This window comes from Hippoglossus stenolepis, chromosome 12 (genome assembly GCF_022539355.2).
Source record: "Hippoglossus stenolepis isolate QCI-W04-F060 chromosome 12, HSTE1.2, whole genome shotgun sequence".
NCBI classification, from domain to species: domain Eukaryota; kingdom Metazoa; phylum Chordata; class Actinopteri; order Pleuronectiformes; family Pleuronectidae; genus Hippoglossus; species Hippoglossus stenolepis.
The window spans coordinates 13590859-14039531 of NC_061494.1; the positions used below are offsets into that span (position 1 = coordinate 13590859).

A 448673-nucleotide genomic window follows, 5' to 3' on the forward strand; every position below is an offset into this window, starting at 1 on the left:
GAGCCTGTCGCCCACTTTGGCCTCGGTAACACTGCATTTAAAGTCTTAAAAACACATGACTGTTGCAGGAATTGTGGAGGTCTCTGTTAACAACACATGCTCTCTGCTCTGCCTCAAACCACTGATTATTACCTCCACCAAGGACAGTATGTTTCATCCCTGTCCATTGGTTTGTACTCAAGATTACTCAAATGTACTGGATGGATTCCATGAAACCTGGTGGAAGGATGTGATATGGATCAGGGAAGAACCTATTCAATTTTGTGCAGGTCCAGATCAGGGGACCAGAACAATTTTTGAACTCTCTTAAAATAATGAGGCCCTTTTCAACATTATTTTAAACCAATTTCTAAGGGATTCATGGATCCTGATGAGAACAATCTGACATTTTGTAATGAATAGGTTACTTTTTTTGTCTGTAAATACAAAACTTTAAGGAAATTGAATTTACTATATTTCCGCAATAATCTCCACTGAAGGACAGACAGAGAGATACATGGACAGAACGAGGATCACAGAGTAGCAGTAAGAAAGAAAATGAAAGCTCTGTTTGGGAAGCGTTGTTTCAATAACTCCTGTCTGATTAGGCACCCAGGGGGGAGTCAGTTATCTTTGTGAGGGAGCAGGGTGGACAAAGAGGGACGAGCTGGGGGACAGGTGCTGCAGCTGGAAGCCGGCCTGGTTACCCCCCCCTGGGAGAGTTTGCTGGTGGCCATCCAGGGCTGCTGGCCCACCCACCACTGCTCGCTGGCACCGCTCACTGAGCCTGTTCTGTATTAGGACTGTGCAAGCACAGCTCAGCTCCAAGAGGCCCTCAGTCACTTTTAATGCCTGATTACTCATAACACACTTAAAGAACAAACTTTCCACACCATCAGTGGCGTCAGGACAGACCTCCACACTTGAACTGCGTCACTACTGAATAACACTCTCCACAGCTAAATGAGAGCGTGTCTGTGGGAAGAGAACAGGTGAAATGTTCTTTGGCTCTCAGGCAGCACACCTGGTTACTGGATCACTGTGTGGCAAAGTAAGCCGAGATCTGTTTACACTGAAAAATGCCACTTTAATTAAGGGCTGCAGAGGCCCTGTGGAGAAGGACCTTCTCTGTGCCTGATTAAAATAGTTAAATGAGAGAGAAACCACTGTCTCTTACTCTGTGTGTGTCAGTGAAGAGGAGGATATATTAATCTACAGTAAGTAGACTCCTGTATGAGCCTCTATAAAGGTCATGTGAATATTGAACTGGGTGTCGTCTGTGCTGTTTGTCTGACCAGGTAAGGATGTGGCCACCAACGTCGAGGTGTACTGGCCAGATGGTCGTTCAGTGGCCCGACCCCTGGAACCCTCAGAGATGAACTCTGTGCTGGAAATCCACTATCCAAGAGACGAGGAGGAAATCACTCCAACTGTAGAAATAGAGGTACAGCGGAGTTTCACAATGCTCAGAGAATCTGGTTACCTGCAGGATTATATCACCTCAGTGGTTATTATCAAACTAAAGGGGCAGGAGCAGCACTGAGGTAAATCAACTGACATGATAAGAAATGAATAGCTAACACCTAGAGAGCTTGTGTTATGGGGGCACGGCTTTGACGAGAGGGCCGGTGGGAGGGTGGGACTTACCGGTTGTATATATAAGTGTAGCTTGCTCTTGCTAGCTTTCCCAGGATTACCAACCCTAGCTTTAACATGTATATAATCATCTGCATTTGTTAGTTGTTTTTCCACTTGTTTACTCTCTTGGCACTTGTTTACTTTGCTTTAACTTGTCACCTCTATGTACAGTATCATGACGATTGTAATGTTTGGTTTTAAAAAAAACGATTAAACTGGTTGTGCCTTGCAGTGTGGTCATGGGTTTGCTCTGAACGAGAATGGCCGCTGCACTGGTAAGTTGAAAAGACTCATCGCCCTGTTGACCACCTTGTGTTTCGTGTCCTAAATTTAAAGCAAGAAGTGTCTTTCCTTCCCTCCTCCTCCTCCTCCCCCTGCCTCCCTCAGATAAAGATGAGTGTACCCAATTCCCCTCTGTCTGCCCCCCTGACCGCCCCGTCTGCACCAACACCTATGGCAGCTATAAGTGCCGTGCCAAGAGGAGATGCAACCAGGGCTTTGAGCCCAACGATGATGGGTCAGCCTGTGTGGGTAAGTGGTCCTGGCAGAGTCGGGGTATAGACTTAGTTGGATTACCAGGATCTGGAGAACAAAGGAAGCACTGCCGGAGAACCAGATGCCTTAAGCTGCCATTAATTACTCTGGTTTTGAGTAAAAAGCTTAGAGGTGCTAACATTCCTCTGACCATGTCCCCCCTCTGCACCCCGCTGTCCTGCATGACTAACCCCCCCAGCAGAATGGGCTCTCTTTTTTTCAGCCATAAAGACGCAGATGTTGGCTAACTTTCCCCTGCCCTCTGTTTCGCCTCTGTCTCTGCAGCCCAGGTGGCGTACTTTGGGGGGACGCAGTCTTCCGGGCAACGCAAGTGGTCGGGCCTTTCCTTCTGGTTACTCTCCATCTCTGTGCTGCCACTCCTCTCTACTCATCTTCAGACTGGACTACTGTAGCCATCACTGTCCTTTCCCCACCCTAACTCTCTCCACTGCTTAACGGGGACGTACAGAAACTCTCAGAGAAAACTCTTCGCTGAAACATCTTCTCCTCTATGAACCCCCCACACACACACACACACCTCCTCATCACTGGTATGTGTCACCTCTTGGCTCCCAGCCCCCTCTGGACTATAAAGACACACACAGGGAGCATGCTCGCTGGGAGCTACGGGGTTCAGAACTAACTGTGTCACACCCGCGGAGTCCTCACGTCATCACCTGGCACTTATCTTAGTGGGACCTGAACCGGGGCCAAGTCAATAAGTGGAGCCGCGGCGTATAAACCTCTGCACGTACGGAACTGGCTCCGCACACCACATTCATTAGAGGCACGCCGAGGCCCCATCTGTATCTCCACAAGGCCGCGATGTTAATCCTAACAATGTCACTCTCATTCTGATTATGGGCTCACTGGGATGCTGAGAAACACCAGGTATACACACTTTAGGTTGTGTGTGTTTGTGTGTATGTGTGTGTGTGCACTACGTCCAAAGAGGCGGTCAGCTAGGGGAACATATGCCAGACCATCTGTCTCCGATGGTAGGTTAAGTTTGGTTACCTATAAATAATAGAACGGCACAGTGAAGAAGATTAACACACGTGTAAGAGTTCTAAATACAGTAACTGGAAGGTGTACTTGAACCCATCATCATTTATTTATCATTTTTTAAATCATTCTCCGCAAACAGTTGTAAATTTCGAAGTTGACATTAAGTTGTTTATGTCTAGTGATTTTTCTTCCTCGATGAATCTAATAAACATCAGGGAACAATTGAGGATGTGAAGATGAGGTCATGTGGATGTTTCTTGCTCATGAAGAAGGAAGCTTCAATATCATTCAATAAAATCTACCGAAATTATATTAAAATTTAAAATATACAGATTTAAAGTTTATGTTATAATTATTTCAGGCATTGTAGCTGCAAAATGTACTTTACTCTATTGTAGTATATTAATCAATTTCTAACAATTTCTACAAATGATAAGGCTGGTGATGTGCTTTATTTTGGTTGATGTGAACACTAGTATGAAATTACAAAAATCAATAATGTGTTAGTTTAATATTTTGAATTAATTTCCGAATTAATTAAATGTAATTGCATCTAGTTTTCTGAAATAGCTTATCACTACAGGGTCCAGCAAAGAGGCCTCAAAAGTGTATTTGTTGGGGACTATTTTTCGTTGTTGATCAGGATTTTTAAGGGATTTGTTGACATGGAAAAAATGTAATATGATCAGACCGATCATTTAAGTTGTGTATATCGGCTGCTGTGATTTTCTGGAATAATCTATAACAAACCACATCCGCCTATTTGCTGCAATGTAATTTGGTTTCACATAGACTGTGGTACAGTGCAGTAAAATAAAAGCACACGAAACCCTTAATTTTGATTTAATACTACAGATGTAATTTTTTAGCGGCTGCCACATCTTTTTCCAAAACTTGTTTTAGGAATTTAATAAATGTTTTTGGCAGGAGAAATTACCCAAAAGTGAAAACATTGTCTTACACAAGATGTTGACAGCTGCTTTCAAATCATTGCGCAGAACAACCTCAGTTCTCATCCCTGCAGTCCCACCGCAGAAGCTACGCAACTCCCATCTATTCCAGTGTTACACCACAGTCACTGTTGTGGCAGGGGATCCATTTATCATCAGGTGTTGACCAGTGCAGTCCTCCAGAGAAAGGCCTTTGTTTGTCTGTGTGTGTGTGTGTGAGATTCCCTGATTTCTCCCTCTTCACTCTCTGAGGCAAGTGTTACATATTTTGGACATTTGTTTCGCCAAAAACCTCACATTCCATTGTTGAAACGGCTCCAGACGCAGCCCCTCGACATCAGCCAGCTAATGAGCTGGACCCGACACCACAGATGCCACCTGTAAATAGCAAACATTTCAGCTGAGACTGGACTTATTTCTCTCCGAGACCATTTTAATGAAATCTGAGAAGCATCGGAGCATGACAAACGACTAAACAAATGATGATGGATGTGTTAGAGCTACTCAGCGCGGGTCTCTGTTGGATCCACGTTCACAATGTGGTCACTCTCCCTGTGTGAGCCAAAGACTCTGAGGAGAGTGAGAGGTCCAGAGGGTTCGGCAGGATCCAATCAAGTCCAGTGCTTTTATATATGTTCATAGAAATGTTCGGTTATGTCAAAGAGGCTCAGCTGAGGTTGTTTTGTAGTTTTAATCTCGGGGTCAGGACTTGAACTGTGTCACCAAGCTCTGACATGTCAGCTGACAGTTTGCATGAACAATAACCTCCACATGTGTTTATCAGAATTGCACGCTTTAAACGGGGTCACACAGGTGTTTTTAACCCCATCGCTCACATTCTCCTACTTAAACGTCACAATCCTTATGGAGGTGTAGTCATTTGTTGTCAAAAACATGGTTGTGTGAATCCAGTTTGTATCTTTTTCCTATAAATGTGTTGAAGTGGTATTTCAGCTGATTCTAATATACCGCGGAATATTGTGGGCTGTTTGACAACTTCCATGTACATGCAACTGAACACACTGTGTGCAGTATTTACTGTGTCTACTCTGCCCAGTCACACATGCAGGGGGGTGTCGCAAATCGCAGGTTTCACATGTGAATCCTTTCTGTGAAAATAAATGAAAACATAATATTCACAGTGATGGATTACTGAAAGTAGTGTTATATATTTACTGTATTAGAGCGTGGAAGCCAGTAAGTACAATTTACAATATATGATACATGTATAAGGATGGATGACATGACTGATCTCCAAAAGTGAAGCCAGAGTGTCTCGATCGCCCCCTGGGGGTTGGCTGCAGTCTAGGTCATAAACCCTGCCTCCTCAGGTGGCTGGGATATGGACCAAACTAAAAAGTCAAAGTACAAGTTGGTTTCTGTCATTTCAGGTGGTTCTAATCCCAATGAGGTTTTTCAATTTTTCCATGATTTGCTAAATTTGGTTTGAATGAGGTATTTAATGCTATAAAAACAAGGTGAAATGTTATGATTGACACGTGAGACTGACTCACGATTGGTTGAGTGCATGCATCCGCAGGACCTTGATACTGTGGCTTCATCCCTCAATCGCTACTGTGCAGGCCCTGGCTCCAAATGACGTGATCGGCGCAGGATGGCAGCATTTGTGTCTGGAATATTTTGGCTTTTTGGACACTGGGAGGAAGTGGAGACGCGTCGTCCATCTTTATGTACAGTTTAACTACAAAGACAGAAGAACAAGCAAAGCTTAAGAAGAAATTCTAACTATTTAATGTAGTCGAACAGATGCACCGACAGATATTCAAAAACCTGCAGGAAGGATACTCTCTTTGTGTGTGTGTGTGTGTGTGTGTGTGTGTGTGTGTGTGTGTGTGTGTGTGTGTGTGTGTGTGTGTGTGTGTGTGTGTGTGTGTGTGTTGCAGGATCACAGCATTATTTGTGCCCTGGAGGCTCCAGCTGTGTTTCTTTCTGCTGAAATGAACAGCGAGTGGCGATGCCCTTGTGCAACATAAAACCTGGAACACACGATGCTCAACGTGTGCGTTTCAGGGAAGTTCGGACCTGTGCATGTGTCTATGTGGCCACGTGCAGCCTGTTTGTGTGTGGGCTAGTGCTCCATGTGGAAAAATAATCTCATTTATTTTTTTGTGCTTCAGACGACCGATCACAAAATGTCCCGCAAACAGCGGTTGCATAATGTACACACACCCCGAAGTGTTCACAGAACAGGACAGAAGATCAGACATGAAAGGATATTTGTACTGTACGGAAAATGGCCAGAACAAAAAACAGAGGGCAAGGAGACGAGAAGAAAAAGCTGGATAAATGTGGCTGTATACACAGCAGTGGTCATTTCTTTTAAACTTCATCCAGTGAGCGTGCACGTTTATTTTCTCTAGTCCGTGATAAAAACAACCCAGTGGGCTTTGGGTCAACGCCGGCCTAAATCCAATAAAGATGCACTGGGGTTTGTTGAAGCCTGAGATAAAAAAGAATGCTTCATCATCACTGTTCTAATTGCCTAAGCACATCTTTAGTCATTTGATTTTCAATTAGTTTGACTCATTTCACCGTGCCTGAGCACTAAAACAACTCAGTGACGTTAGAGATTAAGCTACTTCAGCAGCCGTTTGAGCATGAATGGCATCGCACACAGCAGCAGGCTGTTAAATAGGTTATAGATTATTGTAATTGCTGCTGTTTCCCAGGCATATTTCCAACACATCAAGGTAATTAAATAAGAGATATAACGTTATCAAACCTAATGTGATCTATTCATTTTCTTTACCTAAAGTGGCCACAAGAGGCTGCAGCGATTCTCAGTCTGCAATAGGCAGAAGGAAAAAGGTTTTCATTTTCTTATTTTTTAAGCTTTTATTTCTTGTGTTTCTATAACTTTTTCTCAAAGATGCTTTCAGACATTTTAGGTTGATGTCACACTGATGTATATTTGCAAATATAACGTAATTCAATTTTTTATTTGATGCAGACTCTGGCTTCAAATTCCGTGCAGGACTGCATTTGTAAATACTGGGAGAAAGTAAAGACTCATCACCCACCTGTCATACAGTCATACAGTCTAAGTTACAAACCAAAGTAATTCATAAGTCTGACAGGATGAGAAACACTGGTTCATAAGCCATCAGTTCGGCAAAATTATCAAAATTAGCCAAAGATGTTTATAAGACTGCCTCATTGAGCAGAAATTAAGGATAAAAGCCACAATAATGCAAAACAAATGAGTCTCCAAATCCATGATGCTGGAAGCACATGATTCGATGTCGGTGTGAGACATTGTCAAAGAAGAGCTTCGACAATGTGTCTAAGCTCTTCCTCTGTGAGATTGTATCCCTGTTTCACCCTGTGCTCTGCAGGATCTCAGTCCCGCTTCATTAAAACAGCCGTTAGGCAGGGCAGTGACAGACAGAGCGCAGTGTATTTGCCAACAGATCGAAAGCAGAGTGAAACACAATACCCTGTTTCACAATTAACCAAGGTGATCAAAAGTGACGTTTTAACTGGAACCACACGTTCCCAGCCTCCAACATTGTGTTTTTGTGCAGCATTCTGGTGCTGCGCTTGGTGGATGTCCAGCGGCAAACACAACACAAGGACTGTCAATCACGATGAGGTTAAACAAACTGAGCGGATACTCCTGCCAAAGCCAACAGGCAGGGTAGAGGTATATTGGGTGGGGGAAAAAATCGATTTTAAGGACGGCCTCCAAAACCAGGGTAAGCAGAATAAAAAGAAGTGTGGCCAAAACGCAGTTAGAGACAAATCCTGCCGTTTCCGCCGTGTTCTACCTCCTGAGTATCTCAGTACTGCGGTTTTCAATACAGAGCAAACAAATATGTAAAATCAGATACAACGTCCGTGCACATGTTCAACTAATAAGCCAGAGAGAGTCCGTGTGTGGGAAGAGTTTGTGTACAGAACGTCAGCAGAGGCACTGGATCTCTGTTTGCTGCATCACGCAGGAAAACGGTTTATTGCACAATCATAACTCACCGTGATCTTAAATTTGGGCAGATGTAGATAAATGGTTTTTGAGGTGCCTGAGTGAGCACAGCCAGAGTTTTGCTGCCTCAGGAGACTCTGTGTTGGACTATCAGAGCCACCGCGCTATTGTGTTTGGCTGAATTCCTGTTGTTTTGTTAGTTTATGTCGAAGGGAGCTGAAACGTGTATGATCCCGGTTGCAGAATGCAGCAGTGAAACTTCAGCACAGGTCTGACTCTGATGCCTGGAGCTCCTCCTGAAGGAGCTCTTCATTTGATGCATTACATACAAGCACAGCATTGTAAACTTCACCGTAACGACTGCACTGCGTTTGCCAGGCACCACTGCCAGTGAAAACATTGTCGGAACACAGAGGCCGCAGCAGGATACTGACTTTCTGTCAGTTTTCGGAATAAACATTTTAAGCAATCAATACCAGAAAGTGACCCCCTCCCCCCCTTCTGCACGTCTGTGACTCAGACAGAAAGGAAATAGTGGAAAAGGTTAAGCAGGCCAGTTTTTTTTTTTTCTTATTCGAGAACAAGGAATGAAAGATCAGGAAGGGAGCGGAGAAAGTAGAAAAGAAAGTGTCGTGCAGCCAGAGAAACGTGGGCAACGCTTAAAGCAACAACCTGTAGCAGCGGGTGAGGAAAAAGACTGAGTAAGAAAGGAGGCCTGTGAGGGAGAGAGTGTCTCGCGTGCGAGTGACCTTTGCCGACAGGTGTTGAGACGTTTCTTCACTCCATCGACGTCTTTAAGAAAATATCAGTTCAGTCTCACCGCTCCTCCTGCCTCCTGTCATCTTAACTAAGCCTCCGTATCTGCCAGAATATCATCACTCATTATTGGCCTTATGAGCAGGCTATGATGGATCTACTGTACACCTCTCATGCACACGCACACGCACACGCACACACACACACACCCTAGAGCTGTCATTGATGCAAAAAAATTTCAATTAAAAAAGCAGAACTCAAAAGTGTACTCCCATTATACTTAGCTTCAATGTGTGATTGGCCACTAGGGGGCAGTGCAACAACCTGACATAGAATCACCCTAAGGAACAACGGAACATTTTCATTCATTTGGATTCATGGTTTTTTCCCCACTTAATGACATTGATGATAATATGTCTTTAAGCTCTGTATTGGTCTCCACCAACTCATGAGGGGAATATCTAGAAATAATGAGAAATAATGTGCAGTACATGTATAATACAGTTGTGCTGTTTGTAGTTTAAATGGCTGGTTTGTTTGGGAAAAGAATGTAGTAAATATTGTGCCTCGAAAATGTTAATCGCAATAGAATAATTTTGTTCGTCCATTTATTACCCAACTCTTTAGGTGACTAGTGTATAACTATGATTTTGGCCTTTAGTTTCCCAAAATCAAATTAAAACCATCAGACACAAGATAAAAAGAGTCAGTATGCACATTTTATCCTTTCCTTTAGCTTCATTAAAACTTCTGCAGACGTCCAATGTCCCCGAACTAACAAAACAATTGTTATGGTGGAGGGAAGTTGATTATTAATGGGCATTTACATTAGTCACACACCCCTGCAACATTCTTTGGTTGGTGGAAGTTAAACTGTTTAGAGAAATGGATCCATTAGTAGGGTCTGGTTCCGGTTTTGGTTGTGCCCGACAGGCAAATGAAAACAAGTTACTTATCTCAAACTTTGGTGATGCTGCAGGCAAATGTGTGGAGCATCTAATCTGCAACATGTGCACCAAGTTACCAGCTGGAAAGAAAAGTTACCTGTCAGCTGAACACAGAGTCCTAACCTTTCAAATTCCAGTTCTGAACTTTATACCCCTCCTTTAGGGCACTTGGCACAATACTGGAGCTACTGTGCACACACACCACACAACACTCAGTTACTCATTTTCTTCTTTTGTGGCAAGAAAGTATCAGAGTAAGTGAATAACAACGGGAAAAAGTGCTCAAAACTACAACCTGGTGAAATTGAAGTTGCTATAATCAACATATTTGCGTTTCTGTGAGGCGAGCAGAAGCAGACTTCTTCATTTTTAAACTCAAGGTTTTAGGACTGAACAAATAGATGATTTTACATCAAAACTAAAATTGCACTCCGTAGAGTTCATACCTCGGCCAAGGCCCAACTGTCCCTTTATGAAACCACACATTTAAATTCACTAGACCGGGATCTCAGCAGATATTGAGTTTCTTAATAGCAGCATGAACTGAACCTTGTTCGATACCAACAGAACAGCAGCCTGCAGTCGCAATGATCATCATATTCTTTATTCTCCCCTTTGAAACTCTTCTTTCAATACTTTACTATTAATAATAATCAGCTTTGAGATAATAAAAAAAAGAAGACATGAATCCATGTTAATTAATATGTAAATAACCTGATGTAAACATATAAATAGCATCAAGATGTAATAGTCCTCTCTCGCAGCAGAGATCCCTGACGACTGAGGGACGTCAGGGATTTGACTTTTTATCTTCTGTTAGTCACGTAGTTTACTCACACATCATGCAGCATTAAACATCAATGCAGTACACCCCCCCAAGGGAAAAGAGTTCAGAACTCAAATGGTACGAAGACTCTACGCACCATCTTTTTTACTTTTAGGAAGACATCTTATATTTTACCACCACTTGTAACAGCATAACATACAAACAGTGTGCGGCACACTGGTGACTCCACAGACCTGCTGCACTCTAAAATACAGTACAGGATAAATATATGGCATGTGAGGATTTATATACTGAAATGGACTGCAGCTTTTATTGCTCCTATCCTGACAGTCAGTATGATGGAGGATCAAGGACCCAAAGTTTAATCTGCGCAGTAATAATGTACCTTTATAAAAAAAAAAAATACAAATCTTTTTTCGAGAATACATTTGCTACCATCTCATAATCTTGACTCCCATCGATTGTCTTCATTAATCAAAGAAGTAATTCCTGAAAGAACAAGCTATATAACGCCTCGTAATATGGTACATAGTGCTTCTTTTTCAGCTCAGTCTTTAAGGATAGGTTCAGATATGTTTTTAATCTGTTCATTAAAAGGGTCACTGAAAGAGTTATTGGTTCTTACGGACATTTATCCTGTAGTTTTTCCTATTCTTTCAGGGTACATAGGCAAAATATCACATGGGGGTGTGTCAATACATAGTAAACTAAATGGTAATGTTTACATGTTAACGTCTTCACATTGTCAATGATATCTTAGCAAGTGAAAGTCATTAGTTCTGGGCACCAAGCATCAAATTCAGTTTCCATTTATCCAATAGTTGTTGACACATTTCAGTCTGGAGAGGAGCGGACCAACTGCTGGACCAATATTGGGAACCTATCCTTTGAGAGCTTCAACCTTTGAATATGACACGTTATATACACAGGCCTTCACCTGAGCATCAGTATCATCATCATCATCATCATCATCAGTATCATCATCATCATCATCATCACATCATGATAAGAGATTTCAGTATTATTACTAACAATATCATGAGCTACATTAGCAACACTTTAAACAAAATAAAACATCACCTTCATGTGCAGAAGACACTGCGCAGCAGCTCATGGCTGAACAGATGATCTGCTTTCATAGCTGCTCTGTGATTTAATGCCCAAACAAAAACAGAAACTCACACTGGCCAACGATAACGTTTTTGAATTAAACAGCCTAATGGCATTTCCATCCACTTCTTTACACTGGATACATATTGACAAGCTTGTAGGGTACAGCTCCTCTACTGTACAGTTCATATACACTCTTTGTTTCTTGTTTTTCTTTGTACAATGTCCAATGAGCTCCTCTATTGGCTTATTGGCAGTGTGGAGTCCATATTAAATGAATCAGTCCATCAGCCCCAGGTTGGGTATCCGTTCCACTGGGATGAAACATGAAGGCATCGTGAAGCACAGGAGGCTGAACACAGGCACAACTAGAACTCAGCTGCTGTGGGAAAATGTCTGTGTCAGTTCATCTCATTCAAGCAAGTGGCAAGATAGGTTGAAATTAAACTATCACACTGGATTGAAGTAAAAAACATCCAGTTCCTCAATGACCTCCCAGTGAATAGTTTAACTTCAACGTGTCACTTCTCTGGTGAAAGTAGGGGTCGGTTGTAAAGCTGAGGCTCTGCTGAGGGTTTTGCTGGTCTTTATATATGTGGCTAAAGAAAGCGTCACACTACCAGAGTTTATTAAGATGCATGATATGACGTGAGGTGAGAGAAAACTGAAAGAGGTCCACGAAAGATGAAGAAAGAAACTATGGCAACGTAAATAAAAATGTGCAGACAACGGGGTTACAGGGAAACAGTGAAAGTTCTTTTCATTAGACACTGTGTGGGTGTGCTGTCGTCTGGCTTCGGCATATTTTCCTCCATTATGATAATCTTTTGTCTCATCAGCCTCCGCACACAGACTCAGCCGGACAGGATGCACCAGTTCCTACCAGGAGAGTCTCTGCTCCTCAGGCTGCAGCACCTTGTGTGTGTGTGGTCTGAGGATAATGTTTTAGAAAAGCACAGAGCAGTGCAGCAGAGGGAAAAAGTAGTTTTGGATGAATATTAGTTGCATTAAGGAGTAAGAAATACAGCCTCAATCCAGATTTTTCTGTCAGAGGTTCTGAACTTCCTCATTTAGACCCTAGAGGGAGCTCCAACTGTGTTTCACCGACAAAATGACACATAAGCTGATCCCTGTATTTCTGATAATAAAGAAGTGTTAAATGACAGGTAGCACTAATAAACAGGCACACTTTAAATGTGAAAATGTAATCACTCATTAATCCTCAAGTTGGTGTGCGCATAATCATTGTTTTCATTTTGCACAGTTGAAAAAAATGTACTTGCATGAGAGCCGTACAGCATAATAATCGTTAAGGTACCAAACTGTGAGTGGGCGGATTTTCCTACACAACCCTATAAATGAACACCTGTCATTAACCATAGAGCTGCAGAGATAACAACCCACACAGTCTCAGTGTTCTCAGAACGTGGGTTTGTCATTTACTGCACTGATCCTTGCTCTCCGATTCCCCTGGCTCCTTAATTATCAGCGCGAGGTAAAGCTGTGACTCGTGACACAGACACATGCACATCAGATACATGCACATTACATGCGCACTACCAGGGAAACTAGTACACACTCAACAGGGTCTAGATCTGCTCGTGTTTTTAATGAGCTTGGACCATATAGAGCACTGTCTGTGTAGGTTGACTCTATCTCTGCCAGAATCTGTGTGTGTGTGTGTGTGGTAATGCATGGCCACTTGCCACTGGAGTGCATATGTGCGTGCATGTTCCCTCCCTAGCATGTGTCTGTATGAGCACTGGAGTTCATATGTGCATTTGTATGCACGTGTGCGTGCGAGTGAGTCTGTGACCTGCAGCTGTGATGTGGATCACCCGTATCCACTGCTGTGGATGAGGAGGATAAATAATCCAAGGTGCTCTCTGTTAGCTGTTTGATACTGAAGCCAAAAGCATGTGAACGGAGCATCGACCCGCTTCGTCCCACAGAAGGCCCAATTTGCCAGCATTCAAAGCAGCTTGACCCAAACCACCTTACATGAATGCAATCATTCAGTGAGAGGAGAGAACATTGGTCCTCCCCGGGGGCCGGTAGTTTCCCTCCTTCCAGAGTTCAGAGCTGCTGCACAGACCTGAACCTACACAACCAATGCGTCAGCAGATATGTCGCAGTGACAGTGACCCCCCGGAAACCAATCAAGCATTGACGTCCAGTCTAATCAAGCTTAAGCCTAGTGAATCAGCTTCACCACAGAGATGGTGTGACTCATGGAAACAGACGTGAAGGAATGAGAGAAAAGGTGAATGGAAAAATGTGAAAAAATAAAAAAATAGATTATTTTGGGTTGGATAGCAGTCGGAAAGTGAAATCTATTCCCTCGCAGACACTCCGGATGTTGGCTTGTACATGTGTCTGCTGCCTATGTGTGGGCTCTGTTGTACTTGTGTTGATTCTGTTGCATATCCAGTGTGTTTGTGTAAGCCAGCTCCTGATCTCGTGGTGGTACGTCGTGCAGACTCCAGCAGGGAGAGTGTGAATGCTGTGGATCACCTCCTTGCCTTTGTTCTCTCCACTTGTCTTAGAACCTGGTGCTCTCATGTTTCAGCATGCGGATGTTGGTGAGTGTCCCGCTGCCCCTGTGGTGGTACCCGTAAGCCTGGCGCTGCCCCTCCAGTCACCGGGCGCTGCTGGCGGCTGACGTCATGCTGCTGCTGGGACTGGAGCTGCCCGAGCCCCGGTCTTCAAAGAGGCTGATCTCCAGCTGAGGACACAGTGACTGTCAAGGTTCATCATGGCACAGAGAGCATTTGAATATGGGATTGTGTAAGTGCTGGAGGATCCTAATTGGACAGTATAATCCTGTCGCTTCCATTCTCAGCTCTAATGTGTGAAGCTTGTGGAAAATACAGGAATTGCACAATCGACATGTTTCTGCTGGAGACACTACGAGAAGGATGCAGTGTGTGTCTGTTTGTTTGTCTCTCATCTCATCTCCAGTTGCATCTGGTTTAAGACTTCGTTAACATCAAACATGCTGGAAAAGCGAATGACAAGTTCAATATTTGTCTCAATGCTGCTCAGACTGAACGTGCTGTCTCGAAGACAAAAGTCATTTTGTCTGCAGAAGGCTTTAACTGCACCCAGGATGAACCATGAGCCCATGACAACAACAAGACCAGTTTAAAAAAAAGACTTCATCTTCTAAAATTGGTTCTTTGTAATAAAAATATTACAAAGTTGAATGTTTCGCTGCCCTTTGGGAAACACACTACTCTTGAGTAACCTTCACAAACAGAGACCTTACTGTATAGGAGTATATTGACTAATAAGTGTTGGTAACATGTTTGGCCCTGTGACTTGGAGCCTGTTTTTTTTACTCAGTCTGGGCCAGCCCTGTGTGATGGTCCAATGGTCTCTCTCTCTCTCTCTCTCTCTCTCTCTCTCTCTCTAAATGAAGAACTGTGCCGAGTAAGGGGGGGATATCCCCTGCTCTTCACCTAACGTCCTTATTAAACGAACGCATTAACAAAATGCTACTAAATTCAGCATCTAAGGAAATTCAAACATGAAGCGAACATCCCAAACAAAAATCAGCAGACATTTCATGTCGTTTCATGACGTACCAGCTCAGGTAGTGATGGTAGTTACCTCACCCCCGTCAGACAGGATGCTGATGTTGAAAGAGTTTCTACCTCTTGTATAACAATTTAAAAAGAAGAATTCACCCATGGTGAGCAACTTTTAATGGCAGAACCTTGTAAATTATGATAATAACATGCAGTGAAGTTATTGATATAGTAATATTTGCAATCTGTAATATTTATACAGTAAAGCAAAGTAAAGGTTTTATAATAGTGGCACACTCTGGACTACACTGAACGACTCAGCCCGTTTCCGTATCTAGTGCTGATTCACCACTTCATCCTGTCTCTTTCACCTTTTCTTATCAGGACATTTAATGGAGCATGCACACTTCTTCCAGAATGGCCCTGCTCCACATTGTGTCCTGGGAAGGACACTTGGCCACCGAGCAGCTCCTCTGCAGCAGCTGGACTTTAAGTGCCTTGTTCAAGGGCACCTTGATGGTAATATATGAGGAGCAGTGGGTATTTTCTTATTCATTTATCCGATCCAGATGTTTCTGGCGGTTCCAGTCGTTCTAACTGGTGACTTCCACTCCTAAAGTCAAATTTCTCCGACCACTAAACCACTGCCACCTCCTATCAGTCGTATTTATGTCTGGGCCTTTATCCTCCAAATCTTAGAGCGAGCGAGCAGCAGCAGTTAAGTGAAGGATACAACCCTCATTCCTCTCTCTATGGGGTCGGTGAGCAGCAGACCTCGAGGAGCGTAGATCTTCTCATTCTGCTCCTGGATGTAGCCTGATATCTTCTTCAGCACCTGGAATAAAACAGGAAAAACAGAGAGGGGTCACAGAGGCATATTTAGACATAATCCAGATTTGATTAGTACCATAGGAGGGACGAGGAAAATCTAAAACGCGAGCAGAAAATAATCCGAACAGACGTTCCAACTGAGAATCCATTACGTGCATATTATTACTATAACGTGCACTCAGTGGTACATGTAATAACCATGTATGTAAACATGGACAGAGGCTGCAGCAGTGTCAGCCTCCTCCTGTGGTGTCTTGGGTGGAAAAAATGAAAGATGGAAGAAATGAGTTTGCAGCCCGTCTGAGCACAGTTAGCATACGGCATATGATACTAACTCTCTCAAGTCATTGCCCGTCTTTATTTTTCCTGAACATTATAATCTAAACTCTAAGTAATTCCATTATGCTCTCAGTACGGCAGTTATTTTTATGCATAGTTCCAAGCCACTCATGTCAAGCAAGGCTGTATGAATTGAATTAGTAAAATTGACGAGCACGAGATTTTCCTCTTTTTGAAGTTTTTTCCATTTGGAAGCTTCAGTTCCTAATTCCAGAGATGGCTCTCTGAGGCTAAATGTCATGCCTTGGTTAACTGTCGGGGCAATTTGGAAACGCTCGAAAACGTGAGGTGGACAGTTTATTTAGATTGCACTGGCATCGGACCCATTTCTCGGCTTTGCAGTATTGCATCAACAATGCAAAGATCACATAGCTGCAGTGGAGTGAAGCTGATCACCAAGTTCAGACCGGCCGGGCCGTGGCACACACATTCGAAGAAGCGTGCCTGTATACATTCTACTATGTATAACAGCTACACACAGAGTTTACCTTGGAGACTAGAGGAGTTTAAGAAAACCTAAGCACCGTGAGTCCCAGGCTGCAGCTGATAGCAACCAAATGACTGCTGACTGATGGAGAGTCATGCTCAATGGGCAGCTATTAGCAAAAGTGGCATCATTAGAGCAGCTTATTCAGCCTGAGCTACGCCTCTGTGGGCACCAACAATGCTGATGTGCCATGCCTCCCCTAAACTCTGCCTAACCATGTCAGTCAGCTCCACCATGGCTCACTGGGCCTCATGTACACTGGGAAAGCTGTCATCACTCATAGCAAGAGTCAGCAGGAGATGACATATCCCACGGCACAGAGCAGATCATTTAGTGCTGCCGCAGTCATCTGAGGTCATTCTATTTTCCTCTGTGATAAAGAGCAGCCCACACAAAACATACACATCAAATGCATGTAAGAATATTTAATTTAATTTCTGATGAGAATAATCATGTAGATACAGTAATTCACATGCTTCAAATAAGCCTGACAGCTGCCCGTAGGATTTCCTGTTTGCCTTTACATGTGTTAATTTAGTGTGCAGGTGAAAAATCCTGTAATTCAGTGATAACAAATGAATCCCTTCATATCTATATACTGTAAACAAAATGCTGTGAGGAGGAGGTTTGAGCCTACTCTCAATTTGACCAAGTCAATCACAGGAAAAACACGCAAAAACTACTGGATGTGGAATGGGTCAGGGAAGAAACCCATTAAATTCTGGTGCAGATACAGATCAGGGGGCTGATGTTGTTTTTTTCTTATTGTTGAACATTGTGAGATAAGGAGTTTTTTCCCAGTTTCACTGATTTCAAAAGGAATAATTCATGGATCTTGATGAAAACAAATCTGCCATATTTAGGAGTGACATTCTACAGAGTGACATTCTAGTTTCCTGAAAAAAATTGTACATAATGACTGTATATTGTACTGTATATTAAACTCTGATTTTTTTTTTTTCTATCTTAAACAAGTGTTTCTGTTCCCCAAGTTCATTGCTGAGATATTAATTGAGTCGTACGTAGTTGTAGGAGAAATACTGCACATGAAAAGTTAACCTTGGGACTGACAGACCTTGTTTTTCGTTCTAAGTCAGACTTTGTGTTGCCGTTTTATTAATAAACCTGTTTCAGTAAATTCAGAGTTAAAACTGTAAAAATAGGATCAGAGTAGTAAGGAGCTACAGTCATCCTCCGTGCTGTATTGAGCTGTAACTCTTTTTATGAGTATTCTGCTGATTTATTGAACATGACATATTCACATCCGCTTTGTAAGTTAACTTAAGGTCACAGCAGCACTCTCAGCCTTGAGAGATTAGAACAATGGAGACTGGGCAACGCACTGAGCACAGCTCCTCTGGGATGTCAAAGGCCTGTTACAGCTGCAGGCACAGCTGCTAATATAAGTGAGCGTTAGTGCCAGTGGAGAGTAAAACACAGAAGAACATTTCATTCTACATCTCCCGATGGAAGAAGTAGACGAAGAAGAGAATTGGGGAGAAAACAAGACTTAAATTCTTCGGTGTGAGAACGTGGAAGTCGCCATGAGAAGGCAGCGGTTTGCTCCACTGCGCTGCTTTCAGTCACCTTCAATCAGTCAGATCTACGGCTCCATCCAGACCTGGCATTAACAAGCGTCTGAGCTCAGTACAGACGTGAACAAGACACATTGAGGACACATTTGAGATCTGATCACTCACACCCCATTTGAAGGAGTGAACACAAAAGGCATCCAGGGCCACATTAAAGGACCGGCCTACTCAACTGACGACCTCTGACCCGTTACAATTTCATATAACGTTTTTACTCTTTCTCAGTTTATTGTTTTGACAGCTACTCAGGTTCATTCGAGACTCTAAATTGACCATAGGTGTAAATGTGAGTGCGATGGATGGAGTGTTTCTCATACATTGATTTATTTTCTGCAGTCTGCCACAATATCAACAATGACTGCTCCACATTGATTTCCTTTGTTTTTTCCTTACTATTCTAAACTTGTAAAATCATATTTCATCGTAGCTCAACATCTCTTGTCTTTCTCCCACACACAAAAAAGCGTTGACAAAAATAAATTTGGTATTTGCAAACAGAAATACTGTATTGTGAATTTGTATATAAAGCAGAGGATCAGGGGGGGAAAGGATCCCTGGAGATGCAGAGAGCCGGTTCAGGTGTGAACTGACCTACTTAGAGCTGTCCACTTGGTGATGGGATCAGAATCCGAATCGGGTTTTATTGCCAAGCAGGTTTACACATACAAATTTGCTGTGGTGTGTTTGTGCAATCATGGAGCCTATATCGAGACCACCTAAGCAGAAAAGCAATCAATATTTGGCTCGGAACAATCACAGTGTATCCAGAGATTGTTAACACAATATAAACTGTGTATTTTGCTGAAGACTCACATCACAGAGCAGCAGCAGAGACACATAAAGCGGAGCCCTGACTAATAGGTTTACTGTGGTGCAGGGAAGGGGGACAATCTTTTCACTGCTGGCGACCTCTCAGGGCGACTCAATCCTCTCCAGCGGAACAATATGACAGTCAAGTATCCCAGCTGTGCCTCTGTTGTACCCACATGTTTGTGTGAGTGCCCCTCTGGGAGAAGCTTTGTGAGCGTGCCCATGTATCGCCTGAGAAGCGAAGTCGTCACAGTCTATTACACATGTATGACATGAGCGTTTACACCTCTGCGAGAATGAAAGTTGCCCATGTGACCTGCTACAACAAAAAGGTACATGTGTGTGTGTCCAAAGTAGCCACATTCTTGTGAATAATAGGGGCAGAGAAAAAGGCGATGGAGGATACAAACTGTGAGCGAGGGAAGCTTTAACGAACGCTTGTGCGCACGTGTATCTGTTCTGACATGCTGGGAGCAATCAGTGTCCTTTGATAGGGTGAGATGTGAGCATCAAGGGCTCGTGGTGCTCGAATGAATCTGCACAATGTTCCACACTCACTGGTGTGTGGCCGCTTTATCAGCACACACACACACACACTGTATAGGAGCATGCACCCACACAGCATCAACCTGGGTGGGTATATTTGATCATCGTCAGTCATAACGTCCTTCAGCCAAGATTATAAAGTTGAACAAGTAAATAAACAAATCTCCCGTAAGAGCTGATAGCATCTGGGCGTGTCAATGGAGCGGCACACAGCTGACAGCGAGATGAAAGCCGCCTCGGACCAGGTCATTTCTGCATGGCTTCAGCACAGCAATAAGTCCTTTTGTACTTCTCGGTCAAGCTCCCAGTGCCTCTGTGCAGCTTTGATACGAAGAAATGTTTACAAAATGCAACAAGACCAGGGAGATGAATGTTGTGGGTGAGAAAGATCAGAGTAGAGAGGCATGCTGGGACTTCACGCCACTCTAGTTTCCTCTAAAACACGGACAGGTACACACAGAATCACAAGAGGATTAATCAAACTCACTGTGTGTGTGTGTGTGTGTGTGTGTGTGAGACTGGGTTATGTATGCCAGCATTTTTGCTCCAGCCAGTGACAAGCAGCAACACGGCCGCATAGAGGTTTCCTCAAGACGGACGTTGTGGTTGTGCCGAAGGTAGATGTCCTGTTACAGTTGGCGTGCCATGCGAACCCACAGGCACACAGGTGTGGGCTTCAGAGCGAGTTCTAAGACGTAGTGGACGGACAGCTGAGGGGAACGTTGTGCAGGAGAGAATCAGATCATATCTCCGGTGTTTTTCGCTCCGCTGCCCCGTGTGAGCGGGTGTGTATAATATGTTCTGACCCTAAAGAGACCCAGAGTGCATTAGAACACACAATTAAATACTTTTGTTTGCGTGTGAGAGGAAGCTTTCATACAAATGGACAAATATGGCAGTAAATAAGTCTTTCAGATGGGCACTGGAGTTTATAATAACCAGCTGTTCCTGAATAATGTCTGAGTGAGACAATTATTCCAGCAGAAAGAATTCTACTGCACACGGAGGCTCCAGGTCTGGGTTCAGACCACAGACTGTAAATAAAGATGGACGACATGAGAGCGCCCCAAACGTGGGTCTGGTGGCTGGCTGCAGTAGGGGTCATAAATCCTGCCTCCTCCATGTTAGTGGATTGGACATGGATCAAAAAGTCAAAGTACACGTCAAACACTGCGCAGTCTCTGGCTCTATATGCACAAGTTGGCCGCCTGTGTATCCAGGATAATCTAGCTTGATTTCTGGATAGGGGCAGGAAGTGGAGTCACCTGTGTTTCTTTTTTCACACAGGATATTTTAATAAGGGAGGTAGTGAATATGTCTGTGAATGGTTGTTTCTCTCTGTTAGCTGTGTGACGGACTGGTGATGTGGTGATAGTAGCATTCACAACATTAGTTCATCTTTGACACCAACTGAATATTTGTACCAAATTTGAAGAATTTCCCCTCAGAGCATTCTTACAGTCATGATCTCAAGAATGGGACGGACGGAGGGACATCGGCTCCGGTCACATGTCGCCGGTGCAGAGGTTTAAAATGGATGACTGGATATCTATTATTTCTTGTATTTACAGCACAACTCCACAGGGACTATAGACATTATTAGGTTTGCTCTGGTTTGATCCATAATAGGCCAAACTGCCGCTGGGAAACTGAGACTGTGGCTTCTGGAATAAGGATCTAATTTTCTATAAAAATGTTTTTTTTCAGCTGCAGAAAGAACACAGATTAAAGGAATAATTCAGTATCTTTAAAATGCATCTATTGGCTTCCTCTGAGACGCACACTAAATATGGAGCTAGAGCCAGAAGGCAGATCTTTTTAAGAGGAAAATCACAGGTGTTCATCATTACATTTCTCAACGTGCAGCCACCGTTGCACAGATCTTGTTCCACATAAAAGCTGTCTGACCATTTCGGGTACCAGCATTTCGGCGTCTGCAGGATTATTACCTTCTCGTAGCGTGTCTCCATGCAGAGGAAGACGATGTACGCTGTAGCGCAGGCCAGACATCCTTCCAGGTACGACTGACCTCCAATTTTCTCGGCCTCGACATAATAAGAGTTCAGGGTCTTCACCGTCTCCTCCAGCAAGGTACGCTCAATCTACTTACAAACACAAATAGACATCCAAGTGGAGATATGAAGGCGTGCTCACACCATAAGGACTGCGAAAGTGAAATGTGTCGGAGCAAGCTGTTCAGCTATAAAACGGCCTGCCAAACAAAGCAGCTGCATTCTGCTCAAAATAAATGGCCTGACGTTGTCTAAAACAACTTCGAAACACACCTCGCTTCCAGAACGTGGAGACGCTCGAGGCTGAGGTGACACATTAGCCCGACTTGTGACAGCAGACATGTGGCTCGAGCGTCTGACAGAGAACATTTAAAGTGAAGTGACAGATGAAGTTTTCTAATGATTCCTATACACTGACTCCCGCTGTGTCTGCTTCAGAGACTAACTGCTAAATATTCACAATATGCCAATACAGACATGTAAGAAGAGCCAATCAACAGCTCCCAGTAATTAAAAGTGTTGAGAGTGAAAATAAAAGCATTATGGCTTCTTTTTCTTTCCCTTTCTTAGAAGCACACGCAACACAGGGGAGTTGTAATATAGTTGTGTCACTTTTATTCTGCTCTTGTCTGCTCCAGGACTTTAGGGACCATGCTACAAAATCTGGATCCAACCGTGGACAGGATGTAAAGGCAATATCATCATACTTTTGCATGATGCATAATGTTTGGCTTTAAGATATCCATCTAAAAGAATGTAAAATTTAGGTTTGCAGAATTAGCTGCTACATTTGGTCCATAAAGTAGTTTTACAAGGTATATGAATATTATAAAGGTTTCACTTATACCCTGCCGTTAGAAACAACATGATACTATGATTTATTACTATCTGTGCTTTAAGAATAACCGTGTATTAATAAGGAATAAGGCTGAGCAGAAAAACAATGTCTATATTATCACAATATCATATTCAGCAATAGTAATATAACGAAGGTTCGATTTATATCCATCATTCACCAAAGTTTTCCAGGATGCACTATAGTGCTTATCTGATTATGCTTTATTGAGCTGCTGTTTCAGGTGAGTTGGAATATTACACTTATCTCAGTGTGTGTGTGTGTGTGTGTGTGTTTGTATTCGTGCTCACCCTGTTGTCGAGCTCTGAGGGGAACTTGGTCTGGAAGCGACAGACGGTTCCTTGGCTGTAATCTCTCTGTACAAACACCTTTGTTACCAGTGATGCACTGTGCCTCAGCTCCTGCAGGTTATGGAACTGAAACCAGGAAAAAAACACATGTTAAATTTGTGTATTAAAAATACCTTTATATTAATGTAGGAACAAGAGCATTGTCATACAATATATTTTATAACCAGTTCAACAAGTGAATCAGACTAACCAGCATTACCTAGAGTGTTTCTGTTTTCACTGGTTAAAGATGGAGGTGATTTACTGTGCAAGACTGGTTAGATGCAAAAATATGTGTGTGTGTGTGTGTGTGTGTGTGTGTGTGTGTGTGTGTGTGTGTGTGTGTGTAAAAGAGCTTCAAGTGTACAATCAAACTTAGGTTTAGGCTTACTCATGATCAAAATATGGTAGCTCATAATCATAGAGTGTATATGAAGATGGACGACGGCTTCCTAGAAGTGAAGGTGGCTGGCTGCAGTACAGGTCATAAACCCTGTTTTTGATGATATAAAGACATTAATACTAAGGCTCCATCCCCCGATCGCTACTCTGACTTTAAATGACTGATTCAAATCAAACTCTCAATCACATCAACAAAGTCTGCACAACAGTTTTATAAAATTAGTTTTGAGTGAGAAAACGGTACCGTGTCACTAAATCAACATTATTAGTTGGCACTCTCATGCCCTCCTCTTGTATCAGTCGGCCCAATTGGCTGTAATAATGAGCAGTGAGAGACTCCACTTTACAGGGCGTTGGTGCTGAGTGGTGTGTTTTACACCCAAACAGACATTTCCCCTGAAAAGCAAACAACAGCGAGCAAGTGGGCCACTGTAAACCTGTCCCCTGCTGATCTAAATGACTGCCCTCAAGTGGCTGGTAATTAGAGATACAGTAGGAGATACACGGAGGGAGGGAGGGATGAACAAAAAGGGGGGTGAGAAAATAAAAGGAGAAACAGATATCGGGGGAAGGTTTTTTACTTAATTATTAGAGCCCAGTCTCTACAACCCAGTGGGGGGTGCCGATGCAAATACAGATACTGGGGAGTAAAATATTTCCCATAGCAATATATCTGCCGGTAAATATATATTATTATTGAAAGTAATTGACAATTATTTATTCAACTTTATGAAAGACATGTTATCAAGGCCTGATACTTTAGAGTTTAATCATACACGTTATTATGAAAAACTATACATAAAAATAAAAGACAAACATAAGAAATGTATAAAACTTAAATACTGATACAATATGTCTGTGAAATGCTCTTATTGACCAATCAAGAAATCGTTCAAATGCAATATCTTCTACATTTTATTCTGTGGATTTCACAGCCACATTTCTTCTGGCTTCAGTGTTTTCAAAGCAACTCATGTCTATGTTTTTACCTGCATGTATGAGCCCAGTTCCTTCCCACACAGACGCAGCACAGTGCCAGCCTTTCATGTCTATATAGGGTATATCACTCACAACTAAGAATAGCATCCAAGCTGCTATTTTCATCCGCTAACAGCCACAATCATCTCCGATCCACTAGATCTTTCTGTCTGCCGGGGCTTTTAATAACCTGCTTTTTTTTAACCTCCTCTGTCTCTGCCACCATCCCCCCTCCCTGTGATACCTCCAGGCCATCACGACCAAACAAGTTACTCAATTAAAATAAGTGATTATCTGCACACGATCGTGCATCATGTATTCAAGATAGAATCAGGAGGGTTCATTAAGATTAAACTTGTCCTTTGTTTGTGAGAATGTGTGTGTGTCGGTACAAAGCACAGAATTTATACTGATGTTACCAGTAAAAGGTGTGTAGATGTATCCTAAGTAAGACTTTAGTTCTGCTGCTGAATGAAAAAGAAGGAAAGAAGAAAGGTAGGATGACAGATTAAAAGCTTTAGGGGAAAAAAAGTTTATGGAAAAAAGAGGATAATAATACAAGGGAATAAATAGATAGATGTAAAGGAAAGGAAAAGGAAAAGTACGATGGAAATTGGGATGGAAAAAACAATCATGAAGAAAGATTAGAAATTTGAAGAAAATTGAGAAAGACAGACAAAATGAAAGACAAATGAAACTGACAGAAATTAGAAAATTGCAAAGGAGAGATGGTAAAAATAAGTAACCAACAAAAGGAAGGAGAAAGAACTAGAAACGATGGAAGGACAAAATCCACTTGTACAGACTGAAACATTAGTAACAGAATGTGGTTAAGATTAAGTAAAGATTGTGGTGTGTTCAATATACAAATAGATCATATACATTTAACCAAAATTCATGATTCATCAAGTGCTTTTGCTGCTGAAACCAAACCACAGACAGAATCATGGATGTGAACTGCGGCATCAGGTGTGATAGTTTGATAGCTTTGCACGTACGGCAACATACCAGCCACCTGCTGGTGAGTCTGCTGCTAAATGCAGAACTACATAAAAAACACAAACATTATCCGACACGACATAATCCCACATTGCCAGTGTAGTGAATGAATTTCGAGGAGGCGGGTTGATTCAGGGCTGTGGGACGTCATGGTGGGTTTCAGCCTCTTGTTGACCCTCTCGTCTCTGCCTTATATGTCTGTGCTACATGTAGCTCACAGCTGAGCAAAGCAGGCGGGAGTCATGTCTCTGCGAGGTCACCCATGAATCACAGAGTCCATTTATTTAATATCTCTTCCACCACTCCCCTGATTTTAATCAACGTAGAGACTTTAAAAGCATTTGGTCTATTGGGGATGTCATGGTTAAAGGGTCAAACCTTTTATATCTGTCTCTAAGGTGACGTACTGTGACACTGTGTTCTAGTATTTCAAAAATGTAACTGATTGGCCAAACGAGAGGCCACACATTTTTACTCCGTTTGATAAGGAGCCTTAAAACCTTGCGGCAAAGACTGTAAGTCTGCATGCTCCGATCTGTGAGTTAGTTCAATTGGAATCTTGGTTGCAATCTGTTTGAGACTGTACAACATCATTTTGAGGAGTGTCAGATTACAAGATAAACTGAAAAATATGAGAGGAACTTTTGCAGCCCCACTTGGTTTGCTTCTTTACCCAAGTCCTACAAACCGATTTTTTTCATTTAGCCTCCATTGTTTTGGTTTGTGTGCATGTATGAGCTATTTTACAGATAGCAAACTGTAGACGTGGGTCATAGTAGCAGTTACATCACAGTGCAATCCGATACTGATGTAATTACAAGTACAAACTAGTGCAGGTACATTTCATTCACACATTGAGCAGGGCTAGTTTAAAGCTAAAGCGTAATTTGTCCCTTGCTAATGAACTGCTAGAGGGAGAAGAGAATTGCCTTGTGGTACTTTTCACAATCAATTGATTACAACTGTGCAGTTGTAATCACAGTGCAGTGCCTGTTCTAAACCTGCCTGTTTGGAATGGGCTCTCTGCTTGGACTGTATAGATGCTGCTGGATGCAGCTTTTCTTTCTGAAACTGTAAATGTGACCTGCATTAATTTAGCCGTGGGAAGTAAAGACCAGCAGCTTCACAAAGAGCTGTTCACCTGGTTATTCAAAGATCTGTAGAGTACGTAGAACCTTGAACCTTTTGTTCTGATCGACTACGTCACACATGTTGAGTCCCAGCCGCCACTGCTACTGAGCGCTGGTTGCCTGATTATTTAAAGTTTATTCATATTGGAGGTATCATGTGTCCAAATCGCACCAAATCTGACAATGCACTTCTTTTGGCCCTAACGATACACGTGCCAAGTGTGAAGCCGATTAGACGGTTCTCAAGTTCTCAAGAGCCACATACAGATACCCGTAATATCTTGACAGATGATGACAGCAACCTCCCTCTCCCAACCTCATCCTGACTGACCAGGAATCCTGTAACTTACAACTGCCCAAGTCCTGCTTTGATAGTAGAGGGCTTCACGAGACATTTCTTTGGTCACGTGGTGTTGGCGTTACCGGCAGAGTAAAGCTCTTGCCTGTCTCCATTTAAGACTGGAAGATACATGTTTGCTGTTGGCAGAGTACTGCTGTTTATTTTCCTGCGTGGGAGATCAGGGTTCAAATGCAGTCTATTCCCGAGTCTAAATATAGCACACGAGCAGACAGCAATATCAAAGTGTCACACTGATCAGTCAGGACTCGATTAAGAGTCTCTGCATCGTGTCTGAATCCTCCCTCCACCCACACATCTATTACTTTTAGTCAAGACAGAAAGATATTTTATTGATCCCGAGGCAAATTTAGACAAAAAAAAAAAGTTTGAGTTTGCACTCTAACTAAATGAAGTTAAATAGGTGACATGAGAAAGACATATTACAAGTTAAGAGCCTCATAAAAATACTTAAAATAAAATATCAGTCATGACATTAAACACATAAACCTAATTTTAACTGTTATGATGCTCAATTGAATTTGGTTACCACTTAGCCTGGCATAATATAATCTACACACTTCGTTATAATGTTTTATCATGATTAAGTTTTCCAGGGAAATTTCTCTGGTGCAGAAATATAGCCTCTTGAAATCCTCTGCACAGAATAACCAAATAGCCACGGGCTGGGCAGATAAAAGAACCAAACTCCTCTATGACAATTCAAACTAAAAGTAAAAGACTACACTTAATGCATCAATGACCTCTCATGGAGGATGTTCTGGGGGCGAGCCGTCTTCTGAGGTGATTACTGCAGCTTCGATTCCTCAGCAGACTCGAGCGAGGACTGAGGAGGAGGATCTGCCAGACATGGACTTAATGGATCCAGAGAGCGTCCATGCAGCACAAAGAGTCTGCACCATGAGCTGATTGTTACTCAGTCACTTAACGCGGTGCATTTGCTGACTTGGCACACGATAAATGTCAGAGAATGAGTTCTAATATAAATGAGTGAGGGAGGGAGACACTCATTGAGGGAGAGGGAGGCGATGGGGAGGAAATAAAGTATGCTTCTCATCTCAGCAGCCTGTTCACATTAAATATGCCATGGATAAAGGATGGGCGCTGGACATTCACTCTTTCTTGGCTGCACATATATGTATTTGTATGTGCATGTGCATGCTATGTTTGTGCGCATGCGTGTGTATGTGACTGCGCGGAACTAATATGGCTTGGACACGGCTGCTGGCAGACCACCAGAGGAGATCACGACCACTCTGCCAATGTATTACCGGCTCAGGAAAAAAAAGATGATGAATCCTGCTCAGCAATGTCCACTGAAGCTTTACCTGCAGCAGCATTATGAATTACCTTCATCCACTCATAAAATTAATGCTACCAGGTGCAATTTGCATATGAACACACACACACATACTGTATAAACTTAGGCACATGCAAGCTGCTTCAAAGTTGCACCAAACTAACAGCAGTCTCCTCTACTGAGATCATTATTATGATAACTAAAGCAGCTATGTCTTCAGCGTGATGGTGACCAAGGACACAAAGTGGGGAGAGGAAGATGAAATCCTGAGATCGTCCAGATATTCTCCGCAGGCGCTGTATGTGAGAGTGAGAGCCTCCAGAGGAGCCGATGTAAGAAAACAGCAGGACATCCTCGGCAGGATTCACTGTGAGCAAGTTTGGCTGTTGATGACACGTAGAAGACACCGACGAAGACACAGGAGAATTTTTGGTGATAAGACCCGAGGTCGGGGTGATCTACGCAGCAGAATTAATACGTAACATCCTGCCTCTGCCTGCTGCACCACCTCTCACCTAACAAGCTTACATCTTCTGCTAAGGTTGCCAACCATCAGTTGGCTATGGCTCAGGAGGTAGAGCTGGTCTTCCACTGGCCAGAATGTTGGTGGCTCCTCTCCCCTCCTGTGTGCCGATGTGTCCTTGGGCAAGACGCTGAACCCCCTGAATCGCCCCTGATGGCTGTGCCAGAAGTGTGATAGGGAAAGTACATAAATGCACTGTATGAATGTGGAGCAGCGTGAGCGCGAGGAGAAGAGCTGAAGCTGGAGCGCAGAGAATCTGAGCACAAGCAGGGTATATTTGAGTGTGAGAGCATGAAATGAATTAGACTGAAAGACCACACTCTTGAATAAAGAGAGGACAAACTGTACTGCAAAGTGCTTTGAGTGGTCATCAAGATGAGGAAAGCTCTATATAAATACAGAGCATTTGAAAGGAATGAAAGAAGTACAACTCCAGAGAGATGAGTTTGCAAAAGCAGCTTCAGTATCATCATTTATTTAAAACCTCGGAAGACACATTGAGTCGGAACCCTCATTTTCAATGGTGCCGAGGTACAGCAATACAAAAATACAATTTAAATTCAAACAGCAACTAAATAAATACATGGTTACACCAATCGAAATAAGGTAAACATAAATTTAAACTACAATGTTAAAAGGTTAAGGGTATGAATGATAAAAATACAATAATAATAAATACAAATAAAACCAGTAGTTAAAGAAAATGATGTATGTGGCTAATTAAAGATGCAAAGGCTTGTGAAGCTGATTTGAAAGTATGGAGGGAGGAGGGGAGACAGTGTCCCTGTCCATGGTGCTGACTGCTCCACCATCATCAGTCTCCTCAGCTCAACTGGATTTACTCCACCTTAACAGTTAATACATGAGAAACTACAGTGTACATGTAGTTATGGTAACACCGCTGTTATAAGCTATGATTCCAGAAATAAATTAAGCGACCACTTCAGATTTGTCTTAAATCTGCATCTCTACGTGTGTGGCAGCCATTTCATTCCAGTGTCTGTTGAATTTAGCATTTGGGAGAAATGTCTTTTGGTAACTAATGGAATTTACATGTTCATTTTATTCTTACAGATACCAGTACACAGTAAAACCAGAGAAACTACTCTAGGACTCTAGTAATGATACTGCAGTGTTTGTTTCCAGAGCTGGACATCTAGAATCACAGTGAGGAAACCAAGTGAAATTGAGGCTCATTAATAAAAATAAAAAAAGAATGCACGACTCTTTTTCATTTATAACAAGTGCAGCCGCCTGATGTGGCTCCACATTCACCCACAGAACCTGAGGCACAGCGAGCAAGACGTTCACTGCACATGACTGCATCTCCCGTCCTGCACTTCTCCTCAGAGACCTCGGGTCGTTCTTCTCGTTAAAATGAAGGAAGCAGCATCTCTTACCTCTGTCGCCATGTTGCGGTGCAAGAAGCTGCAGAGAAGGATCCGTCCCGAGACCGACAGCCGTGTGCTCGTGCCGTGCGGGACAAGGCGACTACACACGCGCAGGAGAGGAGGACCGGACACGTCGAGCGCGCGCGTGTGTGTGCGCGCACGAGAGTGGCGTGCAGAGCGCGGGTGCGGATGGAGATGGGGGTGGAGATAGGGGTGAGGATGGGAAGTGGGGGTGCTAAGTGCACGTGCATTAGTGCTTAGTGACGACTTCAAGGTCAGACTTTCTAATGAGAGACCCCCCCATCACTTTTTATTGAAAATTCTGAATACAACAAATATTAAAAATATATAAAAAATTTCAATGTAACAACAGGAAGAGGAGGACACCAAAGACAGGTCTAATACTACACACAGACAAGCACACAACATAGAACTGAGAGTAAAAATTACACAATTAAACAAATATAATAAAAATGGAATTCAGGGCATTGATACTTGCTGCTGTCTGTCAACCATTATTTCGATTGGTGCTGATGTTCTAACTGAAACAGCTGAAAGATCGAATCATTCACTTCAAATGGGAGATTTTTACTGCTAAAGTCTGCAGCTTTTAAAAGTTTCATTGACCATCAATAATTCACACAAAGTGCCTCGTTTCCGTTTCCACTTGCATCCACTCCGGCCCAGACAAGCAACGACCATTATTTCTTCACTCGCAAGGAGGACGTGCACGTGAACCGCTGCACAAGGCAACATGTTGGCGTGCACATTTTCTATGCATATATATATTAAAATAGCACATTTCAGAGCTTACTGTGTACACAACATGTAGTGTATAGCTATAGTCATGCAAAGCTGACAAAGCTTCAAGTGGCAGATAATTATTTAGATTGTATTTTTATACTGATAAGGACCTATGAGTGTGAAATAAAGCTCAACTAACTACCAAAAGGCAGAAGATGAAGACAAAGATTTAACCAGGCAATGACATCAGTCAATCAATCAAATTTCATTTATATAGACCATATTCACAAATCACAATTTGCCTCACAGGGCAACAAGGTGAGACATCCTCCACCCGTAACCCTCAACTAGTGAGTGAGGAAAGAAAAACCTTTTAGCAGAAACCAAAGGGAGAGAAATGAGTAAAGGATCCTTCTCCCAGGACGGACAGAGGTCGGTGAAATAATCAAATCAATAATAAGAAATAATCAAATCAATGATAAGAAATAAGAAATCCTGCATAATAAATCTACACTGTATAAGCTCCCTTTGGTAAAAGCGCTTTATTAATGCCACAATAACAGTTCTTCAGAATACAGAGGAGCTGCACTGATATCCAGGAGATAAAATATATTAGAACATTATTAAGTCGACAGACAAAGTGAGTCCTCAGGGAAATATTATATTGAATTTATTGTTAAGCATGAATCACTTGTCACAGCCAGCATGCAGAGAGGCTGTAGGGTATTCAAATGTAAGCCTGTTTTCATATTAAGTGAAAGCTGAAGAGTCATACTGTGTGTTTACTGTAGCCAACACTGTTCTGTAAAAGCAGATGGGCTCTACAAGCAAGTGGCCACACTGTGGTGACTCATACTGTAGTACATATGTTTAATGCACCATATTAAATATTCATTAGATGCCACTTGGAGATGCTATATTGCCCCTTCTTTCTCTCCAGAATAGCAAATTCTTCCGAAACATGAGAAGAACAAGGTTTTACTGAGAAGGCTGACTTAGAATTCAAAAGTATGGCTAAAAATGTGGCAGATAAAAGCTTCCTGTGCTCCTTAGGACAGGAAAATGTCCTGGATTCGATGAAACAGACTTGGATGAAAGATAGTTTCTGGAAAGAAAACGCACAATTTTCCAGTAAATCCCGTATTTCCTATTTTTTAACACAATGACTCATGACGTGCTGAAATTAGTCACTTTCTCTGTCACTACAATACACATTCCCTGAGGTATGCTTGGATTCTGGCAGAGACACTCAGATTCACACACAGGCATGCAAATACACACAAATGTATTCACAAAGACACAGCGGCAGCCAGCTCTCGTGAATGGAAACGGAATCCAGAAATAAGATGGAAGAGCTGTAACAAAATGAGAATTATGCAGAACTAATATTATTTGCCAGGATCCCGCTGCTTGCTCCAGATTGTTTCAAAAGATGCATATCTAATCACACACTGGCACAGATTCCTTTGGGGTGTAAGCAGTTGTATTCACATTCACGTGTTTTTGTGTGCACGTGAATCAGTGTGTGTTTGTGCATGTGAGTGTGAGTATTCCTCAGTGTATTTTCTCCTCAAGGCTTTCAGCCACACTTACACAGACATGTAGTAGAAAAACCTGAGCCTCTATGGGAACTATTCAGTGGATGGGCTATAACTCATTATCAGTGTCTCTTATATGTTCACTATGTGTTGGACGTGGAACTGAAGACAATGAGACTGAATGTTCGAGCTGGAATGTGAGTCTGTGACACACAACAGGAAACACATGGCAGATAATTCACAAATCTACGAGATCGCTGTCATGTAAACATGTGTCATACTGTAAATCATACATGATACCGAGACTGTTGTTTTTCTTCCATTTAGGATCTTTACATACAGTAAATACAGTAAAGATGTGTATGTAGATGTGTATACACGCACACAAACACATACATCATACATCCATATTTGAGTGCTAATACACACATATACATATAAATATATCTAAAAATGTATGTGTATTTGTGTGTGCGTGCATGTGCATATCAACATATATACACACACATATATATGTATATACAAACACACATACACACATGCGTATGTGTGTGTCTGTGTATATATAGTATACACATATATATATACTGTATATACATGTATATATCAAAATGTTGCCATGCTTGTTGAGCTGGGTGTTAATGTGTGAGCAGTTTGTTTGCCTGGCACGGTAGCGCGCTAACATTCAGTACGTTATCATGGTTACGTTAGCATGTTTGCTTTTCTGGCAGTAATCTCTATGTGGCTGAAGGTAAAATGAACGTAATCCTTCATTTTCAAGATATCCTGTCATCAGCTGATGAAAACTGATATTTCACAGTGAAGTGTTGAACCAATAGACCGAGTCTTTTATACGCAGGTCAGTGGTGTGAGCAGCTGGGGTCTGTGGTAAAGTTCTAGCACATGTTTCAGTGTCAGCCAGTAAGTGTATGAAGGTTTGTCCCACATGTTTTTATTTGGTTTCAAGATGGACACAGAAATGTTTCTCTGGTTGTGTGTTGACTGAGAGAGGAAAGATGTTGGGGCCTGGTTTTTATGACTGATCTTCGGGGGCTGTCAGCAGATATAAAGCTGCTGAATAAAATGACTGGTTTGTTAAATTCTAACTTCCTTCATGGCCGAACACATGCATTCCTATTCATATTGAGGATATAATGAAAGAAGATGCCTTCAAATTACATCTCATCCTGGTCTGCAAGTGAGTGTGAATCTGCACTTCAGCAGAAAATAATAACTTTTAAAAAGCCTTAAATTATCATAATGACCCCCACACACACACACCCGCACACACACACACATTGCCTTTTTCACATCTCTGTCTCCATGAAATATTTATTCCAGCAAAATATTCTTGGTTTCCGCTTCTCTCCAAAACTGCCAGTTTCTATTTGGAGCCTGTGCTGTGAAATGCTGAAGATGGTGATACTGACCCTGCAATGAAAAGAGAAAAAAATGAACTAAAGAAAACACCAAAATATTCCTGCGGTTTCTTTTGCTCTCATGTCCTCAGACTGGAGTGTTGAGGTAGCGTTATGAAGCACTCTGCCGGGGGTTTCTTGGTTAATGTGGTTTCAACTTGTGAGGTTAATAAAATCATCACTTGGGCCGTGGAACAGGGTTCATCTGACCAGCTCTAGCACTTCATTAAACTTTGTGTTTGACTATATTCAGTGTCAGTTTTGATCTTATATAGGCCATTTATCATGACTGGAGGGAATACATTGGGACAGTTGGTCGTCCACAGTTCAAATAAACCTGCACCTATGGTAAGTGATACCTGTGTGAATGTGTCTGTGTCCCTAAACGTCTACGTGTGTGTCTGTGTGTGTGTGTGTGTGTGTGTGTGTGTGTGTGTGTGTGTGTGTGTGTAAGTTTTGCAATAGATATTGGGAAGTGACTGCACTGGTGGGTTCACTGACATTTCCCACAATTGCGCAAATCTGTTTGTTTTTGCATTTGGTTGTTGTCATGAAAAGTCTTGTCCTCGTTTGTGGCTTTGTGTGTCTCTGCTTGTGTGTGTGTGTGTTGTGTGGTCTCTGCTTGTGTGTGTGTGTGTGTGTGTGTGTGTGTGTGTTTGACTGGGCCGTCCTGGAATGCTGACCTGCCCCCTCCTCTTGGCAGTAAAATCAGAGCTGAACACTGTTCGAGCAGATAGTGTTTCCTGGGAGGTTTGGATGTGAGAGCAGACAGTCTATATTATCCACTGCTGCTGAGATCTGAGCTCCGGAGCAGATTTATTTACGTAGTGCAGCTTGCATGTGTCTCCCAGTGACATCAGCGTCTACTTTTTGCATGCACATGCTACCTGTACAAGGGGGTGATGCACAAGATTCACACCAAGATTCATGCACGCCAGCGTTTGCGATCCCCGGCTCGTCTGGGCATTGTGCCACAGCAAACACCCCTTCTCCTATTGACTTAACCACAAGTTGGGAATCTCACACATAAATACACAAATACTGTCAGAGGAGCATATTGAAAGAGATCTTGTTCTCTTCCAACATGACAGGAAATGAGAACTCTCAAACCAAAAATACGTTAAATTGGAATAACTCAAAGCAAATAAACATCTCCTCAAATACCATCCAACGTTGTGGAAACCAAAAGGCAAACTGAAAAAAGAAGTAACTCCATGAGTCATCTGTTTCAGTGAATCTGCGTTTGGAACCGTCGGCCACACATCCTCCATGTTTCAGAAGTAGCCCTACAGGCTGGATTATTTAGTGTCTGTGAGGCCCGATGCTGCAAGAATGTTTGTCTGTGTCTCTCACTGGTTCTCAACTCAAAGACTTTTCATTCCAGAGCCAGCTGATCTGATATCAACGCTGGCTACTTAAACACCAGATGAGTTATCAGTCCATTTTGCACAAGACGAAGCATCGTCTAGATTGACAATCATTAACAAACTCTAGGGATAAATGAAAAAGGACGTTTGATAGAGAGTAATCTGCTCGTACTGATTGAGGAGCCACATCCACCTCTCTGAGTTTTTCTCCACTCACCCCAACCGGTCGAGGCAGACGGCTGCTCACATCGAGTCTGAGTTTTGTTTCTCTCCAGAGTCGCCCTTGCCTGCACATTGTGGGTACTGCGGTGTTTCTCTATAACTTTGTTCTAAAAAAATTAAATTGAATGAATTAATATGAATTTTACAGTGTACAGCAAACTGACAGAGTCTCGGCCCAGATGTCCTGTCAGCAGAAACCCCAAACTATTGGTCGTTGCCCCCAGAGGCAAATTCTCCTCAGACGATAGCCGATGAGCTCCGAGGTTGATTTTTTTCTCATCTTTAATAAAGAAGTTGCTAAAAAAAGAATGAATTCATAACAGGAAATAAAGAGTCTATTTATAGGAAATGTAAATGAGAGAGGGATGTCGGACACCTGCGGAAAGGAAGACCTGTGAGTAATAGCAGGAGTTTGCTGGAGCTGGCACGGACGGATGAACTGAAGAGACTGATGTCTCTGTGTGTTCTCCATTAAACGCTGCAGGAGCCAAAACACAATCAGAAATGATGAAAAACTTCCTCTTTGTAGTAATCCTCATGTGATGTCAGGGCTGTTTTCCAATAACAGCTTGACAGACATTACTAACTGATCTTAATATTAACACAGCTGCAAGTAAATATGTTTTCATTCCAGGATAGGATAAAAATATTACAATGCGATTGAGTCTGACGGCTGGAATGGAGTGACGCTCCAGAGCCAAAACAAATCTTCTTCTCATAAATTTCAGATCAGCGGAGAAGCATCGGCGGGCTGTAGCTCCTCTGAGCGTTCAGAGGCAGGGGAAGGAAATGGGGGGAGGGGGGTGGGAGGGGAGAGATAAAAAGGGAAACATAGAAAGACAGAGGGGGTGATTTGTATCAACATAATCCCTGGTGAGCGACAATATTGTTAATTTAGCGGCGAGGAAGGAACAACAACAAGGAGGGAAATTCCCCTGCCCCTCCAGGAGGGACTCACATTATGCAAATGATGAAGGGATACATGAAGTGGTTTAGAGGTAGAAATGACTTCTTCTTGTATCATGAGTTGACCTCAGTGATAAACAGAAAGACGACCGTGCTGCTTGTTGCTCACTGCACCATGACGGCTTGATTTAGAAGACATTTGTCCTTTGACAAATGAAAAGCGCAATGTGACTTTGATAGAAACTGACACAAACACTTCATCTTGTTACTGCTCGAAAACGCCATCCATTGTTTTTCCTGCGATCCCATTAAAGCCATGTTTAGCAGGCTTCTCACTGTCGTGCCGAATAATAATAATCTCGCTGTGCGCTGCGGTGACAACTGTGGTCCTTCAGTGTGTCCGCTGCCAGAGGGAAGGAGATGAGACAAACGAGATGAGCCAACAGATTCTTGCCTCGGCCGCTCATGTGCGCACTGCTGCACTGCCATATAAAGACATATTCAGCTTTGTTTAAAGAGGCACACACAGGCATAGAATGGCTGTCCCTTCCCCGCGGGAAACCCACAGTCAGAGTTAACACGCAGGTGATTTGGTGTCTACACGTTGAATCTAGAGCTTTGTAAAATCACGAGTCTAGATTTATAAACACAAACAGAAAAAGCACAAAATCCACAGGCTGCAGAGAACAGTTTTATTTTCTCCTGTGACTCTGCAGCTCTTTAAAATGCTTGACGGCTCATGTCAGCTCCTGCAGGTTTGCGATGGGCCCATGTGGAAAGGCTTCATAGTAGAGAAAACATCCAGGTCTGCTGCTTCACTGACACACACACACACACACACATATATATATATATATATCTCTTCCCACTGAGCTAGTGGAACTCACATTGCCCCTTACATACATATATGTCTGGTCTGTTGCCATGGTTTCGCTCACCTTAGCGGCTGCTACTGTGTCGTGTAAAAACAAAAAGGTCCCAAAAATAAAACTAATTAGTGAGGCATAGGGGATTTTTCTTTTTTCAAAATAGCTCCTAATGCAGTGGAATATATATTTATGAATAATGAGTTATGCTTTCAAGAAAAAGAATAATCATGTGTTTCTCTGTGACTCAGAAACATTCTCTGTCACGATGTCACACTCTTTTCAGCACCATTTTATTTTGAGCCATAAAAACCAAAATAAATTCCTGGTGTCGGTGCCGTCTCCAAATGCTATAACAATGTCCCAATGTATCAGAACTACAGTACGTGTAAACAGCAGCTTCATTTCTGTTTTCTTCTTCTTTCTGATTCTTTCTTTTTCAGAATCCTTGACCCCTGACCTTGCTCTGCCTGAGATCAGAGAGTCAAATGTTGTTAAAAGTCCCTTGATCCAGGCTTAAAAAGAAGGAATCATGCTTTTATGGCTTCAGCTTGTTTTAGAAAACATCACATTAGCAAAATCAGTGCCTCAGTTTAAGAAGTGGTTAAAAACTCATCTGGAATTTTTATAGTCTGTATTTATTATAGATTTGATATTTTATTGTTTCAATGTTGTTGAACATTTTGTTAAATTGTATTGCGGGAGTACGAACTGGCTTTTCTATGATTTTCTATCTTTGCACTCCACATTTTAATGTGGGAAGCACCTTGTAACTTTGGTTTTGAGGCCTATTGAAATACAGTTTAGATTTGTTATTATTATTATAACATCAATGTAATGTAATGTACTGATGTGATTTTATGCTTCTTGAGCTTGTAAGATCTAATTGAAGCTTCTAATAAACTCACTTTTTACTTTCTACTAAAGCATCAACTAAATCTGCTTCTTATTAACGAGGTTGTGCAATCTGAAGAAGCTGTTGTGTTCGGATTGTTTTGAAAGTCTGAGCTTGTTTCTTCTGGATCAGAACTCTGAGATTAACAAAAGTTTATTTCACGAAACAAAACAAATAAAACTGAATATGTGGGGAACGATTTGTGAAACAAAACCCAACAAAACACAGCTTGTTGTGGTGGATCAATATTAATTATTTTCTTTTTATTATAACAAAGACTAAACAGAGTCAAACCAGACAGAAATAATTTCCATGGTACTAAAACCGAAGTTTCCATGAAGGCCTACTGGTATTAAACGAGATTATAGTCAGCAGTATTGATCATCACGACAGGAAGTGAGTAAATTATGCACCAGCGCGCACACACACACACACGCAGATATGAAAACATGACAGTACAAATGGCCTTGTTCCAATAATGTAAAGAGAGAGAGGGTCCTCTTCAGTGCCAGGATGGAGAGATCAGGGAGAGAGGGAGAAAAGGAATGACCACTCTGTTCTTACAAAACTAATGGTTTTAAGAGCACTGAGACCCGCATGTCCACCCCCTCTTGAATGAACACTGGGGTGAACAGAGGATACCAAGCCTGAAATAAAAGACTTCTCCCTCAGTGGATGACGGTTTTAGGTTTTCAGCTCCTGTCCCGGTACCGGGGAAATATTGGCAGCACACATGGCACACAGCGAGACACCAGACACAAAAGGTCGACTTGTTGAACGTACAGAATTTATGCGCAGAGTGAGTCCCCGTCAGTGATACTGACAGCAACAAGCATGAAAGCGGTTGGATTGAGCCCCATGATAGAGTGCTCTGTAATATGGTGGGGTGTAATGATACCACCACCAGCAGCCGCTCAACGGAGAGAAGAAAAATGAGCCTGTCAGGGGAAAGAAAAGGAAAAAGACAGAAGAAAAGAGAAGAAATCCCCCCTCGGAGTTCTGATGTGCCGTTTGGCCGTGGATCGAGTTTTCGCAGCCAAGTTTCTGCGCAGATTAAAATGCACTTATTCCATCAAACAACCAGGGAAGCCGCCTGCCAGTTATCTGGCAACTATTTGTTTACAGGGCAGAGGGATCCAGCTCATTTCCGGTGAGGACTGAGAGGAGGTCCGTGCCGATGTGCTGGTGAGGGGCTGCGGCACGCATGCATGAAGAACCACCAGGTGTGGAGCAGAAGACATTTTTTATTACTGTCACAAGATGAGCCTCATGATTGCAAGTAATCCGTTTCCAGAGAAATAGACTAATGCACGTCTCCTACATTAAATCAGACAGTAACACAGCTCTCATTCTTACCGTATGAAAATGACTGTAATCATAAATGAAAGTGAGGGTTGAGGCTGTGAGCCAAGCGTGCCTGGTTGTAGCCCGCAGTGAGAGCAGAGTTTCAGGCTGTTGGGAGGCTTTATTCTCGCCAGGGCTGAAGTAGAGAGCGGCCCGGTGGAGTTTATAGTAGAAAGAAAGGTGAAGCCAGCCAGTTTCCTGGATTCAGATGGCAGAGCAGATGGCAGAGCCCCAAGGGGCCGATGCGTCAGCGTGTCATCCAACTCTCCATCAGCAGCGCTCACTTCCTCCAGACATTTAGTTGCAGCAGGTACGACCGAGCGCTGCTTACATACGGTGTTTTCTGATTAAAAATACACACAAACCCGACTTACAAAGACTTGCAATCAAATAAAGTGCCGGCCAAGGTCTGTTTGAATCATAAAGCGTCAGGCATCACAGTGAAATTCTGGTAGGCTTAGTTAAATCCCTTCCACTATTGCAGAGGAATCAAGGTACTTTGGCATCGTAAGAAAGAGCAGCTCTTTAAATCCAGAGACAACCGAGCAGGACGGTTCAGCCAGAGGCCAAAGATCAACTGTGCCCACTGCCCCCTCTAGTGGACCACAGAGAAAAAGTTAAGTATTTAAATTGTTAGAAAAAGCTGGAAAAAGAAAGACATGAGGACACAATAAAAAGTGTATCCCTTTTCCAAAGAGCAACACTAATATTTACAGCCGCAATTCGGCTGTTTGTTAGAAAAACTGTTCAGATAAAGAGAAGCTTAATCGTTGATTGATTATCTGATACACAATATCTGTCGTTCTTTTTCCATGAATCAGCGTTTGGGAAAAGAACACGAACAAAAAAAGAGCAGAGCTCCAGACCAACAACGGAAGAACAGAAGGGCTTGTGTTATTCAATCGTCTGAAGAAAAAAATGCAGAAGAAACTTAATATAACCAACGGGATTGTTTGATCTGTTTTTAATAAAATGGCATTTTGAGCTGCAGTGCCACAACAAGTTATTTAATGATTTAATCAAAATGAACAATCAGAGGGAAAATAGTGCCTCAGTTGTGAGGGGAAAAGCCAAAGAATGTGAGCCGAGGATACTAAATAATTACAATAATCAGTATATTTGTGCAATCAAACTTATTCTCAAAGGACGTTAAGTTCTCCATTTTTTCCCTTTAACAAAAAAAATAATATTCCAGGGACCACTTCATGTCCCTTAATTGTCATAACCTTTTTTTTTACACTCATAATTAATTATGTGGAAGGACAACATAAGAGAAATGTTTTAGAACGATATTAATATTTAATATCCTAATATTTCCCAAATTACATGATGATTATTTAATGGATGAATCTGGAAACTTTTCACAGACCCATGAGATTATACCACAGACCCCAACTTTTTAACCACACATATAGTTAGATATTAAAAGTGAGACAAACTGCTTTGCAATCACAGCGAAGGAAAACACGACAAGTATTGATAAAAAAAAGAATAAGATGTGAAAGGGTAGAATTCAAATCTGCGCAAGAGAAAAACACAGTAGTCCAAGTATTGTGACTTTTTATCCGTTGCACCTGCATAAGAAAAGATGAAAAACTCAAGTATGAAGCAACGATAACAAGCTCAGTAACAGTGACTCTTGACAACTTCCAGGCTTTGAAAAATAAAAAAAAGCCAAGCTCAACTCTCTGTGGAGGGTGAACATCAGGCCTCATTATAAACACACACACACACACACACAAGCTTGCGAGCACACACAAATGAATGAACGACACAATGATGTGGACGTGAGCACCCACAGGGACTCACACAGGCTTTGTATTATCACAGATACTTGGAAGCAGCCGCACGGAGCTGGACCCTGCCCACTTCTTCCCAGAACTGCTGGCCGCTTCATTCAAACTCAATCAGAGGAGCTGAACTGTGTGGACGTGTGAGACAGAAGCAAAGACATGTACGTTAACATTTTTACGGTAAATTCTTTTTTCTTAAAATCATAAAAAATATCCACCGACACAAAGAACGCAGAAGCAGAAAGCTTCCCCCCAATCACACCAACTTCAATTCTCACAGCTCAAACGTAAACACACGTGACGTTTGAATGTGGAGGGGAAAAATTGGAAGAGAGGAAGATGATAATAACTTCAGCATGCAGTGCATTCACTGTTCTCCTCTTTCTCTCTCTGGAGTGTAATTCACAGAGATATTCTTCCTCCTCCGGTTCCCTTCATGTGCTGATCCCTCTCTATCTCCCCAGTCATCTCGCCGTCTTTGCCAGTCTGCTGCTGCTGCTTTGAAGTGCTTTGTGCTCCGACACACTCAGAGACGAGGCCCGCCGCTGAGCTCGGCCAGAGCCAGACGCAGAAACGCTGGTTAATTACGGCGCAGAGCGTGGCTGCACACGGTGTATGATCACCGACTCCCCAGACTCCCTACATCTAACTGCACGGATAAGTACACAGGTCACTTTTAGCTCCGCCGAGGAGGAGATGTTTTCACCCTTCTCTTTTTGATTGTTTGTTTGTGAGCAAGATTCAAACAACAGCAGGATTGATGACCCTGAAACTTGGTGAAAAGATGTGGTATTTGTTACGGAAGAAGCCGTTCAATTTTTGTTTTTGTTTTTTTCACTTTCTTTAATATTGTGAGACATTATTCAACATTGTAGTAGATTTCACAGAGAACAATTCATGGTTCTTGATGAGAACAGTCAGGCATGTTTAGGTCTCTGATTTCTATGAGTGTTTGAAATTTTGCTGCAGCTTGATTGTATTTAAGGGGATAGTTCACAGAAAAATTAAAGGTTTAATGGTTGAGGCTTAAAACCCGGTGTTAATGATGCGGTTTCAAGTCCAATATGAATGTCGGGGCTTGCAGACACTTGGATGACACCACACGAGCAGTTTGGAGGCATGTTGTGTTTTTTCAGTTGGTTTACTACGTCTGAAGTCTAGGTCGCCATTGACTTCTGTATTAAAAGTAAAATTGTATTGGATTCTGCTGCAACAAAGTTTACCCCTTAAACTCCAGAAGTGTTTTGTGGACTCCAACACTTCACCCACCCCTCCATTGGCATAGTGGCAAGTAGATGAGTGCATTTTCATTTTTCGGTGAACTATCCCTTTAAGGGGACTGTGGTATGCCCTCCGCCAAGTGCCATTTTAGTTTGTTGGTTGGATTGTAGGAAAGATTTAGCAAAAACGACTAGATGGATTACCATAGAACCTGAAAGAAGGATGTGGTAGCGGTCAGGGAAGAAGCCAATACACTTTGGTGAGGATCTGGTTCAGGGTGTGGATCCTGGAATATTTTTTTTTTTACTTTCGGTAATATTTTTCAACATTTTCAAATATTTCTCAGGATAATTTATGGATCTTAATGGAAAAAATCCGGCATGTTTACAGGACTGATCCTGCTTGATTGAACTCTCTTATGTGGATCCATTAATCCGGCTGTTTTAGTAGCATGGTCTACAGATTGAGCCACACAGGGTGGCCTCAGACCAGATCAGAGAATTTCTTGGCTCGGCCACCTTTAATCAACCAGCCATTTTCCAAACTGTGAGGGCCCAGATTATTTTTAGAGACCACCTGGGCCTTAGACTCAGGAAATTACACCTTCTCCTGTTCTCTGGCTCAAAGGAACATGAGCTTTAACCGTCCTCCAAATGTCCCACCATCTCCCAACAGTGACGGAGACAAACTAGCACACTTGTCAGCCATCAGCCGAAATCGATTTACATTCTCGGCGTCTAAAGGAAGGGAAAGAGAGGTGAGGCCGTGGCGGGAAGGAGAGGGTGAGAGAAGAGAGGAAAAGGGGGGAGAGATTTGTGCTACAATGTTTTGGCAGCGCTGCGTCAGGGTCCACATGCTCAAAAAGCTGGTTTGCATTTTGAGGAGAGGAGTAGCAGGATAATGCATTGAAGCTGCAGGGATGGTTTCACTGCTGGAGCCAACAATGAGACCATTTCATATGGAAGCAGGAAAAAAAAGACCTTAATAAATTTGTCTGGGATCTCGCAGAATATGAAAAAGGGGTTATTGGATGTGGTCGTGTAGCTGCGCAGGGGTTCACACTCTGCCAAGATTCCACTTTAAAGGGCTGCAGTGAAAGAATGACTTTTTATAGAGGTGAGTGCTCGTTCTCCAGCTGTGATGATCAATGTAGTCGATGGAGTTTTCCAGACAGTCGTCGGAATCAAACAGTCTTTTTGAGTTTGTCCAAACAGGCCAGAATAATAAACCAAACTTAGATTTGAATGTGTTCTTTTATGTCTAGAAGAGGGATTTTAGCCTCAATTTATTATGATCGTATTAAATTTGGTAAAGACTAGACAAAGTGGTTACTGTATGACTGTAGAGCTACAGCACCATGGCTAATGTATAATGTACCGTATCCAATGGAAACAATTAGTGCTATAAAAAAGCCATACATCCAGGATGACAGCAGTCAGCATACAGCAAGGGGAGAAGGCTTTTGGGGGGGGAAATTATACCTGTCAAGTGGCACAAAGTGTAACCAGACTGCAACAATAATCGGGGCAGGGACCTGAGCAATGAATGTGGAGACAGAGACGATCGCAGGAGGGTGTGTGTGGGGGCGGTCAGGGATGAAGGTGAAGAGAGGGATCAGGAGACGTCTTCATCACCTGCCAGAAGAAGAGGAGGCACAGAGACAGAAAGAGTATCTGTCAGTGCCAGGAAAGGAGCTGAGTCTATGGAGGGAGGAGGAGAACAGCAGTCCTGTGACTCAGAGCCTTACTTGTACTGTCACTAAAAGGAAAGAGAGAACGAGAGGAAAGTCCCCGAAGGAAACAGAGTCTTATGGCTCTTCCTTTTTAGTAGATGAAGCTGAAAGCGTTCCCCATCTGGATGGATTTAGATTAATTACAGTAAGTACCGAGTTTAGCCTACTAATCTAGAATGACACAGCACAGAAACCCACACACAGAAATCCTCCAACCTTTGTCTTGGAAATGGCAGCAGTGCCTCAATAGAAGCTACAGTGTAATTCAGTCCAAAACCAGCTCATATAGTGTGATCTTTGGCGCCTCTAGAGTTTGATTCTAGCAGAGAGGCAACCGCAGCTGCTCGTATTTTTTTCTCACCTCACTCATACAGGTCTGTGACAACCAGGACATCAGAGCCTACAGCTCTTTCTAGTAAAGAAAACCATAAAGGGTCTTTAAATGGGGTCATGTGAAATCACTACTTTAAATCACACTGTAAAGTTTTCATTATTTCTAGGGGGGTTTATCTTCATCTTCGAGATTTATGAAATTGTTGTGGATTGAGGGAAGCAAACTGTAAATGTGTCTTCCTGTAAGAGCGATTGCAACCTGACTGAGGGCACAGGACACAGTAGGATAGAAAATCATTGGAAAAAATAGACCTGAGCCAGACAGATCACTAATTCAGACACGTGTTTGGCTTTGTAAAATCAAAAAGATCTGTGAGAGCGAAACAGAGCAGTAAAGTTGAAGGTTGAACAATGAGCTGAGACTCAAATAAATTCTCTAAAGCTGACAGAAGCTGCAGATTCAGCAGATATTTCACTCCAGGTTCATAACTCTGAGTGATTCCTTTCATTATTTTCACATTGTGATCTGATACATGGTTTATTTTTATAATTTGATCATAAAATAAGTAAAATCAAGGGAACAAATTAAACTTAATTCTTATTTGCATCAGTCATATGCAGGACAAAAAGCGTCCATAAAGATGATCTTGATACACTTGTTTGACCTCTGATTAAAAAACACTCTGCATCTAGACTTACTAAGCTGAACCCCAACACTATTACTTCCTGGGGTATTGTATTTGAAGAGCTGTCCTAAAGTTATGGACGTCTGTATTTTATGCTTTCATGTTTGCTTTGAATTGACTTCAGCTTAAATTCCCTGTTGTAAAATGTTTTACTGTGTTAACTTTTGTAATTTCTTATCGAGCATCACAAATTGTGAAAAAGTTTGCTTAATCTTATACTTTTCCTTGCTCCATGTGCAGTAATAAAACTCTAGGGGACCATAGTGACAAAAATATGTTCAATTTTGAATCACCAATAGTGTAATAAGAAGTTACTTGCATGGAAATATTACAAATACCGGTTATTTTGTGTTTCTATTTCGTCTCTCTTTTTAAGGACCTGTTTGTGTAAGAGGTCCGTTGCCAGGTCATCAAGTGGAAAACTCTAAGAAGCCCTGCTGTACCTTAGTGCTTCTTCCATCTGACACAGCAGCACTTGAGCTTGCAGAACAGACCTTTCCACACCACTGAATCCACCCAAGGATCATCTGAACACTGCGAGTTCTCCCCGTTACACATTTTTGCACTTGTGAAATTGGCGGGGTCGGTGTGGATTACTTTGAATGGGACTTCAGTGAGCCGAGCGGCAGGCACTGCCCTGGAGCCTGCCCAACACATGCCTGTCTAATGGTTGTGATATGTGAGTGGGACAGAGCACGCTCCGCACACTGCGCCTCATTGATGAAGACAGGAAGATTTTCCTCTGACCAGGCATGGAATAGCCAGGTGGTCTGCCCTTGACATTTTTCATCTGTGCAAATTGGTATGTGTGGGGTAATGTGCATGCGAGAGAGAGAGACACAGCGACACAGTGAGCGAGCAGGAGAGAGAGAGAGCGGAGAGAATTATGCTTTTCTTATTCCAAAGTTTGTGTTGTCCAAAACCAGCAGAGGTGTATGGTAACCAGACTGGAGGAGGACAGATGAAGTGGTTTTGGAACAGCTGCCTCGCTGCCAATGTGAGACTGCTGTTCTTCCACTAACACAGTGCAGTAGCATGTCTGCCCACTGGATTAGTGAAAAGCACCATTGTGCTTAACAATTAACTAGTTTGTTCTTACCTTCATTTATTTGGGCAGGGTTCGTGCAGGACACATGGTCTTATGTAATATGTCACATTCCTTCAGTCATGCACATTTCACTTGTACTTCTCAGGCGTCTGCTGCTGCTGCTACAAGCCACTAACAGCTCCAATCATGTATTTTGCTCAAGGACATTATAAGTACAGTACAGTTCCTGTGGAAGAACATTTAGTAATGAAACTCTATCCAGCTTGTCCACTATGTGTGAATAACGTGCACATTTTCTTTAATTCACACATTCATTTTTTGTAAAATTAAAAAATTGGAACCACAATTCTATTATTTACACATGTGCATACAAGGCACGGTGGTGAGCGCTGTCCCCTAACAGGAGGGGTTGTAATTCACAACTACATAGCAATACAAATATATATTGTGTAGTGATTTGTCGTGTTTCCCCAACAAATGCAATGCAGCAGTTATAGTTACATCAACCAGTTGTCATCCTCTCCTCTTTTCCAGAGGAGTAGAAGCAAATATTGCTTGTTCTTGTACCACAAGTAAAACACAAGTGACTCATTCAACACACAAATTTGCTTTGTGTTCAGTGTGAATGCAGCAATAGAAATGCGTCACAGATAAGTTATGATTGTTTAAAAAGACAAAAACCTTTCCCACCAATTTTCCATTACATCTAGCTATTGCCCTGGCTTTTGACTCTGAGCACAATTATTACTGTGAGTCACTCTGGACAAAAATACCTCCCAAGTTAATGTAAAGTAATGGAGTTTATTATAACTACGAATTAAGAGGGGGTTAGAATTATCGAATTGTTCATTGGTCAGTTTTATATTTCATGAACTTGAACTGCCTCAGATAAACCTGTGTGGCTGAAATGAGCTGGAGTTTTCATATTTTCCACCTAACAGAGCTTTATTTCATTTGAATCTTGTACTTAAATATCCCAGAGTGCTGTCACTGTGTCCATAAAGTTGATTACTGGAGTACATCCACAATTTTTATAGCGGTGGCACCATAAAAAAAGCCCTGACTCTCTTGATTTTAACTTTGTGTCAGAATTGCTCATGTTGATAAATGTGAAAGGTTGTGAAAATAACCTTGTGGGCCCACTCATAAAACAGTGTGAAAAAGGGGTACGTAGAAATATGCATACCAAGTCACTGGCGTGGATAATGTATGGGACAATTCCCAAGATGATCCATTACAATAAGTGCTCGGCTATCAGCCTTGTTAGATCAGATGCATTTAGATGATGTCGTTCAAGTGTTCCAGCTCATTTAAGAGAGAGACGCTTATGAAGTAGGTGCTCAGAAGAGACTATAAATCTCCCGATAATCAGCAGATCTATCTCACAGGCCTGATCCAGTGTTTGGCTTTTCAGTGGCCCAGTGAGTGAGAGACCTTTCACAAGGACTCAGAGTAATGACTGTTGAACGTAACATAAATGCCGAGCCCTTTTCTTCCATCAGCCCAAAAATGTTATCACACGATCTTTCACTGAGATACGGGAAAATCCTTCGCTGTTTGTTGAAACGTCTATCTCTCTATTTCTCAACAGAGGTGAGGTCTGATCCTTAACTGATGACCCTGGTCATTACAGAGATGAGAGGGGAGGGCATGTGGAAACACACACACACACACACACACACACACACACACACACACACACACACACACACACACACACACACACACACACACACACACACACACACACACACACACACACACACACACACACACACACACACACACACACACAAAAAGATGGAGAGATAGTGTGAAGAGGAAGAGTGGGTTCTCACTGTCCTCGCTGACATATTTGGGATTATATGTTGAAAGACAAGCAGATGGATTGATAACACACACACAAACATACACACACACTGACACACACACAAACAGATCAAGTGACAGGAAAGTGTTTAACAATGAAGTCTACAGCTCATAAATCACAGCAGATCTCGCAGTAACAGCCTGAAAACACAACTCTTTCACCCCTGGCTTCACAATACCAACAGCAACACTTACCCTAAAAACTGAGAGCTGTGCTAAACTGCTCAGCTGTACAGTGGACACTCACATACAGGTTGTGAACCACAAAGAATAAATAATCTGGTGAGCTTCAAAACAACTGACGTTCTTCTTTAAATGCATCAGTGTTTCAAAGAGCCCCACGTTCATGTATTCTACCTGTGCATTTATGTGAACGTGGCCGGCATCGCCTTGGCTCGGCCTGACCTGCAGTTGCTTGGAGCATTTGACTCAAGGTTTCCTGCGCCGCCACAAAAGAAAGTTCATTACACTTGAGTGAGGTTTCACTGCAGCATCTGTGGGCGTCTGTCGAATCCTCAAAACAGTTCAAATCTTTTACTTTGAAGTGATCTCGTCACACATCTTAAAATAACAAGATAAAATGATAAACAAAAATATCAGAGGCGGGGCGATTGTTGTAAACTTTGTCCAGCTTGTAATGAAGTTTTTGAAATCAGCCATTAAGAGTTCCCATATTTTAACGTGCAAAGTCGACTAAATGCTGCAGCTGTGCTTTGTCAAGACAACGTGTTTATAAAGTCTCATAATCCGCGAGCGCAAAACCTCATGAGTGAGCATTTGTCCACTAGCGCACAGAACAGTATCCACAAGCGTAAAGACAACCTCCACACAAGAGGCCAATGCTACATGTTGTTAATGCACCATTTACTTGAGCTAGGGGTAATATAGAGATGACTCTAACTCCTTCATTCCCATATTTTTGATGATTACAAAGTCGTTGGACCGCTGTGCAGTTCACACCACACGAATTTTGTGATCCCTTCAGTCGTTGTGAGTTCATACAACAGCACTGACTGGGTCACACACTACACGATCATTCACCAGGAGAAACCCCCCCCCCCGTCTGGTCCCCAAACTAAATAACATGTAACATCGGCTTTTTGTGTCGACAGCTGTATATATGATCCACGAAGTTTACAACTGAGAACAGAGAAATGAAAGGGGCGGGGGTTAAGATCAGAGATAGGCTGGGCATTGGAGTGTTCAAGAGACCAATCGAAGGAGGGGAGCACGAGCCAATGTCTCCGCCTCCAAAGTCTAAAAAATTCAACTTGATGAGCAAGCGAGCTACTGTTTGCGCTCGTCTCAGCCCCATTCTCGAGGAACCGCTGTTGTGCACATGGAGACGAAATGCTCGCTCACCAGGTTTGGTTTTTAGATACATTATTTTAGGACAAAATAAACGCCATACACGAATTCTGTGAAAATTGTTTTTTTTCACATTTTTATCCTTCTCTCCTATTCCTCACTCACATGTAATTTATTCCCATAATAGCTGACTAGGTAGTTAAACTGGGATCAAACATTCAACGTTAGCTACTTTAAACGTGTCTGAAGTTCAAACTCACATACCCCAGCTGGAGCTAACACACTTTTTGTCTATGTAGAGATATTGAACTGGATATACAAGCATGCTCATGCTTACGAATTAACCAATTGTGTGAATTCTGGCACAATGGTAGCAGGTTTTACCCAAAATACTGACGACAGCCATCATCTCTGGGCCCGTTACAATAACAGACAGTTAGAGGTATGCTGCTGCTTGTGTTTGTCAGCACATGTATGTGTGTGTGCATGTCACAAGGTTCAGAGGAAGTCTCCCATCACTCACAGGTTTTTACTGGAAGCTGACAAGATGTTGGACACACACACACACACTCACACACACACACACACACACACACACACACGCACACACAGACACGCACACACACACACACTAAATAATAGCCCTCCGCCCCAGTTTGGGGATCTCTTTCTCCTCTCTGTCTCTTTACATTGGGGTTCCATGACGGTGATCTGGTCAAAGCATCTTTACAAAGACTGATTAAGGGAAACTGAAGCCAGTTGTAAGGGTTTAAGTTGACAGCGGAGGGAGGTGTATGTGTGTGTGTGTGTGTGTGTGTGTGTGTGTGTGTGTGTGTGTGTGTGTGTGTGTGTGTGTGTGTGTGTGTGTGTGTGTGGGCAAGCAGAAGGAGGGAGGTGAAACTGTCTGAGTGTGTGTACCTTCTGACCCTTCTGTGTCAGCCATGACGTCTAATGGAGAAGCCTCCGAAGCTGGAACAGGAACAACAGAGACAGGCCGGAGTCCACATGGAAACAGACGGACAAAAAGAGCAAACATGAAGCGTAAAAAAAAAAAGCCAAACACTCGGGGCGATAGTGACTTTGTGCGCAACAGGGCCAAAGAGGGCAGAGAGCAAACACTTGTCAGCATATCTCTTCACCGCTGCCCATGTGCTACAGGCATCTACGGGTTTAGCACTATGTGACTGTGTGGTGCTAAAGTCTTCTAACATAATTTCATCGCATTTCAGCAACTACGTGCAACAGCCCCCTCTGACGAAGTCGTTCCTGGCCTCAGGCTCTGTGAACAAGCTGAACTCAGGCAGAAATCGGTCAAACCATACGAGCCTGATATTTCCTGGTGGCTCTCAAGCTGCCAGTTCTGATTTATCTCTTTTTGTTTGTGTGTCTGCGTGCACAGGATTATGGATCTTTAGCCATTGTGCTCTGTGGACTGACTGACCCTGCTGGTAATGTTTGCAAACAGGCAGGATAAGGGGCTAGATTACCCAATGAGCTTTAATTACTGATGGATTCCATGCTAAATTTCAGATCATAGGTTTTACAGATTATACGGCTCATTTTGAAATGTAGAACTTTGTGTAAAGGGTTTTGACTATAAGTGGGCCAAAGACTAAGGGAAGAAACAAACAGTAGACGCTACTTCAGGTGTTTCTCACTTTGAACTGATGATCCTCCAATCAAGAACCATGACGAGTTAAATCTCCACGGTGACTGAGATGGCAGATAAAAACACAGTTTGCAGTTACAGTCTGTGTGCGTTAGTATGTGTGTGTGAGTGAGAGAGAGAATGATGGACAAAAAGAAGACTAAGAAAAAACAATTTGTGGGAGACACTGCTCTGTGTGTTTCACACATGTTTGACAGTAATGCAAGCTAATCCCTATTGTTGTATTGTTGGAGAGAGAGAGAGAGAGAGAGAGAGAGAGAGAGAGAGAATGTGTGTGTGTTTGTTTGTGTGTGTGGTCCAGGTATTACTGACGTTGTGGGGACCTACATCTGTTACATTATGGGGACCTGTCCTCCTCAGGTCCCCATAATGTGACCATAAATCTCAGATTTTTAAGGTGAAGACCTGTTTTAAGGTTAAGATTTAGGTTAAGGTTAGGGTTAGGCAAGTAGCTACTATGGTTAAGGTTAGGGATTAGGTTTTGGTTAGGCTGTTTAAATGGAGGTTAATGCAAATGTATATATATATATATATATATATATATATATATATATATATATATATATATATATATATATATATATATATATATTATATATATATATATATATACTAACACAATGAGGTTACATCAAATGCATTTTTCCGTAGGTCAGGTTGTGTGTGAGTTCAGCAGAGAAGTACATGTAGTGTGCTGATATGTCTGTTGTCTTTCACATGACCCCCACCCCTAACCCCCATCTTCTTGTGTGGTTGGAATTCAAACTCTGCTTGGAGGACATATCTGGGCGGCTGGCCACCACCTCGCCCACACCCTCCAGCCTTTCCTCTTTGAATCTCCTGACACACACACACACACACACACACACACACACACACACACACACACACACACACACACACACACACACACACACACACACACACACACACACACGACCAATACCCACCACCATCTCCAAACACTCACTCATACAATTGCTGAGACTCTCTTTTCAACTGTGCTAAACCTTTAGGCCCAACAATACAGGCAGGACCTAATCTTATGGCCCCCGTCCAATCAGAGGGCTGGAAACTAAAGAGTGGAATTGATTGGCTGGTGGCCACAGGGGCCAGTTAGAGAAAAGAGAACAAGAGGAGACAACCATTGTGGATTGATTACCATGAAAGACACTTTTGTGACCGGCGGTACACTGTGCCTGTATCAAGAGGAAACGCTATAGCGATCTTAAAATAGGTCAGCGCTGCACTGCAGAGATAGCGAGGCATGCACAAGACAATCTCACCACCCCTTCATGAGAGAGTAAGGTCCAGAGATTATTAGCTGTGAGTAATATTGATTAGCTGCAGTGCAAAGGTTAGCAGAGCAGTTTCTATCTGTAAATACCACAACACTTTGGAAAATGAAAACACGAGGAGTGATGGAGGAGAAGAGGTGAGGAAATATGCTCAATTAGCCTTGGCTATAAACTTATCAAAACCCAAACAGCACTTTGCATGCACTCAGCTGTGCTTTTTTCTTAATCGTGACGACATGGTTGGGGTGAATTCGACTCGACGCCATCTCATCTTTCCATGTTTCAGGTTATGAAAACTGCTCCAAGAGAAGATTGAGCGTGTTTGCTCTGCTGGCAGCATTTTTAGTTCCCATAAAATTCACTCCACGGTATCTGCACACACCAATAAGTCAACAGGGATTTCAACTGTAGCTCGGGAAGATAAGGTTGCATCATGTTCAACTCCATTCCCAAATAAAAAAAAATGATTGGATGGTACAGTAATCTTATTCACAATCCCTTGGCTTTGGAAATAAGTTTAATTGAGGCCAAGACACTATAAAAATATATGGGAGCTTGGATGATGTTGACTTCAGGGTTTTATGCCCGGTCACCTGATATTAAACCATGTTTTTATCTGTTTGATTTCATCTGATTAAATTAGATTTCATGGACTGCCTGCTGTTTCTGGAATTTTATCTTCTGTCCTACAGGCAAAGAACAACACTGTCCCTGATTCTCATCCAAGTGCATCTCCAACTGTCTGCAAAACACTCATACACAGACACTGTCCTACTCTCCGTTTCTACTGCCACATAATATTAACAACAACAATGAAAATAATAATAATAATAATAATAATAGATACTCCGGTCTATTTCAGGGTATCTACAGCTATAAAAAGAAAAAAAAATGCCTCGATCTCAATTCTCCCAAGAGTGAAAGGCTTTTGACACACAGCACAATTGCTTTATAAGGACTTCCATGTGCTGGCTTTAACCACCACGTGAACTCGTCACTCTTAAGGCGACTTTATATCGTTGGTTACATCTGCGTAATGTTCAAAGGGGTTTCATAGTCTCCCAAAGAGATTGATTCAAGATTTTGGATCCAGAAGTAGTGAGGGTGGGTTCTTTTTTTTATTGTCACACAATCACGACTTTAGCCTTGTAATATTACAACTTTATTCCCATAAAATGATTAGGTTATTGTCTTTACAACATTCCTCATTGCTATAGTAAGTATCTTCTCAAGGACAACTCTATTCTTGGAGTACTACAACTTTATTCTCAAACTTCTTTCTGGTCCTAATATTCATACTCAAGACACTAATCGTTAAACTTTTCCCCATCCCCCCATGTTTATAACTAGCTAGCAGGCTAGTTCACTGGTTAGAGTTAAGCAGAAATGGACTAACAACGCAGTGTTTGTCAGAACTAATATTACATCTGACAGAGCAATTTTCATGGTAAGTTTTTATGGTGACACATTCAATGTGAATTTAGGAAAGTTTAGGACATTTTAAGGACCTGCAGCCACTTTAGCTCCATATCAGTTGTAGCCTTATCCAGCTGCAGTAAGATCCAAACTGCGTGATAAAAACGGCAGCTCGCACCGGCAAACAAACTTTACAGTGGTTTGTATGAACCTGCATTCTCAGCCCATTCACATGAGGGAAAGCATTAATGCGTGACGCAGATCAAATGCGAGATGCAAGAACACCCTCTGTGTGAGCCACCAATCCCACATCCTGCTCACAATGCTACAGCCCTCTGAATGTGAATGTGAGCCAGTCCAGTGAATTGGCTGCCGAGGCGAGGGGCTCTCACTGTGTCAGCTGCCCTGACAGAAAGAGACGGAGGGGCAGCGCGCCTCTATTCACAGCCAACACACGCAACTCGCACAGCGCGGGTAAACTACCTGTAGCTGCACAATCGGTAACCTCGGCTCTCCCGCGCTGCAGCTCGTTCCCACCGACTTCATTCACTTTTTTGTCTCTGGATTCCTGAACTTAGATCGGTGCTTGTGCAGAGGTGTGTGAGTAACTTTTCTCAGAGTTGCTGCCAGCATAAGCCTGTGTTGTTCCAGACTGTTTTGAGCTAATGCAATAAGCAGGCTTAAAGAGCAAGCAGACATCATTTGTTCTCTGTGGAGCAGCGTACGGGGAGCTGGTTGATTAATGAGAGGAATTAAAAGTTTACCAGAGTATAAAAACAGTGTAACTTAGGAGGAGGATGATGTACGTTCATTGTCTTTCTTCCCAAAGAGTCTTGCACATGTTACATGGACATACAGCTGGAGAAACTTGCCAATGTTTGTTCTCTCTTTCTGTTTCTCATGTTAACTTGCACTAGAGGAGGGGTTTGTCGAGGATAAGCGACAGGAGGAGTGTCCTGCACGCCACTGGGATCCACCCCGGGGCTGTGATTGGCCGAGGCCGTTGTGAGGGAGTCCAGGGGAGGCCAGTAGGAAGGTGAGTGGTCTGGGAGTCTGCTAGGGGGGCAGGCAGCAGCCGAAAGCAGCCGCTACTGCCTCTTAAAGCCTAGGTGCTCCTCATTACAGCTACAGACTGATAGACACAGAGCAGGGGAGGGCTGGAGACAGAGAGAGGGACGAGGAAGGAGAGAGAGAAATTGTGCACAGGGACAGTTAGGAAATAAGCAGTCCTACTCGTGTGCTCACCCTTCCTTGGCTGCAGCCTCCCCACTGCACTACCTGAGGCACACATACTGACACACACATACACACACTCACACCCGGGAGGTGTTTCAGGGAGGTTAACAGGGCTAACAATCCAGGGAAAGAGGGAATTAAACAGTTTTTGTTTTCAATCCGCCGCGTCCATACTCAGGAGAGAAAAAGGGATTACAGCTTGTACTCCTGCCCCACTTATTCCTGTCTTCTGCATTTTATTGTTACTGAGTTACTTTGGAGATTTTTCGGATACAACCTTCTTGAATTGTTGGTCCGAGCAAAGAGAGGCATGGCACACGGACAAAAGAGCCACAGGTGGGCATTAACCCAGGGCTCCTTCAGCTTGGCACTGGGCCTGTCGCTCCTCTCCCTCCTGCTCCTCACCGTCTCGGCCGCAGATGAGTACGACTACTACAGTTGGCAGTCGGACAACTTCCACAATGGCCGCTTCTACACCAAGCAGCCCCAGTGTGTGGACATACCAGCTGACCTGCGCCTGTGCCACAACGTGGGCTACAAGAAGATGCGGCTGCCCAACCTCCTGGACCACGAGACCATGCCAGAAGTCAAGCAGCAGGCGGGCAGCTGGGTGCCCCTCCTGGCCAAGCGGTGCCACGCTGACACCCAGGTCTTCCTGTGCTCGCTGTTTGCGCCAGTGTGCCTGGACCGACCCATCTACCCCTGCCGCTCGCTGTGTGAAGCCGTGAGGGACAGTTGTGCTCCGGTGATGGAGACCTATGGCTTCCCCTGGCCGGAGATGCTGACCTGTGACAAGTTCCCCATTGATAACGACCTCTGCATCCCCATGCAGTTCACTGGGAATCACGTGACGCAGCCACCAGGTAGGGAAACTGACAAACACACACACACCTTCATTCAAACATACTGCTCCACAATAGTGTAAACACCTGAAAAAGTTAGTACAGCTTAAAAGAGTCACTTGTCAAACTTATGGTAGAATGTGTTTTTGGCAAAACGTTAACTTGACATTTTGCACAAGCTCTAATTTGAATATCAAAATACAAAATGTCACGTGAGAAGCTAATTAACTACAACACAATCAGTTTCAGTTGAATAAGTACATAAATAATATTTGAATAAAACTTTGAAAAAGCATGCTGTATTAATGTGTTAATTATATGTTCAGGTCAGGGTTTAAATCGAGCAAATCACAAAGATATTTTTTGATTAATGAAATGGTAAACAATACATGTATCCGCATGTATCTTAGATAACACATCAGATGCAAAGCTGAAATGGTTTTCCGATGACTTGTGTTGAGTGCAGACACACATGTAGAAATAAAATACTATCAACACATGTTAAACAAATGTGGAACAAGTGAGTTTGTGCCTGCATTGCACATTTCAGGAATTTGATTCACGTCACCAACAAAACTAATAAGACAGATGAGTGTTCAGAGTCAGCAACAGTGGGAGCCTGAAAATGGCTGGGAGGCTCACATGGTTTTCCCAGCACTGCGATGAGGCCAGATAAAAGTTTTAAGTGAGAGACGATCCGGAGGAGGTCAGTGAGGGAGACGGGGGCAAGAGGAGGTTACAGGGGAAAGTTCTCGGGTAACTGGACAGTTTAGGATGGCTCCCTGCCATTTACATATACGCCTCAGGGTGAGACAGACGGAGAGAGACGCACACAGGAGACGCAGAGACTACAGCAACCGGACCCCTCACTCAGTTAAGATAAATGCACCAAGATGTTAACAAATCTTGACTGAAAAGGTGATGTGCATTGCAAACACACACACACACACACACACACAAACACACACGCACACACAGCTTTATCTGCAGTCGTCCATCAACAGCTAATCAATCAATCTAACAACTGAGCGAATGGAGAATGTCCCATTTGAAGTCATGCATGCAACTCACAAGCTGGTCTGCAAAGTGTCAGTACACAAACAAATAAACCCGAGAAGGATAAAATTTGAGGAAAAGTGACTACACTGCTGTTTCTAAGAGAGAAAATGTTGTACAATTTTATACAGAAAAGTCAACGGGCCAGATGGGCCAATCATGAGCTGTGAGTGGGAACTAAATTGAGAAATAGGTGTGTGAGTGCATGTGTGTGTGCTTGTGTGTGCTTGTGTGCACCGCGACTACTTAAGCAGCCTCTTCACAAAAGCGGAGAGGGGGAGAGAGGGAGTTGATGAGGGACTTGAGGCAGTGGAGGGGGACAGTCCCCACTGTGTCCCTGCCTGCTCAGCTTTTGTTGGGTCTGGCAGCCGGCAGGCCAATTAGCTAGAAGGCCAATTACTGAGCTCCCGCTAATTAGTCGACATGACAGGACAAGAGAGGCAGGCAGAGAATGGGAATAGCTAAAAGTCTGTTTGTCCCCCGAGAGAGCCGAGTGGAAAGGAGAGAAAAGGAGAGGGGAGCCGGAAAGTAAAGAGACGCAGACGAGGAGAAAAGCTGCTTCCTGCAGCATAAAGTGTCTGCCTCTCTGCTTTCAAGCAGGACTCAAAGAAAACAGTTTCTTATGCCACTTCTTACCTTTAACCATTTATTGTCATTTTTCATCTACTTTGATTGAAATGTTCCTGTTAAGATAGGATCCGATTTATAGAGTAAATGCATTTCCTTAACTTAAACTATTCTTTGATATTCTAAAAGTTCACAGCAACTATCCCTGATCAAAAAAGTGTGAAAATATTATTGTAAGATATTTCGAGTAGATTCTAGAAGTAAAGAGCCGACTTACTGAATTAGGAAAAAATGGCTGCAATGTTTTTCTAGGACAGGCATCAAAAATGTGACATTTTGGCTTTGCAGAGCCACAACTCCTTCTTTTACATGCTCGTCGAGAAGGAGGCGGCTCAAACTGTCGCACCGGGTTTGTTGATCCTATCTTATCAAATAATGAGCAGAGGCAGAGAGATTAGAAAGTGCTGCGAGATCAATTAAACTATATAAAGTGATCTTTGTTATTCAGCAGTTTTAAGAACACAGACAAACGTGTTGAATTAAAAGGAACAAATTAAAATGGAGTATTGGTTAAGTTTAAAAGGTTAATTTGTGTGCATGTGTTTGTCTGTGTATGTGCATGCATGTGTGTGCACGTGCATGTGTCTATTTGAAACTGAGAGTTAACCCATATCCTTTCTCGCCCAGAGGCTCGGTCTTTGACATATTGTTAAGAGGCAGAGATTCTCAGATGTGCCGATGAGGCCATCCTGAGGACAAGCTTTTGGCTCTAAAACACAGACACACACAGAAACAGGTGTACATGCACACACACAAACATGGCCAGTAATAACAAAAAGGAATTTTCGTAGAAGTGAGTTTCCCAGGAAGCCTCAGTGTCAAAAGAACACAGATGATTCTCTTTGCACAGGTTCATATACAAAGGGACTGCTGTGGAGATCTAGGTGGATGCTGGGGAGTTGATCGATCACATGAATTAAGTGCTGTTGTACCTGCTGCTCCTCTTGTCCCGGTGATATCTGAGCTATTCTGCAATTACATGATACGGCACGGTTCGAGGGCTCCTGTGGAAACTGTGGACCACCACCAGCATCTGAGCTCAGGTTGTGTGAGTGTGTGTCTGTGTGTGTGTCTGTGTGTGTGTGTGTAGGTGCTCGGGTGTGAGTAACTGGGGCCCACGGGGTGTGAATGTGTGAAACACAAGTCTGTAGATATTATACCAGGGAAGACAAGCTGCTTGCTGACAAAAGAAGCACCAAGGTATCCAGGGAGAATAAAAGGCCAGCTGAGCTCAGTGTGTGAGGCTGAGCAGCCGTCAGCTCCACCGTATGGATTTAATGATGCTGCCTTTATCAACTGTCAGCATCACAAAATAATAAGGTTTGATAACTGAAAGAAGGATTCTGCTTTAGTGCAACTGCACAACTCAAATTGTGTGTTTCCACAGAAAAATGCTCCTCGAGACAATATGCACGTTGTCCCGTGAAAGTGGTTGAAATTGCATGGTGTGAAAGATATTGTCTGTCCTCGCTGTCCTCATTGATGTGGCTAGTGTAAGTTACAGCCGCGCTAAAGGAGACGGGCAGCGCTGTCAGGTCCCCAGCAGCACAATGGACACTACTCATGTGGCCCTGGCTGCTATATGAAAGGGAAAATGTGATCCAATGGTCTGTGCACGGAAGACTGCCTGGGCCTTTTTTTTGATAACGTGTTTTCTCTTCTGTGTAGGGCTCCTACAGATGCGAGGAGCGGGCCGTGCTTTAGGGGCCCCGGGGGCAGCCTGCGGGCCGTGTGTAGCTCCTCCTCTGACGGTCTGCATGCCGCATTTAAACAGATGTTAAGCCGTCTGACATAAATCACACGCCACATTTCATCCCCGGCACAGTACCGTTTTATGTCATAAGTGTTGCTGCTCATAACTTTAAGGGCCCAAATGAGGCATGAGATAGTGACTCGCGCATACTTTACATGGAAAAAAGGATTTAATGCTTAGGCTGCAGGGGACATGCTAGCGGATCACATGACGATACTGTTACATCTTTTGTGTAAAGGTGTGTGTGTGTGTGTGTAACTTTGCTCATACTATAACCAAGATTTACCCCAACTGTAAAATTGATTATAAGGTTTTGTCTACACTTCCCATCCCTCTACGTCCAGAGGACTTTCATTTTACAAAATATCTCTATCCAGACGAGGAAACAACTACAAACGCTCAAACAAGTATGAAGGGCCAGTAGGTGGCGATAAAGTCTACGTCTATGATCCGTCAAATACCAGAGAAGAATGCTGTGGTTGAAGTACTGTTGAATGAGGCAGAAGCCTTTAAATGAAGACAATGCTAAATTTTGCAGAAAATTTTTTAATTAAACCTAGCAGTGCCACACATATAGAAACTGGTATATAGCTACCATTGCTGCAACAGTGGGCGTGTCCAAAGTAGGCTGTGATGTCATTGAGTTTTTGAAAATCTGCACTTTGGAAGGTATTTGTAAAAATTTGGCCAAAATGCAGAGGAAAAGGTTAATCTTGCAAAATATCCACATTAGTGTTGACAGGGCGTAAAAAGTGTGTGTTTCCAACAAACGTTTTAAGGAGAATGTAATGACAAATTGACTTTGGCTTTGTCACTTAATGATGACCAGAATTTGAGCTGTAGCAATTTGCTCCTGCAACAAGTAATTACATCAAAAATGATGATTACATCCCAGTGGGACCTTCTATTCTTCCTAGTTCTCTTAAGCAACATTTATCAGTGTTTTTCTAATATTGAGGGTGCTGGTTGTATTTCCCTGTTTTCATTAAGGATCTCTACATAAACCAGGTTACTTTAAAGAGAAGACAAAAAGACAAGAGAAACTTGAAATGGAGAAAGTGACATGAACCTCAGTGCGGTGACTTTCTGTGTTGGGAAATTGCTGGAATCTTGTCATATGTCATTTCCACTCTGGCTCGGAGTTTGAGGATTAACAGCAGGACTTTCCAACAGACCACCTCCCTACCCACCCTGCTCCCATCATTCTTCTCCTCTTATCCTTAATCATTGACTCCCAGCCTCAGAAAATATTAGAACATTCTTCCCTGTGATTGGGAACATTAATGTTTCTGCAGTTAAGTCTATAATCCGGAGTGCAAGTGACGAAACGTCCAAAGTCGACCCTTATTTCCAAAATTTTAATCACATGGCACGGTAAAAAAAAACGACCTCAGATGATGGCAAAAATACATTAATGAGCTAATGTCCAAATATTTGCAGAGTGGAAACGTGTCCAGGAAAAAAACACCACACCAAAGCCATGAAGCAGTGATTTCCATCAGAACATGACGGCTCTTCCCCCGACAGAGACCCGACCACGAGGAGGGCAGTTGTTGCTTAATTGATTTCTCAGCGGCGTCCAAACGGTGGTTTTCGGTCCAAGCTCAGCTAAGTTTTCATGGAGGGGGCTGCGCTCTCCTGACACATGCTCTGGCATCAGCGCAACTGGGCCTCCTGCCAACGTACCACCCCTGTGAAACCAGAATGAATTCCTGTGGAGTCTGAATAAGATGCAACAGCTCCGAGGCAATCATTCAAAACAAGACAAATCCAGAGGAGTTCTGGCATCTCTTCATCTGTGTGTGTGCATGTGTGAGTGTGAGTGTGAGAGTGTGTGAGTGTGTGTGTGTGTGTGTTTCCATGCTCTTGTCCCAGTCTTCACGTCAGCACCAGACAATTAGAGGCCTGACCCTGTATAGGTCCCGCAGGTCTCCCGCCAGTGAAAGCATGGGAACCCTCGGAGGAGAAAATTGGCAGTAACTCCACACGAACATGGTTCAACTCCCACCGATGCACATACAAGAGACATACACTCAGCTGTGGTTAGGGGGTTCAACCTCCCCATGACCCGAGCAGCGGAGCATGCTGAACTTTGACCCCTCTTATTATCTGCCCAGACGCTGCGGTTAAGGCTGGGGCGATAACCTCTGAACCCTGACTCCTAACCCAGGGGCTACTATAGTCCTGTGAATGAGTGTGTGTGAGTAAGTGTGAGACATGGAGAAAAAGAAAGAATCATAATCATATTTCTCTTATCCTATAGGTTTGAGAAGATTTCTATACTTCATCCCTCTCTCCCTGACCTTGTCAAATATTATACCTAATTCTCTCGATAGGCCCAAGGCTCTGTTTGGTGGATGAGTGGACTGATATTAGATGTGTACAACCAGTCTCCCTGGGATTACATGGAGTTTAACTAGTAATTGTCATAATAAAGTTTTATATTGAAGAGTCTTTGGAGAAAATTGCAATTTAGCATGAAGCATGTCTGTGTGTCTAAGAAGGACGAGATTGAGCTCTCTGAAAGATGTTTTGGAAGCAGCATGAGTGAGAGAGGTGAGAAAGGTCAGATTAATCATATTTCCAAGAATATTTGGAAAGTTTTACACTGTATACAGTAATATTTTTACAATTTTTTTCTTCTCTCTCGTGTTGAGGCTGAACATGTGAGATCACACGTGCTTTTGAGCAGCGCGAGCATGCCCATACATTTTGAGTTAAAAATAAATTGAACTTGTTGCTTTGGTTTTGCCTCGCTGTTTCACAATGTGTGGTTGCCGTGTGGCCTAAATGGCGGCTGTGTCTGTTTACTGAATCACTTTTCACCATGTTCGGCCGCCGCTGCTCCAGCGTTTACCTTTCTGCGCGGCCAAGACCACGCCCGCACCGCCAAAATATACAACGGCCAGAATAAAAAAACACTTTCTCCAGTGTAATTGCAGGGCAAACATCAGTCGGCCGGCTGGACTATATATTCGCTCCACAGCAAATACACTCTGACAAGTTGAGGGGGGCTGCGAGTAAGTGCCTCAAAAGTGGCCAGGGCTTAACGATTTCATACCAACACAGCTTTGGTTTTGCTGACTGCACTTGACTAACAATGACCTCAACTCAGCGGCGGGATATTCGCTAATCTGGCACCATAATAGCACCAAATGAAATGTGATTCGGTGTAGTAATTATTTTTCTCTGCCCTCAGTGTCGAAGGCGTGCCCTCCGTGTGACAATGAGATGAAAGCCGACAACATCATGGAGCATTACTGCGCTAGTGACTTCGGTAAGTACCAGCTATTAAAAAAGAGTGGAACGCGAGTGTAAACACAGGACAACCAATTTTCAACGATGCTGTCCGGCAACTAGCGCTTATCAAGTTTCGAAGTGTGTGTTTAAGTATACTTTTTGGAAGATTAGTATAAACACAGTGTAATTCAAAGCAAGGCACATCCGATTTTGTGAATTAAGGTACAACTCATTGCCTGCAGGGGGCAGAAGACTTACAAATGCAGCAGCTACTGCCATCTTTGTCTGTAGGTGGCGCCACTGACTGCTAAACTGCTGCTGCAAATTTCCTCTCTTATAACTGGCTGGTTAGCGCATTTAAAGTTGGTCTCAAAATAACTTTCCAGCACAATTTGTAGCCTGAAGAACGTGAATAAGTTCGTGAGCCAGTAAAAAGTCAAATCACATTCTGCACAACATTCATAGGTTAATATTTATTAAATCACAACAGAAAGTTAGGGAATGAAAAAGTCACCACAGGGTTCATTGATAGTTACAAGGCTGTTTCATGTGTTATTTGAGGAGAGGTATTTAAAAGGCCTCAGCGTGTGCCATCATTAACATATCAGAGAATTTGTTTTGGCTTAAAATGTTCAGAAATATGCACTTAAAGCAGTAGATTGAGTTACAAGTATGAAGACAGAATACTAGAAGCATTTCATTGTGTTGGACAGTAAAAAGAAACAGCAGGAATGCAACTGTAAAAACATCCATCCACATTTAAATATCAAGCACGGTCCTTTGTCAGTGAAACAACTGATGCGTTTAGCATCATACATTTATCATACAGTACCAACGTCAGTGTTTAGGTTCAATAAAAGGCACTTTGGGCTTTTCATTCTTTTTTTTTTCACAATGTAAATTCATTGTTTTGGTTTTGGTCAGTCACTATTAAACTCACAACAAGGAGAGAAAAGTATTCCCTCTTTTAGCTAAATCCCTCTTCTTATAATTCAATAATTTAACAGCTTCCAGTCCCCAATGTCCATTCAACAATATTTTCCAGACTTTCCACTTTCACCGCAGTAATGAAATGTACACACAGTCAGAATATAATTATTTCATTATTAAATTTGCTCGTGGAGCCTTTTGGCCCGTCGTACTCGGCAGCTGATGGAATTCTGCTTGCACACACTATTGCCCCCGTCTGCAGAGTAACCTGCAATATAAAAGTCACCAAGTTTCGTAATCTTCTGGGAATTACCCACATCTCCAGATGATGAGCCATTATAAATCATAACTTAATAAACACAACACATCCAACAACAAAGTACGTCTTTGTGCACAATGCTCACACTCTGGGCTGCAGCCAGAACACATGTTCATCCCCTACAATCACTCATGACTCGACCAAATCACCGATATTTACTTGCGTGATTAATTGCAGCATTGCACATCTCAATCTTTTAAAATGAGAGCAACACACGGTTTCTTTCTTTTCATAAGAATGAAACATGATCACACGTGAAGGCAGATAGCCAGACAGTTTATTGGCTATATGACTGGATGAGACATGGGGATGAGTAGAGCCGTCAAGATAACCATGACGTATGGATTTGGAGATCAAGGCCCGGTGTTATTCTATAGGGCGATAGCTGATTACAGCTTGATCTAACGTCTCGTGAATGCTGTAACCTATTCATGCGGTTCACCCTGAGAGCGTTTTGAACATTGTGTTTTGTTACACTTTACTTTTGATGTCTGATCTCTCCACATTCCTGGTTGTACCATCCAGTAAGCATGGTAAAAAAAATAACAAGAGTTGAGAAAAGAAAAGCAGCTGGGATGAGAGTCTGGCAGGAACGTGCCGCCTACACCTGGTCCGTACGGAAGGGGGAGGCCCCTCGATGTAGCTCAAAGAAAATCTGTGTTGCCTCAAAATGACAGCGCACCTCTCTCTGCGTTTCCTCTCATCAACTTCTACCTCTACTCTTCCTCTGCAGACTGTAAAAGGAAAAGTGAGTTTGTATAATGATGTGTCCACAGCTTGTCACAAGAAAACTGGCCAGGCTTCAAAGTGGGTGTCTGAATATAGCTGAACGAGTGGTGGGATGCTACAAAGTACATTTACTTCATTACTGTAACTAAGCACATTTTCATGTATCTGTACTTTTTACTTTTATTCTCCTACATATATAAGCAAATATCTTTACTTTCTACTCATCTGCATTTTTATAACAAATTGCTGTACATGCTCACATTATTATTATTATTATCATTAACAGTAATTAGACCACTGATCCAATAAGAGCAGGTCACATTAGACTCCGCCTCCTGCAGCTGCAGCAACACTGGTAAAGAAACAACTAAAACAGATTAAGAAGAGGCCATCGCCAAAACTCAGCCATGGAAAGGAATAGGATTCAGTTACTTTTACTTTTAATACTTGAAAAATATTTAAAAGCAAGTACTTACTTTTATTCAAGCAGAAAAGTTCACGCTGTACTTTACTTGAGTACATTTCTGTGTATAATTTTAACTTTGACTTTGGTAAAACGTTCGAGTGCTACCTCCTCTACTGACCAGACCATTTAAATTGAATCATGGTGGGAAATTATTTTATCCTTGCTATCTTTTTGCTGAATGTATACATGAATGCATTCATTCACACACGCTCGCCTGTGCCGGCACGCAAACGCAGCACATAAACACACGTCCTCAGTTGAAGGAGCTGGATGTGAATCAGGACGTGGATGAAAGGAAACTCAGCGCACACATACCTTCTTGAACATGCTATCACTTCACATGTACTGAATTTCGTATCAGAGTGTACCCTGGGCTGTTTATGCAACTGCAGACGAGCAGGCGAGAAGTGAAATGGCAGTCTTCCAGCGGGGCTTGGGTACATAGCGATGCTTCATGCCGACCCCGCGCCTTTGCCCGGGCCTGTGATTGATTTCACCTGTCAGAAAGTTCACCCAGAGAATTCCACTCTCAAATGCTTGGCAGTTCAATTTTAATCTCTCCTATAACTTATTAACACGACGCTCCTCCGCTTTTTCATTAGGCGGATAAACCCGATTTTTTTGCTGTAGCCAAACTCCACAAATGCAGGAAACATAAACAGCACAGAGGTTATCTGTTCTGCACAAAAAGCAAAGAGAGGAACAAAAACAAGCACGAAAAAACCTGACCTGAAGTTGAGTGCTGCAAGATTGGACCTGAGACTAGATATAACTTTATTTGACACTTGAAAACACATACAATCAAGTTGAGTTTTGACCCAGAAAAAGACCTGAAACTATTTCATTTGAGGGTCAGCACTGAGTAAAGCTGCTTTCAGACCTGCTCCGCACTTTCTCCAGATCTTTCCCTGCCAGGCCCCTAGTAAAGACTCTGGATAATGTCCGAATGAGTCCACGTGGACATTGGTGACAATTCTGTGTCGCAAAACTGAAGAAAAATCCGCAAATGACTACAAATATTTCAGGATGAAAAAGAGGAGCCATACATGTAGAAGACCCTGATGAGGATGTCAGTTTGGAAAGAAGAGATTCAAGAGCTTTTGGTGATTTGGGCCAACCCCAGTGTTGATGGGCTGTAAACTCCTCAGCAGGATTTATACATTACGTCCTGCCTCCTCCTTCATATTGTGAATATGTCTGACTGGAGAATCTCCTGCTGCAATGTTCATATGTGAAAGTAAAAATCTGGAGAAAGTCCGGATCATGTTCTGCTGACATTCTGCAGAAGACTTGAACTTGTGCCAAACGACCTAAAACTTGCCTCTGTTGTTGTTCCATAAATATGTCCTTCTCACCGTTTATGGTTTTCCCCTAAGTCAGACACACAAACACACACACAGGATGTAGTTGTTGTATTTGTATGCTGTGGGAGATGTTAAACGCTGATACCTGGGAGAGGTGTAAAATAGCTACTTCTCTGGCACAGCCGGACGAAAATGTCCCAGCTGCTCAGAGTCGAGGGGAAACAGGGGAATCAGGATGACACGTTAACAGCTTCTGGGAAGAAATATCTGTGATTTATATTAAGTTTAAAAGTTAACACGTCTCCCTGTCTTCTTTCTCAGCCCTCAAGATGAAAATTAAGGAGGTGAAGAAGGAGAAGGGCGACAAGAAGCTGATTGCGGCGCAGAAGAAAAAGCGGGTGTTGAAGCAGGGCGTGCTGAGGAAGAAGGACCTGAAGAAACTGACCCTGTACATCAAGAACGGCGCCAACTGCCCGTGCTCGCAGCTGGACAGCCTGGGCTCCAACTTCCTCATCATGGGCCGTAAGGTGGACCAGCAGCTGCTGCTCATGTCCATCCACAAGTGGGACAAGAAGAGCAAGGAGCTCAAGTTCGCCATCAAGTACATGAAGTCCCATCAGTGTCCCACCTACCACACCGTCTTCCAGTGACACGCCTGTGTACTCGCAGTACAGCCCGCGATCGCTCCTCACACTCCACCCTGTTAAATCCTAATTCTCGTTCCACTAGTGCATCCCTGAACCCCACATCCCCCTGCACGGCCTTTTACCAGCCCGTGACACCGTCCGGCGGGGAGTTGCAGGGTGGCCGCGCTTTTATTTTCTCAGCTTTATCGTGAGTCAGGTCGTCGAAGGGGGGTCGTTCTGATCCGCTGAGATGAATCAGGCATACTAATGTCGGAGAGGCTAAAAGCAGCACGCTCTGCAGCTCCATCCCAGACCCAGAATAAACACAGATTTATGACAATTATGAATAAAAACCGACATTTACACATCTACCCCCTGCTATTTAATAAACCGTCTTCTATTTAATAAACCTCCTTAACAATTCTCCTTTCCTTTTCTGATGTAGTAGAACCAATCACTTGTATATCTTACAGCAAAGTTATTGATAAGACCGCAGCATTAAGAAACGGGAGCCTAAAGATTTGATTGATTATAGACAGACAGGAGGAGGAAAGGCAGAGTTTGTTTCTGTGTAAAAAGAAAAGCTGAAAGGAATGACACGCTGGTGACGCTACAGTTAATGTGGGCTGTGCAATGGGCCAGAGCGCACACTGGCAACAGCAAAGCAGAGAAATGTAGATGACCCACTAAACTGTATGTTTTAATAATGATGTAAAAAGTAGGTAATTCAGATGAATACTAGATCATTAGACACAGGGCTTTTTTTTATTTTCTCCCTGCTGGGAAAGAAGACGGATGGAACGAGACAGACTGACGGACAGGTTGATGCTTTCACTGACTTTGTACAGAACCGTTTTTTTTTTGCGGCCTGAAAGAGGGAAACTTGAATCATTTTTTTGCGTTTTGAATCGGGAGAGAGAGACGGAGGTTGAGGCAGAGAAAACATCTTCCTGAAAACAAAGTGGAGAATAAAGGAGAAAGAACGAGAGAGAAAGAGACTCTGGACAGAACCAACAATGTTGGGTTGATAAGTCTCTGGTACTCGCTATTTTTCACTATCACTCTTCAAATGTTCCTTTTTTTTGTACTTACATTTTTAAAAACTTTGCTTCAGTTAAACTTCTATGGTATGAAAGCAGAAATCCTACATACAGACATAACGCCTGAATTCACTGTTGCCGTAGAAATGAGAGATGAAATTTTTGTATTTTCTAATCAGTTAACCTGTAAGTAGTTCTGTTACTGAAATACATCTTTGTTTTACAAAAAAAGTAAATGAATAAAATATATTTGAAATTTTTATAAACAATTCCTCTGTGAAATGTGCCGTTTCTTCTATCTTCTTTCATTATGATTAAATGACACAGTGCACTTATTCATAAAATAAAATCATTTACTGACCTAACTATCTGGATTAAATCTTACATAATTTCATACCTTGGCAGGTTCTTGGAATTTTATGAATCTTGGGGTGGAGCCAATCCCAGCTAATATTGGCCAATAGGGGAGGATGCAATCTGGACAGGTCGTCGGCCTGTCACATGCACGCAAAGACAAACAATCATTCACACTTATTCCTAATTCATGCTACACATTTATAGCCTGATTTTCCACTCACTGACAAAAACCCATGTTTGGTAAAAAAATCGGTGTTGTGTGAACTCTTTAAAGACGTAATTCGAGAAGCTTTCCAACACATCGCCTCCTCCTAGATCTGCGACAACTACAGCCAATCAGAGCAGAACAGACAGATGGGAAAGATTGTGTCGTGCTTCATTAGTCAGTCAACTGCAAGACTCTCGATCACAAGACAGCAAGTTGTGTAGTGTGAACTGCACAATGATCTTTCGACTTTGTAAGTTGAGTAGTAACTTGATAATACAGGCGATTTAGAGTGTGGGGGTGTATACCTGGAGAAAACCTATGCAGAGAAGATGTACACTCAGCACAGAAAGGATCCAGCCGGCTGTGAGTTTCAAAGCAAGCACATTCTTGCTGTGAGGCCACACTGCTAACCAATGCACCACAGACAAAAATACAAAATCTTAACTATACATTAATCAGTTATACATTGATCAGATTCAGACTATTTAATTCACTTTGAACCTTTGAACATGTATCATATTGAGACACATTTGGGCGTCAGTGATGTTTCCTGGAGTCGACAGGTGGACAGACACAAGCCAGCGGAACCAGAGTTGATAATCCCAAGCTTGTGTCCAGAACTATGCTGCCATGTTAGCACTGTAAAGGGTATATAAGGATCGTGAGAGCGCATGTGGCCTGCCCTGCACCTTCACTGCTCCCTCCAAAGGGAATTAAGACGTGAAACCTCAACTGCACTCTGTGCGATGCCAAAATCTGCCATATCCACACTGGGGCCCTCGATCTTACACAAAGCCTGGGCTACAAAACCACAAGTATTTAATGTTAAAGAGTAAAGGGGTGATGCGGACAGACAGGAGGCTGCAATGTAACCGACCAGCATCACCAAAACCACCCAGAGCTAAATCCAGACACACAGAGCGTATTCACTGAAATGAAAAGATTTGGCATCTCAAACGAAGTGAGATGGATAATTTGTGACACGGTACAATGTATATTGTCTTCCGCCCACATTTCCCGGAATGTGGAGACTTTTGGAAACTGCTCCAGGAATAAACGCCAGGAGAGTGATGACCGATTTCCAACTGATTGTGGAGATAGTGCACGCTCTGTCTCCAGGCTGTGAAATGGCTGAAACAGGAGGGGACAGGGCAGAAACATGTTGGACGGACTGAGCTTTTATTGGAGACTTCATAACCTTCGCTGTGAGTGAACAAAAAAAACAAACAGCAGCACCAGCTCTTGTGTGGTGGAGCAAAAAGCTTTAAGTGAGATGATGAGCAGATTTCATAAAGCTAGACGAGGTACATCAGCAAAAGGTGAAAAAGGAGCCAGGGAGAAACTTGGCTCCGTCCTACAGACACCCATCAACACCTCTTCAGAGGTCACTTCATGTAGTTAATAAGGGCCTGATGAGGGACTAGCGACACACACACTCACACACACGCACACAAACACACACACCATGTCGGGAAATTAATGACCACAAGCTGCTGTTGTCTCACTTTCCTGCAATGAGACCAAATTCAAACAAGTATCAGTTCCATCAAACATGCGTACACCATAAAGGCTAATTTGTGCTCAACGTTACATTCGAATACGGAAACGGACAGAGTTCCATTTCATTTTGTCAGTTTTTGATAAAGTCTTCTGAAAGCTGAAGGACGAAATAGAGCAGTACCATCAAACATCGTAGGGGGGATGTAGCTTAACCCTAACAGCTGCTTTTCCCTCTTTCTTAAGAGGAAAAATCACAACCTCCTCCATGTCCACATGTTTGCTGTCAGAAGTTGTCAATGCTCTCTAGTGGTTGAATTGCTTGTCAACTACGTCCAGGTAAAGGATGAATGGAAGTATGTGGGTAGTGGCGGTTACATTGTTTGAAACAGACGCATCTCTTTTCGTATATATAAAAGCAGCATAAATGAGTCTTAACACACACTGGTTACAGAAAGGTCCTGCAGACTCACACAAGCTGTAAAAGAATGGCCACAGTGTCTGTTTTGGCGTTGCACACGTCTCAGTGGTTACTCAAACATCAAGAAAATACTTCTCAATTTACCGTAAATTCTTGGCTGTAATGTAATTTGTCATTTATCATATTTTCCATAACCCACCCATTTGTTGTTCCTCTGTATTTTCTACATTTTCCATTTGTTCCTTTAACAAAACCCAGAGATATGTGATCAAATTACAACCTCTGTTTTCCATATTGGAGATGATGCGTGTGGAAGTTCATTTGGGAAATGAGCTAATGAAGCCTGAATGTGTGAACTGCAAATCAGATTTACACATACCAACGCTGAAACCAGTGGCTGTGAACTGCTGATCTCCTCCATTAATCCCAAATCAATCTAATCAGTGTGGTTTTATTTGATTTCTTACAAAGTAATGGCCAATGAAAGAACACATATACACAGATCCACTGCTCAGTATCAGATGTTGTAATTTAACTCCAGTTTTCAGGATGGATGGAGAGAACATTTCAGGAAAAAATGCAAGTCTGGAAGGAAGCACACTTCTGGGCTGCTGGCAAGAAAAAAGCTTGACATTTACTGCTGATGTTTAAAACTTCACCGTGTTCAGACAAAGTGTTGAACAAATTTACAAAACAAGTTTACTTGTCTTAAAAAGGCAGATTCAAAAGACCATTTCATTCTTTGTTAATTTATCAGTACAAATTGGAACCGTCTCTTCATGAGACTTCAGACGTCTCTCGCTGCAGACATGAACACCACCAGTGGGCACATGAAAACACGCACATGCTCAGACGCACGTTAATCAGATTTGACTAGTCTCGAGAAAGAGAAAGAGACCATTATATAACATCCTGGAGAGTCCGAAGAATTTCTATTAGTTGCAGCGGGCCTCTCTCGACCCACCACACAAGGTACCATTAAAGCAGCATTAGAGAGTAAGCCAACATCCTTCTGGTCTGAACCTTTAGACCACCTGTCTGCAGGAAGAGAGGAGGGAGGACAGCGGGATTCTTTAAACACTCATTTAAAAGGTGAAAGAGAGAGAGAGAGAGAGAGAGAAGGTGGAAACAGCAGCACATGAGAACGAGTGTACTGGCTCCGAGCCCTGGCCTGCGTCGCTCAGTAAAATGCATTAAAGATGTTGCGCTTTAGTGCGTGTACGTGTTCGTGTGTGTGTGTGTGTAGTCTAAGAATCCTCCATGTTGTGGGGACCTATTCTGTTTACACGCTACATTACAGGGACTTCTTTCTTACGGGGACAAAAAGCATGAACTGAAACATTCATGCTATGCAGTTAGGGTAAGGTTGGGTTTAGGTTCGGCCTTTTTAAGTCATGTACTTGTCCTTCTATCTTTGTGAGGACCATTTGGCTATTAGACAATACAGAGTGAGGACATTATGACAATTCATGTGGATTATTAAAAATCCATCACTGCAGAGTAATTTGTTGCTCTCTGTGACATACTCAGGTCGTTCTATTTTGTTGAATGATAGGATCATATACATCATATTTGCTCTTTTCCATTCAGTGCCAGTGAAGCACACATGATCGACAAATTCAAGCAGGGCTTCCTTGAAGGCTGCACCATTAATCATATTCAAATTGTGACCTTGATTCGCACCTATTTACAATATGTAATTGATAATGATTCTGCCACTGTTTTTAATCGGAGACATGAGTTGCATCAAAACAAGCGCTCCCTCTAAAGCAGAACCTAAAGCACCCCATAATGCTACATTATTTTTGTCCGTCAACCAATGACAACGCAGCGTTTATGTGACAAATAAATATAAAATATACCAATAAAAGAGAAAACCCTGCTCTAAACAAGAAAATCATGATTCTCATTTTTTCAGAATCGAGCAGCCCAACACTACACAGAACAGTAACATGTCGCTAATACTGCACATGCTGTTGGAGCCGCTGTGTTCGTGTCACTTTAATCTGACAGGGAACATGGCTTATATCTGTGTAGCTTTCTCTGCAGATATCACAGGAAAAAAACCTGAGTTTACTTGAAAGACACGTGAAATCGGATACATTTACACCTTCTCAGCATCTGAAATCACCTGCAGAGATGGATATGCATTTCAGTGTCACTGCTCCAAGCAACTTTCAGCAACTGAATTGCGGCCCCTCTCTCAAACCTCTCCGTTGCATTTACACTTTTTCGTGAAATTAGATCCCTCTCCCATCCCCCAGAGAAACGTAGTGTGGCTCCGTGTGAAAGAGTAATAGATGACAGTCAGACTGTAGCCTTTCTTCTGCTTGTTACTGCTCTGTCACACACTGACTCAGCGACACAATGACCCTGTGACAATGACATTCAAAGCCTGTCAGCCGGCCTGTTGCACCAGGGTGATGAGATTAGATCCACACAACACACAGACACACACACACACACAACAACACTGACCTGGCAAAAAGAGGGCAGGGGGAGAGAAGAGGCTCGGAGAAAGAGAGAGAGGGTGGGGGCGGGGAGACTGGTTAAGAAAACACCCACGCTGCTCTCAGGGGACTTTGGCTCTCGGAAACAATCACATTGGCCTCAGTGTCTCCTCGGCAGTGGAAAATGAATAAATTAACAGGTGGAGTAGAAGGCCTCCCATGGGCAGGGTCCTGAAGCCATCTGTGAAGGCCATCAGCGTGTCCCAAACCTGCCGTTTCCCCACTGAAGCAACATGTCAGAGTGGAGATTTACAGCCGCACAGAAAGCACACACAACCACACACAAACATCAAAGTGGACAAACTCGTAAGTGCAGCCAAACACCCATCCTCTTGTATTTATACCGAAGAGCGCCCGGGGTGCGGAGGCACAGACAAACCAGACACTGTCACAAACACACAAAGCGAAAACAATAAAAAGCTCGTACTTTTCACACACCCACGTGCAAACACAAACACTTGGCTGGCGTGCAGATTTACACCCGTTTTGGAAAGACAAGCATCAGCCAATAAATAAATCCGTTTCCTCGGAGACCTGTTGACCTCGCCCTCCCTCTTTTTGTTACGCACACAACGGCAGAGGTCAAGGTCAGGCAGGGATGAGCGAAAGGTCAGAGGGAGGTGAAAGTGTGTTGATGTGAATGTTTTGTGTGTGTGGTCGCGCTGGTTGATAAAACTATGCACCGAGTCAAAGCCCTCCTCTGTGGATGGGAGTTAGCAGCCTCCGTGTTTTGGCGGCCAGGTCGTGACCTCTGAACCCCCCCCAATCGGACCCTGAGAGACGAGGCGGTCTGGTCAGGTGGGACCGCGGCCACTAATTGACATAATCTCCCATCTTCTACTTGTCAGTCTCTTTTCAAACAGGATAATCAGTGTGGTTCAGGGAGAGTGTGTTTGGGTGGCATTCTGCTATTGTCAGGTGGGGATTGCCCCTGTGCCCTTACTGGTTCTCCCATCAAGGGTCCTTCTTGTCCTGTGTCTGCCTTAGAGAAGTGGATACAATGGCTGATTAAAAGACACACAGACACGCTATTTAGACCCTTAAGAGACATTTACTGTGATTTTAAATCACATCCAATGGTGTATGCAGACAATCCTGTAGTGAGAAATGGGTGAAAGCAAAAGACTTTGGACACGTCAACGACTCTGGATCTGGATCTGGATCTGTGTTTGAATGTAGCCAGGCCAACTTCGGGGAGGCTTATGTTGTATGTTATGTAGTGATTAAGTCTCCAAGACTCACTGAAATGTGTGCTGGCGAAAACTTTTTGAGGGTTTGGTTAAAGGAGGAAGGAACATGAAGAACTGGGAGAAGAAGTGACTCAGTAAAGTAGAAATAAACGAAAAAGGAAAATAATTAGTTTGCATGTTTTTTTTTTGTAAGAAAATGCACAGTCAACTGGAAAATGACTACAGAAAAACAGGAAGTTGCAGAGTTAGAGAATGAGGTATAGTCACATTAATGCAAAGTCAGCTGTTTGCTTTACAGACTTTTACTGCACATTTCTCTGGGTTTCATCCAGTAAAGGTTAAAATAATAAAGATGCAGTTTGATGAGTTGTGTGCTCATAAAATAATCCAAACACTTCCACTCTTAACTCTGCCTTTTGTAAGCATTTGTATGGTCTAAACCACAATATAAATAAAGGGTGGGAAAAAAAGGAAAGATCTCACTTTAGGGTTTAATTGCTCGCTGAGTAGTCGTTTGTGTGTGCGTTGCGAACTGCGTTGCATTTGGACAGTTGCATACTTCCAGCTGTGTTGTGAATGCACCATCTAACATGATCTAACTGTAACTAATGAGACTTTCCATTATCACATTATCGTCCTTTATTAAACTCTTCCTGTAAACATTTGAGAAAAATGCTCATCCCGATTCCCCGCAGGCTGAGGTGACGTCTCCTGTTGCGTGTTTGTCCGACTAACTTTCCAAAACTCAAAGATGTTCCGTTTACAATTATATAAGACGGAGTAAATTCGCAAATGCTCACGTTTGAGGGGCTGGAACCAGCAAATGTTTGGCAATCGCAATTTATAACAACTTATCCCTGCGATTGATCCACTAATCGTTTCAGCTCTTTACAACAGCAACAACAAAAGCTGGATTTACTTGCACAAACGTTTTCAACCTAATCTGCCCTGTTGGGCATTATCTAACCCCGGGGTGGGGGGGCGGCTTTTTTCCTATCAAGGGCCATTTCAACAATAACATCCGACTGACCTCCCCATCTTTTCCCTCACTTACCCTGATGTTGTAGTTCATGTTTTACTTCCCCTCACACGATGACTTCTCTCATTGTTTCCTAATCAATGATCCCATCTGCCCCTCACAACATCTCCTCTGCCAGGATCTGCTTAAGGCAAATCTCAGGGTATCATCAAACTCAAATGACAAAACACTTCACAGCATCCTCCTCACAGTGGGAAACAGCGTTCAATTAGTAACCTTATAATAACATATGAAAATGAATATGTTAGTTTGCCTCTGAAGCTGAGATAATGTGATTACTTTCAGGCCTACAAAACAGGGGAAATTTGATTTTAATGATTTGGCAGAAGCACCGCTCCATATCTCTAGTGATACGCAGGGTGATCCCAAAATGTGTTTCTCAAATGACGCACTGAATTTCACAATATATCAGAAAGGTCTGAACATTTTTATTGAGCTTTTCTACAATAAACCCAATCTCAATAAATATTAACACAAATCTGCTTTAACCAAAGTCCTTAAATGTTCCCCGCTGGTATTTGTCCTTGGTGTGAATACAGATGGCAAATCATCTGATTTCTTTCCACCAGCAGATCGCTCGCCCAAAACCGGTCTGTGCTTTCCCCCCTCTGCCTAAAACAATAACCCCAGCGAACGCAGCGCCAGCAGGCCAGCCTCGGAGCTATCGCTCCTCAGCGTTTGAAGTGTTTATGGACATTAATGATCCAACATTTCAAAAGAGCAGCACATGTTTGGCATAGCAGAGCACTTGGGCGAGCAGGGGAAAGCACGTCTCAATGGAAAATGTCTCATCAGAAGAGGTGTGTTGTTTTACACTGTGTGATGTGGAGGTTTGCTTGGTCTGGGTCAGGTGAGGAGGCCCATGGGATATCAAAACATCAACTTTACAATCACAGGAAAATGAATGCAATATAAAAACTTTCTCACACTTCACTATACACCAACTGTAGCTTCATTATTGATGAAACTGACAATTATTTTGCCATTAATCAAATTTGATTGGTCTATGAAATGAATGAACAAGCAGATAGAAATTTCCCAGAATCCAAATTCATATTTTATCCTGTTTCATTAGGCTCTGGGAAATTGTGCCATCTCTTTTATCATTATTTTCTGTCAATTTAATTATCAAATTATTAAAAACATAACCAATGATTTAATCGATTATAAAAGACAACTATCTTTGGCAGATATTAAATAACAGGTAAACAAACGGCAGAGGTCACAGGGAAAAGACAGCTCCCACGGGGGCTCTGTAGCACAAATGAGCCACATGTAAATGATCAACACAGCTTTTTTGTTTGTCGCTCCCCTCACATGATTTTGGAAACTTGTAGTGAAAGAAGAGACTGAAACATACACACTATCTTGACATAGATGGAGTGTTTCTCACATGCTGTGCACACTGATCTCTGGCCAAGACAAGCATGAGGTCAGTCAGTTCAGCAGAAACATTCTCTGTCCATCAAACCTCATTTTCCTCTCTGTCCAGATTTGTATGAATGTTTCTTTCAGTGCCGCGCTCTTCCTGTCTCATCTGAACTTTTAACTGTAATCTGTTTATCTCTGCATCTCTGTTACAGAGATCAGAGTCTCGGGGATGAAAGACGCGGAGCAGAGCTTAAAGACAGAGAGGAAACAGGAAAACGTTTTCACCACACGCCAGTCAGCGTCCATGAGTCCACACTGAAACTATGTGAGAGCTGGAGCTTGTGTTTCTGACTGAGAGAAGTCACTCAACTCTGTCTGTGAAGGATGCAGCCCCACTGCTGGAGTGCAAGGCCCCTGCATGTCGAGGCTTAAGTCCTCCTGCACCGGCCGTGGGTTTGTTTCTGACCCAGCCCTTTGTCTTTCCTGTTCTCTCTCCTTATCTGACGCCCGCTGTTGTATCAGTTATGGTGAAATGCCAAAAAACATTTCGTATTTTTGGACAATAAATCACCAAAAAGGGACATAAAAGAATAAAGGACTGCTGAGATACACCCTGACCTCTAGGTATGTGAATCTGTTGAGTATGTTGAACTAATGACACACAAGCAGGCAATATAATGCATCAGAGTGTTGCTTACTATTTATTTATATGTATTTCATTGACACACCAGATTAAACTAATACAGTGGACCTTCAGTGTGTTTGCACATTTCATTATCAATACAGTCGGGCTGCAATTCACTGCTGTCTGGTACCTTTTTGTACACAGAGATGCTTTTCTGTTGATGCACTGGATTGTTATGTGCAGGATTCAAACCAGTACTACTGGTACCAAACAAATTCACAAGTCCCCTTTACACTGGAGACTTCTCTCTGAGCACTTTCTATTCTTCACTTCAGGTGTTAGATTTCAAGAATTACTGAGCCCCGTGATGATCAGACTCACATCTTCAAACCTTCCAAGTACAACGAAAACACCACAAGCTTTTTGGTTGGACAACCGACCCTTATATCCTAGAGCCTTTGGATGTTTATTTTGGTGCTGGACTTGAATACTGCAAAAAAAGCAAATCCAGACATTAAAACCCAAGGTTCTGGGGAACAGAACATTTCTCTGAAGTTTTAAGGTTGTAGGTTTGATCCTCTGCGAGATTTGAAGTCCAGTACCCGGATGAAAGATTCTAGGACTCTAAGAAATATAGCCCAAGTGTCTGTCATCAAATAATTCCTGGCGTCAGAGGATGGTGAGAAGACTTTCAGGTTGTACATTTGATTCTTATGAGGCTCACTGAATTTTAAAGTCGAAAACTCAAAGTGAAGACCCGAAAGAAGCTCGAAGTGTGGATCGTCACTGTATCTCCAATGCTGTCAAAGAGATACTCCACACTTACATGTGCTTTTTGAGCTGTAAACTAAATTATATGACTGTTCTTTGATGGAACACAATAAAGCTAGTTTTAATAACACATTTATAACCAAATTTACAAAAACAAATTTATGTAGCGCTTTAACCCGTCTTGTTCAATGCTGTTAGTCAACCTCTCTATGACATTTATATATATTTGATAAAGTAAACGCCCTCTAATCAAAGGTGGGCGCTCGCTGCCCTCATTTTCAAATCTATGCTGAAACTAAACCTCTACACCACCACATCATTTACCATTCAGAGACGTCCCCCATACTCCCCAGCCCCTCCATGTCCTCAGACATGGCTGCTTCAGCCCCGGCTGTCATACACACACCATTTGAACCACAGGCTGAGTGGCACAGGTTCGAGTGGCTCAGGACAACCGTTGTCTGGACCATCAGGAAACTCCAGACAACCTAGACAACTTAGCTTTAGTAAGCTTATTGGTCAATTGTGTGTGGGTGCTTGGAAGGTTAATCAGATTTTCCAGATGATTTGGTAATTTACAGTGATATTTGGCTCACTCACCCATTTTGGCTAAGGCATGGCCCACAGGCTGTGACCGGTGGCTGTGTCTGCTCATCAGAATTAATTAAAGCTTCTTAAATCATCAGAGGGACCTAAACATGTAGCAAGTCATGGGACACGTGAATCCCCATCAGGATCTTAACTAACACCATCTTCCTTGCTTTTCTGGTATCGTATAATGTTTTAATGTCTTCAAGTGGATTGGGATGAAGCAAAATCAAAATAACAACTTTATTTAATGTATATCATGTGTTTTTCATAAATGCACAGAAAGGATTTTGTGGCTTCTATGCATTAAAGGGTGAAGCCCAAGACACGCGTACGGATGTATTTTATCTCAATGACCGTGAAACACATCTTTCATTATGCTGCATAGTAGAGATCTCTCTCCGTCTCACACACAGTGGACCCCTCCTCCTCCTCAGAGGGATGAAGTATTTGTTTGGGCAGACTCAGTGAGATCACAGTTACCAAGAGGGAGCGGCTGCAGCTATCCAGACCATGCAGTGAGACATTACTCTTGTTTTTTACACACACACTGCACCACACAACGGACATCACACGGTATCCAAACATGCCCCATTATCTGCATTACATGTGCTCTGACAGCGGGGTTTTGCAGAAGAGTAGGTTTATTCATCATGTGGAGAGACAGTAAATATCACAGAGAGCTAAAACAGTCCCAGAGGGCAGTAAACGACTTCCTACACCAAGGATGGGAAACTTTCCAGTAAGTGCAAATCAAGTGGTGTGTCAGCGAGCGCGCCAGAAGGTGCGCATGTGTTAATGTGTGGCACAGATTGAACACATCAACTCCCGTGTCATATGTTATCGCTCTAACGTTTGTACCTGTTGATCTTTCACTAAGTGAGAGAAACCGATTTTTTCAGATGGACCACCAAGCATCCCTGGTTTTCTAAAGAGCTTAAGTCCACGGGACAAACACGATCTTGGAGTCTTTCTTTAAAGCCAAACAACAGACTATATAATCCTTCCACTTGCATAATGTAAGTAGCTTCTGCTCCCTCTTTACAATGCTTTGTTACAAAAACAGACCTCCTGTGCAGTGTTTCAAACTGATCCTTTGACCAAAAACAAATCATGTAAATTGCACAAATCCTGATTAACTACAATTAGTTTGCATTCCAATGTGCAGCAGCTACAGCACTTTCTTGTACATCGCCGTCATGCTTGCAGTTGCCTCACAGTAAAGGTCTTGCAGCCAGGGGAAATGCGAAGCAAATATTGCAGGTCAAAGTTCACCAGAGTTGAACTCCACACGGAGCCACGCTGTGAGTTTCCTCTCCACGGGAAGCAAATGTTTAATCGCCTCCTGGCTCTTACAGATAGGAAGTGAACAGAAGGAGAAGGTTTGTCTCTGGAATATTTTTGCATTTTTGACCGGACCCTAAAGCAGCAAAAGCACGGAGAGAAGATTTTGTTTGCTTTATTTAATTTTTTTCCATGCACACAGAAGTGCCTAGCAGTCATGGCTCAATAAGACACCAAGAGTAAAGATACAGAGGTCCATTGATATTTCAATAAAAAAAATCTGCCTTCATTCCCTCACCTCACAAATAGAATCTGCTATAACAAAACTTCCCGAGGAACAATTGAATCTTTCGTTATCGGAAAAGAACATCTCTTATGTCCTCGTCAACAGGACAGTAAAACAAAAACTCATTCTGAATTTTGCAGAGCATTAGGACCGGGTGCAACTTTTGCATGCTTCTGATGTCATCACAATCAAGACACATTTACCAATGAAATACATCATGAATCGCTAAAATACTCGCAGGAAAGGAGAAATGCATTATGGGAAATGTAATTTGTTTGATAGCACTCTTAGCCTGCAAAAAACACTTTTCTCTATAGAAACATGTTGCTCCTTCATATCACAAAGTAATCTGTTCTTTAAAATGAAGGATTTCAGCTCAATAGTCCAGGGAGGACAACATGAAAAACCCCAATTAAATGTGTTTTTTTGTGAGTCTCTGGTCAGACGTCTTCACGAGTCTATTCAACAGTCGACATATTCACATATATTTCTGATGTGTCAAAGTTCCCGTCCCGTATTTTCCGCTAATGGCCAAAGCTGAAGTAAATGAATGAACTCCCAAAGGACTGAATGGTTCTATGATGTGTAGTGTTAAAACTTGTGTGTCCATAGAAACCACAAACACCAGAGACACAGTCAGACACAAAACACGCACACACACACATGGAATAAAGAGTTGTGTATTAATCTCGAATGTTTACCACATTGTTTTACTTTGTGTTTGCTGCTGCTTCTGTAACTGATCACACGGCTCCACTGTCACGAAGAGCACAGTCATCTTCCTGCCAGTGTAGGTCGATGTGAGTGAGTGATGATGAAACCCTTTGGCGGCCGTGACCTTCATCTATCTGAAGGAGCTCCCCTGGCTCCTTCATCACACTCTGCACAACCTCTGTCTCTGCCTGTCAACACCAGCTTATAAAGGGGTCGTCAGCGGCCGACAGCGCACACACAAACCTACGCTCACTCGCAGCAACACCATACAGTGCGAGACGACGGCAGTTAGCTCAGCACTTACAGAGCGGGTAGCTGTAGGTGCAGCTGAATGGTGCACTTGTTTTGAGACACAATGGAGGGCAGCAACAAAAGGGAGATTCCTAGACTATGAGTGTGCGCTGCGAGTGAAAGTGGGCCGTGCTATTCTCAGTGTAAAACTCCCACAACCCCCCCACATCACTTCTTTTCCTTTAGAGCCTCTTCCTGGAAGCTCACCCACCCTCCTAATGTATGATTATCAACTTTAGCTCTGTCCACCCTTGTTTTATTCATCACTGACCAGTAAGTCTCTGTTTACTCACCACCTCAAGCCTTAGATGAGCTGTCCTGGCTGGGTGTTTGAGTGCACTTTCCCCAGGGGATCAACTCTCTGCCTGGAAGGCACGGCATCAGACTCTGATCCACGGGTACACTCATCGCCAAAATATTCAGAGACGGCGACCTGATTTTTCTCTGCCAATTTCATTGTCATGAGAGCCGCTTTCATGTGTTTTTGTCCTCTGCTTGTGCCAAGTGTCTTTAGAAAAAAAAATTTACTGTTTAAAAGAGATGAAGCTCAATACCAGTAAATATTTCTGTGTAAAATATTATATCTGAATGCAATATACTTGATGATGTGTTGTTTTAGAATCATCTTTCACCAATGGACTAATTTGGAATATGTTAGGATATAATGCTCCGATTAGGAAATGTTGAAAAGAAAGAGAAGCTCTAGCACTTGTTAAAAAGAGCAGTGCAGTAAAACAGTGAAGAATTAGAGTATAACAGTTATATTGAGCTCTTAAATTCTACTGTTTTACTTCTACTGTCTTAGAAATCCATACATAATTAAAATCCACTCCATGCACCTTACAGAGCTGAAACAGTTGTTTAATTGACAGAAAATCAATCAATGAGAGTTTGATTAATTATAAATTGACATATGCCCAAAATTCACTGGTTATAGGTTATTCTAAAAGAAAGCTACTTATCGCTGTTTATACTATATTTTCCTCTCTTTCTGCTCAAACTCTTCCTCTCTCCTAACCTTCTCTTTGCACTCTTCTTTTCTCTGCTCTTCTCTTCTTCACCTTCACTGCCAGCTATGTTGATGTAGAGGGACAAGTCAACAAATCAGCAGCTTCCGATGCCAAACTCATCACACAACGCTCAAGCTGTTCTGCGCTCGCTCATCCACATGTTTACAGATATAGACAGGGGCTTGCACATGTACGTGGACATACCTGCAGCACAGACACATACATGTGCTGGCCCACGCCTATAATAACTCATGGTTACAACTGAAACACACTAATGTGTGTTTATCTGCAGAGCGATAACATGACACAGTCACTCAGTTCACAGTCAGCAGCTCGGCGGCTGCCTGATTTAATTTTTCAAAGGCTAAGAATAGACTTTTACAGGTTTCCCCCACGCCAAAGCAAACAGCAACACATTTTCACAACAACTGGGGCTCAGAGAGTCAGTGAGAGCAGCCAAACACAGGGCCCCAAAAGAGGCCGAGTTAACTGAATCAGTTTCTAGCAGCAGGCAGCGGGATTCTTATGTATATCAAACATAAACATATTTCTCTTTTTATCTGTCTCTGCTGCCTGAAATGTAAAATGCAGCCTGCTCCCACAAAAGCAACCCCTCCATAATGTGGCATGTAAATGTTTAATGTATTTAATCTGCGGGCAGCACATGTAACCGCTCATGTTTTATCACCCAAGCCAAATGTTTAGAAAGCGCTCCCGAGTCAAATTTTTCCAAGGATTAAAAAAAAGAAAATACTTACATTAGAGTATTTGAAAAAAAAGGAGCAGTACGCTTGCAGTGTCTGCTAATAGGGATATGCATGTGCTGCAAAAAAAACTAAAAAAAGCTGGTAATGATAAAGGCCTGTTGCGGGACGTCAGGGTAAAAAAGTGGGTCACGTCTTTGTCAAAGTAACTACAGGGTAGATGGATGTGTGTGTTCAGTGAGAAAGAGACAGACTGGTGGCAATAATTCACCCTGTCCCGGCAGAAAATGATGGTTTTATTGGCTGCCTGTCAACTTCAAATGCCTTTGGAGAAGATACCGTATCAGAAGTTTGTGTATGTATGTATGTACGTGTTCGTGTGTTTCAACTGGTCATGGTCAAGGACAATCAATTAGGGCGTGTGCTGGGGTTTCTTGGTAAAGGTTCCTTCTCTTAGACAAGGTCATAAACATTAGACAAATATAAAGTTTTCAGCTTATACTGAACTTTCCAGAATATAAAAGAGACGGGAAGAAATAAGGCAACTTTTCTGAGATCTCATGGCTGAAATATTATTTTTAAAAGTGTCCTGTGGTGAAGCATTAGGGCCTAACCTTGAAGAGTAGCCTGTGCTGTGTCACCTGTGTGTATGTGTATGTGAGTAAGAGCAGGGGCCTCTGAGAGCACTAATGACAGCTGATGATAGGCTGAGAAGAACAGCTCCGTGACTGATGAAAGCTGCTGCAACGCTGAGGTGGAGAGAGGGGTCAGACTGTGGTGGGGCGGGCCGCAGTGCATAAAAGATAACGCTCATGAAACGGCTATTTCACCCTTTAACACTTGCCTGGCCATTAAAGGGAGACTGCTAAAACAAGGTGCACTTGACAGAATTTGATTAATTTAAAGGCTCTATTTTGGGGATCCTACCTAATTGGAACGCTGAAACATGAATGTTAATGTTATCAATAATTATAAACGTTTTTGAGGACTTTAAAGTCTGTTTCGGAGGCTTTCTTCTAGGTGGAACTCTGACATGTTTCATGGGACACATCAGTTTGTCCCAGGAGTCGACGGAAGTTCTATTCGGATCTGCCCCATTAGAAGATTTGTTCAGGTGTTTGGGGACACTGTCTGTTTAATTAAACCACAGTTTTTGGTTGGACAGTTTCTGATACTTCCTGTTTTACTTTGAAGTTTCGTACCTTGTGTGTTCTTTGCTTGTTTTGCCTCCTGTCTTTGTCTGGTTTAGGGTTAACCACCGTTGTGTATTTAGTCTCTGTGCTCTCCGGTCTTCTTTGTCAGTTTGTTTTCGGCTCTGACGAAGGTATACGCTTTACAGAGTGCCATTCTAGTTCTGGCTGTAATTCCATAATTCTGAGTTTTGCCAATGTTTTTTTTCTTGCTGGATTTTCATGTTCTTTTGATTTCCTCGATGTCTTTGTGCCTGCTACCCTGACAACAGAGACTGTGGATTTGCCGTTATTAACTATTCTTCTGTAGCGACCTGCTATGTAATGTGTCTGCAGGGTGACATTGGCCATATCCATCAGGCCCCGTTGGGTCACTAAAAATTCCTAGAAATGATGTGAACCATATGCCACAGCCGTGTCTGTCACAACTTAACACTTATTAAATCTGGCATTTTGGGTTAGGGCCTGAGGCGGTGCTTTCTAGCGACTACTGACAGAAATTAAAAAGAAAAAAAAACAATAATGAAATTTGTCACAGAAGAGCGTTTTCATATTGCTCCAGCAAAGTTGCAGACACTTACAGGATAAGATGCCAGAGTTGTTCTGATGGCTCAGGAGAGATCTAACAGCTTTACGTTGTATTTTGGCGACCTGTATGGCGCTCGGTTTTGTTGTTTATAAAAAAAATACTTATTCAAGCCCTCAAATTAGTTGGATCTACAAGCAAAAGCCAGAAAACACTTAAACTCTTGAAACATGATGTAGGAAAGCTGAAACAAGGTTGTGACCAAAGACGGCTGACATCATCGACACAGAACTTCAAAGACGAGCTGCGTCTCTACTGTATAGCCTCAGGCAGGCTACTCATCAATCTGGTGACAGCGCTGAGGTGGTGCTATACATCCCCAAGATAGCATCACACATCAAACAAACTCTGGAAACACTAGCCTGCTCTTTGGCTGCAGAGGATCCGATTTTAGCCCACACATGGCCTCACATGAAAAACGCACTGTACATGTGGAATGCTTAAACACACTACCGCTCTCCTGTTTGTTTTTTAGCTGCAGACTTTCGCTATCAAAGATCAGTGTCACGATCTCACCTCCCAATCAAAACACCGAACCTGTGTATGGTGTTAACCTCATGTTACACGGGTACAGTGTAAAATCAGATTTGACATTCGATGCTTTTCTTTACATTCAGGGGTCAAACGTGCACCTGGTGCTGTCGGATTGTTATAACATATGAGACCTTAAATATTCCTCTATCTTGAGTTTAATTTGTAAACTCCTTTCAAATGCCGAATAGCTGGAGAGTGTGTCAGGAGGGAGTCGGTGCTCCACCCAAAAAGTGTTTGGTGGTCATCCTCAACTACACCTGATAAGAGCTGTTCTTATCAGATGTTATTAAGAAACCTGAACATCTGCAATGTGTGCGTGTGTCTCATTTCTTTTTCCTCTTTAGAACATTTTCCAGTATAAACACTGACCTTGTCAGGGCCAGTAGACCTCATAGGGACCAGAGCCGGCTCCTAATGAGGCATAACGTCCTTTCTGAGGTCCTGGTTTAGGTTAGAGGGATAAAATGTGTTTTTAATGTGTTCCTGTGTTCGTGTGTGTGTGTGTGTCATTCAGGTTGTGGGGACCTAAATCTGTTCACACAGTCCCCCTTTCAGTCCCCATAAGGAAGACATGTCTCCCTAATGTAAATCATTACATTCTAAGGTGAATTTATGTTTTCATTTTAGGTTAGGGTTAGGGTTAGGCAAGTAGTAACTATGGTTACGGTTGGAGAAAGTCTCCATGCAGGAAATTAATGTAAATCAATGTAATGACCTTTGAAGTCATGGAGACACGACTGTGTGTGCATGTGTAAGTGTGGGTATGTGTGTGTGTGTGATCACTTATAGATAGAAGTGTGTGGCTGATTGCAGACACAGAGCCGGACACTGTCCCCGCACTAATTTCTCTTCAAACACATTGCTAAGTGAAATACAGCCCAGCTATTACCGTCCATACAGAGAGCGCTGTGTGTACAAAGGGTGACAGCGTATAGATGCTCTGTTGATACAGTATATACAGACAGCAGACACATTCTGTATGCATTATAGAGGACATGGCACCACGGGAGCCCACACACACCACACACAGAGTGTTCAGCCTGCAGGCTCCGAGCAAAAGCAGCCTTTGCGGTGAAGTGCTGTAATTGCAGCTTATCTGTCCGGCACAAACAATTTGGTCATATCCTGCACAGATGCAAACAAACAAAGGAAGGGGAAGAGAAACACGAGAGCATCATTAAATATCCGATGCTGTCATTACAACTCTGGATCTACTGGTATTACAAAAGTCCACAAGTACAGAGATTACAGGAGAATGCAAAATATGAGAGGAAACAGGTCTTAGATATTTGACTGCTGACAACTTCATTCGCAGAATTGCAGAAGGAGAAGCAGACTGAAGTAACAAGCAAAGGAATGAAAGTGGGCAAAAAGGGAAGGGAAGTGAGGAAGGAAGAGAGAGGGGGGTAAGAGACCGAACGGAGGAGAAACGGGAGGGAGAAGGGTAACATCTGAGTGTAGGAGAACCAGGAATGTTAATCCTCTTTGTATGTCTCCCAGCAATGATTAAACTTTTCTAATATCAGGCATGACGAGAAAAAACAGGTCATAAACGGGTCAGCTGAGGGAGAAGAGGAAAAAACACCAGCAAAGCCGGTGGCTACGCTCAAAGCAGCACAGCTTTAAAAATCACACAATGAAAAGCAACAAACAATCCGGGGTCCGCGCCAGCAGCAAGAACCAAAGGTCTGTCGTAAGTTAGCATGTGCGTGTGAATGTACATCAGCGGGACAAGTGTACGTGCATATTCCAAACCCTACAAAGTGCAACACGCCGGCCTGGTTATTCATTCACCACAATAGCCGGAGACACGTGACATCATGCCCGCTGCTACTGTGTGAAAATGGCCCGAGAAGCTGGCAGGCCGAGCGGAGGAGTCACAGAGAACCACTTAGCGGCTGCGCTACGGTAATCAGAGGTGAGAGGTCAGCGGCAAACTATGTGTGCATAACCCCTGCACTTCCTGGAAACTCCAGCTCTCTGGAGGAGGATGAAGAGACGACCAGCGCACATTTTCCACAGCACGGGAACGGCCGAGGCACCGGGGGGACTGGACGTATCCTTCTTCTTCTCTTCGTTTTGTTTCCCTCGAGTCTGTCCCCCAGCCCCCAGCCCCCAGCTCTCACCACTTTCAATGAGCTGCGTCATTAGCGGCGAGATTTAAAGATGGGTCAGACGGAGCACGACGAGGGGAAAGTGAGGAGGGGGGGAGAGGGTGGGCATGCATGTGTCTGTTACGCACTGGTGTCAGCAGGAAGACACATTGGAGTGAAGTATTTCCTTGCCTGTCAGAGGAAAAGCCCTCTCACAGGAGGGCTCAGACATCATAAATCCTGTGATTCTTTCCATGCCCTTCTCTCCCTCTCTTCATCTCTCTCCCTCCCTCTCTCTTTCCGAGCCCAAATTCTACAAGTCGTGTCGCAAACAATCTGATTCATAATTTCCCCTGAGTGGCTCTGTGAATTAGACCCTTGCAGAGCTTAGCAGGCCTCACTATTCATCAGCGTCCATGGTCACACAACTGTATACCTGCAGTACCCTCCGAGCTTGTCGTTCACACACTGGCACAGCAGCTACACTGCACCGTCCACTGGTTTACTTCATTAAGCTCAAACAGCGACATTTAACTCTGCGATTGCCATGTTGAAGTCGTGTTTTACGGGGCCTTTATTATGAAACACCACAGACGCCCATGCACCAGGTTGGGCTCGTTCACACGCTCTCGCTCTCTATATATATTCTCCCATCAAAAGCAGCGCAGCCCCGATCATTAACATTCTTACATTGAAGGGCAGTTTTATCACTCCAAGCACACGAAGCAGACGCTCCCTTTGAAGCCGAGTTACAGTCGGCATCAGCACGTCATCATGCAGGATGTCTGCTCTTAATCTAACGAGGACGCCGTCGCTGCGTGAAGTAGCCGCTGTCACAAGCACCGCAGGACGAGCAGAAAGAGTCGAATCTGGTTGTTCGACAGCGAGAAAGCCACTGTACGTTTGTTAAGTGTCTGATAGACGGATCTACACCCTCGCTCCTGGAGCTGTTCACTCACTGCACACGTTCCTCAGATTCCTTGATGAAAGGGGGGAGAGCCCAAAGCATGACGCTGCGCAAACACACACACATTGTGCTGCTCACACATAAGATCATATATGACACTATGCTTTATATGAAGCGATACCACAGGTGCCAGATAGTGTTTATTTATACTGCACATGACTGCCCTCTTCTGGGGGACTCTAAAGTGTTTGGTTCAATTTTCAAGCATTCTTAAATCCAGATCACTAATTTTCGCAGGTTAGAGGCAGGTTAGAGAATAGAGATCCATTGGTATTTTCTGATCTTACCTATGCAATCAATATCTAGTCCTATCTAGGCTTGGTGTGATGATGTGCCAAAAAGATTTTAGATTCATGAGGTAGAACAGAGTTCAACAAGCAGTCCAGTGGCTCCAAAAGGCCCTCAGGTCTTTGAGCTCCGACTTTTCACTGTTGCATGAATCGTCAGTGCACTCCGTTCTCTGCAGATCTGTGCACGTGCTCCACTCCCAACAGGAAATGTTTTGAATGTTAAAATGTTGGGTCTCCTCTCTGCCTAAAGGGGCTCAGAGCTGATTTGATGATTATCCATAAAAAACAACAGATTTTTATTACAATAACACGACACGGCTGTCGGCTAAAGCGCTTTGGAGTTTTACGTTTTACACGGACCACAGATCCATTAAATGATGATGTAGGATTAGCAGCCTGGTAACAAGTTCATGTCATATACATCACACACATTTCAGGCGCTATGATATAGAGCTGGTCTTCTGCTTGTGAACCTAATACCCTTTGGTTCTTCCTCACCCCTCCTCATTTGACTTCCTCCCCTCTTAGGTGCTTGCATCCTCAGAGAGGGTCCCATGTGTTCGCTCATCTGTCCCTCGACACACATTCCCTAAACAAGCACTCTCCAAAACACTGCTGGTTGCCATGGCAGTGCTACTGGCCTGGGTAAATAGGAGAGAGGGAATAATGTCCTTAGAGGAAGGGAGTGTTGAATGTAGTTTGGGCAGTAGTGTGTGTGTGTGTGTGTGTGTGTGTGTGTGTCTTTGCCACTGCACTGCCCCCATGGGAGAGCTGCCTGGCAGAATCATTACGGTCTGTGCAAACACACACTGACATCTCAACTCCAGTCAGCCCTGCCACACACGAACAGGCACCCACACAATCTGCTGATGTACATAAACACACGCAAGTGACACGCACATTTTAAGTTGTGTCCACCACCGAATGTTCCGTCCGGCTGTGTCAGTGCTCTGCAGATGCTCACTACCGGCCGCTGTGTAGCTGAGCCACATGTGCTCGCTGCTCTAATTGCATGTTTCCTCGTGTTTGCTTACAGAATGACTACTTGTACTGTAGATCTGAAGTAAACCACATGTACTGTCTCGGACTCCTAATCTTGTTTAGTCTGTCACGCATGCAAACACACAGGTAGAACATGTTTAGTCTGCGTGGTTTAAATGCTGCATCACTTAGAATAAAAAGGAGCTTGAAGCGTACAGTTGCCCCAAAACAGGTTATGAGTAACAGTATCAGTAATGACCAATTACAGCTAACCCATGACACACATTAAGGCACGCATACCCATGAAATTAACAGAGTGCGTGTCTGGGGCATGTACACAAGCACATATATTGATACAAGGATGTTCAACCCGACATGTTTAACTCAACAGGCCAGGCAGTATGTTGGTTTTACATATGTAGTGATAAACAGTTCCATGCTAAAACTTTTTATGTAATTGCCAACACAATGCAAAAATGGAGGAAAGGAAAGAACTTTCAGGGTTTTCCTGAAGGACAAGAATTTGGTTTAAGCAGGTAGATTTCAAATGAACCATCTAAAAATGCAATAGATAGATTTTCAAAGAATCTGTCCTGATGGAGCCTGCAGTAAAGGCCCCTTTGGGGAATTACTGTATGTTCAAGATCCTGTGTAAGTTTTCTAAAGCAGCCAATTGAACTGCACCTTCAGAGAACCTATAGACAAACCTTAGCTGAAACTAAAAGGGTTGTTCTTTGCCGAACCGAAATAAGGTTTTTGAAAGAATGAGTTGCTTCTTGCTGAACCTCTATGTTCCTCTATGGTACATAGGTTCCTCTATGAACTCACAGCGAAGAAATGCTTCTGGTTCTAACTCAAACCTTTATTTTTAATGGTCTACTTGTGGGGTCTCTCGTTAAATATAAAAATAAATATTCACACTTTCCAAAACTGTCTCGGCTCTCAAGATCTAAAAGAAAAACTGGTCTTCACAAAGTCAGACATTAAATATCACACACACACACAAACGCACACACAAAGAGCACCACTGAAGCAGCTAAATTTCAATTAGACACTGATGAGAGACATGAATAGAGGAATGTAAGACTAAGCGAAAGTTTAGTCCACTGTGATTTCCATCTCTCAGTCTCAGACTAGGAGAACATACAGGGCCCAGCAGACTGAGGTTTCTCGACGTAAGTGTGTGCATATGTGAGTACAGAGTGTGTTTGTGTGGCGCACACATCACGAGAACATGCTACACATGCACTCACTGGCTTTGTTATTGCATATATATAAACCAGTGATTAATGGAACTCTGGACTGCAGATGAAAATAAAAATGTCTCCAGTATTTTAGGGATTTAGATCATTGGTGATGCTGCAGCATAAAAGCAATCTGCCAAATGCTAAGGTTTCAGCCCAAACAATCTTTGATTCAATTAAGACTGCTTTTCAATTTAAGTCTCTTAATCCCTGTTCTCCTGCCAGCCATCTCTGAACTTCCATAGATATCATATGATGTAAAAACGTCAGCTTCATCAAAGTACAGGAATGATGATAAAGAGCACATTAAAGAGATTTACCACTTTTTGGGAGCAGCCTGTGGTTTTCTTTCCATGTAGGTCACACAACAGAAATGAAGTTAACTAGTTCCCTGGTTACCACTAAGTAGCTTAAAAACAATCCATAAAACACACCTCAGTGCACTTCACAGACACATGACGCTCGGTTGGAGAGTGCACAACGGACCAATTCACATGCATGGCAGAACAACCCATTGCATCATCAAACAGCAATGACTGTGTAAATCATAGATATATTTATGACTGATATATGACCCTGTCCGGCCCTCACTGCTGGCCCGGTGGGTGCCCCTGGGCAGCCGAGTCTAGCTGGCCCTCCATTATGTACCTAATCATCCGGGGTTTTAAGACCACATCTGGAGCTAACCAAGACCTCCAGGCCTGAGGCGAGCCGGAGCGCAGCGCATCATGGTCAACACGTGCTGCGGCAGAGCAGCTGAAGCACCTGGGCTCCTGATACCGGAGCCTGAAGTCTGCAGGCACGGTACAGACTGATGTCTTCTTCTAACTGTTCTGGTCGGACTGCATTGTCCATCTGTAGCTAATAAATCAAACTAATATCAAACTAATCAAATATAAATATATTTCAACCCTTCCTGACTAGGAAAACATTTCGGAAAAAGTGTGTATGTGGTAAGTTCGTGCATTACAGCAATGCATTGTGTTGCAAGGTTCTTCGTGCGGGAAGTGTTTTTTATGATTATTCTGTATTACAAACCCTCAATGAACAACAGGAGCAAAGCTTTGTTAGTTTCAGCACCTCATAAAACTCCTCCACACCCAGTCCCTGCTGACCACATCTCTGTCTTGCAAAACATTTTGTTCCAAATACTTTTTTATTTCAAAATACCAAGTCATAAAGAATCACATTTTATTTAGAGGACAAGAAAAAAAACATAGCACTTAACTTATCAGTAAACCCCACAGGTAGTCACACACAGCACAATGTTTCTTGATTCAAATCCCTTCTTTATGTAATCACCTTTTACTGAGGGTGCTGCACAGTAGTGACACAGCGAGAGGGAACCTCAGGGCGGACAGACGGAGAAATGAGGCTTTCTGTGACGTTACATAAAACACTGAGAACAGCCTCATAGGTGCAGATGTGAAACAACAGGACACGTAGCAGCAGCCACAGAGCGCTCATGCGATGGCGTGGTCAGCAGTCTGCGGCGTGATTAATCTCCAGGTACGATTAAGCAAACAGCTCATTATCTGCTGCTCTGATGGACGCACAGCACAGTAGCTAGAAGGGGGGGATTTTCCTCGGGACACCTTAAATCCACACACACCTGAGAGACATAATTTAAGCAAAACACTCTGGATCATCTGACATTTTTCCCAGGATGCCCAGCAGCGTGTCCTCCCGAGGGACATTAATCACCGACAGCAGGCTCATTGAGCGACGGCCAAACACTGGAACACGGATCAGGCAGAACTAGCTTGGCACAACTGTCAATCACGTCTTGGCAACACAGCAGAACTGGAGGAGAAAACTGGAGGAAACGGTGGATATTGAATTAGCAGAATAACAGGCTTCACGCTCACACACAAATGGACACATAAACACACATCACGCAAAGTACACAAATAGTGAGGTTAGCGCAGCCCTCACAGGTAATTCTGTTTGATGGCTTTAACAAGCCACCGCTTCCATTTCTCCGAGACTGTTTAAACACTCACAGTGTAATATTAAATTTTCTGTCTGGTCAGGCCAAGTTAGCCATTTGGCCAACTTATAGGAACAAGGTAAGAAGTATGCAGCGCGGCTCCCAATGTGCACAGCAGGGTGGAAGCAGCTAGAAGTGATACTGTCACGTTTAGGAATTTTATGAGGAGTGATGGAAAAAGAAGTATTGCGTGTTTATAATTAAAATAAATTCTACAATTTCCAGCATGGACCACGTTTGGATTTTAACGCAGCAGCTCTTTTAGCGCCTGCAATCCATTTGGTTTGCAGGTGCTTGTGTGTCTAACACATTTCTACGGATCCAGTTTCCTCCTTCTCCCTGAGCTCCGGAGGTCAGGGCAAGTTCAAATGTCATCCGACCGACTGTTATCAGCTTCTGCTTCTCGGCCTAAAGATATGACCCGGCCATCAACACAAGGGGAAAGAAACATATCAAATTATGTTACTTATGGCATAAGAGCAAGATTTTTAACTTTAAAACTGTAAAACAAAATAATTTGAGTGTGTCGTGGAAAGCAATCAGCAGTGAAGTTGCAAAACCAGAAAAGAAGAAATATTTGTGTTGCTTTGCTTTGTTAATGGTCAATATTGACTGACCACGATTGTATTTTAATCAGTGAAAAAGACAAAAGGAAAGTAAATAAATTAAAAGTGAAATAAATTTCCTTAAGTTTGTTATATCTGATCTGAAAAAGCACCTGTAAGAAGCACAGAGATTCACTTCATTCAAAATCAATGTTTCCTATCCAACCAACACAAACTGGGTGCACATTGAACTCCTGTAATGTCATTTAAAAGTTCAACTCACGGTTTTGACTTCTCAGAAAAGAGCACATATTTCCCTTTCGTTCCTTTCGTCTAAACGTGTCCAACTTATTTTTGCTTTTTTTCCTAAACAATTAATTCAATCTACTGCAGATGTGAACGGAAACATCCCGGTGATGTAGCTGTGATGCACTTTTGATACTTTGAGAAGTCTGGCTGTGATGCTCAGTCGAATTTGGCAACAAAGAGAGAAAAAGAAAATGAACCATTACTCTGCAGAGGTGGAGGGAAAATCATTTATGAACATGCATTGTTTTCACTCTATTAAACACTGCAGCTGTATTCGTCAGTTTGCTATTATTACTGTATAAGTACAGTGAATGGGTGAGTGTTTCCTTCCACTGTAATGTTTTGATTTAAATTATTTACCCATTTACACACACACACACACACACACACACACACACACACACACACACACACACACACACACACACACACACACACACACACACACACACACACACACACACACACACACACACACACACACACACAGCTCCTGGGAGCCCTGCTGTTGGCCCCAGGTAGACCCTTGACCACTACTGTAATCTCATCATCTCCTGGATGCCAGAGAGGAAATTTTTAGTTCAGGGCTAAAAACACACACACTCACACAAATATGCACACACAGACACACACACTTCAACTGCACAGAGACCCTTTAGCACACAGCCCCTGTAAATGTTTTTTGTTCGATTCCAACCACAAGACCCTGAGTTGAGTCCCGTTAGCTGGAAAGCCGAGTGCCTTTTGTTTAGAAGAAAGAGAATAATAGCTCGTTGGAAAGGGTTACCCTGCTTTACTTTCATGCCGGTGGTTGTTACGGATTTCTGCGGATTTAGAATAAAGCCATTTGAGGATCATGTCATTGTTCAGAGCGGCATGGATACACGGGGAATGGAAATTCACAGAGCTTAGGTGGAGCTTGCAGTTCAACTTGTTTGGAAATGATGACGGAGAGATTAACGTGTAAAGTCAAAGTCAACCGTAGGTATGCCAGTGTACATATTGCACCATGTACATACTGTACAGTATAAATATGTGTTCACATGCATGCACGTGCATCCCTATAATCTGATTCCTGTGGGAAAGGGGGAAATGCATGGCCTCGGCACGGTGTCCATGCTTGAATGTACCAAAAGACATCTCGATTGGATGCACTGGGGAAAAGGAAGAATTTGGGAGTGATTCGTCGAGTGGAAGTCTGGGATAGGATGAGACAGAAACTGGGATTTAAGGGACTAGGAGAACTCCACATCCCAGTCGGAGCTAGAGCGGCTCAAACATGAGTCACACAGACTGTTGGCCAGGCAGTAAAGCACAAGGCTGAGAACATTAGTGACCCACTGCCAAAGCATGCTCATCATCCACCATGGAGAAAAACACACGGCGCTTTGCAGACAGAATGTAAATGCATGTATGTAGTGTAGTGTGTGTGTGTGTGTGTGTGTGTGTGCGCGCCAAGCACGCACACGGCAGATGAATAGCAAGTCAACACAAGTATTTAATTCCAGGGAGACATCTGTAATGAGGACTGAGTCATTTGGATCTAATTATGGGCAACCAAGTGGAAGAGATGGAGTAAATCAACTCAAAGTGATTTCAGTAAAGAAAACGCCATCCAGTGTGCAGACTCAATTTGCCATAAATTTAATTAATGTAGGTTTAAATGGAAGCACTCAGCTAATTGTCTGTCATAAAACATTGCCGAGGTTTCGACTTCACTCTTGCTCCGTCTCTTTCTTGTGCTCGCTCGCTTCACTCTCCTGTTATCTCAGGCCACGTGTATGTAGTGTAACAACAGGGCTCTGGCGCCATCATGTGTTTCATCAGGCATACTGCATAGAGAAGAGAGAGTCTAAAAATGTAGGATGCTGTGGAAAAGCTTAAAAGCATGTTAATTACTACTGAGTGTATTTTGATATTCCATGTATTGCTACACTGAAACATTCTAAATAACAAGTGTCGATCCACTGTGACGACGCCCATTGGTTTGTGAACTGATGTCTAGAAGCCTTGAGTTGGTTTCGTCCTGCGCCATCTTGGTTTTCTGAAATCAGAAGTAACCATCTTTGGAGGAGGAGCCAGACTGACAGCTTGAGGACACTTCACGCCCACCTACACCTGCGGCTAGCACCCATTGGACTGTAGTAGCTGTCAATCACATGGTATCCATGCCCCAGTGCAAACTATGATTCATTGTCTGTTTTACTCTGCATCATTTACAAAATGAACATTATGCTGTAGATCAAGAAGACTTGAAACTATACAGATTGAGCTCATACAGATTTGAATGGAAACTGACTTCTTTTTGCAGCCAGTGGAGTCACCCTCTGCTGGTAATTTGTGAGACTACAGGTTTCAGGCAATTCTGCATTGGCTTCACTTTCTGGACCCGGAGTCAACGTCCATTTTTATATACATTCTTAGGCAGGATGTTGGGATTATCCTGATGATAATTAGGTTAATCAAAGAGCATTAGTATGTGCAAGACTTCTTCTATGCGACATATGAACATGTGTTTCTGTGCCACTCAAAGCTAAAGCTGTTTGCAACCTGGGGCAGTCTGTTGCTGTAGTAACCAACATTAAACTCATTCACAATCATGAACAAATCAGTCTTTTTTTAAAGTCTTTTGTTCCATAATTTCACCTGAATGAAGGAAGAGTCACATGTACCACATGCTATAGAAATGTATAACCTGAAACAAGGGGTTGCAAGTACTGTGAGGGAAGCACAACCTAATGAAGTCTGGCAGACTGATTGAAACTGCACTGTGTTCTTTTGTCCTCTAGAGGGCCACAGCTACAAACTGAAGAGCAGAGGGTTAAAAACCCAGGACAGTGTCTGCAGCACAGCAGGAGAAATCAAAAATGCTTTGAGGTCAACAGAAAGCATCAAATTGGTTTTACACTAAAGACAAAGGTAAATCATTTCAGTGGATGACTTATGCATTCTATTTTCTCAATTAACAGAAAATTATTCAGAAAAAACTATACATGTTATACTAACTGTTACTGTGACATTGTCAATGTTGCCATGGAATTTGCAGTTTGAATGCTAATGAAGTTTTGGTGTTAAATTAAATAAGCACAGCTCTCGGAATAATTAGTTTCCCACCCTGCAACCACATTACAGAATCTCATGCATATTCCAGGCCTGCAGGTGTTGTTTGTGTAAAAATACAGCTCCAGACATCTGATGACAAGTATCATATTTGTACAGTGGGGATGACACAGATCTGTCTGCCACCTCGCTGTAAATCACTTTCACAGCCCCCCCCCCCAGATTGAGGGCACGTAAAGTCACCGTCGTCACTGGCTTCTTGGTTTGAGAAAATGGAAAACTAATGATTTGAGAGTTTAATAAATGTAATATTGGCAGGTTTTGCTTAAATGAATCGACAAGGCTTTTGTAATTAAATGAAGCTTAGGGAGAGCTGCTCATGTATAAACATGGTTCATAGTTTCTGCTTATGTAAGGCATGAGGCACGTTTATTTCTATGGTTGCAAGAAAAATAAGAGGTTTGAGTTGCTCTAAAAAAAATGTGGAGGATAAGAGGAGACGTTAATCACTGTTGTGACGTGTAGATATCAGCTTCGCTTCTGTCCTCGCTCTCTCTTCGTCGTCTGGTGTTCAGGGTGGTGGCAAGATCACATTAATTTTGATTTACCTCGTTCTGTACGCTGGCAGTGTCAGCTGTCCTCTATATATGGCTGTTTGTAAGTGAGCTGAGCTCTACGCGGAAGAGTTGCTGATGCTCCTGAAATCAAATCTCTGTCAGGATTACCCCTCACCTGTTACCAGTCAACACTTTATTGGCCAGAACACAGACCTGTATTTGTCTACATCCTTGCGGTGCGAAAACACCAGCACACCTCACACTCAGGGACATACCTCTGCGTGTCCGAGGAGTCGTCGTCGTCAGGCTATTTCTGCATCTCTGACCTGTGCAGGAGAAACAAAAGACAGTGTTGTAAATACTTTGGAGACCACAAATCTTGAAGCTGGCATCGTTTCTTTCTTCTTTTCTTTTTTCCCCCCCCCAACCATAATGGACACCTCACACTGGCCCTGCTCAGGCTCTCCACCAACAGGCAGCGCCAGCAGGCTGCCCCGTGGACCGTGGAGCAGCTTTAAGCAGACGACGGCCAGTGTCCCGTCAGCCAAAACCCAACAGATGCACCGCACTGAAGCCGACATCACTAAAAAAAAAAATTCAGGGGACGGACATTTGAAATGTTCTGCTTCGCACATAAACACGTACACATTCAGATCTAAATATAAACACGCCTTCAGCTCGGGAGTTTTATTTGCCATATGCTTGTATTTTACGCTGTGAATTAGAAATATTACAATATTCTTTGTGTTTTTTCAATAATTCAGTGGGTCCTTGAGATTTCTTTCTCATCAGCATGTCAGAGTCTGAAACATGTACATGACTTTGAAACAGTGAAACTATTAATTGAGACCAGAAATTTGTTTAAATCCAGATCCACATCACAGCATAGAACAAATTAATTTATAAAAATCTTGAACTGATTCACATCCGATTGAATGAAATGTCATTGCTGTGCCGTACACGATTCACAATTTAATGTTTCAATATCAGTTAATGCAGTAAATATGTCACTATCAAAGCTCCAAATCAAATTTATACATTTCCTCTTTGAATCTCTACCTGAGACAAGCAGACTCAAGACTATATAACATCAATGTCATGCAGTGAAGGTGTTTTTACACAACAGTTTGCTGTGTAAAACCTTAAAAAAGTATAAACAGATGTTTATTTTGGTGCAGTTCTGTTCCCAGTTGAGCCTCTCTGTGCACTGCTCCCTGCTCGGTGTCTTTTCTGCAGCCCCGTCATGCAGCCCTCTAATAGTGGATTAGTCTGGGCTTGTAAATGTTGTAAAGCTCTGAGAATGAACATCGATCTCTCAGTTTAATGAAAAATAACCTGCGACAGACCCCAGCGCCATCTCTCCCTCCGCCTCTATCAAACGAAGTAACACACGCACTTTCCTTTGTTTATACCAAAGCACCTGACAGCCACAAGAACTAAAAATGACCCTGTCGTGTAGCCGCGTCAGCCGACATCAACATTAAAGATGATGTATTTTACTTGGGAAATTAGCCAGAGGCAAAAGTGTACGCTGTGTTCGGAGGGGCGACTTCACTCTCTGGGCAAAGGGAAAGAGAAAAGTCACACACACACACACACACACACACACACACACACACACACACACACACACACACACACACACACACACACACACACACACACACACACACACACACACACACACACACACACACACACACACACACACACACACACCTCTTTCTCCAGACCAGTGCTGGCACTATACATCCTCAGGCCTGCCTTGGCTGGTGGTTTGATAAATTGGCCCTTTCATCTCGTCGATGTGCATTGTGTCAGTCGGTTCGTGTGTATTTGGATCTGCGAGTGCGTGCGTGCTTGTGCTTGTTTGTGTTTGTGTGTGCGTGTGCGTGCGTGAGTGCGTGTGTGCGTCTGCCTGGGTACATTGTCTGAGCTGTGAAGTGTTTGGCTTCCTCAATGAGGGCTGCTGTCACAGCCTCTGAAAGCATGTAATAGGCGCCCATTCTCCGGGAATGAATACACATCCATACACTAGCGAGAAAATGTGGCATTTCAAAAAGACTTGGGATAATCAAACAGAAAAATTATGAAAAGGGGCATAGCAATGTCATTCCTTTCAGCTAAGCTCTAAATTTGGTGCATATGATTGCTTTGGGGAGTGTTTGCAGTACACAGTGAATTAATGCCATTTCTGATAGATCAAGGGTGGTCATTGTTGGCTGTGCAAAGCATTCTGGCGCCGCGTGTGGGGTTTGTGCGAGTTGGACCGGGATTCACGGCTGTGTAATGTTGTCTTGGTTTGATTGGGATTCAAAAGCAACTGTTTGTTTTACTCAAGCTCCTTAGAAACACTCTTCCTGAAATGTGGGTTCATTTGCAGCGATTTGGCTTCGCTGAGATAATGATTTGCAGAACCTGACAGTTTTAACACGAGTGTGTCCTGCAGGTCTGTGCTGAGACGCAGACCTACAGTGATTTACTGCAATCACCATCATACTGTAGCTTGACTGACAACCAGACTGGATCTGGCTTTCAGGTCCTCAGTGTAACATCAGTATGCATGACATCAAAGTAAGCCACAGGAAACATGAACCACTGTGGAGATATTTACTCCGGTTGGGTACGATAGTGGATATTTTGATCATATTGTTGGGTCTATAAAGAGCTGGACAACAGTGAAAAATATTCCCTGAGCGCAGTGTGACGTCTGCTAGTTGCTGCTTTTCCCGAACTGACAGTCGAAAGCTCAAGGGCATTCATTCAGCACACAGTACTGAAAAAACAAACTACTTCTTATATTTGACAATATGGAACCAGCAAATGCATCACATTTTTGCTTGATATAAAAAACAAATCAAGTGTTAAATTATTAAAATAAATAATAAAGCTCCAGTCAGTCGACCAGTTGTTTCAGCACTTTAAAAAAGCCATAGAGCTTAGCTGTGCTGTTCCTGACAGAAATGTTAGAGGGAAACAGCACAGGAGAATTAACACATCTAAATCTCTGTGGTAAATCCCTGGCAAGCTCTTCAGGAAACGTCCCTGTCCCCAGTCAAATGCATGCTGGGAAAATTTGCAATACCTTCACGACACCATTCATAAGAATCAGGGCTGAGAGGCTGATGATCCTAACTAACTAAATCTTACAACCCTTAAACCGTAGAATAAAACTCACCCCGTTTTCACAAGTTGCATTAGATCCGGGTTGGAAGCAATGTCACCAAAGAATAGTTTTCTCTTCCTGGTCAGTTTCATTAGCAGGATTACGCAAGAACTACTCAACAAATTTTGAAACTTTGAGGATGGGTGACCGGATGACCCAAAGAAGAAGTCATTCAATTTAGGTGCAAATCCGAATCAATTCTTTTTCCATTTCTTCAAGGTTGTGAGATCAAGATCTTAATTGATTTCTCAGAGAATAACTGGTGATTGGTCCGCTTGGTAGCGTCGCATTTCCGTCAGACTGGCCGCCATTTTTTGCATTGATTTGAAGGAACGAACAAGGACAACGTCTTTCTTTTCTTCATTGCAGTTCTTTAAGAAAAAGTAATTGCTCTTCAGCTTAAAGTGTAAAACTATTCAACTTAACCTGTTTAAAAAAGACTGGAGCAGAGAATGTCTAAAACAAGTTAAATCCTGTGTGCAATCTCAACAGGACTTGGTCCTTATTGAGCATCACAGACATGTAGGTCCCCACTTTACCAACATACAGCTATCATGACAAACCCCTGTCAAGGAGATTGGGCACAAACACTCAGTCCAGCTTCTACTGCCTAGTGGGGACACTGCCATTAATATCACAGGGATGACTCGAGAGCGAAATTGGGCGCGTGTCTCTGTTCATTTTTTATGTAAGCTGATCTTCGTGTGGGAGCTGTGTGTGTGTCTGTGTGTGTGTGTGTGTGTGTGTGTGTGTGTGTGTGTGTGTGTGTGTGTGTGTGTGTGTGTGTGTGTGTGTGTGTGTGTGTGTGTGTGTGTGTGTGTGTGTGTAAACCTACTCACTCCACCAGTGCTCCCACTCACTGCAAAGCGAGCAGTCAGTGCGCCGCCTGAGCGCAGAGAGTCAGTCCTTCATTCATCCATCCATCCCGCTGAAGGCTGCTGCTCATCACTCTCCTTCTCCCCTCCTCCCTCCGCACCTTCCCTGGGATCGCTTACTTTTTTCTTCACCCTGTGTTTCGGAGTGTGTGCGTGCGTGCGTGCGTGCTGCCGGTGGATGATATCAACAGAGCTCCGCTTCGCCTTCACCTCCGCGGCGCTCCGGAGCGCAGAGGACGCGCATCACGACGGAGAGCTTTTCTGGTTTTTAAGGGGGTTATATGAAGGGAAATATAAAACAAATCAAACAAGACACAAAGAGAATATCTGCACCGGATTGGCGACGTGAACACGGGACGAGATCCACGCGCAAGTTTTGACGGATTTGAACGGCTCAGGTGCGCTGGAGGATCAGAGACAGCCAGTTGGCGGATGATTGTCGGTTTCGTGGAGAGGTGTCACTGCCTCTGCGCAAGGTGAGTGATGGATTCAGTGACGAGCGAGCTGAACACTGACAGGACGCTTTGTTCAACAGATGAAGAAATGCCCGGTTTGACGTCTCCTGCTTTTAAAGCGCAGCGCTGAAAGTTTTTGCATCTTAAATCTCCCATTATTCCCGTGGAGTTCGCAGCAGCAGCCTCTGCAAACTTTGAGGATTTTAAATGAAAATCTGTAGATAACTGAGGAAAGGAGTTCATCTGTTTTTTCTAATGCACATCATCTACTGCTGTTATGGCGGAAATAACCTATCCACCTTCAAGGTCTTAAGATTGGTGTTGCATGTATGTGGCGAGCATGAGGTGGTGGATGATTCAGAGTTTAGTTCGGCACTGCACAGGTTTCAAGTTCAAAATAGAAGCAGTTTTTTTTTTTTTACTACAAAATGTCTGGGAATAGTCCAGAGTCTAAGCTGAGAAGTCTCCAAAAAAACAGATGTATTCAGTTTACAGCAAGAAAAGCAGCTTTCTGGAAAAGTGACACAGCAGAGTTGTCAAAGTTTCAGATTTAATCGTCCATTCATTCCTTTTCTGGTGATCAACTATTCAGACAATTTACTAATTATTCAAAATGTAGAAAAAGAAGCAATTAGATGCAGGCACTTTGCTCTCAATTTTCTGTCCAAACTTTTCCATTTTTGCTAATCCACCTTCAATAATGGATTTCTGTGAAATAGGAAAACGATACACGCATCAAATATACTATGGATTACCTCTGTTATTCTACATCACGTTTCACTGCCTCCCATCCATCTCAGTCAGATCCCTCTCGTTCCAAGTATTACTTATTCTCCAAAGTGTGTGAGAATACTGAGCATGTCCAGTTTACAGAGACAAAAGCAGCTTGTATTATAATGGGGAAGGTGACACCAGAAGGTTGTCCTGCTCGATCCCTTGCTCGTCATCAATTACTCAGATCATTTATCGGTCATTCCGGAACTTGTGTGCTTCGGGGATTTAGAAAAAGACGGATTCAGATGCAGGGTCTTTCCTTTACAATCCCAAACTTTTCAGTCTTGCAAATCCAAGCTCTGCCCCACCTTCAATAATGGCTTTCTGTCAAATAGGAAAACGATACGCACGTCAGATATACTATGGATTAGCTCTGATACTTGCTGCATTGCGTTTCACTGGCTCACATCCATCTCATGCAGAGCCCTTTCATTGCAAGTATTTGTCACTTTGGGAAGAATGTCCAGTCAGTGTCGTACTGGGCGCCTGTGGCAGGATGATACCAGCTTATGGCCTTTTCACAGCCCTTGCCTGTGTCTCTCTCTCTCTCTCTCTCTCACTCACTCACTCACACACTCACACACACACAGGTTAGTGCAGCAACCCTCATTAGGTCCATTTATTGACGACAGCCTAAATTAACCTCACTCCTATCCAGAACCTCAGAAAGGTTGTTTTGCCTCATTAGGATCATGCTTTGGTCCCCAGGACAACTACTGGTGTTTATAGGAAAAGCACACACAGTACATGCTATCCCCAAATATCCCTCAATCACACACACTGTAATGAAGTGCCATGAAGGAATTATTCATGTCGTCACATGTCTCCATCATTTCAATCCTCAGAAAAGGACATTTTTATTAACTTCAGCCTTTAGTCAATACTCTGCCTTTTTATTCCCACTGAGCACCACTGGGTCTATTTTTCCACCCGCAGCCCGAACCATGTACGGTGAGCCGAGGCTTCATGCTCTGTGTACATCTATTGATCAGAAGTTAGAGCGAGAGATCTTCAGTCCTGGGCTCTGATCGATTCTGACTCCTACTGTACTTCAGGTCACTGCAGCAGACAGAGCGGCAGGGTGTCTCAGAGCGAGGCAGAGAAAAGAAATGCACCTTATCCAGCCTGTTTCAGCGGCATCTAGCAATGACATGATCATGAAATGCTGCAAAACTAAATAAGCTTTAAATAAAACCTACATGTGTTCCATACTGACCAATGCCCCATTCAACAGATCGCTCTGCGTCCATGGCAGTTATCTTGGTTGTTAATGAGAATGCTTCAGCAGCGCTCCTCCTGTCAGACTTCATATCAAACCCGCCCCTCTTTAGAGAAGAGATTGTGATTGGCCCGACCTTTTTCAAGACGGATATTAATCAGTCTGAATGGGAGGGGGGCCAGACCCATCTGTCACAGCGAATAAATAAAGATTTGCCGATTGGTCTGAGTCCGAGGCTATAGTTCTAAACCAGCGCCTGAACAATGTGTTGACTATCCCACAGACAACAGCAACTAATTTCATAACTGATTAATCATAATTAATCAAGATTCAGTGTCAAACACATCATGTTTCCAGCTTTTAAATTGTGGGGATCTTTGTCCCATGTCATCGTGCACTGGATATCTGGGGTTTTTAGTTTGCAGTCATACACAGCGAGATATCTGAAGATAGAGCTATTTTTCCCAATTTTCTGTCATTATGTAGACAAAGCAACCAGCAGATGGATCGATAATGAAAATAATTGACTTCAGGCCTTTTTTAAACACAAAACTGACAATAAAAGTAGGGAAATCACTTTTGGGAGGCCGAAACCAACAAACTTGTTCTTTGAAAAAGGACTTTAACAAGTAATCAATTGTCGGCGAATACAATTCAATACAATACAAAACTAGTTATTATTGAACACAACATTTTTTTGTCTGTCTTTCATTATTATGTTGCCCTTTAATATCACTTCGGTAGAATATAGAAAAATATTACAGAAGAATAGTAGAACAACTCAAAAGTGTTACACGTATACATGTTAAATTAATCAGCTTGTTTTTATTCTAATTGCCATGTGCTTCACTACATGTAACTTCAGAGTGAATACAATGAGGGAAGCTTAAAAAAAAAACACAGTGAGTCAATTAGCATGTTCATAATGTGGAACACATGCAGTGTAGCTCTCGCCAGCTTTAAAGCATCTAGAGGATGAGTAGCTTATTTAATTCATTCTGTCTCTCATGAGGGGCTGAACTGCTTCTGAGGGAGAATCTGATTAACCGACTGGCATAATTTACACTGTCCCGTGGGAATATGCAGAGAAGCAATATTGTTCTTGAAAAGTACTTGCTCCCCTTCAATGCATATGCACAGAGCACGAGAGCAATTATTGTGGCAGCGATGCTTTTAAAAGTGGCTGCTGCTCCCTCGCTTTCTTTAATGCAACAGGGATTGATTGAGTAAGTGCGTTTTCGTCAAGTGTGCGTCTTTGTGTTCACAGATGTGCGATCGCTCTGGTTTCTTTAGGATTGACAGAGCATCATGTGTAGGTGTGTGTGCACGTGTATTTTTTTCTTTCTCTGGGAGTGCTCCATAGCAACAGGCAGCATATCTTCTTCAAATATCTTTTTCTCACACGCTGTACGCTGTGACCTTTCTGCTGACTGCGTGCATGAGTCTTCATCAGCATCAGCAAAAGTGTGTGTGTGTGTGTGTTTGTGTTTGTGTGTGTGTGTGTGTCCACGTGTGGGCCATTTGACCTTTCTTCGTGTACATTCATTAATAGCTGCATAATAACTAATAGCCGCCCGCTGTGCCTGTCTACTCGATCAAGATATTGACTGTGTCTCATCGCAGCATCAGCACAGTGCCAACCCTTCCACCAAAGAGCTCTGTGCACTTCCTCCTCTCCCGAACAAGGCAGATATGACAATTGTGCGCCGCTAATAACGATTCGGCACGCTGCGAACAAGTGGCAGTTTAGCTTCTTTCAGCCCATTTCATGTATCTCTCAAAGGGAACAAGAGAGACATCTTTAATATATATCTTGACACGGTTGTCGTGTTATGTTAATATCAGTGTTAGCCTAATAACTGGTTGCATATTTCATATCCGGGCACAGCAGACAGAGCTCTTTAGAAATCAATTTCCTTTTGCTCCATCACCGCGTTCGGTAACGGGCGTGCTGCCAGCTGGGGAGGGAGCGAGGGAAGGAGAGCGGGAGTATACGGGTGGGTGCTGTGGGTGCATTAGTGAATGAGGGAGGAAAAATATGCTTATCAGATGTAGAATTCATTGTTATCAGAGGGAGAATTCGGGTCACTGGCTTCTCTGTATGTTTCTCTGTTTGGACAGAGAGAGAGAATTTGTGTAAACAAGTTATTTGCTTCCAGAAAACTTCATAAACACGTTTAGAAATACACAGAGGAACAGATGCAAGATGAAGAAGCACACGCACTTGAGCATATATACAGTAGCTTGCTGATTTCAAAGGCTATAGGTGCTGCAAGGTCGTGCCCTATTTAGTCCATCGCTCTCTCTCTCTCTCTCTGTGTGTGTATGCATGCGAGTGTCTGTGTGATGCACTATCACAGCATGCAGTCTCAGCTCATTCATATCAATAGCATTTTCCTTTGTGTGCATGCGTTTGGTCATAATTTACACTGCACAGTAGGGTGTTTATATGCTTGCATGCCATATTTATAGAAGGGGTAGTGTGTGTGTGTGTGTGTGTGTGTGTGTGTGTGTGTGTGTGTGTGTGTGTGTGTGTGTGTGTGTCGACTATATCACTCATTAAAAATAACGCCGTCATAACGCTGTGCTGTACATGTAGAGGCCGTTGCCCTCTCTTGCATTTTTGGAGATATTTCACGGGGAGAAGATAAACAAATGCTGCCTCCTGAGGTTCAATTCCCACGTTAAACTCCCACTCATATTTATAAAGCCCGGTATATTCTGTGGATCAAACGGAAAAGGAGAAGGAGAGTTCATGTGACTGAAACAGGCAGTCATTTGCTGGGTGAATACTATAATTTGCAACTTTAGTCAAATGCTTTTTATTCTCGAATCATTTTTAAGAGGATTGACTTTAAGCCTAATCTAGAATAGCTCTAAGTTTTACTTGCTTTCCAATTGCATTATTGTAAATATTGAATTTATTTCCTTTGCTCGATCATTTGACTGTTAATTGCTGCGATCAGGGTAATTGATTTTTAGTGCTGTTCTTGTAGTTGCAGTTTCCGGTGTTCTCCAACACACACTCAAGGGTCAAGCAAGCTCTATAACAGTTGAACCCAAAAGCCAAAATCAATCCTTTCAATGTAATAAAGCTCATGCTGTCTCAAGAGACCTGAGCTCCCACTAAACTGAATAACCAAGTAAGAGTACAATCAATCATTATAATGGCAAATCCCATGGAAATAAAAGCCGGCCCAGCCCGAAAATAAGTCATGTTTAATGCAATGCAGTGTTTCCCCTAGGACTTTTTTTTAGCAGCGGGTGCAGTCCAGCCAATGAATCCGGATTGTTCTGGTCACTTTAACCCTGATGTCCTGGCTGTGGGCATCACGTCTCGTCTCCTGTTGTGTGTGGCAGGTGGACTGCGTGCAAAATGTTGGACTTTTTTTCAATATGTTTAAATAAGTGTCTCATAAACTCTCGAGCGAATCAAACAAGTAAACTTCAAGTGCTGTACGTGTCCTTATAACTTCTGATTAGTGTTGGTGTTTATTGCTAACCTGTAAAGTGAGCGCAGGTCAGCGGGAGAGTGAGGAGGGAGGACACACAGCAGGGTAACACAGCACGGTACAAGGTTACCGGGTCTATAATGTGTTTCTTCCGTGACCCCGAAGCAGTGGCGGCAATAATTTTTGCAGCAGCAGGTTGTGAAACACTGCTGTGATTGACAGTTAATCCCACAAGGCGTTCAGGTGAATACCAACACCTGATGTTTGTATCGGTTGTGTCTTTTGTGAAAGGAACATATTTTCCAAATTAGCACAAGGAAATTACTGATTACTCCAATTAGATTAATGACGGAGACAAAGAGAAAGCGTTTCAGACGATTGAGAGATAGGGCGAGTGAAGACTGATTACAAATCATTTGGATTTATTCACTTCACTTGTTCCAGTCCTTGCAAATTTCACGCCTGATTATGTTTCCACTTCTTATTCTTGTTTCCAATATCTTTTGAATTTATTATTTCTTTGTCTCGTCCCAGCTCCGTCTCTTAGGTAGCTCATGTCTTGTGAGTGAAAGTGAATGCTACCTCATGGGAAATCTGTTTGCTCCACTTGGTGTTGCCCTAATCTGCCCACTAGTGTAATACACATTGTACTTGATATGTACAATAGTAGTACTTATGTGTGAAGTTTTGTTTGGATTTAAGCAAATACATTGGTGGAACTATTGAATTATTATATTATTCCGAGGTACTCTAAACCCAGTTCAATTCACAGCCTCACAAGAGTGTCTATGTGTGTATACCAGAGTGTGAGCGGTGTGTGTGTGTGTGTGTGTGTGTGTGTGTGTGTGTGTGTGTGTGTGTGTGTGTGTGTGTGTATGATGCTGAAACAACCACGTGCTACCAGCAGCCAAGATCCTTGAAGTGAGTGCTTTTGTGCTTTTGCACAATCCCATGTATAAAGTCTCACTTATTATTGATCACACCACTTTCTTGCTTTTATTGGATTCTCTGAATGCATTTGACATCCGTGCAGTCTCAGGTCAGGTACACTTGGTACTGAATGTAGGTGTTGAATGCAAAAACCAAGACAGCGTTGAGTCAATAATTGGCCTGAAGCTTTCAAAGTGGAAAATATGAAGCTGAAAACAACCAGAAAAGTTGCACTAAACACGATAAGAGGAGAAGTTGTTCCAGATGCTAAAAACTGTGCGATTAGCTGCTAATGGAACCGACAGACCCCCAGCAGTGTTGTTGCCATCCAGCAAAGCCTCACCCATATGTTACAGTAACATAACAACCCCCATTCAAACTTCAGGCCACCCTTTGTCTCCCCCATTAACTCAGTTTGCCTCAGAGTGTGTTACGGAACATACGCATATAGACAGGCCCGGCAAGGCGGAGGAGATATGCTCGGTTAAACTGGGAAGCCTAACTTTGCCTGGGATAATGGTCTTCATTCACCCTCTAATGATTCCATAATGTGGCCTAAAGCAACAGTCCTGTTATTAATACCATTAAAAACTAATGGCCCAGAGAGAGTTTTTTAGAGGTACCACACTGGCCTCATGAATTTAAAGGTCTTATAAAGGCAGAGAGGTTATAAAATCTAAATATGTGAGATGATTAGAGGTGACTAATAGATCCTTGACCCCCCCATCCAATATGATTTATTCCCTGATGGACACTTAACAGTGCTCTATGTACAATCAGCATTAATAGCTGCTGATTTAAATCTGTGGAGAAAACATCGAGTTATGAGCAGACAGCAATGTTACCTCGCACTACTAGTACAGCTAAAAGGGCTACGAGTCCTCTCACACATTCTATCCCAATATTTGATTATTCTGTAATTTTCCTGAGGTTCACAGCCCTTGTGGTAGTAGGATAAAATAGTTTTTATGTTGTTACATCTCATTTATTCAGAAAATGACTTTATACACCAGCTCAAATATAAACAATATCAGCAAGTATCCCTCAGAGGAATGGTTGTTTCAAACTTCAAGCTCCTCTGCAATTTATTCCAGCAGAAAGGTGCATAATGCAGGAGCTTATCTGCGCTTCTCTTCCACAAGTAGATAAGTCTAGCCTACAATATTCCTTATGAATAATCGCTGCCCTCAAGGCCATATTTCCACCAGTGGAAGAGAAAGGGGGAAGATAAAATGCTGAGGGGGTGAGCGAGAGAGAGACGGGAAGCAAATTGAGACTGTGTCTTACTGTCAATATCAAGATGCTCCACACTTAGGTCGAAGAGGAGAATTTTATCCAAAATAGAAATTGGAGCACAATAAGGCAAAAGGAAAGAGCGAATCACACAAAGACACACACACATACTGTACAGAGAGAGACTGAGGAAGGTGTGGGTGACCTGACCTTGATCCATATTTTATTGTTCCTTGAATCCCCAGGAAGAGACAACTTGTCAAACCTTCAATGTGGAACAGACACGAAGGCGGCTTTAACCTTTCTTGGTCTAGACCTTCAGACTTGTTTTGTCCAAACCAAAATAACAATTGAAAAAGGTGCCTTCCACTAAGGTCTGAACCAACAGACAAACATTTGTTAAAAACCAAAAGAGGTGGTGGAAGCCTTGCTTGTGGCCTTCGCCTCTGACGATAAAATGTTTGAACAACGAGGACGCTCATTTGGCCCAATTGAGTTAGTGCCAAGTACTGCGTCTGAAGTTGCTGATGCTAATACCATAATGATATTACAGTGGAGATCACATGAACAAAATGTATTAAATCTCTCCATTCAAACAAAAGGATTATACCCACTGAATAGTTGTCAAGTATAGGTAGACAGCCTACGTAGGTGATGAGGACAGTACATACGTATCTCAGACCAAATTGTTTAGTGTGAAACTAAAACTAACCAGATCAAAGGAAAACATGTGACTAAGACATGCCAGGTGTGAAAACGCCATTTTTTACATATTTTGTGTCACACTTGTTTTGCACCTCCATATTCTAACTCTGGGCTTAATGTTTCATAGTGAGAGTATGAGTGACTGTTTGTTGCCTTGGTGTATTTGACTTTGGGTATGTTTGCAGTATTTAGCAGGAGCAGTACAAAGTCAGCTCCTGCAGTGCAAACAGAGTGGAGGTGGACTTGGTTTCAAACTGTGGCTCCGGCTTCTTTGAAGACTTTATTCCCTCAGTCTAGTACCTTTGATTACTGTACAGAGGGGAGGGCTGTGTGTGAGGGGAAGACAGTGTTCAGAAAGATTACATTACCAAGAGTGAAACAGGATAGAAATTGTAATGTGGAACATCAAAGTTGCGCAGCAGAGGGACTTTGCGGTATGAGGTTACATATCTTTAACTCTTTCCCTTGTTATCCCCACTGGGGACTCATTAGACAGGTCACTGGCTGACAAGCTAATGTCACTATTTCATCACCTTTATGCATAATGTGACAGTTAAATCAGAGCAGCAACCCATTTCAAATGAGATGGGACCTGTGAAAATCTGATGCAGAAAGGAGAATAGGGAAACAGATCATAGACTGCAAGAAAAGATGGTTGACGTGATAGCTCCTCAAAAGTAAAGCCACAAACTGGAACTCCCTCTGGTGGATGCGTCCAACTTTATATACACTCTATGTTACAGATAGTTACAGCTCCCAACACCAACACTTCCTGATGGAGCAGTAGTAAGACTGAGGAGGGAGGAAGGGAATTCAAAAGAAGCCTTGCTGCCTCAACCACCTACTGCTCCCTCTCTCTTTGTACTTCGGTCTCCGTGTCTCTCACTCTCTCTGCGCATATATGTCTAGTTCGTCTTCAGTAAACATTTCACCAATAAAGGTGTCGTTTCAGGCCAGGAGAGAACTGAATATATTTACAGCAGCAGTCGTCTGGAGCTCCCCGTTGGGATAAAGCATTACACTATATCTCTGAAAGCACAATAGGACTCTCATTGACTACAGTGCAATCTAGTTGCATGCAATATTACAGACTAATACATATTCTAATTTCAGCCGACAGGGAATTTGTCTACAGGGTTACATTTATTATAAAAGAACAAAAAGGAATGTCCAATTCAATGGCAGCTTTTTAATGAATGGTGGGCTGGAGGCTGAGATTTCTTGGAGGGCTCAGAGTTCAAACCCTATGTTAAATACTTGATGTGGTCTTAAAAGAGAATCCCCTCAAGGTCTCGCTGTCCTCAGATGCCTCAGGCTTTCATGCTCTCGCTAAGACTTGTCGAGTTTTTGCAAACCTCTGTCTAATTAAGATTTGAGAAACCGTTTGTATAAAATACTCATCTCTGGCCTCACTGTTGCAATTGGACATTTGCTGACTTTTGTACAGTATGTAGATTTTTGCTGATATTCACAATCAAATTAAAAGTTAATTATAATTCATTAAGTATTTAACAAAAGAGTTTTAAATTATACCCTTTCAGGACTGTGTGGGTACAGTTTACATTTAATTTAACAGCTTGGGAACATAAGCAGACAACCCAACAACTGGCATCACATTGAAAATCTTTGTCTAATCTTGATTAGTGCACTGAGGCATGTAAAATTTGCTTTTTCCATATGTCTGTCCACATCAGACTTGTGAGGAATTATATATCATTAGGTTATATATTATATACAACATATCATCTGATCAGCATCAGCTGTTTCATACATACACAGCTGTATGACTTGTAAGGGAACAACACAGTGATTGTAACATGACACACCAACACCACTTGCTGCCGCACCTTCACCTTCCAAACCCCCTCCTCACCTGCAACACTGTTGGAACATATTCATACAAGTATATTTGCACCCCTGCTACCCCCATAAATTGTATTCTGTGGTAAATGCTGCAGAGAAAGTGAAACTAAATTCCTTGATCTGCCCATTTATATGGATCTGCACTAAAATTGACTGGGTAATTTGTTCCCGCATTTTGTACCAAGTACTGTGCCAATCCGTCCAGTAGTTTTTGCATAATCCTGCTAACAACCTCCTTGGCGGAGGAAATGATACATTTTTGAGGGAATGGTCAATTTGAGAACATTAAACGAATGCAATGTAACATTATAAATCAGCATTGACATCACAAACGATTGTTGAACTTTGTTTAGCAAAGTGATAAAAAAAAAGATATGATTGTTTTTCAGATGCACTTCTTTTCCATTGTGCATCTATGAGTTGGACTTAATGGTTACAGTCTGTCACAGCTAACTTCCACTCTCTGTTTATCGACACAGTTGTGCACACAGTGTCACAGCTCCAAAAAAGAGCAGAGCCTTTCCCACCAAATCTCCTATGTTCACATCAATGGTCTGTTCCTTGACGTTAAGTACATTTGACGGAACTGCTCCAAATATGAGAGTAAAATTTGTGCTGACGTAGAACCCATCACTCACAGTGCGAATCCAATTGAGAAAATAGGTTTTAGAGCCTTTATGTTTCTGTCTGCTGCTTTGACATCAGCCTCCGCTTGCACATAATCTGTCGCAATATATATATACAAACTCAATTTACCTGTTAAACACTTCATCACAGACTACACAGTTATCTGTGACCTCTGTGTGCATCCGAGTGAAAAATGAGATGCAAATTATAGCATAACTCAAAAAGGCTGACCTATAAAGAAGAAATCCAAAGATGAACTGAAGTTGAACCGTTCACTGATACTAAATAAAACACATGCCTATTTGTGGTGCTTGCTGGGTTTGAAATTGATGCTGAAGCTGCAATAAACTAGATTCTCGTAAAAAAATAACATAGCAGTAAACATATAGAGTAACAGTACAGTGAAGAACTGCTCTGGTCTGATACCACATTTCCATTAAGATCTCCAAACCCATGTAACATGAAGATATCCCGCTCAGTGCATCAATTATAAACCTCCCCCCTCCACCCTACCCTCTCCTTCCTTTCTCTTTTTTTTGTCATTATCTGCCTCTCCATCTTCTCGCTTCTTTGGAGCTGCCACTCCATTAATCTCACCAACAGCCTGCCTCTATTAATTAGTCTACATCTCCCATCTTGCATGTAATTATCAGAGGTAATGGAGATATTAGGAAGATATGGATATTCCTGCAGTCACACAATCACTTTTAATTAGCTGGAAGATTAAAGATAGACTCACCGCTGCCGAGCTCCCGTCCAGACAGACAGCGCAGGGTCTTTTTATTGTGTCACTTTGCCAAATATATCCATTCCATCATGTCTCAGGTAATAATGCGTCCGTGCCTCTAGACAAAACAAGTTTCAAGCTTGTCACCGGTGACATTTCATAGTAAAAATTGTACCTCGCAGACACGTAACTTCCTGACTGTGCGTAAAGGGGATAATAAAACCTGGTGCTCTAAATCAGATGCAACTGCATTGCCATTTCATTTTAATGTATCGGGGTCGTTACTGTGGGTTCAATTAGATAATGGAGTAAGTGTCTGTACAGCATGTCTGTAGTTAATTGGAAGGTCCCGGGTGCACTAAACAGACAAGATGAACAGACAGGGGTAATTACCAGTGTTGTGTTATTGTGTGTGTGTGTGCAAGGGTTGAGCAAGTGTAGTGGCTAAAGATAATTATACACTAGACCAGAGATAAAGAATACCTATTCCTGTCACAGCTTCTCCCTGCTGACACACGGAGTGGATTTTGTCAGATCTCATGACTAACATTGATTCCTCGGGATGCCGTGCCACAAAGAAAGCCCCATTCTTTCAAAAGTCACTGGAGCTGAACCGTGCTGTATCCAAGTATCTTGGGCCATGAAATACTTTGCCTATGCAAGTACCCTGTCCTGTAGCTTCCTTGGGGCAACAAGCTCATCCAGTTTAATGGTTGATGTTCCTGGACCTCTCCCTGTAGAGCCGTTACTCACCCTAACCCTGTCAGATCACTGCCTACAGGGCTCACATAATGAAGAGAATATAAAATTGAACACAAGACCCCAGAGCCCATCATTAAACCATTTTCTATTATGTTACTCAGTATAAAAGCCAAAGAAAACACTGCTGCCAGGTTGTTAAAAACCCAGAGCCACCGCTTCTAGTGGGATGCTCAGGTCTCTGTGGTTTAACTGGTTGGGCATCCCAGCACTCTTCACACCACGTTTCTCACAAGGGAATCTCAACGGAGACGTTTTAGCTGTTTACTTCAAAGACTGCAATCCTCAACAAATTCCCTCCTGGCTTTACTGTTCATTTTACAGCATTATTATTTCCTACCAGAGTTTAAATATTCTTGGAAGTTTTGGGCTCAAATGATTGGTCTTAGGTAAAGTATTTATTAGCCTGTAAAGTTTAACGTTGAAAAATAAATCTTTAAATTTAGGATGGAAGTATATATGCCGTGTGGTTGATTCTCACTCAAGCCCAGTGCACAAAACTTTTGAAAAAGTTACTAGTGGAGCCCGAGAGAGGTTCAACTGAAGCAGAAACTGGGAGTTGAGTTAGGATCCTCTTTGTTGTTCTTTTTGTGCCAAAACCATGATTTCAGGACCATGTACCTTCTGAGAGAAAACACAACTCATCCTAAAACTCAAACTTTAACTCTGTAACTCAGAGTTTTCAGCTTCCAGGGCAAAGCAGCAACTGATATTTCTCGAAGAGGATGACCATAAAGCTAAAAGCCAAGTTTCATGAACTTTCTTAAACTCTTATTGAGGTGGAAAATTTATAACATTCCACTGCACTTTTCGTAGGGTGTTTATGTACTTTTTACGTACTAGTTATATTGCAGTACCAGACTTTGCAGACCTGCACTTATACATTTATATAAATTAAACTCTTCATGACTACAAGTGTCAATAATGGAACCCTCAAATGGACCATTCTCTTTAATTTGTACATATACCTATAAACATGATAAATACACTAAATGCATTTGGGTTTAATATCAAAAGGTAAATATGAGGCAAGGGCTCATAATTCCCCCCCTGTATTTAAATCTGAATGTGTTTAACAACTTGGGACCTTTTTATGGACCACCCCATTTTAGGTTAGTAAATGTAACGTTTGACATTTGGTTACATGTTAATTTCTCGCAATAACTGGATCAAGCCTGAAACCCACTGGCATCACTAAACTGTTGTTTTCTTCATTTGTGATGCTATTCCAGGCTATTCCAGTTGTTTTTAGGGGCTTTCTCATTTCAGTCTCTTCTTCAGGAGGTAAAACACTGCTCCATTGGTTAAGGTCCAGTAATTACCTTGGTCAGTCTGAAATCGTTTCCCCTCTATTGAACTCCTTTGTTGTGTTTGTTGTGTGTTTTGGTTCATTGTCCTGCTCCATGATGAAGTTTCTCCTGATTCCTATGGATGCATCTCTCTGTGAATTGTCAGACAGTGTTTCTCTGGACTTGTGGATTGATTCTGCTGCTCCCGTCATGAGCAACTAAATCAATTAAGATTAGCGAGTTTGTTCCAGAAGCAGCCATGCACACCAAAGCCCAAGCAACACCTCCACCGGGCTTCACAGATAAGCTTGTATATGTTTTGGATCATGAGCGGATCACTTCTCCTTTCCATCACCGTGGTAGAGGACAATCCTGATGTCACCAGCTCATAAAGCTTCTGTAACTCAACTCTGTAATTTCCAACTGGCCTTCAGATTCTTACTTCTAATAAGGGGGTTTGCATCTTCCTCAAACAGTGGATTGTGTTACCTTCACTCAATGGTAATGCCACTGGCTCTTGTTTTGGGGTTTTTCTTCTCAGCTCTCTGTGATGTTTCTGTCATCAGCTGCTGTTGTCCTCGGTCGACCTGTTTGATGTCTGTTGCTAAGTACAGAAAATTGGCTCTCATCAGGACATTTAGAATTGGTGTGTTGGCTATGCCCAATGTTTGTGCAATGTCTGATCGATTTCCCCTCTTTTCTATAAAATGGCTTGTTCTTCATCAATAGACAGCTCTCTTCTTGTTTTCACATTGTCCTCTTTTTTTAAACAACAAATGCAGTCTTCTCGGGCGAAAGCTGAGCTGGAGTCGACTTTCAGAGCTGTTTAATGTTTTTAGGCAATCAATCTAAAAGGCAATATCTGGGCAACAAAAAACACCCGTCAGTCACAAGTTGGGTGGGTTCAAACAGAAGATGCTATGTCGGGTTGTTAATGCCTGGAACTAAAAACAGATATTTTTATCTTTAACCCAGCTGTGCAGCGAAAACTAAGGAATTACCATTTCAATACTTTGAGATGACTGTATTTAAAAGGTTTATGGCTAAGAAACTCAAGCGAGAGCCTTAGGCGATTGTTTCCAAGACAGCAGCCAAAATGATCAATGAGAGGATGTGCTGACGAAGGTTCAACGTATTCTGAGCTGAACTATCACGATGACTCGGTCATTCGGAAAGAAAATTATTTCTAAATTGAAATGAGACACATGCACACTCATGCACCTCCAGCTCACGATGAAAGGTTCTCTGAAATGTTTTGCTGTTCTGAATTTTAATCATATTCATGTTTGTGTATTTGTGCGTGTCTGGGCGTGCGTGTGTGTGTCTGTTTGTGTAGTCACAGATGAAGATGAAGTCTGCGGCCGTCGTGGATGGAGGCTTGTTCACAGAGAGCTATTGTAACATCTGCAATGCCCAGCTCATCTCCGAGTCCCAGCGCACCGCTCACTATGAGGTGAGTCTGTCTTTGCTCAGGTTTGGAGGATTTTTCTCAGCTTCCTCTTTTTAGCATCACTACACACACACACAAGTCGGATAGAGGAACACATACAGGAACGATCACGCAAAACAAAACAAAAAGAAATGCTGCTTTGAATACTGCATTGACAGTCAGATCTCTGCACTGTTCACCTTGCATCAGCCTCATTTGTACCAATTTATGCTTGTGCTCATGCATTACACATTGACTAAATGCAGCATGCTATTGTCAGTCACTTGCACACCAACAAACACACACACATGTGCACTTTGCTTTAATGTAGTCTACTTCTCAGCAGGCTCCCAGAGAGTATTTTAATGAGCATCCACTAAATAGTCAGCGCACTTGCATTATTTACCTGGCTGTGTGTGTTGTGTTTGTGCGTGTAAATTTGCATGTGCACTTGTGCACGTTCTGCATTGAGGTCGTCCTCGATTACAAGACACAATTGGGATTAACGAGCAGACTAATGAGGACAAGGGCCTCATCCAGAGAGAATTAAGCAAGGACAACGGCAGCATGTGTGTCCGCACGACTGTGTACCAACCACAGTTAGTAAACGGTTAACCAGTTGTGTCTCTGAACCTACGACAGCAATACACAGCCTTGAGTTGTGCAGACAAATGGACACGCTGAGTCACTGCATGTCCTCAATGTCAAACCCTGACAAAGGATCTCTGCAGAGGACAGCAGATAAAAGACACGGCAAGTAAGACGGATTGAATAATGCTAAAGGCCAAGGAAGGTCACTTTTTACTTTCATCACGTCATACTCAGTGTAATTAAAAGACAAAGAGACAATAGCGACAAGTTTTCAGAAAGAAGAAGAATTATGGGAGATGAATTACTAAGGAGTTCAGGGTTAAAAAACAGGGACCTTATTTCCCATCTTTATTCAAGAGCATGGTCTTTCAGTATGAGGGCAACATTTCTTCATTTCACATTCACATTTTTTAAGCTCTCCTTCAAAACCCTGCCCTCGCTCTCAGATAGCCCGCGCTCATGTGCATAATAGCTCTGTTCCTGTGTTCGCTTGTGTGCTCTAGTGAAATTTCTGCTCTTAGATTTCTGCTCCCGCTTTTGGATTTTTGTGAAATATCAAAATATCTAGTAGAATTCCCAGACTAATAGAATGCATGGTATGACATTCATGTTATTCTACTTTTCCTTCTCCTTATTCAACTTCTGATCCTCCTTTTTCTCCTTCTTCACCTCCTTGTCTTCCTCCTCCATTTTCTTCTCATCCTCCTCCAACCTTTCCTACTCACTCTTTTCCTCCTTCATCTTATTGTCTTTCTTCTTCTTCATCTCGATATTCTCTTTCTTCTCCTTCTCCCCCTCTTTCTTTTTCTTCTTTTCATCAGAAGTGATGTGTTTACAGCGAGGACATGAGATCCAATCAAAAGCTGTCACTCAAGTCGCATGTGTAGAAACATTTTAATGTCAGGTGTGAACTGAGGCACTTGGACCTGTCCACTTCTGATCAGATCACCTGAGACGCAGTTAAATGCCAGGCATGATCAAGACTGCTGATATACTGTAGAGGCAAATTAGTCCAGTTTACCTCAGGCTTTTTGTTAACAGCCCAAAAAAAATGAATAATTTGTGCAGTTGTTTAGTTTAGCTCCTAGAAATGAGGCAAAAGTTTTAGCGTCTTAACTCGTAGCGGCTCTCACTCGTGCTGTTCCCTCACCCGTACAACTCAATGCTCTCTCACCCTCATAGGCTGTCACACTGTTCAGGGATCAGATTACAAAACTTTTCTTTTGGACTCAGAGACAGAACACCACTGATATTGTGACAAAGTAGTGAGGCTGCTTAGTGCGTGCATTTGATCTTTCTACATGTGTACACAATCACAGGAGAATTATGTGGCTTATATTTTAAAATAGTTGTTCCCTTCCCCGTCCGTCTCCTCCAATTTGATCTGACACAGAGACAGAGGGGACAGAGAGACATGCACAGTCCATTAGGAAAGGGTGAGGACTGAGGGTCAGTGTGGGGTAACCATGGTGACACGCCAAGTCCTGCTTTTAGCCCACATCCCAGAGCCATCAAGTACATGACCATTTACACACCTATAAACACAAGCATGCTTTCAGACACACACACACACACACACACACACACACACACACACACACACACACACACACACACACACACACACACACACACACACACACACACACACACACACACACACACAAAATGCATTAAAGTAGTCTGACAATTGAGGAGCTCTCTTGTCTTGGGGGCAGAGGATTCAATCTAAGCACTGGAGCAGCAAGTACAGTGTTTTGCCACAGCCTCCTCCGCTTTCTTTGTGTGCAGCTCAACCATGATACACACTCATTTTCATATAAATAATGTAATTACACTTACATTATGAATTCTGGCTCTGGACTAGAAGCTGATTTATTAATTTTTTTCGGGTATCCTGGGGGTCAAGGGATTCTATATTACTATTCATAATTTGGAGGACTAGGACAGGTCAGGGGGAAAAAATCAACGGGGGCAGGCAGGATCTGAGTCATACTTACAATAGTTCCGTTTTAGTAGATACTAGTGCAGTGCCTACTCTAAACTGGCCAGGTGGGAATGGGAGGTTTGCTTGGCCTGTGTTAATGCTGGTTGCAGCTTTCTTTCTGAAGCTTTAAAAGTGACCGGCAGTAATTGAGCCTCGACGAATAAAGACCGGCTGCAGGACTCAGAACCCTGAAGCTGCACCACCTCTGCTGCACAAAGAGCTGGTCACCTGTTTATTCAAAGTTCAGTGAGGCTCGAGTCAGTACGCAGAACCCAGCACTGGAGACTCAGTGGTCACGAACATGCATCACTTTTGTTGATGATTCCCAGCCGCCGCTGTCACAAAGCGCTTTTCGTCTGTTTATTCAAAGTGTATTAATATTGAACGTATCCTTTGTCTAAATCGCATAAAATTCAACATTACACTTCCTTGAGCCCTTAACAGTACATATGCCAAGTGTGAAGAAAATGAGATGAATGGTCCTCAACATATGTGAGCCACAGAATTGAAATTAGGAGATCGCTGCAGCTCTAATAAGAGAAAATACTATTTTCCTTCCTTAATACGTTTTCATTCTGATCTTTATCCTCTTCTATATCTGAGGGCTGGTTGCAGGCCACCACCTGACCAGTGTATAACAGGTGTGGAATTGATGACTTAAAGATAAGGATCCAATACACACCAGAATACCCCCATAAGGCTCTACCGGAATGCTCCGGCACTTAATGCTCTTCATAATCTTGACTTGCATCGATGCACTCTGTCGTACGCGGCAATAAAGATGCTATTTCTATGCATGTCAACACTTGCTTCTGTAAAACACCACCAGCAGTGGAATTTATAGATAATAATAGATGTTACTTTGCAGGAAGGAGTGAAGGTCAGAGCATGCCGATAAAATGATAAGTATGGAGCAGAATAGCTTTGTCAACCTCGTGCACAAACACAAAGAGCTGTCGAAACACATACACATGATCCGGTTTTCACCCTGCAGTATGTCCACTGATTTTTATCCTTGTGCATTAAGGTGACAGTTAGCAGCTTCAAGGACGGCTCACTGTCCTTTCATATAAACACTAGTGAGTATTTCTGCTTGTTGTAGCTTGTAGGCGTTATAGTATAAAGGCCGGTGACAGGAGCAGACATAAACACACAGGCCTGGAAACAGGATCTGGGATTAGTGAGGTAACTCCAGGCGATATAACGATGGTTCACTTCATACCCTGATAGCATCGCCATGGTAACTCGTGCTTAACACCTAACCTGCTTCGGAGCAGGTTATGTGTTAATACCCCGGCCTACTGACCAATCAGCTCCCTAGGGAAAACGTATGAATCCAGAGGAAGTGCAGTTGATAGTGAGAGGGTCACGAGCGTTCAGAGACTGACGGATCCCTTTGGCGTTTCCTGATGACTTTTTATACGAACGACCCTCATTACCGCAGAGGGCCAGTTCCTCAGCAGGAGGTTACCCCTGTGTAGGAGGGCCCCCTGCCATCTTCTTCATTTCATTTCATTTTTTCTTTTGGCTGCAGGCGGTGTCATTGTGCTTTCATATAGTTACCGATATCAACCAACAACAGTGACTCATTTAAATTGCCAAAGCCATGTACAGGTTGTAAGTAAAAGATATGACGGTCCAGCTTCTTGCAGCTTTGAATTGGGTTTATTAGTTGTTGTTTTTTTGTCTGACACCGACGTGCTTGCTGCCAAGAGAATATGTATATAAAACTTCCATACAAACCCATAAGTATACATCTAAACTACACATTCATTAGATATAATAAGCACATTTTACATAGATCTTTTGATGCCCTAATGAAGGGGTAGTGAAGCCTGTTAACTTAAGTGTTCACATTGTTTATTTTGCCGGCAGTCCTTCCCACGGAAACCGTTGTTTGTAGCCTGGACTGTGTGTGTACTTTACCTAATTATATAATTAGACAAATATAATTTATATGATTATAGTTTGCACTTTGTTGTAAGACACCCACGGCTCGACAGTGTGAGTGTTTCACTGGCATTTGTGACTAAAAATACATGTGTGCAATCTGTGAAAATTATTCAGGAGTATGTGCGTGAAATCCATGTGTTACAAATTTATTTTTACCTAAACGTTGGGTAAATATTGTACCAATATTTTTCCATTGAGAAAGTAACCACTTGATTTCAAGAGGACCTCTGAGCTCACACGACCTGCTTATACCTCTTTTACATCTAAATTAGTGGGTACATGCAGGTATTTCCAACCAGCTAAAAGACAGCAATTGATTTGTTCTCTATTGCCAATAGGAGAGTTTGTTTCCATCAATGCCATTTGGAACCAGAGCTGATTAAAACCCTTGTTTATTGCAGAGTCCTTTGAGGAAACACCAAATAAATGATAGCTAGTGATAGTGGGAAATGGGCTATATAAACGCTGTAAGACCAGTGATGTTCTGTGTCTAATCAGACTGAGTAACTGACTTTTTTAGCATTCGGAACTAAAAATAACTCATTTATTATCGAGGTGTTTACATTATTTATACTGCCAATTCTCAACAGTGCAGCATATGCAAGTGAAAATTTGCATTTGTGAAAGTGAATTATTATTTGGCACCGGGGTTTGGAAAGATGCACATGTTCCCTGAGCTCCGACAAAAAATACTCATTAGCAAATCAGTGAAGAAAACACTGAGCTGCAGCTTCTCATTTTAAGCCAGCTCCGAGCGTCACTGTCGTTTGGAACGAACGTCATATCGGCCGTCACTGATTAAACGGAGCTGTCGTCGGTTTGTGTGCTCTCAGCGCGCTGTTGTCAGTACTTGTCAAAGATAAGAGTCAAACCACCCCTCTGTAGCAACACTGTACAACCAAGAGTGAACCTTTCGTCAGTTACAACAGCTAAATCGACTCCCTCACTCCCTTTAGCAGTTTACTTTGCCAGTGTCAGCCCCCCCCACCACCCCCCACCACTTCTCTATCCAACGTTGTACTCAGGGCTTCCAGAGAGCTCAGACTGGCCCGCGTCAATAGTCACTGAGCAAAATGTCTCCTAGCATCATGAGCTGAAACAGATATGAATTCTTGGAGCGAGGTGTCAAGGTGGAATGAAAGTCACAGATAGATATTTTTTCCAACTCTGCTTATTTAATTAAATATAATTCAGTTCACTGACTGTTTCTTTCTTTCTCTCTCTCCCTCTCTTTCAGAGTAAGAAACACGCCAACAAGGTGCGTCTCTTCTACATGCTTCACCCTGAAGACGGAGGACCGCCGTCCAAGAGGCTGAGGCCAGATAACCCAGTATGCATCTCACTGAGTGTGTGCCTCTGTGTTTGTGTTGCATAACATACAAAGTTGATTCCCCTTTCTCACCTCATATTAACATATTTAACTTGATTGCAGTTTTGTAAGATTCATTCATTCAGAAATCTCCGTCTGTTTTTCTGTTTCTGTCTTTTGATTTAACAAACGCTCACCCGATCGACTCCAGACTTGTCAGGTGCATTTCACTGCAGTGTTTTATTAGACGAGCGGTTCTCTGGGTCCAAACCTAAACCCCATTTATTTTAAACTGCTACTTGTTTTCATGGATGCAGATCATAAAAGCTGACTTGACTCAGTCTAATCTTCTAATCGGCCTGCTCGTTCTTAAGCTTGCCCATAGCAGTCAAATGCTCATGGGAATATTTCTTTGATCCATTGTGTGCAATAATTCTCCCAAGAGACATTGTGCCTTGGCTGTGGTGTTTCTGGTGAAGGGGAGGCAGATGCCCCAGGACTGCTTTATATCTGACTGCGAGGGAGGTCAGTGCTGTGCTTGTGTTTGTGTGTCTGTCTGCATAGATGTGTGTCTGTCTGCGGGTGTGTGTGTATGTGTGGTGTAGACAGGCCTTTGTGTCTGTGTATTTCTAGGTTTCCAGGATCCTGTTTCGCAAATGGAGCAAATGCTGAGGATGCAACTGCAGACAAAATTTTGACTTGCGTTTGTGGGTCTTTGAGTGTGTGTGTGTGTGTGCGTTTTACGATTGTACACAGCATGCCCTATTCATCTGGCTTGGCTAAATCCCACTACACACAGACACACAGAGAATACATACATTACACAAGCTGAGGACACAGCTGGTGTAAGAATAGTTTATCAAACCAACTGACAAACCAAGCTGTGCCAGAAAGAGAGAGGGAACGAGAGAGAGAGAGAGGAGGAGGGGGGGCTTCTCCTAAAACAGGGCCACAGCCAAGACCTCGGGCCCTGGTGCAATTACCTGAGAGCAGCACTGACTCTCTGTCCCCCACTGACAGCAGCTTCATAATCAAAACTAAGGCAATAAAACGTTTGCCGCCATCCTCGTTCTGAGCAAAGTTAAGGATTTATTTTGTTTCCGTCAATTAAATCCAGCAAAGCTAAAGCATAAAGACAGATCTGGATTAACAGACCTATAACAAGCATGAAGCTGTACTGGGTTACTGCTTTAGACCGGACATGTTGAGAGATTGATATGGTTTGTTTTTTGTGATAACTTGACTTGGTCGTTTTTATGTTTTACTGAACATCCCAGTGTCTGTGGATGTTTTAATGTTAGCCTCGATTTTAACGATTCAAGTGGTGGTGTCATCACCCACAGAAAAGATTAGATCAGTCCTAAATCGTCGGACATTAGGATCTGGGTTAGAACATGTTCCGTGTTGTTTGACCAGGTCGGAAGTGTTTACAGCTGCTCCTGAAGGCCACAGATGTGTCAGAGAGGGCAGAGATACATGTGGAATCGGGTACATTTTTAGACACTGGCTCCTGGAAGACAATTTTTTGGTGCATAAAACTTGTACACAACAAAAGTTACAGAAATAGAAGTTGAAATTCTATGAGCGGCCTCACCTCTGCAGACGCAGACGCTGGCTGCTGGAGATGGGTGGGGATGTCAGACTGTTGGTTTCAGAGAGCTGCAGAAATACTGGTTTTAGTTGTGTGGGTTTCCCAAGCTGCTCGATCACCCAATTAACAGTTGTGATGAAGCAGCTTGAGCTAATTTTAAATTAATATTAAAAATTAAGCAATAAACATTTGTAAATCATCACACTGAGCCACAGAAACTGCAGCTGCCACATGAAAACTGGACCAACCGTAAATCTAATACATAACTGAATGATTTCTTACCGTCAGACTCTTAATAATAAGAATAAGAAATAATCACATGCTGACTGTTGAACCTTGATTCAAGTTGTACAAAAATAAATGGAAAAAAGGTAAAGCGTGCACACACTTGTGAAACAGGCATGTCAAAGGCACGTGGGTTTACCAACACACTCACACGCTGTAGAAATACACACACCTGCGTCTCCATCTGTCTCCCTAAGTGAATAAGACATGACTCAGCCCTCCTGGCTTTCACCTCATATGGGACACTGAACACACACACACACACACACACACACACACACACACACACACACACACACACACACACACACACACACACACACACACACACACACACACACACACACACACACACACACACACACACACACACACACACACACACACACACCCCTCATCTGCCACACTGTGACGCACCTTGAGCGCCACAGCTAGCACTTTGCTCATAACCTTTCACACCGAGATGTGACATTGATTATCTGACAGTGCTGGAAAACCAATATAAGAAGCCACAGTTCTTAAGAGACAACAATTTCACCGTTCAATTTGCGGTAAACTCTTCTACTTTATTTTTTTTTCACCCAGGGGAGGTTTTGTACATCTTTTCCCTGAACTACATCTCAACGTTTTGCCCTTAGGTTCTCATAGTGATTGACATGGTGCCGTCCAGTGGGAACAGCAGAGAGAGGTTGTTTTTTTTTGCCCAGTGAATGAAATGCCAGCGTCTACGCAGAGTAAAATGCCATGCCTTGAGGTTTGTGTGTTTGTGTGTGAAAGTAGGTCATAAAGGTGCTCCCAGATGAAAGGGGAGGGGGCCTGATCCATTTTTCTTCCGCTATTCTCCGCCCTGCTCTCTCTCTCTCTCTCCATCTCTCAATGTCTGCATTTTTCTATCTTCTCGAAAAGGGCAAGAGATAACAAGATGCAATTTTTCCAAGACCTCTAAAGCATTATTTGCACTGTCGCTCCTTTCAATTTACAATTTACTTTGAGCGCTCCTTCAAACTAAAAAAAAATGAGAGTGTCTGTTTCCCCCTGTGCTGCTCCGTGTGTATATTTAGCAATGTTTCCCACAGCGTCTCGACACCGAGCGGAGGGAGAAGTGAGGAGGAGCGGAGAGAAAGCGAAACAGAAGGAGAGGAAGATAAACAGCTAATTAGGAGGCTATTGTTAGGCGCATGAGCGGGATGAAGCCACCCAAACAAAAAAAATATCCTGCGATACAGACATCACTGTCAGGTGGCGGATAAACAGGTATACGTGCAGCATGTGCGCGCGCAAACGGAAACACACAACAATTAGGTCACATGCAAATCAAGTCTCAACAGATGTGTGAGGTGCGACAGGTAGAGGTGGCGGTGAGGAAGACCGAGGTAGGAATCAGCGGCGTCAGGATAGTGAGTCAGAGACGCCCTTCGTTGTTAAAAGTGGTTCAGTGGAGTGGCATCTGTAATGAGCTGACAATTATTCACACGTCAGTCACGCACAAGACTGTTTAAAAACTTTCCACGCACAGTCACTGAAATCCCTCGTGTACCATCTGTCACCGAGCGGAAGGATCTGCGTTGTCGTCCCCCTTCAAGTACGTCTCTGTGTTTCAGACTCCGCCTCGTATACTGCTCAGCGGGTTCTGACAGGTGAGATCACTGCGGGCTGCCACAGAGCATCATCTCAGCCTCTTTGTCCTCATTACAATAAAACAACAGTGGAGTCGTGGGACAATATTTCCCTGTTCTTGATTTTCCACATCCTTGTACAACAAGATTTTGGGTAGGACGAGATCTCAAGAGCGTTGCAGAGGGAAGAGGAGAAGCAGAAAAAAGGAGGCGAAGGGCAAAGTGGAGGGAAAGAACAATATGGGATGAGTAGTGAAGGAGAAAAGAGGAGGAGCAGGAAGTTCACTTTAGAGAGGAGGTGGAACAGAATGAGGAGAGATGGAAATGAGGGGCAAACATGGGCGAGAGAGGGATGGAGTGAAGGAGTGTATAAAGCTTTTTATCTGAGGAGAGGAGAGGAGGCATTTTGTATTTTGATCATGAATAGGGTTGGGTATCGTTTGGTGTTTTTCCAATACCAGTGGTAAATTAATACTTATAAACAGTTCCGGTGCCTTAACGGTGTCAGAACTGTTACATTTTTCTCACAAAAAGCAAAAGGTGAAGCGATGGTCGACAAAAGTTTTTTAGATTACAAATTGGAAATGAAACTTCAAACGAAAAGGTTATTCAAATATACAAATATAAATAAGGGCAAGGGATTTTGTTATTGACATAACAAAATCACACAACAAATAAACCACAATATTATATGACTACAAAAATATAATACTAAATCGTTGCCGGCCAAGAAGGATTTCCTTAACCAACCCTATTGATGAATAAAGACTGAATAGAGATAATTCGTTTTTTGGCTTTACATTCAAACACACTTACATATTAAAACAAATATATCCACACACTTTCTTTCTCATCTTTCTTTGGCTTCATTCTTCATGCGCTAATAGAGCACAATGAAAACTGGATTTGGGAGTGAGGGAGTCTGGGAGAGTTCAGAGCGAACCTTAACCATGACAGCAGGGACAGACACGGGGGAGGAGAGGAGGCGAGGCGGGAGAGGGGGGAGGAGGACAGGGGGTGGCGAGGGCCTGCCAATACAGATAAATATTTCATCCCACAACACACAGAGTCACTGAGACTGGTGCCCAGAGGGTGAGGGAGGACGCAGGAGGGGGCAGAGAGAGGAAAAAGGCTGAGAGAGAGGGGAGGGCGAAAAAAAGCGAAGAGAAGGAGTGAGTGAGAAAAAGAGAGATAAGAGAGAGAGAGAGAGAGAGAGAGAGAGAGAGAGAGAGAGAGAGAGGGGACAGCTGAGAGACAAAGCTAAGCCTGGAAGGTAAAGGTGTCCTTAACTCTCACATCCACTGTCCATGATGCTAACCAGGGCTGACATAAGACACACACACACACACACACACACACACACACACACACATTTATAGATACACACAGCACACACCCACTCAGATATGGTGTCGCAGACACTTTTCTATTATTGTCCTCTCTCTCTCTCTACCGAACACTGGGGTTGCTCTCCAACTCGATTTGACACCTGGACTAGGGAGAGCGCTGGTGTGAATAGATATAAAAAAGAAAAACAGCGAGAGATAACGGAGGTGGAAAGAGAGAATTAAAGGCTGGGTGAGCAGACAGTGAAAAGGTGGAGGCTCGGTGTGAGCAGCGAGAAGAAGAAAAGAAAGAAGCTGTGAAATAATTTAAGGTTTCACAGACAAAAACAAATAAGACGCAGTTATATATCTGATCCATTCTTTTGTTTTTTTCTGTTGTCCTTATTTCTATATATTAAAGTATAAGACCGGCCTTATATATGTATAATATTTCATTTCAAAGCCATAGAAATAAATATGGTAAATGGACATTATTCATATATAGCTTTTCCAGTCTTATCGACCACTTGATTCACTTGCAGCACAAGTCACATTCACCCATTCACACACACTCGGCACAGCTGCCAGGGGCTGTTTGGGCTCAGTATCTTCACATTGACACTTCGGAATGCAGACTGGAGGAGCCAGGGATCGAACCACCGCTCTTCGGGGTTAAAAGGTCTCCTGAGCCACAGCTGCCCGCAACAACCTCCACTTCTTTAACAAGGCTGCCCACAAAAATGTGGAACCAGGCAGCAGAGGCATAAACACAAAGCTGATAGTTTGGCCTGAATTCGAGACGTTTAGGTGAACGTCTATTGGTCTTTAGTTTAAGAGGGATTTATAAGACTTGTTGGAAAGCTCATATTAAGTGGTCAACCTGTCTTTCATCTTCTGCGCTGTGTTTATGGGAAAACACTGGTGTCCCTGTAGCTTTATGCAGATCTCTCTTCTTTGATATTACAGACCAAAAACTGTCATTTGTCTGCATGTGTGCACGTTACTCCAGCTTTTTGTGCCAAGCTTTACAGGGATGTGCCACAGTTCCATCAATCATTACTGGTATTTTAATTTTCTAAAAATGACTGGATCAGAGTAATTTTCCTGACACACAGCAAGTGTATTTCAATATATTGATGGGTAGAACCAAACAGAAGCAGCTAGAGAGATAGAGGAATATTGTTGAGTGTGTCCTCTTGTCTATTTGCATGTGCGAGCGTGTGTGTTTGTGCATTTGTGTCAATCCGGCAGTTGTTCTTATTGTTTGCGTTCCCCTCTTCTGTGGGGAGCGACTCCTCCTCATTAGTAATGAACCAGCAGCAGAGAAAGGGCAAAGGCCAGGTCTGAGCCCAGAGAGGGAAGATGAATATTTGATCTGCCCTCTCTTTGCTTTTGTGTGTTTGTGTGCATTAGAAAGACACAAAGCCCAGCAGGGTCAGCGCAAAGAGGACATCTTTCCATTTCTTGTCTCCGCACTTTCCTCTTCTCACCTTCGCCTCGCCACGCGTCTCTTTTCACATCATTCCCCTTCTTCGCTACAACTCTCTTTCCTTTTCACCTCCCTTACCCTCTCCTCCCCCGTGGTCTATTTTTCTCTCATGACACCTCTCCCCCCTCCGCTGCTCTGTTTTACCATGTCTCCCCTCTTCCCTGCTTCTAGGACTGTGCGGAAACAGAGGTGGACAGGAACAAGTGCTGTACCTTGTGTAACATGTTCTTCACCTCCGCCATCGTGGCCCAGTCACACTACCAGGGTAAAACCCATGCCAAGAGAGTGCGCCTGGTGCTGGGGGAGCCGCCCACCCTACCCACAGGCATGACCAGCCCTACAAACACAGGTATCTCCCACATTCTGCCCCTCTTGCTTTCTGGGTTTGGTTTTAGCAACAAGGTTAAACTCACAATTAAACAAGCATTTTTTGCTGTGCCCAGGCTCCAGCTCTCTCGCCTGAATGTTCCGGACATTTTCCTGTTGTTGTTGCGTTCTCGATATATGAAAGGCAAACTTCGAAAAATGTCTAAACACAATTTTGTTAACATTTTCCAAAGTTTATGTCTGTAATGAATTCCTCTCACAGCAGCTACAGAAGTCAAGGGTGTGAGATGGTGCCTGTTGAGTTTTGGGAACCAAAGAGAAGAACTATAAATCAGACTTGACAAGCTTAACATTGACTATCCTACAATCAGCCCTATTGATAATCCATACGTCTATGGGATTCCAATCTTGATGTTGCTCACAGAGCTTGTTCTCACTAAAGACCAGGGTGATCAACACCCACCTTTGCCTGCACACGCCGGTGTAATCCATGCATTAATTTTTAACGACAAGTATCTCTGCACTGGGAACTATTCTTAGTTCAAAGCATATATTTTTTTATCTGTAGTGGGTTTGGAAAGCTTTAGTCATGCTTCAGTCAAAATGTCTAGCCCGGGTGTCAGAGGAATAGTCTGTGTGGAAATGCTAACATGCCCGAGGCGCAAGAAGTAACTTTGAAGGTGAAGCGCACAGACAGCCTTTCATTTACAAAGGTCTAGTGATTAAAAAAAGAAATATCCTGAACAAATCAAGACAACCCCAGACTGAATTTTGTCCATGCTCATGATTGTTTAAGTTTAGCGTTTCTTAAGTGTCTGCTGGTGAGTCGTCTCCAGGGGAGCTTTACATAATGTGATTCAAATTGGATTCAAAGTGAAAATTCACAGAGCTACAAACGCACAATCGCTCCAAAATGGAGTGTTATAAACGAGCCCCTGAGTGACTTTTCCTAAACTTTGGCCTACTTTGGAAAAAGTGTCACTTCTGCGCAGCCGTTGCCGTGGAGTTTAATGCGGTTTTGTGACAGTGGGACCTGGAGGAAAAGAAACAAGAGAGCGAGAACAAGGAGAGAGAAAAGAGTGACCTGGGAGAGAAGAGAAGGAGATTTCAGGAGCGATTAAAGTCAAAAGTAGCCTTCATGATCACTCCGAGATGAGCGCACCGCAGAAGATGCACAGTCGAGCTGACAGGCCTGCGCGCGCACAGGCACAGAAACATGCACACACAATCATCGGGAATATACATAAGCAGGATGACTGATGCACGCATATTCACATGGACACTGGAGAAACACATTTGCACACCACACTGTGAGGAGGCAGAAAGCAAGGGCCATGTGTGGTGGAGAAGCCCTCCAGAGGTGGAGAGCTGAGACTCAACCTTTGTTCCCTCCCCTTTCGCACATCACACACAGACGCACAACACCACCTCCTTGTACGGCTCACACACACACACAGCCTGTGCCCCACTCCGTAAAAAACACTTACTTCTGCTCCAATGTGCAGAGATCACAGTCATGAGGACAAAAAAGGGTGGGAGAGGAGAAAATACAGCAGAGTATCAGTCACTGCACGTGTCGTCCCACAGAGCTGTCAGAGCTCAGGAACACACACACACACACACACACACACACACACACACACACACACACACACACACACACACACACACACACACACACACACACACACACACACACACACACACACACACACACACACACACACACACACACACCAGAGATTTTAGGACGGCGTCGTCTTTGAAATTAACAGCGGCAAAATGAAATGACAGCGAAAGAGTCACGGGTGTTGGAGTTTTGCAAGTGAGATGATGGAGAGGCAAACACAAGCAGCGGGGAAAGTGAGTGGGTGTGGTTGGTGAGATGAGCCCAGACACAGCCATAGATACAGTAACTATGTGAACCGAGCCGTCAAGGTATGAGCAACCAATCAGCTCACAGGGCTTAGGTCAATTCAACACACATACACACACTCAAAAAAAAAAACACACCTCGCACTCCGGGTCACTGGTCAACAATCCACATGCAGGCTCGTCAGTTGTAACCAGAGAGCTGATGTTTGTTGTGAAAGAACAGATATGACTCATTTCAACTTAAAAGCTTGTGTGAGTGGGCTTTTGTTCGTGGTATGAAATAACTAAAGGTGGGATATTGTGACTGTGTATAGTCGGTATAACTCTAAAGTCATTCACACGTTGTAGATGAAAATCGGCATTTGGGCTTGCCATCTGGCATTAGAAGGTTTCGCACACAGTCTGGCTGTGGACCAAACCCCCCCCCCGTGTTCAAACAAACAGTTTGAGCTGAGATGATTTCTTCGGTACGCGTACTGTACCTTAAACACACACACACGCACACACGCACACGCACACACGCGCAAGCAGCCTATTCTGGAGCTTCATTCATCAGCACGCAAGCCTTCACACATTTCTCTGGGGTGGATTATACATTCAATCTGCCACCCAAACACCCACACGCATACACAAACAGACGTACCACACGCACGCCATCGTGCCGGCATGAGCCACAAACCGTGTCCTGTGGACATGTCAGTGGCTCTTGGCTATTAATGGGCAATCACCATGGTAACCGGCGTCATGTCACAAGTAGCAGGTCACCTGGAGAGGAGAGGAGGAACAACAAAATAGGGAAGGAGATGAGAGGTGGAGCAGAAAGTCGGCGGTGGAATAGAACGAGGAGAGATGGGAATGAGGGGCAAAAATAGGTTCTTACCTGAGGAGAGGAAGAGGAAAGGAGAGGATCTATGTTCCACAGATGTGACCTGCAAAAATCAGTTGTTCTTTGTTCTTAGTCTAGATTAGTACGACCTAAAGCTGTCAAATGTGTGAAATCACGTATTGGAAATTGTTAATGTAACTTTGTTTATTTTTAAAAAACATTTTATGTCATTAAACCTGATTTACATTGTTAATACACTGCCTCTATCTCTTGTATCCTCTCTTTCTCCTTCCACAATCCCTCACCCCTTCTCTTCTTACTTCCCTCCAGATTCCTCCCCTTCCACACCGCTGCCCCCAGACCCCGCCGCGTGTCCGCCTCCTTCCCCAGCCCTGCCCTGGCCCGCGGCGGTGGTCGGCGGAAACGGCGGGAGAGAGGCCGGGAAGTACTGCTGCCTGTGCGGAGCCTGGTTCAACAACCCGCTGATGGCCCAGCAGCACTACGAGGGCAAGAAGCACCGCAGGAACGCAGCCAGGGCACGTCTCCTGGAGCAGCTAGCGGGCAGCCTGGATGCCACGGAGAGCACAGGTCAGCCTCTTGGCCCCCGAGCCCGACACAAGTGCCAAGTGAAGGGCAGCAGGGGTGTTACGACTTTATACGAGGAAAGACGATAAGGGGGGATCACACAAGATCTGAGGCACTGAGGGTGGACTGAAGTGTTCATATGCCTTTCAATGTGGTGTACTTTTCACAGGTTTATACTGAGGTAAGCCACCACACTTATTTACAGATACAATTAGAACCATCAGATTAGCCTTGAATATCTAGTGTAAGTAGTGTCCTACATCTGTCGGTGAAATAAGCCTTTGAGTTAAACTGTATAATATCAGTTGTGGCTCTGAAGTAGCTCTGCCAAGTTGGAGAAAACTACTCAAGTGTCATCACCCAGATATCTTGTGTTGGGCTTGGAAGCCATTATTAGAAAGCCTACATTAGAAACTTGATGTGTAGCTTGAAAGACGAGGGCAACGCTCCAGCTAATGTGGGGCCAAAATAAAGACTATCAAGTTGCGTTTTTTGTAATTGGAGGAGCTAGGGCCTTTGGAGCTTGACCCACACTTGAGACAGCAGAGACTAAGTCAGGCTCTCTGCTGAATCCACTGTGAAGACATTTTTTACCATCCTCACACATTACACCTGAACACCATTAGGAGACTAGAGCCTGTCTCCTTCCACACATACTCACTTCTCTCCAAGCAAAACCCAAGGTCAGGCTATAGATAAAGGGCCAACTAGCAGTACATTGTAGCGTCTACACTCGTGAACTTTCATACTTAATTCAGATTGCATATTTAGACTTAACTATCCAATAGGATGCGAACACCTACATGTAACATAGACAGTGACAGCAATTCTAGCCTTTCGAGGATGTGCTGTTGGAATGGGTGACGCAGGGTGAAGGAGATATATTGGGATGCTGTGGGAGACATCGTCAGACATTGGGGGGGACAATTGCTCATGTTACTCTGTTGGCGTTGGTATATTGTTCCACCTTCCGTCTCTCCCTAATTAAAAAGGTGTGTCTCAGTCCAAGTTAAATTTGGGAAATTTGCCACAGTCCAACCTTTCCTTGTGAGTCATTTGGGGTCACGCTGAGGACTGTGACCCCGCAGACATCTAAGATCTCAGCAGTCTCCTCATATTACAGTATAGGGCTCACACTTGTTAGTGAGAACATTACTATGTGTAAAAGTGTCAAAGTTACACGACCTCTCCTGGCATGCAACCATAATTAAGAGCAAGTACACCCCTAATTGGCATCACATTGCACACTGATAATTCTGGTGAGGGATGAAAGACGAGTCCCACACAGAATGATCAGGAACTGAAATGACTGAACTTCTACACCCAGCTGTTGTGGCTCAGGAGGTAGAGTGGGTTACCCACTAACCAGGTCGGTAGTTTGATCCCTGGTGCCTCCAGATGCATTCCAAACTCTCAAGATAAGACACTGAACCCCCAAATTTCCCCTGATGAAACGAATCGGTGAATGCAACTTCTATTGTAAAGCAGACTGGAAAAAAAATCTAAATGAATACAGTGAAATAACTAAGAATAAGAAGACACTGTTAACGAGTTAATTTCTGGCAGTAGGATATTCTAATGAAACTATTAATAGTATTTGGTACAGAAAGTCTGTTTCCCCTTCCTGTTCCTACAAGAAATTTCGTCCAATATCATCCAATAGTGCTGCCACACTCAGCCCGACATGTGCACAAGTGCCACACAGCACCTCGACTGCACACATGCGCACGTTTTTGACATACTTCCACGGCGCAGCACACACATGCAAAACCTCGGTGAGCCGAAGCCGTGCCGTTCTCTGTGTGCTCAAGGTGCCATGACACAAACCATTATCTCAAGAAGCCAATCATATTAAAAGCATGAGTCACGTTGCCGCCTCCACTGGCTCAGAGGCTTAAAGTGGTGTCATGTTGAATATCGTCCTCCATCCAAACACTGTGACCCAGATCCCACAACCTCCGAATTTGACTCCAAATCTCAGCAGCTCTTCAGAACGCACTGAGAATTGTGACTGTATGGTAGTAATATACAGTATATTTACAATTTGGATTGTTCTTGTGGTTTAATACAGGATCTTTGTACTCAGCGACGAGTGATGATGCTCTACAGCAAAAACTCTCTCCCGTCTTCTTTCGAGGGCGACCAACTGGTCTACGATTCCTAAGTGAGCTCGCTGCTGACACGCTCCATCATATGTGCCATCAATCAAGTGTTCGTTCCAGCGCCTTCGGTTGGAAACACTTTGTTCATCCCAGTACAGCTCCATTGTCTGTACTCGTTTGTTGTACGGCTAGAGACGGTTCCATAGGTGCAAGATTCACGCATCTGATTGGCTTTTATCGCCCCCTCAGGTGTGAAGTCACAGGTGATTTAGGTGTACGGGGGGGGGTCGAAGGCGAGGTGGCAGCTGAGAAAAGAGAGAGGGAAGGAGGAGAGATGAGGAATTCAGCCTCAGTCATGTGCAGATTCATCTCCGTCCTTTTGTCCACCTTTTTCTTATTGGGTTTTCTCTCAGCATTCAGTTTCCAATTTCCACCACACCTTTCTCCCTGCTACTCTGTCTTCTGTGAGTCTGTGTGTGTGTGTGTGTGTGTGTGTGTGTGTGTGTGTGTGTGTGTGTGTGTGTGTGTGTGTGTGTGTGTGTGTGTGTGTGTGTGTGTGTGTGCGTGCGCGCCGCGCACCATAAGGGGCTCCGATCTCTCGTCATGTCTCATCTGTCATCCTCATTAGCTCCCCATGAGACACAGGTGAATTATTTACACACCAATATTCCCCCTCTCTCCAAACCAGGGCTACACAGTCTGCTTTGCTGTGTTGTCCGGTTGTGTCTGGTTCTATTGATGACGCTGACCTTTACCTGTGCTTTATTTGTCTTTGTCTTTCTATCCTCTGCCCCTCCCTTTAACACTCTCACCAAAATGTATCACGAATTCCCCCTGACAATTTTATTGTCAACGTTTCTTACTCTTGGATTGTTCTGGTGTAATTACGCAGACAGGGCACAGGGGAGAATGTCGTTATTTTTCCGTGGCTAGGAGCCAGACAAAACCCTTGGAGATGGATTACAGACAAGGGCGAGGTAGTTGGAGTGGGGGGTAGCTACTGACGCGGGATGGAGCCCGGCTGACTCGGCTGTGTCTTTACATAAATCACTACAGGGGTAGAAACCCCTCAAGACAGAGCCGGTGCATTGTCTCTTCTCTCTGGAGACTCAGCAGAGACTCTGAGGCAGTGAGATAAGTGTCTAGGATCGTAGTGTGTGTGTGGGGTTGTATGTGTGGATGTGTGTGTGTGTGTGTGTGTGTGTGTGTGTGTGTGTGTGTGTGTGTGTGTGTGTGTGTGTGTGTGTGTGTGTGTGTGTGTGTGTGTGTGTGTGTGTGTGTGTGAGGACCCAAGAGAGGGTGAAGTACCAAAGCAGAGAAAATTGTGTGTAATTGATTGCGGTGCCTGAGTTGGGAGACAGAGCTGACCTCCTCTCCCATGAGACAGCAACCACTGTGGCACAGTTGCACACGCAAGCCCCCACACACACAGACATAATGTAGGCAGTGCAGATCCATGAACGTAGTAGCCACATATGAACTAGGTCTGGTTTTGAGACTCAACACGTTTTGACTGCCAACTGAAATGTGTCTATAACATCAGTATTAACAGTTATTTTTAATTAGACATTCTTTGATTTAAGTCAGTTCCTCTCATGGAGCATTTTAGTATCTTTTGGTTTGTTTCACGACTGACCGATATCCTCCCTGGGGAGTTGGTGGAGACCAAACACAGAGCTGAAATACAGTGACTGTTAAACTTGCATTCATCAAATTTACGAGAAACATAACATAAATAGCATTGTGTTCCCCAAATCCACTTAATAAAGTTAAGCGGTAAAAAAGGTTTTATTGTTTCAATGTTGATGGAATAAGAATTATACCATATTTAGTTCAATAAAAATGGTTAAAGCATGTTTATATTTCTCAAACTAAGGTATATTATTAGTCCCAGAACTCATATTGGCACTGCTGGTATTGAGCATGTTCAACTACCGTCAAGAATTATTCATTATTTGAGGATAAACAGCATAGAAGAAACTGTTGCCCTGAAAATATGGTAATTTGAAGTAGCTCAGAGATATTTTGTTTCCTGTGGACGATTTTTTTTTTTGCCTAAAACAGATGGTCTTTCCAATTACTGTCAGATTCGTTACAAAACTAATTAGTCCCTCTAAGTTTGTTGGTTGGTAAAACTCCACCTGGACTGACTCTCACCCGACGCTCAGCCCCTCTCTTCAATGCTATTTGTGATATATTCCTGCGAGACGTAGAGTCGAGCTTTTGCTGCAGACTGTTGGTTTTGATTGCATCTCGATGGGCTTCTGTTTGGATCCCGTTCCTTTTGAATCTTGCAAGGCGCAGGATAAACTAATGGTGCACCGCGGCACAAAGACTCTGTGGGAAGTGTGAATAAAATTACAAATGAAAACCTTACACTGACGTTCTCGGTTACAGTCAGCCCCATAGGAAGGAGGCGGAAAATAAAGAGGAAACAACCTTGAAATTACCCATTTGTAAGTTGATGTTCATCTGCGGTTCTAACAATGTGCTTAAGCCTCATTTCCTCCCTCGGCGATCATGACGCATCCCCAGTATTTAAACAACAATGTTACCGCAATGCTACATTTCACAACCGTGAGGGCTGACCTCTACCTGACAAACCCCGATAAAAGACAGGGCAGTTAGAGCTCGGCAGAGGAGAGAACGGAAGGAGCCGTGAACGTCACAATATAAATGGATCATTAATGTTGCTTGAAATATACAAGACTCTGAAACCACAGGAAGATCTAAAAATGTATTTTTCGTAATAGACTATAATTTTGTAGCCCATTACTTTATTTGGACAAGTGAGGCGTCTTCATACCAGGGGTGCTACCAATTGCCAGGAGTCACTATATAACAGCCACGACCAGCTCCACACCCACTACCTTAGCTCATCCCTTCTTTTCTCACCCCATCGTTTGTGTCTCGCTGGCATCTATTTGTGTAATTAACAAGGCTTAGAACTCCCTCACAAATACTGCTCGTGCTCACCAAATAAAAACCCACAATCACAACTGTGCCCTGCGTGCTGTCGCTCGCCTTGCACACACACTTTTCCCGCATGCAATTAACACATGCAGGAAAAGTGCCCACACAGTTTCTGCGCTGAGCCCATACAGGGCACCGAGTGGTCTGATGCCAGAGCTGTTTTATTAACAAAACACAAGTGTATGTGCATGTGGCCGTGTTTGTGTATTGTGTGTTCAAAGGGTTGGCACACACTCCCACAATCTGGCACGGACACAAGCTGCAGCATATTGTACATCAGCGTTACTCGGCCAGGCAGCGGGGAGGTGACATCAATCAGGCTAAAAGCAGGGAAGCTGCCTTTGTGTGCGCACACATACGCACATGGCACATAAAACACAATCGCATACACAAGAATAGACTTCTTTGTTTAATCCTCGCGGCAGTATAGAATTACCGGAAGAGAGAAAAGGAAAGAAAATGAGAAAGAGACTTATCGCTCCTTTCTTTTCCGAATCACCTCTTCTTCAATTAATAGCCTTTTCATTATGAGAGAACAGATGTAATGACATTTTGGTTCAAGAGGACGTACTTTTCTCTCCCTTTCACACACACACAGACTCGCTTCCTCTCTATCTCGTAATAGATGCAAAATACCAACATTTAAGTGAAAGCGGTGCTTACTGCATGCGACCGGTTCCGTCATGGCTTTCTTGTAAATGACTACTAGTCCTTAATCACCCCTGAAACAGACAGAGCAGCTCTGTCTGACAACAGGGAGTAGATAAGCCACATTATGCAGCTCCGGCCCCAGTGTAAATGACCTCCCACCACTCCTAACAATATTACAACTTCATCTCCCAACATACTTCACCAATTACTGCCGCGGAAGGTCAAAAGGTGATGGAACACGCAGACGACTCATAGATCTCAAAGACGGTAATGGCTGCAGAGGAAAGGGCACCCGCACACAAGAGAGCACACCTGATTTCAGACACAGCGCACGCCGACAATTACACGTTCACAACTTTCTAATAAAAGAAGAGGAAATCCGACGAGCTGTTAACTAGTTAACTTAGGTGCGGGGAAAGGGCACCGCCAGCACCACACCTCTAATCGCCTGTTAAACCGACATGTACCCGGTCGACCAATCACGCTCCGGTGAGCCACCCTTTCCCTTCCCTTGAGAAAGAGAAAAGATGACAAGAAAAAGAAGAAGAGAAGAAGAAAATAAGGAAACAAAAGGACCTACACACATCTGTTCATCTTCCTGCCCTTATCCCTACCCTCATCCCTTCATCATCCATACCCCTCCTCCATTCATCCTCCTTCCGTCATCCCTTCCCCCCTCCATTCATCCTCCTTCGATCAACCCTCTATTTCCCTTCCCTATTCCTACCTTCATCCTCCTTTCCTCATCTCAACCCTCCTCCATTCATCCTCCTTCCCCCTACCTCCATCCTCCTTCACTCAACCCTTCATTCTACTCCCCTATTCCTACCTTCATTCATTCATCCTCCTACCCTCATCCCTTCATCCTCCTTCCCCCATCCATTCATCTTCCTTCCCCAACCACATCCCTTCATCCTCTTTGCCTCATACCTACCCTCATTCCTTTATTCTCCTTCCCTCATCACTACCCTTATCTCTCCATCCTCCTTCCCTCATCACTACCCTTATCTCTCCATCCTCCTTCCCTCAACAGCATCCATTTATCTGACTTCCCTCAAACCTACCCACACCCCTTCTTCCTGCATCCCTTCATATTCAGTTTGGCGGATACCCCTTGCATGTTTTGTTATAGGTACTGTCCCCAGTGTGCCCTCCCAGACCAGCATTTTCCATTCACTATATCAGGTTCCCTTTAAACCTTTAAACCCCATATTGTTGGGGTGTGGTCCCTGCAGGTGGAATAACCCTTAACAGTCAAGTTTGTTCGTCACTGATCTGAGTAAAACTCTGCAGTGACACTTCAACACGGAGCAAAATGTGACAAAAATAGCACTTTATTTAATCTGTGACAGAATCCAGAGCCAACGTGTCTTGTTGCCGCCTGCCTTACCCTCATTGACACAGAGCATTTCCTCTGCCCTTGGAAGAGAAAGACTTTTAAATTCAGGGCTGTAGTCGTCACAAGTGAAAGCGGGTGTTTTTCTAGGGGGTGGACACACTTCATGTTTTCTATGGTCATTAAACCCCGGCATGCATTAGGATCACTCCTACAGAGTGACAACTCATTATCCCCAACATACATCTGTCTCCTCTCCATCTTTTTTTATTCACGTCTTACTTTTCTCCAGAAATTTCCTTTCACTCATTCCGTCTACCGACCCCCACCCCATCCCCCACCCCGCCCCTCGGTCGCACTTCACCCCTTAGTATCTCCGTCCTCATCCATCTATTTTTGGGTGTTCATCTCGACCACCTGCAAACCCTCCAATTAGTTCACATCTGTGTCTGAGCTGCACCATTTCAAGCAGCGCACATTCACCAATACAATACGAATGTGCGTGCATGCACAGCCCTATACAGTGCTGCAGTGTTCTTTTCTTACCCCCCCCGCGTCCTAATTCTTCTCGCCCTCTTGAAATCTAGCTTTTCAATAAGGCACCAAGGCACCTACACACACACACACACACACACACACACACACACACAGGCAGTGATCTAAGGATCTAAAAATGTAACTGGCTTTCTGCTAATGATTCGTCTAATCAAATGCACTCTAATTAGGAAAATTACTCTGCACTGTGCCGTGTAAAAATAAGACTGTTATTTAGTGTCAGTTCAGTTTCTTATTGTTCCTCACGTTGGCCTCAGTGCTACAGCTGCTGCTGCTACAGCTGCTGCTGCTGATGATCCAGATGATGATGATGACAGCTTTTAAGAGTTTTTTTATGAACCATGCTATTATGAGAGTGCCCTCACGGTCTCTACTGTACCTGTGTGTCTGTCTCTCTCCAGGGCTGCGCAGTAGTTACTCCTGCAGCGTCTGCAGTGTCGTCCTCAACTCCATCGAACAGTACCACGCACACCTCCAGGGCTCCAAGCACCAGAACAAGTGAGTAGGACAATGATGGATGAACGGATGATCAATCAAACCCTAGGAAAGAGAGACAGCTTGTTACTTTCCGAAACAGACAATCTAACAAACAAGCCCCGCTCACAGGCCAGGTATTCAGGGGGTGTGACAGAAGGTGGACTCTGAGTGCAGCATGATGATACCTCTGAGGAAAGTGTGCAATCTTATCAACATTTTTATCTCCCTTCAGCTAAAGTATATTTGCAGCTTGAATAATTCTAAGCAGCCTTAACAACTGTATGTTAGAAGGAAGCCATTGCGAGTGCTTTCATTTGTATTTGACAAACAATCCAGTAAGGGTGTTGTATAAGCATAGCGACACAACTTGAAGTAGATACTGTTCGTAATAAAATTTGAAATTCAGTAGGTTCATAATGCACATATGCATTAAGCCATGTAAAGAGATGTGGAGCAGCCTGGGGCAGCATTAAGGAAACAGGGTTATTTATTATAGAGCACAATGAGGTTTGGACATTTTCACCACAGAGTTTAGAGAATGTAATCACAGCCAATGTTTCCACCAGCAGGAAGAAAGTGTGTGATGGACCCATTACATTTCATGCATTTACAATGGGATGGCTGTGAGCGTGGTTACAGGCAGTGTAGTCATGTGTGTCTGTGTGTGCGTCTATACTGTGCATGTATAAGTCTCTTTCTATTTAAAGTGACATAAGGGGAATTAAGTGTGCTATGGAGTGTTTGTCTGATAAAAGGCTGCTTGAGGATGTAATTTGGTTGCCGAGGCAGTTTCTTGTTCCCTTTTTGTCTTTTTTTAAAAGAGTTGTGTCTCCTCAGCTGAAACAGTCGTATTTATCCACCCTGGAGCAAAACTTGTCAGGGCTGCACACACACACACCAAACTTCTGCAAACAAGTTAACTCTGAGACAGAGAGTGGTGGGTGTATTGTGAAAAACACTAGGGCAACAACAAGGATGAGAAATGCAGAGAGGGGAGGAGGAGGGGACGAAAACAGAAAGTAAATGAAAAGCATCCGAATGGTGATGCAGACTGCGCTTGTGCTCCATACCCCAAGCAATACTAATAGAAATGGTAATGTCATTGTGATGTCATTTATAATAATGTTATGTGATGTTGCAAAAGCTCCCATTTTGTAACCAATAACAAAGATGCCATTGTCATTCCTACCGTATGATCACAAATTATTTTTTTTAAGCTTTAGGGCGTGTTTTTAGTTCCAGAGGTGCAGAGATACCTCATAAAATCAATATTTGAACTGTGCATGACGTCATTTTGTGACATCTTCATGATCTCACTTATCATATGATGATATATGATCAATATAAGCTTTAGATTGTCTCTGCAGATTTATTATTTGTACAGACATCTTGGGAAAAGTATAATCTGGAGATAACTTCCCAAGAAATAATCCCACCAAATTCTGCGAAAGATTTTGTACGCGCGTGTGTGCGCGTGCGTGTGTGTGTGTGTGTGTCAATAATGACGAGAAAATCTATCATTTCAAGTATCAAGACTCATTATTTCCAGAAGAAGAGATTTGTTGATCTTTCCAAACTTTTAGAAATCAAGGTCTGTATCTTAAAACAAGTCAGATCACTGCACTAAACTCACTGGACGACAAGCACACTGAACAAAGGTAATTAGGGTGATTTGTATTTTTAATCTAGTTTTTAATTACAGAAATGCACGGCTCTATTTAAAATGGTCTTTTATGGTTCACATCAAAGAACTGACAAATAAAATGTATGTACATGACTGGCACTAAAGCTGCAGATGAGGCACAGAGGTGAGTGTGGTTGGGGCGCACTGTAATTCACCAAAGGGAACATTTAGTGAGTGAGAGTGGTATCATTCTATTCAGAGAGCTTCTGTAGAGGTGCGGAGGTAACAGCTTAAGTCAGTACAAGAGAAACGGAAGGTGGCTTGATGATAAAAGGTCCTTGATGCTGATGATTTCTTTCCACAGAATCTGGCAGGTGTACAGGTTCCATATGTAACTCCATCATTATGTCTCATTCTATTTCTAGGTGAAACTTAAGGTCACAGAATTGATGTTTGCAATGTCCAAGGCAGTTTTCATTGACACTGAGCAAGAAACTGAACACCTAATAAAACTTTCTCTTATTCAAAGTCAGCTTGGGTCAGTGCATCAGCGTAATTTTAGAACATATCTGCACACAAGCTGTAAATCAAGGGGAAACAGGAGGCTCACAAATCTCCCCTTCTGTTAGTTTTACTGGCACATTGTGGAAAAGAGGGCAGACACACTGAGCAAGTGATGTTTAGGAGAGAGTAAGCAAGACTAATAGACACAAGAGACATTGCTGTATACACCGCAGACACAGAGAGACAGATGGGAAGAGAGATGCAGAGAGACAGGAAGACATAGAGAGATTGAGAAAGAGGCACAAATGGCCAGAGATAGACTGGGATCCAATCGATAAGGACGTATTGGAGACAGAAATGTGCAACAAGCAGGAGGAAGCAAAAACAAAACAGCACAAGAGAGAAACCCTCCTCACATTGTCCTGAGGAAGAACCAGAGAGATGACGAGCAGATGTGTGGAGGCCGCTGAGGTGAGGCCAGTGTTGCTGACAGCTACAGGGCTGTAGTGCTCAGGATGAAGAGGACGGATGGATGGATGGATGGATGGATGGATGGATGGATGGATGGATGGAGGAGGGTGAGGGACAGGGTGGTGTTACAGAGAGGTCTGTGAAGAGAAAAGGAGGAAGTTCATTGAGTGTAGCTACAATAACAACAAAGTTCTCACACACACACAAACAGATTTTAAGTCTTCATAAGATTGTTGCGTTTCCAGTGCAATAGTTTACAAAAACAACTTTTGCTTAAATGCATAATGCAAATGTTATTTAAATTTCTTGTTTTTATTCTGACGTTGACTTTTTCTCCGATGTTAGTACGGTTTCGGAAACGTTACTTTTAATTAACACACACTTTTATGAAAAATAAAATAGCTGCACTTTCATACAGTTTACTGGGAATAAGTGATGAAGCATTTTTGTGACTAATGATGTAAGACTCATGTTTCAAATCTAGTTATATACACATTTATTTATATGTATATGTATACTAGCAGAATAGTAATTTTATCATTTGCTTGACAAAACATGGAACTTCCTATTCTTTATTTCAGTACTGCAGTATGAAGGATTGAGGTTATTTCCCTGAAGCAGCGTCTGCACGATTGCATACATACAGACTTTGTGCATTAGGTGTGAAAAGGTCCACGAGAGAGCCCTCAAAGCACGAGCGGATGTGAAGTGTGTGAGTGAACACTGGTTCTGGAAGTAGAGCTTTGCCAGCTCAGTTGCGCTGTGGTATCGATCCTCTGGGAAACAGAACAAGAACAAAGGTTCCATCTCATCGACCTCATTTCCTCTGCCTTCACCCAGTCACTCAGGTGAAACATAATACAGGTACATGAGTGTTTGTCAGAGACTATCGCTCCCTCTCACATTCACGTACTCCATCTATTCGTACTTCAAAGTGCATTATATTTCCTCCTTTGGCACATTGTAGTGGTATGAGCACATCATAAGCACATGTCAATATTCTGCTGACATGCAAGTAAAATCATAAAACACACAAAGTAACACTGCATCACAAATATGAGACAAGAAAACATCTAAGGCCAGTTTAAAAGTAAGAGCATGTATTTACTCATGTATAGTTGTTTGTATGTTAATGTGCATTAAAGTAGAAATGTGTGCGAGTACTTATGGAAGAAGAGGCTATGAAAATTATTTATGCCTCTGGGTTGTTTACAGGTCGGATGCTGCTTAGCAAAAGTGACGTAGCATCTTCCACCCTAACTCAGTGTGTGTGTGTGTGTGTGTGTTCATATCTTTTGTGTGTTGCATGAGTATACTTTCACACTCGGGATGAGCTTTGGCCCGGTAAGGAGCTTTCTGGAGGAGACTGAGGCACGGCTGCCAGCGGCTGGGGATTAGCTCTCACCGAAGAAACGTCCATGAAAAGAGTGTGCGCGTGTGTGTTGCGTGGCATTAGGAATGTGTCAACATAAAACAACAACAGATTTCTCTGTTCTTTAAACAGCTGGATGCATCTGGCGGCCAGCGTCCCTTATCTATACCGTGCATCTGCTTCATACACAGTCAGCTGCAGGTCATTTGAAACGGTGCAGACTTCACACAGTCGACTAGCTGCTGTAATTGGAGCTGTACAGGATGATAACAGCACAGATATAACTAGATAAACTTGGCAGAAGACTTTTACAGTTTACTGTATGTTGCAATTAAGCCAGTGCACTTAGTTGGCCGGCAGACAGGAGCAGGGGGGGGGGCAGCAGACTGAGCTAACAACACAGACGAACATTAAATTCCCATGTTGGTTCTTGGCTCGAGCGCTCTCGAATACTAGTTATTTGTTTTACACGGTAAATATGTAGATGGAAAGTTTGCAGGAAGGCAACACAAACAAAGATGAAGGGGAATGAACGTGGGACAGAAAGGAGCTGACTCTTCTGTCACGTCGACATGGGGGTTTTAGTATGAAAAGCCTGATACCAGAAAACCGTACTTAACTAATTGAGTCACAGACTGGTCCCTACAACCTTACATATACATATAGAAGGTATATAAGTCAAAATGTAATAAGACATTGGCTTCCATGTTGTTTTTTGCATAAACTATTCATGCATTGAATTTAAACAGACATGATATTTGGTTACATCACATAGTTCCATTGTTGCACTTACAGTAAACCCTATTGTGTTAGGGTAGGCTCGTAGACTGTATATAAAGATGGATGACGCGTCTCCACCTCCTCCCACTATCCAGAATTAAAGCCAAATTATCTTACACATTTGGAGCCAGGGTCTGCTCAGTAGTGATCGGGGGATGGAGCCGCAGTAGCAAAGTCTTGCATATAAACGTGCTTGAAATATCATGAGTCAGTCTCAAAACCATAACACTTTAACTTACTGGATAAAAAAACACTTGGAAAAACATCCGTGTGATAAGAACTAAAGTGACAGAAACCATCTTTGAAAATGTTTATTTGTAACGTCACTTATTATTTTAGTCCACGTCCTATCCATTAACACGGAGAAGGTGGGGATTTTTAAGCGAAACTGCAGCCAGCCACCAGGTGACAATTGAGATGTTTTTGCCTCGGGGAGCAGTCATGTTGTCAATCTTTATATACAATCTAGAGATGAACAGGAAAGAAGAGAGAAACCAAAGAAACCAACATATTTGTGAAAACTTCTGTGTTGGGTTGAACTTTCAGAACGATATATCATTTCCATTAAAGAAAGTAAACATTAAATAAAAAAATGTATAATAACATTTCATGAATCCTTATAATGAAAATCTTGAATAATAAATGTTGTTCTGAAACATTTGCCTGGAGGTATATGTAAATAATATATTGTTTTTCTTGAATGCAATCCCTCAAATCTATTTAATGAAGAAATTTCACAAGGATATGTAAATGTTTTAACAAAGTCTTAATCAAAACTGACTGTAACAGCAATTATAGAGCTACTGTGCAGTACATTTTTAAAAAATTGACCTCACCGCGTCAATAACATTTATGTAATGCAATCGCTCTGCGTGAATCTGCCACTGGTGCCAATAATATCTGCTTATTGGCATGTTGATTCATCAGTCAGGCTTCATCATATAGATCCTGCACTACCTGCTTCAACCCTGTTCTTATTATTATTATTAATATCCAGTGGTCTGAACCCGAAAAAGTGCTGTTAAGGAGCCCGCACAGCCACAGCGTAGAATAACCTCAAGGCTATGATGGCTTTTATGCAACAATTACCAGCAAATTTATTCTGCCTGAAAGGTTTTTGTCCAAGTATACTTGCATTAAAATAAAGAGCCTAATTAGCTCCTTGGAGTCCAAAAGAGAAAACAAAGCAAACTGTAAAGTGCGTGATACTTGATGGGAAGTGTCAGCATGGTTGTATCTCTGACCGATGACGCTGTGTGGCCTTAACTAGCCGTATAATATTATTCATGTTCCCATCGCTCACAAGGATCGTGTGGTCCTTTTTTTTTTTTTTCGTTGTTGAAGTCCGACCTCGGGCCTGCCTTTGTTTGCGCCTGTGTATGACTGTGTGATGTTGACGCTGATGCTAGTGCAGGGCCCAAGGGTATAATGGCGAGGTTGGGGACAATCCATTTAGCCTACTCACCCTGGTAATTATTCAGCATCGGTATCACGGAGGACACATACAAAACAAACTAATGCACATTTAGGAGGGGAGGGCGCACGGAGCAAGAGGGAGGGTGGCAACGAGTGTAAGAGATTACAGTGCTTCAGTGTAAAGTAACTGAATGCAAATGGTTGAGCCATCGACCTGCTGATGGAGCAACATGTACGTGTGTGTGTGTGTGTGTGACGGTCTAAATATGTGTGTGTGTGTGTGCATCCTCTCCCTGCTGTAGGCAAGTTGAAAGGTTATTTCAGGACTGTCCCTGGTTAACTTTCCTCACACAGGGCTTCTCTGTCACACTTGAACACACACACACACGCACATGCACATGCACATGCTGTAGGCTGCCCTCTTTTACCCCATAGGCACTTGTCCTTGTCTTCCCTCACACCTTCTGCCCAAAAAACCCAAACAAAAATCACACAAACACGTTTTGTGTCTCTTTCCACACACACACACACACACACACACACACTCATGCTCACACAGCACACAGCCCGAGCGTCACTGCCTCTGATGTTAATAAGGTAAGGGGTTGGGTGGGGGACTCATAGCTTGGCTCCCTTAGCAACTGCTACTGCCAGACTACGTTTACCTTGCGCGCACACACAGCATTCCAAGGTGACCTTCACATCCCCGCCAACACTTCTCTCTCGGACACACAGATCCGTGCTCTCTCTCTCTCTCTCTGCCCTCACACACATTCTCTTCCTCGAACATCTTGCGTCCCACATATGAGGCGCTGGGACAGATTATTGGATTAGTGTATTAACAACCCCCTTCACTCAGAGACAATGACCTTTTTTTCACCGCTACTTCTGTCTCACCTTCTATTTCCCTGCTTTCCACTTTCCTTGGCTCTTTCACCTTTCCTGCCCTCATTCTACTATTCATCATCTTTTACCTCCTACATCAAGGACCGGCTGCAATTGTTAACTGAACAATGCATGTACTAATAATAGCAATATGTGTGACTGTGTGCAGTGTTAATATACCAGTTTAGTGTGAGAAAAAGAACTAGGCTTCAACATGCATGTAAAACAGAAGAAGATATTAGGCAGCTCATGCTCACTACACTCACAACTGTCCCATAATTCTTTGTACTGTGTTGTTCCCATAGAAACAGCCCAATCAGGGAACAGTTCAGACGGATAGTCGTTTGACTGTTTCTGCAACATTTACTCAATTTATTAATTAGTCAATAGACAGACAATTGCTCAGCAACAACTTTGATCTAATAATCTCTTGATCTACCAAGTCAGTGTCGATCCAAAGCTTCTCAAACGTGATGATTTGTTGCTTTTCTCTATTTTAATGCTTGTTTGGTTCAGTGTGAACCAATGACTGTCAATAAACATGGATAATGCAACATCTCCACATCCAGCAATTCTGAAATAAATAGAGCCAAACTTTTGTGGATAATGAACTGGTGATGTAATTTGCAGCCAGAGTCTGCACAGTTTCAGTCGTGGAGGAGCCACAGGTCTAAAGTCAGCCGATGTACCCACCCAACCAATCGCAAGTCAAGCTGCTTATCATGGTGTCTCACCCTGTTTAGACATCAGCGTAATAAGAGCTACCGAAAATCACAGACACAATCTTTAGGGAAAATGTACTTTATGTATACTTAGACTTTTTTAGTTTGGTTCATGTCCCATCTGCTAACATGGAGGAAGCGAGGTTCATGGTCTATGCGGCAGCTTGCCACCAGGGGGCAATTGAGATGTTTTGGTCTATCTTTATATGAAAATAACAAACTTTATCTAAACAGCACTTTTCAAAGGACTTTACATGGTTGAAACAGGAACAAAATATTTCAGGACTAAAGCTAATAAGAACAGGGAATAGATAAAAAAAAGTAGACCAACAATAATGTAAAAAAACAGACATGGCCTGATGTAGGTCATAAAATGTCCTGGGATTAACAAAAGGGTTTTTTAAAGGTATGTTTTAAAAAGTGATGTGAAAGGTGTCACTGATTCAGTCACTGGTGTAAACAAGCAAAAGTAACATAGCGAGGAGTCTACCCGACAGCAACACAGTGGGATGTCTGTATAAAAGGGATTTCTATCTTTGACGCCTCTATCCACACCACAGTTTTCTCTCTGTCCCTCTCCTCTTGCTGCTCTTCCCTCCATCTTCAGTGCTACCTGTCCACTCCCAGAGCACCACACTCACTACCTCACCGCTCCAAGTGCCAGATCCGTCCTGACAGAGCAGACAGGGTGTAGAGGCCATTGTTTTAACAGCCATTACTGCGATAGGTGCTGACAGCTATAGTGCCCGTGTATTCCCCCTCCTTCCTCTGACTGTGTCTCAGTGTGTGTCTCAGTGTGTGTGTGTGTGTGTGTGTGTGTGTGTGTGTGTGTGTGTGTGTGTGTGTGGCAACCCTCCAATTAGGACACGGTGGAGAAGTGACATTTAAACAAGGAGAGAGATGAACACGGTGGAATTTGTTGTGATGTTTTAAAAATGCAATTTATTTCAGAATCAGACCGATGGCCAGTATGAAGACAGACGTGTTCTCCCTTTATGTTTGCCTGGTATTCATTTGGTCCCTAACTAAAGTAACAGCAGACAGAAAACATTTCAAAATTACATTATAAAACAACACCTTAATCTGACAAGAGGAGCAATTATGCAAAAAGCTGCAAAGATGTAAGTTACACAAAGATCAGCTGCAAGATTACTCAAGAGTTTTGCCCTTTTACCTTAATGTTATCATAAATTCATAAAAAAATTTCATAAAAAAGAGGCAAATTCCTCTACTGGCAAAGGGAAAGGAGTCAACCTTTTTAGCAGGTTTTTCCACTTAAAAAAATTAAATTGCCCAAACTCTCACCAAGACCCATGAATTATTCCCCATAGGAAATTGGGAAAAAAATCTCCCAGACTGACTGAATTCATGCCAACATTTAACAGGTTCTTTCTTGACCCATGTCCCATCCCTCTACCTAATTTAGAAGAAATCTGTTTGGTAGTTTTCGAGTAATCCTGCTGACAAACATGACAAACAAACAGGGGCACACACACAACCTCCTTGACGCATGTAATGTGGTGGCTGTAGCTTAGCATGAGCTTGAATCCATCTTATCTCTTTGTTTTAATTAAATATGGTGCGTTTGCGTCTGTAGTTGCTTTGTTTCGCGGTTATAAAGCGACAGAATGCAGCCGCAGCAACTGGCGTCATGATAAAAAAAAGCAACATAGCTCAAGATAAAGGCCGGATCCACAGTAATTATTGCACCTTAAACATGGGGGTTTACGCGTCAATCTTTCTGGCTCGTTTAAATTTGGGCAGCAGCCAGATGGAAGACATAATAGACGGCTGCAATTATGAGAAGATTGTGAAATGGGATTATTGGATAATGCTTCTCATACAGTAGAGCTGTCGTTCCCAGTAAGATGGAGTTGTTTTCATTGCAGCAGAGGGATAAAAGCAATGGGGGATTACAGTGCTGCATATCTGCACATTTGTTTTGTTCCATTACCATGAAGACTTTGTTTATTTTTGCTCTCTACACCGCAAGGCTCGTGACGTGGGTTTTCAGGTAAATGAGATTTCTTACCGAGGACAGAGTAGCGACAGAGTGCATCTCCCCCGTGGGCTTAATGTTTCCTGTGGTAAAGAGCCATGTCTTGTAAGATCTGTCCGTTTCAGAGACAAGCAAGACTAACAAACTCCTTCCTGTGTTCTTGTTTTCAGCCTGAAGCAACACCAGCAGTAAAGCCACCGTGACAGGACACTCAGAAAAGCAGGAGAGATGAAGACGGCGATTACCGGAATAAACAAATTCAGAAAAGAGGACTCATGTCCGAGAAAGTAGTTATGAGAAAGTAGTGCCGAGTAACTTCATTGTATGTGTGTGTTTGTAAGTGTGTGTGTGTGGGGGTATCATGAGCATCCATGCCTGCATCTGCGGTGTGCATTTGCGGGTCATTGTGAGTGTGTTTATTTCTACCTTTGATCTAAAAATATATCTCCGAGATTTATTCAGCACCCAAGTGTTTGATACGAGTTCTCAACAAGACAGCCACGGCCGTCAGAGGAGCTGCGGCTGCCATGAAAGTCCTGTGTGAACCACAATCCTAAAAATTCTACTGATGTCGGTGCGTTGCCCAGAGCGGTGATAACCATTACAATGATCGTCATAGAGCAGCAGTTACACTAACTCCGTAACTAACCGTTCCCAAAGTGCTCCGACAGTGATCCACGTCTCAACACGGCCGTTTTACATGCACTTCCTACAGAGCGGCGCTGATGGTGACACGCGCATGGCTCACTCTCAGACCACTTGAGACCAACTCAGGCCCAGACGTTTGAATCCAAGGACAAGAAAAGCCCCAATGACCTCAGACATTACAGATTGCATGAAGTATTTTTGGTTTTAAATCTTGTGTTGTCTGTAAAAGTAGCATTAATTTGTTTAGTTTTTTCAGATGGTGAGTGTGTCATTTTGAAATCCATCTTTTCATGTTCCAAATAATCAGAAACCTGCGTGGCTCGGTTGCGGTGCAGACGACCCTGGAGAAAAGCAGCACAAAGACTTTTTAGCTCCTGCTCTGAAGTGAACTTCTTTGTCAATCATGTACAGATGAAAACATTCCCACGGCACTGAAAACTGATGTCAGATGCAGTTCAAAGGTGATATTAACGCCTCTCTGTTGAGAGTCGTGTAGATAATATTTTTTTATTTTTCTGTTGCAATAGCCTGAGGAGAAAAAAAAAAAAAATACTCCATTCCATGTAGCAGAAAACGAACAATAAATCCGGGGTGTGATTCAGTGCATGCTAAATCAAAAACTTTGCATTTACTTGCCTTTTTTTAAATCCTACTGCTTGCGCGTTTTGGCAAAAGCGCTGCTTTCTAGAGATAGCTTGGTAATGCATTTCTGCACATGAACAAAGAGGTCATCTTTTACTACGGAGAGGCTTCTTTTCAACTTCTTAATTTATTCATCAAAAAAACGAAACCTTTTGATGCCTAGGAATTAGACCAGTCACCGCTGTTTAAAAACGCCTCCATCTGTAGAGTCAGAGCGTCTGTGAAGTGAGTTTTAACAATGGTTTGTAGCAGCGCAAGATTTTCAGAGAGCAGATACGCTCCAGTTTCCTGTGCTGGCACTGAGATCGGCACTGAGCTGCGTTTCTCTACACGGACAGAGAAACACAGCGCTCAATACTAAGCTATGCTCTGTCAGCTCTTATTGGTTCAAGCTCTTTTTCTTCCTCTATAAACACATTAAAAACATTTTTATTTTTTTTGCTTTGTTCATTTCACGGTTAGGAGAGTGAACTACGAACGACCTGATTTGAAACCGTTTCTTCCCTCTGCAGACATTTGGATGAGTAATTGTTTTTTTATGCAATCGCGCTGTAGTATTAACAACCATAGCAATGTGTTTTTGAAGTGAAATTGTTTTACAAAGCAAAAAAAAAAAAGTGGTTTGTGTAAATAAGCAGCGGCGGCAGGCAATGTTTGTGTTTTCAGAAGAAGTTTTGTATTTATATAGTGTTTATCTGCTACGGTAGAAAAGGAGAGTGAACTTCTTATGGATATTTATATTGAAAAATACAAATATGTTGGCACTAAAATGAGAATGTCTTTTGGAGGGTGGGTTTTTGTTTTGAATGGATGAGCATCAGTGAAAATGAACCGAGGAGCGAGTGATGACGGGCCAAATTCTAGCGTCTGCAGAAAACACTGCTGTTTTCGTGAAGACATCCACCATCATCACAAAGATCTTCTCCTCAGAGGAACTGTTTTGCCAGCGGATTCATTAGAAAGCAAGAACGGCGACAGGACTGCAGACTGTTGGATTTTAACAAGACGTCTAAAAATTACCAACCCCGATGTCGCCGGTAATGCCATGAAGAAAAAGAAAAAAATATCTAAAAACAAGGAGTCGTTTGGCATTTTCTCTTTGCATCATGACTGTTTGGATGACTAATTACACGGACTCTCTCCAGCACTGGTGCATTCACAATAGAAGCGGTGTCTGTGTGTGTTGATATCACAGTCAGGGGATGAGTGTGCCATGAGTCACATATTTTAGCAGATGTTACATAATATATGACAGAGATGCATCTATGGGTAGGAATTGTGTGATACGATGCTTGTGGGTGGGTGTCTGTGTATGTGAAGCTGTCAGCTGCACTGGCAGTGGGAGCCTCGCTGTGAGCTGTGTACTGTGAGCACATTTGTAAACACACCTGATGATGAATACAACCAAGATGACAACTATATCTATTTTCTCTTGCAAAAATCCAGACCTGTGTTTTTCTTTTTCTGTCCGTCTGTGTCACCACGTAGATAAAGAGGGAGAATTTGCTTTTAATGGCAGTGGTCATCTGTTACTAAACATAACTAGTTTAGAAGTGAAAGGACAAATAAGGGATACCAAGGGTACGAAATGTGGACAACGTCATGCTGTGAAATATACAAAACTGCAAAAAAAAATAGTGGTACTTTTTTATTTCTAATGATAATTATAATTTCTATATTAACAATTGAATGAAAAGTGCCCATAACGCATTACCGATGTCAGAACACTTAAAAAATATAGAATATAAAGCTTCACAAGCAGAGGCATTACTAGACATGTGCTACTATTGAATGTGTGAGCTGGACGTTTTAACAGTCATTTATTGTTTAAATTGTTAAAAAAACAAGATGAATCAAGATCGGTCTCAATCAGCGCAGCAGATGACCGACATAGATTGATAATATCATAGATTTGCTTTGCAGTGTATGAAAAAACCTAAGTTTTACAAGTTAAGCTGCGTGTGCATGCACTTTACAATTTGAGCCCGTTCTTGACCAGATTTCTGGTATGACTCATTTCAGAGTTGGACCAAATTTCTGCCTTAATTCCCTAAACATGGCACTTTTTTTTTGTCACGGCGCCTGCGTGAAATGGCAAAAACTAGTCAAAGTGAAACCAGGGCATAGCAACACGACACGTCATATGGACCAAAAACGATGGTCCAACAGAATACCTGCCTGTTTGACATTTCCTCCTCCTCCTATGAGAGGCAGTGTGTTTCTCTCTTATTAGCATCGTGAAAGCAAACAAACTTTGACTTCTTCTTCGACAATAACCAGAACAGACTGGAGGGGCTGACGTGTAAGTGCAGTGTGAAAGGAGAAGAGCTTGGGGTTTCAATCGTTAGCAGTTTCCTTGTACAACAACACCTCTAAAATTGCACAGTGTACGCCAAGCTTTAGGGGAAATAGAGACATTATAAAACCTCTTCATTATTCATATATTCTGAAGATTTCATTAGAAATGTTATTTACTTCACTATTTCTAATTGACAGTCTATGTGATGTTTCTAAAAAACATAACTATATACTGGTATATTTGTAACAAGTTAAAAACACTAAGATATCTGATGTGTCTTTCTGGCTGTTGCCTCAGGCTTCGGCTCAAAATCCCTATCAGCAACCTACAGGTTCACAACTCACACAGAGTAAAGCAGCAGAACACTGGAGTGCTTCATACACACTCATAATACAGACTTTCACCATGGTGACAACTCATCACTAATTCATACAGAAAAGTAGGAGACATGTGAAAAGCAAAGAGCGTTGAGGTGGGAACTGAACTGTGGGTGGGTGTGTGTGTGTTCCTGTACTTATCCCTTTGTGGGGACCACTTTAAGCATAGACCCAACAGAGTGCAGACGTTTTGACCGGTCCTCACTTTTTCAATGGACTGTTTGAGGGTTTATACTTGGTTTTAGGGTTAGGGTTAGAATAAGGTTTAGGTTAAGGATTTAGTTTGGATGATTAAGGTTAGGGTAATGGGCTGGGGAATGTATTATGTGTATCCTCACAAAGATTTAAGTACAAATGTGTGTGTGTGTGTTGTTCTGTGAACCCTGTGTTGACCTGGAGACTTGCGTTGAATATAAAAAGTGGATGAAAAAGGGTGATGGAGAACTTCTCAAACTTAAGTTTCCTCTGTAACATTGGTGTTTCTTCTTGAAAATGAAAGAGAGAGGCAGAAAGTCACGCACACACGGACACACACATGCGCACACCTTCGTTAACATCTTGCTGAAATAAATGAGGATAATAACCCACTAACTTCCAACATGAGCACAGTTACACTGAGCAGCATGAGATCTCCGCAATAGAGCAAAATGTTTATCTGCTTTCCTGTAATATTCTTGAGTGGAAACTAGAGACGGCCCAATAACAACCAGCATCAGAAATGCCCCAGATTCTGCGGAAATGGCTGGGCAGGGCATCGGCGAGTATGCTAATGGTTGAAGATTAAAGAATATTTAATTTCTTCTTCGCTCGTCCAAAACGTCAGCAGCCTACTGTTCAACTTTTGTAAATGCAGTGGTGTTGGATCGGTATCAGGCGATACGCAATGTCCAGAAATGTGAATCAGCATCGGGAAGGGATAAATCGTATCCGAACATCTCTAGTGAAAACCAAACTATTCACATGGAACAGTTGCTTGTATCCTAATGTGAAGTTCACCAAATCAGACATTGACGTTTCTTTCTTTCCGTTGCTGCAGGATCCGAGTCACAACCACCATCACCGACCTACAGGTCCACACCTCGTATAGATGTATGGTAAATGCATAAAAAACAAGTGCAGTGAAGGGAAGAGAGAGCAGCAGGAGGCAGAGGAAATCGGTGCCAACAGGAGATGCTGTGCACTCTTAATGGGCCACTGTAGTCAACAGGAGATGAGCTAAATAAAACATTAAAGCCAGTATTATGTCATTTCCACCGCGCCTTCCAACCTCTGCCTACCATAAGTCAGTGGGTGTGAGGCTACTAGGCCACTGCTCCACTTAGCTCACGGTAAGGTATGATATCTTGGCTCATCCATATTCATGACCCTATCACTGTAACCCCACATTCTGCTGGGATGCGTTTCTGCAAAGGTAATGTCTCTACAGTAGGTGCAGTTAACAACTGGGCTCCTTGAACTCATTCTTTTGAAACGTTCGCATGCGCGGCCTCGCTGTGGAGTTCACACCGAATTAGCTGCGATAAGTGATTGTGTAATCATCCCACAAACACACACGAAGGAGAATCCGTAAATCACAGTAATTGTACCGAGAGAGCGAGTAGATTGGATGTTACAGTTTCCTGTGTGTGACCCTCGCACAACCGCATCATTATGAGAAGCATTTGTTGAAAATGTCAGCGAGGAGATTCGTCTTCAGCTGACATTTTAAAAAGGACGTAAGGGGGCACAGGGGTCGCACAAAGCTAAATCTCTTCCACAGGAGATAGTGTGTTGTGATGATTTCATACTGTTCGGCACGGTCTCTAAATGAGTACGAGACACTTATAAATACTGACTCACCCCTCCTTACAACTGGTAAATGAACAAACAGGAACGGCTTTGAGAGGAGAAACAACACAGGCTGTTCAATGTTCTAAACTTCTCTATGATTCAATTGTGCTTTCATTTAGTAGAATAACAACAATGTGTGCGTGTGTGTGTGTGTGTGTGTGATGGAAAAGGTTACAGCAGAGTGGATGTAGAGAGAGATTCATTTCGAAAAACAAAAAACCTCTTACACTGATCACAAAGAACAAAGAGACAACAAGCACAGCACAATGTCTCTTTTTGTCTCGTTACCAGGGGCGTACAGTAAAACATCCGGGGCTGAGCCCAGAGCCCAGAGTTATGTATCATAACAATACATCATGATATATGTTTAGAGAAACACAAAATACCCTACAAAATAGCCATTTATTGGTCCAAACTATATGCATATACATATATAACCAAGAAGTAAACCTTGATATTTGGCACCAGTATATTGATAATGGTATTTCATGAGTCAGAACATCGATATGTTGCAGTATTGATATTTTGTCCCGCCCCTACTTAATAAATAAATACACAGTTCTAAGATTGAAGGACAAAAGACGTATAGTTTAGGCTTCCCTCCCTTCACCTGTCACATGTTGTGTCTTCTCGCTCCTAAGCCGACTGTCACACAACAGTGGGGATTTGGCCGCAGACAGTCCCAGTAGCGACGAGTTTCCACCGCGCCGCTCTGCTCCGTGCAGCAGGCTGTTCATTGTCAGAGGCTGTCAAAGCTTCACTGTCAGAAATCATTGTCGCCATCACAATATTCAGCCCCACAGCCCCTGCTGGCATTTGAGGCAGTGGATCGCAAGCTGCCGGGTGGTGACACAAGCAGCTGCAGACGCATATGCAGCAGTGAATGCATCTTAGTTCCCAAACGAACATCATCTTATTAACACAAAGTCATGATCGGAATCTTCCTTCACGATTTTGTTGAGACTATCCAAATTTGAACCAGACTGTGGACAATTTATTGCATTGAGGACACTGGCAGATATCATGCATCTGAAACAACACTAGATCGTCAATGACATAGAATGTGTCCACCTCAGTCACCTCTTTCAAAGGATGTCATGTTTTTATCTGCATTTGTGTGTGTGTGTTGTTGAGCAGAATTGCACAAAAAAACTACTGAACCGATCTCAATGAGATTTTGTGGCGGGACGGGGAATGACTCGCGTAAGAGGCCATTCGATTTTGAAGCACATCTTGGTTTTGAATATTGGAACTTTTCACTTTCTCTAACACGGTGAGAGCTTTAGCCTTGACGGAGGTATGCGCTCTCTGGACACCCTTCAATTGATTTGTCTCCTTTTTTACAGTTCAGAAATTAACAAGCTCCAAGTTAATAAAATGTTGGTATATTAAAATAAACTGACAATTTTGGTTGATTATTTTTAGAGCCCGTCCAATTTTTTAACAGAAGTCGCTAAAAATCTGCCAATTTCTCAAACATATTCGTATCTGCCGTTGTTTGCCCACATAAAAAACAAGTTCAAGTTCAACATAATTGTTTTTATGCTTTCTTTTTATTTATAGTCATTTAAAATAAAGTTTATGTTTAAACTGTAAAATATCAAGCCTCAATTATTAATAACGACATCGTAGGATTCATTTAAAAAATGTATATTGGCCAATATTTCATTGTTTTACTTCCTATTATTGATGTTATAAAAAATGTTGCAAATTGCATTCAGTAATAAAAACAATCCCATTCTTCTCATTAAGACTTTATAGCTTCAGGATGGTTTTCAGGAACATCCCTGATCGTGTCAGTTCAGCTGAGTTCGAGGTCAAATAAAAACATTAAAAATGAGTAAAATAACACTTATATTGTTCAACAGTGTGAACGTGGCCATCCCTGTAGTACATTTTCATACTATCTGCTTCTGTGACCGAGGCCAGTGGTTACGTAATAATGAAATTAAACCATGAGTAACCCTGGCAGATTACTCCAGTATTTTTAACCTTGTTTTAGGCTACAAACAACGAGGCCGTAGCTCCAGTCAAGCAGACACAGTTTGGCTTCTGCTATAATCCAAATCTGTCTCTTGCCGTTTTTCCAAATGAGGGAGCTTTGCCAAGTGCCAAACACTCTTTCGGTAAAAAGCCTTTTGCTGTTTATGCTCCACGGCCGAAGATTTAATTAAAACTCTGATCCGACACGTTCGTTGTTTCAGCCCCTGACTGCACCAACGTACAGAGGGGAGTGTGTGTGTGTGTGTGTGTGTGTGTGTGTGTGTGTGTGTGTGTGTGTGTGTGTGTGTGCGCGCACTTACAGGTGGGCGTATATGTAAATTTATATCTGTGTGCATTTATGTTTGAGAGATTTATGTGAGTGTTTTAGCAAATAGTGTTTTATGGTGTGAATGAAACCAAAAAGATTCATTACACCTAAAATCTATTTCACCATCTGGAGACATTCACGGGCAAATCAATCAAAAACAGTCATTCAATTTAAATAAAATGGTTTCTCTTCACAAACTGCCGGCAGGTTGACACTTAATTTAAAAACATGACATTTAATTTGGGATTTATCTGATGTAGTTGCTCTATTGCCCCATTTTGTAGAAGCAACATTCCCACGTAAAGTGGATTGGGAGTGTGAAGGGATGTGAAAGGGATGTCCCACAATCTCTACACTGTTCTAAACTAGGCTACACATAAACTGGGCCAGTGAGGCAACATTTGGCCTAATACCGTATGTATCTGGGCCTCAGCTCAGGAGGGGGACAGAGAACGCATTAAGTCTATCTGTCCGCTGACGGCTACATCTGATGCTTCCCCCCTCTGCGACTGCTGTCATCTCAACATCCTGCTCCTTTCCTGCACAGCACACCCCAAACCACCGATCTAAATCTGTAACCATGCACACAAACACATGCACGGACAGCCCGTCTGCAGCTGGAATTGGGTTGTCAAAGCTAACAGGTAGCTAATCTGCTGCTTTTTTCCCCCTCTCCTGTCAACCAACTGCCCTTCATGTCCATTTGTAATGAAGAATCAATAGCTACCACTGCTGAGGCCAATGTGCATCGGCCTTATGTCTGTGAATGTAAAGGAGAAAATCGAAGTTGTGATGGAATTCAACGTCAACATTTTCTATAGGTCTCATCTCCTGTGCAACAAATCCAGACTCTACTATTCTGTACATACCACTTACTAATCTTTATATTATAAATTATGGAAGATGTGTGTTAGGATCTGTGCTTTGAATTACACTTCTTTCAAAAATATCATGTTTTTGAGTCTTGATGATGTTGTATCTGAAATACTCAGCGCTGTGTGCAGCCTGTCTTAATTTTTCAACAACAAGCCGCTGCTCCATTTCCAGTCTTAATTGAATCTTGAGAGAATAGCATCAATCAACAGCAGACTCTAGAGCCTGAGTATGCATATAAGCATGTCTTTAAGTGTGCTTCATTCTGTCAATTTTCTAGTGTTGGCACAATAAATGCTAAAATGTCCAGCTTGAATTGGTACACGGCTTCGAATGTTGAACATCCTATTTTTGAAAAAAAAAATTGTTTAACTTTTTTAAATTTGACACATGCAAGATCTACCTAATATATCTAATTAAGATCATATCACTACTATCAGCCTACTCTGACTCACTGGATGTGGACTGTGGGTATAAGCCAAATCGAAATGAGTCTTTTAATTTTCTTTTAGGTTCTGTGCAGATATTTAGTGATTGTTTTGGCAGTGCTTGCCAAAACGTAATGTCTTGAGTGCCAATGTAAATGCAACATGCCAATGCAACATTTGCAAATGTTCCACCGTAACAACCCCCACCCCCATACTATTTTGCAGAGGCACTGTTTGTTGCATTGCCCAAGACAGTTGTGATTGGTTGAAGAAATGCCTCAGCCTTTATTACTACAATAGCAGTGTGATTATGGGTGCAGCCAGACCACTGCCGCCAAAGCGCTGAGGAGATACATAACTCTTTGCTGCAGATCATGTCTAATGTCAGAGAAATCAAACGTAAAAAAACTGATCCTTGAGCGGAAACAACAAGAAATATAATGTCTCAATTAAAAGTTTCAGCTAAGCAGAAAATTACCTTACATGAAGGAACACAGACCGAACCGAAGGCGAGCTCAGTAACAGAACACGACTGCAACTTTTGAATGTATCAGCATAAAGGGAGCGTGTTAGAGAAAGAGAGAAAAGGACAATGCTCATGCATAGAAAGAGAACGTCTAGTTGTATAAGTATAATTTGAAAACCTCTTATTTTCAAAAGCTTTTAACACTTTTTTACGAACAAATATGGTGCACTCAATAAGAAGTCAGATAGTGGCATATTTTCTCTTGTTTTCAATTTTGCATCACAACATAAATTGAATATAAATATTTGATGTTGTGGATCAGGACTGTGAATTAAAGCAGAACGTGTGCACTTTAACCAAAGACTAGTATAATTAAATTTGACGTACAGAGCCATTGGAATAAAAACGGTGTCATTGTCTCTACTCCTTTAATGGGCATTTTTACCACGACTGCAGCAACAGCTTGGTTTTATTTTCTCGTTCTTTATTTTTGCGTCTTTGTATTGACTGTTTTGAAAGGTGCTATATGAATAAATGTATTTTTAAAAAGCCATTCTATGAAGCATAGGGTAGAGTCCATAAAAGATTTAGTAAAATAAATCATTGCAGTAAGTCAGTGTGACGCCCTATACTATGTGGCCCATATGTTTAAGGTCTTAAAAGTTGCATGAAATGAATAATTAAAGAGTAAAATGGATGAACCCTACTCACCTCCTCTAACGATACACAACCCCTCTCCTGTTTGAAGGAGAATATCAATGGGTCTTGGCCTTAATCAGTCACTGTTGTGTAAGTGAACAGGATGAAGGGATGAGTATAATACAGAGCCATTACAACACTAAAATGCACTTAGCCTTCATTAGAGAAGGAGAAAGTGGGAATGAGTGCCTGCAGAGCAAACTCGTCTTCTGTGCTGTTGAATGTAAAAGGCCGGGGAGTTAACTGGGGCTGCGGAGCGATATATAATCTTTTAGGTCACAAACCAGAGGGCGGCTGTCATCACAGCCACTGTGGGGTGAAAAACACTGCGAGGGTTTGAATGGGCGGCTAATATATCTCAGATCCCAAGGGGGGATGATGCCATTCGTCCTAAAAATCGGCGACCGTTTTGACGTCCGTGCGAGGCAGTTGACAGTTTGCACATGTGACTCACAAGCGTCGCGTCGCGCATGTCAGCACCACAAACCAAAACAAAGATGAGGATTCTATTTGGGACTTTATTAGGCAGGAAGTCTGCAAAATATCTTCTTTCAAAAATAATGGCAAATGATATCTGAGAACTTGTCCATGCACTGGCACACACATACTGTCACCACTGCACACACATGCACACACAAACACACACTCTCTATGACAGGTGCCCCTCTTTCTTAGTAAAAAGATCCTCAGAGACCAAATCCGACCGCGTCAGCTTAGAGGTATTATGGCAACCTCACTGTTCAAAGCTCCAGCAAGGTCACTCCCACCTTGAACAGCAGCTGCACTAACATTAAAGTAAGTCTCATTTGTCACGTATTCTAAATCCTCTTGTGACACAAAAGAGCACTCATGTAATTCTCTTTTAAAATTTGTACAATGGCGATCGTCACTGACAGCATGTTGATGTGATTAGATCGTATTTCCAGCACACAAATGACTAATGGCAGGTATGTTTGGCCAGTCAGGTCTTTCATTTAAAAGATAACCGTTTGTCAGGGAGCAGTAAACAGATGCATTAATCTGGATAGAAAACACGTCCTCTAATCTACTTCCCAGTCCAAACCTGCTTAAGAGGCTGATCACAGAATTGTGGGAAATGGCATCACTGCTGAATGCGTGACAGGTGACAGAGAGACACGGAAGTCAGATGGATGGACGTGGACAGCAGCGAGCCGCCAGTGATTGGGCCAGTTGTCCTGCGGGCACCAACAGTAGCCGAAAGCGAGCCTGCGAAGGGAGAAGGAAAGTATGTTTTCGCATTTCGTTCTCGGGCCACACGCCGGTTTTCTATTAGAGGACAGATGACACGCTTCACACCCTGCATACCACAGATATCACTCAGCAAAGCCTTCACCTCCTCCTCCTCCCTCCTCTACCTCACCTCTCCATCTGGCTACTGCCTCATCCTAATTTTACCCCCTGCCCACCACCGCCGCCTATACACCACCCCCATACATGCATCCATACATAGTGTGTTTCTGTGTCTTCCTTTCCGGCAGTGAAGCTCCTGCCAGGTATATTAATGAAAGTAACCGGATTGTCGCCTGCAGGGAAGCAGCACAACTTTCAGTCAGTTCCCAGTTAATTTTACCTTAATTCAATCAGCAGCTGCCTGTCTCCCTGCACTGTGTGTGTGTGTGTGTGTGTGTGTGTGTGTGTGTGTGTGTGTGTGTGTGCGCGAGCGCATGGCAGAGCACAGGGTGTCTGAGTGCTTGTGTCTATGAGTTTGGACGCGTTTCTCTCCCTAAGCCATCTTACCAGCAGTTTGGCAGAAATTAGCGATAATCATATTAGCCGCTCTCCCTCCTCGCGTGCCGCGAGCATAAATATGGGACCGAATTAGCAGCAAGTTTCCTTCCCAGTTATCTCGCGGCCGTGATCGACTCTCCTGACAGACACAGCAGCTTAACTGAGACCTCTCTCAAAAGGTTGTGTAAGCGCTGAATTTTGACACTGGATTTTAATGCCACTGAATTGGCACTCAAGACATTTGAAATCTCCGATGAGATGACCTTGTCTGGGCCTGTCACCACAGCCAGCCGGTAATGACATGAAGATGTCAAAGGTGACGAGACAGCGGCATTAACTCCGACACGCTGCCATACATTGCTATGAGGGATCAGAACCCTCGTGAGGATAATGTGGCCCAGAGAAATGGGCGTCACATATTTCAGTCAGTCACAGGTCACCAACACATCCACACAGCATACCATTGTCTCACCATGGTCCTTCACCCTGTGGCCTTGGATTACTGTGTGCGTGTGTGTTTGTGTGTGTGTGTGCATAACTGAGGGAGTTCACAGCTTGCCACAGATTAGAAGCACAAGCAGGTCTCCCCTTATTTATTCTCCGCTGACAGTGACCTTGATGCGCAGCCTCCACACTGTCTCCGCCTCCGAGGTGTGAATGCCAGCGCTGTCGAGCACACACACTCCTCACCGTCCCCCAGCGCCACCTTAGGGATCATTCTAACGAGCTCCGTTTTGGCGTTATGGGACAAAAGACTGTCTGTAATACTGTTCTGCACCGGGGCAGCCATCACGATGTGAAAAAAGAAAGTGATAGCAACTTCAGTTCAGCTGTTCCGTAGATGAGCCAAGAAAAAAAAATTTGTGTAGTACGACAATGGCACTCAGAAGAACACATACCTTCACCAAGGCCCAACAGTCCCCTTGACCTCAATCCAGCTGCACCAAATTGTACTCACTAAAAAACTCTAACTCTAAAAAACCTAAATATGGCTTGAAATTATCGAAAAACAACCATCTATGTTATAGAGAGTGAACTAAATGTTCCTGGGTCAAGATTCGCTCGATTATTTAATGGGTTGTTCCTTGACCAGGGGCATTCATGTCAGTACTAAGGAAGAATCACGGTTTGATATCAAGTCCAGCGCGCTGCAGATAAACATTTCCCTTATCTGTCCACTTTTAACTGAAGTTTAATTTGTTGTGTCCTTTATGACTCAGAGTTTTGCTGCCAAAAGATGTTCGGAGAGACTTGGCATTAAAGCAATGTTCATGGATCTGCAGCAACAGTGAGATAGTTGTGCCAGCTGTTTGCAGTCCAGGCATACTGAAAAACAAGCTTTCAGGGAATTAGTGGTCACACTGGCATAAAACGCACATGCACGCACACACACACACACACACACACACACACACACCCACACAGAGAGAAACACTCCTCACAGCAAAGTCTGAGACACTCAAAGAGGATTAACTGTTGCAGTGTCAGACCTGCTTCCCTTTTCCCTGAACTTTCTACAATCTCACACATGAACACACACAAATCTCACGCATGCTCACACACACACACACACACGCACTATAAACTGCATCTTAAAGGTGGTCGATCAAACATTTAATTTTCCTCCAGTGCTGACAAAGGCCTCTCACTGGAGAACAGAGACAAGCTGCTTTTATCGACTGGCATCCAGAGGGCCACAGCAGCTATAATAGCAGCAATGAGTGACTGGCCCAGTCAATAGACTTTCTATTAGCAGACTGCTCCCTCAGCCCCATGCCAGCACGCACACACGGAGAGTGAGAGAGAGAGAGAGCAAGAGAGAGAGAAGGGAAGAGAGACTTGGGAGCTGTATGAAGGTCAGGAAGGAGCAGCGGAAGCCCTGAGGGAAATACGTTGTGTGAGAGAGAGAGGACCAGGAGTGAATCAATAGGAGGAATAAATAGGCACCAACACCAGGCTCAGATATCAGAGACACGGATGCTTGTATCTGCTAAATACGTGGTTAGTCCTTACACATCACACATGCATTTAAAAACACTGATTATTCAGTTATGATATATTAATAGAGGATAAATATATTCATCCACAATATCATGTTTGTAGTTCCGCAACACCAATGACCTCAGCTCTTATATATACACATATACATATATATAGCACACAGTATGCAAATGTGATGGCAAGGCTTCAGTGACCTTGGTCTCGCCAGAGGCAAATTTAGACGGATCTAGACTCGCTGTGAGGTGCTCATGCTGCTCCGCTCTAACAGAGGGAGTAATAGTCGAGGCAAACACCCTCATTCATCTCTGTGCATCTCAGTACCACCTATCATCGATGACGCTACACGGCTTAAACAGACTGAGATTAATCTGACAGCACCGGAGAGAGAGGGAGTCACAGAAAGAAAAAAAGGAAGGAACAGAAAAACTTCAGACTTTGACTTTGCAGTAGTGTTCAAGATGTTTTCAGTTTTTTTTTTGATAATTCAAGCAGTAGTGTTTCAGTCCACGTAGAGATAAGTTGGCTGCAAGCAGTTGTTTACTAATCCAAAGAAACACTGCAAGTTCAGCATCAAACTTCATTCCTTCACTCCACACGCCAAGAGCTGTCTCCGGCTGTGGAAAGCAACATCATTTGTTTTGCTTCTCATGTATTTGTATTTATTTTTCGGGTCATTTTAATGCCTTTATGTGATTGCTGCAGTGAAGGACAGAAAGGGAATGAGATCAAATAGTCTGGCCGGCCAGGAGTTGAAAACCAGGGACCTGCTGCTCAAGGCGAATGTGCCCATATGGTCTACGCCCTAACCCTTCGGCCTTCGGGTCGCCCCATCAACTCATTTCATTGTTGCCAAACATGCTTTCTTGCCGGGACCAGGTGGTGATGGTGGAGCCAATGGTCGCTTGCCAAACGCTTCAGCCATCATTGCATTTACAAGCAAGAGGTTAGAGTACGGCTTCTAGGCAAAGCTTTGTATTCCTCCTCTTATGTTGGACTGAAGCCAGACTGGACGCTACAGAGAGCCAAACACCCCAACAAATTAACACTTGATCATACATCAGTGCAACAAGAACTACCTAAAATGACAGAAACCATCATGAGATAAATTCATTTGACATGCATTTTGACTTTTTAATGTGGTCCATGTCCCATCCACTAACACGGAGGAGGCAGTACTGCAGCCAGCCAGCAGGAGGCTTCATATTTGGGAAGCAGTCATGTTGTCATCTTTACCAGCTCAAACACATATGTATCAAACATTATAATATACAGTTTGAACTGTAACTCACATTAAAAAGCGAATCGAAGTATTAGAGAGGCACTAAAACATGACTACATTTGGACTTGTGATACCAAGTAGATGTGAACATTTGGAAAAGCACAGACCGGCTGAATCGTTGTGAAACTGCCGTCTCTCTGTAGCTTCTTGATCTCGCTGTGTTCAAGACAGATGACCAAAGTCTGACCAACGCTTTTAGTCTCTAGCTTTAAAATGTCGAGGGGATTAAGATACAAAGACACAAGCGTCTTGGTCTTCTTGTAGTTATCTTCCTCTCTGAAGCCTGAAGCCGCCGCTCAGAGCAATGAGCACTGAGATGTCACAAAAAGCCCATTTCTTATTATTTTTTTATACATTTTAAACCGCTGCTTACTTCTGTGTGCAGTGTTCAGTCTAGTGCTGAAAATGGGAACACCACAACGATGTTGTTCTTGATGTAATAACAATGAATATGCATTTACTTTCAAATGCCATGTGTGTTCCTTTCACACATAATCGGTTGGGGCAGCAGTGTGGCTGAACACAAGGACAAAGTAAAAGCGAGTGAAATTAGGAAAGACGTGGAGGGGAAAGCTTTCACTTTCATTTAAATTTGTTGCGACAGTCACCAAGAGCTGAGAGGCTGTGCATGTACAGCTACACTCAGGACTCGCTCTATTCTAAAAGAGCAGTTCACCATCAAAATAAAAGGCAGTCATCCGTTTACTAACTATCCACAGTGAATTAAAGTCCACTGAACTTTATAAAACCAATAAATGGTGCCTTGACCCACAACATTTGATTGCATGCTCTGAAACTCAAGCTGTAATGAGGAAACATATATAGTTCATAAATATTACATGATACGTTTGTTTTTGTTGTAAAATATGAGATGTCTGAATAAATCAAATCATCATTTTTTTGGGGGCTTATTTGGGAAAATGAAATAAAACCCCAGTAGAAAACATTGGATCTAGCTTCCCCAGCATCGACTAGTATGCATTTCTACAGGTACGTTTTAAAATCTTTTGTGCTCGTCAGTGTCTGTCAGATAGTGAAACCACAAAATCCACATTTGTGCAGCGCCTGAGGGGAGCTGAGGGGGGACAAACAGGAAAAAAACGGCCAAAGGTGGCATAGACCTGTCAAGTCCGTCACAACCCAAATGCTTGTTTTCTAAACAAAACATTTCAAGGATGCCACAAAGTCATTCATTAATAATGTGTTGGTGTCATCTGACAGAATTTTTCCCAGTTGAAAAACAAATTGCCATTGATTGTTTTTCTGGAGATATTCCACATCCCTGCTGCCAGGGGAGCTGTGTTTGGGTTCAGAGAAAGTTCAACACGAGATCACAGACGCACAGAGGAAGAAGTGAGTCTGTTTATCGAACTAAGCTAGAATCCCCAAAACAAACACGGAGACAAGCTTGTATAATGACTTTCCTGCGCATGGTGATTTGGCTCCGACTTAGGGACGGCGGAAGAGTGGATATTAGGTACGTGTCTAATTAGTCAGTCAAGCAATTAAGCATTGCTACTGTTGATAGTTAGCAATGGAAATATGTTCATAATGTTTTTACCATCCCTGACTGTCTCTTTACATCTACCTCGCCATCTCCTGCATATAGCCAACACTCACAACACTGGCACATGCATGTAAACAAACACACACTCCAACCAGCATTGTTCAGACTGTAAGTTGTGTGTATAGTTGCCCCACTGATACAGAAACGGAGTTTAGACACACAGACAGAATATATCAGCCTGCTTGCTTTTCATTTTTCATTGTTGTAAATATCGTTTTTGGTCCTGATTGCGAATGAATGGGCAATAAACAAGACAGAGAGACAGAAGCCATGAACAGCCTTTTAATATTCTCCACCGCTGAGCGAAATACAGACACGCGATAATATCAGCTATTTGCAGGGGGGATGATAGGAGGATCGGACTATGGAGAACATTGCTTTTAGAGGAACTGTATCACAGGGTAATTCCGCATTAGCTCTGAGCTTGTCCCAGTTCAGGAGCTAAATCTTTTTTTTTCTGTTTGTCTTTTACTTTCAAAGCTACGTTTCAAGACAACTGTGAAGCCAACACATAATGACGTAATAGGGACATGTATATCTTATATTTTCATTTTATTTTTAACTTCTTTTTCCATCCCTTTGTATGTTGCACTGCCAGGATTTTTTTCTGGCCCCAAAAAAGCTAAATACAGCAGAGAGAAATGTGGAACTGGGTATTCAGCTAATCACAGAGGTGCCAGTTGGACCGCTCTGCTGTGATTGGCTCAGGTTTAAAAGGAAAAGGCAACATAGGAAAAGGACGGATGAAGATGGCTGACGAACACAATGATGTCCTCAAGGTTTTGTTCATTCAAGTCACGTTACTCTGACGGATATGATGGTAAGCACACACACATCAGGAAAGTAAAGTGCAACCTTGGGGAAAGTGGTGCGATTGTCAAGACATAAAATATTCACATTTGAATGTTTTTCACATCAATTCACAAGAATAAATCGCAATGTTTCAAACACTCACAAACACAATGTAGCTACAAAATTATTGTGTTGTTGTCGTTAACGAGCAGAAATCCCAAACTCTCACTGTATCTCCTCTTTTCTCACATAAACTCACTTTCACTCCACCGTCTCTCTCTTACCCAGAGTGGCGTTTCATTCTGTGCACATTCCTCCGGGCGGAGACACTGGCAGCAACTTCCTGACAGTCAAGTCATGTGCACACAAATCTGACAGACTCAAATTACAAGGACAAGCCAGGAACACGGGACTTCTCAACACGTCAGTTGCTTGCGCTTCATTAACACAGGCACTTTAGCACACGACGTTGTTCACACACTTGCACCACTCGCTCTTCCTTTGAACGTTTACAGCATTTGTCTTGTCATTTCAAGGACACCGAATGGAGTCTTTTTGTCCTGAGGTGGTTTAGAAAGCTCAGGGTAAGGAGTGGGGTTTAGACTTATTGTATTTTAGAGGATTATTATGATTGTCGAGTACGGAGACGGTGATTTCTGACCAGGTTGCCATTCAGTGACAAATTATATCGAACATGCCCATGCAGAAAAATGAAGAAAAACGTATTTACTTTCTATATATGAAATAAAGGAAATTCATAAAAGCCCAGGGGGTGAAGACGAGTTTCCGATGTTCTTGCTAGCACAATGTCAAGTCATAGCACACCTCATTACTTTCTCCTGCCTTAAGGTTTTTTGCAAAGTCATCATTTCAATTGCAAAGTCAGCACAAGGAAATAATGCAGAGCAGGCAGTTTGGAAATCAAATTCAGGGATAGAACATTTTTTGGTTACGTATTGAAATAATTTTGAACAATTGCAGACAGTGCAATACAATTGTACTCCCATCTTAAATAAGTTCTAAACCCAAAACAATGAGTGAGGTGGTTTATATCTCGGGGTCTCGACATCCGCTCATCCAAATATCTTTGTTTCCCTGACTGTCATTTGTTTCAGGTGATTGGTTCTAGAGACCCCAAGCCCATTTATTTTAAACTGAGGTCATTTCTGCTTCGCACGCACGAGTCCGGTCCTGCGAGCAGAGTATTGATTAATGTAAGTCCAACCGATCATATGCGCTTACAACAGCTGAACGCTCGCTCGCTCGTGAAATTGACTTTTGAGACTTTGGGGACAGTGGTTGACATCTCAAAATCAAAAAATCAAAAGACAAGTGGATAAACAGCTGGATTGCAGATATTTGAGATGGGAATATTTCCTCGGCAATATTTTGCTAATGCAGATATTAAAAATGTTATAAAAAATGTAACTGCCGAGGAGGAGTTGATTTAAATCTGCAGTATACTTTATATCCAGCCCAGCTATAAAATGTTAAAATGGCCACTCATGATTTTTAGATATTGTATATATATATAATTTAGAGGAGAGGTTGTTCATGACTTACAATATGATTTATACTAGTAAGAAAATTATTGTGGTTATCTTAAACTAACACTGTGGTGAGTAAACACACAGTTTTGATTGGAGAACGTCTATCATGGTTTTCTAAAATGTATCACAAAGAGGAGTGTTGTTCAATTAAATGATAAAACCATCTTGAAATAACCGCATCAACTGGGCTGAGCGAACTGGAGACTGTGCACGGCAGTAATCAAATTAAACAGCCAATCAAAGGTAGCGATCGGTATTCAAAGTGACCAACTAAAAGATCAGAGAGTTTAGCTGTCCCCCAATCCAGAGTCTCAAAAATCAACTTGGCAAGCAAATGAGCGTTGAGCAGTCACGAGCGCATCGGGTGGGTCGATCGCACGCACATCATTGCCCCGTTCTTGTGGGATCACATTTGAGTTTTGACAATAATAAATTTCATAAAAATAAGTTGAAATGTTCATATGGGCACGTGAACCCACTGAGACCACGGTCATCATCTGCAGGCTGCGTTGTGGTCAGTGCAAAACAGCAGCGTCTGCCTGTAACAGCTGATCCCAACCACTGCTTGATCATATCTGTTATCAGTGATCAAACACAAGGACAACAACAGCAAACAAACAACTGGCCGACACCGGGGGCTGTCATGGAGAACACAAACACACAGTCCAGAGTGTCGGTCCGCAGAGCCCCCTCTGGAGCTCAGCTGTGACCGCGGCACATTTAACAGTGGTAGCCCTGTGCTTCTCTAAGAGGCAGAAAACACCATCGCTAATCATAAGTCCCTCCTCAGCAGCTCAGCAGCTCTCTCATTATGGGACACTAGCAGCTTTTGTGCCCTGCTCGGGAAAGTTGGGGGTAATAGCTGTGGGTGTGGGGGTAATCCTCGCGCTTTTGAGCCAGTTTCCAAACCATGATTGGCTTGGCAAAGAGACAGAGACACTGCGAGCAGCAGGGTTTGTGTACGAGTCTGTAAGTGAAGGCGAGGAAGCGAGGGCAGGGAGGGAGAGAGAGGGGAGAGAGAGAGATGGGAGAAAGATGAAGCACGGGCTCCAGAAGAGAGAGAGGGAATCTTAGAGAGGTGGAATAATGGAGGGATGAAGCATCAGCCAGATGGAGGGGGAGAAAGAAAGATATGAATAGGCAGAGAGAGCATGTGCCACACACGCACGTGCCAGTGCATGTGAAGTGTGTTCGTCTGCGCTCGCTCGCCTGCTCTAGTGTGTGTGTGCGCAGCAGACTGAGTAAACCTCCCTTTATTTGCTGTAAGGATTAAGGATTCGGACAGCTCCGACACATGCACATTCTCGGGTTTAACGCCGCGCCAGACTCACAAGCAGGGGTGTGTGTGAAAAAATAAATAAAAACTGTGCGTGCGCACACACACACACACACACACACACGCACACGCAGCAGCAGCAGCAGAAATGATGAGCACATTCAAAAGCTCTTGTTAAAGGCCGCGGCACAGGATCAGAAACGAGAACAAAGGGCAGTTTAATCCACAGCGGGCGGCTTTGAAGGCCGAGACATACTGTTAACATTTCAAGAAGACTGATGTGATTAACAGCGGAATTTCATATCTCTAATTTTGAAAGTGGCGGCTGCTGAACAAAGTTTCTTTCATCGTCTCTGGTAGTTTCCGTGTTTCCCTGAGGCCGACCTGTGTGCTTCCGCTGTGACGAGGGAGCTTAAGCCACTGTGGTCACGCGGGTCAAACGCTATCATATCAATTCCCTGGGCTTGAGTAGCTGCTAATCTCAGATAGCTGGGGACTGGATTATCCAATTAAAAAACCCTGACCCCTGAAAGGACCCATGCAGCAGGCAGCGCCCAGCACAGTGCCACATGTGACTGCCGCCACGAGCGATAAAAAGGATAACAAGTGGATGTCGGGTAGATTTTCAGTAATTACTTTCAGACAAGTGGGTGAAATTGCACCTAAATTAGTTTTTATTTTGATTCTTGTCTTTTAATCTCAATCAGTTCATTGCCCCCATTTTTAATCTACACCCCCTGGTCTCAGTTCAGTTAAATGTCATTTAAAAAATTATCCATTTCAAAAGGAACGGTGCTGGATTTAAGCTTTGAAATAGCACAGATTGGTTGTTTAACTATTGTTTCGCCAATAATTTTGACATTAAACCAAGCATGAATTTCAAGATTGCTGGTTCCCATTTGGGCAGATTGTTTTCCCTCTTTTTTAATTCTATCATTTTAAATTGCACTAAAACTTAATGTCTATGGACAAGTAAAACTAAGAATATGAAGAGGTCACTTTAAGCTCCAGTCCCCTTAAATTATAACTGCACCAAATTAAACAACTCATAAATATCAGTTCCCTAAATGTGCCTGATTGTTTTCATCAAGATCCATGAATTATTCCCTGGGAAATTGATGAAAATGTCTGAAAATCTTGCAACATTAAAGAAAGTGATTTGAAAAAATCCTGGAAATGCTCCTTTATCTTGATTCACACCAAACAAACAAACAGGAAATAATAAAACATAACTTTCTTGGCAGATGTAATGTGCATGCGTCACAACTGAGTCCTGTACTTGAACTCGGAATGCAAAAAGCTCAAACATTCCTCTGCAGCAGATCCGTAAAGACACGAGCTGAAAATGTGGCCAAAGATGGAGGCTGAGTTCTTTCTTTAATGCTGCTCACAAATCACATGCAGCGAACGCAATTAAAGAAAACAAATTCCAACACAAAAATACAATCTAATTCTTATTAAACACATTTAGAAACTTAGATATCTGTGAAAGTTACTTCAACTTATTTATTTGAACAATTTCAAATTCCATCTCCTCTTCAGTTTTTTAGTAGACAGCATCAGTCATCAGCTCTCACTGATTTGATCAGAGGAAATTGTTTTTCCTTTTAATAATCAAAAACCAATTTCTGAAGCTACCAACAGATTCACAGCAACGCTGCTGCACATCTTCACTGAGCACTGATGTTTGTTTACCACGTTCACGTCACAACAGAGGAGATTCACCACACACACACACACACACACACACACACACACACACACACACACACACACACACACACACACACACACACACACACACACACACACACACACACACACACACACACACACACACACACACACACACACACACACACACCATATATAAACACAAACTCATGTCCCTGACCTACATATGAGTGATTTGGCGATGCAGCAAGTCTTTTACTTAAGATTCCAAACAGACTGAAGCAACAGCATCTCTATTTATAAAACCGTTTCTGATAGTAACTTAAAAAGACTCAGGAATACACACGAGCAAAAGAGAGTGGTAAACACTATCAGTGTTTCCCATTAATTACCAAAACTGTGGCCGTCCGCCAAGTCTCATTTGTCCCACCTGTTTCATAATGGACCAAAAAGGCTTTTTACAACTTTCATAATAAAATATAAGCTCTCCAGCTTAGTGTTTTGTCCCATTGATTCTTTGTAGAGTTGTGTTCAGCATTATTTCCCCCTCTCTCTCTGTTTCTCTCTCTCTCTCAGCAGCACCAGAAGAAATCCTGCCATGTCTGTGGGCTGTCAAGTAAAAGTTTTTAAACACGGCACAACAATGAGCAGATCTATAGTAGTTCTGAACAGTGGTGAGCAGTGATTAGCACTGGCCCCTACTGACAGCAATAAGGTTCTCGGTTCAAATTCCACTGTGACCGGGGGTCTTCTACGTGGAATTTGCATGTTGACCCTCGCTGTGTCTGTGTGGCTTTTTTCTCGGATACTATGGCTTCCTTCCAGAGTCCAAACACATACAGATTCCAACATGAATTTAATTTCAAATGACCAGTAAAGTAAGTTAGTGCTGTATTGTTGTTCTGATATGAAAATGGGGGGGGGGGGGTTGTTATGCGAATACATTGCATGTCAAATTTATTGGAACTTGATTTTTGGAAAAAGCGACAGCCCTTGCCCAGGGTATACCACCGCGCTCCCTGCAAGTGGTCTAGATAACTTACTTACGCCCCCTCATCTGTTTTTTTAAAATCTCATGATCATGTGCAAATATGATCAAATGTATTCAGCAAATTACATTGTTAACAAAAAGGTCCTGTCATCCCTTTCATGGCATCTTCAACCGCACAGAAAGTGGTGGTGGACCAACACTCTTGAGGCGTTTATTACTTTACATTCATTCCTGACAGTAATGAAGGGGACACCCCAGGATACCTTATTACCACCCAACTCTCCCTACTTCCTCTCATCACACATGCAAATATCAACGCCCACATGTTGTTCACTCATATGCAAATAAAGTTAGAAGGCAGTAGGGAGAGAGCAAACCTGCCAAGACTGAACAATTCTCCAACACAACATCCCATAACTATTCATGTGTGTTCACCGTGTGTTTCAGCAGCAGCCGAGATATTCATTGATGTCAAACGTTTTCCCCGGCACCACAAGTAAAAGCAGAAATGCAGGATCCTAAACCATCAAATCTGGTCTGTTATTCTTTTACATCAGCGCTAACGGATGTAAATGTATTTGTTTTGTTTGTGAGCGCAAATAGAAACACAACTGAGAAAAGGGTGCGTACACAAAGACTGACCTCTTCGCTGCGGGAGACTGAGCGAGTGTGTGCGAGTGTGTGATGCAAGCGGGATGTAACCGGATCGGAGAAGTTTGCTTTAACTCCAAATATCATGCTGGCTTCTTGTCCCGCACCTTCTTGCATCAAAGACGAGCCAAGGAGAACAGACGCACGAGCGAACAGGGACGAGAGCCAAGCTGCAGAAAGACAAAGAAAAAAGAGGCGCTTTTTTCCGCGTGATGGATAGCTTAACCTCCTCCTGTCACTTCTGCCAATTTTAGAGACAGACAATGCAAATACAGCTTCACTTCATCCTCAAGGTCGATGCAACGGCTGCTCGATAACAGATGTGAAAGAACAGATATGGATAGTTTATTGAAGAACAGCTAAAGTCGACTATAAAAAAAATTCCGAGCTGCTTTCAGACACGCACTGAACTCTGGATATTTGCCTGATAGTTTCTAGAGGGGCTGAATGTGAGAATGTAAATGTCAGCGCTAGTTGATCCGAACATTTATCGTAACCTTTCCTGCCAGCCGCCCCGAGTAAAATATCCAGAGATTATCAGAGTGAGCCCATGTGAAAATAAAGCAAACAAAATAAATGGCGAAATTCAAAGGGAGCAAGTTGGCATGCCGATGAAGTTTGTAACATGCGGTATCAGTCGAAATTGTGAAATGTACCCATCAGACATTCTGTGTTGCCTAGATACGAGAGACGCAACGTGTGTATATTACCAATAAACAACGAGCATTATGGAATCGACAGCGCGCGTCGCCATTTTCCATGCTCCTCACTTCCACCCACACAGATTTAAACTGTTACATTGCGGTGGATGCAAAATTGAAATAAAAAAACAAATAATTAAATTAAGTTTTCACGATGAAAGGTAGGTGCCATGTGCGTAGAAGATGCCAACGAAAATGTTAACTTGGAAAGACGATAAGATTCAAAAATAAGACCTGACGCCAGTGTTGATGCGCTATAAACAAAAACTTGAAATTTGCACAGCAGAATTTATACGTCATATTTGGCCTCCTGATATTTTCCTGTTATTGTGAATGCGGCTGATCCCATCAATGTCCTGCTGCGTTTTTCGTACGTGAAAGGCAAACTCAAACAATCGGCCGACGAGAAGCACAAACAGAATTTTTGATTAAAGAGCAAGGCCCAAAACTCACAGGGGCTCTCGCTTTCTCTCTAAAGGTCCTTCCATGCCTTTGAATTTGCACCTCTATAATAGATTATTATTGTTCGGAACGGAGCTTGCCCCTTGCTTTGGTCACAACTGGAGGATTCCTCCCAGTGCTTATGCCTTAAACTCGCTGACTTTCAGTGAAGGTCACAGCACTCAGAATGAGTTTCAACCACCTCACAAAGCACTCAAATGAAGACACAAGTTATGGTTTCTCTATTTTTGGGGTCAGTGCTTTTATGAGCGCAGGTTTTTGGCCTGGAGAGAGAGAGCCAGGCAGTTGGTGGACGGGGAACAAAGGAATACGAGAACAAATGAATAGAGGAGCTGAATAATTTAATTTGGAGAGCAGAAATGTCATCTCAATTAGACCGTGAGATGAACTCGCCACCTCGCGCACACGTGCTGAATGGTATGCTGTGCTGGGAAATAGAGGTGACCTGAGAGGGAGGAATAGATGAAAACGGAGCGAGCCACCTGCCTCCTGATTTAGTGCATTAGAAACTGCAGACTGGCCCCAAGAGAGCGGCGCTCAAAGATAAAACAAACTTTAAACACTCATCACTCTCCTCTGAGCCCCCCCATCCAAATCAAGGAACACACACACACACACACACACACACACACACACACACACACACACACACACACACACACACACACACACACACACACACACACACACACACACACACACACACACACACACACACACACAGACACAAACACATTGAATGACCCATGAAAGCATGTCTAGCCCTCCAGTAATAAGCCTCTATTTGACAGCTCGCAAACCACATTTACACCATCTCAGTCACTCCCTGCGTCCCTGCCTGGCTTGCAGAGCTCGGTGCTGTATATTTAGTCGGAGGGATGAGAGGAGCGGCCGAGGCTGAATCCTCTGATTAATGCAACTCTCATCCGCACTCTAATCCCCGATTCAAGCACCTGTCAAAACAGGAGCTTTCACATGCACTTGTGAGAACCTCCACTTGATTGCACACATAGGAGGCGCACGAAGGCCACGGCAGAGTTACTCAACCGAGATACAGGGTTGCACAGAAGGCCCAAGATTAAAGGCTTTGTACAACAGAGATGAAGATGACATTGGATCCACATCTTGAGGCTACAGAGTTGAATCCAGATGTCTGATCCAGCTGTTCCTCCCCTGACCCTTCCGACCGATGGTCTTTCTGTGGAGCATTGCTCCGTGAGTAGGTTCTGACACCTTCGCTTCCATCTCACTCAAGTCAGGAGGTTGCATGTGCAGAACCCTGTGTAAGAGCGGGGTAACTCCCTAAGCTGAGTGGCTGGTTATGTTGGCACGTTAGGGAGAAGACACAGAAAATCTGAGGCATCCACAGCCCAGCTGGCACTTGTCATGTCAGCCACGGCCTTGCACGAGATTTAGTCTGTCATCCACGGGTGAATCATCGCCTGGCATCACAACAAGCGACAGCCGCCTCCCACGTGAAGGCGGAGCTCATTGGGACGAGAGCAGGGAAGGGAACACAAAGAGGTTTGGAAGTACAGAAAACATGCAGTGCATCAAATGGTTATTATTATCTCTTAAATTTAATGTTAAGTTCAGTTTCATTTGTTCAGGTTAATGGATCAAGAGATCAACTTTGGATTTCTGCTGGATAAACCCATTCCAAAATGCAGGTTTACCAAGTTATCCATGTAAATCCCTAAACAGCTGGAGCCTTAACTGATATTTGAAGTCTAAAGTCAGGGCTGCATGGTGACACAGTGTATTGACAACATCCCACTGCCCCACCTTACAACAATATGCAACTCGGCGTTGGACTGACAGACCGACAGACATCACCCCAATCAAGAGCAGTGCAGACTTGTAGGGATTTAGTTTTACACTTAATAATTACAATAATTGGAGTACTCAAATAACATAGAACATCACAGAAAATAGTAAATAGAATTGCAATTTCTGCTAATAGACAAGAAGAAAACTCATTTATTAGTTGTACAAACCCAGAAGTTATATTCATTTTGCATGCTACAAACAGAATGGTCTGATTACACAAAGGACAGAGATATACTGAATTTCAAGGAACGAATGACTCATTTGATTCTCAAAACTTCTGTTCTGGGTATTTTTGTTTGTTGTTGTTGTTGGGGGTTGTTTTGTTTTTTCAGATTGGAGCTACAGAGATTTCAATCCGGATGTTGAGAGCGAGGGGTTTCTCAGGGAGGGGGATGAAGAAGAGTAGAGGGGTTTTATTTCATGACTTAAACAAGCCCCCCGGCCCCTCCAGATGCCTCATCTGAATAAATGAGTCCTTTTAATAAATAAGTAATCTACCCTCTGTGAAGAGTACTGAGGCTACACAATCATCCAAGATAAACACACAACACATCCATGGACATGCCTGCATTTAAACACATCCATACTCGTGAGAGAAACGGGCGAGAGAGAAATGCTGATTGGCAAAAACAGTGAAAAACAAATGATTTTATCACGTCCAAAGCCTCAAAGATAAGGCTCCTATTCTCTCCTCTCTTTTATCTTTCCTCACGAGAAAAAACAAATCTTCAAATGATTTTTAATTATGATCAAACTTTGTACAGAGCGTAACAAGGGGCTCTGTTTATTTCAGCTGGAATTAGACGTGTATATGTACAGAATCATTTCACCGCCCCATGAAAAGGTTCACATGGGTTGTTTACAGGCGAGTTTGAGCTGTGTCCGAAATCATAACCTCAGTCACAATATCTCGTATTTAACAGACACACAATACACAAGGGAAACTGATTTTCACATCTATAAAATACTCACATTACACTGTGGAATTGTTAGTAGAAAGAACTTAATTTCAGTGAAGCTACTTTGTAATTCCATTTATGTAAAAGTTTGAGAGCACATTGTAAAATAATAAATTGCCAATATATTTGTGTCAGTTCTTCATTGAGATTATAAAGTACTATGTTAAAGTTATTGATCGGCAGTTAATAGATTCTTCTAAGTCAAATTAAACTCAACTTTAAGTTTTAATTTGACTTTAACTTTACATTGATTCCACTTTAAAAGTGAGAATACAACAAGAAATCTCGATCTGAAAGTTCTCCTGAATATATTTGGTTTTAAATCGTACTTCAGGGACAAACAGGTGAAACACAAGGCTCTGACTGATCCCTGCAATAAACAGTAGCCAATCGCTGCCGGCCTGCCGGTAGCTACCATCAGGCTAATTAAAAGCGATGTGGGGATATTTACAAGGACTAACGAAACATTAAAATTAAAAGCCACAGAGGATAAGAAGGTCAAAGGTCTGTGAGAAACGAAGGTTCGGAGATAATGCAGTTGTATGAGGCTTGATACAGTATAACACACAGGCGATGACAATTTATTTATTAAATTATTTTTATCAGCCAGTAAAAAATATGCTTAGCCCATGAATCTTTTTAAGCCAAAGCTCTTTGGCATTTTATTCACCTTCAGTTTGTCTGCCAAGTCTTTTTCTCACTGCAATAGAGAGATCCCCAGCAGGGCTAAAGTGACAGTCGGCACAGGAACAACGGAAAGAGAGAGGGGAAGAGGAGGAGAGAAAGGACAGAAGAGACGGTTTGAAAAAGGAGGAGGGGTAAGAAGAGCTGGTCTGTCACTCATGTTGTTCAAGACACCAACTGCTACAAGAACAGTCCGGCTGTCCTGAAACAGCAAAGGCATCACGGACGGATGGAAGCTCGTGTCAAAATGACAACTGTTCTCTTCTACGTCCTCATCTCTCTCACTCAAAGATAGCTCTCTATTGTCATGAATATTTAATTTTCATACTTCTGTGCCGTTTGTACTTCCGCTGCTCTGCATACTAATGAGAAGCCCTTCCCCTTTCCGGGAATAAAAAATGATCTTGTGAAGTAAATGGACGTGATAAGGGAGGAGGATGAGGGATAGAGTACAGAAGAGCAAGCAGGAGCCTCATCTGTGAAAACAAATCTGTACGTCGCACCGCTGATTGAACATCTTTGCGGTATTAATCTCACTTTATTATAAAGGGTTAGAAAGTTTCAAATGGAAACTCACACCTCATAAATCTCCCAGACTAAGAACAGTCTGTGAGGCTCTGAATGAGGTCCTGCTATATCTGTGTCAAGCACAAAGACACTGAGGTGTGTCGCCGCTGCAGCGGGAAACGGGGAACACTGTTTAACAGGTCATCCAAAAATTGACCATGTATGTATATAAATATGCGTAAGTCTCACATGTTTTAAAACACTCTTGCAGCCGCAATTCACAGCCAGATTTTTTTTAGGCTTCAAAAATCAAAAAAGTGTTTATTGATTATTGATTGAACGTCTTTTCTCAGAGGTCCCAAGACCAAAGAGAAAATCCGAGAAAAGCAACACTATTAGCAATCCTAATATTTGAGAAGGAGACAGCAGAGAATGTTTAGCATTGATAATCAATCATATAAAAAAATTACTGAAACTAGAACTGGGTGGTAGCTTTATTGTGATTTAACCAATGCAAGCAACAATAACAAAAATCTTTTCTGGCAGCGGTGGGATTCAAAGAGATGGAGCCTTAATCCAGCGCCTTGGACTGATTGGCAACGCTACCCTATCATACTCAAATATGTCAAGGTGCACAGTAATCTGAAGCATGGGCTGTAACAACATACAGTTCCCTTCAGAACTATTGGAAAGGCATGGCCAGTTCCTTTGTTCCTGGGTTCAAGATCGAAAGACGAATGAGAAAAGTTCACAATCTCGGTTTTAGTTTCCTTACATTTACATTTAGTTAAAGGTTCAGTATGTAGAATGAAGTGACATCTAGTGGTGAAGTTGCATGTTGCAGCTGAATACCCCTCACCTCACCCTCCCCTTCCAAACATGAAAGAGAACCGGTGGTAGCCTTTTTGGACAACTGTAAAAAACATGGCAGCCTCCGTAGAGAGGACCTGCTCCCAATGTAAATATAAAGTATTGGCATATAAAGGGCCCATTCTACAGTTAAGAAAACAACACTTTAGATGAAACACACTAGTGAAAACATCACTAAGATTATTATATATTCAATTTCTGCCAATAGATCCCTTTCACCTAAATCTTATACACTGCACCTTTAATGAACTTTCTCAAGACTGAGGAAATTGCACATAAAAAGGAGAAAAAAGAAAAAGTAAATGTCAAGTGCAAAGCATTGTCCCTTGAATGTTTGATTACATTTTTAAAATCCAGTCCCAAAATATGCATAACTCCTGAATTTCAATTACATGAGAGACCAAAGGGTTTAAGAGTCTGGTGTAAGAGGAGCAGCTTTTATTTTAGCTTTATTCTGCACTCTTTGCTCTGCAATTTGTTCTGTGTTCTTACTTTGATCCTCACATTTGACCTCCTTTATTGCTTTAGAAAAAAGAAAAGGTGGAATGGAAGAACACAATAAATATCTACCTAAAAAGAGGCATCGGAGTGAAGATAGAGTATTTTCCACATGCACAGAAAAACTGCTTTACTTTTATTTATTTTTTAAATGTATAGTGCATGTCTCAGGCCTCCAGCTGTGGCCAAGATAAATAAATGTAGTGCCAACTTTATCGGGTCTGACATAGCTCGGCTCCACTCGCCTCTTTCACTGCAGACTATTGATGTGATTTCACATTTCATCCCCACTTTCTTCATTCTCTCATCACTCACCATTCTTCGATTATTCCCTCTATCGTTCTGGACCTTAATTCGTGTTTTTCTTTTCAAAGTCTGTCGTTTTTCTTTTGCTTTTGGTCTTTATCTCCAAGATCTACATCTTTTCTCTGCACACTTTTCTTGCCAAGCACCCAGTTTATTTCTGAGATATTCAGTGTGATTTATAGAAACCTCCAAGGACATCACTGATCCTGCAGAGTGTGTGTGTGTGTGTGTGTGTGTGTGTGTGTGTGTGTGTGTGTGTGTGTGTGTGTGTGTGTGTGTGTGTGTGTCCAAGGAGAGGACCAGCGTGGTGCTGCTGAGGCCTAAATCTGTCCCTAACTCTTAATTAAACCCTGGGCTCCAGTGGCCCCAACTTATTAAAGATCCAGAGTATGTAGCAGCCACAAACACACAGCGAGATCACACACAGCGAGACACACACAGCCCCATGTGCTCACACACTTCCTTTAAGCTCACAACAGCCCACCTTTAAGCTACCAATGATTTAATGCATCTCAATATTTCACCTACTGCGGCTGCTTAGTGACCCACTTGCGGAGAAATAAATTATTTCCCACCCTCTTTTAGCACTTGCTCGAAAGTACTGGAGGAGATCTGGCAGGATGGGTACCGAGCGGAATTTACAGTTTTAAAAGTAGATTTAATGGAATCTGTGCTTTATCACTTGACAGAATACACAGCTAGAAAAGTGGCCAAGAAGTTTAGAAGAAAGAAAGCAGAAATGCTGAGTATACAACAACTGTAGGAAAACAGCAAACTATGTTGAGGCAGGAGGAGGATGGGGGGGGGGGCTGTGAAGAATCCTATAGTTAGCGCTGCTAACGACATGGGATTCACAGTTTAGTTTTAAAAGTAAACTGAAGGGCAACAGGGGTACAACACTCTTTGCTCTGCCTCTCTCTCACACACAAACACAATGACCATCTGTCACAGTCAGATTTACCATCAGCAACACTAAGAGAAATCCTACCTATGTCAGTGGCGGTTAAAACATCCATAAAGATCTTTCTGTCCTGGGCACTGTGGGCAGGCTGGCATGATTCAGCATAAACCTGGTAGACATCACTATTGCAGTGCTCTTCCACAAGGGTTTACAACACTTCTCATGTTTCTGTAGGATGAATTTCACTCTGCGCCTCGATTTGAAAGTGAATTATGCCATTAAGGTAAATACTTGTGTCTGACCACAACTCACATGAGACAGCTGTGCAGTTATACAGTGTCCTCTTTAATCAAACTACAGAAAACCCACATAACTGCTGTCATAAATACTGTCATACGCAGCATGTTATATTAATTTTCCCTCTGGTGCTACAGTGACGCAGCACGTCAAAACAACACCAGCCTTACATAGATCATCAATTCCCAAGAGCGAGGCATCAATAGTCATTTAAATATCATGGATCACGACAATCGGAAAAACACTGATTCCCTCATGATGTATCCTCCGTGTGCTTCTTGAATATCTCTACCAGCTGCAGTCTTGGAGAAAACACTTCAGAAACCTGATACGTTTCCCTGGGAAATGTTTAAATGCTGTCAAACCACGTCCTCAATCCATCACCACTGACGAGTAGTCGACTTCAATAACTTCACAAAGCATTGAACTGCAGACAGGTTCGTCACTTTTTTAGGTCCTCTGGAAAAATTTCAGTTGTCGTTTGCGCTATTTGCAGCGTGTTTCCGTATTTGCATGTGACATTTTTCAGCGCATGAGTCGTCAAATTCATGAAGTTGTTTCCTAATTTACACGCGTTTTTTCCATTTGCATGTGTTTTCCTAATTTGGAGTGGGTTGAGCTCTCTCGGCCACCGTACTTTCCCGGTTAAATAAAGGAAAAATTTAAAAATTTAAAAATCTACAAACAAAATGGACACACAATCATTCATCCATCCATATTGTTCATTGTCCAACAAGAAAACACACACTTTAGATGTCTGGTGTCAAATCACACAGTGTGCATTTTATACAGGGGAAGCTTCACTCATGAACACTTGTATCTATCACAGGATGTAAATGATAACTGTTATTAACACAAAGCTCCGTGTTATATCCACATCCATCAGTGTGACACCTGTAAACTACCAGACCACCATTTATCAGAGTTAACTACAGAGACAGATTCTCCAGGACTCATAAACCAGTAATGTGGCTGAAACACAGTGTGAGAGAAGAAGCTCTTACCTGAGATCAGGTGTTGGCTCAGTCTGACTCTTTATCCATCGCTAACGTGCACGTGGTTGTTTCTTCACGTCCTTCATCTGAAATCAACAGGAACATGAGTGTCACTGCTTAGCAGCGCCATCGTGTGGTGGCGGGAGGAGAAGCAAACACAGGTGGAAATAATAAATGATGCCTGAACATTACTGAGTCTGAATCTGAGTTATCTTTTAGTTTATAGTATCAAATAAAGTTGTACAAGAATTCCCCCAAAATAACTCTTTTACAAGGCCAAGATAATCCACTTTATCATCTGATCACCTGCGAAGAAGAAGAAGAAGAAGAAGAAGAAGAAGAAGAAGAAGAAGAAGAAGAAGAAGAAGAAGAAGAAGAAGAAGAAGGAGAAGGAAAAAAAGAAGAAGAAAAAGAAAAAGAAAACATTTTACTGGAGGACGGTTTGTAGCTCCATTACTTTAATCCACAGACATCATCTGACAAGCAGTTGCTGTCCTGCTACATTAAACAGTAAGTTTCAAAATGTCTCCTGATGGCTGTCTGCATTATAGGTTATAAACCTGCCTCCTCCGTGTTAATGGATTGACAAGGACCAAACTAAAAAGTCAAAAATCATTATAAATACATTTTTCTTAAAGATGGTTTCTCTAATTCACCAGGTTTTGTGTAATTCAGCCTCATCAATACTATTATATTGTGAATCCCCATAGGGCTCATACACAGCTAATTTGTGTTTGTCAGTGCATAGACATCGTACGCTCAGAGAAAAACTCCAATCTCTATTCCAGGAAGACAGGCACATTTTAGATCTCATTTAACTTCAGGCAGATTTGCAGGTTCCCTGTTGAATTCCACTTTCTCAGTTAAAAATCAGAGACCCCAGAGAGAGCCGAGCAGCAGGAGGGAGCACAGAGTCAAAGGCAGAGGAGGAGACGGAGACACAAGAGATGAGTCCAGAGGGGAAATTGACAGACACCCAGAGATGAATCATCTTTGCGCTCAGAATGAATTGACCATTTAGCTCTGTGTGTGTGTGTGTGTGTGTGTGTGTGTGTGTGTGTGTGTGTGTATGTGTGTGTTGAGTGGGGAGGTCGTTCCTATCTTGATGTGTGTGTATATGTGTGTCATGGCAGTGCCAGAGGAGACAGCAGCATTTGCCCTGTGACGAGACACTGCAGATTGGTGTGAAGTGAGAAGCCAGTTCGGATCTGCATAGCAGCACTGTGCATGTCACATTGGATCCGATGGCGGCGAGTTAAAGGGGAAACGGCGGGCCATCACATTTAACAGCCCCTCTGTTCTGCTGATGATGAGGGAAGGACGAGTCCGGCAGCGCAGCGTGCCCCCCCACCACCAGGACAAGCCAGAGGTATCGACTCCAGGTTCTGCACAGCACAAGGTCACATCCATCGTATGAATGAGGCCAAAGTCATATAAAACTAGAATGGCTTGCAATAAAGCACATACCTCTGCCAAGGCTCAACAATCCAGTTGCTTCACACACTAGTAGATACAATTCCTGTAAACATGCCGGATTTTAATAATCAAGATCCATTAATTATTCCCTGAGAAATTAGTAAAATGTCAAAAATAAATCTTGCAATCTGAAACGCTAAATTTTACTGGGTTTTTCCTTCGCGTTTGTCCCATCACCAGTTTCCGTGGAAATCCCTAATTTTTGCATAATCTTACTGAAAAACAAACAAAAGCATTAAACAATAAAACTGATGCAAAGTAACTAAACTAAAGTTCATTTTGATGGGTTTGTACTTTTGTAATTGTAGTATTTCCATTTTAATTTTAAACTATAGAGAGTATAATTATCTGCGTAATGCTCACTACACACATCTTTAACTATGATCCAGTGAAGTATTTGTCTGTATTGTGGCGGTTTAGAGAAAATTAGCTAAACACAATTGGAGCAAAACACCCATGTTATCAAGTGTATAAAGTGATTCATGTCTTATCTTTGAATCTAGTTTTGCGCTGAGAACTCATACTAAGTGCATTTCTAAGTGACAGATTATGATATTAGAGTTGGAGGTTTGAAGGAAAACGCAGATAAAGACGGGTAAATGCACATCTACGGTATTTATTAAAGGCTTAGTCAGTGGGGCTGGGGTGGGAAATTATGATGCAATTATTTGAAAGCTCACAGCTGTCAATCAAACCCGCTGACAGCGAGAAGATGAGTTTGAGCTGGAGTCAGAGAGAAAGACAGGAAGCCGGAGAGAAACTGATCAAAGAGGCGTAATGGAAGGTGGAGGGGCAGAGGAGAGCAGCAGTTGTTGTGATGACCATTCAGACAAGGGAAGTAATAGAATGTGAGGGTCTGAAATGAGGCAATGAGGCCTGGAGTTATGTCATTCACGCTGGTGAAGGTAAAGCAGCGGCTCCGCTCTGCTGGTGTCGGTGATCAGAGTTTAAGAGTTTAAGATCTTTCAAGTACCAGTAAGATAAACTGACATCACAAACAACAAGGGCAGACAGATTTGGGCTGCAAATGCTTCCCTTTGTCTTTTCTTTCTTTACCGCTGTTGTTTGTCTGATATCTAGCTGGTTACTTTTGCTGTTTAGACCCATAAAATACTGCTTGGTTGAGATTCTCGATTTTGCCGCTTCATGTTGAGTCATGGTTTTGTCTTCTAGCACACCGACTTGAATAATAAAGCCATGGGGGGCAGGAGGGCACAAACCCGGTTAAAGTACCCACCAGTACAGGACTCAAAAAGAAGTAAAGCTAAAAAATGTATTTCTCATCACTGGTTGGGGGGAATTTTCACAGACTTGTTGTACAAAAACTTCCAAGCGCAGAAGAAAAAATCTAAGAGCAGAGGTTAATTCCGAGAGCAGATGTTTCACGCTCGCACACAAGCAGCGTTAGGGCGAGGAGGAGAGCTGAAGCTGGAGCGCAGGAAATCTGTTCAGCAACAAAATATCTGAGTGTAGGGGAACGGTTTGAGCACAAGCAGAGCCCACATCTGCACATATTCCACTATTTGCATTATCGCACTATTTGAGTGCAAGTGCAGGGTTTTGTGTGAAAGCACGACAAAATCTGAACGTTAAATCAATAAGTCCTGCACTCAAACTGAAAGATGACGCCTTTGAATGAAGACAAGAAAATACTCAACATCATCACATTTGCCGTGTGCCCTCTCTGCCATGAATGCACAAGCAAAGTTATGAATGAATGAAACCAGCTCGTGAGAGGTTTTCATGTATTCATGTTTGTGTTCGGACCCATGATGATGCGTGCCCCTCATCCATCATTTGAAAACATCAGAGCCACTAACCAGACGGGGAGGGGGCACTGAGATTTCCTGCTCGGCCCACAAATGTCATAGAAACCCCGGAGATTTAATTAAGCCTCATTTCCCTCCTGCTGCTTTGTGCCGTGTCCCCGTCTCTCTCTCCGTCTCTGTCTGCAGCAGCGCATCTCTCCCTCTCTGCAATGAGGAGAAACGTCCTGCTGAGTGAGGCTGACACTGTGTGCGTGTTTGTGTGAAAACGAAACCAGCCTCCGTGCACGCATGAGCAAACCAGTGGGTTCACAATCACTGACGTTGTGAGCATGAGCCACGAGTGGGTAGGAGGCAATTGAACCGATGTCTCCGACATAGTCACTATACAAAGAACTTTGTTTGCTCACAGGAGGAGAAATAAACAAACCTGTTTGGACGTTATTTAGTCCTTGCTAACATAAATTGCACCTGTCATCTGAGCACAGGAGTTTAGAGGTAACAGCGATATGCATGTAGCTCTCAGGGGCTCAGGGCTTCCCATCACAAGACAAGAAGAGGAGAAGAAGACGTGCAGGAAACTTTTACTTTTACCATAAGTTACCTCAGTTGCTTCGGTGCCTCCTGACCTCTCAGCTGCACTTTTCTCTCCAGCACCTGAGATACTAAAATATCAGCTGTAGGTAATTTACAGTAAACTGCATGGTGGCTTCCCCCCTGCATCCGTCTCTCTCCACCCTTTTGGCCTGTCGCTGCCGTCTCCAGCGTGGAGCCAGACTGAATAATTGAACGAGTGAGCGAAAGATTCATGAAAAAGTTTGGCTGCCAGAGCACTCCGGGGGCCTGCTGCTCGACACAAATCTGCAGAAACTGTGAGGGAAAGCAATAAACTCATCCATTTTTACTGTCTCCTCGCATCCCTGTACACTCGGGGAGGGAGAGCGTCCTGCGCTTCAGTGGCTAGATGAACACGCAGGTGTTCCAAAACACAAAACAAGGCCGTGGTTGCTTTCGAGTGCTGCTGTGATTCCAGCTTCTAGGATAAAACTGCTCACTTTACAACAGTGGGCCAATGGTGTTGAGAAAATGGAAATTTTATAGGCGACATGAGAGCAGCATGTTCAGGAGAATGAGAGACAAGGGACAGAGACGATGATAAAAAAGTGCTACAATCCAGAATGGCTCTTTAAAAACACTACATGTTCAATCAATGTAGTGAATCCAAGCATCTTCCTCTATATTATTGTCTATGGACTTAAATAATGTCTTATTTGCAGAATTTACTTAAATAAAAGCAATTAAGTAAATTAAACTGGTGTATATGTGCCCCACTGGTAAAAGGAGGTACAACATAATCACTGTGTCAACAACTGCAGACAATGGTGCACGGAGAAAGTTTGAAGATCTGATGTCAGCTATATTGTTTTTGTTTGCACCACTGAGAAAGAGGTGGTTCTGAGTGAGTGATACGATGGAGAGATCGTAGGAAAAGGAGAGGAAGGGACTGTATGTGGAGCAAGAGAAGGCGTTATATATATTTATCGTCTGAGTTCTCCTCCTTCAACCCCTCTCTCTCCTCCCCTCTGTTTACACCCCACTGTACTCTGCATAGAGCCCTGTGATCAAAGTTTGGCCCCCTGAGTCTAATCCACACACACACACACACACACACACACACACACACACACACACACACACACACACACACACACACACACACACACACACACACACACACACACACACGCACACACACACACACACACAGCATGAAAACCAGATAAAGGCCCTGAGCTTCAGCCAGTTTCTTCTGAAAACTCTGGTCTGATGAAGGACAGTTGGTAACACTTAGTCACTCACACACACACACTCGCTCACACACTAGTGGGTGGTACAATGGTATCGTTCTGTGTAATTAGAGCAGATCTGGTTTGTAATACCAAGGTAAAGTGAAGGTGTCTGAAATGGGGACACAGTTATTTAATCCTGGCGTTGAATCTGCAACATTGTAAAACATCCTTAACACTGTGTTGGTGTCTGTCCGTACAGTGAGGATGTAGTGTAATTGTTAGTATAGTCCATACAGAGAGTGTCATGTATATGCTAGACCAGTATATTTGTATGAATGCCACATTGCTAATATTGCACACAAAAAATCTTGAGTGAAAAAGCTGTTTAAATTCGAGCAGTGATAACATGGACCTTTTATTTATTACAAAAAATGACCATGTATAAAGATGAACATAAGGTTTATGAATTAGCCATGCTGCAGCTGAGTGTATGTCCATGAGGACAAATTGAGGTTGAAATAAATAACAGAATAGAAAAAAGTGTCCAGCTTCTGCCACAGTCTGTGGTATGTGCACAAATGGAAACTTAAAAAAAACAGAAAAATAGAACAGAATAAGCCCAGACAAGATCATCATGTCTTATGTGACAAAATATTGTCAAAATATCGACATTTATATAATTAACACTGTTAAAAAAGCCTCCAGTTTAAAATTATTTTAAATGATGTGCAGATCAGTGTTAACAGATATTTCTAATATTTCCAATCAACCGTCAGTGAGTGAGCACATTCAGTCGCTCAGCCCAAGGACACTGAACTGATTGCCACTGAATCCTATTATATTATTGTTAATTCTGTTTCAGGCAAATAGCACAAAGTCCCCTCGCTTCATTCCGTTCTTTTTTTGTGAAGTGAAGTGGTGCGTGAAAATCAACAATTATGAAGCCACAAAGATGCTATTAACCAATCAACACACTTTAATTTTGGTGCTCGCGTCCTGCTCTTCAGCCGCCCACTTGTTACTGTGTGAACGAGGGCATCAGTCGCACACTATTATGTTTCATACGGCAATTCAGCAACATTCAGTTACCATCACAAAAGCTTTTCCTTGGAGGTTCGACAGAATGAATTAAACGTGATTGTTTTTTGTTTTTTTTTAATGTCTGTAAAACAGAGGAATCTGATTACTTTTCAGCGGCAGAAGACTCAGGCGGTGGGGGCGGGGGGGGACACAGTTATTGCTTGAGTTGGTATGAACACAACAAAGAGTCAGTTTCACAATAAGGTCAAATAGATGCTGCAAACTGGAAGTGAATAGAGACGAGAGACGCTGATAAATGCATATGGAGAAAATCTGTGAGCAGTGACACCACTGCGAGACCACCCACCACCCACCTCCCACCACCCATCACCCACCAAAGTCTTCAGTCCTCGTCTCACTCCGTACATCTCATTACTAATGTCCTGATCAAGTTTAATATTGATGTCACTAAGAGCTACAGAAAGAGTAAGTAGTAGTCATAATTAATGCACAGATCCATTAGGGCCGTCTCGATGTGTCATAGCACATCATGACAGTCCGGAGATCTGATGCATTAAACTGGGTGACGCAGGTTGAAGCGCGACATCACTCCCTGTCTGTTTCCGACTGATTCTCTAAACGACAAAGCTTTCCTCGAGCTCCCCGCTGATCTAACTTCTGAGTAAACCAGCCGCTGACGCACAGACTTTCTAACAAGGCTTCTCACTTCAGGTCGAGCCCTTGTCCGTCAGTCATTTACTACAACCACCGCTTTTTTTTCTCCTCGAAACACATCACACCACTCACAACCGATTACCACTCTCCAGTATAATACGTGACATTCTGCAAAGCGCTGCCTTTTTTACTCTTGCTAAAAAGCCATTTTTGGCCACCAACAGCCACCCACTTGTGTCGTGGGCTGCGTCTCAAATAAATTCCCTTTCCCCAAAGTGACAATGACTGTGGGGAGCCGTGCTCAGACATATTTGCATCTGTAGCATTTGAATTAGCCCCTTTTGAAGAGAGCAGGGTGGATGCAAAGTGATGGGATGAGGGAGACGTCCGCAAAGGTGCAGGGTGTTTTATCTGCTACACGCACGTTCTTTGTGTCCTCACATCGGATCGGGGAGAGTAAAGAGGGCTGCAGGGGCCTTTTTCCATTAAGGATCTTAGTCGGTTAAACCCTCTGTCGTGTCCTCCCAGACAGATACGCACCGACTTCAAAGGTGTTGCTGGAAACAGCTTTAACAGAGTGCTTTTCTCCATCCTCTTGAGAGCTGGCTGAGCATTTAATACAAAACACACACACTTACACAAATACACACGTCTGTGAGTCTGTGGCGAGTCTAATTTATTAAATTAGTGGAAAAGTATATGTAGCTACCTGCCCTGGAATTTATTTACAACAAGAATAAATCTACAGGGTCATGTAAGCAGCTATGTCAGGCTGTATTTAGGTACAGTGGAGATAGATGATAGCATTTGCATGTTAATATTTGCTAATCTGCACAAAACACAGCTCATGCTGATGGGAATGTGATGGGTTTTATAGATAATGTATTTATGTCATGATTCTGCCAGTGTTGTGCTTTTGAAGAGACTCTCATGGACCTTGTAAGATTTGTCTTTGTGAAACTTTGTGTCTGACAAATTGATGGTATTGTGATTTAGTTGGACTTATAATGATTTTAAGAAGTATCTTTGGATATTTGAATTTAAATCTTCATTATTTCCTGTTTTACTTTGCCGCATCTGTCCTTGTGCGTGTCTCGTACTTTACTTCCTGTCTCTGTATAATTGCCCTCCTTTGGGACTGTGCACCTGCCCCTAATCGTTCCTGAGTTCATTTATCCCTGCCTCCTTCTGAGTATATAGTCTGTGAGTTCCACGCTCTCTTCTGTAGTTTGGTTCTCAATTTCCCAATTTTTCAACCTCCCTGCATTGAATGAATAGGGAACTGGTTTTCTTCCTTTTGCTTTTGATCCAGTAAAGCCACAAAATAAACAGTCAGAGGTTATTACAATTCATCCAGAGAGGAACACTTTTGTTTGTTTGTACTAATAATGGAAATGCATCAAGTGATAATTAAATGATTTCACTCAAAACTACAAATATGAACCATGAGTTGGAAGTAGAGGTGAGGGGATATCCATCATCTGGGGACAATGAATGTCTGTAACACCTTTGATGGCAATACATCCAGTGTTTGTTGATCTTATCTGGCTCGCATGGCACCCAACCACTTTACCTTACACCCTTTTTAAATGTTCCTTTTGTCTATTCAAACTCTTATTTTATTCATTCGTTTATTCATATTATACATTTCCAGACTAGTGTCAGCAATTTGTTCCTTTTGTTGCACTTGGTTTTTGTCTCTTTATGTTTTTTTTGCTCTACTTTATTTGAACAGTTTTTAAGTTTGGTCGAAACAGTAATATCTGTTTCCATGTTTGATGATCTATGGCCTGAGAATGGAAATACGTCAGGCAGAGAACGGGGGTAAGTGATAGAACAAATATTTGAGGAACTGCTCTTTGTGCACTGCTTTCTTTTTGTTCAATAAAGTTAGATTGCAAAAAAAGAAGTCGAAGACAAAGCAATGAAAATGAGCCACACCAATATATCACTCGGGACTTCCAGTAAGCACTTAGAGTTTCAATTATTCAGCACCACTTTTCCTTCTGAAAAAGACCTAAATCATCACACCCTCTGAAGCACTGCAGAGATCTTTTTGTACTTGTGTGTTTAGGTCAGTGCGATTCGCATATGTGCACTTTTGTATATTGAGTGTTACAAAGTGTCCCCACCCCTGAGGATCTGTGGCTGTGACAGAGTCACGGAATTCCAAAAGGTCAGTGAACAGACTGTCGTCCGTGCGGTGTTGTCTCACATGCTCCTCTACAGGAGAAATCAAAGCTTGAGCAGGACTGAGCCCTCACATGCAGCGTGGGGCATTGGCTGCATTATTTTAAGGCTGTGCACTCATGCATGCTGCTGCATGCGTGCAAGCAAAGCACGGATTCTGCATACATGGATGCGTGTCTTCTCGCCACTTTCTTCATTAACTCTAGGTTATTCCAAAATTTGTTTTCAACTGAATTATTCAGATGTGCTTCCCCTCTTAGTTCCAACCCAGTGGTACATGTAAATGTGCAATTAGTCCCACTTTATCCCGCTGATCTTTACGTGTACATGCTGCTATTAGACATCACAATAAACCAACCCCTGCAACCGGATCTCTGAATAAATCAAGGTTGCATCAAGTCAAGTTGTGCGAGTCAGCGGGAGACTTCTCCTGGTGTCGCTCAACACAATTTGCACTGATTGTGCTGCATCAGCTCTGTTTGCACACACACGGTGAAGTATGTTAACTGTGGTTGAAATGAGCACAAACACATTAATGCATACATTAAACCAGAATAATACTGGGTACCGCTGCACTGCACCCTGCACTGCTGTTTTATTATAACCAACCGCTAACAGTACAGTGTGCACAGACAGACTAGCTGTCAGCTCCTTTTAATTTTAGCTCAAACTAAAGGTGATAGGACGCTGGCACAATGTGACTGAATGTTTGTTCTGCCATTTTCCTGTTTGAGCAGTGACATCTCAAACATTTAACACCTTCACCTTTTTGAGCTCCCATTATATATTTTCACCCATTCATTTCACGGAGGATGAATTTTATTTGTAGATCAGGTGCCATACAAATTGGCCTGAGTCCTCCTGCAGCAGCTGCAGGTTCAGATTTAGTGTGACACACATGACATCCAAATTTGTTTTACAGTTGGTTGATTATGTTTGTTTTGTCATATCAATGCATCGGATATCACAATAGAACTATCACCAGCACTGAGTGTTTACAGCCAATGCTCAGGAAGATGTGTTTACACAGTACAAAAAAACAGAGGAAACTAACGGCACAAAAATGTTCATATACCCCTTTTTATTCTTTACTGTATGTTACACATGTTGATGTTTCAGTTTTACGGAAACTTTGCCTATTGCTACCAGAACCATGTATAGGGCAGCGGTTAATTTACAGCTCTGGTTTTAGTACATGTCGTTGTTGTTGGAATCAACCACCAGCTCTGGTGTGGATCTGAAAAGATTGTCCTTCAGGCAGCACAAACTATATGCAAACTTCCATAGTAATCCATCGTAAAAGAAGATAAAAGGGATATTCCCTGTCCCGAGTGATGCCGGAGGCTAAGAATAATAAATGTGACATACAGTATATTTGCACATCTGCACATTGTCACGCCATTGTTTGGTTTAGATTTTCCAGTCATTGTACTTTGCACATTTGTACTTTAACGCATCGGCACATTTGGACTCGGTGTGAATTTGTATTCCCTGTTCTAATGTTGTGTTTTTAGTGTTTTTAGTGTGTTGCTGTTACAGTTGATGTTGTGTATTTGTTGGATGTTAACCCTGGCTTCAAATAAATTACACACAAAAGAAAACGGGCCCTTTAAAGTATCCACTTGCCAGAAAAAGGAGGAAAAGCGTAGCTGATTCAGCTCCCAGTCTGTTAGTTATTTTAAAACTGTAAATTATGAGTACAAACCAGGGCATGACACATAAATTGACAGTCAGTGATCTGACAAAAACAAACTAGGTCGGTAACAACCAAGAAAAATGAGGATTCTCTAATGTCGGTTCAGTTAAAGGACAGAGAACAAAGGAGTGACATAATGATCTGACATCTATTTAATCTAATCTAGATCTATTTGATGTCGTGTTTAAAATCCTCTCCTGCCTGTGTGAATGGTCCAGGCTGCCGCTGGTGTCGCCCTCGTATTATGATGTGATGTGAAGTTGGCTCAACGTGTGTTTCTCCGCAGCCCGGAACAACCCTGAAGGCAGCGAAGCATGTCAGCCAACAGAAAGGTCTCAGATGTGGAAGGCAGTTTGACCTTGTGTGTATACGGATTAAAGGCACCAGGGGTTGGAGTCCATTTTTATATTACTAACCCCAGCGAAAGGCTCAACTTTCATTTCATGACCAGCGCCACAAATTCATCTTGCAACCGAAGTCTTCTTCTCATAGTCTCAAAGAAAAGGATCCGTCTTCCACATCAATGAAGCAGTTTTCATTTTCCAAAGGCTCACTACAAATAAAGAGCTTTTTGTACTCGAGTGCCTTTAGATAAAGTAAACGGAAAAGGTGCTGGCCCTGTGCAGCTCAGTGGGACGCTCTTGCTAAATCGTGTTTGATGTTCAGCGATCACCTCAAAGGGGGCAGGGAGGCAGCGGCGTGCCTGTGTTTTGAGACTGCAGAAGCAAGCGAGCGCAGGAGCCGTACAGTACTGAGACTAAGAACAAAGGCACACAATGACACAGAGAAAGGAATAACAATGAGTGCTGTGCCGCAGTGTTGTGTGATTCTACAGTGAACAAAGACACAAAGTGTGTGTGTGTGTGTGCGCGCTTGCATGCGTGTGTTAGGATTATTATCCGAGCACGAGAAGCATGAACTGTATATATTATTTCACTAATTACTATTCCCTGCTCTAATTACAATGCAACAAGGACACATTCAGCTCGCAGATCCTTGCTCGTGTAAAATGTCTGTAAGTCAATCATACGCAGATCCAGACACTGGGAAAAGAAAGTTTGCTTCTTCAGTCTGTCTCCTCTTTGAAACTCTGTCGCTCGTCTCTTTCTTCATCTGCTGTCAGCTTTGCCTCGACTCATCCTCACTAAAATGCCTGGAAAGATATACCAACAAAAAAAAAAATCCAGAAAGCTGATTTGAAATAAGTTTCTGCTGAAACGGCATCATAAAGAAAGTTGACGTCCATCAAAATGACACTTATGAGGCTGATTTAGGAGACAGGCGGCAGAGTTAATCTACTTTATGATCGCCACAGAGGAGGATCTGATCAAGATGCAGAGTAGATCTAAAGTCGATGGCTGACTGAAGTTTATAAGGGTAGATATGTAAAGCGGGCCGCCGTCTGACCAGAGAAATGGGGCTACATATAGTTGTGATAACAAACACCATGAAAGGTCCCAGCTCTGCTCAGAGCGACACAGTTCTGAGCAGAGTCTGGACAGATCAGATATGCAATATGCAACTTTGTAAGCTTTACATTTAACCATCTTTTAAGGGGCCGCTGTGGCTCAGTAGATAGAAAGGGTCGTGTACTAACCAGAATGTCGGTGGTTCAATCCCCAAAATTGAACCACCGACATTCAATCTGAAGGTACCTTGGACAAGATACTGAATACCCAGATACCCAAGTTTCCCCTGAGGACTCTGAATGGTGTGTGATACAGAAAGTGCTGTGTACATTTGTATTATAGAAGCACTGTATGAATCTGTGTGTGACTTGTACTGTAAAGCGCTTTGGAACTTTTTACTTCAAAGGACACAGATTGTGACATTCAGAAATCCCCTGGAACTAAGAAAAGCCCACCTCTGTCATATTCCGTTACTAAAATCAACGGAAACTAGTTTGGGGAAGTATAAAGAGGATGATTTATATGCATATAACTTAGAAAACTGCTATGATGTGCATGTTTGCTCAAAGGCAACAATACATCAGCACATTACCATTGTTCCCAGAACTAAAAGATGATAGCTTCAAGTACAGCAGTCAGCGTGATTACATTTTTCTGCAACTCTGTTATAATTTGACCTAGATTTAGATGCTAGCTTTGAAATTCAGATGTCTTAATGCAAGGTTTTCATTTGCTCCTGACCAATAATGTGATCAATACCAAGCACAACCAGGTCTAAAGAGGATGATTCTACAAGGTATATGTCCAGTTTTACATATTCAGGCTCAACCAAGGGTCATCCAGCAGTCAGGTACACACCATTAGACTGTTTATAAAAATGTATATTGACTCCAGGTTCAGAAAGCGAAGTCAATGTAGAAGTGCCCTGAGACCTACGTTCTCTTGAATGACCATGAGAGGCTGACTCCACTATTCTCTATAGAAGTCTGTTTGAAAATGGATCTACTTCTCACTTCATTTATAACATCAGTGAACATACAGAGATTATGTTCAATCTTTAGGTTCACGTTTTCTCCAATACAGCATGATGTTTAAATTTCAATTTGTGGTCCAATCTACAATAACATAGACGATAAGTCACGGTATGCATTGGGGCGTTGTAACCGTGTGGTATGTATGTCGGTATGTTTACTTCTGGTTTCAAAAAACCAAGATGGCACTGGCCAAAATGGCAAACTTGAGGCTTCAAAATGGCAATTCACAAACCAATGGGTGATGTCACTGTGGGTGTTCACCCGGTTCCCACCCGTGACACTGGCTAAGGTGTGGGCCCCAGGGTCTTTTACTGGATCTGGGTCAGATACCAGTTCAGGGCTCCCTATCGTGTCCAGGCTGACGGAAGCCCTCCCCTCAAGCCAGTCTGCCATAACCAGTTGTGGTGGAAGTATTAAGATTCACTTTAGTAAAATGAACTTCAAGCAAAAATAAAAAATACTCCATAACAATATTTAAATTTTGTAAACGTACCTCAGAATAAATGTTCTGATCTACTTTCCACCTCTGATAACAATGGTGAAGAGTGAGTGCAGCCGCAGGCCAAACCACTAAATCTGGCTGCTTATTGCTGGATCATCTCTTTGCGTCTCATCTGTAGTCATACGATTCATGGAGTGCATGAGTGGTCGAGATAATGTATAGCACATAGACTCTGTAATGAGGTTTTCTGTGCGGCGAGTTTACTTTAACACAAGGTGAGACGCTCAGCGAATTGAGGATTACCTCAGAGTCAATCTGACGCTTTCTCTGTATTGAGCGAATCAGCCGTGGTTCCAGCACGCACCCCCGTAAAGCTGCCCTATAGGTGCCTCGCTTTCTCTTTCGCACCACCAGCCAGGCACTGCTGAGCACATCCAGGAAACACAGGCAATGATTTTGTCTGCAAGGTGACCTGTCAATTCCTTGGCATCACCCAGGAGCTGGAAGAAAATTGATGGGTAGGAGGGCACCTGGAGGAAGGGCAAAGCTGGTCCAAACATTCCACTTTAAATGTCATCGGGAAAATAAAAAAAAGTCTGTCCTGTTTATCCTGATGTACTCAGCGGTGTCTGGCGTCATAGTAACCTCACTGGACAGTAAGGAACAGGAGTGGAGAATGGAATGATAAAGTTACATTCATGGTGTAGCTATACTGCAAGTGTGCAGACAGCACCTCCATGAAGTCTGATGAGTTTCTCTGTTACGCTGTGACACTGCCTGAGGGAATCTGAGATGGAAACTTTACAAGTCATCAGCCTTCACAATATATTCAGGTAACAGAAAAGTTTCTGTTGATATGAGTCTGCATATATATATATAATATAATATAATATAATATATATATATATATATATATATATATATACACACACACACACTCACATTATATAGCATATTCTGAATTAAAAACATTATTGGTCTGTGGTAAAAATCTGTGTCAAGTGTGATTTCTGCACTGACTCTTTCAAAATAAAACCTATGGTGCCATCTAGTGACTGCACGCAGAGCCACAGCTGATGGGCTCATGTATAGAAACGGCCACTGGAGGGCAGCATTTGTTTCTCAGACAGCTCTACCATGCTTTATTTCTGTATGTGAAAAGTAAAATGTGTGGAATATGTGTGGAGAGGTGTCATTTACATTTTATTCAAAGATAAATTTACATCCACACAAAGAGGGAAATGACATGTAGACTCAGCTTCAGGCTCCTGTGGACTCATCCTGCAGCCGGTCTTTACTCGGCTCAATTACTGCAGGTCACTTTTACAATTTTAGAAATAAAGCTGCTACCAGCATCACCACAGACTAAGTAAACAGCCCATTCCTAGTGTTCATAACCATCTTGTTTTTTGTTTAACTTATTGTTGAATAATGAAAACATGTTTAATTTTTGTTAGTTTATTTAAAAAACATCATTCATATTAAAACCTTTTCAGCAGGTCTACTGTGCCGTTCTATGCATCAAAATCTTTACTTACTTAACATGGTCATTGTGTTGTCGTGACTATATAGAAAAAAAACAATAAAATACAAAGACTCTTGTTTACTTTACTTAATGACCATAAATCTACAAATGAAACATCAAACATTATACTATCAAAAAAGTTTCATCAAGTTTTCTGCAATCTGATGAGGTTGGTGACATAAAGTCTATCCTAGGCACAGTGGCTTTGCACACTGTCACCATGTACATACAACAACAGCAGTTTGATTTCCAGTTCTTTCTTTCCCTGAACAGTGAAGCTCACTTTGACTTTTAGGTTTGGTCTGAAGACAAAGTTGATGTTTTACTTTCACCTGATGAGAAACAGCATGAGAAACAGAGGGGGCGGGTACAGATGTCAATCAACATCTCTAAATGAGGAGTAGTGTATATAATTGGACGAACATCTCGTTCTTATTGCACTCTTCCCCTTGTATAGTGTTGTGTAACATACCACAGACATAACCAGGGACACAGTGGTTACAAGTTAAATATCAGATTTGGTACTTTTTGTGACTCTAGCTAGTGTGAATACAAAAAAAAAAATCAAGAAGATACAATCTTTTAAAGCTACAGTACATCATCTCAGTCATGTATGCACGCATACCTATGGCTTTGTGTATGGTACAGGACATGAAAAAGTACAGTATATATCCACAGTGTAGCCATATATATATGACATTATTACCTCCACAGAGGAGGTTGTGTTTTCATTAGCGTGTCTGACTTTTAGCAGGATTACTCCAAAGCTACTGAACGGCAATGACATTTTGGAATGAACCCCAGGAAACACCCATCACATTTGGAAGCAGAACAGGCCAATCCAGGAATGTTTTTTTTCATTGTCTTTAGCATGACGAGATAGGGTGAGTGGTAGAAAGCACATAAGGCCATTTTTGAGAGCAGCAACCAGAGTGTAAAGTTGTGTGACACCAGATTCGGGTCAGATGCTCATGTTGTCTACATTATGTAGGTGGAGATGTGTTTGTGCAGCACCGGTACCATCTGATCTGAGCCGTTTAAAGGCCAGAGTTTGTGGCAGTATTCTATTCTTTCAAACTGCGACTGTTTCTCTGCTGAGAGCGATGTCGCTTCTCACTGGAGTTATTGACCCTCGCTCTAGCATCTGGACACTTCAGGACAGCGGTGAGACAAACAGGTTGTTAATCGCTGGTTAATACTCAGACACGCAGTCGATCAGTGCAGTATTCGATGGAGGTATTTCTCTGGGTCGCTCTCTCCTCCTCTTCTCAGTCCTGAGCCGACCCTGACTGGTCTCCCGGAGGTCCCTGCTGGGCTGTGGCCCTCACTGAGTGCCCCCGTGGCCCCCGCACCTCTCCCTGTGGTCCCTACAGGGGAGTGTCGATGTGGCTCTGGACTGCTGTGTGCTCCTGCCTCAGAATCAATCTCCTCTCCTGCGTCCTTCCCCTGGCTGCTTGCTGAGCTCTCCCCAATCCTAAACAACAATGATGGTTTTGTTAAAACAATATACAAATTGTGAATGTATAAGAAATGCGTTTTAGAAAGCAGCGTTTCTACCTGAGGTGATTGAAGGAGCGTAGCCAGCGTGACTCCAGAGCATCCCTCCCACTGCTCCTTAGCCCTCTGCGGTGGGTTCGGGCCCTCAGTCCAATCAAGGCCTGAGCCAGCTCAGCCTCATCTCGTTGGCCCCAAACCAGCTGGGCCCTCTGCTCCGCATCCTGGTCCCCTGCTGCCCTGAACAGTCTCTGGAGCTGCCACAGATTCACATTGCTGAAGATGTTCCCTGAACCGGTCTTCCTGCTCCTCCTCTCGGCCAGCCGCCACAGTGGGGGGGGGCCCGCCACCCGGGAGGACGGTGGGGAGGCGGGTCCAGTATCCATCCCGAGTAACACAGGGGGAAAGTGGCATATAATGACTCTACTCTGTGGAGAAGAAGAAAGAGTTTCAGCTTGTTAGGATCGGTTTGCAAAGGTGAAAATCACAAAAACAACAACAGAAGCCAACACGCAGTGAGGAGTACAGGAACTGAGAGGATGCGTCACCACACCAGCGGGAAACTGTCACAATGAAACACTGCCAATCAGCCGCAGGTCCTCTGCTCTGATTCTTTAATCCCACTTTAGGAAGCGTGATGAGCTGTGCTTCAAAGCCCATTAAACTGCAGATGGGAACTTCATCTCTCTTTTCCCCTCATAAGAGTTTAAGTGGGACACGAACAGAGAGGCATTAGCTGAGTGACCATCATCACACTTAGATCATTTACACAGTCGAGAACGAACCGCTAATAACATGAAATAAAATAAAACTGCAGACACTGAGGATGTAAAGCCATTGATTAACATGAATGAATCTTATCTTAGGACCAGCTTGACATGAAGCCAGAAGTGTTCCCATGTCTCAGTTGAATTTCCCCCATTATTATTTCTACCCAACGTGTTCTGAACCATTTCATTAACCCACTCTTCTGCCTTGGGATTCTTCCAGTTTTACAAGTATGAGTCTTGCGGCCGTGGTAAGGCCAACTTTAGAAACACTGACTTTGCTATTCATTGTATTGGGTATTATCATCAGTGTATCAATGTCACAGAATTATTATTTTAAGTTTAAAGACTGATTTTTGATTCAGAGTGAAGGTTGCTTGCAGTTCTAAACTCGTCTCTATGAGCAGAGAATGACAAACACTTGATAAACAGCAAAACATTTCAGAAACCTGAGGTAGATCAGTCATGTGTTATATTTCCTCACTGTGCTAACACAATGCATAGGCATTATACCAAGGTAGATACTGGACTTGTGCTATACTTCTATTGATTCAAATCATACTGCAATAATTTCTGATATTGTTCTATCGCTCGGTCCAAGGATAAATTATGCTATTTCCAGGTTACATATCTTTGTAAGATAAGCTTCAGCTCCTACTTTATACATTAGCAAAATTTGTTCTACATGTTTCATAACTGCTATGTTAACATCCCAGAATGATGTGAACACACTTCTAATATATATCTATATCTATCCAGGAATGTGAGGGAAAACATTACATTCAACTTAAAGGCAGGAATGCACACGCTGAACTGGTCATTAGAGGACACTGTCTATGCTTGTTTTGTTATAGCAAACAGCCTGACACACATTCCCAGACCTATTCCTCTGCAGCAGAAGTAGGTTAACACTAAGTGAGCGTCACGGGCTTCTCCATTCTCCCCCTCCCGCTGTTGTTTGGTCAGTCAGCTGTTTGCTGTGAGAACTGTACACAAACCTGATCCCCTGCAAAAAAATAAGAAAGTACAAGTCTCAACAACCTCTGAAATGTTGCAGATCGTTGCATTTCCGATGAAGAACAATGCACCGATCGGAACAACTCACAGTAACCTCGATCCTGCTGAGTTCCATTGTTCTGCGGGTAAAAGGCAGAGAATAGAAATCACGTGGGAGTCATGTGAAGAAGGAAACTTACCCGAGGATCGAGCGATGTCTCCGGCAAACTTTGGTCCTATCGCATCGCCGCTTCTTCTCCAACACGAAGCGACGGAAGAGACTCAGAAGATCCGTGTGTTTACCTGCAAACACTTTCTGTCCTTGAGTCCTCAGTCGATCATAAACCAGGGTCATCGAGTCACCAATCAGGAGACGGCTGCCCTCTGGTCCCGCCCCCTGAGCCTTGGAGAGACGCTTTATTTCAACCAACCACGGACAGGGATTTGGAGGAGGCGGGGTTTGTGTTTACCGAGCACGTAGGGCGTGCGCGCGCACTGCAGTCGCTGAAATCCATTGACGTCAATGAGCCTGGGATGGCACGAGGAGCGTCCGTCAATTATATGAGAGGGAAACATCACGTGAGCATCCTGCGCTCACCGGATGACGCACGATGGGCCCTGAACTCACCACTGCTGTAACAGAGCTCATTCTATTTTATAATAATAATAATAATATCTGTATATTCATGTCTATTCAAAACAGCCATTACAACGATGACGAATGAAAACAAGAAAACAAAACATCAAGAAGCAAATCAATACAATGTTGTTTTAAAAAAGACACAAATTATATTATAGAAAATACAAAAACAGATAAAACAATGTTTAATTGATTTGATTTGAATTATGAAAATAATTGGGCCCTCTCTGTGAATAGTGGCCCTGTTTTGCCCCCCCCTAGATGCACCACTGATATTCATATATTGGTTTTATGTCTTTGATTTGCTCATTTATATCTGAGCAATTTGAAATCTCAATGTTTGAATTGAGTGAATGTATAAAATAAAGTTGAAAAATATATATATATACCACAGGCCTCATGTTATTGACACTGGGTGGATGTCACAGTGGCGGTTTTCACAGTCACTTCCCCTCTCTACATGCAAATGTCGGTCATTAAGACCAAACACTGTTGTTTTGTGCCAGTCTGAGTTTACAGATGTGTCCGATGTCACTGTGTGTGTGTGTGTGTGTGTGTGTGTGTGTGTGTGTGTGTGTGTGTGTGTGTGTGGTAGAGAGACTTATTGAATCTTGTGCGGAGGTGGCCCAGACCACCTCCGAATGTGGACTGACATGATCAGATCTCTATCCGATCTGAGTGCGTTCACACCTGTACTTAGAGCTGTCCGCTTGTGATCTGATCACAGAAAACACATGTTAATACCACATGTGTACGGGGACTTAGATTGACCCCTGAAGTTGCCCTGGCAGTCGTCTGTTTTTAAAATTTTCTGAGCTTTTAACAGGGAATATTTTCTTTAAATATATTGATAATGCATGGCTTTGCTCAAAGCTGTAGGGCTAACAATGAATGACAAATGTGCACCGAATGGAATTGTGCATGGATGTTGGACATTTAATTTGCCCCTCTGTGTAAATTGTGGCCCCTTTACGGCCCCTGATCTAGAAAAAGCCTAGATCCGCCCCTGATATTCATATATTTTCGTTTGTCTTTAATAACAATATATATTACAGATTTCATGTTATCATGACTCTTTGTTGTGTTTTCACTGTGAAGTCTGAAAACCATCAACCACGTGTTTTGACCAAAATCCAAATCTTTTGTCTTGATAGACTTTCCCCATCACTTCTTACATATTTACATAAAGCTCAGGAGGAGGGTCAGCACAGCAGCAGAGGAGGAGGAGGGTCAGCACAGCAGCAGAGGAGGAGGAGGGTCAGCACAGCAGCAGAGGAGGAGGAGGGTCAGGCTTCAAATTACAGGCCTGCCCCTCTCTCTCTGTGACCCAGCCCCCCAGCACACATCCAACAGAGGAAACGGAAAAGACGAAACATACAAGAAGCTTTTTCATTTCAAAATCCCGGGGCTGTGGAAGGAACAGAGAGTTCATCCTTTTTCTTTTTAACCCAAACGTGTCCACTTTTGAGGGGGCTTCATCGTCAGACCTCAACCCGGACCCTTCCTCTGCGTTATTTCTTTTCCCCAAATCTGTTTATTTTTCCTCCAGCTGTTTGCAGCTGGCAGAGCACCCGCCCTGTTTGGGAGGAAAAAAAGAGTGATCGGAGGAGGAGAGAGAGCGAGAGAGAGAGAGAGAGAGATGCCACCCCAACCTTCCCAGCCTCCGCAGGTGAGGAAGAACATGCTGAAGTTCCTCCGGAGCTTCTTGGGGATCAGCCGCATCCTGCAGATCGTGTTCGGCGCCGGGCTGTGGGTCACCATCGCCGCCAACAAGTACGAGGGCTCCATCCACTTCGTGCTCTTCGTGGCCGTGCTCTTCTGGCTCCTCACCCTCGGCCTCTTCTTCCTCACGCTGCTGGACAAGCAGGACCTGGTGCCGCTGCTGGGTGGGGAGCGGTGGCTGTGCACCAACCTGGCGCACGACGTGGCCGCCGCCGCGCTCTACCTGCCGGCCATCGGCGTCATGATCTACAAGACGGACCGCACCTCATACTGCAACCTGGAGCAGTACAAGCACTTCTGTCTGTACAAGGTCTACCTGACGGCCGCCGTGTTCGCCTGCCTCTGCTGCGTCTCCTACCTCCTGTCGCTGGTGTACGGGGCGTGCAGGAGGTGCCGGGGCGAGCAGACGGTCATCTGATGGTGGGGCTGGAGAGGTGTGATGGAGGAGGGATCCACACCAAGATGAGGAATAGTTCACTTCACTGTAATTTAACCCAACGGCTTCTACAAATCTCAGATCCATCACGTGTGTCTCCTCACAGCTCAGTGATGAGGCAGCATCACTCTGTGGCCTTATGTGTTTCCGTGTTGCTGACATGATAACAATCCAACATCTTCTGGTAAATGGGCCTAGATACCCAGGATGAGAGTGACTGGAGTTAGTTGGACAAAGTATAATGGCTCTTGAAATGTCTTTGTCCCCTCTTGCGTTTTATCGACTAACTTAATGCCTTCGCCCTCTCACAGAATCATTATAATGTTCCTGTCGGGATTTATGAAAGTGTTTATGCAGTGAGTTTACAGTACAGCGCCTTAACATGATGTGTTTTGTAGATAACTTCTGTAATCACAGGTTTCACACTTTAGTCTCCTCACATCAAACCCTTAGCCTTAGTGATGTGACAGCATCACTCACAATCTCCTCTGTGGCCTTATAGTCAGTGTGTTTATGGGTTTGTTGACTTGAAAACAGCCCAGCAGCTTCTGGTGAAGAGGCCTCGATACCCAGGAGGAGTTTATGTTAGGAGGGCAAAGTATTCTTCTTCTCTATTAAGGCACAAGTCTTTGTCCCCCAGTTGTTTATCATTACTTTTATCGACTAATCTAATCCCTACCCCCTCTTACAGAATCATTATAATATCCCTGTTGGGACTTATTATAATGTGTATGCAGTAAGTCTACCGTACAACGCCTTAACATGATGAGTTTTGCAGATTTGTGTTGGTACTCAGTAGTTTTCGCAAGGGACTATTTTCATTATCTTTTTTTAAAGTATATAAATATATTTTTTATCTGTTTATATGTTTTGTATGAAAGCAAACTGAAGTGTGATGGACTAATTTGCGAACGTCTTGTTGACCATGCAGCTCTGTTTTTGTTTCGTGTCACTCTCTTGCCTACAGTTTTATCAGTGGCTTCTGTCAGATTGCTGCATATCAACAAGGTTGTGATGACAACAGACCGATAACATGGATGTGACTGGTGCTACAATGTGTATGCTGATCCAAAAGTATTTATCATGTAAAGCCAAAGAGCAAAAAAGAGCAAGAATAAAGAGCAGTAAGTCAGAGACAGTGAGATTTTTCTTTGGCCATGACTGTGTTTTTATTCTTATACGTGTTTAAGACAAGGAAAATGTTTTTTGAATACTTATATAATCATTTTATTTGACTTGAACCTAAACAAAGAGCTGAGCCGTGTGCACAGATTGTGCGTTTGATGGCTTTTCCCAAATGAAACACAGATTTAGAGCGACGGAAGCCCTCAAGCCCTTCCTGTTGGGAGATAAAAGCCCTGGCCAATCAACACAGATCATTTATAAGATTTACCACTTAACCACATGAAAGACACAGATCCTTTCAATTAACCTGTGCTGCAGACAGACGGCGAGGGAGTCGCTCACACGTGCACATGATGCACATGCACATGCACAGACAACGTGTACGCATGTGCTGTATGGTAGAATATGTGTCGCATGAGAGTAATCCTACTTTTGGAAACGTGTGTGTGTGTGTGTGTGTGTGTAATCTGGGAAAAGGCTTGTTCTTACCGGAACAGCCTGTTGGGGTTCTGGAGGTGGTCTAACTTGCAGCCAATGAAAGCAAAGCCAAGCAGCAGAAGATGATTCAGTGTCTCATCTATTCCAGGCAGCGTGCAGCTCTGAAGAACATACAGCAGGACACGTTGCTGTGCAAGCACCCGAGGCCACACAGTGAAGACTCTGTTTGATCACCTTCAAGAAAGTACCATTAATGTGTGTGAACGGCTGTGTGACATTTTTGTATTTCTGCTCTGCACACTTGTTGCTGGCATGGGAACAGGATTGTGGTGAAACAGGATGCAGATTACAGTAATAACAAGTGAGCACACATTTCCTTTTCGGGGAATTTGTCAGGCGACTTTGAAATGGAGTCACGGGTTAAAGAGTTGCATTATCACTGCTCCAGAAACACAGGCAAGAATCATAGCCGGGGAAACAAATGTGCAGAAATTAGATTTTAGGTATCAGTATGATTACAGCTGCAAGACAGCAAATATAGGTAATTTTAGTGAGAGGTGTAGGAAAATTAAAACAAAATATAGGCTTTGATGCTTCTAAAAATATTTGCTGTTACCTAATGTAAATAGATATCATTGACTTATTTAGTTCCTACATTTTAGCCTCTAAAAATGACCAAATATAGACAGATTTAAGTCTTTTATTCAGTTTGTACTTCAGTGATAAATCATGCTGAACTGTACATTGTGTCATCCTTTAGATAAGTGAGGTTTCTATGCAGTGACGATAGTAGGGAAATATGTGTGTGTGTGTGTGTATGTTGAGAGCAAAGTGACATCTGTGCCTGGAGTTACAGGAGTGGAAGGGTTAATGTTAACCAGCTGCAGCTCGACGATATAAATCTAGCACGTCTAAAGGAGGAAAGCAGCCGTCCCCCCAAAAGTCTGACACACACACACACACACACACACACACCCTTTCCCCCTCTGAGATTTCCACAGAAGTGTTGTCCGTGTCCACGTGTCGGTGTCTGCAGAGACAGCGCTGTATACAGCCAGATGGAGACAGCTCACAACAGCCCTGTGTGCTGCATTAAGACAACACTGGATCCAGAGAGTTTGATATTGAAAGTAACCACAGGGGCTGAATCATTTTTTTAAATTTTTTGGAAAGCTCACAACTATAGCATGTGCTGACAATTAAGACCAGAAAATGATTCTCCACATTAAACCTGAAAGTCCTTCTGAGCGTGCAGGCTCCTCTATGACCACAGATGCCATGTCTGATCAGGTTTGTCAGTTTTCTCCATGAGCCCATTTCAAATTGAACTCTTTTGAATTTCACATCAATAAGAAACTTTCACATGGGGCTGAAATCTCCTGTTGCCTCCTTACTCCATAAGAAGGGTGTGGGCTGAAAGTGAGGCTGTTTTTTCCCCTCAGCGAAACACACACAGTAAAGAACACTCTGATACTCAAAGTTGGTATTAGGACATATAGAGGCAGGCGGTTCTCTGCAGTGCCCACTGTGTCATATTTACTTTGGTTACTCAACCAAAGAGACATTTCCTGTGTGAGCTCTCCCGCCCGTCTGCAAGAGCCCAAATGTCCAGCAGTCGTCACAACCTCTTCAAATCCTCTCACTGGCTCTCCATGAGAATATAGCATGGATACTGTTGCCATGGATTGATGTGAATTATCAAAGAAAAAGTCAATTCAATTCAAATTTCCCTGGCAGAAAATCTAAAAGTCAGTTGCGAGGTCTAAATGGACAATGACATGACTGTGACTCACTGCTTTAATTAAATGACTGGTGAGCTGGAGAAATGGGAAGAATGTCTCTGGTTCGTCTCCGTTCAAGTTGTGAAAAATATTTTCTCTTTTCTTGCTTCTTTCCTCCCGAAATAGTACATGACACAGTATGAGCTGCAGAACAGCATCACCAGAGCTGGTAGACACGACATGTTTGGCTCCGGTTTGTTTTTCTTTTCCCAAGCCAGATGGGTGCCATGAAAAACTTAAATAATAATGTCATAACCATATACACTGGAAGGGTGATTGACTGCTGTGAATTATTATTTTCCTAAGTGATTCCAGCCTAAGTGATGAGGAACAAAATCCAGTGCTTTTGTGCCAAATGCTCTCTGTTCCTCCCAAAGATAATATGAGGCTCACACAGTCTGAATTAGTCAAATCCACTTGGTTATTTTAATTTATAGCATTAATTTGTGCAAGAATTCCCTTTTCTCTTCATGTCTCTACACTGAGGTCCAATAAGAAAACACTGTGTGAAGACACAGAGGAGATTTGCTTTAAAAACAACTTACACTCTCTTGGTTTAACAAACTGCTAAAGCCTTGTGCGTTTTAATGGACAGAACCAGGACTTTTTGTTTTATCCCCAATCGCTTACATTGTGTCAGTGACACCATTATTTTAAGACATTTTTTTATTGTGCTTTTAACAATTTAAACTTGCAAAATCTCCTTACATGTGAAGCTTTACAATATATATATATATTTAGAACTGTACTACCCAAATGTATGACTTATACTACAAATTAAAGACACGGTAAATATTTTGTGGATTTTGAATGAGCTCAATATTGTTCAGAATGGAATTGGAAGTTGAAAAACAACCACACTTAAAAACTATAATCCCTGTTTTAATTTGCTTTGTTTTCAGCCAGAGTCTGGTGTTGCACACAGTTTACTGAACCAGGTGAGTAAGTTGGTGAGAGCCCACTCAGCTGTATTGGAATGGAAAAGCCTGGCCTTCTTTAGGATAGAGCACTTCCACTGGAAAATACCCACCAGGAATTTGTGTGGGTAATTCCCAGAGGAAGTGCCCCATCCTTCCCCAGAGCGTCTGACTGTTTTCCTGCTGACAGTCCTTGTCTCTCATCTCGTTTTTTGGGAGGCCAACATGTAGGCACATGAAACATGAAAACACAGACGGGCTCACGCAGCAGAGCTCTGTTAACCACACTTTCGTCCCATACTGCTGAGATGCACATTCCATTAGAGGAGAGAGGGGCTGCATGGGAAAACAGATGCAGACTGGCAGAGCAAGTGAGGGGAAGATGTGCAGAAATGCTTCATCCCAGCAGGAGCTTGAGACATTTCCTGTCTGTGTAAAGGCATAAATGGGTACAGTGTTCCAGTAGTTTGGCTCTGACACTGGTCGGTTTATAGTTTCCTAACACGGTTACTGGGATTACGCCACATATGCTCGGATGATACTTCTGAATGGGCACAGTGTTTAAAGGCCGAGGCTGCTATAGTGGTGAGAAATCATGATAGCTATTTATAGAGCCTTGAAAACACCACAGCTTCCCTCACTCTGATCATAGCCAACATGTTGAGAGTGTGTGAGTGGGTGATTGAGTCTGAGAGAGTTGGAGAGAGAAACCGTGGAGGGAGGGTGTGTGTTTGTGGTCGCTGGTTGGATGAATTCACTCATTTCCTGTCTGACATTTAATGATTCTTAGCGTGTTATTACAACCTACGTTAGCAACACCTCTGTTATTCATCACCTGTGAGTTATACCTCAATAAAACATGATTCTAAAGAGGGATTTTGAAGTGATGTGTAAAAACCAACCAGGCACATGTCAAAAAGGGAAAAGTCTTTACGTTGCAGACAGTGCATCTTCAGTTCAGTGCAGACAGACACACACTGGGAAGTTAAACAAACATTCTTCCCAAGCCTCATTGTGCAGCTTCTGATAAAATCTCTCGTGGCTCTGAACTCGTTCCCAGCAACACTTTTCCTCAGTCTTTTCACACACAGGAGCCCAATTCCTCTGCTACACCGCACTGCTGTTGTAAGGCAAAACAGCCACAGGCATATTTTCTCATGTGCATATCCCCTTAGTTTAATCTGGCAATAAAATAAGAAAATGTGTCTAAGACCACGATACTGTAGAAAATGGAAAAAACTGTCACATTCTTATAATTTTTTAAGTCATATTTCTATATTTTTTAACAATATTTTTATATTTTTTGGTCATATTTTATTTGTTATATATTTCTTTTTTATATCAGGCCTTTTTTCATACTGCACCTTATTCCAGTGTCTCAGGGCTGGTAACTGAGTAGTATTGACTGTGTATTATTTTGTACCTCTGTTTTTTTCAGCTCAAGGTTTTGAACTCATGTTTTTTTACCCACTAGGTGGCGGAATAGAGTCGGGTTGAGATTCACTGACAAAACAGAAAGTTTGTTTCTCTTTTTTGAACTAACACTATGATTTGTACTCGTGACGAGATTCACCGTTATGGTTAAATCATACTTTATTGAGTAAAATGACAATGCTAATAATTTTCATACTTTGTAAGTGTATTGATATTACAAGTATATCAGTTAGATTATACATTCACTATTTCTCATATCATATTATAAAGTATTGTATATAATTCTGATAATGACAGCATGGTTTATTATTATATATTGATATTGACATTATTCATTGACATACAATATATTATTATAAGTAGTACTAGTATTATTGTTAGATAGATAGATAGATAGATAGATAGATAGATAGATAGATAGATAGATAGATAGATAGATAGATAGATAGATAGATAGATAGATAGATAGATAGATAGATAGATAGAGAAACACAAAGAAAGTCAATACAAAACAAACACAGTGTGAAGGTCGAGATCGGTCCGGGAGGTGACGCCCACCGCTCTCATTGGTAGACAAATAAAAATTAGCTTAATCTCATTGGATGTAAAAACCAGGAAGTCAAGAAGTAACCAATCCACGTCACAAAGCTCTTGACGGTTTGACAGCAGCGAGTGGACCAGACTGCTTCTCTCACCGGGAACTTGAGAGTTTAACACCGACAGGACTTATTCAAAGAGTTATTCAGATAATTCTATACAGTATCAGGATCCATCATGGCTGCCTACAAACTGGTGCTGATCCGCCACGGAGAGAGCAGCTGGAACCAGGAGAACCGCTTCTGCGGCTGGTTCGATGCCGACCTGAGCGAGACCGGGGAAAAGGAGGCGAGGAGAGGTGGCCAGGCCCTGAGAGGTGAGCAGGACTCGGTCACTTTTCATCCCATTGTCCGCTGTGATATCCCCGACATGCTGTGGACCATGTGCACGTCTGTGGTTACATAACCGACCCTGCATTGGACCACAGACCGTCCTCCCTCCCCCTGAGCCTGTAGGATCATGAGGGACATGTGGAAACGTGCAGAAGTGATGATGTTATATGGATTCACTGGTGCACTGTTCAACCAGCAGAGGCCTGTGGTCTGCACGGAATCTTACACAACAAATCTGTAAACTGTATTCGTTCAATGCTGATGAACCACTTGCTGCTTGTTGTTATTCCGCAGAACAGGGAGGAATCAGTGAAGAAAATACACCACACAGGCCCATATTATATGTAAACCTCAATAGACCAGACTGCAATGTAGCCAGAGCTGCAAACATTAGGTGAGAAATCGATTGGTGGATTGAGAGTAAATGAAACTATTATGTAGCTACTCTACAAAAAAGGTCCACAAATATTATTATCATTTCAGTTGTTTATTTATTTTCTGTCTCTGATCTTACTACTTTAATCATTTCAGAATATTTATTTTATTTTATTATGATGTTCACCTGCTCTTTTTTTCATCTAAAACAATATTCTTATATTTCTGTCTCAATGTTGTGTGATCTTCAAACTGCTTTTATTTCCAATTGTTGTCCTTTTTAACCTGTAAAGAACCTTTTAACTGTGTTTTATATAGGGGCTATATAAAAAAGTGTTGTTATTATAACGGTTATTACTCTCTTGATTGTCGATTTAAATCTTTCATGCATTTTTTTTAAAGGTTAAATTCTCTATATTTTTTTGTTCCAGTTTCTTATATGTGACAATTTGCTGTTTTTATTTCTCATGTGACACAAAATTGAATATTATCAGGTAGGTTATTTTACTGTTAAACAAGCATATATGAAGATATCAAACCTTATGAATGCAGTTTTTCACTATTCTCTTTTATATTTCATTGACTAATATAATAATAATATAGAGTGTCTGCAATTTAATCAATAATGAAAACTCTTGTTATCTGCAGCACTGAGTGTAACTTGTTTTCAGGGCTTGAGAGCTTTTTCCTTACCCTCTTCATGACATAATTTATAAATTATTTTTAATGCAACAGGTTTAAACTTGTTGTTCCCAGAAGGCATTTGTGGAGGAATTTACCAACCCATTTTTTTTTATTTATCTTTTATCATTTACAGTCTAAATGCATTCAACCCCCTGTGTCCCCCTCTCTCACAGATGCTGGCTTTGAGTTTGACATCTGCTACACTTCCGTGCTGAAGCGGGCCATCAGGACACTGTGGCTGGTCCTGGACGGCATTGACCAGATGTGGGTGCCGGTGCACAGGACCTGGCGGCTCAACGAGCGCCACTACGGAGGCCTGACGGGTCTGAACAAGGCAGAGACGGCCACCAAGCACGGAGAGGCTCAGGTGAAGATCTGGAGACGCTCCTTCGATATTCCTCCTCCCGTCATGGGCCCAGACCATGACTACTACACTATCATCAGCAAGGTAAGATATGGTATCTGCAGCACAGACACACAAACAAGGAGCTTTGTTCACCTGTGGGGAAACAAATGGTTTTGGACACATTGACCGACTGGATCAACTAAGTCCACATGTACAGCACAAAGAGGAGGCATGACGACAGCAGATCTCTGCAGTCAGTGGCCATGAATGAATGAAACCTGAAGAATGAGTGAACATGGTGGATTTAAGGTCATGTGTCTCAGTCTTTTTTGTCTGCAGCACAGTTACCTTTATATTAACAAATGTGTCACACCGCTAAAATCTCACAGCCACAGTAAAGATTTAGCCTAATACTATTTGCTGATGCTATTACCCAATAGTGCATGCAAGGTGAGTTAATATACGACTGGCAAGAATGAGTTCTGCAAGGTTCAAGTTCAAAGTTCACATAGTAGAGCTCAACTGATCACATGTTAATCTCCCCTGACATGGGCAGCAGACGTTAAGGTGTAATAACCCTGTAGTGGAGGTAGTGGTTGTCTATCAGTGATCATGATGTGTTAATATTGTTATAAGCGGATTCTTTCATGCCTCCAAATGACAATGAATGAAAAAAATGTCCCTAGCATGGACTGTAAAGATGGACAGTGTGTCTCCTATTCCTGCTGTTGATTAAGAAAGCTAAAATATCCCTGATATGGGTGCGATTGTGGAGCGGATTCAAAGTATTCAGGTCCTGCAGATAGAAGCACTTGACCAATCGTGAGTCAGTCTCAGCTGTCCATCACAACGTTTCATAGGATCAAATTTATAGCATCAAATTACTAATCAAAACAATTTCTTAACACGTACTTCAACATTTTACTTAGGTCCACTTTCCATCCGCTTCACGTTTGAGAAGCTGTCCTGGTGTCCACCTTTAAACGTGATCGATGGTCCCCAGATTGTTGTAACATTGAATCTAGTTGCTGTTTACACGATATCTTATACACAGATTAACTTTTCTCTCAAATACATCTCACATTTGAGCATTTGTTTGTCTTCAGAATCACTGAAGGACACAAATCGCTAGATTACATCAGAGCATCTCTGTTCCCAAATAGGTGTACAATAACTTTCTGGAGAAGAATACAATTATATATTTACAAACTGATTGTCGTCCTTGCAGGATCGTCGCTATGCGGACCTGACCGACGAGCAGCTTCCCTCCTGCGAGAGCCTGAAGGACACAATCGCACGGGCGCTGCCCTTCTGGAATGACGAGATCGCCCCTCAGATCAAACAGGGCAAGAGGGTGCTCATTGCCGCCCATGGAAACAGCCTGAGGGGGATTGTTAAGCATCTGGAGGGTGGGTGGCACTCTGATTCCACTCATCACTTTACTTGAGATGGTGATGGAGTGCTGTTATTTCAAGAGCTGTAAAATACAGTTTATCATTGTCAGTTTCTTAAACTGTCACAAAGATGTTATATTGTTAAGAATCTTGGTAAAGAAAATGGTAAATGCCACCAACTGTTGTGGTGTTCTAGTGACATCAGCTCGGTGGATCCCAACAATGTGCAACTGTTGTTTGTGTGCTGCCACCTGCAGGAATGTCGGATGAGGCCATCATGGAACTGAACCTGCCCACAGGCATCCCCATCCTCTACGAGCTCGACAAAAACCTGAAACCTGTGAAGCCTATGCAGTTCCTGGGAGACGAGGAGACTGTACGTAAGGCCATGGAGGCCGTGGCTGCTCAGGGGAAGGCCAAGAAGTAAAGTAATAGGAGAACAAACACCCCTCTCTGTGGGTTAGAGTACCGACTGGCCTCAGATTAGTGTTTTTGTTTCCAAGCCCTAATTTATTTTTGGATGATCTACCGTAGGTTGTTGTCAGAGACGACCTCACTCTACAAGTACAGTGCAGCGAGAGTAGATGGTGAATGGTTAGGATATATTAGAAAGCCACAGTTCTTAAGAGATTGTAAGTAATTTTTGCCAAAATGGATGATTGTTGTTTTAACCTTAAATGAGGCAGCATTGAACTGAAATCAACAGTATAACTGGAAAAAAAGACAGTTTCTTAATTTGAATACTTGAATATTTAACTAATTGCCTGTTTACTAAGTCAAACATTCCTGTTTAAAATGGATTATATAGTTTTAATGTCTTGTTAGATAAGAAGAGTTAAATCCTTGCTGTGAACAAAGACTGGGAAACGTATTGAGAATCATTTGGGAGACATGACTCTTGTTGTGGTGTTCGCCTGTACTGTACATCTTTATGAGACCGTGTTTTTCAAATGCCCTGATTATGGTGAGGAAGTTAGATCTAAGGGTCTCATCATATTGACTTCTGCAAATTAAAAATATTGTAGTCTATTATAATTCAATTTAAAATGTACTTTTATCTTTAAGTAATTATATTTACACACAATGGGCATTTTTAGATTTTGTTGGACACCTTTTAACAGCAAGGGACCTCTGCAAAGGCTGCAGACTTATTTTATCTAACTTTTCCAAGCATGTTATTGATGCATTCCATTGATAAAGGGATGTCATTTTTGAAAGCATGATGGGACGGTGAAAACAGTCCTCTCTTTAGGTCTCTGTTTTTTAATGCTGTTTGTGCAATGTCCTTGTGTGTTGTCACTGCCTGTGTTGTGACAATTTGTGCTCTTCTTTTTGTGTCTCACCAAGTTTGGTCATTTTGAACCACTACTTCACGATCAGCATTCCACCGCACAAGTGTTACATTTATTTGGATTATACTCCACCTGTTAAAATCATAATTAACTCTTGATAAAAAGTCTAAATTTAACCAATCCTCTTTTACCACCTTTGGTCTGTCCTTGCCTCTTGTTGTCATGTTATGTATTCCTGTGCCTCTGCCTCCTCAAAGTAAATGACTGCATCTGGCCTCACAGCATTGTGAAGCAGCAGAGGTGGTTTTAGGTGCCTGTGAATGGAGCATTCAATTACTGTGTGTCTTACAGTATTTTCATTTTTCTTTAGGAAATGTAATTCCCTCTGTTGGTTAAATGTACCCTGGAAGTTCTGATGTAATAAATGTGCACTTGTCCAAATCCAAATCAATACTTGTGTTTATCTTTTTATTTGTTCAAGCAAGATAAAGCAAAAACTTCTGGGCAGATTTCCAGCAAAACCTGGTAGACGGATGTGTATTGGGTCAGGAAAGAAACCAACTGAAACGAGTTTAACAAATATAATGAACAAGGAAGGGAATTAATATCGGGATTAAAAGATGAAAAGCTAAATATTACATTAGAAAATGTAGGATTTAGTGGCCATTTTCCACATATTCCACATTTTTACTTTGACAAACTTGTCCCAGGGCTTTCATCAGATCAACTTCATATTGAGATGAATGTCATCTCAACAAGATGGAGATATAAACTACCTCGAATTTCGTTTTTTTTGTCACACCGTGTGACCGTGGCGTGGCGTCAAAGTTTGATTACACATTCACAGTCCCGCCCTGATCAGATCCATGTGTCAATATTCACTCATCATTACAGCGCCACCTGCTGGCAACAGGAAGTGACATGTTTTATACTTTGATGCACTGCTCCTGGCTGCTTTACAATATGCAGCTCAAAAGAGCTCAGTCAAGTCATAGGACCATGGTCAGAATTGTGACATTTCCTCAAACCGTGTAAACATTGAGGTGCATCCTTCGCCAAAGGAGACAATGTTGTCATAACTCCACTGTGCATTGTCCTATCACCACCAAACTTCTGTCTTATGATCAGAGTCCAAGCCTGAACAGCTCCATGTGTCAATATTTCCTCAGCGTCATAGCGCCACCTACTGATTCGCCATGAGACAGGAAGTACTTTGTAAATCCACTCTGCATTATCCAACCGGCCCCCAAATTCTCACCTATGCTCACAATCCTGACCTGAACAGCTCCATATATTAATATTAGTGCAGGGTCATAGCGCCACCTACTGATCAGTGTGAAAATTAAGTTGTTGTAACATTGTCCAATCGACTTAAAATTGCTCACGCTCCATCAGAGCCCCTACTTGAACAGATTTATTAGTCTGTATGTAATAATAGTGATGGCCCCACCTACTGGCAACAGGAAGTAAGCCTTGTTTTACAACTATTATTCGATTTACATACAATTTTCACCGTGTGATCTGCAATTGATATCGACGTCTCGTTAGCCGTGTGGCTGCTCGCCGATCGCTCTCTCCACCAACAACAACGTAGCCCTAGTTTTAGTTTCGTTTTGTGTGCTGCCAATCTACTGCTCCACACTCCAGTCTAGAAGGTGGCGGTAATGAAGAAGAAGAAGAAGTAAACCGAGAGAAGAAGAAGAAGAAGAAGCTGGACTCCAGGTTCCATGATTCCTTGCGGCCGACGGTTGGTCGGTGCGGTTGCAGGCGGGAGCAGGTTCCTGTCTGTTATTTAGATTTTAACGTTAGAGCTCTACCTCAGTCTGTTGTAGTGTCTTGTCTGTGGTTATGGACACACTTCCGGCTCCTCACCATGAGAAAAACCACAGAAAACCACGGCAACTTTCGGTAAGAAAAAACACGGACTTTGTTAGCGCGATGTTAAACTGTTAGCGTGTTAGCCTGCTAGCTAAACAGCGGACTTCCTGAAACAACGTCTTGCTAACATTTCATTATGTTTAGCCACACGCTGTAAAGTACAGGCTGTTATCTCTCCTGGGTCTGCGAGCAGGGCGGTTGGTGTTAGTTCCGAAAACCAGACGAGCACGGTGAAGTTAAAAAGTACAACGCAGCCTTATTCTGAAAAACACAAACAAACAACGATGTAAACACGTCCTCAACGCCAGTTTCATTGCTAGCATCGCCGAGCTAGTTTGCTTCTCAGTAGAATAAGCGCTGCTGACACTCGCCGTTACCGTTGATGGTTTGTTATTGATTAAGGTTTTCAACTGACACAGCTTGAACAGTAGTGTCACGTTAAAACACATTCGCTGCTGGGACTCGTGTTGTTGAAGTGACGTTACGTGCTGTGACTGGTGGGCAGGCGAGAGGCATGTGTCGGCTTTTTGTTGGCTGCGATTAAAATACACCTCCGGCCAGGTTTCACGTCCCTGCGACATGTGTGTTTGATACATCGCGTGGTGACACAAACACAATGAACGGTCCCTCCTTGTCTTGCAGGACACTTGCAGAATACATGTCCCCGAGGAGTAAAGGTGAGTCAAGTGTTTCTTTAGAAATAACCACACAGTATGTTTACTTAAAGTCAAAGTCATGGTGATGATCAGGGTGCATTTGATCTCGCAGTAAGGAGAAACCACCAAAAGCAAGCTGCACTACAAATGCAACAACCATGCTGGTTGTTCTACCTGCATGACTGTTGCCATGTTTGGTGTTTTGTTTGAAACTGTCAGAATTTAGTCAGAATTATAGTTATAGTAGTTTCGTCCATGCTATTTCTATCATTGAGTGCAAACAAAATTAGAATTGTATTTATCTGAATTACTATTTTAATACATTGACATGTCTTATTTGAGATGTCAAAATATTTTATTTAAATTCTTTTGAATTCTCTGATGTACTTCACTAAAAAACTAAACGAACGCAATATATATAATATAACATATATTTGCTCTCTATATTTTGCAATTTTACCCTCTAAGGTCGTAAAGCCAACATTCTCCTTAAGAGTTGGCAGATCTGCCTGGACCTTTCCAGAAAGATTTGATTGTATGATAGTGTTGTATGAGTATGTTTCATAGTGGGTAGGAGTGAAATCTGTCACCTCCATGGGTGACCATCCGCACACGTTTCATCTGTACAGCACCATTAGGAGAATAGAGCCTGTCTCCTTCCACACATACTCACTTCTCTCCAAGCAAAAGCCAAGGTCAGGTTATAGGTAAAGTGCCAACTAGCAATACATTGTAGCGTCTACACTCGTGAACTTTCATACTTAATTCAGATGCCCCTGACAGAGAGGCACCGACTCCAACTCTTTTGCATATTTCACTAGTGGCAAAACGTAAGGACACAATGTGATTTAGGAATTTGCATATTTATACTTAACTATCCAATAGGATGCGAACACCTCCAGGTAACATAGAGAGTGACAGCAATTCTAGCCATTAATGGATGTGCTGTTGGAATGGGTGACGCAGGGTGAAGGAGATATATTGGGATGCTGCGTGAGACATCTTCAGACTTGGTGTTGACAATTGCTCATGTTACTTTGTTAACGTTGGTATATTGTTCCACCTTCTGGTCTCCTTGATGCATCAAGTCAACATTAAACTCTTCTGCATAATACATCAGCTGCTGCCTGAGTTCTCCTTTTACCAGCTTCCAGAAAACCTCCCATCACATTTTTGAACCGAAACATTTGGTGCTAAACAGATTTCATCAATCCACCACGATCTTTGTCTCAGGCTTTGCACTGTAACTACTTGAATTTGATATTGTAAAAGGTTTTGGAACCCTGTGTGCTAAAATAATGAATGAGCATTTATTTGTAGTGACAGCATATAGCCCCAAGTATATGTGTTTCAGCTGCATTAATGTAACAGGAGTAATATCTTTGTGTCAGGCAGAACTACAAAGAAAAGTGTCAAGTGCGCGAGAGATAAGCCATAGCTGAAGGCATAATAGGCCCTTGAATGACAATCTCTTTCACATTTTGTCACGTTGTCTGTCTTTCAGTGAAGGACCTCACACTTCAGCAACATTCCCTACCCCATGACACGTCTTTTCACCAGGAGACTCCAATGAAGCCCTCTCAGATGCCTAACCAGCTTTCTCACCCACCACCCAAGAGAGGGTTGTCACTTCAGAGCCCTGAGCTGTACCAAAGGGAGAGATTGGGTCCACGTCAGCACTCTTCTCATCACCTGGGACCAATCCATTCATCAGACAGCCCAGCTAATGTTGGAAACCCAACAAATAGGCCCCATCACACGCCAAGGGACCGACTGGGTCCACCACAGCACTCTCCTCAACCCCCAGGGCCCTTCTGCTCATCACATTGTGTTCAAGTCAGCCCACCTGACAGTGACATGTCAGCGAATAGTCCACAGCCCTCGCCTCCTGGTGTCTTTCACCATGCTTCCCCTCAATTTATGAGAGATTTAAGCAATTACACTCTGTCCTTCCACATCAGGAGAGATGAATTATCTGAAGCCAAGGCCAGGTTGTCACATTCAGGAAGCAGAAATGTCATCAAGAATCAAGAATCAAACAAGGTATTGTTTTTCTTCTATGTGGCCACTAAAATCTGGTTTGGCTAAGTGTCTTATTTGTGACCTGTACATTCATGTGATGCTGCATTGTTTTGTACTCTTTTAGGCTCAATCCAGTGACATGAGGAATCCCGTACCAACTGCCCAGCTGCACAGGCGCCCAGTGACCCCATCACTGAACACCAGAACAGCTCAAGAAGTTCTCCCACAGCCCCTCTCAGACTCAGTGCCCCGGAGTCCTGCTTACAGCCACTCAACTCCACATGGCTACCAGCCTTCTGAGAATACCCACTCTTGTGAAAGAAGTAGTTGTTCCAGTCTATCCATCAGCCCTGCAGCCCCTTGCCAGGTTGAGTGTTTTACATGTTCAGTGAGCGTCTGAAATCAGTGTCATGTTGGTTTTCTGTTTGGGATGTGTTGTCATTTAGCAATTTCACAATCAGAAGGGATGATTGTATTCATTCCATTATCACAGATGCTGCAATGTTGTTTGCTTGGAGCAGTTTACTTAATGTCATGTGGATCAAAGAAAGTCTTATACAAGCAAGCAGTTAGCATTGATGTAGAGTCTGAAATAGGCTGGTTGGTCGGGCAGTCTGATACAAGTTTAAAGGCAGTTAAAGACTTGTCAGTTCACTGATACTTATTTTACTGGTCTCTTGAAAACATACCAGTGTGAACAGTATCTGTTGTTTTTAAATTGTCCGGTAAGCCAGGTGTAACTCTGTCTTCATAGTATTGGATGCAAGGCAGAGGTTTTATTGCTGTTGAAAACTCACCAAAGGAAACCTGCTTCTGAGCTCTAAGACTTTGTTTTCTATTTTAGGACCAGCAACATAAAGAAACGCCTTCACATATAAAGTTAATTCCAGGTAAATTACTCATCTACTTATTTATACACAAATTCGTGAATGTGCATTTTTCTCCTTTGGTAATTAGAATAATAAGACTGTAGGTCTGTACACATTGCTTTCTACAATTTGTTTTTTTTGTACTGTTCACATGTAGATTCTTACAGCTCATTTTCCTACTTGTAAGCACTGCATTTGTTTCTTACTCATTTTTTATATTTGAATCGTTACATGGCTGATATCATTATCAAATAATCTGCTGATAATCCTCTTGAGTAATTGTTTTACTTTTAAAATGATGAAACAACAATGTTCATCGAAATTAACAACAGCCTCAGGTAATTGTCAAATGTCTTGTTTTTTGTGTCTATAACAGGACACTCAATTTACTGAAACAGCCAGCCCTTCATCAAAGGTCTTTCCTTCTTCACTTAAATTATTCATAAAAGTGTTGTCTCATGCTCTTTTTCTGTCTTTAGTATTCTACTGCTCATCATGGAAGAGGTGCAAAGAGATTGAGGACTGTGACCACAATGCCAAGAAACTGTGTCTTCCGGGTGGAAAATCTGGAAAAGCACAGACACCAAAACCCACTGTTAACAACTCAGTTAGAACTTCCCCAGTGTCTCCATCGAGGCCGTCTTCCGCCACAGAACTGCCATTTGAAACCACAGATAACCATCAGTGCTCAGAGCTGGCACGTGAAGAGCCATCTTGTTTGGAACTGTCGTCCATATTTGGAGCCACCCAGTCATCCTGTGGATCACTGTCACTCAAACCTTGTGCAAAGGGACGACCATCAATCGGGGCAAAGCAGGCATATATAAGTTCCACTCAGGATCCTATTTTGAAGTTAAAAGAGTTTAAGTCGTCTTCAAATCCCGCTGAAGAGAGTTTACAAAAAAATGGAGAGGAAAACAATAATACAAATAAATTGGGCTTTTTATTATCCCCTGAGGTTCCCCAAAGGCTCACTCGTAGTTTAGCTCATGTGCACCGCAGGAACTCAGTTTCACCAGTCAAGAAAGTGAGAAGCAAGACGCGCAGGAGCTCTCCCAAATCAGAATCAAAACCAAATTCAGGTTATGGTCGCTCGGCAGAACGAAATAAAATTGCCCGCTCGCGAAGGCCTGTTGTAACCCCTGACGATACAGTTGAGCTCTTTACCCCCGATCCCATGACTTATGTAGTCAGTGCTGCTCATAAGAGTGCAAAGCCCAAGAAAGATGGGGGAACGATTAAATCACCCACCTCAGAGAAAAGTTGTTCATCCAGCACTGCAGTAACTGGATCTTTGTGTCGTAAAACTCCAGAAAGTAGTTTTACTCATGCAGAGGACACCAAAATCTCTTCTTCAGGAGGTAACGCACAATTCGCCTTGCCCACTGTAGCTTTAGAGCGATTAAAACTTGAAAATATAGTCTCCTTTGGTTCTAAAGACAGGGAACTCAAAAACGGTTTTATCACTTCCTCAGGTAAGAGGCTCAAGGAAGAGCCTGTTAAATCTGGTGGGAAACGCACCTTAAAGACTGAAACTACTGCTTCCGAAAGAACGTCTATTTCACATTGTTCTCAGCCTCCACCCCTGGAGAGGCAGGAAAGTGAGGGGAATAGTAAGCAGGAAAATGAAGAGGATGCCGTAGATGTGGAACTGGACCTCGGCCTGAGCTTTGCATTAGATTTGGATGTAACCCAGAGCTCTCATAGCAGTGAGGAGGGGTCGCTGCTTTCCCTGCAGGAGATGATGAAGCATGCTACCAAGCTTCCAGATACGCCAGAGAAGGGAGCCTTCTTAGAGCCGAGTACACCCGGACATCACAGCAGCAAGTTAAAATTTGTAAGCTCCAAATACATGTCTTTATTGTACATCAATTTATGAAGGTGTGATTATCAGCTCTACTGTCTCTGTTTGGAGCTTAAATGTCATCCTTTGTGTTTCCACAGCTATTACCATCCTCCACAAAGCCAGGTCTCTACAAAAACAATCTTGATCAAATGCTGAAGGAAATAAACACCAATAAAAAGTATATTATTCTGTTGTTTTTACACCCATTACCTTTTCAATTTGAAATATAGTTGCTGTGAGGATTTAAATGTCTCCATGTTCTTTTTATCTATCAGAGCTAAAGAGATTGAGGTACAGCTCCTGACTGCATGTCAAGAGGACCTGTTGAGAATAGCTGAATATGAGACCGAAGAGAAACGGGAGGAGGGCATCTCCACTGAACAACAGTGAGACATGCACATTTGACCTTGTCATCAGGACACAGTCCTCGTACAGTAAAAACCTGTAATTTGCATTTCATCCTCATTTGTTTTCCAGGGAATTTCTGCAGCGCTACTCGCTGACGTCCAGTGCAATCAGGGATGTTCCCCCTGGAGAAACAGTGTTCAACATGGAGAAATTTGGTCAGATTTTCAACCAGGACACACTGCAGCTCCGACAATGCATGGTCACCCCGCAGGGGACAGCAAAGTACACTCTTCTCTGGTGAGCCATGTGTACATGTGAAGGGTCAGAGCAACATATTGTATCTTGACAACGAAAGACTTAATTTGATTCGCGTTCTCATTGTCCCAATGGAGAGATTCTTTATAATTTTAGTGACCCTCGGACCTCGTCTCGTGTCAGCTAAAACTTTGAACAATATTTTTGTCCAAATAAATCTTTAAAACTAGAGGACATTTTTGGTGATTCCAAGACCTTTCTTTAAGTTTTCACGTCACTGTCCGTCCCCTATTTCCACATAATTAATGTAAGAACAAACAATTGGCAGAGCACATTAATGCTCCCAATAGGATGAACCCATTTGGATTGACAATTTGACCTCGCCTTTTGGCAACCCTCAGCACAAATTCTATTTTTAACATCCACACTGGAAACACAAGTCAACAAACGTGTTAGCTCCCTCCAGCACTGTACAGTGGTGTATTTCTTTGGCATATATTTTGTTGTATTTACTAAGTAATGAATTCTTCATGTCTTTCTCTCTCGACTTACATTCCCCTCCTTCCTAACAGGTCCAGTCCTGCTCAACTGAGATTGCATGTGATGATTGGATTGTTCCAGGAAGCTTACAACTGTTCCTCGCCCTGTCCAGCTCAGATTACCCGTTTCCTGTTCAAGGTGGGCCCCACACACCTGTAGCATTTCATCAGTCGTGATTATTGTCTGAATGTCTCAGCGGTGATAATGATCGTTTGTTCAATGTTGTCAGATGATGTCAGTCCATAGTGAGAGGCTGGTATCCAAAAAGATACTACAGGCACTCTGTGACATCGCCTGCACTGCTGTTAATCAGATAGGTCAGTGTTCCCATCACCATCATGCTTTTTGTATGTCTTCACTATAAGTTGATTAGACATGTTAACATATATGTTTTTTTTCTATGTGCATAATTCCTTAGTGAAAAATGGAAGCCAGGAGTTTAAACTGTGGGTTCCCAGTTTGGCTGATGTGACGCTGGTCCTAATGAATATGGGAGTTGCTTTTGTGACTCTCTTCCCATTCGAGAATCTGCAACCTCCATTTACAGAAGGAGATTTACTGTAAGTAGCACTCTTGTGAATTTATTTGAAAAAAGTTGTAGGTCATGAATTCAGACTTTTCCAATGTCATTAAATTAACAAAATTCATCCGTCCATTGCTGAATAGTTTCCATATATTTTCAAATTGTGTTTTTGCCTGAAATGCCTGCTCCAAATGTGTTTAGATCTGTTTAATTTCATTCAGCTGAATTTCTGTGTGTTTATGTAGGGAGGACATTTCTATCCAATGTGACATTGCTTCCAGCAACAAGGAACAGAGAACTGTCCCCGAGCACAACTACAACAACGTCTTGAAGGTAAGAAAATAGTTTACTATAATGTAGGTCAGAGTTTGACAGAGACCCCAAAAATGAACTTTAACTCAGATCATTCACCACTTGTTTTTTCCCCTGTGCTCTTGTCTGCAGTACTTGTCTTTCTGTATGGGCCTGAATCCACGGGCGTACAGCGACGACGAGCTGCTGCTGCTGCTAACTGTGGTGGGAAAGGTCTGCCTCGACACACAGCTCATCCTCCAGTCCAGTGTGGAGCTGTTTTCTCTACAGTATAAAATTGTCAACAACATCAGGGGCTGGGACACTATGGTCAGTGCTTATGTGCCACTGATTCTTTTGATTTGCGGAAATTTCCAGCAGATTGTGAGAATCACAGTTTTTATATTGCCATTGGAGTACAAGAATGTATGTCTGCTACAGTAATTGGCCTGCGTTATATTGCAGTTGCCTCTTGTGAATTTATTTACAGAGTTACTGACTTAATATTTATTTAAAATCTCTTTAGCTGCCCAGAATCTGTCAGGCCCTTACTGATCTGACGAAAGACCACCACAACATGTGCCTGCTCGTCCAACTGCTGCCTGACAACACGCGTGGAAAGTAAGTCTTTATATCCTTCTACTTTCTGATCACCTTGTCTCTATTACTTTTAGGGAGTATACTTTATTGCACTGTATTTATAACAGTGCACCATTAAAAGTAAAGATGTGTGTTGTTTATTTGTGAAGGCAGCTGCGTCAACATCTGAGCCTGTCTATGATCTCTAAGCTGTTGGATGGAAAATGCACTTCCAGACGTACAGGAAAAGACTTTCAGGTAATTTGTGTCAGACAGTTCCTTTTAGATGCCAGCACTTGAAATTTGTGACATTACATTAACAGTTACTTGAAATCACTATATGACTATTGCAACATAATGAATGTCTGGTGTTGTGCGTAGCTCTCCATGCTGAGGCCATACCTTCCCTCGATGCAACCATCCGCCCTTTTTCGAAGAATGCTGCGCTCCTCCAGCATGGCTCAGAATGAAAAGGTGGACAAGGTCACACTTGACCAACAGGTGAGCACAGGGTTAATGCCTTAAGATTCAAAATGTTTGAATTCTTTTTGTCTTGTCTTAATATCTTTTTCTTATGTATAAATGAAGGATCTTATATTCACACAATCTTTTCTCATGCAAATGTATTTCTGTTTATTAATGTGTTTCAGTCCTACTACCTCTGCTATAGCCTTCTGACATTGACAAGTGAAGCCTCCAACTTTCAGTTCTTCCCAGCCCATCAGAAGGTATAATCCTTCCATATAATCTTCCATATTCTGTCTGATCTCTGTTGTTGGGAGAGCTGGAGGTTTAAATGTTGACTTATCTTTTTATTTTTTATTTCTGGCTCTCAGGGGCAGCTCCTCGCTCTGAGCTCTGAGCTTGAAACGCATATTAAGTGTGACATCAGAGAGAGCGAGAAATGTCTTTACCGGAGCAAAGTGAGTATGATTTCAAAAGGAACTTAAGAGTATTTCGATGTAGATCCAGATGTAATATAGACACATTTTCAATGGCTAAATTTATAAAAGAGTCTACTGCTGTTTGGTTTAAGCTTCCTGTCATAGCGTCTGGAATGAAGTTGAACTGCAGATCAAACAGGGTGATTATATAGCACACAGCTTGTGATCAATGACATTATATCCGAACATTGTAATATTCAATGACAATGTCTTTGGTTTTTGGGTATTAACAAATAATACTATAATATCTCTTTCTTTATTTATTTAAAATCTTTCTTCATAGCTGCGAGCATTCATCTGCCCGTCCCACATGCTCTCTCCCCCTCTGTCTCGCGCTAACATAAACACACTCACACACAGAAATAGTGTCATTGTACATATCTGTAAACTCAGACTAGGTAAAAACAACAGAATTTGTACAGTAAACTTGGTCAATGTTTGGAGGGTCGGAGGAGATGCCAGGGTGTGATAGGTTTGGCTCAGTTCAGTTGGCAGTGCACAGCACGTAGGATAGAGACACAGTTAGGAGCAGTACATTTCTGACAGAGCAGGTAAAAACTAAAATATAACTTTTTTTACTGTCCAAACATGCATGAAAACACTCAAAATGAATACTGTGGGCCTGATCTACTAAGACCCCAAATAAAGAGTGCTAAATGGCTTTGTAAATCACAATGCGTGTGCTAAATTAAAGTATTTGCATCTACTCCTCCCAATATTTTGCGCACTCGGGTAGAAACGCACCATATTGCATATTTATTAAAGCAAACATACTAACTGGACAACCCGTGTTGTTCTGTACGCAGTCCTCAGTGCGCACCAGTAGTAGATGAGCTTGCTTGTGTTTTTTCAGTTGATACCAAGTTTGCATAACCAAATTATTTAAACAGCATTTGTATATGAATGATCCCATGCTTTTTGATCCATGTAAAAGGTTGATCACCATATCTGTGATCACTCCATTTGGTTTCCACTGGACATAAAAAATGATTTCACTTTTTAAATCCATGTCCTTATCAATAACAATGACATTAATAAATCATTGCTGGCCAAGTGTGGGCAGTGATTGTTTAAATGACCCTTTGCCTTTGAGATGTAGTGTGCTGCATTAATCTGTCTGACAACCTCTACCTTCCTGTTCCTCCTCAAGGTAAAGGATCTAGTGGCCAGGATCGACACCAAGTGGCAGATGTTGCTTCAGAAGATCAGGCCTCTCCATGTACAGTAACTTTATTTGTAGTCACACATACACACTCATACTTTATTTATATCTTACAATACTTAAAAGCAGACTATTTAAAGTCTTCCAATAAAAAACAACAAGTTTGTTTCTTATTTGCTATGCTGTTTTCGTCCACTAGGGCAAGCTGTATGACTACTGGCAACCTCCGCCTGTGGATACATTGGTCTGTAGACGAGAAGAGTGCAACAGTGATGATGGACAGGGAGTCGTGATTTTGGAGAATAAACAAGTTGAGGAAACAAACCAAGCTGAGGAGGATGAGGCCGTACTGATCGCTGAGGAGGATGAGGCCGTACTGATCGCCGAGGCGGATGAGGCCGTACTAAACACTGAGGAGGAGCAGATCATGGAACTGGGTGAAACACATGGAGGAACCGAAGGACTCGAGCCCATGGATGAAAAAAATGAAACAAAAGAGGCAATAGAACCCGTTCCTAGGGAGTTGAACCAAGAGGTAGAAGATGACAATCTGGTTCATATGAGACAAACTTCTGACTATATAGACAGACTATAACCTGGTATCAGCTTGTGATAAAGTCTAGAAGATATTTTTAAATTTTTCAAGGCTTTAATGGCTATTTTCTTAACAATATGCTCAATTTGCACTAGTACCTGTCCTCTGTGCCTCTGTTTAGTTTGATTGTTAATAAAAAACCTTTATTGTATATTTTTGAAGTAAATATTTTTTAGGAGAGCTCACAATGTTTCATCTGCATTTGGCAAATGCTGCACAATACATTTTTTTTTTTTTACATTTGATGTACGTTTTTGTTTAATAATTTGTTACAGTGCTGCTGTTTTCAGATATTTAGCTGTTTATATTAATGTGTATAGTGTGTGTTTGTGAGTGCTTACAACATGTTTATTCGGAGAAACCCTGTTTTCCTCCAGCATTGTTAATTTGTCAAAATTCCGTAATGTCTCAAAAACAGTATGTATGAGTGTCAATGTTTGTGTCTCCCAGTCTGAGTAATTTACTGAAGTTACTCTGTGTGGTAATATCCTGGAAATCAGATGGAAACCAAAAATATTTACAATGCAATGAAAAACATTCATGTCTCCTTTGTTACAAAGTCTGTGATGTTCATCACTGGCATGTTACAGTTATTTGTGCAGTGTTCAAAATCTTCTTGACCATGCAGTCCTTTGACTTAAAAACAGCTGCTAGTTCTCAGGTGTTATTGTTTTGTTACCTCCAGTAATTATCATAAAACTGCAGTTGGCCTTATTAGCAGCAAACTGGTCATAATTGTAAAAACAGACATTTCTAATAACAATGACTGTTTTTCTGTAAGCCACAGCGTTCACCACACCATGACTAACTTAATTTACACTTTGTATAATTGACAAATTAATGTTGACACATTTTGTTGATTTATTTTCATATTTTCACTGTTGAGTGTGTGTGCATGTTGATTTTTTTATTGATTAAAATATTTTTATATCTGTTGCCAAATGAAGAAAATAAACTTTATTTACATGTAACAGAATTCTGTCAGAAGTAATTATTGTATTCATAAATCTCTTAACATAAGTGCAATGAAAACACAGGTATATTTGTTGAAGCATCCACACAAATCCAGAGGGCTAAATAGAGTGTCACTCAGTGAGTTCATACCTCTGCTGAGGCCCAACAGTCCCTGCATGGAGCCACTATTACATTCTCTCGATCCAGAATTTGATCTGCACCAAATTGCACACACTCGTAAATATCAGTCCTTTAAATATGCCCGATTTTAGAATCAAGATCAATTAATTATTCTCTGAAAAATCAATCATCTTCCCACAATGTTAGAGGAAAGTGAAGAAGAATCCTGGATGTGCCCCCTGAACCTGATCTGCACCAAACTTTTGTGGGATCTTCTCTGGGTCATGCTTTACCTCTGCTACAAACATAACCTACTTGGTGTTATACTCCACAGTCGTACTTTGAGCAAGCACTGAGACATTTTCTTATGTACAAATACTTTAAACATTGACACACTTTTCCATTATGTGACTAACTGTTTCCTCTAATCAATGATGTAAATAGTGTTATTTTGTTGGTGTGTTCAGTTACACGCCGCATCTATTGCACTTCTGTCTGTCCTGGGAGAGGGACTCCTCACATGTGGCTCTTTCCTATGTTTTCTCCCCTGTTAATATGTTTTTTTTTGTGTTAGTTTTACCTTACTCTTGTTGAAGGTTAAGAGCAGAGGATGTCCCACCTTGTTAAGCCCTGTGAGTCAAATTGTGATTTGTGAATAAGGGCTATACAAATAAAATTGTATTGATCGATTGATACAAAACAGACAGAGATTGGGATTCTGACATTTTCTCACACAAGATGTAGTCTGCTAAATTAACTGCTTTTTAAAGAAATAGCACAATATAAAAATGGTGATTTGCTTTAGGCAGTTTATGGACTTGGGTACAACTCATTTGCAGATATTATTGGATATTTAGGAACTATATATCTTGGTTTACAGCTCATTCAAGTGTGTAGCATCTCGTTAAATATGTGTATCAGTAATTGATGGGTCACTTATCAGACACAATGTCTTGTTGGAAAGTCAATAGCTTTTCGAATTCGATTACATTACATCAGATGAGGTCGGATAATCTCGATTGTAGATTTATTAGATTGTGTTTGGTTTGATTAAGACAACACGTGGTTGTGTTTGTTCCACGTCTGTCTCTGCTAAAAGGAATCCAGTGTTAAAGTGGCTGATTTCAAACGGTCCATCTCAGATACAATCGATGGTCACAGGGAGGTTAGAGTGAAGGAGGAACTCACTCAGACGAACAGAGGACGACTGTTCCCGAAGAGACCGTCACCCTCCTGTCTTCAACGAGGTCCGCTCTTTTTTCTTTTTTTTTTTAATCCGCTCGTTGTTGGTTCGTTCCACTCCGCCCCGATCTCCCTGGGTTGCTAGGCGACGGTAGTCAGGTGACTGTCTGCAGACAGAACATGGCTGACCTGTCAGAAGACCAATGAGGGAAAGGCCATATTTAGCATAATCGATCTCGTTTCTTTACGTCGTGTGTGAACACAGTCGAGCGTCGTGGGCAGCAGTCGATTCAAGGTAAGAATGAGCGCGCGTGCGCTGCGGTGGATTTATTATTCTGCGTTAACTCTCAGCGGCGGGAGCTAACGTCAGGGTTGGCTAGCTAAGTGGAGCTAGCTGCTAGCCAAACAGTCCGCCGCTCTCTCCTTTCAGACGCAGCTCTGTGCGAATGCTAAAGCTAAAGGGAGGAAATCGCATCCCAGTAACTTTACACTGACTCAACAAGTTGTCTTCCGCTCGTGTGTGGCCAAAGCCAAAGCCAAAGCTAGCTTGTTGTGTGTGGCAGGAAAACAACGTTAGTTTAGTGGAAATGAAACTAGCTTGTGCTATTCACTATCTACAGAGAGAGAGAGAGAGAGAGAGAGAGAGAGAGAGAGACGGTCTCCATGAGAGCAGGAAATCAGAGGACTAGATCTGAATGTATTCTGTCATCAGTTGGTCCAGTGACCTACAATCTGGTTTTGAGGGAAGCCAAGTTTGTTTGTTTATCACATTTCAACACCAGGGTAATTTAAAGTGCTTTACATGATATATAAAAGGCATCATGACAACTTGAGAGATCACATACACTTCTATTAAGACTGACACAGTAACATACACAGTATTGCAAACTTGTTGTACAACAACACATGATATATTCACATAGCGAGCTGCTGCTGCTGCCACTATTTGCTCTCTCCAGAAACACTGAGGTGAATGATCTTCTGGCTGGTTTATTTATTGGAACAGAGGGCAGTAGTTCTCACAGATTGTTCTTCAGTTGGAGGCTAATTTGTCTCTTGTTTGGCCTTGTTCATGTCCCAGATTCTATGGAGAAATGCCACCGTCCCTTCCCAGAGTAATTTCAGTTTCTGGAGCAGCTCCATCACGACATTTTATGGTTTGGCCCTTGGGCAATAACTTTGTGATTTAATATTGCAGAAGACGGCTTGTTATGTCCACGTAATGTTTTCTAAATGTTCCCCAATTCATTCAGTACAATTCAGTCTCTCAGCTAAAGCAGAAACTGGTAAAATATATAAAGATTATAACAGATATGTGGGCCACATCAGAAGAAGTTTAGAAGCCCTTTCGAATCGTTCATGCCATTAATGACACCATGTGATTTGATTGCAGATGAGCGGGTTGCCAGAGGGAATGGCAAATGGCCCACGCCGGAGTGAACACTTCGGGGAAGATGCTCAGATTTGGGAGAGACCCTGGTCTCTCGAAGAAATGCGACAGAGCAGTGCCAGTTGGTCTTTAGCAGCTGATTCAGGGGTAAGTCTGAACATCTTCCCCAGCTTTGATGGAAGCCAAGTCAAATTGATTGTCTCTCTCGCATGGTCAGAGAAATGCCGCAGGATCTGTATTTTTAGAAATCAGAGTAGCTGAGGGGATTGTGAAATTGTGTCCTGCTCTTTTTTGTGATGAAAGTAACTGTGAAAATGATACTGTCTCAATAGCAGTTTTTTATTTTTTTCTTCACAGCTCTTCCTGTTTCTTCAAGACTTTTCCCAGAGAATGCTGTCAAAGACTCATGAGATTGAAAAGCAGCTGGACAGTCTGATCCGGGACACCAAGGCCACAGACAGCTGCCTGCACTCTGTCTTTAATGACTTTCTCATGCTCTCCAACACGCAGTTTATAGAAAATGTAATGTATTTTATTGAAATATTTTATTTTACTTTGGCTTTACTTTTTTGACTAAAACTTTGACAATTTGCACAGAAAATAGGGGACATCAAAAAAATCTAACATCTCTCTTGTTTGTGAACTGTTGCAGAGAGTTTATGATGAAGAGGTGGAGGACAGTGGGCCGAAGCCTGATGCTTTGGAGAAACAGCCTGAACAGGTACACAGAATTCATTCTTCCTCCTCTAAACATTTACTGGCACTAAAACACAGACCGCTATCACTGAATATAGCATTTAGGTATTATTATTTCCAGGAAACCATGTTGTCACAGTACCCACAAGTCTTGCATTGCCCTGTCATTTATCTTTTCCCCTCAGGAGAAGACTCGAGAGCAGAAAGAGGCAGAGTTGATCCCTAAGATGCAGGAAGCTGTGAATTATGGTCTTAAAGTACTGGAGTCAGCCTTCGAGCATCTGGACATTAAAGCAGGAAACTCTGACTCCGAGGACGAGGAGGCCACTGACAGAGTGGAGGCCATCCTCGAGCCCAAGGTGTGCTCACGAGCTTAAAGTAGCACAGATTACTGCAGAAATACACGTGGTAATGCATCTTTCCATTAGTGTACTTCAAATTCTTTGTCTGTTTTTGATTTTTTGTTTTTAGGATCTTTATGTGGACAGGCCTCTTCCATATCTGATTGGTTCCCAGGCTTTCATGGAACAAGAAGACGTTGGACTTGGTGACCTCTCAAGTGATGGTAATATACTTATTGCAGCCTCCTCCTCCTCGCTGTACCTCACCATCAGCACTCACACAACATAGTGTTAATTTGTAAATGTGTGTGTGTGTGATTCTTTCCAGAAATGTCAGTTGACAGTGACAGAGACAGTGTGATCGAGAGTGAAGATGGCAAAGAAGCGGTTGTAAGACCATGTTTCTTATTCTTTCACAATATAAGATTTTCATATCTGCATCTTAATCAAGAAAATTTAAAACCTAATTAGTTTTTTATTAATTTGTTTTACAGCATTCAGATGAGGATTTCGATCAGGAGGAAGTTGAAGTTCACAATAATATTAAGAAGGTAAGCCTGATACCAGCACACCAATGAAAACATTTAAACTGAAAAAGATTCTAATTTTAGTTTCTCCTCACAAACTCTGCTAGAAATCGTCCATGTTGAGTTACGACGAGGAGGATGAGGAGGATGAGGACGAGGACTCTGACATATTTGGAGACTCGGACAAGGAGGAGGATGATGATGATGATGACACAAAGGTATTTATTTAGAGATATTCTTCTAAGGGGTGTATTTGTCATTTAAGCCTGAAAACATTCAGATATGTCGCTGGGAAACGAATATACTGTGGTTGTTTTTATCACATTCAGAACACAGGCCCACCATCCTTTGCTGATGAGCTGGCAGCTCGAATCAAAGGTGAACCAGTCAAAAAACCGGAGGGAGATCGTGCATGTAAGTCCCCATGATTATAAAACAACTTGTGGTTTATCATGTTATTTCACTGTGATTTTTCATTTGTTGTTCCTCCCACTCCTCATATGTAGTTTAAGTAAAAGTCGAACCACAGATTTTTACGTTTGGGATTTACACTGAAAGCATTTCAGGTCTGAGTGCCATCACTGCATGTGCATGTTTATGGATATTTTCTTTCCACCATATCATGGAAGCACTGGCATCTAAGAAGAAAAGTAAAGTCAGAAAAGAAGCCAAGCCTTCAAAGTCACAGGGTAGGACTTTCATTCATCATCAGTGCTCTTCACACTTCTTGTTCAACTTTGCATCAGTTATCTCCACAACATGCCTGTTTTTCTTAATACTGTTTATGTGCATTTCAACAGCAGCTGAAGACGACAGTGATGACATGTTTAAACCACCAAAGATGGATTACGATGATGACGACGACGACGATGACGAGTTCTCTCCATTTGGAGCAAAAAGTGGCCTCTTCAGTGGCGGGAAAGGCCTGTTTGACGATGAGGATGAGGTAAATTAAACTAAATGACTTTCAGTGCTTCCTCTGATTCAGTCTTAATTCAACACCACATAAACTCTATAGACTGCAGCCAGATTTTAATTTATGTTCTATTATGTTCTACCATGCAGGGTGATCTTTTCTCTGATGCACCAAAACCTTTTGTGTCTGAAGAGACAAAGGTGATGAATGAAAGCACAAAAGGCAAAACTCTAACTGCAGGTAAGACAGCATTACAGATAACATGTGTACAGACATACAGAAAAAAGTGGACTAGCAGATTGTCACCTAACTTTTCTTTACTCTCTAAGAATCTGCCAAACCTGGAAAGAAGATTCCAGCAGGGGCCGTTCCAATATTCCCAGGTAGTAGCAGCAGTCTCTTGTGTGACAGCTAATGTCACTTTAAAAAAATTGCTGTGTCTTCCTGAAACAAATCAAATGATTTCCTCTCAACAGATAACAGCCTGTTCAGTTCAGGGAAGGACTCTGATTCTGTGGAGAGCAAGGAGAACGGAACTCCAGTTCCTAAGACCAGTGCTCCTTCCAAAGCAGTTCCTGCAGGAGCTGGTCTTGGTGGAGGACTGTTTGATGATGAGGAGGATGACTTTTTCAATGGTAAAGGTTTGTAAGAATGACCTCAATCGCGCAAGAATCCAGGTTCAGGTGGGATCCTCACCCTTATTATTTCATGTTTTTCCTTGTTTTTTAGCTGGAAAAGAGAAACCCAAACCCAAGAAGGCTATTGACCTTTTCGATGGAGATGATGAGGATGTTGACATATTCGGTAATAAGCACAGTGCACCAGTTCCAGCTCCGAGCAAGAAGGAGGCTGTCGTAGAGCAGGCGAAACCTCCTGAGAAGAAGGTAAAGATCAACATAATAACATTTAATTTGGTTTATTTACACAGTGTTCTGTGGCTTGTTGAAGATTCCCTACGTTCATAATCCATTGTTATGTTTAGATGCCAGCTGGGGCCGTCTCCATGTTTGGTCCTGGGACTAAAAGTTTGCTCAGCGAGGCTCGGAAAAAGCGACAGCCATCGACCAGCGAGGAGTCTGAGAAGTCTGAGGTCTGAATGGATCATTGCGTAACAATATGCTCCTCACAAAATCCAATTTGGTTTGTTTTTACTGGCAAAATGGCAGTTTTTGACCAAACAGGACCCCACTGGGGTTCAGTAATTGGCCGTGTGTGCAGGCTATCTAGCTTGAGGTTTTGCTCTACACAGCTGGCCACACTGTATTGACATAGTTACACAAATATTAGTGTAACTGTGTTTTATTTTTTGGTTTTTGAGGTTGTGCTTGTTCAAACAGTAACTCACAAGATCAGTTATCGGGCGTGGATGCCGATAAACAATCTAGTCGCAGTCAGTTCATGATGATGTTGGCTCATAGTCAAGTGCAGCCTGAGAAAAAGCCTGATTTAATTTTGGAGTACACTACTAGACTTTATTCCTGTTGACACTTGCTCCACACCAGCATTAAAACTGTAAATTAGATTTTAGGAAGATGTTTATATTAATATTTATATTACTTCTTTCTTTTTTTTTCAGAATGGGCCCACACCGGATGTTGGGAAAACTGCTGTCAAGCCGTCTCCGAACCCCAAGACCAGAGGTCTCTTCTCTGATGATGATGATGAAGATACAAAAGTAAGGCTTCTTAACTTTACTGGGAGAAAATCTATAACTGACAATCCAGATTTTATTTACACTATAAATGTGTTTGTCTTCTGCAGGTCTTTCCAACGATTCCTAGAAGTCAATCTAAACCTGAACCTACAAGTCAGACCAAAACCAACAAGACCACTTTGTCTTTTTTTGATGACGAGGAAGAAGAGGTGAAAAAACTTACCAACATTTAAAATACTTGAACAAAACTGAATTGAATGTACATTACTAAAATCTGGTTCTTCATCTTGCAGGATCTGTTTGCATCTGCAACTAAATCTAAGCCAAAACCTAATCAAGCTAAAGCCCCCACACTGCAGCCCACTAATACTGTGTCCAGCTCCCTCTTCAGCGATGATGAGGTATGACATTAAAAAAATATTTTTTCTCTGCTGCTTGAATTTCATTGGTAAAACATGATGGATGATTTATTGGATTGACAGGACCAGTGGATCAGTTCCAAAAGTAATGCTACAAAGCCTGAGTCCAACACAGTAGGGTTAAAGCCCAGTGCCAGCGCCCCCTCCAGTCTCCCCAGTGCCAAAACATCTCATAAGGGCAGCCTCTTTGACAATGATGAGGAAGATGATCTGTTTGCTCCAACAAAAGAGTCAAGGTATTTACAGTATTAATGATTTTGTTCATTCTAATGGCAAAACACATGTTTCTTTTTTATCAATCCTCCTGTTCTCTCTTTTCATATAGTCAGAAAAAGCCTCACAGAGTTGCGCTCTTGTTTGAAGATGAGGGTGATGATAATGAAGAAGATAAAGGATCCTTCTTTGGCAATAAACCTACTGTCAACACAAATACTGCAACACCAGCTGCTGCTAAAGTGAGTGCAACATTTTATATTTTATAGTTCACAATTGTCATGGAAAACCATCATGGTTTGAAGATTGCATAGAGAAGTGATTTGATCTTTTTTTAATAGACGGAAAAATACAAAATTCAGACTTTGTCGCGCCACTTTATTATTTAAATAGTGATAATTCATTCTTTAGATTGATTATTTTCGCATTATCTCCCACACTGAGGTTCAGTTCTTTTAATACTTGTATTTTTCAGACACCTGAGGTCCCCTCTCAGTCATCCTCCCAATCACAGAAATCAGAGGAGGTCCCAGTTTCTCGGACGGTGGCAGAGGACAAATCTCCACAGCCAGAGAAGCCAGATGCAAAGACTCCTGAGCTACTCCCACCATCAGCAGCAGTGTTGGTGAATAGTGAAGTTAAAAAGAAGCCCGCTGGAGCTGTCAGTCTCTTTGGAGGCATTAATGTTCTCGACAACAAGAAGACAAAGAACTTGTTAGATGAAGATGAAGGTGATGACGACTTCCTCTCCAAAGCGAGCCCACCACCACTCGTTAAGAAGGAGGACAAGGAGGAAGAGAAAGCCATGACAAAAACTTTTAGTCTGTTTGAAGATGAGAATGAAGATGAATCCAGTTGGAGCGATCCCATTTTCACTAAACCTACAGGTGGAAACACACAGAAGGTTTGTATTTACAGTGAACTTGAGAATAGTATGCAGAGTTGAAGTAGTTTCTCCTATAGTCGAGATATTAAAATAAGTGTCACATTTGTACAGCCCACAGAAGAGCGACCACAGACAAAGAGCACGGGTGTGTTCCAGGACGAGGAGCTGCTGTTCAGTCAGACGCAGCAGAAGGACAATGACCCAGATGTTGACCTCTTTGCCACCTCAGGGAAAGCTGCGGTCAGTATATCAGATAGTCATACCTGTTTGTATACATGTTTCTTTTCTCTTTACACGTTACATGTTTAACTCAACGTCATCACTTGTTGGTAAGAATATGGGACTGTATTTACCTTTCAGAGCTCCAAGCTCAGCTCAGGGAAGCCAGCAGCAGAAAGTCTGTTTGCAGACGAGGACGAGGATGACCTCTTCAGCTCCACCAAGCCAAAAGCTCCACCTCCGGTAGCAATTTGATTATTTTTGTTTGTTAGAATTAGATGGAATCTTGCTTCCCAGCTCCATATAGAAACATCATCTTTCTCTTGTTTTTCCTCTACATTTTTATTTACTGAAGATTGCAGAGAAACCCGGTAAACCTACTGATAGAGCTCCGCTGGCAAGCCCAGAATCTGTGTTAGAGATTCAGGTAAGTCTGCTGTCACCACATAATGTCTTCAGAAGTACTTTATTTTGACGCCATGAACACACTTACCTATGTGCTCGTGTGGATTTCATTTAGAAAAATATTTTGCTTTGGTAAACACATCTACCTCATAATTTACTGCCATTTAAAACATGGTAATGTTTGTTGATTAACCCAAACAATGCCTTTTATTGGATTGAGTTTTGATCCTGCTGTAATGTGACTACACAGAAACCTGCTCCAAGCCCTGTAAAACCTAAAGATTCCTCATCAAGGATTGGGAAACTTCAAGTAATTTTTTAATTTCATTGAATCAATAGTCTTCCTTCTCTAACATTTCACTCTGATTCCACCTGAGGACAGACTTTCCTAATCCCTCATTCAATTTCTCTTATAAGGTTTCTTTTCACGTTCCAGTTTAAAACCTTTGGCTATGACTCCGCAGCATGCCTATCAAAATGAAGATAATTCTCTATTTTGATTTTGCTTCACAGGAAGAACTTTCTCGCTCTTTCTTTCAGTTTCATTAGATGTTACTCTTGCATCTTGGTCTTGCCTCATTTCTCTCCGTAGTTCTGGTTTCTTCATTTTTCTCTGAATGATCTGCTCCATGGAACCACACTGAGAAGCTCTATGAACAGAGAGTAGCTGAAAAGTAGTTTTGAGTGATAGAAATGTATAAATGTAAGATATCTTGATTAGAAAATTGATTTAATTAGTCTTTGGTCCACACTCAGGATCCATGGTGTCGTTTTCGTCTTGATAAATATTTATACTGGTGCATCTGTGCATTTTACATTCAGGCAAATCTGAAGATCAACCCTGTTGCATTGCTCCCTGGTGCTGCCCCCATTAAGCCAGGGGCCATAAATGTTCTCCCTGGCATGGGCCCCAGCTCCTCCTCTGGGGTGTCCAGCTCCAGCCTGAGTCCCAGTCCTGCCTCGACTCCTGCAGGACCCCAGATGGACAGTGAGGAAGGCGTGAGCTTTGAAACCCCGATCCAGGTTACAATGCTGCAGAGCGCACATAAGGTAGACCTCTGATTCCTTGTGTATAATATCTGTTATCTTGGATTCTTTCTGTTGAATTTCATCTCTTGCTAATCTTCCGTCACGCAGGGTCGTGCCAAAGGTGCGGTTCATCGCAGACCCCAGTCCAGAACGGCGAGACAGCAAGCTGCCCAGAGATCTGTGGGGGATGAAGAGGTGACCAAGAGTGGAGATGTTCCTGCACCAAACCCCAGTCCATCTGGCTCAGTCTTACCAGACAAATCCAGCCAGAAGCGAGCCAGTCCGACACTACCTAACTCATCTGCACCTACAGCCTTGCCCACCTCCTCATCTTCTCAACCTTCACTCGCTGAAATCTCCCCCAGACCCTCTGTGCTCACGTTGCCAGTATCTACAGACACTGGAAAGAAAGACTCTGGTAAGAGCAGCCTCAGTACCAAGGTGTTGCCGTTGTCTGACGAGGATGACCTTTTTGGCTCCGATAGTCTGTTTGAGGCCCCTTCAGTCACTAACACACCCTCCACCAGAGAAACCACCAAGATGATACAACCTCAGGCCAGTAGTGGGGTGGGACAGAAGAAGGACAATGACAAAAGCACATTCCCATCCATTTTTGATGGAAATACAGATGACCTTTTTCAAAAAGTCAAACCTAGGTCGACTACTAAGAAAGCCAAGGCGTCGTCCTTCTTAGAAGATGACAATGATGATGACATCTTTGGAGTGAGCAACAGCTCCACTCCCTCGTCCACCAGTAGTAAAGAAATCAAGAGCAGCAGTAGTTTTTCAAAGCAGGACATCTTCCAGGTATCTTTGTTTTACATCGACAGTAATACGATCAAGTTTTATCTGCGCCATCATAATTTGTTCTGTTACGTTTCCTAATTGGCTGATTTTTCTTCTTTTTTTTTGGTCCTCAGGATGAAGTAGCCACTGTGCCTAAAGTTCACAAGAAGCACAAAGAGAAGCCCCTTGATGCCAGCTTGTTCGACGACGACATAGACATTTTTGCTGACCTTATGGACACTTACAAACCAAAACAGAAATCCAAGACAAAGGGAGAGGCCAAGTCGATATTTGATGATAACATGGGTAAGAAATAATAAAATGCACGCAGGCATTTGTGTATTTTAATGCACACTTTTCATCCTGTCTATCCTGTGGTCTACCTTTTTTAAGCCTGCCATATTTAACCAACTATTTTCTCTCTGTTCTTAAAGATGAAATTTTCTCGCCAAGCACAGTAAAACCAGTGACAAAGGCTCCCAATAAATCAAAGAAGACGTCCCCATCACAGGAGACCAGTGCAGCAGCAGATTCCAGCGACATATTTGATGATCCACTTAATGCTCTTGGTGGGAACTGAACTGTTGTCTCTGAGTAGCCCGATTTGTACACTTGTGGAATGTGGATACATCTTTTTGTCATTTGGATCGCTTACAGATTGGAAGATCAATATACTGTTAATAGAGTATTTATTCATATAAATACTGTGGCTTATCTTTTTGGCAGACAAATGAAAAAAGATTCCAGTCATCTTCTGGCAGCATTGAGAAAAATCCTTGTGGAATCAGATCTTGTTATGTAAGAGTTATTATATACTGTTAATCTTTATTTTACATGATAGCACTTTATAAGCATACTGTATGCTTAGCCTCAAAGCCTGCAGAAATTAACAGTAAATTGTTTTGTTTTTTGATTATGTTTATCCTTTGGCTCCGCCTTGTTGAGATTCCATGTCTTTGGGTTTGTTCCATATCATGGTTATCAGAAATCAATGTGTTTACTTACTGTCTTAGGCATTTTGACAATGTTTTTATTAATAAGAAATTCATCAGTTTCTTAACTTTGGCTGTGATGAAAAAGGAAATTCATTTTTAATAACTAAAAAGGAAACATATTTTATGCTTTTTTGAAATGTGTGTGATTATTTCTGACTTGTTTTCATGCGCACTCTGTCTGTCTAGACTTGGATATTGATCAGTGTTTGATATGAGCAGGGAGCTAGATCCAAAGAAATTGAATTTTGGATCTGAGTCAGTAGCACATCGTCTGTTTCATTCTTTTTGCTGTGGTTAGTAGTAATACTTTTCTCACATATAGGATTGAAACTTTTTTGCTGACAAGGCTTTACAAATTGACAACAGACATTTTGGACAGAGGCATTATTTTATATAGAGTTTATGTTTTAGTCTGCATTTGTCCATCTGTTAGTTCGTTATGAAGATTATGCAAAAACTATTTGATGGATTACCATGAAACTTGGTGGAAGGATTTTTTGCAAATCCAGATCAGGGGACAGATCCAATTGACTTTGAAGTCACTTGACTTCACAACATTTGTATTCATTTCTCAGAGAATAACGTGGGACTAAATGAAAAAAAGCAGTTATGTTTAGAGGACTGATATTTATGAGTGTGTTCAGTGATCTAGTGAGTTTAAATGTGGTTTCATACGGGCATTGGTCCTTCTGTCTGTGAAGGAAAGGTTTGGACTTTGATTGATCATATTAGAGACTGCTCAGTTCTGTTTTAGGATTAAGTATTTTTACATTTATTATTTACTTCTACACAGAGCATTGATGTATATGTCTTAAGTCAAATGATTGCCCCCTGAAGCCTTTTAATTACTAATGAGGGACTATTTTTTGTACCAATTAAGCCACAGATTCTTTGAGGGGTTTTCAAGCCTGATATTTATCGTCAGAATGACAGATGTATGCAACATTGTATTTGTGTGCATCATATGTTATATCGTACGACTTCCTGTAACTCAGCTTTGTCAACAAACACTTCCCTGTCCCACCCACCTCGCCTCATCCGCGATGCCGGTTGGCTGCTGCGCCTGTCGATCACCCGGTGTCACAGAGGTGTTGTTCGGCAGGTACGATGATGTCGCCAACAATGGAGCAGCGGGGACCGACAGTGGCAGACGGTCCTGTCCGCTCCGGGTGCAGGTTCTAAGGGGAATGAGTTCAGCTTTGGCCGCAGCGTTTCTCTGGACAGCTGCACCGGACGGGACGGGACTGAGACGCCTTCTGGATGTAGCCTAGCAGCCTGCTAGCAAAACCACCGAGAAGCCTAGCCATTGTTTCGGTTGTCGGCTAACATGGCAACGAAAGCTAGCGCTAGCAGCGTCGGCTGAACGGGCTCCGCCGCCGTGTAACTGCAGAAGTTCTCGGTAAGCAGGCTCCAATAGTTACTGAGCAGCTAACGTCGAGTGTCTCGTTTAAAGTGTGAGGTATAAATACTGAGTGTGTGAGCCTGCCTGTGCTAACGTTAGCCGCTGGAAGTGTGTGTGGAGACATTTGTCAACTCCATTCATCCCCGTTGTCAGGCAGCTAGCGGCTCACCTCTGTAGCCCTGTAGCTTCTGTGGGGTTAGGGTTCGTTTATTGTGAGGTTAGATGTAGCTACAGGCTAACTGCACGTAGCTTCGTCTTTTACTTGACAAGCCAACCGTCTTCTTCAGAGAATGGCCTGTTCTCACATCCCCTCAGTCTCTGGATGGGTTCACCTCAGGCCTCGTTCACTAACATTACAAAGCAAACAAGCACCAACTTGATCTTCAGTGCTGTGCAGCTCGGTTGTGTGTTTTTAATGAGTTCTTACAGATCCGTCAGGAGCCCAGCGAGGTGGAATATCTCTGTTCAGAGGAACAGTGTGTTCCCAGTGTCCTGGACTCAAAGACACAGGGAGTCAGGGTGACATCAGTAGCCATCAGAAAATATGCACTGTCTCCAAGGAGGAACACAACTGCACATCTGTTGTGTCTGTGTTTAAGCGAAGAAGCTCATGTGCTCTTAAATCAAACAGTCCAGGTTTAAATGACCCAACATGAATTGAGATCTTGAATCCATCTTGTCTTCCTCCTTCAAAAAGAATCTCAATCTAGGTTTATTTCCATGTAGGTTTACTCACACAAGGAATCTGCTGTGGTGTGTTTGTGCATAAACAGAAATATAAAAGTAGGGAACAGCATATGAATATTTAATACCCCACACAAAGATATTTACTATATTAACTTTGGATATGTACAATTTTAACATTTGTACAGGACATATGCATTGAATGACGGGGTCCCTGGCCTTGTGGAGGAAACTGGCTGCAGTCAGGAAAAGACTGTTCTTGTGGCTCTGAGTTTTGGTCGATTGGATGAACTTGCCTCTCTTTCAGATTATATGTTATAGGAAGTTGGTGAGTGAAGTGACACAGGAGGTGATCTGTCAGACACAGGACACCTCATACTGCTCTGGGGCTTATGTAACACACCTGATCTTGAATTTTGGCCGGGGCCTTAAACGCTGTACTGAATGTTTCATTAGATGGTTGCACATGTCTGCAGCAACCGATGCATGTCCCGGTTCCAAGCAGTTTCTTGTCAATTTTAAGTTTACTGTATAAACTCAATCTCAAGGACAGTTTGTATTGCCCTCATGAGAATACTAACAGAACTACGTCCTCAGGTGCATGACTCAATTGTTATCTTAGTCATACAAATTAATATTCCCCACAGTTGTTTGATGGTTCCTGTATTTGGAAGTTGTATGGTCCACCTAAATAGAATATTCACCCTCCCTAAAATAGAAATTGTCTTAATTTATATAGCACTTTTCACACACACATTCATACAGTGCATCTATGTGCAGCATTTTCTCTGTCATACTCTGCTCATACTTCTGGCCCAGCAGTCGGGGTTAGGGTTCACTATCTTGCCTGAGGATACTTAAGTGTCACAGAATGAGTTTGTGTCTGCAGTTACATGGTTTGATTGAAGTGTCAAAATGCTGCATTCATGTTTAAACAAAATGACTGCCCACCAGAAGTCAGCTTGTGAATACTATGCGATTGCTGAGTCAACTTGTAAATGTCAAATTTCAGACTGTTGGATTGTTGAAAAGATATTCTCTACAGTTGGGAAGCACATAGTTAATGATAATCATGGTTTGCTTCTGTTTCTACTTAACAGCTGTGGTCGTCCTGCAGGATGTGTGACGGTCGTGAGGCCAGTGAGAAGTGCCTGTCCCTATCGTCTTCATCCTGGGCCAGTCCTCCCATTTCACCATCTCCCTGAATCTGTCCCCCAGTCCACCAAGATGACCGACAGGAAGGAGCCGCCCTTCTTTAATGACGACAGTGCGGGAGCTTTTCATTACAAGATCCCTTTCTATGACACTATGGAGCTCTTCATAGAGACGTTGACAGGGACCTGCTTTGAGCTGCGCGTGTTGCCCTTCGAGGCTGTCATTTCAGTCAAGGCAAAGATCCAGAGGCTGGAAGGTACAAAGCACACTTATGTGTTGTTTCCATGTTTTTGCATGCTGTTGCTTGCATGTTGTTCAGTAATAGTGACCATATTTTTTAAGCAAGGATATTGCACCGACTATGCCAGCAAACTATATTAATGATTTGATAGGCTGAGCAGACTGGGGTTACATAGAGACCTCCCGTGGAATACTAAATATTATGTTCAACCTGTTGTACTATTTGTATTGGGTTATTCAGTATCCTGAGGTTTGCTGCGTTGCATACATCTGCTCTCAAAGTTTTTGTTATGTCTGCACTGTTGCCTTGGATCAGAGTTTCATTCCTGGCTGAATTTAAGGTAAAAAATATCAGAAATAAAACTTGGATGCATCGTCACGAGTTTCTTTTTTTATTAAAACTATTATCTTTTGTTAAAAATTTAAATATTCCATCTGTAAATGGAATGTCCTAATTAAAATTCAGTGGTGAATCACTACAGGACATGTTTTGTGCTCAAGCAGTGGGTGCTCGCAAAATGGACCAAAATGACTCTGACCCATAGCACACATTGCTATTGTTGTTCTCTTGGTTCACACAAAATGGAGGAAACTGGTTAGCCATGCTGAATCACAGTCTGAAGTAATATGTTGGTGCATTTTGGATGAAACTCACAGAATTGTGGAAAAAGATAAGTTTGCTGATGTTATGTGAAATGCAGCTGCCTTGGAAGAGAACGACCACAACTGGTAAAATCTGTGGTCTCACATGTTTGCTTGTCTCCCAAAGGAGTCACCGGAGGCAAAATGTCTTGCACAGTTTAGTTTAGGGTTGGGGTGTGTGGGTTGTGTTGGAAATCAAAAACCTTTTCTTGTTTATTTTGACCGTGGTAGTCCTCTTAGGTTGCTTTGTTGTCGACCAAGATGACCTTCCACTACGTTCTGTGCAGCTGTTTTTGGTTTTGGTCAGAAAGGCCTCTCTGTGCTCTCTGTGCGGAGGTGTGTCAGCCAAGTGTGTGTGTTTGTGATGGAGCATACCACTCTGCGATGAAGGGACCACTGCTCACTCACCAACACTGGCTCAGCTCCAGAGCCGGGTCGGAGAGTTCACTCACTGTGGGCACAGAGAGCTTCCTGACTATGCATACACTCCATCTCATTCCAAGGAGGAGCTGTTGAGAGCCTTTGTGTTCATTAGGCTGTCTTCTCTCTCTACTGAAACCACATTGTTTCCGTCTGATTTGCAATGTTAAATACAATAGAGGGAGTAGTCCAATCAACCTCATTTATTTGACACTTTTAGCTGTAAATTTAGCTGTTTCTAAAGTGTAGTAAATGTACTTAATCAACACATTTTTATTTATTTTAGCTGTCAGTGCATGTCTTCTGTGATTTGCCGTTTTCCAGCAGTTACATATTTCTGTCTTTAGGGGGCAGACATGAATCATCTTTAGCAGCTGTTTCTGTTGTCAGCATTCTCCTCTCACCTGTCTGTCAGATCAGAGAAGGTAGTCAATGAAATATGAACAGCTCCTTGTCAACTTTGGTTGTTTTCTTTCTCCCTCTCCCTGTCTGTTAAGGTATCCCTGTTGCCCAGCAACATCTTATCTGGAACAATCTGGAGCTCGATGATGAACAATGTCTCCATGACTATGGGTAAATCTATTCCTCTGACCCTTTCTGTCCTTCAGAGCATTGACACCAAGGCAAAATCACACATGGCTTGTTTGAGCAGTTACCAGCGACGTTTAAAAACACGTTCAGTACATTTAGCGTCATTTGCATGTGATCTTTAAAAGCCTTCCTCCATTGGTGGGGACTCAGCCGTAATTTAATTCAGCAAGTTGTAAATGAGATGGATAATCCAAGTGACACACTGGTCACATTTAGAGAGCTCGTCCCTCCACTCCTGTCACCTACTGAGATACAGACCTCACCCTCCAGTGCACTGTCGGCTACAGCTGGTGGTATTGTTGTGAATGCTTGTCACTTAATTTTCCACATGAACAGCCCTGGTGAGATCTCGCCTATCACTCCGCGGCATGCTTTTGAAGTTTTAGAAGCGGAGGGGTAGAGTAGGCAATGAAACATCTGCTCACATGAAACTAACGTTGCAGTGGAATTCCCAGTCGTGCACAAGTTCATCTGGAAATCATCCTGACCCTCAGAGGGCTGTTTACTTTAGATCAGAGCCTCTCAGAAGCAAAGAATTTTAGCATAAATGTAAATATGTACTGTATGTCGCCTACTGATACTTCCTTTTCCCCTTTTAGAATATATTCGCGGTTGAGTGTGTTGCAATACCGCTCACTCATTCTGCTTTTTGTGTTTGCAGCATTGCGGAAGGCTGCACTTTGAAGCTGGTCTTAGCTATGAGGGGTGGGCCAATCAACACCAGGAGAGGTAACAAAGACGCCTGCACAGTCACATTATCACAAGGCATTTGTGGTTTAACATCATATCAAAATGTAATCTTTTGGCCAAATCCCCAAACACATTTGGAAATTAAAATATATTGTTTCTTGTTTTAACCAACAGTAACGATGGAAGATCCTATCAAAGAGGTGGCTGACTTGATGGAGAGCACCAAGGAGGAGGGTTGGGAGAAGAGCACGACCAACAAGCAGGTCACGTTTGTGGTTTATCGAGAGGGCGACCAGCTGAGTTTCTTCAGAGTGGTCGACAGGGGGGATGGCACTCTGACCCCTTTGTCTGAATCGCTGAGGTAAGGATATTTTCTGAATGTTCTGGCTACATACTAGGGATGTCACGATACCAAAAATGTATCAGTCGATACCAATACCATGAAATTTCCACGACTCAATAACCAATAAAATAAATAAATAAAAACAATAAGTCCCATTTACTTTAATCCTTTTATAAAAATATTTGAACATACAAAAAACAACAGTGGCTATGTAGCCTTCAACTAATAAATGAAAAGAAAAGACTATTAACATTATAAAACAGAAAAGTGGTGTGTAGAAAAATCTTGACTTTTCAGTTATCAGGTATAACTCAATGACTGTAAGAAAACAGCAGAGGCTGCACACGCAATGTACTAACACACACGCACACACACCTATATACTAGAGTGCCAGAACCTCTGACCAGTGAAGGTGTCCACCGCAACGTGTAAGGAGGGCGCAGGTCAGCGGGGGGGGGGCAAGGACATGCGGCTGGGCAATACGGCCCGGTACAAGGAAACAGGACATGTAATATGCTGCTGAGTTTTTGCAGACCACTTTTTTAGTTTGCTAATTGAGTCATTTTCTCTCTCATATTTTCCAGTGGTGGATCAGTGTACAATGTGTACGCAGAGGAGGAGGAGGATGGAGAGAATTCTTCAGCTGCAAAGCAGAGCCTTGAGAACTCCATCACAATGAACAAGATGAAGCTGCTCAAAGCCAAGATGGAGGACATGAACCTGAACAAGAAAGTAAGAGGCTACTGGCATCGAGGAATTCGTTTTACTGCCTGTCAGAGAGCAAATGTGGCCCAGACACACTATTCATTTTTACCCCACTTTTAAGATGTAGACACATAGAATACTGCTCCTAATAATCATCGAGTAAAATGATAGTCTGCAACCATTTTACATTATGCATGTGTACTTCACAGAACACTAATTTGCATGTGTTTTTTGAGGAGAGAACTTTTCATTACATTAAACTTCACTGGCTCTATAGTGTTTTTATGCTCATAATTTATTTATACAAGCGTCTTAATTCAAGAGATGAGACAACCACTATCATTTCAGAATTTTGAAAGGATGAGGAAATGCAAAAAATCTCGAGTACATTTGATCTGATTATAATATGAACGCCTGTGTCTCTGTTCTCCAGCCGAAGAAGTCAGCGAAGGCAAAACCGCGCCCCCCTGTCGGCCCACATCCCTGCAGCGGCTCACTAGGACCTTCCAGCACACGACACCATCATCGCCTCTTTCGCTCACTCCCCCAGACCAACCAGCCTCGGCAGTCAAATGCACAACTACCTCCAATTGCTGACCATGAAACCACAGACCCTTCGCCCTCTGCTGCAGCAACCTCCGTCCACTTATCCATCCCTAGACGACCACCTCCCTCTTTTACCTCGTCCTCTTGTTATATGCTTCAGGAGGAGGAGCCGTGGGAGACGTGCCCACCATTTGCAAAAATACGGCCCCCTCCCAAAGTTTCCCGGCTGGACATCGGCAGCACCAGGTTGATGAGGGACTGTGTGTACCCTCAGCTGCCTCCACTGTGTACAAGGGGGCCACCTGAAACCATCTTTGACCCAGCTGAGCCGGCAGGGGAGGCAGTGAGGCTGGGCTTGTTAGATGAAGCGGCTGGGCTGGTAACGCCAACACAACCTGGAGCTCCATTTGGGGAATTGTCAGATCCTCTGAGTCTGGATGTGTCTGGCCAACCAGAGGGCGGTTGTCGGTCCCTCGAGGTTGGCGCTCAGCACCAGTTACCCCTCTCACCCTCCCCACTTAGTACCTGGACACTTGGGTCAAGTGATACTCTCACCAGCAGAGCTGATAGGACACAGCGCAGCACATCTTTTCATATCAGCCCTCCCTCTCCATTACCCACATCCACTTCTACCAGGCCGCTGCCTCAGCCTTTCGATTCCACTCTCTCCTGTTTACAGCCCAGCCTTCAAGCACAATCCTCTGCACATGTGAAGTCCGGGAACACGTCCCCTCACGCCTCCACCACCTTGTCAGCTCATCCCCCACGTCTTCGTGGTGTTAAGGTGGAGTCGTCTGGAAAGAGGCCAGAGCTGCTCTCAAAAAGGGAAGCAAGAGGCATCACTAAGTTGGCCAACCAAGCCTACAAGGAGCCCCTGGGACCTCTGAACAACTCTGAGCTCTTGGCCTCTCTCTCCACAAGGACCCCAGACAGCAGCAGCGGCAGGGACGACCGTGGAGACAGTGTGGGACTTGCACTGGCACTGCCCTCTGCTACTGCCTCAGGACAGGGCAGTCATGGCTCCAGGCTGCCATCCATCCCAACTAACCGGCTCCTTCAGGATGATCTCATCAGACAAATGTCACCGTTGCCCCGAGCAGCTGCCTCTTACATGGTGACAGTGTTTGCTGTTATTATTTGTGAAAATTTGTTTTTTATTGCTCAATTTTGGCTTTGAGCTATTTGAAGTGTGCAATTTCCTACAAATGGTTGTCACTTTAAAGTAATATTGTTTGCTAGAACTTGCAAACAATATTACTTTAGCCAACCTGCAAATTGTAGCAGAGGCTTTAAAACAAAGTAGAGTGAAGCTTTGTTAAATATTATCTTACAATATGATCTTTTTTATGATAATTGTTAAAATTCGCACGTAAGATATCAGATTTCATCACATGAACTCTAATGGCTTTATTTATTTTGTTAGACCAAAATAATAGATATTCAATTAGTATATAGAATGAAATGATTTCTAGTGAATTTTACTAAATTAAACTTGTATCATATTTGCAGGATACAGATCGCACATACGCAAAATTATTTGTCTTATAAACGGGTTAGATACACAAAGTAAAAAAATTTCATATTAGAAAACTGCTGTGGAAGAACTCCCACACACTGTTGGACTTGCCATGATTTATCTGCCACGTTTCGTTTCTGACAGAGAGAAGCCATCTTGAGTAGGGAGTGGCTGTTGTTTTGCAGCCAATCACATTTCTCATGCACACCAGGAAAGATCAAATATCAATTGGCTATATCACATTCTCTTGTGCAATACAGCTAAATACTGTGTATAGCATGTTCTGAATATAGAAAACAGCTCAAATATCAGAAATCAGAGGTAGGGACTATCAATTGTTTTTAAATCAGTCTAGTTTTGTTCTTTCCTTATACTAAGCATAAAGCTTTCCCTTTACCATGTCAGTACTTTCACCATCTCTTTGGCTCTTCCAACTGTTTATATGTAGAGTTAATGAAAACAATGTACAGACTTTTCTTACTTGGCCAGTTCAAAGGCACTAAGCTCTTTTCCAGCACATCAAATCAAATTTTCTTGAGAGTTGAGCCCTACAGGTCGTTATATTGATTTGTTCTGAAAACATTTCATGTTGTTTTCACAGACCACCAACACTATTGCATCAACTGGAGGAGTCATGGCCTCATTCGGGAGAATCGGTAAGGGAGACGCACGTACACCTCCATGTTAGGACTAGAATACACTGTGAAGAAAGTGTTGCATTGTGGTGGTTGGTTTGGATATTTGAGTTGTGGGAGTGAGTCATTGTATAGCACTGTAATTTGAAAGTGCTGTTAGCCATGCCAGAGTGCATACATTACAGCCATACAGTGCTATGATGCGCTTGTTGAGATGTTGTCATGTGAAAAGCCTACAGTACATGTTGTATGAGGGATACAACAAAGCACCAGGGTTTTAAATATTCATTATTTATACCACTGCAGAAGCAGCACAAACAACAGAAGGCGGTGAGCCTACACACCAGCACTCTCATTTATTTATGTGAGCCACCGATACGCTCCGACTGTTCACAGGGAAGATAGATAAATACACACGGATCAATACACAAAGTCATGAGTCACGACTCTCCATGTTCCTCTATTACTATACATTAGTTTATCAGCAGCAGTGTTTCCAACAGGAGGAGAGTTTGTTGGTGTTGGTCAAACTTTACAATCAGCTCCAATCAACACTGAATAACCCAACTCATACCTCTTTTTAAGCAAAGGTTTTTTAAACAGCTAAAACATTTTGCCACCAGTGCGTAATGATCTACGTCCATGCACTGAAAACTGAGGCGCTCTCACATCACTGTCTTGCCAAATTAGTGCGTTCACCCGTGTGTCATGTTTCCATCATTGCAGATGGAAGCTGGAGCCCATTAAAACCCGTGTCCACTGCAGAGTCATTTGACCCGGGAGTGAATGACCTGTATCGATTCCAATAGCAGACAAAAGGCAGCTGTTAGCAATATTTTCAGTTGGTCATTAGCTGTTAGTGTTTGTCTTGTACATAACGTTGTTGTGCTGTAAATGGAGTCAAACCTGCACGATGATGACGGAGGGTTTGTTTGTAATTGACATCTTTCGTGTGTCCTTCAATCAGGACATTTTCTATTTTAGTCTGATAAGAAACCTCTAACATTGGTCTAGTGCTGTACAGGTGTGCTGGTCAGTTGTAGGCAGATGCATAACAAGACATGTGATAACAAGGACTCTGAACATTCTCAGTATGTAATTAAGATATCTTTGTGTTTTGGTTTTATTTGATAAAAACAAGTTCTCACTTTATCATCATTGGATAAATAAGGGATGTCTCAAACTATACTGTTCCTGAAGCAAGACACCATTTTAATTTGATTTAACACTACATTTTACACGTCCTGCAATTTCCTGATGATTTCCCAGAGGTTTGAAAACAGATGGCACACAGATGTTATCATTGTTTCAAGGAAACATCCCTAGAAATTTTCAGGAAAGTTCAGACCTGTAAAATAAACCATGTTTTAATTGGTCTGCAATTCAGATGTATTTTTCATAGAACCCACACTGGGCCTCACGTACACAAGCTTTTACAAACATCCCATTATGCTTCATTAAAACATGGGAACCTTTTCCTCTGTCAGCACAAACAAACAACAGTCAATAATTTCAATGAAGATGTCGACACTGACAGCAGCTGAGATACTTTCACTAAGGAAGAAAGGGAACCTCAGTGTGTCTGCAGTGCTTCCATTCATTATCAGATCCTCTTTATTTAATTAATCAGATCAGAATCGGGAGCAAAGAGAACTTGGCTGGCAAGGCCCGGAATTACATGCGATCAAATTCAAATGAAGTCGATTCCACAGCAGAATGTGGGTAAATGTGAATGGGTCTGAATATATTTGAATCCACTGCATGCCTGTATGGCAGCAGATTAAAGTGCACAAAACAAATAAAAAATCCAATCCCACGCCCAGCTGCTTGACAGAAAGCTCCGTGTACCGTCATCACAGAGCTGTCAATTTTATCTGTGTGTTCCCGTTTCCCCGCGGCTCACAAACCTACCTGAGCCGCGTGCTTCCACCGACACGATTATCATGGGTATGAGCTGACAAAAACCAGTGTTCCCTAAGTTAGGAAATGAACTCTAGTGTGTTTTCCAACATGTTTTTGAACATGACAACAGGGCACAGGTGCGTTTGTCAAAGCTGTTTTCCTGAAAACTAACGTACGTGACTGACAACTTTTTGTGTCACCAATATGCTACAGTTTGGATCCAGTTTAATTGACTGCTGCTATTAAAAAAATTTAAAAAAAACTGTCATAAACCAAGATTGAACTGTCAGAGTTAACAAAGAAACTCTAGATAATAAGACATGAATGTGACAGTTTTAAACTCTGTGGGTTTCACATGCTGGATGCTAATCAGACATAGTACATGGTTTGAAAACTCTCTGAAATGAGAATGAAGTAGAAACATGGACACGATGAAGTAATACAGTGAAGACCGACAGGTTTCAGAGAAGTGCAGAGAAACTTTAAAGCAACAAGGAAACACTCCAGTTCGTAAATGCCTGAACATTTTCACAGTTGGTGAAAATGGCTGCTTCTGCTCGGAGAGAAATAGAACATGACTCTTAAGTGCTCAACGGAGAGAAATGCAGTTCTACCTCCCTTAAGTGATTCGGTGTGGATATGTTCCTAATATCTGCTCGGCTGTGTGCAGACACCACAAATACATAAACTGATTAACTGTATCATTTAAAGAAGAGAACCTGCTACATTGGACGATGAAGATTCTTTCCAGACATTCATAGAAACCTTTTCATCCCATCAGTTATTCCACACTGGCTCCTGTAAAGTGACTAAAAAGGTTTCCTCTCTTCTCTCAGGCACTTCAACCTACCACCTACCTCCAGTCAAGGCTCCCAATGGCAGCAAGAAGAAGAGCTCAAAGCACTGCTTCCTCTGTGGCAAGAAGACCGGCCTGGCCACCAGCTACGAGTGCAGGTACAACTGCCTCCAGCGTCTCCACCCGCACTCACTCTCTCATTCTCTGCCTATTTGTCTTGTCTATTTGTCCCTGGAGCAGGAGTAAGAAGTGGTTTTTACCCGGCTCATCATTTTGTCTCTTTGTTCACTGCTTGTTCTGCCACAAGTTATTAGCTTTATCAGAGTTTCTCTCCACCGCATAAATCCAGATCACCTCCCTCTCTGGGGTCCTGTCCAGGGCAATACACTTTGAATCTGATGCAACAGTGTGTAAATCTAGTGTCTTAGCATTGGCCACTAGAAGAGGTTGAGGCATTTAAAGGATGAAGCTTCTATTGTGTTACCTAAAAGATGAACAGATACCAGATTAATCAAATGGTGTTTCAGTTTTTCTTTCCTCTTATGTGTCATAGTTTTTGTGTATGTAAAAGTTCTGCAAACTTAAAAAGCTCAAAGTCTGCAGTTACACAGTGTTCAGACACAGACCCATTATACAACTTGCCCACCGCCGACACTGTCTGTTTCACTTTTATAGACATAAATTATGATTGGTTTGTTTTTGTGTTTCGGTGGTAGTGCCCACGTCCCCAGTTATCAGTACTTAGTCTGACGCTGCAGTCTGCAAGTTAAGAGTGTCTGTGCTGCACAGCATCAGGGCCCGACAGCTGTTTACATTTTTCTGTCTGAACTCGGTCAGACTCGTCACGTCAGTCTCAGGTCAGGTAGTTATCATCTGCAGCAAAGTCACATCACAGAGTAACAGACCTTTCACATGAGGAGAGGAGAGTTCACCGAGGGTTTTGGTGTTGAAATATATTTGAACACATCTTTTCTGGTTTAATCATTAGTCATAAGTTTATTTTCCGGTGTGAAATTTTCCACACCGTAGCATCTCAGGTCTGTGGTAAAGGGAGCCCTTCTCCCCCACAGAAAACACTGCTCCGGCACACCGAGCGGCTAATCTGGCACACAACAGATTGGGCTAGCTGGCCAATCAGAGTAGACAGGAACTTACCGGAAGGGGGGCCTTAAAGAGACAGGACCTAAACCAAGCGTTTTAAGAAAGCGGCTAAAGAACCTGCAGAAGTGGACAGTGTGAAGAAAGTGATGTGTTTTCTGAACATTAGAGCATGTAAAGCTTTCCAAGTAATAACCCACATTTATTTATGAACCTGAATATGAGCAGAATATGTCTCATCTAAGGGGATTTTGGTCAAAACTAAATTTCCCATGGAGGAGTTAATATGACTCAGCAGAATGACCACATGATTGAGCAGGTGATGTTTGCTGATAGAGACATTTAATGTTTTATTTGCTGACTGTTAAGTTTTGAGAGGAGTATCATTGGTATCAGATTTCTTTATATACTTAACAAAGCGAAATGTGTGTTGAATCTTTTAGGTGCAGTCACAACTTCTGTGCCGCCCACCGCTACGCAGAGACGCACGACTGCACGTACGACTACAAGAGCTCTGGACGGCGCTTTCTGCAAGAGACCAACCCTCTCATCAGTGCTCCCAAGCTGCCCAAGATCTAGAACCCACAACCCTCACCTCTAACCGGGGGACGACCAAAACAACCACAGGTTAAAATGACTGAACGGAGGAGAATTTACAGACATTTTAAACAGAAACGAGGCACTTATTCACCACCGTGTGCTTTTTTTTTTTCTTAACAGCCAAGTTTGCTTAAAAATGAAAAGAAGATATTCTGTAAAGCCAAGTGTGAACCAACAAGAGTAGACTGAAGTGGCGCAGAACTAATTATCACCTCTTGACAATGTGAACTGTTTATCCTTTTAATCTGTTACCTTGTTCTTATTTCCACTGCGTGAAAACAAAACAACAAAAAAAAACCTGTGCATGTAAGTAGGTAGTTTTTTTTGTTTGGGCTAAATATATCTGCTGCACGTTCAGACATATCTATTTTTAGTTTTGTAAACCTTTTTTTAAACGAAATAGGACCACTGATGACTTCTCATTCGACAAGTCTTTGACAGATGCACTTTAGAACTATCATATTTATACATTTACTTTTCCTTATTGTGAGGGGGAAGGATACTTATATCTCCGTTTGTCTTATGAAGGTGTTGTCGTCATCATCCAGATTTTTATATTCTGCGTTTTTCTTACACAGGCACATATACATACCAACATCACTTTCTTAAAAGAGAACAAGACACCGACTTAATAATGAAATACTTAATATTTATCAATGAATTCTACTTATTTAAATTCCAGATTGGTTTTGAAATAGTAAGTATGCAATGTGTGTAGGTGTGAATGTCAGTTGTAATCCACATGCCTATCAAGTGAACTGTATTAGGATTTGGGGGCATGGTTATGGTATTTATGATGTGTCTACAGTACAGTGGTTGCCATAAAAAAAAATCTTTTGTAAGTCTTTTTTATTGCTCAGCTGTTGCAAAAACTTAAAATGCTGTTAAAGTATCTACAGGGGTTTGATCTAATAAAATTTCTTTTAAGCGTTTAGATCCAACACTTGTCTGAGATAATATTTCCACCTGATTTATTCCTGATAAGGAAAAAACAGAGTTCACAGTACTCTTGGTTGTGCTATAATTTCCTCTCGCTCTGCAGCGTCCTGTCCTCGAGGCTTCTCATGCGCGTCTTCATTATTTGCTCACTGAGGGTTTGACTTTTCCTGCTGCTCGACCCTTAATGGCTCTCATCTCATTGCTGTGAAGAAGATGAGAAACGGTTTCTGTTTGCTATCACGAGCTCATTCTCGTCACTTTGAGCACCAGGTCCCCCCCCGACACAGACCCTTGGCCAGTTCCTTAGCAACAAGCAGAAAACATTAGACCCCCACTCACCGCCAAGGAGGTTGTGTGTTCATTGCTGTTTATTTGTCAGCAGGATGACGCAGAAACTACTGAACTGATTTTATTGAAACTTGCTGAAAGGACGGGACATCGGCCAAGAATGAGCCCCAGTGTGGATGAAGGAATTTGTATCACTTTCTTTAATGTTGCAAGGTGGTGAATTTTTTGTTTTGTTTGTTTACATCTTACTGACAATCTGGCATATTTCGGGGTCTGATATCTACGTTTGTGTTCAATTTGTTGTGGATCCAAGTAAATAGATGTAGATCCAGATGTAGTAGATTTAAGTGTGGTTTCATAAGGGGAATGCAGTGACACTAACTCTGGATAAACCTGTGATCTTCTTACTTAGCTACTTATCTGCTTAATGTGTTATTGGGCGTGTGTTTTTTCACTCATCATTACAAAAACATCTCTAACTGAAAAACATGAGCCAATGTGTGAACTGGTAAATTGCTCTCTGAGTTTATTGCTTGAATGCAAATGTTAAGATATCGCTTAAGAAAAACAAAAAGCCTGGGCTTTCTGCTACTGGTTCATATTTTCAAATGCACATTAATAATTTTGTCGGGGAGAGCACTTCAAAGCTGCAGTTTGTTTATTTGCACACAGACAACAACAAACTAATCCTGGAGACTTGAGTGCAAAAAACACATAAACACACGCTAAACACTTTTCGTCTTTTTTTGCTGGTGAGTCGCTGAGAGGAGAGGTTCAAAAGTGGAGGCAGCGCTTCTTATTATTCACTCTGCTTTGGCCATGGATGCTCTTCCTGTGCAGCAGACAGACCCTGACCCGACTCACGTCTCTGTTTTTATCCACACTTTTCCTCCTTCATGTTATCTGGCTTTGATCCAAGATAATTGGACTGTGCAGCAGATTCAGCTCCAACACTTCTTAGTCTCCCTTGACAGAGAAATGATCCACAACATGGAGACAGATGAATTTAAAAACGATGGAGTTAACGGGCATTAGTTGAAAAATACATTTAATATAACTCCTCAGTGAAGCAGCAGGAGGTTTTTGTAAAATATGCTACATCTTTGTTTGTTTTTGTCAAAATAGGTTTTAGATATTTTCGTCATGTACCCTATAAAAGCTCAATAGGCAATATATATACTTTTAATAATAGTGGGAGCACTCAAAGGTAGCGACAGGTGGTAACCATAGAGACCATAGACTAAAGCCTGACGACTTCAGACTAGACTATATAAAGATGGACAATGCGACTACACTTCTTCACACTATCTAGAAATGAATCCAAAATATACATATGTATGTCATCAAATAATCAATCAAAACCAAATTTATAAGAAAAATGTACACTTGTAACTACAAGACAGAATCCATCTTTGACATTTACCTTGACTTTTTAGTTTGGTCCATGTCTCATCTGCTCACATGGAGGAAGCAGGATTTATGACCTATACTGCAGCAGGCCACCAGGTGGCGCTCAAGATGCTTTGGCTTCACTTTTGAGGAGCTGTCATCGTCGTCCATCTTTAAATTCAATCTGTGGTGCACAACAACACCAGTTCCAGTTTGTCCAGTATTTTGCCTTTGTGTTGATCATCACATGTTACAACTGTTTAAGTGCACAGTGTCACATAGTGTTTGTTGAGTGTTGTACTGATTTCCATGTTCTACTTAGAGTTCTTTTTTTTCTCCCTTTTTTGCCTACTTCATTATATACTTCAGATAATATCCTCAAACGCTTAGCATCAACATCCTTTAACCTTCACTACATATCAGTAACTTCTTCAGTTGAACAGTGTTCCACTGCGGCTGTGCTCCATATCACATAAACACACCAGCCAAAGGCCTATTTTCTGTCTCAGGATTATTCAGCTCGCCTCCTGCAAACTCTGCCAAGGACTGCAAGTCTATATTTTGCACAGGCTGAAAAACAATGCTTTTCCTTTCTTTCCTTTTTTTTCTTCTAAACATGGCTTCTGGAGGGAGAAATCCTGCTCAGTCAAAGTGGCAGTGGACAAGAAAGGGACACTTTAAAACATGAATTACAGCTTTCTGACAACTGTGCAATACAGTCTGACATTTATGGGTTTTTCAGTGATTTTGCTTCTAAAATTCAAAATCCCTCAGCTACATTTTCTGTTCCAGTATATATGCTGGGGTTTATTCTCTTGTGTTGTAATTGATATCTGCAGCCATTACCAGACAGTTTCTTAATCAAAAAAACACCTTCTCTCAAACTTTTTCACCTTTGCATGCGCTGGCATAATGAGGAACCATGATCACAAGATGACACCACAGAATTGTGAACACATTTGCAGAACGTGGACTGAAATGTGCTAATGCGACAGAATACGATTCCTCAAAGTCATTCATTGTGTATTCATGGTAATTGTTCCAAAGGTGTCTGCACACAAACATTTCATCACCGCTCTGGTGGCGTGTTGTTCTGAATATCCTGTATCTGCGCCTGTTAAATAACACCATCATCAACACACAATGCTGAACGATATGTACTAAGGTGTCCTGCAGCCAGAGATCAGGCACAAGATGATCAGGCACAACCAGCTTGACAGGTTCATTGTGTCAGGTAAGACTAAAGGAACTAGCCTAACTATTTGAAAACACCAAATAAAATGGCAGTAGACTACATATATACCTCCAAGGCCCAACAGTCACTTTAAATTCTATCAAGCTGCACCAAATTTCACAAACTCGTAGATGTCAATTCCCTAAATGATCCATGAATTATTCCCTGGGAAAACAGCGAAAATGTTGAATGTAGAAACAATTCCTGGATCTTTTCCCTGATCCAGATCTGTGCCAAAGTTTAATGGCCGAATCCTTCCACCAAGTTATGGTAATCTGTTCAATTGTTTTTGTGTAATCGTACTAACAGACGAACCAAACAAACAGGGGTGAAAACATAAACTCCCTGGTGGAGATATAATCAGATTGTTTACCACCTCCTGACCTGCAATGAACTCATCTTGTAACTCTCTCTGATTCCAGCTTTGTTTTTCACCTGCTTCTCCTTCCTGCCTCCTCCTCGCGAAACTTGTCTCGTTTACTTAAGGAGATTTTTCATGTTGACCAACTGTGCTACCATTTAAACAAACACACCCTTTTCTTATCCGTTCAAGTGCAACGGGAGAAGTTTGTCGGCAGTGCTGCATGGCCCAGTCAAACCCAGAGTAAACACGTCTCTCTGGCGGCCGTCCCCCTGTTGTGAAGACCAAATTTAGAATTTCTAAAGTCCTGTAAACGTTGTGAAAAGGCTGCATGCCAAACATTTCAACACACGTCGTAATCTTTCCACGCCATGCGACAAGACGGCCTGTATCTCTCCGACGCACGCACGACAATTTGGCAGCCTCACTTCTGAGGTGCCCACTTTGTCCAGACAGAGCACAGAGGCTCCGTTGTCCGACCGCAAGGGCCCAGCGGCAGACTGTGAATCAGTAATAAGCTCAAACACAATGACAGGTTTCACAGAGAAGGAGCCGAGGCTTCAAGGCAGCGGAGGATTCAGTCCCTCGTTTAACAAGTGATCCTCTCCTAACCGACTGTCCTGTGATTGATGCGGAGTTCCAGTACATGAGTGATTCACCCCAGCGTCATGTACAGTACACTGCAGGCCATTCATAATCTGAAATAATGACCTCTGCACCAGAATATATGAATACAGGCAGATTGGAGCTATTTTCTACCAGTTGTTTTGTATTGGCTAACAAGAAATCATATAAAAGCTGATGGTATGAAACACTTATAGAATAATAAATAACAGAAATGGTCATATCTATATATCGTCTGGGGGAAATTTGTTTATTCATCTTCTGTCAGAGAGTTTGATAAGAAGATTGATGCCACTCTCTTATCTGGACGTCACAGCAACAGCCAACACTCTGTTAGTTTAGCTTAGCACCAACACTGGATATAAGCAAGATATACCTTTGGAGTTAATGAGCTTTTGAGGCGCTGGTAAAGGTGGATAAGTGTCACCCATGGGCAGAACCAGGCGAGTTCCCATTCTCCAGTTTTTGTGCCATGCTAAGCTAGAGCTTCACATTTTATGAAATGATATGAAACATAATGAAAGTGATATTAGTCTAATCATCTAACTCCCCAACAGCAAGCCGATAAACTATTGCTTTAAAGTTGCAGAGATTGATTAGCCATTGTAAATCAAGATGGCTGCTCTGAATGTAGGCTAACATGAGACTATTGCCGCGTTCCATTAAACCTCGGAGCTCGGAATTACCCCCCGAATCGGAAGTTGCAACTGGAAGGTCGGAGGAACCTCACCACCCCCGACTTCGAAATCCAAGATGGCTGTAGTTTTTACTGTCTATTAGCACTTCGGTCATTAAATGTGTCGTACACATAGCACCGTCCAATTACTGTCTGTGGACGTTTTACCAGGGTGTTAGCATACGTGAAATGCTGCTTAATGCTATATTATTATGGACTGTTTGTGCCAACAATGGCTAGCTGGCTGACATAAACATTGTCACCATCAACTCAGGTTATTCTGGGTGTGATGGCCTAGGTGTACTGGAACTCTTATAGTCCAGTGGAGTTGTGTCGCTGTGACCCAATCGGATCAGGATGCGGCTGCTAAACTGAGACACAGCTAGTCCCTACAGGCTGCACCTTTAAATCTAAACCACACATGGGTTCACTCTTAATTGAAAAACACTGATTAGTGCTGCTTTAATATCACATTCCTCTGTCACCATCATCATCCTATAAGCAGAGTGGGCTCCATTTTCCATCATCATCATCCTCGTGCACAGCCCTCTCTGCGCTCGCGTGCGCCGCCTGTCCTTTAAATTGATTTTTTTTTTTTTGGTCTTTCTTTCTCCATCACGCGGAAGTCGGTGACGCACCATCGCGCACAGCTGCAGCCGCTCAGTGGAATAAACACGGCGTCGTCACTCGGCGTCGGACAGCGGTGCGAGTCGGTGAGCGTGTCCCAGTGTGTCGGTTCTGTCAGCGGGAACATGGAGCAGCCTTCGGTCCTCTGCAGCGGTGCGTCCGTCCACACCGGGGCTCCCGTGTCTCCGCGGCTTCATTGAGTCCAACCGGAGGCGGCTGGTGGTCGCACGGACGGAGGGACAGACGGACTGACGGAGGGACTGACGGAGGGACGGACCGACGGACTGCCGTGCGTCTGGACTGAAGCTGTGTGAGAATTTGTTTGTTTACCCCCATTGTGAGAGCCGACGGTGGAGAGACGCAGACCGCAGCCTGTGGTGATTCAAGGTATGGAAATTAATTCTTGGTGCGCTCTGCAGCAAAAACCCTCTAGAAACGCGCGTGTATGTGTGTGCGTGTGTGCGCGTGTGATTCAATGATGCTCCCCCATGTGTGTGCGTGTGGTAGTTTGCTCCTCAGCCAGTTCGCAGGGACGGGACACCCTGGGTCATGATGGAAGATCCAGCCACAGAATGAGATCTGTCACCTTCTGCTGCTCCAGGATGTTTTCTCCTGATGTCAGCAGCTGATCCATCACCTCTGATCTTATCACAATGGATCCATATTGATTGGGATGTTAATGGTCCTATGTGCTTGATGCAGACTCCACACCACGCAGCCGGTTTTGTTCCCACAGATTTCCAGGTTCGGCTCCAGGTGTGAGGTGCACCGTCCTGCAGATGTTCCCTTATCATGAATCATAGTAAATCCAGGCGGGGAAGCCTACATGGCCTCACTGCTTCTACTGGCTACAACCAGAGACCGACTGATATATTGTTTGGCCGATATCAGCCTTTCACATGACATTTCGATTTGCCGATACCTCTGATATGATTTTTGGAACATAGGACAATATGGCGAATAAGATGATCAGTTGTCAACCACCAGCAGGTATTAAAGACATATCTTCAGTTGCGTACCTGAGCGTCAACGTGTGTTTTAATCATAAGTCACCCTCTTTGAAGACAGGCCCACCACAAGGGGATCAGACCTGCAAGTGTTCCCCTAACACCTTTGGGCCCATTCACGTTCTTTCTCTCTCCAGTGGCTGCAGCTTTCTGACATCTGTAATGTTTCTTTAATTTTTAGAGAAAACAACTGCAATTTTTCTTAATTCAAGTTCTATATATTTGTTCATATTTTTATGTTTCTTGGTTAAACTGTAAAATATCTACTCGCCTACATTTCTTTGTCATTACGGTTTGTTACAGACCTTGAGAATCATTTCTGCTTTTTTAAATATATATTTCCATCCTGATCATCAGCTGATTAGCACCACAACACAAACAGTAAAGTGCTGCTTTTCCCTATATAGTGTTGTTGTTCTCATTGTTTACGATGGATCTCACATTACACTGTCTCCTATAGCTGCAGGATCAGCTTTCCTTTCCTTGGTGTAGCCTCCTCTACACTCCAGTCCTGTTGTGTGTCATCATACCTGCTTCACGACATTGCATGTGCAGTTTTGTCTACGTGTTTTTAAAAAGATGCAAAGCATGTGTCTGTGTTTTTGCGGGTGTGTGAAAGCTTTCAGTTCTTATTTCCTGCTTGCTGTGGTATTTGGTTTGTCACTGGGAGGGTACACCTCTCACTCATCTTCATTTCGAGGCAGCGGGTCCTAGTTTCATGTCAAACACAGCTTCTTATAATTCAACATGCATGATGGTGATGATGATGATGCTGATGCTGGCTTTGCCGTGGTGCTCAGCTGTTGTTGGGGCGAGATGAAGAAGCAGCTGCGTCTGTCTGTGCCCGTTACATCACTGTAGCCTTTAGTTATGTCTTAGCCAGTGTTGCAGAATAGTGAGGGCTTGTTGCGATAAGGAGCCTCATTGTGTTGCTGCTCTCTGTGGAGAGTGCATGCATAAACGTGCAGATAACACAATGCTTATTCTCTTCTGCTGTCCTGCTGTGGAACTAATCCAGCCTCCTCACATGGGATTACTGCGTATGGTTTCCTTCTTCTCCACACGAGCACTGAAGGCGTCTGACGCAGCCGAGTGTTTGAACAGTGGCGACGGACGGTGGCCGTTCCGTGGGCCAGCAGTCTGAGCACTAATCTTGGTTTCGTTCTCGAGCGGAAACAAAGGAAAAATCTTGGCTTTGGGGGAAGAAAAAAAGTAATTGTTTAATGTTTTCTTAATCTACTGTAGCAGGAAGAATAAAAAAAAGTGAGGCTTATGAGCCACTTTCAACTCGACAACGTTTTCCTGTAGTGAGTGTGCAGATTTGATATGATTAGTTGAATTATAGCAATGATATCAAGTGTTCAGGGTTGAAGTGAAAAAATAAGTAGGAGATGACATCAAGTAACTGTATGTGTTGACTTGAAAAAGTGGCTAGGTATCTTTTTTCAAATCCATTTGAAAAATGAGGGAACTCACAGACTTAACAACAGAGTTAATGGGAGAACACACACGCTACATGATCCAGTCAAGACGCAGCATCACAACCTGACGTTTAAAACGATTTCTAAATGGTCGATTCCACAGACCTGGGAACTCGTGTGGTCAAATATGATTTCACTTGCCCCATGTTGGTCCTTTTTCTATTGTCAACCTGGTAAGGGAGAAAAAACTCTTATTTATGCTGTAGGCAGCCATTTTTTACTTCAAAACACAAGCACACAACTTCTGGTTGGTGATGCTTCCCAGTCAGCTCTCTCATTGGCTGTTGCGGGTTTCCGCTCACCAAATATCAAACATGTTTGATATTGATTATTTGCAACCGGGGAGGCTAGAATTCAGTCAGTGATGTTAAGGGTGCTTTTCAGACTTTTCATTTTACTCCGAACCAAAATAAAAAGGTGTGAAAGGCTCGATTCATTTGCATCAGTGATAATTCAGAAATTGGACCAATTGCAGAAAGTGGGACAACACAGTAGAAGAAGAAACAGAAGCGGCTCCCAGGATTATTTGAAGTCTTTGTCTTTGTCCTCATTCAAAAAGAAAAGACAACTTTTTTCTGTGCACTTAATTCAAAAAGGTCGGCGAATACAACATCCGGACTGATGACACACTAACATCAGACACACGGCTCTCCACAAACCACTCAGTTTTAAGTACAGGAAGATGCCACCCACGTAGATGACGACAGGACTTGTATCATATGAAATTCTTTAGTTCACACCCTAAATTGCGATGAGAAATGTGCCCCATTATCGTCCAGTGTGCAGGAGACATTACTTGGTATGTTCCAGTATAAAGTCCTTCGCTTGTCGTCTGATCACGTCACACACTTAAAAACCGTCTGCTCCTCTCCCTCTGCTTTCCTCTCCCCGTCCTGGTCTTCCTTCATGACCGGCTGACTCTGTGCCCGCTGACAATGAGGGATTTTGCCGGTAGCAACAAGCAATCTGCAGTTATGAGAAATTTCATCTCTCCCAGAGTCTGGGCTGTCACCGGACTCTGAAGTCGTCAGTCGTCCTGACAGGGGCGGCTACAGGAAGGAATGAGAAAGTAAAGCTTTAATCATGATTCCAGACGGGGAGGGAGAGACCAGACTCTGTTAAGCTGCTAAAGCTGCCAGCGAAGGAGCCTGCGGTCTTAATGAACTGGGCCATTGTGCACTTGCAAATGAACTCCTACTTTATATCTTCGGAGATGAGTTCTGAGGAGACTAAATTGAGGGCGAAGAAAATGTAATCAAAAGTATCTGAAGGCTCTGATAGTAGAGTTGCGCCAATTAACTGCCGTCATTGTTTGACACCATCGGCTGTGATTGTGATATTTGCCTGCAGACGTATTTTACACGATGGAACAGAGGACGGGTTTGACAGCATCTATTGTGCTGATCTTACATTTTCAATGAAATCCATTTTAACAAACATCTTGACTTGTGAAGGAGTTTCCGAACAAGGTTTTTTTTATTTCTGCGTTACATTGTCCTCATCATTAGTTTGTTCCAAGTGTACAACAGATGCTCTTACGCATCACACACTGCATGTTTCAAAAGGCATACAGCTGAAAATACAGAGAAGCGCGCACACACACAGTTCTTTTTTTTTTATACTGTACTTCCTGTACATTAACTCAGCAGTGTTGGGGGATGTGATCATGTTCTTGCTAACCACTCCACTTTTGGTGCCTAACCAGAATTTATCTTCATCCTAACATATTTCCGTTTTAACACGTCAACCTGTTTTAACATAGCAGAATGTTGTTCTGTGACGCACGCTGCATCTTCTTGTCTGCTGTTTACCCCTGTGTCCTCACACTGGTGGTTAATCCTTAAAATCATATTGACTGCGTTCTGCAACAAAACGAGAAATGAATCCTGTGACGGGAATCAGTCCAAACATGTATCCTGTTCAGTTTGACAGGAGTACGTACACATGCATTATTCAGGATGTGGATTTTTCTGGACTCCTTTGACTGTGAGGAGGCTGTCAGTCATCACCACTGTTTACCTGACTTCTACTTTTGCGAGTTTCACTTTTAATGGATCTTCTGCTGAACTAATTAAAAGTGTATTAACAACATTACCACCATATGGCAGCTGCAAATGCACAACAAGCTTCCCAGTACCGTGTAGACTTTGTGCACCTGGCTCACACTGCCTTTGTTATCTGATCTGATCATATGACCGTGTCCCCTGCTAGTCTTGTTGCATCAGCATCAGCCAGGCTGTAATGTAATGACTTAATAAAGGTATCACACTGTGTCGTTGCTCTTTGCCTCCCGTGCACTAACTCAGCCCAGGCCTGCGTTGCTCCGGTGTGCCACTGTGGCTCGTCTTCATCCTCAGGGAATAGAGTATTGATCCAATCTAATGACTTCCTCCTATGGATGATGTCATACACCCTCATGAATTCAACCTGGCTGGACGGATCCTTATATGACAGTAGTTGAATAATGTAGGTGATGTGACAACAGGATGTTGCCTGCAGATCTTAACCAGCCCTCTTTGCTCACGCTTATAACCCATCCGCATGTGCAGCGGCATATTAATATGTTTGTGTGGGTGCAATGAAATTATAATGTATGGGATGAGAGAGCGGGAGCGCTGGACAGCTGCTATACATCAACCGAGCAGAAGTGCTGGCTCAGCTGAACGGACCGTGGGATGGCACCGCTGCAGGTAGCAGGCAGTGGTTGATGATGTCATTAGGGATTTCATGATCTCACAAGGTTTCTGTCGGCTTGTGCAACGAAACAGGGAGAGGGCAGTGCTTTGTGTGACTCTAGATACAACACACGTCTGTGTCTGCATCTAATTCAACAGTAATACAGTAAGTTAGAGCTCCATGGGTGTTACCATGATCTTTTTTTGGGTTGAAACTGTCGGCCATTTTGGAGGCTGCAATTTGTGGCACTGTTCAACTGTAATGTCTTAACGCTTATTTATGCTCAACGCTAGATGCGTTTCCACAACACTTGTTCCAACATTTGTTTGCTAATTATGAAATGTGTTGGTGATACTAAGCAAATGATCAATGGGGACTGCAAAGGCCATAGAATAAAACTCATCTAATTCATATGAATCCCCTCTATGACCCTGTGTGTGTTCTTCACTATAGTAAAAACTGCATTAATCTGCATTTATTAGTTCATGGATGAAAAGTGTCTTAAGCTTCCACATTAAGGACAAAGGCTCAGTGTGTTTCATTCATATGGATGTCTTTCATAAGTGTCTGTCCACTGTCTTGCCAGAGGCAATGTGACTACAGTATATTTAGATGTACTGTGAGTAACCTTCTTCCTATTATAGGCCATTTCAATTTGCATAACATCTATCATAAGCTATATACTTAATTACTGAACACACACAGACCTCTAATGCGATGGCTGGAACTACTTCTCTTTGGTGAGGTCTGATGTCAGATGGTAGTGATAATAATGCTACTTGCAATACAACGTGCAAAATAATCTTCACCTTGGTATTGCTGTGTCTGGCCTGCAAAGACAATTATTCTTTAACGTATATACGCACATAGTTGGCTATGTTAGTTTTATTTATGTTGTCTGATCGAAGGCCAGAGGGAAAAAAAATTCAAATTTCTTGCAGTGTCCTTCAGTTTTTTTCAATATCTTGTGCCATATATGTTATCTGCTTTGTGATGGTTCTTCAAGACCAACAAACACTTTATAACAATTCTACTTTGTCCAGTTTCAGGCAACAGGACACTTCCCCCTTCTGAATAAGGTTTCATTTTCTTAGCTCACTGGTCACAAAACTTGCCTGTGTGATCTTGTGAAAGCTTGTTTAGCATGTTTCCAACTGTAGAGTTGTCTTTATCAGCAGTGCAACCGTGTCCTCACAAACTAGACACAACTGCTTGTATTATATTACAACACAAATAAATTTCTCCATTTCTCTTGGAAAGCCCCAAAGTTTTGCATCTACTTTATTTTTTCCTCCTTTTCTTCTCTTGATGGTGATGACATGCAACAGCTCTGTGTACGTTGTGTTCACCCGGACCTTGACCTGACAAGTATTCAGCCAGAAGTATCAATACAGAGGTCCCCACAGTCACTTTAATGCAGACTGTTGCAAACAAGTGTGTATGTATGTATGTGTATATATATATATATATATTTTTTTTTTTTAAGGTTCTGCTGATTGGGTTTTTACAGTAATTGAAAACTTTTTGAACCTGACTTGTTTTTCTTTAACTTTAAAATCTAAGTTTAAAACCTATTCGAGCTCAGTTTGTCTTTTAAAGTAAAGTGCTTCTGCACAGTGCTTTAAGTCACTATCGGCTGTTTTTTTTTCTGAAGGCCAGTCAGCCGTCAGTTTATTACTTTTGCTGGAGGGAAAAAAGTCAAGTCGCAGAAACTAGTTTGGTAGGTAATCCATCACAGAACATGCCTCCAAATAATTTGTTGTCAAAACCTCAACTTTATTGATCCATGAATTGATTGCAAAAGTGTTTACGCCTACTGGTGCGTTCATGTGGTGGTGATACCCTGACAAGTGTCATGTGCACATGACACATGTCTGTCAGGAAGTCTTTTGAGCGAATAAGAATCAACATAATAGTGATGGTATATTATCAGAAACTACATCCTGCATCAAATCACATTTGAGTTTGAATCCTGTCAGAAATGAGAAGTAGAGACTCCTTTGTTCCCTGTGCAATAAACTCCCCAATTTGTACATTATTATTATTATTATTACTATTACTACTGTCCTGTTTTGTTGTCTTTTATCAGACCCTGACTGCGAGCCAAGTTTCCCACCAGGGATAATAAAAGACTGAATACTGAATATAGAATCTGAAGCACTATATTTAATATTCAGTTGAAGCCACTTAAAGTATAATTATGTTTAATGTAATTTATAATCTAATGCAAGCAAGTTTCTGATCTGTGCAAGTTGAGTTTCAGAAACCAATATCTATCTTTCTAAATCCAAACAATCTAAACAAGTCTGATACGAAAAATGATTATCCGTGACCTTTCTGGTTAAATGCATGTTTTTTGATATATTTAGCAGCAGTGACTAACTTTGTCTGCATCTCATGACAGATTCTTTATTTCCTTTTAAATGTGCAGGACCCGTAGCAGTGTTAAATTTGGAATAACTAGAGTAGAAACCAGAGCAAATTGTCATGCAATCGTTGTCAATCCGCCATTTGTGTGTAATGTAAACAGTATGGATGTAATCAACACTGTTTAATGTGGAGCCAACCACAAAGAAAGTTCCCATCAGCAGAATGAGTTTCTACTGTCATATTGAATATGAAATGACTATTGCTATTGACTTTTCCCCTGTTCCCAGTCTTGCTGCTGTTTGCATTATTACTGGAAGAGGTTTGCAGCTTGTAATCTTTACTTAATTGTATTCATGCTTTAAATCTCATCAAAAAAAAACATCCATGTCTGAGCGTCCCCCCCCGCCTTGCAGCAGCTCCGCAGTAAATCCTCTTTCTGCCTAAGACTACCCTGCGACTCTTTGATCATTTCCATTCAGTCCTGACTGTGTTGCTATTAATAATAGTGATTTATTTTAATAATCCGTCCCTCCTGCCATCGCCTGTACAAATTGGCCTTGTAGTCGGTGAAGTTGGTTTGAATTAGTTTTTGAAGCACTAAATGTTTTTGTTTGACAAATTGATTCAGCTGTTTGGAACTGGTTTGGATGGTGACATGAATTGTTGTGGTCGGGTAGGCTAACTGGATTTTACTCCAACAGTTTGCATAATCTGCTGTGCAGGGCGGGATTAAGATACTCTAGCTGTTCTGTCAGGACATGAAGTAAACATGACTCTACCTGCTGTGTGTGTCATGACCAGGACTGTACACAGGCAAATGTGGTAAGTAGGGTTATGGAACTAGTTTTAGTTTGAAAGGTTTTTAGCTAGATATTTGAAGTGACTTGTGAGATCATGAAATCTTGTCACTTCAAAGGGCTGGTTAACCAACACCTTTTTGTGTGTGTGTGTGTGTGTGTGTGTGTGTGTGTGTGTGTGTGTGTGTGTGTGTGTGTGTGTGTGTGTGTGTGTGTGTGTGTGTGTGTGTGTGTGTGTGTGTGTGTGTGTGTGTGTGTGTGTGTGTGTGTGTGTGTGTGTGTGTGTGTGTGTGTGTGTGAGAGAGACATGCAACTTGTGCAGATGTTGACTGTCACACATGTTTAGTTTTGTCAGAAGGTGAACAAATTATTCTGGATCCTTGTACTTTAAGTCAGATTATGAAGAGTGTATGAGGAGCAGGCCGGGTCTCTTTGTCAAAGCAACATGACATCTTTATTTGTTCCATTACCTTGGATATGAGTGATGTGAGGGATGAGGCTCTAAATCAAGACGTGTCTTTGTATTTTATAGATTGTATGATGAATAACCCACTCTCCATATGTGCACCGTGATTCCTCATCGGCAGCACACGTGTCTGATCTCTGGAGATGTTTTCAGTCAATACCTCGATACTATGAAAGTAGTGTCAAAACAATTGTGTAACTGTTTGGAGGATGTGGGAGCAACAATTTTGATAACCATTTAATTTTTTTAAGAAAAATAAATAATCTCAGGCTACATCCATGCTAACATCTTTTCATCATATATAGACAGTTAACAAAGATGGACGACGTCTTCACTTCATGCCAGTAGCCAGTCTAGTCTGCACAGTAGCGATCGGGGGATGGATCAGCAGTAGTGAGATCCCCTTGACAAACAGTCAGTATCAGCTGTCTATCATGGTGTTCCAGCCCATTTTTATAATCAAATAACTCATTCAAACCAAACTTGCTGGAAAAATGGGCCATTGAACAAACATCAGTGTGATGAAAACAACCTAACCTAACAAACCGTCTATTTTTTGTTTGCTGCTGAAGGTGAATAAAACGTAAATACATGACCTCATCTGTCAGCACAGTGTGCACGGAAGCCTCAGGCGCAGGTGGAGCCGCCACGGGTGCAGATCTTGGTGGAAGCAAATATTCCAACGAGAACTTAAAAAACATTTTTTATTGTTTGGATTGAGAGACCCATAATGGCCAAAGTTACAAATATGGGGATGTGAGGATTTGATGCTTTGCATTTGCATTCATGAATGTGAAGTTAATATTTTGTTGTTTGGAGAAAACAGTTAATTTGAAATTGTCGCCCTGGCACATGAGAAATGATTAAATATTTGTTTATTACTGATATAGAAAATAGTTCAGTTATTCAAGAAAATAATTAGTAGATTTAATCATTGATTCAAATAAATGCTCTTTTTCAGTGTGGTGTTGTTCTCAAAGCATTGAAAACTACTCGGAGGCAACTTGAAACCGCCAGGACATATTTTCCTTTTATTAGATTGAGAAGAATCGTGAGTTGACAGGAAATGAGGAGGGTGGGGGTGTGGATATCATGGAACAAACGTCCCCGGCTCCACTTGAAGCTCGAACATTGCTATTACACGATCTGCCTTTAAACCCCTGGGCCATGAGGATGCACTGAAAGGTATTTCTAACAAACACATTATCCCTTTAAAAACCATCAGACGTCAATGGGAAAATACGTCTCAAGTGCTTTGTTTTTAATGCAATACGGGCGAAGAGACCTTTCAAGATTAAGATTGATTCTCTTTCCACCAGTTGCCTTATTAAGTTTTCCTGAATCAGATTTAGTGTCAGCAGTTGTTTGTCTTGTTGGTCGAGTGTATTAGCTGGTTAACTGCTGTGTGATTGATTGCTGGAGGCCACTTCTCCTACTGTCCGCCACCCTGTCACACACTCATTTAGCTGCTTTCTGCTGCTGCTGCTGCTGAGTCAACCACCGGCCAGACCAGCAGCTGCTCACGCTGCCTCTCAGTGTGGGGCTCGCTGCAGTGTCCACACACTGAGCATGCACACACAAACACATAACGTCTGCTGCAGCTCACAGACTTGGGTTATTCCCTGAGGTGTTGGGAACATGAACACTTCCCTGAGGGGCGGTGTGGTCATTGTGTTGAGGAAACGCACACTTACCAGTAACAGGAGTGTTAACTGGTACGATGAGAACAGATGTAATGAAAACACTGTCAGTTTCTGTTCTGCTGCTGAGTACAGTTTTCATTTCCTCATTCCTGGACCAGTGCACAGCACAATACCTGTCAGCAGCAGCGTGTAGCCATTGTCTGTGAGTTGTACGTTTGTCAACCTTGACAACATTAAACAGCTCACTGTCTGGAGGGGGGGGAGACGCTGTCTCCTGTTTTTGAGCCGTTGGTGCTGTGTAATTTCTAGTGAAACTGAGTGTTTACAGTTTTGATTACAGGAATGAAGTGAGGGAATTCTTTAAGACATGATCATCTATAACTGTAGGAACAATAAAATGTGAACATATCGGTCCATATTATTGGCCATACGGTTATTGGCCATATACTAAAATTGAAAATAAATGTGCATCTGTACTTATACAGCTACTAAGTTTGTAGCTGTATCTGCATATATTTGTACCAAATATTTAACAACCTTGATACTGGTGTTTCTCCTTCGGCTGCTACAGCTCACTGTAAAGACTCAGACTGTAAATGTGTTTGCTTTATCTTAAGATATAGTATATCTAGGATTTGGTTGTGTGCATGAAAGAGAACTCTTTTAAAAACTAGGCTTTCTTCGTCTGCATACATTAAAATCTAGAGGCTTTGAGTTCCTCTATTCTGTGTTCTACTTCCCTCTCACAGTATCTACTGTAGCAGAGAGTGTGTGTGTGTGTGTGTGTGTGTGTGTGTGTGTGTGTGTGTGTGTGTGTGTGTGTGTGTGTGTGTGTGTGTGTGTGTGTGTGTGTGTGTGTGTGTGTGTGTGTGTGTGTGTGTGTGTGTGTGTGTGTGGTGAAGTGTCTCAACATTGTAAATTACTGCCCTGTTTAACAATTTCACTTCCTGTCTCCACATTCCGAAGTTTTGATGTGTTAGCACTTTTCTCCCTGCTCCTGTTCTCCAGATACTGAATATAATTCTGCTCTTCCAGCAAAATTAGCATTTTATCCACCGTCTGTTTACTCCATCTTTCTCTTACCTTCCCATCACACATCAAAGAACTCGACAGCGTCTCGTGCAGCTTTTGAAGTTATCAGACAGAGGAGAGAAGAAGATTCCTCTCTGGACAGAAAAGATTTTTATTCCTGGAAAAATAACAGAGTCCTACCCTTCATCTTGACTTACAGTCGTCTGGCAGAAACATTTCTGAAAACTGTATTTATCTGTAATGGTGATGGATAGCTGCTGAGCCTGAATCCCTGAATCTATTTAGGTTCCACGTTCGCCATTTGTTCCACTTAACAAAAATTCAAACACTCATCTGAGACCTGTGATCACCTTTTGTTGGATGAGGAGGCAAAAACAGCCCAGTGTTGAATTCATAACAACAGTACATTTTCAGTTTTGCCTGTGGGTGAGGTACTGAGGGAATTACCATTAATTAACAGGCTGCATCTGATATAATCTGCTGATGGCAATGTTACTGATTTCAACCACTGAAACTTTAAATAGTGAAAAAATAAATGCAAGGCCTGTTACCTGCTTTGATATTAAATAGAGACAAAAGATTTAAAAAGAGGTTTGTTTGAACTATATTTAAGTTTGAATTAGATGTTTTATTTGCATAGTAACATAGTTTTACATCAAAAGCACCTGAGTCACAAGTAAAATGTGTTTTCATGTAATCTTGGATCCAGATTATTATCTCATTGAGAGATGATTAAGGACATGGTCTCACACACACACACACACACACACACACACACACACACACACACACACACACACACACACACACACACACACACACACACGAATGCAGGCCAATGACGATCTCCTGCCGAGGCGAATTAGGTATCAACGCTTGCTGAAAGTGGCCAGTGCAGAATGTGACGCACGTGGAAATCAGATGTGCGAACTGTTGGTGAGGAAAAGGCGATGGGTTATAGTCGTCAAGAGGAGGATGTGAAGTCATTGACAGCCGGGTGTGGTCAACCAAACAACCGTTGTTGCTATTGGCCGAGCCTGTGATGTCGCAGGTCAAAGTTGAACTCCACTAGAAGCCACACTGTGGATTTTTTTTATTCGCTCGCTCGCATGGAATGAAAGCGTTTAGCATTGCCCCATTCGCGTATGTGTGACTGTGCCCAAATACCACTTTCACATAAAAAGAGCTGGACCAGATGTCTCCACTTCCTCCCATTGTGCAGAAAGGAAGCTAAAATATCCTGGATACATGTCATTTTATGTCATTTGGAGCCAGAGTCATTTGAAACGTTTGAAACTTACTTCTAACCAACAAGATGAAACATATTTATCAGTTTTTAACACTCGGAGGCATCACATAATTTTAGGGCTCAGCCTTGGTTTGGTCGTAACCAGAATGATGGTTCTCACTTTATTCTGAAAGTGATTTCTGCAAAAGGTCAAATAAGAGTTTGATGTTAAAATGCTCTAAAAAGACATTTATTTTCTAACACGTTGACTTTAGCAACAAGGTGAGAGTCATTTCATGTAATTTCGACTTGAAACAGAATGAATGAACCTGCTCTTCTCGGGGCCTGTTGGGAAATCGATGGCAAGTGGGAAGGTTGAAGGGAGTTCAATATATTTCTCTTTCCATTTAATTTTTTTGTCTTTTTGATGCATCTGACATTTTAGTGATAAGAGTTTCTTCACATCGCTGCTCCGAGCCCAAGGCATTTCACACCAATTCATTGAAAGAATCTAAATTAAGCGTTTGACTGAAGATCAAATGTTTCACTTCTTTGTATCCAGGGTAGAAACTATTCTTGCGGCGCTACAGAAAATGAGACATTACTGTAAATGAACAGATCCTTCTTCATTTGTTTCAATCCGGTGACATTTACTGGAGAGGAAGTTTCATATGGTGTTGGTTTGTGTGTTAGCATCTTTCTTATTCAGTCTCTTTTAGCTCTGGTCTATTCTCGCCTCGTTAAAAGTGCAAAAGTTGTTAAGATTTAGGGCAATCTTTGGTAAACGTTGACAAAATCCCAGAGAATTATTTTGTTTTGTTCGTTTATATGAAGCATTAGCTCTTTGCATTTCCCAGACAAACGCGTCTGTTTATCCCAGATGTCTGTTCAGAGCTCATTTCACCAACCACACAATTAATCACATCCAAACTGGGACTCATTAGCATATAATCAAACGGGACAGCTAATGTGACGCTTGAATATCATGGATGCTTTTGATTAATCTGGCGCAAAGAGTAAATAGGCACAGAGACATTTAGGAGGCAGGGAGGTTACACTCGTACTGTACTGGTACTGATGAAGCTACATTTGTTTAAAAAACAAACATGATAATTTATTCCCAATATGTTATGAGGCTCTGGTTTGTTTGTGTGCATGCTTATACAGTGTCAGTTAAAATTGAGACAAGTTTGATATTTCAATTTAGTCATTTTCAGACATGAGACAATTGGTTCTGGACATTTTACGGACTTTGCCTTTCACATATTAAAAAGGCAATGGGAGATTATATGGGTCAGACGGGTTCCCAACAACAGGATAATGTCTGGAACATCTAGGTGAGGGGTGGCACCTGGGTGGAGGATGTAGGAGGCCGGACATGACGTATGAATTTCACTTCAGAAATCGCATGTTTTTGTTTCGACACGGGCGTTGGCCCTTTTTGCCAAAAGCTCTCAAAACTTGTTGTCTTTCCAAGTTGACATCTCTGTCTGTGTCTTCTACATGTATGGCTCCTCTTTTTTTCAAGGAGAAACTCCGGAGCAACTGACTCGGACATTTGCTTTCTCAAAGATGATCACGGTAAATTTCAGGAGTATATTCTGAGTTCAGTGCATGTCTCAAGGCAGCATTAGTTTAAACCTTTATTCAATCTTACAAACAGTGCAGTGCAAGGTCGTGTGTGTGTGTGTGTGTGTGTGTGTGTGTGTGTGTGTGTGTGTGTGAGAGGAAATAAGCTGGAGCAGGTTTGTATCAGAGGAGTCCATCAGGTTTTACTGACGCTCTGTTAATCTGTGTGTCTGTGAGTTTTGGCAGGGTTTAAAGTCCAATCATCGCTGCCAACACGGCTATGGCATCTGTGCCTTCTCTGCTCTGACTCGTACCTTTCAGCAGAGGCACCAGTCGAATATACAGACGTACTGTTTGTGTCACTTTTTCATTTGTATAAAGGTGTGTCCTTCATAAACAGGATTTAGTGACAGTAATTGCAGTTAGGAACTAGTAGGGCAGTAGCAGAGTGCATACCTCCATTGAGGGTAACACCCTACCCCACCATGTTAAAGAAAAGAACCTGATTATCTCGATTTGCTCCAAAATTTAACGGCTTCGTCCTTGGATCATTCTCCACCCTTCCGCAAAATTTCATGAAAATCAGGTCAGTAGTTTCTGAGCTATTTTACTGAGAGACAATGAAAACATAACGTCCTTGGCGGAGGTACTAATTAGATGCAAGCATTATTGTGTACCTGCCAAATGAACACTGTGGAAGAACAATTTCTGTCTTAATGGGCAGCACCTCATAGTCAACAATTACTGCATCTTCCATCTTCACATTTTTGAACCAAATTATACACACTCATAGGTATCAGTTCCCTAAATATGTCAGTTTTTTACATATGAAGGCCCATGAATTATTCCTTTTTAAATTGGTAAAATGCCAAACGCCCCCTATTTTGCAATGTTAAAGAAAGAGGGGGAAAAAAAATTGTGAGCAGCAATCCTCTCAAATGGATTTCTTCACTCCATGGAGTATACAATGTGCAGGTCAAAAGTATAACGCTATAACGTCTTTAAGATCTGATATGTGTTGTAGGTCTCTTTCATAACCCAACAGTCCTCGGGGGAAGAAGCCTCTTTAAATATAGACTGTAGCTGTAGTACAGTAATGTGAGGACTGATTGATACAACACCTAGTTTTTCTGCCTGGTTGAACATCAGAAGTGAAGAACGGCCTCTCAGCCACGTCTCAGGTCTGATTTGACAGCAGGGACACAGAGGGGCCTCTTGGCAAACGGAGTAAGAGCAGAGCTCAGCTGAGCAGAACGTGGAGGAGACAGGCCTGTGATTTACCTGGAGCACGAGCAGAGAGACGGACTGTCTTTGATTTTCTTTGACATAAATGGACTTCGTTGGGATAATGGAGCCGGATTAATGACACAATTGTCTTGTCTCTACACAGAGCCTCTACTGGCATTGTATATTAAAAATAACAACTTCAAAGTAAACAGTCAAAAACTCGTCGTTTTAAATACTAAGATTATTAATTTATGTCACAGGATTTTTGTTCTGGTATCATCAGTTCAGGGCGGCATTGTGGAACAGTGGTTAGCACTGTCGTCTCACAAGGAGACAGTGGTCTGAATTCTGGGTTTCAGCCGGGGTCTTTCCTTGTGGAGTTTGCATGTTCTCTCTGTACCTGTGTGGGTTTTCATCAGGTGCTCCGGCCTCCTCTCACAGTCCAGAGACATGCAGATTGGGATTAGGTTAATTGGAGACTCTAAATTGACTGTAAGCTTGAATGTAAGTGTGAACGGTTATTTGTCTGTGTATGTTTGCCCTGTGATGGGCTGCTGACCTGTCCCGGGTGTACCCCACCTCTCGCCCCATGTTATCAGATGGGATTGGCTCCAGGCGCCTTGTGATGATCAGAGGTGTAGGTGTACAACGGATGGATGACCATTTCTCCTCTAAATAAATTTATTAATACACTAATAGTAATGCATAAATATTATTAAATAAATGATAATAATATTAATGACTTGTCCATCAGCCTCAGAGTCGGTTGCATCAAGAAAGTTCAAACTCAGCCTTGTACTAAAGTGAGTGTTTACTAAGTGGAGTTTTACAATAAAAAATGCGAGCAACACAAACCAGTTCTCACGTAGCGGTTAAACACTAAATGTTTACACAGTCTGATGTAACTATGTACTGAACGGGAACACCTGACAAGAAGCAATTGTTAGCTCTAGGAGGGAGAGTAGACCTATCCCACGGCTGCTTGATTTTTATTTTTCTCTTTATTCACAGTTTTTACTCCGTTCTGCTTTTCCAGCAGAATCTCTGGTCGTCCAGCTTGTACTGTATCCTGTTTACCCTGTCTGGTATCTTCCCATCACACCCATACTAAGAATTCAACGGAAAAAAATGTCATTGCCCAATTTCGTTTTTTTCTTTTACACAGATGCCGATCCAGTTTAGTAACTTCCTTGTCTTCTGGCTTAAAGGTGTATCAACAATGCCATTTCCCCCTCTTTTGTGTTAGTTCCTTCACAAAGAATGGCGAGGCAGTTAGAAGGTGCAAAATTTTAGCCCTGAACAGTCTCACTGTCGCTGTCTCTAAACTATCTCAGTACCTCACTGAAGATTATAATCTTTCTGCCACTTCCTGATTTGTATGCGGTAAACATAAACAAAGATGGCAGCATTCGAGATGATCGACATTTGGCTATGATCAAGACAGAAAAAGCCACGATCACATCTCGCAGGTGGTATATCAGACACGTTGTGAAAACGGCGAGCTTACTTCTGTTATTCTGCCCACTGGCCCTGTCAAAGACCGTATTGAAGACGAGAAAGAAGAATTCAACTTGGAAAGACAATGAGATTCTAAGGTTTTTGGTGATGCGGGCCGACAGCGGTGTCGATGTGCTGTAAACCCCAAAAAATGTCCACAGTGGAATTTATACGTCATATCCTGCCTCCTGCATGCTCTACCCAGATTCAACCCCACGACTGAAAACTCCCAAGATTTCCCTGTGAGCGTTCGTCATATCCGAAGGACAAACTCATCACTTTTTTGGGAGTTAATGTCGGAAAACAGCAATAGCGTTTGCTGTAATTGCTTATTTTATAAATGAAGTCTAATGTGCAGTACAATGAAGAACAACCACTTTTAAGGATTCCGTTTCCTGTATGTGTGTATGTGTGTATGTATGTATAAGTAATAAAACAGGCCCTTATAGGTGATGGTATAATCCCGCCTGTCAATCCATCAGATCTCTTGACCCATTAGTGCGGCCTCTCAGTCCAACAAAGACCTTGGGCTTGAAACACAAAACCAATTAAGAGAGGAGAGGAGAATTTTACTGCAGTTGTTATTCTTTGGTTGTCCACTAATGAGCCGGTTGCTGCAGCGGCCGTCTCTGTTGTGGCCACAGTGATGGATGCTGCTTGTTCTTTCATCAGATTGCCGCAAAAAAAAAAATCTTGAGCGAACAACGGCCCTGGAAAAGTAGCGCACAAACCAAACACATGACACAGGCCATCTCTTATTTACTTCCTATCATAGCTCGGGGCGTGATGCGAGAACGCCTGCTGTGTTATTTATACAAACATTTGTGACTGAAATGAAACAGGGCTTTAATGATGCCATGTGATGATGCCCTCCAGTGGGTAACGTTGTCGCCTGACTCACGCTCATTAGCTGGAGCTCATTAGCCTCACATGCTCACAGTGACCTGCGATCTGCAGCCACAGCTCAGCGACACAGCGACGTCGCATAACAGAGGATGATACAGATACATCTACTGAAAGGGTTTAAATGACTTAACTGCTGCATTCTAGTCACAAAATCCTCTTGACTTGGCTTCAGAATGAAGACGTGCACACAGGCGAGAGGTGGCAGCTGCATGTAAACACACCATCCTGGGTTTTTAATAATGTCATCCACAGCCATAACAGGCTTTTTAAAATGCAAAATCATTTTGGGTTGAGCGAGCGTCGAAAAAGATGAATCATCTTTGAGCAAACATCCGAGGAACTCACCATCTCCTTGACCGACTTGACCTCTCCGTGTAGCTCAGTAAATTGTGAAATATAAATTGTTTTTTTTCCGTCTCGCGAGCCGGTGATGTGTAACTCTTTCTATGATTCACAACACACACACACACACACACACACACACTCCCTCTCCCTCTTTGGGTGTGAATCAGCAGTTAAAGACAGAAATATCACTCCTGAGTGAACTCTGCTTCTGTGAGTATTTTTTTTTCCACACTCTGGTGTTGAGTCAATCTTACTACTGTAAAAACTCATTTAAATGATCAACCTCCTCAGGGCTGATGGTTGACAAATCAAAGAGAAAACACCACCAGGCTCCAGTAAACAGCTTCAGTCTTCTTGAACATGATATTTCATCTTTCTGTGTTTTGATGATGATGGTGAAGAGAGCTGTCTGATGCAGGCCTCCCATAGATGTTAAATTGGGTTGCGAACTGGTGACTGTGAAGACCTTGTTCATCAATCCATTCAGGATATATGGAAACATCTGCATTTGTCATATTTCACTCATTTATTCAGGTTTCTCTTTATTTGTCTACAGTTCGATCAAGGAAGAAAACCAAAAAATCAAATGTTATAAACATTCAAATGAGTTTGTAAAGGGATCTCCTCTCCAGCAGAGAAAACTCTGCTCCTGAAACTCCTGAAACACTTCATCAGTATTAACCCAGGCCATACATCCCGGCACATCCCCTCTGTGGTTTTATTCCCATGTATTTTGTGAAGCATTTGTAACCTTGTTTAGATGAGTGATATAGAAATGAAGTTTTATCATGATTATTTCTTTTTAATATAATCTCCATTTCCATAATACACGCCTAGCGGTTAGTCTGCCACGCCGACATTTCCCTACACGCACTGGAAGTGGTTGAACAATCACAGCAGAGTGAGCCAGCGGGCCAATCAGAGCAGACTAGTCTTTATCAGGAGTGGGGCCTTAAAGAGACAGGAGCTAAAACCAAGGGTTTCAGACAGAGGCTGGAAAGAGGAGCTGCAGCAAACGGTTTGCAAAACAGTTTGAGGACAGCGATGCGTTTCCTGCAGGAGCATGTAAACATTTTCAAGTAATAACCCTAAAATTATCAACCTGAATATGAGAATAATCTCCTTATCTCCTTTAATGAATCGTTATCGTTTACTGATGCACATTATTATGGATGCAAGTGTTGGTCAATCAATCAATAGTCAATTAACATAATAATAAACTGCAAATATTTTGATAATCGATTGTAAAAATTGTAAAGGGTAAAGTAAATTGAGGAAAAAAGTTCTGTTTTTCCTGCTTCACATCTTTAGGTTTTGGATTGTAAGTTAACAATCATAACTTCTCCTATGAGGACATTTATATCATTACAATTATATTTTACCAATAAGAAAATCACAGGGTGTAGCAATGAGGCATAAATGGAGATGTCCACCAATAGTGTTGTCTTTTTAATTTAGAGTTAGAATAGTTAGATGTCAATATATATATATATATATATATATATATATAAAAGCCTCATCAAGTAGGAGCGGTTAAATCTCACTCTGAGATCAAATTAGGATGTCTCATCGTCTGCTGGGATAAACAGCGGGAGTGCAAACCTGGTGACATACAATATTTATCCTATGACCATAAGGCGCTGCCTCCTATTGTAAATCAGATTTTCAAAGGGAGATTTTTGACGGTTGTTGTGGAGATATGATGCAAAGTTCCTGCCTGAGGTCAAAGAGCCAGGTGCATGCTGGGGAATCTAAAATGAGGGGAAGTAAAATATTGAAGTTTGGCAGCTTGTCAACACAGTCGGAGTTTGGAGCAGCAGCGACTGACACACAGCTCGTGGAGAATGGCTTAACAAAAAATACAAAATATTAGAAGTAATCCAGGTGGTAAAGGTAAAATGTGTCACTAAGTACCATTTATAAATAAAGCATCACAGGGCCCAGATAAAATCACATAATCATTTAAATATTTTTTCAGCAAAAATAAAATGCAGAAGTTACCACGCCTTATCAAATGCAAAGGTTACCACGTCTCGATGGCAGTTGCAGTAATAGCCTATCCGCCCCTTTCATTGAGGCAATCAATTTGTTTAACATTTTACTTCCTCTTGTAGTCATGACACAGTCGAATCTGAACAGACAGATTTTTTGTAACCTACACTGCCTGTTATCAATATTTCAAAGTCAATCTTGAGTATATGAAAGTAAATACGTTTGAAGAAAATGCTCTTTATTCTTCTAGATTATCCTAAGAATATATATTTTTTTTTCTTCAGTTTCAAAGTTGTGAAGTTATATTTGTTTGTAAATCTGGATGAACATTGCAAACATGGGCTGTAATGGCTGATTTGGTTTCCTCTCTATGGTGCCACAAAATTAAAGCAAATAAAAACGGGGCCCAAGTTGTCGCCCATAGCAACCATTAACTAAGTGACTCCATGTGGTTCTTCCTGTTTACGGCCCCCAAATTCACGAAGCTGCTGATCCAAAAAATAAACCATGATTATCCCCATACTAAAGATGCAGAAAGAATACTAATGACAAAGAGCGACGAATGAAAAAATTCTAATATTAAGTTGAAACAATTTTTAAAATTTGGACGAAGATGTGCGTGTGTCATGATCCTCGTGTTTGTGAGTTCTTACTAGTTTAATCACCACTGATGAGTCAACCTGATAACAGACACAGTGCAGTGATGAGCTGACGGAGCGGCTCTGGCTATGTGCTGGTGTGTGTCTAAATCTCCTCTCCTCCCTGAACCCGTGTGGCTTTCTCAGTCAACACCCCCCCCCTTTTCAACACTGGTTTCTCATTACTGGCATTTAACTGACCTTCCATCTGTCTCCTTGCCTTTTGGTTCCTTAATCCTGTCGTTTTCATACTGCGGACCGTGAGGGATCGCTTGGCAGAACGACAGGCGGTGCAAAAAACACATGCGGCCCAGGGATGAGAAGGAGTTGATGCTTAAAGGCTGTCGGCGGCTGTGCAGATGGCTGCATTAACTGAAGTTAAAATGACCCATTTGTTAAAACCTCTTGTGTAACTTGTGGTGGAACTCTGAAAATACAGAGCAAACAAAGAAAATGTCTTTGTATATTTATTAAGAAGAAGCTTTTTTGCAAAAGGATCCACCCAGAGCTCTGCACAGCTCACTGTCAGTGTCGAGAGTCGATAAGAATTCATTAGTCATTATTACGACTTACAATGAGAGAAGTGACCTTGGTTAAAGCAGGTGATTTCACTACATGTCATAGGGAAACCAGATAAGAGCTTACTGGAATAAACAATTTGTACCAGAAATGTATTTGAGAGTAGCTGAAAGAGAGGGGTTATGTCAGGGGGAAATTTCCACGACAAACTCCACAGGATGCAGCTGCTGCTGCTGCTTTCACGGTCCTGTCCATCATGAATCGGTCAGAGAAACACACGCCCAACCACTCTGTCTTAAGTGGAAATCATTGTCCAGGTCTTTGTGGGGTGAGAAAATAAGTGAAATCTCACACACAATGGATCATCTGTAGTGCTATATAGCACTGTGTGCGTGTGCTATTCCGAGACAACCTCCTGCTCCTGTGAAGAAGCATCACCTTTGGTTTCAGAATAGACCAAAGTTTTCTTAGAGTGCAGTGTAGGTCAGCGCAAAGACAAAGTCAGGAGACTGCTGTTTAAATCTATTTTAAAGACTCAACTTGACTAATTTTAGCACAAATTCAGCTTCAGTATAACTCTTTTAATTTGACAGCATGATAAGTGAAAATACAAAGCTGTCAAGCCACAAGAAAAATAATATAGTTAATCTTATAGCAGTTTATGTTTGTGAAAAATGTTATTGCAGACGTCCTTATTAGAATCTGAATTCAATTCAACCCGGGGCTCTGAAAAAGTTGGAAGTGGTTGAAGAGGTCAGTCAAGTGTAAACACACTTCAAAATGCAGCTGTAATGCTTCAGCACTTCCATTTCTTTTTTTCTTATCGTGGCCTCCACGCTCCAGCGGCATCAATGATTTTTATACCTTGCTGTGGCTGGAGGCCTTTATAGGTTTACTGTCCGTCTTTCCCATTCTTGTAATAATAATAATAGCAATAATTAACCTTTTTCATATAGCACATTGCTAATATAATGTCATTGAAAATCAAAGACCGTAAACCATATGTGAACTTGACAATTTAAGAACGCCTTCAAGGAATTTCTATAAATTTGCTACAAATATTCAGTGAGACTAGGAATCGGAATTTGGTGGTTGAAGGTCAAAGGTTATAGTGACATTAAAAAAAACATTTTTTTTGTGTTATGAATGCAACATCTCAGGAACACTTTGAGGAAATTGCTTCAAATGGGGTTAAAAAAATTACCTGGACTCAAAGATGAATTGATTAGATTTTGGTGGTTGAGGGTCAAAGGTCAATGTTACCTCACTAATCCCATTGTTGCCTTGTGAATGTGTTCCCTAAAGAACGGCTCAAGAGAATCCTTTCAAATTTTGCACGAATGTTTACTTAGACTCACGGATGAACTGGTTTAGATTTTGGTGGTCAAAGGCCACATTTCTTAAAATTTTGATCAGTTGTCAGCTGAACTTCAAATTTCAGTGGACAAAGGTCAAAATGAACTCTTATGGGGGAAAAAATTGCATGTTGACCTAAACTGCACTGGTTGGCGGAGGCATACAACCAGAGGGCAGTAACTCTAGCTCTACTTAATATTGTTTTATTCCCTTGTAGCTAATCTCCATGTGTCCTCTGTGTGTCCTCTGCAGGGCGGTGCGCGCGAGGTGTCGCAATTCAGACCATCATGCCCCTTGCTCTGGCAGCTGGACAGGAAGTGTGTGTGTGAGCGTCCCTGGTCGGCTCTGCTGGGATGAACATGCCACTGCACCAAATCTCTGTCATCCCCCGTGATGTCACCTCATCACGGGTGTCGGGCAGCGGTAAAGCGAAGGACAAGGACAAGCAGGTATGTGATGAGTTAAACGGCCAATTCAGGTCACGCTGCTTCAGGCTTAGGACACAGCTGAGGATTATGGGGCAGTTTTTATCCTATAAAGTTTAGTTTTGAATCCTACATTAGCAGGGCTGAATTCTCATCTCAGCACCATAAACAGATTTTCAGACTAATATCCCACATATATGATATTTATGGCCGTGCATTTACACAGGTTCAGAGGAGAATCTAGAGTAAAAAGTTGTTTCAACATAGGTTTATGGTTAAGTGATGAAACCTTCTCCAGTGAGTAGGATTTATGAAACTTGTCCAGATGAGGAAATGGTGAGACAGTGTTTTACAACTGTCTGACTTGCACCCGTGAGACTTGTTTGTTTCTGTTCCGTATGACAGACAGTGTTCTGTCAGTTTCTTTTAACCACGACCACTGTCGTCCTCACGCCAGACAAGTGAGACAACAAAGCAAATCTCACTCCAATCAAGTGTTCCAGGCTAAAGCTAACCAAGCTTTAACCAAAGTGTAACAGATTTATTCCCCAACAGTTATTTGTCATGGATTTCAAGAAGAATCTTTGTCCTATCCTGTCGATAATTGTATCATAACCCTCCGGTAAAAGGTAATTGGTTGCATTTGAAAAAATTATATTAAAATCGTTATATATACATTTTTGCCATAGAAAACAAAAGCTCAGTTTGGTTTTATTACAGCGTGTTTTATCATTGATTCGGCTACCTGGGTTGATGTTTTTTTATTTTATTTCAGCTCCGCATTTGGTTGTTTTCAATCACACACACCCACAGGAAGTAATGTTTGCCAGATGCTTTAAAACATTTAATATATATATATATATGTTCCGATATTTTATTAATTGCATCATTGTTTTTGTGTCAACAAAAACAACTAGAAGAAAATACAAGAACATGCTGAAATGCATTGAAAAGTCATCTGGATGCAGAAAAGCAGCTCAGTGGGTTTTAATTTCTAAATGATAGAGTCAAAGTGTGTCGAGGTGGCCAGTGGAGAAAAGGATCCTGCAGGTTCCCCATAGTTATTCATCAAGAACAATCAGAAAGTAATTTTTTTAATGCCAGACGTGTCAATCCCAGCCCAACACAATAAACTTCTGTATTACTAACATTTCTACTCTAACAAATTATTTCTTTGCTGCCTGTGGGTTGAGCTGAGGTTTTTCATCTAATGAGGTTGTTCAGAGTTTATGCTTTTCCATTTGTTGTTACACCCGCCTGTGGGCCATCTGCTTGTGCAGTTATGTGGTCAATTCTCAAAGGTACCACATTTATGGTGATTCATTTATTCATGGTGTTTTGTAAAGGGTGGCACGGTGGTGCAATGTCATAGCAAGAAGGTTTCCGGTTTGAATCCCGGCTTGGCTGGGGCCTATCTATGTGAACTATGTGTGATCATAAAGGCTTGTTTGTCTCTGTATAGCTGCATTCAGACGTGCACTGAACTCTGGATAATCTCCTGACATTCTCCATAGGGGCTCTATATGACAATGAGTCAGAGGCTCCAGATATTCTCTGGAGTTTCTCCTGCAAGCGCCTGAGTAAAGACTCTGGATGATGTCAGAGTGTGATAAAACAGCAGGAGAACGTCCGGAGGACTCACTGCCAGCGAGTAGGTGTGTTGATGACGTTTCCAACATGTGACACATGGAAAAAATGGAAAAACAAAAAGAATGCAAATATCTCAGGATGCAAAAGACGAGTCATAGATGTAGAAGACGTTGTCAAAGATGAAGAGAGCCAATGCCGGTGTTGATTTGATGTATTTAAAAAACATCTGACCTCCACAGCAGAATTAATACTTGACATCCTGCCTCTGCCTAATGCGCCGCCCCTCACCTGTTGTTGTGAACATGTCTGAGCGGTGAATCACCTGCTGCTTCACTCATATGTGAAAGGTAAACTCTGGACCCAATTGTCCAGACACTCTCCAGAGTTCACGTCTGAAAACGGTTGGCTCTGTATGTACCCTGCATCTTTCCCAATGTCAGCTGGGATTGCAAGCATAAAACGACTTTGGTATAGATAATGGGTAGATGTTTTAAAAATTGTCGACTACTTACAAAATGAATCTCTTCAATCTGTAAATGGGAATGGAGCACTTTTTAAAAATTATTTCTGGAAGACTTTGCATAAGATAGTAAAGATATTTACAAAAAGTCTTTAATCAGGAAACACTATGACCTGTCCAGATGAAGCCAACATGAAGTGTTATGGTGTCATCTGAAAGGTCTTATTTGAGGGAACCACAGATGTCTGAAGGGATTTGACTTTTTCCCATCTGGATGTCTTTTTGAATTTTTCTTATGTCTGAGGTTGTCTTTTTATTAAATTTGTCAGCAAAGCAGAAAATCAGTTTTCACTAAATCCTGTTCTCAGTTCCACATGTTGCTTTATCTTCCCTCCTCTCGGTTTCTGTACCGCAGCAGCAACAAACACGTCAACAGTGAAGTGCTCTTAGAGTGCAGTTGCTTTTTTTGTTGTTGAACTCTCAAACCAAGTGAGGTGCTAAGACAATATGTCCGTGGCGTGTCTTTCTCCTCGGCCTCGTCTGATCACAATAGAGCCTGTAAGTGCAGCAGCACAGGTGTTCTTGAGAGGCTTCTTCACGCTGCATATGACGCTGTGTTTCTAAGGAGTTTCTTTTCTGTCTGTGTTCAAGAACCTGCACTCGTTCATTTTGAAAGTATTATTTCTTTATTCATATGCAGATTTTTTAAAAGCTTTCCCTCAAAATCCTGCACTCTTTCAATCGTCACTTCTCAGCTGCACTCAGATATTCTGTTGTTTCAGTTTGAGTCTCTCTCAGATTTCCACTCTCGCTCTTTATGCCTCGGCACCGTGACAGCCGGTAGCAGGAGGCATTATGTTTTCAGGTTTTCTTTCTGTCTGTCCCACTATTGTGAACGCAGTAACTCAAGAACACCTTGAGGGAATACCTTCAGATTTGGAAAGAACATTCAGTCGGACTCAGAGATGAACTGATTAGATTTAGACGACATTGCAAATCAATTTGTTGCCTTCTGAACGCATTATCCTAAGAACGCCACTAGAGAATGCTTTCAAATTCAAAAGTTTACTTGGACTCACAGATTAACTGGTTAGATTTGGGTGGCCTCACTAAACATGTTTTTCTTCATGATCATGATATCAAATCTGCCTTTAGGAAATCTCATCAAATTTCCACCAGTCGATGCAAAGATGAACTCATTAGATTTCAGTAGTCAAATGTGCACAATAACCTCATATGAATCTTTTTTCTGTAGAAACAGCACTGTGTAGTGGAGGTGTACAACTACAGGGAGGTTATTCTAGCTGTGAAACGACCCTGTCAAAATCCCCCAACCAATGGAATCCCAGATATGACATTGACCACATCTTCACTGTCTCATTGTGGGCACATTCACTTTATGTCTCACAGCGTCTCTTACGGTAGATTAATGTTAAACCAGGGTCACAGGATCAATCACCAACAAAGTCAAAGACCTCAAACATGTTTTTATTTGAATGGTGCTTTTTCTTTATTCAAATTTAATTGGTAAATCACATAAAAAAATCTAAACCTAAAGGACCATGCTCTTGAATATAGATCGAAAAACCTCTATATGTTTCACCCTCTGTGTTGTACAAGTTATAGTACACACAAGCTGTAAATCGGCAGTGGTATATGTATTATTACTTACACGCGCGCGCGCACACACACACTCACACACACACACTCACACCTGATGATTCTTTTTTAGCCTCACCGTAAGGCTCAAAATCCGGCCTTGTCATTGCAGAAGTGAAAGTAAAAGCTGTTTTCACCTTGTGCTGTTAACTAAAGGTGTGGGTATATTTTAGATACATGCACCTTTTCAAACAATGCATGCTTAACAGGATAACGGGGTTTAAACTATGAGAGCAGTCATAGCAAGGTTACATTTGTCTGCTGGGGAATAAAAATGTAAGCTTTAGCATGTCCGTGGGGGAATCTGGTCTCCTTTGCTACCAAGGGTGCAGAGATCCAGCCCTGCACCTCTGCGGTCGACACCACTCTGTCCCTCTGTCCGTCTCCTGCTGGCTAAGCCTCCTTTTCCCCCCTAGGGAATAAGTGGATAACAGCAGCGAGTCCCGTCCTCCCTGTGGGACCGTCAGCACATAACCGAGTGGAGGAACAGGGAGAGGAGCGTTTACTGTGAATGCTGATCAGCTTGTGTGTGTGTGTGTGTGTGTGTGTGTGTGTGTGTGTGTGTGTGTGTGTGTGTGTGTGTGTGTGTGTGTGTGTGTGTGTGTGTGTGTGTGTGTGTGTGTGTGTGTGTGTGTGTGTGTGTGTGTGTGTGTGTGTGTGTGTGTGTGTGTGTGTCCAAAGCTTAGTCACAGAGCACAGGCCCATCTGGCCCTCTCCACAACACAACTGGTCTTTTTGCACCTCGAGAAAAAAAAAATCGGAACTTTCGTTCTACTTAGAATTCCGAGTTAGTCAGCTGCTCCTTTTAGAGAGCAACACATCTTTAACTGTTGCCGGCCCCTCGCTGGCCTCTCTCCTCCGAGCTCCACTCAAGTTCATTTGCCTTCCTCGAAGTCCTCTTTGGATATGTGCTTGCACTCCCCCACCTGAGAACTCGTATATGGGTGGATAAATTGAAGTTAAGGAAGTATTTTTGGAAAGGAAAGAAAATTAAAATTCCCTCATAGTTCTCAGCTGTGGAAAATAATACGGTCAGATTTGCTTGAGTCTGGGCTTTTTGATAAGGCGTGCAGCGAATGGATTATGCATGAGTTTACAATAAAATAAGCCGTGGCATAAGTAGCGAAAGAGAAAAAGCGAACTTATTTTGCTGTTTGAGGTTTATTGGTCGTGTGTTGTATCTGAAATGAGCCGTCGGTGTTTGTTTGTTTATTATCTTGTCTCTTTAACCCCATTTGCATTGTCACTCGCTGCTGTTATTTACATGAGCAGCTTGTGATAACACCCAGCAAAACACAGTAAAGCTTTGGCGGTCGCAGCTGCAGCAGCTTCCCTTTTCACAGGCGCACACACCAACGAGCAGGGCCTTGCTCACGCTAGTATTATATTTAGAAGTATACATGTGTGACCGTGTGCACACTGAACACTGTGATACTTGATATCCACCGCTTTTGATGCCCCATGTATTTGTTATGGAAGCACAGAGCGCTGGGAGCTTTGTCCTTCAGTAAGTGTGTGTGTGTGGGAGTCAAGGACAGAGAAGACTACCTGTCTCCATTCTGATGTTTGGCGGTTTGAGCTCCCCGACTGATAGAGCATCTCTGGGCTTTGTAGAGGCCGAGATCAAACACTGACCGCCACAGTGAAAAGTCCCAGTCGAGCCTCCGGACGAAAACAGGGGCTGTTTTGTGTTTCTGTCTTTGCTGATTTAACAAAGCACTTCTAATACGGTGACATAACCATTGTTTGTTAGTGCTTCTCCACCACTGAAACTGCATCCTTGCACTTTTGCTGTAATTCTAAGTATTTTGGCGGAAATGACAGGTAGCGTCCTGTTTAGCACTCAACTTTAAAATTTCAACTCGATACTGTTTGATTAAATTCTACAAATGTGTTTAAAAAAGGCTAGAAAATATGTTTCTCAGCCTTGAGGCAGGGAGACATTTTCCAAACATTTGGTGGATCTAAACTGTCCAAATCCTTCCCCCCCAGATTGTGCTGCCCAGGGGCAAGCAAATGGAAATACCATGATAATTACCCAGAAAGCCTCGGGGCTGGGTAAACTATGCATGAAATGCTGAATTATCAGGAAAAGGGAGTGTTGGAGTGTTGTGTGACTGAATCTATAAGGATTTAACCCAAGCTGGTCACAAAATGTTGGAAACAGAGAATGTGATTGGTTTATTCTGCGTGGATTACAGGTGCAATTCTGTCATTTTCCACATTTGTGTTTCCTCTGGGATGTACATACATGCACAAATTATCACCCTGTGACACAGACACTGTACACATGCTAATCCAGTTAATATTTAGGTTACACAAATGCAGACGTGTGCACATGTTTTCACTCACGTACATCACATGTAACCACACATACAAGCAGACACCCCTGCGTTCCGCCTGACACACACAGCAGAGGCTGGGCAGAGAAGATAACTCACAGGCTGAATGGGATTCTCACCATATTGGTTGCAGTTTTTATAGAGGTATGAATGTTGTGTGTCGGCAAACTGACCTACTTCACATGTGCCAGTGGTGGTTGCCTCTGTGTAGTGGCAGTATTAATTAGCTCTTTTATACCAGAGTTGGGGTATTTTAAATGCGAGTAAACTGTCTGTAAACCTTTCCCATTACCAGAAGAGGAGTTTGCCTCTCAGTTTTTCCCCCTCGACCTCACAAACGTGCCAGAAGCTGAGGCGCTTTCTCCCCTACTGGATGGACATGAGTGTCCAGAAACAGTTGGTGACAAACAGAGATGATGATTCGCTGGAGGAGACGGAAATCACCACATGACATAAGCTGGTTGGCCTGTGCTCAGTCTCCGCCTGTTCTCCATCCAGGCGCCTGTTTTGTTATCCGCTGTTTAATGCCTGTGCACTTTGCTTGTTGTGACTGACGCCTGAGTATTAGCACGGGATCATGGTATGCCAGACAGATTTATCTTTGATCGACCTTCGGCAACCGTCTCTGGTTCTGTGGAGTACCTGCCTGATGATAGCCACAGGACCCGTGTATAATGCGAAGACTACGCCGTCACCCATCGGTGGCAGTATGTGGGTGCTACGCTGTCTAAGATACAGTCGTGTCCCTGTCATTTTAAATGCGAGTAAACTGTCTGTAAACCTTTCCCATTACCAGAAGAGGAGTTTGCCTCTCAGTTTTTCCCCCTCGACCTCACAAACGTGCCAGAAGCTGAGGCGCTTTCTCCCCTACTGGATGGACATGAGTGTCTCATGTCCATCACTGCCTATCGGTCCCAGAGCCGGGAGTGAATCCTTACTGTTAGTGGATTTTTTGACCAGTGGAAAAAGGGGCTTAAGTTGATTTGATTGAGTGTTTTGTTTTTTAAGTGTCTGAAGGATCTGTTATATTTTTAACTCATATTTTAGTACATTTTATGTCAAAACATAATGAAAACACAAGTTCTCAAAGTTACACGTCCCTGTTTTAATCCAAAGGCCAAAGATAGTCATGACAGATAATGGAAAAAAGCAGCAATTTATAATATCTGAGAGTCTGAAACCATTTGTCATTTTTTCTTGATAAATGACTTAAACTCTGGACTTTTTAGTTTTTGATGTATGACTCACTACCCACAATGTCTCCACTGCGGGGCTGTAAAGCTGCTGCTGTTATTTTTCTGCCTCCCGTGTCTTTCTCTATTACTATCTGAGTCTCTCTCTCTCTCTCTCTCTCTCTCTCTCTCTCTCTCTCTCTCTCTCTCTCTCGTGGCTGTGCACTCATCTAGCAGGTACACAAACACACACAGGCCAGAATCTGGTGTTGTTAGCACTTGTCTCCCAGAGGACCCCACTGTGCTGCGTCACTTGAGGTCGAAGTGCTGAAAAACATAATTAAATGTGGAAGAGCCGACATGATGGCAGGGCCTTTTGAGGGCCTCGACTGCTGTGAGGAAGGACTTTGCCTCACTCTGTTAAAGATTACATTTCATTAGCTCCTGTGACGGCTCCATAGGTTATTTTACTTTCTTTTGATAGCTGTGACACCCTGTGCTATATAAAGTTTTATATACCGTACTCGATTACAGTTGACCCATAGCAGCAGGAAATAATTAGCCCCCCTCAGCTGCTTTGTATGCGAGCAGACGTGGCGTAAAGTGCGGAGTGGAAAGAGTTTGCTTTGTCTCTGGTGTGAGGGGGCGCGCTCCTTTCTTTGTGTGGATATCCGCTATTAACAGAGAGAGACGTTCAGAGGAGACCATCTTTACTAATGAGCCCCCACCTCATCACCTCCCACTACCTCCACCCACACACACACACAGCTATATCCTTGTTAGGACTTTGCACTTTGCACTCATTATGGACAGCCTAAAACATTATTCCTAAAATTAACTGTTTCCAATTCATGCTTAACCTAACCACAATTCACATCTTGCCCTGAAACTTAACCAGGACCTTTAGAAATTAGGTGTTTTCTGTCATAAGGATCAGGGTGTTTTCCCACCTGAACATCTGGACCAAACCAGAGCTCATGTCTTTGTTACATTGTTTATATTTAACCTGGTTCCACATCAGAGTTTAGATATCGCACTAAAGACGTTTGAATGACATGTATACGTCCTGTCGTCATAACCTACATGGGCTGCGTCTACCTATAAGTTGACATTGATTGGTTAGTAGACAGGCGTGCGTCTGATGTCGGCATGTGGTCCACTCTGCTGTTTTATTCATTTATTAATCCTTCGAATGGAGAAAATTAATGAACTACTTCTCTTTCTCTTTCTCATTTACTCTGTAATATCCTTATGGTTTTACCAGCAGCAAAATGATCATCCTTATTGTTAAAACATTACATCGTTGGAGGCGAAGGATACAAGCAATCCTGTGAGCCTTCCTCTTCTAATGTTTAATGCTGCCTCAACTTCATGCCATTGGTGTGAAAGTCCGAACCATCAGAAAAACTTTTTCCACAATGCAAATTATCTGGTCTGAGGGACCTTTTATACTGGTTTGAACTAGACTGAAGAGTCTGAAGGTCAGGACCAAACAAAGCAGGTGTGAAAGCAGGTGTTTTATACTGGGAACAAAAGAGGTATTCAAAATGAGTCTACACACACACACATACATAAAACTTAACTGTTAGACTCAGTAAGTAAATATCTTTATCTCTATGTGGATGTTCCCTGTGGAAAAACACATTTTCAGATGATATAATTTAAATATTCTGTGAGCTGTTGTATAACCTACTTTGACAGATATATGGCTATTAACCCACTAACCTATGGAGATTTGCTCAGCCTGTCACGCGCTACAGGAACAGAAAGTGCACCTGAACTCGAAAAGCGCTGTAAACCACCAATTTCTCCAGAATGCATTTTAAGGAACTGATGTAATTTTGTTTGTTTCGATATTTGAGATTTTGAATATCTTTGTTATAGGAGTGACTGTGCACAAAGACTCAAGTGAAGAGCCAGTAGATAACCAGAAACAGTTGGTGCAGACAAACAGAGATGAGATGATTTGCTGGAGGGAGACGTGAAATCACCACATGACATGTTTAAAGCTGGTTGGCTCTGTGGCTCCAGTCTCCGCTCTGTTCTCCATCCAGAGCTTTCCGTCGCTCTTCTGTTTTGTCGGGGGTATCCGAGGACGCTGTTTAATTGCCTGTGACACCTTTGACTTGACTCCTGTGACTGACGCGGCCCTGAGTATTCAGCCACTTCCGGCCAGATCAATGGTTGATGCTCTCACACAGAGCCCAGATTTATCTTCCTGAGGAGATGCTGCAGACCTTTCCCTCGCTGGTGCAACCCGTGCTCTGGTTCTGTGGAGGCTGACGCTGCCTGATGTATAGTCTTCATATGGAGCCACAGGACCCCAGGTGTATAATGGAAGTGCGATAGGACTCACAGCTCGGTCATACTCCATCATGGTGGCCAGTATGTGGCGTGCACATAATACGTCTCCTGTGCACTAAGTATATGACGGTGGGCAGTCAGATGTTCGCCTGTCACAGAGGATATAATAATGAGAAAGTTGTTTGGTCATTTGGAGGGATCGTTTATTTCATTGTCTCCTACACTGCGAGGCTGCGTCTTATTCTTCTCCAATTCCCGATTCTCTCATCCTCTTGATCCAACGTCCTCCTACATCCTCCTCTCCCTCCTCCCAGCCCCCTTTTATTTTCATCCTCCTCCATCCTCCTCTCATGGTGTTATCCAGTGGCAGATTAGTGTTGTTAAGCTCTGGGCCTAAGGATTCATACTTGTGACCACACAGTGAACTCCTCTTTGTTGGTGTCTGGCTGTCTGGGGAGGCAGACAACTGCAGACGTATTCACTTGTAAAAGACAAAAGCTACGACTGCTCATACTGTAAATCAGCACCTCAGATAGGTGATGGATCATAAACCCTGCCTCCCCCATGTTGGTAAATAGGACATAGGCCAAAATAAAAGTCAAATACACATTACATAGTTTTTCTCAACGATTGTTGTTATTATTTTAGCTTTTAAAACACTGTTTTCCGACTGTTAATTTTGCTGGTAAGTCTGAATTTTTATTAGTTTTTTGATGCTATAAAAACGGGGTAAAACTTCATGATTGACAGCCGAGACTGACTCATCTATCAGCAGGACCTCGATACTGCGGCTGCACACCACGATCACTGCTGCGCAGATTCAAGATCAGAAGTGCAAGATGGCTGCACTGATACTTTATCCAAATTTTTTAACAACTGGAGCAAGTGGGGACTTGTCATCCATCTTTATTAACACTCAACACACAACTATAGCATGTATGTCAGCTCAGATTCGAAGTAGAGGGTTGGTTCATGGATTATTAAAGGAGTTTACAATCCTTTTACCATTGACTTTGGTTTCCTCTGACTCATTTCTGGTGACGTCCCCATATTCCCTTATCTCCATGGTGCTGAGTGCAATGTTATTACAGAAAGGAAGGATGAGCAATACAATTAAATAAGACTCAAGTTGTAGTAAAGGATTATCCTTTAACAAATGTGGCACATTGACAAAACTGCTTCTGTCTTTATGTGTTTGACCAAAACAAGTTGACTTTCACCTTCCATGACTGTACTTAGAGCCTTAAATGGCAGCGTGAAGTCAACAGTCATTACCTTAATTTAGGCTTGGGGAACTTTTTCTCGGGTTGGAGCCTGTGGCCCGGTGTATTTCAGTTTTTCAAAGTGTAGACAGAGGAGTCAAAGAGTGGAGGCTGTAATTGACGTGTCCAGAGTCAGTCTGAGACACTGGAATTAGACATATTTTAATTTATAAGTATTGGTTAGATTTAGCCCGATATAAATCCTGTCTTCAGATTAAATTGCCACGGCACAGTGTGTCTGTGCCACATTGCCCACAACATGCGTCAGTAGGATGAATGTTTTCAGAAGTTAAGGTAGAGTTACAATCTGCCGTATGGAGATATTTTAAAATGAAAAACCCACTTGTTATATTTGCACACCTAGCTTTCAGAGAGGTGGTGATGAAGCTACTTACATCAAGTTTTTCATCTGTCACTGAGGAAAGAAATCTGTTTGTTGTTGCGTACATGGAAGAAAGGAAATCAAAGATTAACAATTTGTACCTGTTTTAGGATGTTTTACTCTTAGTCAGCGTTTTGAAATCAGTGACATTTTGATGGTTTATGCTGTTTCAGAAAATGAAAACATCAAAGCTGCAAAAACTGCAAAACTCATTGAAGCACATCTTCAATAAACTGAATTTCTTGCATTCCCATTAAAGTATGCACATTGCAGCTGTGTGATGTGGGAATTGGAAATCAAATGAAAACATGGTATTGGAAGTTGTTACGGAATGAAATGATCTGGATCATTTCTCACTGTAACTGCCTGCGTGTACTGTATAAGCAAACAAATAATTTCCATTGATTTACTAAATCTTGTATTATAATGCACTGATTCTTTTATACGCTTGATTATATTTTGTATTTCTATTTGTTGTTATTGGTCTGCATATATTTCAATTCTTGGCTGGAGCGACTGCAACAAAACCCAATTTCCCCCCATTGGGTCAATACAGTATTTCTGATTCTATTCAAATCAATGATGAAAAATCTCTTCTCAGATATTTGCTGCCCACTGGTGCTGCAGTGATTCTGTGTCAACGAGTAACAAAACGTTAAAACCTTGTGAGATCACTTATCGTCATAGAAGAGCTGCAGCGGAGCCAAATTAGGTCAGAAATACTGTTTTGAATCAAACGCTGGAAACATCAGTGTAAACCCACCAGCTTTGTTTCTAAATCAGAGGTTGGAGTCTTGGGGGGGCAAATCTGCTGCTTTTGCCTTATTATGCTTTACTGCTGGGGGAAGAATCTGTGCTCGTTAATGTTTTAAAAGAAGTGCAGGATATACAAACAGCTTCTATAGGCAGAGGGAAATACCAGATGTCAGCTGCTTGTAAATATCTACAGTCTGAAAGTGTTTTTAAAATCTTGCAGTCAATCTTAAGCAGACATACAGCTTCTCAAAATATCTCAACAAAGCTTCATCCTGTACGGCTTGTGCAAAGTGATAAAATCTACTCGATCTCCAGGTTATGTTTTAGCCTGAAGGTACAGGACATTTTTTTGACACACAGAAAAGGTTTTTATATAAACTATTGGCTATGAGAAGTCTTTCTTGAAGGATTTAGGACACTTAGTATGTTGTAAATAACACTCTACTAATATTTTTCATTTCTTTGCTACTATTTTATTGCACTTCTTGTACAGTGTAAACATAAAGAGCAGCTGATTTGCACTCACTAGAGTCATGGTGAATTAATTTACCATCTGTCAGTGTTTGTGGATATTGTCTATTGTTTTGTTTTTTTTGCACTATTCTTTACTTAAGTACATTGAGAGCTAAACCAGAGTCACATTCCCTGTATGTGCACACATACTTGGCCAATAAAGCCGACTGATTCTGAACACATGTTGCCTCTTGATGATTCCATTAATGGACGACTGGATCAGTTTCGAACGAGAGCAGCTAACAGATAATAGGCAGCGTGAGTCTTGATGACTCATGGGTCATCCGCCCCTTTTTAAATCTGGGAAATCATGTTCTCATTGCTCATTTTGTAAATCCCCTGCCTGTGGATGATTCAGCTGCATGAAGGCAGTAGTACCTGGTTTCCTGATGAGGCATTGTAATGGAATTTATAGTGTCCTGTTCTCGTTCTGCTTACTTAAGCATGACAAACTGCAGGGGGCTGCCACAGAGTTGACCAATGCTTTGTAAGTACAAACAATCGTTAAATCATTGTTTAAGCGGCCTTATCAATGCTTAGGACATCTGGTTTATCTCCAAGAGCATAAAAACCTGAGAGATTTTGTCCATCTCTGAAACACTGTTGATTCCTTTGCAAAGGTTTTAAGCTTCCTATAATGATGGGGTACATGATGCATTACATACAGCACATCTAGTGCAGTAGTCTTAGAGTTCCACATTATAGAGATAAGAGAAATAAATAAAGAGGTGGTGAGAATAGATGCTCAAGCACAATGCACACAAGGACGGATGCATTGAGTGCACAGCTACATTCACACACATCCCCAAACGACAGATGTTTAGCTATTTTCTATTGCACACACACATAATTGAGTACATTCGAATAACGGCCACATGCAGAACACCGACAGCTCGAGTGTCACAACGTTCCAGTGACCATTCGGGCCGCTATCAAAATCTTTCAGTAAGTGGGCAGCTCCTGTCATATTTATCCTAAATAATCTCCCAGCCATGTCTTCCCTTCAGAAGCAAGTTGGTTTCCGTTCCTTCCAGTTGAGACCCATCAAAGTTTTTTTTATTAACTTTCCATCAATGTGCTACACTAACTAGTCAGTAATTTACCATGAAGACACTGGTTGCCTCTGCACCATCGTCTGCTCAGCTGTGATGCGTACTCTGCTACGTGTGCTTCAGTATTGCATTGTAAACAGAAGAGTTGGATGCTCTCTGCTGGACAAACTGTGACGACATTACCCAACATTATCTTTTTCTGTAAAAAAAAAAGAAGTCATATCCCGCAACATATATGCCAACACTAATATATCTGATAGGCCAGTATGACCTGATGAAGTCTGCTGTCTCATTTATCGGTCGGGCTCGATGCACTGTGGTCTGGCACTGACACCACCAAGAGGAGAAATGTAGTGCAGGTTCAACGCGCACTCAACAAGCACAGAGACCGTCCAGGTACGAGAATAAAAAGATAAGGTGAACGAGGGTACAATTATAGTCCGTTGTATACATGAAGAAAGCAAGAGAGATAGGAGCATGCTGTTGCCGTAGAAACGGAACAAGGCCTGAATAAGAGCACATTAGCAGGAGCGAAGCAGCAGAGGCAGAATGTGGAGGAACATTCGTCTGTCGCTCACCGCAGACATGCTTCAGCTTCTGTCAGAGCTGTCAAATGTTGTATGTGCCAGCAGTGCTCAGAGTATTATGGGTAACGGGCTCTGCGAGGAAGGATGGCGTCCGCTGTCAAACTCCACGTTACTCATCTCAAGACTTGAGCAAGAGCACCGCGATTCACAAAAAAACGTCTCCTCTGTGAAATCGAGGTGAAGCAGGTGTGTAAGAGCAGGAGGAGTGGATCCTCGCTGTCAGTCCTCTGTCGTTTTGATTGATGTGTTTATTGGAACTCATGGCACCTGACACACGAGCCCAATGAGGCTGGTGGCTGCTCCGTTATCCATCGCCACAGGTCACGCTGCCAGCGGTGACGGCAATCAGGCTGTTTCTTTTGAATGATTGTGTGTATGAATGCAGTTTTTCCCCACTCTCCTCCTTCCTCTGTCAGGACTGTGGCCTTCCTCTGGCTTTTGAATAGATTATGATGGTGCTGTATGTGAAACGTGAAAATCTCAGGCCAGTGAAACAAGACGAGCATTGGGGGACAGTCAGGCAGATGAGCCATCGCCATGGAAACCACCTCCCAAGGACTTTGAGCTTCTTCCTAAACCAGGGTTGTTTTTGTCTTTTCACGTCACTGCACAAGGACTCCTTGTGTGAGTGTTCAAGGATCAGACCCTCCTCTCTGAAACACCATTATCCAGTTTAAGGTTAACAAACTGAAATGGACACCAACCATCAATGTTGTTTGTTTCAACACAGTATTAGGGCCATTTTGAAGAAAGGAAAAAGTAAGCTAACAAAGTTGTAATATTATGTGAATAAGGTTATAAGGAGCCCCCGGTAAAGTTTCTGGTGGGCACTAGAAACTTTCTCGCATGCGCACGTGACATCTGTCAGACCACAGTGCATATCCGCTTCCTAGGTTTCTGTGTTTCAATGACAGTACAGTAGTTAGTTGACTGCAGTAAAGTTGGAAAGATTTTCACATATTTGGATTCTCAAAACGAGCCCTAATCCGATCTGAAGGAAAACCATTGGTCTCTATGCACAGTAGACGAGAAAATTGCCATTGTTTCTCGCGCACACCATTAACTTTCTGGCGTGCACAAGAAACTTTAATCTTTTTTACTTTTTTGCTTATGAAAAAAAGTTGTGCTATTACAAGAATGAAGAAAAAAATATATTTTTAGTAAATAAGCAATAATGAGAATCCACTCCTTCTGGATCCAGAATCTCGAACCAACAATTTCATTGTGAACTTATTAAAATATCACGCAGACATAACCAGGGTCAGGGTTAAGATATATAGTCGCTCGAGACCAAACATTACCTCCTCCACAAAAGAGGCAATTTCCCTCAAGTCTCTGTGGTTATTTTAATCAGAATTGACACAGTTATGATATGTCTGATAATGTGGTTATGATGTGAAAAAAGATGAAATATGAGCCAAAGGGCAAGGTCACAGTGGCGTCTTGAATGTGATATCTCAAGACCAACTGGAGGGATTTCCTTCAACTTTTTATCAGTTGTCACTCAACTCAGATCAACTGATCAGATTCCAGAGGTCAAAGGTCACGGACACCTTATATGAATTGGAAAAAGAAGTGATGTAGACAGAAACTACACTGGTTGACGGAGGCATACAACTGCAGTGCAGTATTCAGTTGTTTGTATTCACTGATTTTTAAATTGTATATTCGATTTGGGAGAGATGAGTCATCACAGTTATTGACGCACAGAGCAGAGGCTGCTGCGTTTCAGGCTGCACACACGGACAACAGGAAATGTGCAGATCTGGGCAAGAGAAAGGTTTCAAACTTCAATTGGCAGCAAACCTTCTGAGTGAACTTGCAGTATCGAAGTACATACAGTACGTAGGAACAAATCAACCACATGACTGAAAGCTGAAACTACTACGCTACGATACACAAAGATGCGATGACACAGAGCTGAGCCAAGACAATGGTGTATTAGTGGCCGGTGGAAGAGGATCTGCTGCGTTTCTCCTCGTGAACCACTCAAAGTACTCTGGCTGAATACAAAACATATAGGCCACAGCTGATCTCCCAGGGAGCGGGATCACTCTGCTGAACAAACGGCTGAAACTCGAGCTGCGAAAAAAGGGGGCACTTTGTGTTTATCAGGAGAACTAGTGCAGTGTCTGTTGTAAAGATGCCTGTTTGGAATGGGCTGTTTAATTGGCTGCAGTTTTGTTTTTCTGAAACTGTAAAAGTAACCTGCAGTAATTGAGCCGAGTAAAGAATTCAATCTGCAGAACACCAAAGCTGCACCAACGCTGCTGCACGAAGAGCTGTTCACCTGTTTATTCAAAGTTTCAAAGAAGTTCAACTCAGTGCACAAAACCCTGAACCAAAGAATTAGTTACTGTTGCTGTGAATACTCTGTTGCTGCGATCGAAGAATTCAATTACATTAATGAGCCCCTGCTGTCGCTGCTACAGAGCACTGGTGACCTTTTTATTCAAAGTTCATTATGATTGAACGTATCGCGGCTCTAAATTTGCATCAAATTCAATACTACACTTTATTGGTCCCTTGACGATACGCATGCCAAGTGTGAAACCGATAAGATAAACATTTCTTGAGATATGCGAGTCACATGGAGAAGGACAAACAGAGATTTCTGGAATTATCAAATAGATGTAAACAATGACGGCACGTCTTATTTTTACTAACCAGCTTTCCCTGAAATGCCTCACATACCTAAATAGGGTGTTATGTCTCTGAAATGTGCATAAAAAACACCCAAATCAGATCAGAATCAGAATTCTTTTTATTGCCAAGTATATTTACACATACAGGAAATTGCCTTGGTGTGGTTGGGGAAATCATAGAGGAATGAATATCTAATCACCAGCTAATGATGGTGATGTCTGCGCTTGTGTAGGTAGCTGCCAGAGACTTCCCTGTATAGACGCTATACGACTATAGGCTGAGATAAAGGAGCGAGCAGCTCATTAGGTATAAAAACTTTAAGGCAAGGTTGTTGTTGTAAAAGGCCTTAAGTGTGATGAGAGAGGGAGGAAGAACGAGCGGTGGAGAATTGCTGTTTAAGCCAAAAGATGTCATCAGGAAAGCTTCACCATCTGCTCCCTGTTTGAGAGTTGATTTCAGTCCCATTTCATGTGGAAACTCTGCTCTTTACCGATGACATTTGCCTTAAAGCTGCCGGCACACAGACTCCGAGCTGATCGGGCAAATATTGACAGGGTGGAGGGGCGATCGGAGCAGCGAATGGAAGGAGGTTTGACTTAATGGTGCGTTGGTGGAAAATGTTGATGAAGAGAGAGGAGGTAGAGGCGGATGGGGAATAGCAGAACATGTTTCAGATGTGGGAGCCAGCTGGGAGCGATGGGATTTTAACTCCATGTTTATCATCTCAGACGTTATTCACTTCACGCTGACTCTCTCCTCCTAAACTGAGGTGGAGCGGATGATTTCAGAGAAAGCGAGGCCTAATAGTTATGGTGTGATATGCTTTTGCAGTTTCCTTTCACAGAGGCAACCTTTATGTCCCGTTTTAAAAAAAATGATCTGAAGCAAGTCCCATCAGCATTGTGAGTCCTTCGCAGCTGTGACATGGAACAATCCTGTGCCATGCCGTCCACATGGAGATGAAATGGAGCAAACGCGTTGACGAGCAAAGGGCTAGTTAGCGATAGAAACCGCGACCTTGTCTCCTGTCGATCAAGCATCACGTCGGAGGTGACGATCTTGATGAGAAGGTGGAAGGATGTTTGAGGCTGCGTCCTGCATCAGTGGGAGTGCGTTGAGGGATGTTTGCAGCTGAGCAGAATAGGGGAGGGCCCTGTTACCTTGATGTCGAGGTCACTGTGTGCAGGGGACCGTCACATCTCATGTGTTGTAAAGATGTCCGCATGACTCACCAGAAACCCCCACTGCTGCATTCAAACTGAAATACCTGAATAACACTGCGTTAATCATTGCATTGCACTGTTTCGCTTTGTCGTGTTAATGGTGCTCATACTTTGATAAATTCCCAATAATTAGTTTGGATGAGCAAACTTTTTAATTTGGTAGTAATTATAAGTGAAATGGAGGCAGTGTAATTACTACAGATGCTACACTTCCAGTTCATTTCCAAATGCTAAGATAATGTAACCATTAAAAAGAATGAAACTATTCTAGTCAGCCAGTGCGCAGCAGTTATAAGTCAGTGTTTAAAGAACACACACAGTGTCTACGTTATTAGGTACACCAGTAAAAAATTAAACCTATTTAAATTACTATGCTTCAATTTGTAGATGGAAAAAATGTTGTACTGATAATTATCAAAATAAATGTTTCTAATCCCTTGTAACTTACTGAAAGAGTCTGTATCCCCTGTAACCTTTTATAGGAAAGAAGGATCCCTTCCTTGGGTTTCTTGAAAGGCGTTATATAAATTCAAGCTGTTATTATTCACTACATAATGTGAAATATTCACTAAATCACATTTGATGGTTGATCATTATTATGATGGAGGTTGTTGTACATTTTGATATACTGCATATCCACCCTGGTTGGAGAAGTTGGTGACTCTGTTTAATGAAAATAGCAATATAATAGCAATGCATTATTATCATAATAAAGATTATGATAATTGTTCAGGGAGGGAGTGTTTAATGAATGGCTATCAAAGGCCTCTGGATTGCGAGACAGAGTTATTGCTGTGCGACTTATGGAGCGAACATAAACATAATGCATTAAGAAATGTATTGAATATACAGTTTGCAATAGAGAAAAGTGCATCCTTTAAGTTTTGCAAGGATATTGTAAAATTAAGTGTTTACCTCAAGAAAAGTTTTTGTTTTGAAGTTGAGTTTAGGGTATGTGCAAGACTGTCAGCAGGGGGCAGTAGAGGTGAGACTCGCTGTCCCTTTATTGCAAATTGTTTTAATGCTTCTGATGTGTCACAACATTTGCATTAATTTAATCTGTGCTGCGTCTCAACCTTTTGGGTAAAACTAGATTGCAACCTGCCTTTTAAATCAGTTCTTCAGTCCTCACAAAAGTATCTTGAGAGACTTTGTCCTAAATGTGCCCTGTTTCCTCCAATAATTGATAATAAGCGATCTTCAATCTAACTAGTTATTTTTTGTCATTGCAAACAATTATAGCAGTTATATCCAGATATATTTGAGCTCCCTGTTTTCCTCCTCTCATTGATATTTCAAGCTTGTGGATTTGAGCCTTCTCAGCTATTCAGAATGCAAATGTGAACCTCTCAATGAATTGCTGGCACAAGCCAAGTTAAGACGAACAGCCTTTAAATGCAAATTGCTGCCGCTACTACTCCGGACCGTGTTTATCCGGGAGCCAAATGAGACTGGACCTTTAAAATGTGGATTGAAGTGGGAGTGGAGGACAGAGATTCATGGCTGCATCCTTCATCCATCATCAGTGCGTGCCGGTGGGTGTAGAAGAGGCTGCACATAAATCCAAGGTTACTCGCTCCAGGTAGCTGCAGTGGAGTGAATAGCTGTAGATCCCACTGGTGCTTGGAGCATCAAAGCTTCTAATGCTACAAAGAGGCTGAGTTGAAGAAATGAAACTGTCTGACGAGTTTGTGTTTACTGTAGCCTTTTGTTCACTGGCACCACAACACCTCTGAGGAATCGGTCCCCTGATGGTCGGACTTAAAGGGACCATTCATACTTCCTCTGTGTTTAGTCTTTCGTATGAAGCTGCATCAGAGTGAAATCAGGTTCAAGTCTGTGCCATGTCCACATTACATCACCACCGCCATTAAAGATGGGCTAATACTTTTTCTCTGCATTCTCACTGAGGTTACTGGCCCATGGTTTGAAGGCATGGACAGAAGGTTGAGATGCAGGAGAGTTGGCTTTTGTGACCTCAGGGGTGTTTGTCTGCCAGGAGCACCCCCCACCGCTGAGAGTTCTCTTCCTGCAGGGAAGCTTCTCATGACCCTAAAATCCTGATCAGATCTCTGATGAAGGTAGATTTATAGGTGCAGCTGCGGCTGAAGATGATATTGTTGTATTTCAAGTGTTTGCATGTGTTTCTAATACCGCCCCAATCAGTGTATTTGCAATGCAGACCTCTCCACCTGTCTGGGGGTCACTAATGGTGCGCCATCTGTTTAGCAGCAGGTGATGACTGATGATGTCATAGCTAGTGGCCTGAAGGGAGCGAGGCGGGTGGAAGCAGGGATGCATTAGTGTGCATTTGTTTTTTTATATGAAATACTGAGATCATCTCTGCAGGGATGCACATGGAAACCATAAGTTCAACATAGATCTAAGGAGAGTTTTGAAAGAGATGGCTGGATGTTTGTGCAGCCTTTGAAAAATCCTCAGTTCTGCTTTCCAGCAAAGGCTGAGAAAGTCTGAGAACTGGCCTTAAAACAGTTTGTGCTGCCGTCTCATTTGAGAACGACATGATCGCAATCTTAATTACCCTCTTCAGGCTGCTGATGCTTGTGGGAGACAGCTTAGACTCTGCATTGATTTTACTTCAGACAATGCATACAGCCGTTGTAATTACTCCTCATGTCAGGAAGCGAAATTAACAGGTTATATTTGTGGTCGTTAAATACAAATACATTTGAACAAAAGAGGAAGCTAGAATGGCCAAAAGTTACCCCGACATTCATTCAGGCATAAACTCCACCTTTATTTTAACTTGGGAATGACTCATTTACAATACAGCACAGAAAATAAACAAAACATTCCAAGACATCAAGGAAACACGAATAAGAAACAGAACGCAAATGAATCAAGGAAAACAAATGGGTCAATGCAGTAAAATAAGATTAGATTAAAAACTTAAATCGCCTCAAGGATAAAAATGTGTTGAATTTATGATGTGTACGTTCCATGTTGCAACACTGACCTCACTGGAGACTGGTGTAAACATGCAGATGCTACTTTGATCCATATGTTTTGATCATCACTCCCTTTTCTACATCCATTTTGGCTACAAAGGCACCCTGAGCAAAGTTTTCAGCACAACTATCGACCCACATCCTTTAATCCCTGTATTTGACGTCAGACCTGAAAAGTGTGATCGGCCTCTGCTGCCCTGTTGGCCCAATGTTTAATACTTTAAAATAGAAAGAGATTAAAACCTCAGTTCCATATCGGGTGGATCAGGGATGTTATGTTACATCCTAAAATTTACTTTGAGGGGGATATCTAAGTTAAAAGTGTAAGATAAGTTCACGAAGGTCTGGATGTCTCTTCTTATTTAATGTTGATACTGCCCAAACTCTAGTAGCCGTAGGGTCAGAGTATATATGGTGAATATTGTTGAAGCTGTTTATTTGTGTTTCGTATCTTTTTTTTACTGGTCTAGCACTTATTTTTCTCTGTTAGATCTATAGGACCTGGGAGTATTGAGTGGGAATGGGATTTGCCAGGTAAAATAATTCAAGGTGCGATTTATACACGTTTGAACTGGCAATTTGAATTAAATAAATAATAAGCTGAATTTTGCGCAGGCTAATCGTCTGATGCCAGAGATGTCAGATCGTCCAGGTCGCGCCTCGAGAGTTTAAAAGCACAACGAGCTCGGTCGCCGTGACTCTGTGCCGCTGTCTGCATCAGCTTCATGATAATAAGCTAAAAACAGGCTTAATAGCTTCAGATGACTCATCTCGTCCAGCGCACACTCACATGGAGGTTTGATGAAATTAGAGAATTTTCTCATTCTTAATCCTGAGAAGCATTTAGGATTTATTCATCCACCCTGAGTCTGTCGTCAGCTTCTTGTGTCGTCTGCCCTGCTGAAATACTTATCTAATTTAGAAGGTTATCGCTGGCCCCAGGTGCTGATGTGGATACAGATACAGTTAATGCTTAAGCCTGCACTGTAATTGCTGTAGGTGCTTTTTTTTTTTAGTCCATTTGTCCAAGGGCTGATAAAACCAGACTGAACAGACATTAAAAGCAGACATGAAAGAGGAGAGCTGTTTGGCTGCTGGCCCGCACATTTCTTCAAGGTGAGGTGTGTGTGTAGGACTGTGGATGTTTTTTGCACATGTAATAACAAACAATGAGCTCGCGTCGCAACGAGTGCGGAAATCGCTTAAGCCTATAATTCATGGTTTGACCATTTATCCGTGGGGCTTCAGCCTCCATTGTCTTATTTGTTAGAGAAGCAGGTTTGTGATGGGAGAGGTCCACATTTTTATCCCCGAAGCAGCAGAATAATTCTTGAAATTGTCTCTCTTCTAAAACTGCAAAGTAGAAATACTGGTTGAGGACAAATCTGAGTGGAAATGGGTCATTGCTGCTAATGTGGAAAAGAAGCTCGCACTTCAACTGTGGTTCTCACCAACCGCAGTTAAAGTAATGAGCCTTGATCATTGCTTGATGCTCCAGAATGAGGTGAACTCAAAACTAGACTGGACAAGAGGGAGGACATTTACGATTTACGCTTCATTAGGGGAGTTTTCAAACATTGTTGTGGCCTTTTCAGAGAAAGGACTTTTCCCTTGGTTTTTCTTTACGTAGAATTAAATTCCTTTTTAGACATGCAAAATGTTACGGAGCGGATGTGTGTAAGCACAGATGTCCGAGTCAGTTGCTCCGGACATTTTCGGGGACTTTACATAAACACAATCACTTCCTCTTTGTGTGTGTGTGTGTGTGTGTGTGTGTGTGTGTGTGTGTGTGTGTGTGTGTGTGTGTGTGTGTGTGTGTGTGTGTGTGTGTGTGTGTGTGTGTGTGTGTGTGTGTGTGTGTGTGTGTGTGTGTGTGTGTGTGTGTGTGTGTGTGTGTGTGTGTGTGTGTGTGTCCAAAGCTTAGTCACAGAGCACAGGCCCATCTGGCCCTCTCCACAACACAACTGGTCTTTTTGCACCTCGAGAAAAAAAAAATCTGAACTTTCGTTCCACAACCTTTTATAGTGGTGAGATCCACAATAGCAGTTTATTGAATAATATCTAGTTGCATGAATGTATTCTTCTGTATTAAATTAGCCAATCACTTTGAACTTCCTTACTTTAGTGAATACTGTCTTTTTTGCTCATTTAGATTTCATTAACAGATTTTACAGCTCAGTCACACACAGTTTCTACTGTGTTGTATTGTGGTGGAACTGTTGTTCTAAAAAAGGCGCCGTGACCCCGTCTATTACCATATTTACTCTAAGTACAATGTGTTCTTCTCTGTGCCATAACATTGAGTCACTCACTTTAGTGATACAGAGCTTTTTCTCCTCTGCACTGAAGTCTGCAGCCGGAAAAAGTATTCTGCATCACGACTGACGTTTGTAGATTACGCCGCTTCAGAGATGAACACTGTGTTCATGTTTTCATCAGCGTGGACAGATTGGTTGAGAATTCAGTGAATAAAATTAAACGTGTCTGACATAAAAGTGGCGGCTCAGACTTGTTTAAAGGAGACATTATGATTTTTTCAGTTTTTCTTTTTCCCTATAGGTTTTTTAAAAGAAATGCAAGGTTAAAAAGCCCAAAGTAAACAAAACACTGTACTTGAAGCTCATGAAATGCAATGAAATGAAAAATTATGGGTAAATAAGGGCATGTAAAGATTTTCAAGTAAAAACCCAAATTAAAATGATGAACCTGAATATGAGAATAATATGTCTCCTTACAGTAAACACAACTAGGTGTTTGGATGCTAGTCCACCTTTTGACATCCATTCTCATCCACCTGCTATAAGTTCAAGCAAGTCAGTTTTATTTATTAAGCCTAAAATCACAAATTTATAAAGGAAAAAGCTCACATCGTTTAAAATGGCAAATTATAAAAACCTGAGTAAAGGACAGTGTTTTAGTTTTTTTTTTACCTCCGCCAAGGTGTTTTTTTCTGTTTGTTTGTTTTTTAGCAGGATTATGCAAAAACTACTCAACTGATTTCCATGAAACTTTTTTTAATGGTTTGAGATGACCTAAGGAAGAACTCAGTATATTTTGATGCGGATCAGGGGTTTGGATCCAGGTATTCTTTTTCACTTTCTTTAACATTGCAAGCGTTTTCTTAACATTTTGGTGGATTTCTCAGGGAATAATTCATGAATCTTATTGGAAAAAAATCAGGCATGTTTAGGGGACTGATATTTATGAGTGTTTGCAGATCTAAATCTAGTGAATTTAAGTGTAGTTTCAAAAGGAGACTGTTGGGCCTTAGCGGCGATATGCGTTCTTAATAATGCATTTATTTTCAGTCATCCATGGGGACTTGTAAGTGTGCAGCTCAGAGTTGTTGTTGTCACCAGTGTGAAAGTCATATGAAAGAATTTAGTATGTCAAACACAGCCGTCCACATTCCTGTTGGCAGCCTCACAGATAACTAGAGATAAGAGATAAATGTTGCCCCCAGAAAGAGGTCACTTTAAAGTCTGACCCCACTCTCCGCTTCTGCTTGAGGGCCCTGTTGATGGTCGCATGTGCTCACAGCAGGAGCCCCTCCTCACAAATCTCCATCATCTCTCACAGGTCGAGATAGATGAGCTCCATTGGGTGTCAGAATTGAAGGGATGGCGAGATAGGGGGCAAGAGGACAGTGGGTGTTTTCAGGGAGCTACAGATCAATAAAACTGCCTGAGTCAGCCACTTATTCTTTTTTGGAACAGTGAATTGATGGTGTTATAGCGCGGACGTGCTGCCGCAGTGACGGCCCACTTAATGTTTGTGTGTTCTGGTCTGAAAGCACAAATATACGAGTCTCAGATGCCATCCTCCAGTGCATTACAGAGATGTAACTGACAAGGCAACGCTCCAGATCAAAGCTGATGTGCTTACACTTACAGCAGATGAGCAGCAAATGATTCCAGTGTAGGTAATAGAAATAAATTCTCAAGAGTTTCTTTCATTTTGCTTCGAGGACATCTCTCTTCTTCCTCCTTCTCCATCTTTTGCCTCCTTCTTTTCCATCTCTCCCCTCCTTCTTCTCCATCTCTCTTCCTCCTTCTCCATCTCTTCCCTCCTTTTTCTCATCTCTACCCTCCTCCTTTTTCTCACATCTCCCCTCCTTCTTTTCCATCTCTCCATTGCTTCTTCTCCATCTCATCCCTCCTTCTCCATCACTCTCTCCACTCACCCTTTCTCTTTAATTTGAAGTAGATTTGATTTAAAAGTGCAGCAGGCAGAAAAGCTGGAGTTGCACTTATCAGTATGCATGACTGTATTTGAATATAAACTGAAAAGGCTATTACAGCTCAATTTCACGCCCATGGGATATCTGACATCTTTCTCACTGTCAGGTCTCTCTTTCCTCTGTCTGTCTCTGTCCCTTCACATTTTGCCTCATATTTCTGTTTTCACCCACCAATCCTGCAACAATTTCTTTGTCCTCTCAGGAGATGTAGCCCCAGTTTTTGCATTTTATCAGGACATCTGATATTTTTCCAGTTTTTGTCTTTCCTCAAGTGTGCTATATGGTTTTTGTAAAAGTTCTGCAAAGTTAAAAACCCTAAGGTCCACAGTTGAAGGAGCTCATCACCTCTACAGAAAACACTGAAGCTCCTGAAACGCCTCGTCAGTTGTCTGGCTGAAGGTTATGCATCATTGTTATGTCATGTGACATCACATTTGCATAATACACGCCTAGCCACTAGATTAGTTGAACTTTAACATATTACCTGATACGAGTTCAAAGTATACTTGTATAACTTAACTTATACAAATATAAATAGGTGCAAAATGCTTAACAAATTTACATTATAAAATCATATAATAAATAAAACTACAATTATTAAACATAAAATTATTTTCAGTGCTGGAAGCAGTTGACCAATCACAACAGAGTAGTCCAGCTTGCCAATCAGAGTAGACTGGGCTTTATCGGGTGGACGGCCTTAAAGTGTAGTGTAATTAACTATTGTACTTATTTACACTGGTGAACATTGGATAAACCTTGTGTCAGGTGATAAATGCTGTTGCTGTTGCTGTGGTGGTGTTATCATAAGTCCATGAGCCGGGCTGGTGGACCTGCTCTAAGTCTTTATTTAGATGCTAAAGATGTTAAGCAGTGTTTCTCAATGAAAGTAAAGTGCTGCTCAGCTCATTATCCAATGGAAAGGACCTGATGTGTCCTCGCTGTGTAGCCAGAGAACACTGTGTCTTAGTGCTTTATTAAAGTTTTCCTCTGTGACTTTAACAACACTACCCCCTCATACACACTCTCACACACTCGCACCACAAAGATGGTGCTAGTTGTAAGAAAAATAGCAGAATATCCACAGATATATCTCTCTGATGCCTCTCCCTTTTTTAAGCTTTTGTTCTCAAAGAGATATGCCAGATATACACAGAACATATAGTCTGTCACTTGGATAGATTTTATAATAGAAATATATATAAAAGAAAAAAGGAAGTGGTCTGATAACATCAATGATTTATCTGCTAAATGAAATGGGTTCTTCCAGGTCCAGGCTCCATCCCTCTACCAAGTTTGGTGGAAATCGATTTTAAATAAACAGGTGAAAACATAACTTACTTGGCAGAAGTAAAAAAGACAAACAACAAAACATTATATACAACATATATATCAGTAAAAGATCATCCATTGTTACTACAGATCTTTGACTATATAAAGATGTATGACATGACAGCCCCCAAAGGTGAAGCCAAAGTGTCTCAATCACCACCTGGTGGCTGGCTCCAGTATAGGTCATACACTTGGCCTTCCAGCTCCATGTTAGTGGATGGGACATGTTAAATACATTTTCCTAAAATATGGTTTCTGGTATATTCGTACATGCATGGGTGTTTGTCCAAGTGCTCATGCTTCTCTTACTTGTTTTAAGTTAGTTTTTTTTAAAGCTGTAAAACACAGTATGAATCCCAAAAGTTCCCTTTATTAATATTATTATTAGCATTTACCTCTGGAGGCAGACTCATACTGTGAGGGATTGTTCACATACAGTACATGTACAAACCATGTGCCGATGACAGGCCAGTGTCTTGCTCCGTGTTGTGATATTTTTAACAAACGGGCGTCATTGTTGTGAGTGAATCACAGTCTCGTTAAAAGCTTTAAATGCTGTGTTTTATTAGTGAACCTCAGCCTGCAGTCATCTGGAGAGTTGTCCAGCACTTGAGTGATTGTAGTTTTGTAGCTTTGTCCTTGAATACAGTTGTGTGGATGTGTGCAATAAATAACCCTCTTGTCAGTTCTGCTCTACCTCACATCCCTCAGAGTCTGCAGGGGATTGGTGGAGACTGCAGTAATGTCCTCTCCGATTGGTGGACGATGATAGTGGGTTAGAAGAGGTTCGGCGGCTTCCTCTTTGTCCTGAAACAGTCTCAAATTCAGAGCGAGGGGGCTGTGTGTGGTGTGTAGTCATTGCAGGACAGGCTTAGATAGGGTTAGGAGGAGGTACTTTAAGGTTAAGCCGGGTGTGCAGAGCAGAGTGGGTCTATTTAAAGGACACCACCTCCATCTAATGAATGATTCAACAACATGCAGTTTGCCCCTCCCCCACATCTCATCAAGATCAGCTGGAAGAAGTCGTAGCTCGGCCAATGGGATTACAGCACCGGATTGACACTGTGTGTGTATCTGTGTGTGTGTGTGTGTGTGTGTGTAAACCTGGACAAGCAGCAGCCGCAGCAGCTCTGTGTGTTTGTATTTGTGCGTGTCTGTGTGTGTGTGTGTGTGTGTGTGTGTGTGTGTGTGAAGAAGATGTAGGGCAGTCGCTTGCTCTCCCTCCCTCAGCCATCTCTCTCACTATCTTCTCCACTGTCTGTCTTTGTTTCTGTGCTGCGCTGCCGTAGCTGCAGTCGCCACGGTGACGGCTGCCTCTTGCTCTGCTTCCGTATTTGCAGAGGCTTGTCTCTCGCCCTCTCCCTCTCTCTGTCTCTCTGTCTCGGCTGACATCAAGGATTTACAGAGGGGGCATGTAGCCTCCCTGAGGAACCATTGTCTGCGTGAGGGTCTATGTGAGTGTGAGTGTGAGTGTGAGTGTGTGTGGTGTGTGTGTGTGTGTGTGTGTGTGTGTGTGAAGGAGAGGTGGAGGTGGCTTCAGGATCCAGACATGAATTCCTGCTGGAAAATGAAGATTCAGGTACAGAATACCGCTCCCGATTGTGTTGCTGTGGTATCGCTCGTGTTGTGCCTCATTGATGGTGCTGTTGTTGATGTTGTGGTTATTTAAAACGTTGCAGCCTGCACCCACCCTGAGGTGTATGCTCTACATCCTGTTTTAAAAATAAATACCCAAGCCTTGCATTCTATCTCCATGCATAGATGATCGCATTCAAGACGTGTGCAGAGAAAAGAGGACGATATTAAAAGGAACAGGCGGCTCATCGTAGTTTCCATTCAGTGGTTGTTATGGTGAGGCCTTCTGTCTCCGTGGTGATGGCAGTGAGCTTCTGCTGCAGTAGCAGAAAGATGAAAGAGTTGCCAAGAATGTGTGGTTTTGTCTTTTAATGTGTGTGTGTGTGAGTCTGAGAGCGAGCAGCGGATAAATGGAGAGCAAAATGGACAGAAACAGTCAGAAATGATGTGTCTGTACATCCTGTCAAGCAGACAGTATTAGAAAGTCCCAGACATTACTCTCTCTGTGTGTGTGTGTGTGTGTGTGTGCATGTTATGTTTGTTCTGCAAGGCTTTTCGTATGTTTTCCTGTTATCTCCCTTGCATTCTGAACCCTTCACATTCAGTGCATGTGCCATGTTATGCATGACATTTTCCATGCAGTGTTTGTTTGTGTGGTTCAGAGAAGCATCTGCCACCTCTTCAGTGTGAAAGGTTGACCCACTTTCTCCTGTGCCTCTGCCCTTTGTTCAGTATGAGTGGGGGGGTGTGCAGAACTACTGTACATCATAGGCAAATATAAGCTTGAACTTCCTACAAACACTGTTATCTTGAGTCATTTCCTCTTTAAATGAACCCTCTGTGTTTCAGCTCTTCAGGTGTGTTGTCACAGTGTTTGGGTATAGATCACTGCACTGCATGAGATGGTAATATACCATATCTCATCAGATTAAGTGCATGTAAACTCATTCACCCCCTCTGCTCCGAGATCTGTCTGTTTTTCTCTCTGCTCGCTCACTGAGCCTCTTTGGTGCGAAAGTGCAAATGCAAAGAGCAGCTCCTGCACAGGGCTGCTGGTGCTCTGTTTGTTTACCAACAGATGCACATAGGCTCATATAGAAACACATATTTTTGTCCACTCTCAGTCCACAGCTTAGCATATCGCATCATCGACTGATGCACCAAATCACAGAGCTTTGTGTCAAATCTGCAGCTGGGAGGGAGGGAGGGGGAGATTAATGCAGTCACATGTCATGGAGAAGCTTAAAAACTGTTGGACAGGGGGGACGAGGAGTGGACGGAGGGACGAGGTAGAAATGAGGGAGAGGTATGGAAGAGTGAGATGATGGCAGTTGCACTCATAAGCATCATCGTCTCTCCTTCTGTTTCTTGTTCCCATGTGAAAAGGCCTGTTTTTAACCTATTAAGACCCAAAGTGCTGAATAAAGCACATTCCTAAACCTAAGTGTCGTTAGAATACCACAAATAAAGCCCTAAGGGTCTTCTGAAGCGCTAACAGAAATGCAAACGTTAACAAAAACTTTAATATCTCAGCCTGACATTAAATCAAAACATTTGATTGCTTAAACATTTGGCTTTCATCGCCCAGACCCCCTTCTTCCTTCTCCTCCTGCCTAAATATCTGTCCTACCACTTAGACTGTCAGTCATAATCTAAAATGCTACTTTAAAAACTTTTCTTTGGCTAAAAAACATTTTCCATAATGTATCAGTGAATCATGATGTATTTTATCAGTCACATGTCTTGCATGACATTATTGACACAGGGATAAAGCTTGTAAATGTGAAGCTATACACGCGTTTATGTCGCCTCTAAACATTCGACAGAGCTGATAGCTGAGGGCTCATGCAGCAACTATTCATTTCTTACGAGATATTTTGCTTAAAATGTTGAGATAGTGTTTTTAAATCCCCAGATGGCACCAAAGCTAATGCTCCCCAAGCAGCTGCTAAGTGCTACCAGCTATAAAGAAGCTATTTGCTGGACTCAAGCATCAAGCTGTTATTGGACTCTTGTCTTTACTCGGCACTACAGTCTGAGTTTCCCATCTTGACTAAAGTTTCGCTGGATTAATATTTTATTCCAGTCCTTCAATAAAAGCGCTGGTCGGTATTTCTCTCGTTTCCTTCGCTGAGGCGACATCTTGGTTTCTGCGAGCATGTGTCAGCTCCTGTGAGCCTGCGATTGAAGGATTACATCACAAGGGACCAAGGGTTCACACACACTAATGACGCAGCTAATTAGAAGGCACTGTGCCGAACTAATTATCTATAGCTTGACTTATTTCACACAAACCGTAAATAAAACCTTGTGTCATGTTGAAGAGTGCAGCTAATGAGAAAGTCTGGGTTAACTGCACAGTCGGGTAAAATATATCAGCGTATCTTTGGATCTCCTGCCTGTGTGGTTACTCTACGTCATATTTGACTTTTCCTTAATCGTCGTCCAGGACTGACCTCTGGTGCCTCTCGATGTAGGTCTCATTGATCGCCTTATTAGACACAACAGTCAGAACATGACGCCATGCACATGGTCCTGCACTGATCATGATGGTCACTGTCACTCCTCGCCATATCCTGTTTGGACATGTTGATGTAATTATGGTCAAGATGAAGAGATATGAGGGACAGACGATGAGGAGGATGAGGAGAAGGATGAGGAGGATGAGGAGAAGGAGGGGGAGGAGAAAGAAGAGTGGAAACCACAAGCTCACATCCTGTTGATGAGAGCACAGACAGACATGCATGTTCACACAGTGGCTCATGTAAAAGCTCGACTTGTGCACAACCACAGACTCTGCACTTTACATGCCACACACACACACACACACACACACACACACACACACACACACACACACACACACACACACACACACACACACACACACACACACACACACACACACACACACACACACACACACACACAGAGAGAGAGATCATCCCTATTTGGACTCTGCATTGACTTCTATTCATTGTGGACAGCCGAATCAAAACCTTAGCCCAAACCTTAACCATGACCAAATACTATGGCATCTGCAACAGATGGTGAACAATGCAAAATAGCCTTTTAAAAGCCAGTGTTTGGTTTGTCCCTTCTGAGCTACTGTAGAAACATGGATATGCAACATGGAGGGCTCATTTTACGGTAATGAAATTATAAATATATTATCAGGTGATTATATATGAATGAAAATATGCCTATAGTTCACCTTTAACATAACCAGAATTCCCATCTTACCCCTCTAACCTTAACCAGTAGCTGGTTTGCCTCAGGCTTTGGTTCCCATGAGATGTTACAGGCTGACATTGTGGAGCTGCACTATTTCTAATGCCTATTGTGTAAAAGAATTTACCCTCAAATATGACACAATGCCTTGTTGGACAAAACTCTATCTCAAAAGAATCTCAAAAAGGTGGTTAACTCTTAACCCTTTTTTTTGTGCCCATTCTTTTAAGTGCATGACCTTTCTGTGTAGCATCAACCTTTTCCTCTCCAGTGCACAGTTTTCCTCTAGGTCTGGTGAGATGTCTGTGGTTGTCCCAGCTCTCAACTGATTGTTCTTATCGTGCATAGTTGAGATTTCTCATCTGGTTCTGGTCTCCTCCTGCTCAGCTGCCCACTCACACTCTGCCTGCATTTCCTTCTCACGTGGCCACTGGATGCTGACAGGGACAGGAAACCCCTTACAGGCTAACTTCCTCTCCTGACAGTGGCATTTGGATATTGCTTTTGCAACACGGATGTCTGGCTGTCACCTTTGAGGAAGGAGGAACCAGTAGATGCATCGTTTCCTCTGACATCTTTCCGTTTCTCAAATATCCCTGTGTGAGCATGTTTCTGAACAGCAGCTGTATTTTTCATGTTAACAAGTGTGTTTGTAATGACCCACTTGACATCGCTGGCACTTGATTTGTGTGATTCGAGAGAAATTTCTCTGAGGAGTTGAGGCTGTGCAGACGAATCTCAGTCATCTCTGTCAGGAAAGGAAATGTTGTGTCAGTTTGTCTGCAGCAACTTGTGCATTTGAAAAAATAACACACAAAAAACAGTGGCCTCATTTTTAGATCTGAAGGATCAGCCCTAAGCAGATCATGGGATGCTTATGCCATTTATTTCAGGGAAAGCTCTTCACATGTAAACACTGTCCTCTGCCATCTTCTGCAGGCTAAAGCCTCGCTCTCTGTTGTTGTACCTGGACATTCTCAAGATTTATTTCCCCCTTTTGTAGCTTTATGGTTGTTTAGCTGAAAACAAAGTGGTTGTGGTTGCGGCTGCTCTCTCCTTCTCTCCTTCTCTCCTCCTTTCCTTTCTATTTGTCCACTCGTGCTGTCAGGAATGGCAAAAATATTCTCATAACTACTTCAATCATGCTGCTCATTTTAGAGTAAAGCCTTGAATTAAAGATGTGGGCTCTGAGTGCATGCATGCATATGTTTTCCTGACACGAGAGAACATAAAATGCAGCAAGCGGTCTGAAAGTGAAATCTTGCGTGCAATGTAAAGCCGTATTAATGGTTTCATGTAAAAGCCGACATGATGTTGCATTCATCTGCGTCAAAAAGCACACGCCCCTCACCAGAGGAAAAAGAGTTTCCTGAAAGTTACACATTGATTTCCACCAAATGATCATAGAAGTACAACTTTCCACTTCTGTCGTTACAGAAATAGCTCAAAGGCTCCGTGCACCTCACAGAGGATTGTCACTTGCCCCGGATGATTAGATGTCGCTCAGGTTGAAAGAGGGAAGAGCTAACGGTGGTCATTATATAAGGTCACCAGACTCCATGCACTGATAAAAATGACAAGGGTGGAACAGGTCCCAACCTGGCAGGTGCAGCAAAGCTAAAAGGAGAGTGAGGACAGAGTGTGCACAGGGCCCACACACTCCTGGGAAGAGCTTTAATCATCCAACATAAATACAATCATGTGTGTGGGTGTGCGGAGGCTTTATCACAGACATGTTTCAGCTTTCCATGCTTCCAGATGCTCTTGACGTTGCATCAAAACTCATATAGGCAGGTCTCGCTATTTGGCAACTACTGCGGGTAGTTATTTTGAACCCCAACAGCACTTTCAGTGGTCACCAGGCATTTGAAACTACATATTTAAAATCCCTATTCAAATCTAATAACAGCTTTAAAAGTTTGTTGAATTTGTCCCAAAATAAGGTTTAAAACACTTAACACTTGCCACAGTTTCTACTTCCACTGTGCCTGCACAATTGTTGGCCCCAGTGCAACAACATGATTATTGGGTGCAGCTCGGTTGTCACAAAGCAGAGTATTGATTTATTGGGGGAAGGGGCTGGATATGTGTCATCCAACTGCCCCCTTTTTTATGTTACAGACTTTTCTATTCAGGATTGACATAGATTCTCATATAACTGCTCTGGTTGCCTGTACTCGCACAGTATTAAATGTTTTTATGTATATTTATTCTGTTTACTTTTAGATTTTAGCGTTTTCACTTCTGACTTTCAACAAAGTTTCACTCTGTTCAACTGTCAGACTGGTCCCAAGGTAGAAAGACAGCATTTTTAGTGTTTCAGTTGTATTCTGTAATCTCAATTGTTTCAGCATTATTTTTATGATAGGCAATCAAGAAACTAATCAATTGATTAAAACTATATAATAACACTTTCATATTATTGCAACATCTCACAGCACTAGACGTCTCTGAAGGCTAATTTTGCAGCGCAGTAAAACTTGTGTATAGTATCCATCGATTCATTATCTAAACTATTCATCCTTTGAGGGTTGCAGGGGGTTAGCTGAGCCAAATCCAGTTGACATTGGGCGAGAGGTGGGTTAAACCTTGGACAGGGACAAACCATGAACATCTGCAGCATATGGGAAACCATGAATATTACAAACAGCCCTTGATTCTGCAGAAGCTCTTAAAGACGGATGTGTAGTTAAGCTGCTGTACGTTCAACTGTGATGATTAGGGAAAGAAAAAGCTTCAGTTTGATGGAAGAGTTGTAGTATGTAATGAAGTTACAGAGAATAAGCAAGAGAGGAAAATAGAGAGGGGGAAGTTACACACACACACAGAGACCCAGTCCTGTGGCCATTAATTTCCCTGATTTAATTCCTGCGACAGTCACCTCATTACCACTGCCTGATAGCTATCGTTCATTGGCTCATCTGTCTCTAGCTTTGTGTGTGTGTGCCTCTGCAGAGTAGGAGATGATACAGTGAAATTTTGGCCTTTTTTCAACAGAGTAAATGCCATATAAGACAAATCTGTAAGTGTTCAGTAAACACAGCAGAGTGCTTCTCACTGTAGAAAACACTTGAATGTATCTTATAGCTCAGTGAAGATGTGTGTGTTTTGCATTGACTCTACACAGGAGCCAATGCTTAACATCATTTGTGTTGGACTGAAGCCGTTTTACCGAGGTCTTTGTTAAAAAGCTGTTTATTGCCCTGAATTTATGTTTGACTGGTTCTACCCGTCCTTGGCCCTGCTTCTTTACTTCCTCCTCTTCTCCTGAATGAAGACGCTTTCACACATCCCACCAATCATCAATCCAAAAGCTGTTTTCTTACTGTGTGATTCCATTAACCCCTGGAAACAGGTTGTCTGTTAGTTTAGCAGATTGTGGAGCTGAAGTCTGCGATTGACTCTGAGGCAGAGGAAGATGAGTTGTTTCTATAGTAATTATGCCTTTTAGAGTTATTTATATGCATTCTTTGAGTGGATGCGTCTGATGGTGGATTTTTCCATTAATGGGGTCTGGACCATAATGCACTGCAGCTAAATGACTTACTGTCACTAAGGATCACTCGTGTTGCTCTTTCTCAGCCAGAAAAACGAACGTGTGCTGTTAATATTCAAGTGTCACAGTCTCTCAGGCTGCTTTTCAGACATGTCATTTTCCTGACATTTTCTGGAGCGGCTGTATGTGAGAACACAAATATCAGTTGCGAACATTTCCCAGAAATTTTCCCCTCAGTCCAATAGCAACATGTTGGAAAAATGTAAGAGTGAGCGAGTATCCTGGCGACTGGCCTGTTGATGACGTTTCTAACACACACAAATATTGCCTGTATATCACTTTTGACTCTTCACGTTGATTTTCCTCCTGCATGATTTACCCAGTTGCCATCAGCTTAATATACTGGAATCTTTCCTGTTGTTGTGAACGGACAAGCTCCTGCTGTGTTCTGTAAAAGATACTCTCTTAAAGGTCCGGACCCAATTTTCCAGACATTTTCCAGTGTTTATGTCTGAAAACAGCTCATCACTCTTTCCACTGGAGTCAGTTACAGCAAATGAATTCAACATAAACATCTTAAACATGTACATGCATACAATACACATGAGAAATATTTATTACACTTCACTGACCAATCTGTCATAAGTTCGTTAAAACTCTCAATCTCATGAGAAGCAAATGTTCCAGGTGAGGGGTTACAGTCTTGACAAGCAGCTCTGATTTGCGTCCCTGACCCTTCATGTGAAATCCAATTTCATGTCTGTGCCGGGACACCGAGTGCTGCTGGTACAGGCCAGCACAGATGGTGCTCTGAGCGGCCATGTCTGACGAAGAGTCTCAGGTTCATACTCTGAGAAGCTCTTGTCCTTAAAACACAAACATATCTTTATGCTCGGCCTCTGGCATGACGCTGGTGTGAAATGCTGCAAAGACCGAGAGGAAGCATCTGTTAACAAGAATTCACTTCACTAATACGGAATGAGTAAACAAAATATGGCTTATTTAATTGAAATAAAACTTACATTGTACATTATCTGTGGTTACATTTAGTGTTTGTCTGTATAATCACATAAATAATATTACTGTCCCGGCTATGAGTCAATTAATCAGTTCGTTGATTCACAGAAAATTTATAATTTCTCAGTTTTAAGGGTAAATGCCGAACATTGACAATTTTCAAAAGTTTGCCTTTCACGTATGAGGAACATAGCAGAGGACTGATCGGGTCAGATGCATTCACAACAACAGGGAATTTGTCAGGAACATTCAGGCGAGGAGTGGCATCTGGGTAGAGCATGCAGGAGGCAGAGCATAAAATCTGCTTCACGCAAAAAGCTCTCGGGTCTTGTTGTCTTTCCAAGTTGACGTCTTTGTCGGCATCTGCTATACGTCTCTTTCATCCCGAGAAATCATTTTATTCTTTTTCTTTTTCAGTTTTGCGTTGCATGTTTGAAACATCAACACACCCACTCATTCGCTGTGAACCTTCTAGGCATTTTCCTCCTGTATTCTCATATGGGCTGTGGTGGAAATCTGAAAATGAAGCGCAAACAACCAAATAGTTTTAGTAAATTTGTCAAGCAGAAGCTTTTGCAAAAGGATCGACCCAGAACTCTGCACAGCTCACTCTGTGTTGATAAAGATGTTGATGACAAACAAAGTCATTTTTACGGACTTATAATGAGAGAAATGACCTTGGATGAAGCAGGTGGTTTCACTACCCGTCATAGGGGGGGAAGGGACACCAGATAAGGAATGAAGAATCTCTACCAAAGAGCTTTTGGAGACTAGCTGAAAGAGAGAGAGGTTACGTGAGGGTGAAATTTCCACGACTTGGACATTTTACTTGGGGTCTGGCAGGAAAAGTTTCAGAAAATATCCAGCACAACTGACTTGGACATTTGCATTTTCACACACAGCCCCTTCACATACAGCCCCCAGGAAAAAGGATTTAGGTGCATGTCAAAGCATTTTTCCAAAACCAACATATATTTGTGGATTATACAGAGAAGATACTGTCTAAGTCCAGTAGATAGAAGTGATATGAAGAACAGACACATTTCAAAGAGTTGAGGTTAAATTTCACAAAGGTTTTATCTTTTGAGATTCTTCCATGAAAGTAATGGTCCCTGTGGGCCGAGAACAGAGCCCTGAAGGACAGAGGAATCCCTCTCACTGTGACCTCTCCTCCTCCTTCGTTCTCTACTAAGCTCCTTTTTTTTTCTAAACCTCAGGTCTTCAGAGTCCAGTCTCAAAGTTGTGTTATCCAGGGCTGGGGCTCTTAACAGACCCTCAGAGGAGGTGGAGAACAGCGGACTGTGAAACCAGAGCCCTTCTTTATCAGAATTATGCATGAGCCCAGAGGAAAAATACAGGTCCTTTATAGTCTACAGTCCCGGTGGCAGCGAAGGTGACTTCTAGACCTCTTACTGTCAACGCATGTTGGGAGAGAGGATTTTTAGAAAAATGGGGTTAGAATGAAAGAGAGGACACATGGAAATGGTGTTGATGTATAGTCCCGCCTCATCTCCTGTAATCTGTCCTCAGCCTCTGTGCTCTAATCACTAGTATCTATGAAAGTCATCGGCTCATTTGCGACCTTGTTATTTCCAGAAACCCTCAGTCTGGGCAAATCTGCTTGTTACTCCAATTTTTTTTCAATTCATTTTTCCAAGAAGGAAGGATTAAGGGCAAGGATCATCAATTTGGTCTATTCTTTAGCTGAGCCTGTTATCCCCGGCAGTCATCTCCTGTGAAAAGTCACTTTTCATCCTCTTTGGCAAACTGACAATTGGTTTGCTGCACAAATTGCACCCATTGAGAGCTGCATTTACCATTTTGTGACATTGTATTGAAGATGTAATGGCAGATATCTGATTCATATTAATCCAGTATAGAAAGAGACAGGGATTGGCTTCTCCTTGCTGTCTGCAAAAGTACAACTGACAAACTTTAGTGGTTTTTATGCCTCAGGCATCGTTTTTCCTTTCCATTCTTGAACACAATATCTAAGAAATGCCTTTTGGCGAATTTCTTCCACTGTGGCACAAATGTTCAAGGATAAACTAATTAGAATTTGGTCATTAAAGGTCAAAGTGACTGCAGCCTCACAAAACATGTTTTTGGCCAGTACCCAAGAATTAATGCCAATTATAAATAAATTGATACAAATGTCTGAAATGGATAAAATGCTGATTTGGTGACATTTTATATTCAAACAATCAAAGGTCAGATTTACTGTGACATCATTATGATCTGCAAAAATAATTTTCTAGCCGTTATTCAACAACCTTACTCAGAAATGATGATTACCAAATTTCCTGCAACTTGACTGGTTGGTAGAGACATAGAAGCACAAGGCAGTAATTCAATTTTCTATTTTCTATCCTGTGAACTTGAATCCTCTTGTGTCTCTCGTCTTTATTTCCAAGTACTGAAATAACTGATTGACTATTGGATGGATGATCACAAAACTTTAGCACAGATATTCCTGCTTCCCCTGGGGGATGAATTTCAATCCTTTCGGAGATCAGTTGAAAGTTTTAACTTGTTTTTGCTTTATGACAAAATACCTGAAGTTTTCTAGAATGGAATTCCCAGTAGCTCCAGGCCCGAGTTTGTGTTCAGCGCCAATTAGTAAATGTTAGCATGCGGATACATTAAAGTTGGATGTTTACATTGCCACTGTGAGTGTGTTAGAATGCTGTGCGCTGTATGATGGGTGAAAGCCCCAGCAGTTAATTTATGCCCCATCCATGCCTTAATTTGTATATACAGTTAAATCACTCTCTCGATTTCCATTTGTAAGGCCTGGTGTGACCCCAGCATTATGTAATTAGGATTGATCACTCATTAAGGAACCACACACAGCTTTAATACCAGTGCTGGATGTATCACAACACACCAGTGGCTGTTTGCAGAGAGCACTGAGTGGGAATTGAGGATCATTACAGCCTCACAAACAAACTTGACTTCGCTGAGTGCTGGAAGTGTTGGCCTGTTTAACTCCTTGGGTAATCACACAAATATTGTGTGACACCATTTGATTTGGACTTTGGTCGGATGTGTTATGTAATCAGCTTGTCCTCATTTCGGCTCGTGCCAGAAAATACAAAGACTTTATCTCTTTAAGATGCCAAACGGCTCAGACTCACTGCTCCCTGCGATATGATGTGCTCATTAGACGGCATGAATCAGTCCTACCTTTCCCTCCTACAGCCTATATCAAGATTCCTTCATTTATATTCACATTTTGACACTGTTACGAGACAAACTGAACTCTACTTGACTCACTAGGCCGATTCTCAGATAGACTCCCTGACAAGGGAGGTTATGGATCACTCAAGTTTTCAGTCGAACTTCCTGACCTCTTCCACCAGCAGGTCTGCGAGTCATGGCGTGCCACTCCAGCCATGCCAGGCTCAGAGCTTGGCCAGCTGAGACGCTGTCGTATGGTTTCAGTTCAGAAGTCATGGGGGAAGTGTCCCTGTGCAAAGTGACATAGTGTAGTGAGAAGAGTCGTTGGATCGCTACCCACCGTCAGCTGCACCTCTACACTGTATAGACTCTCAGTCTTGTTAAACACTTTCTATGAATGTCTGCTCTGTTCCCGTTAGTCAAATGTGAATTATGTGTTTGTGTCAAGCAGCTAGTAATTGAGCAGGACCAATCATTACAAATAAAATGCAATGCAGATGATAATTATAGGGCCATGCCAGCTTTCACTGTGGTGGACGCATGTGCAGATTTCCAGCAATTCTCTCCTGCGTCTGAATGTTTTCACTCACTGGAGCTTTGGTTTGTTTTCTCTTTTACAGAATGAAAAGCCTCTGGGTCATTCTGCGAGCAGGTCCAGCAATATATCCAAGGTGAGCAAAGCACAAACACAACACAAGTGGAAAAATTACAATCTATGTTTACTGTGGAGGAAGATAAACAAATAGAAGTGCAGCTGATAGACCCGCCTGTCTTGCATCAGAACACTTCCTCTTTGATCGACCTCCAGAGAACAGACGTGCCTTTATACCTCAGCTCTTCAGCTCAACACTCGCTCTCAGACACACTGTACAAACCGCTGTTCTCTCTCACTCCTGTCTTCCTCCATCTTTCTCCCTCCAGGAGGCGAAGCCTGTGTCAAATCTACCGTCAGGGTTTCAGTCCTTGTTCTCCTGAGCCTCTTACAGGATAAACCCTTTACTTGTGCTAATAGATGTCAGGGTCACTTCATCACCATGAAGCGCTCCAACAATAATGTATGATCCACGAGCCAGTCGCACTTAAATAATAGATGTGTAGAAAAAGTGATGACACTAAGAATGGCTTTCATTTGTTGACTCAAGACATTAATATCATTTACAGTGGGGTTCAAAATCCGATGTTTTATGTCCCTGCTCGTCGACTGAGACATTTAATACATAATATTTAATTCAATATTTAATATATTAAGTATATTTATGTGAGCATGTGATCGATCAGAACACATCAATGACCATTGACCACCATATTGGAAATATGTTATAAAACTAAGATTTACAACTGAATGAACAATAAATTACTTTACAGGAATAGTTTAACATTTTGGGTCATGTGCTGTCTACTACTGCTTTTTCTTTTTAGCCTTAGCTACTGTTAGCAGTCAGCTAACCTTGGTTTGGCAAAGATACATAAAGACATTTATGCCTGTGCTAACAGGTGAGCAAGCACTCGCCCTGCATATGGAGGCTTTAGTTCTTCTGCAGCAGCTACAGGTTTGGTTCTGATCCGGCCCTTTGCTACGTGTCTTTCTGCAAAACACGCCTAAATTTATCTTTAACAAAAACAAGAGGAGGAAGCAACTAGTCTGGATCTGTCTAAATGTAACATCATGTTACTCTCACGAACTCTAAGGCTCATTAATTTAACGCATTATATTTTGTAATATAGATATGACCCAGAACGTAGCATAACAAAACTTTGATTCGACAGATCATATTTGAAATATTAATTAGTGAGATTTAAAAAGCTGGTAGGTTGGTTTTGTGACCTGTGGACATAGCTGGTGTAGCTGTTTCCTCTTATTTAGTCTTTATGCTAAACTAAGCTAACCAGCTTAGTAAAAGGGCATAAATTCAAATGAGTCTCATCCATAAGTCGAAGGGTGGATTTCTTCATTTGGAGGTTTTTGGACAACATTCGTTGTCATTGACTGTGCTACCTAGACCGCCATCCTCTGACAAATGTGTGTGCACTGGAGTGCTGGACGTAAAGTATGAAGAAGGTTCTTAACCCTTTGATACAAAAGCTATGCAAACCCCTTCTAATGCACAACATGAGTCAAAAATGACCCGTATTAATTTCCTGTGTTATTTCATGCATGGCTAGGTGTTTCTTTGCTATATTCTTTTATAGCTTATTCTTCCTTCTTCATTTAGGAGAAGGTTCCTTTGAAGCGATAGCAGATGAGTTTTATATCTCATCAAAGGAACCTTCATTTAGGACAGCTGGATTCTAAGACAAACCAATAACTCCTGTAGAACATAGTGTCCTGTAGAACACTATGTTCAGCTGTGTGAAATGAATGGTAGGTGTTCACTAGTGAATACATGATGTGTGGGCCATTTTTGACCCATGTGTGTAAAAGTGATGTAAAAATTCAAAATTTAAGTTTGTTTATAACGTAAGGAAGGAAAAAGGAAGATAATGATTTGTGGTAATCAAAAACAAGATATTTAATGAATACTTAGAATATTCTATGATAAAATACATTTATTTCAAACATATAGCAAAGAAACACTCGTGCATGAAATAACTGAATACGGGTCATTTTTTACCCATATTGTGCATTAGAAGTATAGTGATACAAAAATGATTTTTATTCAAAAAGTAATAAAGGAAAAATTTAAATAAGGAACTGTGATGATCAAAAATAAGTTAATTGGGGATTACCTGAAAAACTGAATGATGAAATTCATTCACTGCAAAGATGTAGAAAATAAAAACTGAGCCAGGTCACTTTTGACCCATGTTGTGAATCAAAGGGTTAAGTTTGACAGCTTTAATTAATAATCCACAGTCTGCCTGTCAGCTGGTGTTTCCTGCTGCTTCCTAAAGGGAAATACCTTCCAATGGCAGGTTTAAATCTGAAGTAATTCTCTGGACGCAACAAGTCTGCTGGGAGTCTGAGGTTAAAGAGAGATTTGAAGCACTTGACCGGTTTGAACCAAGTGAGACAATAAGTCCTCTCAATATATTTCCAGGAACGCACCATCTTCCACTTTCCCTGGAAGCTGCTTGACTCTGAATGTGATCTGTGAGACTACAGGAGATGTTATGCATATGCAACACATTTATAAGTTTCCCTGCTCTCTGCCGCATCGGCGGCATGAGACGGAAGATTTTCATATTTCCAGCAGTGACTCAAATATTCCTTTTTTGCTGAAAGAATATCAAATGTGGGTCAAGTTCATTAATGTTCCAAAGCTGAAAAATGAAAGATAAAAGACACTTTATGGATCATAGTAAAATGCACATCTGATAAGATATTCACTTGATGTGTGTGTGCACAGCTGATGACTGTTTTAATGTATTCTATTCTCTGATTGTTTTCATTTATTTTCACATGAGAATGAAAAGAAGGACACTTAAACAAACCCACTGCTTCACGTGGCACAGATTCTAGCTGAATCACATCAGCTCGTGTCAGATCAGATAAAAAAATAAAAGTGCACGTATCCAATTGTTGACCTATTTAAAAGATCTCTCCAAATAAATAACCGCCGCATCAGCCCGAGAGGAATATTTCATATCGTCGGCAGCTTGGCAGGGCAACACAGTCTGGATTATGTGTGTGTGTGTGTGTGTGTGAAAGCTCAAGCCGTCAAAGAGTTTGTTCATTCTGTCAAAGCACCTGCTCCAGTTTTTCTCTGAGATCCTGGCAGGATACTTGTCATCCCTTCTTTTTCTCTCTCTTTCTAGCTTCTGTCTTTTTTCGTGTAGACTGTAGACAGTCACTGAGCTGACGTTTGTTCTTTAATTTAACAGAGCTGTTCTTTTCTGAGGACGACTCAGAAAGAGACATCCACTTTCTAGGTATCCACTCCCACTTGGACACCTGTCATGAGACACCCACCAGTCATATAGTCGTATGGTATAATAAGAGGAAAACAAGCTGCAGCATTTAGCCAGTGGGTGGATCGTTTCATAAAGTGCTTGTCACTGTCAGGGGTTTAGTAGTATGAACTTAAATAGAAATCTATATGTGTATCCAAAGTAAAAAAATTCTTTATCTGTTGTCTGCTTTGTTTGTTCATTTCTGAAGAAAGTCTTTTATCGAGCGGCTTAGAGAGATATCGTGTGATTTATGAAAGAGAGGTGGAATTCAGGCCAAATAATTAGCATTTGTTTGTGCTGAAAATTGAAAAGCAGTTGTGTTTATCTGAGTGCAGAGTGTGTGCGAGCATCGCCTGTTGATTTGGTGCGAGTCAAGTTTCCACTCGCAGAGGTCAGGAGGCTTAGCTGGAGCTGTGTGTCTCCGAACCACGGTGCCAAGGAGCCGTGAGATAGATGCCTCCCATACTGTCTGGGGAGGAATTAAAGTATTACGAGTCCTCACAAAGACCAGAAGCAGTGACCCGTCGCTCGGTGTGCTTCTTTTTTGGTTTTCGGCCAAACATCTGGCACTCTCAAATTCAAGATGCTGCCGTTTTGCAGCGTCTGCTTCAGAGCAGAGCCCGAGTCCGTCCTCCACATATGAGCAGGACCAGGTCCATTCATCTCTTCAGCTTTGGCAGACCACTGATGTTAAAACCAGGCACAGAGCCAAACCACTATTCAGCAGAAAGTGAAGTTAATTGTTAATTTCTTGGAACACACCATATTTTAATGGTTTTCTTTGTTAGATTACTCAATCTGGCAGCATTGCTCTTTTTCTGTCTGCTGAAGCTGGCTCTGGTCCTCGGAGAAACGAGACTTGTTGGTTTCATTGTAAAATGCCATTTTGGTGGAACGTGCCATTATTATGGATTTTTCTGTGCAAAGTTATAAAACAACACCTGTGGAGGGAAGGTAAAACAATTAGAGAAAAAGAAATATTGAAATATACCCTCTATAATTTCTTAGAGATCAAGAAGATTATGATAAAAGTAAAAAGTTGCTCCTGTAAGGCCTTTGCGCACCAAGTCAGCATTCTTCAGCCCAAATTGTTGCCCGTTTAAATATAAATATGTGCTCGTGTGGTGTCCATCAGTTTTAAACACAACCACTCTGACAGTTTCATCTGTCATTCAAGGTTTTTGTTTTTCAGTGTGCTTTCACTTTGCAAGGTTTCTGTTTAGTCCTTCATTCTGACCAACATCCAAGTCCAAACATATTCAGTTTCATTCATACGTAGTCCCTCAATATATTAAACTATATTGTAGTGTTTGACTTTTTCAACTCTTGTTTGACTTTTTTTCGATCTATAATCAAAGAAAACTTTCCTCTCGAAGCCTGTCCTCCCTATATGTCTTATTAGACTTAAAACAAGTGAAGTCTCTTTCAGCTGCTGATTGTTGGAACGTCCCTTAGCTATGATGAAACGCTTGCAGCTGAATTGTAATGCTGCAGCAATCCGGAGATATACATTATCAGTACGATGTGATGGTGCCGTGGGCTGTTTCAAAATAGTTTAGTTTCAAAATGTGAAAATATTCCTTTAAACTGCATTTCTGATTTTGAAAATAGTAGTTTTGGACAAAACCGTCCTAACTCAAGGATCTCTGACAGAGCAAAATATCTTAAAATCAAAAGTGATGTTGACGAGGAAACATAAACTGTGCGGCATCTTGGGATTGTTTTCAGTTTTCAAGGTTTACTACAACCTTGGATGTTTATTTTCCGTGCTGCTTTATTGTCAACATCTGGCCCGTTCTCGCCATCTGTTCAGAAATGTGTCCATCTTGTTAGAGGCTTCTCACCAGGAGTAGGTGATTCATTGTTCCTGTTAGATGTTGAAGGTTATTCCTTGATCGGCCCCGGTGGCTAAAAAAAAAACAAGAGCCTTATTTCTGCCCCCCTGGTAGAGGAGGTAGAAGATGAATAGAGGCCGAGGTAATGACAGATGTGAGAAAATAGGTGTTAGAGGGAGACGAGGAAGGAAAAAACGTGGATAAGAGGATAAGTTATGCACCGATGAAGGATGTGTGTGGTCGGTGCTCAAGGAGAGAGGTTAAATAAGTGTTTATAATATTGATAGATTGGGAGACATTTTCAATGAGCACAATGAAAAGCTTATTACAGTGACAATATGCTGTGAGGGTTGAGGACGGCAGCTGGGATTTATCAGCTGATTCTCCAGTTGAAGGTTCTGCGTACTGAGTGACGCTTCACTGAACTTTGAATACACAGGTGAACAGCGGTGGTGCAGCTTCTGGGCTCTGTGGCCTGAATCAGCAGGTTCCTGCTCGTTCAATTACTGCAGGTTCAATTTACAGTTTCAGTAAAAGCTGCAACCAACCGTCCGACAGGTCAAGCAAACAGCCAATTACAAACAGGAAGGTTCAGAACAGGCGCGGCAGTAGAAAGTAACAATTCTTAATTCAGATGTCTAAAAACAACTTGACCTCTATATTTTGTTGACTTCAAAATGTTTACAACAATGTTCAAACCCAGAGAAATCCCCAATTTTACTCGAGGTACGTTACCGTCCTGTTAACTTTTAATTACGTCATATCTGCTGTGCCCGTCTCTGCTGTGACTTCCAGGACAAACGTGTGATGAAGGAAAAACACACTGCGAGCCGGTTAGCCAATCAGCTGTTTTTTCCTTCCACTGTTTATGTGTCACTCGTAATGAATCCAAACTATTCCTCCCCGTTTTGCTGCGTAACATGAATCAAAGTTAAATAAATGACCTCATCAGCAGTTTTTAATGTTTCCCATGATCCCACACTGCTTCACAACATCATCAAACTGGGTCTTTTGTTATTGTTTTGATTGAGAGACAGTTATCGGCTGAAGTTACATATCGTACGTTAAATGTCAACCTTATTTTGTATGAAACATTCAGATTTATATACGTATTAATCAAGTGTGCTGTGAGAACATTGCAGCCCTCTTCAACCCCTGATGTCTAATTAGCAGCTCATGATATACTTCTTAACACAGTTGATAGTTTCTAAAGTAAAAGTGTTGAAGCATCCAACTCGAATCATCATCAGCAGTCGTTGAAATGAAAACAGCTTAAATTGTCTCAGGTTATCCATTAAACTCAGAGACTCATTTAGTTCAATCAAAGGTCCTCGCTCGCAGGCGAGGCTGCTTTTAAAAGCGGCTGTTTGATTGAAATCTGAAGAGTCACACAGGCTTTTAGGAAGTTAATCAGTACGGTTACGACTCCGTTATCATCGTGTCTCTCCGAGCCAGAGGGGGTTCTCCGTTGGCCAGCTCTCATCAGATGATTAACAGAGGACAGACAGCACGGGAACATCATATTTACACCGCTATAATAAAATATAAGGAATAAAGATGCTGTCCAGTGACATGAGTGCAGTCACCTCAGTCTCATGAGGCTTTAGCTTGTGTGACAGGAATTTCTTTTGTTTTTAGTCGAGCTGGAGGATATAGCCAACAATTATATCAAGAGCCAAAAATGTCATATCAGCCGTCAGTTCCATCCATAAAGTTTATGACTGAATGACCAGAGGGGAAAACAACAGTGCAACATAAAATACAACAACACAAACCCAGTGTACTATTAGATTTCTGTTATGTTTAAGTTTGCTCCTGAGTGAAGGTTGTGTTTTTAAACTGTTCTTCGTCAGCAGAGGACATTTTAAAGATCTGTTTTGTGTTATACCTCCTCACTGTGGTTGCACAACGCATTAGCAAGATATCGATACATATTGGATTTTTATTTTTGCTATTAAGGAAAATTATGTTATATAATTATATTGCCAATATTACTGATATAGTTTTATTGCCCAGTCCTAGTTTTTAGTTGTTGCTGTGTAACTGTAGCGCTCGAGCAGCAAGTTTCACCTCAGTTGTGCTCTTTGCAAAATAATAATGTCTTTTTCCTGTGATCTTATCTCTCACTTCTCCGAGCGGTCTCTTCTTATTACATTTATATCCCAGGCTCTTGCAGCAGCTGCCACCTTAAATGTGAACTATAAGAGAAAAAAAAATGAACTAATATATTTTAGAGAAATGTGTGTAAACTCAGGTTATAATGAGCAGAGAGAAACTGTGTGTGAGAGAGAAGCTGTGCTGTTCATGTAGAGTCGGGAAAACCAGGCTGAGGGGAACAGCAGAACATTGAATTTTCCATTGATTGCTGTCTGGCCAGGAGCAATACATTTCCCCATAGTTAGAAATGAAATCGATAGATAATTAGTTTCTCATTGGAATTGCCATCCTGCGCTGTGTCTTTACGTTAGCAATCCAAACACTATCTGATCCCATTCTTTATGTCCCCGTCCAGTCTGTAGCCGTCACTGAGGGGAACAGCAGTGGGACGTCTTTACGGGAGAGTTTGACATTTAGGAAATAAGCTTATTCACTATCTTTTTGTGAATTAGCTGAGAAGAGTGATGTTATTCTTTATATGAAGCTAGCTTCACATGATGATTTGCTTTGGCGTCATTTTTTTCTAAGTGTGACCATCCTTCGCATTGGTAATGATAGCAGTGTATGCACCATGTTAACTGCTGAGATCTGGAAAAGGGCAAGTTGTCAGACGATTGTACCAGAGCGCTGCAGAGACCTTTAGAGCGGCAGATGCCCAACGTTAAAGAGGCACATGGAACAAGATTTTAAATCACCTTACATCAACATAAACACATTATTACTGACATCAGAACTAAGAGACGGAGAGACAGCCTTTGTTAATTATGCCACAAAACTCCCTGAAGTGCTCAAATAAAACTGTAAGATACATGATGATTTTTTTACCTGATTATAGTTTCGTTTTTCATCATTTTACCTGATGGCCGTTTTATCCTTTAGCTGAATTTGCCATTTGTATTCAATTTTGTTTTCTTATTTTGTCTTATCATAAATGTTTTTTAATGTCTTTTATGTGAAGCACTTTGTGTTGCATTGAATGCATTTATTGTGTTCTATAAATTAAGTTTATTATTGTTATTGTAGTAATTTTCAGCATAACCTTTTGAATTATAGATGCCCATATTCAATAATTAAACATGAAATTTTACAACAAACCACATCATACTTACATACTTAGGCTGCAACAGAATTTCCCCAGGAACGAACAATGTACTTCTCCTTCTCGCTCTGAGCTCATGAAAGATCATGATGTGACGTAAATGGGCCGACAGCAGTCAGGTCATTTTATTTACAGCTAAATTGTTGTCAATTGTTAAATGATCTTATAGATTTAGGCTACGTGCAGGCTCCCAAAGCCCCTATCTGCATGTGCCAGGATCATAGACACACAGTCACAGTTTAAATCAGATTCAGGCCGAGTGGGGGGAAAAACATAGCACCTTATACTTGTAATTCCAATTGGGAAATATCTCCCACTGGTTAAAAACAACGACACTAAATGAAACAACAACCCGATGGTAAAACAGGCTGAAAATCCACCATCGCTGGCACTTAAATCCAGTTAAATCCAATATTAACACTTAATCCAATTGTTTCAGCTAATTTAAAAAGGAGCTGTGCAGTTTAGATCTTCGTTCACTAACAGATTCAAACACGGCAAAAGATAAATATAGTGTATTTAAGTGATGTGACTACAAGTCTACACAACATTAGAATCATGCATGAACGTGTAAGTTGCAATAATGGGAGGTTTTCACTCTCAGCTTCATCACTGTGTGCTCCAGCCACTGTTGACTTGTTTCGGGTTTCCTCATCAGACGTTGTCGTAGCAAAGTGGTCGTGTTCCAGGATGTCAGCAGGAAATGTGGCGAGTAAAATAGGATCACATCCAATAGAAATTACAGTCAAAGGTTTGTAAATACAACCCAAGTGGCAATAAACCTAATGTTTCCCTTCATCTCATCCTTTGCTCATGGTATTTGCATCATAACGGCCTTGTATCTGCAGGAGCATCTGTTTAAAAATTCTCCTTGGAGGTTGAACGAGTCTCAGGCCTCACATCCTCCAGCTGTGCCTTTCTTAGCACCTCATTCTTCATAACTTGTCCCCGTGTCTCGCCGGCTGCCTCCCTCACTCCTCTAGAGTCTTGGTGTTTTCGGCTGCTCCACCACACGCTGACAGATTTCGCCCGGCACTACTTTAATCAGATAGATTAACCACCAGTATTGTGTTCGTCCTTTTTATCTCCCGCTGAATCGGTCTGTGACATGTTTTTACTCTCTGTCTGTGAAGATCACATTCAGATGTTGACAGCCTGATAATTCTCACTGCAAACGACCTTTTCCCGGCAACAATGTGACCGGACCCTGTTTGTTGAGTATAGCACTGGGATTATTTCACCTCAGGGTTTCACTTGCATGTCTCGTTTTTTTAATGTTTTCTATCCTAAACGTAATCTTTTTGTGCTTTTGTTGTGTTCCTCAGGCGGGTAGCCCGACTTCTGTCAATGCTCCGTGCAGTTTCTCCAGGACGTCGGTTTCCCCCTCCAGCCAGGACATCTGCAGGTACGAACCCCTGCAACATCATTTCACTCCGAGCGACACATTTACATGTACACCCGAGGACAATAAATGTTATTTATCAGTCCTTTAGTGAAGAAGCTTATCAGTGGTTAATGTCGGTTTACCCTCTGGCAGCTCCCTGTCACTGTGTGGAGAAGCCTCAGTTGCGTGAAATCTGCTGTAAAATGGATTTGATTGTAACATGGATCATCCAGTGTTTAGTTTTTTCAGGCAGAGCCTCTGAAATCATTCTTTTCTCAGAATTTCTTTTCGTTTCAAACACATGATGTCTTTTCCATTTTTCTTTCTTTGCCCTTTCCCGTTCCTCCTTCTTCTCCTCCACCGTCATCGGTCACATGATCCTGTCATTAACGCACACTTTCGCACACGCAGTCATGATCAGGACTGTCCGAAGCAGACCGCTGTGGTTCTGTTGAATTCTAATGGTAAAACCTGTCAAGGCTCTGGAGGTATTTCAGTGACCACCCTCTGTGCAGACGCCAGTCAGGCCTGCAAACATGCTAAACAACGCGACTGGCTCTCTCTGCTCCGCCCCTCCTCCGTCAACATCCGACCCGCCAGCTCGCTCAGGTTCTCCATGTCTCTGAACGACGTGGGCCAACGCGTGGACAGTCTCTGCCGCGGCCTGCACTTCATCGATCGCACCTGCTCGGAGGGAGAGCTGGAGCTGAAGGCTGAGTCCGCCCAGCCGGCCAGCTTGAATCGAAAGGCGCACACGCTCAACGGCAAGCTGGCTGCATCACCCCCACTCCCACCCCCGAATCCTTCGGCCTTCTCCACATGCACCCACCCCCACCTGGTCCCTTCCTTCACCAACAACTACAAGTACATGCAGGGAATCCCTCCCGCCGATTGTTTTACATCTGACCCTGCCATCGTTGCACCTCCTCCTCCTCCTCTTTCCAACGCCCACCTCCACCCGCATCACTCCCCGAGCGCCAACTTCCTCCGTCTCCTCCTCCCCTTTTCTCGATCCTCTACCTCGGCCAGCCTGCAGTGCTCCGAGCTAGGCAGCTATGGCTCTCACCTCCAGATCACCAAGTCCTCCAGCATCATGCTGGAAGGCAGCGAGACAGGGTTTCCCCCCGAGACAGGGTTTCCCCCCGAGGATGCACTGGGAGATGACAGCGTGTTTGAGGAGGCCTGGTCCAGTCCTGCTCTAAAGGGAACAGGCCGGCTGGCAAACCCAGATACAGTCACAATCACTGGCCCAGCCGCACTTCTCGCCCCGCTGTGCTATATGGATATGGATGAGGACAGTGACTTGGACCGCTGCTCGTCCCCTTTGTCGGACAAAACTGGGCCACTGTCACGCTATTCGCTATCTGGGGACTGCTGCAGGTGGGTGACCGTCTGGATGGTGTGCTCCACACCCACCCTTACTGTGACTTGGTAGAGCCCAGACCACTCCCTGACCGTTAACATGGCAGTGAACCCCCCAGAGCCCTGCGGAGTAGTGGAGAGCTTCTCATCCTGTAGTGTAAACACCCAGCAAATATCTTACACCTCAGCCATATTTGTCCTGAAAACCCAGCTCTCAGTGGAACCATTAATCAGATAACCTGAAACTTAGACGCAACCCCATAAACCTCCCTCCAGCTGCCCTGATTCAACCCCTCCTGTGTGTCTAGAGCTGAAATCTGGCTTCATTTAATTTCATAGTATTTCACTGGCTTTACAGCTGTGTTTTTTTTAGATCAATGAGGAATGCAAGTGTCTTGACATATGCTGCTGAGATTTATCATTGATTTTTGCCTACAAGCTTTTAAACTTTGCAGTAAACGCAGGTACAGAGGCCATGGTAATGTCCCGGTAAATATTGATCAGCAAAGGCTACGGTAGAAAATGTAATGGCATTGAGAGACGGAGTGTGTTTCTATCTGAGAGTGAGTGGAGCAAAGGCAGACGTGGGATAAGAAATGGAAAAGGCCGGACACAGTCTGTGAGATTGGGTCAACAGAGCCATCACCAGTGTTTTTCACTTGACAGTGCGTGTACAATCAGAGCCATGGTGCGTTAGGACGGACTGATAGAGTAATGTTTGATTATAGACCATGTCATGGCTGCGTATCATGCTTGATAGCGGTAAATTGCCAAGAAAAGGAACGTTAAGATCTCTCAGATCACTTGTCCCCTTTTGGTCTCAGTATCTATGTCAGTTTAGTATAAAACACAAAATATTATCAGTTCCATAGGTCTGTCCCTGTTGTCTCCTCAGCTGTGGTCTGTGCTCGTACTCTGCTCCAGATTATGCATCTTACATACGTCAGCTGTGAGCTGATAGAGAAACATGAGCTTAGAAATGGCAAGGTGAAGGCCAGAGATCAGGAGGGAGATTATTGGCTTCAAATAGCTTGTGTAGTCTCTGACTGCACACACACACACACACACACACGCACACGCACAAACATCACGTCAGGTGGCTAGAAACGTGAGCTCAGCACAGTAGTATTTGACCTCACCTGTGACAGTGCGTGTGTGTTGGCGGTTGTTGTTTTCACAGAAGAATGACGTGTTAATTATCTTCCAGCTCCTTTATTGAAATCACTTCAGAGTGTAATGGTGAAACGTCTGATATGATGTGACCTGCTCTACTTCCTTATCAGAAATGTGACCTTTGAAAAAACAGAGGCACAAACTAAATTATGTTTGCAAAATATATTGAACGCATTTCCAAAGATGATTTATTTGATTATTTTTGTAAACCTGCATTGCTTTTATTTGTATTGACATCAACTATTAGTTTGCATTTATGTCTGCTGATATGAATAACCATGCAGAAAATAATAAGAAAATAGGTTTATTTTTATTTTTATTCAAGTTCCATACATTAGTTTGTATTTGTGTATTCTTTCAATTTATAGTTATTGATGCTATAGTTTAAGGTTTAGCTGTAACTGTACCATTTCTTTAACATAAGGGTGTTTTGATCCCCAATATCGATATGGGCATTGGCCCCAAAACATCCATATTGGCCCTGCTCTTGTTTCCAGGTTCACGTTTCCAGATGCTTTATGTTGTTTGACACATAACTGTTTTACGGTTCTGATCAGGAGAAAGCCAGATAAATGATGATGAGATGTCATTTAGTGACAAATTGCAGTTACAGTCAGGCTTGTGTCTCATTTCTTTTGCCTTTTCGCCTTCTCCGGTTCTTGATTTGCCCCTTCAAATTTTATTTTTTGTGCTTTTAGTGCTTGCACGCTGTTCAAATTTGCACTGTCCTTCTCATGCGTGTACTGGTAGAGTATTCGCTGCAAACGAAATATTGCTCCAAAGAGCCTCTCGTATTTGAAAACCTCTTGAAGCTTCAATATGCAGTGTATCGTTGGTGTATATTTAATATAACCAACTGGAGTCTATGTAATTCCTTAACATTCCTCCAAAAGTGAAGTTCCCCTCAGGAAATGTAATATTCTTCTGAACATTTTCGCCCACACACAGAGAGAGACAAGTAACCTCTTCAGACATGCAGAGAGGGGTGAGGGGGAACAAGGTGGACGGCTCCTGGTCCTGCTGCTGTTGCTGCTAATTCAATTGTGTTCCTCTGTGATCAGCGTGTCTCTGGCAGAGTGTCGAGCTTAAACTGTTCAGATTGAAAACAGGCTGAGAACAGGAGGGGACAAAACGCCTCAGATGTCCCACTCTGCCCCATATTACCCCTCTGAAAATCTGTTTAGCAGAAATACCCAGGAAAAAAAAGCAGATTGGTGCTAAAAAATTCATTTGAGAATTAATATCCAAGCATCTCCGGATGAGGGCAGAACAAGGAATAGCTGGAGGGGAGGGGGTTTAAAGTGACACGCTGCGAGAGAGAAGCGAGGCCACCGGAGAAAAGAATGAGGAAACAGAAGCAAACATGATAACGGGGAGAAAGTAAACACCTCAGCCAGGCGAGCATGTTTCCCTCTCAGCTTGTGATTTTCCCCGACTCTTGTTTTGCTTCCCACATTTTAATGCTGATAGACTCTAACGGCGCCTTTGCCATCTTAAAATTACTGTGAAACATGGAAGTGTTTTGGCTGCACAAGTGATGCAAATTAAATTTTAATTTCAGCCTCCCGTTCCTAACAGCGCTGACACGGATACACTTTAGCTGTAAATTTGCATTAATATGTTTATATGGATGTTTGTTATGTTGCATATTATGTCTGCAGGATTTCTGTCTTTAAAGTGCATTTTCAAGCGATACCCAGGCTGTTGTAGCAGTAAAAAAAAAACATTTCATGACAGGAACGGTCTCTTCCAGTCATATTGTTCACTGATCATTTTTAATTTCCACCCTGGCTCCATGTGGAGGTGTAGGGATTTTTCTGTGGTTATCCCGTCCTACGCTTTAAGAACAAAATACATTAGCATTAGAATAATTAGTTAAATCTGTCCATTTCAGCAGGCGCCAGTTGTTGATGCGAGCACCGAGAGAATTCAGGTCCTGAGGCTGATTTTTAGAGAGGGATACAGGACAGAATGTGGGATGAGAATCTGCAGTTCATCTTCAGATCCATGCAAACAAACAAAACAACCCAGCCATAAACAAACCAGACGGAAAAAAAGCACCCTCTTCTCAAGATGTTAATTGTGCCTCATCTATCCTTTAATCCCCCAATTCTCATTCCACTCCCTCCACCTCCTCGTACTTTTTGAGAAACGCATAGAAAACGGCCTATTTTTATCATCCTCCCTTCACTGGGTCTCTTAATCTTGTAACGCTTTGGCCAGATCAGCGAAGTCTGAAAATAGACGTTATCACGCTTGCTTACTTTCTGACACGTGCGTGTGGTCATGTGTCCTCACCCCCACATACACCTGAACCATGATAAAGACAATCCCATTTAAAAAGCCTGCTCTCTTGTCCACCCGAGCCACCGCTGTCTGTTCTGCACTCTGGGGAAAAGTCTTTGCTGGTTGGAAAGTCTTAGAAAAAGGGGATTTGAAGACATAGGTTGAAATTATCGCCCCCTCCACTGTGCTTCATTTATCTGTGGAGCCCCTGCAGGGAAATCATGTGCACTTGATTCTACACTGCAACAAATTCTCCTCCCGGAGACGTGAGCCTGAACTTTCATCAAAGTTTAGTTGTGGTGAAACAAACAGCAGCAGATTTTTGGGGCTTATTGCTCATTTACTCAGGACCTGAACATCAACAACAATGTCAAAGACCTGATACTTAATTCTCAGCCTCTGCTTCCTCCAAGTAGGGGTGTGTGCGGGATATTAACTTTGTGGTTTGCATCATGTCCCTTTCCTCTGAAACTAACTGTACTGAGTGTGACTCTCTTACTGGTGAAAGTGTGTGTGTGTGTATAGTCAGCAGCAGCTACACAGACACACACTCGCACTGTACAGGCCAACGCCGACAAATATAGTCGTCCTTTGTGTGGGTGACTAATAGCTGCTGTCCGCCACTCTGTCAGACAGTGTCCGATATATGTCATCATTTGGAGGAGAGGGGGGTCTGCTTCACTCTGATATTAAAAATCTCTCACTGAGGAAAAACCTGTCCAACAGACACCTAATAAAATGTCCCAGTTTTTTGCAGCTGTGCCCAGAATAACGAACAGAACAAACTATATTACACAGTGTTACACTATGCATCCTTTTCATTCATCCATTATCTTATATAAGGGCGACAGAGGAGCTGGAGCCAATCCAATTAGACGAGAGGCAGGGTTCAGGACTTGTTGCCAGCGTATCACGGAGCTGACACACAGGCACAAACAACCATTACATGCACTCGTTAAAGCTCATGCAATTGCAACAAATAACAGATTTAAGCTTGGAAAATTCACAGAACTAATATTTTGAATGCAGCTCTTTCTTTAACTGATTCTTCTAGTTACAATTAGCGATCAACCAACACAGTGATCATTACCGGCAACTTGTATCAGTTCCCCCCGGCGCTGAACCAGAGACTGCTGCTGCCACGTCCTGCAAAGTACCTCAGATTAGATGTGCTGTGTTAAATTTTATACTGCAACGCTGCAAGAACACGGAAGATTGGTTTCTGTGAATGTTGTTTTAATTAGTAAATTAAACACTTAAGTCGTTTGTCTAGATTGAGTTTATTCATGGGACATGTGTTGATTCTAACGTTAATGTGCTTTTACATTTGTGACGTTACAGTAGATTCCCATCTGCCACTCTTTCTGTAGCTTCAGCATCTGCAATGTGTGTGAGCATTTCCTAAACACCAGATATCCAAATATTCCCATTCCTGTAGTTTGGGGAAATTTGTGTCAGCTTTTCTCCGCCAACTCGTCTCTTTCTGATATCTCCTCTCCCCTTGTATTTCTTCTGTTAAAGCTGTCTTGCCTCTAGCTTAGTATTGACTGTATCTTTTTTGTGGGGGTGCTCCCGTAGGATTTGTCACTGTGAAGGGGATGACGAGAGCCCCTTGATCACACCATGCCACTGCACAGGGAGCCTGCGCTTCGTCCACCAGTCCTGTCTACAGCAGTGGATCAAGAGCTCTGACACTCGCTGCTGTGAGCTCTGTAAATATGAGTTCATCATGGAGACCAAGCTCAAGCCACTGCGCAAGGTGAGACACAGTCTGTGTGTGAACATATTTGTCTGAAGCTAGTGTTAAGCAGTTACACATAATTACTTAAAGGTAGGGTTGGTAATTTGTTTCTGAAAACCTTTATTTTTTTCTTATTTGTAGAAATCCTCGTTATAAATAGCCATTAATGAATAGAGTTGTCTGGAAAGAAAGGTGGTGTCTGAGGCCCTTGCAGGACTGTAATTAACACAACTAATTATTTATTCTTTCTCATTTCTTGTGTACCTGTGTGCTCCCTGCCCGTGCCCTCACATGCATGAGCAGAGTCTTCACAAGCTGGAGAGACATAAACTGCTGATACATAGACAATAGCTAGAAGTTAGAGAGTGAGTCACGGTCATATGGGCGTAGCTTTGACAAGAGGGTCGATGGGAAGGGGTGGGATGTATCGGTTAGATATTTTCAAAAGTGTATCCCCCTCTTGATAGCTTTTCCAGGATTACCGACACTAGCTTTAAGTAAAAGGACAGATAAATAGATTTCAAAGTAAAGGTACCACGTTCACTTGTCCACTTGAGTTATATTTAAAAGCAAGTACTTGCTTTTAAATATACATACAGTACTGAAAGCAAAAGTACTTGCAAAGTGTACCTTATTCCCTAATGCGACGGACTACTAGATCAGTATGGCTGAGTCTCTGCGGGGACCTCTTCCTCTTTCAGGGGTTTCTTCATCAGTGCTGCAGGAGTCTAATGTTACCCGCCCACTCTGATTGGAGCAGTGGACCAATCCCACTCTTGTTATTGATAACATTTGAGAACATAAAGAACGTCAACATGAAACGCAATGCATTGTAAAAATGTAGTTGAGTGGAATGTACAGATAAATGCTGATAGAAGTAGTGGATACATTTAAAAAGAAACATGAAAAAGGTACTTAAACTCTCTGCATAATGTATTTGTTACATCCCACCGCTGGTAACTTCATTACAGTTCAGCTTCAGTTAATAAATGCAGGCCGTCGCTGTCACTCTTTAGTGATGAAGCTGTGAGCTCCAGAAGCTTTATCTGATCTATCTTAACACAAGCATGACACTGAGCTTTGAAGCTGTTTTTATAAGCAAGACTTTTTTTGGGGGGGGGGATGCGATTCATTTCAAATGGTTTAGAGGCAGTTTGCTTCCATTTAAAGCTTTTATCAATCATTGTGGCCTGGAGATAGCAGGACACTCTAATTAAAATTCCTCCACCCTTCATTAGCTGCACAAAAGGCCTTAAACAAATGCTGCGCCGTTAATAGCCTCTGAATCCCACGGGTGAACATCGGGGTTGCTCGTGTGCGAGTGTGCGGTCGTAGCGTTAATCAACGTCGTTTCATGTCACACCCGCTCGTTATCACCTTCCCTTAACCCTGCGATCGTGCCATTTCAGAGCTAAACACACGAGTGATGTTTGGATGTTGGGAGAGCAAGTACAGCTTGTATATGCTGATGTCGTGTTTTCTGTGTTTTGTTGAGCTCATTTCCTGGTGTGTTGTGTTGTGTCGTGCAGCCAGCGGCAGACAAGGTGCTACAGTGGGTTAGCTGAGCTGGCTGGCAGGCGGCAGGGTGGCTGTCCTCTGTGTGTCCGGTGCTGTGCGCCACTTTTTACTACCAAGAAGTGCTTTGTCGCACTGGATCCTGATCACAGTGGCACATTAAATATTTAGCTCACGCTCAGAGCTGCTCCAGGAATCGGTCAAGACAGCCAAGAGTGTTAAGTTTTCTGTATTCATGTGTTTGGTGTTGACCTCTCGACCTCCTCAAACATCCTTCCTGTGTCCCCTCTGCCTCAGTGGGAGAAGCTACAGATGACGGCGAGCGAGAGGAGGAAGATCATGTGCTCTGTCACCTTCCACGTCATCGCCATCACCTGCGTGGTGTGGTCACTCTACGTCCTCATCGACAGGACAGCAGAGGAGATCAGACAAGGTCAGCGCAGACTCGCACATGCACACATACAACCACTCACGTAAGGATGATCATGACAACATCGTCTGGTGTTTGATGTGGCGTTCGTACCTTCATCCACCGTTTCCCGCCGTCTCCGGATCATTCATGCATCGTGATTAGTGACAAATCTGCATAAGTGAAGTGTTATGTGAGTGGTGTGAGTGATGAGTGTGAAATGTTCCCTTAGATTGGAATATACGTGGGTGTGATTCACATGCAGGAGCAGCTGAGACCAAACAAATGTTTAGAGGAGTTTTTCAGTCTGTGAGGATTTTCAGACTTTAAGTTCAATTCAGTTCACTTTGAAGGCGAAGGTTAAGAGATGAAAGAGATGAAGGAAAGAGATTAAAACAGACTTTTTATCTTAATCAGATCTCGTTTTAGATTGAAATCTCCACAGAGGTTTTAATTGCAAAGTGAGGTGATGTTGGTTCACTCTTGCATCTTGAAAGGGGCTTAGATCAGGTTGCTTGTGTGTGCTGTGAATTTCAATGACAGTCAGTTCATGGTAAGTCTTATTGTTAAAGAAAATCTAATCAGCACAAAGTTGTCTTGTCTGTGTGCTTGTGTACATGTGCACGTGGGTTATCAGCACACACTGAGCCATGTGACCGCAGCAGTCTGGGGCATGGACCCAGCAGCCAAAAGATAAAGATCTCAAGACACAATGATCCTGAATATTATATTTCCATGAAGCTATTTAGGGGAATAGTTTGAGTCTTGTTTTTTTTTTTCTTCAGATAAAAAGAAGAAAAGAAAAAGATTGATACCGCTCTCATGTCTAAATATGAGACAGCCTTGACTTTCTCGGTCGAGTAAAGTTAAGTTGGGCTACCAGTTAGTTAAAGCTGCAGTATCTAGATTTCACTTGACTGTGATTTTTTTTTTTGGAGACCTGAAGGTTCGGACCCGGATATGTTCACGTCATGCGTGACGTCACACTTAAAAGCGGATAGCGACACTTGATAAACGAGCAAACATGAGGTATTTTTTGTAAATGTTCCCTCCTGCATATTTTTGTGCTAATATAACCGGCTTCTCGCTGTGGCTTTGTGTTTAGTTAGTATCTCATGATAGTGGTATCAATCTCCTTTAACACGAGGACAGAACCCATTTCAACAGATTTCCAGAAGTGACAAAGTGTTCTTTGAAGGAGTTTGTGGCCACTTTTTGATGAACATGTAGCCTGCAGGGTCACGGAGAAGACGGCTGCTTTGTCCCATGATAAGCTTCCTGATTACTTTTTTTAAAACTAATTTTCATTTGCCAACCTGTTGCTGAGCACAGACTTTAAAAGCCACAGGCAAAACTAGTCAGTAGGTCATTGTGATCTTTAAAACCTCAAACTAAAAAGAACATTTATGCCTAGGAGTTTAAAGGCCTCTGTAGCGGCCCCTAGAGGCTGTGCTGCTTCTCACAAAGGGGTCAGAATCACTTTGCCACAGAAAGATTGACACCACCGTCGTCTTTAGAGCCCCGTGGTCTCGCTCTCAGGCTGAAATCGGACGCTGCAGTTTGAACGATGAGCTGCTGTGACACCCGATGGCTCGTCGGCCGCTGCCGCTCTTTCCTCTCTGACATATTCGCTGCTTCTGAGACCGTGTGCAGATGGAAGAACAGCCTGTGCCTGTTTAGCCCAACCTGATGATTCAGACTTGTTAGCATCCCTGAGGGCTGTCGGGTTCAATCACCATGGCGATGCCAAATCGTTCCTCACCAGTACCGGTTGTCCGTCGGCCAAATCACACACAACCACAGTTCTGTTCTTTGTTTTCCTTGTCAATGACGACAGATTAGCTCGAATACACCTTGAAAATGTATATTCTATTGTCTTCTCTGATTGAATGTGTGTGATTGTATGATGCATCTGTAAATATCTGACTTCTGGCTTTTCTATCAGTCTGTTTGTGTGTCTTTGGTAATACATGATACTAACACTCTCTTTACTCATGCAGCCGGAAGAATCCCAGGTAAACATTTCACGTTTGACCTTTTGACTTTCAAATTGTGTTTTCCCTGTCAGCCGTGTCCAGTTCTTTCCCAACCGCACCTTACACCCTTTTTACTTTACCCTTTTCTGCCATGATGTCAGGACAGAACAAATATTCATACCACCTCACTGAATGTTCCAAACCAATGAACGCAGACAGATGCACGGGCGAGGGGCACACTGTGATTTTCTATTGTTAATAATAATTTGTGGCAGAGAGTTTTTTAAAAATGTATTAAATTCAATTAAAATTAAAATCTCTCAGACATATTCTAGTACATCAGAGGAAACAGGTGCAATGGTTCAGTCGGATGCTTGGATGCCGTTAAATAAAAAAGAACAGTGAGGAAATCAGATTAGAAGGAAGTGAAAAGAATCACCTCATGTATTCACCTTCAAATTCATTTATTCACTGTGGAAACATGCTGAGAAATTCACGGACATATAAGACACATTCATCTCTTCTCATGTGCACAGTATAAAGAATAGTTGTGATTATGTTTGCCTTGTTTGAATTTGTTCCTCTTAATATGAGGCATTTTTCTATTTAATAACAACGATAATGATAATATTTATCATTGTGATTTAAGGATTTAGAAACTTCTTCTTTCATTCACACATGAATCCACTTGAAATATAAAAGCCAGAGTTGCAGCTGTTCAGCCTTGTAACTTTTTTCTGTTTATTTTTTGAAGATCCCTTTCCTGCCTCTTTGTTTTTGTTTTGGACGAGGCTGCCGCTTGTTACAAATATTTACACTTGCTAAATTTGCTCCATTTTTTTTTTTTTTACAACCCTTGCTTGGAGCCTTATATTTCAAGGGTTAGCAATTTGCAAAAATGCTGGAACTGCCTCAGGGGCCGTGGAAATGTTTTTGCACTATTAAGCAAATTAACGAAAAATCACACACTGCACATTACTGCTAATCACTTTGTAATGCTTGCTGTTGTACTGTGGTTTTTTTTCCATCTTGTTGTTCCTTTATTTCTTATATTCAGTTAGTTTGGGGGCATTTTGTGCCTTTATCCAACTGTGACATTAGAGACATGTCAGGGAATGCGAGGGGAGAGATAAGCCCAGAACGTGGGGCGATGCTGAACCCCTCGGCCCCCAGGCTGCCCCCCCATTTGTCTCTATTCATGTCATTTAAACCTACCTATGTTAGATAAGTGCACACTTAACACCCTGAATGATCTGACATACGGTGATTGTTTTGCTCTGCACAATATAGTTGAAATCCTCCATCACAATATATGTAGCTCCATCATATTGTTAATAATCTGTATATGGTGCATTTCCTGCGATCAACTAAGAAACATGTCAAAAGCAGTTGAGAATTGACATGTTTCTGTCTTCCATAGTGAATTAAGCACGTGACAAATCTCTCTCATATTGATGGAAAAAAATATATAATATATAATACATCCACAACCATATGCATAGAAAGTTTCTGTAAAGTGAAATATGTATATATAGTGAAATATACCTTTCATATATATGGAAATATTTGTAGAAGAGTAACTAATTGAAAACTTTTGATCTGGATTTTAACAGTTAGCACTTTATATGTGCCTGATATTTTTCATGAAGATATCTGCATCATTTTTTGAGAAATTCACTAAACTGTCAAAAGCTGGCAAAGAAAAAACAAATCCTGGATCTCCCGCCTTAAGTGAATTAGCTCCAAAGGTTAATGAGTTCCTTCTTGGCTCATACCCCCACCCCCTTCCACCAAGTTTCAATCAAATCAGTTGTGTAGTTTTTGCATAATCCTGCTAAAAGTCACAAAAACAAACAATGAGATGGAAACTAAGTCATATTTCTCTTATGGTCCAATGTGCTGCAGTGCTGCAGAATAATAAGTGTAAAATCTCAGGAATTTAAGTACTGCAGAGATTTCTAATGAAAAAAAGTTCTATATCATAAAGAGAATAGTATAGTGAAAAAGGGGTTTGCAATAATATAAAATATACTGTGTATCATTTTGCGAAAACAGCAGTGTGAACATTCGCCTGTTTCTTTGAAAATATGCAGAACATTGAAACACTGTCCTGTCCATTTGTCCTCCATTCAACGTGTGTAGTGTATTGTGTGATAGCACCTCCCAGCCACATACCTTCCTTGTTAAAGTAAAATGTAGTTCAAGGTTAATCTGTTCAATGATTGACTGAAGCACCTTTTAAACTCGCAGCAGCTTAATGATCCATTCTTGTCATTCCTGTTTTTGTTCTGACCTCCTGAACCTAGAAAACAAAACGTTCACGTACGAGACTGTAGACTTTCCTTCACAGTCTGGTCACTGATTGACTTGTGCACATGTGTCTCTCTGTGTTTGTCCTCAGGGATCCTGGAATGGCCTTTCTGGACCAAGCTGGTGGTCGTGGCCATCGGCTTCACGGGTGGACTGGTGTTCATGTACGTCCAGTGCAAAGTCTACATACATCTATGGAAGAGACTCAAGGCCTACAACCGGGTCATATACGTGCAGAACCGGCCGGAAACGTGTAAAAAGGTGGCGCTGGAGAAGCCGCCGCTCATGGAGCCGAGTCTGGAGAACAAGGAGGCGCTGGTCCCAACCCAGTCGGACACAAACTCCTCCCAGTACACAGAGACAGAGGACTACAGTATGGAGGTGCTCCATGTCTGACCGCTCAGACGACGCCATTGGTTGTCCCGCGAATGATACACACACACAAACATGCCCACGGTGACGGTGGAAGGACCAGATCCCAGACTGACCCGCTGTCGTCTTCTGGTCATCTTATGTTTCTGTAGAGACAGACAGACAGACTATGACTGTCCTCCTTTATCCTCACCCCTCCATCCTCCTGCACCCTTACTCCTCACTCATTTCCCAGGACTGGACTGTTTTTACTTAGTTCTGTAAATGTCTGGAGAGGCCTGGAGGGTACAAATCTACACACACACACACACACACACACACACACACACACACACACACACACACACACACTATTGTATGTACCTCTGGAGGAGCAGGACTGAGACAGATGGACTCACAAACGGCTCCGGAGGTTTACACATCTCTGACCCGTGGTTTCTTCGCTCGTGGGTTTGTTAGATTTGTTCGTTTTTACCTCCTCTCTGTGATTCTACTCGGGCTGACCCTCTGTGGATCAGTATGTAGCGCCACGCATCGGATCTCTGGAACATTCCAGCCACTGCCGTCCCTGTCGCTGTGGTCTGTCAAGTCCACGCTGGTCTGCTGATCCGACCAGCGTCTTGATCTGGACATGCATTGAAGCACTTTTTTGGTTTTTTTAGTTCCCCTTTCTTTAGTTCCTCTTTATTTGTTTTTCTTTCATTTTCAAGTCTTATACATTGTACGTGGGCGAGAACGAACTCAAACAACCTTGAAAATGTTTCCTGTTTTATTTGACGTTGCATTTCTTTATACGCACATACACGTATATATATATATATAAACGCTCCTGTGGATGACAAAAAGGAATTGGGGTCAAAAAATGGAACCAAACTGAAAGAATCATGTGAGTGTTTTTAGTCGAAACTGAAAAACGGGTTTTCATTATGACACGTCAGGCTCATAGCTCTAAAGGAGATTATGGAAAAATCCAGCCACATGACTTCTCTGACCCAACATCAACTTTGTGAAGGCTTTGAGAATGTAAACTTTTTAAATAATGGTTAAAAAAAAATATAAAACATTTCAAAAAAACAATTTTTTTACCGGCCACAGGAAATTGTGGGATAATTTCCACATCCATAACAATATAATGTCCCTTTGGGCATAACCAACGTCGCTCATGTTTGTTTTTTATCATGTGAATGAGACAGTATTTACAGTGTGATATTCCATGTGCAGGTTTCAAAATGTTTGCTTAGTCATGGGATTTGCTTTGAGAAATTTGCAGCTGCCTGTTTTCAGTCTGTGTCGCTTAAATTAAATAACTACGACTGCTCTAAATGAGCTTTTTGCTCTGCAGATCTGGACACACACACACACACACACACACACACACACACACACACACACACACACACACACACACACACACTTCTAATCCATCTCGTCACTTGTGGTAACACACTTCAGCTCAGAAGGTGCCAGATCTGATGTTTCCCCATGACGTTTAGGATCATTACCAGCGCATGTGGGATGAGCAGGAATCTCATTTTCAGTGAAAGTGTCTCGTCTCTTCTTCTTAGTCTATTTTAGTACTAATCACACGGCGGCCGGCATGTTCCCGTTCATTTGATTGTTTTTCTCACTTCTGGCCTTATGCGGTTCAAATGAGACAAGTTGTTCCAACACCTCCTTTTTTTATTCCTCTGCAGAAGCACAGCTTAAACAGTGTCGCTGTGTTAGTCCACCATTCTTTATAGCAGTGTAACATTTTCACTGTAGACATTTATTTTGCAGTAAAAAGCCATTATAAAACGTCCCTATGTTTTCTTCCTGAGCACAGCCAGCCTCATCTTTCATTGATGAGCTGACTGCAGCGCCACCTGCTGGTGCGCAGCTGGAGGCGCAGTCTGAGGCAGGCGGCTGCTGGTTTCTGAGGGGCAGCGTTTTGAGGGTGATGGTTGTTGTAAGTGCTTTTGTGTACGTGGGAGCACAGTGATGCCAGGGCTCATGTTGAGCCTCATAGCCATTCCAGCAACACACACACACACACACTCACTCACATTTTTAAAAACTGTCTTTGATACCTGTGTACTGTCTGTGAACAACGAAGGTCCAACTATACCTGACGATTACTGCTCAGCAGCAGCAGCAATAAAGGAAATCATCGCTTTTTGTTTTTTGAGACAGTGCATACTGTACCTGTGTACATGCCCCATGGTGACTTGAGATCTGGAGTCTAATATAATTCTGATATTTAACACGAGCCAAGGGAGTTGTTGTGTGTCAAGTTGGATTAAGACCGAGGAATGAGATGCTCCTCTGAAACTTCAGTACCCGCGAGGCTCAGTGCAATTAGACAGATAAAAAGTGCAATTACCCCTTTTCTTGTTATTCTATTCTATAGTTCTGTACTGGTGTTTAATGTCCAGGGAGTCCTCTGGGTATGAAAAGATTAATTTCTTCATTTTGTGTTGTATTTATTTTTAAAAGAAACAGAGTACAATTTGTTCATTTAAAAAAAAAAAAATACCTTCATTAGTAATTTTATGCAACTTACACTTCATTTTTTTTCCCAGGCATAAATATACCAGAAAGTCACTTGCACTCTTTGTTTAGTCATTTTGATATGAGGGTTGTACAAAGCTTAACGTGTGTATCTGCTCCAACTTTTTTTGCTTTTTAAGATTGCTTGTTGAATTTTGTTTTAAACATTCAGAATAGAGACCTTTAACCACATATTTGAATTTTCCAGAACAAAAAAAAACAACATTGAATATTTAAACATATAATTTCCTTGATCTGGACAGTTAAAGGTTATTTACCACTCATAGGAGCTGGCTCCTCTCATGAAGTCTGAGACAGACGTTTTGATGTAGTCCTGATGAAGATTGAAGCCTCTAAAGGGCACTTGAACAAGCAGACGTGTTTCTCTATCAGAGCAGCTTTTTCTTTCAAAGTGTCTATCACCATGAAATTATTCTTTTTTTCCCACTTTCCGATCCCACTGAGCAGGAAATCGACTGAGAAGAAAAGGTACTTCTAGGTTTTTCTGTTTTTCTTCCTCCTATCTCTTCGATTCTCTTATGTCTGGGAATAGTGTAACTTGCATAAAGCTACATTTGTTTACTACTGACTGGACTTGAACATATATGACTGTTCCCCTGTCTTATAATATCATTCCACGAGTTTGTCTGTGAATTTACTTTGGAATAGTAACTGTAAAGAATTTGGTAAAAGTACATATGTTTTTAAAAGAAATATTGATGTGTTTTCAGTTGAAGTTCCCATGTTTGAACAAAGTATGTAGAGTTAAAAAGAACAACCAAATAAAAATTAAGTTACTTTTAACGCTCCGTGTCGTTGTCAGTGTACAGATATTTGTGTTCTGGATTTTAATGTAATGGTCACAAGATTTGTGACACTGTTAAAAACTGTTAATTTTGCATCAATGTTATTAGTAGCACAACATATTCGTTTTTTTATAATGCCTCTGCACTGATGACAGCCAGCGCCCGGAAGCATCATGTTTTCTGATTGTCTGTACGTCCGTCCCATCCGTGTGAGCATGATATCTCAACAACACCCTCAGGGAAATTCTTCAAATTTCTTGCAAACATTAAAATCCTTTTAATTTTGGTACAAATGTTCATTTACACTCATGCAGTAACTGATACAATTTGGGTGGTAGAAGGTCAAAGGTCAAGATCACAGTGGCCACACAAAACGTGATTTTGGCATTTTGAACATGGTTTATTCAAGCCGGTCTTTGCAGCATTTCTTCAACATTTGAACAGTCGTCACTTGGACTCAAACATGAACCGATTAGATTTCAGAGGTCAAAGATCAAGAGGATCTTAAGAGACTGGAAAGAAATGTACGGAAACTTCACTGGTTGGTGGAGTGATGCAACAATAGTGAAGTAATTCTAGTTCTCTCCGTCTTGCTCTCCTAAAAATGAGCAGGTAGTTGTGCACACTCTGTAGATAAACATGAATTTAAATTTTTAACTTGAAATAACATTTTAACCAGTTTTCACCCAAAATAAATGAAGAGGTTTGAAAACCTGGGTTTATGTTATATTATATGCATTTACATATACAGTATCATTAAAATCATATGCTCTGGTGACAAAAGCATATTTGTACAGTGTAGTAACATCAGCAGAACCTCAATGTGCTATTTGTACAAATATTACACAGAGACGTGTGTGTTGTTTTTCCTCAAACAGCGACACTGTTGGGGATTTTGTCAGGGGACATGTTGTAGTACGGCAGCTTCTTTCCCTCATTCCTCCTCTTGATGGAGCTGGTTATCTCTGCCAGCCGTGTCCTGAACTTCTCCATCGCCTCCTTCACCGGCTTCTCTATGAAGTGCTCGTCGGGATACATGCCCAGGTAGAGCTGTGGAGGGCGAGAGAGGAGAAGGGTCATTCAGCCCGGAGGCACAGAGCAAGGACACGAGCACATGTCGAAGCAGAGGGAAGCTTCAAAGTGATCATTGGTTTGTTTGGTCCTCAAAGCAACACAGTCTGTAATGAGACCTGTGTGTGTGTGTGTGTGTGTGTGTTTGGACCTGTGCTCCCTTTCGTACCTCGCTCTCCTGGTACTGGCTGAGGGCCCAAACGGCGCCCAGGTGCCAGCTGGAGCGTCCGCGATCAGGGAGGCTATCGATGATCAGGTTCACATCTGCCACGCCCTTCTTGCTGGGCGGAGGCTTCCTCATGGTAGAAGGAGCGTTGGGGATCCAGGAACACCAGTCGAACTACACAATACACACAGTGAAACCACATGTGCATGTCCCAGAATTACAATTCTGAGGAGCATGTACTTTTACTTCTACTACAAAGTTCTACTTCACAACATTTTTGTCGTACTTAAAAAACAAGATAAGCTTAGAAAATATGAAACATCGTTAATAGTTAAACCAGCAGTTTCCAACGATTTGTCTTCAGTGTGTAGTTGTGCTTTCTTATCACATTTCAGATATCACATGTGAGTTGTTAGTAGCATTCCCTTTACATGCTGTACATGCATTTTGCATGATGTCACTGACACTGCACTTGACTGATGAAATCAGAACACGGCAGATATAACTTTTTGGGGGCTGATGCAAACACAGATATTTGCGAGTAGGATTTCTTGATTCAAATACATCAATATAATGATATATATATACATTTAAATTGGCAACGATAAGATGTTATCAAACCCTTATGTCAAAGAAATATGACTGAGGCCTTATATTTCACAGTTAAACCATAAACCTTATTTTACTTTGAATGGAAAGAAAACACAAAGACAACCAAATATATAGAACTTGAATTAAGAGACTTACGTTTTAACAAATGTGCTTGTTTTTAATCATTTCCAGTTTGTTTGACGATGTCAGTGATGTTTGTTTGTTTGTTTGTTGTTTTTTATCTCCTTCAGAGGAACTAAAGGTTCTGGTGATCTGAACCCTTTTCTCAGTTAAAATGTTGAAAAACACCCTAATCCTCAACGTTTAAGAAAGTTTAAGATTGGCCTCCTGATCCGGATCCACACCAACTTTTAAGGGGTTATTTTTGACTCATACCAGACGCTTCCACTAAGTTTCCTGATAATCTGTCCAGTAGTTTTTGCATATTTGCTCACAAACAAACATACATTCCAACCAACAAACAAATTTAGAGGGGAAATATAACTTCTTTGGCGGAGGTAAAAACAAACCAGTCACAGGATATTTCAAATACATTTTGCGTTGACATGTGTAGTATAGTTTAGTTTGTTGTGGTTATTTTTAAGTCAAGGATGAGTCCTCCCTCCATCACTGTGTGGAGAGGAGCATAACACATGACAACTAATCTATAAGAATCCATCCACAACCGTTAAAGTGGCGTGTATTTCTGTTTAAATCAGTTTTATAGGATGAAGACATTGAGTGACAGGTTCTTTTATATACGGTGTATTTATCTACAACTCACTTGTCCAAAGTTGACAGCTGCGTGCTGCGATGAGGCGGAGAACACGACGACAGTCAGGTACTCTGACAGCTCCTCACGTGTTTTCAGGGACTTGGGAAACTCTGGGCACAGACAGATATTACAGTTTGCTTCAGTCTTTAAAACAACAAACCGTGTGAGGACCCTTACACAACAGATTCAGATATGTGATGGTGAAATGCAGGAAGGATATTAGAACACAGGGCCTCAGTCAGTGACACCTTCAGACTCCTGTTTTCACCTTCAAACCACTCGTCTGTGTCAGATCTGAATTTATAATGCTGTCTGTTCCCAGTCGTACCTGTCTTCTGCACAGGAACCCGGAACTAATGAAATATTGAAGGCTGGCGAGCTGCTTGTCTCCATGAAAGAGGAAACTCATTGGTTAGCTGCTGGAATTTGTTGTTCAAGAGTCAAGAAGAAAAATTGTGCAAAAAAGACGAGCGGTGTAACGTTCGCACCCACCACAGTGATCGAAGTCCTGCATCCCGAAGCTGCATGCGTCTTTGATGAAGGCCTGGATCTCCATGTCTTCCTGCACTGTCTCGTCGCTGATGTAATAAATATGCACCACATCAGACAGGAAGCTGCCAGAGGAGAAAGAGGAAACAGGACAGCAGTCACGTACAGAGGAAACATGAAATGCTCCAACTTCCATTACCTTTAAAATTCTGCCACTCTCAGGGTAGCAGCTTTCACCGTCCATGTTTCTTCCTCTCGCTCAAACACACACCAGCCGTTCACCTCCACAAACCTCTTGGTGGCCTCCCACACGCTGTAGCCGTCGTCCCTGTAGAAGTAGGTGGGCAGCTCCTCCTTGCTGTCCATTCCACGGGCCTTGATCATGTCGGGGAAGCACAGGGACCTGAAGGTCAGAGTCTTTGTGGCCTTCTGAATCAGCTGCACATGGCCACCTCCGCCTGTCGCGTTGGCCTGGATGAGGACGGGGGAAGAAGCAGCACCATCACGCATTGTTCCGGCAGCATGTGGTCTTCACCTCTTATTTGCATGTGGTGTCAAAAAACAGAAATATATGCATACAACTATTTGTTTTCGGAGCTGTTCTCCCTAGAACATTATTTCTATGTGATACTTAAAGGTGCAGTGTGTAGGATTTAGGTGAGAGGGGTCTATTGGCAGAAACTGAATATAAAATGATCTTAGTGATGTTTTCACTAGTGTTTAATCATCTAAATTGTACGAATTGTTGTTTTCTTGACCCTAGAATTATATTTAAATGCTTTAAACTTACATTGTGAGCGGGTCCTCTCTACGGAGGCCGCCATGTTTTTTACAGTAGCCCAAACTGGACAGGTTTTTCTCTGCTTTTCATTTCCTCGGTCATTTCCTTCTTTTCCTATTTATTTGCATCTTTTTTTTCTCTCTCGTTTAATATGAAAAGAAATAGTAAATCCCTTTTCTTTTCCCCTCCCTCTCCACTACTCTCCTCTCCATCCACGCACTCACCTTGTCAAAGATGCCGTGCTCATTGATGAGCTGGTCTCTGGCCTTGGTGTTGATGGCGATAGTGAAACGAATGTGTGGGATAAGAAGCTGGGAGGAAGGAACATCAGCCAGTGAGCTCATCGGTCAATCCACTTAATCAATTTGCCAATAACTCAGCAGGAGTTTTACCTTATAAACAGGGTGAACAGCTGGGAGCTGCCTGAACATGGCAATCGCAAACACCTCTGTTATGAGATGTGTCCTGAGCAGGTGCGTGATGTTCTGGTGGTACTGGAAATCAGCCGAGCGCACCCAGATCTTTGCCAGCAGCCAGTCATACTTAGCGTCGGTGGGCAGGAAGATTGGGGTGTCTTCACCTGGAGTCTGCCCAAGCTGGAAAAAAATGATTTGTGCCGAACTGTAAATTGTAAAAGGGAACACTAACTCCGTGACATAATACCTGCTCAGCATCACTGTACCTGTATGGCTATTGGCAGGATCTTGTTCAGAGCGTTCTTGTAGAGCAGACAGATGGGAGCTGCCAGGTACTGCAGCGTGCACGGGTCTGTGCAGTTAGCAGTGATGCCCTCTAACATCTCAAAGTCCGCTATGTAGACGTTACCTGCCTGGAGCCAGAGCATTGCTTTTTACACCAGACGGAGCGTTAAAGAGAGACACAGCATTGACACAACAAAGACAGAAGAAACAGACATCAGCATGTCTGTACCTTTAGTTCCTCCTCCAGAGTCAGCTCCCTCTCCAGGCTGGAGGAAACCATCTCGTGAGTGACGGGGAACTTGTCGGGAAGTTTGGTGCATTTCCGGATCACTACTGGGTTGCAGCCGTTCAGAAACTGGTATCCAAACATGAAGTCCTCCTTCCAGTGTTGCATCACATACTCTAAATAATATAATGTTATATAATATCAATATTATATTATATGAGAAATATTACGACATAAGATACCAAAACATGATAATAATAATAATAATAATAATAATAATAATAATAATAATAATAATAATAATAATAATAATAATAATAATGATATATGAGGCTGACCTGAGATTGTGTTTTTGATTCTTACAAATATCTTCTCAAAGTCATCAAAGTCGGTCCAGGAGGACTGGAACATGTGCATGAACTGGTTCACACACAGATTCTCTATCCTGGAAAACCAAAGTTAACACCATCATAATCACATTTGTCACCGGTGTATCATCAAAAAAGGTCAAAAACGCAAAACTCTGGTGCATTTTTGTGTAATATGTCAATTAAACACTGCAGATATAATGCATTCTGGGGAACAAAATGTAAATATGTATCTATGATGATTTATTCAGCAAGAAACTGAATTATACATCATTTGCCTTCTTTTGCAAGAACTACTGCATCATCCAAACTGTTCTGCTCAGTATCTGTTTTGCATTGTTGCGTGTAGGTTTTCACGTCCGCATGAAAGGCGCATGCAAATGTCCCTGGGCGACACACAAGTAAGCTTCTGTCTTTCCAGGTAATCCACAGGTGCAGAAAATAGAAGCATGTTTTCAGCCTGAAGCTCAACATCTGATCACGGCTTCATGACGACTTTACACTGAAGCAGTGCACGTCTCCACTGACTCACTCCGCTCTGTCCTGAGGGGCCTCCAGCTTTACTCAAGAAGGCTGTTAGAGGGAGCACTTACGCCTTAGCGTAGTTCAGCACAAAGTCCACTCCTTTCTCACTGTCGAACTGGATGTCTCGAGGCAAATCCCGGTGTTTTTCGGCATCTATGCTCATAGGAAAGCCCGGCTGCCACTCCTTCCATCTAGAGAAGACAGCAGAGTTATTACTGAGCCGTCTCAGCCTCCTGCAAGGTCCAAAGATAAATTGCACGTGTAGAGTGAACTCGCCTGTAGGTTTTTTTCCTCATATCCAGCTCTTTTTGTCTGTGCTGTTTGACCAGGCTGGTCTTATCGTCCTGAGGCAGATGTGCTACAACACACACACACAAGACAGGAGCTGCAGACTCTGACTGATGAACATGAGGAGTCAGGAAACTGTGAGGCAAACTAACAAATGAACTGAGGTCTACTGATGTTTACTTACTGGGTTTTATTTCCATGTTATTTCCCATTAATTTTCTGCAACAGATATGTTCATTGTATGTCTCAAAAGCCAGGGGCGGATCCAGGAACAGGGCCGGGGGGGGTCACTGGCCCCGGCTAATCTCTGATTGAGCCCTGATGTACTCCTGGCCTGTCAGTAGTCTGTTTTTAAAGAAACTTGCTGACAATACTAATAATAAACAATGAGACAATTTATTTTTTTGAAAAGTTTTCAATAATGTGGTGTTTGCTCAAAGCTATAGAACAACGAATGACTTAAATGTGCACCTTGGACATACAATTGGCTCCTCTGTGTAAAATGTGGCCCTTTAATGGCCCCCGATTTGGAAAAATCCTATATCAGCCACTGTGTAAAGCACTTTGAGCTGCATTTCATTTATGAAATTCAAAAAAGTCACATTAAATCATGTTTATTCTCATTCTTATTATTACCTCGTCCGTCCCGCAGCACCACCTCCTTGTCGCCCACCAGCCAGCGGAAGCAGGGAAACTCTAAATAGTCTCCAAAGGGGGTCTTGACGGTGATGTACTTGCAGTACCAGTCGTCCTGCACCCAGTACTTCCTCTTCTCAATCTTCACCAACACAAGCTCACCTAGGTCCTCCTCAACTCTCACCTCATAGGAGTCTACCTGCAATTTAGTTAGTGGCTAAATAAAGAGAGCGTATGCTGGGGGAGAAATGTGTCATTTACTGAATCGGGTCTGTGACATTATTTCTATTTCACCTGTAAGTTTGGGTTTGAGTGATACCACATAGCAAAGAACATGAATTTCACAAGTATTATTATTTCATTGATTTTAAAGGGCTCACATGGAATGATGTATACGTTGTAAAAAGCTAAATTATACGTAACATGCATGATGTTGTAATAAAAACATTTTTTGTCATACGTAACTTCTTACTGACGGATGTACGGAACTGGTGTGCGTGTGTGCGTGTGTGTGTGTGTTGTTCGGTGGTTTCTGTTCCTCTTTTTGTGAATTGCATACATATCGTGTTGTTTGTGTTTGTATAAATTGTCGTCGTTGATATTTATAATGATACTTTTCTTATATTTAGGTTTTAAATTGTATAAAGAATAGTAAGTGGATGCAACATTTTATTTTGAAAACTCATCCCTTTTAAAAAGCAGCTATGGACAAATATTTTTACTAGACCTTTGATTTCCTTTATCTCTAATGCATTTTACTTTTATAGTGTGTATATTAAATGTGTTTCACTTTAATGTGAAACCCTGAGGTGTGATCTAGAAAAGATTTTATGTAAATTCAATTAATTGACTTCCAGCTGATTATCATTGGACAATATTTGTAATTTGAAACAAAAAGTACAGATTAACTTGATGGCAGCAGTTTGAGAATAAATGTAGAAAGACCTTTGATTAATTTCCACAACACTGAACAGTGCACATTCTATTGAACAGGACAACCAAGGGCGTCATTGATTTTTACTTTACTTAAAAAGTCCTATTTAGGTGTCTATTTGCAGGTATTGATGCTCATCATTCATCATAAGATGAAGACGACCTCCTCACAGCTCTGCAGCAGCGTAACATCACTTACCGCCCCCCTCTCAAAGTCATTGTACAGAGGTTTGTCCAGCAGCGTTCTGTTGCTGCATTGCTCCGTGCCCACCAGGGTGATGTAGATGTAGTCGTCTGTCCCTGCAAACCACTGGTCCCCTGTGGCAACAGTCACTGTATAAGAAGGCATGTCGAGGTCAGAGAAATGTCCCACTGAGGACCAAGATATCTGCAGAAAATCTGTTCTGCTCCCAACCACGAAAAGTTCAGGTTGCAGCTAAGGCAAGTTTCCTCTTCTTGCTCAAAACTGTTTCACCAACTGTGTAGAGGACAAATACCACGATGATGTGTAATGAGACAGGAGAGGGCGGTCCAGGAAGTACAGCAGTCAGTCTTCCATCGGTGATACGAGTGATTTCAAGCGTTACGCTGTGAATGAGGTCAGAGTACAATACGTCCATCCTTCCCAGGTGTGTTATCAGTACAGACATGAATGAAGGAACAGGAAAAGAGATCATATTCGTGAAAATGATATCAAATGAACAGAGGGATGTTTTATAAGAGAAACAATAGAAAGAATCCTACTGATAAAGACAAAAACAGAGAACAGCATTTTCATTCGGGTTAACTGTATTTAACAGATGATGTGGTGATGAAATTCATCAAAGAACATTTGTACGTACATTGTTTTGTTTTTTTTTACACATCACATTTACCAGTCAAATCAGTGTGTGACATCAAGCAACAACAGGTAGTGTATCCCAGCTGCAGTGAAATTAATGCAAATGCTTTACAGTCCGTTTGTGGTTTTAGAGTCCACCGACATTAACAGGGGTTTGAGACACAAAGTGTGAAATGCATCACTATGTTTTACTCTCGGATATTATTTTCTAAAATCCAAGTTACTGCACCTTCTCGTTCAGTAAAAAAAAAACAGAGGTAAGATCATTCAGCTCATATTCATTGACAAAATAAAGATGCAAGGCTTGAAGTTGTTTTTACACATGTAAAGTCACTGAAACAAAAACAGGCATTTTATCTAACAGATGAAGCTGTACAGCGACATATTGTACATTTCTACGTGTGAATGTATTGAATATCCCTCGTCTTATAAAACAATCTGTTTACAGTGAAGCAGCAGGAATGGAGCTGGTCTGATACGAGACTGTGCAAAATTACAATTACAATGAAAGACCATGTATTTGAAACCAAACACAGAAATCAATGAACAGTGACTGGAAGCTGGTGTATACAGCACTGACACAAAAGTAATTATATCCTAAGCTCAGACAGGTGGAGAGCATAGTCGGATGCTGCAGTCCATTTGTTACAGTTACATACGTCTGCAGATCGGTAGTTGCATCAACGTCTCTTATTACGAGCACTTTCCAAGGTGAACTGGCAGAATCATAACTTCTGAGATCTTCAGACGTTCGTTCATCGAGAGGTGTGAAGCTGCCAATGAACATTTTCATTTTAATGGTTTGCAAGGTCATTCGTGCAAATTGCATCAAAATGTGACTATAGATTTTTTTGAACTGCTTGATTTCTAATTCTCATCCTAAGTTTATCGGGATCAGATGTTTGTAGGTTTTTTAAAAGCAGTTTGATGAGTGACAACCTTTGGACTGAGGAGGGCCTGAAGCCTTTTTCACACCAAACCTCTTCTTCAGTGAAAAGCTTTCAAAGTTTGTCTGTGTGAATTCTCTATTTATTTGTAGGATCTAAGGTAGTGGTTTCCCACCTGGAGGTCTCGACCCCTTTCAATGGGTCACACAATGATAACCGAGTGGTCACAATATGATTGAACAGCAACTAAACTGACCATTTGAGCGGCTGTGGCTCAGGGGGGAGAGTGGGTCGTCCACTAACCACGAGGTCTTCGGTTCAATCCACAGTTCCCCCAGTCTGCATGCCAACGGAACTCCAAATTGTCCCTGACGGCTTTGCAGACAGTGTATGAATTGTGTTAATGGGTGAATGTGGCTTGTGTCGTAAAATTGCTTTGATTGGTCGATAAGACGAGATATGCGCTATATAAATGCAGTCCGTGCACCATTCACCATTCGAGCTCGAACACACCCTCTTCACACATTTAAAAAAAACTTTGAAATGTTGCTGCTTTGTAATTCAGGAACCTGGTGCCTGAGAGTATGTCGTAAATTCTTTTTTTAGAGTCAAGTGAATGGAATTACTGGATATTCTATGGATAAAGGAAAATTAAATGGAACCACTTGAAAAGGAAAGAGGGGCTGGGCTGTTAACACACCCCCGTGGACAAACATTTTTAAAGTGTCACAGGCCATACAGGTTGGAAACCACAGTTCTAAGGCATCGACACTATACGGCCATCTAAAGGCTGAAGCAGCAACTGAAGCATGAGGATAAACTCAATCTCAATCACTCCGGTGAAGTAAGACGTTAAAAGCAGAAGAAGGCAAGAGGCTCAAAAAATGAGGCTGCTTGTTCAGCAAAGTGATGTGAATACACAACACTTTCATTCAGTTAATGTTCAGCCTTCCTAAATGCAAACAGTGTTTTAGCTGCAAATATAATGTTCAATATCTGACAACCTTCTTTGGTTAAGCAAAACCCCAAAAAATAAATGAATCTCAAAGAGCCTAAAATGTATTTGATAAAAGAAGAGTGAAATATGTGTGAGTGTTGTATCAGCTCTGATGGTAAACAATTCAATTTATATTCAATGCTGCCACCCGGTGGCAACAAGTCCCTATTGAATAAATACACAAAGAAACACCTATAGTCATGAAGGGCAAATTTCTCCTGAGATCCCTCCAGACATGACGAACCTACATCCATGTCATGTCAAAACATCTGAAACACTCTCAAACAACTCATTCTGATCACAGCTACACACTAAACATCGGAGAGCAGCAAAGTAAAACACATACAGTAAGTACCCAATGCAATGTTTGGCAATTAAAAGGGAAGTTGCCTCGAGAATGAAAACTGAAATGATGTGCAACACAGGACACTGCATCTTTCACATCTTTAACCCTGCAGCTAGTGCTTTATATTCATCTTGTTGAAGACAAAGGCAAAGACTCACAAACAGAAACTTCTCCAAACATTACAGTCATCTCAAATTCAAAAATATAATAAACCACATATAAACAAAACATTATGACACATCCGATTATAATTACTGTCACTATTATTATTTATGATTATAGCAACCTTTCAACAAGAGCCAAGTCCGTACAAATGAAGACACATTAGACAATAAAGACGTGTAGCTGTAGAACTGAAGTGTTTACTATTTAAATAAATACATATGACTAAACTTTGTCAGGAAACCGATGGAAATAATGAATCAGCCATTTAAGCAGGCGTCCGTCATAAAATTAAAAAGAGAGGTGTGTGTGTGTGTGTGTTTGTGTGTGTGTTTCTGATGTCTGAATGAGGAGGGGGCTGCTACACAATCAGAGGGATGCTTCTGTGTTGTCGGCAACATTGTTGAAGAGCATATCAACCAGCCTCAAGCCGTCCAACCAAATTTAAGCCACTTGTCGTGTGGTTGAGTTAATCAACTCTTAAGAGCCGGCAAGTCACAGGAAGTAAGAGGGACTGGAACAGGACAGACACGGAGTACCTTATTGTTTGATATCCGGTTTCCTTTGTCGGCATTAAAGTGACTTCCCTGGTGCCTTCAGTGAACTCAAGGAAAAAGGCAAAGCCCACAATGAAGAGTTTAAGACGTAGCCAGAGCGAGTCTCGGATCACTCTGTGAAGGAAGCATTGAGGCTGAGCTGCTTAATGTCTCGGTGCGGGCCCGGGTGCAGGGTCTGCAGAGCTGGACGATTAAAAACAGCGGCTAGTTCAGGTGGAGGGTCTGCTTCATGAACTCATAGGTGGTGAAGGCCACAGCTTGGGAGGGGACACAGCGGATGTAGTTGAGAGAAAGGCCTCGGTACAATCCCTTCTTGATCCCGTACTCATTATACACGTACTTCAGGGTCTTGCTCAGTGATCTGTGCGAGACAAGATATTACACATGCTTTAGAATGACAGAGAAAAACATTTAGAGAAATGTTTTTGATTAAATAATAAAATGATGATCCTGAATATGAGCACGATATGTCTCCTTTAAAAGAAAGTCATATGTTGTTGTTTTTATGATCAAAGTAAATTTCTATTAACTGTGTTGAGATAAAGTATTAAATCTACAGGACAGTTGTTATTGACATAATCAGTCTTGTTTGTTGTTGATGCCTGTCTGTGCTATGAGGAACTAAAACCTGTCTATGGACCGAAGCCATACTAACATGAAAAAAGTGTCTTGGACAGGAGACAAATGACCTTGTATGGCGTTGATGTAGTGACTGAACACATTCTTTGAAAGAATCTTGAATGTTTAGGGAAAGCAGGTACTGCAGGAGCAATGAGCGATGCCTGGACTGGTTTAATGTGAACTTACACAGGTATAAACAGTATGTTGCTGAAGTCATACAGCTGGCTTCCACCTCTTCTCCTTAAAGGCTTTAGTATTTTATCTAATGTAAACAGCTCTCTTAGCTCTGGAATTCGTTTTTTCCTTACTTCCAAGCAAAATATTCATCAAACTCTGCTTTCACAACCAAAAGTGGAATCGACTATTTTAAGTGGAAACTTGGACAAAAAACCTTTAGAGAGGAGCAGGGAGCAACCATGACTTATTAAGGAACGAGAGTGTGCAGACCAACTTGCCTGAGGAAACTATAAACAGGTTCATTTTTAAACAACTCCGCCATTTAGAGACACACAGGCCTGAATACTAACAGATTCTTTAGCTTGATGAGCACTTGGCCTGTTACTTTTAAAATGGAGTTCATCAGCGCTGTGTTATCTGAGCTGTTTTCCTCCCTATAATAACCCTCAGAATAACAGCTCTCACAATTTCACTGTCAAATCCACAAATCAGTGATCAATCAACTATACTAAGAACTCTAATAGTCAAAAATGAGTCTAGTCCTTATTTTATGACATACACTGCACAAACTGATACATGTAATTGAAAGCAGAGCATCATTTTATGACACAACATTAAGAGTAAGAACATAAGTTCTACTTACACGCATTTCTCAGAGTCAGGAAGCACGGCTCCTAACTGCATTCTTCTCCTAGCCACATCCAACGGGTACCTGGTGAGAAGAAACACAATACGACACGTCAACTGCCAAATAAATCACACCAATCAATAACACGCCCGAGCTGTGAGCCACAAATTAAGCAGCCACATTGTCAGCTCATTATTCATGGAGTCTCGGAGCTCGTTGTATGCCAAGTAAGCGGTGTGCACACTTACGATATTGTCTGAGCGATGGCACCAGCAACGCCTCCGCAGAGCAGGTTGACGTGGGTCTTCAGGACGAGGACGTCGGGGTTGTCTGAGGAGGGGCGTCCCAGCCGTTCTGGGAAATGCTTCAAGCCGAGGGTCTTCAGGGTGCCGTAGGTGAAGAACGAGAACCCTGGAGGATAGAAGGCAAAGAGTAAAACTACATGAAGCGACACGAAGTCAATATAAAACAAACACTACCATCAGTCTATGCAAAACAATCTCAATGGTTACCTGCATAAGGGGCCATTCCGATAAGTGTTGGAGTAAGTCCCCTGTAGAAACCCAAAACGCCCCCCTCCTGTATAAAAATGAAAGGAAAAAGAAATGGCATTGCAATTAAAATTTTTTTTTTTTTAAAGCCATCAATGTCTGCAAAGATCACCTTAAGGTAGATGGTGTGGAAGGCGTTGGCAATGCCGGTGTAGCGATGATCTCCTGTCACCTGGAAGGCCAGTCGGGCTCGGATCACATCCAGGGGGTAGGTGAATATCACCGCGGTCATCCCTGAAAACACGGTAGAAGGATACAAGTTATTGCTGTGGTTATGCTTCATCGTGATTTAACACTTAGGCTACTTTGTCTACTCAAACACAGATATCTAAATTCAAGGTTTAATAACCTAATAAGGTGTGAGTTTCCCTTTTAAATTGGAAGAACACACAATACTTCAAGTTGATTTGTCTGCGTTTTCTCCATTTGTATGGGTCATTCCGTGTCAATCATCAAACCTTTGGGCTGCACAGTATTAAATATGAAATTTGGCGTGCTGATTTGTTCACATGAGAAACATCAAACCGAAATTTTAAGTGTCGCTTCTATCTCCCAATCAAGGGAGATTTGGGCTAATGAAGTTTGATCGTCTTGGGGGGACTTTGACCTTATCTCAGAGAAATGGTTCTCATATTGTTGTTAAGCTCTTTTCCAGCTCCTATTTGTCTAAACAGTATGCTATCCTTAATTCAAAAAACAACCCCACTATGAGTGATTATAACAGTTGGAGGTGAATTGCAAAAAAAACTATATTTAAAAACTGCTCAAAGTTTTACCAACGTTAGTTTATAATGTCACAAAGACCTGCAGAAAGTTTAGTGTTTGGTCTTTGAGTCGTTGCTGAGATATCATTACCTATTGGAACTTATTCTTAACAATGTTACAGAACAGCAGTTAGTGATCAGTGTATGGTCACACACATTCAAAATACCAATGCACAGCTCTGTTGCCACTGGATAGTGTGTTCGAAGAAATACAAGATGTGAGGAATCTGAATTTTTAAGGTAAATGATAATTCATTTTATCGCAAAACTACACTTAAACATTACTCTGTGACTGTTGAGAAATGAGAACATTTGCACTCGGGTGACAAATGTAAACAGTTTGTGCTCAACTAACAATCAAATGAGAAGGAAAAGTTGCCGGTGCAGTACATGACATCCAGCCGCCATGGAGTGAAAAAGGGAATCTTATCACTTTGGAAGATGAATTACCTGCCATAGAGCCGGCCACAAGGCGGTGGATGTGTCCAGAGATTCCTATCTGTTTACGTAGCAGCTGTAAATCAACAGGGAGGAGACAAGGGTCAAGAGGTTCACAAATCAAAAATAATAAAATCCACTGCATTTCACTTCAGATGTAGCAAAAGGTTTCTATAACAAAAAACACACCCAGTGACGACTTTAAAGCAAATCACGTTTCTATAAACAACCTCTAATGTCACTTTTTACACTGTACCTTTTTATATTTGTCAAAGGCCATGAACTGGATGGCTCCATACGGAAATATCCTGACCATCATTGCCCCGTTACCCTTGTACAAGCCAAGGAAGCCTTCTTTCTTTGGCACGGCCCGGATAGTGGAAAACACTCCTGCAAAGACACAACCAGACGTTCCGCTCATGTGGCACAGACGCGTGAAAACTCACTGGCTTTTCCATGTTTGCCTGCTGATCTTTTACCTAGATGTTTGTAATGGGGGTTCTGGGCTTGGAGAAGAATTTTGACTCTGTCCAGAGGAGCGATGGTGCTTTTGGCACAGCATCCTGCCACACCTGGACAAAAACAGGAACACATGTATTATTAAATATGTCGTGCAGATATCATTAGCATTATTTATACGTCAAGGTAACATGATGCCAAGTGCTGCTGTGGTGCTTACAACTGCATTACATTGGAGAAACAATTGACACTGACTTAAGTCGACATGAACTCTGGAGAATGTCCCAGTTGGGTGCAGATATTTTTTTTGAAGTTTGCCTTTCACATATAAGGAACACAGCAGGTAATTGCCCAGTTTGGATGCATTTACAACAGGAAACTGTCTGGAGCGTTTAGGTGAGGTGTGGCGCCCAGGTAGAGCAGGCAGGAGGCAGGACATGACGTATTAATTCCTCTGTGGAAATCAGGTGTTTTTGTTTCGAGCATTTCACCACTGCCTTCAGCCCAAATCACCAAAAGCTCTCGAATCTTGTTTTCATTCTTCCACATGTATAGCACCTCTTTTTCATCTTGAGATATTTGTTTTTAATATTATATATATTTGTATTTTTGTTTTCACAGTTTTGAGTCCGTCTGAGTTAGGCAGGCGTGTCGTCATCAACACGCCCACTTGCTCGCAGTGAATCTCCAGACATAGTCCAGCTGTATTCTCACTCGGAGATTATCCAGTGTTTTCAAGGGGGGCTGGCTGCAGGAAAAACTCTGGAGAAGGTCTTCAGCACCTGACTCGAACATTTGTGTTCTCACATACAGCCCCTGCAGATAATTTCAGGAGAATGTCCACAGTTCAGTGCATGTCTGAAAGCAGCTAAAGACATAAAGCATTTAACCTCCTGGCATTGATTAGCTGAACGTAATATTGTGGCTGGTAAATCACCCTGGCTTACATGTGGGGTGACGTGCTGCAGGTATACAATCTGTATTTATACCTTTTTTTTAACAAAGCTTCTATGAAGGCAGAAATCAGATTCTAGGTCACACGGGAAAGCAGCGGACAGAGAAGCAAAGGAGAAAGTGTCTCCGCAATAAAATGACTCAGTCCTGCAGACAGAGTGTCAAATTCCACGTTGTGTAAATCACTGCAGGTGTGAAAGTGATAGTACAGACTGATGAGTCAGATCATACCTCCAGCTACAAAGGAGCGAACCCAGTAGTAGTCCCTATTGGCGGGTGTGCTGCTTATGGCAGCAGGTGTGGAGACCGCGGCCTCTGATGTCATCCTTTCTGCTCAGGAATCTGCCACATCCATGACTGCACAGTGTGGGGGAACAGACCGTTAATACACATTTGAACATGCTGCCTATGTATTAATACAAGTATCCAGATCCTTGAAGAAAAGTACTAATATCACACTGTCATTACAAGTCACTGTGAGTAAAGTCCTGCATAAGTATTAACATATTACATGTACTTGATTACATACAGATTCATTATTACTAATATATTAATGTGTAAGCAGCATTCTTCATGTTCCAACTCATATTGACACTATATTATATGGTGCTGCGACTAATTACAGCTTTCATTGTGGTTTAATCTAATAAATCTGTAAAGCACTTGGCCAACCACGTTGTTTTAAATGTGCTGTAGAAATAAAGGTGACATTGACATTAATCTGAAGACTATTGTCTTGATAATTGGTGTCAGCAATATTCAATCAGCAATATTCTGTTGATTGGTTAAGTAATCAAAGTAATTATTTCAGCTCTAACTTCATATACTGTTGTATTGCCCATACCAGTATATAATGAATACGCTATGGATATGTGTTATGTGTATAATCCTAACTAGTAAAGTAAGATTTGTGCAGTGTTTCCCTCTGTAGTGAAATGGAGTAGAGGTATAAAAGGAATGAAAGTACTAGAGTCAAAGTACAAGTACCTCAGATCAGAAAGTAGATCTAGCTCAGAGACGGCATGTATCCCAGGCTGTGTGTTGGCAGCAGATACTCACAGTACAATGTGAACGGTGTGGGGATGAAGAGGAGGAGAAATCACTCTAACAAATCTGTTTCTCCTTCGCACCTCAGCTGCAGCTCCTCTCGCTTCCTTCCTGCTTGTCTGTTCAAACGTGGCCTCATGGACTCCGCCCGACCAAACCCTGTTCCTGTTTCCTTTAAATGGACAGACCCACAGAAAGAGGAGTTTGGACTCAGTGTGAATCTTAAGAGGCTGTGAGATTCATGCTCTTACATCAGTGTCCTTCGCCCGGAGTCGACTGACGGCTGCAAACAGTCGCGTGTTACTGACGCGGGACGACGTCATCAATGTGGGTGTGTGCGCATGTCTTTCTACAGTTGGGGCCAATTTTGCTTCAGTACCGTCATTGTGAGGACATTTTGTCCGTTTGAGGGTTAAGACTTGGTTTAGGGTTAGAATTAGATTGAGGTTTAGGCATTTAGTTGTGATGGTTAAGATTAGTGTAAGGGGCTGGTAAATGCTTTGTGCCAATGAGTCCTCACAACTATAGTGTGCGTGTGTATGTGTGTGTGAGAATAAATTACACAAATATATAATAAATGCGTATATTAAGGCAAGTATATATATATAATTATAAATATATCATCTGTCATATACTTCAATATATAACTTTATATATTCATCACCAACAATTACATGAAATAATTTTTGTAAACAGAAGGAAGGACAAATTTGTTCTATTAATGCCATTTACAACAGATATTTCTGTATTTTGTTCTGTATATGATCTTTATTATTCTGCATTTTGTTATATAGGAGCTGTATTATTCTGTATTTTGTTCTGTATATGATCTGTATTATTCTGTATTTTGTTCTGTATATGATCTGTATTATTCTGTATTATTATCTCTGTCATTATGTTTTCCCCTCTGGAATTTATTTCAATTGATTTAATGTAGAATGCCTATATCTTGTCTATTCTTTTCTTTTTCACCTTCAATTTTGCCACTGATTCTAACGGTGATCATAAATTGTCTTAATTATGACCTTTGTATTCTAATTGTTTTTACTACGGTACATAATCAACTTTTTTATACATTTGACACACTTTTTACAAATTATGAAATCGATGTTTGAACTTTATCGAGTGTCACAATGCTGTCAATAAAAATAAAACAACAACTATGTGCATTGTTAATATATAAGTATACAATTTTGAGACTATAACGTTCAATTAAAGCTGAATGATCTTTGATTACCAGTTCTTTCAAAGTGTGTTCTCACAGGGCTGAGAGAAAACGACATATATGATCTAGTTAAACCGCCTCCACTTTAAGAAACACAGTCTAGCTGGCGCCCGTGTTGTGTTGAGTCGTGTATATACCAGTCATTACGGTAACAGCGCGTAAGAATAGATTTCACAATAAAAGCAACTTCCACTCAATTGTTGGACATTCTAATGTAGAATTTCAAATGTAAAGCTCTATAACATGTCATATTTGAAACCTTCTGTTTCCCTCTTAATTCAATTAGAATCAAAATGAAATGTTTTGACAGTCCAATTTTATTTCAGATTAGTGACATTATGATTTACTTATCTTGAACTACTTATGGAAGAAATATTGTTTTTCTCCGCATAAAACTTAGAATGTTAGAAAAGCATTTGTGCAATTATTTCAATGCAAATGCAAGTACTGAGGGGAGCAGTATAAGTAACTTGAACTACTAATGAAAGAAATGGGATTTACTCCACATTAAAGTTAGAAGATCGGACAGAATTTTGCTTAAAAAAGGAGACTTTGACATTAGATTTCTCCAAAACTCCTCAGTAATCTTTGTAGCATTTGTGCAAGTATTCCAGGAAGCACTGCAGTACAAGTGTCTTGAATTACTAGTGGGAAAAAAACGTTATTATTCTTAATCTTGAACCGTCTTCAACTAGTATCAGACTTTAAATCACCAAGTTAAGGTTGTGGGATTTCAAAATTGCAATTTCTCTAAATGAATATGGTAAAAATGCTCATGTTTAGTCAGTGTTGTATATATGGAAAACGGGTGACACGCTATCACACTTAAATACGTGAAGCTCCTATGAATATAATCCAATTTCATATCATGCATTTTGTCTATACTGCGTTGACATTTTATTTTGAAAGCCGGAAGCAGTCGTGTGCTTATCCTATCGCTGAAATATATTTCCAGTTCAGTGAACTTGTCTTTGTTGTGTTCGGGGGACGTAAATATTGCTGTTACCTCTTTTCAGAGGAAGTCCCTCATTTACCGACACGTGTTTTCAGAGAGTGAGAAAAAATTAATGGCGGATAAAGTAGTGCTGTCAAAGCTGTACCGTAAAACTCAGGATAAGGGCGCAGTCGGGATCCAGGGGGCGGCAGGTTTTGGACCGCGCGGGGAGGACGGCTCCCCTGACCGCAGTCCGGGTTTTCCAGCGCACCCTCCTCCCTCCCTCCCTCCCTCCCTCCTCAGCCGAGGACGGGGTTCGTGTCCAGCGGAGACCGAGGGCTTGCGTCTGGTGGAGGGAGAGAGAGTGAGCGGGGGGGGCTGGCCCTGGGTGGATTTGACACAAGAGGGATTTGCGTGTTAAACGGGTGTCGCGCAACGCTATTAACAAAACGAGCGGCTGGGTGCGTGTGGCTCCTCTGTGTCATGTCCGTGCGTCAGCGTCGAGAGAGCAGCGAGCTCGGTCTATATTTGCCGAGGAGGGAAGCGGATCCACGGTGTCGCTGGTGTCCGGCCGGAGCGGAGTATTATTAGCAGCTCGCACCGTGTGTCTCTCGCTGGTATGTCAAGCATTCGTGCCGTCAACGTGTGTGTGTGGGGAGAAAACCTCCCGGGCAACAACACAACACGCACTAAAGTCAGGTTCCCGCTGGTTTGTATCCACGCGGCGCTTTGAACGACAGCGGTCAAGTGCAACAACAACAACAACAACAACAACAACAACAACATAATAACAACCAGCAGCAGCAGCGGCGGTTTTTACACGGTAATAACCTTCTTCTTCTTCCGCCAGTCAGAGACACGAAAACAGGATCCGACCTCCGGACAGAGCCCGCTCCTCAGCGTGTTTGCCCTTTAAACTGCTGCAGCCGCACGGGAAGCTGCGGTTTTTTTACGCGCTTATTAGCATTTAATAGATATATTTACTGTTATTATTTTCTTTACAGACATATTAGATTGTGTTTTCGACGTTAAACCTGCAGCACTTGCTCGGCCCGAGGATATTTCAGGCGGGGCGAAAGTGTCATTCACCAGCAAAGTCAAGAGACATTGTGTATGTTCAGCGTTTTAGCTTCTACTACAATGTTGTCAAACTTCAAATTGTACTAAATGTTTTTGAGTAAGATTATTACCCTGAAAACACATTTTAAGGTTGATTTATGTCTTCATTTTGAGTAAACTACTGTTATTATTGTTATTACTACAAATTCTAGAGTCTAAAAATACATTTAAAGGTGCTGGGGCTATTTGTGTTTTTTCATTTTTGTCTTATTTATTCATTCTGAGTAATGTAGTTTTTTTTATTATAACTCTAAATATACATTTTAAGCAGCAATGGCTATTTGTAGCTAATGTGTGTTATTATTTCTCTGTTGATACATTTAAAGGTGCTGCGGCTATTTGTATTTTTGATTTTTGTCTTTTTCCCCCCCTTCCTTTATAGGTCATGCACTGTAATTACACACCAACAGAACCATCCTGTTCTTCAGTTCAGGAATAAACACACTAAAAAAAGGGAGCTTCATTTTTTTTTTTTTTAAAAGGAAAAAAAACTTGTGTGCTGACCAAAAGATAAACATTCACTTGGCTCCCATGCTGGCTCCCAGGAATCCTCTCCTCCACACCCTCAGCCATGCCTGCCACCACCAAAACCGCCAGGAGACAGACACCTGCTCAGAGAAAAAATGCCCAGAAAGTGATCAGCACTAAGAGGAGAACTTGTAACTCAAATAAACCCCAGGGAGCAGCGGCAGAGAGACCCCAGAAAACACCTGCAGAACCCAAAAGGTCAACACCCAGAGCACAGGCACAGTCAGGCCAAAGCACCCGTGGAAGAGGAGTCGGTGGGCCTGCTGGCCGTGGCCCTGGGGGGTCCCCTGGCAGAGTTAACTATGCCCTGAATAAAACAGGATCTGCAAGGCTTAGACAGCAGAACAATCTGCCCGACCTGTGTGCTGAGTTACAGCACCCCCCAGGGCGAAGGGCATCCCTGCGGGGCACTCGGCTGTCCGTCCCTCCCTGCCAGCCTCCTAAACCTCGTGGAAAAGGGAGGAAGAGCAGGGGGGGCGCTGGGAGAGGAGCAGCGTCACAGCTGAGGAGCACAAGAAGCCGGCCCTCAAGCACCAGCATCAACGATTCAACTCCAGACGAGGATGAGGAGGAAAATTTGAAACCGGACACCTGTGATGTCGATGAAATCCTTCCAGTGTCTCTAAAGACGAATTTTGAAGTTCCTGCGAGTATCAAAGATCAGGGTCCAGGGGTCAACAATGCAAAAGAGGGCAGCCCTCTTAAAGCAGACTCGCCACCATGTCACGACACACTGGAGGATTGTGTGCAGGGCAGCTGTGCCAGTACTAAAACCCAGCAAGACAAAAAGACTGCCGATGAGGGTGACCTGCTGTGTATGACTGGAGAACCTGTGTGTGATGATGCTGACGGACAGCTGAAACTCTGCGATGACGGATGTAAAGACAGCACCTCTGAGCCCTCTGTGCTAACCAGTACTGGCTCACCAGGGGGGCAGGGGGCCAGCGACGGAAATGACACTTCACCCGCCGTTGGACACAAGATTGATAATCTTGGCAGCGATGGTGAGCAAGATGATGAGTTTACCATCCAAGAGGAAGGTAACACGTTGGACTTGAAAGAGAACAGGGCAGGTGAAAGAATGATAGCTGTCACAGAGGGAAAAGAGGAGAGAAGAGAGAGTTTCCAGGCAGATGAAGCCTTCAAGAGACTCGACGAGACTGTGGAAGAGATGGAGGAGGTCGTTGAGAGGCTGGGGAACGGTGAGGGAGAAGAGAGCGGGACTAAAGAAAAGGAGAATTATGTATCTGTCAAAGCTACTGACCTCCACCCCGGCACTCCAGCCTCTCAACCTGTAGATCCTCCTTGTTCTAACAAAGGCCCGACAGCGCTGTCAGAATCACCTGCAAGTGTGCTACGAGTCTCCAACACAGCTACCTCAAATCCAACCAAAGCCCCCTCCTCCACGTCAGACTCCCTTTATTTAGAAGCTCTGAACAAGGGAAAGACAGACATGCAACCTACCACTTGTGGTGCTAAACCTTACATCCCAGAGTCCTCGGCGGTCCCTGAAACTACCCTGATGTCGCAGACTGTTCTTGTGAAGAGAAACACGCCGGTTATTATCCATAGTGACTCCCTTAAACCTAGAAGCTTGAGGGATTTGAGTCAGGGGGAGCCACACAGACTGCAGAGGCTAGACATCCCTCCTCCTCAGGGAGAAAGACGAGTGTGCACACCAGCGGAGACGAAGACCAAAGATGGTGAATCCAATCCGGAGCCATTGGATTTCCGCAGCCAGAAAGGGACATCCTTGCTGTCACTGTCCCCGGTTCCTCAGTCGAGCACGGGTGCCCTCACGGCTGAGTGTGAATCAAACCTTAGCAAGGACGGCGTTGTTGCAGCAGCGATGGAGCCGGACCCGGTGCCAAAGATCTCAACTCCCACTCTGGACAGTAGCTCCACCTTGTCCTGCAGCTCGGAAAGCACTCATTCCTCTTTTTCGTTTGACACCGAATCAGACGCAGGGTATGGAGAGCCCAGCCCCTCTGTTCTACCCAGATCGTGGGGGCCAGATGGGGCCTGCTTGCCCTCCTGGACTGCTCCTAAACCACACAGGAAAGAGAAGAAGAAGCGCAGCAGGTGTGGGATGTGCGAGCCGTGCCTGAGGAAGATCAACTGTGGCCAGTGCAGCTGCTGCCTCAACCGCAGGACCGGCCACCAGATCTGCAAGCTGAGGAAGTGTGTGGAACTGAGGAAGAGGAGACCTTCATCTCCGCTCACTCTCTCTGCGGCACAGGTGAGGCATAAAGTAAACTGCACCGGTGAATTTGAATTTCACTTAACAGGAAGAGTCAGAACCTTGGTTGTTTCCCACAAAGGGGTACATTTAGTCAACAGTCAGAGCATGACTACACTGGAGCTCCTTTGTGCGTGTGCAAACAGCTGATCTGAAGCAACTGAAAAGAAGAGCAATTGTTACTGTCTGACATCATTGCTTTTGAAGTTTTCCCAGTTGTTTGGTGTTAGCAGCTATAATCGAGTGAGTCAGAGTCGAAACAGAAGGTTTCACTTTCACGATGTGAGTTTTCTCGGTCGGTTTGAACAGAGGCTGCATACTTTACTTCATGGTGCCTTCCTGTTATATGTTGATATATGTTGTACGAGTGGAGTGATGAAAGGGGAAGTACTTAAGTCTTTGTGTGTGTGTGGAGAAAAGAGATCAGGTATGAATGCATGCGCGACTCGTGCCCCATGTGAGACTGGAAGGCGCTGTCACATGACCGGCAGCAGGTCAGCATGTGTTGAAAGTAAGAGTCTGTTTGTGTTAGTGTGCATTTGGAGTGTGGATGGGTTTGGCCATGTAAGCAAATTTGAGCCTGATGTTTTTGCTCGGTGGCACTGAATGGCTTTGTGAACGCATATTTTACGAGACAACCCAGTAAGACAATTAACATCCATGACCCTGGTTTAGTTTTTTTCTGAGTCAATTTTAAATCTGCTCCACTTTTTTCTATCAAATTACATGTGACAGTGTCAGTGTGACCGCGTAAAAGGGGACGTTTGTAGTAATGAACCCAAAGAGAATTATCACGTGAATCTGCAGCTTCCCTTGTCTTTAGCTGTTTGAATTACAACTTATTGGTTCACTCTCACTTCTCCCAGGCGCCAGGTTTCAGAGAATAAGGTCTATAAACCCAACATAAGCAGAAGTAGCATCTTGCTGGTAAACACTGTGGAGCATTTAGTAGCTAAAAAACAGATATTCAGTAAGGTAAGAATGCTGCTCCCTGTATGCAGCATGTGTAAGAAGGCAACTGTTTGCTTTAAAAAAAAAAATTAAATGACAGAATATTGTTTGGAAATGTTTTGTTGGGACTGTGTGATTGTCAGCTTGGAGTTCTGTCTGTTTTTTGTATGTTTGTTGGTCTGTATCTTTGTCTGCAGGATTACGCAAAAACCACCAAACATATTTCCGTTTAAAATTGGACATGGATCCGGACAAAGGGGTGGATCTTTTCCTTCTCTAAAGAGGTTATGTTTTCACCCCTTGTATTTTGGTTTGCTTATTTGTAAGCAAGATTACACTAAACCAACTGGACATATTACCACAAAACTTGTGGTATGGTTCAGAGAAGAATCCATACAATTTTGGTTTGGATCTGGCTTTCTTTAACATTGTGAGGGCGTTTGTTTCATTATGCATGGAACTATAAGAAGTAGTTTTGACATTTTTGAGATGAGTGGCTAAGTTGCTTAAAGCATGTGCAGTTTCTGGTTCTTTATCTATTACATACTTGTGTAAAGACAGCAGGCCAAAAGAGATTTTTCAATCATTTTGGTCAGTGGGAATAAGTGTTTCTCAGGCAGCTGCATGGCAACTCGAGCTACATAACCATGTACATGTGTTCACTGGTGTCCATGTGGCTGGGGGAGGTATGTGTGAGTGAGGGTCCATGTGGCTCTGCAGCCTTGCGTGCGCAATTGTGCATGCATCCACTGGCTGAGCGCTCCGAGTGGTAGCAGTGGCAGTAGCAGATTAGGGTTGATTGACCTTTGTGCACTATTTCTGAGCACACGAGGGGGCGAGGAGGGAGAGATCAGGCCGGCCAGAGATTTACAAACATATTATTTGGAATAGCCTGGAATGTGGGTCAGTGTGTGTGTGTGTGTGTGTGTGTGTGTGTGTGTGTGTGTGTGTGTGTGTGTGTGTGTGTGTGTGTGTGTGTGTGTGTGTGTGTGTGTGTGTGTGTGTGTGTGTGTGTGTGTGTGTGTGTGTGTGTGTGGCTCAGACTCAGACACATTTACAGCGCACGGCATGTGCCTGTGACTTTAGACAGTGTGTTTGTAGACTGCTGTTAGAAAGACAGACAGGGTAAAACAACTAAACATCTGATCCACTATCACTCACACAACAGAGCCTGTTGTTATTTCCTCATTTGTCTTAACTGACATCACGCTGGCCTACACAAATATGTAGCAATAACATATTTGTGGTTTGAGAACAGGGTTTTTTGTTGGATTCTGTCTGTGTAAGTGCTGGGTTAAAGCAGGTGCCGTCAAGACAGATGGTACGATGCTGTCTGGCAAATCCTCAACTTCATCCTTTACTTAATTCTCTGATGCAGAACAGGTAGAGCAAGGTTGCCTTTTGTCTTGTGTTTAAAAATATAAATTAAGACAGCATGCTGTCAGTGTATGTGGGTTAACCTTTTGTGTACTTGTAGTGTGAGTAATACGTTGACATACTTGCAGGCCAGTCTTGCTGATCAAGCTCACACACCCTTCCAGCGAATGTTTATGTCTCTAGGAGGATTTTTTTTTTCAAAACGGTGCAAAGGCCAGTGAGGAATTTACATAGTGGCACATGAGTTGTGTTTCTGGTTTTACAACAGTGAGTGAATGAGCAACCACACCAAGATTGGTTTGGTCCTTAAACACATACATTTCAGATTCAGCAGTGCGTGAGTATGGGCGAAGCCGAATTCCAAAAACACTCCGAACTGTTTTGATTGTGTCTGTGTGTAAGAAAGTGAGTGTCAAACACACTGCGATTGGAGCTTTCCCTTGAAAAATGTCTGGTTTCACTCAGGCTTAAGGCCCCCCTCATATACTTGCCTTGTATAGGGGCCAGGACGACAAGGCTGAGATGTAGCCCTGAACACACACAAACACCAGTGTTGTAGTGGACATGATACACAAGTATACACTGTATACCCACGAAGAAAGTTCCTGGATTTCTGTATATCCACTTAAATACTGGGTAGAGTTTAACTGGAAGGAAGACATCGTTTTACTTCCATTAATAAAATTCTCCCTGTGTACTTCAATGTCGCGAATCATGGACGTTGGTGTACCACAATACTACAATAAATTTGCGTGCTGAAACACACACACGCCCACAACACACACATGCACAAAGCCTAACAGTTCACAGAGTGCAAAAGCTCCTGTATTTGTCGAGTGAATTTGACTTGACATGTTTAGAGCTCAAGGCTGAATAACTGACTCTATTTTTTATAGACTCACTATGGTTATGTTAGGATTCATAGTTCATTCAATCTAATTAACACGTCTTTTTAATACAGTAAAAACAAGCACATCAAACAACACACAGCCATTATTATTACAGTGTTTAAACACTGAAGATGTGACCCGTTGTTGCCCCTCAGTCAGTCGGTGCCGGCAGCTCATTTGACTTCTATAACCAGTCAAGGGTTAGGGTTAGGGTTATATATATATATTTGGAAAAATGCAAAAGGATTAGCACTCGCAGGTAGCATTGTGAACTATTATCTGTGCATGCTGCTGTCTCCTTATCACTGTATTTACCAATACCTAGTGAGGTGCACTTAAGGTGAGGTTGAGGTGCACCATAATTACATAGCAAAGCTCAGTTCAGGACAACACAACTGCAGGTTCCCTCTATTTCCCATGCATACACAGAGTCAGCTCAGCTCAGCTCCTCCTGCGAACTCATTTATCTTCCGCGCTTCTTGCTCTATTACCTTTTTTGCTGCTGCAGTGCGTTTACCAGAGGTGTAGCCAGCTGAGATCACACATGTATCAGGAAAAAACTCGTGGGTCCCTCAGACAGAGCTCTGGTAGCCAGGACCGGCAGCCTGCAGCACCCAGCAGTGACTGTTTACTTTGGCAGTACCGCAGATATTCAAAGCGATGTGTATGTCTGTGATTGATTCATACTTGTGGGTTTTTGTGGAAGTGCGGTGTTCACTTATATGGCTCTATATATGTTTTTTTTTGTAGCCTGTAGTTGAGACCATCATGCAGCAAAAACACCCTCATTGTTCTTAAATGGATCCAACTTAACATCAAGTGAGAGGGATTTTTTCCCTTCAGACATCCCTTGTCAGCTCTGAACTCCTCTTCCCTCTCTAGCACACAAAAGTGGAGGTCGTAAGCGCTCACGGTTGCCATGGTGACCTCATTGTCTGCAGCTGACCTTTGACCTGCCTCGGTTGTCTGATGGAGTATTCTCAGGGTCGTAATGAGGATTAGTGGAGATAACCAACGGACACACACTCTTGTGGGTTTAAGGCTCTGAACTTGGTAACCTGCATCCAGGTAATAAGGTTAAACTGCGCAGCTTGTCCTGCTCATGGTGGCTCAGCAGGAAGCTGTCTGCCCCAAACGTCACATTCAGTAACATAATTGCTAACTGCACTAATACTCTGTGATTAAAAAGTACACATGAAGACACATGAATATTTTGATTTTCTGTTTTTTGATATTCTCAATGCTCTACTTTTACATTTGTTATGCAGTTGCATTGTCACTATGTTATCATGTTGTGTTTTGCTGCAGTGTGAGCAACTTTATCCCAAACAACAAACTGAGCTATGACATTTAACGATCTTGAACGTTGATTGATAGTGTTAATCCAAATTATTTCAAGATGCTGTAGCAATGTTCTCAAACAAACATACAAATCAAGTCTTTCACCGAACATAAAAAATAGACGCCCGCAATAATATCACTGCAACATCAACACGTATAAAAGAAGACAATCTTTTTGGTTTGATGCAATATCTCGCTTAATCATGATTCAAGTCTCTTTAGGATGATTATCATTCTATACTGAAGGGAAATGGGACAGCTGGAACATAAAAAACCTTGGAAAAACTTTAATTTGTGTATTAATTGTAGTATATAAGTACATAAAAGTAAACTTGCAGAGAGGCAGGATTGGTGACTCTTTCTAAAGCATGATAGAGTTTGGTGCGTCACTCTGTATCCTATTTGTGATTGAAAGAGAAATCATATCCTTTCACAAGAAGGAGTCCAGGATCCCCCACATACGCACGTGGGCACAGTGGCAATGTGCTGAACGACGGGTGCACATCCACGTATTCAACCCTCTTCATTACATAAACGTGTGGGACAGAAGGGGGCCGAGGTAGCGAGGAAGATTCGTGAAATGTCAGAGATGCTGCCAACATTTGAACAGAGCTAACTCATTATGACTGAGGGGAGTTTTTGTTGTGTTTCTGCCTCCTCTCCCTCTCCTCGGACTTCTCCTCTTCTTTGGCACAAACACGTTTTATGACATGAGTCTGCCTCTGATGAGGGCTGCTTTGTATTTTCTGTTAACCTGGTCCACACCAAATAAAAGTAAAAAGACCCTGTGAGGTAGTTATCTGTCATGGCTGCAGGGTTAGCTGGGTATTGGCCCAGAAAAAAAAGGAGAAATGTCTGTTTTATTTGATTTATTGCTCAATTGTATTGCCAGAGCCCACTACACATCAGAGCAGATCTAAGACCCAGACTGTGCCCAGCTGAAGTTTTACATCCAACCAGAGACAGTCATTTAATAACATGGGACGTCACGAAGATGCTGCTTACTTTAATGTTTTAAAAAATTAATTTGAACACATGGCAGGTTTGTGTGTTTTATGCTCTGCAATATGTCTAACCCTACAGATGTTTACAGAGTTAAACTTTTAAAGTGCTCTGCTCCTAAGACTTTGGGTTTGTTCTCACTGTTGTAAGGCTTTAAGTCCCCGGATAAGCTTTGAAGTCGTGCCACTTGGTTTCTCTGGGTGAAAAAAAATCCTCATTTTGCCCCCTAAAAGAAATGCCACTCAAATCCTAGCAAGGGCACACAATGGCCTCCATCTGGAGAAACCAGAGGTTATTCATGCATCACCCTGACTTAGCCTGCTCTTGAAGAGGATATAAAAACTCCCATTGCCTTGCTCCTTCCTGTCAGTACATCCAAAGGATCTGCCCCAGAATGCCACTCAGTCATAACTGATTATTGTCTCTATGTTGCACGCACTGCAGCTTGCAAGCAGTCTGCAGACAAGTATGCCGATGTGTGCGTGCATACACGTGTCAACATGCTTACTCAGCATGTTGCATTAGCACAAACCCAAGTACGGCTCTCATACTATGACTCAATGTGTTAAAAGCAGCAAGGCCCTGACACTTCATAATGCTGGGCATACATAGTACAGTTTTAGAAATACTGTTGTTAAATTCCGTGTTAAACATAGGGCTATATCAGTGTAAAATGCACCTACAGAAAGCTACAGAGCCCTTCTGGTGGCTTTTAGGGAAAACGTGCACCGAATAGGACGTGCACCGTACACTGACTGATTGATTCCACACTGTGGTGGAAATGTTTGCAATTACCTGTTATATCCTCCTCTGGGTCCGTGCATGGATCACAGCGGACATTTAGGCTAAAAACATGGTGTAAATGACACAGTTTCGAGTTGAATTTGAATACCGAAACTTACGGACACTTGGATGGCACCACAGGAGCAGTATGGAGGCATCTTCTGTTTTTTTCTGTTGTTTTTCTACGTTAAAAGTATTGTGCACTCAAACACTTCACCCACCCCTCCATCGGCATAGTGGTGAGTAGATAACAAGATAATGAATTTTCATTTTTGGGTGAACTATCACTTTAATATGTCACTGTGTGCAAAGAAAACCTACAGGTACAAAGAAAGACAAAGCAGGCACAAGACTAAAAAGCACATTTTGTTGAATGAAGGTTTTAAGTTCATCCCTCCTCTCCTCGATGGGTTAGGGTTGTCAAAGTTGGAGTGACCCAATGTCCTTACATATTGACCATCAGTGCTGGTCCCTAAATCAAGTCCATGTGGGTTTTGGGTGTGGTGTTGAATGGTGCACATTTCCTGCCAAGAGTGGGACTGTAGTATGTTACATAACGGAGTCTGTGTTTATGTGTGTGAAATGGAATTTTGAATGTGAATCCATTGTGTCCTTAAAATAGCCTCATCTGTGTGCTACACGCTATCCATACAGGAAGTATGTGTGTGTGTGTGGGTGTGTGTGTGTGTTGAAGAGGCAGAGAGCGTGCAGAAGAGAGTGCGGAAAGCTATGTTGTGGACATGTAGATGTTTTGTTGGAAAAGAAAGTTGTAGCCTCGAAAGTTTGCTGAATATGAGCCTCAGTGCTGCCTCCTCTCAGGTAACACAGACTTAATGGTTACAAGGTTCTCCTCAAGGCCCACACGACCTCAGTCTGGCTTCATTAGATCCAAATGTAAATGTGGATTGGTACCCCTCATTCATAGTCTCTAAACATTGGTGTGTGTTTGGTCTTTAACCTGTACAAAGAGGTGTTTGAGTGTGAGATTGTGTGAGAGGTTGTGCATGCATGGGCTGGATGTGCAGCATGAGGAAGGCTTCAAGCACAGAGTCATGTTTTCCCATAGTTGCCATCACTCACTTCAGCACCTTTAACTACACAATGAACAGGATTTTTAAGGTTGATACCAATTTCATTCACACATTTCACACTCAAAGTAAAAGTTTGCCATTAATTATCTGGACTGTGGTGACCTGCCATATTCTTACATCCATCTACAGTTTTAGAATGAACCAAAACATTTATTTTTACACTTCTCATGATAACCTAAGAGGTCTTTAACTTTGTGTGTTGCTGTGGTACTGCTTTGTAAAGCTTGTTTTTTATGCTATAGTCCTTAATGCTTTTACCATCCACACAGACAGTCAAACCACATACTCTCTGCAGTTTTCTGCTTTTGTGCATTTGTGCATTTGGTATAAAAGAAGAGTTTTACATTAAGAACTATGTGAGTTCTCATTCAGAGCACTCCCTACTGGACTGAGTAGAAACACCTATCTTTGGCTTATAATTACTGATATTCTTTGTTGCTTATTGGCTGTTATTAAATGTTAATATTGATTTATCTGCAAGCAGCATAAATTGGGCAATAAAATCAGCCCACCAGTCCCCCCCCAGCTTGCTTTTTCCTTATTTGACGTTTGCAGGATCATCATCATCTACCTTTAACTGACCATGAGCGGTAGAGAGTTACAACTTTACTAGAAAACAAATAACAGCTGTAACTCCCGCCAACTAACCGCCAGAGATCTGTAGCTTGACCATGCAAATGGGGGACAATTTTTCATTAGCGTTGGCAGTAAAGTCAATTATTGGCAACATTTATATTTGGCTCCGCTTCATCACTGGAGCCGGTCTCCAGTGGGTCAGCCTCCAGATGTGTCAGAGACAGTTTACGACTGTGTTGCAGAGTGACTCTCTTTACCTCTTTGCCTGCACGCCTGTGTACTGTATAGCCTCAGGTGATTAATGCTCAGACTACTTGTTTCTAACGAGAACTGGGGAACTCGTTTAAGGGGGAAAACATATGGGACACTTAAAGAGCAAATTAGGGTGTGGTGAAATATTGTTGGTAGTTGGTTGTGGAGTATTTTTCGGATGAAGGAATGGAGTGGCTTCAGGAGGAGGAATATTGAAGGCTGAGATGCAGTGTGGAGCATCTCAGCCTTGTGTGAAGCCAGTATTTTCATTCTGTAATGCAGGTTTTTTTCATTGTGATAAAGGTAGTTTAACATTGTGGAATAATATATTTTTTCACATTTTAATACCTTATTTGATAGAATCAAAGATTGCATGAGCAGATCAGATTTACAGGGTAAACTGCAAATGATTTGTTTTATGTATGTTTCGTTATATATTGATATCATATATTTCATATGGCTGTTGTGTAGTCCAAGTCCTTTAAACATGGTATCCCTATTAATGCCTCAGCAGCACACTCGTAGTTGACATGACAGCGGTTGGTAGGTGTGTATACACAAGGTGTGTGGTTATTGTTTGGGTTGTGTAACCTGTTTAACAGTAGTGTGTAGCCTCCATAAACGTCAAACCTGTCAGACTGCCTGTGTCATTACCATTAAGAGGATATCTTCCTATTAACTGCCATAATGAATCTGAAAACATTTATGACATCTCAGGTAACCCTCTCCTCAAGTTGGTAAAGCCCGGAGAATGTCCACACAATTGTGTCCGGATATTTTCCGGACTTTGCCTTTCATATATGAAAAGTGTGTTGAAATATGTACACATTGCATCTGTGTTTGTTTTACAATGTGTCAGGGAAATGACTTAACGTTGAATATGAGCATTAATAGATGCAAACTACATCTTCACCTACCTGCTTTGCAAAGGATGTGATATCTTTGAACCTTTCCATTCAACAAAATCAATCTGACGAATGAGAGAGAGACAGTTTTACTCTTCATAAATGCTGGGCATTTGTTCAAGGCACATATGTATGAAGCCACACGTGCAGGAGTTTGACTGAGATAAGCTTGAAGTGTCTAACTGACCAATTGACTGTTGAACTCAGTCGTTTGATAAAGACAGTTGTGCAAAAATGGGAGTAAGAACACTAATCTTTGACATACTTTAAAAAACTGCAACATAGTGTTTCAAAACACTGTGGTTACTTTTTGAGATTGTGACATACAGGAAATTGTTCTCATGAACTGCACTTCCCACCATGACCTGCTTTTTCCCCATTTGTTTCCTCCTGAAGTTTGCTTGCTGGACAAACTACACAGTTATAGTTTTTCATTGTTGTGTCTGCACTAAGCCCTGCGCTCCCTGCTTCCACAATCAAACACACGGTTGGCGTTGGTTACTAGAACAGGCACTGGCTTGGGCTGCCTTCATGTTTTTCGTGTCCTGGCGTGACCTCAACGTCTTGGCCACATGGTTGCCTTTAAAACAGGGGGAGTGTTTCACTCTCGCTTAACATTGCTTTCTCTCTTCTTGTTTTCTCTCTAACCGCAGCTTTTCTGCTTAGAATGAGACGAAAAGGCTTTTTTGGGGGGGGGTAGGCGAGAGATGGGTGATGTGAGAATCCATCCATCCTGCTCGATCATGTGGGTGTTGCAGAAAATCATGGAGCCACGCGGATGACAGTGTTTGTAATTGTTTAAGAGGCGGGGTCATGATGTAACACGCTTCATACTGTGTCTAACTGTGCACCGCTTCCTTATAATGTAATAGATCACATGCCTTACAACTGTGGGGGGGAGACACACTCGCAAACATCTGCAAACTGGCTAGTGTCATTGTCATGTGATGTGTTGGCCTCTGCTTTAACAGAGTAAGTGTTTTACTCATGGCTTTAAAATTAATTTATAATATTTATTAATCTGTTGTATTTTTTATTAGCTGATGGATTGTTTTTTTGTAAAAATAGATGTGTAAAAAGTTATGTTTTTTTGTTTATATGTCTGAACAGCAGTCTAAAACCCAAAGATATGGGATTTTACGTTGATATTAATATGTGAAAAAAAGCATTTAAGGAGATTTTTATGGCATTTAATCAGTTTGTGTCAGTTGTGTATGTATAGTTTTCAGTGAAAATCTCCAAGAGCTCAGAATATGTGCTGGTGAGCAGCTTCAGGGGTTAATATCTCAGCGGTGACGGATTTGTTTTCCTCTGATCCCGATCCAGCAAGTGTGCAGTATCCGCTCCACAGCTTGCCTCCTGTCCATGTGCATAGGGCTGGAGTAAAAAGCCCACATAGGGGATCCTTTGTTTAGGAGAGTCTAGGCATGGAAGATAATTTACAAGCCGCTAAGGTCCTCACGCCATTGGCTGATGAGGCTCTGTCTGCGTCTGCAAAAGGCATCCCGTATGTGTGTGTGTGTATGTGGGTCTATATGTGTGTGTGTGTGTATGCACGTCTGCTGTAGCAGCACTTTGCTACAGCGGCTCACAGTCGCCCTAGTCATGACACCCAGGATCTTGTCCTGCACACGGCTACTGTAGCCAGCGTTTTCTTTTGAGGCTAAAGGAAGCCACAGCAAGATGGCCACCAGCACCTTTTAGGGATATACTGCCCTAAACCAGAGGTGGAGGGGGGGGCTTCCTCTGAGGACAGACAAGGTAATAGCAGCCGGAGCATTCACCCTGGGGTCTTTTGTCTCGCTGCAGATGGGTCAGCTTTAGCGGAGCTCATCTCGAGGTTATCATCTGTTGTCTGTCTCTCTCTCTCTCTCTCTCTCTCTCTCTCTCTCTCTCTCTCTCTCTCTCTCTCTTTCACTACCACCCTGGATTTAGCTGATTGGAGCGCTTCATTTGGAGGCTGGTGTTGTTATAGTTACTACTGAACCACTGAGGATCTGGGCTTCTGTGTGTGTTTGTGGCTTCTGTGTGTGTTTGGCTTGTCTTTTCCAGGTGGGATTAGAGGATGTGACAACAAAATCATCAACAAAGAGGTCAGTCAGTTTCCACGGTAACAGACATCCCTCTTCCATTTTCCCGTCGCTGATCCTTTCTTGGCTGTTGTGTTGTGTGAAGAGCCCCTTCGCGCCCCCTTTTCGTCCTTGCAGTGTTTTGGACAGCCATATTTATACACCTGCTGTTTTCTGCCTCACAGAGAAGTGGAGCGCGCGTAAGCCTCGGGTCGTAACTTGTAATTTAGCCGGCTTTACTTGTTTGGCTGCAGTAGTGAAGGTGTTATTGTTATTGTGCAGTTTGTGTAGAGAAGTTCCCGCTGGTACTGATGCAGTCTTTATCTGTGTAATTTTATAGTTGACTAAGCTCTAATTCGTGAGCCAGCTCCTTCAAGTTTGTTGGGTGAACACTGTTGAGTAGGTTTTGTGTTGTTGACTACTGTGCGTTACGTTGAGCGCGATGCACACAGGAAACGCTCTCTGAATGAATGAAGGAAATGTTCACGTGTTGAGAGAAACAGATATAAACCACTACTCACTACTCACAGGAAGGAAGCATGTGCCTCTTCAGTGTTTCACTCTGAGGAGACGCAGATAAAGGTTGCGCATGAATATGGGGGTCTCTCTATTATCAGTCCTTGCACACACTGCGTGTGCAGATGTTTTTATTTACTGAATACGAGCGTGTGTTTGCTTTGAGAGGGGATACACACTTCTTCAAACCTCCCCGGAGATTTATCTCCTGAGAGAAGGTTGTTAAGATTCAAGTGACGGTCACACTTCTGTTGCCATGGCAGGTCTCTGAACGCTTAGCTACACTTTCAAGCATATGTTTTGTTTGATTTCTTTCAAAGCTTTGATGGGCGCTACAGACGAGCACGTGTTTGACTTGCACAAAAGCAAAGGACAGCGTTTGCATTTTAAAAACGCCATGGTGCAAGCGTGAGTGACTCGAGACGCCCTGAGGCAGACACAGCGCGCACAAACACAAAGACACAGCCCTAACACATCACAGGCCCAGCGTCCTCTCCCCCCAGAGACCCGGGGACTAAATGAGAGCACATGACTTTGCATTTACATTCTGCATTAGGCTTTTTGCTGCCACAAGATTAAACGAAATGCATTCAAAGAGGGGCTGCGTTTTGACGTCAGCCTCAGATCATGAACACTTGAAAGGATGCGCAGTCAGTCACACGCGTACGCATGCATAGAGACACGCGTGTGTCTGGTGCAGTGCTGGAAGGCGGCCAGTGGCGCTTTGTCACTGAAAGCAGTTTATTGTGACAGACACACTGCCTCTCCTCCCCCCCCCCCTCTCTCTGCTCCCCAACTTATTCCCTCTTTATCTCTCTGCCTCATTTCCACGTGTTTTGCAAAGCAGGTATCTTGATGCCTGGTTGCATTGGTAACCCCAGTATTGCTTCAGTCTGAGCTTCAGATATCTGTTGCATCAGCAATGTGTTTCTAGTAGTAAGGCTCTGTCCTGGCAGTCATGGATAGACAGTGGAGTGGGGAGAACGAGCGATGGATCAGAGAGAAATCAGATCAGTGAAAAGAACCTTAAAGTAGTAATCATTTTATTTATCATGAACAGCTCTGTGGTCACTGCAACTCTCACTTGCATTGCCAAACAAGAGCTGAACTTAGACCAAAAATACTCCCTTCTGCTTTTTAATAATCTTCTTCTCAACAGTGTGCCGTGCATTCCTGTGAATAACAGGCCAAAAACATACACAATGTGGTGTCATTTTCAAATAACTTTAAAACAGCTACACTGTAGGTAAATGACATTTTAAGCTATGTATCTCTTGCAGGAGGCAAAAATACACTTTTTTTCCTCTGGCTTTAATCAGTTTAACAACATATTGCTTTTTTATTCTCTTTCCTTTCCTATGAAACATCGCTTTCTGCTCACTTTTTTGTCTCTACATTTGTATTCACTGAATTTACACTGCAGCTTCTTGTTGGGTGTTAAATCTCCTTATATTATACAGTCTGGGATCTAGAGTCAGGAGATTGTTCGGTATTAATCCTCTTAGAACTCAGCGCTGCCTTTGACACCTTTTATTTTCCTAATTCAGTTAAGTGCTTTTTTGCTCTGCACTACTTTACCTCTTATTTTTCAGTAGCTTTTTTTACTCACAGAGACCAGAGTTTATTCCTCTGCTTCACAGGCCTCGATTCATTTCTCTTTGCATGCGATCTACTACACATCTATCTACTAATTCCAGAAATCCCCGTCTGTCTGTCTTAAGAACCGCTCATCTTATCGGCTTCACACCTGGCATGTGTATTGTTAAGGACCCATCCCATAGTAGTGCATTGTCAAATTTTGTGCGATTAGGCACAAAGCACAACGTGTGTTTTGTCGCTGCAATGCTTCATATTGAGCTTAATTACAGAGCTTTTATTTTGAAAAGTTGTAAATATGGGTCTGAAGATCTCTGAAATAGCCAACATACAACGTATGAAAAAATAAGTAAATACTTGTATATAAGCCACACACGTGAACAGTAGAAAAGCTATTTCAGTTTTCGTCTTGTGAAAAACATTGGCTATATCTGAAGTAGCTCTGGATCGTTACCACAGGCAAAGCAAACAGCCCATTCCAAACAGCCATGTTTATAACGGGCACTGCTCTACTGCTTGAAATTCAAAAATATTTTGTCTGAGAACTCACAGAACTGAGTTGGTCAGGTTGATGTATTGTTTAGCAGCAATGTGACTTTGTAGTTTTAATTTATTATATCACAGTAATACACGTCCAGCTCTGGCTCAGGAGGCAGAGGAGCCCTGTCAGTAGCTGCAGGGTTCATGGTTCAGTTTCACAGGTGTCCTTGCTCCCAAAGGTTTGGCCTCTGCCTTGCATGTGCACTCTGCTGCCATGTCTGTGTGCATTGGTAAATTAGAGACACTTTGGATAAAAGCTACTGTTCTGCTGCTGTAAAAGATACTTTTCTTCAGTCAGTTAAAACAGTTTAGTGTTATTATTCCAGTGTAAGTTAGTTCATGTCTGATGGAAACAGAGAGAACAAAGTGACCAGAGCACATGTTACTGATAAACTCCAGTGTTTGTCTGTTTGGTCTGTGGCTTCACTGGAGTCTGGTTTATAATGAAGTGCTGTTGCTGCTCTTGATCTGTGAAGTCCACATCTCCTGCTGTACAGTGCATTAACACAGTGTCAGTGATGGAGTTTAATGAATGCTTATGTAAGGTAAACAGCGATAAAGAATGTATCTCCAGCTCCCCTACGGTCACGTTTGTTCATTAGAGGGAAAAATTGGTTGCCTCTCAGACACACACATGCAGTCTCAGTCATAAACATACAGTACACACAGCTCACATTAATGCACACATGTCCTGCAGGTCGTGCAAACAAGTTTGAGATCCTTTTGTCAGCTGAGTCCTGGCACAAAGCGCTGTGCTTTATTGCCATGGGGGAGGCGTTATGTTTTCCGGTTGTCCATCCATAGGTACTTATATCTGTGGTGAGCTCGATTTCTCAGCAACACTTTGAGGATATTCCTTCAGTTTTGACCTCAAGTCTGAACAGACGTGATGTGACTGTCCTGTGAACGCAACAGCTCCGCAACACCAGGGAAAGAAAAGGGGGTACTCTGAGAGCGCATACCTCTGCCAAGGCTGATTGGCCACTTTAGCATTATATTCCATATGTATTAAGATTGGATACATTTGGATCTGCAACTTATTTCACCCATTCATAGATATTAGCACTATACACATGCCTGATTTTTGCTTTATTTATTCAGAAATGCCATATCTCACAATGTTAAAGAAAATAAAAAGAACAAACATTATCTCCTTGATTATGACAAAAATTCACACAAACATCTCAAGGGTAAAGTAATGACATCTTATATCCAAAAGATCAACAACATCACACCATAATGTTCAGCACAAACACTTTTCTGTCCGATATTCAACACCATAAATGAAGAACAGATTGGGATCATATTCACCATCATCATATTTTGCTGACACTAATCTTTGGTGCCCACCTTGAAACTGTGTTGACTGTGTTCATCTACTGTGCTGCCAGGTGGAAGATTTCTGTGTATCATCCATGTATTCGAGGTTGTAGCTTCTTTGCTGCAACATCTATATTTGAAGCATTGACTATTCATTGTGACTTATCAGAATCAGCTTTGTTGTCCAAGCATGTTAACACGTACAAGAAATTTGACTGTTTTGTTTCCATCAGGATAAAAAAATTATTAAATACCTTTTATATAATTCAATCAGAGTCCTCATCACACATGAGTTGGTGATTCTGCTTTATGTTTGTTTCACTGAAACGTTTTTGACAAGTCCACTGTTGAAGGCTTTAGTTGTGATTATGACGTGGGGGTTAAATCCTAAAATAAGAAACAGCTTGACTTGACTCCAGTTGATCATATGATTTCCTATGATTTTTTATTTTTATCAGAATAGCTGTCCTTAAGTGCCCCTTTAGTTTCTAAGATAACATGTGAACTGCAAAAAGACTTTGTCTTGATCAAACGTCCTTCACTTCTGTTTTTACCCTAATGACTAATGGCTATGATTGTCAGTAGGGCTGAATGATTTGGACACTATCATGTCAGCCAATATTAATATTTATTAATTGTCAGCACTTTAAATCATCAAGGAGTGTGTCACTGATGGGGTGATGGGGTTCTATCACTATGTCACTAGTCATGAGGACCGTTGGATGGTCGTAGCTCGACTGACAGCCAGAATCCGTATTAGCCTAAAGGTCAGGCAATGCTGTAGCGCAGCTCTGAGTGGATAAGAACCCTAGTAGGTTAATCACTGAGGCAGCTGTGTGAATAATCACATGTGCTTGCATGCACACACACGTATGCCAAGGAACACACCTACAAAACCAGCACAAACACAACATGTATATGCACGTTGCACATATGCCCTCAGTGACCCACCGGCAGTGACGCAATATTGAACTGTGCATGACTCCAAATGTTTACTTGCTCTCGGCTACCTGTGGGTCTGTGGCTCTCAACGCTCCACAGCACAGGCAGTAATATGCTCCTTATTGAAGCCTTGACCAAACTAACACTGTATTTATTTTATTAGCTCTGTTTAGAGATCAGTTTCTGCAAGATTTATAGAAAGCAGATTCTTTGTTTTCACATGTCATAATATTTTCCACAGCCTCGGCAGTGGCTGCGGCAGATGCTCAAGCCATGCTGGGAGGCAATCTGTTGTGCTGTGTGCCGTGACTGCTTAGAACAAGCTGAAGAAGCTGTATACTGCCAAAGCTTGTTGAGTCACTTCTCTCTTCTTGTTTCTCTTTCTGTCTCTCCGTCTCAGGTGGTTCCAGAAAGTGGGTCGTTAAATGGCAAAGGCACAGCACAGATGGATGATACCCACACGGCAGCAGAGGAGGATGAGGGGGAAGAAGGCCACATACCTCATACACAATCTCCACCCGTCAACCACCTGCTCACCCACAACCTGGCCTCGGACCAATTTGGACGTCCGGCACTTATTAAACAAGAGCCCGGGGTGGAGCTGCCCAGCTTTGCACTTCACCAACACGTATGCTCTTCTGTGACTTTTCAGAATGGTTCTGCTGAGAACCTGTCTATACCTAACGGTGCTAATATGACCACTGGGTCAAACTCTGATCTGAAGCCTGCATTTAAAAGAACTATAATGGCATCAGAGGCTCAAAGGACTATAATAGCCTCAATTCCTAAGGACTGCTCTGAAAACGGACCCAAGATGCCTCCAGATGACATGTCAGTTCCGCTAAAGAAGATCAAGCTGAATGAGCCATGGATGTGGATCACTGAACAGGCCACCACGCAGCTGAGGGATGAAGAAGAGGTCTGTGAAGACCCGCTGTCCACACTGGCGGCTGTGGTGTGTCTGTCTGTAACAGAGAGGAAGGGACTGGAGGAGAAACTCTTCTGTTCGCGTTCTTCCATTCTTCGCACCATCAAAACAGAGCCACCAGACTTGCACTTTGTCAAAAAGGAGCCAGAGGACTTGAAGAACGACTTGTGTCAGAAAAGCACTCCTGTTAACCTGCAAAGGACTCCACAACCTATGAAAAGTGAACCTTCTTCTAGTGTCTTGCTACCGAGTGTGCAGTCTTTGGCAGAGAGGAAAAATCTAAGTTTTGATCAGGCAATTGCTATTGAGGCCTTGACTCAACTGGCAGCTATACCTGACAGCACCCTAAGGTCCATTAAAACTGAAAGTAAGTGTGAACATCCCATTTCTACTGTTGCCCCGTTTTCAACCCCTTGTACAAATACAACCTCGCAAGAAGCCAAACCCACTGGGGCTATCCACTACAACAAAGTCTCGGTCATAAGCTCACCACTACACCAGACGTCAGTCATCCGCCCCCCAGTGGCCAGACAAGGGAATGTCATCCAGTGCTCTTGGGGGACCAACTCTTACTCAAAGCTGTCTCTGCAGGATCTTTTAGAGGCCAGCTCAGACAGTGATAAAGCGCCCAGCGGGAGGACAGAGCAGCGTTTTGGTGCTCACATCATCAAGTCTGAATGTAGCTATAAAGATCCCTGTGAGATGAAGTTTAGTAAAGAGCGCGAGCGCTTGTTTGGGGAGGACAGAGACAGGGTTAGTAAAGCAGGTAGAAACAGAGATGAAGAGGAGGTGGCAGCTCAGCTGGCAGACCTGGCTTTCATCATCCAGGCCCGACACAGCCAGCGGTCAGAGAACAACCCCCCGAAAGGAACACCTGTGTCAGCAATCAAATACAACTACAACTCCCAGATGACCCCCACTCAGAAAAAGACCCCCATAAAAAAACCAAGGGCTACACCCGCCAAACCCAGAAAGAAGAAAGTAGCTGACGGACAAAATGAGGGAGTCAGTCGCAGGACCCCCCTCTCAAAACGCATGGCAAACGGAGAGACGCCCCAGAGGAGCAGAGGCCAGAAGATTCTGCCACAGGGGAAATTAGGCCTTCACCATAAGAGAAACCTGTTTCTGCCTCAGGCTCAAATTGACCTGAAGAGATACTTGGCTGAGGCTCAAGAGGAAAGGAGGCAACTCATCCATCACAGTAACCCACACAGTACAGCCCTCATAGGGCCACAGACCCCGAGCTACAGTAATCTCACAAGGATCATTCACACTAGTGTTCAAGAAAACCAGCCGTGGTCCTACTCAAATGGGTCATTCCCCCAACATCATCCATGCAATGGTCACGCTGCAGGACCGGAGTGCGAAAGGCATTTGTTATCTCAGGTAGCGCAGCCCTGTGGTGGGCTGCAGCACGGTGCTCATCCTAACAACAGCCCAGCCAATAACGCTTTCCTCAGCCACAGCACTGGGCACCATGGTCTGGTTAATGGCTTCTCAGGGGCGCCGCAGTCGCCTCCTCCAAGCCAGCAGGGCTACTACAAGCTGGAGAGGTCAGGACCTGTCACTGTCCTGTCCACGTCTACTGAAGCTGATCTGGGCCACTCTGCAGAGTCGACTCCATCCAAGAACAGCATCAACAGCTTCCTGGAGTCTCCAGTGAGTTTTATGGATACCCCGATCAAGAACCTGCTCAATACACCTTCCAAAAAACTGGCTGATCTTCCATCCTGTCAATGCATGGGTGAGTTGACTCCCTAAGTTTTTACATGTGAAAGCAGATCAAATCTGGTCTCATCCGGGCCCATAACCATATGACCCACGACGCTAACCATCACCTGTGCTTAAACACACATGTTACATACACACTCACTCACATCAAAAAGCTTATGGCCTTTTTGTCCTCCTGTTTTAGAGGTTTATTTTTGTCTTTTTGAAAATTACAAGTCAATTGTTGCAGCACCTGTGCTCCTGCAGCTGTCAGTGTGTTTCCTCAATGATGACGGCTTGTGGCTATCAAAAGCTAATATTTGGCACTTTTTACAAGCACCAAAGCCAGACTTTATCCTTATGCTATTCATTCTACCCAATAGTTTGCTATGACAGAGGTGGTGTCATTGTGGGCTTTGTAGGCTTTCACAATAAAATAAATCCTTGTGGCTGACTAGGCTTCATAAGCTGATTTAGATATATAAAAGTACTGCACAAACATTTGAACTTTGGTTCAGTTTTACCTGTGCCTGTACCTGTGAATTTCTTTGAATTTCTTTTTAATGCATTACACAACTTTTATGCAGGTACCCAACCTGGTGCAGGACTCATCTGCACTGGTTGCACACTGGATGTAGGCCACATAGTGACTAAATCAGCTTTTATATACGACCTCAAACTGACTTTCATTTTCCATTTTTGTCTTTGTGATGGAATCATACACACACAAACGCATACACACACACACACACACACACACACACACACACACACACACACACACACACACACACACACACACACACACACACACACACAAACACACACTAGCTGTGTCCTAATTCAAGGGCCAATTCATGCAAAAGGAGGTCGCAATTCTCTGCCATATTTGTGTAGCCTTGTTAACTTGTTATGATCTATTTGGTCTTGAAATGTGGACTTTAAAGCTACATTTACTGCCAAAATTTACAATAATCTGACTTAGTTATAAAAGAAATATGTGTAATCATTTTGGTCATTGTGCTATTTGTCATAAACCCTATATCTAATAAATCTTTTTGTTTTTTCCACAGACCAAATCATTGAAAAGGAGGAAGGCCCTTACTACACTCACCTTGGGGCAGGACCTAGTGTTGCTGCAGTGAGAGAACTGATGGAGAACAGGTAGAGTGACTACTACCACTGTATTTTCACTGAGTATGTGTGTTTACTACCAAACATGAGAGCCTGCTAGTCAACCACAGGCTTGGTGGAATGGGGTGGGTCACAGCCCGAGAGTCTGTCATTAAAAGGAGGCATTGCTGAGCTAGCTCAACACGTGCACACACACTGTCTCAGCTACACGCATGAACACTCACACACACTCACACACACACACACACACAGCATGTTGAAACAGGAAACCCCTCGAGCTGAGACGAGGGGCCCATAAACCCGAGATGACAGCCTGTTTAAAACAACTGGAGGACCATCACAGTCCCTCTGACAGCCGCTCTTAACGGAACAATTCCATTCTGCAGTTAATGGTTTGCCATTTACGCATTTATACTGTACGGGACAGCGTTGGCTACTATGCTGTGCTGTGGTGCATGTTAAGCACTTATTACACCACTACAGTTTGTGCATTTTATTAATATCTGTTTTGGGCACAAATGTTGGCTCAGTTAGTAACAGTTTACATTAAGTTCACCCATTTAGCACATACATAAACATTTAATACATGGTTTACAACACACTTACACACTACAGTGTAGTTGTAATCAGCTTTCAAATCAACTTTATATAATTACAACAACTGTGTTTTACTATTTTGTTTTTAATAATCTATTTAAAGCCTCCACATAAGAGGGAAGCTGGACGTTTTACTGTTGTTGCTAAATACATTAAACATTAAAATTACATTATAGTGTGTTGTAAACCACATATTTGTGAGTATTTCCTGCTGATAAATGCTACATAAGGGAATATAAAATACAGGATTGCTCATTTGTTAATGCACCAGGATGTGTGTTGCCATTAGGTATGTGTAGAATGAAAAACTGTAAGATTTGTGTTGTCGGTGATGTGTTCTCCGTGTCAGTGGCACAAATTAATGCTGTGTCTTGTGTGTGTTGTCACAGGTACGGCGCCAAAGGAAATGCAGTGAGGGTGGAAGTTGTTTCTTATACTGGGAAAGAAGGAAAGAGCACCCAGGGGTGTCCAATCGCTAAATGGGTATGTGGCTGCTCTTTGTGCTAGAATCCAAAATGTATATATTGTTCTATATGTTGTTGATCCCACCATATTATATTTAAGCGCAGAACTCTGATTCTCACCCTTATTCCAACCACAGTAAACTCTTACCTGCCCCTCGACAATGTTATCATAACTCCAATATACTGATTTCCAACATCACACCTCAACATAGATGTCAAGGTCTTCACCTTAACATTTACTTTAACTGTTAATGATTGTCTTAAAACCCTATCTCGTGGTTTGGCAGGTCAAAGGGATCAATACTTTTATGATATTATTTTGACAAATGCTTGTTTTACTGTATTTGTAAAACAAGTATATTCATACAGTGCTGTCATTCATCTTTTATAACCTGCTCATGCTCTGTGTGTATGTGTGTTTCCGACAGGTGATCAGACGTGGCAGTGAGGAGGAGAAGCTGCTGTGTTTGGTCCGCAAGAGGCCCGGGCACTTCTGTGACGCTGCCGTGTTGGTGATCCTCATCCTGGCTTGGGAGGGAGTCCCCCGGCCGGTGGCGGACCACCTCTACCGGGACCTCACGGACTCGCTTTTTAAACACGGCTCCCCCACCAGCCGTCGCTGCGCCCTAAATGAAGAGTGAGCAATTCTTGTTTTGCAGTGAAGTTACCTCTTCCCTTAGCCTTGTTCGCTTTCTTTATCTTCCTCCCTCCTCTTCATCTCCACAGTCGGACTTGTGCATGCCAGGGTCTGGACCCAGACACGTGTGGAGCGTCGTTTTCCTTTGGCTGCTCCTGGAGTATGTATTTCAACGGCTGTAAATTTGCCCGCAGCAAAGTGCCACGCAAGTTTCGACTGCTCGGAGACTGCAAAGAAGAGGTGAGGGGGGTCAGCGTGCAGAAATGCTCAGTGGCAATCAATCAAATTATGTTTTTTCCAAAATCAGTGCATTTGCTCATTGCTCTTATGTTTTGAAGATATTAGGCCAGTTTCTAGCTTTTACACTGTATGAGACATTGTATATTGTATTGACAAATATGTTCCTTGTTGCATTTGTTGGATCACAGTCTATAAAATCAACTATTCTCCACCCCAAAACTCTAAAATCCATCTTTTAATTCTAGGAGGAGAAAATAGAGAACAACCTCCAGAGTCTCGCCACCGACCTGGCACCTCTCTACAAAAGACTGGCTCCTGAGGCCTTCCAAAACCAGGTATGAAGCATTAAACAGCCACCCTTACCTCTGCTTTCTTAGGCTAGTGTTAATAGAATTCAAATAGAATTTCCTCTGACTGACATTTTTTGTCAGATGAAGCTTTACTTAGTTCTTCTCATGAGTTCTGTTCAAGTGTTTGTCCTTTTACTTGTCACAGGTGGAACTCGAGGAGTCAGGGGACGGATGCCGGCTGGGAATGAGGAAGGGACGTCCGTTTTCCGGAGTCACTGCCTGTGTGGATTTCTGCGCTCATGCTCACAAGGACACTCACAACATGAATAACGGCAGCACTGTGGTAAGCCAGTGATGAATGTGACACCATGTGGTCTACTTCTTGTTTAAACGCATCCCCCACCAATTTCAAAGGTCATTGCTTCTAGTTTAGGTTCAGTCTCTTTGATTTATTGATTGAAGGCGGCCTTCTGTTTGCTTGAACAACTTTCCCTTTGTCTGTGTCTTTTTTTCAGGTTTGCACTTTAACCAGGGAAGATAACCGTGCAGTGCGTAGCATACCAGAAGATGAGCAGCTCCATGTTCTGCCACTCTACAAGATCTCTGACAGGGATGAGTTCGGTCAGGCTTATGGCCAGTGGGCCAAAGTCCAAAGTGGTGCTCTGCAAGTTCTGTCTTCCTTTCCCCGAGAGGTGAGGGAACAGAAAAGCAGCTGTGGCTATTTGTTATGTTGTTTTTCTCTGTTGCAGAGAAATGCAGAAGAAAAACAAGAATGTCGATCATGTTTTAAATCATTGACTTTTGTTATTTTTGTATTTATCAGGTGCGTCTACTGGCCGAACCAGTGAAATCAGCCCGTAAGATAAGACAAGAAGCTCGATTGAAGTCCCAAGCAGAGAAAATGAGCAAGAAGCTCGGGCTGACTCCTCTCACTCCTGGGAAAGTGAAAAGCGAAACCCCCAACAAAGGTAGTAAATCGAGTTAAATTATTTATGCAATGCTAGAATGGCAATCGATAGAGTGCATACCTCCACCAAGCTCCCCTGAGACTATATCCATACGACGTTTAAAAACGACTCAAGGTTTGAAACGCTGCTGGCCCCATTTTAACTGCTGTGCAGTTAAATTCTGCATTTTTTTCTCCATTGCAGCTTCTCATTTGTAGCCTAGCTCTTTCTGCAACTAACAACCAAATGCTTCCTGGTTATACCGGCTCGCTCATTCCCAGTGAACATGAGTAGTCTTATGATATGTGTTTTCAGACGTGTTAGAATGGATTTATCATCGATATAATTCCCCTAAATATGCCTGATTTCATTTCTCAAGATAAATGAATTATTCCCTGGGGAGTTGGTGAAAATGTAGAAAAACACCCCATCTTGCAATATTAATTAAAGTGAAAAATAAAATCCTGTAACCACACCCTGATTCTGCACCAAAATTGTATAGTTCTTCCCTGACCCATAATGCATCCTTCCATCAGGTTCTGTGGTAATTCATTCAGTAGTTTTTGTATAATCTTGCTAACAATCAAATAAACCAACCAACTGGACAGGGGGTGAAAACATAACCTCCTATTTTCTTCCTCCACAGAGCCACAGGGCTACTTCAGCTCATACAGACAACCACCCAGACCTGCCAGCGTTGGAAGATATCTACCGGAGAGTAGCCAACACAGCACTTACAGTCAGAGCTCCAGCAACTACCCCGCTCCAGGTGCAGGGGTCACCCCACAGAGGGAGGTTATGCCCCCCAGCCACCCCGGCCTGCCTGGGCTCCCGTTTGGACAGAATGGCCCGGCTCTCAACTATAAGACAATGAGTGACGGTGTGAACGGTTACTCTCAGACACCTGGTGACCAGAGTGTCCAGTCAGAACGTATACCTCTACATAATGCCCTTAGTGACTACCCCTCTCCCTTTAAAACTGAGCCCAACGAGGTGCACTGCTCTCCTCTGCGCAGACCCTCCCCCAGCGGGAGTGCTCCTCCTCCCTCCTCCTTCTCGCCGAGACCTACCTCTGAGGGCCTCTTCAGCAGGCTCAACGGACTCCACAGGGCTGCAGGAGATGTCGCGGCAGAGGTCAGGGGTCATGGCTTCCCTGCCCTCTCAACTCTCCCCCTCCCCCTACAACCTCCCCAAATCGAACCAGAGGAAATTAAGCAGGAGGAGGTGTGGTCAGACAGCGAGCACAACTTCCTGGACAACGACATAGGCGGAGTCGCCGTGGCACCGTCGCACGGTTCCATCCTGATAGAGTGTGCGCGGCGGGAGCTCCACGCCACCACCCCTATCCTCAGGCCAGACCGCAGCCACCCCACCCGCATCTCCCTGGTCTTCTACCAGCACAAGTCTCTGAATGAGCCAGGCCACGGGATGGCCATGTGGGACGCCAAAATGGCCAAGAGGGAACGCGAAAGGGAGGAGGAGGCAGAGAGATTGAGGATGGAGGAAAGTCTCGGGCAGAATGGCAAAGGAGGTGGGGAGCTGGAGGAGGAGACGGGGGAGGAGGCAGGGGAGACGAGGAGGACAATAATTGTCCCCACACGCCGAGCACTGACTCTCCCGAGGGACGGCGTCATCACCGTGTCCCCCTATGCTCTTACTCAAGTGACAGGGCCCTACAGCCGCTGGACTTAGTCGACATGTTTTAAACACACAAACACACACACACACACACACACACACACACACACACACACACACACACACACACACACACACACACACACACACACACACACACACACAGAAAACTCCCTGTGCTTCTGCCTTACCTCAACCAACTTCAAACTTCTACTCTCATTTTTACGTTGTTTTCATTGTGCTTTTTCTAATCTCCGTTTGTTCACTTTGTCCTTCTTCTTCTTTGCATCCAGAGTGATGAAGAAGACCAAAGTCTGTCGGCTTTTTAACTGTGAGTTTCGGTGTCGGTTTTTATTATAAAGGAAATGGTGCTTTGAAGCATTTTAAAGGCGTTTTTAAAAATGGTTTTATATACATGACTAAGAACAAAAAAAAAGATGTGATTATTTATTGTGATCATAACGATTTCTATTTAATTCCTGGTGTAAGCCTGTTTACTGCAAGATGATAACCTGCATTATTATGTGTTGGCGCTCAGATTTTATGTTTTCACAGTAGGACTATGCTCTTTATTTCAGCCAGTAGTTCTCTTCCTCTGGCTTTTACATCGGTGCCATGTTCACTGTAACCTTTGTTAAGCAAACTCATTACACCACATAATGTAGAGAACTAATATTGTGCATATATTTACTACAGAGTGTCACATGTAGCATCATGCTTTTCCCTCCACTGCCGCCAACGTCTGCCGGCAGCGGAGGAACGAAATGTACTTGTTTGGTTTGTTGTTTTTGTTTATTTTCTCTATGTCTGGATGGTTTGTCTTTTATTCACAGACATGTATGGCATATTAAGAAGCACTTTTTTTATTTTCTTAACTTGAAAAAGGTCCCAATCCATAGGCCTGAATATGTATGTACAGATAGAGATATATTGACACTTACGCATGAACCCTGTCTCATTTTCACAGTTTTCCTGCATTCATTAGATTTTTCATTCATTCGGCTGAAAATGGCATTTAGGACATTTTAAACGAGGAATCATGAAATGCTGCAACAATGAGGTGCTTATCATTACTGGCACTTATGTTCAAAGGTCTTTCATAAAGCACGAGTGTGATTATAGGATTTTAAAAAACTGTGCATTTGAATGGTGCTAAACCGACCTCCATATCTTCTTCACCAGGTTTTCAGATGTGTTAACAGAATATTCTTACGTCCATCCTCTGGATTTGAATTTGCAAAACTGTGTTAGCCAACACTGATTCATCAAACAATTTCTTTTCTCTGTTTTGTTGGAAAACCACTCAAACATCACGACCCCACACGGACACTTACCTAAGACGATTTCGGGTGCTCGGCCCTCATGAAGACTTTGTTTACAGATATCTTTTTACAGGGTCTGAAAAAGGGGGGTTGGTGTCAACTCCTCGTGAATCAGGTGTTTTTTTTACCCATGAATCTTTTCATCAGTGAAATTTCAGCACAAGAGATGAAGAACGTTTCACTCATTGTCACGCTAGAAAGCTGTGGGCTTTTAAACACTTGGACTTCTTCTTGGTGCTAATCGGACAAGATGTCGAGGTACATGCATTTAACCTGGTTCTATTCTAAACAGTGGTGGCACGGTGCTTTTTTAAAATAACTCGGCACTCACTGATTTGATATTTTAATCAACACAAATGTAGTTTTGTCATTTCTCTGGATGGTTTCTCAACATTAATCCTGTTTTTCAAGTATCAGTAAAAAATATATTTTGCAGATTTGCATCTAGAGCTCAAATGTCTTCCACAGATAAAAGCGACCCTCCAGCAATTATCAGAACTCACAACACAACTGAAAATGAATGTAAACACTTTTTTAAGATCAGTTTATTTAGAAGGAATATTTTGGCAAAGCTACAGTTTTGAATCTTTCTTTTTATTTACTGTGTGTGGAACAGTCCACATTCGACCTCTTTGTATCGGCAAGAAACTAACAACTAGCACCAGCATTCAGAAATCTGAAAAAAACAAGTTTTAATGAGTAGAAAATGTGCAAATATGTAGGTGAACCATATTGTTTTTACTGTACTGTTAATGGTGTTTAGACAATGGATGATCTTGCTTATTTTCAAACGGAAATACTGTATGTTACTGAAAAGTATATCCAGTTTAGACTTGAGAAGAGACTCAATTTAGCATTCCTTCTACGGATGGCTGATCTCTTTTGGGATTGTGAAATAAAGTCATATTTATATTTTGGACCTGATCATGATTTTCTCTGTCCTGATTATTCGGTTTACAAACAGCATGAGTGTGTGATAGAGATGAAGAGCCAGGTAACGATTGACTTCAGGTACAGTATATGTGTGGGCTTTTTAAAGGGCTGTTCTTCTCTGACAGCTGAAGTCAGCTGATCTGTTTTTATCCACCTGAAGATGTTTAATTGCTTATTCATCCGCCAAGGGTGTTTTATTTTCGTCTGAGTTTGTTTGAAAGTCTGTTTGCAGGATTACGCAAAAACTGTAGACTGGATTAGCACGTGGTAGGATATGGAATGAGTCAGGAAAGAAGCCGTTAAAGTTTGGTGTGGATCCAGATCAGGGGGCGAAGCCAGGAATTTTCTTGCACCTTCTTTAACATTACATGATAGGGCATATTTCAGCATTTTTGTTGATTACTCACAGAATATTTAATTGACCTTGATTGAAATAAGAAATCTGGGATGATTAAGGGACTGGTATATATGAGTGTGTGCTATTTGGTGCAGCTGATTGAATTTAAGGAGACCGTTGAGCCTTGGCGCAGGTATGTGCCATTCTAGTTTTAATTTATATTCTTTTTTATTTTTCAACATCCCATAATATGCACTGTATGAGTCACTTAGGGGATTTCTGTTGAGTAATGTAATCTTAGCCATGATGATTCACTGCTTTTTTGCACAATTTCCATCCAGATCTATTAACATGGTTGTGTTGTTTTTCTCTCAGATGACATTGAGGGTGTCAGAAAATAACTCACTCAGCAAGATGACTCACTTAAGTTAAACAAACACAGCAGAGCATTAGATTGTCTGTGCTATATTTGATACCATTATCTCACAACTCAAGCATTTTGAGAAATTGCATCACCATGCTGAGCTCCACCTTTTGACTCTGGAAAGTTTTCTGAATTTGATCCCGTAAATTTTAAGCTTTAATGAAGCTCAAGTCATTTTATCGCTCCAGATCAATTTTACTTTTAGAAACATCTTTACAGTTCTATCTGTTCTGAGAAAGATATTCACACAGCTAGAAAATAACTAGTGATGCACCGATCCTGAGGTTTCAACCACCAGATGTGCTTGGACTTTCTTCCTGTTTCCACATCTGCCTGCTTACCCGGTTTTCTATTTCTTATCACCTGGCAATCCCTGCCCACTTTTACACCTCGTCCTTTCCCTCATCTGCCCACTGGTACTTACATCAGCCCTTTTTCAGATGTCACATCATTCGCTTATGTATCCTTATGTACCTGCTAACTCTAATCTCTGGTCTCTACCGACCTGCTCGTCCATCAGTCTGTAATCCTGGTCCTGATGTAATCAATGGAATCCATGCCAGGGGACCTGAGGCCCGAACCAGTGTAAGATATAATATTTGTATGGTGTTTGTAACAACGTGCTGGGTGAGTGGGTGAACTCTTGAATTACTCTAAAGGTTAAACCACAGCTCTCATGTTCAGCCCTGGATCACTTCTAATACAAGGTAGTAAAATGTTTTGAATGAACAGTAGTTCTTATCAAATTAGTGATAATAATAATAATAATGATTATGATGACTTTATTTTGTAAAGCACCTTTCATAAAAGACTTCCATACAAGAAATGCAGCTCAAAGTGCTTTAAATACAATATAGATAAAAAATAAAAACTTGTTGATAAAAATAAAAACGTGTTTAGAAAAATATAAACGTGTTAAAATGTGATTCATATATGGGAAGTGATTTTAAATAACACAAAAACACGTTAAAATGACATTTAAAAGAAATAGACATACAATTGAATTGAAAAAATGCATAAAAACTGAAAAGAAAGATGAATATTTCAGTATGATATTTCATATTTTTTGAGGAATTCTTGGTCATATGTGAAAATGTAATCCGTGTCCTAACATGACAATGTGTTCTTAAATCTTGAAAACATTTGTAATTGCTGTTTAAGGTAAAGTTAAAATTCTATTATACAGTCCAATAAAACAAAATACTTGAGGGCTCTATTGGCCTCGGTGAACATTTTATTTGTTGGAGTTTTTATAGGTTCAGCATAATGTGAGTGAAAAGGAATTTGTGGTTTTGTCGTGTGATGGTGTCGACACAAAGTAAGTGATGGCAAGGCAAAAAGCACATTTTGTTAAAAAAGAGAAAAATTGGGAGATACACATGGTAGATGTGAGATGTACTTTATATTCAATATTGGATCCTGTTTTCTCCCACTTCACACGAATCAGTGACTGGTTGTGTTGAAACACTGAATAAATCCAGCGATGCTTTGTTGAGATGCTTCTTGGTTTCAAAGGGCTTCATGGTCTCCCACCCCGCCGTTGGACTGACGCGGCTTCCGTAGCAGTGTGAGTAGTCGGGCGGTGACGCAGAAGCGCCGAACGGACAGAACATTTCTACTGTCAAGATGGCGACATCGGAGCCGGTAAGAGAGACAAGAGAGCCGGGGGAGAAAAGCCCCGCGCGCCGTGCAGGGAGGGATGGAGCTGGTCTCCACCGGGTCTGCTGTTCGCAAGCATCGCCTCCGTGAAGCCGCAGATTCCTGGTGGAGACGCAGGGCTTCTGGTGACTGATGAGCCCGTTTGGCGTGGATCACAGTTAGCGTTAGCATGCACAGCAATGTGATGCATGAGACTTTGTCGGCAGGGAGGGACTGACCGGGAGCACGTCGGTCATCCTAACTGTCTGTGATGCTTTTAACCGCTTCGATGCGAGTCGGTAACGCGTCGGTCGCTCAGTAAACCGTCAGTACGTGTAAATGCTCATAATGCGACTTTATTAATGGTGTTTTTTCACAATCCGGACACGTGTGTATCTAGCTGGTAGCTAGCACAGCTCAGCCCGTCTGTATAAACTAATGCTAGCAGGCGTTAACTCAATACTCTGAGGTTAGCTTCGATTTCACTGAGCCCTTTTGTCCCTTGTTCTGTAGTATACGAAGCGAAAGCTAGCTGCTAGCTTTCTGTGAGCTGTGCTGTAGCATCAACGTTGTGCTGCCACACATTGAAGTTAATCGATAGTGTCACACGGTGTTTAACGGTGTGTCATCGTCAGATATATCAGTGATGTGGCTGCAGCACTGATGCAGCTCCCTGACGTGTAAACGTGACCTTAAGACACAGCACAGGACCTCATTTGCACTGTGATATTAATAGAGCAGGAAAATAAACGGCGATAATCGATTATAAATCGATCAAAGTTGGAGTAAAAATGTAAAAAGATGTTACTTGAACACAAATTCATGTGTTTAATTAACAAATGGACAATTGAAATCAGGATCTTCGCCTCTGCACATGAGTTTTTCATGTTTCAAATTTCCGCAGGCTATATTATTAACATAAAAGGGAATGCCATATTTATGGATATAGAAAATGATTATTAGTCGTAGCCCTGTAAATGTAACCATCCACTGTCAAATCCTGACACTGATGAATGTTCGTATGTCTCCCATCATCTCCCCTTTGATCAGCACACACAGTACATGGATGAGACTTGATGTGTTGAACTGATATTTTCTATAAACATCTCTTGTTTTCTAATAAGTTATACGCTGTGTTTCTCTCTCTCTCTACAGAAAGCACCTGAAACTGAAGATCAACCGACTGAAAGCCAAGTCGTTGCAAATCCCGAGCAGTACGTCAAACACCCTTTGCAAAACAGGTGAGAATACACAAAAACACACACAGCTGCTGTGTTTGACAGGATATTGCAACTGAAAGGTTTTGCTGCCAACAGCAACTGACAACAGCGCAAAGACAGTTCCTTTTATAACATTTGCTCAACTAAACACCAATGCATCACAGAAATGACTCAAACTAGAATCGCACACTGTAGAGCATTTACTTCCGCCAAGGCCCAACAGTTCCTCTATGAAACCACATTTACATTCACTAGATTCAGAGTTTTATGTGACACTTACATTTTTTCCCCCATCAAGATCCATGAATGATTCTCTGAGAAATCAATGTAAATGATGAAAAAACGACCCTATCTCATAATTTTAAGCATCTGGATCTGCACCGAAATGTAACGGGTTCTTCCCTGATCCAAACCACATCATTCCACCAAGTGTCGTGGTAAACTGTCATCTTGCTGACTAACAATAAACTGACTGGATTGGGGGGGGGGTCATAACAGGAAGGAAGAAACAATTAACAGAACACAACATGGAGGAAAGTCTAAAGTCTAAAACAAGCTATGCTATGATGCATTCCAAAGGCAATAAAACCAAATAGCTCTATTTAAAAAAAACATGTAAAATTACTTTTTACTTCAGAATAAGGAAAATTACTATTTTGCGCTGAAGAGCACATTTCATCTTTGTCTTGTCTGGGGGAAGGTCCTCACTTTTGCGCTCAGGCTTTGACCCAATTCAGACGTCCTGTATTTATTTTGCAAGTTGTTAATGTTTGTCACTGCCATGGAGTTTTAACTTAAGTGCTTCAGATGACTCTGTACAGTGTCTGTGTAGAGGATAATGCTGTGACAACAAAGTCAAATTGCTTCTCTTTAGTGACTCTTGTTACTCTTGTGTGTTACCTGAAACATGCTTTGTATTAGTTTCTTTTTAACAATCGTATTTAGTTGAAAGATGTAATATTGCCATAGCAATGAGAAGAGTCACAAATGTGTTGTTCACCATGTTCTTTTAGAAACGCTATCATATAGTTCTGTGGTGGCGACGACCTATTCAGGAGCATTGTTCAGTTGGTTTTATGAAATGCTGAAAAGTCCCTTTCTAGGCCATTCTGCTTATTCAGCCCAGCTTCACAGGTCAAGGTGGTCCCCACCTCTGCTGCTCTCATCTGGCCCACGTTATCCTGACATTCTGCTTGTATGGGCCCAGGTTTCATTGAGAAATGTTGTGGTTGTGATGCCCTTAATGGTGGATGACTCAGTTGGAGGGATGGTGTCACTTCTGTCTTGCTTCACTGACTATTTAACCACAAGGAAGTTCTGAAAAATATTATTTTAAAACGTGTTGTAATGTTTGACGCTCCGGCAGTTTGCAGGAATAGACATGTTCTTTAGTCAGTTTGGATACATGTAGGATCAATTTGAAATGAAGATAAAAAGGGCAAAACACGTGAACTGAAGAGTAGGGCTAGATGATATGGCCAATAATTATATCAAGATAAAAATGTTTATTAGTCAATATTGATAATGTCACATTATTGTTGTCAAAATTTGAAGACCTTATGTGCAGAGAATGGCAAACACTTGATAAACAGCGAAACCTTTTTTAGGTAGATCAATTATGTGTTATCCCAGCCACAATGTGCTTACACAATGCATAAGCTTTATATTAATATATATTATTGCTATTGATGAAAATTATTATACAGTGATAATTACAGATATTGTTTTATTGCCCAGCCCTAGTTGAGACTAACCTACACTGAACTCACAGCTGAAGGGTCTGAACACAATGCTGTTCTTTTTTTTAACTACATGTAAAAACCAAATGAAATAATAATTCAACAGTGTTAATATATTATCTTTTATTTTCGTTAAAAGTTTATCTGTCATCACAGATGGATGCTTACAGGCTGCACAGCTCCGTTATCTCACTGTAACATAACTAGACATGATCGTTTCCAAGTTTCAGGTCATGCCTCATGATTTTCATGTGACACTGAAACAACTGGAAACCAACAAGCAGCAGTTTTCAGTCTGAAGTCAAAGCATCACTGCTTCTCTGTTGATCCATATTTACATGTCGCCTTAATTTCACAACACAAGCCCACAAGTAGCTGCACCTGTGTTTAGTTATCCACTTCCCCGGCCACGCCTGAATATCACCATTAAAGTGGATCAGGGTTTGAAACTGTTCTGTCTGTTCTTCTAGTCTGGCAGTATTGAGTAACTTGTGAGGAGCAGGGCTCACCATAAATCCTTCACTGACTCTTATCTGCTGACAGCCATGTTTGTTGACATACGAGTCATGTATACACCCTGCGTGCTCAGCCGGGGTCACCAGAGGAGAGCCAACTCATATCTCCTCCTATGTTGTGTAATTATGTCAGTGGAGCAGGGTATTTTTATCCTCTGTTTGGTTGAGTTTATTAATATCTGTGTTTATGGCACGAGAGTCCGGCTGATGGTTGGTTACTGCTGGGTGAGGGTGGGGGGGCACATGGGGCCACAGGGTTTAGCTGGTGTCCTCTCGTTGCCCTCGTCCGTCCCCTGCTAGCCCCTTCCTGGGAATAGATGAAAGAATTACAAACAAAGGCTGCGTTTGTGGTGCCTCCGATGGCCACCGTTCTCTGTTCTGTTGCACTGATAATGTTTTGTGACGAGCTGTCGTGTTTTGTTGTGTATCTGTTATCAGGACATTTCATCCATTCACATCTCATTCTACTGAAACCTCCTGATTACATTTTTATTTTCTCGCTTTCAAATATACTCGCACGGTTTCATTCTGTTCTGGAGTCATTTTTCTACAGTCCTGTGAATACTGACCGTGTTGTGGTTGTTGTCCTCCCCTCTCTCAGATGGGCGCTGTGGTATTTCAAAAACGACAAGAGCAAAAGCTGGACAGAGAACCTGCGTCTCATTTCCAAATTTGACACAGTGGAAGACTTCTGGGCGTAAGTTTGCTCTAATTATCCTGCAATGATCATCTCACTTTATAGAGGTTGTAAGTGTTTACCAATTCTAAAAGTAGTTGTGTATATCTTACACATGACAAAGCCACATATGTAAAGCTACTTTAAAATGATTTGGGGACAGCATGAGTTTGCAATATCTCTTTGTTTATGCGTCTCATTTACCTCTGTCGTCTGCACCTCATTAATTGCATGTTCACCTGCAATATATAGTATGAAGCCACGTAAATTAAAGGTATATAAATTATAATATAACACATTTTAAGTGTCCGAAAATCTAAACTGGGCAACTTTAGAAGTGACTGACACCTTCTCACACATGAAATGTAAAATGTTGGAGATTTCTCAGATTTAAGTGGTTGTGGCTTTCAAGGGGTTAAATATTCCATATTCACTGTGTCTTTAATGTGATGTCAGATGAAGCTAAAGTCATGTTTTATTCTGTGTTTTCTATAGATTATACAACCACATACAGCAACCAAGCAAACTTGGCTTTGGTTGTGATTATTGCTTATTTAAGGTAAGAGGTTTTTTTGTTTGTTTTTTATACAATCTGCCTTTTTTAAGAAAGTACAGTTGAAAAGAAACCATTTTCTACTCAACTTGTTTTTTGAAAGAGATATTTAATAACTGTCTGACTTTGTGTGGTAGGATGGGATTAAGCCAATGTGGGAGGACGACAGGAACAAACTGGGCGGTCGATGGCTGATGACTCTCAATAAACAACAGCGACACAATGACCTGGACCGCTACTGGATGGAGACGGTAAAACCACCGGTTTCATTGAGCAGCTAAACAAACCAACATTGTCCTATGAATCACGGCCCCAAGAAAAGATACTTAATGTAGTGCGTCACATTTTGTTTTTTCCAGCTCTTGTGTTTTGTCGGTGAGTCGTTCGATGAGGCAAGTGAAGATGTGTGCGGTGCCGTGGTCAACGTCAGACCCAAAGGTGACAAAATAGCCATCTGGACGAGCAACTGCCAAAACAGGGATGCCATCATGACGATAGGGTAGGTAGTGACGTCACCCTGTTCACACGAAATAATACACCGAGTGCTGACTGCAGCTGAACACTAGATGGTGACACTAAGTTAGAATTCACACAGCATTTAACCTCCATCTTTTTTCCACAGGCAAGTTTATAAAGAGCGCCTGAACCTCCCCACCAAAGCCATGATTGGCTACCAGTCACATGACGACACGTCCAGCAAGAGCGGATCCACCACCAAGAACATGTACACCGTTTGAAACAACCCCCCTTCCAACTTGCTGTAGATTTAAACAATTACCAATCCGCATCATCACATTAATAATTTTTTGAGTTGTCAACTACTGTAGTGTCCTTTTCCTTTTACTGAAAAGAGAATTGTTCATAGTGTGTACAGTTGGAGCTTCCCCCATCGTGAGAGATCAGTGGAGCAGTTTTCATAAGTGGAGGCCGTAAAGAAGACGACGTTTCACATGAGCTTCAGCGAGAACACAAATGATTTCCTTTTTCGAATTGAAACGTCATAATACCCGTGACCGCCCCTAGCTTAGGTGAGAACAAGCTTTTTTTCTGTACTTCACGGCTTTAAGTTGCAAAAACGAAAGTTGCTTAATGAAAAGGCCTCGTTGTTCTCGCTACTTACTCAAAGTGTTCCGCGCCCACAGGATACGGTGGTTGGCAATTTATCATGTCACTGAACAAATTTTAAGGGCAATTTTTAACTTGATTTATCCAGTGTTAAACATAAGTTGGACTTTCAGACGCACCCGTTTGAAGAATCTACAGTATCTTAAAGGTTTGTTAAAGCTGTGGTCACACTCCAAAGTGTAGGGTTTGGATTGAGGCCACTTATTGTTTCAGCCATGCTGGAATTGTGGAATATTGCATTGTAGTACTATTTGAACATTTTTTTCCCCTTTCCCTTTACATTTATTTATAATGTATGCATTGCAGTTCGAACTACTTAGTTAAAACAACCATGGAACTCTTGTTTTTTCAAATTGTTTTTCTTTTCTTATTTTTTCTCTTCTTGTTATTGAGGTTCATGTGGACTACTGCATATAGATGGCATTTTTTTTACAGTGTACCATGCAGTAAAGATGCTGACAGACTTAGGTGTGCTTTTCACTGTTTTCTTCCTAACAAAACAACTGTAGATAATGTTGCACTCCTTTCTCGGTTGATGCGAAGGAAAGATGATATTCATTGTGAAATGACTGCTCATAATGTACCTTTATTATCTGTAATTCCAGGATGTATATTACCTTCTTTCAAGTAAAGGTTAAGTGCTTTGCATTAAAACCAGAGACCACGTTGCCTCGTTTTGTGAGAATTCATGGATTCATAGTGTCTGAAGTGCAATGGTAGGATGTAACAAAGTATATTTCCGTCATTACTGCTTAAGTAGATTTTTCATGTATTTGTACTTTACTTAAGTATATTTATTATCAGGTACATTTTTTTACTTTTCCTCCAACGCATAAATCAGCAAATATCTGTACTTTCTACTTAACTTCATCTTTACAAGGCATTGTTACATGTCCACATTGTTTTAAAGTAATCAACCATTAGAGAGGAATTGATCCAATCAGAGCAGGTAACATTAGACCCCGCCTCCTGCAACAGGAGCATCACCGGTGAAGTAAAACTTGACGATATGAAAATGAAGTATTCTCTAATATGACAGTCTGTATTATTGTTGTATAAAACAAAATATGCATTTGGCACAGTTAATGTTGTAGACTGTCACATACTTTTAATACTTAAAGTATATTTGAAAGCAAGTACGTTTACTCAAGTAGAAAATGCATCGAGTACATGTTTGTCTTTTTAATTGTACTTTTACCTTGTAAAATGTTTCAGTACTTACACCTTCAACAGTGGAATCACAGTGGGGCAGTGGGAATAAGCACAGTTTAAATGTGATATGGTGAAGTTTTTATTTTATTTACACATCCAGCTGCATTCTCTCTGAAGCTCTGATTTCTGTGGTAAGCAAAACAATGACGAGACCACAACTGCAGAAATACTATATCTTAAGTTGAAAAAAGCATACCTGCTCATAATATATTCATGTTGGACCACATAGCTGCAGAAAGTGAAAAATTTTCAGGGCCTTTGCAGTGACTTTATATAAAGGCGAATTAAATCATTTGTTTTATTCTCACAACCACTAAAATACGTCAATAGATCACACCTTAAAAGTTTGTCGTGGAAGCAGAACAGACAACACCCACTATTCTGAGCATTGTCATTGCTGCCTGGCCTTAATACTTATGCAAATTGGCCCGTTTAGTTTTCTCCCTCAGTTTTAGTGTGGATAAACTGTCCAATCATATTTTTCTGACTCGTCACTCTTTAATCATTCAGTCAAACAGGATCTTTTGCTCTTTTAGGAAACTTTAAATCTGAATATTTCTCACTTCCTCCTCCCGCCTGTTATCTCACAGTCAAATCTATGAACAGGACTTGTCGGTTTCCGCAAGTGTCATGATTTCATTGAAGTCCCGGAGCTAAACGAAAGTCCTTACATCCAACCTTCATGTTAAGAAACGATCAGAAACGATGATTGTCTCCACAATGATAAATTCTTAGGTCATTGCTGATTGTGCCAAAATCCAACAAAAACGTGTAAACAAGGTTATCAGAGTATGATACCCCAGGTTAGTTGAACTTTGGCAGTGCATCAACATCGCTTGGAAAAAAATAAATAATTACATCTGATGTATTTTGTTCGCACAAATTGTCTTGTTTCAATAAATAAAGGTTTTACCTATGCAACAGATAAACCAGGTGAGCAAAATCAAACTATTTGGTTAGTTGCCAGGGGGAGGAAAAAAAGTGCTTATCTATAAATGGATAAAAATCCATCTTTGCAGGATGATGAAAAAGATAATTACTGGTTCCCCTGCCATGTCCCAGTCCCTGTCCTTACAAATGCCTTAAGTCCATCCTTTGCCCATGTGATGCATATGATTCCTCACATCAGGGCATCGTCATCATCAGAGGCTTTTCTTCGCCTCGTTTGTTCAGCAGGTTTGAAACCATGAAGGACGAGAAGAAGTAAAACTCCACGGCGTAGCTGAGCTCAAACAGCTCCAAGTTGGCACTGATCATCCACTCAAATATGGCAGCTATGTGGATGTAAAAGTAAACATTCTGGGGAAACAGAATCAAATCTGAAGGTGTGCGAGTTAAGGACTTTTGGAACAGTTAGTGACAGAGTAGTGAATTGCTTCTGAAGAGACTGAAGATCACATTAAAACTACTGAGGACATTGAAACACATGTACGACAACAAAGCACAAATACAGATTTATAAGTCAGAGGCAGTGACAGTGACAGACCTCCCTGTTTGAAGAAGCCTTTTAGGTGCTGGGTGAATATCTTCAGGAATATAATGCAAATCTGTCTACCTAATCTTTTTGCTCTTATCCTATGACCTAAATGAATATTCGCAGACACACGTTTAGCCCAATGAAGTGAGTTTGCGCTCATTTGTGAGGAAATGTGAAAATTATTTTACTACCTGAGGAAGAATGTGCTTCAGCTCATCCTGTAACAGTGAACTTCATAAGGGTGAGTGCATTGATAGAAACTGTGTTCCTGACTTCAAACTAGAGGCCTAGAGGTTTAGCCTGCAGATAAGGAGGTAGAGCGCGTCATCCAGTATTCTCCATTCCAGGGGCGGAAGTGCCCTTGGGCAATATACTGAGAGAAACAGGTGTATACAGATACCCCTGTGGCTGTGCCAGCAGTATGTGATTGTCATTGTACGTAAATGCTCTGTATGAATGTGGGTGTGAAGTGGCCATTAAGACTATAAAAAATATAAATACATGTATACTTTTGGATGTCTGCAACTCAGTGTTTCTGAGTTTTACATTAAACACTGTAGCTTTCATAGAGTGTGACAGGAAAACAATGGTTAAAGATTGATGTGGCCCATAAATGCCACTTATACATTTTGTATCTGCTTCAGTCAGGTGGACTGGAGTGGCCAGTCCCACTTTGTCAACAGAGCAGCCGGCCGGATCCAAGTGCAGCACAAAGGGTCTGTGGTGCTGTATAAAGCAGCTGGAGAGTGCTACACAGACGTCACTGCTGAAGCAAACTGTCCCCACCCCCTGTAGGAAACCCCACCAATAATGTTTACTATCCATGGATCATAAAAGGATACAGCAGAGGGTGACGATGGCTTGAATCACGGTGGAGGTGATGCGGAATGGGTAGAGGACCTTCTCGTACCCAGTCAGCACACACTTCCTGGTCAGGATAGTGAGCAGGATGCTGTAGAAGCAGATGCATATGAAGCTGGTGGCAGCTCCGAAGTAGTGAAGCAGTGGCAGGTAACCAGGCTGTGGAGGAACAGTCAGCAGGTCCCAGGGTCAGTGCATGAACACCAGGTAGAAACATGGGCACAGATCGTTATAAAGACTATTACAAGTGTGGATCTGTGTTCTGGAGTTATATCACCTGAGAAAATATCTTTTGTTTTTAATGGGACAAACCTTAGGCGTTCAGGTGGTAACTGCCTCAGTTACATTAGGGTAAAAAAACATAACTTTAATTTAATTCATTCTAATCTTAATACATTTTATAAATTTGAATAGTTGTCAACTCTGGTAATGTCAATGTTTATATAGTCTTTTTCAGATGTTTTGACCTCATACGATGACATGAATGTTTTTAACAAATTTTAATTAATTTTTAACATCCTATGATCACCTGTAAAACACTTTGAATTATATTTGTTTGAAAGGTGCTTTTTAGGTTGGATCATTGGATTGATTGAGTCACTGAAAGTTAGAATTTGTCAAGTGCTGTTGTTGATATGGGCTCTTGAACACACTTGATATTATCACTTTAATAGAAATCGCACAGTTTACGTAGCTTCTCTAACATTATGTTAAAACACTGGATGGAGGATCCGTGCCAACCTGTGCTATAAAACAAACATTGAGACATCTTGAATCTCATGCAGCAAAAACACATCGTGCAGGAAGAGCAGCACTTACGTTGCAGTTTCCAGCAGTGAAGGCCCCCATGGACGCCACCACGCCAAAGACCAACGCAAACTTGCTCAGCATAGAATGACATGTGTGTTTCTCCATAACATGTGCATGGTGGAATATGCAGAAGAGCAGAACTGAGGAGGAAGTCACAGCTGTCAGGGCTACAACATGTCACTCATATCATGTGTGTGAAGGTGTTCAGCCTTCAGCAGGTAAACTCACACAGGATGGATGCAGCGTTGATCGAGGCTGTAAAAAGGGAATTTTCTGGTGCGTTGGTTCCACTTGAGCTGGAATCATTTGTTCAGATTAGTTATGTTTCACTATTTCAAGAACAAATGAAAAAAACATGACATTTTGTATACTGTATTTTTACCTTATGGTAGGAACACTGCAACATCCAGTGGAATTATTCCCTGTGCAGAAGTTGCCACCCTCCCTTAGAAAAAGTTCAAAATGTTTTTTTAAGAGAATCTGTCACATCCAGATGTTGATGATGACATTTTTAAACTAACAACATACAACTTACCAGTCGCTGAGGGAGCACACGTGTTCATTGGAGAAGGCCAGGCCATATCTGGATAAAGAAAAGAAAAGCAAATATAAATTGACACAAGTTGGGTTCTGTGACATTATTGATTTGATGGGAACCAACATTAAACTGCATGACTGGATTTTTTGTGTTACTGATTTAACACTGCATCAATATTATCATCACCTTTCACTTTTTTCAGAATAAGGTTAGATCATTATCAGCTCATTCCTTCGGACCGCGTCAATTTACAATTAGTTGGCTCCAGTTAGTTTTTCCTGTACCTTTAACATTTGGATCAACACCTGATCACTCCCACCAGGGAGCTTATGTTTTCACCGCAGGCTGTTTGTTTGTTTGTGAGTGAGCTAACACAAACACAACCAAACGGATTCCACAAAACTTGGTGGATGGGTGTGGTCAGGAAGGAACCTATTGAATTTTAGTGCAGAGGTGAATGCATTCTTTCACTTTCTTTAACACTTCAAGACAGTACGTTTATTTTGACATATGATAAGTTTCCCAAAGTGTGATTCATGAATCTTAACGAAAACAATCAGGCATGTTCAGATAACTCATATTTATGAGTTTGTGAAAGAGCATTTTGATTGAGTTTAAGGGGACTGTTGAGCCTTGGTATATGCCAGACCGGGAGCCATAATTCTCTCCTGCAATTTAGTTATTTAGTTATATATATATATACAGTGTAATGTAACATATGTACAGCATATACGGCACTTGGCTGAGGGGGTAGAGTGTTCGTTCTCCAACCAGATGGTCGGCAGTTCAATCCTCAGTCTTTCCCATCTGCATTCCGAAGTGTCCTTGGGCAAGATACTGAACCCCTAAATGGCCCTTCATGGATGTTGAATACACTCACTGTTAATCGCTTTGGATAAAAGCATCTGCCAAATGACATGTATTATTATATGTGTGGTGTATGTCAATAAAAGATATTCAGTGAAGACAAAATGAAAGTAGATGGCAAAGCATGAGAAAAAAAAAATCCCTGCATGTGGGTGTATTCACAGATGAGGAAGAGCTTGATTATCCGTGACAGTATGTTTGTATGTCTTGGTTTTGATCCATATGGTGTTTTGTTAATCCGCAACTGTCCGCTGTTCATACCCGGCAGCACAAAGAAACTTGACAGATCACATTTTTCAACGGTTCGCTATTCACAAAATGTTAAGCAACGGGTGAGTTTTCAAGAGCTTTTCAATTCAAATTAAAAGACTGCACTCACCACCTTTAAATAACATGACATAAAACTTACCTCTTCGGCTTTTAATGTGTTCTTTTATTTTATTTAGCTTTCTCGGTTTTTCTCTGTTTAACTTATGTAAAGAATTGTCTAAAACAATAAAAAAGGACAAAACACATAATAATAATAAGGATGATAATTGTATATATATTTTTCACTGATGGCACATATAAATAGGTCAAATATTAAAATAAAAGAACATGACAAGCAATAGTCAATAGTGAGACATTAACTTATTCAGGATGTTCATAGATAAAATGTAAAAATGTGGGTCTCTGGTTCACTTACACACTCCATGTTCCTATGAATGACACCAGCGAGAGGGCGATGGGGAGAATGATCCAGAGCACCATGTCTTGTTGATGAGGACGACAAAGTTAAAAGTCAAATTTAATCAGGGATTTCTTGAGTCCTGGTTCCTTTCACACCCTCGTACAGCAGACTTGTGAGTAGAATCGTTGTGGAGTCCGCCCTATAGCTACATACCAAGCTCAGGAGGAACAACAACTGCCTAACCTAATGATGTAAGGGTTGTTCAGGTTCTTCCAGTACAGAATTTTGCTCCTGACGTTAGTTTTGACTCCACCGCCTTTTCAGAATGAAGCTCCTTTGTGGGAGAGTCACTCATTCTGTGCCACTCCTCTTAGTCACTATCTTCTGCTGTCAGAAGAAGTGTTGGGAAACATGGGGTTGGACCGCTTGACACTGAGTGACAGTGTTTGTTTTGAACCAAGGAGACTCACCTTCATGCTCCACTGCAACTGAGTTTCCTCATACTCGATCAGGTCAGTCTGGATTTTTGAAAACAACTGTTTAAATGTATTATTTTGAGATGAGCTTTGATTTTGAGATACATCAGTTGTTCTTCAATCAGTGTTACATAACAAATACGTGACAAGCTTCTTTATTTCTTTTACATCTTTCCTCATAGCTCTGAAATTTAGTACATTTTGGAGGAATATGTAGTTTTTAATCCAGTACATTTATTCAATGGCTATAATTACTTGTTATTTCAATTCATAAAAGTGTGTGTAATCAACAAACATAGCAAATTGTGATCTTTTTATTATAGGTCAGGATAAGATTGGGTTTATATGGAATTGCTACAAATAAAGGCAAGGAAAAAAAAGGTAGATTTCATAAGGGAATTCTATTGGTATACATACCACAAATACCTGTGCACTCAGATCATGCACCCTTATTGACTGACAGATCAAAGTCCAGTACAGTACAGAGACTATACAGAGTACTGCAGTTACAGTACAGAAGTCACAAACCATTAATATTTAACTGGCTTTCTAATTTCTCAATTGTGTATGCCGATTAGCTGTACACTGTTTTAAACGCCCTTTACTTGATTGAACAATACAAGTCCCAACACAGTCATTGTTTCTAATTGCACGCTATGGTGTAAAATCAGGTGTGTCCAACACTTATCAGGATTTGTTATTCAAACAAAATGTGGATCCACTCAGGAGCTAAAGAACAAGGCACGGAAGTACGATTTTCTTCTGGGTTCTGGCTCATAAACTGAAGGTGTATGAGGAAATGAAAAAGTGCACATAGGCGCTAAGCAAGCACTTCATGAAGGAAATATCTGTATCAAACTATTCAAACCAAGGGCAAAGCTAAGAACATGACCAAAGAAGATGTGAGATCAGGATTATGTTTGCTTGAGGTGGCATATAATGATCACAATGATGCATTCAGACTTTTCTTCAACCTTCCAAGTTAAACAAGTACAAGCAACAGCAATGTCCACATCCTTCATACTGTGCCGAGCACTTTTATGTATAAATGTGTGTCATTTAAACTGTGATGATTCCATTTCTATAATCATTCTTCTGTATTCTTCGTTTGAGTATTTAATTTACCTGCGGACGTTATGTTTTCGTCTCTGTTTGTTTATTTGCCTGTTAATTATCACATAACTACTGGATTGATTAACAGGAAATTGGGTGTACGGGTCAAGGACGAACGTGTGAATTATGGTTTCAACATTTCCGTTGATTTCTCAGAGAATAATTCATGGATTAAGATGAAAAAAAGACAATCAGGCATATTTAGGGGACTGATATTTATGAGTTTGTGGAATTTGATGCAGATCAGAATCAAAATCCGGATCTCGTGATATTAAAAGTAGAAACACCCCATGCAGGATGAAGATGGAGCGTAAACACACAGGATGAGATCAAGCAAAACACCAAATCAAATAAATCACTGCATGTGACTAGAAGGACAAATAGAAGCTGTGACATCATCAAACAAACAAACATGAAGCATTTTACTTACCCACACATGGCGCTTAAAACTATCTTCACTTCTGTAGATGATGTTTAAAAAAAAAGATCTGCAAGATACTGCCAATATTACGTCTCTATATCACTACAGTGTGTACAAATAATACTAATATTGCTGTGTTTGGTCTGAGGACAGGATGAGAAGCCCCCTGTCGACCACACGAGGTCCTCATTTTCAAAACAAACAAAATGGCGGCGCACATGAGATGGGGTCTCCTCCAGCTGTTACGAGCGAGAAACAAGTGTCACATCAGGTTTGAACCTCTACATAGATGTGATATATGAATGTGTACGGCGGATTTAACACGTTTTGATGCTCGTGCGTTGCATTTTAAACAAACGACGTGTTGATGCGATGCTGTTCGCTAGCTAGTTAGCTAACAAGCAAACTGCGACGTTGGGCAACGGTCCGTCATTTATCCGACCCAGGGATGCACATGTGGACACATCGAGTAAATCTGGTTTAAGTTATTTTAGTTTAGCTACTCTCGTGTTTTATTACCTTTATTTCAATGTATGTGTTCCTTGTGATCCCTGTAAGCAGTGTGTTAGCAGCTAACATTAGCCAGCTGTACTTTTCTCTGTCAGTAAAACGATGAAACATCTGTGTAGTTCGTAGTTTTGGGACAGATCCTTGAGTTTACAGCCAAACACGTGCTTTCACTCATCGCCTCGACCTTTCTGTTTAACACTGTTAATGAAACATGGATGAGCTGAAGTCCTGTGTAGATCCACAGACGGTGTGTGCATCACTACTCTTTATACATTTTCAGGTTTCCAGAGCAGATCAGGAGCTCACATCTCTCACAGTGCACGACCCGGAGCTCCAGAGGACTTCAGTCTCATCGCAGGACAGCAGGAGCCACGTTCTTCTCAAGTAAGACTCCAGTGTCTGGACACCCCAGGCAAAGCCCAGGGCCCCTGGATCCACAGGTTTATTCCATGTTACTTAGGTCTAATATAAGATTAGATAAAACACACCGGGGGAAATCGGGAGCACACTAACAACCTATTTTTAAGTCACATGCATTTAAATTCTGGGATCTGGTGGAATTCAAAACAGCACAAATCATGTACAGAGCAAGAAATAATTAACTTCCTGGCAACGTACAAATTACCATTCAGCTAAAAACTACTGGTCGGTTTCTTGGTGCGAAGGGAAATGATATAAATCACATGCACAATGTGGGTCAACAGGTGCATTGCATTCAGATCACAACCTTAATAGATCCACTAACACTCTGTAAACTTGCTCTAAAGTATTTCATATATCGTAGAAAAGAAAAACACAAAACCTAAAAAGAAATAATTTTTTATGATATTTTTCAGTGAGACACTTCTCCATCCAGACTCAAGACACTCCAAACCCCAGAAGCTTGAAGTTTCTCCCTGGTAAACCAGTCCTAGGAAGTGGAACACTTGACTTTCCCTCTCCAAGCTCAGCGGAATCCTCATCTTTAGCAAGGTTGTGTTTACCGTCGTACTTTGTCAAGCTGACGTTGTACAGTTTCTAATTTGACTAAATAGATTTTAATAGAAACATCTGTCTGACTTAGGAAAAGGTGTGTGTCTGTACGCGTTGTGTGATTCATGTGTGTCAGTGGAATGTACTCTTTGACGTCTACATTTTTTCGTGATGACATTTTGGGGGAGTGACGCTAAGACCAGCACAACCGGATATTGTTAACACTAAACGAACGCCAACGAATTCCGACTTCTAACTGTCATTGTGTGTTGTGTTTTTCATTTTATTGAACATTAACATGATAAAATGTTTGTTTCAGGGTCTTGTTTGAGATTGAAGGAGTGAAAAGTGTGTTCTTCGGCCCTGACTTCATCACAGTCACTAAAGTAAGTATGAACTGTATTTTTAACAGCTTCTCTGTGTGATTTTATTGCTATGAAACTGTGGTAGAGAGACAACATGTCCATGAGATCTTTGCTGTCCTCTCAGGCAGATGAAGATGTGGAATGGACAGACATCAAGCGTCATGCTTTGGACGCCATTACTAAGTTCTTTGAGAGCGGTGACCCGATAACAACAGGGACAGTTAACAATGAAAGCAGTGAGTTATGAAATGTGGCCATTTTTTTTATACCGACATTCATGTATATTTTGTCAGTAAAATTGTGCAAAAAGTAAACAGTGCGTTTTCTTTATTGTAGGTATTTCTGAAGACGATGATGAAGTTGTATCTATGATAAAGGAGCTTCTGGACAACAGGATTAGGTACAAAAAAGTTTTCAGCCGTTTTGGTGTTTTTTGTAGCGTCTAGCTGTTTTCAGACATGCACCGAACTCTGGATAGTTTTCTGAAATTTTCCAGAGGAGCTGTATGCAAATGTCTGAGTCAATTGCTCAACACTTCTTTTTGTTAGCCCCCTATAATAAAATGTCCAGGAAATGTCTGAGTGAGCCAATGTGAGAACACGGCAGGAAATTGTTCGTAAAATTCACAACACGTAGAAGACGAAGATGTCAAATGCATGCTCTACCCGGGGGCTACCACTTATTTAAATGTTCCAGAAATGTTCCTGTTGTTGTGAACCTGTCTGACCTGGAGAATCTCCTTCAGTGATCTTCATATGTGAAAGTCCAGAAAATGTCATTTTACAGAGTTCATGTCTGAAAACAGCTTATGTGAGCTATGTAAGTTCATTGTTTGATAAATGTTTGATTATTTCAGTCGATGAGATATTTCCTTAATATCATTGCTCTACTCAGCATTCTGAAGTGATGGTTAAAGACAGCTGTACTGAGACATCAGTCTAAACTCTCTATCCTTTCTGTTGTTTTGTTCTGTATAACATTATTCAACAAGGCCGACGGTGCAGGAGGACGGAGGCGATGTCATCTACAAGGGTTTTGAGGACGGCACAGTCAAGCTGAAGCTGGTCGGTTCCTGCACAGGGTGTCCCAGCTCTTCGGTCACACTGCGGAATGGGATTCAGAACATGCTGCAGTTTTATATCCCAGAAGTAGACAAAGTGGAACAGGTGATACTGAAGTTCTATTGTGTAGTTTTGTAGCTGAGCAGAGATTTATGCAGGTTTCTTTTTCTGATTTGTTCATTCTGGGATTTATCTGAGCGGTTTCCTTCTGGATATTTAAATCATCATATACAGGAAATTGTTCCATAATCAAATCAAAACATTTTTTGGACCCTCAAGGCTAAATAATAAGACCAGACTTGAATTTTTCAGTCAGTGGGTATTTGCTACTATACCGAGTTTAGTTTTTTCGGGATTTGAGACAAAGTATTATACTATCTGTCTTTGTAGAGTTTTATGTCCCATTCATTATATTGTCCCATATCTTTGTTTACCCAGGTGGAAGACGAAGTGGATGAAATCAATGCAAAGGTTTTCTCAGAGCTGGAACGCAAATTACAAGAATGAAAAACGTTTTCAACCAATGCACTCGTTAACTTTGTTTTTTGCTGTGTTAAAACAAAAACGTTCATAATTTCTATATAACATAATACTAGAATGAAGAGAGCGAAGCAATTCCAGCTATTTTATGTGCATATACTGTTTAAGATTTGAAGCTGCGTTGTCTGTGTACATACTGAATGTCCCTGTTACTAAAGAAGAAAATATATAATGTGACCTATATATGGAAGATACAATAATTTTACTGGCTAAGCAGAAATGTTATGTGATGGCTATAAAAGTGTTGTTGTATTTATTTCTTATAAATAATGTATATTTTGAAATACTGTAATATTTTCATAGATTGTCGAGTTCTTGACGATGTGAAATGGTCAAGCAGAGTGAAGTTTGGATAAGGTGTTCGCTATTGAAACTGAACAGAAGGTTGTTTCTTGTTAATACATCATCTACAAATGAAATAAAGTGCCACGGTTAATAATCCCACAGAAGTAAGTTTCTCACCCTAAAATACCTGTATGCTATTTATGTGCTTTGCGCTGCTCACATAAGATTTATTGTATCGCATTAAACAAAGTTCACAGTTTGAAACCTCATCTTTGTTGCTGATTTCCTTTTCATATTGTTAATTTAATGCAGGTATGACTCGTGTCATTGTGTTTTGTGTGGGAAGAGAAACAAATGAGGAATTGTTTCTCATTTAGTTGTTACAGGAAGAATCAGAATCATCTTTATTTATAAGTATGTTTACATATAGAAGATATATGACTGGCTTCTAGCAGCTCTCAATGTATTTATATACAGTTGTCAGAGCAATATTCAGGAGGATTAAACTTAGGCATCTGCTAATACCTCAATCAATCAACCAGACTTTATTTATATTACACTTTTCATACAAATAAAACGTACTACAAAATGATTAACATAAAAAAATACCTGCAATAACATGCAATCAACACCAAAACACAGTTTCAATGAAAGAAATAAACATAACTTCATATACTGTTACCTTTGAGAGCCAAACTTACTGCACAACTTTTATTTAGCTTAGTGCACCTAATAAACTGACAAGTGAGTATTAGCAAGTAAGTCAAAGATTATACACACAGTGTGTATATGCAGCTTAAACTGTGTATGGATACAAACCTTGAGTGATGGAATAAATATTGTAATATAATAAAGTGACAGGTCAGAATAATAATTGTGATTGAATTAAACAGATAAAGTTCATTGACACTGCTGCCTCCTGTTGTTCATATATAGTAACATCAACAAGTCCTCCGACACTACAGACCCATTGTAAAAAATTATAATAATACATTATATTTAAACTGATAAGAGGACAGTTCAACTATATAAACTGTATCATAAATCATCAGACCTTTAATAAACGCCTATCAAGCACCACTGGCCTCATTGACATACAATAAAATGTGTTTTCTACCAATGTCAAAGTATTATCCATAGTATTACATGGCACAGCAGATATTTTTGTTCTCCTGTAAATAACTGAAATAATATGTATCCTCTTGTAACTTAAGATGGTGAATAAGATAAGATAAGATGAGATAATCCTTTATTAGTCCCACAGTGGTTAAATCTGCCATGTTACAGCAGCAAAGAGGACAGTCAAAGATATACATCAGTGAAGTGATAAGTAAACATGTAATACTTATAGATGCAAGGAAGTAATGAATACTGCACAGTTAAAAGAGTTAAATAAGGATCTAGCCCACATTCACTATAATTTCTGGACATCAAACCATTGATGGTTGATCATCATCTGGACATTGTGGAGGTGGTTATATATTTCTGCAGGAGTAGTCAGTGATGGCTATAAAGGCAGAGAGAGATTTTGTTATAAGAATCTGTTATGGACAGTTAAATGGTGAAATGTGACGCAGGATCTTGTTGTTTTCCTCAGAGACAGTTTTATTGGACATATAAACTGTGTGTTTGTTGATCTCTCCCGGATCTTCTGCCCCCTGCTGCGTGGCACTGGCTCTGCAGCCCGCGCATGCGCAGAGGGTGTGTACATCGGCCGGCGTAGGGGACAGCGGTAAGCACCGACGATTATGTCTACGTCCGATCTCCTGAACATTTCATGTATATTTGAAGCGCAGTCGTTGTTTTTCGTGCAGGAGAGCTGACCGTGTGTTTTTATTCTGTGAAAACTCTCGGAGGCGCCGGTGAACACGAACTCGGGCCTCGCTCTCGACAACAAACCCAGCACGAGGCTAATCTGGCAACAAAGCTAACGACGTGCGAATGCTAAGGGTTAGCTTAGCTGTGTGTACGGCACCTGTGCTACAGCAGCCATGTTGTGTTTTAATTCTGCTGTAGCATCTCAACGATGTGCGTTTAACCCCGTAGAGACGAAGCCACAGTTCCTCAACTTAAAGAACCGCCAGTCAGCGGCTGTTAACAACAACACTATCAGCATTAGCCAGCGCTAGCCCTCTGTCAGCTGCAGGGGCTAACACTAGCCTCTACGCTGTGTCAGCACTTATCGGACTCTAATCCACGGAGCAGTGCAGATATGAAGGACAACGTGTCCTGACCAGTAATGTCTCCCAATGAGGAGTTTGTTCTCCCACCTACGGCCTTGTTCCCACAAATGGAAACCAGTTATAGCTCCTCAAACCCGTCTGATGGCGTTTAGTGGCTGTGAGATAGCTAAAAGTTAAAGTCTGCTTTGGCTTGATACGACATGTTAGATAGATCCATGTAAGTTCACGTCTTCGTGTCGTGTTATTCGTGCCCTGGTGCTGCCTCTCGTGTATTTTGATGTTGAAGTGAATTTTGTTTTTGGTACGTCACTGTCTTTCTGCACAACTCCATGCATCCATACTGAGGCAGGGTTTGTGCAATGAGAATACGCTGCATGGGATTCATGTATTTTGTGTGATCTAAATACTCTGACCCCTGTTATCCTCTGGTCTTAGCTCTACTTGACCTAATTGTACGTTTTGTTTTTAGTGACAAGCACTGGTCTGGTGAGCAGAGCCTGCCCTTAACTTGAATGAGTCATGGCCCAATTTGGGGGACAGAAGAATCCGCCCTGGGCGACTCAATTTGCTCCCACAGCGGTGTCCCAGCCGGGCCACTCGCAGTCTCTAGACCTCAACAGCCTGCACTGTAAGTATAGCACACCAGAGGGGCAAAGCTATTTAATTACTCTTATGAAAATGTTTAACTCTTGTGTGGAAAGACTTAATCTCACTGTGTCTTACACATGTTATCACATCATCTCTCCCATGGATTTTTCTACATTTCTCTGAATGTGGTGCCTTATTTTTCGTCTCTGCAGCTATGGGTGTGCAGCAGCCGTCTATTCTGGGAGCATCTCCCTCTGTTTACTCTCAGCAGTCGGCCTTGGCTGCCGCCTCTCTCAACAACCAGTCCGCTGCAAACTATCAGCTGTCTCAGCAAACTGCTGCCTTGCAACAGCAAGCCGCAGCAGCTGCTGCAGCAGCAGCACTACAGCAGGTCAGTCGCAGCATGGTAGTCCAAAGCACAGTCAGCGAGCTGTGCAGCTTGAAATGTTTCACGTCTCACTGTTTGATCAACAACAACCTCACTCATGTACTTTTTAATGTCTATAGTCGCAGATTAATTCAGCGCTGCAGCAGTATCAGCAGCAGCAACAGCAACAGCAGCAGCAGCAGCAACAACAACAGCAGCAGCAACAACAGCAGCAGCAGCAACCTCCCCAACAACCCCCTCAACAGCAACTGTACAGTGTACCCCATCAGGTAAAACAGGCACATTATGCTTGTCACACTTTGCTTTAGATGTTCTCATGAACATGCAAACCTTGGACAGATGTCATGGTTCCTAAAATCAAGGACATTAGCATTGGTCTTAATATTTAGACATCTATTGGGGCTTTGTATACATTTAAATGTCTCAGCAAAATGGAAGACTAAAGTGTTGTTGGTAAAATAAGCATAGGTTACCTTGTACAGCACTAAATGTAAAATTCCCCCGAAATTGCACTCTTTTATAATGAGATTGAATTCACTCCTGAAATCATTATTATTGATTTTTCCACATCCTTTGGGGCTAAATATACTTTGGCAGCTTAAAAGGTTTGTTCTGAGGCAGATCATGTGAATGAAAGTGTAATTTGAGACAACTTCTCATATGACCGCGTGTTTTACATGCAGCATTAAAAGGATCTTGTTTCAACCAGCAAAAACCCTGTGGTGAACACACAATGGGCTGTAGAGAATTAATTTGAGAAAACAGGTTGTGGTGTTGTACTCTGAGCAAATCTCTTGTATCACGTGAACAAAATGTTTAGTCCTCTGTTTTGTCTTTTCTTCGCAGCTCCCACAGCCTCAACAGGCACTGCTTTCTCAGGTAATGTGCAAAAAAAACATACATCTGCCACATATTGTTTGTCTTTTCAAATATAATAATCCTGTTGTGCATTTGGGGTTAAATTAAATTAACCCCAAATTAATTGCGTTACACAAAGCTCTCATTCATATAACTTCTCTCTAATTTATTACTACATGTATATTACGATCACATAGACATGCAGCCAACATGTTTTTCAAATTAGCAGTTTTTTCATCTTTCTCTTTATTCCTCACTTTCAGCCCCCCGTCGCCATGTCCACCAGTTTGAGTCTGTCTAACCCCCAGCAGACAGCCCAGATAACTGTGTCCTACCCAACACCACGTTCAAGCCACCAACAGCAGACCCAACCACAGAAGCAGCGAGTCTTCACTGGTGTCGTCAACAAGCTACACGACACATTTGGTTTTGTAGATGAAGATGTCTTCTTCCAGCTAAGGTGAATTGGTGTAGCATCTCCCAGTCGGCACTTCTTTAAAAAGGTTCAATTGAAGCTGATGTAATCTGACATGTTGAGATGGACAGAGATGTATTTATGATCAATGTATGATTGTTTTCAGTGCTGTGAAGGGGAAGACCCCGCAGGTGGGCGACAGGGTCCTAGTGGAAGCTGTGTACAACCCGAACATGCCGTTCAAGTGGAACGCCCAGCGAATCCAGACCTTACCTCAGCTAGCAAACCAGTCGGTGAGAAACTCTCAGAGGTGGCATTCATTTACTCAAGAATGACTGAACACAGTGATACAGATGGATTGCTGACTGTTTGTTTGATTTTTGGTATCGTTGTGACTGCAGTCAGTGAAGTGAGCTTCCTTCAAGTTGCTTCGTCCACTACAAAAAACACATACTTGTCTTCTTTTGTTGTTTATCCAAGGTTTAGTTTATCCATTTCCAGTATTGATCTGTGTAAACACTGAAACAGTTGTTGACTCGTCTTCGACAGAGGCTACGTGTGGAAAATGTCAACATATCCATTTGAATTTTAAATATTCACAGATTCATTTTAAACCTTGGACAATGAATCTGTCATAGTCTGAGATTCTTAGATTTAAGTGTCTATTTTTCTTTTTGTCAAAGTTGAACTCATTCTTGTGCGTCTTTGTCTTTTATTGACTGTTTTCTTAATTTCCTTCCTAGCATCAGCAGCATCCGCAGCATCAGCAGCATCCGCAGCATCAGCATCCGCATCCGCATCAACATCAGCATCAGCATCAGCATCATCAACATCAACATCAGCCTTTACCTCAAGCTTCCCCACAGCTCGGCGGCCTTTACAATGAGCCCGGGATGCAGCTGCGCTACTCAGACATGCACTCTACTGTGGACAACAGACAAAATGTAACCACCATCCCCTGAATCTCAAACTCTTGTCTTTCTCCTTGCTCAGTTTTTTTCTTGCAACCTGGCTGTCTTTCGTAATACACATACATCTTATAGATAGATTATTTTTATACCAGTACTTCAATGTTTTTACATATATATTTATATATATATAAACTTTTCATTTAGTTTTTTGTGGTAGATAACAGCCTCTTTGTCCAGATTATATTTATTTTGTTTGTCAAACAAACTAATGTGGCCTTACTTCTGTTTTTAAGGTGGTTAAACTGAGGGATAGGCTGCTATGATAAAGAATATGTTTTGAACATATTTTAGATAATGGCAGGAACAGTATACAGCGTGGAATTAGCAGTTTTATTACACTGCTCTGTGAATTCTTAAAACTACAAAAGAAACTTTGTTAATTTGCAGTAATCCTAGGTGTAAAGATTTGTTTTGAAGTACCATGTACATTAGCATCTAGCAACTGAATTGGTGCATTACCAAGCAGTGTGATGTATACAGTTTGAATAATGGTATATATAGTTGTGTGTGTGTGTATATATATTTCTGAATACTGTAGTGGGCTGGCCTTTTTGGTCAAGTGATTAATTCAAGGTTCAGATTTAGTTTTCTTTGAATGTTGCCAAAATTGTCTGCTCACTAAATATCTCAAATATTCCACTTAGTCATAAATGTAACATGACTACAGGTTTTACACTGAACATTAAACTCAAAATAGCAGATGATACTTCAGTGTGAAGTAAGAGAAATCCGTTTATTATAAAAATGTCACATGTTCAAAGTTATTCAGGTAACAGATATTATAGTGTTGCCAAGAAATGTACCATATTAGGAAGATGTTTGTGGCCCCTTGATGCACAGAAGCTTTTTTTAAGATAATTATAAAAGTCTGTACCATCCTCTTACCATAGCTCACAGATATCTCATCAAGAATTTATGTTTAACCATCACCTTTTACTGGATCTTTTATTTTCTTCACCCTATAGTGTATACAGGTTTGCATTTTGCTCCTAGCAGGTAAAAACCTGGATTATTGAGATTATCCAGATGTTCTCTGGGTTAATATTTTGTTTTACACTAGGAATCCTTTGACAGTTGCTTCATTCAAGCAGATGTTTGAACTTCTACCAGCTTTTCTTGCTAGATTTTGTAATATTCACCATCTCATCTGTTGTGTATCTTATCTCTTGGCATGTTAACATGCTTCTTTTGCTTCTTTTTTTTAGATCCAGCCTCAAGTTCCTCAAATGATGAAAGCAGGCCCCACCATGCTTCAGTCTCTACCTCCCCCAACCACATTCAGTGTTCCGGTCCAGGCTCCCCCTCCTTCCCTCCTGCAGGCCCAGCTTTCTGCTGCCTCTTTGGCCCCTCTCCTCCAAAACCCTCCTCAGCCTCTGCTGCCACAGCCGCCACCCAAAGGTAAAATATACGTCATTTAACTGGTATTGGCTATAAAGTAGTGATGATCAAACTGTTTTGGTGCAACATTGACGACAGAATCAAAGCTGTGTTCGTGCCATAGACGTGATTTTAAACAAGCTGGTCCTTTGCCGATTGTGTTTTGTCTCTAGATGTTTTCCCCGGGGGTCTGCTTCAACCCCCAGTTAGGATGATGCAACAGCCACAACCTGTTCGACGAATTGAACCTCCCCCTCGTTTCCCCAGCCGCAATGATCGAGGCCCTGAGCTCATCCTCAGGACAAAAGAAGAACGCAGGTGGGCTCTTGTTAGACAATTTCCAAGATTTTCTGATATTTGCCACTAAAAGTTGCATTGAGCTGCTGCTTTTGTTGCTTTCCTATAAATCTATACTTGCTTTTACTTAATTCATTAGCCGAGACAGAGATCGTGAACGCAGGCGATCGAGAGAACGCTCGCCCACACGCAAACGCTCCAGAGACCGCTCCCCGAGACGTGACCGCTCACCAAGACGGCCTCGCAGGGTCGTGCCTCGCTATACCGTCCAGTTTTCCAAGTTCAGCTTGGATGGGTGAGTAGATTTTGTTTTCATTTTTTCATGCTGTGAATCTGTAAACTGATCATAGTTGTCACATGTCAGGACTCTGGTGTAACAGACGGCAACCTGTCTAGTATGACTGAGGTAGAAACTGTCCTCTGTGTGTTCTCCAGCTCCAGCTGTGACATAATGGAGCTGAGGAGGCGCTATCAGAGCCTCTACATTCCCAGCGACTTCTTTGACGCTGTCTTCACCTGGGTGGATGCCTTCCCTGTGACACGCCCCTTCCAGTTTAGTAACGCCTGTAATTTCCACATCTTGCACAAAGAGGTAGATCCTCTAGTCAAGAACACAGCTGTGCTGGATCCTCCCGATGCCAACCACACCTATAGTGCTAAGGTATGACCGTCAATGAGGAATACACTGCACTAGTGTGACACTCACCTTCAGTACAATGCATGTGGCAGCCAGAGACAAAAGCTTGATGTGAAGAAAGTTCATCCCCTGTTTCTATTTCTCACAGAGAAAGTTGTAAAACCCATTATGAAATTACAATTGGACTTGGCAACAAGAAGATAATAAAATACAAAAAATCTGGGAAATGTGTATCCCAGGCACCTAAATAACAACATGAAAGTGAAATGAAAATTAGATTTCACTCCTTTTTAAATAAAGTGTAACAGCCATAAATGTAAATTAGAAATAAATGCACTCATATGTTCAACACGTAGCTGAGATGATTGATGTGTTTTTGCTGGGTTTGCCCGAGCTTATGGTGCTACCGCTGCTACAGTTACGCAAGAACCATCTTTCTTTATCACATTGGATTTTTACATTAGAGCCTGACCGATAAGAATCTTTGGGGGCTGATGCTGATACCAATATTATGGAGTATAGAATTCACATACTAATATATGGGCCAACATATGTATTGAATTTTATTTTTATTTTAAATAACTGTAAATAAAAGGAAAACATAAATACAACCAATTCATAGAAGTTGAATTTAGAAAATAATTTCATTTCTTTAAATGAATGCACATCTACTCATCCAGTCAGTCAGCAGATAAATCTGTCGGGCTCTAGTTTGTTCTGTGTACTCAGTAAATGTTGTGTCTTTATTGTTCAGGTGATGCTGCTGGCTAACCCCAGTATAGAGGAGCTCTACCACAAGTCCTGCGCTCTGGCAGAGGACACCCAGGAAATGAGAGACACCTTCCAACACCCTGCCAGACTCATTAAGGTACGTCTCATCTGTTCCCTGCTTGTACCACACGCATGAGCTGACACTGATGTGATGATCCTATTCCATTGCTGAGTCTTCACAATGCGGAAGACAACTAACTGATGTTGGCTGCCATGTGTAAATAACCCTGGTGTCTTTTATATATTGTGGTGGTGGATCCTCAGAGGTGTGAATGTTCTAACATGCTACTGACCTCTTTGCTTCGGTCTATATCCTCTTTCCTTTCGCTCTTCCCACCCTCTACACTCCTTTTATCCATATTTCCCATTTCCAACTAACCTTTGCTCTGTGACTCTCCTTTGTACCCACCCATCTGTCTTTCTTCCTTCAGTTTTTGGTGGGAATGAGAGGTAAAGACGAGGCCATGGCCATCGGTGGTCACTGGTCTCCCTCTCTGGATGGAGCTGACCCAGAGAAGGATCCTTCTGTCCTCATAAAGACAGCCATACGCTGTTGCAAGGCCCTCACAGGCATAGACCTTAGTCTGTGCACTCAGTGGTAAGAGCTCACATCTCATCAGTATCTATTTATCTCATTGTTTTTGTTTGTCTTTAAACTCTGTTGTTACTAAAAACCCAAATTAAGTATCTGTAATGTGCTGTTAATTTGACTGCCTCTACACTAAATCTCATCCTGGACGTGTTGGGTGATATTGTTTTGTTTCCAATGATTATTGTGTTGTTAATTTGCTGCTCATTATTTACTATTATTATTTATTGTGTTGTTTAATGTTATTTTGGCCTTTTTGTGTGTTGTCGTCTTGGCTCTCTCTTTCTGTCACACTCTGTACAAACCTGCGCATATTTCATTGTGATGAAAAACCAAACGCATGGACTTTGTGGCTGGAAGCAGTAGCCTGGACCAGAAGACACGTTCATTACTTTCTATTTATTTGTTCTTTCTGTTCTCTCTGTTAAATATCTTACATATTTAACTGGCTTTCACTTTCCCGTTTATCCTGTCTTCTCTTCGCCTAATGTAGTGCTTTAAGTGTACCCGAGGTTAAGCGCAGAGCACTCATTCATAATTGGCTGAAGTTATGATGGGGATGAATTTCGGGGGGGTGTGAATTTTAATTTTGTGTGATTGTCTTGTCAACTTTCTCAAAATGACTGGCGTAACCTGTGACAACAGTTGGAGAGCTGCAGACTGGGTCCATTTGTCTATGCTCTGTGTTTTATGGGAGATGGGTCACTGTAATGATGTGTACGATCATTCAGTGACCTCATGGGAGGGAGTGGCTGTAGAAGGCTCGTCTTAGCAAGGCCTGCCTTTTATACTGTGCCCTGACCAGAATGTTTCTTTCCAATGCACCCTCTTCCTTTGCGACAGGTATCGTTTTGCAGAGATTCGCTATCATCGGCCGGAGGAGACTCACAAGGGGCGGACAGTCCCTGCTCATGTGGAGACAGTGGTTTTGTTTCTTCCGGATGTTTGGCATTGTCTTCCTACCCGCTCAGAGTGGGAGGTGCTGTCACGGCGACTCCGGGAGCAGCTGGCTGAGAAGCTGTCGGCCGAGCGAAAGGAGGCGGATGGAGAACAGGCACTGAACCGCTAATCCCTCTCTTCTCATTTCCGCTTCTCACAGGAAGGCACAGGAATTACAAAAAATAAGCCCCAGTTACACAACAGACACAACGCACACGTCACCATTCATGCACACAGACACCATCGCAGGCAGAATATTGTTTCGCCAAACCTCACCTAGGCTTCTTCTGTTTACTCCTCCACCCTTCCCCTTCTCCTCAGCTCCAACTCCTCCATCAGCACTCCCACCTTCCCTCACATCCAGCAGACACACACAGTGGAAGCAGTGAGACTAGGTTGTGTTGTGTAGGCCTTGATCGCAACTGATAAAACAGTTTCCAGCTCCTCACCTTATTAATTGGTTGCTAATCTGGATGTAATCATGTTAATTCTGGCATTTTGTTGCGCATTGCATTGCTTTGCACCATACTTAATTAACCGGCTTTAATTTTGGGTGTTTGCAATTTGGCTTAGTAATGATCTCAAATAGTTTCTGAGATTTGAACCTGTGGTGCTTTTCCAGCTCTTGAATCTGTAATTCTTTTCTTAAAACTGGAATCTGTGGAGTCAGTTGCGTGTAAATGTGTATTTATTATGATTTTCACTTGTTTGACTTCAGAAAAGAGAACCTCCCCCAAGTCCTGTTTCTTGTCTGTTCTTGTTGTTGGATTCTACACTCTCATTTGGACTATATGTAGAATTTGGTTTTTCCAGGGCAGTTGGTTGGACAGAAGGACAGAGGGCTCCTATCTGACGTAGATGTATAAATCCCATAAATGCCAATACCCAATACCCCAGTCATAGATCATGGTAGGGCCACCCTATCCTCACTCCGTTCGGAGCCCAGCTTCAGTTCACCTGATGTACCTACACTCCTTTTCGACACACTCTCATTGATTTTTACCTTTTTTGTGTTCCACAGATTGATTGATTGGCAGCTGGGGGGCATTTCTGTTGGTTTTCATAAGAGCTAGAAACCTGTGTACGCTTCAGTAGCAGTGGACTTAAACACAGTCGAGAGCTCACTAGGACGAGACAATGAAAGACAGATGTGACCTTGCTTCTTGCACGGATCAACTTTAAAGTTCACAGAGGCCTTGAATGTGTTGCTGACGGTTTTCTATCCCACCTCTCTCTGTCTCTCTGCCTGTCTCTATCCTAATGATTTTCCCGTAAAGGAGGAAGAGGAGAAGGATGAAGGCGAAGCGAAGGACGTTTGTATTCCTACTCACTGGACTAAACTTGACCCGAAATCAATGAAGGTGAGGTTCAAAGAGAACATCTCCACACTGATAGTTTGATGTGTAGTTGAACTATCTGTGTAGAGCAGACAAAGAATAATCCCTTAACATCTTTTAAAAAATACAGCTTTTTTTATATTTTGTTGGTAGAAATGAGTTCACATCAGTTGAGCGCAGATAGTTGGGTCATAGCACAAAGCGTAACGTTTCTCTGATTTCTCTCCCTTTAGGTAAATGACCTGCGAAAGGAGCTGGATTGTCGCTCTCTCAGCTCTAAGGGGTTAAAGTCGCAGCTGATCGCCCGCCTCACAAAGCAGCTGAAGGTGGAGGAGCAGGTGGAGGAGTCCAAAGAGCCTGAGAAACCAGAGAGCAAAGTGGCAGAGGAAGAGGAGCCAACTCGCACCGAGGAAGACCGAGAAGTACAGAGAAATTCATTCATTTTGATAATTCTGTGGAAATGAGTTTAGAATATGCTTCTCTAACTGCCGTGTTCTTCTCTGTTAGGAGGAGGAAAGGAAGAGGCTGGAGGAGATTGAACGCCAGCGCAGAGAAAGGCGCTACATCCTCCCTGATGAACCCACCATCCTCGTGCACCCCAACTGGTCAGCCAAGAACGGCAAATTTGACTGCAGTGTCATGTCCCTGAGTGTGCTACTGGACTACAGACTGGAAGACAACAAGGAGCACTCTTTTGAGGTGAGATTTACTGTCATTTTACAAGTATTTGAAATATGTGAACATGTGCTTTATTATTGTTTTGGTAGGCTGATAGCATCAGTTTTGATTGTTATTAACAATTTTGCTCATTTAAGTTGGTAATACATCTTCCTTTTTTTCTGTCCAGGTCTCCCTATTTGCTGAGCTGTTTAACGAGATGTTACAAAGAGACTTTGGGTACCGCATATATAAAGCCCTCGCTGCTATTCCCGCCAAAGACGAGAAGAAGGAAAAGGACAAGAAAGCTAAAAAAGAGGCAGAAAAGAAGGAGACGGAGAAACGGGAAGTCAAGAAGGAAAAGGAAGAAGAGAATGAAGAACCAGCCATCAAAAAAACCAAAGAGGATGAGGAGGACAAGAAGAAGGTCAGCCATTCCCACCTGTCTGCTGTTTTCAGTCTGTCATTTGCTCAACGAATGATGTGTGTTTTAATGCATTTGTGTTTTTAATCAGTTGGATGAAAAAGCTGTGAAAAAAGAAGAGTCTCGTGATGAAGAGGAGAACGAAGACGATGGCAGCACGGCCAATGCTGAAGAATACGACCCCATGGAGGCTGAAGATGCAGATGATGACGATGACGGTACTGCACTCTCTTGTTTATGAATTTGATTTCCCACAGTAAGATTTGGTCAATGATGAGAAATCATGCACCACGCTGAGCCTGTGATGGATCAAACAGTTTCTGAGACCTTCATTTGTGAAAACATCTGTTTCTTTCTAAATCTTTCTTGCGTTCACACTATTTAGCAGTTAATAAAGTTGTGAGTCAACAGTTTAATTACACTGACAGATAATTGACTAATGTGCTCCATTGTTTTCTTAGACAAGGACGATGATGACTCAACTGACAGGAAAGATCGCAAGGACGACCGCAAGTCATCAAAAGAGAGGGCCTCCAAAGACAAGGTTGGTTGGTTGGCTGTGAATGCCTTTTTTTTTTCTTTTCTTTTTAATAACTGTTATGGTGTTAACATGGTTGTTGTGTCACCAGGAAAAGAAGCAGATGGTCACATACAACAAGGAGCTGCTGATGGCGTTCGTCTACTTTGACCAGAGCCACTGTGGCTATTTGCTGGAGAGAGACCTGGAGGAGATCCTGTACACACTGGGACTGCACTTGTCTCGTGCTCAGGTGAAGACACACACACACACACACACTCTCTAACGAATGTACATCAACGTACAGCTCAGAAAAACGGACTTCTCGACTTGTTTGTTTCCAGATAAAGAAGCTGTTGAACAAACCGGTGATTAGAGAGTCTTGCTACTACCGTAAATTGACAGACAGGGGAAAGGATGAACCCATTCCCTCCATTAATGAAGCTCCGATAGAAAACCTCACAGGTAACATCATGTTTTTGTTTCTATTTTAAATCTATCATGAAATTTATGTAAAATGAGCAGAGTGACGGTGTTGCTGTTCCCATCGTTAAAGTTCTTCTCTCTCTCTTTCTGTCAGGTAACAGAGGAGCACTTCCTATTCTGAAAGCTCGTGCTCAGTCAGAGACCAGCGAGTCTGGTAATCTGATCGTCTATAACGGAGCCATGGTCGACATCGGCAGCATAATGCAGAAACTGGAGAAGAGTGAGAAGTCAAGAGAGGAGATAGAACAGAAACTCATGGTGCAGGATGTCAAAATGGGTATGATTCAAACTCCATTATACTGCAAATGTTGTTTTTTTGGAAACCATCTTGAATTGCAAGCTACACTCTGTGTCAGAAGTCCAACAGGACAGTGATCTGGCTCAATTTGAGTTTTGCTACAGAAACACCCAGTCTCACCTCGTTCAGGTTTCTTCTTTCTGGGATTCCTGTTGAGACATGGACTGGAATATTCACACCAACCACAGCATACAAATGATAAACGGGATCTAGCAGTATTGGTTTTTAATGTGAATTAGCATTAAAGAAACAAGCAAAAATGTGCCTTTTTATAGACTTAACAGATTTAACTGACCCACCAGGGAAGGAAATGTGTCCTGGCTTCACACATTAACACAATAATCTGAGAATAAACAAAGACAGGTGACACAACAATATATGTGCAGGAGATAATACAGTTTATGTTGTGTGGTACAGTGATTGTTGCCGGCAGCATATTATTATTCTGGCTGTTTTGTCAGCTCCAGTCATTTGTGTTGCTGTAGTCAGGTTAATGAACCTGGTTAATGATGATAAACACAAGGATAGCGAGTTCGGATGTTCTGTGACCAAATCCTTTTGTTTCATTACAACTTATTAAATCCTATCAGACAGGGTTCCGTACATGTAGCATCAACATTGTCTGTGAAATTCATTGTGATTAATGTTTGTTTTGACACTGTTCACTGACACACAAAGTGAAAGTGATGGTATTGGACATGCATAATTTAGCAAGCTTGTTCAACAAAGCGAAAAGACAGAGCTTGAAAATCCAACTCTACTGAGATGTTGTATAGTTTTTTTCAAATGTCTTTTCCTCTTGACGTCCACTGTGTCTAATTGTTGTTATGTGTAACTGGGCCTCTAACTTGTGTTGTGTTCCCTTGCAGATGAAGATGCAAAGGTTAAAGCGCAGTTGGAACAAGCTAACAAAGCTTTATCCAGGGAACTGGAGGAGGTGAAAACCACTCTGGGCCAAACTGAGCAGAATCTGAAGGCCGAGGAGGAGCAGAAGACCACCTACCACAGCCAGATTAGCAAGACGTGCAACTCCTTGATGACCACTGTCAAAGGGCTGATGTCGGTGATGAACAAGGTGCACCATTTTAAAAAAGCACTAAACTGCTCTTAATCTGTTTCTTTTTTTTAAAGAGGTAAGATCACGTTCACCGACTTGCTTTCTCTTTCTCTCTCAGGATCAGAAAGCCGACGCGTCTTTCGAGGAAGTCCTCAGCGATCACAGTCGGTTGTCTCAAACGAACGGCGCTGATGAATGACGGACACCTTTTGAAATGAATGACGCAAACCTGTAACACTGATTATCTTAAGAATTGTAAATATTAACTAAACATGCATAAGTTGTTAATTTGGACCTATTGTCTCCCAAATACATGTATAAATTAATTAATTAATTAGTTCCCAGTGTTAATTTGACCACAGTTTCCGTGTACTATAGATTTTGTTTGTGACGACTTGCTTTTCTTAACTTGAATAATATTAACAATGTCGGAGCTTTGAAAGGCTTATTTTCATAGTTTAAGTAAAGTTTGGTCGCTTTCTTTTGCTTTCGCTTTGTTATGGCCAATAAAATGCCACATTGTAGATTTAAATGCCAGTATGTGTGAGTTGTACTTCTCAGAGATTTTTTTTTCTTCTAATGAGCAATAAGGATGCTATTTATGTGCGAGAGAATTCATTAAAAAAAAATATATTTAAAATAAACTAATTTTGAAAGGACAAGGTGGGAAGGGACTCTGACGAAAGAGAGAATTTACTTTTGAAATTCCTCATCTGCTGTGTAACCACAACTGTTGAGTTAACACTTTCAGTTTGCAGTTCTTCTTCTTGGCTGATTTAACTGGTTTCTGCTGTTTCTTGATTGTTTAAACTCACAGCTATGCATGGTTCCTGTCTCTTGGGCATTTTTGCCGTCGGCACCTCCTGACTGTATCCATCCACTGCTGCGCTGCCACTCACAGTGCTTCATGTTTTACTGTGACGAGCATCCGTCTCGTTTTTCTGACAAAGGAAAACTACACGCGAGCCAAAAACGATATAAGCTCAATGAATGTGCGTTCTGCTGCGGAGACGTGAACATTTTGAAATCCATCTCTGAAATGTGTGTGTTGCTTTGGATTGTTGTAGAGATGAGCCACACTAATATTCAGATGTGCTCCAGAGCAGGTGGTTTTATTTTTCTATTGAAGATGTACACAATGGATGTCTTGTGGAAGAGTAAAGTGGTTCATTTTAACACTACACTGTGTCTGCGTTTTTTCCACCATAATAATAATTAACCGAGTGATTGCTCAGATCTGGTAGATAATTCTCCCCTTGTAGACATTATGAACTTTCACAGCGCGTGTCTCTTAACATTAATAATGACTTTGTTCTATTTGATTGTTCCAGGAAGTCATGAGCCAGCACAGTACCATGATCCACCTAATGCAGCGAACAGCTAAATGGAAATCAACCATAACTGTTTACACCTATCATGGCACATTTAAACATCTCCTGACAAAACTACGTTGAAACTATATAATGTGAACTTGTGAAGAGACAATTCATTATCCTGCTGTGGTATGCTGCACCGCTCACCAGCAGGTGGCAGCAGACTCCATAGCTATAGGACACTGGTCATTGACTGAAAGAAGTTGCTCTCCCCTTTTTTAAATTGTCTTCTTCCAGTGAGATTTACAAGAAGACGGTATTTGTTTTTTCTTAGACATTTTGACTGGTCATAGTGGGAAAAGCTCAAGTATTACCACTGATGTTAACTATGTCCCTGTTCCCCCCATGTCCCAGTGAGACAGAAAACTGAACACCTGCCAATACGGATAGATAAATGTACTTTATTGATCCCTAATTGGGAAATGATTGTGTTACAGCAGCAACTCAAGGGCATTGCACATAGAGCGAAATTGCAATAAAACAGATTCTAAGAATTTAAATAGCTCAAAACATAAAATGTACTAAAAACTGCATACACCCCAAGTAAATGATACACAATAAAGTACTAGAATACACAGTAAAGTACTAAATACAATAGAACAACGAATAAGCTTATAAAGAAGAGACTAAATACAAGAGAGGACAAACTGTGAACAAGAGACAAGTGTGTAAAGTTGCAGTTGTTATAAAGGACGGCACCAACTCATTGTAAATCCATTCCTGATGTAGAACGGTGAAAGTCATGTTTTTAGTACCAGCTAGCAGGCAAGTGCTTTACCATATCCACTTGTTCAAATCTAAAAATGGTCATAGATAGTAATTTATCTGTTGACACCGCTGCGGACAGCAACTCGCAGTTTAACACATCCACCATTTTGTCAAGATGTAGGCCGAGGAAAATTTGACTGACATCTTTTATTTTAGTGATTCCCTAAAAGGCCTCTGAAGTATCTGTTAATTTGGGGATTTGTAAATGTCGTTTTTTCTGTGATCTGTTATACAAGTTATCCACTGCACTTAATGTCTGCATTTTACTTTAACTCTACGCAAATGACTAATTTCTGTGTTGTCCTCCCTTTGAGAACTTAATCCTTCACTGGTGATACTTTGATACTCTGATCTGGCGTCTACATTTTTCACAACACCTTTGACATGAACCTTGTTCTTGGCGTCTCGTTGTTTCAGATTTATCAATGATAAAGACAACGATGTCTTCAAACTTATTGAAAGTGTGTTTAGCTGCAAAGCTGTGCACCTACTGAAAAGTGAGTGCAGAAAATTGAGACTCCATTGGAATATAGGCTATTGAAGATTGACTGCCCTTTGACCAATAAGTACATATTAGTAAAGTAAAGTTCATCATCTCTGGAATAACATTTTAATGTTGGCAAGGTGGAGGAAACGTTGAGGCCTTCACATTGAGAAAACTAAAATGTATTTGGAATAGAGAGCCTAGGAGGTGTAATGGAAAAAAATGAATGCACATAATTAGATATGTTATGGTAAAATTGAAAGCAGCTATAGTCTGGGGGATAACATGAGAGACTTGGGTTCAGTATTTCTAAAATCTGTGACTCAGATATATGAGGCGCTCTATTATACTTTCAACAGGCTTCAAACGCTCTATATGCTGAAGCAATTATTTTTTAAGAGAAACAGACCTGAGACAAAAAAACTTTCTTTTTCCTTCCCGGCCTGTGACTGGACCATCAGGTGCAGGACTGGGGGGGGGGCAGCAGCACGGAAACATGTCACTTTGTGACAAGCATTAAAACAGATGAGGTTAGAAATCAGTCAAATGGCCCTTGAAGCAAAGTTCCCAGGACGGTGAAGCACAGATCAGAGGGCGAGAGTTACTTCACACCATTTGTCAGGAATAGTATCCCTGCAGTGGTGGCAGGAAAACAGAATATCATGGGTGTAACCAGATGTAGTTCAGACAAGGAATATTAATTATGTGGCACATTGTCACTGGAGGTTGTTTGTCAGAGGGACAGGGTTCTGCCTCTCAGCATCTTGTAGGTGATTGACCTTTGAAGCTTTTGTTCTTTGAGGTGTCGTTTTTATTATTTTTGTCGTTTTTGGGACTTCCCGTCAGTACTCGGGACTTTTCCTCTCCCACAACTCACTTACTGTCGTAGATTTCCGCCCATATTGTTGTGAAAAGCGTCCCAGAGACTCTTTCCAGATGCCAAGTCTAGTCACTGCTAGTTCAAGAAACTTTTTATTGACTGAGACCTTGAACCTTTTTTTTGTTGCAGTGATGAATCTTGATTTCACCCCAGGTTTTCACTTAAACCCACTGGTCCAATGTCACACCGGGCTTCACAAAGGAGCTGCAGCTGTGAAAGTGACGGCAGAATTTATTCCCACCCAGACTGAGACCTACTTCACATATTTTTCTAGCAGGAAACATCTCTGTCTGTTTCCAGCAGCTTGTCTATGTCACTTCCCAGAGAACAATGACTATCTGTCACCCAGTACTTTGGTTATGTGGCTGCTTTTGTCCCGGTATCGTGCTCTGAATACTTGACAAACAAACCTCACTTGTCCCCTGAGGAACCACATGCACGCTCCTCATCCCTCACGCAGCAGCTGTGTGTGTGCGGGTGAATATGTGTGTGGGGTATTTGCACTTGGACGTGCACGTTTATATTTATGCATGCACATGTGACGTGTGTGTAATTAGACCCCACCGCAAAGAGCAGGGCAGGTAACCCCACTCCGAGGCTGCGACAGAAGGCTTTTGTGGCCTCCTCCCTGCCCCTCGTCTTTACCACCACCACCCCCTGTTCCCGCCCTGCTATCAAAGAGCTGCTGCACTCACAGGCCAATCTGCTGACAATCAGGCTGATTCAAAAGCGGGTCAGAGTTTCTAGAAGTGGGGGCAGACGGGGTTAGTAAAAAGGGAGTTCGGTTTGGTAACTGATCACGTTTCCACTTACACCCACTTCAGTGATCCTCGCTTTTTGTGTAAATCAGACCTCTGAAGTCTTTGGATGCGGTTATGGAGCAAGTGCAGAAGAAGCATGACGTTACTCCTGTATCGTTGTAACTTAAAGGGATAGTAAACTGAAAAATGAGAATTCACTTGTCATCTATTCACCACTATGCCGATGGAGGGCTGGGCGAAGGGTTTGAGTCCACAAATGAGTTTCAGGGGCAGCCAAATCCAATAAAATTGAAGTAAATGGTGACCACTTCTTGCAACATTAAAAAAAACATAAAATGCCTCCATACTGCTCCTGTGGTGTCATCCAAGCGTCCATAAGCCCCAAAATTCAAATTCGACTCGAAACGGCGTCATTTACACCGTGTTTTTAGCCTTTTAAACTAAAAACATGGTGTAAATGAAGTGTTTCGAGTCAAATTTTAATGTCGTGGCTTATGGATGACACCACAGGAGCAGTATGGAGGCATGCTAGTTTTTTTATGTATGAAGAAGTCAATTGTATTGGATTTGGCTGCAACGCTGTTTACCCCTGAAACTCAAAAAGTGTTTTGTGGACTCAAATACTTCACCCACCCCTCCATCGGCATAGTGGTGAGTAGATAATGAGTGAATTTTCATTTTGGGGTGAACTATCCCTTTAAACTAATTCTTATTCTTCATACGCTTGTAGATCTGTTTAAATTCTCACCCTCTCCCTCGCCAGCACTTTGGCAAATCAGTGTTTTCCATTAACACCCTCTGTCCTCCGTGCATGTCAAAAGTTCAGACGTCATTATCATGACAAAAGCAGCCCCCCCCCCCGCCTCACACGCAGCCTGCAGAATCCCAATGTGTCGGCTTTTCAAGACCTGTCAGGAGTCGCTGTTTGTTAGCTCTCTGCTATTGTCTCTGGACAATCCTGCCGCTGATGGTGACACGATAAGACAAACAAATTCAGGTCTCGGCCCAAATGAAGCCAAACAAAATGATGAGTTATGAACCTCTGTTGGTGTTTTTGTGTCCAAATAGAAAGACAGATTTTAACCTCAGAATGAATGTCAAGTAACTTAACCACCAACTGCGTCCTTTAAACACACAGCGACAACAAAGCCTTTCTCTCAGCTGAACTCTCTCTCACCTCAAACACTGTACAAGATTTATTCTTTGCTTATGATTGTCTCGCTGTATTGTGCAGCACAGAGTTGAATTTCCTGAGCAATGATTTGTGATAGCGATGAGTTAATTCGGCGACAAATGACCCCGCTTCCCTCACACATCCCCTCAGGGTGAATAAGCTTTTTCTCACTCTTTGCACATCTCTGAGTTTGTCCAGGAATGTTTGTAACCACTCAAGTCATACAAACAAGTCAACCACCCTCTTATGCGCTGTTTGATATTTCAGGTAATTGATACATGAGGAGCTCCATTGAGCAGCTCTGTTTGTTTCCCCCCAGCAGCCTGTGCTGGAAAAAAATAAGGGGGGCCCCTGTTCAGGAACTGCAGGAACCCAGTTTCCGAAGGAGCTGCACAGCAAAGTGGTGCAGTTGTTGAGGAAACGATCCCCCCCCCCCCTCTCAAAGGCCTTTCCATGGGAATACTGGGTTTCAGTGTGAGAAGGCTCCACGGTTGTTTTTGACAGCAGGTCTCTGGGGCATCTCACAGGAACGCCTCGCCCCTGCGCCGAGTGAAAGGCCAACGCAAGACCATTAAGGACCAGGAGGGCATCAGCTGTCCTCTGTTAGTGCAGAGCGTTGCTCTGAGTGATTGGACATTTTCAGGGCTAAAAAATCAGGTGGCGCTTTAATGCAACAGTACACCGCTTCCCATCAGTTTGAATCAAGTTTCACATTTCACCGGTTAACAATAGTTACACAAAGCGCAGCATTCATCCCGGCTTAGCATCTACACTTTGGGGGGACAAGCAGATATTCTCTAATTGCCACTGCATGCTGCCCTTAAGGAAAGTATGTCACTCAATAAGATAATCATACAGTGGGAACTCTGGATTGCCAGCACCGGCTTGCAATTCGGAAAAACAAACATTTCCATTGTAAAATTGCATAGCTGGGTCCGACACGGTGCATGCAAACATGGTTTACACATCTACATTTACTTACGTGTGTTTGTGTGTGTGTGTGTGTGTGTGTGTGTGTTTGGTAAACACAGGAAACATTTCCATTCATGCCAGCTGGTACAATAAGTATCAGTAAGCTGGAAAGCTGCAGGTGTGCAGGATCAGCAGAGGCCAATTTAAAATATCTGTAACAAATTGTCAAACATGTGAGTCAACGCTTGATTTGTATTTGTAATTAGTTTCTTCTGTCTTGAATGAATGTCAGTTTATCTCATAAAAAGCTGTAAAATAATACCAAAACAAACTGATTGACAAAAGCTCTGTCTACATATATTAATGTACATAATTCTGACTTCAGAGACAAATTATTTTACTTCGGCCAAGAGGCTAAACATCCATTGTTAAAGTAGCCCATTGTGTATGTCATTAGACTTGCATTCATAGATTTTTGGCCACTTGGAGGCAGCGCAAACAACCTGTGACAACTTTAGCATAAATTTGGATAAGTGTTTCAGGCCATGTCCTGTCCAATAATCGCAATAATCTCTTTTAACTCCGTATTTGGTCTCCACCAACTCCTGGAGAAAATATCGGACTTATCTGATATCAGCTGCTTAAATGCCGTTGCTCGCTTTGTTTAGTCAGCTGCTTGGTGTTGAGCAGTTAGCACTCTGCGGGCTTGTTGAGCTTTTTAAAAGACATTTTTTGGAAAATATGCTGCTGGATGTGTCTGGAATCGATGCTTAAGAGAATGGAGTGTGAATCAGAGGGAACTGAGGACGGTAAGGTTGAAAAACATAATCCTCTGTGTGTTCGTCACACAAATACAAGTACAGGAACTAGACCCATTGTTAACACAGAAATATTGATTATTGGCGCTTTAAGGATGAAAAAGCTCCCCTCTGCATCCTCCAGCTCTCCTTCCTGCACTTCTTCCTTTCTCAAAGCCATAAAACTGTAAACTCTTAGGCCAGGAAGTCACTGTGAGGCATTTCCTGCATATTTTACATTACCTTGAAGCAGGGGTCGCTGGGAACAGCGGAAACATGCTCTTCCTAACGGTGTCCGCTTTGTGTTCTTCTTGCACGTATGTAAACATCTACAGTGTAATAGAAATATGTTACTTCATGTATGTGCCTCTGGCTAAATAACTATGTATATTTATTTCCTCCACTCGCAGCGCGTTCCACTAATGAAGCTCATATGCTGCACACGTCTTTGATGTCACATTACCATAGAGGCTTTCAGGCTCTGCTTCATCAGTTCAAAGCCTCGGCCATTTAGATCCTGGTTTAATTTAGCCTAGTTAGTTGCTGCCTGGGTTTTAATTTGGTGACAGGTGACACATCACAGACCGGAATAAACCTTGAAGTTGGTGAAGTCTGCCAATCATTTGATGGCGACTGATTTATGCTGCGTTTAGAGACTAGGTCTGAAGCCAAGAGGCTGGTGCACATGAGCTGAATGCAAAAAAAAGTTGTTGACAGCTGGTATTTTTTTTACTAAGTATGAACATGAAATGAATCCAGGGAAAATCCAAAAGTCCTGCACTCATGGTCCTCGTAAAACCAGTTTTTCGTCACAATGGGGAAGTTTTTCATAAAATGATTAGTTTATCTTTATACAAATATGCTTTACAACAGTTTTCTTGCCCATTACAATTCTCTGTGTCCAGGTTGATATCTTCAAATTATTAGTTTTGTCCAAATGCAAAAGATTCATCAGTTTCATTCAGACAAATGAACGAAACCTCTTTCTCTCTACTATTTTATCTGTTTACCCACAACTTGGGCCGTAAAAAAAATCTTTCACACGGGAATAAAGAGAGCTACTTGGAAACAAAAAGGGACTGTTATGTCTTTACGGATCTGTTGCACCTGTGAACTCAGTGGTGTGTACAAGGACAGTACACAAACAGTGCACAAAGTGTGAAAGAAAGGCGAGACTAAACCTACCGACCCTCGTGCACTCTCACACAACCTCAAAGTGTAGCTGTAGACTTCTCTCACATGGCTGTGATCTTTAGCATGTCCACAGGGTCTTCTTCCATGTGTGTGTGTGTGTGAATGTGTGTGCACGTGTAGGTGGAAATCATCACTCACCACCTTCTAACACCCTGTGCGGAGCTCAAAGTGACTGTAAATCTTTCTTTTCTCTCTTTCTCTTTGTTAGAATGCCTTCTTGTATAAAGGCAGCCCTCCTCCTCTCCTGTAGCCTAAGTGCTTTGCTGGATTTCCTCTCTCTCCTGGACTTATTAGAACAACATGAGTCAATTACAGTCCCGACTTAAGTAATCATGTTTTACGGCAAAAGCCACCATCATTATGTTTGTCTGGCTGCCTACTGACGCTGTGAAGTGAGTCGCTACTGCAGGTTTCACTTAAGATGTGCATTGATTTGTGCTGTGGAGCACTTGAGCGTGAATACATTACTGTCTGAAATGTCTTACACACTGAAGGGACTGAAGCCAAAATATCCCGGTCTGCCTTTGATCGCTGCTGCGATGCCAGAGTGCTGAAATAATGAAATCCTAATAACAGAGTACCAGGACTGATGTTGGGACATGTTCACTCAGGCGTTAAGATTAAAAAAAAGAACTTGACAAAGAGAATTGATGAATGAATTACGTTTTGGATCCGAGAGCAAAGAGGTTCACCTGAATGTTTTAAAGTTGAATCTTCAGCTTGTTTAAGCAACAGTTTGACATTTTGGGAAATATGCTTGTTGTTTTCTTGAGCTGAAGCTTGGAGGCAGTTAGCTTAGGTTATCATGAAGACTGAAAGCAGGTGAAATAACTAGCCTTGCTCCTGCCAAAGTTCTAAAAACAACAGCAACCATAATCTTAAAGTAGCCTTGCACATTGGTTGTTGTTTATTTAATCTGGAAGGAGCCAGCCTAACTGTTTACCCCTGCTTTCAATATTTATGCTAAACTACGCTAATTGCATCCTAACTACATTGTTAACATAGATGTTTGTGACCATAATGTTTTTTTCCCCCCTTTATTGTCTTATTCTCTTCAAAATTGTAAAATATCACCTCACATGTCCAGTTAGAGTTGCCAGATAGGAAATGTCCAAGCATCGTACCAGATGCTTAAAATGATCATATTTTGAGGAAAATTATCGGACCCGACCAGAGTAGGGGTTGGACGCTCAATACCGATGTTTAGAAGCTGTGTCGAGAATCCGAAAGGGCAGTTGTTTTGAAACATTGCTCTAGAATGTGCTTCAAAATGGTCATGTCACGTTACCATGGCTAAGTGGTGCTTTGGTGCATCACACCGTAGGTAGAGCTATGGGTGTGGTTCTGGAAGTCGAACGTATCTTGCAAGTCAGCAAATCATTGCTTAAGATTATAAAGATTATAAATGTGATTAAGCAGACACTGTCGTCAAGTTCATCATCTCAAGCATGATTGGCTGAAAAGACGTCACATGAGAAGAGATGCGTAAACACAAACGTGATCCATATGTTACTATCCAGATTACAACTGATAATACTAAGTGTCACAAATTATTGTACATCATGGAAATTTCCACATTATTGATCGTTCAGAGGGCAAAATTATTGTACATCTGACAACACTGTGTCCGGTACATATAAGGCTACAGCTAGTCACCTAAGTCACTTTAGCTAGCTACTTTAGTTTAGGGGGGAACAGCCAGCCTGGCTAGCACATAACTTCAGAAATCATCTACCACAAAGCATGTTGTTTAATCTTTTTTTGTTAATGATTGATTATTGTACCCATTAATCTCACAGTGGCGGCGTTGGTGGGTGGATTTTGTTACCTGTAGTCAGAGCCAGACCAGCTGTTTCCTCTTCTTTTCAGTCTTTGCACTAAGCTAACTATCTGCAAGCTGTAGCCATATCTTTAGCAGGTATATTTCCTAAAATGTCAATCTATTCCTATAAATATGCTCTGGAGGGGTTTAAGGAAGCAAATACGAGTGTTGATGACAAATAGCATGTCCAGCTAAAGACATAATAGCGATCAGTCATAGCTGTGAAGCCTCGTTTCTCAATGTCGAAATCCTCATACCTTCTCTGGAATACCAATATGACAGGTAACTGGACAAATGGCCTATAACTGACCCTAATGACCTCTGACCTCTAACATATGAGGCAGCACCGACCCTTTCTGTTTAAATGCCTCAGAGCCATCCCAAACCCAACAATGAGGTGATACACCCTCTAAAACACAAGACTTATTTCACTAATAAAAGTGAAGGTTTTACTCATGCAGAAGTTATACTACGTACATATTGGCTCGTGAGCAGGAATTCTGCTGAGGACTGGTGACTATTTGGGTCATATTTATTCTTGGCATGGTGGTAAAGGGGAAGCCTTCTGGGGCTGTTTTAGTCAGAAAATGTCCCAAGAGCCAAGATCTTATAGCAGGACCAGATGTTTTAGTTAGTATGTAGTGACTCAAACTTTAGGTTCAGGATTGCGGTTCATTTAAATTATCATATTGAAAATATACACTGTGATCACATCAAGGTCATAGGCCTAGTCAGAGACACCTGATACTACTTTGAAATTGCTTCAATGCACAGCACGAGGTAGAGATGTGTATGCTAATTGAAAATCAGAGGCGGGAGTGGAGGTTCTCATGTAATTATGGAAACTTGGTGAACTTTGCTTCTTGATAATCAGTCCCACCAGCAGACTAAACATTTGGAAGAAAGAGCCCTCACATTTTAAATGCAGGACAGGCCGGCGGGTCAGGTCCCATTGTCCATGCTCAGATAAAAAACAAAGTGTGCGCCAATATTTTTATCTGGAGGAAGTTCATGGTTTCAAACAGTGAGAGCATTTCTGTAAACTTCCATGTAATGCAAACAGTGCAAAAATGTTTTTGTGGTCTGGACCTTTTTGTGTAATACCAGGCATGCTTTGTGTTGTACTCGTACTCGTATTGGCCACAAGTCATTGTATTTTAATAAAACAGATCTGCGAAGCAAAAAATCTTAAAGCTTTTGTTGAAATTAAGTTAAACTCTTTCACAAACACTTTCTTTTTTCATTTTCTTAACCCTGTTTCCCTGTTTTGTGTCTATGATGGTTTAAGGCGCATTCCATGCAAATGCAGCACTCCCTTTTTGACTCGCTGGGACTTTTGTTGCATTACCCATCTCTCTCCCCTCATTTCCTGTCAGGTCTCTATTGTCCACGATCTAATAAAGGCAGGACATGCTCAAGAAAGTACCATCTCTTCTTCATATCTAACAGTCTCTGCTTGTGTAAAGACTTGTGAGCTTGCAGCTATTGGGTCATTAATATATTTCGACCACAGATCACAACTAACAAATCGTTTTTAAAGGTATAGTTTGACATTTTTGGTGGGATTAAGATAAAAAGATTGATTTTGCTCTTACTCTGTATCTTTAATATGTAGCTGCAGCCAGTAGCCTACAAAGATGGGAAACTCCTTTAAATGCAGAAAATTACCATAAACTATCCTGGAAGACTTAAGTACATAAGTGTGTCCTTATGTGCAAAATGGGGGACCATTCATGAATAACCTGTTCCAGAGAGCGGAGAGGTCCAAAACTCCACAGATTATTGTTAAGGTTGAAAAAATAACCCTAGTTACACAGTATGACTGTATTATATATTTCCTGTAATCCAAAGACTTTTTATGACTGAACTATGTCATTTTATGGAAATATTCCAGATGTCTTTTGCATCATTTAGTACATATTTCCTCAAAATTCAACCTGACAGGTTTGGTGTCTTTGGAAACTTTGGGATCTCCTCAATGCTCTGTGGGCTTTAACAAAGTTTTGCTGCACTGCAGGAATTTGCAATGACTGTGGAAGTTGGTCTGAGCTAGCAGTGTTTAAAATTATGATCAAAAGCTTTGAGAATCCTAAACCAGTAAAAATCTCTACAACTCTCGTCTCATTATCTCTCGCAGAATCTTTACAAGTTTTCCCTTTTACCCCCCCAACTTCACTTGACTCTGCTTCCCCGGGAGAGGCAGCACATAATTCATCCTGTGTAGGCCGAGGTGATGTATTCTTTTCATGTACAGAGGAAGCGCAATATCCTGTTCCCACATGGGCTCTAATACCACACTGAGGCACACTGGTCCCTGGCCTTTAAGGGGCCTTAGTGCTCCTGAAACCAAAGCCACAGGCTTTCTGGGACTGTGATATATGAGGTGTCTGTGTTTCTGTGCTGCAGACTCTCCCTGTTACAGCCTCAGTAAAAACAGGGCCTAATGGGGTCCCTCTTTTCAGAGCACAGGAGGGTATGGTTCTCATTTCAGCTGCAAATATGCTCCCTGTGGTAGACGCTCACACACTTTTCATGAGTCAGCATTTACAGTCATTGCTCTGGAATAAAATAATTCAAGTTTATATTATGTAAATACAATATAAAGGAATAGATGTTCTCACAAGTTCACTGTTTACCACACAAACCAGTTGGCTCTGGCGTCTGTGTTAAAGGATTTATGTGAGGCACTAACGTCCCATGAAGTCTGCTGAAAATAAACTCATTTCATATTGATTGTAAACCGCTAAAACAAAAGCTACTTCAGGCTAAATTGGTCCCTCAGTCAACTAGCGTCTCCTTTGATGGTGATTCGTGTAAATACAGTTTTCTCTGCAGGAAGTTTTTTACGAGTCCTCCATGTTGCCAGTCTTGATTCAGATATTTCCTTATTTATGGATAAGATTTGTGCTGAGTTGCAAGTTGCAGGTTACTTTTCTGTAAACTTGCTGTAATCCTAAAATGTTAATCTCATCAATAAATATTTTTTTTTAACATCCGTTTGATGAAACGTAAATAAAAAGTTTTTATATTACTGCAAAGAAAAAAAGAAAAACAAAATGAGAACATTTTACTTTTCTTTTTATAAGTCACAGGCATATTTGGAGTCAGAAGGATATTCTGAGGATCAATAGCTAAAATAGGTCCTCTAGGGGAAAGGTTCTCAATGTGGGGGGCAGGCTTATCTATAGAGCCTCTCCATGTGGGCCATGGATGACCAGAGGAAAAATAGAGTGACACCTAACATGATTTATGTAGGTAAAAGAAGTTTGACGATGGTGCTGTGTTGACCCCCGCCTCACTACAACTCAATTTGAATGTTAGTTTATTAATTGCTTCCCCTATAATTGTTAATTATCACAAAAAAAATAACTTTGAGAACCGCTGATCTGGGATATTCCTGAAGTGTCCTTGAGCAAGACACTGTCTCCCTGTCACACCAGGGACACTGTCCAGCTGATGACAGCTTGGATCTGTCTTCGTGCTAGAGGCCACATTCAATTTAGATTCAATTTTAATTGTATAGAGCCAAATCGCATGTTTTTTCAGACATGAACCGCTGAATTGGGTCCAGAGTTTGTCTTTCACACATAAATAGAGCATCAGGAGACTCACCTGAGCCTTCAGAGGGGGCGTGGCACAGCCTGAGATCATGTTTTTGTTTACAGCCCACTGACACCGGCGTCGGCCCTTATCACCAAAAGCTCTCTGGAGCCTCTTTCTCGGTGGTTTCTCTGTGTATGGCACCTCTTTTTCATCTCCTACTTTTTTAACACATGGGCTCATTCCACATTATCCA

General features: G+C 42.2%; 18 protein-coding genes and 1 long non-coding RNA gene across 38 annotated transcripts in view; 13 read left to right on the forward strand and 6 right to left on the reverse strand.

Annotated features, from left to right (window-relative positions):
- The window catches only part of crtac1b (cartilage acidic protein 1b), a 22505-nt gene extending 18504 nt beyond the window's left edge, over nucleotides 1-4001 (forward strand). For 3 of the 4 annotated variants that reach the window (XM_035171706.2, XM_035171707.2, XM_035171704.2), the window contains exons 11-15: nucleotides 1-25; nucleotides 1278-1423; nucleotides 1850-1892; nucleotides 2005-2148; nucleotides 2437-4001. The exon at nucleotides 1-25 is cut by the window's left edge and continues 144 nt beyond it. In XM_035171706.2, the coding sequence (XP_035027597.1) occupies nucleotides 1-25; nucleotides 1278-1423; nucleotides 1850-1892; nucleotides 2005-2148; nucleotides 2437-2564 (486 nt within the window). In that variant the 3' untranslated portion in view covers nucleotides 2565-4001. The remainder of the gene's footprint in view (nucleotides 26-1277; nucleotides 1424-1849; nucleotides 1893-2004; nucleotides 2149-2436) is intronic. The other variant, XM_035171705.2, reaches the window with a different exon arrangement.
- A 6342-nt stretch (nucleotides 4002-10343) lies between these two features.
- Nucleotides 10344-30197, reverse strand: golga7bb (golgin A7 family, member Bb). The gene is made up of 5 exons (XM_035172005.2): nucleotides 30075-30197; nucleotides 22946-23071; nucleotides 21737-21889; nucleotides 15916-16017; nucleotides 10344-14377 (listed from the first exon to the last, which is right to left on the reverse strand). The coding sequence occupies exons 1-5, from the start codon at nucleotides 30084-30086 to the stop codon at nucleotides 14291-14293; spliced, it is 480 nt and encodes a 159-aa protein (XP_035027896.1). The 5' UTR covers nucleotides 30087-30197; the 3' UTR covers nucleotides 10344-14290.
- Nucleotides 30198-33665: 3468 nt separating this feature from the next.
- LOC118118737 lies at nucleotides 33666-183449 on the reverse strand. The gene is made up of 6 exons (XR_004697990.1): nucleotides 183370-183449; nucleotides 143019-143210; nucleotides 140377-140537; nucleotides 97394-97444; nucleotides 50274-50324; nucleotides 33666-33778 (listed from the first exon to the last, which is right to left on the reverse strand). It is a non-coding gene; the product is annotated as an uncharacterized LOC118118737 (long non-coding RNA).
- On the forward strand, nucleotides 54081-68175 carry sfrp5 (secreted frizzled-related protein 5). Of its 3 annotated transcripts, none has more exons than XM_035171999.2 (4): nucleotides 54081-54334; nucleotides 54656-55837; nucleotides 62452-62529; nucleotides 66562-68175. In XM_035171999.2, the coding sequence occupies exons 2-4, from the start codon at nucleotides 55285-55287 to the stop codon at nucleotides 66888-66890; spliced, it is 960 nt and encodes a 319-aa protein (XP_035027890.1). In that variant the 5' UTR covers nucleotides 54081-54334; nucleotides 54656-55284; the 3' UTR covers nucleotides 66891-68175. The 3 variants fall into 3 exon arrangements, with proteins under 3 accessions (XP_035027890.1, XP_035027892.1, XP_035027893.1); XM_035172001.2 differs by having other exon boundaries at nucleotides 54088-54238; XM_035172002.2 differs by lacking the exon at nucleotides 54081-54334 and having other exon boundaries at nucleotides 54471-55837.
- Nucleotides 101438-154666, forward strand: zgc:171482 (zinc finger protein). 2 transcript variants are annotated; one of them, XM_035172003.2, is made up of 7 exons: nucleotides 101438-101635; nucleotides 116529-116645; nucleotides 122390-122482; nucleotides 128939-129116; nucleotides 132126-132383; nucleotides 140399-140495; nucleotides 150418-154666. In XM_035172003.2, exons 2-7 carry the CDS (start codon nucleotides 116535-116537, stop codon nucleotides 150437-150439), a joined length of 759 nt encoding a protein of 252 aa, XP_035027894.1. In that variant the 5' UTR covers nucleotides 101438-101635; nucleotides 116529-116534; the 3' UTR covers nucleotides 150440-154666. The 2 variants fall into 2 exon arrangements, with proteins under 2 accessions (XP_035027894.1, XP_035027895.1); XM_035172004.2 differs by having other exon boundaries at nucleotides 116535-116645.
- A 14851-nt stretch (nucleotides 183450-198300) lies between the features above and the next one.
- Nucleotides 198301-202018, reverse strand: LOC118119265 (arginine vasopressin-induced protein 1). 2 transcript variants are annotated; one of them, XM_035173074.2, is made up of 4 exons: nucleotides 201841-202018; nucleotides 201526-201650; nucleotides 199941-200305; nucleotides 198301-199857 (listed from the first exon to the last, which is right to left on the reverse strand). In XM_035173074.2, exons 3-4 carry the CDS (start codon nucleotides 200261-200263, stop codon nucleotides 199599-199601), a joined length of 582 nt encoding a protein of 193 aa, XP_035028965.1. In that variant the 5' UTR covers nucleotides 200264-200305; nucleotides 201526-201650; nucleotides 201841-202018; the 3' UTR covers nucleotides 198301-199598. The 2 variants fall into 2 exon arrangements, with proteins under 2 accessions (XP_035028965.1, XP_035028964.1); XM_035173073.2 differs by lacking the exon at nucleotides 201526-201650 and having other exon boundaries at nucleotides 201841-202017.
- A 1534-nt stretch (nucleotides 202019-203552) lies between these two features.
- On the forward strand, nucleotides 203553-205585 carry marveld1 (MARVEL domain containing 1). The gene has a single exon (XM_035173075.2). It carries the CDS (start codon nucleotides 203920-203922, stop codon nucleotides 204418-204420), a length of 501 nt encoding a protein of 166 aa, XP_035028966.1. The 5' UTR covers nucleotides 203553-203919; the 3' UTR covers nucleotides 204421-205585.
- Nucleotides 205586-210764: 5179 nt separating this feature from the next.
- Nucleotides 210765-215604, forward strand: LOC118119264 (phosphoglycerate mutase 1). The gene is made up of 4 exons (XM_035173072.2): nucleotides 210765-211046; nucleotides 212295-212569; nucleotides 213696-213876; nucleotides 214119-215604. Exons 1-4 carry the CDS (start codon nucleotides 210908-210910, stop codon nucleotides 214286-214288), a joined length of 765 nt encoding a protein of 254 aa, XP_035028963.1. The 5' UTR covers nucleotides 210765-210907; the 3' UTR covers nucleotides 214289-215604.
- Nucleotides 215605-216820: 1216 nt separating this feature from the next.
- Nucleotides 216821-228632, forward strand: slf2 (SMC5-SMC6 complex localization factor 2). 2 transcript variants are annotated; one of them, XM_035173070.1, is made up of 21 exons: nucleotides 216821-217061; nucleotides 217674-217708; nucleotides 219192-219730; nucleotides 219834-220076; nucleotides 220554-220599; nucleotides 221058-222415; nucleotides 222523-222602; nucleotides 222700-222810; nucleotides 222902-223054; nucleotides 223600-223705; nucleotides 223797-223884; nucleotides 223986-224127; nucleotides 224336-224423; nucleotides 224535-224711; nucleotides 224908-225002; nucleotides 225131-225218; nucleotides 225342-225461; nucleotides 225611-225688; nucleotides 225797-225883; nucleotides 227055-227123; nucleotides 227266-228632. In XM_035173070.1, the coding sequence occupies exons 1-21, from the start codon at nucleotides 217027-217029 to the stop codon at nucleotides 227659-227661; spliced, it is 4134 nt and encodes a 1377-aa protein (XP_035028961.1). In that variant the 5' UTR covers nucleotides 216821-217026; the 3' UTR covers nucleotides 227662-228632. The 2 variants fall into 2 exon arrangements, with proteins under 2 accessions (XP_035028961.1, XP_035028960.1); XM_035173069.1 differs by having other exon boundaries at nucleotides 216822-217061; nucleotides 222902-223069.
- A 1421-nt stretch (nucleotides 228633-230053) lies between these two features.
- washc2c (WASH complex subunit 2C) lies at nucleotides 230054-240098 on the forward strand. 4 transcript variants are annotated; one of them, XM_035173066.1, is made up of 31 exons: nucleotides 230054-230212; nucleotides 231311-231454; nucleotides 231665-231829; nucleotides 231960-232028; nucleotides 232189-232362; nucleotides 232475-232568; nucleotides 232673-232734; nucleotides 232839-232895; nucleotides 232979-233089; nucleotides 233201-233285; nucleotides 233501-233560; nucleotides 233675-233817; nucleotides 233937-234027; nucleotides 234117-234170; nucleotides 234264-234428; nucleotides 234517-234671; nucleotides 234770-234877; nucleotides 235364-235462; nucleotides 235549-235650; nucleotides 235735-235842; nucleotides 235924-236096; nucleotides 236186-236315; nucleotides 236549-236977; nucleotides 237071-237199; nucleotides 237320-237421; nucleotides 237534-237605; nucleotides 237834-237893; nucleotides 238406-238633; nucleotides 238721-239419; nucleotides 239533-239704; nucleotides 239833-240098. In XM_035173066.1, exons 2-31 carry the CDS (start codon nucleotides 231311-231313, stop codon nucleotides 239976-239978), a joined length of 4386 nt encoding a protein of 1461 aa, XP_035028957.1. In that variant the 5' UTR covers nucleotides 230054-230212; the 3' UTR covers nucleotides 239979-240098. The 4 variants fall into 4 exon arrangements, with proteins under 4 accessions (XP_035028957.1, XP_035028956.1, XP_035028958.1 ...); XM_035173065.1 differs by having other exon boundaries at nucleotides 230055-230212; nucleotides 233672-233817; XM_035173067.1 differs by having other exon boundaries at nucleotides 230056-230212; nucleotides 233672-233817; nucleotides 234264-234422.
- Nucleotides 240099-241440: 1342 nt separating this feature from the next.
- Nucleotides 241441-255299, forward strand: zfand4 (zinc finger, AN1-type domain 4). Its single transcript, XM_035173071.2, has 10 exons — nucleotides 241441-241792; nucleotides 243580-243890; nucleotides 245434-245509; nucleotides 246189-246256; nucleotides 246392-246578; nucleotides 247145-247292; nucleotides 247699-248925; nucleotides 249929-249983; nucleotides 252701-252818; nucleotides 254202-255299. The coding sequence occupies exons 2-10, from the start codon at nucleotides 243707-243709 to the stop codon at nucleotides 254335-254337; spliced, it is 2199 nt and encodes a 732-aa protein (XP_035028962.2). The 5' UTR covers nucleotides 241441-241792; nucleotides 243580-243706; the 3' UTR covers nucleotides 254338-255299.
- A 4916-nt stretch (nucleotides 255300-260215) lies between these two features.
- On the forward strand, nucleotides 260216-349501 carry march8 (membrane-associated ring finger (C3HC4) 8). Of its 4 annotated transcripts, XM_035172404.2 has the most exons (9): nucleotides 260216-260883; nucleotides 283498-283694; nucleotides 323279-323329; nucleotides 332966-333045; nucleotides 333436-334404; nucleotides 339424-339604; nucleotides 341399-341534; nucleotides 343511-343525; nucleotides 345888-349501. In XM_035172404.2, exons 2-9 carry the CDS (start codon nucleotides 283599-283601, stop codon nucleotides 346190-346192), a joined length of 1833 nt encoding a protein of 610 aa, XP_035028295.1. In that variant the 5' UTR covers nucleotides 260216-260883; nucleotides 283498-283598; the 3' UTR covers nucleotides 346193-349501. The 4 variants fall into 4 exon arrangements, with proteins under 4 accessions (XP_035028295.1, XP_035028296.1, XP_035028299.1 ...); XM_035172405.2 differs by lacking the exon at nucleotides 343511-343525; XM_035172407.2 differs by lacking the exons at nucleotides 260216-260883; nucleotides 283498-283694 and adding an exon at nucleotides 310928-311738.
- A 255-nt stretch (nucleotides 349502-349756) lies between these two features.
- Nucleotides 349757-357559, reverse strand: alox5a (arachidonate 5-lipoxygenase a). Its single transcript, XM_035172403.2, has 14 exons — nucleotides 357253-357559; nucleotides 356121-356319; nucleotides 355473-355554; nucleotides 355265-355387; nucleotides 354642-354748; nucleotides 354307-354479; nucleotides 354059-354205; nucleotides 353769-353972; nucleotides 353601-353687; nucleotides 352888-353066; nucleotides 352599-352720; nucleotides 352116-352216; nucleotides 350744-350914; nucleotides 349757-350553 (listed from the first exon to the last, which is right to left on the reverse strand). The coding sequence occupies exons 1-14, from the start codon at nucleotides 357400-357402 to the stop codon at nucleotides 350374-350376; spliced, it is 2025 nt and encodes a 674-aa protein (XP_035028294.1). The 5' UTR covers nucleotides 357403-357559; the 3' UTR covers nucleotides 349757-350373.
- A 265-nt stretch (nucleotides 357560-357824) lies between these two features.
- Nucleotides 357825-368895, reverse strand: slc25a16 (solute carrier family 25 member 16). 5 transcript variants are annotated; one of them, XM_035172412.2, is made up of 11 exons: nucleotides 368808-368895; nucleotides 366495-366654; nucleotides 365667-365792; nucleotides 364502-364594; nucleotides 364279-364412; nucleotides 364035-364098; nucleotides 362933-363054; nucleotides 362782-362848; nucleotides 362518-362680; nucleotides 362285-362353; nucleotides 357825-361204 (listed from the first exon to the last, which is right to left on the reverse strand). In XM_035172412.2, the coding sequence occupies exons 3-11, from the start codon at nucleotides 365758-365760 to the stop codon at nucleotides 361048-361050; spliced, it is 963 nt and encodes a 320-aa protein (XP_035028303.1). In that variant the 5' UTR covers nucleotides 365761-365792; nucleotides 366495-366654; nucleotides 368808-368895; the 3' UTR covers nucleotides 357825-361047. The 5 variants fall into 5 exon arrangements, with proteins under 5 accessions (XP_035028303.1, XP_035028302.1, XP_035028301.1 ...); XM_035172411.2 differs by lacking the exon at nucleotides 368808-368895 and adding an exon at nucleotides 366734-366790; XM_035172410.2 differs by lacking the exon at nucleotides 368808-368895 and having other exon boundaries at nucleotides 366495-366789.
- A 15-nt stretch (nucleotides 368896-368910) lies between these two features.
- Nucleotides 368911-399509, forward strand: tet1 (tet methylcytosine dioxygenase 1). Of its 2 annotated transcripts, none has more exons than XM_035172401.2 (12): nucleotides 368911-369464; nucleotides 370143-372527; nucleotides 389079-391350; nucleotides 392390-392480; nucleotides 393437-393530; nucleotides 393940-394148; nucleotides 394238-394388; nucleotides 394634-394723; nucleotides 394884-395021; nucleotides 395194-395370; nucleotides 395502-395646; nucleotides 396272-399509. In XM_035172401.2, the coding sequence occupies exons 2-12, from the start codon at nucleotides 370332-370334 to the stop codon at nucleotides 397315-397317; spliced, it is 6609 nt and encodes a 2202-aa protein (XP_035028292.1). In that variant the 5' UTR covers nucleotides 368911-369464; nucleotides 370143-370331; the 3' UTR covers nucleotides 397318-399509. The 2 variants fall into 2 exon arrangements, with proteins under 2 accessions (XP_035028292.1, XP_035028293.1); XM_035172402.2 differs by lacking the exon at nucleotides 368911-369464 and adding an exon at nucleotides 369487-369752.
- Nucleotides 399510-401776: 2267 nt separating this feature from the next.
- eif4e1c (eukaryotic translation initiation factor 4E family member 1c) lies at nucleotides 401777-408414 on the forward strand. Its single transcript, XM_035172732.2, has 7 exons — nucleotides 401777-401923; nucleotides 403073-403158; nucleotides 405993-406088; nucleotides 406563-406626; nucleotides 406758-406871; nucleotides 406980-407119; nucleotides 407243-408414. Exons 1-7 carry the CDS (start codon nucleotides 401906-401908, stop codon nucleotides 407355-407357), a joined length of 633 nt encoding a protein of 210 aa, XP_035028623.1. The 5' UTR covers nucleotides 401777-401905; the 3' UTR covers nucleotides 407358-408414.
- A 413-nt stretch (nucleotides 408415-408827) lies between these two features.
- si:dkey-228d14.5 (uncharacterized protein LOC796266 homolog) lies at nucleotides 408828-414503 on the reverse strand. Its single transcript, XM_035172731.2, has 7 exons — nucleotides 414196-414503; nucleotides 412641-412688; nucleotides 412488-412550; nucleotides 412334-412401; nucleotides 412115-412245; nucleotides 411277-411454; nucleotides 408828-410276 (listed from the first exon to the last, which is right to left on the reverse strand). The coding sequence occupies exons 1-7, from the start codon at nucleotides 414258-414260 to the stop codon at nucleotides 410083-410085; spliced, it is 747 nt and encodes a 248-aa protein (XP_035028622.2). The 5' UTR covers nucleotides 414261-414503; the 3' UTR covers nucleotides 408828-410082.
- A 1812-nt stretch (nucleotides 414504-416315) lies between these two features.
- On the forward strand, nucleotides 416316-420192 carry zgc:110319 (uncharacterized protein LOC796111 homolog). The gene is made up of 8 exons (XM_035172730.2): nucleotides 416316-416461; nucleotides 416981-417084; nucleotides 417537-417672; nucleotides 417992-418058; nucleotides 418162-418273; nucleotides 418374-418437; nucleotides 419029-419203; nucleotides 419537-420192. The coding sequence occupies exons 1-8, from the start codon at nucleotides 416397-416399 to the stop codon at nucleotides 419603-419605; spliced, it is 792 nt and encodes a 263-aa protein (XP_035028621.2). The 5' UTR covers nucleotides 416316-416396; the 3' UTR covers nucleotides 419606-420192.
- A 1397-nt stretch (nucleotides 420193-421589) lies between these two features.
- On the forward strand, nucleotides 421590-435893 carry ccar1 (cell division cycle and apoptosis regulator 1). Its single transcript, XM_035172259.2, has 26 exons — nucleotides 421590-421655; nucleotides 422576-422734; nucleotides 422907-423085; nucleotides 423202-423351; nucleotides 423929-423961; nucleotides 424204-424400; nucleotides 424522-424648; nucleotides 425099-425299; nucleotides 426532-426724; nucleotides 426877-427021; nucleotides 427140-427295; nucleotides 427436-427661; nucleotides 428392-428505; nucleotides 428840-429006; nucleotides 429841-430051; nucleotides 431214-431297; nucleotides 431507-431695; nucleotides 431781-431972; nucleotides 432121-432357; nucleotides 432446-432572; nucleotides 432816-432898; nucleotides 432984-433124; nucleotides 433216-433336; nucleotides 433452-433634; nucleotides 434525-434730; nucleotides 434831-435893. The coding sequence occupies exons 2-26, from the start codon at nucleotides 422626-422628 to the stop codon at nucleotides 434909-434911; spliced, it is 3852 nt and encodes a 1283-aa protein (XP_035028150.2). The 5' UTR covers nucleotides 421590-421655; nucleotides 422576-422625; the 3' UTR covers nucleotides 434912-435893.
- The last annotated feature ends 12780 nt before the right edge of the window (nucleotides 435894-448673 follow it).

What these genes read in the sequence shown, in the direction of transcription:
- marveld1 (XM_035173075.2), top strand. Translation starts at nt 203,920, where the DNA reads ATGCCACCCCAACCTTCCCAGCCTCCGCAGGTGAGGAAGAACATGCTG.
- golga7bb (XM_035172005.2), bottom strand. An exon ending in TGGAGACACGCTACGAGAAG is followed by an intron (nt 16,018 to 21,736) that starts GTAATAATCCTG and finishes GTTTTATTCCAG; the next exon opens with GTGCTGAAGAAGATATCAGG. An exon ending in TAGAGAGAGGAATGAGGGTT is followed by an intron (nt 14,378 to 15,915) that starts GTATCCTTCACT and finishes CTGTGTCCTCAG; the next exon opens with CTGGAGATCAGCCTCTTTGA.
- si:dkey-228d14.5 (XM_035172731.2), bottom strand. Translation starts at nt 414,260, where the DNA reads ATGGTGCTCTGGATCATTCTCCCCATCGCCCTCTCGCTGGTGTCATTC. An exon ending in TGCAGTGTTCCTACCATAAG is followed by an intron (nt 412,402 to 412,487) that starts GTAAAAATACAG and finishes AAATGATTCCAG; the next exon opens with CTCAAGTGGAACCAACGCAC. An exon ending in TCACTGCTGGAAACTGCAAC is followed by an intron (nt 411,455 to 412,114) that starts GTAAGTGCTGCT and finishes GTTCCTCCACAG; the next exon opens with CCTGGTTACCTGCCACTGCT.
- eif4e1c (XM_035172732.2), top strand. An exon ending in AAACACCCTTTGCAAAACAG is followed by an intron (nt 403,159 to 405,992) that starts GTGAGAATACAC and finishes CCCCTCTCTCAG; the next exon opens with ATGGGCGCTGTGGTATTTCA. An exon ending in ACCGCTACTGGATGGAGACG is followed by an intron (nt 406,872 to 406,979) that starts GTAAAACCACCG and finishes TGTTTTTTCCAG; the next exon opens with CTCTTGTGTTTTGTCGGTGA.
- tet1 (XM_035172401.2), top strand. Translation starts at nt 370,332, where the DNA reads ATGCCTGCCACCACCAAAACCGCCAGGAGACAGACACCTGCTCAGAGA. An exon ending in AGAGAACTGATGGAGAACAG is followed by an intron (nt 392,481 to 393,436) that starts GTAGAGTGACTA and finishes GTGTTGTCACAG; the next exon opens with GTACGGCGCCAAAGGAAATG. An exon ending in CTGAGGCCTTCCAAAACCAG is followed by an intron (nt 394,724 to 394,883) that starts GTATGAAGCATT and finishes TACTTGTCACAG; the next exon opens with GTGGAACTCGAGGAGTCAGG.
- march8 (XM_035172404.2), top strand. Translation starts at nt 283,599, where the DNA reads ATGAACATGCCACTGCACCAAATCTCTGTCATCCCCCGTGATGTCACC. An exon ending in CGAAGGACAAGGACAAGCAG is followed by an intron (nt 283,695 to 323,278) that starts GTATGTGATGAG and finishes TCTCTTTTACAG; the next exon opens with AATGAAAAGCCTCTGGGTCA. An exon ending in CTATCTGGGGACTGCTGCAG is followed by an intron (nt 334,405 to 339,423) that starts GTGGGTGACCGT and finishes GTGCTCCCGTAG; the next exon opens with GATTTGTCACTGTGAAGGGG.
- ccar1 (XM_035172259.2), top strand. Translation starts at nt 422,626, where the DNA reads ATGGCCCAATTTGGGGGACAGAAGAATCCGCCCTGGGCGACTCAATTT. An exon ending in CTGTGGACAACAGACAAAAT is followed by an intron (nt 425,300 to 426,531) that starts GTAACCACCATC and finishes TCTTTTTTTTAG; the next exon opens with ATCCAGCCTCAAGTTCCTCA. An exon ending in ACAAGGAGCACTCTTTTGAG is followed by an intron (nt 431,973 to 432,120) that starts GTGAGATTTACT and finishes TTTTCTGTCCAG; the next exon opens with GTCTCCCTATTTGCTGAGCT.
- zgc:171482 (XM_035172003.2), top strand. Translation starts at nt 116,535, where the DNA reads ATGAAGATGAAGTCTGCGGCCGTCGTGGATGGAGGCTTGTTCACAGAG. An exon ending in AGCGCACCGCTCACTATGAG is followed by an intron (nt 116,646 to 122,389) that starts GTGAGTCTGTCT and finishes CCTCTCTTTCAG; the next exon opens with AGTAAGAAACACGCCAACAA. An exon ending in GACCAGCCCTACAAACACAG is followed by an intron (nt 129,117 to 132,125) that starts GTATCTCCCACA and finishes ACTTCCCTCCAG; the next exon opens with ATTCCTCCCCTTCCACACCG.
- washc2c (XM_035173065.1), top strand. Translation starts at nt 231,311, where the DNA reads ATGAGCGGGTTGCCAGAGGGAATGGCAAATGGCCCACGCCGGAGTGAA. An exon ending in ATGATGATGATGACACAAAG is followed by an intron (nt 233,090 to 233,200) that starts GTATTTATTTAG and finishes TATCACATTCAG; the next exon opens with AACACAGGCCCACCATCCTT. An exon ending in CAAGGATTGGGAAACTTCAA is followed by an intron (nt 237,894 to 238,405) that starts GTAATTTTTTAA and finishes TTTTACATTCAG; the next exon opens with GCAAATCTGAAGATCAACCC.
- alox5a (XM_035172403.2), bottom strand. Translation starts at nt 357,402, where the DNA reads ATGCCTTCTTATACAGTGACTGTTGCCACAGGGGACCAGTGGTTTGCA. An exon ending in GTGTGGGAGGCCACCAAGAG is followed by an intron (nt 352,721 to 352,887) that starts GTTTGTGGAGGT and finishes CTCCTCTGGCAG; the next exon opens with CTTCCTGTCTGATGTGGTGC. An exon ending in CAGCTGTCAACTTTGGACAA is followed by an intron (nt 350,915 to 352,115) that starts GTGAGTTGTAGA and finishes TGTATTGTGTAG; the next exon opens with TTCGACTGGTGTTCCTGGAT.
- zgc:110319 (XM_035172730.2), top strand. Translation starts at nt 416,397, where the DNA reads ATGGCGGCGCACATGAGATGGGGTCTCCTCCAGCTGTTACGAGCGAGA. An exon ending in AGGAGCCACGTTCTTCTCAA is followed by an intron (nt 417,085 to 417,536) that starts GTAAGACTCCAG and finishes GATATTTTTCAG; the next exon opens with TGAGACACTTCTCCATCCAG. An exon ending in GAATCCTCATCTTTAGCAAG is followed by an intron (nt 417,673 to 417,991) that starts GTTGTGTTTACC and finishes TGTTTGTTTCAG; the next exon opens with GGTCTTGTTTGAGATTGAAG.
- slf2 (XM_035173069.1), top strand. Translation starts at nt 217,027, where the DNA reads ATGAGAAAAACCACAGAAAACCACGGCAACTTTCG. An exon ending in GCCCTGCAGCCCCTTGCCAG is followed by an intron (nt 220,077 to 220,553) that starts GTTGAGTGTTTT and finishes TTTCTATTTTAG; the next exon opens with GACCAGCAACATAAAGAAAC. An exon ending in AATGTCTTTACCGGAGCAAA is followed by an intron (nt 225,884 to 227,054) that starts GTGAGTATGATT and finishes TTCCTCCTCAAG; the next exon opens with GTAAAGGATCTAGTGGCCAG.
- zfand4 (XM_035173071.2), top strand. Translation starts at nt 243,707, where the DNA reads ATGACCGACAGGAAGGAGCCGCCCTTCTTTAATGACGACAGTGCGGGA. An exon ending in GCCAATCAACACCAGGAGAG is followed by an intron (nt 246,257 to 246,391) that starts GTAACAAAGACG and finishes TTTAACCAACAG; the next exon opens with TAACGATGGAAGATCCTATC. An exon ending in ACATGAACCTGAACAAGAAA is followed by an intron (nt 247,293 to 247,698) that starts GTAAGAGGCTAC and finishes TCTGTTCTCCAG; the next exon opens with CCGAAGAAGTCAGCGAAGGC.
- LOC118119265 (XM_035173074.2), bottom strand. Translation starts at nt 200,263, where the DNA reads ATGGATACTGGACCCGCCTCCCCACCGTCCTCCCGGGTGGCGGGCCCC. An exon ending in CGCTCCTTCAATCACCTCAG is followed by an intron (nt 199,858 to 199,940) that starts GTAGAAACGCTG and finishes ATTGTTGTTTAG; the next exon opens with GATTGGGGAGAGCTCAGCAA.
- sfrp5 (XM_035171999.2), top strand. Translation starts at nt 55,285, where the DNA reads ATGGCACACGGACAAAAGAGCCACAGGTGGGCATTAACCCAGGGCTCC. An exon ending in TCACGTGACGCAGCCACCAG is followed by an intron (nt 55,838 to 62,451) that starts GTAGGGAAACTG and finishes CTCTGCCCTCAG; the next exon opens with TGTCGAAGGCGTGCCCTCCG. An exon ending in TTACTGCGCTAGTGACTTCG is followed by an intron (nt 62,530 to 66,561) that starts GTAAGTACCAGC and finishes CTTCTTTCTCAG; the next exon opens with CCCTCAAGATGAAAATTAAG.
- LOC118119264 (XM_035173072.2), top strand. Translation starts at nt 210,908, where the DNA reads ATGGCTGCCTACAAACTGGTGCTGATCCGCCACGGAGAGAGCAGCTGG. An exon ending in ACTACACTATCATCAGCAAG is followed by an intron (nt 212,570 to 213,695) that starts GTAAGATATGGT and finishes TCGTCCTTGCAG; the next exon opens with GATCGTCGCTATGCGGACCT. An exon ending in GATTGTTAAGCATCTGGAGG is followed by an intron (nt 213,877 to 214,118) that starts GTGGGTGGCACT and finishes TGCCACCTGCAG; the next exon opens with GAATGTCGGATGAGGCCATC.
- slc25a16 (XM_035172412.2), bottom strand. Translation starts at nt 365,760, where the DNA reads ATGACATCAGAGGCCGCGGTCTCCACACCTGCTGCCATAAGCAGCACA. An exon ending in CCCCCATTACAAACATCTAG is followed by an intron (nt 364,413 to 364,501) that starts GTAAAAGATCAG and finishes GTGTCTTTGCAG; the next exon opens with GAGTGTTTTCCACTATCCGG. An exon ending in CGGAATGGCCCCTTATGCAG is followed by an intron (nt 362,681 to 362,781) that starts GTAACCATTGAG and finishes TCTATCCTCCAG; the next exon opens with GGTTCTCGTTCTTCACCTAC.